Source organism: Acromyrmex echinatior, chromosome 2, assembly GCF_024713525.1.
Source record: "Acromyrmex echinatior isolate Ae372 chromosome 2, ASM2471352v2, whole genome shotgun sequence".
Lineage (NCBI taxonomy): Eukaryota > Metazoa > Arthropoda > Insecta > Hymenoptera > Formicidae > Acromyrmex > Acromyrmex echinatior.
In genome coordinates, this window is record NC_141853.1 from 4,488,767 (window position 1) to 4,992,628 (window position 503,862).

General features: G+C 36.6%; 9 protein-coding genes, 4 long non-coding RNA genes and 1 pseudogene across 27 annotated transcripts; 10 read left to right on the top strand and 4 right to left on the bottom strand.

The window, feature by feature from the left end:
* Window positions 1-614: 614 nt before the first annotated feature.
* Window positions 615-33,894, bottom strand: LOC105145256 (uncharacterized). 4 transcript variants are annotated; one of them, XR_846063.2, is made up of 2 exons: window positions 30,809-33,894; window positions 615-1,122 (listed from the first exon to the last, which is right to left on the bottom strand). It is a non-coding gene; the product is annotated as an uncharacterized LOC105145256 (long non-coding RNA). The 4 variants fall into 4 exon arrangements; XR_015548045.1 differs by lacking the exon at window positions 615-1,122 and adding an exon at window positions 4,885-5,664; XR_015548044.1 differs by lacking the exon at window positions 615-1,122 and adding an exon at window positions 6,792-8,014.
* On the top strand, window positions 13,661-25,301 carry LOC105145247 (uncharacterized). Its single transcript, XR_846061.2, has 2 exons — window positions 13,661-13,798; window positions 24,891-25,301. It is a non-coding gene; the product is annotated as an uncharacterized LOC105145247 (long non-coding RNA).
* An 8-nt stretch (window positions 33,895-33,902) lies between the features above and the next one.
* On the top strand, window positions 33,903-34,837 carry LOC105145261 (alpha-ketoglutarate dehydrogenase component 4). 2 transcript variants are annotated; one of them, XM_087415256.1, is made up of 4 exons: window positions 33,903-34,046; window positions 34,163-34,220; window positions 34,313-34,485; window positions 34,686-34,837. In XM_087415256.1, exons 1-4 carry the CDS (start codon window positions 34,023-34,025, stop codon window positions 34,725-34,727), a joined length of 297 nt encoding a protein of 98 aa, XP_087271382.1. In that variant the 5' UTR covers window positions 33,903-34,022; the 3' UTR covers window positions 34,728-34,837. The 2 variants fall into 2 exon arrangements, with proteins under 2 accessions (XP_087271382.1, XP_011053012.1); XM_011054710.2 differs by having other exon boundaries at window positions 34,710-34,837.
* A 1,134-nt stretch (window positions 34,838-35,971) lies between these two features.
* RIC-3 (RIC3 acetylcholine receptor chaperone) lies at window positions 35,972-45,039 on the top strand. Of its 6 annotated transcripts, XR_015548031.1 has the most exons (9): window positions 35,979-36,297; window positions 36,588-36,941; window positions 37,582-37,868; window positions 37,942-38,149; window positions 38,453-38,592; window positions 39,689-39,849; window positions 39,929-40,115; window positions 41,913-44,622; window positions 44,849-45,039. XR_015548031.1 is itself a non-coding variant. In XM_087415238.1 (8 exons), exons 1-7 carry the CDS (start codon window positions 36,156-36,158, stop codon window positions 40,128-40,130), a joined length of 1,407 nt encoding a protein of 468 aa, XP_087271364.1. In that variant the 5' UTR covers window positions 35,972-36,155; the 3' UTR covers window positions 40,131-40,176; window positions 41,913-42,054. The 6 variants fall into 6 exon arrangements, 5 of the variants coding, with proteins under 5 accessions (XP_087271364.1, XP_011053236.1, XP_087271354.1 ...); XM_087415238.1 differs by lacking the exons at window positions 38,453-38,592; window positions 44,849-45,039 and adding an exon at window positions 38,938-38,990 and having other exon boundaries at window positions 35,972-36,297; window positions 39,929-40,176; window positions 41,913-42,054; XM_011054934.2 differs by having other exon boundaries at window positions 41,913-45,039.
* Window positions 45,040-45,304: 265 nt separating this feature from the next.
* Window positions 45,305-45,943, top strand: LOC147910416 (mitochondrial inner membrane protease subunit 2). Its single transcript, XM_087415251.1, has 2 exons — window positions 45,305-45,626; window positions 45,770-45,943. Exons 1-2 carry the CDS (start codon window positions 45,321-45,323, stop codon window positions 45,941-45,943), a joined length of 480 nt encoding a protein of 159 aa, XP_087271377.1. The 5' UTR covers window positions 45,305-45,320.
* On the top strand, window positions 45,847-48,684 carry LOC105145270 (KICSTOR complex protein ITFG2). The gene is made up of 7 exons (XM_011054723.2): window positions 45,847-45,988; window positions 46,188-46,275; window positions 46,347-46,569; window positions 46,653-46,936; window positions 47,240-47,988; window positions 48,064-48,298; window positions 48,379-48,684. The coding sequence occupies exons 1-7, from the start codon at window positions 45,930-45,932 to the stop codon at window positions 48,556-48,558; spliced, it is 1,818 nt and encodes a 605-aa protein (XP_011053025.1). The 5' UTR covers window positions 45,847-45,929; the 3' UTR covers window positions 48,559-48,684.
* Window positions 48,685-49,152: 468 nt separating this feature from the next.
* On the top strand, window positions 49,153-57,653 carry LOC105145279 (sodium-coupled monocarboxylate transporter 1). Its single transcript, XM_011054735.2, has 9 exons — window positions 49,153-49,367; window positions 49,903-50,124; window positions 50,866-51,211; window positions 53,449-53,603; window positions 54,352-54,492; window positions 54,805-54,913; window positions 55,559-55,777; window positions 56,000-56,508; window positions 57,307-57,653. Exons 2-9 carry the CDS (start codon window positions 49,904-49,906, stop codon window positions 57,398-57,400), a joined length of 1,794 nt encoding a protein of 597 aa, XP_011053037.1. The 5' UTR covers window positions 49,153-49,367; window position 49,903; the 3' UTR covers window positions 57,401-57,653.
* An 8,507-nt stretch (window positions 57,654-66,160) lies between these two features.
* Window positions 66,161-140,221, top strand: LOC105145431 (orthodenticle 1). Of its 3 annotated transcripts, XM_087416805.1 has the most exons (6): window positions 66,161-67,366; window positions 113,974-114,170; window positions 115,408-115,894; window positions 123,556-123,663; window positions 131,401-131,555; window positions 136,901-140,221. In XM_087416805.1, exons 2-6 carry the CDS (start codon window positions 114,126-114,128, stop codon window positions 137,690-137,692), a joined length of 1,587 nt encoding a protein of 528 aa, XP_087272931.1. In that variant the 5' UTR covers window positions 66,161-67,366; window positions 113,974-114,125; the 3' UTR covers window positions 137,693-140,221. The 3 variants fall into 3 exon arrangements, with proteins under 3 accessions (XP_087272931.1, XP_087272932.1, XP_011053248.2); XM_087416806.1 differs by lacking the exon at window positions 123,556-123,663 and having other exon boundaries at window positions 66,166-67,366; XM_011054946.2 differs by lacking the exon at window positions 113,974-114,170 and having other exon boundaries at window positions 67,199-67,366.
* On the bottom strand, window positions 119,048-121,475 carry LOC147910417 (uncharacterized; annotated as a pseudogene).
* On the bottom strand, window positions 121,846-181,314 carry LOC147910418 (uncharacterized). Its single transcript, XR_015548465.1, has 3 exons — window positions 180,861-181,314; window positions 169,066-169,660; window positions 121,846-123,147 (listed from the first exon to the last, which is right to left on the bottom strand). It is a non-coding gene; the product is annotated as an uncharacterized LOC147910418 (long non-coding RNA).
* otd2 (homeotic protein ocelliless) lies at window positions 157,985-179,247 on the top strand. Its single transcript, XM_011054960.2, has 7 exons — window positions 157,985-159,583; window positions 170,258-170,594; window positions 171,416-171,567; window positions 174,855-175,039; window positions 175,346-175,463; window positions 175,631-175,834; window positions 176,352-179,247. Exons 2-7 carry the CDS (start codon window positions 170,345-170,347, stop codon window positions 176,451-176,453), a joined length of 1,011 nt encoding a protein of 336 aa, XP_011053262.2. The 5' UTR covers window positions 157,985-159,583; window positions 170,258-170,344; the 3' UTR covers window positions 176,454-179,247.
* A 721-nt stretch (window positions 181,315-182,035) lies between the features above and the next one.
* LOC105145288 (tyrosine-protein kinase-like otk) lies at window positions 182,036-239,659 on the top strand. Its single transcript, XM_011054744.2, has 9 exons — window positions 182,036-182,324; window positions 198,127-198,429; window positions 231,645-231,768; window positions 232,651-233,084; window positions 233,394-233,690; window positions 233,822-234,388; window positions 234,486-234,761; window positions 234,878-235,063; window positions 235,147-239,659. Exons 1-9 carry the CDS (start codon window positions 182,282-182,284, stop codon window positions 236,196-236,198), a joined length of 3,282 nt encoding a protein of 1,093 aa, XP_011053046.1. The 5' UTR covers window positions 182,036-182,281; the 3' UTR covers window positions 236,199-239,659.
* On the bottom strand, window positions 234,910-448,172 carry Sema1a (semaphorin 1a). 3 transcript variants are annotated; one of them, XR_015544197.1, is made up of 10 exons: window positions 447,345-448,172; window positions 261,773-261,869; window positions 258,522-258,931; window positions 254,978-255,066; window positions 252,954-253,095; window positions 251,962-252,310; window positions 251,011-251,624; window positions 250,730-250,940; window positions 250,235-250,659; window positions 234,910-235,044 (listed from the first exon to the last, which is right to left on the bottom strand). XR_015544197.1 is itself a non-coding variant. In XM_011054761.2 (9 exons), exons 1-9 carry the CDS (start codon window positions 447,478-447,480, stop codon window positions 250,356-250,358), a joined length of 2,328 nt encoding a protein of 775 aa, XP_011053063.1. In that variant the 5' UTR covers window positions 447,481-448,172; the 3' UTR covers window positions 240,100-250,355. The 3 variants fall into 3 exon arrangements, 2 of the variants coding, with proteins under 2 accessions (XP_011053063.1, XP_011053062.1); XM_011054761.2 differs by lacking the exon at window positions 234,910-235,044 and having other exon boundaries at window positions 240,100-250,635; XM_011054760.2 differs by lacking the exon at window positions 234,910-235,044 and having other exon boundaries at window positions 240,100-250,659.
* LOC147910419 (uncharacterized) lies at window positions 278,117-296,033 on the top strand. Of its 2 annotated transcripts, XR_015544199.1 has the most exons (4): window positions 278,117-292,060; window positions 294,453-294,515; window positions 294,900-295,219; window positions 295,621-296,033. It is a non-coding gene; the product is annotated as an uncharacterized LOC147910419 (long non-coding RNA). The 2 variants fall into 2 exon arrangements; XR_015544198.1 differs by having other exon boundaries at window positions 278,117-294,515.
* Window positions 448,173-503,862: the final 55,690 nt, after the last annotated feature.

Here is a 503,862-nt window from a genome sequence, read left to right on the forward strand (position 1 = left end):
AACATTCGATGAACAACAAGGAGTCTGCTTTTGAACTAGTGTAAAGTGTTTTAAAATTAGTAAGATAGATACATATTTAATATTGCGAGAAAGAAAGTTCTAGTGCAGTCCAGTCTAGAAATAAAAAAAGATGATGAAATGTATGTATGCGTGCGTGGGATGTGTGTGTGTGTGCGCGCGCGTGCGTGCGTGCGTGGTGTGTGTGTGTGTGTGTGTGTGTGCGTGCGTGTGTGTTGTGGGGGGGGGGTGTATGGTGTGTGTGTGGTGTGTGTGTGTGTGGTGCGGTGTGTGTGTGTGTGCGGTGGTGTGTGTGTGTGGTGTGCGGTGTGTGTGTGTGTGTGTGTGTGTGTGTGTGTGTGTGTGTGTGTGTGTGTGTGTGCGTGTGTGTGTGATACTCGGGTTGAGTCAAATTTTTGAATGCAACCTTGGCTTCAGTGTTTTTAGTACCTTCCGCAGTGAGGTATGTGAATACTGTAGCAAAAAGTGTTTTGTACGCTATTACTTACGGAATTGGAAGTGATGCTTGTAGTGTTTCAATTTCACAAGCACACGAAAGACCTTCTGCTGTGGCGACCGAAACATTGGGTATATCCAGTAGCAATATTACAAATATATTATCTTTCAAGAATATTTTTAATCAGTGATTACAGATACATTTGTGTCGCAAAGTACATCGAATCACTAATTCAATAAAGAAAGTGGCGGTATTTTTCTTCGATTATGATTTTTGAAGATGTTAAGGAAAAGAAACTGCAAACCTGTTATGAAACGGAAAGTATCACACTATCCATCTATTGAGGTTCGCTTTCTGCTATTACTTTACATTAGCAAATGTGTGCTTAATCGATTCACATCTACATTAATCACTTTCTTCTGCACTATGCATTTCTATTGTCCAAACCAAAAAAACTCTATAAAAATTTATTTTCGATTAAGAGGAAAATTATATCATTTATTTTTATTGTTATTAATGTTATTTCTGCAATCGATATGAATGTGTATATGTCATAACTATGATAGTTATAAATATTGAATTATATTATTCTTTTTTTATGGAGATTTTTAAGAAGACCAGATGTTGCAGAATCAAATCTGACCCAGCGAAATTTTTCTTGAATACTCCTGAAATCAAAAACAGGACGAGGTCGACGAGTGTCTCGTGTATTATACATGGCACAAGGTAGAAAACGCAATATAAAATGTTGATCGAACAGAAGGCTACATAAAATAATAAAAAAAAAAATTATATGCAAGCAAAGAAAACAAGAGAAACATCGAAACAAGGACGACATATTCAGCAGAAGTTGAAGGTTAGTTCACACAGTATTTTTAGTCTACCTAGATTTAGAAGAGACTATCTGTCCTAGCTATACCTGTTATATGTGTCACCGATTGATTGTGAAAAATCTATTATACAAAGGAAGAGCGCTTTGACAAAAATAGAAATTTGGAAAAAATTCTTTTAAAAGATATGATGACTCACAAAGGATCATTAAAACATATTATATCACAAAGAGATACTGCTGGAAATATAATAGCAGAATTTTTTCAATAAATCCTTTTCAAATTTATATGAATACGTAACATTGCTGGTCAAAAGTTTCAGAAAAAAAATGTTTGAAGTTATCTTAAACTGTCAGTCTCGAAATCTGCATTTTCTTTGCTGCAATGAAGTCGATTTCTTTTCCATAACTTGAAAAATAATCAAAAGAGAAGTTATGAGTAAACCAATTTCTATAAATGTGCAAATATACTCTGTAAATTTTTCTAAATAATTTTAATTGTTACACTTCTGGAGATATTTACATGTAAGTTTTGCGTCGTATAACAATTAAAAAATTGGAATATGTTTAGACAGGTCCATCAATGCAAGGTTAAAAACCACAAATATTCTAGTGGAAAATTGACAACAATTGAAGCAATGTTTACAAAATTGCGAAAAGGAAACAAAATCTTAGGAAAGAAAATTATTCTTTCAGCATTACTTGTAACGCTGTTATTTTATTACAATAACAATTTGATAATGATGTTGCAAATTTTTTATGAAGATAATGGTAATCAAACTTGAAAAAGTCAAACGTTACTTATATAACGGGTTGGAAAAGTCACTCATTACTGAAACAAATAATTTTTTATTTGTAATTTGTTACTTTTAATAGAAAAATCGATGCGTTACTTATTACTTTTTTTTTAGTAAATAATATGTAATAGTGACAGGTTATTTTTCGAAGTGACTTTCTTAAATTTGGCGCAATCTCAGCATTAATTAATTATTTATAGTTATAAAAAATTGCAATATCATTATCAAATCATTATTATAAAAAGTAACGGTAAAAGTAACGGCGTAGCACTCTTTCATTCTCTGCATAAAACAATACGTAAGTACATAACTAAGACTTCGAAAAATGTAAGAAACATCAAATTCATTCAGCATTTGCTGATATATAATGCATGTTATGATGTTGAGGCCTAATTAAATTGTATAATGATATTCATGTCCGAAAATTTTTAACCAGGAGTGCATGTATAAGTCTACGGAGAAATATGGAATTTATCGAGACTCGATTCAACGAAGCCGTGCAACCCAGCCGATAATCTACGCCAAATTAATCTCACCCAGCTATTAGTGCAATCTCGCACGCCATACAACGCACGTCGCGCTACGCATTACGCGTAATTGGCAATTCGGACGAATTAGTGGAATAACACGGCACAGATTCACGAACGCGAAATTAATAACACGAGCAGCGTTTCGTTATCGACGCACGAGACGACCTTAACATTCATCCTCTATAGGATGAAACGCTCAGATAGGATTAAATCGCTAATTATGATTTGAGTAGATTTTAACACCGCCGGCGTATCCAAGCCTGAGAATCAATTAATTTAATTACGACACGTAGTTGGATCACGGATGCTTCGCATCTCAATATCAGCTCAATACTTTAGACTGTCTTTGTTATCTTTGTTGCAATGTGTGACGTAATAATGTATGTCACATTGCTCGAAATAGAGCTGTTACTTTTGACCGACATTTGAATTTCGAAGCTTCGAAACTTCATACATTCATGCAAATGATGAATTTATTATGAAATAGTAAAAATATTTGAAAAATATTATATTAAAAATATTAATATAATATATGCTGAAAAATATGATATTCTTAAAAAATTTGAAAGTATATTATAACTTGAAACATTACATATTAATAATAATTAGTCAGAATCGATACACATATAAATAAAAAAGAATAATGCTTACTAAAGTAATTTAAAAAATTAATAAAGTGAAAATAAATTTATTCTCAAATGAATGAATAAGGAATAATAAATTTATGAACATTTTAGCTTTACTCAGTATCTTTAACATAATACAATACATTTTAAAAACAAAAAATTAAAATGGTATCATAATTGAGGGAATGGGGGGAATAAAGATCTAATTACAAAATTTTGATATTAATAAAAATTAAAATAACTTGTTACTTTTTTTATTATTATATATTGGATCATCTAAAAAGTATCCGCGGTTTTTTGTCACTAAATGCTGTTGATGGTCAACACCATCTAGTAACAAAAAACCGTGGATACTTTTTAGATGACTCAATACATAAATGGATACGATATTAAATAAATTTATGTAACGCCTTTAAGAAGTTACATGTTATAAATCTTTTCTATTACGATCAATATTACATGAAAAAGCTAATTACCGGAAAAAGGGTCTAACTAAAATTGTGCCTTTATTTCAATCATCTTCTCAATTAAACTTACGTATTTTTTAATTTGACAACTAAATATAATATTAAAACATTTTATGTCAGATTTTTATAAATGTGCACCTTATTACGGTACCATCACACAATTATATTAAATACTATTATATCATAGTAACTTTGATCATTCAAAGCTTCGAAGATTTTAATGCCGAAGCTTCGAATCTTCGAAGCTTCGAAATTCAAATGTCGGAGCTTTCGAAGCAAATCACCAGTCCTAGATCAGTGCGAACTCGTTGAAGCTCACATTTTAGCGACGTCTTCGCGTGTATGATTGTCGTCATCGTGTGAAAAGCGAACGAAAAGAAAGAGAGAAGAAGGTGGAACGACGCCGCGCGTATTCGCAAATTTTTCGCGTGACTCATGAAGGCAGCGACGTTGACTGCGACCTTCGAGCTCCTGCCTTGTTCTCTCGCCAGGAGGGCCGATACGCATGCGAAATTTCATTCACGTAAGTGTCACGTACAGCCTGAACGTTAGCAATAACATTCCGGGAACAGGTCGCGATCGAGACTTCGTTTCGCAAGGTTCATACGGCAACTTCGCCCGCGGTTTCTTGCCCGACCTGAAGACTAAAGCACACATAATGAGATATTAAAATAAAGAACAAGAATTGGATATTTTTAGTATCTCGCGGAATTCCACTGTTATTGTTAGTTTTCCATAATAATTTCCTTAATCTAAATTTGATTTCTTTTTAATAAAATATCCGAGATGTCCAATAATTCTTTAATTATAACTTGTAATAAATTAAATTACATGAAAATTAATGTAATCCAATAGGTCTCTGTTCTTTTTCAAATAGATCTGAATTAATTTTAAACTAGTGCAATAAGTTAGAGTAAATATAATTTGTTTCACTTTAACTTATTGCACTAGTATATATCAGTTCAGAACTTTCTTCGAAAAAGAATAAACTTAACTGGATTTTCAAGTTTATTTAAAAGTGCATGCAAACGGCTTTTACATTCTAATTTTTTAAGTTCAATTGATTATCTAAGAAAAAGAGAGAGGGGGGGGGGAGGAAGAAGAAGACTTCATCATTTATCTATTTTATCTTTTGGTTACACTTACTTTTTAATTGATTATTTTTTACGGTTAATATCTAATTTATTGGTAATATTATGTTTTATTTCTCATTTGTTATGTTTTATTTTTACATTTAATCGTGTCGCGGCCCTAATCGGGCAAGCTCTCGACAAAATCCATCTTCTATTCACATCGGCAAGACGAAGGCGGATTACACGCCGCGTAAGGCGAATCGTCGATACTTAATCATCGTTTACGGCCATTGAATCGGACAACGGAAGAGCAAAATTACGCTGCGTATCGAAGACGTAATCTTGCGCAAACAGCGCCAAACTTGGATCTCGCCGATTCTCTCGAGAAGCAATCGAATCAAATTAAAGACCGCGCCTGCGAATAGATCGAATAGGCCGGGATATTTTATTTCTCACGTTCCTGTTTCTCCGAAACTACTGCGTGCAATTCGTAACTTCCTGATTATATCTGAAATTCATTGCGTTCGCGCCTATCAGCAGTAAGTTTATCATTCTGTGATAATCCTTCTTTACAGATAATGCGGCGATTGTGTTCAATGACGAAAGATAAATAATGACACAATTTTTATTTGAAAATTTTCAAGAAACCGAATAGCATACCTGCAAGGTCACGAAACGTATCCTACGGCCTCAACGACGTATAAGATTACCGAGTGGATATAATCTTAAATCGTTAAAATTAATTATCGTGTGTAGAGAGGAAATCGGATACTGTGGAGCAGACGGGGCAATATCTCGAAGTATACAACACAGTTATGTATGTATTTTCACACCTCACAGATTACCACTAAAAATGGCTTTATATTTTTAGTGAATGTCAAACATTATCTGCAACGTAAAAGTAAATGATTCAGATTTTTTTTTATTTTCATTTAATATGTAAATTTATATTTGTAATGAAAATATGTATTTTAATATAAATATAGATATATTTACTATACAAATATGTATTAGATATTTTAAAATAAAATACAATATATCTATACATTGTAATAAAATAAAAATACATTTCGTTCCAGGGCTAAATGTGCAAGTCATGACCGATCAAAGAACGCGTTCTGTTCGCACACAAAATATGCCACTAATGAAGTTCAGAAGAATCTGTCCCAAGCTCAGCTTAAATCGTTTGACGAGAATTCGTGCGCGTCGATCATCGCAGATGCACTTTCATCGTGAACTCTATCCACGCCGAAATTATATTTGTGCACCACACCGATGCAGACTCTGTGGCATACTTTCTGTCACACGGCAACGCCTTTCCCACAAAGCGAAAAACCGTACGGATGTCATGTCAAAGAATAATACGTCAATGGCTGTCGCATCCAACGGTAAAAGGAGAATAGCTAAGCTTCCTTTTTTTCTTCAAATCCATCCCGTCGAAGGAAAACGGCTGTACGAATTATTACGATGTCGCTTTGTTCGAAAAATCATTTGTATTCAAAGCAACGTCGTCAATTTCCATGCTGCCAGAGTATACGTGGCGTTTGCGTGGAGATGTCCCGCCACGAAATTAACGAAGCTCGCAGTGCGATAGAAGCCATTCGGCAGAATTTACGTTAAACATTGTCGAGATCCGCCACACAGCGGATAGTTGTTTTTCGCGCAAATGGTAATATAGTAGCTACCGCGATAGCCGCGGAATATATAATCGCCGGAGAACGCTGCCCGTTGTAATGGAAGATACGACACGGCTTTTACATTCGTGTATTCCGCGCTTTCGCTGCGAAAGCGCAAGCGCCGCGATACAGGATAGAAATTCCTGACGGACTCTCGTGGAGGAGTAGTCCGGAAAGTCGGGGTGTGAGACCCCGCGGTTCCAACAAGCCGTTCCGAGTTTAGTAACGCAGATTACTTTCCGCGTCACGCACAGTCCGCCGATTAATGAGCGAGAAGCGTGCGGACGTGGAGAGTCGCGTGTCGCAATTTCTCTCTCTCTCTCTCTCTCTCTTGCTCTCTTTCCCTTATTCTCTCTCTGCGGTCAGAGCGATGCATCCGGGTCAAAGTATCGCGCTCGCCGAGCCGCAATTACATTCCGCAACATATTGCGCCGACTGATTATTATCCGACGAGGAATCGGCACTCGTCGGCACCGCGAGCGAATTCATTTTACGTTCCGAATTCCGCGAGGGCAGAGGAGAAATCAATGTTCGAGCATGATACAATCTCGCGGAATCGTTCGCCAAAGAGGTAAAAGTCTCTCGTTGAATACACGCGAGAAATTCCCACGCAAGGTACGTTGGGACGGGTTGAACGGCTTGGTGCATTCGGGAAGGGTCGCGCGGAGATAAAAGGGGGACGCGTGAAGATTCCGACCCCCTTCGCTGCAACGATGTCCTCGACGAATCAGAGCCACGACCGCGACGGCGCGCGTACGTCTGGATCATTCAACAGGAGAGAAATTTGCATTTCCTAACACGCACGCGTTTACTTCTTGTATCCTTCGATCATGACGAGAGCCGTGTCGAAAATTCATTCACCCCGGGATTCCCCATCAGGAGATTCATCTCGCTAGGTATTGACGCGTCTCGAAAACGCTTGAGAGAACACCGAGGCCCGCCGACGGGATCGTGACGTCGGTAGATCTTCGTCGAAAGATCCTCGCGAGAGTCGTGTCTATCCAGGTACATACGAGGTCGAGCCTTCACCTCGATCACCCAGTATATACATAGAGATTCGTGTGCGAGAACGAGATGAAGCGCAAATTGAAGAGAGAGAGAGAGAGAGAACGAGCCGGCGAAAGAAGGCAGAGAAGCTGCAGAATACGTGGAGCCGTTGAAAACGTGTGAGAGCGAGCGCGACGAGAGAGTTGGGGAAAGATTCGGAGGAGAGCGAGAGCGCGATGAGAGGAGAAAGGAGAGTGAAACGAGAAAGAGAGAAAGAGAGAGAGAAAAAGAGAGAGCGCGAAAGCGCAAGAGATCGGTAAGAGGGGTCATTGGTTGTTCGTAGCTCGCTCAACGTATGGGATTCGTTATGGACCAGGTACAGCCTTTGGAATGTGTTCTTTTTTCCTTTTTGTGTCTCCCTCGTACCTGGCGAACCACTCTCCCTCTATAGTGGCGGCGGCGGTGGCGGCGGTGATGGTGATGGTGGTGGCAGTGGTGGCGGACCACGACGATGAACTTCTAGTGGGCAATCCTGCCGGCCGGCAACCGGCAACCGGAGGAGGATCGAGTTCGATCTGAAGAGAAAGAGAGCGAAAGAGAGAAAAAGTGCGACAGAGAGAGAGAGAGAGAGAGAGAGAGAGAGAGAGAGAGAGAGAGAGAGAGGATGAACCGTGTAAGCAAACGAGGAGGACAGAATGGACACGGGCGACGTGTTGGAAGGAGAGAAAAACTCAGATCGACCACCGTAAAGAAGAGAAAAGAATACAAGGGGAGATTGGACTAAAACGGGGTGGCGAGGGTGTAAACGACCAGAGTCAAGAAAACCAAAAGAGACGGCAGAAGGAGAAATAATGGGAATGAGAGATAAAAAAGGCGATCGGGAGGTAAATCGATGATTATCGATGGACGAGCGATAGATCGAGGAGAGAAGAGTCGGTTAATATAAAAAAATTGTGAAAGTTCGAGCCGAAGAAGAGGAAGGCGCGCGAGACGAGACATCAAGGACTGGTAGGTAACAGCGAAGATCAGCCGATGGAGGAGGAAAAACAGACAAAGAGAGAAAAATGCTACTAGCGATTCGGGAGTTAGAGCAAGATTTTGGACGACAATAATGTAAAATATATTCACGATAGAATGTTCCAACAAACTGAAAAATTGATCACTCCTATATAATTTAGAATTTATAATTAATTTATATTAATATAAATAATATTGTATGAAATATAATTTATAATTTTAAATTCAAAATTGCAATTGTTCATTTTTTCATTACTCTCAGTTATGATAGATGAAAAACGTATACGATTATCAGATGATTTTGGAATGTTGTTACATCCAAATAGTACCTAATTTTTGTAATCTTTTTTTTTTTTAAGAATCTGTTGAAGTTAGGTGTTGCAGTATCTATAGGAACTATCCCACTATCTGCATAATGTACAACTGAAAATATCAACTAGAACAAGAGCAATATGAGATTGGATAAAGATTAAAATATAAAAAGTATATAGATGGAAGAAAATTTGCAAAAAACATCATAAACTTGATCTGGACTGAAATCCATATAGATTTATTAATCCGAGGAGATAGAACCGAAGTACACTTCCTCTACGAAAAAAATCACATAAATGTGAAGCACAAATAGTAGTACATAATTTTCAGGATTATCCTCAATTCAATATTCAAAACAGTTTGGGATGTAGGTTTTATAGAATGTTTTATATGCATCATATTATCATAAATGTCTTTTATAAACATATTATGTATATACATGATTTTATCATATAAAACATTTTATTTAACTTAAAAATCAAGTATAATGCAGAAACGGTACAAAAATATAAATTTACTGTATTTTTGTACAGTACAAAAAAGAATTTATTTGGCACAAGATGTTTATGGGATTTTCCTAGGATTTTAGGTTTCAACCAAAATATTTTTTTTTTAATACTTTACTTAAATTTTATATAAATATAATTTTATTATGAAATCAAAAAGAATATATTGTACATATATAGTTGATAGCTGAAGTTGTTAAAATAATCAACCAATGTACAAAAATTAAGGCTATTACTTTTGATAATTTCGAAGATACAAAATTCGAAAAATTATATTTATATAAATAAAAATAAAAATATATTCATAATATACATTTGTAAATAAATTTATATGCTTTTAATAAAAACATATTCATTAGATAAATTAATAATTGCATAATTATTAAGTTATTATGTTAACAGTTGAATAAATTTATATTTAATAGAAAATAAGAGGCTAAAAAATATATAAAAAGAAGAGAGGCACCTGATTGCCCATGTTGCCAATTTTCAACAGAACTTTCTGGATCCAATGTAAACCTTCGATACCGGTCGCTATGATCAGAACCGAGACGAGATATTTCAGCGTCCGAAATAAAAACTACTTCAATCTTAAACAAAAAATTTCTTTTACAGCATGTAAAATACAATGAAAAATAATATTAATTAGTAATATTTAATATATCAATATTAATTTAATAGAAACCTATGTATAATCACATGTACAATCACTTGTACGTTAGAAATATACAGATTAAGTGTACATGTAAATACGTTACAAACGAACGAAATTATTGCTTACTAAAATCACAGTAAAATTAGAATGTATATGTATAATACACAGAACATTAATTGTTTTATTTGAAGTAACACTTTTCGTACTTTAATAGCCACAAAATTGTCAATTATTTTATCAAAATTTATATCTCTATATAGATATTTTATTTTCATTTAATACATATCGAGCGCTCGATGTTGAGTCAGATTGTAGTCAGTTATAGTAGCGAATGAATTAATATGGGAATTTTTAAGCTCCATCAAATTTTTTACATGAAGCAAATGCCTTGTTCGCCACACCCTAGTCCGACAGTTGTGACTGTGATCAATCACCACATTGTTAAATAGAATGTTCTGTAAAGAATATAAAAAAAAAATCTAATAGTGTGTGAATTCTATTGAACGTACTCAGTTCGCATTAGTACACATTAAAGCCATCGTATATAAATTGGTGTAAAAACGTATTTAATATAAATATAAAAATAGAAATATAGAAATATAATAATAATAAATATTAAACCGCGAAATATTCACTATACTTTATAATGTTGTTATGTAAAATATATATTATATACTTTGACGTATTTGCATTTCACTTTTACATTCAGATGAAATCAATGTACAATGATTTTAATATGCATCAGTGCACATTAGTATGTTCAACTGAATTTCGTTGTAACATTTTAAAAGTCTTTCATTCTGATATAGATAATAATAATTATATACTTTCACTTGCAATCAATCTCAATAAAATTAGTATAATCAATCCCAAGATTTTGAACTTTGTTTCACAAAGTAATTTTATTCTGTTTAGTCAGTTTAGAAGTTCGCATACACGTAAAACGATCGAGTTTGACTCTCATAGTACATTCGCAACGCTCACGTACGAATTAAAAACTCTCTAATTAAAGAATGATCATAAAGAGGGCTATTTTTGATTGGTTCTTTTATTTCAACATTTTTTTACTATTTACGTTAATCAGAACGAGATAGCACACATTCTCTCCTCTCTCGCATTACTGCAGAGTGAGATCGCACATATTTTTTCTCACTCGCAGGATTTTGCCAGAACATAAACAATACGGTTTTATAACTATGATTAGAGGATCTCTGATTCGAACATGTTGATCCTTTGCGACCCTATTCGAAAAATTGAGAAACTTAGCGCATCTTTAATTTATTTTTTTTTAAATCATTAATAATAGTTAATTCGAAAAATGCTAAAAATATATTGAAAAGTATGATAAAAATTATATGTAAAAGTATTGAAGTTGAATTAAAAAGAAAATATAGTTTTTTTGTAAAAACAATGTGTATTGCACTTAACACTATTATATATTTATCTTAAGAAGACATGAAATTCCATTTAAAAAATTATATAAAGCAAAAAAATATATAGTAATATAAGACTCCAAAAGTTTACAACATTTAAAAGTTTAACACATTTAACAATGTATGCAACAAAAGTAAAAAACTATTAATTTTTAAAAAATATGCTTCATTTCATCATCTTTTTAAAAAATACTCCTGAAAAACTTATTTCAAAATTATTTATTCAAAATTGCATAGAAAATTGAAGCAATTAATCAAATGTTTGATTATTCACATTACCAATTTATAATTGGAGGTACATAAATGAAATAATATTTTTTTAGATTCTCTCTCTCTCTCTCTCTCTCTCTCTCTCTCTCTCTCTTTCTCTCTTTTAAAACAAGATTTGTATCATCTATAGAAAAGTGGTACAATTACAAAGAGAATGATTCATGTAAAAACAAACAAAAAATGCAATATAAACTTTTTTCGTTCTATTTGCAAAAAAATTAATTTTAAAAATTTGTGAGATACGCGTACGATTAAATATAGCTTGGTTATCATATTGTTGTCTCATATATTCTATCATTGATTGTGTTAATAAACATTGACAATGATTTAAATAATACAATAGGTTTTTGCTGATTATATTCTTTTATCTCAGTACAAATATTGATACAAATATTTTCCTCCCTACCGTCGCGTACAGATTTCCGTTCGATAAATTTGAAAAGTATGACTGGATTCTAGTCCATTTTACATAAACAGAAATAAATCAGTAACGGAATGACATGACTGTCAAGGTATTCGTTCGTGCAAGTATCTGAATTTTCAAAATCGATTGTTTTGAAAAGTGAAAACGGAGTTGCAAATCTTTTATAGTTTCTCTAAATTATAAAAGTGAACAATTATTTTCTTTTTGTAGTTGTACCATGAATTATACATTCTATATTCCAGATAGCACAATATTTATAAATATTTACAAAATATTTACAAATATTTATAAACCTTATTTTAAATATTTTGTAAATATTTTTATAGTCTTAGATTACATAGATCATAAACGTTTATTATAAATATTTATTTACGTTTATTAAAATATTTATTGTAAATCTTGTAATAAATGCTATGGAAATACTTAATAAGACATTATAATTCAAATAAAAAATACTTAACAGAAATATTTATTTATATTTATCATAAATATTATATTAAATATTTAGTCTATCGTTTAATATTTCGAATAAAGCTTTGTTATACAAAATATGTATAAAATATTTATATAACATTTCAAAAAATGAATAATATAATAAATATTTATCATAAATATTCTATGCTTTCTGGGACACGTAATTGGAATAAAATTTTCTAACAGAAAATTATCTTTATAATTTAGAGAAGCTAAACATTTGCTACAACTGAACTGTACGAGTACTATGTTCATAACGCCAGGATAGCGTGCGTGGACGCGGAGGAGGCCAACGGTGTCCAAAGACATCGCAAAGAACAAGCTCGAGAACAAGAAGATTCGCAAAGGCGCTCAACCGAGGGGACGTTCATCAACGTCGCTGTCTATCGGCACTCGTCGCCGATGAATTTGCGATTGCGGTTCAATTAAAAAAAGGAAGATTGGACCGATTATCCTCAAAGAGCGCGATACAAGAATAAAGTAAAGGACGCCGAAGAGCGGGACCAGGGAGACCGGCAAGGAACAGGCGCGAGAAATTATAAACGCGAGAGATCGACGTAGAAAAAGAGAGAAAAGGAGAGAGAAATGAAGAGTAAGGAAGGAGACTTCCGACGCTTCGGTTAAGAACGGATCTACCGAATGATGGAAGGGAAACTCGTAGTAGAATATCCGAATGGATCCGAGACGGACCGACGAATGGCGAACGGATGAACGACGGACGACCAGTAGAAAATGTAAGTAGAAGGACAGGGTATAAGACGTGGTTCCAAGGGAAAATGAGGATGGCGAACCGGTCCTCTCTTTCTCTCGCTCTCTCTCTTTCTCTCTCTCTCTCTCTCTCCTGTCTGCCTCTCTCCTCTCTTCACTCTGCCCTCTCTCTTGTCCGTCTCGGCGTAACGCTGCGGCCGTTTGTCTTTGACGTCACAATACTGGATTTGAACGAGCCAATCGGCACTCGCAGTCTTGTACGCCGGTTACATATGTTGGAGGACGGGTAGAGCTGCGCTCGGCCACATCGAGGGGGATCAAATGGTGGGGCGCAAAAGGTGCGTCGGCTGAAAATCGGGACCCGTACGACTGGCAGGCCGCTGGCTGCTGCTACTTGCAGTTGTACAGTGACGAGTGCGGTAGTGCCTCATCTGGTATCGTACCAGGTGTACTCTCTTTCTTTCTCGGTCTCTGTGTCCTTGGTACTCGATGGAGACCGTGAAGGGACCGGATACGTGAAGAACTGAACTTTGGGAAATTCTCCTTTTTTGAACCATCAGGTATTCTTCCCGGATCAGGTATGATCCATGCAAGATTAGTAGATCCGTAGTAATGCGCAGTTTGGAGAACGCGCGGAGGAGGATTCGTTCATTCGAAAGCGGTACTCCTTGAAACTCATCGATTTTTTTTATTTCATACTCGAGTAAAGTCCGTGCGAATCGAGTAGTTAGTGGGAGTAGTTAGTGTTAATTAAAATAAATACGAATTTATATTATAAATTACCGAGTCTTTTTCGGTGTTTTTCATATAAAAGAAAGAATTTTCAACAGTTGGAGATTACGAAGTAGTTAGTTTTCCAAGGTCGAGGAAACATTTCCTGTGTAAACATACAAATCATAAAGCTTCAATATGCAAATGACGAAATGTTATACATAATTCTAAAGACTTTTGAAAATGAAAGATATAAAAGAAATATTCATATTTTTTTAATATATAGACGAATAAAGTGTTTATTGCTTACAGCAATTGATACATGTGTAACTCATACAGAATATTGGAAGAAAATTGCTGAGACTTTATAATATTGAAGTGTGAACGATTTTTCAACGTTGAATCTATTTTGCAAAGTTGATGCAATTTCTGAGATTCTGTTGATTCAACATTAGTGTGCTATATGAATAATTACATCTGTGAGATAATTAGGAAATTAAAAGAAGCGACCAATGTTTTTGCTAATAATACCTTACATTGTTAAAAAAAAGTACATATATTAGTGGATCGAGAATTATTCATTTAACAAATTAATTCTTAAATGACGTCATGAAGAAATCATTAATCTTGAAAACATTTTTGTTATATCTTTTTTATATTTAGACTCTCATTTTATTACTTATTTTTCAAAACTAATAATAAAAAACTAAAAAATTAGTATTGCATTGATCCTAATTTAAAACATGTTAATAAACCCTTTGATAGACGTTAAAAAATTTGATATAAGTCTAATGGACCCACGATGAATTAAAGATTAAATCAAAATTAGAAATGATAAAATATATGACATAAATAATATGAATATGAGTATAAATATGAATGATTAATTTGTTATTATATAAAAAGGGAATTTTTGTAAAAATTATATTAACTTTTGATACACACTTTTGAGTCATTTGTATCCTTCCTCCCGCATTTCTTTTTTTTATTTATATCCAACAATATTATATATAATAATTATATATAACAATTTATTATAAATATACAACTTTACAAATACTTTCTAAAGATGTCAAATACATGTAAAAATTGCTTAATTTATATATAGTTGTAAAAGTGATGAAAATTAATCCAGGACACAAAAGACCTATTGATGTACTAAGGATTAAAGAAATTATAATTAATTTTTTTCATTGCATCATAATCGTGTAGATCAAAAATTCGAAACTGATTTTATAACAATTGTAATTTTTATGAGAAAGATTATAAACTATCGATCAATATTTATTCTAGAGACTATATTCTAGTTTGTTTTTAAAATTATTTATTTTTATTACGATTGTTTATAGATTTTTATCTTCTAAAAGATAATTTATTATCGCATTTACTATCGCAATTTATTTATTCTTATAGTTGGAGATAAAATAGTTCTTAGTTTATCTCTAGTTTGAGATTAAAATGTCTTTGTATACTTCGTATCAAGATGAAATATTTTCATATTTTAAGTTTCTGAATGTTATATATGCAAAGTAGCTTATTTGAAAATCAACTTCAAATATTTTACTTGATAGACAACTGCTCTAACATCGAATTATCTATAGTACTTTCAATAATTAACTTAGGATCGCAAAAACTGGTAATAATGAATTAATAATTTTTTGTCATGAAATATCATAATCACACACGATAAATCCATATCTGCTCTAAATGAGTATCGAAAAAAGAATAAGAAAATTAGAAACGATTTCCGCAATTTTAGATTTCTTATCGAATCCAATTTTTGTATTGAAATCAATTTGCGTAAAATGAGAATTCTCAGAGTATTTTAAGAATGATATGAAGCTAATGTTTATCTAATCTTCGTCCTTTTTGAAAATTGATATAAATGCATACATTTTTCCACCCATTGTTTTATGGAGATTCGTACAGTGTTTCAGAACTAAACTTACATCATTCTCAATATAAGCAGCTTACGTACCAGTCGACACGAGATACATTAGTTGAAATAAACAGTTTTGAAAGTACCGAAGCGTGGAATACCTTGATTTCGTGCCTAATAGCTGAGCTCATACCAAGAATATTATTTACATTCAAGATTTAACCGAACAATCGACGTCCTTCGATACAACACAATAGAGGAAACAATAATAAATGATTTAAGATAACGCTCGTGCTTAAAACGAATTTATGGTTTGAATTATATTGCCGTTAATAATGAAACGAATTTTAAAATTTCCCAAACAAATTTCCTTTTACAATCAACGTCGCGAGCGTAACGCATTTGTTTTCTACTTGTCGAATTGTCAAATTCTACACATGATTATTCAGCATTAACACAAAGCTCTTTGTCTTCATATACTTATAAATCAGTAAATTTCGTGCACGATTTAATATTAAAACTTATTATTAAGGCATATTATTTTTCTTTGTTTACATATATTGTTTTGCCAGTTACTTTATAAAATTATTATTCCGATAATATTCTCTAAAATTTCCTTTTGCATTGCTAACATTCTTTCGTGAGAGAGAGAGAGAGAACGTATATATTTATTAAAAATTATTATGAAACAAGCTGAACTTGAAATTCTTGGTTTATATACTTTCGCGGGATAGATTCAAGATTCTGTGATATTCACATTGAAAATTAACATCTTTGTTTAAAGAGGATGCGTCAAATAATGATGCAACGTAATCGAACGGAAACGAGATAAGAAGTGAGAAAGTACGAGGATATAAGTTCGCGTACCCCGATGCTAAGATATCAGAGAACTTCTTCAAGGTTAAACATCAGGATCGTCAAACACTTTGGTCATTTACAATTATTTTTATTAATTCGAATAAATTATTTATTATGAGAAATTTTTTTATCTTGAACGAGATGAATAGGAGTTACTAAATTTCTAATCTTCTTTCTAATTTTTACATTCTATTAAGGAACGTTATTTCAATTTTTATTTTCTATACAAAACTATTTCTTCGTATTGGTATATTTTAATGCAAATTATAATTATCGATTAATAAATTAATATTGAGAATAAATTCGTTTTTCGAATAAGTTTTTCGAAAAAATAGTTTTCGCTTACAAAAAAATTCATAAAAGAAATAGGCATTTAAACCTAACACGATTATCGGTAGATAAAATATCTTTATTGTTTTAATAAACAAGCATTAAAAAAATTTTTTCCGAAGGTAGAAAATAACAACGTCGAATGCGTAATTATTTTATGACATAATTTATCACATAAAAGTCAGGAAAGCCTTATTAATAAGAAATTGGTATTGTGAGAAATTTGCTTAGTTAGAAATTATCTCAGCTGAAAATCTTTTTATTATTTACCGTTAACTATCATTAATGTAACGTATAATATTATTACTCTGATTTTTTGCAAATTTTCTGTTGACGACGCGCTCTATAATTTTTCAATCTTTAATTTTCTATAAATTTTATTTGAATTTCTCAAAGACCGACCGCTGGTTCCGCATTCGTATCGCCCGTGCGCGCATCCTCATCGTCGGCGATTCGCACCGTTTCGCGTGCGAATTTCCGCGGGCCTCTTAGCAACAAGTTACGCACACACACACACACACATACACACACACACACACACACACACACACACCTGCCATGGAAAAGCGAAGCCGCGCGAGCGTTCTCGTTGCGGTGTAACTCAAGCAAGTCTCCTCCTTGTCGCTCGACGATCTCCGTTACATTATTTTCGTCTACTTCGTGGCTCGTAATCGAGTATAATTAGTTCGCACGAGATTGATATTTTTCTTAAGCAGATTGTCTTCGATACAAATATACGGAAAAAACTTGCATAACAAATTTCGAAACAAAATTAAATTTAAATTGAATTTTACTAACAAAAATTTGGATTTGTAACAAGCTCAATCACCGTATTATCTCTCAAAGTGAGGGCCATAATTTGACAGAAAATCAAAACTTTTCTTGATAGTTATTTGATAAACAATATTCGTTGCTTTTAATTTTATACGTTTTTGGGAGAATCGATAATGAAGTTAATTTTTTATTTTATTTTGCTATTAACTACGAGTTATGTTTTGCTTGATTTAACCTTGTTTGGATTTGTACAATCTACTCATTTCTCGAATAACATCAGAGAAAAAAATTAAAAGTTTAGATCTGATAATAAATATTCTCGCAAACAATATATCTAGTCGAATCCTTACTTTAATATAAATTTTGCAAAATTCGACACGCATTGACGTGCATGATAATAATTTAATCATATATTATACAATATATATATATATATATATATATATCTTATATATTTTAATTTATAATTTATTCAATTAGTCTGATGAAGCAAATATATACTTATAGTCGGACATATATACTTATATCATCGAATACGTAATTTTTCACAAAAAAATTAAATAATCTTCGGTTTTAATATGCTTTACTAATAAGCAAGATTGGAAAGTACTCGTTACTTGTAATGAAGTTACGGTTTGAGTTTTTTTTTTCAGTAACTGTAATTTAACTTCGTTCCATTTTTCCATCTATAACTGTAACTTAACTTAGTTAAATTTTTTTATAATTAATAACTAATTTAATAATTACTTTTACAGTTACTTTGTATCAAACTCATTTATTTACATTTAAGCTGACTAAAATGAAGTGTTCAGTGAACAATCAGTGATTATTTTTCATAATTGTATATATCTTTATTCCTGATAATTATTACATTTTACAAATATCTATTAAGAATTAAACTAGGATTTTAATGTGTAAACACGTCTTAATATTTTGATCGCATAATATTTTGATTCAAAATATAATAATTTATAAATATAATAATTTATAAATAATATAAAATGTATAATAGAATGTTTATTAAATGAATAGAATAATTGAATAATGTTAGGAACGTATAAGATTCTTGTATTTGAAATAGCAATGTAAAAAAATTAGAAAAAATTAACAGAAAATAATTGAAACTTAATGATTCGTTAATTTTTAAATAACTGTAATTGTAATGTATTACTTGTAACTCAGAATCCGTAATTTATAATTAGTTATTTTTTTGAGAGAACAGAACTGTAACTATAATTAATTATATTTTACAAAATAATTTTCTCAGTCGTGCTAATAAGTTTATAAATAAGTTTACTAGAAATAAAAATACGCAAAATTTTTATTTGTGATATGAAGTATTACGAACAAAAAAAGTTCTGTAACATTTTCTGTTATCTTATTCTGAGATCGTTCATCAATTTGGAAATGAATTTATTTTTCTAAAAATAAATATGTCTTTTTTACGAATTCTTAACGTACGATTTCGAATATCTTATAAACCTTGCATATTATCTAGAAGTAAGTACAACACGTTTGCTCACATCGATAAGACGCAATCATAATAGTGACGATAATTCACAACGTCGTATCTCACGTTGACGCGTTAGAAAAACTTCAACATCATTGATTTACATCGTTTACACCGTGTAACATGCACCATCGATTCGTGTTGGAGCATGTGCGTATTATGCACAAATTTGCACGCAATATTCTCTGTGGTATCGGTAAAAAGCAACATCAGATTTCCTTCTTTTTATATAACTTTTTTATTAATCTTCGAAGACACATATACTTCTTTTTTTTTTTAGATATATAATTGAATTGTCTTTTTATTGTGTACGTATTTATTTGTAATTATAATAAATGGCGTGTGGTGTATCCTTTATCTTTTCATTTCTAAAATTGATTTTTTGGACCTTTTTGACTGGCTAGTTCGACATTCGCAAGAAATTGCTCCTGCATGGCAGGTACGTTCGTCGAACACCGCAACCGGTATTATTGCCGCGCGGAAGCCTATATCGCGTGCGATCTTCATTGCGTCGGCGAACACGTCCGAGATCGGCACGGTAGAGCGAGCCGTTCGAGAAGCAAAATGCAAACACGCCGCATCTGCCTGTTCTGCATACGTACGTAAGCGTTCCGCAAATTTTCGTTCAAAGATTGACGCGCGCCGGAAACGAGATCTAGACCAAAACCAATTAATGTAAAATTATTTTCAGAATGCCCTGCCCGCGCAAAATTCACGGAGTTTCAGTAATGTTATTTAAACATTTTTTTTTTAAGTAGAAGACCGTCCAATTTTAAATAGAGCATTCTCCCAGTCTGTTCGTCATATTTAATAATAAAACGTTTTATTTCACATGACATTTATTCATTTCGCAAATTGTTGCAATAACTGTTTTATCTAAAAATTCTTGTATTTATTGTCATTTTTTATTTCGAAAGATAAAAATATCGGATTGCAGCATTTACGTTACGAACGTCTCCTCGGTTTTATTATCATTTTACGAAAATATTATAGCAAAAAAAATTATCGCTACTATCCTCGTCTCAATCGATGACGTGTAAATATTTATGTAAAAGATTATTTTTTAATCAGTTTCGAAACTCTTCGCAAACTGTCGACAATACCTATTTGTGACAAGACCAATTTTTCATTACTTTTCATATTTTCGGCATTTAGTGATTGGGAAATAATCTGTTAGCTATTAATAAACCTTCTCTCCTCCCTCTCCGATTTGAAATAAAAATTGAAGAATTTTGGAATTAAACTTAAATTTAATTATTATTTGTATGTTATATTATACATTTATATATAAATTACTACTTTTTTAAAAATTAATTTGCAACTAATGTATTATTAAATTATTATTTATGTATTATACAATTAATCTAACAATTTATTCTAAATTTTTAGTTTTCAGCAAAATTTGTGTATTAGTTATCTTTAATTGCCTTGTTTAAAAGTAATTTTATTTAATTAATATGTTTAATGTTTGATAATACCATTTTTATGAGAAGAACAAAATATGATTAGCGTAGAAACTTTGTTTTCTCACAGTTAGGCCCAGTTCTACAATGGTTCTTAACCGAGATTCAACTTATTCATTGTCTCTTTCCAATTTTAGAATTGGAAAAAGATGAGAAACAAGTTGAACCTCAGTTAAGAGTTAACCATAAGTTATGAACCTGGGCCTTAGATGCGATATTTGCTTTTCTTTCTTGTATTCTATATCGCACATAAGAGTCCGCGAAACGGAGAAATTAAATCGAGAGCTTGATAAGCGTAGTCGCAGTGATAATGATAGTCCCTACGTAGCGAAGCAGCATGGCTATCTCAGACGCAGCTGTATTTACGTAAACGATTGAAAATCGCATTGAGGAACTAGGCTTAGAATTCGAATTTATCAATCGTCACGAAGCCGTGTAGGTATTGATTATAAGAATTTCGATCTTAACTTGTGATTTTTCGGATACTCGCCCCACGCGAAACGCTTCGTTTCTTACGAAACGCTTACGCGAATTTAACGAGATAACAGGTACGATCAACAGGCCGTATCGCCCGAAGACTTTATAACTGCTGAACCGAACAGTGAAGTCGTTAATTAGATCGGCAAAATGACGTCATTGCGAGAACTAAAAAAGCTGTCTCGAACAATAATTGCGAGGGGAAATCACGAGGAAGAATCATGTACTAAATTATACGAAATCAAATTATAGAAACAAACGTATTACGATATTAGACAGTATTATAGATTTGCTTGCGATATCTCGTGATTTTTTATTTTATCATTGAGATTAGGTATATTCAGAATAACGATCATGTAACTTTTTCTGTAAGACAGAAACGTGAAAAATGCAATGTTTTTTTATTACCTTCAATGATAAAACTTTTTACTTTTTTATATTTTCGGCGAAAAAGTTACATGATCGCAACCAGATGATAAAAAAATTGTTTACGACTTTAAACGTACGATATTATTCATACGAAATTATGTATAATTTATACAAAATATAAATATCCATAAGAACAACTCACAAGTATTTTATAGAGTTTTAATAATAAATATATTTTATTTACTGTATTTGTTTTTTCGACATTATTAACATATGGTAATCGTGTCGCATAAATAATTAAAAAAAAAAAATTTTGATTTGGCATTTAACGCGTTTCAAACTTTCCGGTTCAATCGAAGAAGCATTGCCTGCAATATAATTCCGATGCCGGTGTCTTCGATATTCACACATACACGTGAATTTTTTTATCTAATTCGATCACGATATTGTCGATATCAAAGATTAAAGCCCCCAGTTTAAAGAATTACGCATCGCGACGTAGGATTGTTCACCAAGAAAAAATTCTGAAATCTTCATTACTGATATCGCAAAATTTGTCCTTGGATTACTGGGATTGACACGTTTCGATTGTATATCAAATTAGCGACGATCCCTCGGCCGTTCATTGATCTCGCAAACAACTTGGCCGTCTTATCAGCGAACGTGCATGTCTTCGTCTTGGTGCGTGTTTCCACTGCCGAGACTTGTCAGCGTCGTGAAAATACTCTCGGAAGATGCGATAATAGGTAGTGAATAGTTTGGTTGCAACGGTGGGTCGACAAGCGTGAAAAATCGAAGGCCGGTCGACTCACGGCCGGCTTATCACAGGCCAGATACGTTACTTGCCGTATGTTTACCGCAGTTGCGCGTGACGTCCGATTTCACGACTTGGATAAGGGGATCCACGAAATACAGATTGTTATGTTCAGACCGCTAAAAAGACTGCCGAAATCATCAAATTTATTCGCGTCTGAGATCTGCACGCGGCGACGGGAAAGACGTGAGAGTGTGTCGTTTTGTTGCGACCATCGGAATTGTCCTTGACATTTTGCACGTTGTGATTGCATGATAATGAAATTAAATTGTTCTCAACCGAGTGCGAAGTGCCCGTCGTACTCGAACGGGAGAGTCGGCTGAATCTCGTCGTCGGATACTTTGTGAGCACCAGTGTGTCACTGAACCTGATCTGACACGTGTACAGTTCTCGAGGCTGTTGCAAGCAACAGTTTACGGTGTTGCTTGCAAGAGAATTTTTTTCTCACAAGCCCTCATTCTTGACGACAGTGTCGATGGCGTTGTATTATCGTTGTGCAGTTTTTTTTTTACTACGCATAAAACTTGTTCAACGACAATGAAAGGATCTCGTTAGTCGTTAAGAAATTACAGAACAGGGACCTAACCGTTTTTAAGACCTTTCGCGTTCACATACAGCACAAATTTACAGTAACGTTTATAATATTACTGTAATACTAGAACGTTGTAATGTTGCAGCAATATTAGTGGCTATGATCTGCTGTATGGATTAAGATAGACGTATCAATTAGTAAACGCATAATTAGCAGATCCAATTATTAAACGAAATGACAAAAATTTTAAATAATAATAATTTAAAATATTAATTTAAATATTAAAATTTTAAATATTAATAAATTTTTCATAAATATGTAACTCTCTAAATAAATTTGTTATTAAATTTTTATAAACATTTATTTTAAAAACGATTTATTTAAAGTCGTACATATCATTGAAAGGTTAAAATTTTTGTCGTTTCGTCCAATAATTGAGTCATGTTCACTAATTAATTTACCTTACATCGCATCGTTATATATTGCAATTATGAATGTAGGTGTCTGTAATCGCGCTTTCACATTTTCATCCATTTTTGCCATCGAGCACATCGAGATTGTACGTAATATCGCAGCTGTGATAAGCGCGTTCGTTAACGCGGAACGATAACCGGCCGGTCTCTTCTTGCAGCGCGGCATATAATTTATAAAAAAAAAAAAAAAAAAAAAGCGCCACGACTTCGTGATAAAGCGGTTGATCGGCTCCGGTTTCTTTTTGAAAGCAGAGATTTATTTTAAGAGCATGAAAGTTCTGCGCCGACCGAACCGGTGGGTGACGGGGCGAGATAAAGATCGAGGGAAAGAGAAAGGGAGGGAGGGAGGGAGAGAGAAGGTGAGGCAAGGGAGCGGTTTGAAAATAAAATCGAATCCACAGACACGCGGGCGATATGGCAAGATCATAACTTTCTCCGAATGGTTCTCCGAGGTTCTTGCGAAACTTCGTACCGGTCTGCACACGCTGCCGGCTCGGCGCTCTCCGAATGAAAAATGTATACGAGCCTTTAATATCGGCAACGTGCGTAACGAAAAAGAGTACGCGGATAATATCTCCGTGCCGGAGAGAACAAGCGCCGATATATTCACGAACGTTACGCGCACGCGTAATATCGCGCCCGCTATTTGTAATTGCATTTCGCACACGTGCTCGTAAATCGTCCGTTTAAATGATAATCTTCGGAAAACGAATGTGGATCAAAGTTACGATGGATACTGCGATCCTTGATTGTTGATTCTGAGATATAGAGATGCGACGACGATATAATAACGATGTCCATATAAAAATACGCGGAAAAATACACGCGAGTCTTACTCATGTCGTTCTGAGAATCAATTGCCAATGAGGAGATCGTGATTCTTATAAAATTGAAATCCGCGAGGTTTCAGTGACGTGTCGAGTGTGGCCGAGTGAACGATTATGACGTAATGCAGCACATGGTGCAATAAATGATAATCATTCATTGATTAAATGAATAACTAAGTACTGTTTAATTGGATAGTTTCAGAATTGTTTGAAAAAAGATCGAGATCGAAATAATTGTAGCAATTATTTGTAATTAATTGTAGCGAATCGGTTGTGATAGGACGGTTTCCATCGGACAGATATCGAATCGAGCTTCAACGAGTCGCTTTCATCGCACATAATGTTCTTCTCTTTTTTTTTCCTTTTTATCAGAGAAGTCTCGCGTCGAGAAAAGGCCGGTTCTCTCAGCACGAGTGCCTTTTACAAGAGTTTTCAGGTGTATGTGTTTAGTCATCGGGACATTATATATGTATATATCCGCAAGCCCGAGTTACGCGACTTTCACTCTGAAATGTCAACTGCTGTTTCACTTTTCAGTTCCCCCACCGTGCGAGCATCGATCAATCTGATTACGCACAACAAAGGGACGACTGTTGTAAAGCGATTTACGATTTCTCTCTCTGTATCTGTTTCAGGTGGCAAATACGACAGCCGCGTGCGTACGACGATCACGGAACGGACTCGTAATGGGAGGAAAGCGGACGGATTATGACGCGAAAGGAGAAACTCGCGGAGACCCGGCTTGCGTCTTGTGCACGATTTATATTGATATTTTTATCCTGTAATATTATCCAAAAATTATCGGAGAAAGGAACGATCTGCGAAGACTTCTTAGTGAAGCAGCAAACCATTTTACCGCAATACTTGTACTATGGATAGGAATAATGAGAAAATATTGTATGCACATGATACATTAGATTTAAAAAATAGCCAGCGTAAAGGATGAATGGATATGTGTGAGATAAAATGAATGAGATAAAAAAATGTGAACAAAGTCCCTTTCTTGGCTTGTAATACTGAAGGTAATAAAGATTCTATTCTCTCTATTTTATTTATATTACGAAAATATTACGAATTATAATATTTATATTTTAATATTACACATTTACATATTATAAATTGTATTGTATTTTAATATTTTAGATTAAATATTTTAATATATTACATAATTTTTATTATAATACTAATATTCTTTCTACAATATTTTTATTATTCCTAAATTAATGTTTGGAGCATTTTGTAGGAATATAAAGGAATTTAGCACAATACTTAAAGTCTGAAAATATAACAATCAACCTTATTCTGGCTGTCGTATCGAAAGGTCAAGTCATCGATTTCGAAGGAGATCTCGCCGTTGCGTTCAAGAGGATCTTGGCGCGGACATTCTCTTTGGTTATCTAGCTGTATGAGTTTTATCCGACATCATAAAGCTAGGTTACCGGAGTTAAGCTCCTCGCCATATCAACTCCAGCGATCTTCCCTTTATGCGTTCCTCTACGCTTCAGCGAAAATAAAGCACCGAGACCCCGAATACTGTTACACTCGACGTGTCCTGGGATGTCTCGTCGCGGACGCATCGACTTATCGGAATAACAAAGACGCGGCCGGACGGGAAAAAAAAGGAAGATTCGAATTTGCGATAAATACGTTAACATCTTCAGCAGCAGTGCGATTCGACGGTAATTTGTACATCGAGATAATTATATTTGAGCACCGATTCTTTCGCATCGAATAAAGCAGTGTACGTCCCCGAAATCATTCCTCTCCCACGTTCTCGAATAGGAAGGATCTATATAGGTATTGTCGAGCATGGAATTTACAGCCGTTGGGCCCTTTACAATGGGTCGAGTGTTCTGGTATGAGAACCCGGGTAAACACCCGGGATCCATAAAGAGGTAAGCGACACTCGCTGGTCCCGCAATCGCGACGCGCGAATGCGAATGTCGTCTAGCTGTTGTACGACTCTCTCTCTCTGTATTCCCCTCGTGCTCTCGCGAAACTACGAGCTGGGCATTTGTAATTGTTGTTAGTGCCAGTTGCTCGTGACCGGCCTGTCGAGAGAAGGAAGGAAGGAGAAGAATTTTTCAAACATGCGCACGTTATTTCGCACCTACATCACGCGGTCATCACGTGGCTGCAGACAATTTCTGCAGTCACGATAATCGCTTTAGAGAAAGTCACGATATCGCGTCGGAACCGTAGCAAAATGGGATGGGATGTCCCAATTTCGAGATTCAAGCTGAATCCGGAGGTATCGTCGATACTATGACTAGAAGAAAATCGATTTTAAATTCGTCGAACGATCCGCGATTGAAATTCAACATTGAATGGAGTGGTCTGTAATACAAAACTGTAGTTTCCATTGACATTTCAATTTTGCTGCAATAGTCGAGTTTTATTTTCGAAACAATTTAATTTCTTATTAGCTTCAAAATGATATTTTTCTTAATTATTATATTTATTCATAACTGCGAATTGTTACATCATTGTTATTTATGATGTAATTGCTTTATTATTATTATTATTGTTATTATTATTATTACTGCGATATAGGTGCGATTTCTGTAACAGTTTCATGTTAGACAGCTGATTTTATTTCAATACTGATCAACTTTTTGCAGAAGTGCAAAGATTCGTGTATGACATTAACGTAACGTAGTTCTCGACTCGAGAAAGGAACGAGTTGTTTCATTAAACACACACTGTGCCTATGAAACGTTACATTTTAAGTGTGTGCCGACACGGTGCGTGACGACGATGGTTCCCACAATAAAGAAGCCAGGATATGTTTACCAATTATACATATGTATATGCGACCACAGGAACGAACACGTCCGGCGTGATATTGCACGAAAAACTACGGGCTTTTGTTTAAATTGTACATAGAAATTGAAATGATATCGTAAAAACCGAGGTAGAAGTCCATTGATTCTCTATGAAATACAGAATATCCGAAAGCGCGACGAATGGCAACCGAACGAATTTTTCCTCTTTCTTATTACGTCGATTTTTACAAACACATGTAATAATTATATTGATAACAACGTGTAATAAAAATTCTTTACACACGAAAAAATCGGTATGTCTGTAAAAGTGTATAGAAATAAAATCTAGTGTAGAAATTTGTACTGAGATTAAATTATTTATGTATATTTTATGTATATTTGAAGATTAGAAGAAGTCGCTTTGGGCTGCGCGGTGCAAACTGAAATAATATATGTAAAATTAGTTGTTAAATCCGAAAATAAAATTAAAACCATTGAAGGAGAACAAAAAAGAAATGATGCATTTAAGAAAAAAATGACTCAAATTTCTCCATTTTTCGGCCTTCCTATGATTTTCTTTATGAATTAATGAAAAAGATGTGATACTTAATTACTTTTTAACATGTTCCGTGCCGCGTGATTTACGCAAAACTTTCCGTTTAGATCGCAAGATATTTTGGCTATAAAAATACATATAATCATAAGATACTTTTAAATAACATGCATATATATATTATTATGACGTATGTAATATTAATACCATTGATCACCGGTAACTTATATGGTTCTGCGATTAGTTTTACAATATCAAATACTTATCTATTAATCATAATCTTTAATTTCTTTATATGAAAGTTATAGAAAAATTATTAACATGCTAGACATAAATGAAGCAAGAAATTGCACGATTGCATTTTGTAGCGAAACTGTCCTAACAAACCTTATTTATGTTCTGTTTCAATACAAAACATCGATATATGTGTCACTAATTTAATTATAAAATGTTTATTAATTACATAATTATTAATAAATATTCTATTATATAAAATGTCTATTAATTTGAGACAATGTTTAATCCAGCCAATCGATGAATTTAAAAAAAGAAGCGGTGTCATTTAACCACCATCATTTAGCTACCAGCGAAGAGGTATTGGCGATCTTATAATTGTGTCCAATTGATGGTACAGCACAGAGAGAATGCACGACATTTCGATGTCGGAAAAGGATGTCAGAAAGAAAATTGCAAGAATTTTATAAAACTTTGAAAGATCAAGTTGCCATGCATCACAATGACTCTTCGAAATGTAGGGTCATTATACACGTCCTGATTACGAGGCTAGCTTCTTTTTTTGATAATCTTATTATTATCCTATTTCGATTTGTATATACATTAAGTGCAAAAAATATTCGGGAAAATTTTTATAAAAAAAGCTTATATTGTATATTTGTAGAAAATAAATTAATTAGCAATTTTATACATCAAATGCATTCTATTCTAATATAAACAAATGAGTTTCACACACATGTGTTCTTGATCTTAAAAATTAAATTTTTCGATTGTATATTTTTTGCATCCAAATAATATGCATTTTAATTTTTGCTTATTTTTAAGGTAATATATTTTATTTAATTAGTACACATCTTTTTGGTATACGTATATAATTTTGAGAAATATACAATTTATTTTATTATTTATGAATAAATTGCTAATTATCTAGTAACAAATAATCGTCAATTATATGTCGAATTGGTGTCGATATCAATTCGATGAGTCATTTCTCGCTGGTTAATACTTACTCTTCAAAAATAAGATTTTCTAAAAATATATTTTTCCTATACAAAGTTTTTGCACTTATTGTATGTATTAATTTATTTTTAAATTTGTTCCTAAAAATAGGATACAATTTTATATTACATAAACTTACTGTGTCAAATGAAAGTTACTTTTCAAATGAAAATAATCGTTTTTAAAATCGAAAAGTGATGTAAATAAATGATATAAATAAATCGTAGCATATGAAATGAAGATCAAGATCTTTTGATTATTAATCCGCTTTTATACAAAGTCACGCATCAATCATGTCTATTCAATTTTATTAAATGTTAGTTATATTTAAAAAAATATTTAATAAAAATAGATTTTTTTTGCTTTATTCAGCGTTGCATTTTGTATCTTTTTTTTATAATAATATTTTTGTATTTTTTAATCATTATGCAATATATTTTATTTCACAAAGAGAATGACCATAATACGTGAGTTAACTCGCACAGCTTAATACATAAATTGTCAATTATTTAATCGATATAGAACATGTTAAAAAAATTGGAAAATTGAATGATTTTTTATTACAAATGCATTTTTTTTTATTATTTTGCTCTTCTTCAATGATTTTAATTTTACCATTTTCGCATTCAAGCAACCAGTTTTACAAGAAAACGCATGATTTTTAGATAATCGAAAAATTTCATCTAACGCAGGTAAGTAATTTATAAATTTCACATATGCATAAAAAATACAAATGATGGAACGTATTTTTATGTTAGATTTCAACTCTGTTTATATTATACTTTTATATTATATTATACTGATAAATCGATTTTTTTCGTGTGTAAAAAAATTATGTTTTATTGCACGATGTTATTAATATAATTATCACATATATAAAATACATATTAATAAAAATAAACATGATAAAAAAAATTTGATTGCTATAGCTCGCGTCTTTGGCATTCCGTATTTTACAAAGAAAATTAAAGAGTTTTATTTCAGTTTCAATTTTTAAACAAAAGCGAATAATTTTTTTTGCAATATCGTCAGATACAACATGTTCGAAAGAAAATGCTGCCGCATGTGTAATTTCGCCGCAGAAAAGATTTTACATATTAATTCTAATTAATATATGAGTGTTTCTTTTTTCCTTTTATAGAGTCAAAACTTAGTAGAAATAGAGCAACAGATTTAAAAAAATGAAAGTTGCAGCAAAAATAAATATTAATAATTAAATAACTATCTCTGTACATTTTTAATTTATTTAATTCTTTATAAAATCAATAAACATTTATAAACATTTATAATAATTTTGCATTAAAGAATAATTATTTGTAATATGTAAAAATATCTAATTTTCTGTCTCTTCTATTATACTGGTGAAAGTTTCTTATATTGATACCAACTACAGAGGGCAGCATTTTATAGTGTTGTAGTAAGATAAGTTTATCAAAGTTTCTTATTTATAAAATGCTTTCGCCCAATATTATTAGAAAATCTACATCATATTTTTTTTCTAACACAGGCCGACATGAATTTTGATCTAGAAACGGCAATATATAATCCCGAAGATTTTTGGCATGCTAAAATCAAGCCAAAATTGCTGCATCAGGTTTATTTTAATCTAAAGATATTTTAATCTAAAAATACCCGAAATAGGCTTTTTTGGCACTTTTGGATTACAATATCTCAGAAACTTAACGTAGAGCAATTTTGGCTACGGATTTGGTTTTAGCATGCCAAAAACCTTCGGGATTACATACTGCCATTTCTGGATAAAAAAAAATATTTAAAATATTTAAAAATATTAAAAAAATATATTGTTAAAAATATATTGCCTGTGTAATTAATCAGTATATTAACTCAAAGGTATTATATCTATGGTTCGAAAACATAAACATGCTTTTATATCTGTTCCACATCTCTCATCTCGTTTTTTCTTTATAAAGGAAGCAATTCGCTATTTGAGGTATCAAAAGTTTCCGGATCAAAAGTTTTCTATAAAAAATTTTAAACTTACCCTATTTACAATTAATCTCCATCCCCTTCGAAGTAGTCCCCTTATGATTTGATACAATAACCTCAACGCTTCAGTTATACTTCACACGCTCTCTGGAAGTCTTTTTTTTCTGTAGCCCTTTTTTCTGTAGCCCTTCAAGCACTGCTTGCCATTTGGCCTCAATCTTCTGTACCGTCTCCAAACGTTGCCCTTTGAATTTCATTTTTGTATGAGAACAAAAAGGTGTTATAAAGGGGTAAAAAGCTGAACGGAGGGTGCCAGACGATGGCGTGTTATTTGGCTGCCAAAAACTGTATTTCTAAGACCGAAGTTTCAAAACCCTGAGGATGAATTTGATAGCTATCCAAATAACGTTGAAATTCGTAAGGATTGATCTGAACCTTGCAGACTTCATATGAAATTTCAACAACATCGTAGCACGACAACCTTTTCTCATGAAAAATTTGTACATGTTACTTGTGAACTCATCGTCTTCGCAACTGAGTCTTTTTTAAAATATGAATCCATTTGAAACTAAAAGTACTATGAGTTTTTTCATTAAACTCTCTTACAAAAGATTTTAAGATTTTCGATGGCCGTCTTTCTTAGAATCACCAAAGAGAATCAGTTTCGAAACAGTGCATCGAATCCGTCTCTCTGTGTAGGTGTTACTTACAAAAAAAAGAATTTTAAAAAATGTTTAAAGCATGGCAGAAACATTAAGTTTCTGATTAAGGAGCCGATTCTGTAATGAGTCTTCTATAATAAGCCATTAATTATAAATCAAAAATTAGAAACTAAAAATTGACCAATCACAATCGTCAATTTTTAACTTCTGACTTCTGATTTATGACTAATGTTTATTGTAGAAGGCCCATAACTCTTAATGACAGTCGTTGATGTCATCGCGCAGCTTTTTTACTCTACATAATATTTGCGCAATGACATCAATGATTGTCATTAAGAGTTATGCGGGGTCTACAATAGTATTATCGTAGAGTTTTAAGTCATGGAAAATTAACCAATCACAATCGAATATGAGAAGAATAATCGACTATGATTGGTCAATTTTTTATGACTTAAGATCCTACTATGACTTTTATTGTAGATTCCGCATTTCAGAATCGGCCCCTAATAATGTTTTTTACTGGCAAAGCTGCAGTTTTGCGCATTCAGTGCACTTCAAAGTCGTTGTACACAAATCAACGTAAAGATGTACATTTAATAAAAATGTATAAACGAATTAAATCGCGAAATCCTCAATACATTTCATTGTACTATTTGATAAAATATACATTGGATATTTTATTAATTAGAGATAGCTCACTTTTATTCAGATTTTATTAGATTAGTGTACAGCAGCTTTAATGTGCACTGAGTGCGTACCAATTTTGCCAGTGAAAAACGCTATAAGTTTCCACTAAGTTTCCGAGAGTTTGAATCGGGTCAGAATGCAAAAATCAACTCATTAATGAGAGGGGAATACTCGACTGTAGTTGATTGGTTCTTGCATTCATACTCTCGCCTCGGTGGAAATTTAGTCACTGGCGTCTCTGCAAATTATTTTTATCTTGAAGACGGAGGAGAATCTAAAATTTTATATCATTAAAATTACAATTTTTATTAGAATCTAAGTCTGGAAAATTTTTGATACCTTGTATACTTACGCCAGTCATTACAAATTTTATATATATATATATATATATATATATATATATATATATATAACTGCAAAAGACAAAAATTGTTTATTTTCTTCTCATAGAATTCTACAAATTTTTTCAGAATTTTTTATCAACTTTTTAATATTGCATTTTCTCATTTTTACGAATTTTTAATATTTTTTTTCAGTATCTATTAATACACTACATATAATATTATAAATATTTATAACAACAAAAAACATTTTGTATTTGTTGATTTTTGTAACTATTAGAAACAGTTTACACAAATCCTTGTTAAGAATTTGTGTCCTTGTTAAAAATGAATGATCATGCGTTTTCGGATATGTATGTTTTAAATGTGCAAACCCATAGTCTCATGTCAATAAAAAAGATGTAAATTCGTTAATCCTGAAATTTCAGAGATTTTCCAGTTTTCTAGGATTAAATTCCAGGATAATTCCAAGATCCAAGGACATTCAAAGATTGCTGGACACCCTGCAATATTTATTATATATAATATAAAATAATTATAATACAATAATTGCAATTCAATTCATGATTATTCATACAATAATAATTCATATACACGTAATTTTGTCATTCCTGCAAGTCTTACTTTTTAATTCATATTTATCATAGTATTACCTGTATTGAATAAAATAAAATCAATATTAATATATTTTTATCATTACTAATTATTATTAATGTAACATTATAATATGTAACTACACTAACAATACGTAGAAAAGAAACGAATCCAATATATTGAAGCGAAATGAAAAATAAAGAAAGATTCTATTTTCTAAGTTTTTTTATAATTTTAGTCAATATATTTATAACTAGTATTATTATAACTAGTACTATTATAATAAATCTAATTAGTATTATTATTTAGTTATAGTATTATTAGTATTTAGTTAGTATTATTATAATTAATCTATTTTATTTTCAAGTAAAATTGTTTTTTTGTTAATTATGTAAATATCTAACATAGCACGCAGCATCAAATAATATTACTTAATTGAAGGATAAAAAAATTAATAGATAATAAAAATAAAAAGACTGACCTCACGATTACGAATGTATTAAACAAAAAATATAAAAAAACATCAAAAAGTTTTTTAAATTCTGAATCATATATAATTGAATCTTTACAATTATTCAGTAAATTTATTCAACTAACAATAAGATTATAATAAATTATATATTTCATAAGAATAAAAAGTATATGCAAAAATTGAGTTTAAGAATATTCAAGTATCTCGAAATCTGGCGAAATTTTGACAGAGATTTAATCGCGTGAACACAAATTACATTTAATTCTATTATTTTCGCAGAAACATAAAAGTGTCAGAACGCAAGATTCTTATCTCATCTCTCTGTCGTGCAAGGTCTACACCGCTAAACATTTCCCTGAATCAGAACCTGAGATTCAGCAAAAAGGTGTGCCACTGTGCCAAAACGCCATCTGTACGTTACTGCGATGTATTGAGAGGACTAGAGGAACCCTTTTGCAGCGGACGAAATTAGTCGTGGGATATCACGCGGCTGTTCCTTACAGAAAAAAAATTATGATGGCAAGCAAGGCTTGGAAGGTCAGTACTGCAGATCCCCGCTGGAACCGGATCACTTCTACGGCATGACAACGCGCGGAAAGCGACTGTCATATTCCCGCGACTCGGCCACAGGTACTGACGTCGTCTTTTCGTAGGTAGTCCAGCCGCATGTGCCGATGATCAAGTTCCGCAAGGGTGGCATCGATCGCGCAGGTAACGTAGATAAAAATTAGTATAAACGATCGTCTCCTGCACGAAAAATAATCCCCGCCAACAAATCCATGATCCGTGTTGTTGGTTAACAGTTGCAGGCACGACAGCTGCGCCGTCTACGCGACCAGGGTCGGCGCAGATGCAGAAGAGCGCGGGTGGTGCGACGGGCCCCCAGGTGACCGTTCTACCGACGATAGAGGACATTCACTTGCCACTGCGATATCAGAGACGGCCGATAGATCAGAAGGAAATGGAATATATCAATGTAAGTTTCGACGATTATTTGAATTGCAAATTATATTATGTATAGTTTAATGCTAGCTTAATATTTATGATATATAATGTAATATAATTGTAATATATTATAAAAAAAAAATATATATATATATATATATATATAATTTTTTTGTATTTTATATTTTTTATAAGTTTTTTATTTTATTTTACATTGAATCTTGTGTACAGATACTTGCTTGTTGCTTATTTCAGCGTGGCGGACCAGAGTGAGTTTGCAAAGCAACTATTTAAAATACTGTAACTCTATATTTAGGTAATTAACTTTGTTATTGACCGATTCGGTGTAATGTATTATTAAAATAAATGGACGTGACAGAGAATTCCCGCGCTGTGAGTATAATTATTTCATATTTATACCAGTCACCTATCGGGCAAGGTCTCTTATGAGTTGTGACATTGCCAGGGGCCTGCTATTTTTGGCATAACTTTCAGCTCATTCCAATAACAGCCGATTCTTGTTAATCCGGGATCTACGACAATGAAATTCTAATTAAATATGTTATTTTGTAACTTTCTATTTGCGTTTCACACGGTTTAAGCGAGAAGATATTATTTCTCAATTTCTTTACACGATTTTCTGGGATATAAATACTGTGGGACCTAAAATAAATCACTATTCTTGATTGTTTTTGATTCATTTTTATTAACGAGACAGGGGTGTGCAATGACAGTCCAAAATCTGTGATTTAAAAGTCAGATTGAAAATGTTCTTCGCATCTGTGGGTGTAATGATTTTAAAAATAATATTATGTAATAAAAAAGTTTTTATGAAAGCTTATTTCTTTTTTTCTTATCTCTTACATCTAACGTAAATTTAAAAAAAAATTTACGTTTACTTGCTATTAATGTAACAATTATTAGTGTAACAATAGTATTAGCTTAATAATTACTGTAATCTTTTTGTATGTGTAAAGTATTGTCTTTAAACATTCAATTTCAAATAGTAATATCGAAAAAAAACTATCGAACTAAAAAATAAAACCTAAGTTGTACTAATTTTTTTATTAATTTATACATAATTTTATTAATTTATACATGATAAAACCTAAGGATGTGGATACGTAACTTTCCGTATTCTCATTGAAGGTCTTTTCAGCTCAAATAATAATAGCTTTAATTTTCCTTCAAAAATTACACTGCAAAATTAACTTTACTCAACTGAAGTAACATGTATCATTCGTAAAAGATGATATCAATAATTTAATATCAACAATTAGCGCCAAGATAATTTCCACAAAATTTTAATGCATTTCGTATAAAAGATTTGATTGGCGCAACAACTGGTGGTAAGTTAAATCCCACAAAAAAAATTTTATATATCATTCGTTTCAATGATCTTTTTTGCGTGGAACACAAGATTTTGTTGGAATAATTCGGAAAGTCACATTTGAAACTTTGGATGAAATGATGTATCGGGCAACAGCGTCTTGTTACGGCCCTGCTGCGATACGATAAAAATAGCAGACGACAGTGCGCTGCGACTGCGGCGGCTGCCGTTCTGCCATCCCGTTGTCCCTCTTCCTCTCGACATCTACTGATCTGTACGTGAACGCGGAGGAGGCGATCCGAGATCCGAGTAGTTTTATCGAAGTTTTCTCGAAGTGCGAAATTTTTACGAACGACAAACCCACTGCGAAAATGGCCGAGGTAACGGACTTCGGACCGAGAAAAACGTTTTTTATACTCGCGGTCGTGATCGGCTGTTTCACCGTGCTGTGGCCGAAAATTCTGCAACCTATGTTCATAGGATTTGTCATTCCACATCACTCTACATCAGACGGTAAGGCTCTAAGGTTCTACGCCCAAATCTGTTGACGACGTCAGAAAAGTCGCTGGAAATATCACATTATCAGAGAATGTTACACTTCTTATCTGTGTATACGAAATAATTTAAATTTGAATAAATAAGAATTATTTAAAAAAGATCATAGAATTGAATAGATAAGAATCATTTAAGTAAAAATTTTTTGAAATGATGTATTTTTATATTTTGTAAAATTATTGCTTATTGATTGATTTGAATGATAAAATTCACTGAAGGAATACTTTATTGTTCATATATTTATGCAGTGTGCTGCGAAGTGATATTCGAAAGCGATGTCACAGCAGTGGACATCATGCAAGAAATGTGTCAAAACATATTGAGACATCATCCAATTGATCCACGCGTGAGAGACGCCTTAAAACTTAGCAAGCTGACCCCTCAAACCGCGAGTTTGTGTAGAGAAGAGGTTCTAGCTAGATGTGGCATAGACTTGTCGTCTTTTCTTGCCGAAAGAGAAAGTTTGGGAAAAACCTATAAACAAGTGCTGGAGGAAATAAGATCATTCAATAGCTCCTTTTGCCTCAAAATGAATTTTGGTGTGCCACTGTCGCAATTAGGGACACCTCATCTTATTAGATATCATATCTTGATGCCACACAGTAAGAACTACAAGGATATATAAGAATTGAGCCTCACTAGCGAATTAATTTTGCCATATTATATTCAGATATAATTAACTAATTAACTTATAACTTTCCCTAATGTATTCTTAAAATTTGTGTTTGTAATTTTTATAACAGTTTAATATGATATGCTTTATTATGTGAATTAGTTGATTTTCACATTAATATTCTTTGATCATACATGGTAACTACATGGCTCATACATCGCTTATATAAAAAAGATAATCTTGGAGAATTATGTTTTAATCACATCATCAAATATATGTGGAAAAATGGATTTGAGTTGTGCTTTGGCTGAATGCCAAAAAAAATAAGTATAATGTTTGGCAGACAAGAAGCCTAGCCTCTATAGACAATTTCAAATATATCCATACTAATGATTTATTATGTTCCCCTTATCTCCTGGTTTTCAACACGTGTATTTTAAATTTGATTAAGATTACCCAGCCTAATACATTTGTAACAGTTTTCCTGATTTTTTAATTAATTATATATTGCTGCAATTAACACAAGACTCTACTAAACTCTAGAAGATCAATATAGAATAAATATGTTTTCGTGAATTGAGACAAATAGTATATATATTTTACAAGCAAGTTTTTTTATGTATGTACAGATGCTATACCACAAGAACGTCGTACTCCTCCTCATGCAGGGGGAATGCATCCTGCACTGAGAGAAAGGGGAAGAGCCATACCATCCTCTCATATTGTACCAAAGATAATCGACAGGCCACCGCCACCCGGCGAATTTATGCCAAAATTGCCAAAAATGAGGCCACCTCTCGGTGGTGCTGGTTATGTTGTTCCACCCAAAGGTTCCACCATCCTATCCAGCATGGGGATTGTTATGCCAATGTATACAATAGGAATAATCGTGTTTTTCATATATACCATTATTAGGGTAATGTATAAATTTGTAAAATAATTCTAACAAAATTTTGGAAACAATGAAGACTTAAAGTTTATATTGACAGATTCTTAGAAAGAATACCGATAGCGAGATTATTTCGGAATACCCAGGAGCAGCTGCTGAAAAGGAATTTCGAAGAAAGGTATTCAGCCCAGAAGCTCTTGCTGCTGCAATGACTGGAGGGCATTCCAAATTCCATTCAATCAATCCATATTATCTAAGAGAAAAGTCACCGTACAAGACTGCTCCAACTATTGAGGAATTAAACGATCGTAAGTGCTTTTACAAATATATTTACAATTATAAATCATATTTCATTTACATTATCATCAACGCAATGTTTTTATGAGGAGCTAATTCTTTCGGAGAAACTTAAGATATATGTATTTTCTTGAATATCTAAGACAGATTTTTAAATGGTGTTGCATGATGCAAGGTTTGCACAATTAGAACACACACGTATTTATACATGCGAATATACATTGCAAGATTCTGAATAAAAATGTGCATATGTGCAATTATTCGTACTTATATTCTGAACACGTTTGGTAATGTTCTACATGCTGGAACACAAGAAGCAGCAGGAGACATAGAGATAGATCAACTGAGACAACGATTGGTCGAGACGGAAGCAGCCATGGAAAGAATTGTTGTCCAGATGGGCAACATATCACGTTCAGTAAAGCATAACGCGAGCTCTCAGCCAGAAATCAAGGTTTATCAGATTAATTTTGACGCCATTCACAGTTTCAGTTTATTAGTCGTTAGAGAAATGTGCACGTCACTGTGTTCTGATTGCGTTACAAGCTTGATCCATCCAATGTACATTAAACATGTTGTACATTTAGTATAAGACCTTATCTTCAATATTTGGCTTTTTCAAATATCGATGCTTGCGGATAACTGTTGCAACATTACAAATTGTTGGTTTAAACGTTTATAATTTATATAAGATTCATATTGATGTGTACTAGTCGAGTACAATATTCAATACAAACATTTAAGTCAGAATATGCGTTCGATACCAGAATTCACATTGAATATTTTACATTTTGAGTAGTAGATGGGTCTCCAAAGTCCAATGGTCTGGCAGGGGTCGATCGCGGTTCTAAGGTATATCCCTTGCCTCAAAAAATATTTCTAACAAGAGTAACCAAGAGTTTGTGGACCACTTTCTATTTTCAGTGCACTAGTTTCACGAATAATGAATTTATCACATTAAATGTTTCTTAGACTTATATATGATAGTTTCATCATGACATGAATCTATAGTAACAGTATTTCAGTGTTTTAAGTGTAGAATGCCATTATTCTTTTATCTTTTATATAAGAAAAGACATACATGATTTGTCTCTATGCTAAATATTGTTGAAATATTAGTGAAACAGTAGTTGCTCCTCCCAGAGTTTTTCAATTACAAGTACTAATTGTGTGCCTTGCATGATATCCGCTTATTTTACATCTTGTTGATATAGCATATTGTAAAATATATAAAATAAAATTATACAATATATACGGATTTCTATGACATCTGTTGTGACTTGTACATATATGTAATTGTTTTTCTTTTTTCTTTCTTTTTTTTTCAAATAAACGTAAGAATTTTTAACATAGCACATTTTTTGAATCTTGAGGATTTTGTATATTAAAAATTGTATATATAAAATAGCTCTTACTTCACATTAATTAGCAAAATGGCTTTGATATTACTATATATGTGTTATTATAATATTTTTTTATTTAAAAGAGAAAGACGTATAAAATAAGAAGTAAATAATGACAAAGCAGCACATTAAGAATTTAATTTATAGGAGGACACTGCAGACCAGGAATCACATAGTAAGGAAGATGAAGAATTAGACATAACAGAACAATCTCCAACTGTTAAAGTTATGGGTATGGAAATGACAGCTAGTTGTGAAAGTGGGCAGAAATGTAGCAGACCCACCACTCCCATTATTCCTACACCAAGGTATTATTCCCTCTTTTAAATTTTTATCCATATTATTAGTATTTTCATGATTCATTGAATTTTATTATTTCTGTTTCAGTAACATTGAAAGAGAAAAAACGCCGCCAACACCTATATATTTAGAGGGTGCACTTCCACCGCAATGTGAATTACTAGTAACCGATTCAGAAACTCAAGCTGAAAAATCAGAGGACGATGACGACGCTCCAGTTGTTCTCTCAGGCAAAATGACTCTCTCTCTCATCAGTCTCGACCAGATTCCAGCTGTAAGGAAATATTAGAATTACCAACAGAATCAAATGAATCTGCGGAGCCTTGTTTTATTTGGTGATTCTTTCATTCATTTAATTGTTTGCCTAACTTCTGTATAGGTTACTTAATATAGAGATCACAAATCACAGGAACTAAATGCAGAACTAAGTGCAAAGAATGGTTTCTTGGCTATTACATGTATGGGTATGAGTGATGCGCTGATTTTATTGTTTATTATTTTTATCCCAATTCTCTGTGATTTGTTCGAAATATTAATAACTAGTGCCTTGTACTTCTTATGTTTCACTAATATCTTAATTTTAATATAAGATACACTGGCTTGTTAAAATACAAATTTAAGTTCTGTCAAAAGAATACCAGATGCTGAAATAGATTGCCAAATTTGAAGAGCGTATTCTGCAACTTGGCCATTTATTTCATGTAATCTATTACAGAGATAATTTATATTTTATTTAAAAAAATATGTAATTTACATTTATTTAATATTATTTATGTTCGTGTGTTCACACAAATTACTAAATATGAATTTGTTTTTAATTTTTATAATTTTGATAAGTTTATGAATTCTTATTTTATTTACTTAATTTTATGATACTAATAAGATAATATGTTATGCAAATTGCTTTTTGTAAAAAACAACACTATTTATTATTACATTCACATTAACATATTAATCCTTACAGCTATATAAATAATGATATATTTTATTATATTTGAGATATAATATACTACATTTAACATTGATATTAAAGGTTTAGCAATTACATGAAATGAGTCACATAATTTAATCGAATTATATTTTTTTGCAATTTAGTAGAAATAATAGAAAAAATGTTAATTTAATAATAGTTAATTTAATACTTAATCTTTTATATTTTTTACAAATGCAATAATATAAAATGCATGTATAAAATATAACTGCATTTTTAAAAATAGAATAAGTTTATTTATTTTAGTTATAAATTATTCTCAGTATTATTTAATTTACAAAAGTATTTAAGGATTAAACTTTTTATGAAAATATTTATTAATATAAATAATAAATAATGAATATTTTGTTTCGCAAAATATTTCTAGTTACATATATTTAGTCGAAATTGTTCAAAAATTTAAACCTCACATTATGAAATATTTACTAATAAAGTAAATTAAGTACTGTGTTTGTAAATATAGAGAGAGACTCTCTACTCTGAACTTTATATCCTTCTAAGGTTGATAAAGATTGATAAAGAATCTAAGATGGTAGTTGATCAGTTGAATTATGGCTTCAGTGATTAAATCCTTATCCGACGGAAATACTAGGAAAAAACGGAAACGTATCAGAATGGTATTGTATTTCACAAATGAAGAAATTATTTGTTCAATGTTATTGAGTGAATAATCGATGGAAGACTTTTCACAGTTGTATTTATTACATTATTATTTTATGTTCATTAATATAAAAATTTGACTTTATCTCGTTGTATATTTGCACTTGAATATTTCAATATTGTGGATAATATTACATAGATTAATTAAAATAAAGCTTTTTATAGCTTTTTATAAAATAAAGCTGTATAAAATAACCAACATTTTTTTGCATCCAAAGATAATAAATTAAGATGTTGAATTGTTTATTGTTAATATTTAAAAAATTCAATTTAAGATTTATCTTGATAAAAAATTATGATTAAAAACTGTGATTCATTCCTATTTTATTTAATAAATAATCTATTTTTTATGTTGAATTATTTATTTTATAATTTAAAATGTAGTACTACATAATATAAACAATCATATTTGATTTGTAGGATTCAGAAGCTGAAAATCCAGATAGTAAGAAAAAAAAGATTTTGGATATCCAAGCGGAAATTAGAGATGTAACAGATATGAAAAATACAATATTGCAAAAGGAGGAAGATAAAAAAAAAAGAGAAGGAAAGAAGGATAAATGTAGAGAAAAAATAGAGGAAGAGGAAACTGAAGAGGAAATAGAGGAAGAAGAAAATGAAAAAGAAGAGGAACTAAAGAAAGGGGAAGTAAAAGAAGAGGAACTAGAGGAAGAAGAAAATGAAGAAGAGGAAGAAGAAAGTGAAGAAGAGGAAGAGGAAGAAGAAGAAGAGGAAGAAGAGGAAGAGGAAGAAGAAGAAGAAGAAGAAGAAGAAGAAGAAGAAGAAGAAGAAGAAGAGGAGGAGGAAGAAGAAGAGGAAGAAAAAGACACGGATTAATTGACATTAATTGGATTAAAAACTTAAAAAAAACATAAAGAAAAAGAAATAAAAGTAAAAGAAACCAGCTAAGAGTGAAAAGACTTTTAAAAGTAATTCTGTTTGTTCAAATGGATCAGTGTTTACCAATCTTTAATAAGTCCCTTTATTATAATGAAAATAATTATGATTATCTCATAATACATATGTATAAGAAAGCTTTAATATGAAGATGCATAAATTGTTGGTTAAGCACTGCCAAATACCTAAAATGTTATATGTATTACATTTTCAGTTTTTTTTTTAATCACTATATTTGACATTTTATAGAATTGTAAATTTATTATTATATCATAGGGGCCAAAAGAAAGAGAGGCAGTGCTGTCTGTGCCACAATGCAATGATGACATAGATACTTCGATCTATAATCTATTACATTATTACTTGTAGTTAGAAATTTACGATATTTGTTTTAAGAATGCCCAGTAGATAAAAATAACGGAAAGAGTTATGAATCTGCCCAATTGTAGTATATATATGTCAAATTCGGTGATTGGCAAGCACTGATACAACTTGCATAAAAGTTAAAAATCTCTTTTTTTGTACGATACAGATAGAGTTCATTCTATTTTGCCTTCATATACTAATCATTGTTTTATGAATGTTTAATTTTATATTGTAGGATTTTAAGTGACTTATTTTCAATTTTTACATTAAATTCGGTAAATGCTTTTTAATTTCTGTATTTATTGTGAAACAGAATGCTTTGTCATTTTTATGTTTCTGATTTTAATTTGTAAATTAAAATATATTTCTTTATATATACATACGTACATATATATATATATATATACATATTAGGTGTTGGAATTAATTCGTAGCGTTTTTTAATGAAAGAATGTTATTTATTTCACATGAGCATTAAAAAATACATTAATGAAAGTACTTCCCATCACTTGTAAAACGCTACGAATTAATTCCAACACCTAATATATATACATATATATATACATATATATATATACATATATACATACATATATATATATATATATAGAAAATTTATTTTATTTATTAAAAATCAATTTCATTAACAAATATATTTTATGGTGAGCACTAATAATTTATAAAAACAGTTTTTAAAAAGAAGGATATACTTTGTATTCTTAAATAATTTATAGTATCAGATATATAAGCTTAGAATTTTATTATCTTTAAATGCTTTTACATAAAAATCAATACAGTAAAATAATAAAAGAAGAAGACATATAAATGATTGAATAAAAAAATATGCAAATTTATTATAAATCATATAAAGGTATAGAATTCATCAATATTATAGACAGATATATATGTAATATCAATAACATTCTTGACGCTATAAACTATATTTTATATTGCATGAAAATGTTACTGTTTTCGTAATAATATTATATGTTAAAAGCATGAACAATGTTAAAATGACTTAATTAAACAAAGCAGGATATCCTTTAATATTCTTCAATCTCTCATATGTAAACTTATCGCATATTTTGGAATTCAACATTACTCAGCAACAACTGTTCATACTTAATTAGGTCCCATTTGGTTTATATATTCAAGTAAGCTCTCTTGTAAGTGGAAGTATTTATATGCAATGAGATGATGAGACTAATAATATTTATATTTATTAGAAAACGCTATGTAGGTAAATTTTAGTGACAAAGCAATCCATATGAACTATTTTGAGTGCAAATAAACTATTATATAACTTAAATACATAGTAGTCATTACTGATTTTTATTAAAAATTAAATTAGAGATATTTGTTCATATAGTAAAGCCATTAAATACAAGTGCTATTAATCATCTTTATGTAGTGATTAAATATTGTTATTAAAAAATGAATATGTAAGCTTAAAATATATTTAAAAATTTTATCGTATTATTGCTATTTGCATGTAAAATGTTATTATGTTTTATCACATGTGCAATAAAAGTTTCATATTTCTGTCATGCAAAACTGCCGATATATGGAAAAGAGAGAAGAAAATGTAAAGAGATTAAAATTAGAAAGAAAATGTATAATAAAATGGGATGCGTCTTTTTTTAAACTTCTGTCAGAGAGAAGCCTTAGAGAGGATATCTGGCTATCATTAGCGCACTAATATTTATTTTAGCCATATGGAAACAGTTTCGCAAAATAGATGTAGTACTATACCTAGGTAGTATATGGAAATTTTGATGATCACAAAAAAGATTCAACAAAACTAATTTCGCTTTAAAAAAGGAAGAATAAAATAAGAAGTTTTTCTTTTTTTAAGCGTCGCATAAAGGTAGAAATTTTACTACATTTTAATTTTACATTATAATTGTTATGCAATACTTTTATCAAGAAAAAGAGAGAATATAAAGATTATATTAAATTATATATAATTAAGATATATATATAAATTATGAATATATTTTTATATTTTCTAAATCATATATGTTCACTCGTAGATTAGATTATTTTATGCTCAAAGATCTCCTTTTACTTTATTAATGATTTGATTCTGTTAGGTTAGGTGGTTTTGATTTTACAGCTGCTTGAGCTGCTCCCATGGCTCCACTCGTGACGTCATGGCTGCCACGAGACAGTTCTATACAGACAAAAGAGTAACATACATGCATTCAAAAAATTCACCTGTTTCATCTTACTTTTCTTCTCATTTTACTTCTAATTTAATAGTAAATTTAATAGTAAAAAAAAACGATTCCACGTACATATAAAATATTTCAGTTTAAATTCTAAAATGTCCTTTTAACAAAATACAACATTAGCTGCAACATCGAGAAATTTTGTACATATAACCTATAAAAACATTTCTTTATATTATGCCAAATGTTATGTGATACTTATATTGACACTTGAGATATTTAAAAACAGATCAGTTTCATAAGCAACTTAAGTGATGCTCTATTCCTCATACTGCCGGACCGCGTTAAAAACAGAAGAGTACTTCGCATGTTCTTCCCTTCAAAGGTTTGATAAATGAGAATCCCACGTTTGTTTCGTAATGTCTTAATCGGCATCCCGATCGGGATTGCTTTTTGCGACACAGTCGGATATGTCGCGAGGGTGGAAGGAATCTCCATGCAACCTGCACTAAATCCAGACTTACGATATCCTGATTATGTGTTTCTGAATCGTTGGATCATCCGAAATCAAGATATACAGCGTGGTGATATAGTGTGCGTTGTATCTCCCAAGGTGCCAAATCAAACCCTTATCAAGAGAGTTGTGGGACTTGCTGGCGATATTATAGGCACGCATGGATACAAGCTCTGTACCGTCCAAGTATGGATATGATATGTAGAAGTAATTATTGGGTATATAACAATGAATAACAGTGTTTGGATTCCAAAAAATTACTGACAACAATACTAACTTAGTATTGTTATCCTTTAAATATTTGTAAATTAATTTCGATATGAATACAGGTACCAGAAGGACACTGCTGGTTGGAAGGAGATCACGTTGGACATTCTATGGACTCTAATACCTTTGGACCAATATCTCTAGGTTTGGTAACAGCAAAAGCTACTCATATAGTTTGGCCACCAAATCGATGGCAACAATTACATTCTACAAAATCCAATCATGAGAGCTGTTAGTTTTGTAAAGAGGTTGCAGTGGGAATTACCTGGTACTGTATGCAGGTAAAAATTTACCCTCTAACACTTTTAGAATGAATCTTACTCTGAAGAATGAAATCTCATCCTTAAAGATTGAACCATTTTTTTAAGACTAGCTCAATTTTTATTCTAAAGTGAGATTCCACTCCAAGAATTTAGAGAATAATCATTGCTATTTTAGCTTATAATAAAAATAGTTTACAATAGAAATTACTATGTGCAGACATGGCTTAACCATAGGAGATGTTGATAACGATGGTGATAATGAATTAGTTGTTGGTACTGCTGAAGGAGAACTTTATATCTTCAAGGTAAATATATTAATGACTACTTAAAATTATGCCTTTCAAAATTATTAATAATATTTGCTTTTATATAACAGGGATCAGAATTATGGCAGAAAATCACTGGCCTTGGTCTTATAACTAGCGTAGCAATTGGAGATATTTTTAATTACGGACGTAATGCACTAGTTGTTATCTGCGGCGATGGATGGACACATATATTTTACAGTCCCAGATCTGTTAATCCTAACAATTCTAACATACTTACAGGCCAACATAATAAAGATACAAATGAGCAAGACAATTTCAAAACAAATACTGGTAAGTCTGAGTTTTAGAAAGATATATATTATTTATAAAATAACAGGAGATTTAGGGAATTCTCATGAGATATGTATGTGCAGATACAGGAAATTCTCAAAATACAGAGCATATTGACAATACTAATGAAATTAATGAACTCTCTGGGAAAATGGAATGTGTACATGTACAAAGAATCCCAACTAATACAAAAATAGTGCTGATAGCTGACGTCGACAAAGATGGTGCTAATGAGATGATTCTTGGTCTGACGGACCGTGTTGTGAGATCTTACAGATGGTCAAGTAATGCTGACTTGGAAACAGGAAAATTAGTTGGCTTAAATAAATGGGAATGCACTAATCAAATAGGAACGGTTACGTTACAAGTATGTTGTATTGAAATAAAATCCCTTCTTGCAAGCTAAAGTAATAAAGTTATATTCTATTAAAATATAGATTCCATTATTTTATTATATAATTATTATTTGTTTTTCTCTATATTGTTATATTGTTATCTGGTTAGGCATTTATAACAGTGGTTATGCTGAAGCTTAATTATCATTTGCATATTCCTATATTATCTCTTGTAACTTTATAAACTTATTCTATGTCATAAAATTAAATTAAATTATATATTATCTATCAATATAATATAAATTGTTTGTGTAAATAGATAACAAAAATTTTAGCATACTGGTGATGGTACGCCAACTCTATTGGTTGCACAACCTGGTGGCACATTCATGCGAATTAAGTGCAATCCTGAAGATTGTCAATCAAAGAAAAGTTCCTGCGAAGCTGTGGATTATCAGACATTAGGAATATCTAGGATGCGCAATCAAAATATTTCGACGGAGATTATTGGAGATTTAGAACCAGGAATAACGCCATTTATTTCCACCATTGAATCTAAAATGTCTAGTTACGTACCTAAAGATAAATTGCCAAAGCATTTCACAGACGATAGCCAACTAGACAGAAAAACCTTCAAACCTGCATCGCTCGAGTTCAAAAGAAACTACTCGCAGCCAGCGTTTCGGAAAAATAGTCTGGATATAGCTGGCGAGTATGGTAGAGATTTTACAACAGAAAATCAAGGCTCAGTTAAATTTTATAATCCCGTTGAGTCTTCAAGCACTGATGAAATGGATGGCAACTTTATCGGTGGCAATGTTATTCTCGGAGAATATGATAACAAAACTATGAAAAAAACATTATTACCATCTTTTACAAATTTTGCCCACAATAAGAATGAAAATAATAGTGATAATAATAATAGCAACAATGTCAGTAAATCGAATCAACAAAAAGAAATCACAAAAGATGATACTGATTCAAACAACAAAGTCATCAGTGAAAGTGCTCCGAAGGGAAAACCTTATGCCTTGGCAACGCTTGATGGAACTATTATGTTAGTACAGGATGAGGTTATTTTATGGTAAGCAATTCTTCGCAGCGATGTTTAGATACATCTGAATAATTACGAATATATCGCATTGTTTTTTTCTTACAGGGCTATGCAGGTAGATCATCAGATATTCGCTCTATGTCGACTGGATGTCACAGGCGATAATTCCGACGAGATAATAGCTTGTGCCTGGGATGGTCAGACCTATATTTTGGATCAGCAACGACATAGTGTACGCTTTCAATTTGAGGAACCAGTCAGAGCTTTTTGCACGGGAAATTACAGCGTGATTCCGGGAACGTCTAGTCCTAGCCTAGTGTACAATACTTTCAACAACAAGGTTTTCATTTGTATATAAGTATATGTGAATTAATTAATATCATTCATGATTATGATAATGATAATCATATTTTCTCCCAGATTTGTCTTTATTATGATGTTACTCTGCCGAGCATGACGATCACTTCTCTGAATCCCATAAAGGACTTCGAATCTAATGAAACACAAGTCTTAGAGAAATTATTGGGCGAGTGTAATATAAATGACAAACAGCAAAAGATGCAACAGTTAACTGAATGGTTGTTGTATGGCGTACATTAGTATATAACAGGCAAATATAATTATGTATACAGCGTGATTCTTCTGATATATAACAATATATATATTTTAAGAATCGCCCTGTATAGGCAAAAATGTATAATATAATAAAACATGCATATTCTGGTACATGTGTTAAATCATTATTCTTTTCTCTTTTAATATTTACATTTAAAAAAATTAATTGTAATTTTATTGATTTATAAAAATAAATCAATAACAAATACTTATATGTATCGGGATGCATCTAATAACTGTTACACAAATTGATATTACTGTGTAACTATTACACAATTTGATATTATTTCTAATAAATTATGTTTCTACTTCGGTATCTCATATTCAATAGGAATTATATATGCGGATTCATTCTATGGATTACGTCACTGTGTTATCGCGAAGGATATACGATCAGTCCACAAATTTTTGGCAAACAAGTAACTGGCGATGTCGGCGATGAAATTAATTTTGGCGTAGAGTACAACATACAGATGCCTATTTAAGGATTCTCGTCTATTTGTCAAGTTGTAGCGTTTTATCTACAGTGTCGTAAATCAGACTAACACCACGCTGAATGTCGGCCCAACATATAGCTTTCTCATTGCATGTCATCATTGTAGTGGGTATGCAGATTTCGTCCGGTACTTTTCCAAATTCCAGCGAAATTTTATTATTCAATATATACATGATTAGATCGTGGACGCGTAAACGATTTTTCGGAATTCAGTCACCTTATTCCCGGCACAGTGCATTATTCCAGACACTAATGCAGAATTCAGATCGCTGTACAGTGTGAAGGAAATAATCGATATGTACGTATAATTTATAATTGATAATAGCATTCGCAAAAAATTTAGATAGAATTTTAAATAAGATTATTTAAAAGCCTGTTCTTTTTAACTGAGCTTCTTACAAGATTCATCTTTCCTCTTTTTCTTTCCACATTACAAAGAAAAAGAGTAAAGATAAATTGTGCACACACATACAAGAAGTTCAGCTAAAAAAAAGATCTTAAGTTTATATTTGTATTTGAATGCAAAATAATGGGATAATTTATTTAAAGTGAATTATTGAAAAGTGAATTAAGAAATTTTTTAATAATAATAGTATTATTAAGATATTAACTATTGGGAATATATTTCCAATCTAACAACTCAGTTTAAGTCAGAATGCACATATGTAATAGGAGATCAATATATAATTTCAGCTTTTAACTTTATAGTTTTTCTATAGAACTTCATATGTGAGACAATTAGCGATTATCCCTTCTAATTATGTAATCTTGAGAAACGCGAATATTCTCTAAAATAGTTAATAACTGCGGATCTTTTGAATTAATGAATCCAGAATGACCGTCAATGGCACGGAACTATTTTTCGTGAGCCAGGAGCTGAAGAAACTTACTTTCGGATGGACCGATTATACTCTCTTTGCCGGTCTGCTGGGCATCAGCATGCTCATAGGCATCTACTTCGGTTTCTTCAGCACGAAGCAGAATAACACCACTGAGTATTTACTCGGCGGCAAATCCATGTCCTTTCTTCCGATTAGCATGAGTCTGATGGCAAGGTGATTTTAAAAATGTTTCACACATTTTATCGTCGTTTCTGATAATTTTTATTTCTTGATCAGTTTAGTTTTCTTATATAAAATTCGTGCCATATATAAAAACACTTTTTCAAGTTAAATTAGGTATTCAAAATCTTTGTACAAATTTATAAAACATTTAAAAAAATCATCAAATATGTTTTTAACTGCACAATTTTTTTGTTTATTTTAGAATCAATCATTAGTAGGAAAAAATATGCATAAAAATATTTCTCAAAAACGCAGAATATAAGACGTGCCTAAATGTCTTTATGTTGTTTTTGCTTTCCGACGATTTTATCTAAAAAAAATTAAAATAAATATATTTAGAGAAGACTGAAATATATTAGATAAAAAAAGATAACGAGTTAAAATTAAAAAAGTCTTAACTAAGAATATTTAGGCTACTATATTTTTCTAATCAAGCTTCAAGTTAGTAGTCTGTTAAAATTGAATTGAAATTGATTAAATTAAGAATCAGATTTTATTATTTATTAATGGAAGTTTAACTCAAAAAGTCCCTCCACTTTTAATTAATCATTTAGAAATTATTTGGATATATTTTTAAGATGAAAATTTTGCCGACGAAAAATTAATTTCAAATTGATACAAAAATTGTATTTAAATAAATTGAACCATATGTTAGGATAATTTCTACAATATTTAATTGTTAATAATATCAAGAAAAAGATTCATTTTTAATAAAGATAAAATTCATTTCAGTCACATATCGGGAGTATCTTTGCTTGGTGTTCCCTCCGAGGTGTATCAGTACGGAACTCAGTATGCGGCGTGCATTTTCACATCCTTCATAAGCTGTTTCCTAATCGTACGCATATATCTGCCGGTATTTTACAAGCTACAGCTGACGAGCACTTTCGAGTATCTGGAAATTAGATTTGCTAGGCCGGTCCGACAATTAGCGTCTTTTCTCTACACTCTTGCACTGGTGATCTATGTGCCGTTGATAATCTACGTGCCGGCATTAGCCTTTTCGCAAGCGACCGGGATAAATCTGCATTACGTTGCGCCAGTGATATGTATGGTGTGCATCTTCTACACGACTATCGTAAGTGATACAAACTTTTCAATTATAATTGTTATTAAAACTTGCGACATATCGTAATGAACGTTCATCGGTCTATTGAAGATCATAAACTCTGTACTTTTTGAATGTTTTGAGAGTGAAAGCGTTCAATATTTTTATAGATTTACGTGTTTCTTGAAACATTCTTGTGATGTTTAATAGACATAGACATTCGCGTGTGTTCAAACGAAGAATGTTAGACATTGTTATCGTTAGGATTGAGAAAGCTACTTTATAAAAGTAGTTACAGTTTTTTCTTCCAAAAAGTAATTAGTTATTGTTACAAGTTACCGATTCTGAAAAGTATCCTTTAAATTACAGTTACTTAAAAAATAATAAGGCTGAAAGTTACTTTTCAATTATTTTTTTGTTAATTTTTGCATTGCTCTATTTTAAATATAAGAATTTCTAACATTGTTAAATTATTTTCTTTATTATACTAAATATTTGATATATTATACGCCATATTATTTATAATAAATTAATATACAGTTGAAGTCAAAATGATAAATTCATATACTAGGGATACGTGTATTTACAGAATGTGATGATCAGGGATAAAGATATATTGCAACAAAATACAATCACTGATCCTTCATTGAATATTTCATTTTGCTCTGCCTATATGCTGACGAATAAGTTTAATATAAAGTAACTATAGAAGTAACTATTAAATTAGTTACCAAAAAAAATGTAAGTTAAGTTACAGTTAGATGGAACGAAGTTAACAATTATTGAAAAATTATAGATAGAGTAAAAGGAACGAAATCAACAATTACTGAAAAAATTACAATTATTGAAAAAAAGTAGATAACTCTAATTATATATAACTTCGTTACGAGTTACTTTCCAACCCTGGTTATCATCTAACATTTGCACGCATATTAAAACAGAGGATTTTCTAAGGTCGTAAAAATCGTAAGCTCACGTCTAGATAATTAGAAGGTCGTGAAACCGGGATGAAAGTTTTCATACGCGTCATTTTGCAACCGTGACGTTATCGGAGAATATCACAATCTAGTTAAATGAAACATTCCGCTGCGACGACTATCGAATAAACAATTATTTAGAGAGGAATTATCTGAATTTGCTGAACACGACTGCTGAATACGATCTTATCAGTTTCGCAGGTTACTGGTTTATTTATGATGCAGTATTGCACCAATAAAGTAACGACTACTTTGCCACGCCACTTGAATAAAGTATACAAAAACAATGACGAAATTGACAGCTATTTGTCTTCGTCTTGCACTTATTTGAACAATAGTACGCTGGATAATAATATGTGTGCGAAAAGTGCATAGGTCGTGCATTGCTCTGCTTTGAAGAGATAATTCCAATATCTTTTGAAGATTCGCGATAAAGAAGAGTAAATTTCTTGTAAGCTTATTATACGCGATAACATCAACATTTGCTGACGATTATTTTTTCATACAATACACAAGCTTACACGGAAAAACAATTTTATTGAAGTATCTAAAAACTATTATACATAGATATACAGTTCTAAAAATAATTGTGCTAGACAAAATAATTATGTAAGACATTTAATAATTATTGTTAGAATGTTAATGCTTTTTGCAGCATTATTATCATGCTCGAGTATTCTACATAATTATTTTAATCAATATACATATAAATAGAAAAAACAGTTTGCTAAACTATCTAAAATTTTATTAAAATAATTTTGTTGAATTATCAAAATAACATTTCATTTTTTTGCTATTTGCCTTATTATATTGCTTAATTGAAAATCAAGTTCGTATTAACGCAATAATTATAAGACAAATGGCAAAAAGTAAAATGTTATTTTGATGATCCAAGAATTATTTTCATATCTGTTTCAAACTAAAATTTTAGATACTTTAGTAAAATTGTTCTTGCTGTGCAGACAGCTTGAATAATTATATGTTACTGTTTATACAATTTACTAACTATGCGATTATTGCAAAATCGATATTATTATTAAAATATTAATACTGTACGGGATGCGTGGATCTTTTGATGAAATTCATGTCGAAAACGATTTATAATATACATATATCGTAGCGTTGCATTGTAACATTATTATGCAATTGTGTTACGATCTTTCCCCTGGATTTACGTTTCACCGACTCCCCGATCGTTTGATTCTGTGCACGTCGTGTCGTGACTGACACTGATACCTTTATTGTGTGCGAGTAAGCTCTCTTTGAAAAAAAAATATATGTGTTATACAGGGAGGTCTGAAGGCTGTCGTATGGGCGGATACAGTTCAGATGACGGTAACTGTCGGAAGTCTCATTGCTGTTTTGATATTGGGAACAATTGCCGTGGGCGGCGTTAGCGAGACCTGGAGGATAGCCGAAAAGGGTGGTAGAATTGTATTTTGGAAGTAAGAGAACAGGTGTATTTTTTATGTTACAATTTATTAATAAAATTTATTAATAAAATAGAAAGAGGAGAGAGAAAGAGAGAAAGAGAGAGAGAGAGAGAGAGAAACACATCATTCGTTTAAAACTGAACATGAGTCAAGAAACATTACGTGAATTCGCGTATTGCATCAAGAATCTGTATTTAATTCAGATTTGTCGATTGCAAACTAATCTCGAAAAGTCAACAACTCACGTTACTTCTAATACGTTCGTTTCTGTTTTTTTTTGTAGATATTAAATTATATTTTTCAATCTCTTAGGTATCAAATTTAACTCAAATTTTAGGTATTAAATTTAAAATTTTACTCATAAGCGTTGGATTTAACCTACGTTAGTTTTTCTTACAATTGTTTTGCCATCGCGTTCTCCTATAACAGATTTTTACAGCAGTACATTGACATATAGCAGTAATATATAATATGTTTGCTTAATGCTTGCTGCAGTAAAGTTTATAAAAAGTTTATAAAATATAATTAATGTGCCCAGAATGCAATTTTGACTTCAATTATATAACTTATTGTTAAAACGTTAATATCGCGGTATATTTTTTAGTGCAGTTAAAATTAAGTTCAATCTAATATTGTTATACTAGTGTAGTTAAAATTAAATTCAATCTAATATTGTTATACTAACTATAAATTAATATTCTAACTATTGATATTTTTTTTTATCTAAACTGGTTAATATTTTCAATTCTCTTTCATATAGCATGGATCCTAGTCCTTTTACCAGAAATTCATTTTGGGGCATGTCAGTGGGAATGGTAATGACATGGCTGGCATCGTTGGGCATCAGCCAGGTTTCTATGCAAAGATTTCTTGCAGTACCTACTATTGAGGAAGCACGAAAGTAAGTGCAAAATATTTGTTTTCCTTGAATTATTTGTTGTAAATGGCATCGCTGAAACGCTGGATAGCTTTAAATGAAAAACCTCAAAGATAGAATTTTATCGCGAATAATATAAAAAATTTTGTGTAAAAAATATTACACGATAAACAAATATTCTCATAATTGAAAAATAAGAGTGATTAAAAATACAAGATAAATTAAGATAAATGAATATAAATAAATTGCGATGCTATGTCCCGTGAAAAGTAAAAATCTGAATGGGAAAAATAAGAATAAATGGTATTGTTTTATGTGTTTCACACATTTTTGCAGATCGGTATGGGTCTTGGCTGTGGGCTTAATATTCATAAAAATGATTTCCGTTTTCACCGGCCTTATAATGTACGCTAGATATCACAAATGCGATCCTATAGCTACACACGTAAGTTTTGACTCCATTTTTTTTTATTAGTCTTTATTGTATTCTAAGCTACACGCTAAGTGCATAAATAAGACTTGTGAGATACCAAATGAAGCTTTGAAACTTAAAAAGAGGCGATATAAGTACATTAGACTAAAGCTAAAAAAATATAAGCAAATGACTGTACTATTAAGATTTGCCGAAAGATTGTAATTTTATTTTAAATTTACTTAGAAATAAATTGATAAAGTATTTTATTTAACTTGAACATTATACAAGTACCTTCGCTGCTCTTGATAATGTAAGATAATGTTTAAAGAAGGAATTGCTCATTTTTCAAAAGAATAGACATTTGGTTAACAATATATATTTTTTCAAAATTTTATTTTTTCTGAGATTCTAATATAATTGATGTCTTTTTTAATTCTTGAACAATGTAAGAGGTGAAATTTCTTTGAAATTTATTAAAAAAAACTTTCTTAATTAGATTTATCGTATCATTAAACTCTTTCCTGAGATTTTTTTTATCTTATCTTCAACGATACTCACATTATAAAAATGCAATAAATCGTGTAATTAAAGTAAGATTAAAAAGTTGAGCAATTAAGGATTAAACGAATCGCAATTTCGTGAAAATTGCAGTGAAGAAAATTACCTTGCTTTTAGGTGGTAGCAAGGAGCGACAAGATATTACCGTATTACGTGTTAGACGTAGCCGCGAACGTTCCGGGACTTCCTGGCCTCTTTCTCGCCGGTCTGGTGAGCGCCGGACTCTCGACGATGAGTGCTGGGTTGAACACAGTCGCCGGCACGATTTACGAGGATTTCATCGATCCTTGGATGCCAGAAAGCAACAAAGAGACTAAAGCCGCTAACATTATGAAGGTACAAAGACGGAATATATTGCGATTCGAAATCGCAAGGAAAATAAGAGACTTGATCTTGGCTTCTTCTTTGTTTTTTGGAAAACAATATCGTTAAGCAAGAGATTCGCTAAACAAATAAAAATAGAAACAATTCGGGAATGTACATTTCCCTCTTCATTTTCGAAATTATAAACACACGAATTATAAACAGTGATTCCAGAACGGTTTATATCATTCTTAGGTCACGGTGGTAATCCTAGGCATCTTATGCGTGGGCATGGTATTCGTTATGGACCGTCTCGGCGACATCTTTCAGCTATCCCTGACTCTGGCCGGTATCACCGCCGGTACCATGACGGGTCTGTTCTCGTTGGGGATGTTGGTACCCTGGGCGACGGCCAAGGGAGCGATGATCGGCGCAGTGGTCTCGATGACGACGATGCTCTGGATCATTGTCGGCGCGCAATGGCACATGGCTAATCGCAGTCTCTACTACGAACCGCTTCCTTCCTCCACGGAGGGTTGCGTGAATATGTCTGATCTATTTAATCGTACGACCACAACAACGCAGAATCCTGTACAAGTCGAATCTGTGGACGAACCTTTTTTCATGTATAGGATATCCTTCATGTATTACACGCTATTGGGAACCTTAATCGTGATGGTGATCGGCACGACAGTCAGCTTCATCTGCGGCGCTGCTGATATAAGGAATATCGACCGAGATTACTTCCCACCGTTTATAACGAGGTCTGTATTTAAGTACCTACTGCATTACGAAGTATAAATTTTCATTTAATATGTTTTGAAGTAAAAAAAAACAAAGATATTTCCTTCTAATTTTTTTTAATCAAAATTGATAAGCGTATACTATATACTATATTCTAAAATTGACGGAAAGAAGATATATTAACACATTTCAGATAGCAACTTGTCTATATTGCTGATGGCATGTTGCTCATCATATTACGATATTATGTGATGTTATCAGAATTGTAGCAACTGTATCCGCATTTATTGGCAAATTAATTCACAATACAACTTTGAATAGTAATTTACCGAGACCTTCGTCAAAATCGTCATCGTCAAAATTCATGCTATTGCCTTTATGTTGTTGTAATAATTTATAGGATCACACCAATTCCATTATATTGCTGACAGCACAAGATAACTTTGATGCTATCTTATCTTGCCGTAAAAAAAAACTGCTGGCAATACATATACATATATATATATCGTTGCCAATGTCAATATACTTGAAATAATTGAAAAAAATATACGGCAAGTTGCCAGCATCATAAGCAGTCACAGATTTGTGCGATTTTGCTGAGATTCACTTGGTTATCTGGGATTCGTAAAAAAAATTATCCTTTTTAATTTTATTGTTCAGACGTACTTTGGTTAGATGACTGCATCAAATATTAAAGTTCGTTTATTGGACTCAACTTATTTTGAATATATTTTTATCGCGTTTGATAATTTATGCATTTATATTACATATTTATTTTCTTTACTATATCTTTATCCACATGTTTTTATCATTTTCAGATTTATGCCACCAAAAAAATATATGGAAGTGTCGTTGCATACGGTGCCAACAGCATTGATAACTAATCCAGAGAAAGAAGAATTAAAATCTTGAAACATGTATATTTTATTCCAAACCTTATCTCTTTTCCGTGACCGTACAAGACTTTATTACAGTAAAACACACATACACACATATAATATATATGTGCTTAAACGTACGGAATATCGTTTGATTATCAGTTCTCCGCAATAATATTCTCTACATACTCTACAACATATTAGTACGTAAGACAGTTTTCCTGTCGAAATCTGTTCCACCAAATTATTATAACTCTTAAGCCAGTAAAACTTTCAGTATATCAACATTTTGATACAGAGATGTTTAGAAAGAGATTTCCGTAAAGCGTCCAAGAAAGAAAGCTTCAATCAATAAATCCTTAACGACATAAATTGTTCGGAGACAACGATCGACAGACAAGCGGACGCATTTGCCAGGAGATAACTGCATCTAACTGGCTCGTCCGGAGTTGAAAGCACCCATTAGAACGTCGATGAGGGTGTCAAATTGACTAGATTATATATCTGCCCCACGCATCTCAATACAAACAAGTCCCTGCCATCTGAAACATCTGGAGGAACGATGCCTATCGGATTAGTGCCGAATGTAAATGCCGCGGGAGTTTTTTGTCGAGTCATTCGTCGAGTCTCTCTTTAAAATCCGCGGTGGATCGATCGGTGCCGGAGCGGTGGTTCGCGCGGAGCGGACTCGTAACAAATTTTAAAGACTTTTCACGTCTCACGAGACGCGCGAGGCCACCGGTTTGACTCACGGGAACCAGGTTTATCGTTTCGAATCCGAAATGACGAAAGGGAAGACCCTTATCAGCGATCGCCGACTTGCACGAAAGAAACCCCGATCGACTGTTCCGCGCGGAGAACATTCCACATCTCCAGCCGAGAAACGACGCTTCTGTCTCGAAGCGGCGACCACATTCCACCGCGGAGCGGTTTTATTTTATTAGACTGAAAGGTGTCAAATATAGGCGGCAGGGACCCATCTACTTATATACCGATGCGCGAGTTTCAGGGAACCCCCTCTGCCTGCCCCCTTCGCCGTTCCCCTTTCTATCCGGTCTGATTTCAACGTGTGGGTAAAATCCCAAACTGAGAACCCGGCTTGCATTGTGGGCCGGGTGACAGATTTTTGACAGATTCTGTCTGATTTGGTGTCGAGTGACAGACCTGAGAGGCCCGATCGTGCAGCCTCCTCGTAGTTGACGTTGTTGTATCGCCCCTCTTTACACCAAGTATCTCTTGAAAGCGGCGCTTGATTATGCTCCGCCCCAAATAATCCTTCGTACCAATTATTATTTTTATATTTATAAAATTAGGATAGAAACGATTGAAAGTGAATCTGAAGAAAAAAGTAAGCCTATATCGAAAGCAAAAAGTTAATGCATTAAATTTAGAATTAAAAAATAAAATTACGCAATAAAATTACAAACATTAAAAATCTTTTGCACAAAAAATAGCAATCAATTTGTTGTTCGAAAAATTAATTAGATGTTTAATGCAAAGCCAGTGTAAGTCAGTGTAAGTCAGTGTAACCGATAGTCAACTTCTCATCTTCTGCAGTCTAATTTACTCGTCTCAATTTACTTCATTATTTTTAATCTTTACGGGAAAGCCTTATAATTAAAACAGTGAGACGTTAAAACAGTGTCATACGAGTATCATATTATGATAAGAAGTAATAAATTATAACAAATCTCAAGAAAAACCTATTAGAATTTAAAAATAGATCCTTTAAAGATTACTTAATTCGGTTTATTTTAATTTTCCTTTTCATCCTATTTTTCTCTGATGCACATATTATGTACAATGAATACTATGATTGATCGATTTCTATGCCTACTGTTACTACCCATTGTAGACCATACATAAAGCTAATCACACACACTTTCCGTAACAGTAACAGTAAGGTTTTCGACCAATCGTGTTGCTCAATTGTTGATTACGGTTACGATTACGGATAATGGAATCGAGCAACGCGATTGGTCAAAAATCTATGTTACGTTTAAGATTACTGTTACGGAAAGTGTGTGTGACTAGTTAAAGCAATGATCTTACGTTCTTTACTGCGATTGGCTCCGATTCGTTTACTGCTTATATTTTACTGCCTTATATTTTTCTATGTGTTCCTCTTATGTATGTATATGTTTACGTATGTGCTTAAGGCTTAACTGCTGTAAACAAAAATCAGTGTCATATTTCAAAATCAATTATAATCGGTGTATACCTAGCAAGAAATATTACTATATAATTACAACTTTCTATTTTACAACTTTCTCTTTTATATTTTCATGGCTTTAAAGAGCCTTTCGTGCTTTAGGAGTTCTGCGCCCCTGGCTCACTCCGCCGGACTTTCGCTGCGGGCCTGCACATAGGTTGAAGACAAATTTCCAGCTTTGGGTCGCAGCTACTATACGGTCAAGATTTCTGGGGAGCCACTGTATACCATGCGAAACGATCATAAAAGACCAGGGAGCTGTCGTGTGGGATACGGCTTATTTCGGCGACAATGCGCACGGTCAGGCGCTAGCATAAAGACGCATAATGCACCCCGCTAACGTGAAAATTATTCTGTCAAACATTCGGGCATTGGATTTATACGGGACATGCTCTTTCGGAAAGTTCACGCGATCCACTTTGGCAGATGCCGAAAGGATTTCTCGGTCAATGAGATGCACGCCAATCTACCCTGTCGCCGATATTATTAGACAAGGTTGCTGCACACATGTCACGCATGATGTTCAATTCTTAAATAGTCAATTCAATGTGTATTTTCTGATAATACTTCTTCAGAGTTCAAAATAGCAATAAGTTATTAGTGAAAAATGTAAAAAAGCTCATCAAAGCCGTCATCAGCTGTTCGGATGCACAGAAAATTCTTTCTTTTCATATGAATGTAACAAAACGAATAAAATATAATAATATATAATAAATGTTATTATATTTTATGCGTTTCTGGTTTTGATGGGCTTTTTTATATTTTTTATCGATAGATTCTTCCGAGCCTCATCTTATATATGTGTTTAATAAATTATTATTACTAATCATTTAAAATTGAAAGAAAAAAAAGAGATGGTATCACAAAACTCTGCATTTTTACAATTTTAAATAAATATATTTTAATAATTAAAATTTTTTTACTTAAAATTATCATTTAGATAGTAAGTTATAATTCATTTTTATATAATAGTAACAAGCTCAAATAGTAACAAGCAATTTTCGTACTTTATCGCGTTAAGACACGCTATCATGAGTGCGCAAAATAAAATTGAAATATTTGATTGGCTTATTCGAAAGGCTCCTAAATTTTTCATCTTCGATTACTATTACTGTTTTTGTTGTAAAAACTGTCGCGTGACGAAGCGTGCACAATAGCTTTCGAGAAGCGGAACAAGAAATGAGACGAGAAGCTACAAAACAGCTCCCACCAGGAACCGACACGCGGAATATTGTGACGTTTCTTTTCCGAGTGACATTCAATTTCCAGGCTGGTAACGTCTCGTGCCCCCCAACCGCATGCACTGTATATACCTACTATAGAATAGAGAATACGATATGCCAGTGAATCCCCAACCTCCCCCTTTTCATAGCGTCGATGCAGCTCCTCTAGGCACAGCCGGGGTGCTCTTTCGTAGTAAATACAAACAAACAACAATTGGCCTCCGTTTCTGCCCACGAGATTGACGGGCGAACAGAAGGTATATCGTATGTAATACAGGGACGATCATAACCGGCAGTTTCAACGTGATCCTTCGGGTTTATACTTGAAAATTTGTGTCGAAAAGCCAATCTTTTATTATTTCGAAGATTCAGCATCGGGAATTCTTATCGTACTTTTCTCAAATAAAATGTAGTCTTGTAATAGGACAGACAAATATTACAACTGATTAATGTTAAATAAAATCATTTTAGAGAATTTTGATTGTAATAATTTTCAATTAAAGTGACATGCATTTTGAAATTGGAAAATAATAATAAAACTTTTACAAAATTCTCAGATCTATCACTTTTGATCTAATTAATTTAATTTTTAATTAAATAAAAAATCGATTCATAAATCAAATCTCAATTCTTTTATCTAGAAGAGTATATGTATTAATTTGAAAATTCATTTTCCAGAATTAAAGCATATGCATTAATATATATTTGTGAAATGGAGTTTATGTCGAGAACGAAAAAAAATTATTTATATTGAGACCTTTACCATTTCTTAGTCTAATAGTGATTTTTGTGAAATTTTTGCTGCCTCCATTCAACTTTTAAACAACCACGTCGACGAAACAAACACTTAAAATAAAAAGGTTGTCTGCAGGAAACCTTACCTCCATCTATGTTGCAAAATTACCGATAAAATCGTAGTGTCGAAAATGGATATAATGCATATCTGTACTAACAGGAACTGCCAGGATTGACTTTTATTAGGACGAATACGCACCCCATCCGTTATCAGTTTTGGTACGCTGACGCTGATATAAGTGTTGTACCACCGACGAGATAGGGCCTAAGCACAAAGATGGTCGTAACCATGGTGGAATTAGACAATTTAACAAGATGTTATATTGCGCATAAATATGGCGGCACAACCAATCAAAAATCGGCCCTAAATGCTAGCATGACTTTCATAAAAAATAAATAAAAATAATCATATATATAAATTATTATAAACTAAACTAAAAACTAATAAAAACTAAATAATAATATATAAAAATTCGAAAACATAAAATCGAATCATCAAACGTTACATTCATGTCAGTTACAAATAGAGACGCCATTATTTTGCTACTGCGAATCTTCGGGAATACAGCACCGTGTCTAATTCCACTATGACCGTAACTAAGTCGTGAAACGTAAGTCGTAGTTGTGAGTTGACCAAAACATTGTCTGTTGACACTTATAACTACGACTCACGTTTCACTACTCAGTTACGACCATCTTTGTGCTGAAGTCCATATTGTTAACAATGGACTGTGTCCATTTCATATATACGATTTTTCGATTCAATATAAATTCGCTCACAATTAACTTTATCTTTAAAAGCAGTATATTCTAAAAGATCAGTCTCTATGTATTGTATATTCTATAATATATTTAACAAAAAATTAAGGTTTAAAATTCCTATTTAACTCAAATGTCTATGTATTTTAATACAGTGAACAAAAAATTAAGGTTTGAAATTCCTATTTAACTTATATTTATGTAAGATAATAATTGTGAAACTGACAAATTTTTTTCAGCAGGTCAGACATTTAGAAACTGAAAGGCCTTCCTTAAGCTCATAAATTTCTCCTCTATTGCTGTCATAAAATATAATAAAAAAAGATATTGTTCATCTTTAGAATACAACTTTTTGTCTTACATATATATATATTTTGTTAACGTTTTTTATTAGGTTAGTTCTTATGTTACAAGTATAGACGTATAGAATAAAATAAGATAACAAAATAAACCCGTTTCAGCTACGTACGGTATTGTATTTTTAAATGTGAATGCTAGTATAAATTCAGTAATAAATGAAGAAAAAAATATTGATTTTATATCTAACCTAAGTTTGGAAAATGATTTACCATGGTAGAAAAAATTCTTATTTCATAGAACAGCTTGTATATATATATATATGTGTGTGTGTGTGTGTGTGTGTGTGTGTGTGTGTGTGTGTGTGTGTGTGTATACTATTATTTTTTAACACTTGATAGATTTAATTTCTACATTAACATAAAATAATATCTAAAATTTTTTCAGGTAGAAAATAATGACCAGGTCGAAGATACATACCTACAATTTCAAATAATTCAACATTTGAATTTTTCCACTACTTTCATTTATCTGCCATTTTACCATTTTATAATTAGCCGGTTGAGGATCCGCGGAAAACGTAATATCGACGAAGTGAATTCGCTCGTTTCTCTAATATGTCGCGCGCAAATATACATACATGATATTCTGTCGACATAGCACTATACATTCAACGAAAGAGAAGAGATACATGATATTTCAGTAGTGAGGTAAATCGTGCAAAGAAAGTTACGATGTACATTGCCTGGCTCCGAACCGTCGCGTCGCGCAGAAAGGGTTACGTTTATTCTCATGTAAAACATATTCCTGTAAGTCGTCTCAAAAATATGATATACTTTTCCGAATATAACTTTTTTAAAAAAAACAAACTAACAAGAAGAACAGTTCCATATTGGCGCGACAACTGTCTTTTCATAGATAATAGAAAATTGAATTTTGAGAGGTATAAATAGAGTATAAAATATTATATATTAAAATATTAATAATTAATATTAATAATATATTTGTTATAATCAATTTTTAATAAGTTTTATTTTGACAAAGGAGCAATCGAGAAGCAGTGTTTTCATGGTTTATATTTACAATCTTAAGATATTATAAATCAATCACAGAATTGTGTATTAACATCTTAAAACATTACTCAAAATGTCTTAAAATATCTATTATAAACAAACTATAATAGCAATTGCAAAAAGAGGTTGAAGTTACTGTTATATTTATTTCATATTTATCAAATAATAATTTACATGCGAAAAAAAATTTTCAATAATTAAAATATTGTATTTATCACAGATACAGGAAAAGACAGATATTGTTAAACATATCTTTTGAAAGTATTTCTTCACATTAGATATCTTATTGACAAAAATGTGGGAATTAGTGGTTCAGTAGAGAAAAAAAGATTGTACTTAAAAAACAAACACGCTCTACATCGTTGAAAAATAAGACGTTTGATTTATCTCGAGTGAATAAAATAAACAAATAAAATTTGGAAGAAGTAAGAGAGATTACGTTATTTTTGTATTGCATTGGAAAATGATGTGATCTGAAATATACGGAAATATATGTATAAATAAAAGGAGAAAATAAAGAGTTTTCAATTTAACTTCTTAAAATATAAAAAATAATGCCAACGTGAAAGAGAGAAAGAGTTAATTAAATTTTATAATTCATTTCTTCATTTTTGCCATTTATTTTTCCTAATTTTCGTTATCTCTGGACCGTATTACTTCACCTATTCTATTTCTACCGAACCATCGATGTCAATAGTGGATGCGGAAAATCAAGCGTTCGCGAGATCTGGAATTTCCGGGACTTCCGCCAAACACAGTCGCACGCGCGGGCGCACACACATCGGGAGATGCGAGAGAGAGCGGAACAAAAACACGCAAAGTCCCTGGACACGGTGCGCAAGGCTTTTGGCCTGACCTCGCTTTGCCACCAATTAGCATCTCCCTTAATGACGATCGCCGAGCGTGCACGCGCGCTCGCGTGACACTCGCCCGCCGATACACCCGCGTACACGCACATGTACGCCGTACGTCGTACGCGGGATGCATCGTGCAACGCGAGAGTGATGGAAAGTGATGGAGAGTGCGGAACGGAGACAGCATGAGATCCATAAAAAAAGTCCTTTACCCCCACCGATCGCGAGTGGCCCCTCTCGCTATCGTGATCTCGCCCTACCAAAGGCGCATACGAAACACAACGTGCGCACCCCATACATCCCCACTCTCGCTGCTACGCCTCTCTCTCTCTCTCTCTCTCTCTCTCTTACCAGCCGCTCACCACGGTGAAAGATCTTTATTTTGATCGTCGACCGATTAACGGCCGGCAAGCGCGCGTTCTCCACGCCTCCGCCATCTCCGTTCGGCCAATCGGCACGTGTGCCGCCAGCCATTTTGGTCCATACGGATGCTGCGCGCACGTGCACCGTCCCTCTCCTCCCTTCGCCTTTGCGGCGAGCCACGTACCGCGGAGGGTGTGCCTGTCAACCGTACGTGCTTGTGTATGTGCGAGCGGTACGTGCGTCGCAAACGCGTCCGCGCGCACTTGTTCATCGAAGCGGAGTATTTCCATTAGAGAGCAGAAGACGCGAGGAAGCTGCATCCCTCACTCGCGGATGAGTCCGTTGCTGACGTTTCGTATGGTTTTCAAGAAAACTAGAGCGATATGTTAAATCGATGTAAAAAAAATCGCACGCAGTCGCGAACGATTTCGACCCAAGCGACGGGGGTGAAGAAGAAAGTCTACGTACGATTTCATGAAAAATAATGATAGCCGTGTACATCGTCCTTTTTTTCTTCATGGCGAACGTAAAAAAAAAGGACGAGCGAACTGCTTTGGACTCTTCCTCACTCACGTCGCGTGCGCGGCGTTACGCGTAAATACAACAACCGGCGTTAAATCTCTGGCAATGAACGGGGTTGGCAGGGAGAGAGGAAAGAGCAAGAGGGCAAGTTAAGAGCCCATGCCGTCCACTTCCATCAGCGCGCTCTTTCCTCCCCCTCCCCTCTCCCCCCACCAAAACACATTTCTTCGTTCACGTACGGGGATATTGTTCGCGTGTTCACGAGGACGTGTCCGTCGCCAGAAGGGGGAGGAGGGGGGGGGGATAGAAGAATCGAGAGGGTGAACCGGGAGAGAGAGAGTTTGCGCGCGCGTATGTATCATCGGCAGCGGAGCTCGTTTATAACGATAGCGGAGGGAAAGAGGAAGAAGGAAGACACCCCGAACTACCATCGCGAACCCTCATTTACTCCGCTCGCCCTTCCGGTACACCCTCGTCCTCCGATAAACGTGGTGGTGGGGGCGTTCTCCCGGAGAAATAGTTGGTTATAATCGGGGAGTGTATCGGAAAGGGACGAACCGAGATCTCCGCGCGCGCGTATAAATGTGTATGGCGCGCGTATTCGCGAATCGCGAATTCCCCGTCTATACTCGAGCGGTTCTCTTCGCCGTAGTGTTGGTGAGTCCCCCCTCCCTACCTCGTCGTTCAACGGTACACACACAGGCACGCATACGCGAGCCCGTCCTCCGCGCGTATCTCGTCTGCCGCGCGAATGGAGGCAGGCCGTTCGTGACGGCGGAGGGAGTGTATCGAAGGTAGGACGATCCTGCGAGCGACGCACACTCGCTCAGGAGAGAATCGTCGGTAGAACTCGCTCGACTCGCGCGTGTGAGAGCGTGCCAGAAGCGAGAGAACCACGAGTGTGTGCGCGCGTAGCCTCTCCCCCTTCCCCTCCTCCTCTTCCTCCGGCTCCGGCTCCGGCTCGAGCCACATACTCACGCATATACGAGTATATCAGCGGGGCCCATCCTCCGCATATACCCTGATATACCCGCGTACGCATTCTCGCTTCCAGCTGCCTCTCTCTCTCTCCCTTCTTTACCCCGTTGCACTCCTCCCTCCGGCTGGTCCACGACGTACCGTGTATCCTCGGCGGCATCACACGGACACAGGCAGACGCGCCACGGCAGCCGTTCTCGGAGCGGAGCGTGCGGGTTCCACGGGGAGACGCGCAGGTCAGTTCGGTGGCTCGCGGATGACAGCGGGGAACGTGGTGGAACGGGGTGGATAAGAGGGGGGTTTCGTGGCGATTCAGGGCACGCGTTTTCAGCACCGCCAAACGGCGATACCACGAACCGCGCGCGCGGCGTCGTCGCCCTGCCACCGTCGCCGATCGACGCCGTCGCCGGCGTTGAAGGAACAACACCCGGGAGGTAACGCTCGCTCGCGCGCGAGACGGACGATATGCCAAGTGAGTAAAAGCGGAGCCCACATTTCTTCGACGGCAACGCGTTCCCGCGTGTTTCCTCTTATTCCGCCGTTGTGGATCACACAACGCCGGCCCTCTCCGACACGGTGTGCGTAGTCGTCCGTTGGTAGCGGCTTCTTCTTCGAAGTCCTGAGAAACGCGGATTCCCTGCTTCCGATCGTCCGCGTCGAACGACAACGAGATCCGCGATCATCACGAGCGTACACCGCGCGAGTCCTGACACTTCGGTGTGACGCGCCGTTTCGAAATTTTTGAGATGACCAACATTCGCGAGTGAGGACGTACGAAGAGGAGCGTACCGAAGAAGAGAGGAAGAAGAGGAAGTCACGTGCGTGAGAAGATCATCCTCGAGAAACATTATTGACTTCCAAGGATATCGTCTTCGTTCGGTACAGAATACCAGCGAGAGCATCGCCGAGAGGACGTCGAAAAAGGTAAGCGAGAACTAGGAGATTGAGTGAGGATGAGATGCGTGTTATGTAAACACTGGGGGCAGGAAGGGGGGGAGGAAGACTTCGAACGTCACCCTGTGGCGAGAGGGTTGCGAATCTTCCGGTCTAGAAATATCTTTTCTTTCCGTGCGAACATTGTACACGACGAGAGGACGTGACTGTCAATTTATAAAGTATGCTGAATGGAGCACGAGACGCGCGACAAGTTTAATTCCTTCATATTACTCTTTGTACTTCGTTCTTCATTTCTTTTTCTGTGTAAAATATGTTTTATATATCCTTCATATACGATTCGAGTGAATCGCGATATTCTCTAAAATCACTTGAGCGAAGTATTGACGAATGATATGTTATTACTTTGACGTTATTTTAAAGATAGTAGAATATCTATTCTTTTTCGAAAAACATTCTGAACTGGTGTACACTGATGAATAAATTGGAATAAAACATACTATGTTTCACTTTAATTTATTATATTTATTAATGTATATTAATTAAAAATATTTTTCGAAAAAGAACAAACCTGAACAAAAGAATAAGTCTTTATCTTAATTTTTTCACGATTGTAATTTTTTCACAACACTTGCAACGCTCCATTTTTTTATGCGAATCAATAATATTGTCCGCGATTATTGTTGTCTTACGTTTAGAAATATAAAGCATCGATTCTATCAGATACTGAGATGTATAAAAGTAATATAAACTCTAATATAACTCTAATATGTGACTGTAATATAAACTGAAACTGACTACGTCTTGTATAAGAAAAGTCTTTATGCAATATATTGCCTGAAAATGTTAAAATTTGTTTAGGCTACAAGAGCGATGGTTATATCTTTTAAATTATATATAAATAAATCGATAGACGATAATTTTAAAATCAAATTTGAAATTTTAATAAACTATTATCTTTTTAAAACACACATGTTATATAAGTGACCGATCCTTTCTCAATAAAAAAAAGAGAATCACACAAAATCTTTAAAAAAATCCTCAATCATGTTGTTTTTACGTACATTAAATATGAATAATTTCGATAAAATCTCACTAGGGATTGATATGTAACGACATAATGAAAATCACGTAAACATCTATAAATAACAAAACTGGAGGTTGCTTCTGTTTAATAACAAAGCATCATATGATTCTGAATCTAATTCTATATTGAGATTCGGATCTGTTACTAAGAATAAAGTCTAATATATTATTAGCGGAACAAAAAAACCTGTGTCGTGTTACGAGAGAAATTGTTGAAAAGTAAAAATCGATTTGTATATAGATGAAGAACAATGTAAAGTAATATGTGTTAATAAATTTAAATAGAATTCTAGTAAATTTTAATAGAAATTGGCAGGTGCCTACTTATATTAGGTGTTGGAATTAATTCGTAGCGTTTTACAAGTGATGGGAAGTACTTTCATTAATGTATTTTTTAATGCTCATGTGAAATAAATAACATTCTTTCATTAAAAACGCTACGAATTAATTCCAACATCTAATATAATATATAAAAATTTACTTTACTTTCCTTAATGAATGATATGAATAATACTATACTTTTTATCTTAACACATTTCTGATATTTTTATTTCCAGACAAATACAATTTGTCATAAGTTCGATAAAAATAGCCAGAATATTTTTAGTAATTTTATGTCATAAAAATTATTCAATCATTTTTCTCCTCGTGTATAAAACTGATGATATTCACAACCGTTGCATTAAACATTTTCGCAACATCTTCTCGGAAATTCCGTCATCTCTCCTAAATGCAATAGTGATTATAATGATCGATATCACACAGTTGTGCGTCTTGAAGCGTACTCTCTGCAGCAAATCGTGTTTTGCTCGGGTATCCAAACATTTCCAATATCACACACATATTCGAGAAATAATCAAGTAGTCTCGTTTATCACACGATTCGGAACTAATTTAATTACTTCGCTCCGAGGAGACTATCTGTAAATTGCCGTCGTCCTGCTCTCTAAGATATGTTTTCGATTAATATACCTTTCTATAAACTGTTTGCAACGATATTTCCAATAGTACGATGACACTAAGCATCTTGTGATAATTGCATTCTGCGTTGACGACGCTTTAAATTAAGGCGTCTCTGGAGAACGAAGGTATGAAAATTATTGCCGCGGAGTACAGTTTAATTAGAAAAACCACCATGAAAGTTAGTAGGTTGTTCTCGGATTAAATTTTGGCCGAAACACGATGACGATTATCCCGACACGCCCTCCGATCGTTCGAATCCGGAGGAGTTGAAGTGTCTCTTTCGTTGAAGTGAGACAAAAATCCTGATTCTTGACACTTATCTAGAAACAATAAATTCTTTCCTCAGGAGATCAACATACGTATTCGTGACAGCTCGCAGCTTCCCGTGTTACGCGTTAAAATCAAAATATAGAAATCAGAAAATATACTCTTTGAACTTTGCAATTGTCTCGACAGTTAAAAACGTCGTTCATTTTTCTATAATATGGGAATCGAAATTGATTGAATGGTACTCGTTTCTATCTGTGGGTTAACTTTTGTCGCAGTTTAACTTGCTTTTTATCTTTCTCTCTCTCTGGTTCTACGAATTAGAAAAAGATAAAAAGTAAGTTAATTTACCGAACCGAAATTAAAATTAATTTACATTGATAGAAATGAAAGACGTGATGTATAATCTATGAATATGTAGTATATGTATATTTATGAAATATCATGATGCTACGACTATTAACATTATTTACGTTGATAGTAACAGCATCGTAACGCGTAAATTGATTTAAAAGAAGGAAGAGAAATCCTGCTTAAAATAACGAAGAGATGAAATAATCTTGGGCGATAATGTCAGATGAATGACCGCATATGAATAAATAGATCGGCTTAAACTCTTAACTGCGACTTCGTCAAACCGTGAAAGAAACCGCAGAGTATGCATACCGAATGCTACGATCGTTACGACTCGCGCGATTCTGAAATTGACGTAACGGTCGTGGATGCGAGTTCTTTTCCGCGTCGCGCTTATGAATCCTCGATCGAACGCGGGTTTCTGATAAATGAAGTCGCGGAAATCGGCCGCGCCGAAAGAAAGCGGCGACGGAGCGGCTTCTTGCGTAAGAACGCAAGGAATAAAGACCGGCGCCTTTTCGCGCGTATCACGCGCGTGAGTGCCTTCGGTAGCCAGTCGCATGCTCGTCCTGTTAATTGTCGCCAATTAACGAGGTACACCTCTCGCCGGCGTCTCACCTTGCTTTGCCAAGCCACCTCCTTATCGGCTCTATTCAGGATCGCCGCCGTCTTTTCTCTCCGCCGGCTCGTACACCCCGACGAGCAGCGGTAAACCATCGTTCGCGCTTTTGTCGGCATAACGCCACGTCATCCCCGCTAATCGTCACGAAAAGTACGCCGCGTTTATACGACGTCCTCTCGATAAAGACCGCTACCGGCCGCGCGAGAGTGAAACGCGCCGCGCGAGCATCAATCTTTGTACCGATTTCTTTGACCGAGCGGCTGTCCTAGCCGCGGTAGAATCGGTAATACGAGTTTAGTTACCTATCGCGTTGGGATTCCGGCACCAAAATCGCCGCTCGTTAGCGGTGTATGTTCACGTTCTCCTCTGGTGAGAAGTGCCTACTGCCTAGGCCGAAAGAGAACCTCAGATTTCTTGAACATTCAGTGAACCTAAGGTTATTCTCAGTTTTGTACGTGACTAATTAATTTATGTCCGACGAAAACGATGATAAAAGAGTTTGGAGAAACTCGGTCACAACGTGTCGAATGAATATATTTAAGAATTTATGAATCGGTATTTATTTAAAAAAATGAATAATTTTTAGCGAGTTCATTTAATTGCTTTTTTTGTCATTAAGTATCATGTCGTATATAATCTTAATCGCTGAGTGATATATATTCGAATAGGAAAATTAACAATAAGGGCCACAAGTGATAGAAAAGTTTTTACTCACATTAGAATGACGAAATTTATGTTATTGCTAATGAAACCTCTTATTGCAATTAAACGGAACAATAAATATTAATTAGAAAAAGTGATAGACTTTAATATATTAGGTGACATTGGATTATAATCATTGTTTTAATTACTAGATTAATCACAGCTATATTCGATTAGCGAGAAGTCCAATTGATTAACCTGTTTCTGTAGATATTTGTAACGTATTTATAAAGCGTTGTGTGTTTCTATTTTGATCAGGTATCTTTATTTACTAAGAATGTGTGTATGTGCAACTGTTAAGATCAAAGATATACACGAAGAAATTTTTAATTTTAACAAACTTATTTAACAAACTTATCAAACTTTTTAAGAATTTTTAAGAACTTTGAAAGAATTATTTTAACAGAAAATGATCTTTTAGGCAGACTAAATTAAAATATTCATTAGATGCATAATATTTTAATGCTGCATCGAAATTTATGGGATGACTGTAAAATAAAATTAGTAGGACGTGTAAAACAAAATTAAAAGAAGACACAGGGTTCTAGTTGATTGTACAAAATAAAATAAAAGTCAATGACAGTCTGAATTTAATAAACTCGACTAGTGCACACGAGATTTAGGAACTCATCAGGTTTATATGTTAGAAACGCGAAAGCCTCTTTCGAACTATCGTCCAAAGATGATTTCTTCAACGAATGATAACTAACATATTTACTCGTTTCTACCAATGTAGGTTAATTTTAATCTCTAATTTCACTCTTTACCTTTTTTTAGTTCTAAGAATTAGAAAAAGATGAAGAGCAAGTTGAAGCGAGATTAAAATTATTCTACATTGATAGAAATAGGCATTAGTTAATGTAGTTAATCACAATAGTCTATATTCAATTCGAGCTCCAATTTGGACACAAAAATAAAGAAAATGTAATTGATTTTGTTTGTGATATCTTGGAACGTCGTGACAATGGGCATCGTCGCACCTCCACTTCACTTTCACTCGATCCTCGCGTCGCACGTTCTCGCGAGGTTCCCGGTACCCGATATAGCGTCATCGTCGGTCTGTGGTGACTCGTGGTGCCCTTTTTTTTCACGAGTCATCTCCGTAGATGCCGCGCAGTTTTCACGGCGAGAAGTGGCCGACGACGGGGGGTTGTGTACGTCTCGCGGTCTGGACCCGACCGAACGAGCTGACGGACAAACGCACAATGAGAACGAGGAATGCCCCGCAGAGCCAGACATGAAGACGTCACTCAGAAACGGTAACAGCCAGGACACGGGGTCAGGCCCGATCTGACCGTTCCGAGCTGGCTTCGCATCAGCTGCGTTCTCTCAAGTGAGTCAGCGTCGGTTCGAGTCCGTACCGTCGTTTCGGAGCACCTTCTTCGAGGTGAAATTCCTTCCAAGGAAACCTTCATATCGTCGGGTTCACACATTAATGTACGGTCCGAAATCTGTGATTTATAAATCTGTGATGATAAATAGGCAGGGAGAGAATTTTTAATATTTGGAAATTTGCTTATTTTTATCATAAATATGATGATACAAAAGGACAAGTCAATGTGAGCCGACACAAGTTATTCGTGTGTATGAATATACAATATATTATAAATTAATTAATTACAGACCCTGGTATTGGATCCTCTTCAGTATAAAAGAATATAATGATGAAAATATCTGTAGTGTTGAAAAATTAAGGTGTGTTATTCGAGTCGTCAGTTCATTGTTAAATTAATGTTTGAAATCTTCTAAATCGTCTGTTATATTTTGCCGAAACAAACCGTATATGTTAGAAATATTTCAATGAATTCAGATTAACGATGGTCTTACAAACATGATGTGACTATAGAGAGACGTCATTATTAAGTGATATTACTTATTTTTAAATGTTTGAAATAAAATGCACACGATAATAAACATTTGTGCGTATTGATCATATACTGAAACAAAAAAGAAAAATTTAATATTTAAATTTTTAACAATAGAGAGAAAATAAAGGAAGCAAGAAGGAGAACGAATATAGCCAAAAGAAAAACAATTTTGAATAATGTAAGTGAAAAGGAACAGTCTGTGACTCTGTGAAAACAATATAATATTTATTAATATTGTTAAAGTCAAGAAAATTGAATTTCTTTTATAAATACGACAATTCGTAAGTAGTTAAAAATCACAAATTTTAGAAAGGGGAATCACTTTGTATTTTTTAAATATAATTATACAATTAAGGCTGGGTTGTTCCACCTTTCGGTAAAACTTCAGCTCACTGTCTTACTCTCTTATGCTCTTACTTTTTTACTTTTTTTGTCCAGTAGGTAAATTAGTTTATCCGAAGATGAAACAACCAGCCCAAAATGATATGAAAATAATAATAATAATAATAATAAAATCTATCATAAAATTTCTAAGATATACTATCGGGCCATTTGTAATCGAATGTAACAAACGTTCATTGAACAAGTATATGTATATTCGCATTTAGCTATCAGTTAGCATATTTCATTCCGGAAATATCTGTCTATCTTGGAATAGAATTGAAGCAAAATTGAAGCAGAATCTGTCAAATTTTTTCGAAAATTCGACAGCGATGGGACGCAACGATTAACGCCAGTGGGGGGGCGAGGTATAAATCTTACGCAATTTAAGCTCGAGCTTCGCGTGGCGGACAATGAATGGCGAAGCGCCATTTCAGCGCTTCGTTGGCTCGTAATGCGGCCGTAAATTAAGTCCCGCGCCGATTGGTGCACGTCCACGTTCCGTGATTTACAAGCGACGACGCATCCCCATCGTATACGCCCAGAAAACCCCGAGATCACTCGCGTTTATCGTCTGTCGTTTGTGTGACGCAACCATTCGCAAAAAAACGAAATTTTACGTCGCTCTCGTTATATTTCTACAAATAAAAACTTTACACGAAACTTACGTTACTTGATCGGAATACGTATAAATAGAAAATTATTCGGAATGGATTTCAATCGAAATTATTTCGTTTTTTCCTAAAAGATACAAAGGAAATCAAAGGAATAATTGAACAATTTTGATTGAAATCTATTTCGTACAGCTCCATAATACATGCACTTGTTTATTCGTTCGAAATTTCCAGCGAAACCTCATGAATCCGCGAAGTATACTTGTATCTGTAAAATACCTTTGTTGCTTGCTCTTATTTATTTCGCAATAAAGGCATATTGTTCATAAAATATATCATTGACTATGTGTGGTCACCAATGTGGCTCAATCTTAATCGAATTCAGTCTTTTTGTCGCATATTGCATTACAGCAAGAATTTTTCAGATTATTATTGAAAACATTTTAATATCTTTGCGTTTCAGAAATTCAGCCCAATTTGATTATTAAACTACAATAACATGGAATAGTTCAATAACTATAAATAGTGAAATCCGCTCAGAGTGCGGTTATAAATTAATGTGTAAATTGATGTAATATTAACTTAATAAAGTATTGATTACTTGGATCAGTGATTATCCTATATAAGCGTTAAAACATTAATAATACTTAATATATACTTTGAAATAGAATGCGACTACAAGTACATCCGCATGCTAGTGAGTGTTGACTAGAAGTATGAAACCGCTGTCAAAAAGAAAAATGAGTTAAATTTTCCGTTGGCTTCTTCGTTTAAAATCCTTGACTAAACCTGTTTCGAGAAGTAAACACCTGATTTCTTAATCGAAAGGCATGGAAATATTAAGTTGGAACAAAAGTTCATAGTGCTACTTTATTTGTATCATGTCTGTGTTTAAAAAAAATTGGACAATTATACCACTCGATAGATTTCTTTAAGAGTTTTTTTTTAATCACGGTGATTTTTCACGGAGTTATTATGAGCAATCAAAAACAAAATGCTCCTTCCATTTAATCCATGATAACTTAATAACAAAAATCTTAGAAATATTTTTAAAATGATTTTATAGGGAAAACTTTAAGCTGTTACGTTAGAAAGTCGGAAATTTTTGCAAAGTTTTTTAGACACAACGTGACAGGCTTGTAAAATGAGAAGAAAATTTCCTATTTTGTAACTAGCTCATAGTTTTCCATATTTAAACTATGTGTGTACTCACAGAAATTCGAAAGACATGAGATTGCTTCCAAAGCAGAGATTTTTTTTCGAATTCTTTTTAAATTTTGTTTATTTTTTACAAAGTTACAGTTACAAAGTGTTTGAATTTTAAAGTTTATAGAACTTTTGTTCCAATTCAATAGTTGAATTGAGAAAGAGTCATCGCTGCAAGTAGCACGAAACAACAATGATTTTTGGTTTTGGCATCTGACAGGTTACATCTCTATTTGAAAGTCTAAACTACGTTTGTATATAGCACGTCCTTTTCGTCACAACAAAAATCCTTCGAATTGAGTCATAGTCACTCACTTCGTTGTCATCATTTAAAACTATTTCATTCAAAATTTTTTGAAATGAATAAATGGTTTTTTTCATATTTCATGATGTGACTTTTCCTTTCTTTTTTTTCTTTTTTTTTTGTTTATAACGATACTATAATATTATAATATTATGATATTACTATCTGAAATATTACTGTCTGAAATATGACAATCATTTAGACAAGCTATTTAACAGGATGTCCAGTGATCCTTAAGGCCTAGTCTACTCTACAATCAATCGGGAGACATCGTATGTCGTGTGTATGCACATAACATTGATTTTTCGTATCGGCTATCGGGCATTTAGAAGATAATCAGGTCCCATCTTTTATGACTAACAACATCCAAGCGTCAACCGACTTGATTGTAGACGAAGCCTAAGACGAAGCTTACGGTTTGTTACACAATAAAGTCGTAAATCGTAACCCGTAAGAAATTGACCAATCAGTTAAATATGAAAAAAATAAACAATTATAATTGGTTAATTTCTTACGGATTCCGACTTATGACTCTCTATTGTAGATATAAGGGCTCCTACAGACGAGCTACTTTGTAGCGCCACAATTGAAAGCGTCGATCCGCTCATACGGGGTCTACTATTTTCTGGCGCTACAAAAAAGTGTCGCGAATATGTTCATATGGGCCAATTCATGGCACGACAAGAAACGTTGCGGATGTGTTCAGATGGGCGAATTCGTAGCGTAACAGAGGAGCGCTGCGAATGCGTTAGTCACGTCACCAATTCGCCCATCTGAATGTATCCACAATTTCTTGTTGCGCTACTTTTCTGTAACGCCAGAAAATAGCTCCGTATAAACGGGTCGTTGCTTTCAATTGTGACGCTAGAAAGTAGCTCGTCTGTAGGAGGCCTTATGTCTATAATATAGGGTATCGCAAGTCGTAATCCGTAAGAAATTAATCGATCATAATTGATTATTTTTTTCATATTCAACTGATTGGTCAATTTCTTACGGTTTATGATTTGCGACTTTATTGTGTAACAGGCCTTAGGTTTCGTCTACAATCAAGTCGACTTGGATGTCGTAAAAAATGGGACCTATCTTCTAAACGATGCCCGATGTCTAAGAGTCCTAATTGTCTTCGAACTCAAGAATCGTCTTGGAATTCTTAATGTATTCTGGAAAACTTCTGAATTCCTGAAATATCAGGACATTTCTTCATTTTTTCATTCCAAAAAAATCGAATCATGAGAAAAGAAAGAAATAAAAAACATTTCTCGCACGTGCGCAAGAACTATGTCGGTAATGATGAATTTTATGATGATTTTAGATGAAGCTTTAAAAGTAAGATATTGAAAAAATGTGGTTATTGAAAATCAGATTATTAATTTAATGAAAAGCGCCAATAAATTAATAATTTTATAAGGTGGTGTTTGTGATACGTAATAAAAAGAAAAGTTGTATTTGGGTAATAAATCCTCCCTTAAAAATGCAATATAACAAGTTATTAATGAAAAACTTGAATTTAATCTCTATAATTATAAAACAGAATATAGCAGAAAAATTATCGTTTGTGTTAACTGCTCGTTTGATATTATTTATAAAGCAATATTATTTATTAAACAATATTGTCATTTTATTGGCATTTTAATTAGTCATAATAATCCTTGAATATAAAATATATAATATTGTGAATTAATAGTGAAAATTAATCGATCTGGAAGAATAAGGATTTTTACTTGAAATGTCCTTAAATTAGCCTCGAATTAATTACTCAGATATCGCTGGATATCCTGATCAAGATTGTCATTATCAAAATTATGAATGTAAACATCTAGTTATCAGATAACATGAATTTTTCAATTTCTGTCAAAGATTGAAATTTGCATCAACGATTTTTGTAAAAAAAAAAACTTTCCACAAATAGAAAATAATGCCAGACTTTTGATAACAACTGACTGTGCTTCTAGAAGGAAATTTGAAAGTAAATATTTGATAAGAGAAAAGAATAAAATATTTATATACAAGGAAGAATGACATGCTGAATTATATCAAAATTGAGCTAAATACAGATCTGAAAATAATTTTGTCGATCCATCAAAATAATTATGTAGAACGCTGGAATTTGGTTGGAAAAATTTTTTCAGCATTACTCATCATACTTGCGCCTTGCACATGTAATTGTTTTGATAATCTAACAAAATTATTTTTAGATCTGTATCTAGTTCTGTATCAAATTTTGATAAATCAGTGAAATCTCGTTCTTTTAATATAATTATTTTTTTCTGTACAATTATATTTGTTAATTTAAATATGAGATGTTAAAATATTCAAAAAATGATGTCTTAATAATGAAAATTGTGTGACAATTATAGTTCACATTCAATCAATTATCAAATTAAAAAATTATTGAAACGACTCGTGAAATGCATTTCGAATCTAAAAAAGATATCGGATTCATTTGAAAGTCGTTCATACTAATCTGAACAGCGATGACGGCTAATACCTCACATTTCCGTAACTGCCTGAATAGAAGGATTGGTAGGCATTAAAAAAACAGAAATATTATAGAAAGAAAAGAAAAACGATCATTCTATTCCTGGACAAATCGAAAGTAGGACTACCGACGTTTCTGCGGATTGGGGGACACGATGAGCACAAATCATTATTAACGACTGCTATGGCGCGACAGCCGTTGTACGTTTCGTGAAATATCGCAAGCGGCGGAGCTTTATTAAGCTGCTTTGATCTAACCTGCGGTCTGCGCTTGCCATGATTCGCGCGAATCACAATATTACTTCTATATCATATTATTATACTCCGGTAGTCATGTTAGTCCATGTTTTACTGTTGCACATTTTGTTATAATGCGTCAATAAACTTATCACATTGATAAAATGTCATTAGTTACGTAATTACGAGATGTAAAGTGTAAACACATTTAAATGTAAATTTCAGATTCTAAATTATCCGTGAGATCATGTTTTAATAAACAGATGTTATTATATCTAATCAATGCGTCGTCCTCTTATAAGATACGCGTAAATCTTTCGGATAACTTCACGTCATAAAATTCAAATGATCATTATAGCTTCAAGAATGGATTCTTGGACAATTTATTCGCGCGTTCAGGAAGAATGAACGATACGTGTATCAAAGTGAAAGGACTATGTTTAGCGAGTCGATGTTTTGGAAAAATTATATCATTATGCTTAAATAAGGAAAACAACTAAATATTTTTGCTTAAATAACAATTCTTTGGAATGAAAATTGAGCCAGTCTTCCAAAAAGAGTGTCTCAATCTTTAATGTTCGTTTCTATCAGTGTAGATTATTTAATTCAATTTAATTTCTCAGTTCAATTAACTCTTTATTTCATCTAGTTCTAAGAATTAGAAAAAGAATAAAAGTTGAATCGAGATTAAAGTTAATCTACATTGGCAGAAACGATCATAAGAGTGAGCTTTTTCACTCTGTAAGTTTTAGAGAGTACACAATCATTAAAATTCGTGGCTGCACAATCGATTATTTGGTACAGCATGATCGCAAGTCGCGAGACGTTATGATTCTTTGGTAGCCAATCGTTGGAATCCTCATCTACCTATTTACTTTACATCATAAGGTAAATCCAAGACATAAAGGAGCATCCATTCACGTATACGGGGAAAGGAAGAAGGATAGACGGAGTCTCTACCTTCGAGGAAGGTGGAGAGACGCAAGAGAATTCCGAATTTCACGGAATCGCCGCGACCGCCTCGCAGTCTCGCGCAGCAGCAGGAATAATTCAAGGTAGAAGGCCGCATCGATTTCGTGGATAGGCGTCCTATCCGTGGCGAGATGCTGAGGCCGCCGGTCTCGGTTTATAATAAGGCGCTATAACACGCCGAGGTTCTCTCTCTCGCGCGCGCGCAGGTGTAAGGAGGTGTCCAGCACCTTAAGGCTTCCAGTAGGGTCGAACAGAGCGGCATATTTCATCCATTGTCGCCCCTCAACTCCGGCGGCGGCACTTTTCAACTTTTTATAGAGATTTTTATACCGCTATATCTATACCGTCTCTCTACGCGCGGCTGAGGGAGAGAGAAAGAGAGAGAGAAACCGCGGCGGGTGAGAGGAGAGCGCAGGACGCGGAACGAGGGGGAGGGTTCGCCCCATCGTGCCTGAATATGAATATAATAATGAGAACGGGTTTCGTCGTCGTTCCGCTTCTCCGCTTCTCGTCCTTCGACTTCGCTCACGAGATTTCTTCTCTCGCAGCGACGAGTCGCTTCTCTCCGCTCCTCAACCTCTCTGACTTTTTCTGCTCTCCGCTCCTATCCTCGTCCTCGCCCGCGCGATTCCTGCGGAACGCGTACGCGCCGTTTATAAGTACCCGCGCTCGGCGGTGACAACAACAAAACAAATCGGACGCGCGTCATTGCGCCTGCTAAATTGCCTCCTCGCGTGAATGTCGCGGCCGCAGGATCTCTCTGACGCGAATCGATCCGCCATCGGTTGTTGAACGTCAGTGTGGACGTCGCACCTGTTAATCTTCTTGTATCTTTGTGCTGCTGTGCGAACTGTATCATAAAAGTAGTCCGGTTGCACCAACGTTACTTTGGTTTTAAGCGAGACTCAAAACTCTCTTTATCTCTTCCTCTCTTTCTTTAAAGAGAGGCTTTAAAGAGAGAAACTGAGAGTTTTAGGCTTCGTTTAAAGTTAAAGTATTATATATTGGTGCAATATATAATATCAGGCCTAAGAATAATATAGCTGTAAGCGTAATTAAGTAATATAAGTTATTGTAGGTATAAGAATTGATCAATCAGTCAAATACGAGGAGAATATTCGACTGTGATTGGTCAGTTCTTATAACTGCAACCACTTACGACTACATTTACGAAATTGTAGAATGGATTTAAAGCTCATTCTGCAAGTGCGCGTAGTTTTAAGAATTGACTAGTCATAATCGAATATTTTCCTCATGTTTAACTTCGTGATTGATCAATTTTTACAACTGCAACCACTTACAACTACGCTTATGCAATTGTAGGCTACATTTAAGAGTTGCATGTAAGAGCAGCGAAATCTCTCAATGCGATCGAGTTTCCGACGGTGTATTGGCGCGATTTTCCTCGTTGCTTTTTTTTATTAATATCGCATGCAGGCTGCTCGCACAGTAACCGTCCGTTTATCTCTAATGTTTTCATATTTCCATTAGAAAGATCTGATATTTAAACAAATTTGCATTTAAATGAAAATTATGCAACATTAAAATTGTGCTGTGTCTTTAATGTTATTATTTTGCATACGATCGCATTTTTATTGGACTATAAGAACAGAGTTTTCTATGCATCATGGAAAGAATGATTTTGCTGAAATATCTAAAAATTGAACTAAATATAGATCTGAAAATAATTTTGGATCATCAAAATAATGTAGAATGCTTAAATGTTGATGACAATGCTGTTTTTCAAAAAATTTTAACATTCTAGCAATCAGTTTAGGCGTCTTATGTAATTATTTTGATGATCCAAACAAAATTATTTTCAGATATGTATGTGTAGTTAAATTTTTGAATACTTCAGCAATTGTCTTTTTTCTTCGCAGAATGTTTTGAGACAAGAGAATTTATATATTACGTATAAACAACTGTTCATTTAATGCATATCATAATCTTCCGAAGATTAAAGAAACATGTGTTTCATAATGCATACGCGAACACGAGGGATGCGAGGATTAGATGCGGTTAGAGAACACAGTCGATTAAAAAAAATGCATCTATATTCTTTCAAAGTCCTTGACAATCCGACATTAAATTTAATATTGGACGGTTTAATTCTTTCTAATTAGATACAGCTGTCCACCTACACGGCGATACCCAATGCAATTATAAAACTAACTAACACTTCATTTGTGTCACATACGATAAGATTACCGAAGTACTAAGAAAATTCTCTTGAAAACTCCATAAATATTCTTATATAAACAATCAATACGTCCAATAAATTCCTCACACGATGAATAAAATTCAGATCAATAAAGTTCATGACATTAGTGTAATTAGATTTTCTTGTAAGCGCAGAATCCTGTGTCGCATTCTATGTACATTCATTTCGTATTCGATAATGCTAAGAATGAAAAATACTTTATTTTTCAAGTCCCTATCGTGGAAATTATCTTACCTTTTCTTTTGTTTATGCATAGGATAACTATATGCAATAGGATGTTGTATCATAATTTAATATTATTGAACGTATAATAAATGTATATTATTTTTAAAGAAAATAATCATTTATTCCTGATTCTTTTCAAATTAATTAATTTCAATTACTTGTTATTCTTATATCCAGTCAATATACTTTCTTTAGACTATTCAAGATGTTTCAATTCTTTTTGATTTCGATCACATTCTATAATACGACATGTTATTGACGTCCTTATTAGTTCCAAGAATATTCTGTCGTCGCTATTTATAAACAATTTACATACAGACACAACATAAGGAACACTTGTGACTACATTTACGTTCATTTTGCATATACATTGGCAATACGATTCTAGTTAAAAAGCTAATGCCGAAATTACTGCAGAGACGTTCGTGTCGTAAGGTCGCGTTTTGAAAAACTACACACTTGCCATAAATGCGAAATAATGGATCGTCTCATTAAGTTTCGCGCGACACTCGATAGAACGGAGAACCAGTTCGGAGAGTTCTCCTTTTTATTCTCAGAAGAAGCAACGGCTTCTCAGGAGCTCCCCATCAATTAATTACCCGATTAATCAACGTCGAAGCCGATGTCGCATCGTAGATATATGCATCGCAGCTTCCCACAATCGGCGAACGTTCGCAAAAGCACAGAGACTTCCGAGAGAAAGAGAAAGGAGGGGGAGTGGAGGGAGGGAGAGAGGGGGGGGAGGAAGAGGATGCTATACTTCTCTCTCTTATCTCTCTCTCTCTCTCTCTCTCTCTCTCTCTCTCTCTTTCTTTTCTCAGGTTTAAATCGTGAACCACAAGTACTAATGCTCAACGAAAAAAGGGAAAAGATACGCTTTCTTTTCCGCAAAGATAATGAAAATCAAAAGGAGTCAGTGGAATTAATCAGAGAGAAAGAGAGAGAGAGAGAGAGAGAGAGAGAGAGAGAGAGAGAGAGAGAGAGAGAGATATTGTGAGAAAATGGAGAACCGGGAAGAAAAAGAGGCAAGGGTACGGAGTGAGAGTGAGAAGAAAGAAGAAGCAAGGAATGTTGTACACAAAGGTGTTGAGGCCGAATAGCAGCGAGAGAGCAAGAGAGTTGAAGAAAAAGCCGCCGGGAAAAAGATACGGCCGCGTATAGGTATATACAGGAGAGAACGAGTGCGATTCTCTCTGATAGGAGAGAAAGAGAGAAAGGGAGTGAGAAAGAGAGCGCGCGGGAAAGGGTCGAAGCGTGAGGAGCTTGCTTCATCGGCGAAGAGATGCGTGTGTACGGTTATCGATATATTACGGGGGGGGAAGAGAACAGGGAGCAAGGGGGGGAGGCGATAGGGACGCGTCGGTGTGCGTGCAAAAGGGTGAAAAGGAGGGACATATTTTATATTTATGGGTATTTGCCGCTACTGTGCTCTCGCGCCGGCGGCTTGCGGCAGAGAGCTAACCGACCTCCCTCTTTTTCCTCTTCTTATTCCCTCCTCCTGCTTCTCCTCTTCTACCTCCTCCACTTCTTCTCTCTCCTTCAGCACGTCGAACTGTGCTCTATCCCGTTCCCGCTGCCGTTCTCTCGGGTATCTCCGTTCCCGTCGCAGTGAGTCCTCAGTGCAAGACGCGCAAGCCGGCGGCTGGACCATGTGTCATCTCTGGTGCCATCCCATATTCCGTTCCTACCATGATATGCTCAAGGCTCGTTCCACGCTCACGTTGGATATCCTTTATAGGTGTGCGCGTTGTCCCACATCTATATATAGACGCGGGGTGCTGTGTACGGGGTACAGCCAACATCATAAGAAAGGCTCCCGAGGACTGTCGTCGTGGTTGAGGCACTTTGCGTTTATGTCGAAAGTTTTTCGCATAGTCTCGATTGGAAAATCCTCGATTAAATACGGGATATACCGCGATTCCCTCGTTCCAGATAGAATCGTGGGCGTCGAATAATGCAGGAAGAAACCGGACCGACGGCGTAAAACTCTTCTTGATATCTGACTACGAGAGATTCTTTACGTAGACCTTCAGATTTCTCGCTCCTAGCGATCTAATTCCTTCCTTATGACGCAAATATAAAGGTGTCGCGATAAAACACATGGGAGGAGTTTATTTTGAATTATTCCAAAGTCAATCAATTTTCTTATGACAAAGATCTAAAGCATGGAAATGAATAAAATTAATACAGTAGAGGGGGGGAGAGAGAGAGAGAGAGAGAGAGAGAGAGAGAGAGAGAGTTTTACGAGACGTAATTCGGCGCGCAGTCTATTATTCATTATAAATAAACGCAATAAATATACAGAATTAATTAGGTGCCAATAGCTATCACTTAAAAGATCTGTTGGCAGTACGTTAATTTCGAATATACGTGTGTTTATTTTCGGCATACCGAAGCCAATCAGCCTGGGAACGATTATGTAATCGCATTACTATGTAAGCCGAGAAACAGCACGGATCAGAGAACTAGTCGGACATATGTATGTGTATGTGCTAATCAGTATCCTGAGCAAGGTTAATTCCAATAGGTACTTTGTTTACTATTGTTATCTTCCTCCTTCTTTATATTAACAAGTTCTGCAACGACTAAATTTGACTACATAAGTCAAAAATATGCGTCATCAATATTCACAACTGGTATTATTATCTTATTAAACTCCTGTATCGTATCTCAGGGATTAAAATCAGAGACTCATATTCGTTCTATTCTTTAACGTTAAATTATCAAGTTTCATTAATATCAAGATCGCATTGAAGATTGCCCCAAGAGTGATGAAACATACGAAAAGAACAATTGAAGTATCTAAAAATTTAGTTAAGTACAGAACTGAAAATTTTGTTAAATTTTGAAAAAAATTAGTAAAACGCTCAAACTGGTCGCAAAACTTTTTATCGCATTGTTCATCATGTTTGCGATTTCTATAATTATTTCGATCTAATTAAATTATTTTCAGATGTATGTCTATCTAAAATTTTCGATGCTGTCTACAGTTTCTTCACCTCTAGATAACTTCAAAAGAGATATCTATATTTTCTGGATAAGGTTATCTGGAAGTGAGCATTAGGGTCGGTCTTTCTGATTAACTTGTAGTTTAGACTTAATCTCACTTGACTTATGTAAAAATTATTTTTTTAGCTGTGTGATTAATCATTAAACCAATTAACTTTAAAAGTTATTTACTACAAAACTATTAGTTTAGTGATTAATCACAGATAAAAAAAATACAATTTTACATCATCAGGTTAAGTCTAACTACAAGTTAACTAGCAAATGAAAAGTCAGGCCTTAGTATCATTCTTTCTATTTGTCGCGTAAGGCATATTAATATGTCCCTAAACATATAAGGATAATGTAAATATTTGCCAAAGATGGATGTCATGTTAGTAGATACGACTATACAACAATCTTCTCGGCAGAGATCCTCGTAGTGAACGCGATTTCCTACGAAGACTGTACGTTTGTTGGAGTCATCGCCGGCAGCGGCACCTTCGTCCTCCCCCCATCTTCCCCGTCTTCCTTTCTATTTCGATTGCTCTTCTTCCCCGTGCTCTTTTACCTTTTGCATACGTTTGCTGAAGAATTTACGAGCGTAGTTTGTGACCCGAGCCACCGGGTGCCTCATCCCTTAATTAAGGATTGTGCCACCGATGTGCCGTCCCCTACGTGGATACGTCTCTTCTTCGCGCCGCAATGGTACTGGCAACCTTGACCTCCCTCCGACCTGCGTGCGAAACGCAGCTTGGAGAACGGGTTGCAGAACAGTCTACTCGAATCTTTATTTGACAATAGTTTATATCTACGTTGCTTATAATTATTTATTTTGGCGAACACGATATTCGCTTGTAAAATATTGTATTAAAGCATCTAAGGGATTCAGAAATGTTCATGGGAAACTTTATACTAATGAATTAAACACAATATCGTCAGTTTAAACTTGGGAATGTTCTAAAAGTTAAGAATGTGGATTATTCGAATTGATAATTCGAAGATACTCGCAAATTACATTTTCACGTTATGGTATTACATAGTTCAACGCAAAGAGCTATAAAGAAATAAAAGGAAAGATGAACACTTGGGTACAATTTCTTAATAAAATAACATTAATCATTTGTTTGTGGAAGATAAACTGGATTATAACGTAACGTGTATAGTAATGGCAGCATCTCTTCTTGAGACGCTCCACGGACGTGTTCCTCCGTCAACGAGTGCCTACTCGCGTGATTCGAATCATCGAATTATATCAGCATGCGAATCGCTTACCCATCGCCCACGCATCATCTCAGCCAGTCAGTACTCGCTCGAGAGGATCGAGGAGCGAGAAAGGAGATCGTGTCGAGCACACCGAGCGTAGATCCTTAATGCGGAGCGACTACGGGCGACGAACCGTGAGCGCCCCGTCTAATGCCTTCTAAAAGCATCCTCCGACGCTCAGGCATGCGGGGGTGAAGTAAGGGTGGTTTGGACGAGAGAAAATACGGGAAGCATTAGCGCGCGCGGTTTCGAGGAGTGAAGTGAAAGCGGAATTCGAAGAAACGAGAAGGAGGTCGGGGTAGAGACGGGAGAAAATAGCGTGCGGAAGCATTGTAAAGTAATTTGCCAAGGCGTGTCCAGGAAGAATCGAGAAGTCCTCACTTCCTTCGTCCCCTCTCGTTCTCGTGACGTGATCTCTTCTCGGCAAGAAAGGAGAGGAGAGGAAACGGGCACGACGCCCCGACCATTACCGCGCGACGCCGCCACCCATGGCTGTCGGACGGATGGATGAATGGATGGGCGGATATGCCGCGTAGTGATGGTTTACCGAAGGGGTGGCTTTATTACGCTCGTCGGTTTTCGGCTCGCCCGGGCGTGAAACGTTCAAAGATCGCACCACCGGTGACGAGTTTGAGGAGGGTTGGCTGCGACACGAAAGAGGCACGGTGAAAAATTGCGGCGTGTGCTCAGATGCGGTTTGCGGTATTTCGAATCGTTCTATCGTTGTATCAATATGTTCTAAATTTCGTTTACGATTATTCTTATATTGTAAGCACACACATAAAACAAGATATTTGAATGAAATATTTACGTGAATGTCTTCTTGATAAACATTATTTAATTCTTAAGTTTCTAATAGAGAGTAGAAGTTTAATAGAAATCTAATAGAAGTTTCTAATAGATTTTGAAAACTCTTTATATTTTATTTGTTTGCATCAACTTGTCCGCATTTGTATATTTGCTGCACTCATCATGGATTTTCGGATTGATGATATCAGAAGTGAGAAAATACATAATGAAAACTCTTGCAAAATATATTAAAATAGAAATATTTTTCAATAAAACAATATTTGTATTTGATAGAGTATACTTGTAAAATATACTGAAACTCTCCTTTTCAAAATAGAATGAAATAATATTTATCTCAATTCAACAGCTGTCATATATAATATATAGCTCGTTTCGTTTTTGGTTAGGTATAGTTCAATTTCAAATATATGATTATTTATCGATTACTGTGAAACACAAGAGGAGTTTTTGATACGTTTTACAAATATAGTCTATCGATTGCAAATATTGTTTCATCAAAAAACATTTATATTTTCATGTGAGTATTTTTTAATGTAATAATGTTTGCGAGAATTTTCTTCATATATTTTTCTTGCTTCTGCTCTTTATCCTATATAATATATATATGCATCAAACTATAATGGACCGATAAAAAAGTGCTGCGAATATATTAAATATATATTAAATCAAAAACTTGTAATTAAAAATTTATATTAAATTTCCGATATTTTAGTTTATAATACCGATTATTATAAAGTTTATAGTATTATAAAGTTTAGCAATTTTGTTAAACGATCTTTAAAGAACAGAACTCAGCAACAATGAAATTAAATTCGTGTTATCGTGTTACGTTTATAGGACATTGTGTATACTTCTTCTTTCGAACATCTGCAATAAAGCAGAATTCAAATGCAAAATTCCGCTTATCTCGAAGATCGTTTCCTCGACGTTTCGAAGATGTCGAAATTTATCCTCGGTTTCCTCTCTTGAAAATCTCGTGTCTACCACACGCCTTCGTCCATTCTTTTTGCTACATTTTCGCCGAAAGTACCTATGGACGTATGAAAGCGCTCATCGAACCGTAAATTCAACGAATCGTTAAGTGATGCAAGGTACAAAAAGGTTCATTCAGGAAACGATGACTAGAACAGCATGCTCTTCAAAAGGGCGGGAGGACGTACGAGACATGTTAAGTAGCCGACTCGCACCGCAGGCGTCGGTCGTCAAGGGTCGCAGTCCAGCAGAGATTGGATCGACCCAGTTTACATCGTTTTTCCACTAAAGAAAACCGCAAAAATGCCAATAATCTCAGCTGGGTTCCAACGATTGCTCCGCCTGACAAAATGTCTTTTTTCCTTTCTAGGTAACTGTCTAGGTTTCTGGTTGCTATAACGTGAAAAATTTCAAGACAACAACGAGAAAATTATTGATAAATGTTATTATGCTTTCGCGAAAAAGTATAATTATTTATATTATTATTAGTATTAAAGGTCTGTAAAAAAACATTAGAATTTTAGATTCGAATTAATGGAAAATGGGAAAAACATTTTTTAAATTCATTTTTACTAATTTACAAAAATTCGTATTTAATTCATCCGTTATTACGCATCATACATATACATGTGATATAGTGATTCACGAAAATTTGATATCAGAGAAAGAGAGCGAGAAAGAGAGAGAATCGGCATTAGAGAACTGTATATTCTATATATTATATGGATGTATGCAAAAGAGATCATCACGTTTCTGAGAAGAAACTACCGACTAGATAAGAAGTCAAATCTAATAACCCGTATAACAACTGTATTATGAAAATAGGATGAGGACAATAAAATTACGATATTATTATCTCTAATCTAATTTATAACAAATAGCGAATATGAAAGCTTGTTGTAATAATATATGTTGATTGTAATTTTATTATTCTTGTCCTATTTTCATAGCGCAGCGGTTATTCAAGTTATCGAGATCTTTTCTAATTTATAGTCAGATTTTGTTAAGCATACATCTATTACATCGCACAACATAGAATTGTAAACTTAGAGTTATCAGAATTATTAAATTTTTACAATATTCATTCAATAATCCATTCCTTTCATCTTAGTAAAATTATGTGATATTTAGAAAGAAAATGTAAACACGTCAAATAGATTTAAAATTACTGCTTATTGTTTATTATTATTATTTATTGGGTAAACAATTTATGCAATAGACAAAAAATATGATTAGGAAGAAATTGTAGTTTTACAGAAAAATATTACTTACATTCTCCAAAATTCTTGAAGTTAGTAGTAACATTTAGTAAATGTTATAATTTATAACCATTATTCCTTAGAGCATTCAAGTGTACATATCAATTTTATGACTTGCCTTCTTCTAACATTTAATAAAATCATTTTCCATTAAATATTCTTCAAATTTTAATGTTTAGAGGAGTATGCAACAATTTTAATTAATTTAAATTATTCCTAAAATGACGTATTTTGTCCACAAAATTATTACAGCCTTTAAACTCGATCATTTTTTTTCATTATTTCAAAAATGCTAATTTTTTATTTATGTCATTTGCTATCAACGCAACTATTGCGTATACCTAATACGAAATGTAAACATTTCATTAATTCCATGATAATAGATTTTTTTCAATCGCACGACGCGCGATAGGGAATATATTAAAAAATTATATATATTGATAAATCATGTCTTCTTTCTTTGTTTTTGAGAATCTTGAATAAAAAAAAACATTTTTTAAATTAATTTCTACTAGTTTTGTTACATACATTTGCGACTTATATTGTCAAGCGAACTTTGTTTTCTTGACATTTAAGGTATTTTAATATCTGCGACTTGAAATATTGTAGCAAGACAGTTCTCGAAAAATAAGTAAAAAAATAATTTGTAAATTTTTCTTTTAAGCAATTTTTGAGATAATAAAAATTTAAATACGATTAATTACAAACTATGTTTAAAGCTACTTGTTTGTGTATTAAATGTCCATAAGTGATGTGCTGATGAGCGCGTTAATTAATATTCACAGGTGACTATCCAAACGTAGTCTGTGTGTGTGTGTGTGTGTATATATATACCACATTTAAATCTTTATATCCCAAAAACTATTGTTTAAAATAAAAATTTACAAATAACTTTTTTACTTAACTTTCTTTTATTATAGTATTTTAAATCGCAAATTTTGGGACACCCTATATAGATACACTCTTCCATTAATAATCTGTTATTGACACTTGTTAATAAAAAAGCATTTATATTAGTATGTACTATTAATGTTACAAGATGCTGTAAAGCGGATGCAGATTTATATTTTACACCGCAGCAAATGTTTTTGCACATTATTTATCACTAAACGTTCTTCATTAGCTCCGACCAGTTTTCGACGTGACAAGGAAATATTTTAAGAATCATGCAAATCGACGAACACTTCATGGCCGATCGCAAATCGCGAGCCGATTCGTCGCCGTTGCTGACAACGACGACAACGATGATAACGGCGTCGCGGTTGTCCGATGATGAAAACCGGTTTGATTTCGAGCTCACCATAAGACGCGTGTAAGACGCCTGCTCAATTATTCCACCGTAAATCTGAGCGGCAACGAATCCCCGTCACTGAAGCGATCCTGAGTGCAAGAGTCGGCGCGAGAGGAATCGTTCTGGTTGATTTAACGAGTCGCCGATAATTGAATATCTGGATAAGAACTAGATAATAGTTATCATTGCACATGCATCCGTTTACTTTGGCGATTTCTGAAACATTGTCTTCTGCAATGTTGCAAACAGTTGCTTATACAGCATAGATCTTCAAAAATATGTCCTAATAAGAACGTTCCCATTGACATCACAGGGTGCTGTGCAGGTTCAAAGTGGTCAACACGAGTGAACGCTTCTATTCGCGTTGTTGCTTTTTGTGTTTAGTCATGGTTATCTAAATAAGAAATGCTGGAATTTTTGAAAAATTTGGTTGGAAAACATGAATCGAATATTTTAATTCTTCCAGTGTTCATAACGAACCTGGTGCATTCGGAAATTGCAGAAACTGCTCTATTCCGCTTGACATGGGCTACAACATGTCTATTCAGAGACACGTCTGAAGGGATTGTTACCTGCCAAATTCCACACGAGTACCGTTATTTCTTTACCGTTACATTATAACGTTTTTGAAAGAAATCATTTTTCTATGCATTTAATAAGAAAGTTCAGTTATATATACGAGAAAAAATTTAACAGAAAATGGATTAATGAATCATATGCAATATATGAATAACATGTAAATAAATGTTTTTAAATAATTTTCTTAAGAATTACGCCTATAATATTTTTGATGTATTTCTAGATGATTAAAACATTTATTTATGTACTTATCAATCATTATCCGCTATTAGCAGATAATGATCTGCTTAATTATCACTATCGCTTTATGAAACAATGTATTTTCTTTTTCTTTTATATTTTTAATAATATATAAAAAATGCTGGAAATAATTTTATTTGTATCCTTGTAACTATGACAGACATATAAATCGACGACAAATAAATTTGTACGAATAAATTTGTCGAATAAGATAATTTTTTCAATGACAATCTATACTTATATTTCCTATCATGTTACTCGAATATTTCTTTACTTTTATTTTTACTAGATCAAATCAACAGGGCATCAATCTCCATCCTCTTATAATAAAGCGATATAAATCTCGCTAGACACATCTCGCTAGACCTCACTTAGAGTCACGCTAACCCATGAATGAAATTCGGAACTACGAGCGACTCCCACTGAATGATCTGAGATAAGTGACTTAGATTCTCCCGCATCTCGATAACGCCTTTTAACGAAATCCCTTAGCACGACTTAGCTGAATCACCTGATCGTGAAGGGCACTCCGGCACTTCGGGCAGGAAATATAAATTAATTCGGGACGTTTTGAGGGGCGAAAGTCGTGACGTAGTAGAGGGTGGACCTCCATTCAGGGCTCCATTCATTCGTTTTCTAGCAGGACTATAAATCCTACGTTCTCAGATTCATTGTCCAGTTCGACGATCCCTTCGTGAGAACCGGACGTATGGGCACTTTTCTCGCGTATCTATTTAATCCTTCGCGCACTTGCTTCGGCGATAAAATGTAACGTATTCGATTACAAAGTAATAATGATAATAATACGGACAACGCGATTGTATTTATGGTCTGAAGAAAATAATGCAAGTTTTGCAATTTAAAAGATAACATCTGTAAAAAATATATTAAAATTTAAAACAGGTATTTTAAAAACTTTGGTAAAAAAAAGTTCAGCTACGAAATATTTAGTTGTTTCGCATATTCTTCAATAAAGTAATTGATCTTAATGAATTTTAAAGAATCTTTTATCACATCAATGGCGTGTCGCTTCAGTTTCAATTTTTTAAAAATATCGACGTCCAAAAGTAGATGGAAAACAAATTGCATAAGCTTTATCAGAATTATTATTGCCTCAAGGGAATTTCTTTCCCGCCACAATTCGCAGATAAAATCTCGGTATTCTATTAGCGGTCTCTACGAACGGAGACCGATCTTAGTCATCTCCATACCAATAAACGAGTCATTTGTCGGTAATTAACTATGCTGGGAGATAATAGAAGTCTCTAGAGAGGCAGTCATGGGGAATATGAAGACTTTACCGCGGTCTGTTAGAATGAAGAGTCGTTTCCTGTCGATATTCACTGTTCTTCTCGCACGTCATGATGTACACGTGGCGCAATACGCGCCACAGAGAAAAGGGCGATTTAATCCCATTGGGAGTGCTAATCTTTGCGCGCAGGAAATTCCCCTCCCACTCTGTCAAAACCTCATAAACCCCACGACGGACAGTAACAATAGTCGGATCGCGCCACCGACCGTGAAAATAGGCCGGACGATATGTCAGCCCCTAGCTCTCCCTATCACCATTTTTCACAGCCGCCAATTTGTCGCCATCGAAAAAATTTCCATAAGTGGCTTCTATGGCACAATTGTGGAATATCTTTTATAATTTTCTTTTTTTTCTTTTGTAAGAAAATTGTTTCGATCGACATACGTTATCCTCAAGACAATAAATGCGACAAAATAAATAATGCAAAATTTATTTTACTAGTTACTATATGTATTTAATTCTAGAATGTTGTATCGATACGTAAATTTTACGTATATGAAGGTTCAAACTGATACATAAAATAAACAGAATTTTTAGCTTATCTTCTCTTTTGACTTTTAGATTGGATCTTCTGAGTGGTGAGATAGTTTAGCGTTTAATGACCTCGCTAACTTATATGTAAAACTTATCTACGCAGAGAATTTTCTTTTAAAATTTACCTGAAAATATAGTAGTTTTGGTACAATACAATATTTTAAAGATTTTTACTGCCAGAAGAGAAGAACCAGAAATGTGCGGGAATGCACCGCGCGGAAAGATTCGAGTGAGAGAACGGCACACGGTTGATGTGATACACGACAGTAAAGAGGACTCCGTTTCTTTGTAATTTAACAAAAGAATTTTCTTTAATGTGCACAGTTACAAATTCAGAAAATATAATTAATTAAATATTAGATTAACAAAATATTAAATGCGGTCACCCTTTCCAAATTGTATTTGGAATCGCGGTGATGGAAAATCTCGGCGATTTTCTCGGCACTTCTCAGAAAAGATCTGTCTTATAGCGGTTTTCACTAAGCGGTTAGCACGGCGGTTTTACGAAACGATATAGTAGCGAGACTATGACTCTAAGAACTCTAAGAAGTCTAAAACTCTAACTTTTTTATGCACTTCAGTAAAATTAATTTATCAAACTTATTTTATATTTATCTTTTATTATTGTATTTAGTATTATATTATAGTTTTATTAATGAATGAGAGAGATTTATATTAAAATTCTTCGAAATACAATGTTATCCCATGACTATCATATCTTCAGGATAAAACTCTAAGAAAAACTTCTCTCTGTGTATCAATAGCATCCTAGGATTAATAAATTCTAGAATTAATAAATAGTATTATGAATTAGTGTTTAGATATTATAAATATATATATAATATATTATATAAATAAATAATATATATAATAAATAATATATATATATATATATATATATATAAATATATTATATAATATTATATATTATAAATAATACAAGACTAACATTTTGGAATGCAAACTATTTACTCGATCGAGGTACATGCAGAATGCAGTGTTCTAATGGTGTTCACATATGGGTGAATAAATATTAAAATACTATTCTAATTGGTTCTTTAGTTCCTTATTACGAATGCATATCTGAATTTTGAGTTTATATACATTTATATATGGGCAGTCACATACATAAAAATACTTGTGAGCGAAACAAATGAAAGAAATCTCTGAACGCGATTAGCTCTCTGGTATGTAGATAGAGAAACTTCTCAAAACTGTCCTCTCGTGTTCACGGTCTGCGCGATCTCCTTTTCAGAAGATATCAGAGACAGATTGGACAGGAGATGCGTGAGATGGAATAAATCTAATCTAGAAATGTAGGAAGTCATTTCTACATTTGGAATTCCTTCTAACATTCTTTTAATATTTTATACTTTTGTTTGTTTCACAAAAAGAGAATGTCTCGTCTACAAAGGATAGCTATATTTGATTCAGAAACTCGTGTAGAAAATACAGCTGTGAATCCAGCTGAGAGATGAAAATTACAGGATTTGTTTTTTATTCCTGCACTAGAACATTCTTGCTTTTGTTAAATATCAAACATTTCATTTCCAAAAGTGTACATTAGTTCAACTACAGAAAACAGACCTAATATAAGCATTTCAAATTTTTATATGCTTCTCACTTTGTTATTGTAATTTAAGGGGAAATCTGAGGAGATTATAATTAATTTATAAATGGGACGTCACATAATGTCAAAAATATCAAACATTGAATACTATGCTTGTACTATATGACAGACGGGAAAGTGCAACCTGTTGTGGGAAGACTCTGCAGTCAGCACTCGAAGCCGCCTCGAATGCGATCGATTTCAGAGGTATACGACGTATCTGTTGCGCGCTCTGTTGTATCTTCATTCCCATTTTGACTGAATAAAAGACAAGGAAAAAGAACGAACGTTTCCCGTCGGCGGATCGAGCAGCAGTTCAAAAGGAATCGTCCGCCCTCGAATATTCGAGCATGTCCGCGTGCTCGTCCCGGTCAGCTTTCGAGAAACGAGGCGACCGGACAGGTTGACGCGCGAGATGGAATCTGCGCCTTAGGGACGCCCGCAGAATGTATTCTACGTGTCGCCGATGTCAAACGGTTAAAAGGCTCCGAGACATGTCCGACCCGTGTATCGCGTCTATAGCGTCCTACGCCGATGTCATCCAAATTTCTCCCAAGACTTTGTACGAAGAGAATCGTCCCATTCCATGTACTTGTTGCGACTTATCGTTTCTTTTGTAATTGCTATCTCTTTCTGTTACCATGGCGATTGATGAAGAAGTTTTTCGTAGTTTTTCCTAGTTTTGAAAGACGACGAACTCTACAATCATACTGGCTTTCGATGCTGTGAAACTGTAACGAAAAATGAAGATCCATTGAAATGTCAAACCCATCTATCAAAGTACCTATAAGTTTGCTGAAGTCGGGTTATTTTTGTATTATCATAGTATTTTATACCTGAATCTTTCTATTTCTTTCCTTGTGAATCGATTCTTCTGACAAGTGAATGACTCTAGACACATTGTGTCGAACTATAGTAATGTATCTGTCGCACCTCGACTAAAGTCTCATGTCATCACCATATAGCCACAATTCTTTTTTTTTTTCTTTATTTATCGTTTTTCGTCACTTTGGGTGCTGACGATTCTTGGCCATACAAACATGTAATTCGAAAGGGAATTGTCGAAAAAGTCGTCTCGAAATAATCTCTAACTTCCAATTTTAATATTCTTTTTATTTCCGAAAAAAAAATCAAGATACTTGTATTCTTCAAAACGTATATCGCTATACAATAGCTTCATTAAAAGTTTAATGATTATGACTATTCATATAATTACTTTTGTGTATCTATCGATTGTGAAATGGATTAATAAGAAGTAAACGATAATTTTAAATTTTGAATATTACAACCAAAGTTTCTTCAAGAAGATAATTTATACGTGAGAATATATATATTTCTTTATTGCTAGATCTATTAATCAATTCTTAATGCTAAATAACTAGCTTAGATAATATAAACTTATATAAACTTTGAAACAAATAGACTGTAGTAATATCTTAAAAACAGCACGAAAAGGTTCTCAGATTATTATTATTATTTCATCTCCTGAGAGTTTTGCTATTTCTATTCGAAGTTCGTACACAGCTATGTCATCGTTAAATATGCCTTATTTATACTTCTCTTTTCATGAAAATTGCATTTTAAAATAGAATTTTAAATCCTTCATGGTTCTGAATCTAACACAATAAGACTAACACAATAAGACGATCGTGAAAATAAACTATTTTGTTTCCTGTACTTAATCATTGACATATTGTATAGCTGTCAAAACCTAGAAATATTTAGAAAGAAAAATAAATTATTGGACATATTTCATTCAATTTCCCAGTGGAATACAGTTTATGGAAGTGCTGATCTTCACAATTTGAGAATTATAAAGAACGGAAACTAACACAATCGAAAGGTTAAGAGGTTCTGGCACCGTTTCTTAGAATGTATTTTAGCAAAATTTTACACAATATAAAAAATTATGAGTGGAATTATATATCAGATTTGAAAATGAACGCGATTATTATCTAACTTGAAATGATGATATTTAATTTTCTTAAATTTTGAAATGTGTTTAAATAAATAGAAATGTTAGTGAATGATGTCATTATTTTGCCATGGACTCGAAGTTCCAAAGCTTTAAATGTTTTTTGTATTTTGTATTCTGAAGTCTAAACGCTTGAAAAGCATTATTTCGTATATAATCTTTTTTACGAATCTATAAAAGACTTGAATGGGATAATACAGTAAGATATCGATTATCTTATCTATTAGATAAATTAAGAAACAATGTACTTGTTATCTGAATTATTTGCAAAAACATACAAACGAAGAAATGATGTAATGTAAAACCATGCTGCGATATAAAAGACTCGAATGAATAATTTTTTGATACATCAAAATGTTGATTATCTGGGCAAATTAAGGAAACAATAATACACTTTCGTATTCAAAATGATTATAAGTCATAGAAACTGCGCACAACAATTCAATTTTAAAATTCATTATCTATAAATTTGTAGTATTTTATATTTGAATAACTGTGTTCGTACAGTTAATATAATAATATAACAGCTATTAAAATATTGGTTATTACAAATAAGGAATGTCTCAACTATCCTAACGCCGATTATACAATACATTTAAAATTATATGAACTTCCCGGAGGAGGAATATTTCTTTTTCGTCACACGTGTATCTTTGAAGAAATTCGTGGTATAATATAGAAAAGAAGAAAAAAGAGAAAGAGAGGAAGGGAAGAAGGGGAGGAGTAGGCCGTGACGGGGCCCGTTCGCGTCAGTCTTTAAACAGACCACGTTTACTCGTCGATCATCGGGAGCCTGGGTAAACAGCGTTTACAGGGCTCGCACAAACGAAACGCCAAATTGTAACAAACTGATCTATAACTAAATTACACGCTGTACCCGTCCCGTTTCGACGCCCTCCGCGCGCAGCTATATAAACACGTCAGCACGCCGCATTGTGTGCGACTCCCGAATACGGAGATCGAAGTCGCCCATTGTTGGGTTCTCGCAGCGTTGAGAACGCGATCGCATCCCATTCTCTGGACGCGCGTCCTGCGTCCTTGTATGCGTGCGAATCCTGACGGCGAAAGCTCGGCGAATTCGACCTCATAAATATGTGTGTGTGATGCTTTCTAATTGCAATATTCTTAAATACTTTCTTGCGACACGACGACACTTTCAATAATTATCGACTATACATCCGTATTCAGCTCGAGATCTGCTTGAATTAGCTGTTGTGTAAGTTTGCGTTTTCTAGTGACAAATAAATAGTTACTATATAACCATGGCGATCGTAAACGAAAAAAGAAAACGTAGGAAAAATGAAAACGCAGTTTCAATCACCATCACCAATTAAAAAATACTAAGGCATGTGGTATTGAAATATAAACCTAACTCTATTCAAGATTCTATTCGAAATTACGGTGCAATGTACATATATTAGTACACACTTTGTTTCAATTGAATCGTGTACACTTTATGCATTCCTATGTTCCATTAAATTTGTGACAAAATATATTAAAGCAAGTTAGAAAGTTTAGAATCCGATATCTCTTCTTGAACGTCGATGGCGCAACTTTATAATGTGGTAAAATGATTGCGTTGGAAAAAATTTACTTAAAATATTACATTACAAAGAGATAATAACAGTTCAGTTCTTATTTTCTATAAATACATATTTAAGAATATAAGGCAGTATGGCTGATTAGATATATGTAGCCGAGAATATTAGAAGTAATTAAGCAGTCGTGAGTTTAGATACAAGATTAGAAGTGTATAAAGTACGAAGTATCTCCCGGTCGGCTCCATTAATTTTTTTTCGTCATTATATTTATTCGTATTTATAGACGAAATAAAGAAACGGAAAGAAAAAGTTGAAGAAAAGAAGTAAGCGAAAAATATAACGTTTCTTTTTCTATCTTTTTCCTTTGTTTTTTCTTTTTGTTTTGAACGTATATTTATAGAAGATTAGATTAAATGTTTTCTTTGTAACATTATGTTAAGTTCTTTTCAACGCGATTATTTTACTATGACAGATTTTTCCTCAATTTATACATATAATCGCTAGAAATTTAATATATTATATTATTCTTAATATACCAAAATCCACTGACTTTTTGAATGTCATATTATTATGGTATCTTTTTTAAAATGTATAGGAAATAAATTTTTTTAAATTTTTACATACATATAAATTTTCTTAAAAATTTTCTGTCGAGTTCTCTAGATTTTTTATTTGTTATATTCGTCATATAGAAAAATATGAAAAACATTGAAAACGAAATCTTCGTACAGAATTCAAACACTTGTGTTGAAAATTAAATTTTCATTCATAAAAATACATCAATCGTAAAGATCAATAATTAATGAGATTCTGTCATACACATGTCAATAAATGGCATTTGTAAAGTAAGAGATAAAGATTCCTTTGTGTGTTAACTTTTGTTCTCGAAATCGTGTGAGCTTACGCGGCACATTGATAAAATTAAATGAAGCTTGCTAATCGCTACGTATAATCTCAGTTTCTCAGCGATGATCCAGCAAAACATATGTTCGACACTTCGCGAATGTCAATCGATTTATAAGGAACCAGTTACTAACGCGGAAAATCTCGTTACTCAAAACATCATCTTATATTGTTTTTCGAATAATCCTCGAGCGATTACACAAATTGGCACTGGCGTTTTCACAGGAATTTCAAGAAACGGTTCACATAATGCGGATCTGACAGTAAAAGAAGACAGTAACATAACAGAAATGTTATTTTCCAAACAGAATATAACAGAAATAGCATTTTCAGTTTACTTCAAATAATTTTCTTCAATAAGTCGATTTTGAATACCGATCGAATGAATGGATATAATATGAGTAAAGCGAGTGGGTGAAAACATGCGAAAAACGACTACATAGGAATCATTCATTCATTGTAGCGACACACGTTCGGCAAATAATGAGATTACTACTTGCATCTCTGACTGAATCGGAGGCTCGTTATTTGATCGCAGCATCCGGTCGAAGCTGAGAGTTTGGTAACGAGCTTTACATAGAAATGCGGGTGCACGGCATACCTGGCGATCAAAGGACCGCGTTATTCACGCTTAACTCCCGATACTTAAAGAATCGTCAACGAGGCTTTTAACCCTTACCAAGGAGGTGCGCGTTTCGAACAATATTTTATCCCTGCATTCGGAAGCAAATGGGTGTATCTATTTATAGATACATAGCTATCGATGATAATCCAAGCAAGGATCTCGAACGAAATCTTTCGGTTTCGCCAATTAGGGCTCTTCTCTCTCAGAAAGCGCCAGAGGAGAATCCGAAAGAGATGAAAGACGAGATCAGTATGAAGGAACGAAGGTATGTAATACCTAAGGGAGAAAGAGCCGCGGCGCTTCTTCTCGTTGGTGACACGGGACGAGCCCAGTTAACGCGACCTTTAACCAATTCATAGGCTCGGGTTAAGCCAGGATTTGCGGCTTACACTGATGGTGTTTACCACTACTACGGGAGATTTAGCAGTTTCTGTGGCAGACCGGCCCTGGACCGCGCCATGCCCCTCCGGACCAGGTAGAGGTACGTTGCTTTGCGGAAGCACGACAGACGCCATGCCGCTTTTCCGTCGCTTCGCCAAACTGTTGGCTGCCACTAACCGCCACTTCATGTATCACCGGACGAACCGTATATTATTGAGCACAGTCGTGGAATGCTCTTGAAATACTCTTGAGAAAACCGAAATGGATGGTAAAGGACGGATGTAGCTGTTAAAAGTTCAACGAAGAGACTTGAGAATTGAGATATTTATTTTTGAATACAATATCCAGTAAAAAAATTTACGTTTAACTTTGAAGATTGGAAAAAGAACAAAAAAAAAAGCTGTTTTCCCACTAATGGAAACGTAAAAGAACATTTTATTTTCACTGAAAAATAACGGTGCTCCCCACATTTTTAATAAAAACTAATAGAACCATCGTGTTCAGCAGATCGAAATCTATAAGATTCACTATGTTTTTTATGTTTCCATTAGTGGGGAAAAAAACAATCTTTTTTAACATTGTTCTTTGAAATAATATACAGGTTTGTTTTTGGTAAATCTCGAACTGAAATTTTCATACGTTTAAGAAATCAGATTGTGAAAGGTTCAACTAGATATTTAAGATATCTAAGATTTGTGGGCGTCTTGGCGCCGTTAGTCCCAAAAATCCGGTCATGATGAAATCAGAATTCCATCATGACAAACTTGGTGACAATAGTAACCTGTCGCTTCTTCCACAATAATGAATAAAGAATCGTAGATCTTATCATGAGAGCTGTGCAAATGAAGGCCGTAAAGTTGCTTACTTCGGATCCAATTACGACCAAGTAGATTCGCGTCTACAGACACGTTCCGTAATAGCGAGTGATAACGGAATACATCAACGGATGGCGATTCGATGAAAGGCATCGACGAGGTTAATTGGAGGCCTAGAAGAAGAATTATAATGGCGACGATGACGCACGGATACCGATAATTCGTTATGTTACGAACATTTCGTAATGGTGCCGGACCGTATCTAATGGCCGGGATCCGTGGATACCCGGCGTACGTCGTCCTTTCACTTCTTTCCGGCGAGATTCTTCTCTCCCGGTAAGCAAGGGTACGTTACTTGGCCGTAAAAATATACCGCTATTCCGTGAAAGACCTACCGATTGCCCTTTATTGCCGATTGTTAGTCGCACCGTTACGCGCGAGTCATACTTTGAATATCCACATGCACACACGCACACACACACACGCACGGGGTTAGGAGATCTTGGAATTTTTTAATGCCACGATTACAACATTTTGATTAAGTACTCATAGACGTTTCACGCGCGAGGAAGCATACCTCATGCGCAATGAACATGCGAGTAACGTTAACCGCGCACTCAGCGCGAAGGATAATGCTAAATCTCGTAATTATTTAATTTATCGGCTCAACCTGACGGACTAATAAATCAATGTTACTTTAGAATAAAATAATTTACAGACTGTCAAATTAAAGTGCATCCTTTACAATACTCAAACGTAATAAATCATAGAATAAGTCGTATGTTATTATCGACTCATAGTGAGATTGGACAATAATTGATAACGCTTTGTGCTCCCGTATCGTACAACGCGGTATTTTATGATCTTTACGGTATTTTAGCAAAGCCGTCATGTGCTTAATGCGACATTATAACAGAGCGAAATTTCCGGCGAAAATTCCTTGTGCAGATAGAGTACCAAGGCGATAGAATTACGCACAAAGTACAATCTTTCGTCGACATCATTACCCAGCGTCCATTAGGACTCTCACAAAGCAGTCTCGCTGCCGTGCCCAGAGCCTTTGTGCATTCTATATACACCCTATCCACCAACGTGCAGTAAGTTTTCTCGAAACGAAATTCACGTAACTGAAAGCTCCCACCCTCTCTCGCTTTCTCCTCTTCCACTCGCGCCTTTCCGGGGAGAGCTCGGTGCAACGCGGATCTCACAGCGTGCGCCGTTAATAACTAACTATATACCTTCATATATGTGCTTTGTACATGCACAAGCATTTATTTCGTGTCGTAACGACAGTGGCACGCAACGAAGAAAAATACGATGACTCGCGCGCATACAAAGACGAGTTCGTTGGATATCACAGATAAATATCGTGCACGTAATTTACGATGAGAGTCTTAAAAAGGGGAAAAATTATCTCGCTCGCAATTAATGCGAGTTTCACTTCTGCCCTAATTAAGTAGGACAGTAAAGCTGCCTTTCTCGTACCTTTCCATGCTCTGAAATTGAACTCGATTTTTAACGTGACGGCATATCGTTAAAAAATTGTCATTTTTTTTTTAGTTGTTTGCAGAAAAAAATAAAAAAACATGAAGAAAGAACATACTTGACAAACTTTTATTCTTCTACAATAGTTATAGTATCAAAATTGTGAGTTGTCATTTTTTAAATAAGAAAGCGATATATAAAATATTCAGGAAAAAGTTACAGCTTTGACAGATAGTATTTTTAGCAACATAATGAAAAAAACTTCTGATGAATAAGTTTAAAATCAATAAGTTCTTTCAACAATTCTGGACTTCTCACACATTTGTTGACAAACATACAAAGTGCTTTTCTATCGAAGAGCTGAACACTGTACAGAAAAAATGGTCGACACATAGAATATTTATATAATGAAAATAACAATTCCAGGTTTTCCAACTCCATAAATATTGATTTTTATACTTATATATATGCTTTTTTATTATTCTGTGAATACTGTCACTCGAACCCTTCAAACACCTTGTCTATAAATACAAATTTATTATAACATTCACTTATTAAACTTTTATGTTACTTAACTAGAGTTCCCGTCCATCTAATTTATTACAAAATTTTACTTTCACTTCTAGAGATATTTTTCACAGGGATATTTGAGGAATATACATTTTTTTTTTTAATATTAAATTAGGTCGGTAATTTTTCTATCCCGATCAATTTATCCGAGTCTCCGTTCATCTCGCGGGTTCGTCCGCAGGCAACGGCTACGTAAACGCATCGGAACGCGTCGGAGAAAAATATTCTCGCGCGCTGTAGAAGTTCCTACCAATCCTACCGCATATCATCCCGAACACGAGGCAGTAGGCACACGCACGAGAGGGCCGCGCCTCTAACACGCGTGTGCTCTCCAGCCTCCACGCCGCATCGGCATACCTGTCGGGCTGTCGGTCGCTGTGGCCAGGTAAATATGTGGCTGGACCCGCGGCACATATGTATCCGTATATAGCAGCCCAGTTGGGCCTCTAATGATGATCTACGGTTAGCTACCGCGCACAGCTTCTATAAACCTCCTAATTTCTCCTCTATAAATTCGTCGACGGGGATGGAGGGGTGGGAGGGGGGGTGGGAGGGGGGAGGGGGGAGAAGAACACCCGCTTCCTTCGCACGCTCGTCCTTTCTTTCTCTGCCCGCTCTCTGCCTTCTTCTTGATTCTTTTTCCCCCCACTGAGTTCCGAGGGCCCAACGATCGAGGGCCCTCTCTTTCCCACCGGAGCCGTCATAAATGCGCGACTGTATTTAATATTTCGCGAGTCTGTGTGACGCGCATATCGTTTATTATCGACCGCCGCTCCCGTGAGCCTCGCGAAGACAGTGGGAGTGGGAGGATGAGAAGAGAATGATCCTTTGAAAAAACGAAGGAGAAACGAAAGAAAAAAAAAAAAGAAAGAAAAAGAAGAGGATCGTTCTTAGGACGAATCCGTGGTTCTACGCGAACTGAGGAATCGGGAGATACGACAAAGGCGACCGTGAGACTCACAATGTTTTTTATATCCGACAGCTGAGAAAACGCTGCTTCGAAATATCTCTCGACGTTTTTCATTTTTGCTTCTTCGATTTTTGCCTTTCGATCGTCGATCAATCGAGTGAATCGCGAATGCCGTCGAAGTTTCGCGATGGCGTTACCAGGCAGTCGTAAAACGATGCGTTTGTAAAGACGCGAAGGCGGCTTGAAGATTTTATTGTAACATGAATAGCGAAGAGACGTTAGGGAAGCAAGCGGCGGATATGGACGGCGTTAGAATTTAACGAGCACTTACACGAATCGTGAGTTACACCGGAATGTCTCGTAGAATACACGGTCGGTTGAGTACGGTATAAAAATGCCAGCGTTATGATTTACCTCGTATCCTATTTACTGTTTGTATTCTTATGAAATTGCCGCCTGCCGACAATGTCTATTCGACGGTGGTGGGCGAGCTGTCGCGGGTAATTTCGATAAACAACCACTCTTTGCGTTTACGTGTTTGTACGAAGTTTCACGATGTTGCGCTACTTGTAGCCACGGGGATACTATTGGAAGGTATAACTCGACGAAGTAACATTCCATGAGAGAATGAGATGTTTGACTGTGATGCGGATATCAACAGAGAATTCCTGTTCGTTGATACCTAAATAGTTCGACTGATATCTTCGGAATTTGAAATTGGAGGGTGAGGTGGAATGGATGCCGAAAAAATGTTTGCGTTCGTTGCAAAACCGGTTGCACGAATATGCTGTTGGAATTCAAATGAAAGTAATAAAGTTGATGAGATAAATGGTGCGAAAATGATTATAGAACGATTCAGAAAAATACCTGCTTTTTAAGAAGATTTATTGTTAATAAATTTTATAATTTTCTAATTGACATCTGCGATTATTTTACCGGTAGCATGGAGAAGAATAAATAATCTTACAAGTTTAGTAAAAATATTCTGGCTATTTTTTTTTTAAATTTATGACAAACTTTATTTACCTGAAAGCAAAAAATATCAGAGATGTAAGATAAAAAATATATTACGCTTATAGTAAATTCATTCAAGTATCATTTAATTATTATCTTTCGGTAAAATGAATCATACAATTCTCAACAATAAAGTAAATTTTGTCAGCGCTAAAGCAAAATATGCTCGTTGATAAAGTAAATTCCAATTAGGTGGTAATTTATAAATTAAGAAATAGTAATAAATTGCATTAACATAAAATTTATTTTATGAAAAATATGGCTATATGCGATTGCTTATTTATTACCAGAAAAGTACAGTAAATTTTACTTTTCTGGTAAATAAGCATAAAGCAGGAATCTCTATATGAACTTGTCAATTCCATAAAATTTATTAGAAATCTAGCGCATATTATTATACATTTTTCTGTATGTTAATCTCGATATGTATTTATATCTCGATTCATCAAAATTTCTAAGCTTGGTGAATTGTCAAATAATTATCATTCCTATCCATCTAAGACTAATAAATTACAAATCATATGGATATTAATATACATATATTGGATTCTGTAAGATAATATTGAATAGATATTGACTTACTTACTGCCTTGATTAATTATCAATATTTTCAGATAATTATCAAAATTCCATAAGCTATTTATAAATGATTTCCATATTAATAATTTTGCATTCGTTCCAAAGACTCGTTTATTAAAAATGGTTATTCAATTTCTAATCTTAGGTACAAATTTCGATACTTTTGTCCAAAGAAAGACAGCAATAAAAAGAACGCGTTTATCTCGGCAGTTAACTAAGAAACGACAATCGAGCGACTTTATTACTTTAAATCATCATATCATATGTTTTAGCACTAATACTGAAAGGTTTAACAATTTATTATTTGCGAAGTAATAATTAAGATCGCTACAGGGTTTTGAACTTAAAACGTATGAAACTTAAAACGCGATAAAAGTTAAGACAATGTATTATTATACACTCGTGCAATATTTTCTATTTTCTCAATATACACGGTGCGCGCGTTTTGCTATGTCCGTTGTTTAGATGGCAGGATTGCGAGTCGAGATGCCGACAAAGTACGATCCCGGCGGTACAGGAGAAATCGAAGGGCGGATAGGAAAGCCGGAGGAGGGAAAACATCAGGGCGGAGCTTGAACACGGGAGGAGGAATAAAACGCGCAAACTCGTAACGAGCGCCTCTCTTTCTCCCTCGTTGCGTCCTTCTTCCTCTTGTCTTTCCTCCCCTTCCCTTTCAGCCGTCTTTCCCTTCGAACGAGTCACCCTATCCGGTCCTCTTTTCACTTTTATATGGATTTTTTTAGCCGCGCGGGGCCCTTCTTCCTCTCATTCGTCGAGTCTCGCGCAAACTTGCCTGCACGAGCCCTCCTCATTTCTCCTCGCTTTCTCGGTCTCCATCCTTTTTCCCCATTTTATTTTTTCTTCCCCTCATGAGTGCAATTCAGTGGTTTTAATGTCTCGTCTATTTCTACTCCGTTAAAAGTGGTCATCATCAAGGTTCTTACGTTGCTCCGTTTTTCTTGATTTGTTTCTTGTTATTGTGTGTCGTGTTTCTCTTCAAAATTCGCTTCGTGAATCAAACCTAGTCATCTGTTTTCGGGAAATATTTCTTTATAATTGTAAAACCGTGTTCATATTTCATGTTGCAAAATCTCTCGGATGTCGATTGTTATTGGCATTATTAGGTCATTATTAAACATATATTAGATGGGATATTAAATTTCATTAGATAGACAAATTTTTAGATATTCTGTAGTTTTATAAAAATGATAAGTCGAGCTCGAATTTATCAAAGACAAATGTAATTACGTACATCCTATATATCATTCAAAATTTATTTTTTTCTTTACTCTTCTAATTCTTTATGCCGCTCATATCACTAAGTTTGTTAAATTTATCATTGTTTTTGTTAGAAGAAAGAAGAAATCTTTACAAGGTTTTCTTCCTCGAAAAAAGAAAAAGATATCTAAAATTATATATGTCTTATATAAAATTATGTCTCTTATATTGACATGCGAATTTAAAATGTAAACTTAGATAAAACAGTTTTTTTTACATATTTTACATTTTCGTTATAACTTTTAATGAAGCATTTAAAAACTTTTGTTTATATAACATTTTTTTATTTCAGCGCTTGTAGAATTTACTTTCAAATTTTGAATAGGAAATCTGGAGTCACCCTGTATACTTATAAATATGTATGTTTATAACTATGTTGTCAAGATTGAATGGTTAGAATACATATGCATAAGGTTGCTGAGATATTCAACAAATAACCCCAGGATAGCGACGGAAGCGAAGATGCTTTAATAATGGCGACTTACGGTGTGCAAATCGAAGCTCGCGCGACTTTCCACGATCCGTTTCGCTACCCATCTTGACTTCCCTCGAACCGGTTGTCACCCATAGGAAGTTTCTTTGTTAACTTTTCTTTCCTCTCAATTTATCGAACCCCTTCCAGCTTGATAACGAGTTGTGCTCGTGCCACGCAATGGCGGCCGCGACGGCTACTCGAGTATAAAATTGCTTGCTGAATCACACGTGATTCTTACCCCCATCGCAAGCTTCTTAATCCGCGAATTGATTAACTTTCGATTCACTTAAAAGAGTCAAAATATATGATACACACGTGCGCAAAAATGACGCTTTATTTACACTCTTATCAGATTTAGGAAATCAAACTTAAAGTTATATTTGAAAGATATGTCTTCTCATCTATGTAATTAATTGCAAAGTTCGAACCTCGATTCAAACTTGTAGAACGAACAGAATCAATTAAGAAAATTACAATTAAAGAGTATTATTAAAAAATTTATCCAATCATTAAAAATTTAAAAGCTTGAAGATGATAAAAGTTCATTAATTTTTACATAAATCTATTTCCGTATATATGACACAATGTGATATTGTTTTGTCGAAATTTTTTATCATCAATTTGATTGAAAAAAAATTATATTATATGTTAATATAAAATAATTTTATTGACATATATATTAAACAGATTGTATAAATATATTAATTCTAGAATATAGATTGAATTTTTTTATAGAATTTATTTTTTAAAAATAACTAATCTTCTTCAAACTCTCGCTAACAAATGTTAATTAGACGAGCAGTTAATTTTTAATCGGGAAATAGAAGTGATTTAACATTCGTCAACATTAATCATCCTTGAAATAAAAAAAAAGTTACGTTTAACGGGCCGTCAGAGATTAATGTTAATATCTACCTTGAGGAAGGTTGCTGAAATCACAAGCCGTCAGCTCTTTTCAATCCAATTAACGTGAGAGGATTATTTTGGAAATACCACTATGGCGACATATTAGAGTACCACGATCGTCCTTTACAGCGAAAGGATTAACCCATAAACGAGCGTAACGATTCGAGCCGCTTTTAAAGAATGCGAAATCGTCCTCGATGTTTAATCGTTGGACAATCGTTCCCGTATTTCCACCCCCTTCGTAGAGAGGATGTCAAAGTTTTTCCGGTAGTATTCGCATTTCACCGAAATCGTCCCGACGGCGACGACGCTAATCGGCTTTCGCGAGCTTTGAGGTGTTTAACGTCGCCGGCACGATTTTCGCGCAAGTAACACCGATAAACCAGCGAAATCGAATATCGATCGTGCCGTCCAATCACAAGATCACGTACACGGAAACTATCGATCTCGAGTTTTCCATACGATCGAAACCTTATCTAAAGTGTGATGCTGCACAAATGAAAGAGTATGAAAAATTAAGCATATCTTTGCAAACTATATTAAAACGTAAATATTTTTTATAAAATGATATTCATAATCAATAGAATAGATTTGCAAAATAAATGACAATTTTTTATATTTTGATAATCAATGAATAATTATATATTTTCGAAATTGGAAAAAAGATTAACAATAAGTGTAATGTACTTAAGGCTCCTACTCACTGCAGTCATCTTGGATTATGACGTTTATTAGAAGCGAAAAAAATATATAAAGAAAATTCTTGCAAACTGTATTAAAAAATGTGAGTATTTTTAATAAAAAAAAAACATGCAATCAGAGATAGAATAGATTTATATAAAGTGACTGAAAATTCTTCTTGTGTTCCAATATTCAATAAATAACCGTATATTTGAAATTAAATTGAGTATACCTAGTCACAGAAAACGAAACAAGATATGTAACAACTGCCGAATTGAAATAAATATGATTTTATTTTATTCTGAAATAAAAGGAGGGTTTTCGATATGTTTTACAAATGTACTCTATCAATTGCAAATATTGTTTTATTGAAATATATTTCTATTTTAATATATTTTGCAAGAATTTTTATTATATGTTTTTTCGCTTTTGACGTCAATCTGAATATTCGTGATGGACAGTCAGGAGCCTTAATATATTTTACCATATGCCAAAAAATTTTATGCAAAAAAATAATATCGCTACGAAGTCATAATGAAAGAATATATTGCATTTATTTGTATTAATCATATCGATTGAAACATTTCATTGACTTACTTTTTCATTTTCGTGTCAAATATTAGAATTCTAAAATACGTACATGTACAGACATTTAGCTTTTTCTATACAGGAATTATGTCCCTAGGAATGTAAAGATTTTCTACGATCTTTTAACATTCAAAGAGAAAAATAGAGAGTAATAGAAAAAATTTTGACAACATTATTTACCTTTTTCATTTAGGTAAATGCTAGTGCACGTAGGTAAATATAATTAAGATAATCGTACTATTATTTTTACTTATTTATATGCGAGACACATATCTTATGACTCTCGGAATTTTAATTATCAGGATAATAAAGGATCACGTAATAATCTGTAAATAAAGTTTCATGAAATTCATTTCGTTGGTCGAGTTAACGTTTATTTACTGTGTATCTATACACGCAATTGTGTAAATTGTGCAAATTGTCACAAGAACTTACATAATTCGCGCATAATGTATGTTAGAATCAAAATTTAATTCCGAACTGTAAATCTTCAAACCTCTCTCATAGTGATTTTACTCACTGCAACATCTTAGCATCAAAACTATGTCAACTTTAAACTCTACTCTGTCAACTATTACAACTCCACCCTATAGATATGCCATAAGATTAATGTAGACTAATAAGTTATTTGCGTATAGGATATTAAGAAATGGATTCTGGATTTAAATGTAGTATCCATATATTCAGGAAACAGAATAAAAAATCAACTCAAGTCGAGTAATTCAATGAATATCACAGAAGCGGTTTTGATTTTAATAACGTAAGTTCTTGGTAACCGACAGATGATATACAGTCGTGTAGATTAACAATGCCCCCTCATTCATTCGTAATGCTCTCATGATACTATTGCAACATAATCGATGATACATTTAAATCGAACACAATTAAATGTTACTCTGCAAATAAGTATCATTTCTTTAACGTTTAAAAGATTTCATTTCCAATCCCATGCTGACTTGAATTTTACTAATATTAAATAAATTAATATTCTATTAAAATTGCGTTATACGATAAATCGAAACAGCAGCATTAACCTAATCTACAACTCATAGAAGATTGAAGCTACGGTCCACTTGATGCTACAAATACTTTGAAGCAATCGATATATAAAATAGATTTGTAAAACTACTCTTGTGTTTCAGTAAATATCATATATTTAAAATTGAATTATGCCCAACCAGGAATCAAGCGGTTATGATAGCTGTCGAATTTAGATATTAAATACGATCGATATTTCTTTGATTGAATAATTAGTAAAATTCTTCTGGTCAATCAAATGTTTCAAAGTGTTTGAAGCATCAAGTAAACTGCATCCAGCTGAGGCAAGCACGGGCGTGAAGTTATTTTCGCTCTTATCAACCAGAGAGACACGTATCTACGGCAGAATTTTCCGAGGAGTATGACTCCAAACCTTACCATACAATACATCGGAACGCTCTCTTACTTGTTGTTAGCATAAGCGCGAGTATCCATATAAGAATAATCGCGGGGTTGTCGCTTAGATTACCAACGAGCAGACGATGTGCAGCGACATGTGCGACGGCAGCCGCACGCGCGGTATTCGCGCGTCGTACTCGTTGCACAGGGAGTTCACTATCTCTCACTCAATTTAAGCCTCATCCGCCGTAAGCGGATCGGCCAAGCTGGCCTTTTAACGTCGGATAGTCTCGCCTCTCGCGGCTGCGCGGCATAGACGCCTATAACAAACATTATCCGCCATAATGCCCCCGTGTAAACATACCTACCTACGTGGCGCGTCTGCCTCCTGGTTCCTTTCCCCGTCGCGTCTCCCTTTCCCTGCCGGATAAAAACGCATCTCGAAGTTTATTTAAGCGTTTAGCGTCGAGTTAAGTTTCACGCGGCTAAAGCCGACTTTTCGGCACGCTTCCTCCCCACTTCATCAGATACTTCCGGTTTAGCACGTGACGCTGACCGTCGATTTCACAGCACGTTAGATCTGCTCTTCGTCGCTCATTAGATACACTAACATTTTTTATCTTGCTTTCATTAAATTTCAAATTACATCTACTTCATTTTAGGTACAAGTGTACGCTAGTTTAATCGCAAAGAATAGACCTCTAGACATTAATTTTTCGCCGCGTTTCACGTAATGTAAAGAGATGATCAAGCTAATCGAGTCAACAGTCGTATTTTCATCATTATGTTGAAACCGTGATATTAACATATTGATCAATGTCGATTAGTGTGATTTTGTTTTTTCTTAACGAATTTCACAATTATTGCAAAAATAATTATTTATACATATGTTATTCACCTTTGTTTTAAGTAAAGATTATAAAACAAAAAAATTGGTTAAGTTATTTAATAAGTCTTTTCGTAGTTCAGATTCAAATCATGATATTTCCATTTGTGTTCCGAAACCAACCAGACAAAACTAGCCATTTATACGCCCCACTTTTCAAGAAAACAGAAACCTGTCTTCTGGTATCAGGTAGAAAAAAGTGAAAGACAGCGGAATAAAAGAAAATTATAGATTTGGAATGTGTAGTTCTAGGCGTGAAGGAATAAACTCAGTCAGTAACTGCAGAATAGTCTCTCAGTGAGGATCGCAGTGATATGCGATAATACAGTGATAGATGTTAAATATTATATGAGAACAAGTATTAATTGTGATTTTGTCCAAATGATGTTGACACGATTCATCGGCAAGTGTATTCGAGATATCATTTTCTTTAAATGACAACTTGTTCGTTTATTTCATTAACACCGATGCTAACGTTGTTCGACAAGGATCAACCTACCTGAAGTTATAGCCCTTCATTTCCTTTCTTAAATCGCTAGTCACATCTCCTTCTTGTATCTAAACGAAGATACATAAAATACTATTTTGGAAAAAGGAAAAAGGAAATTAGCGGCAAGATCTGATGTCGAACAGCTGCGAAAAAAAAAGTTCCCTGGCATACTCATGTCAACGCTTTGTCGTATTAATACATCATACATCATCAAATTCACAAGGTAGATCAGCGCATAATAAATGGATATAGAATGTTTCTTTTTAGCAAATGATACGTTTTGGATAAATGAATAGTTAAGAGATATTCTAATCGAGAGGAGGAGAGAGAGAGAGATTTTTAGGAATTAGAATAAAAAAAGTATTGAGAATTTTTTACGTATTTATTTATACTTCAAATAATTCTTCAAATTTTTTGAAGTGATATGCGTCAATATTGATTGTGTTTCGATATTTTCTAGCATATATTACATGCACTATAGATTTTACGTACATACACAATAAATATCGGACATACAGCTATTATAAGAGTTGCACATTGTATGCCATGTTATAAAATGCCTGCGATATGAATTGCACCGGTCCTAGTCATCTGAAGTATAGACAATCAATTTTTTTTTATTTATAGAAATGTAGTTATATCTCAAACCAAAATTCAACTGATATGTGCAATATTTTTTTCGCAGATTGTCAATAATAAAAAATTTATGGAAAATTCAAAATTTTAATTTTACAAAATTTTCGAAAATCGCCATTTAAAAAAAATTTGTTTTATCTTCTTCATTTTGGATTGAGATATACTTAAATACGTCCCTATAGATTAAAAGAAAATTGGATTGTTTCTGATACTCCCCTCCTCTGATCAGGATTAGCGTAATTCATGTCATAGATGTTTCATAAGACAACTACAACCCTTACAATTTTGATGCAAATTACTTTACAAAATTTCAAGAATTACTCGAAATAAATACGTGTGAAAAACATCAATTATATACTGCTGGTAGGATTTGATGGATGACAGGATTTTATTTTATTAAAAAGTAACCTCAAAAACGAGAAATCTCTATATAAACACTAATATACCAATATATCTATTTAAGCGGGGATAATCGAAATTCTGTTGCATTATTTAAAGATCAACAGAGCTAATCTGTAACACTTAACTCAAGTTTTTATAACATCGTTGCGCAGCTTTTTTATCATGATAAAAATGCTGTGCAATGATATTATAACGATAACGAAACCTGCGTTAAGAGTTACAATAAGGTTAATAAATAATAATTGCTAGAACAATTTCAACGAATATTGCGTTGATTATTTCGATCGTTTCTTTTTTTGTTACAGTAATTATATATTCAATAACAATAGATTTTTTCGAAATTAGATTGTTAGAGCTTAATGTTCAATATAATATCAGTAGATATATAAGACTTACAGTTGACAAACATCGGATCGGAACGGAGCTGATGATCAAAGATATCTTAATCACCAGATAAAGTAATTTTCGGCTCCTTAAACGCGAAAAATCGTCTAGATGGGATTGAACGTGGATCTACAGATTGCAAGTTAATTGTATTGAGAGGCAAGCTTTTTTTGTTACAGTATGTATCTCTAAAAATACAAACAAAGTAAATAAATAACGAAAAAACTATTCAAAATTTTTTCTTTTTGTATCACGAACGAACTGGCGTGTACGAATCTTTGTAATACTTATTTTTAACAAATTGCATTCACTATTCATTCGTTATTCATAATTCATTAATTTATTTGCAATATCACTACAACTTTTCTGTCTTGTTTTAGAAAAATCTTTGTTCAACAATTGGCACAACATACACTTCGAAATTTTTCAAAAAATTATTTTCGAACATATTACTGAATCGATCCACTGCTTGCAAAATTTTTACCGAAGATATAACGTTAACTAAATTACATTAACGTTAAATAACATTGTGATGTTGCCGTACTATAAAGATGAAAAGGAGCTACACATGTCATGTGTAAGATACAATATTTTTGTAAAAATTAATATATTATATAACTTCCTAAAATTTGAAACAGAAATTCGTGACGCCTTTACTGTAAAAAAATAAAAATTTTAACTTAAAGATGTGTAGTGAATTTTCTAAGCATGCAAAAATGTTAAAATTGACATTTTTGTGTTTTAACATTTTCGTATTACTCAGAAAATCCACTATAAGTTTTTAAATTAAAATTAATTGTTTATTTTTTACAATGTGTGTGTGTGTATACATATATATGTAGAGAGAGAGAGAGAGAGAGAGAGAGAGAGAGAGAGAGAGAGAGAGAGAGAGAGAGAGAGAGAGAGAGAGAGAGAGAGAGAGTCGACGCATAGCGTTTCTATCGAATAAAAGTAGATAGTAATATTTGTATTTTAGTATTCAATATTACATACATTTTCAATATCAGTTCTTAAGTATAATTTGCACAGATCTTCAATTTACTCTGAATTTGTCCTGAATTTAATTTGAAAGTGAACATTGCAAATTTGTAACACTTGTTCCTAGAGGATTAAGAAAGGAAGATGGATTAAGATCTCTTTTTTGTACTTTTGAATTAATCCTTAGTACACACGATTAGGTTACTCGTGTCCTGCGCATTTTTTTCTTTCAAATATTAATAGCATCTGATTAAATAATGATAATATACTTTCTAAAGATATTAAAGTATACGTAAAAATTATAATAATTGTTTTATAATAATTGTTTACTTGTAAATGTGATGAAAATAATTAATTTGGACAAGAATGATTGTATATGTGCACTAAAGGACAGAAAAATCATTGTGTGTATTAAGGGAAACACGATTTGTTATTAACGACATGCACAAATGAAAGACCACTCAATGGTCTTTCACTTTCCACTTTTGTTCCATATATTTCGAAAATTAAAATTTTCTCTCCTCCAGAGTTTGAAGATTTGGAATAGTTTTAGAATTTTCAATGAGTTTTTGTCTAGATAGAATTTAAATCCGTGGAAACTTAAAAAAAAAAAATTTTCAAATCTGAGACGTCGAACTCTATTATTTTAATTTTTTTATTCCCAAGTGTTAAGAAAGATTGTTAGAGCCTTTATCTGCAATTTTCATGACAAATCAGTTTAATTAATTATCACTTCGGTTAACAAAATCGATTAATCATCACTTACGGCTAACAAAATTAAAATTGCAAAAGCCGACAATCACGTGAAATTTTACTAAACGTTGATTCTTTTACAGATCAAGAAAGATTATCATTACGGCAGTGTATTGCCGCAAGACTTCACGCCAAAACCTCCTATTGGAGAACAGTGCAAGACTTCACGCCAAGACTTCCTATCGAAAGACAGCGCAAGGCCATTATACGCGAACGACGCCGTTCGTCGGGTAGAGAACAGCTGGTGGCCCAGCGACCAGAACGAAGGGAGTCACGCGATAAGGGAGCGTGATAACAACAGCGCGGTGGCGGGTGAACTGGTTTCTCGCATCGCGGGCTGCCTGAATATGGCGGGTTACCTGAAAGCGGCGGGCGCAACCTGCGCCTCGACCGGAAACCCTCATCAATACCATCCACACGGTCATCCGATGGGAGTCGGCACCCATCCGCATCCTCACTCACATCCGCATCCCGGTGCGCATCCCGGTTTGCCGTCGCACTTCGCCCTCACCCCGCACGCTCATACGCATCATGCGCTCGAGCATGGATTGGCAGCCGCATTCCCACAAGGTAAAACTCTTATTTTCTTTCAAGACGAGTTCAAATTTCGCTGCTTAGACTCAGTTCCATCAAAAGTTTACAGTTAGTCTTGTCGAAAATAAATAGATTTATAATTTTTAATTATGATTATATTCGTGTATCTAATGTCCATTTCTATTCATAGTTTTATTCTTTCTTTGATTTTTAAAAAGTAGGAAAAGGATAGAAAATAAATTAAACCAAGTTAAAGTTAATCTACATTGAACCGGGCATAAAGCTCGGTTCCACCAATGTAAGATTAATTCTAATCTTGGTTCAATTTTATCTTTATTTTTTTCTAATTCTAAGAGAGATTTTTTTAATTCTTTGAGAAAAAGATAAATAGTAAATTTTCTAAAAATTAGAAAAAGATAAACAGTAAACCAAGTTAAATCGAGAAATTAATCTTACATTGGTGCAGCTTTTATAGACACACAAATCTAATCACAATTAAAAATTATAAATCTATTTTTTTCCGATAAGATTAACTGCAAACTTTTACCATATACCACTTTTACCATAATCATAAACTTATTCGGTAATTTTTGTCAATAAAATATTAAATTTTAATTAAATTTACACGATAAAATTTAAGTCAATGATAAAATCTGTGTTTCTTTACGACGATTTGAAAAGTAAGATACAGTGAGTGCAAAATGTATTCGTACAGAGAAAATATTTTTTAAAAAAACTTTATTTTTAAAAAGTAAATATTATCCAGCGAGAAATGAGTCATCGAATTGATGTCGAATCGATATCGATACGATGATTTCAACATCAATTCGATGTCGATTCGACGTTTAATTGACGATCATTTCTTGCTGGGTAATTAACAATTTATTCATAAAGAATAAACAGACTGTATGTTTCTTAAAATTACATACCAAAAAGATGTGTATTAATTATAGAAAATATATCATCTGAAAAATAAGGGAAAATTAGAAATTCTATTGTTTGAATGCTCAAAAAATATTCGTACAGTTGAGAAATTTAGCTTCTAAAAATAAAAGAAATATATGCAAAGCTCATTTGCTTATATTAAAACAGAATATATTTATTGTATAAAATTGTCAATTAATGTTTATTTTTTACAAATAAGACTTTTTTTATAAAAAATTTCCTGGTACGAATACTTTTTGTTCTCATATATATATTTTCTGGTATCCATGGCATCGAAAATTGAACTCACTGAAACTGATGCATAAAAGTCTATGCATGACATTTTATGACGGTCAATGGGTTATATGGCATGCAACATTATATAAAATTGGGATTGATATAATAATCGAAATAATCACAAATCATAGATATAATACTTAAAGAATGATTATTTAAAGTTCTTAAATCGGAGTTAAGATCGAACCAAGCAAATTGAATTTTTAACAAGTCATTCGTAATTAATTTAAATGCTATATCCTACTTGCGAGGAATATTTTATTTGACGTTGAAAAAAGAAATAGAATTGTTTGCACGTTCCTGTTCGAGAATAACGGTAGGCTCAGTTATTGGCAATAATAAGACCGAATGTATGTATTCGGGTCGTAATAGCAAGGGATTCGCACGGTTCGATACTGATGTGCATGCGGAAAAGTTTTCACGTAATCGTGAGGTGGCGACAGCGGTACCGTTCTTGGTATCCGTGTTTATTAACCGTATCGTGTTTAATACGATTCTGAAAATGCTTCTCGCGGAAAAACCGTTAATGAACTATGAAATATCGCGAAACGGAGAAAAGATGAGCGAGGTTTCCGATGATGATCGATCTAGCCGGCTAATCCATTGAAATAAAAGACGAGTGTTTAATCTGTGCGACTCGGCGTTACAACAGTGTGACAGATTTTGTGTCGTATTCATTCAACAAACGCCGTCGGATAATCTCTTTGAGCTTAAGGGAGGGCTCCATTGGAAATTGTAATTTTTCCGGTTCCTAATAGATTGATTTAATTTTTCGGACATTTTTATATGTGCAGGAAATAAATTGTTATTAATAAATAAATAAATTAAATTTTAAATCATTTGTAATGTAAGTTATAAGCATTTATATAAAATCAGTTTATAACGAAACATTCACAATTAATTCTGAATAAAATTTTGAAAATATATATTTATTACATGTTTTTAATAAATATAAAAATTATAAATTTTTATTTTTAAAATAATATTTTTTTAAATTTGTTAATTCTTAATATTTGAATTTGTTAAGTTTTAATATTTTAACGAGCGTGATTTCTCTTTTATTCTGAATATTAAATTTTGAATATATATCTGTTTATCAAATTGCTTTTAATATAATGAATATAGAAATGATGAATTTTTATTTTTGAAATCAATTTTTCTATTTTCTTAAATATATTAAATTTTGATACTCTAACGAACCTGATTTTTCTTTTATTGAGATGCAATTCGAAGTAAATATTTTAAAACGGAGAAAATGTAATGTACCTAAATTACCCAGCAATTTGATATTCACAGCGCATTCAACAGCAAGAAAAGCTTTTAAAGTCTATTGTACACACATAAAATAAATCCCTCTTTTTGTGTCTCCCTTTTCTATCACGCTCCTAGCATTGCTCAATTTGCAAGCCCTTTTTCCCTTATATTGCGTGCAAATTAAAAACTATCATTATTTTCTCATATGTGGATTATACAGATTTATTAGTATGTTAAGTACTTTGCTATTCGTCACTGTAAAAGTATTTCACATGGACGTCATATTCGCCGTTATTGATTGCCATGCAAATCGATGCATCGACTGAAGCCATATGAATGTGTCGAGCAATCTCGGGGCTTCTTAACTATAGCTGTCGTAGCAAGTTGGCGAAAAACACGCACAAGAGTGCACATCTCTTGCAAGTTTTAAGTTTCCGCATAAATATAAAAAATTCAAATGTTAAACAATTGTATACATTCGTTAATATACACGTTTATTACGAAACATAAGCAACGTTTTGAACTTTGTTCTTGTAATGGAAAATTGAGGAAGCGTGTTTTGTTCGCTTCGGGATTGCGGAACATTTTCGCGACATCGGCATGAGATTTGAGGGAGCTTCGATAACAAGAACAATCGCGATCACCCATTATGCCTTTCATGGTCGAACGAAAGCTTAGAATGTCCCCCTGCAGAGAATCGACATTTCCAAGCACTCAGCGAATGGAAAATCTCGGACGATCGACCATGGCGCGTCGAACAGAAAGAAGCAGCGGTTTCGGAGAGAGAATTCCCTTCGTGTTCCGCGATATTCCATTCTCGAAGGTCGTGTTGCTGGGTCGGTAATTGACTGCATAAATTTTCCAGTATGCCACAGAATGTGCGTAGACGAAAAGAGATCGCGGAAAGAAGGCGGAGATGAGGGTGTGTGTGCTACTGAAAAAGCAAGAGAGAGAGAAAGCTAGAGTACAGAGTAGAACAAGGGCAGAGAGAGAGAGAGAAAAGAGAAAGAGAAAGCACGACGAAGATAGCATGCTTTCGCGTCGCTTTCCTTTAGCGGCACGATTTGGCGGAAAGCAGCATCACCTCGCCTCTCTTTCTCGTCCGTCTTTCTCCGTTTCGCTCTCTTTCACCCACCGCTCGAAAGGGGGTTCGGTGGCGGAGAATACGGGGTGCCGGGGGCAGAGTGTCGAGGAGATGGAGTGGTTGGAGGGGAGTCGGGGGATGCTCCGGCGAAGAAGAGTAGAGAGAACCATGAGAGTAAGCCGCTTATCAGGGTGGCAGCAGGCAGTATAGGTCCAACCGACGCAGATAGGTGGGTTTCCATGGAAACACGGATCTGTCCGTTAGGTCCCTACGTACCTACGTCCAGCGCGGCTGCCTCTATCCGTTGTAGGCGTGTATCCGCGCTACACGAAAAGCCGCCGAACGCGAGAGGGACAACGACGCGAGAACATCGCGGGGTTCAGCGGGGTTGGAGGCTGGCGTGGTCCATAGATGGAAATAGAAACAAAGGATGTGGACGGAGGGAACAGAGCGCGACGACTCGTGCCGTTGAATACTTTTATTAGTAGTCCGCTTGTACAACAAACGTCTCGTTTATTAATTACAGCTACAAGGCCGAGATTCACTTTCCTTTTGATCTTGCAGTTTCTCACGGATAATTCTGCGAGGTCCTACATTCTACTCATTGATATATTTATCGTTATTTGTACCTAAAAAAAATTTTAGATAGTTGCATGATCCGTATATACGATTGATAGTATGAGGCTCTAAATTGTAGATAAAAGAAAGTTTAAACTTTCCTCTGTCAATCGCCATAAAGTGAAACTTTACTTGCATTTTGCACTTTAATATAGGACGCTTTAGAATTTAGGTGTAATTTTCCTAGTTGTAGATGAGGGTTTATCTCTTTCATATTCCATATTTCTCGCGTATGATGATAATTAAATTTTGGAGCTACATAATCAGATTTTAGAAGACTTTTCGCTAATTAATTCACGTGGTGTTCGTCAACGACAACGCGTGGACGGAAAGGGCTATTCCGTGTCGCTCCACACGACGTTAATTTTAGTCGCGCGTCGATGTTTATTTTGTTATGCAATCGTGCAAACGAAGGTACGATCGCACCCTGATCGGTGAAAGAATGATAGCTTCGGGCGAAAAGTTTGTCGAGGAGACAAGAAGGGATGCGCAAACGTAGGACTCTCTCCAAGACTCATGGCTTGCAGCGAGATACGTGGGAATCGCGTCATGTGGCCACCGCCCTTTCCCATCCGCGTTACTATTTGTTGTCACAGAGAAATTGCCCGTCCACTTAACTTCCTCCCATTCGTCGCAGCGGCGGCGTCGCGGCGCATGAATAAAGACACCGCTGTCGACGATTTCCTCCTGCCGATTGTCAATCGAAGGGGAGCCATGGAACAAGTGATTTTGATCCCGGGCTCGTGCGCGACATGCGCTTCTCGAAGTCGCAAGACGTAATGTATCTATCGTGTAATGTTAAGAAATACATTGTCATTGGAAGAAGTTCACGGTGGAATAATTCCCGCCCTAAATATTTGACTTAAAGTATACATATACGCTTATGCCTTAAAAGGTATATATATATATATATATCTCGCGATATCTACTTTTGTTGAGAATCTTTCTCGACAATTCAATGACAAATTTCTCCTCTGAACTCTTAATACTCAGTCTAGTTATTTTCATTTATTTTAATTTAATTTTTATCTCAAGACTGTTTTGACTTTTGTTTTAATGATTTTGTACACTGAGAAAAATTTCTGATTGAAAATGAATGAGCCAATAAATTCTGATCATATCAATAAAAATTCCGGTTGCTCATTATAACTAAACATCTCTTTATTTCAACTAGACATCCAATCATAATCGGAATTCTGACTGATATGATCAGAATTTATTGATTCGTTCATTTTCAACTAGAAATTTTTCTCAATATAGGTATGTACTGGCTAATTTTAACATAACAATGTGATGTGCAACGGTATTTTCTACCAAAAATGTTTTTTTACATCAATGGACTATTGTTTGCTTTTCTTGGTATACTTTTGGGAACGTTACATTTGAAGGATGACTCGTCAGGGTTTATTCGAGAGTGAAAGATAATTTTATATTCCTGCGTTGAGCATGGCTTAAAGCCGAAAAAAAATGTTCGTTTGTCACAGTCTGTCCCTTCATTGTATGTATTTATGATGTTTAAAAAGGTAAACAATAGTAAATAAAGTATCCGAAATAACAAGTAAAAAAGGGATAATGGGAATGAGCGCTTTAGACAGTGCGCAATTATATATATAATATATATATTATATATATAAAATATTACATATATAAAATTATATTACATATATAAAATTGTGCTCTGTCTATAACGCTCATTTCCATTAATTTTTTTCATTTTGTTGAGAATTTATATTTAATTAAAAATGTATAATAATTTTCTAATCTTATAATCGTAATTTATTAAATGAAACTCCACTTCAGTTCTAATATATAATCTGTGAGTGACCGTATTTTAAGAATATTAAATTGTTTGCGAATAAAGTTTTTGTATCTACATTGCTCAGGAGGACTTCAAAGAGAAATGAAAAAACATTCAAAATTGGAATAAAGAGTCGCATATCAAACGGAGTATGATAAATAATTGTTCCATTTCAATAATCTGTATCTCTCTTTCCGCGCTATCTTATTAGCCTTGAATTTTTTGTATTTTTAAAAATTGAGAGTGATGTCCATATGTAACTGTTTACTATTTATTTTGGAATAATTTACACATCAACTGCGTTTGGTTCTTACAATCACATCATCATTTTCGATTGTCATTGACAAACGTTGTTTTTTGATACATTAAAATCCTCCCGAGATTGTTGCAAGATACAATTTGTAAATTCAATTTTTTTTTTTTCCCCCGAAATAAACGTCGCGATTATTGTCACTGCTAAAGGCCAGCTCGTTCTTCGCTTGTCAATTCGGTACGATTTCAATCACTCAATTAGGTGTCAGGTTAAGAGCGGCACGTGGCGCAGACACGTGCTATACGTTCGCCGTTGCCAAGTGGCCGCGAAACGGCGAAACGCAACGAAAGAGCCGCTTCCGTGGCGGCGCGTGTCATGGTTAAATTGAGTAGGCGGGCGTGGAGAGGCCAAACATAAATCCAAACCTAATTGCAAGACAAACACTCGAGGCTGAGTGAAATGTCGCGTACGGCGAGACATCGACACTTACTTTCGGAAATCTCGCTTCTTCCTCGTCGTTTCTTTCGCATTTTATCGCCGCGATGTTCCATCGGAACTTATGTCCTCTGTTATTGATACGGCGCGAGAGAGATTCGCTGGGTTTACCCAGGTTTCTCTCGTACCGCGTTGAAATTCCCTCACGTAAACACCGCGACTTGAAAATTTTGCCGACTTTACGCGCGGACTTTCGTTGCTACGTGGAAAATTGATGCATAAAGTATATAAAGTCTTCATCTCACGATTCCTTGTGCTTCTCGAAATTAGTAATTCATGCTCGCCATCGTTACTTAATAAGTACGAAATAACTTTTCGAGAATGGACGTCGCAAGGAAGACGGGCGTCGCTTGGAACATTGCAACGCGAAACTTATCCGCTTACTCGCCCGTCTCTGACGCATGTTGGTATTTTGTTACGTACTTACGTTCATATCCGTTAGATTATCGCATGAGAATGGCTATCCGCCACGGCCACACTTTGCATCTCTTCCTGCTGGAACTTCCTTATGAATGAGGACTTCTTTTGGTTTCTTCTAATGTCGATGCAGTATAATTACTTGACAACTGAAATAGTTTTAACAAAGAAGTTTTAGCTTAATAAATAAAGTATAATAATATAGTATAATAATATATATATATATATATATATATCTCTGCTTTAGACGATCTTTTAATTCGGGACAGATTTCGGAATACGATTCAGTTTATAATTTTATGTAATCTATTTAATAAAACATGTTTGAAAAAAAAAATATATATATACATATGTTTTTATAATTTGTGTTAGAACATATGTTATATAATTATAATTAGCATGTATTCTGTTTGGTATATCTTTTAATATTTGTTCTGTACTCTGTCCTAAATTATAGATGTCTGAAATAATTTTTAAAATACTTTTTTATATTCTTTGAAACACAATACAAGAATTTTTGAAAAATTTTCCGTTATTTGCGATAATTCCGTTCACAGCAAATCAGCAAATTTCTTACGTACCAAACCAACAAATGAATTACCATCAATTTGGCAATGGGATTAAACACAGGACACACAGATACCATCCGTACTACGTTCGCGAAGGTATGATTTTGAAGAAAATATGATATATAATAATAATGGTGGTGGTGTTTATAGCTATGTGTTGAGAGAAAATTTTTTTTGAACTCTCATAGTTTTCTTAAATTTTTAGATTTGTCTATAACTCACAAAATTCGAGACAGAATCCTATTTATAATTATATGCGCTATATTATCTACAGATGATTTGAAAAGTCAAGATATATTTATAGGATGAGCTTTGTCTAACTTGGTTACCTCAAATATATTATTTTTTATAAAATATAATATAAGAAAATATGCAAAGAAAAAATTCGATGAGACAAAAACTTTTTTGTCGAGAAATATGAAATTTTGTCGCGAATAATGGACTTTATGCTTAAAATCTTTTTCTAACCTGATGGCCTGGAAAGTAAATAAAATCATGAAAGATATGTCATTAAAATCATTATTTTTAAAGAATTTCGCGAAAGAATTTCGTGAGTTGGATATTCATAATCGAAATATATATCGAAAAAGACTGATAAAAATAACGCGTCACTTCAGTTTTTCGTCTTGAGTCTTCGGCATTGCGATCATACGGTGGTCACGTTGTAAACGCAAAGTCGGCCAAATGTTTTCGTAGCTGATGGCCTTTTAGAATTCCCTCTTCTGTCACCGCCCGCCACGTGCTGTCATCCCACGGTCCCCCCCAATAATCCAGCCCTCCGTCCCTAGCACCGCCATGTAGCAGCCTATTCGCGTTTTAGCTTTTAATTAATTTTCGATTCTGTGTGCCCGAGCGTGCCCCGCCTTCCACTGTCTTTCTTCCTCATCCTCCACGTTTCGCCTCTATGAATATCAAAGTAGTCACCCGGTTCTGCGACGAATCCGCCATTTTACGGCTCCTCGTTTCTTCGTTCTTTGTTTACTATTTACCAACGCGTTGTTTAAGGATTCCTAGCGTTCTATTATATTATCAACGATTAAAAATTTCATCCCTTTGCAAATAACTTTAAATAATAAGTGAAAAATCGATCGATATGAATAATACAAATAAGCGAAGAGAATCATATTCGGTTAAAAAGTGTAATGATGCTTCATAATATTTTTGTTTGCATTTTGCAATTTCCAGCTGCTTTAAGTGAATACCTTTTTTATTGCATCGTTAAATAATCTGCCAGAATGACAGATTCAAAACTGATAAAATCAAGATATTATGTAACATTTTTGTTAAATACGGAGGCTATATGGCAAACCAGCTCCGCGGTTTAAAGTTTTAAGGATCGACCCGCGCAAAATCACGAGGGAAAATAGTGTTGGGTTATACAATGCGTCTGCCTCAAACAAAATTTTTTTTAACGAGAATGACGCAGATAAAATCGCGATTAAACGATGGTGGAAATTTTACCGACACCGCTGCGCTTATTATTCAGTCGACTATACATATAATTGTGATTAATTACCGTCAATTCCTGGCATATCAGTGATATGTTGCACCCGAGATAAATTCCCGACGCCGTATTTCAGCAGCAACGGGCATTTCGACGTTATCTAAATCGGACATGCATTTATTTGTATTAATTTACTGCGCGCACTTTCCCGCGCGGAAGTCTACATACATCGAGAAACAACAAGTAATAACGTATTCATAAACGCCGTTAATTATTTTCACGTCGCTGCCTATTTTGTTGCGCACTGTAAATTAAGCACCTTACTGACATCCATTAAATCTAATCATAGTTCAATAAATTTTCTCTTTTCTTAGATCTTTCGTCAGATTGCACATATTTTAGATAAACGGAGAAAGTTCATTTATTTAATTAGCTTTGAATGACGTCAGCGAAATCAGTTGCTTCTTCCTATTTATACCATTTTTTTATTTTATACGCTTTAAATACTTCTATTTAATACTTAAGTTACAAAATATATAATTAAACGTTATAAGTATTAAAAAAACTATTACAGCATCTGTTAAATTCATAATATCAAATCATATTCAATTTAATCATTTTTAGATCGCTACTACTTTATATAATATATCATTATTTAATATAGCATTTATATTAGTTTAACTAAAACAATGGAGTTAGACAATTTAACACAAGAAAATGTATTAAATTTGGCTCTAATTTAGTTCATTATTTATTAAATACATATGTTAATAATGGACATTATTTATAATAAAACTAAATAATTCAACCACATAGAAATGGATTGATTTATGTTTTGACACATATGGTAGTAAAAAATAACAAAATGTTATTTAATTGAAGAGAACCATTATTTTTTTGTATCTAACAATGTAGATGTGAATAATTAGCAAAGTTAATGTAATGAATATCTTCGTTTTCGATTATAATGCGAAAGATTCATCCAAATTTCGTACATATATGCAGGTGTACCGGCGGATTGCACCATTGGATTGTGCATGAAAGAGAGATCATCGTAAAATTTTGTTAGTGGTCCATTGACTTATGCAGATCTCGACGAAACAGCGAAACGTGGTGGGCACGGAAGAATCCAATAAACACAAAACGAATTTACTATTAGGGTCGCGTCTGATCTCGTTGCAGGCCAATGAGGCGGAGCAACCCTTATATCAACCCTCCCGGTATCGCGTCTCACTGACGATAATAAATCGAATCATACTCCGAGAGTCAGCGGGTGTTTGCCGATCCATTAGGGTCGCTTAGCTGACTGTCTCTGCTTAAAGCACGATACGGTTGTCAAGATTTTTCGCCCATTTAAATCAATCGAAATGAATCCTAAACTGCTCTCGCTTGTTATTCAATAATACGTAACTTTTAACAACTTTTTCGTAAAATTATATTTGATTTAAACAGAGAAAGGTAGTGCAGTTGGCATCTTTATTGAAAATACTTGATATTTCAATATTATCGTCTTAAACATAGCGAGTGATAGAAAACATTTCTTCCCGGAAATCTTAGGTTCATTTTTTAATCACAGATTTACAATGTCGTGCTTAAAATATTCAGGCGCCAAATTAAGCGCACAAAACACGGCTTTGAAAAACTTGTTCGGCGGCGCCTTGAGTGTCAAGGAAGCGAGTAGAGAGTCATAATCGGACAATCATTGTCTTGGTTGTAGAAGTGCCTGGCTGTCACTGGGGCGATGGCAAAGGCCGTCGTTAACAGTAGCACCTACGCCCACTCGACAATCAGAGAGTCCTCTCAGAGCTATTCTCCACGCAATGCTACGGCAGGGAATACAGCGACTATGGACACGAAAAAGATTCCCAATCAAATGGGATTTGTTCCACGAATAATTCAGTGTGCATAAAACCGCTACAATATAAGAACCTCTTGAATATCGACGAATATAAGTAAATAATTGAATTACAGAATTATTATAAAAAATAATGACAGTTCATTTACCGATTTTTGTATAACAATCGTATTAATAGTGCCTTAATTTCCATGTTAAAAATTCATTTTCAGTATCAAAATAGATTACAACTAAAATTGATGTTAGATAGTGAAAAGAGTGTAGCGTCATATATATATAATAAATAACCACGTGATCACACTGCTTTTCATGTCTCGTAAAGTGGCACCTTAGTGTTGATAATATTCTAAATAAAATGTACAGATACTTTTTTGATCCATGTTATCTCGAGAACAACGGTGAGATTGTTTCATTCTAAAATTTCCATGTGTCCATAATCAATAGCGGTTTCGTGCCGGAGGCGGCATCCAAGATACGGATCATAGATCAAACGATCGCGGGTGTGTCGCGTCCGTCACACGGAGCGATGGCGGTAATACCGACCACCGTGGAGTTTGTACATTGTGAGCTTGACGCAATCTGTTCCGTGGATCTACTCTGGTGCCATACTGGTAGCCCACTCGTCCAGTTCGTTAGCCAATCACGCAGGTACCGTCGTCGTCGTCGTTCGTCGTCATCCTCTTCATCCCGGGTTCTCTTCGAACTCGAGAGGAGCACCCACGAGAGATGCGATTGATATGATGTTTGTTTCCTTCTTCTGGACCGCTCCTTCCTTTAGAACTACAGTTACTTCGCTTTTGTCGTTGCTCTCATTGGTAAACTATCGTTTTGTGTCAAAACGCTTTCAATCGAACCTTAAACTGTATGAATATATATTTATTTTGATAGTTGATGAAGTTGATTGATTCATTTTTCTCGTAAAATAATTTTTTGTATATATTAATTACACTGTTAAATTCATGATGTTAAATTATATTTGATTTGAGTTACTTTTAATCATTTCTATAGGTCGGCACTGTTCCTATCGTCAATTTCACTAAAACAATTTACAAAGTTAAATTTACAAAGTTTATACATTAACAAAAATATATAGCTTTCGGAATGAGTAATTAATATAATTTTAATTGGGATGACATTACAATTTTAGAAAAAAATATTAAACAAAAGATTATATTTGAAATGATTTATACAGATAAAAACAAGGTTTAAATTTACGAAAAGAGGAGTTGCTCCTTAAACTTGAATTTATTAAATTTATTTGCAAAATCCTGAAATTTCCATTTCTTATCACATTAATTTTCTCTCACAAGATCGTGGCCCTTTGACTAGACAACGTCACTTTCAAGATATACTAAGATACACATCGAGTATATCATTACAATTGTAACTTCCACGGTTAATATAGATTATAAAATAATTCTAGTATTATCCATGTAAGATGATTGTTATGTCATTGATTAATTGCGACTACATAAAATAAGAGAAAGTTTTTTAATAACTACATTTACACAACATGTACAACTTTATAACTTCTTCTGATGTATATATATCATAAGTTTAATCAATTTGAAGATCTGTATATAGACTTTTCTTTATTACCCACTTCACATTTACTGAGAGGAATCGAAACATTTATTTTACTCTTCGGTTTACATTACGTTACATTATTCATAATAAAACGATTACGCACGGATATCTGCCTGTCGGCTTTTATTGGCACACATTATAATATTAATTGATTTACTCTGTGGAGTCTTATTCAGCTCAATTGTTAAACAATTTAATTTAAGAAAATGTATTAAATTGGACTCAAATTTAGTTGATTATTTATTAAATGCATGCGTTTATTTGAACGTTATTTATTTTGAAAGTATTATATAACCACAGAAATGAATAGATTTACATTTTGATACACAAAGTATGAACATCAATAATAATAAAATGCTATTTAACTCAAGAAATTAGGTTACATTATTTCTTTGTCACTAACAGTACACATATATTTTTTATACAGACACTATATCGTATAAATAGACAACAGTTACAACATGTGACGTAGGAAATTTTTCTTCTTATAGAATACAGGCTATAAAGTTAATTTAATTTTTCTAATTACTACATAGCTATTCAATTAAATTTTTTTCTTTCATAATCGGTTTTACTTCAATTATTTTTGTCGTAATATTATTCTTTGTACTTATCGCGATTACTCTTTATGTTTGTCACATACACAGTTTATATACAGTTTCTAAAGATTCCTTCGGAAGCTTGTTTTTTTTTCGGTATGCTACTTCGTGTCTTTAAATCGCTATTCTGTTTTTTGTTCTGCATCATATCTTTCCCTGCTGACACGAACTTTCTCTTTTTTGCATCTCGATGGTGTAACTCTTTTTCTTTATTGTATTCAGTGAGTGGAGGACCTTTCAAGTATGGCGGACAAGAGGAATGGAAAAGGAGAAAGAGAAAGCATTGATCGTCTTGAAAACAGCTGCCTCGCGTGTCTCCCAAGTCTTAATGGGACGATTATAGACGTACACTTACTTTACGAGGCGGGGCTTCACCAGTCTCTCATGAATGACCCTATTCTCTCAATTATTCAACTCGTATGACCGTCGATTATTCGCTACTATGAAATTGGATGAAACTTTTGCTTTGAGAAAAAAAAACTTACAGGTTTGATACTCGTACAGATTAGAGCGCATCTCGACTACTTCTGCCTTTTGCCTTCTTGTTTTTTTTCTTATTAATATCACGAGTTCTCTGCGCAGAACAACACGAAAATTCGGCGCATAAAAATATCTCGCGTGGCCGGCGAATCCTCCGGACTCCATCATTCCGCCTGCGACTTTACGATCCGGCCTCCAACCCGGAGACACTAGCGAGGCGCAGTTTTCCAGTCGCTCCTTTTTATTGGTTCGCGACGAGGACGAACTGTATATACTCGCCGGCATGCTTGTCGAGGGCCAGCATCGTCGTCGTTTTCAACGGCAGCTGGGAGCGAACCGCGACTTTGGTCCTCTGGATGCTCGTGTATTCCGGGGTGTATTCCCTCCCTCCCTCCCTCTCTCTCTCTCTTTCTCTGTCCCCCTCACTGGCACCCCCGTGACCCCCTCATAAGCGGATTACGTGGGTCCCGAAACGAGCCAAGCGAGGCTCGATGGCACGAGGAAGGTAGCGTGGGGTGGGCTGTAGGGGGGAGCTGTTCAAAATTACGCTATCGCGACCTCGCAACGCTCACGCCCCTCCGCGTCAAACCCCCTTTGCCATCCTACGAGGCAACCAAGCACGGCAACAACCCCCGTCTTCGTACAAGACATCGATGTCACAAGCGTTCCATATTTGAAGACATCGGCGTCGGTCGTTCTGTGCGAACGTATTGACGTCTCAATATCGAATCTCGTTTCGCGATAATGGTATAGTTTCTCTGACGGTTATAACTTCCGTTTCTTCCTCTTTCAATTACCGCATTTTGTGAAAAAGCATAAAACCGTTTACATTACGAAATCATTGATTGATTTAATTTGTAATCGATGTCGTTGTCGATACTATACTTCCTCTTGCTCGTATCTTAGCAATGAGCCGCCGAATGTTTATAAACCCCATTGTGATAGAATTCAATTCAATTTATAAGAATTTTGAACCTTAAATAGCTAGTTAGAACCTTTTGTTTAAGTTTACTTTTTAGAATTGAAAATCTTTTTATTGTTAATATATTGCTAATATATTGATAACAAAAACATTTTCAGCTATTAATCTGAAATTATTAAAAAAGGAAAAACTAAACTTTTAACGAGCTACTTGTGATTGAGGAGTGGCTGAAGATTTTATCATATAATTCACTGTTAAATTTACCTACCCACCTGCGTTCGTTTTAGCGCTTATAGCGCTTGTGAGCATCAATTGTCCTTGTTTAATATTTAATAAACAACAAGGATGAAACGTGATGAGCGCCAAAGCGAACTTAGCCATAATGTCAAATTGTACCCAATTTGAGCTCTTTCCTTTTTCCTAATCATTTCTATGGCTCGTTACTGCTCCTATTCAATATGTTAGTTTCATTAAAACAATGGAGTTAAACAATTTAACTCAAGAAAATGTATTAAATTTTACTCAAATTTATTTATTATTTACTAAATGTATATATACATTAATATGGCTGTTGTTTACTTTGAAACTAACCACAGAAATGAATTGATTTATATTTTGGACACATATGGACGTCACGCCGGTCACGCGCTTTATTTATAAACATTCGGCAGTTTGTTGCTATAGATACGAGTGGCAAGAGGAAGACAGTAAGCGTTGACAACGAAATCCATCCGAAATGTGCAATTAATCTCAGCTCTGATTTAATAGATTGAAATCGATTCGGTAATTGGCTAAACTTTTTAATTACTCCTTTTGAACGCTGCGTAGAGTAGTTTTGAGAGCGTAACGTAGTAATGCGGATCAAATACGTGGTAAAAGAAAATTTCTCGCTGATATTTATAAACGTAATAATTAATAACGAGCGCTTCCTTCCCTCGTGTTGCAGGAATGAATCAACGCAAGCAACGTCGCGAGAGGACGACCTTCACCAGAGCTCAGCTGGATGTGTTGGAGGGACTATTCTCGAAAACGAGATATCCGGACATCTTTATGCGAGAGGAGGTTGCTCTTAAGATCAACCTGCCAGAGTCGCGAGTCCAGGTAATTATTTTTTTTTCATATTTTTCCCTCTCGTCCTGCTCGCAGATTTTATAGCTTCTAAAATATCGTTGTCAACGATGTAGAAATAATAATGGAGGCAGACGGAAAGGTCCTCTGAACTTTCAGCAAGTAAATCGCGCTCTTCACGAGTAATCCGAGATTGCCATCGTCGATTTCCCATACGGTATGTTAATTTAACGTTTAAAGTCATTACATTCTTTGCGCGTCAAATTGCACGATGTAAAAAGCGATACGCAACGAAAACGAGAGAGAGCGAGGAATAGAAGCGGGAAAAAGGAATGAGAGAGATGGACGGGAGCGCGTTTCGTGCTTCGGCAATCGCGGGTGAGATTTAAGATATTTACACAGCGCGATGTTCGCGCCCTACGTCGTTCCATTTCGCCATTGTCCCAGCCCCGCATCTCGTACATTGATAGATGTGCCGACGAGCTCGTTGACGCTTTTATTGCGGTTCCCGTGACATCTTTATTTCGCGGCGGGGCGTTACCAAGTCACGATCACGCGGCTCTTCTCGTGCCTCGAATACTGAGCTTCAATTACGTCCAACCCCCCGTTGTTTGCATGTAACACACGGAGAAAAGTCTCGTAATACGCGAACAGAAAAAAATGGGGTTATCAATCTAAAAGTTTTGAAGAATTGAATATTTGAATATATTTAAACTTGCATTCTACGTTTCTGTATTAATTATTAGTGTACACGATGATTTTCCGGTCATCAGGTATACAAATTATTAAAGTGATTCTTGCGTATACTTTAAAGGCCGGCAGAAGATCTCTGACAGTCACGAGATCTCTGTCGAAAAGATGAATTTTTCTTATTCCAAATTACGATTAAAATATTAAGAAAATATAATTGCGATATTCGTAATTAGGAAAATCGTCTAAAGGAGGAGGAGAGTATAGTGTTTTTTTTTGGGCAAAAAAAGAGTAAAATAAAAATTCGTTCTGATATCTCACTTGATTTGCACTACAGTGCGGTTGAGGTGCAGATAATTTTATTTATTATAATGTTTCAAGAATCAAATTGCAAAATCGGACTCTGTACGCATCTTCGCAATTTCGTAAAAGAAAGAAGACGAAAAGGTCTCACACACGAAATATTATTTCTACGAGACAAAATACGGTTCCTCATTTGAGTAGGAACAAATCGTTTTATTTATTATAAAATTTTTAAGAGTGAAATATATTGCAAAATCCGGCTTCGAAAAGAATGATTTGGTTGAAGTATCTAAAAATTTAGCTAGATACAAATTTGAAAGTAATTTTGTTGAACCGTCTAAACAATTACGTAGAAATCTCAAGCATGATGAGCAATGCTGCAAAAAGTTTTGACATTCTAGCAATCAGTTTGAGCATCCTACATAATTATTTTGGTTCAACAAAATTATTGTCAGAACTTTAATTAGTTAAATTTTCAGATATTTCAGCAAAATCATTTCCGTGTAGTTTCGTAAAACATGAAATATTTTGCCGTAAAACTTGTGTTGACACAAGTCAACACAAGTTTTATGGCAAAATATTTCTTCTACAAGACAATATACGATAGAGATATATATCTACAACGGAAATGAGATGTAAATGAGGTTTCTCATTTCTCATCACTCTTGCCGACACTTAATTTCTTTATAAAATTATGTGTGGTACTTAAAAAAAAAATAAAGATCATTATTTAGTCAAGTGCTCCTAGTATTTTAAAGAAAAGAAATACGCAGAGACGAATCATGTAACTCCTTCACACAATCATATATACTAAAGATTAATAAACTTGTTAGACTTTTGATTGCAGTTGCGTCGCCATTCACGGCGATTTAACTTCTCAAAACTCAATTTTCACGCTACTATCGTATGCATTTTACGATTCCAGTATAACTTAATATTTCTTTTACGTACATATCCGTATATCTATGGATTTTCATACATAATCTTTTTTATAAGTCTTTAAACTTCTCTTGTATCTTTACTTAATAGATTTCGCTGATAATCCAGTGCGTTTCTGTTATTTGAATCCGTTTGAGTTACCGACGACTCTTTCGCGCAGATATCGCACTATCGTAACTGGAATCGTAAAATATGTAGGACAGAAGCATGGAAATTGAGTCCTGGGAAGTGAAGTTTCCGCGTGAAGTTAAGCCGCTGTGAATGGCGACGCAACTGCAAAAGGGTGTATCGCATACACGAAACACGTGTGTGTATACCTACGTGTAGCACAGCGAAGGGAATGCAATCGACGTATACGCGGGATGTATATATCGTATACGGAACGATTGTGCATGTAGGGTGTCTATGCGAACGAATAATATCTGGAGGAGGGATGCTATCTAAAAGTTTTAAAGGCAGGGGAAGAGTTCAGAGGCTGGAAGATGGTTAGGGAGCAGAAGTCTGATGCAGGGCCATAGGTGTGTGTATGGATAGAGGTACACATGGTAGCGCGGCGTGCGAGATACAACATATCGTTGATTTGTTCCTGGATTATAACCCCCGGCTCTGTCTCATTCGCTAAAGCTCTATACGCGCTTCTCTCTCGTCGAGAGAACCACGCAGCTGCGTGCAACGCGACCGATGCGATGCAACGCATCGCTGAATGAGTTCCGCGTTCATCGCCGTTCGTTCGTCACTTACGACCCGAGGACGAATCGGAAAATATTGTCTCGTCGATAGGAAAAAAGAAAAAGCTAGGCAATTCAGTCGCACACAGACGGTTCTGCGTGGCTAGAATTATTGCAAAATTCTTCGATCGTTTATCACGTGGGATTTTTTGCCTTGCGATATTTTTATAGTCGAAAATCTATGACGCGAAATATAATGAGAACCCTCTAAAATCTTTTGAATGGAATCTAACTCTAAAGAGTGAATTCTCATTCTTAAAAAATGAAATCTTTTTTTCAATAATGATTCTAAAACAAATATCTTACATGATGAAATCTTCTCTTCTACTTTTTAATTGCAGTTTTAAAGCAATTTATACATTTATCAGTTGATTACATTTGAATGATTTATCGCGTTTTATATCATGTTTTAAAATAAATAAGGTAAAAAAGATACATTAAATTTTCACAATTATCACATTGATATTTTCACATTCATTTGGTGTTGTGAAATAAAGTAAACATTAACAACACATGCAGCGCGAGCAGAACGTTCATCACGTTCCCATTAGCAAACAATGTCCGCGGCTCTCGCGTGCTGTTTTCTCCATCAATCCTGCGTGCTGGACGATGACACGTTCCCGGATGGGTATCGTCAGCAGGGCCATATTAATAGTACAAATAAGAAAATATATTTGTCATAACAGAGTGTCAACGCAGCTGCGCCGCCTCCCCCTGGCTACTGGGGTGGTTTTCCGTTCGCTGGATGTAAACCAGATGGTGGCGCAATTTGCACCTCGGCCTCACCGACGGTCTCTCGTGTGTACAGGCGTGAAACCGTCGGTGGTTGCCCCCGGGGGTCTCCGGATGCCATCGTGGCCTGTTTGGTTGGTTTTTGGGGGTAGCTATCTCTTTCTCTCTCTCTCTCTCTCTCCTCACTCACCGCTTCTGAAGGGGGTGTCGTTGTGCAAACATGCTGCTATAATGGGATCGTTCTCTGTCTGTCGCGCCAACCGCGACATAGATTCGTCTTTCTCGTCTTCTCGGGGGCTCGTTTCGTTCGCGTTGATACGCAATATCCGCGAATATCGCGCTTAACAGATTTCAGCACCCTATTGCGCGACGCGGAACATGACTTTTGCGAAATGAGGATCCGTCAAGACGAAGTAGAAGCCAAACAAATAGGAGAACAACTTGGGGACGAGCAATTATAGTCTCAGAATTGACTCTTGTATAATACTTTCCGATTTTGACGTATTGAAAAAATATGAAATTTTATTCTAATTGTGGATTAAATGTGACGCGTAAAAAGTAATTAGATTTCCAGAATTAAATAAATAATATTTACAGAATTGAAATTGCAGTAATTCTTTATACGGAAATTAATATTTCTTATATATACGTATATTCATATATGTGAGTGTTTTATATATATATATATATATATATATATATATATACATATATTTTTTTAAATATATATGTTCAGTAAAAAATATAAATCTTTTGTGAATATATATATATTTTTTTTGTTTTGAATATATTTCCATACTAATATCTCAATAATCCATTGTTGACAGAATATTTTTCTAATATAAACAGTACATGAGATGGCTCGGTAAGCGATTAAAGTTTCCGTTTATTATTTCGACACGTTTCAAGATAAAAGACGAAAGGATTGCGCGTGGCTTCTGTCTCGATCGGCGAATATGCACGGCCGTGCAGCTCGAAATCCCTCATATCTCATACGCTTCAGCGATTCGCGCTCTCTGTAACAACTGTTACAATGCCGCCGATAATAACAACAACGACGACGGGTCCTGCTTTTAAAGGCGCGGGCATAGATTCATAGGATCGCACCCCTGGCCACATTGTGCCCCGGCAGGATTATAGGGGGTTACGTGAGGGGGAGTACTACGAGGGACGAAGAAGGCGAAGGGAAGGAGGGGTAAATCACAACGCATTCGCGAGCTTGCGGCCTACGAGGGGTTGCTTTTTGTCCCCCCTCCCCGACCTCTCTCTGTCGTTCCTTTTCCGGAGAGAAAAACCTATATAGATGTGCACATCTTTCGGATAGTCATGCGTATATGTGTATGCGTGTTCCGTTTGTAGTCGTAACGTGTAACTATGGACGAAAAGTCTATACGTGTGCGCGTTGTCCTGCGTGTATTCACGCACAAAATATATATACGCACACTCTACTCGCGCACATACAAGCAAAACCAACTATTCGATCTCAGGGGTGAAAACAACCCTACGACGAGCTCTGATTCGCGCATGCGTTCCGGCGAACACCGTGGCCACCGAGGATCCCAGGGGATGCTCCAATACACGCGTGACGGGACGTCGCGCTCGTACACGCGCTTCCCCTTACGGCTCCTCCCTTCGGATCCTTGTTATTGTTGCGATTTAATGAAATGTTACGCCCGCTCGCCCGCGATTACTTTCCCATTGCACCGATTAACTCCCCATTCGGTCGGTCTCGTCTCTCGTAGCGGGACATCTTTCCTCTTCGACAATCCCTGGGGCTACTGCTTCTGTTGGAGATTTTGTACCTTGTTGAAATGTGTGCCGATATCGTATGATGCTTATCGGGAACTTAATTAATTTCTAAATCACGATGTTTTTGGATATCCGTAAAATAATAAAATATCATAAAGGTATCTTAAAAGTCACTGATAATTGTGTTCATAAACTCGTTCATAATTTCATAGCATCTTTCCGGTTTTTTTGTTCCAGGTTTGGTTCAAGAATCGTCGAGCCAAATGCAGACAACAATTGCAACAACATCAACAACAGCAACAGCAGCAGCAACAGCAACAGCAGACCCCTCCGTCGAAGGGTTCGCCCAGATCAAATCAGAATCACAGCAACAGCAGCACCGGAAGCAGGATATCGACGAGCTCGTCGACGACGCCTAGTAGACGATCTTCCCCAGATTCACCGGTGCAAGGTAGGGACGCACCAGTAGCGGGAAACTCACCTTTGTCGACCCCGCTCCTGTCGACTCAATCGACGTATCCTCGAAATGTTGGAACGACGCCAACCGGTGGCAGCGGGGCCAACAGCAATCTGACGACCCCATCGCCGCCACTGACACCGAGCTCCAACCAACTGCAACCATCGTCCTATCCAAGTGCGATGAATCAAATTCATCATGGCGAGACTTACAGCTTCGGCTGGAGCTCGGCGGGGTCCGCTTCTGTGAATCACAGCCAATACGCTGGTCAAGGTTACAATGCTTACGCTCAAACCTCGAGCGTATACGGTGGTGATTATTATCAGGCTCAGATCCCCCACATGCACCATAGCCCGCAGACTAACTACCATCATCCGCAATATCATCCTAACATGACGCTCACCCCGTCCATGTCACATCTGACTAGTCATCACCTGAATCCAGTGACTAGTCAGACGCAAGCTACTAGCAACGATATAGCGGCTGCTGCTGCCGTCGCTGCTGCTGCTGCCGCGTCGGGTGACGATGCCGGTTACGTGCTGCCTGATCAGAAGTATCCGCCGTTAGTATAGCGGTCCAGCAGGTCCTCCGGGATCTTTCAGCGGGGTCAGGAAACCGCGAGCACGGCCGGCACCTCGATGCCCTATCATTGGCGACTGAACACGGCGATTTGTCACGAGATCAACGGTAATCTGGATTCCGACGACAATTAATCATACAGGAGAGGGACTTCGCCAAAGCAACAGTAGATATGCTCCAGACTTGATGGGTATGATAATTCGAACCATTGCGCGAATTAGTTACACAAACTTTCTGCATCCGAAATGGACTGTGACGATAGATATTAGCTAATATCGCAACAATCTCGCGTACGTATCTCACTAAACTTAAAAGAACAATAATGTTCGTGGTAATTTAATTTTAATTTGATATCATTTTATAATTGTTTCAAAGAATTTTCTCAGACAACGCACGTGCACATGCGAATAAAGTTGAGAAACAAACTATAAAAATATACAGGATGAATCTCAGTATTTGTGTGAGCAATATCTCTTTTATCTATAGCAAAGCGCAATTTTTTAAAATAATAAAATTATATATTATGTCCTTTTTACTTAAATTAATTTCTGCAATAGTATTTTTCTAGGTGAGCGTGACTTTCATATATTGTTCTACACATAAAGATTATGGTGAAATAGAAAAATTAGTAATTCACAAGATACACGGTATTTAATTTCGAGTATATAATTTCGTTCATCATTGTGCAGATGAAAAGGAAAATTTTACAAAATATTATTTAACTAATTAACTTTTATTGTCATTTTTGTAAATTTATTAATAAAGAAAACGTTATCTTTTCATTAATGAATTCACTTACAGATTATTATATAAACTTGTTTTGGAAGAGAGAAAATTTTCTCTTTAACCACAATTTTAATTTTATTCCAGAAAATATTCCGTATCGTCATGTTGATTATGTTACATATATTTTTTAATTTTTTTGTGTTAATATTTATAGGTTAATTAATCACATTAATTATATCAACATGCAAATATTCAGTTATTTAGCCCGGCAACAGTGTTCATTTTTCCATTTCTCTTCTTTCTAACAATTTTTCATTACGAGACAGCTAAAATTATTTTTATCTCGTATTTTTTATCCTTTTAAATAAAATCAGTGTTGAACAATATGTGTAAAATATATTTTTGAGACATCAAAAATATTATGCAACAATCAGTTATAAATATCTTTAATATAATATTTCACTATCATTACTGAACAATGTCATGAAAGTTTATTGTTTTGAATTAATATTATCAACAATAAAACAACATTTATTAATCTTAGGAATCGATCCTAAGTCGAATACAGACAATCCAAAATCTGAATTCACATTTATCGAAAGGCAATTTTTACCAAATTGCATATCTTCAATGGCGAAAATTATTATTCCTCTTTTCATATTTTTGCCACAATTCCGTCGAAAATAAAATTCACACTCGTAGCTCATATTTAACGCTGAACTCTAGATTGTCTGAATTTGAATTTTACTTAAATAAGACATACTTTGAGTGCAAATATTTTATACATATATTTAAATGAAGATAAGCGGATTTAGCAATAAATGTGAATTACGAATGTGCAACTTGATAAACGATGTCAGTCCATGGGAAAGTCGAATTTTATTTCCGAGAGAGAGTAGAAAGAACAAGATAGCAAGCTTATCCTTGTAAATAAAAATAAAAGGCTGTATGCATGGAAATTGTCATCAAACTTTCCATAAAAAGCTTGTACATGTCACACATCGGAATTTGTTTTAAGATCTAATCTATGATATTCTTTGCATTTTTACGATTAAAAGACGAGTACTCACTGCCGTCTTTATCATTGGTATTATCCTTATTATTACGATTAACATAGATAATTATCCATATCAAATACGGCCATAGTAGCCAGGAAACTCTTGTAAATAGATAATAATGAATATATGATTGCGCGTAAATATAAGAGAGAAGAGATACAAAAACTCATTCAGAGTTCTATCACGAGATATCGAGAATATATTAGAAAAAGAAGGAGAAGGGAGAGAGCGAGCGAGCGAGAGAGAGAGAGAGAGAGAGAGAGAGAATAATAATGAAGTGAGAATTGTCTCGTCCTACAGAATCTTGTTATATAGTCGTTTCTTTCTATGGTACTCTTCGTCTGTTCGAGGGACTTAAACTTTATAAAAAAAGTTCGCATTGCACTTTTTCGCGCGATAACTTAATTATTATAATGTGTTTTCTGATAAAAGACAGAAGTATATGCGAGAATGCCTACTTAATTGTGAGTGTATATTTCGTGTATACTATCTAATGTATATTATCCTGTAACATTACATTAGACGATGTATAATTAAAGAATAAAAAAAATATCATTAAGATTAATGATAGGAAGGCGATAAGATCATAATTATGGACACGCGTAGATCTAAGCTACTTTGTAATAATACGATGCAAATGTACATAAAACGTATATCTCTTGTAAGATACATGATTGTTCTATCATGTGCAAAGGGATCTTCCTACATCAGAAAAAAAATATCGCATATTATTAATAAGTGGTGTCAATTACTTTCCCCGATCTTTAATCTTCCTAGTATTTCCAACAGATATCGAGAGCATTGCCCGTTTGTTTTAGTTAATCGAAATTCTATCGCTTCTCGCATATGCGTCCGCCTGACGTGCGGATTACATTTTGAATTGTATTTCTGTGACAGAGTTCCCAGCACGCGATATGCAATCCCTCTTTCCATTTTGGCCTCACAGCTTTATAGATCGCGAGTCCAGTTCTTATTAATCACACTGATGTTCGCAAGACCCTACCGCCGCGGGCTGCAATTCTGCTAATGCACTTGAAATTAATTAACGTCAAAGCGACCGCACTTCGTTATTTGAGCGGTCGCATATGTATCGATCTTGAACCATTAAGCCTATATTAATTACAAACTCGCGGTTGCGCAAGGTAATCGCATGCAACATCGTCGCTACCAATACCATATGCATTCCCTGGTGTCTAATTTTTCTGCCATGCAAAATACGTGCGCGGATACATTGCGGAACAGATAAAAGCAATTAAAAAATTTTCTCTTATCCACTTAATTTCTGAAATTAAAAGATCTACTAAGAATCCAGCTATATGACATCTCTAAATCTAAAGTGTATAATATAACGCTGTCATGCACTTAATTTAATTATTTACATACACACATAAAAAACGTAAGTATTAATAATTAGCCGATAGAAAGATAGCGAGCTCTTCAGTAACGCATATGAACGCACGTGATCGTGCAAACAAGAAGGAGGGAAATACATCGATCATAATCATTGATTGCTAAATTCATCTCTTCTCTTGCTCCATTAGAAAATCACAGGTGTTATGGATTCTGTGGTGGATACGTTCACGTATCAAACAACGATGAAAGAGTGTGCCTATCAGTAGCGTATTTCTAATGGTCTAAATATCACAACACAAAGGACCCCATGCAAGCATGAAGGAGAGCGAGAGCCGCCCTTGTATGTCAACTAATTGGACAGATCGCGTACCTGTCTACCTTTTGACGACGTAATCCGGCATCCTTTCTAACTCATCAAATTAACGAGCTATAACGAATCGCTCGTTGCCCATGCGCGCTTTGATGACCCTTTCACATAATCGAGGCACAAATCCTCCGCGACTTTCTCTTTAAAGAGAATATCTATCTCGTGAAAAACACTCCAGAGCATATCTTGACGCAATAGTTAAATCGTATCTTACATCATAACAGTGAAAAATAATTTCACAGAAGTAATCATATAAAAACTTTTATTAATTCTCAGAGGCAAGAGAAATTAATAATAATCCTTCGGAACTGACGGTGGATCTATAGACCCATTCAATTATATTCTTTATATTACATCTGCAAATTTGAATTATTATTATTATTAAAATATACTTAATATTCATTCTTTTTTATACTAGTTAGGTTATTTTGGTTCCTTCAAATTAATTAATGCTTTTTAATCAATATAAATTAAACAAATCTCACAGAACCAGCGTCAGTAACTATGTTATAGATTTTGACATCAGCTTCGGAGGATTAATGCTGGTTTCCACTAATTTAGATTAATTTTTATCTCGATTCAATTTACTCTTCCTCCTTTTCTAATTTTTAGACCTAGAAATTAATGAAAAGTAAGTTGAATCGAGATTAAAATTAATTTACGTGAAAATGGACATAAATTAGCTGTTCTAATAATGCTTGTTTAATAGTTTCAAAAATATACTAAAGCATAAAGGAAAGAAAATATAAAACAAGTCGACAAAACTGCGTGTTGAAGACATGTTAAAAGATTTTTCGCTGAATCTCAATTCTCAGGTCGAGATCGTATTCGTAAAGAAGGATGCGGTGATCAGAAACAAAGAGACTCTAGAAGAAAAGAAAAGATGTAACACTTCGCAACGGGGGTGTCGTCGATTCTCGCTATGAATTATGCTGCGCTTCGCAAAGGCTGCTGACCGACGACGTTCCATTCTTGCAGCGAAGACAATGGCCTTGAACTTGGCCGAGTGTAGCAGCGAAGAGTTAAAATCGGCTTGCATTTAGCCGGATCCCATTATAACAACTACGGGAGAGTCCCCGGTAAGCTTCATACCACGGTTCCGCTTACTGTGTCACCAGGCTAAGCCCCGACTTACCTACCTATATCCTCGCAAATGGTTCTCTTATCCCTTTTCCTGTAGCGGCCTCTATGCCAGCTTAATACTTGCATTATACTCCTTTCCTTCCCACCTATCCAAAACTTTGTCTCAGTATGGAGAGCTAATGATCTGTGTTTGGATAAGAAGATCAAAAGGCGGCATGTTCGCCATCGATGGGTCTACGAATCAATCGGATCCATCGGATTATCGAAAAGCAACCCTTCGATAATCTTGCAAAGGAAGTCGTTTTCTCAACGCAACAATCGCAGAAAAGCTAAAGAATTTAGATCGTAACAAAATACATGAACTATCATTTTATATTTTAACAAATACAGATTTTTTCTTGCAATTTGGTAGACGATGTCGCTCCCTTACTTTAAAAATAATAAAATTCAACAAAAATTAAGTTTCCTAGAAAAGGAAAAAAAAATATTTTTCTACTTGACAGAAAATTTAATGGTAAATCAATTTTCGAAATTATCAATAATAAAGATAATCAAGGGCTAATGAGAGTTTTTAGCGCGATAATCAATGCGTAGTTTCTTTTCTTATAATATTTCTATAACACAACTATCATTTGTTCCATAAACGTTTTGACTGTCCTTCGAGCCATTTTGAAAATTGACCAATAAAAAAATCGGCTATAATATATTCTTAACATGACCAAAATGTTATTTTTATTTCATAATCCTTAAAAAAAATCATCCTTTTTCTGAGTTGTGATTTTAATGATTTCTTAATGAAGAAATTTCTTTATTCATTAAGAATCTTTTCTTCATTTTTATTGACTGATAGGGTAATGTTTATAATAAATTATTCATGATTAATAATTCGAAAACCAGTTTTTTAGTTGTGTCATTTTTAAGATAGCGATATCTCTACTAAAAATACAAAAAGAAAGCTAAGAATGAATCTTCGAAACAAATTACTTTTGTACTATAATTTATAACATCTAAGAAAAACGAGAAAATTTGAAGAATTTCTTATTTATTTATTATTTATATCTCCATAAAGTAACGTTAACGTTTCCATATATTTAAAACATATCGTAAGAGGATTGATTGTAAAACGCGATTTACCGACGATATATCTTCAGTATTCGTTTAACCTATATTTTATGTTTTTCCTCTCGCTGGTGGGTCACAGGTGAAAATGAGTTTCGCAGGACAAATCGGTCTGTATTCGACTGTGTTTACGTACATGACATTTTTCATCTGCGTCCTTCCTCCCTGTGTTCGAACGCAGCGGCTTGATGTGCGGGAGTGAGTCATAAATTATGTATATATGCGCTTGTGAAAAGTCTCTATGCTGAAATTGCCGTTGAACTCTACTTGCTGTAGATTCCTAATATTTCGTTCAATCGCGCGAACAATTTCCACGGGCAAATGGTATAAATAATGAAATCCCGCAGCGCGCTGGTTTGATAATTCGGTTGGCGGTTAAATAATTAAATCGCACCACGGCGCGATTATTCTGCGACTTATATATTTCCGTGCGGAAAATTAACGGTAGACGCCATACGGAAGATTAATTTATGCCGGAAGAGATGGACCAAAAAAAAAAAAGAAGAGGGAGACAGAGAAAAGGGAAAGAGAGGACAAAGTGCGATCTGCGGAAGCAGGACGAAGAGGATAAAGAGCGAATGAAATTTTCACGCAATCTCGGAGGTCCGTAAAGTCCAGAAGGGAATTCTTTCTCGATTGGCAATATCCCTAACGAGAGGAAGGGGCCGCGTTGTGACGCGGGGGAGGAAGGGGGAGGGATTGGAAGGAGCAAAGAATGAGCGTGGACCGAGGGGGTGGATGGGGGGGAGCAAATCGGCAGGATCAAAGAGGCCAGCTCGTGCAGCCGTAACTAGATTTCCCGTTCCCACTTTGAGGATCGCTTAATGCTCTATAAGCGGCCGTTTTAAACTCGAGAAAATCGAATCAGGAAGGAATCGGAATCGCGCCGTGCCGCAAATTCAATTGAAAACGTCGCTAGTCAGTGCGCATCGAGATGCCAGCGAGGACACATCCTTGCCTCACGTTGATGTCGTACCTTTTGATCTTTTTTAGTTCCTCTTTATCCCTCATACTCTCTCACATTTCCGCACGATCGGCACGAGCAGCAATTTTTGCGGCAAATTTGATCGTAAAGTCATTAACTAATTAGAAACGAACGCTGACAATATCAAACGCTGCGATATGGGCGGAAATAACGAATAAGCTGCGCGAAATAACGACATCTTATAACTGCGACGACCATAATTTTTTAATTGATAGACGAAAATTTTAGTATCAAAGAAACCAACGTGACTATGCACTAAAATAATTCTAGGAATCTATTAATAATTTTTCGCTCTAATGATAAATTTCTAAGATCTGGAATAGATCAAAGTATATAAAATAGTTACTCACGTAGCGCACAAACGGGAAGTAAGGGAGTTATTAAAAATTCAACATCGCCGCGCTTGAAAGGACCTCCGTCCGTATTGAAACGCTCGATAATCGACGGGACTTCGCCGAGGAAGAACGCACGGTGCGTTCGCTTCAGCCGTCACGCGCAAAAAAATACATTCGATTCTTCGAGATAGACGCGTACGCCGCCTCATTTAATCAGCACAATATTATCGACAGGTCTCATCCCGGCGGATTAGCGTCTTCGCGAGGCTTTGGGCTTCGGGAAGGATCGCAACTCGCTTTGCCGAGGATGCCTACGTTCGTTCACGGTTCCGACGGCAGAGGATACGAGTACCTGTACAATAGCGAAAAACTTGCACTTGATCGAGAAATCGCTCTCTCAAGATCGATTTTTTTTTTTACCAGTTTCTCCTACATTCGACCCAATTTCGACCTTAACCGGCGGCCAGGAAGATCAGACGCTCCGCCAGGAAGTCAAGGGGATATGAACGCATTGTTGAGCTCCCTCTGTCCAAACATTCGACTCGCCCTGCAAACGATCAACGCATCTATCCGTTCCCCGCTCCTCTTTCACCCTGCCGGCCTCCCCCGTTCGTTTTCATCGCCCCCTCGATTCTTCCGTTGTCTGCAGGAAAAGCAGGTAATCCTAAAAAATGGACTGCTGGCTTCCGCCATCGCGGGGCTGCACTCACGCGGAGAAATTCCTTCGGCCGTACATCCGCGTAATGCACTACGATCTACGCTGGGAAAGGTCGGAAGGTCAATTGCGTAACTCGCACCTGCGAGTGGATAGATGAAAAGTGAAAAAGTTCATTGACGGTTATCATGCGAACGGCGGAAAGCGAGCAGCAATTTTCGCAACGTGACCGATTAATCGTCCGTAATGTGTGCAATCACGAGGCGTTGAAATCATACTCTTGATTAACGGCGGACAATTGCATCGCATATCGTGATTATTCGATAGAACTGTCGAACACGTTATTATTGCTGTAGTCGTTCGGTTTTTTATGCGATTTTTTTTCTCTACGCGATTAATAGAATAATCAAATGTATCGAACTTATTCGTAACTTTGTGATATCTGCGCTGTAACGTAAAGTTTTCACATATAACGTAAAATATTGTAATAACAAAATAAAGCTATTAATCACGCTAAATGAAAACTATTTAACATTCATATATATTAAATTGGACTTAGAACTTCAATAGATACTGAGTGGTATATCAAATATAATATATTATTCGCTACGTTTCAACCTTATCAACATCGCTTTTTATCATATTAAATTTCAATAAATTTTCATATAAAACGTGTTTTTTTTTATCACGTTATGTATATAATTTTATATATATATATATATACACACTGAGAAAACGTATATAAAAAATTTTATTAAATATTTATTTGAATAAAGTCAACTAAATATTTATCAACAATAAATAAATATTTATCCAGTAACAAAATGATTGATAAATCAAATTAATGATACTTGTATCAAATAAACATATCTTTATATTTAGTTGGTATTATACAAACAAATGATTTATTAAATTAAAAATTGTTTTTCAGTATAGTATCATATTTGTATATATTATAATATAAATAATATAATACAATATATGATAAAAAATATAAAAAATGTTACTTTATTATCGTAAAGTTTGCTACTAATGCCAAATCAAATAACCGTAATTTCGCTGACAAGTTAACGTCATCGATATCATTTTGCAAATCCCAAATTGCATCTTTATCATTTTTAAAATCACGTTTTGAGTTGAACCATTCATTTCGTCCCGCCTCTATATTAACTCTGAGATTCCATACTCTTCGCTCTTACGACTCCAAAACCTTTCCCATTTTAGGGAACACTCACTGTCAGAGTAAAAGAGTACCGTGCAGTTATAAGTTCTGCACACAGAATAAAAGTATATAGCGGACCGACCGGATAGGGGGACAGGAGACCGCGGATGTAAGAGTAAAAAGAGGAACGGAAAGAGGACATTGAACGACGTTGGTAGTAGAGACGATAGAGAGAGAGAGAGAGGGGAGGGGGAAGAGAGGGAAGATGGGGTAAGGGGGAAGGAGGCAAAAAGGGAGGTAGAAGCGAGCTCGTCTCCACGAAGGATCTCTCGTGCAAGAAGAGAGAACCGAGAGAGGGTCCTATAAATAATTAGCGAGGAGTCGCTCTCCGCTCGGCGGGCATAAGCGGCTTACAACCCCCGCTTCCACTCTTCTCCACCTCCCGCCGCGCCGCTTCCCGCTCGTTCCTCCACGAACCCGCCATTCCCCCGATCCTGCACCGCCCGCGATTGCTGCCCCTCGCGACCAGCAACTACCCTCGCCGCTACACCCTCTCGTCCGGCTCCTCTGCTCCTCTGCCTTCTCTCTGCTAGCGGAACTCGCCAGCCACGATCGCTCTTCAGCTCCCTACGAGCGATCCCTACGCACACCACTGAGTGTTCCTGGCACCAGAGATAGGAAAGAGCCCGCCGTTACGCGACCGTAAAGACGTGGATGTATCTACGGAAGCATTGGACATAGGGGAATGAAAAGAACGACAGGGATATGGTTTGCGTTGAGGTGCAGTTATCAGACTGAGAAGATCAGTTCATTAATGGTCGATAATGAGTGGGTCACGTGTCGAGCTTTGGTATAAGCCAGGCTTAATCACAATGATAAGTGGAAAATCTTTTCTAACTGTATTTTTAACTATATTTACACAAAGAAAAAAAAATATATATATATATATTTATATTATATATATTTATATAAAAAATATATATATATATGTATATATTTTTTTATTAAATTTTAATCTTTCTGTTTATTTTCTCTTTTCAATTTTAACTATTTTCATATATACTCGTAATATTTAAAATGTTATCTCTGCGAATATGGAGCTTTTATAATAATCTGAATATGTCGGTATTGTCTGAATCTGTTAAGAGTAATGACTTCAATATTACTGAAAATATTGTCTCATAATTTTATCTGTCATTTTTGTGTGGAATTATTGACGGAATTATTTCGTGCGAAATATCATGGGTTAAAACGTTCTGATTTTAAATAAAAGAATTATGGAAAAAGATCTCAATATGCGGTTGAAATCAATTTGCAATATCTAATAATGAAACTTTGAGCTCCGATGGAACGCTATTTAATTATCCGAAGCGCTTGACGTCAGCGACGATTGTCAAAAGCCTTTTAGGAGCAAGTCAAAAGTTAAGAGCGCTACTCGGGCATTTAAACTAGCTTAACGTTACCGATTGTTAAGCCGTGGACAACTACTAGAGTTTGTTGCGACTGAAGTCCCTAATCGTCCGGGGCAGCCGTTTGGTTACCGAGATCCGCGATCGATAGCACGTTAAAAGTCCGGCCGATCTACCGCACACATGAGATTAACGAGCGGGAAATGTTAAGCCGGAGATGAATGACATTATTCGTTGCGAGCTGGAGCTTGCGGCTGGGAAAAACTAGCTCGTTATCGAGATTGGAAATCAATGAGAAATCAAACGGTCGACGTGACTTGACCGAGGATGTAGGTTTACATCCCGTAGAGATATAAACATGTATTGCCTTAGCGAAAAAAAAAGTATTACATACAGTTCCAATTGCGATACATAGCACGGTAATCTAATAGATAAGATGTGCATAGAAAAAACGATTTTACTAAAGTATCTAAAAATGTAGCTACACATATAGATCTCAAAATAATATTTTGTTGAACTATTACAATTATTATATAGAACGTTTAAACATAATGAAGAATGCTGCAAAAAGTCTTGCCATTCTAGAAACCAATTTGAGTGTTCTATGTAATTATTTTGATGATCTAACAAAATTATATTTAAATCTATATCTAGCTAAATATTTAGATGTTTTAACAAAAACTGTTATTTTCGTGCGTACAAGTATTTGTAGTATTGTAAATGAAAGATCTTTGTTATAATTAATATGTTCAAAAAATATAGAATTGTCACTTAACATTTTGTTATATTAATCAATAGATGCAAATTGAAAGATTTGATTCAAAGGCAATTTTGTTGAATGATTTTCATTACACAAATGTTAATTAATTAATATTAATATTAAAATAAAAATATAAGAGAAAATATTTAGGTACTCTTATATGTTATTTTACTTTAATTTTATCGTAAACAAAAAAGTTATTTCAATTCGCATTCTGTTATCTTTAGACAGGAAACAATTGGCGATGTTCCACCGGACGGGTGATCCGTGTGCACGATCGACAGGAAAAGGGGATGGTAGGGGTGGGTTAGTCACTGTTACAACGGGTCGGCTTAACATCCGAGGCGCCAATGTTGACTAACTGGGCTAACAACGCAGTGGTATTTGCCACCGGCGTTGCGTCGGTCGGCACGTGGCTCCAGTTGTTCTGCCTATTCGATTAGCCAAGCTTATACTTATTTACGAGCAACGATCGTATTCGTTGCTCGTTTCGAAGATCTCTTTTTTACTATCTCTTTGAGATTTACGAACTATTTTTTAATCATAAAATCTTCATAATGTATAATTTCATGCAGTATCTCGTTATAAATGTCTGCATAACAAATTATTCATTATAACTCATTATAACTGAGATTTATTGTACAATATTAAAAAAAAAAAACAGAAAATATTTTATATCAGAATTCAAAAAGTGAAGGTATGATACAACCAATACAAGATTTTTTACGTCTTCGAATAATTTCATGAATAAATAATCCATATATTTTATACACATACTTATATTTATATATTTATACATAAAATATTTGTATACGTATGTATTTTAGAAATATCTTATAAATACGTACGTAATTGTGTATAAAATATGTGAATTATTTATCATAAAATTATTTGAAGATGTATAAAAGAGCCTTATTGTATCATACCTGAATGTTATAAAATATTTATAAAATATGTACGTATTGTTTGCATATTCATATACACTTATATATAATATTATATAACATTCACATAACTCACTTAGCTTACAAAAAGTTCAAACTATAATTGATGATGTGATTTAGGTCCTTATTCTCTATATAACTTTTGATAACAATATATAATATTGATGTTACATTGACGTTCCGAAGCTTTTTTTATTATGTATATAAAACTTGTACAACGACATGACACCGACACTCGTTAAAAGTTACAGAATAGGAGCCTTCATTACGAGAAACTCGAAAGATAGCAACACCGAGAGATTTGTGACCTAGTGCAGCATTAAAATCAGAACGAAAGCGATGTATTCTAACATAAGTCGTATCGACACCAACCCATTGCGGATTCGATCCGAATGTAGTGCGTCAGTGACGCAACGCGTACATCATGGAACGGCTGCGTGTTCTACGTGCAGCACACGCGGGTCCTTATGCACAAAGTGAATCTCGGATTACCGGTCCCTGGGGCTCCCGGAAACCCTATACTGTCGCTCATAGCTGAAGCGAGACATGACGTAGACGAGGGAGATCGAAGAAGAAAGCGAGAGAGGGGGGGGGAGAAGGAGGGGTGGAAGGAGACGTAGTCAGGGGCTTGATGGATGTCTGGTACCCGCGATTCTCGTGTCGGCCGGCGCACGTCTCGTGGCCGCGCTCTATTAATGGGTCCGTAATAGCCTATTTGTGATCGCTAATAGTCGAAGCCCCGTCTTCTTCACCCTTCGAGCGCGTCACGACCGTATCTCCTTCCTTTTCATCCCTTCACCGCGAGAGATTCCCTCGGGAAATCTAGATGGTACCCTGCAAAATGGATCCGATCTATCGCGTTCGACCCTCTCGGTGATCCTATTCTTTTTCTTCTTACTCTTTCGTGATGACCTCGAAATTACCACGGAAAGACTGTGAAAACTATCGTTCTTGGTAATCTCCCGTAATATGAATCTGATTGAGTATCAGTGTCTGATACAATATATGTATCTAATGTTTAATCAAAGATAAGATTATTATCGATGCATTGCGCGATATTCGAGAAATTTAATAGATTTCACGTTTATTATTTTCAGTACAGTTAAAAAAAAAATCACAGTGAAAAATTAACAGTTCTTTTCCAAAGATTCTGGTACACACCACGGTAAAAGCATTTTCTAAAGAATGATGTGTTGATAACCGACTGATCCATCAAGTCCTACCGTAAATTTCAGCTGTTCTATATATTTAGATAATACGGCTGTGAATAAGATGATAATAGAATAAGAAAGATAGACAGTTAAAACAAAGGAAAGAAAAGAGGAATAAATTATGAATGAACAAAAAGATAGGTGATAGAATGTTGTAAGTTTTATGAGTAAAACTTTTAGTGACTTGTGTGTGAGAGATAAAATAAATTATTTATACAATTTATATAATACGAAAGCTTTCTCAAGTGTTTTCATGTTATATCACCTAGTCTCTTGTCTAATCAGTATAGAAAAAGAGAGAGGAAACAATTATATTATTACTATCATATGTATTGTCTTTTTATGTGATAACTTTATTAAGATTGTTTTTTAAACCGTATATATCAATATACAATTTCAAAAAATAATGCAATAATTGAATAACTATCATATAATTGAATGTAAAGTTCTCATACATCAGATAATGAATTAATAACAATAATAGTTCTGATATTTTTTATAACGTTGCACTTTGTGATTAGGATAGGGAAAGTTGTAGCGCACGCATACATACTTGTTGTTAATATAGAGAGAGAGAACATGTTACGTCGACTAGAATTCAGTTCACGAATAAAGAATAGTTTTATTCAATATATTGATCGCTTCCGGAAGCATTGCGACATTTAATGAATTACAGTATAAGCTCATTTTAGTCACGTGTGTAGCTCACGCCACGGATGCGTCATTTCAAGAATGATTCACACACAGGAAGGAGTAGGAAGAAAAAGCGAAGGAACCCGATTTCCTTCCTTCGCATAAGGAAATCTTTTACACGTCCAACGTAACGCTGGATTTTTCATACAATACTGACGGTGAATGGAGCAGAAGGAGTCGATGTAGCAGGTAGGTCTCGAATGGCCGATCGGTGCAAAGAGGAACCGTCTGAATGGACCTCGCACCGACGCGAATGATCAAAACCTCGTTAGTCCCGGTCTGACTTCCAGGATAATAAATGTGAGAACACGAACTGCCACCCTATCAAAGACACCCATTTCTGCTGCCCGAGATTCTATCGTCCATTATGCTACTCGTGTTACGCGACTTATGGTTCTCTTATTGTAACAGAATCGCTATTATTAAGATCGACAACGGCATTGACTTTTCATCCCATAAAAATTTTATGTTCTTCGCGCTTTCTTCGATGTAACGGAAAGGAAAAAGGATATATCTATTTTGCAAGTTTACAATCAATTGAAAGGCTTGCTGCAACAGTGGGCTAACTCACATTTTATAAAAAAGAAGTAAATAAATTTTAAAGTTAAAATAATGGAAAAAAGTATTAATATTAATGCATGTTCGGCTATTTTCTAGGCTAGCTAACTGTTGCAACAGCAAGTCCCATAACATAGTTGAATTTTAATTTAGCTGTAACACAGATTTGAAAATAATTTTGTTGGACTATCAATATAATTATGTAGAAATTTCAAACATGATTCAAGTGTTACAAAAAGTTTTGACATTCTATTGAGCGTCCTGCATAATCTTTTTTTTTTGATGGTTCAATAAAATTATTTTCAAATCTGCATTTAGGTAAATTTTTAGATACTTCAGCAAAAGTTCTTTCGCATATTTTTCTCATCACTTTAATTTTACACTCCATTTACTCCATTTTTATAAATGTGAATTAATCTACTGTTACAGCAAGCTTCAATTGAAATATTTAAATAATTCAATTTTTAGTCAAAGAGGATCTTAATGTTTAAATATTTCAATGTTAATTTACATTTATATATATGACCAAAAAAAAAAAATATATATATATACTGGACTAATAATATTACATATATAAATTGGCAAGCAATTTCATAATATATATAATGCTATAATAAATATCTTACAAAGACATTGATAAATATGTGATACTACTATTCTTGTTTTGTTTACGATTGTGTTTCAAGACACTGAAAAAGATTTCGGCGTGTGATTTACAAAATTGGACATGTATTTATATAAATTCACACTGAAATATTATATTTAAGCGTTACGATCCGCTTTGATCAAAAATAGGATTATTTATTTTAATTGATTTCTTGTCGAACTAATTTGAATTATAATTGAAATACTAGCATATTTCAATATTTATTATGTAACTTACATTAAAAATAGATTGCAAGAACTATGCAATCGATATTATTTATTTCGAAAAGTCATGTGATCGTGATCTACGAAAAATCGCTGGGCAGGTACGGTACCATCGCCTGTACCTATATTTTGACACCGGGCAGAAATTCGTAGTAAGGCGATGACGCTGAGGTTGGTGACTGTGTGGAATCAATTTCTTATTGGTCGTACGCGATCAGTATCTCATGTCCCGCGAGTATTACGCTGCAGAATTACATGAATGGGCCGTAGGATTGGGCCCTCCGCGGGGTACCGCTTAGAAACTCGCCAATGGCTGGCACAATCAAATTATCTGCAAGCGTATCGGGAGTCAGTGCCTGACAATCTCAACTTGACGCGAGAAACTTATTCATATAATTTTTTTAATTCAGTTAAACCTTACTTTTGTAAAAATATTACAGTTTTATTGCATATTTAGTTACAATAATATATTTAAAGATATAAATAGTATATATAGAAATAATAACTCTTTATTTTTCTCTTTAATTATCACTGATCAACAATTAGCTTTTCTTTTAATATCTCTCAACGATCTTACTTATTTTATATTAGAATTTATTCTTTGTACTACTTTGTGTATCACTTCAATCAATCGAATATCATTAAAAGAGCATCATTAATACAGCAATACAAAAATATATTTTAATTTTATAAATGTGTTGAGGGACACAATGAACATGTGAATAATTTTAATCTTGATAATTTTGATCTTGATTTGAATTTTTCAAAATATCGTATTTTTAACTGTTTGTGGAAAATATTTTCTGTATGGAAGTTGTATTTTCGTAAAACACCTGTACATCTAGAATCATGACGTTGAAAACGCTAGGATGACCGAGATGACCAGCAAAACTGTCTTAGGAAAGAATAGACCGATGCATCCGTAACGAAATCCACTCGAAACCCATAGAGCATCTAAAGTCTACTTTTCTCCCGTGATTCTATCTGAACTCGCATGATCAATCACTATCAATGGCATTCGTTGTCACTCCGGGTAGTATTCGCTGAACAAGACGGTGGGTGGACATTCCGAATACAATACTTGTAATGGAATTCATCGTGTCGATGGAGTCAATCGAATTTACATTACGGCTGGATCGTACGGTAGTCATATGATGAAAGTAAATCTCGCGAGATGTACGATTGGAAGATTATCGAATGAAAGTCGACGTTTGAATCGGTTGATATCGAAATGCACGTTTAATCTTCCGATAGAATTACTTTTATCATACATATAGTATGTAATAAAACATGATTATTTTATATTAATTATATTATATATATGATTATCGCATAATATTACATGGAAAGAACGATTTTGCTAAAGTATTTAAAAATTTAGTTAGGTACAGATCTAAAAATTTTCTTGGACTATTACAAAATAATTACATAGGATGCTTATATAAGCACGATGAGCAATGTTGCATAAAGTTTTGACATTTTGACAAAGTCTGTTCAAAGTAATTATTATAGTAATTATTATAATAGTCCAATAAAATTCAGATTTGTATCTAGCTATACAAATACTACAAAACCATTTTTTTTCTGTGTATTTTTATATCATTTATAATTGTCAGTTAATCAAAGAAAAATTTATATAGGTACAATTTGAAAAATGTCACATGTTCTAATCTAAAACTTTTTTAACGATGCTATAATTTAAATGATTATATATAATCAATGACACGTACTTAACGTAGCACGAGGTATACGTATCCTATTAAAACCGGAAGACACTTATCATTCTCACTAACCCCAAGGCGCACGTGACCCCGTCGGGTACGGTGAGGTGGGTAATTCATTGACTTGGTAACTCGGTGACTTTCACCGGTGATTTACGCGAAAGCTTCATAAGCGGCTTGCCTCAGTTTCAAATTCCGTTCTCTCCTCGTCAATGAGCCCTGCATCGCGCGAGCGCAACAAGGAGAGTCCTCGTCGCGGAGGGAGTCTTCGTCGGGACGGAAAAGAGACGGACAAATTCTGGGCAAAGGACATAACGCTGTTGGGGCAAAAGAGAAAAGGAAATGAGAAGAAAAGAGATAAAAGACGGGGATAAAGGGGGAAACGATGGGGCAGAACGTAGCAAAGGTTATTTGCACCGAGTTGTCTTTTTTCAGTGCTTTTTGTTCGAACAGTTTGTCGAACGGCTCAGCCGGCTGATCTTCGGGATGATGAGCATGAACTACATTCTATATAAAATCCGGGAGCGTTTCAAACGCCGAAGCACGAATGCGCTTTCGCGCGCATCGATCGTTTAACGAGAGTCGTCCTTAAGCGTCTGTCCAAGAAGAGATTTCGGGAATGACTTTGGCGCCCGCAGAAAGGGGATGACCTCCCGAATATCCAAGGCTGATCTCTTCTACCGAAGACAGAAGTCTTCTTGGATTGAGCATTGAGGTCATAATTCGCGATTTAGTTTTGTTTTCGAGAGATCGTTACTTTGTTTAATTCACAATATTCCGATTTGCATGTATAAACTTTTTTAAACACATACTTCCACTTCTTTCTATTATTGCTTCAAATTAAACATATGTAATTTATATATTTATTTATATCGATCTATAGATCGACATAGATAAATGAATAAATCAGAGTTGAGTTTTTAAATTATTACATTATGTAATCATTTAAAAACTCCTGAAGCAAATTTTGATCCATTTTAATGAAGCAATATATATAGTGTATAACAATTTTTAATTAGTTTAAATAACAAATAATCTTAATTTATAACTAAGTATAATGTATGTATTGTGTTTCAGTATATACGCCTTTGAAAATATTTGTTCTGCAAATCTACCGACAGAATTCACGACAGCAGTCACGAATGGAATTCAATGGGAATAATCCGCAGCTGCGGGCATTTGTCTCGTTCAGTGACGAGGATAATAATCTTTAAGTGCCGTCTTACATTAATTGAAATCAGCGTAGCGAGTGCACAAGATAACAGAGGTGCGAATGTCTGTCTGTTTTGGCGTTACGAGCGGGATAAGCTACAGTGAATATAAATAGGAAGCAAGCCAATTTTAGTTAAGTAATGATGATAGTTATTTGCTAAAATTGTAATGTGCAGTGTCTAAAAGAAAATTTTACATTCACGTGAATCTTAATTGCCGCAAATGTTATATTCATAAAATTTCACAGATAAAAAACGTCGATAGAATTGCCGTCGGTTAATTAATTAATCGTGTCAAACTGGGATCGGTGATTCTTACTTTAATGCCGTGTAATACCTGTAATACCACTATCGATTTGATGCAGATCTCTTAATGCCACCAGAGTAGATTACGGTTCAAAAACTGCGAGCGTTTTATGCGCCTTATCGCGCAATTTGAGCTAAAACCAGCAATAAATCTGTAATCTTTCTGTACATATTATCCTATTGTTTGCAAAAATTGTCGGCGTTTGATTAAACAATAATTTTGATAAATAAAAATTATTCCTTTTTTCGTTTATACTATTAGCTAAAGAAAGTTATAACCTGCTTATATATATATATATATATTTATTATCAATAATTAAATTGATATTTATATTAAAATTTCAACAATATTAATTGTTCGTACCAGACAAACAAATGAACTCAAACGTTTCTACTTCTAAGTAATATATAAGATAGAAGGCTAAGACAAACAATTTTTTCTACCAATTCCTAGTTGTAATCCACCTAACCATAATAAAAACACATATGAATACATGATTTATGTGTACCTATGTCGTCTTATGTCTACTTATGTTCAGTCTTCCCCATTCGCATCTTTTCGGCGAAATTCAAGAGAACAGACCAAACACCATTCTGCGGTGAACTACTCTCAGCACACGACACTATTTACATTAGCCGACCGGCGCCACGTGCATCCGGAATCGCTAATTCCCACGAGTTGCAAGCGAGAGATACAGAGAGGAAGAGCGAGATGGCAGTGTCTCGCCGATATTTCACTTGATGTCTGTCAAAACGGACGTGTCGTGCGAGATCCATCCGTCTCATCCCGTCGTCGCTGTGAAATCAGTGGCACCGCAGATGCGAGAATCGGCGATCGCGGCGCCTAATAGCAACGTCTCGTACGGTAGTCCCGATCCGTCAATGAGGAAAATTGGCGTAAGAGCGCATGAATGGGCCCCGGCGCTGAATAAAGTGGCCGCGCGTTAGTATAGGTTTATGGAAGCAAGCCGGTTTTAGCTACGCTAATAGCATAGTAATGCTGGCTGATCTTTTCGAAATCCCGTAAGAGCATTAACCGCTCGCACGTGAGCAAGTTAAATTGCTATGTTGCGGGTATACCGCGGGTATGTAGCTATCACCTGGGCTACAGAGCGCGTCAAAAGAAAAGGTAGAGGATCGTCGATGGATCGGGGGACGAGAGACCCATCGTCGAGGGAGAAAAATTATTCGCGCTGACATCTGAAACGGTAATGAGATTAGGCATTGAAAATCTAAAAGGATGCAAAAGGACGCTAAGGATCTAACTCGAGCGTTACGGAGTCACGAGAATTATTATCGCGCGTGCTATTAGATTTTGAAATAGGCTATAACGTGATTTTCGATAATGTGCTAATAAGGCGTGATCTATTCTCCGTCGGTGTGTTTACTACCACGGTGAGCAATCGCGGAAATTATCGCGTGTGATTACTATATCTTCGTATCCCCCTTGCAAGTATAAAGTAACTCGCAAGTTTACGCAACGTAGTATATTTTGTTTAGTTAAGTTAAATCTCCATATCTCTTTCGATAAACGACTTAATGCAGCTTCCTTGTTGATTGCTAAAATTTATAACTTATTTGTATGCGTGAGATGTATACAAAGTAAATAAATTAGCAAAGATTATTTACGACTCCAGCGTAATAATATCCTCCAAGTTTGTACCTTGCCAAATGCGAAAAGGAGTAAAGGACGATTAACATTTTAATGATGCTATCGGGAGAGATTTTTTTTTTTTTCAGTAAAATTATTTCTCTCGTTTAGAGCTCCGGATATATCTTACGAATATAAATATAATATACAAAAATTGTAAAACTCGTTAACACTTGACTTTCTATTATACACATTAATCTTTCACCATCTTAGAGATTTCGATTTTAATCCCTACAAATAACCGCGAGTAAAAGTCAATTGCTCTTTCGCATTCGCCATACGGAGTGCCAAAACATGCTCGCTCTTAACATCGCAAAGTAATGGCCAGTGACTCTTACCCATTTTCTCGTAATCTATTCGTACACCTTCGAGTGGGAAAGATACATTGCGGATGAGGGCGAGGGAAAGCTGCGTAGCAAAGGGAAAAAGAGACAGGAAGTAGGAAAAGCGAGAGAAGAGGAACTCTGGGTTTGAGTATATTTTTAGAGACGGACTGTACCTAACGCCGTTGTCACACGACGTTGCCATCGCGGTTGGTGAGATTGGCGTATCCGAGGCTGCGATTGGTGCCCCACTATGCGGCAACAACGACGTTGGTACAGCCCCTGCCACGCCAATTCTGGAACGAGTCGACGCGGTTCGACGGCGCATGTGTTGTTCCTTCTCGCTTCGTACCGTGGCAGAGAATCGATCCCTGTCTCTTTTTCTTTCGTCTCTTCTACTTCCCTCTCTCTCTCACCCGTTCCTTCCATTCCCCTCTCCTCCTTCCTTATCCCCTCCTCACGCGGGGATGCGCATCTCTCCCTCTTTTCAGAGAACACCTTTAGTCTCGCATCTTCTCTCACTTCCACATTTGCCTTTCTCGTACCATTGTGCTGTTTCTCTGTCGTTTCGCGACCGCGTCGCGCACCCCATTCCCACTCCATGCGCTCGACGTCAACGTCCCTCCCCCGCCAGGGACCGACGAGCGAACATCCCCCTCGCGCATAACCCCTCGACCAAGAGAGCGATCTGTAACAACTAAAGTTCTCGTGAAAAGTTGAGCCGGGCGCTCTCCTACGCCCTCCTGCTATAATAGCCGCTCGCACTGGTCTCTATACCGACCATCGTCGCCGTCTCTCGCGCTGTCTCCCGTCTCTGTCCATCTGTCCCACATTCCGTGAGGCAAAGAAAGAGAAGGAGAGAGACGGACATACGCGGATAAAGGGAGGGAACGGGAGAGAGTGTGAGAGAAAGAGAGAGAGGGAAACAGAAAGTGAGTGAGTGAGTGAGAGAGAGAGAGAGAGAGAGAGAGAGAGAGAGAGAGAGAAGGAGAAAGAAAGGGCAAGCGCGAGAGAACGAGACGGAGGGAGAAAGAGAAGAGCCACGCCGGTGGACGACTCCGGTGGATTAGGGAATAGAATAGTCATTATCGTGTATACATCCGTATTCTACGAGCTATCGGTCGCGTTCGTTCGGTGAGTCGATCGTCGGTGGAGTGGCGAAACGCCGTGGCGAAGCGCCGGTTCCAGTGGTGTGCGCGGTGCCGAGAGATCGAACGACCTAGCCCGTCTCTTTTCTGACATTGGAGCGCGCCGGCGAGTATTACGCGCCGGGCCACGGTGTGTGTTGGAGTGCGAATTCGGGGGCTTTCGCCTGGATTATCGGGCTCAAGACGAGAAATATCGACGTGGGAGCAACGGTGCCGGTAATTACAAGTGCTCGCGGGTGAGTAGCGCCCTTTCGCTATTTACGAGACGTCGAGAATGTCGTCATGTCGGTGGTATTTTCGCTGATTGTTCCGCCGGGAAGTGATGTGATCAGAGGTCAAAGGGTTGTACCAATTGAGGATTGATACGCGTTGGGACACTCGAATCGTTTCCTAAATTTCCCGAGTTCGTCTCGCATTTTCTGGTGTCACTTCCGTCTCCCAGTGTCATGGTGCTTTTTGAATTTCTGTTGTCTGACGATTCACTGACCTATATATAAGTCCCCACGTGTTTATAGACATACGCCAGGGTATTGTTTATCTTTCACTTAACCCCGCAAACACAATAGACAGTAGTAAGCCTTAAGTCTTGAGAAATTGATCAATCTCAGTCAAATATGAGAAGAATAATCGACTGTGATTAGTCAAGTTCCTCTTAAGGTTTAAGACTTACTACATTTATTATGTTACATTTATTGTGTTTGCGAAGCAACTCCGATTGTTCGAAGCTAATCAATAGGACCATGTCTTTTAGTTAGTTAATTGAGAGGTTGACCTAATTCCGTTGTCACGCGTTTTGATAAGCGTACGTTAGTAAACGTGATAACGTTGATAGTATTTTTAGATTGTCATTAGCATCTCTTCAAAGAAGTATCTAGATCTGGAAAGCAAAACTGTGATTTTCAGAGCTCGTTTGTCAATCATTTAAAATTCCTATTTCTGCCTTAATCTGCGTTATATAATCTTTCGTGTATTACCAGAGTTATGGCGAATTATATCGCGTTATAGCGTTATAATGACATATCTACGTAATTATATTTCTCCTAAATAATCGTCAGATAATATGTTTGTATGTGTAGATAACAATCGTTTATCGCTACTGATGGTTCATCGCGATTTGTGACGATGTTTCTGTCGAATTAACAGTTCGTTTCGTAACAGCTTCCTTATATTCGTATAAACGTTGAAAATTTTAATGATTATTTATTACATTACATTACAAGCCGAGTCTTGCCTTTGTAGAAGTCAGAAATGATGCGATATTTTATTCGAGAAAAGCGCGTATTAATTGTACAAAACGTATTTATAATGATAAATAAATTCACATGATAATACAATAAACTCGACAATATATTTAACTACGTATATATATTGATAACTAGTTTTTTTTTAATGCAGCTAAAAATGTCATCATGTGCTTAGTATAAACTAATAATTAATAACCATTCCTCTCAACTATACGCAGGTTCCCTCATGGAACAGAATTCGACTGCGTACGCCACGGTTTTTATGATTTCTGCGGATTGCGGATATCCTCTGCGATTACTTCCCGCGGTAAACGAGAAAAAAAAGAGACAGAGAGAATCCCGGCCGAGCGAATCAACCGAATTCGGGCGCTGCGGTGCGCGAATACCTCGAAAACGCCGACATTTAATCGGCGAGGCGTACATGGAAGCTTTCATCCGGCCAAAGAGAGAATGTATAAATTCGTGGGCGAACTTGTTTCGAAATAACCGTGCGAAATTCCGCAGAGCGAGGGAAATTTCGCGAGTGACGGGGAAAGAGTGCGTGGCCCCAGGAAATACGTGGCGTTAACATTTTCGCGCTAAAAGAAGCGTACCGTATTTGCCTGGAGGCTATTAATTGAGCTCGCGCGTGGAATTATTATAGACAATATATAATATGCGAAAAAGAGATTCAGCCGTCAGCAAAATTCCACTATCTGGTATTGGCACGATTAATAATTCTGTACCAATCACAATACTGCATTTTTCGTGAAAAATGAAAAATATCTGTTGCTCCGGAAACGGTCAAGCCGATAAAAATCCCGAATTTTTTCAAAGTACAATAAATCACCGGCGCAGAGAAATTGAAATCCACGTTCTCTCCTTTGCCTACGAGAATTTGTTGCGCGATGCATAAATAATTGCATCAATGAACACGATTTTATCTCAATAGTTTATCACGTCAAAACAACATTATTAGATTCACAGAAACCATTGCTTAAAGATGAAATGTTATATTTACCTTGAAATCTCACTATCAACGTCATATTTAATTAAATTAGTATAATTCCTAAATAAAACTTTATTTAATAATTCTAATAGTTAACACTGCTAACCGTTAAAATTATAAAAATTAAATGAGAATACACTAACGACCCCGTATGAGTTTCGTACAGAAGAGCAACCCCAAAGCAGATAGTTCTACAACGCTACGCGACAGAGCTCGTCAGGATCTATTTTACATCTTACGATGTTTGATCCTTCAATAATCTTATCTACAATGTCCGACGGCTGCTGTCAGAGCAGATCTTGTAACGCGCTGCGCCAAGCTTCGACTACTTCCGTTCGCGCCTGCAGTTTCGCGGGAAGTTTCGATCCCGAAATGCCCCGGCGTGGTAGCGTGCCGAGAGAGTTGGCCAGCGGGATTTCCACGGAAATAATCTGCTTACGGTAATCTTCTTGGCTTGCCTCCCTCCCGGTTAAGGTCCGCCTTCCACGAGAAGGTCCTTCGTCTCCTTGTCGTCGTCGTCGTCGTCAGTCTATACACGCTGGCGCGTCCGTTATCCGCGATAACGCAGGACATCCTTCGGATCCTAGTTGGTACTCGATCTTCGTGTCTAATGCGGAAATTCTGTCGCGAACGACACCGATACGAAAAAAATGCGTGTTTCTTAAGTGAAGAACAAATAGTGCTGCTATGTGTCTTGCGATCTTACGCATCGCATTAGACAGATTTGTGTATATTGTTGCAAAACATGTGATGCAATGACGACTGGTTAGTATCAACGTATAAGATTTAACATACGAGTGATTGATGGGATCGGAAAAAGATGACGTCATCGAATAGTGCCAAAAGAAATCATGATCTAGTTTATATTTGAAGTGGAAGTGTTTCATCAGAATTCTAAATGAAGAGACATTGGAAGATATTGCTGAGATGATTGACTGTCGTGGTTTAAAAAGAATCTTGTCTGTTTATCGTCTGCAAGTCGTATTGTGTAAAAGACGATTGCCGTCTGGCATGCGAATGTAATACTACCATCAGGATGTGTAGCCGCCTGGAAGTTTGAAAAGGTCGTGTTGATCGTTTAATGGGCAAGAAGGATCATTTAAAAATTCATACACAAATTGCATTGAATCGAGATGAAGTAAATAAAATTTTGTGATAAATCTACGAGAAGTATTCATGAAGATATCCGAGAAGAACGAATGCATCATTACAATAACGAATTACCTTGAAGACAATTCTAACAAATCGACGATAAATTTTGAATAACTCGCCAAATCACGAGAGATTATTCATTCGCGACTTTCTAATAAATAGTCTTGTAACAAAATATTAATAAATTATTTTACATCAATACTTTACACGATAAAAGATAACTTCGAGAAATGACGTAGTTTATAATCCGTAGACATTTGAATTACACGATCATTTCAATACTGAAGAAGATACGGAAGCCGAACAACGAAGTTGACAAGTTTTTCCAAGGCTTCTACGACGGACAGTTTGCATGCAAGGACAAAGTTTATTTTCTAACAAGAGTTTGTTTTTTTCACAATGAGATTTTACATATATCATAATGTGAAAGTGCAATTAGACGACAGATTTCATTACAAAAACGTTATAAGAGCTTTTAATTTAATTTTAATAGGCTTGTAATATAAACTTGGATATATAAGAGAGAACACGTTACATTGAACTAATATCACTCTTTTAAATGTGATCTTAAAGAGATGTTATAGTTTCCATTCCCGATTTATTTCCCGATTGTCGGGAAACGAATTAAATCTCGGCTTCGGTATCGAAGCATCAAGTCTCCCGGAATTCCTGGTCGATGTTATCACGTGCGAACGGGTCTCAATGTCGCGCGCCGTGCCTTCGATGGGAGGATTGACGTGGCCACCGTAGAACCGTGAACGTCGGCCCGAGGGAACAAAAACCTCCTCGAAATTGGCTCCGAGAAATCAGTAAGTTCCACCGTCCGTCAGGGCGGAACATAAAGGAACATGAAGCGGAATGGAGGCAGGTGGAGGCGAGAGAGGGAGGAGAGGGACGAAACGAAGGAGGCTCATCCCCGTCGATGGCGGGCTGCAGCCCCCATTGGCATCTCCTTTTTTGCCGGCCGAGAATAAAGACTAACTACCAAAGAACAAGTCCCCGGCGGAGGTATATCCTGTGTATACCTCGTAGAATTTCTACGGGAATTAAGTTTTACGCTCAATGAACGCGCAACAAAACGCCGTATATACCCGGGGCTAAAATTGTATTCAATACGATTCCTTTCCTCGTAGAGACGCTTCCCCGTGCACGACTCGGTGCGCATGGTTACATGCATGCGGCCCCTTGACACAGGTATCCGAACACAATCCAAGGTACATAAAGTGTGCGACTCCGCGACATAAAGCCTCTCCGAGGAAAAGTTCAAACTCGATGCCGAGATAATTATTTCGCAAGACGCTACAACCTGACGTGGACTTGACTTTAAGCTCAGCGCAGCTGCGAATGTCTGGTGTTGTTATCGCTAGGTAATTGATTAATTATGATTTTGTTGAATAATAGATAATATGAGAAAGTTTCTCGTATTTTCTGTATATCGAACGAACTAAGTATCACAAATATTTCCATTCAAACAGGGCAAATTGTAAGCATTCGCTGTACAATGCAGCGTGCAATATCGGGAATATAAATTATATGAATTATATATTTCTTTTACGGGAGAATTAAAGTCACGTCTGTATTTAGAAATTAAGAATGAAAATGTCAATAAAAGAGAAAATTCACTCATCAGAATCATTAAATGACGTGAACAGTTTTATTTTAATACGTTGATGTCTATGTTGATGCTTTTGACTTGGTCTCTCATTCTTTTTCGAAATATCAATCTATATTTTTTGCATTTCATATGTAAATATATCATCTACATATTTATACATATTTATATCATCTTTATAAGCTTACTTAATGTATTGACAATGAGTATTTATTAATTGAAAAATTTTACCTTTAAACTGATGAAAACTTATCAATAGAATTGAAATATCTTGTCATTCTATATAATATTTTAAAGAATAAATTGATTTATAATACTCTTTATTGCTCATTTTTAGCCGTTAACTTTATTAGAATGAAAAAGTATTTAACGTATGAAGATCGTTGCAAACTTTTCATGACTAGAGCATGTTTGCAACAGAGAGTTAATGCCGAAGTCTTCGAGTACGAATGTAATCTCGAAAAATCGTCATGAAATCAGTTAATGCCTCGCTCGTTTCACAAGTACCTTCTGGCTTTCCTCGCGAGACTCGCGCACGACTGTACTTCACGCAACGTACGTACGTTCATTGTGGAACTGGATAGAACGGGCTCTTCAAGAACAATGCAGTTGTGTGCAAATACTCCTGGAAACAATGCGGCCGCGACTTAACTTTCTGGGATAGCTACGACAGTGTGTCGTTCTTCGTGTACCGCCGGATGTACCGAAGCCACAAACCGCGTTACCTAATGTAGAAACGACGTTGCATCCCCCGCGATGAATCCAGATGCTGCGACTTGTTTTTGATGTGTGTGTCTTGTTGCAACCGCATATCTGCTCAAGTTTCCCTTTACGTTATGATTTTCCCACGAATTATTACTGCGCGGGGCTGAGAACTGCTGAAAAATATTCAGCTGTAGTTTCGGAGGAATTTACAAAGTCGGAAACATACTTACTCGGAAGTATCACTTATTCGTGTGTACAAGTATTAAGAGAAATTCCACTCGTCTAAAAATAGTACCGTGATGATGGAAAGGGTTTATAAAATAATTGTCAAGTTACGTTCTATAGGAATTTCCTGCGGATTTAAGATGCGAAACGCATATTCGAGCACGTGCTCCTTGTTTGGCTTAACTGATCCGCACAGATACGATCTGCCGGACGTATCCGTAAATCGTATTCTTTAACAACGAGAGGGTAAACCTCTAGCGCTCTCTCTCTCTCTCTCTCTCTCTCTCTCTCTCTCTCTCTCTCTCTCTCTCTCCCGTACAGAACACATGCAGGGACGTAATAATGGGGATTTAACAGTCATTAGGGACGGCATGCCGGTATATATCTGTCGATTGGTAACGCAAAGTGTTTGCACTAGGGCGAAACTATCGAAGGGCCGGGATAGAAGGTAACTCGTTGCAACGGGAGATCGATTTTCGGAAAGGAGGGTCGAAAAAGTACGCGCGGGTGTAAAAGGCACCCTAGCTATCTTTCTCTAGTTCAGCCATTTCTCTCGGGCTTTTCGTAGGGTCGTAGACTACTCGAGTGCCCTCGAGGGCCAGTCGAATGGGCATTTTGCCCACACTTAGCGGTCTGTAACAAGTGCATTGTCCCGTTCACCAAAGTGCACAAAGATAAAGAGACTTCTGGCTACTGCAATAAGAGGACCATCGAACGCCCGTTCTCCCTCTCTCCCTTACCTTCTATTTCTATCTTTATTTTTCTCTCGTGACGCGATTTTAATATGACGAAAGTGCAAATAAATCTGCCGCTTTGTCGACAATAGTACTTCGGTAGTCTTTTTGCCTTTGACGCAATCACTAAAATTTTTAAATGAAAAAAATTTCATTATGCTTTAGAACTCAAAAATGGAGATTTAGTAATGATATTATTATATTCTGTTCTGTAGTTTTGTGTAACGGTAAATTGACTACGAATTAGCAATATCATTAAGAAAAAAAATTGTAGAGGTGTATATTTGTTATTATACAGAAAAGAAAAAGTGGGTGAAAGCGAGGAAGGTTTACGCCATGCATGATGACAATATATAAGGGTACCCAGTGTTGTTGAAAATTGTTTGAAAATGACAGTTGTTTTCGGCGTTTTTTGCCCATGCTGGGTGGCACGTAACAAATGCTTTGTGGCCGGCGCGAGGCATATAAGTGCACAAAAGTGAAGATTTACGCTTGACTGATTTTAGAAGGACTCGGGAGAATACTCCGCCTTTCTTCGTCTTTCGCCCTTCCTTTCATAGCGAACAAAATTTTAATATAACCAGAACGAGAGGCGGCGTCATGGCGTAGTGTATACTCTATGGATTCTTTTTCAACGAGCAACTTTATTCCCGCGGAGATCGGAAGAAATTTGCACGTGAGCGTAATGAGACGTAATATTAGAAATGCAATACGGCACAAGCTCACCTTTTACGTCTACGATATTAAGTATTCGTAATTTCATCGTGTAATATAACGTCTGTGAAGTCGCTCTATTCTTTGGAAGAGGAAAAAGAAGCGTTATTTTATCAACGTAAAACTTCATCTCTTTCAGAATTTAAATTGCTATATAAATCATATCTAATTGCACAAAGTAAATAATTTAAATTTCCTAATGATGAATTTTGTGTTCTAATTTGCGAGATTAACATTTCTTTGACTATGTAAACTGATAGCATTTGTGTTTATGAGAAATCATGATTATATTTAGATCAGAGTGTACCTGATAGGTATGTCATAAAGCCACTTATCATACATAGGTATTACGCATCCGGTAGTTAAATTGCAGTAGAACAAATTTCAACAGCAGTCGAGTACAAATTTCAATTGCGAACGCAACAGGATGTAATGTACATACGCTACGGGGTACGAGAGTGAACGTGGGTGTTTCATCTATATTTGCGCGAAAAGACTCATGCTACAGCGGCTCTATTAGTACTCTGAAGAGGCCTTTTGTATATATGACGCAGTTCTATTCAGTGAAACCTGGTTTCAATATAGCACGGAGTTAAGAGAGGAAACGAAACAATACATTATTAAAGATGGTCTGTAAGATTTAATTTCAGGAGCACACATTTCGAATCAGTCACACTCACATTTATATCGATTAAAGTTAAGTCTTCGCAAGTAAAAATCTTTCCGCATTAAGAGATTCTTAATTATTAAAAGTCTCAATTTATCTGGATTTAATTTAAACTCATGGATTGCGCCATTGTAGAAAATTCTCAGCGATCCGAAAAATATTTAATTGTATTTAATTTATTTTAATAAATTTATTTTTATATTGGCAAAATTATCTAATTTACTTTTATATTGGCAAAAATACAAGTCACACGCTGTTATTAAGGCACAGAAATCAATTTAATACATTGGAAATTTAGTCATATACATATATAACATCTCGATTCATTTTTCGAATCATCTTCAGTTATAGAATCTTAAAAAAGCACCTTACTGTTAATTCTGAGGTAAGTCTCCTTCACATTTATTTTATTTGAAATTTTTTGACTGCTTGTGTTTGATTTACAGTGGAAAGTATGTCCACTATGTTGAGTGTCAAGCAGCTTTCACGTGGAACATCTTTTCTTGCAAGTTCTCCTCATAATCGACAGTGAGACGCTTTTTTAAGACTCTGTAATTGTTTGAAGATGATTCGAAAAATGAGCCAAAACGGTATTATATGATGATACATATTATGATTAAATGTTCTATGTATATAAATTTATTTCTGCGTGCCTAACACAACTGCGTGTAATTTTTATTTGCCATTTTCTTAATTATTTTTCACACATTATCACGAGTCTGAATTTATAGTATTAATTTATATTGATTTACATTTATGAGCCAATTCTAAACAAATCGTAAGACTCATAACTTGTTCTCGTAAAACTTGTACGAATTTATGATTGCTACTCTAATTTTATGCACATATCGTAAGATTATCGTACAATTATTCGTAAATATCTACGATTTCTCGTAAATCTTATAGCTAGCAAGAAGCTCTTTGTAAAGTTATTGTATAAAGTTATAAGCACTTATAAGTTCTTACAAGTCTTACGCGAATACATTACGAGCCTTATGATTCTGCTTAGAATTTAGTCTATGCCAAGAAATGTCTTTTTAATTAAATCGTTGTAAACGGATAATAACCCGATTGCCATTATGATACCGCATGGAAAAAAAACAGTTTTGCTCAAGTGTCTAAAAGTTTGGCTAGATACAGATCTGAAAATAATTTTGTTGGATTAAAATAATTATATAAAACACTTTAACTGGTTGCAAGAATTTTTTGCAGTATGTCTTATCATGTTCGAGATTTCTATGTAATCATTTTATTAATAGTTCTTGCCTAAGAATTTTCTGCTGAGGAGAGAGCTCAAACGCCGAAACATTCAGATTTTTCAAAGAATTTTTATATTTGTCATGTTAATTTTTTGCACAATTTCTTGCGATGATTCCTAATATCCTATTTTTTGTATTATTTATTATTATTAATTAAAAGGAATCCAAAAATTTTTTGTTTAATTTATCTTATTATTTTGATAGTGCAACAAAATTATTTTCAGATCTGTATTTAGCTAAATTGTTTAATGTTTCAGTATTCGCGTTCTTTCTGTATATAATTAGTTACGTGACAAAGAATATTTAAAATCAGCCAACATCTCTAGGATGTCCTACATTTTGTATTCAAACACTCGCATTGTGACGCTTATAATACTGTCGTCATTCGATTATTTCTCACTGTGCATTAATTACTTACCGATTAATATTCCCTTAATCCAAAACATGTGGACGACGTCCGGGAGAAAACAATATGTGTTTCATCGTCGTTCGCAGATGTGTGCAGACGTAATAAACGTGGCGGCAAACAAATTAACAAGTCGCCACCACCGGAGAAGTTGGATCGTCCGTGATGATGCAGGAAGGGGCTGCGATAGTCGTTCCTGACTTTGTAATCGGAGAGGATAAAACGCGACTTAAGTCAGAGGCTAAGAGCGCAACGGAAAGGATGCAAGCGTGTTGCACGTATTCAGGGTCGAGCCTTTCGATGTTCTTGTTCGCTGTTCTCGGTTTTCGGGCCGACGATGCATTTTCGGAATTAGGTTGCGAGCTGTGGTTCCCCTGAAAATACCACAGAGTCCTGTTGCACCTTCGTTGGATTATCCCCGCACGCAGCTGCCAACCGCGTCATTCTTATTTCCATGCTGAACAACACAATCGGCTTGTGTTTGTTTAAAGCATCTACTATTTTCTCTTTGATGACACGAGACAGTCTACCTGATAATCGATGGAAGAATTTTAAGGTTTGGAAAAGTACGAAGTGCGATGTTCAGAGTCGATTCTTGTTTACTTTTCTGTAAAAGAAAATAAAGAAAATAGATAAAATTATTAGTAAGAGAGACCTAAGGAAAGAGAAATTTCTATTCATTTGTCTTTTATTTTGTGCATTTTTAATAAACAATATTTACAATTTTCTGATAAAAGAAGACGATTTGTACTTGAATTTTATGATTCGACATTTTATATTTTAATTTATACTTATTTTGTATATTTTTATATTACACAGAAAGATTTGTTAAAGTATCTAAAAATTTATCTAAAGATCTGAAAATAATTTTGTTATTAAAGTAATTATAGAGGAAACTCAAACGTAATGAGCAATATTGCAAACAATTTCGACAATTTTAACAACCAGCTTGAGCGTCCTATACATAATTATTTTATAGTTTAATAAAATTATTTTCAGATCTCTGTATTCAGCTTTAGATACTTCAGCAAAATCATTCCTTACATGTAGCTATTATTTTTAAATTCATTCTGATAACCCACAAATATATCATTCAATACATATTTTAATCTGTACGAAGTAATATATTTTTTAATCAGATTTTGTTAATTGTTGACTTGAGCAATTCTTATATAATTCCAGTTTTGTCTTTATTGTTTTCCAGACAGAACGTATAACTTGGACGTTGAGGACGTCTCTTTAGGGAGACCGCGGCGGGAGGGTGGTCGTGCTGGGGGCCGAGGGGGTGGTGATGTGGCCGAACAGCCTTGGAGGTACTTCCGGCTGCAGCGGGGGCGCCGGCGCCGCCGATCTCGGGGGCCTCGCCGCCTCCACCACCTCGGCCTCCGAACTCTTTGGGCCCGCGGCGTTCGGTGCGTCCGCCGCGGGGCCCTATGGCGCTCTCAAGACAGCGCCCTACATGGGTCTCAGCATGCCGATCGATGCGTTACATTCTACTATTGGTTATCCCGGTTGTACACCCGCCGGTGAGTCGGTCTACTGTGAGTGCCTATCATATTTTTTATTAGTTTTAACTGAACCGAGTTGGGAGTAGCTTTTTTTCTTTGAATTATATATTTTGTATGTGTATATTTTTGTTGATGTTTATCAACGCAAACAAATTGCGAAACAATAGAACAGTGGCGTTATATTTTTCAATTTTTATAATTATCATTTTATACTATTTTATAGTATTTAAAATTATAAAAATTCTAAAAATAAATAAATTTTGTAATTATACAAAAATGCAAAAAAATTATTATAATAAATTATAATATTGTAGAAAGTACCGTAATTGAAGAAAGCACATTTTGGTAAAGCTCAGAAATGCTAATAATGATACAATACAAAATTATTCATTAATCGTGTTAATGTAAAAGCTTTTGCATTATGTACTAAAGTTGCTTCCAACTCGTGAAAATATTATTACTGCTATTAATTTAGTTATTAATAACGGTTCATTTATTCTATTTATTTTATTAATCATTATCGATTAGTTATTAAATGTAGTTGACCTGCACGCCATAACGTACAGGTAATGTAGTAAAATTTATTCATTTGTTATTGTTAGTATCATGCTGTTTGAAGTAATTGTAAATAAAATAAATATTCAAAAAGAGAAGTTTTTCCCCCAAATATTATTTTCAAAAGAAAAGCAATTTCTTAATTTCTTTTAAAGCCTTTAGAAATGAATTATTTATACACATTAATTAAATATCAAAATCAATGTCATTTACAACATCTAAAAGAAAAATTATAAATAAAAATCAAGAAAAAAATCTTATGATATTCGATTACATATATAAAAAATTCTGTGTTAAAGGCAATCCAAGAAAGCAACGGCGGGAAAGGACGACATTCACACGATCACAGTTGGATGTATTAGAGGGACTTTTTTCAAGAACAAAATATCCTGACATTTTTATGCGTGAAGAAGTCGCTATGAAAATCAATTTACCGGAGTCGAGAGTGCAGGTAAGTCGAGACAGCAATCTGATAATGGCCTCAATGCTTTTCACAAAAGTATGTTTAAAAATTACATATATTAACTATCGTACGTGTATAAAATAAATAAAAAACAATATGATAATTCAATATCATTCAATTTCAATGTTTAAATTACTCAAAAAATATATAAGATATTACGAAATTTTAAGCGCATAAAAAAGATTTTCGTAAATATTCCCTACAGTAAAAAAATTCGACGTGTCTCTTCACGAAAAGTGCGAGAGAGTATCTGATTACCGAGGGGTATTCACTATCGGTACGCAGACAGCGTGGATAACATTGATTCTTTCTCATATATCATTCGCTGAAGTTAATTTTTCGTTCGCCTTACAAATGCTCACATATTCTTCAGACAAACACCACTTTAATATTGTATTAATTATAATAAAAGACAAATTTGATAAAATTTAATTTATATAATACGCGAAATTTAATACAGACTACATGAATATAATATATGGTATATATGAAGTGTAACTATGTATATATGAAGCATCATAACATTATTCGATATAATTACATAGGATAATTGTCCCTATTAATGTGCCTTTTAGCCAATTTACTTATTACTGAATTAATTATTAAATATTGTAGCTTTAATTTTATCCGCTTGTAATCAATATCGGTTTTTCAACTACTTCTTTTTCTTATAATATTTCTTTAATCTCAAAAATGTTAATACTTTATAAATGCTTTGCAAAATATAGAAAACATGTTTTTGTCCCTATTAATGAGTCCTCTAAGCGGCGATGGCCCTATTAATGTGTCCCCAATTTGTATGTCTATCCACATTTGACTCATTTTAACATATAGTTACTAAAGTAGGTAATAAATTTAAGCTAATTGTTTATGTTAATATTACAATATATAAATCATTGCTTCAATTATATTTATTTCAAAGTACACTCATAACACAACGTTCTCAGTTCCAATATAGGGCACATTAATAGGGACAATCTTAAAATCTTGCGGTTTGTATTACCGGATTCACATAAATTTCTCATATCTTTGGAAAAATATTTAAAATACTTTAATTCAAAAAATGAAATATTATCTTCGATATCGTATGCGTTAATAATTTAACTTAACCAAAAAAAATATTTTTTTCTTATTTATTTGTATTAGTTTTCTTTATGACTTATTGAAATACAAAAGCACACTAGTAGGGACAGGCATAGTAATTGGGACATTTACTCTAATCATAACAATAAAGGAAAGTGGAAGAAAAATTGCAATTACGTAATCGAAGTGCAACTGCAATTATATTCACAATTATTTATAGCAAGCATAAATACAACAAAGCATAAAATCAAGTATAAAAAAAGTATAAAAGCACCGAAAATTTCGGGCTCTCTTTGATGATTCAAAAAGAAATAAAATTCGTTCACTCTGGCCATATAAAATCGCAAACGACGCTCCCCCTATTGATATTCTTGCTCAATGGCAGAAAGTCGAAAGAATTTTTCTATGTAACAATACCGAAAACCTACATGAACGATGACATTTCCGGAATCAACATTTTGGCATTGCTTGGCTGACACCGTGTCGTTTGCTCGTGTTCGACGTCCACGGGGTCCGAAAACGTGCTCGCGCATATTCCACCCTCATCATAGCCGGAAAGGACGCATTGCATCCGCAATCGCCACCCAACACACCTGGCCTATGGCCGTGTAAATAGGATGAATGGGTCTAACATGGGCCATAGTCTTCCGCACGTTCGTCCGAGGACTGCAAAACCAGCGACTGTCCTACTCATCGACATTTTCGGACCCCTGTATGACTTCTCGACTACAGACGAAACGGTTTCGTTCTATTGTAGCTTCGCTAAAGTTGATTTCCACCACAATCAATATGATAATGCCACTTTTCTCACGCGCGATATTGTATATTTTAAAATTAATGTCTTAAAAGAACATTGTATTTAAAAATAAATGAGTCTTACATTAAACTTTTTAATATTACATTAATCAATCAAAGAATTGATTGATTAATAATGATTGATTTAAATTAAGTCATATGAAAATATACTGTATCAAAAAGAAAGAGGATAAATCGACTTAAATACAAATATATACCAAGCTTATTATTTATAACACTCCCCTACCTAAAATAAAGAAAAATTGATTTCTTATAAATATGCAGCTATTATGATACACATTACACAAAGCAACATTGATGTCATGTCATTATTTTTCGATATCAGCGTGAGAGAGAGCGCAATCCAGTCGTGATAAAATACTTTTGCAACGTTCTATTGAAAGCAAAGAATTCATGTTATAGCGATACATACATCGGACTTCTTCGACGGAAGAACGCGAGCTGTTAGTATCCGTCCCCCAGAAAATCCGTAGAAACCCAAGCTCACCTCTCCGCTTCTAACATCGATCGCGCGAGGCTTCTCCAGGTTCTACTCTCTCCTCCTGTCGCATTTCTCCCTCTACCTCTTTCTACTCGCTTCGTTCCTCCCTACACTATCATCCTAATATACTATTTCTAAGGGCAAACAAGAAGTATTGCACGATTTTCACGTATCACGTATCACGTATCATATAGTAATTAAGTCAAATTTTCGATTTACATTTCTCAGTCTTAATTTAAAGAATTTTCTTTTATCGATAAGAAAAGGAAGAAATATTGTAACATCTCCTAGTAAAACATCTAGTCAAACATTATCAAAACTGACGATGTCCGCCAGTGTAATCGATATTATTCGCACGCCGACGAAGAGAAGAATGTTTTTCACTCTGCATAAGTATAATTAGCAGGTTCATTACAAGGTGTTCGCGCAAAACCAGTGGACACTTTGAACGCAAACCAGAGCGAGCCCGTTGGTACGCGAAATCGGCTTATTCTATTCAGAGAAGTTACTCGGTGTGTGGAACGACCTATACTCTGATCGGTTTTCGTAATTCTGTTGCATTAACGGCAGCCTGGTAGCGAACGTGTCCGATATGCATGTGCGTTTTCGTTCGCGCTGCTGCAGTCAGCTTGATTGGTAATTGATAGTCGTACCAGCCCGGCATTCCCTTATAATTGGCTATTACGCCAGCTTTGCGAGAGCTCTCCGCGGCTCTCCGGATTCGTTCTGAATCACATTTGTGTTACGCATCACTGAAATGTGAAAATATCGCTTGATTCATTTCGCGACAGATGTGCGACTATTATCTTTTTTTGATGATATGTACAGCGCCACTGTAGGGGCGCTTGATTATATAATCACGTAATATCGCGGGTAATTTCACGTGTGTTTACAGGTATGGTTCAAAAATCGGAGAGCTAAATGCCGACAGCAGCAGAAGCAGCAGCAACAACAGCAAGATAAGACGCCGAGATCGAAAAAGCCCTCGGGGAGCCCGGCTAGTAATCCACCCCCTGGAAAAAGTCCTTCAATTACCACTCCACCTACACCAGCCGCCGCGGTACCTGCTACTACGCCCTTGTAAATATTACTTATCTTAATGACCGCTTATCTTTGGCGTATGTCCATGATCGCGCTAACGACTTTTATCTCAAACGAGAACGTGTCAGTGCGATGCAACTTAATTAGCTTGATAATTAGTATTTTAATTGCGGCTACACGCGACAGATATTATCGAGGTACATATTGCGCGAGATACGCTTCCTTACATTCGCACTTCGAGCGCGTAAAGTTTAAAATGTTAATTACGACGCGATCGATCGCCATATAGAACGTAGAAAGCTAAATGCTTATACATGTTTGTTATGACTATATTTTTGTATTTAGGAGCGGAGGCACGGGAGGCTCAGCGGCAAGTTCGCCAGCGCTTTTAAGGGACTCGCCACAGTATAAGCCTGCGGGAAATGCTAGTTTGTTATTAGCAGCTAGCACGACTCCACCGAGCGTAAGTGGATTACAGCAGTATTTACTTTCGCCGAATATAATACAATATGTACTTGGATATAATAGATCGATTTATATTTTATTATCTTACGTTTTTCGCGAAAAATTGTTTTAAAGATCTTTTTTTATATGGAATATTCGTTCTTATCGATTATATGTCCTTAACAGTTAGGTGGCACAGTGTACAGCAGCGGCGGTGGTAGCAGTAGCATTTGGAGTCCAGCAGTAACGGAGAGTGGTGGAGCATTTCCGGGAGACCATCAAAGGTTAACGTGGACGACAACCTCTTCCCAGCAGCAGTGCTATCAAAATTATTCGTCCTATTATACCAATATGGATTACCTTTCGCCCGCTTCGCATCAGTTAAACGTGGTAGGTAAAAGAACTCTAGTTTCCTAAGTCTTTTACATAAATATAATATATACACAGAAAGAATGTTTTTACTGAAGTATCTAAACCGAGGGGTCAATCACCTCCATTCCTATCATATTGCTAGTATTGGCTGTACTAGAAATAATAGCAATACATTAGCAGTACTTGACAATATTGTGCGCAATAAATGCAGGCAATACATTGGATGATTGACTCCTTGATCTAAACAGATCTATAGCTAAATGTAGAACAAGCTAGTTGCTAGAATGCCCAAACTTTTTGCAGCTCATCATGCTTGAGTTATCTGCACAATTATTTTAATGATCCAATAAAATTATTTTTAAATCTCTATCTATACTATCTACATTAAATTTTTAGATCAGCAAAACCATTCTTTCTATATATAATAATATCAGTTATATGTCATTAAAGTACGTGCGGTGTAAAAAATACTTGATTCTTCAGTATAGGTACAATAATAATAAATAAAAATACTAATATCGAATTGACAAATTAGGACAACGGAGGTAGCAGCCTTGATAATTCATGGAGCAAAACGAGAGACGAAGGTACTTCATCGTGGTTTTACAATAGCGCCGGATGGGGTGATCGTAAGTGAACCTACAAGTATCGAAGAACGAAGCCTGGGTACATATCATCGACAACAGTGATGTTATATGGCTTGAATCGAAGTTTATTATAACGAGATGCCAAAAACTGAAGAAGTTCTACTTCTGATAAATGTCGATACAGACTAAACATATCTTTAATAACTCGGCCAACATTCAGACGCTGTGGAATGTACAGGTCGATCGAGAGTGCCATACTTTCTGCATTAATTGATACAGCATATTTTAAATACACAGGATGTCCTATATGTATACCTAGTTCTATTATCTATGTAGAATATTTGTTTATCAGAATCTTAATTTTTTATAAAATTTTGTACATTATTTTGGAGAAAGCATTATTGTTTGCATCCATACACTGAAAAATGTGTATTAAATTTTAATAAACACTTATTTGAATAGTACTAATTATAAATATTTAAATATATACATACGTTATATAAGGACCATTGGATTTAACTGTTATTTTTTTCTTACTGAGTAAATATTTATTTTCTTTAATAAATATTCTATAAGTAGATGTTCAGTTAGTACTATTGAAAAAAATACGTATTAAGATTTAATAAATTATTTTAATATTTTTATACGCAGAATGATAAAAAAATTAGGAATGCACCAGATCATAAAATTATCGAATTCAAAATATCGGATATCCGGTATTATATTGTTTTTGAATATCCGCTGTACGCTGTACAGTCGGATATTCGGTAGGGTTATCGGATATTCTACTACATATTACCAGATATTAATGATATCCGACTATCCGATCAGATAGTAAAAAAGTACCAGATAATACCGGATGCCGGATATTTCTTGGATCTGGTGCATCCCTATAAAAAATTAATTCGAAAGTTAAAAAAATTTTTATCTAATAAATGAAGATAACCTTTATATATATTATAGACATCTCCTCCTTAAAAAAAGGTTATTCTATTAAGCAATATTTCTTTTATACCATATAATTTTTATTGATTTTGTTCCTCTTTAATTTAATGCACCATATTTTAAAAATATTTTAGATGATAACATTACATAGGACATCCTGTATAATTGTTTTTCTGTTGTCGACACATAATGCGATCATATATTTTTAAATTTTATTTTGAATCGTGCGAGCTTTGTGAAATGTGTATGAGAGGTAGTTTTAACTACCATATAATCTGTCTTATTTACATCTCTCCAAACCTCTGTGTCAAATTATATTAAATATGATTATTTAATATTAGAAAAATATAAAGATCTCAAATTGATGGAAATAATAGTATTTCAAAAAAATATTTCGTATTTTGATAGTAGTTTCAAAATGTTTTGATAGTGCAAAATTAATTAACTAGTCACATTAATAATATAAAAGTAACAATTGAGAAATTAACACATTAAATAAAGTCGCCATAAAGAACGAGTATATTATAATTATGCCCTTTCTTTGCAATAAATTCAAATTATTTTATCCATCACGCCGATTTTATAATGATAATGAATTATTTGGGCAATGATTTTAATAGTTCAAGTAAATTTTCTATTATCGAATAACGACTTTTTAACGGTGTACTATAATCGTTTCATGTGATCTCCGGGACAAATAACTATATATTGTGTATATAATATAAATACTTTTACGAAAAAATTCAAGAAAATTAACTTAGATTCACACATGTTAAAAATATAGTGGAATATGTTCAAACGATTTAGTTCTCAATATAAAAAAATTTTCAAAAAGAGGTATATGCGTATGTACAGGTACACAAACATACGTACTATGTACATAAATTATATATAAAAACATATATATATAGTGCAAGTCTCTCTATGTACATATGTATCATTCTTTCGTGTAGAAATACACTACCTGAATATCAAAGTAAACTCGTTATGACATCGAAGTTGTTGATCGTTTTCTTTTTATAGACTTATTTCACATGCAAAATAAAATATTTTATCTTTTATAAATTTAATAAATAGCATATACCGTCCCGCTGTCAGAAAATTCGCATTGTCTTTCATACGATATTATCTTTGTATTAAAAAAGACAAGAATATAAAAAATATTTAAAGTGACACTCATCATTAATTCTCTAATTTAAAAAAAAAAACAAATTTGTTTGCAAAAAATGTGTTTGTTAAAAAGAATCTTTTTCTACATACTTGTACATTCTTTTTGCGCGAGGATTTACCTGGTTTTGCACCACAAATCTCGCCTCATATTTTCTACTTTTAAAAAACCAAATAGTGTAATATGCAATTTTTATCAAATTAATATTGAAAGTATATCATTCATTATTATAATCATCCTTCTTTTTAATACGCAGTATTTAGTAATTACATGCAATTTTTGTCACACCTTATATACATACATTTTTGGACCAGTCGATTAAATTTTTATGAACCCTATACCTATATATAAATTTATTTATTAGTCACGTGCGAAAAGTATTTTAAATTTAGTCAAATAATTTACGTATCGCTTTTGGTAAAACTTTTATTATCAATCAATATTGTCAATATTTTGGAAAAAAAGATCTTCGACGAAGAGCTTTATAAAAAAAACTAAACTGAATGCCGATTGTTCTCTACAGATGTGTGATGATTGATTATAGGATAGAAAAAATTAAGATCCATATGTAAAGTGAAAAAAAACCGATTTAAGATCTATAGGAATATAAGTATGTGACTGTTTAGATTGTTATTATAAATATTACCAATACTTATAAAATGATCGACACAGAAAACAACGACGTACATGTCTCAAGATGTATGAAGATAATATAACAAATTTGAATTGTATGTTCTTACTTTTCTTCCATCTTTTTCGGCTTAAAAATTTCATTATCCTATCGAATTTCTTCCTCCTCTCTTTTAAATTAAACATGTTATCTATATTAATTTTTTTTATCATAGAGATTATATTATATCCTGTTTTTATTGCGAAAAAAAATAATTTCGTTATATTACATCATCTAGAGATAATACGATTTATATTTGCATTTACATTTAATGATTCAGGTCTTCATAAAGAACTATTATTTTTTAAAATTGTTACACTTATCGTTTTTGCATTTATGATTATTGAGATTCAAAATCTTTAAGAGTTTTATATATTTGTATATTAGAAGTTTCATATTTTTATAAAACTGTAAATCAATGTCTAAAACTAAATATTTCCAAAAATTTTGTATTTATATTAATTTATATTTATACTACACGCATATTTTTAAATTTCGTATCATACATTTAATATCTCCAATTAAGTAAAATTTTTAAGTTTTCATATATATAACTATTTCACAGCAACTTCATTTTGAAGTCCAGAAAGACATTAATATTCTCGTGACATAAGAATAAACTAGATATATGAAAAAATATTTATGTATAAAAGAGTCATCTAAAAATATACATTTCAGTTTTGACTTTTCAAATTATATCTATTAATATTTTTTATTTTTCTAGAAAATCGATGAAATCACAATTGTGATGTCGAAATAATGTTGTGTAAATATTATTTTTTTCTTAAAAAGATATATTTATGTTAGGAATTATTTAAATAAATAAAAAATATGGCATGAACAATTTTTCTCTCTTCTTTTTTCGCGTAATCATATTATTGATAATTTAAAATATGTTCAAAGATGACACGAAGTTCAATAATACAATTGTAAGATAGGAAGTAATTGTAAAAATTATATATATATATATATATATATATATATATATATATATATATGATCTTTTATTTATCTTGATATTTTGTAGAGGTAGGTAACTGTATTTTTCTCGTTATCATCTGCTTTGTTTCGACTAATCGCTTCTTATATTCATCACATATTCGCTGAGAGGGCGTTAGTGCACAGCCAAAGGAACTTTCGTAATATAAAACTAGTAAGATAAAACTACGTAACAATTGTCTTATTGCATTTTCAACCAATTTCCAATTGTACGATCAAATTTTAGGAATACAATATTTCTAATAAATTTTGTTTTGAAATCTCTAAGAATAAAATGCAATCTTTCAAGTACAAATCGTTCATTTTCATCACTAGTTCGAAAGTGTAAATCAAAATTGCAATTTAATCATTTAAAATTCTACATATCGCAATTATAGTTTCTAATGACTTCTCTCTCTCTCTGTTGATGATCAACGTGAAAATATTAAATTATGAAGAATCCCATCACAAATAATACGAAGTTTATCTGTAAATGAAATTCTCGCACATCGCGTTATCATTTTCATTAAGTTTATGTGATGAAAATTTCGTAGTGAATAACAAGTACGTGCCACTTAATCACTTTAATTAAAAGTATTTGACATGTCATATCTAATGAGAACTGTAATTATAACGAAAAGTTTTTCAAAAAAAGCGTTAGTATCATTTTCGCGCGTTATAGGTATCAGAATTTACCTTATCAAACTTAACCGCCATGACGCGGCGTCGATCACGATCCATCCAAACGGCATTGATCGCGAAGATCCGCAATGATCGACATGTTTTAACGATCGCCCGTCACTTGAGTCAGCGTTCACTGATGAAACTTCGCATTAGATATGCATTACGAATGGATAAAAGTCACAATGAGTGCGGAGCAATTCGCACTTCTCATTCCGAACCGACGCGCCGATGAAACTGTCATGGCGGCCGATCGGCACGCGGGACATTCGATTTGAGAGAATTTGAAATATCTCGAAAGTAAAATCGGTGGCACACGATGCTTGTTTTCCTAGATTGTTTTGCTGGATTGCTAGTCGGATTAGAATCGTATTGGCAGCGATATTAACAGTGCCAGCATCAATATAATAGCAAGATCGAATCTAATCCAGCTATCAATAATCCAGTAAGAAAACAGGCACCGCCCAGTGAGAAATGATAGTGAAATCGACATCGATATCGATTCCATGTCGAAAGCGTCAAATCGATATCGATCGATTCGATATCGATTTCATTGTCATTTCTTTAATTCGCGATGAGCGACGAATGTGATTCTTGAGGTATGTATTAAAACCGCTAACTTGAGTAGTAATTAAATATTCTTAAAAACAGTTGATTACAATTTACATTAATTAAAATCAATTACAGTTATTGTAATTTGTTCAATATATAAAATATCGAATTTTGTCTCCTTTTCTCCTATTAAAAATAACATTAAAATACCTGACTAATCGGAAAGATGATTAACTTAAAAATAACCTTAAACTAATCGCAGCAATATTTAACATGAATCTCAAATTATAATTAATTAATATTTTTGTAATATATATTCGAAGATGAAACAATTAAAATCGACTATTTACAGTTGAACGTGAGCAGAATAAGCGATTTAATTCTCCTCACATTCGACTGTAATTGGTTAATTTTTTACAGCTTACGGCATAAATTAACAGATTACGGCATGTATATTTATAAACTGTAAATGATCCTTAAAGACACGCTGAGTGCAAAAAAGCGCAAAGAAGCAACGCGATGAAACTTATTATCTATCTATCTCCGGGATTGTATAACCGACAGATTGCGTCCTCTGGTAGCGACGCGAGCAATCACGATGACCGACCAGGTGAACCGAGAGTATCCCAGGTCCAGAGGTCGCTTCGCGCCGGCGTGGGTTTATTGCAGCAGTATCGCGCGTCTCTTCGCGCCGGTCGTTTCTCGTTCGATTTTGTCCCGTGTATACGCCGTTTACAAAGTTACCGCAGATCAACCGTGAAAATGATCGCGACGTGAATTTCGCCGCACGGCCACACGGGGTGTTTTTTTCTCTCTTTCTCCGTCTCTTTTCTTTCGTGCGGCGATAACGATTGTGCACGGTTATTCTCGGTTGATCCAGGAGGATGCAGCGCATCGCGGCTCTACTGGCTCTGCTCGCCTGCGTGTGTAAGTACCGTACCGAACGGAATAGCGTAAGCGGGGTTCTCTGGCTCTTCCCTCCCTTCCCGCTACTCGCCGCGGGTCTGTCTCCCCGTCTGTCGGGGTGAATCACACGGAGGGAAGAGAGCCGATCGAAGTTTCCGTAACGGCGCATCTCCCTCCTCCTCCACCCCCTCGGGATCCTCGCGCCGATCGTCTCGCGATCTTCCCAACCCGCTCCGACCGGTTGCCGCTCTGCGCGCGGTTTCTCCCTTTCTTCCTTTTCTGACCGGCCGACGTTGTAATTATGGCTAATTGAGTCTGAATCGCGCGCCTTGGCCGACTGGGCGATTTGAAACAAAAAAAAGAAAGGAAAAATCACAGGCTCCTTTCGAAGCGGTCACGATTTATACAACATGGATCATTCCAGCGATAATATTGCAGCGACATTATTACAAACATTGCAGTGATTGCTGCGTTCAACAGAGAAAACTGATTAATGAGCGCTTAATGATTTTTTAATATGAACGACTGCATTTAGCAGAGAAAGCAGTTCTACTATTGTTGTGAAAGTCTTTAATGTGATTGATGTTGTAATGTGATTGCTCTTAATTTATTACTGAATCTAAACATGTATAAACCAGTATAAAAGAATATCATATAAAAGAATCATGTAAAAGAATCTTACAATTGCGAAACTGCTGAACGCAGCCATTGGTTTTTGCCTTTAACTCTTTGCTGGATCGAATGTAGGAACCAATCATATTAAAGAATCGTGCACCGAGCGCTCACTGATCAGCTTTTTCTACTGAAAATTCCCCAAAATGTCTGCACTTAAATGAATATATAATATATAATATTTGAGTATTGAAGAATGAAAGACAGATGGCAAAGATGCTGAACGCAAAAAATGCAAGCAACGCAAATAAACCTAGAGCGGTATTCATAATCGGTTTTTAATCAAGGGAATAACCACTACTTGAAATATTGTCCCACAGATTATATGATTTTATTTGGTTTCATATAATTTCATCTGATTACAAATAATTTTCTTCACTACATATGAAGTCATTTAGTAAAATAAATAATTTTACTAAATATATTATCTAATATATTATACAAAATATATATACATATATATATAATATATTATAAAATAATTTCTCGTTGCATATGCAATTATCGGATTGTACATAGGGATTTCATATGAATTTTATAATGATTTCCAGGATCCTGCCCATTATTACATTAAATGATTATTACTCCCTTTTTAATTTCAAGACTATCTTAAGTAAAGGATCATTTATACTTGCTGTAATTTGTAAGAATTGACCAATCCTAGTGATTATCCTCCTCTCATTCGACTGTGATTGATCAATTTTTACAGATTGTGACATAAGTTAACAGATTATAGATATCAATATAAATGATTTTTTAGATCACTGCACGATTTTCCATAATCGTAAAACGTACCATAAGAATTAACCAATCAGCTGAAAATTTTTGATAATTCTTGACTGTAATTAGCTAATTCTTACGTTTTACTGATACAGAAAATGTGCACGATAGTCTTAATGTTTTAAAACGCTAAGGCTAGAAACACATAAAAAAACAGTAAGTCAATAAGGCTTAAGCAATGAGACTTAAGAAATAAGCGAATCGGCCAATCACAATAGAGTAAAGTATTCTCTACTGTGATTGGCTGATTCGCTTACTGCTTACGTCTTATGTTATTCTCTTGCGTTTTTTATATGTTTTTGATTTACAACTCTCTGATTGGCTTATTATACATTTTAAGACTGTACTTAAGACAATCTCAAATATAAGAATCGACTAGAAATACTTAATGCTGCTGCAAGCTCCTGTTTTATATGGGAAATCACTTTTGCTCCTGTCCGAGTCTCCTACAATTGTCGGAGATTTTACGGTGCTAAGTATTGATTCAGAAAGAACCGAGACCCGTTGATTTGAAATTACGCGATCAGATATCGCAGAAAGGGTATCATTTCGTGCGCGAAGAACCGCGAGAGTATCTGGCGAATGCATCAGTACGATATATACGGCAAACATAGTACGTTATACCGAGAACATTGTTACACGCTCGTTGCACGCTGTTATTTCCTGATAAAATCACGTAACTCGCCGAGTAAAATATTTCGTTGTTACCGGCCTGCTTTTTAAGTGTACGATTAATATTATCTCGAGTGATGCATAAAAAGATTTTGGAATATCCTGTAGAGCTTTGATCTCGCGTGCGCCAAAGAACCTATCTTTTTGTACATGCTCGTTATTTCGCTCAAATCACATTTATATCTTGATGAGATTAGTGATTACTATTATTATTTTGTGCATACAACATTGTTCACACATCGAGATTATTCATTGGCTTTATAATGACTGTTTTTAACACTTTATAACTATACAGAAAGTCACGGAATAGTAAATATTGCATATGATTGAAAACAAACTCGAATGATTTCATAAGAAAATGACATTTCCGGTACTTCGATTCTGTAACTTTTAACGACAGTTTAGTTGATAGTTTCCACATTTATGCTCATTTCTATTAATATAATTTAATTTTGATCTCGGTTCAACTAACTTTTCTTCTTTTTCTGGTCTGATTATAAGAATTATAAGAAAAAGATGAAAAGTAAGTTGAACTGATTCAAGTTAATCGCACGAAAAATCTTTTACGGTTACGACCAAAAATCGCCTCAATATATTAATAATTTTTTTTATTATAAGAACTATAATATATAATTGTGTGTTATAATCGTAAGATTGACATATCTTAACAGTTATGGCAGTTAAGATATGTCCATTTTACGATTATCATAACAACCAAATATATTGATAAGTGAAAATGATTATTATTTCCGGTTATGACAACCATAGCATTTTTTTCTGTGCTACATTAGTAGAAACAGGCATTAGTGACACAAGTCGACGCGAACATCATTTTATCTTTCTTGACATTTGGAGAGTAATAAAAATAAAATGATATTTTACTAAATAGAAAGCACCCGGTATTATTAATATTGTCGTTGCACAGCTTTTTTGTCATGTATGTATAATTATGCATCGTCTACAATACACGGAGTAAGAAGAGTAAGAAATTCAACCAATCAACACAGTCACGAGTGTGAGAAGAATAATCGAATGTGGTTGGTCAATTTCTTACTTTTTATTCCGTATATTGTAGGTCCTTGGTGCTACATACGTTTGGGAAGCATTTGACTGACCAATCAGAAGAAAGAATTTCACTAATTAACCAATCAAAAATGCTTCGAAACATTTGTAGCATCAATCGACTATAAATGTATAATACCTGCGTAATAATACGACAATATAAAGATGCGTTCCATTTCACGCATAGTGCACATGATATCCTTGATCATTTTATCCTTGTTGTTTATCAAATATTAAAAAAAAATAAAATGATACATCATGTGCATCATGTGTGAAATGAAATGCAGTCCTCGCTTGTCGTGTCGCTTCCACTTTTTACACTATAGCGTCTTTGCTTTCTCTCTCTTCAATCTCTGAATATACATTTACTTTATCTTAGCTGTAAAAAATTTTTGAGAATTTCGAGCAACATGAACAGATCTAACATATCAACACTATCGTTAAAAGTTAAAATGATGGCACACAAAAGAAACTTATGCAGTAAAACGTAAGCAGTAAAGAAACCAACATGTTAAGCTTTTCATATGCAGCACATTGCGACAACAATTCGTTGCTATTGGTTAAAAATTTTACATGAGATGACGCACTTCCGACGCAAAATGTATTTTGCCATATCTCATTGAAGTTCAACAACGAGCAGCAAAGAATTCGAAGTCGAGAAAATCTGCAATATATGAAAATTGAGTATATTTACAATGAGTATATATAATGAGTACATTTTTATTAAGATTTGAAGTGATGGGGATATTCTAAATTCTAAATAATTGCCTAAAATGATAATTGTCCAAATTGTAACTGCATTAACAGTTGCCATATAATTACAAGTTTTTATTTTTTTAAATTTTCCATATTAATTTTCTGAGCAAATAAAAGACACATATTTGAGGTAAACTTTAATACATGTGCTATTGCCGTTATTCCTTTTCATGCGTAGCAAATGTGCGGAAGCAATTGTGAAAAATTTGCATCACGTGACATTTTTGCAGCGTGCTGCGCATGAAAAAGCGTCTTTAGATTCACTGTTGTTTACGTTATGTAGGCTTACGATCTTTGTAGCCAATTCGCTTACTGTTTACGTTACGTTTTTGCTTAAGTTTTTTTATATACCAAACAGAATCGGAATACTGGCTTTCATTATATTTTATCCGAGGGACATTTTGAAGAAACGTTCTTAGGACGTAGAACGTCTTTTGAATATCATTAGGATGTCCCTTGGAGGTTTATGCTGTAAAGCGGGTTCTACATTAGTTGCAAGCCGATCACAAGTTTGTTCCGGCAGCCAATATGAAGCGTTGATTTCAAAATGTAAGCTTCAGACTGGCTGTCGCAATAAACTTGCGATCAACTTGCAACTAATGTGGAAACCGGCTTCAGAGATTTTTTCACATTTGCTATTTTTTTCTCACCGAATTCGTAAGCGGGATTAAAAATTATTTCAAACATTTTACTCTAGACTGTGAATTTATTAAAAACCTGTTATCCTGTTGTTAGCTATTTTCTATTCAACTCAGGTATCACGTTTTTCAAAAAGGATGAAAAAAGGAACAGAAATGAAGAAAAGATCACAACTTTCTTTTCATTATACTATCCTCTTCTCTGCAACGCAAATTGAAGAGTTGTGAGGAAAAAAAAGGAGACATATTCTTTCATCTAATCGGAACTGGCCAATTTGTGTCCTCCTCGCGGATTCTCCCTCGACTCTCACGAGGACTCGGCCGACGAGACGGGATCCAAATAGTGAGGAAAGGTTGCTGGCTCTCCACCATGACGGTGGCTCTCCTCTCAAAGAGGAGGAACCGGTTCGATAGCCGCGCACACCTACACGAAATGCGACGAGTGTACGCAGACTCAGCGCACATCGGGGGGGGGGGGAGAGGTAGAAATGGGGGACGGGAGGAAGAGGTGGTTGCCGTGCGGTATTACGTCGGTATATACATCTGTACCCAATATCGGCCACCACGAAAGTTGAAAGGGGTGAGGGAGTGAAACGGGAGTGCGCGCAATGTACGAGATAACTCTTGAGTACGTTATGGTGCCCCGTGGTTGCTACCCCTCGATGGATATCTCTCATTCTCTCTTCCCTTCATCTTTCTCTCCGCTCTTTCACTCTCGTCTCGTCTCGTCCAGGCCGCACCACTCACCGGCACTTGGCCATTCATCTTGGTCCGGTGCTCCTAATTACACGTCTCGAGTTACGGACGAGAACCGGGACCGCAGGAGCTCGGGAGACGTTCCGTACCTCTGAAAAGAAGACTGGGAGGGCCACGGCCCCCCGCATCGCCCGCTCGCGCGATCATCGTCCTCTTCTCGTCCTCGTCGATGAGGTCCGGGGGCTCTCTTTCATTCTCCTCCTTCGTTTCTTACCAGTCTTATAACTCGTCTACTTCCCTCTCCCGCGAACGACGGCTTTTTTTTACACCGCTCGCCACTAAGAGCCCTTTGTACGCGGCCGGCGCGACCGTACGCGCGCGTTTATTTTATATGCCGAATGTTATTCAGCGTGCTGCGCGATTACTCGCGGCGCGTTTCTCGTCTTCTTCCCGCTCGCGGGTTATTAGCCTCTCGTTCGTTCTTTCTCTTCTCGTTCAGTCGTTGCGTGACGTAGCGTACGCGTGTCTCGCTGCAGGGAGCGGCAGAGGAAAAAGAGAAAGAAAGAGAGAGAGAAATCATATTAGCCCTTTGATCCCATGGGCTGCTGAAACGACTCCGGAAAGAAACAAAGAGAGAGATGCTATAATAAAGACGCGGGTGGCGCGTAACATGTATAAAAAACGAAACCAACGTTCTTTTTTTGGAGACGTCAGCCGCAACACGCGCACATACTCGGACGCGTTGCGTTGCAACTGCACTTGCGGCGCGGAATGCGTGGATGCGCATCGAATGTATGTACAATTGCCATCCAATTATTTTTGAGCGTCTCAAGAACTCGCCGCGATGTCCTTTACGTTTCTCGCACGTATTTCTTCTTTTCTTTTTTGCGCACATAATTCGCCCATAGAAAAAATTATATTAGTAAAACTAGATGTTTTAAACAGAGAAAAACGTCTTGTTAATTCAATGACAGTTTAAATGAAACAAATGTGCGATATTCTTGTTTTAATAAAATATTATTTGTTTAATTAATATTATGCTGAAAAAAAAACTTGTTAAATATTTATTTAAACAGTACCTAACGAAATATTTAGTTACAGTAAATAAATATTTATTCAATAAAAAAAGTGACACTCAAATTAATGATTTCAAATTAATATGTTTGCATTTAGTAAATATTTAATACTATTCAAACAAAATATATTTATTAAAATTTAACAAATTTTGTTTAGTATGTCATTGAATTAACAAGATTGCTTTTGATTAGACTGCTTGGTTTTTTACTATTAACACGCCATTTTTTTTCGCGCATGTATTCAATATACTTCTAAAAATTTTTCGTTCACAAACTGAAATACCTCGTAAACGACTAGATCTTTTAACGACTAGATCTTTTTCCAGCAGAGAAAGACGTTGCACAGACGCAGGTAGATAACGAATTACTAACGAGCGTCTGACAGCGCGGACTTGAGATATCTCGAATTGATGTTATCTTGGGGACGCCCATTGGAGGCCGCAATTTTCTCGGAAGAGAAGAGCAGAACTTCTTCATCCGGCGTTTGTCGTCCCGTCGGCACGTGGAATCGTAAGATAAACCTTCTATCATGGGAGATACCAAAATTCCGGCTCATCTTTCGGCAGGAAACACGCCTTTCTCCCCCCGACGTCTTTTCCCTCCCGGCCGCGTCGATTGCGAGGTCACGGCGACTCAAAGCACGAGCGCAAGCGTTTGATGACCTCTGCGATAGCGCTCGGGAAACGCGGGTAATATATTTCGAAGAGCGAGAGTAAAGGGAGAGCAAAGTACTCAATCGACGACAACGGGTTCTTTGAAATTCATTCGTTCATATTGTCGTTATGCATACTTACTCCGAAAATGGTACATTCCACACTCGTATCGAATCTCTCGTTTTTTCTTTTATCGAACGAATTCTCCCTTTGACTGATTTCTGTGAATGGAAATCGCGAACAGATTTGGTTTTCCTTTCTTTCTTGTATTTTTCCATGGAGCGTCATTGTATAACAGTTACTTTGCAACGCGGTAACTTTGTTCCCAATCGCTTTCGCGATTCGTTTGACCAGCAGAGAGTCGAATAAGCAGATAGGACGATAACAATATCTTTTTTAATATTAAAACGAATATAAAAATGAGATGAGTATAAAAATTATATGTGATGTTATTTAAATCGCGAAAATAATGAAGATCTTTTTTTTGTGGGATAGATGCTTATTTATTGTTCAATCTTATCTATCGTATTTGCGAGTTAGAAATAAATTTTGTACATTGTCTGCAGAAAATGATAGTACCATGGTAGAAATGTATACAGTTTTCTTTAGACATCCAATTATCTAATATTATTGCATTCTTATTACGTAACAATATTGCGTAGGAAATGGAAAAAAATATGATAGAGTTTTCATTCAGTGACTTAATTTTTCTGATAAACGCTTTTCATTTGGTAATATAAGTCTACACAAGAGTCTTTCTATCTTTGTTATTTTCTGTCAAGAAAGATAGAATGATTTTGTGTTGATTTGTATCACTAAGGTCCATTTCCATCAACATAGATTAACTTTAATCTCGGTTCTTTGCTTACTCTTTGTCTTTTTCTAATCTTTAGAATTAGAAAAAGACGAAGAGCAAGTTGAACCGAGATTAAAGTTAATCTACGTTGGTGGAAATGGACATAAGGCTCAGTTTCACAACTCACGCTTAACTCTTAACTGAGGTTCAACTTATTTTTCGTCTTTTTCTAATTCTAGCTTTAGAAAGAGATGAGGAATAAGTTAAACCTCGGTTAAAAGTTAACTATGAGTTGTGAAACCGGGCCTAAGGCGTTTACAACGCTCGCGAATATCATTTCATCCTTCTTGTCATCAAATATTAAATAAGGATGATGCATATGAGTGTTTATGGATTTTAAGTGGAATGCACCCTAAACGAAAAGCACCCTTGTGCAATTTGCATAGATTTGCCCAGTAATTGTTTAGTATTAAAAGATTATCATTAATTAAAATAGCGTAATCCATTTTATTGTCCCTTTTTTGTTCAGTAAATGGATTCAGATTTGCACATCTTTTGTTCGTAGTAATTGCAGACAAAGTTACATCTTGACTGGGATCCTAAGTAATTTTACTTCTCAGTTATTAGACGGAGTTAATATAACTGTCCAGGATTCGAAAAATATATGAAATTTCCACAAGGATAAGCTTCAATTAACCAGTTTATTGGTGGATTGAAATCAAGGTTTGCCAAAACTGATGAACGCGAATAATTTCGTATATTACATGGAAGTTTATCTGTAAGGATTTTTTTTATCGCTGATGACGAATCCAGGGAAAGATTCAAAATAGCGGATCCAATATGACGGCCACAAAAACATAGTCGTGGCACTTCTTTCCACACGTATATAAGTCATTACTGAGTGAACTGGTTAAGCCAATTCTTGAGAAAATAACAGTGCTTGTCTTCATCGTTTTGGGGCACGTCATCAGCGTTTTATTTCTCTTTCTCTCTTGCTCTTCTCGCACATTTCCTCGGGGCAAGGCAAACGGTTGCACTTTACCCTCGCTAAAAGGGCGTCAGTGTTCGCTGGGTTCTCGCGTCTCCTTGCTTTTGATTCTTTTTATCCTTCTGTACTTCCTGTTTTCTTTTTTTCTTTTAATAAACGCGTCTTGTGTATACGCGTCCATGTCTCAGCACAGCTCCTCAGGAGCGGCGGCTCTCTGCACCAAAGCCGTGAGAGCATTCTAAGAGAGCGTCAACTTTTTATGGTACTCAAAATGTCTAGAAGGCGGAACGGTGAACACAATTATTTGTACCTAACAATGTTTCGTGTAAAGACCGCGACATGCGTGAAACACCCCTCGACATCGAGGGGATAATCACTTAATGTAATCGTACAATGTTCCTGAAATGATAATATTTATATGAAATCCTCATATATATATATAATTCGATTATTAAGTGTGCAATCAAGAGAAAGCATCGTATAATATTAGATAAAATCGTTTATTTTACCAAATGACTTAATATGTAGTGAAGGAAATTCGTAATCAAATGAAATCGTATGAAACCGAATGAAACCGAATGAAATCGTGTAATCTGTGAAACAATATTTTAGGTAGTGGTTGCACCCTCATTTGGTATGCCCCGTGAAAACGCACGATTCGTACATGTGAGTGAGGGGGTGTTGTAGGATCGGTTAAAGTACGAAAGGGGTGGGTGGGAGGGTGAATTTTTTTCTTTCACACGCGCGCGCGAGTTTCGTCCTAAATGATGATCCGCGCATAATTCATGTCCGTGCGGTTTACCGGCTGCGAACCGCGTGATAAAGTGCGCATTCTACGTGCACGCAATGAATTATGCATTCGCGTGCGTTACATATATCCGCGCTGGGAGCCGTTCTAATTGATACAGGAAGTTTCTACTGCAAGGGGAAGGGAAATGCTGTGAAAACCTTTTGGGAAATTAGAAGGGTTCGATATATAAATATTACTATTGTTCTGTTTGTATTTGCATATATTTATAAGAAATTCGCCTAACAATAAGATATGGTAAATATGAGATGGTAATAAATTATACTTGGAGAAATCTGGAAAACCTGGAATTTTCAAGGGATTTCTTTTTTATCATTGAGAGAGAGAGAGAGAGAGAGTCAGGGATTTTTCATAGAATTTTATCTGTATTATCATTTTTGAAATTTTATTTTTAAATTTAAATACTGTCTTTTTGAAAATATTGTTTCTTTCTGATCATTTTTTTTATAATGCAAAATATTGATAATTGATTTGCAACAAGTATGGCATACACATCGGTGTACATTCATGTACATTCTCGTGTATCTCGCAAGTTTTTTTAAGAAAATTAGGATAATAATAGAATTAGGATATTAATAGTAGACATACAGTTGTTCAGAACAGAATACCTTACTGATATTATATATAGTGACCTTTATATACTATTTTAAGTTTCCTAATTCTAGTTGGCAGAAGTGATAGATGTAATCTCGTGAAATCTTATCTTCTACTAATCTTATCTATTCCTTCTATTAATTTACAATATAAGTTTGTTTGCGTTGCTCTTTTCACTCTGATTTATTTCAAAGTTATTATTAAAAATTTTCCGATCTTTTATCTAGAATTTCGAACAAAAAAATGTGAAAAAAATCCGGGAATTCTCAAGTTATTTTTTTTTTACAAGATTTCAATGAACACTTTGTAATTGCATATATTTATGAGCTTTGCACGTAATAATATAATTATTAGTCAAATTTGAAACCAATATTTAAAATATCAATGTGATTAATTTGATTATATAACTTTCGTTATTTTGCGTGGATTGTTTCGGACATTTTAATTTTATAAATTCACTAAATGTATGACTGTTATTTATACACGTTTAATGTAAACTGTTTTAAAATTAAAAAAATTATTTATCTCTTTATCTAAAGGATAGAACAATTTTTACTGTAATTGTTTCATTGTCAGATCATCAAGCAGAATAATAAAAATTGAGGTATAATGTTATATAAAATATCAGAAATGTCTTAGACGTGAGTAATTACGTTAAAAAATCATGAGTTAATAATGTAGAGTTAATAGAAAAGAATGGCCAGTACACGTACCAAGATAATTTATCAATATTAGCACTTATAACTTGATTTCACATATTTTATCGAAAGATTGACTGCTATTAAGATTCCAATCACACGGATGCACTTAAGCCGAATCGTCATTTTATCTGATTTAAACTTATTACGGATAATCTTATGGAAATGTGAAAACTTTTTAACGGTTCCAAAAGCAATCTTTCGATTTAAAAGATTGTCGTTACTGGGGTCGCGTGTACACATTGGGAAAAGGATTCGCTAGCATAACGAGCCAAGTTCCGCTTTTACCGGCACGAACTTTCTCCCTTCCAGACCTATGACGTCTGCAAGAGGGACCGTGCGCTATGTACCGCGAATAATAATCAAGAAGTGCTCCGATGAGAGGGACTGTGCTCATGAAACTACCCCAGACGGTTATGAGGAAACAACCCCTTGCGTCCGCGCCGAGACGAGTCACTTTCTTGTCACTTTTGATTCACCGGAAGGAGGTGCATAAGAGAAATACATTTTATCATTATCTCGTGATATCCTTAGAATTATTAAAGGATAAAATCCGAAGTATCTCGATAGTGGAATATACATATGTTAATTAATTAATTAATTCTACTGCTTTTTGTTAATTAATTCTAGATTTTTATACGTTACGAAATTAGAATTTACACGCAGTGATATTTTCATCGTATTTATTAATTTATTTTAATATGTAAGAAATTTTTAAGCATATTATAGATGCAAAATGTAATGAGAGATAATATTTCGTTTTTATTTATAATAATTTCTAGGCTTTTATTCTATTATTTTTTATTAAAGATTCTTGTAATTTTATTTAATTAGCAATTAAAGGCGATTTTCTGGCCATCATCGTAAAACGGAGTTCTCTCTGATCTTTAATGTTTACGGGTCTTTAAGTCTCCTTCACCTCTTTTGAAATCCGTCACGTTATATCAACTGCCCTGCTATACTCGACAATTCTACGTGTCACCGTGTAGATGTTGAACGTATGCAAGCACTCAGCATCGGTCAATGTAGTTGAAAAATCGGACCGCTTGTGTAAACGTTATAAAGCGACGCGGCTGCAGCTGTCGTCGGCGCGGAGAAGAGTAAAAGAAAAGAGAAGCAGATATTTAGCTCTCTTTCTCGGGAAGGAAGCCAATCTTGAGAGTAGGTCGTAAAAGCGGTCGTGTTTACCCCTCGCGGAGGTTTCACGACCGGCAACCAAGACGACGCGTAAACGTGCATTCTTTTTTTAGGATGCAACGCAATTCTTCCTCCTACTTTTTTCTTCTTGCTGATAAAGATTGACATCGAACTGCATTCAGAGATATCGCTTAATGATCCCATTGAAAAGGTGCCGTACTATCGTAAAGTCTGTTATATTAGTTGAAACTTTTCTAATCTCTCGTCGGGGAACTAACGAATGATAAGCTAACGAGATTTTTGGAGACTATCGCCTTTTGTGATCGAAACATGGACCGCAGACATGGACTTGTAGTAGAAATGTATATTTTTGTGCTCACATTCATATATAAGGTGACCAACTTTTAATCAACTAATTTTGGGATATCAACCTTAACATATCGAGACTCAAAAATATACGTTGGATTATAAAAACATGTGTATCTTATGTATAATATTATACTAATCAAATTAAATAAGATATATATAGCTATGTTAATAAAGGATTTATTTATTAATAAGATTAATTATATAATAATAAAATGAAACGATGACTTACTACTGCGAGTTAACCGTCGTTAACTTAATAGGAGATTGGTGAAAAAAATCCTTATAAATCCTAATAAATTTTACATTATATAATAAATCAAGACAAATGGCGTTTCGCTAAGGATTATTTCGGAACACCTCTATAAAAATTTTTATAATTCTATCAATATTGTCACGTAAATACCATCCATATTAATCACATATCAAAATCGCTGTACTAAATTTTTGTAATTTAATGCCAGTGCTTATTGAATTCTATTTCTGCTTGTATATACATTCACTTCAGATTTCGCAAAGTTTGTGTTTAGTAAATCAAGGGGAAAGCTTCTAAAGTACACAGATGTGTGCACGTTTCACTTTTTGACAGTTATAAAACTTAAAACATAGAACATATCGTGGCGGTATGATACTAAAGGAAATATCTGGATCCACAATTATAGATAGGGGAGACTTGCACGATCCGCGCGAAGATAAATAAAAGAGCTTGGGGTTTCGCTCTCTGATAGATTTATGACCATGCATTATGATTCCCAGCGCACACGGTGTGACGGTTAAATAGCGTTCAGGATCACTACGGGACATTTGTTACTAGTCGGAATAAATTACATGCTGAATGTTAGAGACTATTATACTTATTGTTATATTTTATATGTATTCAGTAAGACGACATTCTGTAACAATACTGACAATGAAAACAATCGGAGATTCGTGGGATAGGAATAAATAAATCAACTTGTGTGATTTAAATGTCAGCAACGTCTCGCATTACTCTTCCACGAATTCATCGATCTATTGTTTACTATAAATTAGAGACTCGATAACGAAGTTTAGCCAGGAACGATTTTGCCAAAGTTGACGAGAGAGAAAGGTATAATATATATACTCTATCTTCCTATATATATATATATCCTATCTCGCTCTAACTTACACTATTTCAGTTTTATAATCTTAATCCTCTGTCAGCAATGTGAAATTTTTACTCTTCGTCCGCAATCTGGCTTTTACTATACATTTTTATATTATTCTGGATTCTACAAAATATTTTAAAAAAGTCACACACTTGTGAAAACTTTAATAATAAATTTTTATTACCATAGAAGTTGATCTATCAGAATTAACAATCAAAAAGTTGTCTGTGCCTTATTAAGTCCAATACTGCGATAGAGAGTTAATTAATCCTGGCTATACACATTGGAATCCCAGAAATCTCAGTGCAATTTACTAAATCGAGATTTTTTTCGTGTTTCTAAACTTTTCTTTTTTTTTTGAACCTATACATATATCTCGAAGCTTTTTAATTCTATTAACTTTTACACATTATGCATTTGTTAAGTAGTAATTCAATCAATTTATTATTTAATTCTTTAATCAATTGTCCATCGATTGAAAAAAATTAATTGAAGTATGTTCATTTTTGCGGAAGAGAGTTACGGTAACAAATATAAATGGAGTTCTAGGGATCTCGAGTGTGTATATCGAGAGTAAAAAAAAGTATATATAGCTAAGATTAATATCATAGACTAAAACAGTCTAAGAAGCCTATTCTGTAACTCTTAACGACTATAATTGTAGCGTTACAGTGTCGTTGCGCAGGTTTTGTACTTGAAAAAGCTGCGCAACGATATTGTAATGCAATTAGTCGTTAAGAGTTACAGAATAGGTCCCTCAATTAGAATGAGATAGTGTGTATATGTGTGTGTGTGTGTGTGTGTGTGTGTGTGTGTGTGTGTGTGTGTGTGTGTGTGTGTGTGTGTGTGTGTGTGCGTGTGCGTGTGCGTGTGCGTGTGCGTGTGCGTGTGTATGTATAGGGAGAAAACAATACACATACACAGTAAAAACATTTTGTTGGGAATGATCCACTCAAGTTCTTATTAAAATTTTGTTGAATTTTTAACGTATTTGAATTAATTTGATATAATGTAATTATATTATTTAAATATTTTATGTGCAATTGATGTTTAACATTTCTTATTTATTGACATTGTATCAAAATAATACAATTTATGAGTAAAGTATTCAAATAATAAAAATATAATATGTTTAAAACGTAAATTTTAAGATAAATGGATAAAATGCGTGTTGATTTAATAAATAAATACGTATAATTACATTTAAAAAATATCCTACGGTTTACTTACAAATTGTGTTATAAATATTATTTTTTGGTTATTTTTTACATAATACTTGTTATTTTCTAACATATTTATCTTGTTAACACAAAAATTTAGAGTAGACCGCAGGACATGTGAAATGTGTTAAATTTAACACAAATTTTCCAACTGTACTCTCACAGGATAAAATCATTCGAAGCCAAACTCTGTTGTATACTGCAAATGATCAAAGTCAGCTTCGATTGAAGATTCAATTCTTCCATAAGCGTATAATTTTTAAAATTTAAGCATGAAGTACCTATATCATAATACAGGCGCGATACATAATATTTCATGATAGCGACCGCAGATTAATTATTCCCAGACACTTCCACAAACGCGATAACGTTGCGTAAATGGGAGATCGATGGTGTACGAGAGACGGCGAACGGCATGGGTGCAGTCAGCGTACACGATGCAACATATAATACATACATACGTGTTGCCAGCCGGCGGCCGTGGTGCAGAGAAACACACCGATCGATTTTCGCCCCGGTATAGAGGATTTAATCCACACCGGTACGGCCATTGTGTGTATGCAAAATCCGCGCAATACTCGCCGGACGTAGAGTGGCGAATCACGAACCTACGTGTGTCATATTGTACATTTTTACCAACCATCTAGCCTTTTTTCTCATCTCCTTTTTTCGGCATTCGACGAACAGAAATACCGCTTGAATGCGCAATTCGCGTTACGAGTATTTTACTCTTGCATCATGCACTCGACGCCGCTCATTTCGTAACAGTTCCAATTTCTTTGTACGTACGTATGTATCTCCTATCAATCGTTCAATGAAATTGGACACATGTATACTCTCTTCTTCATTGACGATCGCATGAACAACGATACGTAGTTTAATTGTGGCTAATTACATTTATTCTTTGAAAAAAAAATTTATTCAACATTTATTTAAAGAAAAAATTTTTATCCCCTTATTACAATAATAACAAAGATAAATTATGATTTTGGATGAATTTTTAATATTTGCGACGTGTATATTTATACCGATATTGATTGATATATTTTATTAACAAGATGATATTTGTTGTTTTTTATAGCGGCACCTGCTCATGGCCAAGATGGCGATCTCTATTTTTCGGTGAGCCCCGCGGAACACTCGGTTGTCGAAGGACTTCCAGTTCGCTTGAGATGCGAGGCTCAGCCGAGCTCGCATGTTAAATATTCGTGGAAAATAGACGGACAGCCCCTCGCTCCCAGCCCACGAAGGCATCAGGTCGAGGGTGATCTTTATATCACTAGGGTCAATCGAATCTTGGACAGTGGGAAGTTCGTTTGCGTGGCCACACTCGAGGAAACCGGCTATTCGATCGAGAGCTCGCCTGCCAAGATCGACGTTCAATGTAAGTCTATGATTCGTACACTGAAAGAATAATTTTGTCGAAGAATCTAAAAATTTGGCTAGATAATTTTATTGGACCATCAAAATAATTTTGCAGAAATCTTAAACATGATGAGCAATGCTACAAAATATTTTGATGGTCCAGCAAAATTGCTCTTTCAGTATATTAAATATATCAGCGCACGTTTGCGATTCATTATATAACACACTATTTGCTTTTATTTTATTTATACTTATACATATTTTGATCCGCGTTTTAAATATTTTGTTTTATATGTTATTAACATCATAATGCACAACAGGGATTTGAAATTTGATGTACATTATTCTTCTATTATCATTAATTTTTATTTGAATACACTAATTTGTATACGTAATTTATATTTGCAAAGAGTATTTTTAAATAAATATTTATTTACGTAAAATTGTAACATATTCATTGCCTGAAATTTGAAATATTATATATATATATATATATATATATATATATATATATATATATATATATATATATATACAAGTTTTGACGGTACTAATTTTGAATAACTGTGGTGTATATATATATATATTATGAAACTGTTTGGAATGGATTCTAGTCGGGATTATTACGTTTTGTCTAGAAAACACAATAGAAATCTAGAGAGTAACTGAACAATTTTGATTGAAATCCATTCTGAATAATTCCATAATGTGCCTAAGTGACTTATTGTTAGAATAAAATTTGATATTTGGAAATACGACTGGAAGATTCAGACAATTCAGAGTGACTGTATTTAAAGATAACTTATGAATATTAATTGTGAAAAATAAAACGATTGTTTCTTATTATGTCAAATTTGACGCTGTAAAAGACGCTGACAAGTAGCGTATAATTATTATGACAAATGTCTAATTTCATAAGTAATAAATATATCAATAAAAAATAATCATTTGCACTGTCCACTGTTGGACAATCGGCAACAGTCAATTGTTGCCGATTGTCTTTTAGGCTTATCTCTCTCTTTTTACATTTATTCATTGCTTTTATGTAAAACAGCATTTACAAAAATTAATTACGATTGCACGTAATAATTACCAGAATAATCGCTTTCGACGTTAATTACACGCAACTTGCATTTTGTTGTTGTATATTTGACAGAACAATAAAAGAAAGTAAATGAAAAAAATATAATGAATTCTATGGTCTACTTAACATTCGCGAATCTTGCCAATTAGTACAATGAATGAAATTTCAAACATCATACATTTCGAACTCATCGAACTAACAAAATATATGTATTGTTAATAAACACGATTAATGTATAACGATTTTTTAAATGACGACTATCGAAGTAAATATATCACGCGAGTCCTTTAAAATAGTAATTCATTCGCATTTTCATGAATCTATATGTTTTCAATTCGATAAAAAGCAAGTTACGTTTTTAGATGTTCAATATTATCGTGCAATCAATATTATTGCATTTTGGAAGGGCTCTTCAATTATTGTGTATAATATTATATAGATATTCCAGACGATTAATGATATTTAAAATTAAATATACATATGTACATATTATATACATATATATTTTATATATATATACATTACATATAATATATTAGGTGTTGGAATTAATTCGTAGCGTTTTTAATGAAAGAATGTTATTTATTTCACATGAGCATTAAAAAATACATTAATGAAAGTACTTCCCATCACTTGTAAAACGCTACGAATTAATTCCAACACCTAATATAATATAATATTGATTGTTCAAGAGCCGCTTTAAATTAGTATAAAATTTAGAGAACGATGTGAGGCTTGACAATAAATGGCTTGACCGTCACAGAATATTAAATGTATTATGAAATAAAAGTACGTTAAAAATATTTCATTTCTTCTGGTTCAAATTAATTATCGAGAAATACGGCTTCTCGATATTTAAATGATTCAAACTGCCGACTCATATATTATCACGCATTAACGAATCTCAAAATGATATAGGCAAATTATATTTCAACTGAAATTCAAAATACGATAACAAAAGATTATCCGAATTCAAGCGTCGTTGAGAAGATAATTATTATCCATAAATATCGCGAAAGAATAATTTATAATTTTTTCTATCGTTTCTCATGTATATACTTCTGCTTTAAATTGCACGAAATATTTGCTATACGAAAAATAATCATTATTTTGATAGATTTATGAATTCGCTAAATCTATCACGAATCATAATTCGTATTTTAATATTCGATTAATAATTGTGAGATATAATGACATTTGGTATCTTCTAATATTATGTTTTTTTTTAATCAGGAAACTATTAAGTCAGGAAACTTTTATGTATTTTTCTATTTTTAATTTTTGAGACTTCTGGTCTTAATAAAATTTTTTATGTCATAGTTAGTGTTTAGGGATAAACAGAATTCTTTCTGAAAATATATATAGTGTTGCTGGATGTTTGGAAAAAAGATATAAGAATTGAAAATGGAGACTAAGAGTAAGTGACTCTTGCTTTTTTGCTTAGAAATACTTAACTAATAAATGACTTTTGTTTATCTATTTGAATATAATAACACACACACTGATATAATTGTTTTATTTGAATAATGATTAATTCCTTTCAATTAAGAAAGCGCATTGGAATAAAATCAGTTACTTGCATTGTAATTGATGAAAAAATTTGTTTCATTTTTTTATTTTAAATAATTTTATTTTAAATAAACTAATTTGACATTTTAAACGAGATATATATACATACACACATATATGCAGATTTTAAAGACAATATAAATGGTTGATTAATTTTATTAATCATGAAGGTGACTCACTTAATGTTTCATTTTGTGTGTTTCAAAATTATTTACTTAATTAATTTAATTAAACCTTTATTATAAAACGATAAATTGATTTGGATTTCAGATTTTTTACATAATTATTCTCTCTTCTTAAACCATTTCCGAAAAATATTATAAGATTGGAAAACTATCATGCATGCATATGTGATTATATTATCTACAATTTTCTCTGTAAAATCGATTGTTGAATCATGAAAAACAAAAAGATTGTGTTTCAAGATCAGTTTTTTTGATTGGATCGCTATTATAAATATCAAATATCAAATTTATTTTTGAAATCTGTCCATTAATTGATCCATTTGTTAAATTGGAATTTTTTTTTTAAACTAACAGTTGGGCACTTTCTAATCCTTCCTTCCTCTATCAGGCTTTGCAATGGCGCTTGTATAACTTATATTAGTACGAACTTAGTCCAATGCAGTCGTGCTCATATCTAATGCTGTTTGTCTGCGAACTTGAATTAGCCGAACTTATTACCGGATGTCTCGGATGTATTAACGAACATTAATATAGCTTATTACTTATTCATGCGTGTTATACTATCCGTACGGAGACATGTGAGTTAAATATTCCTCTCGAGAGTTTCCTCGAGAGGACGAGGCGAAAATCGGCGAGTTGTATAACAGTGTATGGTCCTTATAAAGTGTACACTCACTATTCAATGATGCGACTGCATCGGTCCGATAAACCGATATAATCCGTCGTTCAGCCAACACCACCGTTGCTTAGTCAACAAAGGGACGTGAGGCGATGGTGGACCTCGTCATCATTGCCCGGGGGATTTCCGAGTGAGAGTGAAGGAGGGGCTCGCCGCCAAAGCAACATCGTCGCTACGGCATTTTTCAATCGTCCCGTCTCCGCAAAAGCGTAGATCAAACGCTTCGTGTGCAGAAATTACACGAGCCGAACAGAGTGAAACAGAGAAGCGATGGAAGGAGTCAGGTTCGAGAGGGAACGGGAGGAAAACGATAAAGGGGAGTTCCGCGGGGGATACGAAGGGGGGTAGTTTCCGTAGAGGAAGGCAGAAATCGATTCGTGATGGTTCGAGTTACGGCTTCCCTCCTCCCCCTCCCCCTCCCTCCTACACCCTCTCCAATTATTCGCCCGCGCGACATTAATTAAGCAAGATAATTTGCTCTCGAACCGCGCGCTGTCTGATATGGCGTCCGCGGTAACCTGCCGTTCTCGCGTTCACATTTTAATGATTCACGTACGCCTCGAGGTTTCGTTCTCTAGCTGGAAATATTATATAATTTCGCGGATATTAAAATAGAAAGAGAATCCGCAACTAAGGGAAAAACATTTTATACATGTATACGCCAAGTTGTTCCATCTATATGTAAGCATTTTTATGCGCAAAAACGCAGAAACGCAGAAACGATGAGATGCAAAAGCTCGAAAAGAAAAAAAATTAGGTAAGATGCGTATAGTCGACGCACGTGAGGATGAATGAGTAATGAAGAACTTTGCAGAAAAGTATGTATTATTAGATCACGCACATTAAAGGGGATGGAAGAGGGCGATGCGAGTGGAGACGAAACGGGAAAGGAGCAAAACGAGAAAAGGAAACGGGTTGCGTCGTTAGCGTACCGGTGGTGTACTCGTTATCATGTATCTCTTCGTAATTATTATTACACGCAGCTGCTAAGCTACCAGCGACGACGCAAAGTGCACCAGGCGGACGCAAGTGTATTTAACGCGCGCCAATTTCATTTAGTAATTGCAATAAACATGGCAGCAGTTAGACAGACGTATTCCCAGCGATGCTTTTTGTCCCGTGATACTCTTTATCTCGTGTCACGTTTTTAAAACATCTAATCAGCAGGTTTTTTAAAAGAATGATATACATGCAAGATGCGGCGAATAAATGTACGCCATTTATTAATGGCGCGCTATGTTATTTTATGTTATTTCAATTTCGATTTAAAATGGGAAAGAATACACGACATATTGGTCGAGCATTTGTACAGATGACATAATCGTTTGAGATTTTAATTCATATTTGATCATTTTAATTTCGTCGAAAAGTACAACGCTCCGACAGTTTTAAATGGAATAATTCGCGCGCGATACGTCATCGACGCGACGTATGAAAGAAATCCAATTCTATGAAAAATCGAAAATTCATCCGCTAAAGATAAATTTAGAATAATAATAAACCAATGTACCGATCAAAATTATGCGGAAATGTCTAATTCTCTTTATGAAGAGCTGAATTTAGTTTAACAGTGACACTGACGGCATATCCAGTCGCTAATTAGTCTACGTCTATTATTAATCTGATATTCTCGCAGCGATTATACGTTACTTTTGAGTAATTGCTCGCAAAATATGAATATTTGCATAAAGGATTGTGAAGTGTACAAAAAAAATAATTTCATTTATAATACTTGACAATCATATTTAGATTTTATTTGTGAATACCGAGAAAAATGTCATCTGGATTAAATAATAATAATTCTGATGAAAAATGAATCAGAATTTTCTGGTAAAATCTACTAGAATTCTAGTTGAGATAATTACAATTCCGGTTGATATAATTATTCTGATAAAAATAAGAATTCTAGTAAATTTTACCAGAAATATTATATACCAACCAGAATACTAATCTCTACTACATTATCTCTACTAAAATCCTAGTAAATTTAGCCTGATTAATAGAAATTCATTTCATTTTTAATAAAAATTTTTTTATTAATATCTGTATAATAGCCAAACGCGTAATTTTTATTTGCAATAATAATGCGACAAATAGACAAAATATATAATACATAATTGCGAAAAACATAAAAAAATTATTTATATAAAAAAATTATATAACGTGTTAAATAAAAAATGATAATAATTATGAATTTATTTTTTAAAACAATAATTACAAATTATACAAATTTGATCATTGTTCGCAATTACGTTTTCTACCTGACTTCGGTATGAAAAAAAAATGTTATAGTATACGTTGACATGGTATAATATGCCATGATGGCACTGAAAGGATTAAGAAGTAAAATAGTGCTGGAGCGCACGTGTATTTATACTGTACGTGCACGTGCAGTTAGCCGCGCGCAAGTATACATTCCAAAGCGTTCGTTACGAAACGACCATTTTAGTCAATCCCTTAAACCACGATTTAATACCTAAATCTCTTCAGTACGTAGGGAGAGCACGGTGTGCATGCGCGAGTGGCACTTCTCCCACGTCTCGTATTTTCGTTTCATTAAATTTAATGACCGACCATATTTCGGTATATCTGGCGACGGGTCCTTTTCGGGACAGTAATTTGCGTTTCAGGGGTTACCAGATGATGAGACTACAGTTTTAAGCAGTTTAGCAGCATCCAGACGGACAACTCTCGTTATTGTTACTTCCCGATGCTTCCAATGCCAGGCCTCTGTCGGGTTGCGATGAAATCAATTAGACAGACAGTCGCCCGGGCGATTGATCGATAAACACGTCGGCAGAATATTGAATGCGAAACGAGATAAATTACATCTAAAAAATCCGGATGAAGTATCGAACGACGAATTGATAGCGTGCGCGGCTACGGATAATAATTACTTAAATCAATTAACGTCGCGGCAAATGTCGGGCCATATGGCGAACGAATATGTCGAATGAATTTATCTCGGCCAATTTATTTGCAAGTATAATAACCTTTAATTAGGTTCGGAACACACCGGTTAACGTTTCTCATTAATATTCAGCTATACGTTAACAACAACGCTGATGAAGTTGAATACATTCACTGCTTTTCGTGTGATTGAAATTCCGACAACTATGACGGGATACTAAATAATCGTTAATCACCGGTCGCAATAGCACTTACAGCTTTATTTAATATAGCTTTATCTAATACAATACGTAATTAATTGTGTACATTAAATGCTGCATTCTATTTTGTAGAGATCAAAATTAGAATCTTTGGTGTAAAATAATGAGACAAACAGCGGAGGAGTACTTTAATATTTGTTTATAGCTTACAATCAGTTAATTAATGATTGGATGATTTTTAATCTGGAAATAGTATCACAGAACGAACACTATGTGGCTGTCACAACCGAAAATAATGATACTTTTTGTTCAACAATACATTGAATTGTGATAAGATGAACATATCTTAATAGCCACAACCGTTAAATATGCCAATTTTACGGTTATTACAACACTACTATAATTCTTATAATAAAAAAATGTATTGATGGGCGTGGCAATTGTAGTCGTTTTTTCCGTGATAAACAAAAATTTTTTAAATAATTCAATAAATTATTTTATTCTATTAAAAACTATCCTGTAAAATACTTTGTGTATTGTTCATTGATACAATATTGTTGCGATCTGTGATAATATAATAAAACTGGATCAAATTGTATTAAAATTATTGTAAATAGCACTCTTCAATAAATTAAATGCGAGTAACATAATTGCCGATGGATTAAATACGCGACTTTATGTTCATTAAAAGTGTAATAAATCTTCTCTTTAATTTTGATAGGGAGAACTAATATAAGTTCCGCAATGTTATTCAAAGAAATTAAATTAAAATGGCACCGCCCCTTCATCGTAACTCTTCGTTAATGTTTTGCTTCTAAAATGATATTGACGCTGGCGTTTCTTAAAGAGAACATATAAGTACATTTATTCAGATTATTTTATTTGTTTATTAATATTTTTCGAAGATATTTTACAAATCAAAAAAGCCATTTTGCGTGTTAAATTCTAATTTTTATTCTTGAAAAGTCGAGCACTTTGATGAGTGATCTCTCGAACATGTACGGTGTTCATTCCACACTTCTCGTCGTGTCAACCATCCCCCTCTTCAATTTCCAACCCTTTGGCACCGGCGAGTGAGGTGACGAGCGAGACAAGCGGGAAGAAGAGTAATAACGGCAAGAAAGATCCTTTGTTCAAATAAAAAAATAACATCTCGCTACGACAACTAAAAGATGCTGCGTGTCGCAACAATGGGTGGGTAGTTGTTTGGCCTCTGACAAGGGTGAAAGAGGGTAGTGCGATGAGCATAAAGAGGGGAAGAAGGGAAAATTCAACCGTGCATCGTTGACATTCCGGAAGATCGATCTGATTTATGCGGCACGAACATAAATTCGATTGCATTAAGGCCTTTCGCGAACTGCTATGCGTTTATCGGATTAGCGTCAGAGAACACGTCTGGACTCTTGCCGTTACTTTCCTTATTACTTAGACGCTACCATTTTTATGCGCAATAACGTGGGCAAGGAAAGAATAAAATTCGCCCGTCGGATTTTACGAATCGCGTCTACGTGCATGCGTGTATAAATAAAACGAGACTAAAGTGAATAGAGCACGCGTTGATGCTCAATTATACATTTTATTGCGATGTACTTTTTTAAATATTTTACTGTAACATTTTACGTTCTATTTTATTATTTGAACAAATATTTCAAGCAAAAACTCATTTATCGAGGGGTTAGTTACTAACGGTTATAGTGTACAAAAATTATCCTTGATATGGATTACCTTTAAATTACTCGGATTACTTAAGATTACCTAATACTATCTCAAATTATTTCAGATCAAATACTACCTCATATTATCTATTAGAGTATTTAAAATTACGTCATATTTTCTGAGAGTGTCTGACATTTTTCCAAATTTACTTTGCTCATCTAAGATTACCTTATACGAGTACATAAAATATTATTGTATTTCTTTAGTTCACTCTAGAATATCTTTATAGACTATTATGTATGATAAGTATTTTCAAGAATATCGATTTTAGATTTTCATTGCTTAAGAAAAAAAAACGCATTTCTACAAACAAATATTTATTGCATACAGGAACAAAAATATAAAGATTTCGCAAACAGAATATGTATAGATAGTTACAAGTTTAATTACTCGTAACGTTTGGAGATTTTTTTATAGTAATAAAACAATATCCAATTGAATATAAATATTAATAGACATTTTATAAAATAAAAAATATTTTTAAAAAATACCAATAGTAACACAGATTCTTTGTTAAACGGTATCACAACTAGTGGTAAATTAAAAATTTTGCGACTAATCAAATTAAATATAAATAAAAAGGTACCTAAAAACGCTAAAGATTATTTAGATTTATCAATTACCTTGGATTATCCAAAATTTCGTTTGGATTGCTGAATTACCTAGCCTTTATACAAAAATCACCTCAATGACCAACTCCTCGTCATTTATCAACTCATCTTATTCTCTCTTCAAATATGAATCTTGATTTTTGTCATTTATTGCCAAGTCATTCGTATTCATTAATTGAAAAATATTTTAAAATGCTTTAATTTTAAATACAAATTAAATTAATCGTTAAGAAATAAATTTTTATGTTAGGAAAACAATTTTAGTTTTTAAAATAAATCATTTCGTCTTGTCATTCCAAATCATGTCGATATAGTTTTTAGTCTTTTAGAAATTAATTACGTTTTACGATATACACATTGCGGTCTTAATGTGTACATTTCCTACAAGATTTAATGTTTCTTCTAATATTGATGACGTAATATTAATGTAGGTATCTTTTATCATCTCTTGTTGTAAAGCAGTGCCACAGCCGCGCATAAAGTGATAAAGCGGTCGGCCATTCATCATTTCGCGAGCGGCTAATTGGCCGCCATCAGCCTGCGGCGGCGTAGACGTTAATACGACGGAGAAAACTCTTGAAGAAGCGCATTACGTGGCTATTAACGCAATACGAAGTGCCAGCGTACGCGATGATAAGATCCAAAAGTGCATGCAGTCATGCAGAAAAATCTCGTCTTCGCCTTATTCCTTCCGATGCAGGTAAATGGCAAAGGCTCGTGATTAACGATTGCGCGTCAAGAACGAAGCTATCGTTATTTTTTTATGTAACCGTCGAATATCTACGTTCGTTTTTGATCGTCATTCTAATGCAATGACGATGAGACTGTCGGATTATGTGATTTATACTATTTTCTGTGATATTCCGTTTCGCAAGCTATAATGAGAGAATTATATCCTCTTATTTAAATAATAATTTATAAAGATTCAATATTTCTAGTCTCAGACAGGCAAGCTAAAATGTAATACGAAATATTTGTTATACTTAAAAATATCTCTTGACATTAATATACGCTTAATAATCTCCTCAAATCGTATACATTTTTTTATCATGTTTCACTGTATAATTCTATATATTTATATACGAGATATAGTTTGTAAAAAGGAATGTATTCTTCTTTACTTATTTTAAATTGGACTTTGTGAGCATTATTAATCGTTTGTTAATAATAAAAGCTCTCTTTGCTATCACGTAATTTCAAGACTTATCCAACTTGTGGGTTGGGGAGCATTTTATGCTCTCTATAAATGCACTTACATGTAAAGCTTTTTTATGTACACGACTACATCGAAGGATATTTGCATTATCGCATTGCTCGTAGTCTCTATGCATAAAGCACGAGGCCAAATGACAATTAGACCCTCACGTATTGTATCTCACACAATGGCTACTTTTCATTGCTTGCTAGTTGAGTGAAGTGCGTGCACCCTCTCTTGCCTGACAGCGATGGCGCAGGAAAGCAGTACTTTGCGAATATGTCGTGAAATTTGTCGTGCGAGAGATTTCAGCACGCGAGCCTATTCAAATTATAATATTAAAAGATTGACAAAACCTACTTTAGTTTCGCGCAGACTGATGAACTTTGTATTTGCAGACAAATTAATTCAAATTTAAGAGATATTATAAAATGTGTGATATTTTCACATAAAATAAAATAATAACATTAGTGGCTCCAAGAATAAAAAAACGCTTTTGCAAAAATTTCCGTAAATATGATACGTAAATTATATATTCACGCGCAATAGATACAATTTGTAACTAATTGGGATGTACTTACCACAAACGCACGTTTACTTCAATTTTATTAAATAAACGTAAATACGTCCTAGTTTGTTGCAAATGGTATCTATCGGAAGATCGCATAAATATTTTATTTGTATTATCATATTTTAAATATTATAATATTTTAATAATTTCGTATACATATTAAATTTTACTTTAATTATTTTTCTACTTCACTTTTACGCGGATTGTTGCTAAAATACAAAGCATTATATATCCTCTTGTATTCGTTATAATGCTTCACTATCATCGTGCTGCTGCATCGCACATATTTTTTACAACTTACTTTTTTTACTCAGCCAGAACAATTTTTCTTGGGCTTGAGCGCACGCGTCTATTTCATGAAAATGAAGATCCCTGCCGTGACTATAATATCTCCTTTAAAGGTAGAAATCCGCGCGTTCTCGAGTCGAGAGAGACCCGACTACAGCTCTCTTCTTCTCTCCTTTTCACGTCCGCCTGTTCCTCGATCCCTTTCGCTTATGCGGCCGGAGAAGTCAATTCAGGGAGGGTTTGCTTGCATTTTCATTGTCTCGACTGTGTGTGCGGGCTGTTCGTCGCTGTTCGTCGCCGTCGTCGCCGTCGTCGCCGTCGCCGTCGCCGTCGCCGTTGTCGTCGCGGTCTTCGTTGACATTGACGTCGACGATGTCCCGAGAGTACAAAATGAAAAAGAATGGAGAAGGCACAAGGAAGAACGATGGTAAACTAATCGTTACTCATGCGCGCAAGATGCGTTTGCATTTTTTAAAACTTCACCGCATGTATGACGATCACCAGCATGTTATGCTCGATCTTCCATTTTCATTGCCTTTTCTTCTGTATCATCCGTCCTGCGCCTCTCTCGCCTCTTCTTCCGTCCTCTCTCATTTCGTCATTGTATTGTACAGACATTGAATTGTACATGTGCACCTGAATTGCAGCATGTGCAACACTTCACGTCGTATACGTGCTGCTACCGCGCTGCACTTTGTAGCGACCTCAAAAAGAGACACTAGAAAACGCGTTAACGCCGTAAATCATGCCTTTTCGCGATGTCTATTTTTTTTCTTTCTCCTTCTCTCTTCGATGACAACGAAAAGCGCAACGAAACGTAATCGCTAACAGGTGCGTCGGGTCTGATTAGTCGCAGCGTAAATGGAAGCGCGAGAATTCCATCGACAAACTGACGCAACGTTCTCCATCCTAAAGAATCTTCTAGTAAAAGATGGATTGGATGCCGTTTTACAACTTCTGATTGGTCCGTATTTTTCAGGACCTGTCTAAGATAAAATGAGATATGGATAATGAGATTCATTTTGTCTTACATATGCGTAATCTTATCTCATTCTTCACCTTCTGAAAAATATAGCGAATCAGACGTATGGTGTTTAATCTCTTACTTGAAAATCTTTACTCCATTTGTAATGAAAACGGATAGCAACGCTATTCCTTTCTCGTATAAATCAAAGATCATGGACTGGAAATAAATTAGAGCGCGATACATACGATACATAAATCAAAATTATTAATAGCTCGACTTTTTCCTACGACTTTTTAATTGTGCGGTCTCATCTTTTTTGTACATCTACATTTTTGATCTCAGTGTGGATTCACTTTTCGATTTCTTAATATAAGGAGAATAAACGATGGAATTCAGTGAGCGAGAAAAATCGAGGAAGAAATACGCAGACTTTTCTTGCGCTTGAGGACTACACAGTTACCCGCGCTTCCTTCACTCGCGTTTTTGTTCGTCAGGATTAGTTCCACCCCGAAGCGATGAGATTGCATGAATCCTTGAGGAGAATAGCTGGCGCGATGCACTTGGGCATCTTAACAACTTGCGGTCCTCATATAAAAAATACGATTCCACTTCATTATTGTAAATTGAGTTTGCGTGGCATTCTGCAGTGCATTTAAGCTTCTTACTTCCTTAGCGCTTACGTATTTTCTATGTTTGTTGCCGAGTCGAGCGGAATCTGTCAGTATTATATTTCGCGAAATAAAAGCGCGCAGTCTGTTCCATTAAACACGGCATGCTCACAGAAAGTGTCTTCCTAGAAATTCTGAATGCACCAACATAATTGTTACAGTTAGTGATAAAATAACTTAATGAATGCGCTCGACCTCTAAGATCTTTAGCTTTGATAAAAATTCCTATTTATACAACAAATGACTTGACTGAAATTACTACGATTTTTTGCGCATGAAAAATTTTAACAAAATTTTATTGAAATATTATTCCTCAAGCGAATTACTTGGTAAGAAAAGTATATTATTGTCACAAGTACAATATGTTACTGTCACATCATGTCGGAATTACTAAAAATGTAAGTAACATAAGAAAATTTTAATACAGATAAAATTGTTGATTGAAGTTTTACGTCGCAATAATTTTCCAAATACAAAACTAATACAAAGAAATTTTTACGAACAAATATATGAGATCATAAAACATGAAATACATAATATTGTATAATAGCGATATTTAATATGAATGTTTTGCGACCACTCAATATACTTTCTAATAACTTACCATCATCGAGACAAATAAGTGCCTGCAAGTGAATGGTCGGTATATTGAACGGAGTAGTAGTATAATAGTGAAGCGAAAAAGTGTATGGTGTACACAAAACGATAAAAAACCGATGAAGACAAAGGACAGGAAGACTGTGGAAAGAGAAGACCAAGAGAAAGAAAGATGAGGGACACGAGAGAAAAAAAGGTACAGAGCTTCTCGGCAAGGATCCAACCGTTGAATGCGGAAGGCTCGACTCGTCATTAATTTTGCTCTTCGCTAATTAACTTTGCGCGCTTTTACTAATTAGTTGCGCAGAAAAAAGTCCGCTCTTGCACAAAGTGCGCGCGAAGCTGCGCTTTAGGAAATTCGGGGGCAACAACGAAATCCACGCCGAGAATACGAAACGAATCTTCTGTGTGCATCTGATATATATGTATATATATATATATACGTTAACAAGGGTATAGACGATCACTGGGAAGCAATTTCGATGTACATTGCACGCGAACGATGCGCTTGAAAAAAAAAGTACGCCGTCCGTTAAAACTGACGGAGTTGCCTCATTTTATTTTGCCGCCCGCGGCGGCGGTTTTCGATGTAAACGCACGCGCGATACGGAAAACGCATGGTTCCCAGTCAAACCGGGGCGCAATTTCTTTCTCTTTTTTTTTTCTCTCTTTTCTCCCTTTTTCAGATAGTCGACAAACTGGAAAAGCTACGATAAAAAATGCGGCGAGAGGCAACGTCGAGCGTGGAATTGGTTATTTCGCACAAGTCTGGGAATGTATTTTTCATATTACGTAGCACGTTGTGCCACGAGAACATAACGAGTTGCCCTTCGGTGGATTCACATACCGCCATGTCGTTTCGTGACGATGTTTTAATTTCCTCTTGCGAGAAACTGCGAGTACAGACAAAAAAATGACGAACTCGTGAAGCTGCAGAAAAATGGGCGCTCCGAATTGTTTCGGGTTCACTATATTTCTTCTTATATGATGCTTTTGAAGTCTTAATTTAATAACGCGTCATTTGATTATTATCCATTTATTACATAACTAATGTGTAAATAAAAAGCGTGACTTCAATATACATATCTATATACATAATTAGTTTTCCGGTGTAAAAGTAACACACTATTGCACGCAAAAATGGATTTACATGTTTGAATGTAAATCTTTGATGTTATTGTTAGACGGAAAATTAAATCACACATATTAAAGTCATTTTTTACTTGGCTTTGCAGTATTCAATAAAATGAAATAAAATCTTCATTTACACATTCATTCAATAAAATAATTCAAAAATAACAAAATCTTCGCTTATATATATAACTTATATATATATATATATATATATATATATATATATATATATATAGCGGAAATTTTAGCGTAATCATTTATTCAATAAAAATTGAATAAATGATTACGCTAAAATTTCCGCTTATATTTAAAAACAGGAGCTAACAAAAAATTTACTTTGTATGTAATATATTAAATGATAAATTTCTTGCAAATCCAAGTGTTTAAAAAGTGACTACAATATATGTGTATGATTAGTTTTCCGTGTAAAAATGACACTATATTACACGTTTAAATTCGTAAATCCATTTTTTTTACACAAAAATCAATCACACACATTGTAGTAATTTTTTACGCACATGGATTTGCAGTGTAATATAGATTAAAAAAAGAAGATACGATGTAATCTTCCTTAATAGATCGCTTAACTTTTCAACAAACAACTCACAAATTTGCGTTGCAACGCGCCTAAATGATGCGAATAATAGAATTCCTTAGAGCGAAGTATCCGCGGGTCCATTAATTCTCGACGGCAGATGACGTCGAATGCTGATGGATACGCACCGCGATGGTCGTAGATCCCACGTTGCATATGCACGATCATCTGTCACGGCCTGGCATTTATGCACTTCCGCCTACTTCTTCACTCGCTCGTTTGACGGATCCTCGGTTTACAAACCGAGAACGATGCATTTACGATGCTATTCGTTTGGCAATGCAGGCATACCTTATCAACATCCACGCGAGCGTACTTAATGCACAGACTGCGCGATATCGTTTGGTGGAAAATAAAACGACTATACTGTCGAAGAAGTCGTCTTGCCTGCTGACTTGTCTGCTTGATCCTCTCGTCCTCTCGTCTACGTGGTCTCGTTAATATCTAATGGATGTAAATAAAATAACGTTTCACTGCGATATAAAATTTATAGGCATAGGTACAATACTACCTTTAAAGTTCCTGTTCATCATTATTGTTTTAGATTGTAAAGAATTTTTATTGTGTTTTTCGTTTCTGACGTCACAATTTGATATAGTAATGGTTAGTGAATAGGAATTTTGACTCTAAAGTTCCTTTTCGGTATGGTATATTTTTTAAAAATGTTTTTTCAATGTTTTTCCATTCCTTATAACGTTTTTAATAAAGATATATACAGCTTAGTATCATTTTGTTCTTTAATATTTTGCTTGATAAAAAATTTTTTAAGTAGATTCACTTTTATGAAAGTTATAAACAATCTATAATAATTAGATTGGATATGTTACACTAATATTGTTTTCGTAGTGAGGCGTTTAAAGAGTTTAAGTATCTCAAGTATATTTTTTTTTATATATTTCTCAAAAAAAGGACTATGTTTTTTTTACAAAAGATTAAAATATGAAATGAATTAAACAATGAAATTCCGGGGGACATTTATCGTTTAGCAGCTCATTCTATAATGTGGATAAGCATCGCGTGGTTTTAGCATCGCAAAACCATTCGTTCGTCATCCACGATAAAAGAAAGCATTGTGCAGCGTTCATTAAATCGCGCGCAGTTCGTTCGGCACAATTTCACGCGCTCATGCGTGTAATAATGACGAAGGACGGAAGGGTTGGAGAGATGATCCCGTCGACGTCAATCCGCGTTCGCTTTTTGTTCGAAGTTCAAACCTGTCGTCTATCCTGTATCCGTTGCGCGTATGAAGAAGATCACGGATCGTCAGGTTCGATGAAACTTGAGTCGGCTATACGCTCGTAGATCGTCCATCGTGAAGCCATCGATATAACCGAGACCACAAAGTTGTGCTTCTTTCTTTTTTCGATATTTTCGTCCGTTTCTGTTTCCCGATCGCCAGTGCCACCTCCGGTGCGTGTATAAATCGGTGTAGTTACAGCGAAATAGGAGGCCAAATCACCTTTCATCTCTGGAATTGCACTAGAAGCGCAGCGGTAGACCGCGAGAAAGACGGGATTTTTTTCTCTTTTTTCTTGTTTTCTTTCGGTGTTAATAGCAAACGCCAGCGGGAACAAATAAATTGCGATTTGACCGAATGAAGGTATAAGTGAATCAACACGCACGATTCACGAAATGATATATAACGTGAAATAATTCATTTATAATTCTTTATATATTCTTTTAGCCACTAATAAACACATAATGTATTGTGTATATATATATATATATATATATATATATATATATATATAATATATATATAGGTATATGTATATAACATAAAAATAAAGTGTGAATAATGTAGAAATACAATAGAATCCTTGATATTTCAACAATTAAAAATAAAATGAAATAATTCACAGGATCTCAATATTTAATATAAATATTGAGATTCTGTGAATTATCTTATTTTATTTTTAATTGTTGAAATATCAAGGATTCTATTTCTCTACATTATTCATATTTCATTTTTATGTTTTATTAATAGTGAAAAGAGGCGAGCACAATGCAGTTTATATTAGCGTAAATTATAAACTTTTTCTCGATATTTATATTTTTCTCTTAATTTATAATCAAAAATTTTGAAATTGTATGATTAATTGTACAGAGTCAGGAAAAAGTATGAAAACTCTGGAAAAATATAAATTTTACAGAAAATCATATTGAATAAAAGTCGAAGTTTAAAATAATTTATTTACTGATCTTATCAGTTTGACTTGGATGGTGTCGCTAAGAGCAAGGTTAGATTAAATTTTTTTTAAATATGACTTTTTTTATTGCGTATTTTTATAGCCTTTATAGAGTAGTTTTTAGAATAATATAATGAAGCTCTTTAAAAAATTTCCTGACATATTTTAAAATATATTAATAGAATATAGACAAGAATATTGAATATTAGCTAGAATATTAAAACTTCTACTTTATGATGAAGAATAACTGTCCAAAAATAATAAGGTGGCTATCAATGTAAATTATATATCTCCAAAGACAGCTTTGATATTTTATACGCTGTCTATGGGCACGTCCAAACCATTCTATACGCAAAAGCTTTATGCTTTTATCTCTCGCTTATACAGGCCGCAGCAAGTTGTGTCAAAGGGAACAATGATTTATCTTCCGAGTCGCGCTGTCTCCGCGCATCCGTGGATGTAGGCATGTATCTGTTGTATTCGGAGATAGGCGACACTATTTTCAGCAATTTTATCTGCTCTTCGGGTTGGCTTTTGGGCGCGGGAGGACGAACGCAACGATACCACCGTGAATGTTACTTGGAACGGGTCTTCTCTCTAGCTTTATCCCTTTGTTCTGTTTTTGTTCGTTCTTCATTACGAGAGAGATTCTCTGCGTAATTGCAATACAATCCAGTGTGCTGGGATTTCATTTAACGATTGCAACGATTATTTTCAGATCTACACCGAAAAATATTGATACTCTCATAGGTAAAAAGTATCTACCAGCAAATTCGAATTAGATTTAACAAATCTCTTGCTGAATTTCTATTGTAATTAATTAGTTGACGAAAAGAAATGAAAAATACACATTTTCTACTTTTCATATAATATTTCATATAATATATATGAGCGTGTTTATACCCTTTCGTTCAAATATACCTTTTTCGTGAATCGCTTCTGCGATCTCTTCATCCGGCATTCCCTCATCCTGTTCTAAATTGCTCGTTTCTGAGTTACAGTGATTTCCGCGCACTGAGCAAATCTTTCCTGCAGATTTCAAACGATGTTAAGCGCTTACCTTGACGTGTTGCCTCGTTCAAAGTTTTGAAAAGATATTTTCGTAGATGTATATACACATATTAAATTTTTTTTATGTCAGAATTTGATTTCTACTTATTTGCAGAATTTGATTTCTATTCATTTCTGCTTATTTAATATAAAATTTTATAAAATTCGTTGTACGACATTCGTGAAATTATAAAATAATATGTACGATAATTTTGAAATGTAATTTTTAATTAAACAATTTAATGTATTTTTTTTATATATAATACAAACAGAAACTATAATTTTCAAAAATTCGTCTACTTTTCAGCAATATTATAACTCCGTAATAACAGGAATTAAATTTAGACAATATTCTCTTCATTCTCTTTACGTTGCAAAATTATTTGGCGAAACTTTATTATTACTATTGTTATTGTTGTCTCGTCGTCTATCGTACTTTATCTTAATTAATTAGAAATGCATTTCGCGATTGATTTTCAAGCGCGCAGTGAAAAGGCAACGAGAGACTTCGCAACCTACGCAATGCATGGATGGTTGTTTTGCATGTATTCTCAAATAAATTTCAAGTATTATCCACACGGAGAGACGACCCTTGACTTTCGAATACAGGAAATTTGCCCGAGGGGTAGGTTCAAAAATAATTACCGTTCTCTCTCTCGTTTACGCTTTGTTTGCCCAAGTCTTGGTTTTAATATTCCTGCACGTAGTGACATAAAGGGTGGCATTTTTTAAAGATTGGCACTCGGGACACGTTCGCAATACCCTTGGGTCCACCCCAGGGTTGTCACGCCGTCTCCATGTCTAACGACGAATTAGATAATTCAGGATGCGTACTCTTTATACCGCATTGCTCGTTCGCCGTTCGAATCAGGAATTAGATCATCCTGGAAAATATCGCGTGTCGTCGCTCATTATTTTCCTCATAATCTCCTTTTTCACTATAGTAAATGATATCTTATCGCGTTGCTTTCCGGAGAGAAAGAGCTACGTGATGGAATACGCGAACGTGTGCTGATAGTCCTGGTCGATTTATTTAGCCGGCGCGCAAGTCAAATATAGATACATATTTTCACGCATTCGCAAGCGTTTCAAGCATTTGCAAATACGTACGCATGCAATCTTACGGTGACTGCGGAGGCAAGCAAGAGGCAAAGCAAGTAGCGTGAAGACGATCTCATTCTGAAACGTGATCTGCGTGAGCCTGATAACGCGTATGTTCTCGATCGCATTCTCTTCTCTCCTGCCTCTTACGCCACATACATTCACTTCTGAAATCTGAGACGTAGTAATTACGATATGTGAACTGAGGAAGGAATAAAAATAAATTCTTCCCGGAATTAACTCTTAAGAAATAGCGTTACTTTAATCTCTTTCTTCATTAGCGAGATTAATACCATATTCCGTTTTTACTATATAGATATACGAAAACTGGATTTCCTCGGTTAACGAGATTATTCAGACTTTCGTGTATTTTCTTTTTCGCATGAGAAAATCGCCTCGCACGAATAATTGCAGGTGATTATCTCACTCGCAGTGATTACCTCTTTCCTAATTGTTATTCTGCTCCCCTATATTTCTCTTGCATCTATTCGATAAGATCAAACAAATTTTTTAGATAATTGCTTTGCGATCGCTTTGATATTCATTATCATTATATCTTCTTCTCTATCCTGTAATCGTACGGAATAGAAATATTGCGAGTGAATCGTGTGAATAAATCTCACTAGCTCATAGTTATTTCTGATATGATCTATCTGATTTTTTATTAACTAGCTGTAAGGTTCAACTGTAGGTACTCATATTATTTTATGTCCTTTTTTAAGATATTACCTAAAAAATATAGGAAATAAATATTCGATGAAGTATCGTATTTTTTCGTATCTTCGGTTTGATATCAATCAAGAATGAAACTATCTTTGAAAGTATTTCGATGATTGTCATCCTATCCTTTTATGATTCCGCTATATTGATGTGAAATATAAAAATGATAATGTATTGCAAAAAGTTTTTAAATAGTAAATAGTAATATAACTGGAAACTCGTTAATACTTCTTGTTCCTGCATGATTGAACAAATTTAAAAAAAAAATCTCATTCGTTTAACTTTTTGCATTGCTTCCGGCACTCAATTATTGATTTACCGATATCCGCGTACATTCCAGCTAAAAAATTAATGCTTATCTATTCACCCCATATTAAATAAAAAGAGAATATTATCGAGACTGCTTGGAGCTTTGTATAGAGAGAACTTCGGCTCGATAGACGAGGGCATTCGCTGGATAGGTACAGTTCTAGAGAGCCATAAAACTTTATGGTGCGTTTGCATCGACCGACCCTTTCCTCTCTTGTCCCACCATACCTCTCATCGCCTATCCCCATAGCAACGACCGACCCCCGAACGGAGCTACCCTGCATCCTTCTCATTCTCTCACCCTCTGCTTGTCTCTCCTGCCACGTACGTACATATACTCTGCTTTTCTTCTCTTTCCTTCCTATCTGTTTCTCTCTCTCTCTCTCTCTCTCTCTCTCTCTCTCTCTCTCTCTCTCTCTCTCTCTCTCTTTCAACGCATAGGTTTTGCCATCTTCTTCTTGCTTTTATGCAGACATAAGCTCCTGTCTCTCATTGCCACAACTACCAACGTACAAATATGCTCTGTCTAAGGCATGAATTCTCCTCCTTATATCCGTTTTTCCATTGCACTCTCTCGTTCTGCCTTTTTCTAATTTGGTCTGCATCGCACACTGAATTTTTACTTGGAGAATGTACAATTAAAAAGAAATCCTACTGCACAATCAGCCGCATCAGTTTCGCTTACCTCCCCTCAGAACCGGTAGTAGCTAAAATAACTGAACCCTTTTATATCCAGCATTCGTTCCATTCGTACTCGCATCGCCTCATTGTATCCTACGTACCTAACCACCCATCTATCCGCCATATCGTATTACGTTTGCCGTCTGCCGACAGTGTTACTCAGCGACGAATTAGCTCGTCACGCTTTTCACCTTTTTTTTTCATCCCCTGGCTTCATTTTCTGTCCCACTTGCCCCTGAACCCTAGACCCCTCCCTTTTTTCGCCGCAAGCAGGGCGAAACTAATGTCTGCTGTTAGCGAAAGAAAAAGGACAAAGAGGCGTTCTCGGCACGACATAATCCACTAATAATTCAACGAGGCTAGACGCAACCTGAGTGCAGGCGTGCGCACGTTTCTCTCGTCGCTTTTCGTCTTCTTCGACGAGAGGCTGTCGAGAGAAAACCACGGTTTGTTTGTTCGTCCAGAATAAATAGCTCACTCGTGGAAACACGCGCGTCTCTCCTCTCTCCCGGCTTTTACACACAGCTACAAGGAGGTGAAGTCTAAATCATATATAGAAGGATATTTCTAACTTGTGTGCTTTTTCTAACGGCTTTGTTAAAAATCACTCAAGTGTTCTCTCGCAAAGAAAGAAAATGTTTCTCTTTAAGATTAACTTCATCGCTACAGTCTATATCTGTATCTTCCGTTTTATAAATTTAGGCATCCAATATGTAATATTTAAAGACTTGACAGTTTTTTTTATTTAAAATATTAGGTACAAATAATCCCCAGCATTGGCGTCCATTTGATTGGGAGAGAGTTAGTTTCCTCAGAGAATTCCGTTTACAATATAACCGACTGGTTTATACGTAAAAGGGAAAAACGATCCGCTTGGGCTTCCGCATCTTTTTGAAGTCGTCAGGGCAAAAAAGGGCTTCAAATTAAAGGGGCAAAGGTATTGACGAGGCACACGTAGGTACATCCTAAATCTTTGATAGAGCAGCATTACACCTTAATGGCTTTCAGACAGCGAATAACGGCGTAATTAAAAGACGATTTTTCTGGTAATTAAATATGCGCGTGCAAATGACGCTCTTATATATGAGATTTATATGTTGACATGAAAGATTTATAATTTGGCATGTCGATATTTTAATCTTAAATGTAATATTTCACGATTAAATTTCCATGTTAAAAAATATATTAGAACTTATTTGAGAAGACAAATATATTTCTGCTTTAAATTAATGCTTTTAGGATTAATTAATATCACACATAATTTACTCATCTAAAAGCTAAATCATTAAGAAACTTTTATTTAACAAATTATTTCTGGAAACTTAAAATGAAGATCTGTTGCATTTTCAACGAAAGTGATATAATCCAATCTTATCTATGTTCTGTGCTCATTTCTTGATCTATTATCATGAAAATACTGTTACGCGAGAATTGTTCGTGACATTAATTTGTAGAATTAATTTTCAGAATCTTAAATCGATCGATATATAATATTATTTTAGATTAATTTTTTTTCTCGATGAATTTCTTTTGCTTAAAATGCATTTTAGTTCGTTATAACATAGTTTAGCGCATTTTTAACGCATTTCCATAATATTAAAACGTAAAAGTAATTTACGTACTCCTCTTTCGTACTCTTGAACTTGGCTTTTCGCTTAGCAACGACGGTCTGCGAATTACTTCCACTTCGGAAAGTGGACAGTTGACGATAGGTATTATACTGAAAAGTTCCTAGTTATTGTTAAGTTTGAGAAAACTCATCAAAGAAGGAGTTAAGACGGCGCACCATTTTTCCTGCCACCCGTTACGTCCCGTTCTCTTTTCGGCGGCTTTCTTTCAAGTCCCGTTCTGTTTGGAAGACTCGTTTTCTCCCGGGCGTTGCGTTTACAAGGTAAACGCCTTTGAGAAAGAAACGAGAGACTGAGAAAGCAGACCGAGATATAAATCGTTTTGAATACCTTTCACCCGGGCTACTGTCTCAACGTCCTGTTCGAGGATCCGTCTTTTGTCTCAATCTCTTTTGTTAGAAAAGAGACGTGAGTTATTTGTGGAACATTAATATTATCTAAATTAACTATAAACGATAAACGACAATCGAGATAAAACAAGTGTACCAAGTTGTCCGCGAAACAATTGCGCGACCACTCGAGACTCGTAATTATGAATATTAGAGAAATGATATCGATAATGAACGATAATAACGGGGTAATAAATAATAAAATATATGCAGAGACCTGCCTGATATATATCAATAAAATATTGCAAAATATGAAAATATTTTACTATAGAATCGTTTTGTCGAAGTTTTAACTTTATGGCTTTTATAAAGTAACATCGCTCTCAATAGCTATTTATTATACATATTTTAATATGTTATTTTTTTCAAAAATATATTTCCGTTTTTGCGAAATGTTTGCAATTTTTCAAGTCACAGTAAGCTAATGAAAATTGAAAAATCTCAGATTAGATTTTTCTAATAAAAAAAATTAAAACGTACGTAACTGTTGTTAATTTAGCATTACTAAGATAGATATAATAAGTCCGAAATGCTTTAAATACATTGTTATTTTTGCAATTGTTTTGGATCTGTCATAAAAAAATGTTTAAAAACATTTTTGAATTAACCAGCTTTTGAATTAACCAATTTACCATATTTTATTAATATAATTTGATCCAATTTGAGCAAACAATAAAGTTTCTTGAATGAAATATATTTGTTTAAACAATTTGTTCAATTCCGGAAAAAATTTATTGTTTAAAATATTCTTAAAAATGTTATGTACATATATTACTTTAGCTCTAAGCTAAGATGTAATAAAACTCATCTTAATTACAATCGTGCTACATTTTTACTTTGATAACGTCAGGTTAAACATGAGGTTAAAAATAAATTATTTATAAAACAAATATTAAAAGGAGTGTGGTAAGATTGGATATAGCATCGCTTTTTGAACTATTTTTTATGAAAGCAAACGTATTACGAATCAACGTATCTTCGCTGCGGCCAAACGAGCACCTGGTGTTTGATTGAAATCGCCCATTTCATAAAAAGTTACTTTCTCAGAGTCTTAGACTTTGTAGTGTTTATCGATAATATCACGAAAGACGAGAAAGTACCATTCCGTTCTTCCCCCCGACTATCCTCGAAGTTCTTACATCGAGACGTTAGCTCGTTTTTACGTCGATATTAAAACTTTAATAACGAGACGAGGTCTTACAGCACAGCACTCGCTTTCCGGAATGCTTTCGTAGAAGCAGCTGGTACTTCGATAACCCTACGGATCGAAGAACTCGCATTTAAGTCGTATCGATTTCATGAATCTCATCAACAAGTTCTTCCTCTTTCCGAGCGTGGAGCATACCTTGTGTCCTTTATTCCTCTTTCTCTGTTCTGTTCACACAGAGTTTCTTTTCCTTTTTATACTGCCGAACTTCCGAACGATACTTTTTCGCCCGACTGACTCCTAATGACTTCCATTCAGTACTTCATTAACTCATTAACTGATAAACTTCAATGTTGCAACGATTCTTCAAAGAATAAGTACACGACCGCACAATTTGTCATCTTTCTTGAAGCGAAACGAGAGTACTGTACTTGTGTTTGTCGTTTGAACGACGAAGAAAAGTTTTGAAAATACTAATAAAGATTTTTTTTTTATGATGTACATTGAGAGAATGTTTTAGTTGCAACAGGAAGTACAAAATCATTAGATTATACTAATCAGAATTCTGGTTATTGCAATTGAATTTCTAATTATCTAGAGTAATTAATAAATTCTAGTAAACATTAATTAAAAGTAACATAATAAATTAATGTATAATTTCATACTCAACAATGTAAATGTAATGTAACAATTATTATATTATATTGTATTGTATTATATTGTATAATTTCATACTCAACAATGTAAATGTAATGTAACAATTATTATATTATATTGTATTGTATTATAATTTTACTCAACAATGTAACTATTATGTAATATATATGTTATATTACATTATATTATTGTGTGTGAACTAAAACTATACACCGATGTTACATTTATAGTTGGTGTTTATTGGGATATGTTTAATATATTTTAAGTAAATATAAGTATCTGATTTGTATCTTTCTAATTGAATCTCCCAAAATTTTAATTAATGCAAGAAATTTTTTTTGCGTATTTGTTATTGAACGATATGCGAAGACAGCTATGAATCTCGTCCGCGTCTGGCTACATATGCGTAAATAAAAGGCTCAACGTGCGAACGCGCGTTATTCGGCACTGTGTTATGTCTGTTGATGATAAACCGATCCAGACTTACGGACATCTGGGTGGTCCACGTTGCGCCGCGCGCGACTTTCCCGAAGGATGACACGCATCTGTCGACGTGTTCTCGTTTCGTCGATGATCGCCTTTTAGAAAAAAAAAAAAAAACTGCCCTTACTGCGCGACTTAGTAGAGTTCGTTGATATGGGGCGTTTTAACTGCCAGTTTCTTTTAGATCCCAACAAATCGTTCCTGCATAAATTATATTTGTATCTTCAAATTATGATCTTGATCTAGTGCACAAGATTTGCAAGGAAAGTTCTCTTGAAAGTTTGTCCTACTGAATATTCAATACTCGGTAACTATAATGCCTGAAACGTATTACAATGTATTCTGCGAGGCAATCGATGTTCGAGTGCTGCTTCGAAATTCTTGTCGAGGTGGGGGCAATTAAAATCCCAATCTTGCGAGCAACCGTTCAGAAGGGTCGTTGAAGATAGCAGGGTCGGCTGCTTCGATCCAAGGTTACCCACGTAACAAACAACAAGAGACAGAGAGAAATAACGGGTATTTATTCACATGAAAAGACAAAAAGAAGGTCATTCGCTAATACATAATCCGCAAAGAAACGATTTTTCAAAGTGTACAACTTTCTACAGCTAAAAATGCTTATCACTTCCCTTAAATTTTTTTGCGAATTATTAGAATCATTTATTTGCGATGATAAAATTCATGAATTCACGAGAAACCTTAAAACAAGTTGTGCGTATCGCATAAATAATATAAATATCCGAAAGTAATAATATAAATTCGTTTAATTATTAAATTTGTAGACTTTGGTAGTCAATTCTGTGCCAAGTTCTTTAACAATTTTGTTAAAAATAATATTTAAATGGTGTGACATTTTGTGCGTCCATCCTGTATTTCATACGCAGGTGATCAGGAAAAGTTGCGACTCGGCGGAGATATCACGACCGATCTTCGTGACACGCGTGTTGCGACGCGTGCGTGTATTCTGATAGCGACGACAGCCTCTGCACGAAAGTTAATCTCGACTCCGCGAGATGCTGAAGGAAGGACGGCCACACGGACGCGTACGATGATAATAATAAATGTTGCCTGCTCCCTTCAACTTTCGTCTCTCTCTTTCTCTCCCGTTTTACTCACTCTCGTGCTGTGCGTGCCCTGCTGGCGGTTCCTTTGATCTGTCGCTTCGTTTGTGCATTTAAACACGAGTCGCCTAGATGCGGAGTGGAGCAGCGAGAGGCGACGAACGGAAAGAGACGGAACGAAGAGAACACACCGGCAGGGAGGAAACAAAGCAGGAAAGGGGTGCAGTGATCGAGAGGGAGAAAGGGGAAAACAATGATAGAGAGAAGCAGAGAGAAAGAGTCGGTCTCGCAATGAGAGGGAAAAAAAGGCTTCGAGTGCCCTGGTAAAATCTCGTCTGGACCTACGAAAGGTAAAGTGAGATTTTCGTCATAGCAAACGAGCCCTTCAACCTTCAATTTCCTTCCCAGAATTCAGAGATTTCTCTTTACGTCTCTTTTCCTTCCTCGTTTTTTGCGTATGGACTATATATCTTCTCTCGAGCCTCGTGTCTCTTTGTCGCCGCTTTGTACCGAATTATCGGCATCCTTAAATCCGCTTTCTCGATAATAACTCCTCGAGATTAATGTTGTCTCTTTAATTGACTTAAAGGTGGAAGATCGCGTTTTTGACGGAAGCCTTTTAAACTGCTCGCCTGCTTCACCAACAAGCACGCAGAGTAGGGAGTAGAATGGAAGGAAGAGGCGAAAAGGAAGAAGAAATAACAATCAAACGATTTCGCCTCTCGTTTCATTCCGGATTTGTCGAGTGCCAGGGTCCGACTACGAATCGCTCGCGGAAATTTTCACCACTAATTTCGCGCAACAACTCGAGCCAGACGGTCCGCGGAGTGGAAGGTCGATCAATGATCAGACTCTCCGGAAGCGGAGAGGGACTGTCACGTGAACACGTGACGATTTCAAAGTTCATTCCCACGAGTGGTGACATTGAAAACGCATCTCGTTCTCGATGATCGCTACACAGAGCACACAGCAACAAATTCAATTGATTTCGTTGATCGCTAAATTATTCCTTCGTTAACATTTGCATTTAAGGGGACTAGGGAGATTTATGAAATTTCAACAATTGGCTCGCATTTAATTCTTTATAACAAGGCTGCGGATAAATATAAAAAACTTTTATTTTTAAGAGCATTAATTATAACACTATAAAATAAGAAAATCCATTCAGAGAGGTCAATGATATCAACGTCCCAACACCGAGAAAAATTTGGTTGAAAATAGACAAACTAGAAAAAGATTCTGATTAAATCAATTAGAATTCTGATTATCTCAAATTTAGAATTTTCGTAGATTTAATCAGAAAATATTTTCTAAAGTTTTTCTAGTTGAGATAACCGGAATTCTAATTGATTTAATCAGAACCTTCTGGTTTATTCATTTTCAATCAAATCCTTTTTTTTCAGTGAATGTAATGAGGAAAATTGTCAAAATCGATGAAGGTTTATATAATTCATGCGTTTTACAACTCCAGTATAAATCTCTAAATGATATCTCTCGCAGTTCTCGAGATATCGTGGTAAAATTACCAAAAAATATTATTTCGAGAAAATCGCATTCAGAACTTTAGTGCATTATTTATGTTAGAACATTATTTACACGGTTATAAAATTTCCTACGCTGTAGAATGCATCATCCGAAGTACATTCAACTTTAATAGTAACTTCAATAGTAGTAGTACAAAAGAATCCTAGGAATTAGAACAATGCCCAGGCCATTTATTCGGTCGGGACCGGCTACGCAATTATTTACATTCTCCTGTATTTTACCTTATTTGTCCTGATCTCAATATTATAAATTTTCCAAAAAGACAAACGGGAAAGTATTTCTAAAAGATCACATTATCGAAATATGCAAAAAAATCGATCTTTCCGAAATTTTAAATCCTTAAGCTCAATTGTGCCGGTAATTGTAAAAGTGATCTAAATAAATCGAAACATAATGAATTTATCCCATACTTTGTATAATTACATTGTACGGGGTAATTTTATTATTTTACTTAGACCACTTTCATAATTACCGGTACAATTAATTTATTCAGAATGTACGCGTCCTGTGCATTAGATTTACGACCTGTAAAGGATAGCGTATGTCAGACACAATGGCAAAAAGATAATTGTTTGCAGTACATTCGTGCAGCGTGTTACATATACACGCCACACCAACTTGAGAAAAGTTATTACGCTGTTCGCGTGGAGGATTCATTTTCGAAGTAATCGCGTTCAGGTGCAACGCTCGTTGATGAAGCGTCTCTCGATGCACCGCCGAGTCTGCAGTCTGCAGGTCGTCGGCTGCTATCGAGAGCGAGAGAAACGCGAGAGAAGAAAAAGTACCGACGACGAGAGCTCGCCTTGTAGATAGAAGTAAAAAGATCGAACCGACTGAGGTGTTAATAATGCCGCCTCGGAAAACTCGAGCAGTCGTTTCCGTTTCACGGATAGGTAACATACATTTGTGCCGATTGCAAAACGAGATATTTCATAGATTCTAGCTTTACTTATTATTTAAAGTTATTTAATTTCCAGGGCAGAGAGAAACGTTTTAAATTTATTACGCAATCTTGTAATTGAAGAGGTCGATCAAAGAGGTAGATATTATATCTTAACATATCGTTCCCTTATTTTAAAAGTAACATTTTCGAAAATTAATTTTCTGAAAAGGAGAAAACTGTTTTTCAACTTGACAGAAAATTATTACTAATCAGATAATATTAGCGAAAAGAATATGTTCTTAATGTGAGCAAATGTCATTTTTGTTATCTTCATAACTTTTAAAAATTTATCCTTTTTGAATTGTGATTTTTTGAAGTTTAGTCTATTTTTAATGATTGATAATAAATGTTTAGCTATCTCATTCATGGTGATAATTTAAAAATTACCTTTTTTGAAATTGTATAATCACTTGAAGCGATATCGTGAGCTGAAAAAACAAATATTAAAAAATATCATACCTTTTTATTGAACCAAGCAATTTTTAAGAAACGTGAATCATATAATTTTGCATTTTAGACAAATGCATGAAATCAGAGCGCTGCGCGATTTGCATTAGAATTTTACTTTGTAAGTCGATGCGTTAATTGAGACGTAGATCAAAAGCTGTTGTTGCGACGATTTAACCGTCGTGTAGTAATAAATTACTCGCGCGCTTTTGTAGAGGTGAGAATCGTTACGTTCGCGGGAACGAGTAAATTATCGCGTGGAGCTTATAGACTCCTAGTCGTTCTGGTTGTGCGTAACGCGCGCAATTTGCGACGTTCCGTCCAAATGCAATTCCTCCGCGCGCTAACGACGCGCGTTTTTCTTTCAACTATTGGCGTATTTTTTAACGAGGCTCCAGGCGCGCGTAATTACGTTTCATTTTATCCGTCGAGGGTGCCGACGCGGCCGATCAATTTCATGGCGTGGACTAATGAATCAAATTAATGAACGAAGCCTTATCGTCCACACGGTCTTCGGTAACTGTTGCCCTGTGAATTATGATGCGCCCTTCTCGGCTTCGCTTAACCAACATTACTTCCCCGCCGCATAGTTAAACGTATCAGAGGCTTGACTTTGGTTTTCTTCATTAAGAAAGCTTGCCAAGACTTATCGGCAATTATTCTGCGTGCAATCGGAGTAACATTCAATCGAAGTCATCATGGTTCATTGTTTTTAATATTATTATTATTATTATTTATATTAATTTCATTATTATATGTATAATATTATTTTATTATTATTCATATTGTATTTATGTTATAATTTTCATAAGATTCTCAGTTTTTTATTTGTATTAGACAAATAAAAAAATCACGAATTTGTTTTATGAATAATAAAAGCATGCCTCTGTGATATACGACGGACATCGACAGATTAAATGTTTTTCCCAAATCGATACGGATTCGCTCACCCTCGGACACTGAAATCTCAGACAACTCCTGCCGCAAAGTCCAGATAAGTTGAGGTAAAAAAAAGGGACGAGGATCAGACGCGAAGAGCCGGCCGAGACCTTTCGGTTCTTCCTTCGGAGTCCTGTCTGTCCCTTAATAATACATGGAGATACGTCCTTCGCACGGGCTTTGGGCTTTGGCGAGCTCTTTCGCGACGTACAGAAGGATACGCGGAAACGAAGGATAAGCGGAATGGAACGCGTTTTCCGTTTCCCTCTTAAAAGTCGGCGTTTTATTTGACTCGATTAAATTCGTCGAGTGGAAGGCTTGCGCGTGCTCTCGTTTTCAGACAACTCACGGCAGTCACGGCGGGTTTGATCCTCCCGAGCGGGCACAAAAATGAGAAGAGCGGCAATGGGAGGAATCGACCTGACATTCTCAGGAACCGAGCATCCTCTCCTCCACCTTTTTCCCCTGACCCGTACCGCCATCCCGCCTCTCGTCGACTTCTTCTATCTCTACGGAGAATTGCTTTCTCTCCCATTGTCCCGCCTGCGCGAGCGCTGCTTCTTTTCACATTCTTGAATTCCAGCCGGTCTACCGCGATATCCGCGCGGTTATTCGCCGCCGTTCTCGGCGATGTCGACGACGCGCCCTTCCTCCAGGCGCCCTCAACGACGGACGACGACGTCGAACGTGAAGAAATTGGAAGCGGAGGCTGCGGAGATCGTTTGTCTCGTCCGTCTCTCCTCTCATTCGACGTCACTGCTCTCTATTCCGATTTTCTTTGCCGATCTACACGGAGGAATCTTGTTGAAAAGAGACGGAATGTCGACGGAAAAAAATCGTTCGGTAATTACGCGCGCTCGCTTCACTGCGCCGGCCGCTTGCAATCTATCGCGTACACAATCTGGAAGTTATTAGCGTTGTGAATTCGCCATGTCTAATATCCGCGATATTTAATAGCTTATGGTTTTCTTGTTTTCCTTCCTCCATGCCGGCGTATATGCACGTACGTCGTAAGCGTACGTGCGGTAGCGTAGAATTTACGAGTAGAGATGTTGCGATATATCGCTAGAACACCGTGATTTTTTTTCTTAAATCCCAACGCGATATGTAACTGGATTTTTAATCGCGAAATCGCATGTGATTTAAAATCGCGCTTGCCATTTTACATTGTAGATGTAGCTCGAAATTGCATTTATAATAAAGTATTTATTTATTATATATATATATATATATATATATATATATATATATACATAAATGATAAAACAAAAATTATTTTTAATTTACACACAATTTAAATGTCGTGAATATATTATATATTAGATTCCGATTATTAAATACTTATTTGTAACGTTAGACGTAGTTTAAAATTTGTTCCTCTTCATTAAAGATTTTGTAGAATGTGATATTTAATAGCGTAGAATGAAATAGATAGATTAAAAATTATTTATGGACATGTAAATTCCATTTACAGCAAGATATGGAAAATATATGCCATTTTTTCATATTGTATCATAAAAAATATATATTTCTACATAGTTTAATATTTGCTTCCTGTAATTTAACTTAATAATTTCGAGTTATATTAATTTCGATTATATTAATTTTAATTATTGCATAATTATTTAATATTTTGTATAACAGAATATTTGTTCTTTAATTTCTTTAAGTCATGCAAGCAATTTGACTACACGCAAGAACTGATATAACTTTTTATTTCTTGAAATTTTTTCTCTAAAAACGAATTCCGAATTTTATTAGGGATTGTTCATTGCTTTTAAAAAACAGTTAATACTTTTGTAATTGCTGTGTTTTAACAATTAATATTTTTAATCATTTAGTTAGTTGTCGCTGCTTTGAACTTTAAAGATTTTTCATGAAAGATTCATAAAAAATTATCAAAAATTATCAAAGATTTTTAATGCAAACCGGGCAGTTGAATAAATATATAATGCACATATTTCATCGCGATTTTTATATTGTACAAAATATGCGATATATCACGCTCACTGCGATTTTTAGGAAAGATTGCAGTTGCATTGCACAATTTTGAAAATCACACATCTCTATTTATGAGACACATATTTGCGGCAAAACATGCCAATGATAACTTGCATATTCGTCATTAATAATAATTCACACACACACTCGCGAGCGCGAACTGAAAAAAGTCCAGTTATAGCTACCAAATATTGAGTAAAATAGTTTCAACTAAATATTAAGGTAATATAATTAAATCGAGAACTAAATATAACTTTTACAAATATTTAGTAAGCATTACCAAATGGTATTACCAACGGTAATATTTATAAATATTTGTAAAAATAAAGTTATTTAGTTATATTTCAACATTTACTTGAAACTATTTCACTCAAAATATTTAGCTATAACCAAATTCTTTTTTCCAATACGGAAAGTTATTAAAAAGGAACAAAAACATGTGGAATTTATATGGATTGAAAGGAAGCTGAGCTTGATATTTAACACTTTAATATAAAGAAGAACTGTACAAATGTGATCTCGTGAACTGATATCTCTCGGAACACGACGCGTTCAACTCTTTTTCTTTCGATCTCTTTACTCGACTTTCCATGCGGGTCTGTTTGCGTTCTCTATGTCTTGTCCAAATACCGATTCGTCTAAATACAATTACTCATTTTATTCCGCAAAAGGTGTCTTACAAGAAATAACGATACTGACATCGTCTAAAAATCTAGTTTTTTTTTTTACGAATATACATATTGTTCCGATGCAACGGTTGTTTTAATTATTTTTTTAATTACGATTAAAAATAATTAAAATAAAGCACAAAGCAACGATGAAGCACATTATTGTAATACAGTTGATATTCTATTAAACATTCGTTTTGTTTTCCTACTTCCGTTATGCTCGCGTGTAATTTAATACACCGTATCGTACACCGTAAAATTAATAGCTGATCATTGCATTACACGGCATCATTGATTTCTGTTTCAGGGATCAGCGAAGCAATCGTACAGCTGCAGCAACCGAAATTGCCGTCCACGATCCACGTGGACAACGAGATCGAGCTCCGGTGTCACGTCGACGGTTCCGGCGACATGAAATACGAGTGGTTCAAGTTGGTTGCTTTGTCTGTTTTAACTTTGTCTATTTACCTGAGCGTCTCGTGATAACCGGGGGCAAGGAGAGAGAGAGAGAGAGAAAGAGAGAGAGTAACTAATGCCGGAAAATCTAAGCGGGATGCGCAACACGGGGATGGACCGAAACGAAGAGGGCAAACTACTAAGTTTCTAGCGTAACTGACACCCGACGTTTACAGGACCGGCCTGGTGAATTATGAAGTGGCACTCCCTCGCCCCGACGTACACCACCGAGAGTTTCACCTCCGTCGTCATTTTGAATCATCCCCCTCATTGTAAACCTGCGACGCCTGTTCCCCGTGGAATTCGTCGTGCATTCGGTGGAGTTTAATGATGTCGCAGTTGTGTCACAAAACGAAAATATCACGCGTCGGAAAAACTTTTCCTTCAATATATTTTCGAACCGTCTGTCGCTATTTCTGAATTAAGGGCGAGAACGAAGTCAGTTATCGCGCAAGATTTACGTAACTTAATAGTCTTCCGTAAAAGATAAGATTACAGCACAAACTTTTGCGTTACGCATAATACATGAGGCATAATAAGAGAATCAATCAATCAGAATCCTTTATTTTATGGAAAGGAAGAAAATAACTTTGATCGATTCATTTCTTATTCATTATGCGTTATGCAAGAATCACTTGTTGCAAAAATCGAGCATTTAAATTCAAAAATGGAGACTTGGCTTGTCAGATAAATTTCTATTTGAGACTTGGCTTGTCAGATAAATTTCTGTTTGAATATAGAAATATAATACTAAATATGATACTAGTGAATAATTGACGCAAAATTTCATGCTTTTAAAATAATTTGTATATCTCACGAAGATGATTCGAGTCGGGGATCGACTGTTCGTTTTACAGGAACACAGTGAGCGTGGCGAAAAGCGATCGTGTCGAGATCAAGAAAAAGAAACTGCACATACACAGAGCAATTCCAGAAGACAGCGGCATGTACACCTGTGTGGCCAAGAATGAGGCAGGAGCCTCGCCAGTGACTGACAGCTATCCGTTAATCGTTTCCGGAAATGAGACTGCAACGATTAAGGATGTTCCGAAAAACCTGATTACTAAACGCGGCGAACCGGCTATTTTGCACTGTGTCTTCGAGAACGCCGACGAGGTGCAGTGGTTCTTCAAGGAAATCGGTCCGCTGGAATCCGACGAGGAGCGGACGATCTTCGAGAATGGCACTCTCTTAATACGCGCCGCCGATCTTAGAGACCAGGGATTCTATTCCTGCCATGGAATAAGGGACGAGACCACAGTCAGTTATACGGTCGAATTACAAATTGCCTGTAAGCACAAATCGATTTTCGATAGCCCAACGATAGTAGAATTAAAGCTAAAAGTAGTCAAGAGATAATGAAATAATATAAGAAGAAAAGTAATTAAATAGTAATAGCTAATAAAATACATTTAGATCACAAAAGTCTTAAATGTTTATATGTGTAATACATACGTGTATTAATCTGTTCGAATTATAGTATTTTAATGTAGTATTTTAAACAAATTGATAAATAGTATAATAATTATTGTAATATTAATAATTATTGTAATATTTGGAAGTAAACTTCTTGATAAATGGACGTAAATAAAATTTGCAGATTTGCTGAACTTTTCGGTAGCTGCTTTCGAACCAAAACGTCCAACTCAACTGGCGATTGTCGGTGAGGATCAAGAATTCCAAATAAGTTGCCTAGAGCCCTTAGGGCTTCCTTCGCCCAAAGTTTACTGGAAAGATCCCACGGGACATATTATAAGTGATACCGGTCCCGTACGCGTTCAAGATAACACGCTCATCATCGCGAAGGCACGAATGGGTGAGGACGACGGCAATTATACTTGCGTGGCCGAGAATATGGCCGGTGAAACGGATATATCCGTCCAAATAGTTATATCAAGTAGGTATACAATTTTCTCAACAAAGAATTATAAACAGGCAAGAACTGATGCGATTTTCTATGAATATGATAAATTCTTATCGCGTAACGACTCAGGAAGATTACAAATGTCCTGTCATTTTGATTTCTAGCCCCGCCAAGTATAATAAGCTCCCCAGAGTCGCTCAGTGTGATGGAAGGTGATCCCGTGACACTAACTTGTTCGTATTCCGGCATGGAGCCGCCGATTACGCATGTGCATTGGTTGAAGGACGAAGCGCAGCTGAAGGAATCGGGCGGTCCGACAAGATACCGCGTGACCGATAATCATGGCAATGTTACGCTGCATTTCAAGAGCGTTGACCTGTCTGACAAAGGGCACTACATGTGTCAAGTATTCACCACGGGTTTCCCGTCTCTGTTTTCGAAACCGGCCATTCTCACGGTTGAAGAGAAGCTTAAATTCTCACCACAACCCGTCAATAAACGCCTAGAGCTTGGCTCTACAGCGAAGGTATCGTGTAAGGCCCAGGGTGCCACGAACCCCACGGTAAAATGGGTCAAGGAAGGCGAGGACGAGGAATTTCCCAAACATGTTCAGGATATTAACGGCACTCTACACTTCAACGGCGTATTGGAGGAGGACAAAGGGCGATACACTTGTATCGCCAGCAATGCTCAAGGGTCCATCAATCACACGATTAGCATTGATGTAGTTAGTACGTATCGATGCTTGTACGATGAATGGAACGAACAAGAAATTCATTTAGAATATATTAATTAATAATTAATTTAATGTTCATTTATTTTTCACAGTCGCGCCGAAATTTACGGTACAACCACAAAATCCAACGGAGGCGATTGAGGGATATCCAGTGATGTTGCACTGTGCCGCCGAGGGTGATCCTAAACCGACCATTCAATGGGATAAAGATTCTCGCATGAACAATTTAGATAATCCTCGATTCGAAGTATTAAGTAATGGAAGTTTGTACATTAAAGAAGTATATCTTAGTGACGAGGGGAAATACGGATGTACCGCTGGCAATAGCGGTGGTTTAAAACGAGAGGAAGTTCAATTAAATGTAAAAGGTACTTGATATTATTATAATATGTTATTATAATGCATAATTTCTTAAATGACTATTTTAAATTAATTATAATTTAATGCGATCTATTTTATAATAATAAAATAATTATTATTTTAGCTGGAGATAATTATAGAGCTGATATGGATCTAGAGGCTTCTGATGATGGAACGATGATGACTAAGACTGTAACGATTACTCTTAGCGCAGCCGCGGGCTATATGGTGCTTGTCGTTGGACTCATGTTATATTGTCGCTATCGCCGTCGTCGCAGGAAGCAACAATACCTACAGGAACAAACAGAAGGTATATTGTCAATATTAATGTATGTAATAATTTGATGATGTAGCATGCATATCTAAATTAATGTATATATCTCTGAATTTTAGAAAAAATAGAGAATGGTGATGTACAGGAGGAACAGACAGAATTGAAGGAAACCGGGAATAAAGTAAATTCAACAAATAAGAAGAAGGAAAATCGCGATTCTCATAACAAGAGTGACGGCGCAGATACAGCTCACAGCCAAAGTAGTAATCAGTCTAGGAAATCTAAGTCGAATTATGATAAAATTGCCGCTTCGCGCAGCAATCTAAAGGAATTGAAGCCTCTTGGTCGGGGAGAATTTGGTGAGATTTATTCTACGAAATATCAAGTTGATGGCGATAAGGAATCCTTGGTCATGGTAAAGAGTCTGACAAACACGAAAGACGAGATTGCTCTTCAAGAATTTAAACGGCATTTGGATCTTGTTCATAAACTTAATCACGAGAATGTCGTCAAGTTGATTGGTCTGTGTCGAGAGGAAGAGCCCGACTATATGATTTTGGAGTACACTGATTGGGGCGACTTGAAACAATTCTTGATTGCCTCACGAAAGGATAACAATTCTAGCCCAACGCACGAAACGAAAGTACCACGCGCACCTCAATTGTCAGTGGCGCAAATACTTTCACTATCGAATCAAGCTGCGAAGGGCCTAAAACACTTAGCCGATAATCGATTAGTGCACAAAGATATAGCCGCGCGCAATTGTTTGATCGCCAGCAATTTGACGATCAAGATCTCGCTACCATGCATGACCAAAGAGCCGTACCAACAAGAATATACGAAACATCGGAATCAGATAATTCCGCTGAGATGGCTGCCCTATGAAGCAGTGTACGAGGACGAATACTCTACTAAAAGCGATGTGTATTCATTCTCGTGTTTGGTTTGGGAGATGTTCCACCAGGGCGAGTTGCCATTTAATAAGATGAACGATGAGTCCGTGTTAACACAGCTCAAGGCGCAAACGCTCACGTGGAAACCGCACAAAGCAGCGCCACCGGCTCTTCAAGAGCTGCAAACTCAATGCTGGGCAAACGATCCACGTGAGAGACCGACCTTTGATGAGGTTGTATCGAAAATAGGCGAAATTGTGGTCGATAGTTGCCTGTAGGCTATTATCGCGATCTATTTGTACGAGGCTCTGAATATTGGAAATACTGCAATAAGGGTAATGATTGTGCGGAGCTGTATATCGAGAGGTAAGGCTGACGAGCGCCGATGACTACGCGGTAATGATCTCTCCCATATGAGGAGGAGGGACCCGAGAAAGCCGCGGTTTCGCGCGAGAATAATTAACCGGCTTTCATGTTAAACGCTTCGTATCGATTATATATGCATAATGAATTATAGGAAACCCTACTCTTTTGCAAAAAGAAAATGCTTGCTCATTAATCATTGAATGAGACGAGAATTATATGTCCTAATGACATCGTCGCAAATCGTGATGTATAGATTTTACGCAGAATTTAATATTTCGCATGCGTGTCATTATTTAATCCACGTCATTGCATATAATCAAGTGAATTTCCTCCATCTTCACTTGGAGGAAAGTTTTGATATATTTTATGGATCTCATTTGAGAAATCATTGCATCATATTTTGTGCAATTTTGGATTTTTCTATCGTTCCGCGAATGTTCATTTTCCAAAATCGCACTAGCGAAATCTCCCACAAATCTCCGAATTGTATGATCATTGAACGTTATATCTTGATCTCCTCTACTGCTTCCCTGTTATAGATTATGAAATAGAACGAGATAAAATCATTGGTTCCGCAATAATTATTCATATTACAGTATTTTGTCACGCCCACTAGCTCGGTAAGAAAATCATATTTATTTCGCATCTCCGCTCCAATGACTGTTCTTCTATCGTTGGACTAAGTAATAATCTGTATGGACCCATACACGTTATTATGCAATTAATGCAATATTTAGTATACAGTATCGATATAATAATAAGTATCATCACCACACATCGAATACTCATAAGATACGTTAATTGTTAGGTGAGCCGAAGCCGAAAATTGATAAAAGAAATGTTCAATCGGATCGTACGAAATTACGCGGACGATCTCGACTGAACGTTCGATGATCGGACTCGGCGCTGCAATGACATGCATATTAAGAAAGTATCACGACCATATCAAATGACGAAGAAAATCTTATCTCTGCCTATTTACTTCTACACCGCTAAGACATAAAAAGAAATCTTTTATAACGTATATTATTTATAACGTATATATTTATGTGTGATAAGAACGCAATCGACCACTCGTATTTGACGAAAAAGACGGCCTTGTACATATACCGATGGTATGCAAGTATACATGTAAGTTGTTTTCTTAAAGCGCGAAAGACTAGCATAAATCATCGTGTTAATTTTCATTAATATGATCATTCGAATCGATGGCTTTTTATTAAAGAATTTCGTAAAGAAGTTTCGTACATATTGGTATCAGAGGATGAAAAGATCATGGCGCGTACAGCTAAATGCTGGACACGCGAGGAAAACGATAACGATAAAACGGCATATACAGAATGAAAAACGCTTGAAAAACCTATTTTTACATGCGGAAATTAGAATCGATCGGATCAGAGACGAAGTATCGCTCGCGATATTTTTGCATTCGGGATCTACGATTTGATAAGTAGCGCGAACAATCTATGTATTTGACGCGATGGTCCAATAAGAGGGATGTGCTGAATATATATTCGACTCCGTATCCGATTTATACAACGAATATTAATGTTTATATTTTAACAGTACGTAAGTTTTAACGTCGTCCCTATTTTTGCATTTAATTCTACTGTAAGAGAGATTGTAAAGGAGAAAACTCGCGAGGCAATTATGGTGCGCACAGTCGCTTCTTCCATTTCATTCAAGAACTTCCGTTGATGCTTCGTAAGCCAAGTGTTTGCAGGGTACAGAGAAAGAACCACCGGTAAAGGTAACAGCTTTTAAGTCGTGCGAGATAGACAGCGTTAGAGAAATGCTCATAATGGAAAAATAATCGTATTGCTATAACTTGTTTTACATTGGATATTACGAGTACTTACCGCTTTTAATAATTTTTGAAGAATTAAAGCGCGCATAGAGCCGTACAAAATCAGCCAAATTCAGTTTCGTCGATCGGCAATGCAGTTCAGTAGAGCTTCACGTGTGAGTATATTCTATAATATTCTACATGAAAGTACTTACAGCTTTTGAAACAAAAAAGTAAAGAGTAAATGTCGAAAGATTTGCATTTTAACAGGTATAAAACAATACCTTCGGTAAGAAATATGATTTATTGGATTGTGAATAAAATCAATCGTGCAACTTGTTTAATTTAATATGCAGCAACGAAAAGAACTGAATGCGGAATCGATTGAAAGGAATAGAAAAGAAATAGATCAATGAAACGAGGTTGTTTTAATATATGTTTGATAATTCATTCAAACATTCTCTTTTGAGAATTTCTACTTCTCGGAAAAATTTGATATTTCTTTCGAGGAGTAATTATGAGTGACTCTTCGGCTCTGTGCATGCTAATATAAATATGATGTATCATATACGCATATTAGATATAAAAGCACCGACGTATAACACTGCCAATGATAAATACTGTTCTCTAATTTAACTAAAGCACTCTTGTTATACCGGAAAAAACACGAGGCAATTCGCGAAGGCACTTTGCCTGTGAAAGCATCGTCGTATATTCGTGGACACTCTAATTAAGAATATGTAAAAGCACGAAATATATGAATAATCTTTCAAAGTTACCCGAGCTCGCGGCGTCTCCTACGACTTTTATAATGCTTCCTAAATGTTCGCTATATACGTCAAGAAATATTCTTGTGATCAGTGATGGCGAACGTATTTAGTAATATAAAATCCGTCGCATACTTTTACATTTAATTTGAAGAAAAGACTCGACAGATGCAGAGAGGATTAAAATTGTTCAGGTGGAAAATTAGCTGAGATTGGAAACGTATCCAAAGTACTTTTGCAATTCAACATAATACGTATTCAGTAGTAATACGAATTCGAAGTAATTCAATAGTTTTATTATTGAATAAGGAACCTCCAAAGTTCGCGTTTGAATAATAGGATATTAAGTTACGCGGAAATTATGAAGGTCACATCTATAAAGCACGGAATATAATCTGAGTACGGCCCATCACTGCTTGTAACATAAAATACGCTAGAAATATACGTTACAGCGATCTCTAACCCACAATTACACGTATGTAAAGTTAAGATCAATTATCCAAGTCCTATGTGCTCATATCATTCGCTCAGATATTATCTAATCGTGAACGACCATCACTGCCATAAAGAAGGTACATCAATCGATGTACTGGCGAGTTTTGTGAAGGCTACCTATTATGTCCAATATGTCTAGTCATATACGATGACAAAGTGAACAGCGTACGGGAAGCTCATTTGACGTTCATATCCTTAGGCGTTTCAAATCGATTTCTTTTTTACAGTATTTTGTAAATATTTGTACTTTTTTATCTACGTCGTACTTATGAATTTTTGGAATAGTATGTGCTACGATTAAATAAAGATGAGAAAAAAAATACAATGCGCATCATGATTTCATTGCGATCCATATCCTTATCAGAACCTTATCTCGTACGATAAAATAAAGAACAGATGGTTTATTTTATCTCTTGCGGTTTAACTTTATCTTAAATCTTATTTAATTAATAGTTACATCTATTTTTTATTATAATAAAAGTTATCTTTAAGAAAGAATTATTTAATGAAAGATAAAGAATTATCTATTTGAAATAAAAATTGACTACGTAAAGCGAATAAATTATCCGAGTACACGTAATCGTTAAACCTTTCAATAAATAAAGAGTATTCGAAGAAATACAAGGATATGAAAGGAAAGAAAAAATCAATCTTGCAATTTTGCCATGTGTCTAAGAAATACGTTAAAGATAAAAAGATTTAAAAAAAAAAGGATACATGCTATTGCAGTTGAAATATTTGTGAGTATTAGAGAAAGGAGTGGCGTAATTACCTAATCAAATTTATTTTTACTTAATATTTCATGGTACAGTCTATACCTATTATGATATATAAAATAACGTAGTCGTCGAATGCAAACAGGTTCAACGAAAGCAGAAACGTCGATTGAGTAGCGTCCAGGAAAGAAAGGTGATCGAACGTCCGAAATGAAACGTGTAAATCATCGATGTGAACGCAGTAATGTGAGAAGTGCGTTTAGTCTTTTATGTGTGTTTATATATTTATATGTAAAGTCTAAAAAAGGTGAGGATGAGTCACTTAATTCTTTAGTACTTAATTCATTAATACAGCGTAGCAGCCTCACTCTCTAATAGTACTAAATATAATAATGGTATAATGCGATAATTATATCGTTAATATAGATTATTAACATTATAAATAATATAATCGTCGGAATTCGTATAATAAACAATGATACAAGGTATTTTTGTCGTTTTAGTTTTTTAAATTGTTATCATATAGTAATAATCACAATAGCGTATTCTGAAAAATAGATTAGGGTCCCGTGGGCAGAGGGCGGAGTGCCTCACTTCTTCCGAACAAATTTCTCTCGATTTCGCTTCGCTACTCTTCCCTTTCTCTCTTTTGCTATCCGTCGCGCTTTAAAGTTCTCCACGGGTGCCCGGAACCTAAATTGGACGAGGATCTCAAGAACGATTGCAAGTCTCGACGGGAGCTCGCAAAGCCCGTACAGTAGTTCTTCTCGTCTCGGACGTAGTCCTTTTAATTGCGCCGCAAGGACTCGAAGCAGTCACAAAGAATCGCGCTGGGAATTCAGCGATATTGAACTACGTTTCGCACAACGATCGCCGTTCCTTTTTATGTGACAGTACCAAAAAAGATATCGCATCGCTATTTCATCGCCAGGAGTACACTTATGTAGTTTCAAGTCATTATATGAGTTGTTACAAGATTCGAATGTTCCGAAGACAATCGATTGACGATGAGACTCTCATGGAGTCTTGATAAACGTTTTGTGTCGTTCGACCAAAGGCCATATTTGTCGACGATTTATAACTTCCGCGACTTTCCGACTTTCAATGCGTATCTCGTTGATTGAGAATCCGTACAAATATATCGTCGTATCTTCCAGGTACACTTCGGGTGTATTTTGTAGTAAAACTAAACTGCGCCGCCACCCCTAACTTGTCCCATTCCCTTCCTACCCGACTTTTACATTTCTGTTCTAGCTTTCCTATTTTTTCATTTTTTCATTTTTTTTTTTTTAAACCGCGTCTCTGCCACTCTGCCTAGGGAACCCACTATAACAGGGCACTATGAACAGCAGTCTGCTGGCTAAGTGACTTTCCGAATCTACAATCGTTCCTCCGCATTCTCTCTTCGTTCTCTTTCTCTCTCACTCGATCAGATTTCCCTCTCTCGCCCTGTCACACTCTTCCGCCTAATCCTCCTACACACAAAGAGTTCGCCCCCCGTTTGCTCGATCTTACTTTCTCGTTCTTTCTCCCTTTCTGGCAGCCTCTCTCGTGTTTACTTCTCGACTCCATCCGCGTCGTACGCTTCCCCGCAAACCTGTCGACTCGTTTACTAATAAATCCCGGCTGTGTGCATTTCCATTCTTACCTCGTGCAAGCATGAACTTTTAAACGGAAAACGCAAACGCCGCGTAAGGTCATGCCAAGGATAAAAAAATGCAGCACGTAACGAAAGACAACAATGGTAACGTTGCGCACAATGGTAACATTGCGTAACAGGTGTTGATCAAACGGAAAGAAACACTGTCGCGCAAATGTAAGGAACAAGAAAAGTCGGGTCCGCGAACGCATGTCTATTCAGGTAGTGAGTTGATGTCAAAATGACGTTTAATGTTTATTTTCACATCAACATGACGACAAACGTCAATTTACTACCTGAATGTAAACCATAGTACACTTAAAGACGTAAGCAGGAAATTAATGCTCGGTTTGGCTAAGTCCACAACCTTGTTTTAAGAGACTTTAAAAAATCATAAGTCGTAAATGATTAAATGACAATAATTTCTTTAAACTGTTTTTACGCAGTTTTTAAGCTTTAGATTTAAGTGAATTGAGCAAAACCCAATTCTTACGGCCTAAAAACATAAGTTCTGTAGCCGATATATCGTCACTTTACAACTTACAGCTTACGGCCTCTTAAAGCAAGGTTGCGGACTTAGCCAAACATGTTGAATTTGTTATTGCTTACGTTACGGTCTCTACTATGATTAGTCAGTTCGCTTACTGTTTAAGTTTTTCTGCTTAAGTTGCTTTATGTGCCATCATATGAATCGGAAATCAACCAATGTAACGAGCAAAACAGCGCGAAAAGAAAGCCTTATCTTCATTTTCTCTACCAGCATATCCTGGACAAGCCGATTTAACGCATGCACGTTCTTCCCAAACTCACCCTCTATGTGTCCCGCGAATCGCGCGACGTACCCCGTTCCGTTCCGTCTCGTTCCATCCCATCCCCCATTCAATCCAATCCGTCACAGAAATATCGACAAAAGCTCTCCTTCGCCAGCATGCTTCTCCTATGTCAGCATTCACACTACGTGTCAGCCAATAGTAAACCACTACTGTACCTTTTTCGCGTTTATGATATTTTATACTTTACTTTTTTAATTATTTTTTTTTGTTTTGTTAATATTAGACGTGCCGTGTCTCTACCATCAGCCTACTGCCAAACTATCTATCTCCTCACTTCCGCTTCTTTTTCTCTCTATTTCTCTTTCTCGCTTTCATTCAATTAATCTCTTCTCCTTAAACCATCTCGCTCGTGCCGCCCTTCCTTCTCTCACCTGGTGACTTTCCACTCGTTTCTTCTCTCTCTCTCTCTCTCTCTCTCTCTCTCTCTCTCTCTCTCTCTCTCTCTCTCGCAGTTTATAAATAGTATTGTATTAATATCATCGTCTTTCGTGTGTTACAATATAATAATCGGCAATAATATACCTTCATTATTAATGTAGTATCGTTATTATTAGTATCGCTTTTCCTCGCTCCTTTTTTCCTTTTCCTTCTTAATACACCGGGTAATTTTTCGTTCAAACGCTACCGTGAATCGCGCGAGTGTACGAACGAACGAATGGATGAATCGTCACGCTGCCCTGTGCCACATAGAATGAGTGTCTGCGATCGATTAATGGGTGGTTGCTCCGATTTTCCGATGTCCGGCGTGCTGCGCGCCGATACGGGATGCGATTTTCAAATACACACGGCGGAGACGCACACACAACACACAATCCTGCCCGATTAATTAAGTTGAAGAAACCACCCCAAATTGCGACTCTGGCCTAAAAACGCGCGGCTCTACTACTCGACGAGATCAATGAGCTATCGCTCGTTCATTCATCGATGTCAGAGTACCTCTCATCTTGATTAAAAAAAAAATAACGGAAAGGATGCGGATGTTTCCTTTCGCGTCTAATTGATTGATTAAAACGATCGTCGGCGACACGCTCGTAATGTAGACGAACCGCACGTTCTCGTTCGTCGCGAAATCGCGATCCGCCTCGTTTTCGTGTCGTCGTGCATCGCACGGTGAATACAAAGCATTACGCGAATTTTATACCGGCATCGTAAAGTACGATGCGATTCCTTCATCCGACGAGTGAGACGCAGAATCGGGTGCCGGTTCACCGATGCAACAGCCGATCGGTTCAATTGACGAGTCTTGCACATGTTGCAAATATGTTACGTGTCTGTATGCTGTGTGTGTCTGTGTGTGTGTGTGTGTGTATATCCGCGTGTATGTATATGAGAGCGGTATTTGCAGTGACTTAATTAGAGACCCTTAAACGCTAGAAATCGGTGGTATCGTGGCCTTCCGACTTTAACCGCTATTTTAATGTACAGTCTGCGTCTCTCATCGCCGCTCTCGCGTCGTCCAGGACGATCCGCGCGAGGAGACGCCGGATCCTTACGTCCCACGCAAATGATCGATCTCGCGAACGGCACGACGTGAACGCGTCTGTAACGAGTAATACAAGAGTAATAACATACGATTGGATAACGAGTAGCGTGCGGCGAACGTGTAATCGTGACGCTCGCGAGACTCGAGACGTCGACCTCGTTTCGCCGAACGTTCGCCAGTTGTGTGGAGCATGAATGTCGCATCAGAGCGATACGTTGAATGCACGCGACAGTGAAAAATTCGCACCCTGTCGAATTTGCGGCAAACGAGCGCTCCCCGGCGGATCTCAATTCCGGTCGATGTGAGGCGAACGACAAAAGGTCGTCGAACGACGTTTGATCTTAAACGAAGAGATACTGCGAGGATACGAGGCGAGTAACTTGATTGATCCAAGTGAGTCACACGCAACACGCACATACAGACATACATATATATATATATATATCTATATATGCACTCAACACACACGCATCATGCGTTCGCGGTGCTTTTTCCCACTTGGCACACTCATAAAGAATCTTGTCATCCTCGCCTCTTCGTTTTGTCAACCGCCGAGAGTGACGACGACAATGACGATGGCAACAACAATGGCGACGAACGTGCGCCAGAGTCACATTTGGGCGTATTTTTTTTTTTTTTTGAGAACGGTTACTTTTTTTTTAAGGATACATATGGCCGACTAAATATACAGACCGGCGTTTTAAAGTAGCGCATGCTGCCGGGCGGCCGCCTCCGTCGGGACGCACACTTCGCCGAGCTTCTAGTTAGTTAGAGTAAAAAATAGCGTAAACGGCACTGTATTAGGAAGAAGCAAAATACATGTTACATTCTCGTTATTTTATCGTTGATAAATGCTATAGTGTTTTTTTTTCCCTTTAAAAATCTTCTGGTATCGCAATGCATTACATTATTATGATTATTCTTAATCATTAAGTGTTAATTATAATATTGTTATCGTTATTATTATTAATATTATTATTAGTGCTCGCTCATTTTACAACGCCGCGCGGGGTAGGCCCGTCGCGCGGCCAGCAATCCCCGTCGGAAAAAAAAACACCACCGCGACATCGTTTCTGTCGCTCGTCAGAGACTACGAACGCATGCCGGAGAGGGCGGGTAACGGCGATACTCGTCCCGCCGCTCTAATTTTTTTTTTCTTTCTTTTCGCCGATTCTTCTTCACTTAATTACAAAGCGCGGAACGGGAGTCTCGTTCTTTCGCGGTCGTTCGTCGCGTTTTTTTAATGATTAACAATCGCGAGACTCTAGCCGTCGTGGCAATGGAGTTTTCGTTGAAACGCGAATTTCGAAAAATACAATGTCCTCTCTTTTTTTTCTCTCTCTTTCTCTCATCTCTCTTACATATACACATATTTATATATATTTTATATATATATATATACTCTTTGCTTGGTGTGCCACACTTTAAACGGAACATCTGATCGGCGAAATCCTCCGACGGCTGGGGACTTGGGGATGCGGATGATTGGCTGCGAAGAGAAGAAGACTCCCGTTTCAGAGATTCAACGCTAGTAGTAAATTTGTTTAACATTAGGTACTAATTTTCTCCCTCCCTTCTCTCATTAAGTGACTTACAATTCGTACAACTCGCCTATCATGTAAAACTATGACGTCTAAGATGTCCGAATTAACGCTAGATCTCGATAATAATCAGATCGGATAAATTAATAGTCATAACTGTGTATGTATCAACTAGGCTAGACTTCGACGGAAAAATATATTTATAAAAAGTTATAATATATATCATATATTAATATACGTTTCAAGCGTTCTATATATATATATATATATGTATTTATATATATATATTCATTTATTTATTTATATATATATTTATATATTTATATATTTATATTTATATACGTATGTATCATTACTAATCTTCTACTTATTTCTAAGCTTCCACATCCTCGCGAATCGCATTTCATACATACTTCATCTTCTACTTGATCTTCTCTCAAACGAGAAGATCTATTGTGTTGTGTGCCTAGGTTCATTTCTGTTTCAATTTATAAGTAACTGGCTAAACTCCTCTCCTGTTAAATATACAGACAAATAACTTGGGATTCGAGGGATTGAAATGAAATAATGCATGAAACATCGTTACGTCTCCCGCGACACTCGTTAAACAACGTAAAAATCACGCGAAGCCTATAATCGAATAACGTTCCTCACACGACCCCCGTTTATAACAATGTCGGACAAACGAATTCATTTACACCGAGTCGAAAGTCGTTCTAATCGATCACAATCGATCGCATCATTGTCTTGGATGGAATCCGTTCCTTATTGGCTTAAACAACACGAACGTCACGAACTTCTTGAACACGTTTATACAAATCTTCTTTTTTTTTTTTTACTTATTTTCCTTTTATTAAAGCATCAACGCTCGATAATAATATTGTAAGCTTATTAGATTTCTGACTTTATTTTTTGAACACCGAGCTACCGCTACACCTATCATTCTCTCCCTCTCTCTCGTTCTCTTTCGCTCACACATTTAGGCACATGCATACGCGTACGTTCATTTCTCTCTCTCTCTCTCTCTCTCTCTCTCTCTCTCTCTCTCTCTCGTTCTTCCTTGAAAAATACTTCATGGTGTACAATTGCCCTGTTTTTCATGCATTACTTGATTCCAACGTTCAGTACAATTCTATGATCTTAATATCGCGAGTATCTCCCAACTAGTGTATCGTCAACATGATTATTAAAACTCGCTAATAAGGTGAACATCCTTACACGTCTGCCTCTCTTGCGTCTGTCATTTTTTTCGCGTGTCGCGTATGTACGCACGTGTTTATGTATAACCGTGTCCGAGTCTGTGTGCAAGGGGGCCACCTTCCTATCGTTAATGAATACCGTTTTGTGCGTCTTCTAACGTTTAACCATCACAATGACCAACGGTGCCTAGTTTACAATTAATATCTTTGGTATCATATGCCTGAGTCTTCCGTTTTACGAAAAAAATCACTAAACAATTATTTATAGAATCTCGTTTGGGTACGGCTACGAGCCATCGTTTGTCGTATCAAACTTAGAAAAAGATTCGTCCTTCGCGCGACGCGAAACAAGCGATTAAAAATGTTACTCCCGAGGGATAATTAAGTGTATCTGCGACAAGGAATGTCGGATTGATTATATGGCAGCTTCAAACCACGTGGAAAATGTTACCACGGGATATGAGATGTTTCTGCTATCGCTACTTGTTTCAAGCACAAAATATCGGTTTTACCTTAAAGTCTACGCCGCGTGGCAGTTTGGATAATTTCCACGTTTATTCACGTATTGGTTGACAGTCAATGAAATACTTGTAAGTATACTTATATCGTCGTTTACTTTTTCTTACGAATTCGTGCTGATTCACGAGGACTACTATTCGATTATGCTATTAATAGAGTAGTTAACAAGTCGCATTGTGATAAACTTTCGTTAATTCTCTAGTAAAGTGTAATGAAGAATAATTTTTTTTGTGCTTGGAACGGTGATCATTTAAGTAATAATAAAAAGATTTGATCTAAATTTTTACAAGGAATATTTCTCGTCCACGCCGATTATAAAAACTTGTAAGAAAAAAATTAATGAACTGAGGCTCGCCCTTGGGGGATCTTTTCAGTCTTACCATTTGAGGGATAATTTTTCAAGTTCGAGCTCTCGCATGTATTCATAGAATTAACAAATTAAACGAGTTAACAATTAATCCAAAAAAAAAAAAAGCGGTAAGATAGAATCTATAAAAGTTTACAACCTGTAGTATGTATTCGTGTACTTGTGTGCGTGTCAAAGAGTTTAGGTTCGATTGTTCACGAAAATTCTACGATCGGTGAAAGACAATCTGCTGGAATGTAGCTTTTTTCGCGACGCCGTAGAATTGCGGGAGACAGAGATGTCAGAAACTAGTAATGCGCGCCATTATGACGTACAAATGTACGCATAAAATGGATACAAAAAACCGTAGAAAAAATATTTATAAAGCGTAACGACGAATTCTAGTGAACAAAAGACCATGAGATTCCATCACCACGTGCGTCCGTCTCGTTTCAGATCCGTCGAGAGAGCCCGATGAGTGAAAAAAAGCCCTCCCCACGTTTCTTTCGCTCCTCCGATGCTCAGAGAGCATCTCATCATATAGAATATATCACATACATGTTTACTTCTCTAAACACACTGAAATAAGAAGCACTTTAAGATAGATGTCTACATATACCATCGGGCCCAGTTTAGATAGACTGATTCTCATCTTCATTTTCCAATCCTCCTGTCTTTTGTAACCCCTAACTTGATGTATATGCTTTTTTGTATATATGTATTATGTACATATAAGCGCTGTGCCTCTCACCTTTTCTTCCGCTCTCTCACGTTCTTCACTCTCTATTACGTATAAGTATGTGCAGGCGTCGAGAATGCGCGTCTCCGAAGCATACACAGAACTAGAACCGACATTCGCATACGAGAAACTAGAAAGTAATATCATTTTGAACGATTATTTTAACGTATCCAATGGACAGCAACAATGTAATCGGCATTAGTTAGCTGTTGCATGGATACATCAATTAACACATTCTTAAATCATGCAATATAGCAATCTCCACGATTTTATGCATAATTTAAATTTTTTAACGTGATAATAAAATATCACTAGATAAGATTCAATATTAAAATGCATAAATTACAAACTTTTAAATTGCAAACTTTTATTTTTACAATAAAATTTAAAAAATGTTATTTATTAAAAATGTTTCGTAATTTTCTTCGAATCTAACAATCTTCACGTAGTGTAAATAAACACTCTATACATAATTTGTAATAAATTAAAAATGTAAATAAAAATAAAATAAAATTACGAAAGAAATGACAAAACAAGTAAAAATCTAAATATAAAGACATAGAAATGTTATTTTGTACAATTAACTAAATGCATTCCGTATGATCCATTTGGTCAATCGCGAAAAACATTCAGCCAACAAAGTCGATCATTATGATCGTCTTCAATTTCGAGGCACGCAGCAATGTTACGTGGTCTATAATGGCACTATCAATCACTCGTATTAAATATTACAACGTTAGAAAAATTGCGTGTTTCGAGTTTGCGGATAGTCTCCTTTAATTGACTTTATGAAAAAAGCCTTGTCGTAATATTATGCTGTGTAGTAGCTTTATAATATACCGACCTCGATATTAATTGTCAATTAATAAAATAGTGGAGATTACGACATTTTGTTGCGAACCATCGCGTAATTCGCACTATTCTGTCAATCGAGCCTGATCACCAAAGTTCACTCGAGTTTATAATTCGAACATCGATAATCGTAGAATCTCTTCTCTTTCTGTATTCTACATGTTCATTCTTTTTGCGGATTAGTGCTAAAGATCTACGATAACCGACAATCGCTACACTAAAATGTTTGCGTTTGCCTTATTTATTCTTCAATATGCATGGATAAACGAGCTAATGATCATCGTAACGCCTACCGAAACACTTCTGGCTGGAATGTTGTTCCTCCTACGAGAATTACGAAATGCTATATTATAACATTGCGATGATTCGCGAATAGGCAACTTGCAAACAAACTGCTCTATACACAGCTACTTGACTCGACGTTTCCCAATGCTCGTGATGGACAACCGATTCCGCAATTTAGAAAATTCGATTACTTATCGCAAACAAACAATAACGCCTAGACTCGATCGACGTAAAACTGTAGTGTTCTAATTTTTCATTAAGATCAAAGCAATATCAGCATCGAAACGAAAGTCACGCGCAAAATGAGAAGATTTAGGTTTGAAGGCAAGAAAGAAAAGTATCGCGGCATCCATCGAAGTACTGCGAGATCTCTGGCCTGGATTCTCCTTTCGATTAGTCGTTCTATACATTTTGGGATAATGCGCTAGGACTGTAGAACGCGCTCTTTCACTCTCTCTCTCATCCCCTCGCGTCGCCGAGTCGAAAGTAAAATACGATAGTGATCGTGATGGCGACGGCGATGACGATGATGACGATGACAATGATGGCGACGACGATGACAACGGTGACGACTATGATCGATAGATGAAGCTGCAAGGTGGCGTCGGCGGCGGTGGTGGCTGCTGGCCGCTCATGGCGATCGGTACGAGGGTGGGCGAGGGTGACGAGGAGGGAGGGGACGGGGAACTCGATGACACACTCGACGATGGCGAGGGCGATTCTAGTGCCCTCGGGCCGGCGAGCTCACGATTTGACTGTCCCCCGGACGTCACAGCGCGACTACTCCTGCTGGCCGTCGTCGCGTTGTGGCGATTGCGCGCTGGCCGTCCTAGGCTCCGGTGACGGCCACCCCCCTCCTCGCTCGTTTCTCAGAGATAAACTTTCTTGACGCTGCGCGTGGTCGCAAAGCCATCGTTGCGGCGATACGCGTCGCCCTGATGAGAGCGAAGAGTGCCAAAGTTGTCCCCACGGGGACCCCCGCGGAAACCGTAGCCGTCTGGGAATTGAAAGAGGGTTTCCGTAGGCGTTGGCGGAGGTTTCCTCATGGTTCCTTTCGGGGACTGAAGTTTCGGAGGTTGTGGAACCAGCACTGGTTCCGCATAGGTCACCTCCTCCTGCGGTAGCAGCTTCGGCTCAGGCGCCAGCCTGCTAAATGTGGATAAGCAGACATTACTAAGAGCGGCAAATGGAAAAAATTATTCTTTCGCTGAGTCTGCTCGTCGGATTGAAGCAAATATCTTACCTGTTCACATTTTGGCGTTGCTCGAAGTATTCGTACTCCGTGTCCGGATATGGTAGATTGTCATCCTCGTCTTTCCTGCATTTTCTGCCGCATAAATAACCGGCTACAAAGCCGACGAACAATGCGGCCAGCGCACCCGCTACTACAGCCATCACGAGAGTTTCCACCGAGTATTGTGGAGGAGGCGTGTCAGCTGCGGATACTTCCGGACCTGCAAATAATACCATTTCAATTACATACGATAATGTAAAACGAGAAATATCGATCGACAAGCTGCGTACCTGAATTGTCCTGTTCCTCGTCCTGCATAATATTGATGATTTCACCGCCGGGACTGTCCTTATTCGGTATGGAGTCCTGCGGAAACTTGTTCTGATTAGCGGAAATGGCGCCGACGCTGCCGGCGTCTTTGTTAAGACTCTTGCTCGCCGGGCAAGAGGCGTGCATTCCGGTCGCGACACTCTGCAAGAACCTGCTGGCGTCTGTCGCCGCCGGGCCGACCAACGCTCTGCATTTGTTCTCCACTTTGTCCCAGGCGCAGTACGGATCTTGCAGAGCCACGCATTCGCTGCACGACAGTATTCTATCGCTGTAGCAACGATGAAGTCTCAATGCCTGCACCTGACTATCAGCAATAACCACCAACCGACCGTCCTCGAGGCCGTCGCCCGCCTGCGAGGCTCGAACGACCTTGATGCCGCGAACCGGTACTGTCGGTGGGAACGCCTGTATCTCCTCGATCACGACTGGACTAACTTTCTGATGAGAATCGGCAGACTCGGCGTTTACCGCTTTAATCACCTTGCCGTTGTCCGTGCCGATGAAGAGAACGTCATAGGTCTTGCCGCCCGGAGTCTTCACTTGAGGATCCACGGCGATTTGAGTGAATCTGTAACTAGATTAGAAGAATCATGTTATCGATATGCCTCTTTCTCCCGACCTATATCATCGACGTATAACACACGAGACGACCAATTTACATGTTGTGATTCACTCGCTGCGTTTCGCTGTACTACGAAAAAAAAAAAAGGTCCGTAGGGAAAATAAAAAGCGTTTATCAACGTCGGGCATACAGTAATGTAAACCGCGCACTCGCATGGATGGAAAACACACGACGCGGTGATGCGCGATGAAAGCTCCGAAAGCATGGCTCCGTGCGCGCCTAGTTTGCGTTCAATTTGGATTTCGGCTCGCGGCCGAAATCTCTCGGCTTTCGAGCGATTTTCACTTACTGGAAACTGGTACGTATAACGATCGGCTGGCCGAAAAAGCTCGGCACTGACTCGTCCATCAGTGAGTGCGTGTTGATGAAGTTGAGCGTCAGGTCTGGCAGTGTGCGCGAATCGTTGGTGCATTGACCGGGCCGCGGGTCTGGCACCTTCGTGTCCTGTACCGGTAACCAATTGGAGTTCATAGCACTCTGCTCTTTGAAATTGCCAGCGAAGGTGTCGGCGATATCCTGCAGCGAGAACGCGCATACCGCCGAGCCGCTTATGCTGTTCACCGGTGTTGTGAAGGTGCCGTAAATGAGCTGGGCCGATGTGCCGCCGTATTGGCCCGAGATCAGCTCAGTCGTTGACTCTGCGATCGAGATATTTCTTAAATTGTTTGGAGAATGAATTTCCTTGAAAATACAATGCTATATACAGTGAAAAGAAACCTGTGCTGGTGTTGGAAATGATCCACTCACGTTCTTGTTAACAGTTTGTTGTGTGTACCATATTTTCACATATTTGAAATTTGTCTTAATTTGACGTAATGTGATTATGTTATTTAGATTATGTTATTTTATATTGAATTGATATTCAACATTTCTTAGTGACACAATTTAAAGATAAATGAACAAATAAATAAAATGTAAAAATAAAACGTTCTAAAATGTAAATTCTAAGGTAGATGAATAAAATATGCATTAATTTAACATATCATAAATGTTAATTTTACTGAAAAAAATACGTTTCCATGGTTTGTATACAAACTGTGTCAGCGTTACCTTCTTGTGTTTCTTCTTTAAATAATATTTGTTACCTTCTAATATATCATATTCATCTTGTGTTGAATTAATACATAAATTTGAGGGGATCATTTAGGACACGTAAGATGTATTAAATTTAATATTTTTCCAACAATGTATAGGTATTATACTTAGAAGACAATGGGGGGCGATATAACAAAGAACTCACATAATTCAGCATACGAGCGATACATATATCTGTCTACTTACGTATCTCGTTAAAGTAGAATGGGAAATCTCCAGTGACGGAACAATTGAGACGCGACTTCAAGAAGGACGTCCACCTGTTACGGAAACGATGCGGTCCGCCCCGGTCGTATTTACAGACTCGCGCCACGCGAGAGTAGACGGCCTGTGAACACGAAAATTGCGTCTCGTAAATTTCACCGTAGAGAGCGTAAGGCGAGAAAATTTTATTTCCCTCCCTCTACTTCCCAAAAAATGTGTCACGAGGAAAAAGGACGAGCGAATGAATGAGGAAATCTAGTTTTCAGCTTTTACGCGCGCTATTAAAGTGACACGCACGTTTCCGGGTGGCACAAAGCGTCGCATAAAGATTGCCGCGAAAACTTCCTGCGCGGAGCAGCCTGTACGAAATTTACCGTACCGTAACTTCCAGAAAAAACGCGATTTGCAAAATACACTGTGGAATATACTGCCCGTAAAGAGGATAAAACGAGTGCGGGTGATTTAGAGGAGAATTTATCGTGACCTGTAATTAAAATAGAATTCGCGAGCGTGTACTCGAGCACGTAAACGAATATAAAACGGGAGGAAACGGAACGCTCGCGCGATTTCGAAGATCTCGGAATGATTTATTGTGCCCCGTCGAGATTATAAATTTATTCCGGGCCGCATAAAATTTCACTGCGACGTTCGCCCGCGGGAGGAGCCGCAATCTTTATCCATAATACCGCGCGTCCCAACTTTTTCCTCGCCTGGATTTATCCCTTCGCTCGCCGTAAAATTATGCGTCATTATCAGAGAGCACGGAAAGCCTGGCTCCGCCTTTGACAATAAGTCGAGCTTCGACTTAAGCTTCGTCCACAATGAATCCGACGCTCATAGCTCTCACTGCCGCAGGCACGGCACACCCGGAGACGTTCGCTTATGTGTGTAACGAAGAGGAGAAGAAGTGACTTCTAAAAGCTTGATCTTCAATGCGAAACGACGGGCAAAAGAAATCGTAATCGCCTTACTCGCCATTAAAAAAACGTCCAGGTAGAGTAACCGGCGCGACTGCGAACTCGTTTTCGCGAAACTTTCGCGCGTATTATCCGGATCCGACGCGAAACTTAATCTCATCCGACGTGATTCTTCCACTCTATTGTTATCCGTTGACCGTGCGCTAATTCGCCGAACAAAATATTGTGACGGGATTTTTATAGTCGCGAGCCAGGTCCTTTATCATGCAAATTTCGATTCGCCGTGAAAAGGCCGAAATATTAAATCGTACGCGTGAAAATGACGCGACGGAAGTTAATGCTGTTTAAGGGGATGCTGTGTGGCATCATTTGTAATACCGACGCATTTTGTACTTTTTCATTTTCTTCGTTTTCCTTGTACAGAATAAAAAAATCCTTCTCCAGAATAAAAGAAAATACGCAAATAGTTATGGGAAACTACAAACCTATAAAACCAAAAAAAAATTGTAAAAATATATATATATAAACTACAGTTTTTTGTCATCACGTAGGTTATTTCTTCACATGATATAAATAATTCCAAACATATATCCAACAGAGAAATAGATTCTCCATATTTAAATAATATATAAGGAGATATAAGAAACCTTCAAATTATTTTGAACCTTGCAAGAGAAATAAATAGAAAAATACGATCTGAGTGTAGATAACTTAATGTTCATGTGATATATAGGATACAGGAGAGCAAGAAATGTACGTAATGCGTTTCTTAATGTTTTACTTAATGTACGTAATATTTTGCTTAATGTATGTAACGTTTTATTTGCAATTAACAAATCTATTTCATCGATCAAGTTCAACCGTGGCTCTAGCATTCCCTTAAACGAGTATCGCTTTCTTTAACTGCACGATTGATTTTTATCAGACCAACGCGAATGCGTACACCGCGATTCCACAGTGCTCGAGATTTTCAAAAGACGGACATCTCCGTTTACGGCGATATCCAATAATTGCGAGCTACGCGATTCCTTCCTCTGGAAATTTATGTGGGTGATATATAGCGACGATTAATTGCCGACGATTCCTTACCTTGCCGCAATTGATATATTCTACAGCGGTCTCTCTAAAGAAGAAGTAGACGAAGTCTCCTTGGGACATGGAGCTCACGAAGTTCGGTGCTGCAATTAGAATATGTAGCCATTATTACTGACTGCTATTGCCAGCGTACACGGCGATAGTAAATGACGTCATAAATTCCTCTTATAAATAAATGAGCGTAATAACCACCTACTGGAACGCAATCGATGGTGTGTAATAAAGCAGACAACGCTCATACAGTACCCGGAAAATAAGGGGTGGGATCTCGCCGCGATTTATTTAAAAACTTCTATTTCTACTTGACGTCGCGCGATGAACATTAATTCTCGCGCGTTCTCGAGCGGCTCAAAAAGTTAAGGCAACCGAAAGTACAGTTATTTACGCCGACTAACGTTTCCCTTAATTGTGCCATTAATTTCGACAAACGCGGTAATTAATTGGGTGTAATCACCGGCGATTAAGTGCATCAAGACACACTCACGTTGACAAACGACGCATTAGGCCAATTATTAACGCTCGAAAATTACGTACAACTCCGCTGTTGACAGTCATCATCCCATCGGTAAAACAACGGACGCGAAAATGAATGAAACCGTGAAGAGTCGGACGCGTGACTCGGACGCGAAAGTTTAATGTCGACATCAAAGACATATAACATCCAAGTATACGCCATCGCCAATAAGCCGGCTACGTGTAAGGAGCCCTTTTATTTTCTCTCGGTTATTTCAACGCCGTCGCCCGGTAAAACGCTGCCACCGTCGTCGCCGTCGTCGCGTCGCGGTTCCGGTCGACCGTCCGATAAAGTGGGAAAACTTTATCGATTTATTAACTTGACAGGGTTTTCATAAGCTTCTTAGGATTCATAAAGTAATATTAATCTCGCCACGCCACGTAGGTATATCCGAACGACCCGTCGCTCTCCGCCCCATAAATTCTCCTCGTTTTACCCAACCCCTTAGCGAGAGAGCTCTCTCTCTCCTCCAACTCTCCTATCTCTTTCTCTCTCCCTCTATCTGTCGTCGCTGGTTCGCTTCCTTCCTTCCTTCCTTCCTTCCTCGCTTCCTTTCCACCTCGCGTCCCACGTCGCGACTTTAACTGCACCTCCGTGCCCGAGACAAAATGCTGTAGAAAATTCGCGGTCTTTTCCCGGGGCCTTTTCCCGAAAGGGAAACACTTCCGTCGTACTCCCCGAGTCTCACCTTTCTTGAACTCCCTCCGCGACCGATTAGAGAAAAATGCCTCTCCCAGACGACGCGATCCGTCGTCGTTTCTCCGCGTCTCGCCGGGAATCATTCGTCCGGAGATTTTCGATTCGCGATTTACCGAGGGAGCGACGATGGAGGTGAGGGGTATAGAACGGCGGCGGGATAGAATTGAATTTTCGACGGACGGAGAGAAAATCAATATTGTCCAACGGGTGGAGAAACTTGATTAGCGCTCTCGTACACCGTTCAATTAAAATACCCCTGGTGGACTGGAGGCCCCCGTCGTCTCCGCCTCGAGCAAAGTGACGTATCAATTTTAACGCCGTGACGACGAAGACGGTACTTTGAAGTTACGTATAATACACCGTAGTATAACGCCAAGAAAACCAGTTTTTAATTTATTAAATCCACAAAGGATCTCTATATGCGACGTATGAGCGGCAATGTTAGGTGAACAAAGAACTCGTCGATAACCGTGGAAATCATAGCGTGTATCAACATGTTTCAAAAAGCGCGATAAAAATCTGTTGTGTCTACAACGTTAATTAAAATCGTGTTTAAATTTCGTTAAATGGAAGAGAAAAAAAAAACGTGCGGTGTATTTTCGTATATTTTGAATATATCCAAATAAAAAAAAAAAAATATATGAAATCATGTAAAAATTCTGGACATCGAATGGAATAAAATCCCACTCGGTTGAATATGATTTAAATAATAACGACATTTTGTCAGTTAAAAGTCATAGCAGTTAGCTGACTGTGTGATATCGCGTTCCTGTTATAGACGGTCTATATTACGCGATGCAACGGGGTCGCATTACAATCTCCAGAGCAAATTTCAAGCCGATGGGCACGGCGCGTTGTTCCATCGTTACACGAGCCCGGAAGATCCGCGGAATAATCTTGGAGCAAGTAGGATGAGAGGGAGGGAGAAAGAGAGAGCTTAGAGAACCACGTACGCGCACGGTTAATCCCAGAATTACATCGTGTGGATTAGGAGCAGCAAAGGGCACACACGGTCGCGGCTACGATCGCGCGACATTTCCGCGAATAATTTTCCCGGAGCGGGCGCGTCGGATTTTCAAAGTCGACCCGGCGCGACCGAAACTTGGCGTGCAAATATTGAATCAAACTCGCAGTTGAACTTTAATGGACACGGATGTGTATTATGCGGGAGCTGCCGAGGAATTTTCAAACATTCAGACACGTGTTTATCCCGGCGGTCACCTCGTGCCCGAGAGAGATCGTATTTGACGGCGGTTTAACGAGGTCGATAATGGACAATAATTATGTCGCACCGGAATATTAATAGGATAATTTCAGAAGTTGGTAAGCGCGGTAAAACGATGTGATTAAAGTTGTGCATGAGAACGATAATAGCCTCGATGGCAACCTGACGAACTACGTGAAATATAAGCGACGCCGCGAAAAGTTTCATGCAATTCCGTTCATTCGGGAATTCCCTTTTCTTCATAGAGTATGAGATTCCGTCTGGCTTATTGATCATTTTTATTTAATATCGGATCATCGCAGTCCACTCATCATCCTCCATTCCGAAACTTCTCTTATTCGATCCTCTGGATAATGTGAATCCCGGTAACTTTCTTCCGTAAACTTCTGCAGATACTTTCGATAAATGCGCGACTATTGTCTTATTGTTAAGAAACGCGGAGTTTGCAAGGCGCTGGGACTGAGAGTCGATACAGAAACGCAAACTTTCAAGAGATACAAATAACGGGTCTTTCGCTACAACTCCTTGCAATTAGAAAGTAACGATTGAATTAATCGGATCTCGGGTTATAAGCTATCTATCGCATCCAATTAGCTCGGTCTAATTGCGATCCGATCTCGTGACTCTTAGAATCGCTATTTGCAGAGAAACCGTCTTCGATATTATCTCGGTACAACTAGAAACGATAAATAACTAAAATAAATTAATCCAAGCGTTTCCAGAATAAATATTTCATCTTATAATTATAAGTAAAATCATCATTTTACAAAAATAACGTTAGAAATTATAAAATGTCTTTTAAAATAACACTTTAAACACTCTACGTTTGATAATCCACAACTTGCCACGCTAATAATAACTTACAGTTTTCCACGATGAAAATTAATATTCGGAGTTTCGATCATTAACTACCGACTTCAAACCGCACTTGTCACCGTGTCGAATTAATGGCAAAAGCGCGCCGCGAAAATGAAAATTGATATCCCGAGTTGCGATCGGAGTTAACCGCCGACTTTCAATGTAAATCAGCAGAACGCGATCATTAAGCGTCATCAATCACCCAGGCGAGAATTGACGATTGGATTAGCCTTCTCACTCACCGTTCAGACTCATCGAGTCGTACTGCTCGGTCTGCAGTGGCTCCCTATAGATTATCGGGTCCATACCCGCGAAATCAGCGACCGTGCCGGTGTAGAGTTCACCGTCGACGTAGACGAAGGTACTGTTGTGTTGTGGATCGTACGGACACCTAGCCTGACCGCCCTTCTCCTTCACAATTGTGTAATTGCCCGCGTGCACCGTATAATCACGGCACATGGGCTTGAAGGCGTTGGTAGCGCACACGAAGAGGTTGTTCGGTCCAGTCTTCACGAGGATACGAATGTAGTTCTGGCAGTTTTCCTCGGGCGTACCTTTCACGACACACATCTTCACGTCGTTCTCTGTCGAGTACCAGGTCAGCCTCTGCTGCTCCGTCAAGTCGGTCAGACTGAGATTATGCACGAGATTTCTAAAATAAGATTATAATAGTTAATTGATTATACAATTGACTGTTAAAAATGAAGATTCCTTCACGGAAAGGACGGTTCTACTAAAGTAAATAAATAAAGTAAATATTAAATATTTAAGTAGATCCGAAAATTATTTTGTTTGAACCATCAAAATAATTATGTATTATAGAAGTTTTAAAATTCTAACAACTAATTTAAGCATTCTACATATTATTTTGTAAGATAATGAACTACTTACATCTAAGTTGGAATATATCAAACTTCTGTGACAAGAATTTAATTGCAATCTCAATTGATGAAATTTTTGTAAAAAGAATGTCCTCTTAAAAATCTTCTTTAAATTCTAAACTGACATGGTCACCAGTATCTTTCGCATTATTACAAGTACCAGAGAAGCAAAAGGACTCTAATGTACGTTAGATGGAGGGGAAAGAGTTTCCAAGTTGTAAAGTTAGATGCCTAAAGTAGACATCAACGGAGCGGAGCAAGGCTGTCTGGTTAGCACGGATTTAGCTGAGAAAGCGGCGCTTGTGAAGTTTCGGCAGTCGATCGTTAACTCTTCTTCATTAAGCACTCCGCCGTATGCTTAGAAGCACTTTAAAGAGGAAGAATCTCTCCGCGCTCGGTGCTGGTAACGTCGGCTGCGCCGATCGGATTTTGCCGACCGCAGAATAATCGCGAGGTATTCTCATATTATAAGCCCGACATAACGAGCAAGAAACAAATTTTCGTATCATCGACAGGGTGGCACACGGCGGTCGTGATGGCGGCGGCGGCGCTCGGCAAATCGGCCGAGCAATTAGTGTAATCCGATCAATAACGAACGAGCCTGGATATATATCAGAGTTCATTCACGCACAATGCATTTAATCTGTGTACGACCTGATTATCGCTGCTTCTGCCGACTGATTTCAACGTTGGAACAGCGTGCATTCAGCACACACGAAACATGAATAGATTTATCTGCGTGCACGCTCGAGAATCCGAAGGAGAAAAAAGAACAAAAAAAAAAAAAGAAGAAAGCGCGCTAATCGATCGACTGAGGACATAATCAAATCGTTTGAATACATCCCCTAATGACGAAATCCAAAGCCCGCATTTATATAGACATATAATTTATACGGGATACCTCAGAATTAACGGACAGAATTAGAACTAACTGCGGGAACGGATTCTATAAGTGGAAATAAGAAAAAAATGTTGTATGAAGAAATGCTACTACAGAATTACAAAACATTTAAACGGAACATGAAACGGAATTTTCTATTGTGCAGAATATCCAAGTGTGTTTCGTGTACGGAAAGGATTGTCTGTTAAATTCTGAGACACCCTGTATTGCGTCTACAATTATTTTACATTATATTCTTTAAATTTTAATACGATACTGTGTATGTTTAGCCCCACTAAATTTCTTGTAAATGAAATCTCATTCCAAGAGAGTGAAAATGCAACCACCTTTGAAAAAAGTGAAAATATTTCACTTCTTGCAAAAAAGTAACGATCTTTACTCTTTTTAGAATGAAATTTCACTTTTTTGGAGTCATTTTCACTTTTTTTTCAAGAGTGATTGTATTTTTACTTTCTTGGAGTGAAATTTCACTGTAAGAAATTTAGAGTGCATTCTTCATGAGTAACTTTATTGTACTTGTAAGAAATTTTATAATAAAGATCAATACGCAAAAATAGTATTACAAAATGTTTGATATTACGGACAATAAATATTCAAGTTTAATTCATACATGACTCAATAATCGATTGAATATATCCAACAGTCGTGTTAATGTGACATCTATTGTTATATTTGACATGATTAATTATCTCATTAGGGAATATAGTGCTACATAATAATTTTTGTTTACGTACATTCAACGAAATTGATCGTTTATTAGCTTTTAATGAATAAAACATATAAATTGCGACATGTTGTATTATATTAAAGATATTTTTCGAGACCTACGCATTTGTTTAGTGATAATACCTGTTCTGATACCTCTTTACAATGAATATTAGAGAATGAAATTATTATACAACTTGGAGTACAATACCGATTAATAATGCATTTTGAAGGCTGCATACAATTGTGATACGATTAGCAGTATCATTGTCAAACAGGAAATTAATAATGACGACGTTTCAACAAATCCATGATGATACATACATATAATTAACTTTTACGATTAAAATGATCATTATATCTGTTAAAGTCCATTCCAGGATAACGATCAATGCATAATTTAATGTAATCGCAATGAAAAATCCGCATTCTTGGGCAAGCGGAGATTTCGCGAATGTTTTCCACATGCCACCGCACACAAAGTGCCGCCGGCAGAATTCCAAATCGACTTTAATCAAGAGAAGTCGGCTAGGTCGGATTAAAAAATATTCTTGCATTGAGAAAAATTTCTGGTTGAAAATGAACGAGCCAAGAGATTCAGATCATATCAATCAGAATTCTGGTCATCAACTAGAATTACGATAGATTCAACGAAAAATTTCTGATTCTGATTTGTCCATTTTTTATTAGAATCCCAATTAATGCAACCAATGATTTTTTTTTCCAACGTGGGCAAGTATTCAATTTACGCAATGAAACGAGTTTACACGTAATATATAGAAGGAATTACACGAATTTTCGATCTGCTTCGTGATCACCGACGATCTCGGGCGCTCGTGCAGACAGTGGCGCAATGATACGTCGGAAGATGGATAGGTGGGAGGACCAAGAGGAGACTATAGGAAGCAACGAGAGGCGAAGGGAAAGAGGAATAAGAAGAAGTGGAAGAAGAAGAAGAAGCGGCCCTTTAATTAAAGCACTAGCTTCAAATGAATCCTCTATTTACCTTCCGCCGACCATAAGATAGTTCCCGTCCCTGAGCACCAACCGAAAGTAGTCTGTGTGCGTCTCGTTTCCCGTAAACCTGAACACATCCTCCGCACCTGGAAAAGAAAAGCAGAGGAAAGGTTTCGGATTAGTTTTTGTTCTATCGCTTGAAAAGTGGAATTACCTTATTCTATCTAATTAGCCGTCGACGGCCATCGACGTTGCTCTTTTGTGACAGTCGACGGTTCGTCCTCCCCATCCCACCCCTCTTCCCTCCCCCTCCTGCCGCCCCGCCGCGAAAGACTGGAAGCCGGCTTTAATAAGCGTAATAAGCTTCCTTTTGACCACGGACTCGATGAACAATGCTGATCGATTATTAGCGAACTAACTGTGAGCAGTCTTTCTTAACTTCACTAGTTGGAAAAAAAAGAAGACGATTCCATTATTCGTTAATTATCTATCGGCCACAATTCGCGAAGTTGATGTTTTGTACACTTTTTTCAGTGCATTAAAATCGATTGCCGAATTCAAGCGTAACATGATTGAATAGCTACTGCAGGAGGATTGACGTAATGACACGTACTGCAATTTCGTTATACTTTACTACATTCAAACCTCGTGAATTTTGTACACCGTATTTCTGCCCACACAAAACGTTCTTTCGGACAACGAAATAGTCATGTTCGACATCTGCGAAGCGAAACGTTAATGAACGCCTCACTGGATCCCCGAGTGTAATAAGCAGAAATTTCCGGGGCAATCAATGGCGATCGCAGCAATCTCGGATCCGGTGCATGCAATTCGGGACATATGCATAAATTGCTTTGCTACACTGACGACGCGCAGCATATGTAGCATGCGAGAAAGCAATATGAGTTTATTAAATATTAGTGCGTCATATGTGACGTATAAAAAGAAATATGCCCCTCAATAATAATGCTTTACGATAACGATAAATAGAACACGATAAATAATTGTTTTTAACACATGTTTCTCATCAATGCATCTCTTAATTTATTTTCGAACATAGAAAATGTGCAAAAATGGTACGAAGTTTTCATGTCTATATTCTAAATTCTCTAATATCGATGACATTAGAATCGATCTTCGATGCTCTTTCTCTCTCTCTCTCTCTCTCTCTCTCTCTCTCTCTCTCTCTCTCTCTCTCTCTCTCTCTTTCTCTCTCTGTTTATAAATCATTGCATGTAGAACGATCATTTACAAATATCAATTAAAAATTCTCTTCGATTTCCAGGGTCATCGATCGATCGATATGGGAACAGTTTGTATAATTAAAAGAGTAATTATCAGACGATCCCATATCCTGGATGTCACTCAATGTAGACGATCGGACTCGTGCATCCGGTAACTGTGATTCAGGCCAATGATAAGAGATGCACTTAATGCATCCAATCGCAACAGCAACAAGAAATGAGGGCAACGATTAAACGGTCCATGTGAAAACGGTTGTTCACTCTTTTGGAACGGAAACATTTTGATTTCTATCTTATTAATTATTATGTAGTAAGTTATTCGTAATTTCATCACGAAAAGTGACAAAAAATCAACTTCATTATTATGCAATGAAATATAATACAAAGCACACTTATTTAAATAGTTTGTCGGCTAACTGCGACTGAATTTCGATTACACTATAATTTGAAAAGCGCTGCAACACAAACATAAATGGTTATATAATCTAGCTAATTGCGCCATATTTAAATGTAATTAAACGTCCGCATTTGAACCTCACTTATTGGAATGCGTATGATAATTATTCCGGGCTTTGCACATTCAACTGCCACTCAATGTCAACCACTGAACCACCCTCTACCTGATTTATGTAATTCGAGTCATGGATATATATATATATATATATACACACACACATATGTGTGTGTGTGTGTGTGTGTGTGTGTGTGTGTGTGTGTGTGTGAGTGTGTGCGCTGCAAGTAACCACTCAGCTACTGACCATATAGTCGCAATTGTTTATTAAATAACATTTAGAACGAGCCAATCGACCATTCGAAACGATATTTAACAAACATTTGTAACTGACATTTTTAATCGTTATCTACTATCTGTTATAACATGTTATATGCGTACGAACAATTATATGTCCTAAAAGCATTTATATATAGCATTTTCTATAGATATAGATATTTTCTGGATGGCTATATTAAACTCTTTCAAGCTCGACGATCGGTTATCATTGGACACATCAATACCAATCGATTTCAATGAGCGGAAAGGAGGCGCACTTTTCGCATCCAATACATGCAATTTGGGTGAAATATAGGCAAACAACAGTGGTAACAGAAACACTGCCAATGAACGGATGCAATGCTGCAGCAAGCTATTATCGAAAGCATCATACGTCTTGCCGTAGAAACGAATTAACGTCATGCTGTCGGGCGTTACATTCGTGCCGCTTGACCGTGGCAAGGTTCGAGAGAGAAGAAGTCAGATGGATGAGCATCTAGCTGATATGGAGAGACCGAGGCGAGGGTGACGTGTATAGAGGAAGAGAGCGAGAGAATTGGACGCGCGATGGATCGACGGATAGCTGGATAGAGGCGTCCACTGCCTATCCTCTTTCTCTGATTGCCTTCGAAATTAAACGAACCGGGTGTGTGTCTCGTAACTGCCATCAACTCCGGGATTCACTCGGTTATCGCTTTCCAAAATTAGCCGTTCGATTCCAGTCGCATGTCACGCAAAGTTGTTGAAGAAGAACGACTCGGAGGGGATTTCAGTAATTTCGGTTTGCAACATATCCATCCATGAAAAATCGAGTGAAAATTGCACACGAATAGATAATTGGAGTTACGACAGAAAAAAATTTGTAAGAGACCATTCGAGATATTATTAAACGTCAGTGATTAAACGTAATTTTAGATTTACTTGTGGTGGTAATAAAATTATATTATACAACTCTCATGACTGTGTTCCGTGATTTATCAACCTGTTAATACTTTCGTATGTTCTTGGTACATTAATTAAAGACTTGGAATATTATTAATATACGTATAGATAAATAACCACGCGTGAAATTTTATTCAAGATATTTTTGTACTAATGTAAAAGAATATTACAAATGCTAAACATTTGTCTTGATACATTTTCAGAAATCGCAATGTATATAGAGACTGGCTCTTTAGAAACGTCATTCTTAGATACGATCAGTGAAAACTTTCGATTGAAAGGACACGCAATACGAGCCCCATTACCGTAAGAAATTCATTCTAGCTCTTCGCCCTTTTCTCCGTCGTATCTTTTGTTCCGTCGTCCCGTCGACGAATGGTGGAACTTCGCATCTGCCAGCCATTTGCGGTTAACGTCAAGTTTCGAGCAACGAGAGACGCTCTGATATTCGTGAAAGCCGATACAAAATACAAGCCACGGACATGTATCGGCTTTCACGCTGCTGCCAGCGGAGCACAAAAACTTGTACTACGGGATATGTACACTGACGGGAGAATTCATCGAGATGATGCTTTACTCCGCAAATAATTATTTATAACAAATATTAATATTATTTCTACACACAAATATACATTTATACATATATTAAAAATTTCCCAATACAGCTGTATTTTTCAATATGTATTTTTAAATATTTTTTAATATACAAAACGATTAAATTCATCTCATAAATTTAATAACAATCTTTATAGAACCAATAACCGAAAGCCAATATTTCAGCAAGGAATCGAGCCGAGAGATACAATCGAAACCGCTCCCGAGACCCGAGAGCTGTGATTGTTCCTCGAATGCTAAAAAATTGACCAAAGTCAATACGGTCTATATCGTCCAACCTCCGGAACCAACCTCTACAAATCACATATATAAGTTCCTCGGAGCCGGCAAGTGCCGCGATTCGAAAATATTGAACGTGTCCAAAGTTACGACTCGCCCGTCAAACTTCGCAGATCGAAGTTCTCCGGAAAGCCCTTTCGCCGTGCGAGACGTAGAGGTAGAGGTAGAGGTTGGAACAACGATTGGGTTAAGAGGGAGGAAGAGGGAAAGAGAGGCATATTTATCAAGTGTTCTGAAAGAGAAGGGAGAGAAGGACCGGCTGTTTCACGGGGTAAACGATGGCGTGCGAATGTCCGTGACTGGTGGGCGGATTGCTTATCAAGAAAGACGGAACGGCTCGTGAAATGGCAATTAAACGCACGATCGTCCCTGTGTTAAGATCGGGCCACTCCTGCGTGTCGACGTCGATCACAATGGACGCCTGCGCATCTTCCGTCAGTTAATCCGACTGACGCGAAACGGTGCACGTGTCGCGGTTAAATGATATGGGTGACAGCCAAGGCAATTTGATGTACTCAAGATTGGCGGTTGCATTCGGATCGATGTAGCTATCGGTAACGGAAAAGTTATGGATTATCAATTCATTGATAATTACAAGCCGTCACAAGCATAACGAATAATACGGACATGTTACATTCATATATTGAAAGCTTTGTAGATGTATATTCGCTGCGTTGACAAAAAAGCAGACGCATCTTAGAATTAGCAATTTTTCAGTAGAGTATTTTTAAAATGCTTAGTTGGAATGTTTTAATTAGGATAGTGAATATACAATTTCATATTCTTTCCATGTTGTAATGTATTCAATTATAATGTCTTTCAATTATAACGTATTCGTTAAAACTACGTAACGAGTTTTCAAAATTCGAATACGGTATTCCCCAGTATAATGTGAATTTCATCTCCTATTAGAGTTGTAATACTTTTTCATACACGTATTATAAATAAGCTGCAAATATGAAGTTTTTTTTCCCAGAAAAATATATTGGTCTTTAGATTAAATTTCCTTTCATTTTAAAAAATGTTAATTTTTTTGTTCTTTTTTTTTCAATTTCACTTTTTTATTAACACACAGCGAATTAATAGAACTAATTGACTGATATCTTCGTTAAATTATTATTAATTTTAATTGAATTTATTAAATATGTAAGCTTGTAAAATTAAATAAATTTATCAGAAATTACATAAAATGAAAAATCCATATTTTTTACTGTCAATCTTTATCTCGATTTCATAAAACTACAAAAAAAAAGGATATTTCACTAGAATCATCATAAAAGCATATATGAGCTGCGCTGTCGCAATATCAAACATGGTATCGAAATCGGGGACATTATTGCGCGGTGGTGTCACATCAACTCCGATTAAGAAACGTACCGCATTATTGACACGCAGTCAGTACGAGTCGCGTTCTGTCACGTGTTGCCCCGAACGCACGTCAGTGCACGCACGTGTGCCACACGCGACAATGCAGGAGACCTAATTTCCGGTCTCTCAGCGGCGTGCCAATTGCGATCACGACGATTGGCAGTCATCAACTCTTCTCGCCCTCGGAAGTACGGATTATCTCACGCGGTACGCCACACAAGTGAACGCAAACGGGGACCAACAAACCAGTTGGCTACGCTGGTGAGGCCCCTTTCGAGTGTAGCGCCTCTCTCGACCGAGAGCCATTAAAGTTTCGCACGTGCCTGGGGTGCCGTGGTACCGGGGTGAGTTCGAGACCATTATTTTTTAACGGCTTCCCCGTAGCTCTGTCGATTCCCTTTCGGCACACGTATACACACGCATACACGAAAGCACTCCGAGACCTGAGTTCAACTGTGACTAATGAACGATACTGTCAACCCAGCTTACCTACGGCGTTTTATTGCAGGTAGACATCGACAGAAAAAACGCGGCTTAAGTCGCACTTTCGGGCGTAGCATTCGCGATTAAACTCCTACCAACGCGTTCGCGCTGAAATCCGTTCAAGAAAATATCGTAAAAATTCGTTCAAATTGGATAGAGTCTCACCTCTAAAAACATTAGGTTTATGATCGCTTCAGGCGCTGTGTCGGATGTGATAAATATTGCAAATCTCGCTCCAATTCGCCGGATCACCCTAACAATCTTACTAGTGAGACCGACCTGGTTTCCTAAACACGCTTAATAAATTTATAGCTAAAGCGAGTTTTCGAGTACGTCTCATAGCTATCATTAGTATTATTATAGCGATAACAATAATTAAAAATAGGATCATCCAAAATATAAATTGTGCAAATTTGATTCAATGAATAGAACATATTATCGATATCTTTTGTTCAAAAGCATTCTGGAGTTAAAACAGTCTCTTCATTATAATTTAATTTCACATACAAATATAGTAATATTCCTCTCCAGACACGTGTACTCCAATATATTAAATTTTGCATGTTGTCGCATTTTTAATAATATGAAGAACGTTTCTTCTTTTATTAAATTAAAAGCTGGATTTTTATGTATGCTCAACACGTCTCGATTTACATCGGAAAACGTGCGCGATGGGACGTCCAGAGCCAGCTTTGCGAGAAATAGCCCAGCCTGTGGAACTCTTACTATTCTCTCGGACCGCTATGCGAATGTCCCTTTACGCGCGGTCTACGTTGTGTTAGCCGAGCCTGCCGGGTGCACTTCAATTTCGTTGGGACAACACGTGGCTTCTTCTTGGGCGAGATAATCCCACGAGAGCTTGCGGAAGAGAAAAGCTGGACGGAAAAACGAAAAGCGCGGGACAGCGCGGCTGAAAAATAAGCGAATGAAAAATTCAAATCGGCTAAAACTGATTTTCCGAGACAAGATAATCCGGATGGAGCCAATACGAAGAATGTTAGGACGAATGGATGTACGAAGTCTTCGGAGATGGAAAAAAAAATCAAGTCCACATAGCTTGTAATTATTAGTCAATTCAAATAATTTTACATACAAAGGAAAGTTTTTATAAACTACGAAACTTGATCCACTGTAACTTTGAACGTTTCCAGATTTCTGAAGATAATTAAAGCAGAATTGAAAATACGATATAAGTGATCCCAAGTCATTGTAGAATAATCTATAAAAACAAACGGTTTCTCTGTGAAGAACATCGTGGAACTCGAGAAACACGGAGATACAATCTCGAGCTTTTTCGCAACTAGCGAGATCGATAGCGAGCGTCTCGAGAAATAATTATTCACGGCGCGAGAGAAACTAACGAAGGAAAAAGTATCTCTCTCCAGCCCCGAATTCTAAGAGCCGTAACGAACGATTGGGCGAGACAGGCGAGAGATAATATTTCCTTGTCCAAGAGGAATTCGCGAATAATGACGGATTCGCGACACGTTCGTAGCCAGGGCCGAGGAGCAGAAGTATCTCTCGATTGTGTCTCTCGTTAGCGATGTAAACTACGAGAGGACAGAGAAAAGAATACGAACAACGATGACGAACTGCAGCTATTTTGTTTTATTGTCTGATAGGAGTTAGGACAGAGCTTAGAGCTTAAAAATCTACGAAAAGTCCCATTTCCTTTTTATCAAAAATAAGGCACAATATTATATCCGCAAATATATTTTTTAATCCTCCGTCTGTGTGCAATCATATTTCTACCTGGATCATATTTCTACCTTTCTCCTGAATCTTTTTTGTCCAACCAAAGTTTTTTTACTGTTCTAGTCTTTTAAAAAAGTTACTTTTAAATATCTCTATTATCAAATATTTACATTTTTATTACTAAATATTTTTTAATTTAAATGTTAAAATCTTTATTTAATAAAAATTGAAATTTAAAAAATCAGGATTTTAGGAGTAGGTATTATAAAATTTCATTTGTGCCAAAAAAGATTCAGATTGCAGACGGAGGATTAAATATTCATTTTTTTTCGTATATAATGATAATTAAAGTAGAAGTTGTGTCTATTTTAAGAGCATAAGGATAAAATAAGCAGGATTCTTGATAAGCTTTCACAAAAGTCCGAACATTCTTGCCTGATCACTGATGAACGGAACGATCACCTTCGATGGACACCTGACGATATCACGATCGAATCAGATCGTTCCCGATAATGTCGCGTTACACGGCGAAATTACACGCTCGATAACGTGCCGTTTCGTGTCCAGAACGACTATGTGGATGCAGCGAACGCCGTAAGAAAAGAATGTGAGAAGACGAGAGGATACAGCGTACCGGTGAGCAAATCTCAAAAGCAATCCGAATCACTCCTAAATTAAACACGCGACCGTAATCACGTCGATCTTTTCAATAAGAGATTACTCTCATCGGAATTGGAATGCATCGTCGATACGCGTGCATTGACCGGTGCTCTCGAGTGCAATTCGAACGCAGAATGCTGAAGCACCGGAGCTTCCTCGGATAATTACATTGGATTAGAACGTCGTAGAAAGACCTTTCAAATTAACAAATAATAGCTTTAATGGCGAATTTAATGGCGAATCATCAAAATTCGGCCAAAAGCACAAGATTGCAATTTCCATTATGATTTCTCCGGAATTTCGGTGCTCGTCTAAATTTTCCGGAACCGCACAAGTAGAATCACGGGATGTTAAGAGGGATGTCTACGTTTCTTACGAGCACGCTACTTGCCTCCCGGAATGCTACATTGTGCGTTCACGCACACGGTAAGATTTACACTTTGAACTATATTCCCCCGTTACACGATGTTCTACGCGAGCCGGAAGGAGGGAGACGTGGCGCCATGGAAGATGAAGGTTTATTGCCAGAAGAAACGCAGACGCTACCGCGCGGTATTTGCCGGGAAACATCTAAAAACGTGTAGTGTAACGATAAAGTAAGGAAACCTTGGTCCATGAGTTTTGAGCTATGTGTATTTATCGTATCTAACGTTTTCGCGTAAATGACAAAAGGAAAAGATCAGGAAAAAAAAGATGGAGTAAAAAAAGATTTCTTTTCCTTTCTTCCCTTCCTTTTTATATTCGTACAAAGAGATGCAACATCGATCAGTAAATACTGGCCAATCGGGAGCACAAAATCACATTTAGAATAGAATTCGAAGCAAATCACTGCACGGAAAGAATGGTTTTTTTCAAGTATTTAAAAATTCAGCTACACGGTAAAAATTATTTCTCGTTACTTATTTATTTATATCTCGTTGTCGAATTTTGAACATTAAGAGTCCTATTACTTCAAGTTTTTTATTCTAAAAATTTCGTATTTGCCGAAAACGATTCACTCAAGTCCTTGTTAAATTTTTATGATGAATTTTTCAACATATGTTAATGAGTATTAATTTAACGTAATGTGATTGTGTTATTTAAATATAGTTTTAAAAGTTTATGTTAAATTGCTATTCTTAATGTCAAAATAACACAATTGAGGAAGCAAACAAATAACATAAAAGTAATGTATTTTAAAACATAAATTTTAAAATAAATGAATAAAATGTATATGTGTTCATTTAACATATAAACATTAATTTTACTAAAATTAATTTTACTAAAAAATATGTTTCAACGGTTTGTTTACAAACTGCGTTAGTACTTTTTTTTGTATTTATCTTTTTAGACAATATTTGTGTTACGTTCTAACATATTCATCTTGTAAAAAATTAACACATAAATCTGAATAGAGACATATGAAGTGCATTAAATTTAGTACAAAATTTTCAACGTTATATAGATACAGATTTAAAAATAATTTTTTTAGACCAATACAATTTAGATAGAATGCTTAAAAGTTGACGATGCTATTAAAAGTTTTAACATTCACCACAATATTAATGTAGCAACCAGACTCAGCTTCCTGTATTATTTTAATGGTGCAACGAAATTATTTTCAGATCTGTCTAGTAAAATTTTTAGATATTTTACCAAAGCCATTCTTTCTGTGTGAGAAGTCGTGATTCAATTGAAATATAATTAAAATATTAAGAATCAAACCAATTCTAGGTCAGTCGGGAAAGATTCAACTCGCTCAGAGTAATCGAGGACACTCACCGAGGTAAATACAGACTCGCTCCGCGATAAAGTCGCGGAGCACGAACGGAACGAGCATTATTGATGACGTAATTTGATTTCGATACGTTTATCCACGGGTAGAATCGCTCCTCGGTGAATAAAGCACGCGCGTACAAGCTAAATAATTTAGCGCTTGCTGCTTGTTACACCGCGCGCTTATTTTTCAATACGCTTTCCGTCGGCTCGTGCATTGCTCTCTCGGGGAATATATGCGCAGAAAATGCGTTACATTAATATCGCGTGTACACAATTCCACGTTAAATTTTGCGAAAATGACAAGAAATGAGCTGGATTTTCCGATGGAGGAAAAAAAAGAAATAAAGACCGAGAGAGAGAGAGAGAGAGAGAGAGAGAGAGAGAGAGAGAGAGAGAGAGAGAAATCAAGAGAAGAAAAGAAAAACAAATAATTTATAGTAAACTCTTTGTATAAAGGATATTTCTGAACGGCAAGTTATTTCACGGCTGTATTTAACTGCCTTTTATCTCTCTATCTTCCTTTATGATCGCTCTTTCTCCGGACGTCTCTTTCCGCTGTGTCTTTAGAAAACTTGGCAGAACGTCATTCATAACTGACGAAGTTTCCCGGTTTAATGTACAAACGCTGTGCCAGCGATGGAAAGTGGAGCGTGCCGCGCCCGCCGTGCCGGTCAGCAACGGAAGTGCGGAAATTTAAACGGAGTCTCCGTTGAAAAATGACTCACAAACAGCGAGTAAACCGTGCGGGGCGATCCGAGGGAACGTCAAGATCCTTTCCTCAAAGCTCCACTCCGTGTAATAACCCTGTTTAACGGCGCCGCGCCGCGCCGTGAAATATGCCGGCGTCTCATTTGCGCCGCTGCGCTGAAACGAGAGAATATTTTTTCTGCCTCATTCATTTACCGCGCGGGTGTAATATATCGTTCGTTGCATCCGGGGAAAGAACGAGAGATTGCAGAACGCTGCCACGCTTCCACGCTTTGAGACTAAACAGTTTTTTAAGCTATTTGTTCGCGTCAGTTTTACTCTTAACTCCGCCGGTCTCTAATTTTTATCTCGATTGTGAAAAAAAGATCTCCCATGTATATATAACGAGTACTATTACATTAAATAATATTCATTAATTTATGTACGTATCGTATCAGTCATAAATAAATGGCTGAAATAAATTTGTTATTGTCAATCTCAGTTTTAATTATTCAATAAATATTGTAAGTTGATGAATAAATGTGTGAAATAAACAACGAATTATTATTTTAACAATAACACATAAGAATATTGTGACGTTAAATGTGTTCTTTTCTTCTTTTAAGATAAATTATGTATTTAAAAAAAATACACAATAAATATTTTCTTCTTTTAAAATACCTGTCGTAAGTTATATATTAAAATTAATATGCAGATCAAAAGATTAAATTACATCTATTCTATATTGTGATAAAGCGATAATTGTATTATATAAAAAAATGTTTATTCTTATATTTAAAAAAAAAATTAAATTTTAATAAATATTTGCTTGAGTAGTCCTAAAGAAATATTTATGTAACGTAGACATAAATATTTATTTGATACACAAAAAAAAATCATTAATTTGATTTAACTTTAATTTTTTTTTATTATTTTTAATTGAGTAAATATTTATTTAATGTAAGTAAAATTTAGTTTATTTCAAGTCCAGTTCACTATTCAAAGAAATGTGTATTAAGATTTAATAAATTTCTGTAATTTCGGTGTACTAACTAAAAAATCAAAAGGCCAAGTGCAGTTTGGCGTTGCACTAGCAAAATCAATTGCATGAATCGAGTAAGGTCTGGTATCGGAATCTCTGGTGTTATATATATCGGGTGACGCGGAAGCGAACCTTGCGTAAGTCGAACGATATACGTCACTCGATACGTTGAGGTACCGAATCGCGTATCGAGTTAGGTAAGTGGATTTCTCGCATCGATACATTCGCGTTACATAGCATTGCACTTCCCTCGTGTTAGCTCATGGAAAGAGCCAAGCCAAATTGAGCCATCTACTGTATCAGCCATGCTTGCGTTCTCCGCTTTTGCGGGGTGTCTCGGGTTGCTGTAAAAAAAAAAGTTACGTCAGCGTAACGCGCATATCCGGCGCCAATGTAACCCCCGTAGAATTCTGCACCCTTGTCGTCCCCATTTCGTTAAGTATCTACGTGGTAGGAAAAATCTCGCGTTCTTCTCGCAGTAACACGCTTGGATGCGTTACATTATCGTCGGAGAATATGAGTCGCGAAATTCGTAAAACTTGGAACACGAAAATACGGTAATACAATATAATAATATGCGTTATGTTACATCACGTAATATCGATCGTTATTCATCGCACATTTAACGCTTAATGTGGTCATTTGATGCCGAATACAGTTTGCTCAATGTGAGATTTCGCGATTCGACATCGAAATGAAACTCTGGCTGGTTATATTTAACGTTGAATGCATAGCGAGAATTTGAGTCATTATATTATATGTATATTTGTATCGCTACTATCAATATATATAATTAATAATTAACATAATTTTCCGATAAAAATATTTGTTATTTTATTACAGAACACGAATGTAATAATTCCTATCAGTTTCAATATTTATAACAGAAATAAAATTGTATATATATATATATTCGCATAACATGTAATTTTATAGTATAATTTTTCACGTATATCATGAGAAATACTTTGCCGATAAGTCTCGTCACCGCGATTTACATTAATTGACAATTGACCGCAAGCTATCAATTGTTCGTGAAGCTATATCCGTTCGATCAGAGTGCAGATAAACGTAAACGTTGAATTAATCATTCAAATAGGATATTATTCACCAATAATATTCATCGCCAGAAGGAGGAAGATTAAAGTTAATCGAAATGTGCTGTCGACTGAATAAACAATGACACGGTCTAACGTTAGGATGTTACATGTCCAAAATTAATATAATTTCTATAAAATATAAATAAAATTTTATGTTTTGCCCAGAAAAATTAAACGCAATATAAAAATCGTAATTATATAAACATGAACATACATATATACTTTTTATATTAATTAACACATTCTATAATCTAATATAATAACTTTACCTCTCTCTATTTACTACAAAGTCAATATAATATATGTATTAATATACAGCATGTGATGAAGCAATTAGGCTAGTCGTATATCATACATATATCTAGTTCATCAAGTGCACGATATTACACAATATATATTCGCAAAAAGATACGTCTAACTGAGATCAGATTAACGTGATCGCAAAATTCTGCGTGAGATTTTAAAGCGTCACTTGACAAAGCGAATGTATCAGACAGTCGATGAATAAATCTGAATGTGATTACGAACCGACAAGCTAATCCGATCGGCATAGTAATAATTTATGGAAATTGTACGGTAAAATTTACCGGGCCGTCGTAATGTAGCGGGTAGGCGCGTAGCAAAACGGACGTGTCGGTAATTTTCTAGCAAAGTTAATTCGTTGGCAAATGAGCGGACCAATCTGATTAGCGCGTCCGCGGCATAATTAGCGAAAACTTGGGCGATCGACAGCGATGAAATTTTATGGAACGGTCATACCGCACTGCCCGTTTACGTTGGTCGTCGCCAAACAGAATACGAGTATCGATCTCGGGGACGATATCGCGACACGCGGTATAATTTGATTTTCGCGCGGAATGAAGTTATGATAACGCATAACGCAATACCAAACCGACTGGCCGGTAGTTTTCAGGTCAGTGAGATACGAATTTTACATCGCGCGAGCAGATACGGCCGGTATTTGTCGACGCGAAACAAAGTGGTTTTATGCATCGACGCAGCTCTTATCGACTCTCCATGTCTATTTTTTAAAATAATCTATCGGGAACAGTCAGCATCGCTCGGCTATTGCCTTTAACGAAGTTGCAATGTCAATCAATTTGCTCTCTGAGTACTCACGATCGGGATTCACATACCGAGTTGCATATTTATCGGTTAACGATCACTCGACACGAGTCACATTGCAAACGCATCGAGGATTCGTTGAAATATAACGAAATTCACATTTCCAGGTTTTAAGTATTAGTACCTGCACATTGGTATGCAACCGAATTTCCAATCATGAAAAACGACATTAATGTTAGCCTTGAGTGACGCTTATGGGATAATATAATTCCCTCTACGGGCTTTTTATCCATTAGGCATTAAGCTATTCGAAGCTTCTTTCTTTATTAGATTCGCGCAATAAAATTATATAGATACCGTTCTTAAGCTTTGTGTCCACGATGCTATCGGCTCGAGTTCTCGGATAGAGAAAGAATTGATCAATTCTTTCTCTCTCTCCAAGATCTCGGACCAATTTTTAACATTGTAACTTTATCCATGAAATATTTTATTTATTATACTTATATGTAATTTGTGCCATATTCCATATTATTATTATCATTATTATTATATCCAACATAAAAAAATTAATTAAAGACAAAAAGATCCTTTTTTAAGCGTTATACAATAATCGTAAAATTAAATAATTCGGGTAAATAATTCGGACAAAAGAAAAAAGAAGATATTTAAAAAACAAATTCAGCAATATTGATTATATCAAACTATCGGATATATAGTTTTTCGTTGAAATTACCTATCGCGAGTTTAGCTTTATCGATTGATAAAGTGATTACTCGTCCTATCCTTACCAATAAACCAATATATGTGTACGTTGCGAAAACCAGCGGATCTACAAACAATCGCGATCGGAGTTCGTAATTCTCACGAGAGGTTTTGCAGTTTTACGATGTGTTCCCAGCCGTGACCACAGTTGTTGAAGCCAAAAACATGGACCTGGGCTTATTTAACCGAAGTGGCCGCATCGTCGATACACGCGTGTAGCGCTAATGAAACTAATTACGTGCGGCGCGACACGGTGTAACGTGCACTTATGCGTGCGCGCGCGCACGCAGGAGCGCAGCCATACGTGAAATCACGATCGTCACGGTCAGATTAATTGGATTAGAGTCGGTGTTTGTCGGTCCTTAATGAGCGTAACACACATCGCCGAATCTAATAAATCAATCGCGTATGTCGCCAGGAGTTTATCCCACCACGCGTCCTCTCGCTCTCGCATTTATTATACAAGGCATTATCGTTTTCAGTGTTCGAATCAATCGAGCTTCCTCTCTCCATCTCGCTCCCTCTCTCTTTCTCTTTGTCTCTCGACACGTCGATACTGGAGAAACCGGATTTCGCGGAAAGACGTCCTATCGCGCGCGTGGACTATCGATCGCCATTCATGATTCACGAGGAACCCGCTGTTCGGTGACACGCTGCAATCACACACACACACACACACACACACACACATATATATATATATAGGTACGTATACATGCATCTCTGAAGAGCTGGTACATTAACGAAGAAATGGTGCATTAGTTAGTCGGATCGACGCGGATGGATCGCTTATACGAGAGAGTATCTACGTCGTATCTAACATATAATATTTAACGCAGCCCCGTGTAATGCAAACGGGTCATATTTGAGTTTCTCATTAAAATACAAAATTATTTCTATTATGATCAATAACAGCACTGCACAACAGAGAACATTCAGTCCAATCAATTCCCCTCAATAATTAATTAATGTTGAAAACACGTTTACAATATCGCACGTGTGTATAATGAATGCTTTCGCGTTATATCGACGAATGATTCTTCGTGGAAAATCAAGAGAGAGAGAGAGAGAGAGAGAGAGAGAGAGAGAACGGTGTTATTTAAAAAAAAAATCACATATGAAAATATTGGGGAAATCTTTAATGTATACCGAAAAAATGTACTAAATTTTAATAAATAATTAAATAATTTGAATAGTACCAACCAAATAGTTACTAAATATAAAGATGTATTTATAAAAACCATTAATTTTATTTAATCATCTTTTATGGAGTAAATATTTATTATAAATAAATGTTTAGTTGGTACTATTCAAATAAATATTTATGAAAATTTAGTACATTTTTTTCTCAGTGAATATATATACTACAGTATTTTCAGTCGGAAGGTACAAATGAGATACGAGTATAATCATTAGTCTAACTCACGAATGGCTGTTAATCACAAGGCTGCCGAATTTGTAACGCTCGCCAGCTGAGTAATTTCACTTAACATACACTTCAATGCGTTGAAGCGTCTGTGCACGCCTTATTTATCTAACGCAGACTTACGTCGAATGTCAATACGGAATGAGAAGACAGACAGCCATGTTTAGCTCTAAATACGAGGATACGGGCCTTTGTCTCTCGCATGATGCGTGCGATCACGTACATGCACGCTGTACGTAACGACCGACCTGTCGTGCCTCCGTTTACATCTTGTCTCCCAAGCATTCTCCTTTGGAGAAGAAGTGTAGACGCGTCAAAAATGTTGACGGCCACTTCTACGAATAGCGCAAGTATTTGCGTTTTTTTTCTTTTTTTTTTCTTTTTTTTATTTTTTTGGTGACGTTGGAATCTCTCAGGATCTCTCATGTCTCTGTGTTGCTGGATCTCCCTTTAAGAGACGACGAGAAAGGGAAGAGATGCCGTTGAATGGTTCACGTAAACGACAGTATTGAACGAGGCAAACGAGAGGGACCGAATGAATGCTTTAAAAATTTTGTCCAACGCCATATGCCGCGCCATGAGAATCGTTTAGACGTAGATATATCGAAACAGAAAATTGGAAGATTGACGAAATTCGTACAGATTGCCTTAATACGAGTGACATGTATATTATTGCATCTTTCGAATAAACGATCTGAAAGTATCGTACGCTATTTTAGGTAATAAATTTATAATTCTACTTTGAGCATTTTCGATTCTCGGTTTGACAAGTCATTACGCCAATCCATTTTTAGAACATTAATGGTTTTAAACATTAATGGATCCAGAAATTTGTCAAGAGTGGCCATTAGAGCACCATAAGCGAAATCTTATTAAAGGTTAAATATGAAAAAAAGATAGAATATTTAAATTATCACATTGAAAAAGTATTAGTTAAATGTATAATTCATAAAACTTTAATTAAAAAAAAAATTATATTAATACTAAAAAAAAAAATAATATAATAGAATCTATGTTTTTTTTATATCTAGGAATTTCTTAAATTAAGAAACATTTTTGGAATATTAAAATTATGATTAAGCATTTCAGAAATATTTAAAATATATAACATTTTACTATAAATATTTTAAAAAAAGGAGATTAAGAGAGGACATAGCTGCCATGTCTCCTCCTGCAGATCCGCCAGTGATATTAAAGATAAAAAGAAATATAAAATATTTAAAATAATTAAATGAAAAGCCTACATGAGCTACTAGCCGACATTAATTGTTCGTGTGTAACAATAAATTACATAACAAAATTACAGACGTCTCGACCTTGATTTGAATATTCTTCAGCATAAAAAAAATGTATAATTAAAAATGTATAATATTGTTCATATATAAAAATCATCAAATGTATAACATCTTCAGTATTTAGCAGAATAGTTAAAATAAGTGAGTCAAAATAATAAACTAAAATATTAAAAACAGTATAAATCATTTTAGTCAACTTTGGTACATTATTCATTAAACGATGGCAAGATAGAAATGCGTACAATTAAATCAGGATGCGTACTAAATAAAAGATCGTCGAACAACAATGACTGTTAATATACAAAATAATAAGATAATTATTTTACCTATTCAAAATTAATTTCTGACTCTAATAAACACGTGTACGACATTTCAGTGCAATTCTATGGTTCTCCGATGACTCTTCGATTCGGCGGCCGACAGGCCGACAAGGCCCGAAATCGATCCGTAGGACCGTTTGTACCGGGCGAATTTTTATACTCCGGGGAACTGTAGACTGCGTGTGCGCGCGTTTAACTAGCAACGCGCTTGAATCGTTTCGCTCGCGCTTGTTCACATCAACAAGTGGCATGCGAGGGACAGTTGATTCGCGCGGCAGCCACGCACAAAGGGCCGCCGATTCCGATACTTTCATGACGGGCGAATGCACGCGAGCACCGCCGATGGTTATCGCTGCCCGCGATAGTTGCGCACGTACCAGTCACCTATGCACGATGCTTTCTCCATAGTTGTAATCGATACCGAACACAATATGGCAGGCGTATCTAGTGTGCCTGCCATCGATACCCACTTTCAACACGCGTTCTTCGATCCGCTGATATCGCAAACATGTCGTGTAAACTAGAAAATGACGCATGCGAAACGATACTACCATTTGTATTCGTATGTATGCTACGCGCGCGCGTTCGTTACAACTAGACAGTTCTATTCTATTAAATATTCGAGCGAATAAACGCGATCGTTTTCGATCGTTTATCAGTCCGTCCTCTATATATCGTTTTATCGGGATGACATAAAATAAACCAGAAAACAGGGATGTGTGCGACATATCTGTATAAAAGAACCTTCGCGTAAATTTTAATCCATTTAATATTAACCCTTCGTCTGCAATCATATTTTTATTCTCTTCGTTTGCAATTCAATCCATGTTTTAACTGTTTTAGATTTTCAAAAAATGTAGACAATTCAGATTACTTTTCAACATCTGTCATATTATGTATTAGATATCAGATAGCTTTAACTCAAATATTATTTAATAAAAATAAAACTTTAAACAAAAATGAAGGTGAAATTTCGCTCGTGCGAAAAAAAACTCACTTATAGATGAAGAATTAAGCGCTGAAATCCAGTTAAAATCGAATAAGGCATTTTTCCTATTTTTTTATTATATTTAGTTTGTTTAGTCACATATCGTTCATTTATTGTTTAATCCATTAAATTTTTTTTCAATGTGCAAACGCGTCTATGTTTATGATGCACGTGTCAAGATAAGGTGTGGCTTTGCAGGGATAAATGATCTATATTTTGTCGACTAACCCGAACCGATGAAAAGTTAATGGGTTATCCGATATCGCCGAGTTCCCGTAAATTATCAGGTGCTCGAGTTTGGTCCGAACTTAATCAGGTAAATTCGACCTCGATCCGGGCGTGGTCGGATCAACTCGAAGTCGACAACTAAAACTTCAAATACCGGCGCATCGTTGGATGGTGCTACAATGAAAGATAATTAAATCAGCGTCATACCGCCAACAAAGTTACGTGTAATGACCTAATCACTTTTGTGATATATTAAAACACAAACTTTCATTATACGTGTCATATAATAATAAAATGATTGACAATAACTTTTTCTAAACTACTAAATTTCTTGGAGTGAAATTCCACTCCAAAAGAATGAAAATAATGCCACTATTGAAAAAGAGTGAAAATATTTGCACTTTTGAATAAGAGTAGTAGATTTTCACTCTTTTTTTTTTTGGAGATTTCAATCTTTTGGAATAACATTCTCTCCAAAAAGGGAGTAAAACTTTCTTGGAGTGAATCTCACCCCAAAAATGAGTGAAAATTTACCACTTACTTATTTAAGAGTGCAAATATATTTTCATTCTTTTTCAATAGTGGCAATATTTTCATTCTTTTCGAGTAAAATTTCACTGGAAAAAATTTAGACGTAAAAATTTACTACTGCACGTTTCCACATAAACTTATTTTTTATTTTACATCGTAATCGTATCTTACAGTTTGTAGATATTGCCTACTTTATTATTTTATTCCCTGTCTTGTCCCAGATTTAAATAAATAATGTCATTACTATTTTCATATACCCGTCCCAAATTTTTTTCTATTTTTATGTATCCCTTCCAAATGTATCTCTATTTTCATATATCCTTTCGTACCTTATTTCTTTTACTAGCTATATAGTTTCCCCTCGGCTTACTGAGGAATGAAATAATAAAGGATATTGAGGAATAAAATAACAAGAATATACCAAATTCTCAGCATATCTTATTACAACACGACATATTGTGAATGTATACAAATATAAAAATATACCGAAATCAAATTCACTGACCTATTAAATGTTAGGAACATTAATCAATATCGTTATATCTATGCATCATCCAGCGTTATCAAAAACCACGCTTCAGCAAAATTCGTCCTTTTCATTTTTCGCACAGTGAATGAAATTCATGTCCCTTCGATCCACGGATTGATCGACTCTCCCAATCTATCGCTACCAGGTTACCCAATCGTTTGCAAAAAGTCACGTGACTCCTCCATTTTTTAACAGAGAATCTCTCTCCTAATTCGTGTAATCAAATCGCACGTCGAATAATACGTCACGGTGAATAATACGAAAACGATTTATTCGAGATGTCACTCGATTCGTGACCGAAATGACATTTTGTTGTTTGCGACAACTCGACGTACGAGCTTGCGATATTTCATCGAGAATCGTGTAATCAATAATGTCTTTGACGCCACTGTAGCGCGTCACGACCTGCTAACGATATTAAAGTTTAGCCGTGTTGAGATTTCTCTCTTTCTCCCCTCTTCCCTCTCTCTATCGAGCAATTTTAATCCGCTTGCGGAAAACTAAGAGAAGTCGCGAATACTCAGCGACTAGCGGTTGATACGCAGAACAAAGTTTCTCCCTCGCGACTTTTTGAGTTTACGACAGCGATTTGCATTTTACGTCTATTTGAGTCGGCGATCTCGCTCGTGCGGGCATAGTCCTTAAAATTAGAGTGGCACTTGAATCGATGCTGTTAAGAGCTACGAAATCACGTAGTCATACACGTTCGAAAACGAGCGAAATCGATTAACCGAGGTATAACGATTGGGTCGCGCATTTCGCTTATTTTCCTTGTGTTTGCATAACGAGCCGTAATACCTGCGCGAAGTCGAGGCTACCGATAATTAATTACCGGCGACCGTCATCGCCGTTAGCTTTTTAGACATCGCTCGATGTCGTTGCTGAGAAAAGTGGAACGAACTTTTCTTCCCTCGGCATTTAATGAAGCGCGCTGGTAACTGCTTTCATTCCCGACACGATTTTCTTCCTCACTTTTTTCTCTGATAAACACTCACGCCGTACAACGCGACGTGACAGTTATCGATAATTGTTTTGATTTGATAAGAATTATATCGTGCTGGCATGCAAGACGGTATCTCTGGAAAAATAACAATCGGAATTGTAACGATAAGAATTATAACGATAATTCCCTGAAAAGCTTCGTTTCTTTTCTCAATATTGGCATAGTTGCAAGTTGAAAAATTAACTACAAAAATTTCATTTCCGGACGCGCTTAATTCCATCAAGAAAAATGCGTACGAAATTTATACACACTAAACTGCGTTACCGCAGTTTAGATTATATTTGCTAATGTCGCAAATATAATTTAAACGCTAACGCAGAAGTTGGACAGTTTCACACTTATCCTTGTCCTGCCGAGGAAAAAAAAAAGATAAGTAATATACGTGTTGTACTGTGTAGTATTTAATCATTCGCGGCTTGGCAATAACGGAAGTGCGCGCATAATTCAAAACTTCTTATTCCCTACGCGTTATTACTCGGCGCGAATAATCAAGATCGTAACCGCGCTAAAACGGGTATACGCGTGCATTTATTATTCTCACGGTGACGCGCGTTCACTGTTAAAAAATGAGCCATGCCGTCGACATACCGTACGGGAATTACCGTAACGCGTCGAGCGACTATCAACACATTCTAATGTGTTTTATATCGGCTCTCGGTAATTATCCATCGACCTCGCACTATAAACATCCTTTTTGCGCGCGTTTTCAATGTATCCGGAAGCTTAATCTTAGATTATGTTCAGATTTCCTCACTGAGAGAAATATTTGATATAAATAATCATTTACTTTGTTGATATGTAACTTACAAAAACTTTCTTACTTTTCAATTTAAAAATTGTGTATTCTCATCAAAATTTGACAATTCCAATCAAATTTTATGGAACCAAATTTTTAAATTGAAAAAATAAAACAGTTTTGATAAGTCATATATCAACAAAAATTAAATTGTTATTCGTATCAAATATTTCTCTCTCAGGTATAGATGAGTTACTAGCTATATTCTTTTAACTTTTATTATACATTTACAAAATTATATTAAATAATTATATTAATTAATTATATTTAAAAATGTCGATGAAAATTATATTCTAGAAATTTGATTTTATAAATGCCTACATAAAGAAATTGTAAATTTCTTCTTTCCTTCTTCTCTCTTCCCAAATCATTCTTTTAAAAAAGCACATATCTATGTACTCTTTTCTTGTGATTCAGATATGGTAACTCCACCCAGGTATCATCCTGTTATTTACCGAACGTTGAACAAAGATAAAATAATACCTAGAGAGCTCACGAGTGGGAATCTAAACGCACTCTCTTACTTACAGGGAAAAAACGACGAAGCAACGAAGCGCGATGGGGCGTCGCGGCGCGATATTTGCTCGACTAATACGTGGTATGTTTAGATGCACTCTGTCGTTGACATACGGTATTATTGGTAGAAAAACACATCGCCCATGATACGTGCCGACCGGAGATGCACGCGATTGCGATGAACGCGTATCACGTCAACCGTGCATGCAACGGCGAACGCGTTAGCGGCTGCGTGCATTCGATAATTGATATTCCACCGTACATACCTGTACGCTGTTATGATTTTCGATATATTTATTCCTGGTGCCTTTGACCGTGCTGTTTTACGCTATTTTACGTGGCGGTACCAGCGATTCGATTAGTTTCGTGACAAAAAGATAAACCAATACGCGAATTGTCCGCAACATTGTAAATATATAGAATGCCGAATATACAGACGCTTTTAGAAATGAAATCAGAATTAAATGTCGAATCAAATATATCTTTTCTTGCTCAAATATATTATATTAACTGTGAAATCGAAAAAAGGAATTAGCAATAATAGAAAATTCACACAAAATTCTGATATAATATTTCATTTATAAGTGATTTCTATTTATAAAGCTGCTAATTAGCAATTAATTCATCTTAAGTATCCTAAAATTAAATTCATTAAAATAATATTTTTATATCATTTCGGTTTATATATCATTTCAGACACATACACATTGATTCAATTTTGGTATAATCATCTATTTTATTTTGTTGATTTTATTTTGTGGACTAATAAAGACTCATTTATTTTTTCATAAAAAAATTGTTCTACTCAAAATTTGATTAGAACGATACAATTTGATTATTCCAAACAAATTTTGATTAAAACAACATAATTTTTAAATGAAAAAATAAGAAAGATTTTGTTAATCTCATATATCAATAAAATAAATGATTATATGTACCACAAACATTTCTATCAGTGTACCTGATAAATATAGAAGGTATTCTTGCGCTATTGTGAAACACCGAGAATCTCGTTATGCACCGTAATTATCTTCGTCACGTATCTAGAGAACTATCGACTAAACAACTAGAAATTGAAATACATAGCGCGCGTGGTAGCATACAGCTCTGCTTTAGAGATTCTTGTATAATTAACTTCGATAACCCTCGAAACCTTTCCTTTCACGCGTTCGCGTCGTAAATCTAAAATAAAAGCTGCAGACACGTAAAGCACACCTTCAATTGGAAAACCTCTTTACACGAAGAGAACTCTCCGCGATGATGGAAAATAATATTGTCACGTTATTCAGAAACACAAGTCGCTTTCAAATAAACTCAGACAACTCGTAAATTAACAGGATATTCTGTAGTAAATAAACCTAAAATATTAGGTTGGAATAAAGGCAGCGAACTTCAAAATTCAAGCAGCTGTTAACTCTGTTAAAAATGAACAAAATTTGAATTGAAAAAAATAATTTTAAATAAAAAAATCTATGCTTTCAAAAAGTTATTATATTTTAATTTTTAAATTTGGTAATTTTTATATATAGAAAATATTGAGATAACAAAATGAGAAATTCTTTTCACTTTACGAACCTGTTATGTGTTCCAAAAAAAAATTTGCGAAAATTTTCGACTTTTTAACATAAAAAAAGTTTTCCCTACAAAATCGTTTTTCAAAAACGTTCGTGGATTAGATAAAAGAAGCATTTTGACTTTAATTGCTCATAACTCCGTTAAAAATCATCGTACCATAATTCAAAAAGCAGATTATTAAAGCTAAAACTTTGCTAACAAACGGTATTATATATTAAAATTAAAAAAAAACGTATAGACACGATACAAATAAAATAGCTCCATGAACTTTTGTTTCAATTCAAAAATATTAATTTCTAATCGAGACAGTCACTAATCGCCTATTTTCGAGAGATCGTAATTGCACATCTGTTCGCGACTCGACGTTCTATTTGAAACAGCGAACAGTTGGTGGCACTATATTTACGTTAAAGCCCGTTATTATGGAAGGTGCATAAATTCGTCCAAGCTGCGGCATTAAACTTCGGACACTCATAATCGTGCGGTCGCGCGAGCGTCATTCCCTCCAACCACTCTCTCATTCTCTCTCTCTCTCTCTCTCTCTCTCTCTCTCTCTTTCTCTCTCCTCTCACTCTCATCATACCGTACGCGGTGTCACCGCTGTCAATTATGCCACTCGCATAATTGCACTCGCGTTTGCGCATATCTATGAAGTAGTTTACCTACGTATTCCTGGTTTACACGGCTGCTGAAACTCACCCTTGCTTACGTTGATAACTCCACTAAAAACTCGAGCGACGGAATTTCAACCGGCACGAATAACAGTGGGCGGTTTCACGCTACGGGGGTTAAAGCTAAAATTAATCAGTATCCGCGTGAGCCCGCAAAATTGCCCCGAGCATTTGTTTAACGAACGCTCCACCGAGTAATTCGAAACTTCCGCGGGATTCACTTCGAACGAGTTAGAAGTCGCGGTCGAGCTAGAAGTCGACGCAGACAGTATTCCCCGCCGCGAATGCGAATCGCGTCTCGTTTTGTGGGGCAACCTATATCGATAATGCAAAACCGTGTCGCAACAGTATATAACTTCCTGAACTAGATGCCACACCGATTCAACTTTGTCGCGACGAAGTCAGGATGACATTGTTCTCCTTCACGACGGCGATAACAGATCGCCGACTATTAAAGGTACAAAGTGAACGATTAAGAAGAGTTATATTACTTTCTTCATTACTTTTTTAAATTTAAAAATTATGTAATTGCATACGTTTACAAAAACTTTTTAATGGAGAGTGATCGTTTGGGGAAAGTTTTATTTCTCTGCGTTTTCTTCATTTAAAATTGTTACAATGTACCAATGTTTCCTGCAGCGTCATTATTATGATCATTCAATTTTCACGAAGAAAAAAATACATAAGAAAATGTAGAAATAAAACGATCTCCAAACAGTCGCGAAAAAGTGAAAATTGTACCTTCCTTTAGAAAATCTTTGTATGAGAGATAATTATCCAATAAAAAAGAATGAATCTGAAAATAAGATTTGTCAAACACACGGAAAGAACTGTAGCTAAATATAATTTTGTTGAACTGTCAAAATAATTATAAAATACTCAAGCTAACTGTAAAAATCAAAACTTTTTGTAACATTGCTCTCATCATACTTGAGTTTTCTACACAATTATTTTGATAATTCGACATAATTATTTTCAGGTCCAAATTTTTAGATGCTTCAAAGAAAATCGCGCAATATAACGAGCGATACATTATTAATTATGGAGCAAAATATAAAGGTGACAATATATATAAAGAATACTAGAAGAACGTCTCTAGCGTGATTTGACATCAGTACAATATGAGAAAACAGTACAATATTAGACAACATAAAAAAGCCTGCGATGCACTTTTCTTACGGATTATTATTTTTTCTTCGTTTTTCATGTCACTTTTTCGCTCTTCCTCCTCGTTCTCTCTCATATCTTGCCTCCTCCAGCGGTAGTATCGTTCCGATGAAGCTCATACGTACATTGTCACGGCACGAGACGACCAAGGAATGATTCTAGGTCGCCATTCCCTCCTCGTAAAGTTTGTCGTGGAATTGTTGCGCCGGTGTCAGATAAACCGCAGGAAAGCGTTATTGTCCCGAAGTAATCGCCAACGTGGAGAGACGAGAGACAGGAAAGACAGAGCGAACTCGGCCGCGACATGTCCTTGTCCGTTTCGCCGATCATGGAAGTGATATCTCGCATGAAATGTACGAACGCGGAATATGATGTCGATTTTAAAGCTGACAAGAAAGAAAGGAGGGAGGGAGAGAGAGAGAGAGAGAGAGAGAGAGAGAGAGAGAGAGAGAGAGAAAGAGAGAGAAAGTTTTCGTGATGCCATCGACGAAACAAGCATGAAACCAGCGTTATGACTTGTGGAGCATCTCGTAAAAGATCCGTCGAAGGATAAGATCTAATTGTAATGATTGCAAACGAATACGACGGATTGGACCGAGATAAATTGGCCGACAAGTTTAATTTTTATCACTCATTGACCGCTATTACCGCTTGCATTCGCTTTAATCAACTCATCTCATATAGGTCATAAGCTGTACATTAAATTTTGCAAAGCAACTTTGTAAAATTATATTTTATTATCATGTATAAATAGCCTGTTGCCGGATGATTAAATGAAAACGTCGTTTCTGCTGTTCCGAGAGAAATTATCATTTATAAATCGTCACAGTGTTAGTGCCATTAAATGTTGTTGTTTGCGTAAAATCAACGCGATATCGAATTATCTGTATACGTATTATCTGAATCGCCAACATTTCTATTACATTTGTAAACAATCGCGCAATAAAATATCGAGAATCCGAAAATTCGCAGCGCAAGTTACGTCAAAATTTCAGTATAATTCTGTATCGCTTAGTATCATCGTGTTATTTGCATTTATGGCGCTCGAATTTCGATCGTGATTTATAACTCCGGCAAACGCGCGTAACCAACGCGGAAAATCGGACAGCTCTCTCTCTCTCTCTCTCTCTCTCTCTCTCTCTCTCTCTCTCTCTCTCTCTCTCTCTCTCTCTTTGCGCGAAATAAATCGGCGATTGTTGCGCGTTACACAATCGACTTTTATCTACGTCGCTTAAAGTCGCATTCGTGTTTCGACATTATCCCCAAAATAGCACGAAAACAATCCAATGCGACGTAACAAAGGGACCACTGCCGATCGATCGCGGATGCGCCATTTCGTCACCGCGAAATTCGTACGCCTGCGATTATCGCGTCCCGCTATTGGCTGTTAGATAAACCGTCGGTGGAACTTTATTGTTCCGAAGTAATCGTTGTGGTGAACGACAAGGATGCTGCCGAGTGTGTCGCCACTCGACCAAATATCGTCGAGTTACGATGGCTGTTGATTCATTCGGGGATGAATGTCCAAAAAAAAAAAAAGGAAAACTTTTTCGCCGGTTGTCGCGCGAGAGACCGACGAACTCGGAAATAACTGGACCTTTCGCGTACGCGCAATAATGCGCGAAAGCGAAACGGAGGTCGGAATAAATTGATGTCTCGCGTTTGATTAAATTAACGCCCGTCCGCGCCCGTCCGCTCTCCCATATTAATTAACGTTGAAACTCTTTGCACGTCCCCGGATATTCCCGGACGATGGAAAAAGGCGCGTGTGTAATCATTTTAAGCGCGAGCGTCGAATTAAACGCGATGCTTTCGGTGCGCGAAAGTGTATTCACAATGCACATCCGCATCTGTTTGACTGCTTCGAATGACGCAGCGAGAAAAAGCGAGACGATCAACCGCGTTGTCTTTAGTCACTACGACAGAGCCGTCGACAATGTCTACGATGAAACGGCAAATCTTCGTAGTGACAGGTCAAGTCTGAGACACAATTGAAAGGCACAGACAATATGTGCTATTAAGTCTACAGTTTAAGTTTAACCTAATTTAAATCACTACTGCGCTCCTTCTCAATCATTTTATTCTAAAATAATAGTTAAACTTATTGACATTAGGTAATGTCAAATTTAATCAATGTTTTAGTATAAAATAATGATATATATTGACTAGGAACAGTGACAACTTAAATTAGGTTAAATTTGATACTATAGATTTAACTCTTCGTGATACTTCTGGCATCAAAATGACCAGAGTATCATTTTTTACGTTAGATGAAAGATGAACTTCCTGGCATCGGAAGATCGCGTATGCGAACTTCCTGCTATCGACTGAAAGTTTGAAGCTTCAACAATCGATACTTAGCTTTTTAATCAGACCGTTAGTATGCGTCTAATAGCCATTCGCAAAAAACTTTGAAGTGTGACCACGAAGAGTTAACAGTGTATAGAGACAGATAGAGATCCTTGAATAAGAGATTGAATAAAAATACGTTTGGTCCATATTTTTCAGGACCTACTTAAAATAGAATGAGATAAATTGTACATCTATCTCATTCCATCTTAAGAAGATCCTAAAAAGAATTACCAATATTTCATAATTTGAAAATATCTCTGAATTGGCTTTACAAAATTACAAAATTCTTGTACACGATTAAAGTATGCACAAAATAATAACTATTGGAAACATCGGCTTGTACCAAAAACGAAGAAAAATTAAAAAAACTAAAAATCACTTATTTTTAGTACGTACAGCTGTCATCCGACGATAATATTTGCTTAATGCAAAAATTCTATGTACAAAATAAAGTGGCTTTACCAGAGAGATAACATACAGGAATAGTGTCGTGCAACTGGAACCAGATTAAAAATCTAGAAAAAACATTTGTTTAGAATTACGTTTTATAAATGTAAATAAAGATAAAGAGTGATAAAGATGTAGCAATAGGTGCCGGATCTTGCAAGAGATGGCGCTGCAATATGTTAGATAAGAACAGATACGCACTTAAATAAGATCGATAAGAAAACTAAATTAAACATATCATTATTATCGATATTTTTAGTTTGCAATTAAAAAGTCTATTTTATTGTTGGAGTTCGGCCTTTGCTTTAGAATCCTGTTATTAAATAGATCCTGAAAAAGTTTGTCTAAACGGTGTCCATTTTCTTACTTGAGGATTTCTATAGAAATAGAGAATAACAGATTTCAATCCATCAGTAATCACATGCATATTCTATACGCTGTTTTTGATAGGTTGAAATCTATTATTACTCCCTATTCCTATTGTCTATCCCTTTCAAATGTGTCTCAAGCTTTACTTTCGCGAAGTGCAACACACTGGTGCGATAAGTTCATCGAGGAATAGAAGGACACGGTTTGACGACTCGAAAAGCGGAGAGTAGTTCGGAGCGTTGCGCACTCGGCTGGAATTAACTCTCTATCGAAGCTACGAACGACCGTCGTATCGTTTCTTTGGCGAACGACGGTGATTGATGAGCCGAGCTCGTCCCAGAGTGATGGCATGAACCACGCGAAAAGGAGACCTCGTCCTCTTCTTCTTTCGCCCCCGATCGTATCCGTCGATTATCCACGTCGACAATTTGACGTGTCGTCGCCTGCGAAGAAAAAGTTGCTCCCTTGTAATCGAGAGTGCCGCCGGATGGCCCTCTCCAGGTTAAGGGATTCGACGAATAAAACGTTCCGTTAGATTCTTCAGTCGTGAACCGTTTCGTGCTCTTGAAAGTTGAACGAGATACGCAATCGCCATTTTGTCGCTTTTCTTGTCTGATTTGACGACAACGGTAAAATGCGAGCCTTTTAGGTGCGATTGCACATAAAAGCACGTACATTGTATCTACATAGGATTAATTAAATTTTGTATGTTACTATCTAGTTTATATTTTACTTCACAAACTAGTAAAATACAGTCTATAATTATAATTAGCGTTACGCATGACTTTAGAATTACAAAAGGAATGTTATAATTTTTTCCACGCTTTTTTCGACGCTTCCAGAAATTTGTTATAATTGAAAAAAAATGGCAAATTTTTCACAAGAATTGATACACACTTCTATTTAGAAAAAGCCATTTAGCCGTATTAGAACTAATAGAAAAAATTCAATAAAACGTTATTGACTGTCACGTAGCAGAAGCTCTTAAAAAATATATAAATTTTGTGATTTAAATATTTGTAGCTTCAATATACCGTGGTATATTGCAATCTTCGAGTTGAAATTCCCGGCATTCATACGAGAATCCAAGCTCTCGAATCTCGTCTCATTCGATCTCGTTAAGACGCTTGGATAGCATCGGATCAATCTCCATGGTATACACTCGGAAGAGACTTGCTCTATATTACAGCCTACTCGAACGGATTGCACCGACACGCAAGCTCGTGTCGACGTACATACGCGAGTTGGTCGGTCGATAAGGCTTATCAACTCCTTAATTTAACCCTCCCCTTCGTACATTAGCGTGCGCTGGGCGTGCATTAGTTCACATTACTGTTTGACGCAATCGATGGTGTCGGGAAAGCTGGGAGGGAGTTTCGCACTTCGAACCTGCGCGACGCATTTCGCGTGCACACGTACGTACGTGCGTCGCGGTATACCTCTTCCACTTAATTACGACGTGTACACGAGTGATTCGAAATTATACGCCGACACTTCTGTGGGCGTTTCTATTTGGTGTATGCATTTCCGCGAGATCTCGACTAATATTCGAAGATGATGTAACATTCGTATTGCTGACGTTCTGTTCTGAAACTTCATCTAATTTCAAGCGAGAATATTCACTTCATCAGACAGAGTGCTGCCATTATCCAGAGGTACTAGTGATTTGTTATTACGAATCCGTAACGACACGAACGTCAGTTCAGTTGTGTCTTGGTCGAATCAAGGTTTCGAAAAAAAAAAAAAAAATCATCGGCTAAAAAATTATTCGCGTGATAAATAACACAAATCAAATATATCAAATCAAAGATCGACTGCACGTACATGTCAAACTTTATCTGCTCAACGATGAAATCGTTTTGCTAACGCAAAATAGAATTTTTTAATAACGCGAAGAATTAATTATGTTCTCTCTGTGGACAGCGATAGCACGCATAGACGACAGTTCGCAATTACATCTCGTTACTCGTTGTCGCTCCATTGTCGACTATTATCAGTCTACCCCAACCATTACCATTGCGCGTCCCGTCGAGCGTGACCCACATCGCCGAGACTATAACGCACGTATCTCTTCCGGCATTCTCGCTTCCAGGTACCGGCGTTTCCAGTATTCGATAAGCAAAGCTATACTTGCTCTTCTCAATAGAGTTATCGAATATTTATAGCCGGCTTCCAGCATAGGTCCGCACGATAGCGCGGAAGATCGTTTGGCCGCTGACGATCGATCGCGCAAACGGACTTCCCTATCGATCGAATTCCCGCGCGATCGCGCTTATGGTATGTTCCTCGTGTATGTTCGAGGCGATTGCACTTTCCGCGTGGATCGCCCCGTGTCAAAGCGCAAACCTGAGATGGTTGGCTTATCTTGCGATGTTACGCCATTACAGGAACACGGGCGAAATGATAAGGGGAAAATAGATGGGCATGAATAACTTAATCATCAGACTTTAACTCGGAGCATATTGGAAGATAGTTTATGCGTTGTACCCTGTTAAGAAGCATTCCAGCATAAGAAAACGATCTCTCGAAATTCTTTCAAGTGAAATCTTACTCTAAAAGAGTGAAAAGTCTGCCACTCTTTTTCAACAGGAAATGTGAAATTCATTTAGAGAAATATTATATTATAATGAAAAATATAATAATATTATATACAATAGTAAAATAAACCTTTCTAAAAGATATTTTACAATTGTTTGTTTACACATTCGCAGATTAAATGAATTATATCACGTGTACGTGTGTGCGATTTATACTCATTGCAATGAAACCGATGGTACCCGTTGATGAGTACCCGTCTTTTTTCATCATCCATAGTCTCTCATTAAAAAAAAATAGTATATATTTCAAGACACGTCGCGGGATTAAAAATAATACGTTTGTGCGACACGTACACGGTATATTATTCTTCGTTCCGCTGAAGTTTAGATAAATTTTGATGAAGTTGGAAAAACGACGCAGAGTCTAATATTTCAGATCGATAACGAATGTTTCAGCGTTTCGGGTCAACACTGAGCCAAAACTTAATGGAGTGGTGGGTGCGAACTGTTTCATGAAGCGACAGCGGCGACGGCGGTAGAGTTTCGAATTTATTTATAGGGAAAATGTCGTTCCACCGGTGACGCGTAACCGACCACGGAAGTATATCGACGCTCGATGCTATAAATTAACGACAAGAATTATTATTGTTCTAAATAGCGCGCGGATGGCCGATGGCAAAAGCGATATCGTGCGGCGCGCAGTCTGAAAGCCGCCGCATAATTTACTAACAGCGTTAAATTAACAGCGGGATGCTCGATGACTGGCTGGGGACCAATACGAACAATGTACGGCCTATAGGCCGGCGTACGTTAAAACGAATACAGACGCGAGCTGATCGTTAATATCGTACGAACACAAACGCGCGCCAGTCCCTTTTCTACTATTTCTTCTCTCCCTCGTGAACGAAAATGTCTCCGGTGACGACAAAAAAGGAGATGGATCTCTCTCTGCGAAGCTCGTTCCTACCCCAACGCGGAAATACGCGCGCACGCGCCTCTGTATATGTGTACGTGTATATGTGAATGCTTTCCAGAGGATATACAGAGACAAAGGACAATTAGATGGATTATCGACGTCGCTGTGCAGCTTCATAATGGAGAGATGTATGATGCCCGCATTACGTAGTAATTACTTTAATTAATACCGAGAATACAGTTGAAAACGGAGCTAATCGCGTAGAAAATATGTAGCAAATATGCAATACATACATTAATGTATTCTCGATACGCGACATCAAAGTGTCCCGCAGCGATATATTCCAGAACTCTCGTGTCGAACACATGAAGAGAAGAGGTGGTAATTAAGCGGTTTGTGTATATCAATGCGTACCCTCCTCCCATCGACCTTTACTATTGTGACAGGACCAGGGTACATATGATGCCGTTAGATTATGCTCGGTCCTATTGTCTAGACTCCGTACACATGTATAGCTGCATGCATGTAACATTTTATACTCGAGTCTCATACACACACGTGGAATCGTGACAATGTGATCTTAACGATTTATAGGGAATTCAGTCAGTGGACCCAATTAATGCATAAGGGAGACAAGGGTCAAAAGTAACATCAAGGGTAAGTTGTAACAATTATTGTATATGGAAAAATGTTATAAATAAAATATGAAAGTGTAAGGGAGAGATAGAAGTTTGTAATAAATATATTATAAACTTCTATCTCTTTCTTATGCTTTTGTATTTTGTTTATAACATTTTTTATGTAAGTGTTACAGTTGATTTTTGACCTCCCCTATTAAAAAACGCACAACACAAACGCCACGTATGACGTAAATATAGAATATATAGGAGTCAGTCATTTTGACCTAAGTTCAATTGAATTTCACTTCCACGCGACAGCGATCGATCATTTCACGCTTGATATTAATTTCTACCCATCTGTAATATCTCACGATCTATTCATATTGAGAAAGTGATTCAGTAATGAAATTTCATTTTGCAGCTGGATTTATTTCAAATCGTTATACAATGAAAATATAATGTAACGGTGACTGGGTATTTGATGATTTCGTATCCACCGTAAGATCACTAGCGACGTTTTTACTCGTAAAAAGGACACCCAGTTACAGCAACGAATGAATACAGTGACACGTGGGTAAATACCACGCGCGTACCATGACCCATGACAACGTTTAATAGATAAATGGCATGTCAAAAACCTCGAGGTTGCCAACGAAAAATGAACGTAGAGACGTGAGAGACGTGAGACAAAGATGGATCTTCTGTGTTTTCCGATCTGCACGCGCATGACACACACTTTCGGTACGCATATCAGATCCTAGCGGGTATAATACAAGTTAATAGAGTAGAAGACATAATCAAATTCATTTTGATAATAATAAGTAATAATAATAAAATAAAAATAAAAATGATACAACTCAATCGATTGATTAATTTAGTTAATCTGGTACACTCTAAAAGTGAATCAGTAGTGTTTTCTGTTTTTTTTTTCTTTTATTAATACACTGATTCACTTTTAGAGCTTATAACTTTCTGTAAATTCATTTGTAGAAAAAAATCCTAATTTCTAAAAGTCAGTGTATTATTACTGAAAAACAGTAAATATTTGCTGATGATTACATTAGCGTAGCACTGAAGTCATTGATTTATTTTTATTTAGATAGTACATATAGATATAACTTCATTTTTTATCTTTGCTAAAGAAAAAAGAAGGCTGAGAGAGACGCCACGCGTGACGAGATAAGAATATCTTGTGTACATGAACACGATAGTCTCTAAGGATGCAGATGAAGGACAATTAGACGGTCTATGGGTGTCAATGGGGACCACAATAGTGCGACGTGCTACGACCTTCGCTCCGGAGCTCATTGCCGTATCTATTACCGTCAGCATACACCTCTCTCTCTCTCTCTCTCTCTCTCTCTCTCTCTCTCTCTCTCTCTCTCTCCTCCCTCTTTCTCTCTCTATCTCTATCCTTCTAACCCACCCACACTGCAACACTGCCATACTACGCCGCATCGAATTGCCAACCACTGTCGTGACACACGATGTGGTAGACACGTTAAATCAACGTGGAGACCACGTCGTATTCCCTCCTTCTCTTGTCTCTCTCTCTCTCCTTCTCAGCTAGATATATAACTCACAATGCAATGGAACGTTATTCCAGACCGTCGTCCGTATCCAGGTGGAATACCCATCGCCGAATTGCATTACATCGTAGCGTGGCGCAAACAATGACGTGCCTTGCTTGTTTGGTCTACTAACTGTTCGAGGAGCGACGTTTGATCGTCGCGCGAGGAACCCTCGGGAAAAGATTATCCGTATTCCACCATTTCCAGAAACAGCGAATCCGTAATATCGATCCTCGGAAACTGGATCGTACAGGAATGCCATCGCCTGCTCGCAGAGAACTCTTGCTCGTCAAACTTTTCGGACGGTCACGAGTGCGAGCGTAACGAGCACATCTCGGAGAATACCGTCATACTTTCGTTCGATTATACTTTCATACTCTTCGTCCGATAAACGGAGCTTTGAGAAAGTTTCACAACACCTCGAGCGAGCAATCCTCCAAGATGACAATGCAAGAATTTTTCGACGATTGCAGTCATAAAAATTTATAGTTTACTCGAAAAAAATCTTGCAAACGTATAAGATAAGAGCCTCCGCGATTCGTGAATTTTTCGAGAGTAAAAACAATCGGCGGCTCGGACATAAACTGAGAACAGCATGATTTTCTTTTTTCTTTTTTTTTTTCAACATTGTCGGAGCAACCTTCCTCGTTCCGGGACTTTTCCGGAAACGGTTTGCCTTCTTAAGCGCGCGCGCTCGATTGCATCTGCATAAGGACGCAGTTTATCCTATGTTTCCTGGGAGGCAACCCCGGGCGAGGAATACGGTGAATTGCGTTTCTTTTCGTGGAATATATGTATCGCGTACACGTGGCACACATGAGCTTGCATTTGCATTTGTATTTCACCTTGGAGTGGTGCAGTGGACAGGCGCTGTTAAATTAAAGCGGAATCACCGAGAATTTTTACGTGGCAAGGAAGGCGGATGGCTCTCCCGGGAAGATCCGTTCTCCTCATGGCGGAGAGGGACGGCCGTAATTGGAGGAACATTTCTCTCGAAGTGCTCGTTTCTGTCAAGACACTCCCGCGAGCACGAGAGCCCCGTGCTCCATCGTGCGCCCTCGATCGCATCCCCGGGGTCACGTGCTACTCGGAGAAGACAACCTTTATACGGCAACTTTATGTTATCACTCGCTACCGGAATCCATAAAACATCACGAAATACGAAGCATAAAGCGAACTCGCGCGACGCCGAATCCAAGAGAAATCTGGCAGAAATGTTATTTTCCTCCGGAATACCCTCCAAATTTCTACATACGTTCTTCGAAAATATCGTAGCCATAAAGCGAACATCGATTTCGAACTATTGTAAAATATTGTTAATATTTCAATTTACTTTCGATATCCAAAAAAAAAAGAAGCATATAATCATTATTTTCCATCATATCACAATTACTTCTTTTCCGAGTAAAATAAATTATCACGGTTGCTACCTTTTTGATTTTCAGCCAGAGAGACTTCGGCTTTTTGAATGAATCTCCGGTTGATACAAAAAATCTCCGACTAACCTCTCAAAATTTTGATAACCTTTCTTTTAAGTGCCCCATTTTCCTCCGGTTTTGAGAAGGAATTTCCGGCGAGCAATTTCCAGTTTCGGCAAAATACTGCAATCTCCGGTAAGAGAGCTGTCGAGCTTCAGAGAAGATATAGTAGATAGATATAGAATATACAAAAAAGTGGCAACCGTGATTGCAACACAGCTTGTAGCAGCAATATACTATGACTAAAGAGATAAGGGACAAAATTCGTTATCATAATCATGTACTTTCTCAATAAATAAATAAAACGGCAAATTTTCGGGTTTTTTTTTCCTACGTCCTTTTTCCTTGCATCCGACATCAAATCTGAATATTACTGATCTTTTCCGCCTCGTGTGTTGTTTGCCGTCTTGGCGAGCGTTATATCGAGCGGGCGCGATATTTTTACTGCGGTATATTCTCTACTTCGTCGAGGACCCAGCCCGACGGACTCCAATAAAACGTTCTGGGCAAGCCGGCGGGCGAATCGCGCGACTCTGAGATTACGTAATTTATTTTTCTCGTGGGAGCTGCCAGCAGCTGCGTGCTCTCTCTCTCTCTCTCTCTCTCTCTCTCTCTCTCTCTCTCTCTCTCTCTCTCTCCCTCCTCTTACTCCTCTTTCTGTTGGTGCCGAGTAAGAGGATGCGTGAGAGATGCGCGCTGCGACGGCTACGCCGCACGACTCCGCCGTATTTTGAATTAACACGAGAAGAGTTAATTAACTGTTGATCCACGCGGGCTTGTTCCTGAATTCGTAATTCCTATTACGCGCCGCTTTTATAATTAAAATTGGCTTCAATCACCGCGTCCGCCGTTTGCTGCCTATTGGCGCGTTCACCTCCAAACTCCGTATAATTTATCGACTCTCGTTCTCGGAGAAAAGTACTCGCGCAGATTTTTTAAATAAATTAACGCAGATCAAATATTTGCTACGAGGTACGTAATTTTTAATGGATATTAAATTACTATGGGAGTTTGTCGATACCGACAGGATAACTCTTTCGCTCGTTGTTTCCTGAAGGACTTCCGCGCTTCCTTCGAGATGTTCTTTTTCGAGACTCCGTTGCCGATGAGAGACGTATCTTCAATCACGATGATTACTCCCTCGGTTATTCTCTCGCGTTATAAGAAGGCATTCTATGTGTCAACAGACATCTTCGCATAATAGAGCTTGGCAATAAACAGCGACACCGCTTGCTTAATTCATACGATATACAGGATGTTTCGTGTGAGTAATAAATGATTTCAATTTACACACACACACACACACACACACACACACACACACACACACACACACACACACACACACAAAATATATACATATTGTATAATATATTATATAAATATTAATATTATAATACACACACACACACACATACGTGTGTGTGTGTGTGTATGTATGTATGTATTATAATATTAATATTTATATATTATATTAGGTGTTGGAATTAATTCGTAGCGTTTTACAAGTGATGGGAAGTACTTTCATTAATGTATTTTTTAATGCTCATGTGAAATAAATAACATTCTTTCATTAAAAACGCTACGAATTAATTCCAACACCTAATATAATATTAATAGAATTTTTATTTGAGACACAATCATCGAAAAATTTGATTTTAAATAACAATAATTAAAAAAAAATTGGCTTTTAATTTTGAACGTTATTTAAAATCAAATTTTCCGACAATTCAAATAAAATATTAAAAGTATCAATATTTCTTACTCAAAATCCTTAAAACGGATCAAACGAATTCATTAACATGAAAATAAAATGAAATTTTTTGATATTGACAAAGAATTGATCAGAAAAAATTGACAGAAGAATATATTTCATCTAAAGTAAAAATTATTGAAAGTTAAAACATTTCAGGATTCTATATTTTACACAAAGATTTAATTTTTTAATCTAAAAAAGAGATCAATAATGGCCGTTTGATATTTTTAATAGCAAACTCTATTTGAACTTTGATTTGAAACAAAAATAAAATTTCACCTGGGATTTATGCCGCAGAAGTCAGAAAAAATAGAATTTTATATTATATTAGTATTATGTTATGATTTCTTCTTACTGATATTAATGAAATTATTGTGAGTTGAATCGATATTTGTCACTGTAATAAATAACACTATCATAAATTATAATCTACATAAAATGACTACTGTAGGGCTTGTAAAAGAATGGTTATTTCGTAATTATTCGGTATAGCAAAATACAAGTGCTTTGCTTTCATATTCTTTGTTTAGTTTGTTGTCTTGTATATCCCACCTGTTTGGGATATACAGCATTTTTAGCGAATGGGATTTGTGCCCAAAGTATACAAGTGCGTAGATTGAATTCAGTACACTAAATGCAATAAACGCATTATACAATATGTATCTCATAATAATTGTAATATAATATATATAAGAAGATTGTAATTGTTATTATTTATTACTTCATATACATATTTACCATTCTTATTCCTTAATAAAACTTTATAAACACATTTCATATTATACGTCTTATTTATATGCATTATTTGTAAATTTTTCATGAGCCATGCATATCTCCTCTCCCTCTATGAGTAGCCATATATTCTACAGGATATAAATATACGGCAAAAATACAAGGGTTTAAAAAAGTTTATTTTTTAATATAAAAAATAAATATTTTGAATTTCTAATATTTTTTTCATAACAGTAGACAGTACAAAGTTTTTACTGATATAGTTCGTTTACTATAAACATAGTAAATAATACTTAATAAATTAAGTTTTTGATAAATGCGTCATACATACCAGTGTTACCCTATGCTAAATGAAAATCGACTTGAAATAGCACTGAGAATTAAGTAAAATTTGCCAGATATATATCGCGCAACTCTGTACAGAGTTACAACGGTGACAATCGAGCAAACCGGCGAGAGACCGACGTCAATAGTGCTGTGGCAATGTCGTCCCCCATATTGTGTGACCTTCATCTCGGTGCTCAATTGTCGCGTATATTCAGCCGCCACATCTCGGCCTCAGCGACGAGCACGACATTCGGTAACCTCCTGAATACCGTGTCGTGCTGCGCCCGAATCGGTCGACCTTCCCCGCAGTTATAACCGGCAATACCGGCACGGTGGCGAGTTGCGGCACCCTCCGATAGGTTCCTTGCCCCCGAACTGTTGAATTTCAATTTGCTTCCGGCATTTGCTTCGCCCCCCCCCCGTCCCCACCTCCGTCCCTGTCCTCCATCGCCCCAGCGGAACGCCAGCGCTGCGTGTCCGGAGTGCAACGTGAAATCGTAATTATCGAGCAATTAGTACTCGGCACGAGCGCAATACAGTATCCAATTCGCTTTTGCGGATTTCTGAAAACATTCAATATCACGCGACGCGATGACTTGCGTGTTCATATGGCTGCCATAGTTAACGTACCTTTTGAAGTGATATTTCGCACAATTCGCGAACCGTGTAATGCGCCTCGGAGGAAGAGTTTAATTATGCTTTCGTTAGTCGAGTATTTCACAAATTTTGAAATCTCTCTTAGGGGAGGTTCTTAGTTTATTATGCGCAACATTCATGTTATGTAAAATTAAGTTATTTATTTTTATTATGTAAAAAAAATAATAAAATGATTAATAAAATAAATAAATGTTACAAATGTTGTGTGTTTTCGTTTCTATCTTTTATAGGATTATTATAAGTAATTTGCAACATTTTTCTTTCAGTTTATTATTAGCATGACAATTCTCCACGCACTTTGCTAATTATCCGTTTTCATTCTTTCGCTATCTTCAACGCGAAATAAAACGTTTCTTCACTACTCGCGAACAGAGTGAAAAAAGTACTTTTACACAGAAGCGTCTTGTGTCGGAGAAGCTTTCGAAGAAATGACGTTCCCTGCGGCGGCTGGCTGGCAACTTCCCTTCCCATCCGGATGAGAAAGTTTCACTTCGAGCGGTCCAGCGCTTTCAGCAAGCTTCTAAGGCTTTGTTTATGAACGGGTGCAGCGGATATAACGCGAGCGTGTATTTTTCAAGGTTGCAACATGAAAGGATAACGTAACGTCCTCTTTTTTCATTTTCTTTTCCTTTTTCAGAAAGAAGGTTGCCATACCTTTGAATCCTATCGGAAAACACGGATGTCATAAACAAAATTATACAAGACTGAAATATTGTTGCGACGTTATTCGTGTATCTTAAATTGTATATAATGATAAAATGTAGTGAGTGAATTGAAAGTTGAATTATAAATTAATATTGAATAATATTATTTTTTGCGAAACTTTAAGTTAAAGAGAAATTGATAAATGTCGAAAGGATGTCGCTGAAAAAAAATTTCTGATTGAAAATCAGAACTTTCTGGTTAAATTTATTAAGATTCTGGTCGAGATAATCGGAATTTTGGTTGATACAACATTTCTGATAAAATTTACTAGAATTATCTTTTTACTAGAATAATTATATCAGAATTCTAATTATCGCAACTACAATTCTAGTAGATTTAACCAGAAATTTCGTCCATTTTCCAACAGAATTACTAAATCCAACCAGACCTTTTTTCTCAGAGACTGAAATATAATTTTTTCATGAAGACAATACGTCGCGATACTTCCAATAAAAATTATATCTACCGTTAAAAAAAATTATATTTTCATCACACATGAAATTTTTATTTAAGAGTGTTTTTTATTTTTACACTACCACGTAAAAATGATCGAATATTGAATTCAGTAGAAAGGAAGGAGGTGTCTACAAGAACATAAGATACGGTTGTCATTGCGTATGCACTTGTGAAAGTGCCACTTCTTCTTTTATTCAAGCGGAATTAATCCGTTGCGAAAACTGCGCGAGCTGAAACTTCTCTCTATGAGATGCGCATTCAGAGCAATTGCGAGACTGCCTCTGAGCTTCTAAGTACCGGGACGTGGATGCGTTTACCGGAAAAATTGGTATTCCGTTGACGTAGTGACGAACACGAGCGCGGAACGTCGTCGTGATCCTGCTTTTTATCCTGAGGCGGAAAATCCGGCCTTCCGCTCCGGTCGAGCCCTCGTTACGACCCTTCGCCTTACCGTTTCGTCTTCCGTTTCGTGCTGTGTCTGTGCTCCGCGATTCGCCGTAATTTACCGTAGATTCACGCAAAATGGGAGTCGAGCGCGGCACGTATCCTACTCGACGTCCGCGTGTTATTCGAGACCCTTCTCTTCGCATATCCTCGCGTGTTCTTAACAAAACAACGTGAAATCCAGCCACTATTAAGTGCGGACTCATCGAGCTGTTTAATAAACGGCAGCTAAGGATGCGTGACGATAAAACGTGGGGAATGTATCGCTCGCGGTCATATTCAAACTAATTTAAATAGAACAGCGTATTTCCAATATATTAACAAAGAAATTTGAGAACAAAACATTTGAAAGGAAAGTCAATTGTAAAGTTATGAACCTAAACGAATACAATTGCATTAAATTAAACCGAGATCGGTGCTAAACTCAAAGAACAATTTCAACGTCGAAACGGAATGACTTCTAATAATTCAATACGCAAGTGCGGCTAGCGCTTAGCGTTTCTGCGCGCGTTATAAAAATTTTTTTAATTTTTATTTATGACCAGTCGTGTATCGCTCTAGATATCGCTACGTCGACGCTTGATTATAAGACGCTTCCGCTTCAGGATCTGCGGAATTATCGGCCGGCCAATAAAAGCTCGCGCGAAACGCTCGGCTAGCGTTCAATAAACGCATCTTCGCGCAGCGTAATCTATAACCAGCAGCAGTCATAAACCTGTGCGCGCGAGCGTTATCTGCCGTCCGTGTGTACAAAGAAGTGTGCGTGTTCGCGAGATCTGTCGAAAGTGGTTAACGACCGACGGCATTTACGATCGTTAACTCGCACTAAAATGACGCGGTCGCCACGCGATGTTTATGTCATTCGGCGGCCTTTGTCGTCTAATTTAGGTGACGCGCGCAAGCAGGATGACATTTTAAGCCGCTATCGTGACACTTTATTTCGATGTGGCTCGACAATGCGCCAGGGACGAATTGCATCTGCAAAATATTACATTCAATCGATTCGAAAAGAAAGGTAATAAGTTATTCTCCAAATTTGAATCAGTGGATAATCACTGATATTGGCATATTTGACACTGGTAGTCAGTAAAATTTAATTAAAAACGAAAGAAAACTTGAACAATATATAAATATTTGTATATCAGTTATAATCTTTTAATATCGTATACAGTGAGAGCAAAAAGTATTCGTACAAGGAAATTTGTTATAAAAAAGTCTTATTTGTAGAAACGTTAATTAACAATTTTATACAATGAATACGTTCTGTTCTATAACATAAACAAACGAGCTTCGTATATATTCCTGATTTTAGAAGCTAAATTTCTCGTCTGTACGAATACTTTTTGAGCATTCAAATATAATTAATGTACATCTTTTTGATATATATAATTTTAAGAAACATACAGTCTACTTTATTCTTTATGAATAAATTGTTAATTATCCAACAAGGAATGATCATCAATTAAACATCGAATCAACGTCAAATTGAGTTGAAATCATTTAATCTATATCGATTCGACACCAATTCATTCGATGACTCATTTCTCGCTGGATAATATTTATTTTTTTAAATAAAGTTTTTTTTAAAAAGTATTTTCGCTGTACGAATACTTTTTGCACTCACTGTAGGTACATTAAATTTATATATGTAAACAAGGTTAGCTAGGATATTCCATATTTCCACTGATTACTGGTGGCATACTTAAAACTGATATCAATGATTATTCATTGAGTTGGATTCAGAAAGTAAAAAATCAATAGAAATAAACAAATATTCTGTATAACAATCGCGTAAGTTTTTGATTAGTATGAAGTTGTTCCCTCTTTTTATATAAATAGAAAAGATCTTCATGCATCGATGCACAAAAAGAGACATTGGTTATTTTTCTAAGGAATCCTGAAGACGTCTGTTTTATCAGTCAAACTCAATAATTTTTATATCAATTTTCTGCATGTATTATTTTTAAATTTGAAAATCTTTCTCCAGAACAGTATAGACAATAGAGTTCCAATTTCTTTTTGATTTCTTGCATGGTTCATCTTTCGTTCTTTTCTTTTCACATTGAAAGGAAAAAAAAAAGAAAGAAATGTGCACAAGAAGTTCAACTAAAAAGAGCAATCATAATAATAGACGTCGTAGTCTAAAATGCACGATTTCATATGAAAAATAAAAAAGAAATTGGAAAATTACAGTTTATTATCTACTTCTGACATCGATTCATAACAATTATATATAACAATTTTATACTTTGTACGTATAAAACGTGCTTTGGTTTTACTAGGAATTACATGAAGGAATAATATTGATGTGCTAGTAGAAATGAGCTTAAGAGCTTCAGTATAAGAGAAAAGACTGCGCGAAAATTTTGTGCGCATGACATGTGTACATGACATTAAGGTAATTTATATGCAGTGATTTTCGTAAATCGTACGTATGTGTCGTAAATCATAATAAAACAATAATTTCGTTGGAGTTCGGTTTTCAGAAGTTTAGAATCCGCTTAGAAACGCTGAAAGTAATCTGTTTTACCAACTAAACATGATTATTTTCAGACACAATAATCTTTTTATCTGTTTACATAAAATTATAAATCCTTTTCCACAATTAAAAATTAAAGTATAAACAATAATACAATGGGAACTGAAAAATTTCATATATACAAAACAAAAAAATTGGAAAATTATAGTTTTGTCATCGGCTTCTAGCATAAACTCGTAACATTTGCTTTATCCAAAAGCTTTAAACTTATAAAAAAAATAGATTTAATCCCCATCAGAGATTAAATGAAAGAACATACTGTGCATATAGAAATAAGCTAGGAGTTTTAGTATAAGAAAATAATGTGGCTGAAAACTTGTATGGCTGCGATATCGATGCGATAATACGTAGTAAAAATAATATGTGACGTATAAAATGTGTAAGTGCATATGGTCAGTAAAACAGAAATTCTTCAGAATTACCCTTCAGTCTTTCCCTCAGTCTTCAGTCCAGCATCTCCTTAAGTATTCGTGAAAAATACAGCTGAATAGAAGAATATTGCAGTTTTCACGAAGATCGTCTCACTTATTATTCAAATTTCGGTTCAGTGAGCTGAGAAATTTCGATCGCCGACACGATTTTATACTTTGCCCATCTCGAGCTTACCGAAGTTACCGTTCGCAGCACTCATTAAAGTAGCAAAGTGGGAAGGCGATAGAAATGGTGCCGTAAATAAAAGGAGAAGTGTAAGAGCAGATAATAACGCAATAAATATATCCGCGGAACGATCTACCTTCTCGATTTGTGCCATGGATAATGATGCCGTGGCGGTCGAGAGGATCGGATAACAGAAAATTCTGCGCGGGCGAGAGAGGGCGGGAAAGGGGTAATCGGCCGCATAAAAATGCATCGGTGGCATAAGTGGGCCGATGGTGGAATACTTAAGCGAGGGAAATGTTGCAGCACGGAGAAAGCTCCACCGTAATTTACGGCCAAGTTCGGCGCATTACGGGCGGTCCGTAAAAAAGGAGCAAGATTGATCTCCGTAAATCCAACCGCCGGCGGCGACGGCGGCGACGGCGGCGTCAGTAACACGTGCCGGCAAAGTTCGCGGTATAACGTTCGTCGATTATGTGGTTATGCTAGGCCGCGCCACACGCGCGACAGCTGATGCACGAAAAACCAACCCGGTAAATCTGTTCGATTTCAGGACCGCCGTGTGGCTGCCGACAGTGCCGACGTTTCGCAGCCGTACATCATCAGTGCGGCCGCTGCGGCTGGAAAATCTGATCACGTTGCCAACGGAACTATACGCGTTCACGTAGTTGAGTTCCCTACGAAACTTTTATTACTTTAGAGCCGCACACGAGCATATTCATCGCCATTTGAAGACCCGTTGTGCCCGAGAAAATGTTGGAATAATAAATATAAAGTAAACGGTCAAAAAGTCATGTAGCTACTCGATCAACGTCACGTAAAGAGCAAAAAATCGTGCAATCTTGTAATAGAAATAATAAAGAGAAATCTTGCAAATATTTATGCAAAATTGCGTGATGAAAAAAGGTAAAACGCCCCGCGAAAGAAGTTATACATTAATAAACTTAATAATGAGACGTTCCTTCGTACTATTTATGGACTTAGCAATATCACGTGGATTTCTTATTATTTATGGACACGTTCTTTAAGCAAAGGAGAGCGATAGCAAATTCTTCCCAACCTACGGAGCTGCGGTTGTTTATGTGCCCACCTCGCACATCGTCGCGTGCGAAATTGCGATTACGAGCGAGAAACGGTGGATAATTAGGCAGCCGCACGCTTAAACGTGAGACACAATCGAGGCTCGATCACTCACGTGCTGCAGGCGCGACCGTTCTTTTTTTTTTTCCTTTTTTTTTTACCGTAAATTTCATTCGCCGGACGGCCGTCGCGTCGGTAACACATGTTACAAGCGCGATTACGCGAGAACTGCCCACGAACGATGGCACGAAAAAAAGCATTTGCCGTTGGTTTTTGGATAAGCAGCTGTCCACCGAACGCAATGATAAATAATAAAATGTGCGTTGGTAACGATAATTAATCTTTTCCATGGAATTTATCCGGCAACAGCAGCGGACCGATGAATTAGCTGCGGCGGACAGGTTTGCAAATTATCGTGTATTAATTAGTTATTACTGCACGTAACGAACCACTGCAAATGGTTTACACTTCTGCTCGTACATTTTCCGTTTGTTATTTATACATACGTATTGATTTCATTTACTATACACACACACACACACACACATGTACGCATAAGGGCTACGCTATTAGCTGTTGTGCCATTTAAGTTGAGCTTTGTTTACTGCCTCTATGTGGTTTAGAAATGCACCACAATTGCGACACATAACGTGTTGTTATTATTTGAATCTAAAATAATTGATTACGCAAATTTCGTTAACGAGAAGGCTTGATTAGTTCCACCGGTCGACCGTCTCTCAATTTGGAGTAGCAAAGAAGATAAAATTAATTGCCACGAATGTTAATGGCGTCGGCAAACGAGGACTTTGCAACGCAAAAAAAAAAAAAGAAAACGAAAAATAGCCTCGACTCGTTACGAAATCCCGCCAAAAAAAGGTACATATCATAATAAACAAGCGTTCGCGGTTCCCCCGAAGCACGCCACAATTCATCCTTAATTGCAGCATATTACACTACCGGTGTACATTCCCGCCTCCGGCTTGCGTGCAAAATTCAGATTACCGGCAAGAAGCGCCGGGATAATTAAGCCGGGGGCCGCGATCATGCCGCGATCAGTTGCTGGCCCCTTTTATACCACAACCATCCTCCTTCTTCATCGCGATCCGTCCCCTCTCATCCCTTTCGATTCCATACCTCGATCTCTACTCTCCCCGCGGCGAAAACTCACGTAACGTCTGTAGCACGTGTTACAGCTCCAATTATGTGACCTGCGGCCGCGACCGCACGGCCCGACAGCACGAAAAACCATTTGTCGTCGGTTTCCAGACCCGCGAATTCGTCGCGGCGGAAAGAACCGGAGACAGACCCCGGGGGGAGGGCGGGTAGAAAGGGAGGAAGCATGGCGACTGAAGCACGAAGGGGATTCCGAAGGGACGAGACGGGTGGTGCACACCCACATTGCGCATGCACCCTCGAAATCCGTTCCTGGCGTATATCCACTTCCGCTGCGACAAAGTAGAGAGAGAGCGAGAGAGAGAAAGGGGGGAGAGACAACGAAAGATAGGGTTGGCCGCGGGGAGAGAAGTGGAGGAGACAGCTCAGGCAGACACTAAATAATCTAGATAACGGAAGGACGGTCCTAAATTCCTGCAGATTTGTACAGGCGTACCGACTGATTAGATTGGCTGGAAGATTGCAGCGCGGGTTGGGGTGGGATCCCTGCAAATTTTCGTTGCCTCCCTGGAGGTCCTCCGACGGAGGATTGTCCTCCTACGTCTCTTTCTCTCTATCATTGCACTGTCTTCTACTTGCCTCTTGTCTCCCGTTCACTATCTTCTTTGCTCTTCTCCTGCTCGTCGGCACATATAGAGGCACATATAGCTCGTGTGAACGATGTTTTGACTAGCATTAGCCCTGGGTGAACTGTCGTATCGATCCGTAGGGTATGGGGTATCCTTGGCAGGAATCCCGAGAAGCGACTGAAACAGGTGAGGAGAATCCGTCTGCCAGGACGAATGCGTCGGCTGCAGCGACAAACTTTCCGACGCGGTCTGTCGTCACGGTAAATCATTCCGTCGCCCGCCGGTATAGAAGAAGCGAGACGGAAAGAACGGTGGAGAAGACGCGAGAAATCGGAGTTGCCGAGGAAAGTTTTTCGCGAAAATCGCGTCACTTCGGCAACCTGCTCACTTTTGGAAATTAGGGACAGGAAATTGGACGAAAAGGGCGTTTCTGCCTGCGCCAGAAAGTAGAAGTTTCGCAACGAGGGCCGCATAATTCTCCCTGCAGTTCCGCAGTGCCTCCTTGTCCTCCTCTGACGAAATGTCGCGTGACCTAAAAGTCGTTTCTACCATAATCGATCTACAATTTAATACAACTCGTCGTGGACTTCTCGAGGAGAATCGTATCACTTTGACTAGTGCCAAACGAAATACGAGAATCGTTCGACTTTAATGCGACAGGCAAACTTTCGAGTTACAAAAGTCGGGCCGTAATTTACCCAGCGAGTGCATTTCCAATAGTTCATTAATCGAGTGCACCTCGCTTCGCTCTTTTCGGAAGGGGTTTAATTAACCGCGACTCCGGTAACCGCATCGTTCCGAATATGTATATATATATATATATCCTCGATGGTCGTTTTTCGAAATCATTCGGCTCTTTTCCCGACATTTAATTCGGTCGTTTGAGAAAGATGAGATGGGAGATAAGGGTGAAATGACACACGTCGCGCCAGTAAAGCGGAATCGGGAATGATGCGCCGTACTTTATCCCAATGAGAAACGTACCTTAGAAAGACGCCCAAAGAATTTCGAGAAGAAAAGACGTTATTCCGAAGTGTCGATCCGCTCAGTAAGTCCTATTTCGTTCAGTATTGCAGCTTCCGAAGATGCGCGCTTCGTTCATTGTATTATTCCATGTTGGCGGAACGATCTACAAGCGGTAGCACCGCGAGAAATATTTATATCGTCGGACTGTTTTCAGGCACGTACGGAATTTTGGAGAAAGCCCGATGGCGTCCTATTTCAAGTATGAAATGGGATATGTAGCTTTTGCCCGGCAAAGTCGAAATAAAAGAATCAGGGGGCGTGCGCTTGTGTACGTGTGTGTGTGTGTGTGTGTGTGTGTGAAATTTATCAGAGAGATGAAAGATCTCCGCAGCCTGGAATGTAACTGGATGAACGGCGTATACGGGCAGATGTACCATGCAGCTCCTTACCGTCGTACAGTATACATCATTAGACGATACACACACACACACATACACACATATATATATATATATATATATATATATACACACCGCGCGCGGTTGCATATTATTTCGGCATGGTACATATAATTTTCTACGCGTGCAACGAGAGAAGCTAGGATAGCAATCTTACATTTCTCTACTTCTGCATACTTAATAAAAACCGAGTGAGAGTCGGGAGAAACCGAGAGGCTGCAGCAAATAGATGCTCTTAGACTCTTGGATTTTTATCACATCTTGATTACATGCAGTGACAGTATAAAGTTGCAATAATATCTCAAACGCAAACGTGCGAAATCGTTAATCTGGATTTCTTATTTCTGCCATTTTCCTCCTCGGGCTATTGTTCGGACAACCGTTATCCCGGTAATAGCGAGAAATTCTCGTGTCTGTTAAATTAGCACTTTTCGGTGGGAGGATGGTGCATTTGTCAGAGATGCGACGCTTACTATATCACGGTGAATTCCATCGCGCGTCGCGGGCACACAATGTGCGCCCTAAACGCAAATCCTTTATTCGCCGGCCGTAACGAAATCACCGCGCAACTTCGTCCTGGCAGCGGAACGAAAACGCGGGTCGTAAAGTTATACACGCGCATGCATAATATCCGACTTTCGCGGCTGCGTCGTCGACGGCGCTCGTAATTGCGGCAGCTGCTGATTACACCGTTGGCCCGATGGGGATTAAAAAAGTTGCATGCCAATTCATTAAGTTGTTGTGGACCGAACGCACACATACTATAATCTCCCACTCTCTCAAATCCGCGCGCCGCCATTGAATTAAAGCATTAACCGAGGACACGGTCGCTGCAGTGAATACGCGATAGAAATTCTGAAAATGTTGCACATTGCGATGCATATTCCGGATGATTTCGTTACACAAATATACGAATACATATATAATTGGTATTGAAAATATATTACCCTTTACCTATTACTGTATAAAACACACGTATGAGAATCATTAGCCGGCGACGATCTATTTGAAATTGTTTATGCGTTCGTTGTAAAATACGAAAAGCGAGATAGATTTATATTTGGGTGTACAAAATATTTGCCTTATACTGCACTCTCTGAAATAATCTAAACATTTTCACGATAATCAAAATATTCCGATATAAACTTTTGTGTTGCGCTTTTAGCGTGACAAAAGCTGTTTCGTACAAATACTGTGTCTTTTGCCAAGTGTTTCATGTACATGTTTGATGGGGGGAAAAAAAATAGAACATTTTGTATGACAAAAATTGCCCAGTCACCCCATAGGCAGCAATGTGCATTCGACGTTTGCACGATCCGATGCGCATTTTGCGTAAAAAAACGTACGCGCACGCACATATCCAGCTATTCTTCGTCCTCGTTTCGTCGAAATCGATACGTGCGGTCTGCGTTTATTGGCCACGATTGCGAGACACCAAATGAAATCGGGAGAAACACGGTTTTTTTTTTATTACTACTAGTAGTTGACTCTTCGACTCTCGATAATCGTGTCTTGCCGTGCGTTTCTTGCCACGTCCATTTTTCTCCGTTGAATCTCATAGGAGACATAAAGAAAGGAGATACTAGGAATATCCAAACATCTCGAGTCTCGTTCTTCATGTCTTGGTAGATGGTCTTGGATGTGACAAAAATCGTAGGGCGTTGATTTTCTTGTATCGCGATTGTATTCGATAATATCGAATAATACGATTTTCCACATTTACGAAAAGAATAGTCTAGCAATATCAACGGAAATGCAAAAAGAGCAACGAGTGGAAAAAGTAGAACATTTTTCATTTTTAACGCTTATTATGAATTAAAACATTGCATATTAACATTTTATTATAATATTATTTTTTCCATTTGCCGCATTATAAAGCCTTTATAAATTCACATTGTCTGTATTATCAAAACGTTTTTGTAATATTAATTAAATGAAAAACTTGAAAACTTATTTTGCAACGTATGCAATTTTGTAATCCCTTTTAGTCCATTGCGTCAGCACGAGCAGTTGCTGATCCCGTTAGACTTAAATAATGCATTTTTACATTTACATGTAACTCTCTTTAGGGAAAACACTGTAGGAAAGATGCGGCAAGGAAAGCATCTCTCTTCCATATAATCGCTAATGTATCAAGTTTTATAATCGTCACTATGACACGATACGATCCATCATAAGCAGAATTACTTAATTTAACACACAATAGAGACTACTTAATCAAAAAATAAAGATATATATATTTCGACAATTTAGTACTCGAAACTCGTATTATATGTTTATTTTCTTATTTAACCAAGTCCTCGACAGATGAAAAATATTTAGAAAATTAAAACATATGAGAGTTACATCAGAAATATATAAAAATAATTAATTAATATCGTTAATCACGACAATTTTCTTTAAACGTTTTGTCAACAATTTTTAATTCAAGTATTTATATACAAACTACTACAAAATCAGAGCGAAAGAAAAATCTCTCATCGAGTGCAAAAGAGTGTTTTACGAGTAACTTCGGAATGAAATTTAAATGTAAAATTCAATTGCGATCACGCACAATTATCGTAAACGAAGTCAATGAACCCTCATCGCGGTGATATATATTTCTAACGAGCAGGCTAAGCCCGAATTAAATAAAATTTCTTTTTTAGAGTACAAGCAGTTGGTCTGAACTTCGGAAGCCGATTGGAATGGGAAGATCCGCTCGATACTGTTAATTAAAACTTTTCGCCGCGAGCGTTAATAGGCGCGAAACGTTATCTGCCTTACGACGAACTGCAACGAAAGATATCGAAACACCGTCGACGTCTCGTGTCTTGTTAAGCAATCTTTTTTTTTTCACCTCTTTTATTCACCTGTACTGTACCGTAAAAGAGATAAGAGATCTGTAACTGTCACGAATTTTACGCCTTTTGTCAAATAAATTCTTTTATATCGATTCTTTCCTTCAACTCTGTATTCAGTTTTAAATTGAGTTGAAAGTTGTTACACACACAAGTTAAAAAATAACTCTAGAGTTTTATGTTATCCACACAAAGTTAATAAAAAAAAAATAATACGCTTGCATTATTTTTTTATCATAAAGTTGTTTAAAATATTATACATCCGAGATTAAGTAGATGTTATATGGCGGTCTTGAAAAATAGTGATTCTGATAACGAATCGAAAAAAACGTTTGTAAACAGATTCTCAAGATTCTCAATATTATGTCATCCCGGAAGAGAACATGATTATATATTGCATCGGTGATCGTTAATCTCTTGAAATTTCTATCTGCGCTATTTTCTTCTCCTTCATCTTATAATGGCGATATTCCATGGTCCAACAATTCTGTCTTAGGCTGGTCATTACCTCGACTTAATGAGTCATTGATATCGACAGGTTTCTCGAATGAGAAAGATGATATATACCTCGAATAGACGTCGAGAGATAGTTTCCGCATTGTATCGATTTCTAAACGCCCGTTATATATAACGAAGTATTCTGCCCACCCCTATCGATCTGCAATACAAAGCGTTTTATGACAGACGACCGATAAAACGACTCTACGTTATTTCTGGCTTCTGAATGTTTCTAAAGTTCAATGGGATATTTTTTTTTTTTTTGCGCTGAGGACGGGCCGATATTCTGTCATTAATTCAACAGTCAGAAATAAATTCATAGGGTGAACCACAATATATAACGAATTCGGTCAACAAGATAACAGTGAGTGGTTAAAACCGCGAATTTATTATTCGTCATATTTACATCGGTTTTATAAAATTTATTAAATATTTCCGTCGCAAATTTCAGAGAAAATTTTAGAACCCGCTCGATACATATTGAAGAGAGATTCAACACAGCACGAAATACGCTCTTTTTCTTGTTCCTAGAAATATCTCTGACACCGGAACTGAGTTAGAGAATCACAAATTTCATTGTGAGTAACTAAACTCGCACTATAAAAGTTACGTGTGTAATAACAGAGATAAAGCCTGACTCGTCAAGGTACTTATAAATTTTGCAATCGTACTTTGTAGGCCATTATAAGTGTACGCGCATCTCGCATCATCTCTTCTATTTACTATTCAGCACATTACAAAGAGTAACGAACTCGTGGATACTAAAACATGAAGCACATTTCGTTATTGCAAAAGCAATTTTAGTCACTATTTTTATACGTAAAATAATACATCGATGATATTATATCCGTTAATTACTGATAATGGATATCAGAATTACAGCGTGATATAATAGCTTATCATAATAATGCAAATAATTTTACGCGAATAAGTTTGCTCGCCCAAATAAATTACACACAACATCAAATAATGGAGGTCCCCGTATGGCTAATCAGCGTCAGATAAAACAAAAATATGCAATGTGATAAAGCGTAAAATTATATTAATGTCCGCTTAATAATTTTGAATAAATATTAAATAAAAATGCGATCTGATAAAGAAAAAAATCGGGCGAGGAAAGTACGTCAGAAGAAATGAGAAGAAAAATTTCCAACAGAAAGGATAGGGTGGATTTGGACGAATACCCTTAAAGTATCACGAAAAAGTCGCGAAGGGAGTGACGCGCGAGGGAATTTCTTCGAAAGTTCGCCGGCTCGTAAAGCGACGTCCCGGTTACGACTACCCTGCGTGGCTCGCTGAAAGCCATTTAGATAATAAAATGCAGTCTCGCGGTGATAAGACACGGGTCGTTTGTTCACGCGGTCGTTCGCGGACCCTCCATGCACACGTTTCATATACGCGTCGCGAGCTACACCCCCACTCACCATCACCATCCCACCCCGTTCTTGTATATGTGCGACAGTTATGGAGGGCGGTAGAAAAAAATTGCGTGTATTTACAGCGCGAAATCTTGAGGCCTCGAGTACATCCCCTAGAAAACTCGCACACGCAACTGAGATTTCCATCAAACGTTTCCCGTGTATATGTGCTGCGTTATAATCGTAAATGATTCATTCCTTCCTGAAAGCATCCCTTCGATCACGGTAATGCACTCTTGAAAATATAATTTCTGTTATTGTTTTAAAAGCATTTTTTAAAAACATCGCTTACGTAAAGATTTCAAAGAAGCTTTTTAAAGATTACACTAGTTTACAAAAAAAAAATGTTTTTATTACTTTGAACTGAACAAGATGCTTCCTATAGATTTTTGGACACCGCAAATTAAATTTTACTAGCAGGTTTTCGAAGTAATTAAAAGTTTAATATGCACGAAATGGCTTTTTTGCGGTATTGTGGAATTTTTTTATAAAAAAGATTAGCATTATCTTGAAATTTTGATCAAAAGCCATGAATGTATTGTTTATTCCCTATAAAATGTTAATTTTTTTATTTCAATATTTTATTATTTAGCCATGTTGTATGAAGAGATTTAAATACAGAGTTTTTCTAGGATAGCAAGTTTTCCTATAACGATGAAATCATAAATTATAACTCTAGTTTATAACTATTGATACGCAATGTAATTTATTATTAGATTCTGCTAAATGTATACGTACTAAATGTATACACAATACATTATATATACAGGGCAAACGCAATACATTATATATACATTATATATTATTTTAATTGCCCATCTTTCGAACATCTCGAAAAAACCGCACTAACAAAAATATTTCAGATAAAAGTTGCATGATCTGTGTATATCGATAATAACAAATTAAAATTAAATGTGATCTTAGAGAAATTCTGTATTTAAATTCTTCAAAACATAACTAAAAAGTAAGATATTAAAATTAAAAAATGCATTTTATAGAGAATGAACAATACATTTATGACTTTTACCAGAATTACAAAATAACGTTAACATTCTTTATAAAAAAAAAAATATATCAAATATCAGAAAAGTCATTTTTTGAACATTAAACTTCAATTATCTTGAAAACCTGACTTTTTTTGGCTGGAATTTTTTGGCTTGCGGCATCGCACGCACACGTTTTTAACATATAAAAATCTATAAGAACACTTAATTCAATTCAGACTTTTTTACTGTATTTTTTTCAATAAGTGAAATAATAACTTACATTATTAATTTATTGGAAATATAAATATGCGTTCTCAATGAATTACTAAATTGAGTAATGAAGACCGTTGATGCAATAAGAACTTAGGACGTTAAACCTTGGAACGAAGTAGTCAACGATATGATTTATTACAGAGTAATGGATGAGCTAATGTATCGTGTTTTCCCTTTCACGTTATATAGTGAGATGGAATCGATCGAGACGTCTTACATTCGGTTCGAGGGAGGATTCTCGACTGCCTCGTTGCGAGATTGCGAGAAGGAAGGAGAACGGCGGACGTCGAGCGGCCGGAAATCAGCGAATTCGAGCGGGGAAGGAACGGATTGAGGAGGGAAAAACGAAGGAGAGAGAGAGAGAGAGTGCAATTAAACTGCTCCAGTGGCGGGATCCCTCCACGGCGGAACAATCGAATGGGCTGGCGGCGGGTAATCTCGTGGAAGTATTCCGTCATCCCACAGTGCCGTTCCTTTCCCGCGCGATAAAATCCGCCGAACGGATTTCATTCGCGCCGGTTAAGCGGATGACTTTACAACGCTCGCTTTAACTCTTTCACACGAGGGACGAACCCGAACGTTTTCCCATTGGCCATTGTTGGCCGCCGTCGTGTCGGAAGCGCGCAGATTCGACGTGCGTAGCCGATCAAATCCGCACGGTGCGCGTAAATCGATATCGACAGCTCGAAAGCGAGACTGCTCCGCCGCACGAAAACGCCGAATCGGAATCGGCTTACACAACGAAAATATCGAATACTGCGATGAAACGGAAAAAAGATATCCCGTGATATTTTAATGACACGCGAACAATTAATTCAACTGGCGGCGCTATTATTTCTCATCGATTCCATGCAATAACGTAATAATAATAATAATAATGAAACGGTAAAAATAAAAAAAAATAAAAAAAAAAAGAAGAAAGAATAATTTGTTCCAGTCTGAAAATACATATTCCGCTGACAGATACAAAAGATATGATATAAAACCTCGCGATTTATGCCGTAGGAAACGCAGACAGAAACAGTAATTATATTATTACTACATTACGTTAACTAACTATTGGATAATTCCGTTGCATTAGCTTTGTTAGCAGCGTCGTCTCTGTTTATTGGTATAACACGGCGAGCGGAACGGAGTACAGGCTGGCACAATCGCTCCCGTTTGCTACGGTTGCGACAAATGCAATTTTCTTGAGCAGCGGCGTGCAAAGCAACGCGCTTCGAGAGAATGCGGATTGCATTATGAGCTCTCGAGAAGTTGGTCCGTTCGCGCTAACAATAATAATTACGCCACCAATTTACTGGAGGCGCATCAGTCTTGATATCCATTAAACGTCCCACGCTAGTCGTCCAATAATTGCGGAGCTACGTTTCGCTACGATAGCTCCCGACGTTCGACGCAAAATAAATAGACTTTACTCGATCGGAATCTCATCGAAGGTCGGCGAAGCGTAGTAACCGGTACTACATTATTTCGTTTCTGCACTTTAATTCCCTCTCGTCATTCCTACCTTCCGATACCGGCTAATTTATCGCACGAATCCGGTTAATTCAAACCTATAAGTCCATTTTGATATCGTCGTCTTTCTTCTTTCCCTCGTTTCCGTCTCTTGAGAGATAAAATCTATCGGGCCAATTGGCATTCGTTTAATCTCAATGCAAAGTTTATGCAGAAATGTTATCTCCAATTTGCCGCTATCTACTTTTGCGCTATCGGCCGGGAATAAACGCCTCGGTGGATACCAGTGGAATCGGGTAATCGTCACGAATTATGCGCGACGGTTTAGTTTAATACTATCGGCATCGGGAAATGGCGGATGGTGAAAAGACAACTCCGGTAGGAGTCATTAACTAACGATTAACCGCTTAAGATGGAATAAGGAATACGAAAATGAATCGCGGCGAATTAACATTTATATCGCTTAAACGGCACGCCAAGATCTTTCCCGCGATATGCACGAGTCGAAATAATTTGTCGATTCAGGAAACAAGACGAGAATAATATTCACGATCTAAGATCGTAGGGATTATTTTGCGAGGAAATGATTTCTAAAATCAAACGGCACGCGTAATTGAATCCATGAATATATAGTTATCTATTACAGTTACAAACAAAAGTATGCGATTTTAACTTCCCCATATATAACTTCGTTATAAATTTTGAACTGGAAATATAGGAAAATGTGCCCTCGAGTTCTCCTCGCTACAATTCCGAAAGAAAGAGAAAGAGAGGGGGGGGAAGTGAAAGAGAAATATATAATTACTATTACTACACTACACCGGCGTGTATACAGTACGATGTAGTTTCCGGATACTAGCATGGGCGTACCATTAATTAGCGAATAAACGGATGTTGCGCATGAACGAACGGGAATATTAAAAAGAAAAATAAGAAAGGGACAATGGGATGGAGTGCGCGCGCAGGGCTGTTGCAACCGGAAAGAGGTTCGAAAAATAAATGAAAGCCTCCATGCAACGTGTATCGCTCGCAAACGGAGGCAATATTTCCGCGTTAATGTAACAACTCGCCCAGTAAGCACCGTCGATTCCCGTAATTGACGTAAGCGATTGGCGCTTCATTTTCGCGAGAGTGTATCGCAACTCTTTTTTTTTTTTGTTTTGTTTCACAGCCCATTGCGTTTCCTGCAACCAGCGATTTAACACCGATCGCGCTGATCTACCCAGCGACGCTTAATTTAACGCGATTGTTGTCAAAGATGAGAGAGCTATAAATTACATCGCTGGACAAGATTACCATTAATCGATCTAGTGCGAATTAGAAAAGGAATCTTCATAATTATCGGGGGGGGGGGGGGGACAAAGAGTTACATTCTTCTTTTTTTTTTCCGAATTCTGCGAGAAATTATTTAGCATTAACTGCGCTGGACGTAAAACTTCAGCAATAATAATTACACTGTAAACCGATGCTGCTGCGGACATTATCGTTGCGCCGAGAGCGCGAATAACAACCGCGCCGGATAATTATGCAAATAACGACTTCCGTTCGCATCGGACACGGTCGATTCTCCGTTTCCGCAGCATCGCGGGTGGCGCGCGTAAAAGTTAACTGCATTTTATCCGAGACGCAATAATACTTTACGAGATGCTCTTTACGAGCGCTCAGGCAAATAAAAATTTTCGCGTGTCCCTTAGCAGACACTTGACCGAGTTGCTCGCGAAATTTCTCCTATAATTTATCGGCAGCTCGATAATCCATACTGCCGATGACAAGCGAGGCGATCCATCGTCAGGGGACTCGACTGTCTCCGGCTGCGAATCGAAACTGTTGCGATACTTGACATGTCCTCTCATTGTACATCACAGAGTTAAAAAGAGTGAGTGTGTGTGTGTGTGTGTGTATATATATGTATAAAACGTAAAAAAGAAAAAGAAAAAGAAAAAATAAAAGATATAATTAGCAACACTCGATATTGGAAGAGCATACATAAATAAGATAGTTTTCTATATTTATATTATACAGAAAAAAATTAAAGAGATTTAAAAAATAGAAATTATAGATATGAGCCCGTGACTAAATCATAAAATGATCACAAATACTCGCTTTAAAGAATGAATTTAAGAGCTGCAGTTTTCAAATAATCTCTTCAATTATTGTTATTCCAGCTGCTTCTCAATGCAATGAATAATTAACTCCCTTACGTTACTTAAAATATTCTAACAAGATTCGCTCGAAATAAAAGAATAATGAAATTAAATAACGATCTTATTTGCGTTTAACGAAAATTAAAATTGGCACATTACGATAACATGAGAGGTCTGTCGATATGATTCGAAATCGTGGATATTACTGACGCGATTCACCCCGAATATTTTTCTGTATTTCGTGTACCAATGAAATACGAAACTGTACGTTTCACGGTGGAGTTCGTATTACGCTGGGGAGTTCGCCATTCGCTCTAAAAGGGATCGCCCTTTCATCTCCCCCGCGGTGAAATCCAAAGCAGGAAGGCCGCACGCGCGTCGCGCGTTTCAGTTTTAAATTCGTTAATACCGAAATAACAATAGAATATGCAAAACAACACCAGCGACCGCCACGAAATTCATGCGTATCCGGTTACACAACCCTGTACAAAGCACGTAAAAATCAAGGTGATTATTACATGGGGCAAAAAACGCTCGCTCATACTCCGCGCTACAATTCTCGGAGCAACCGCAGGGAATGAAATATTCTATTATTCGCCGTTACTGCAAACTCGATCCCTGTTTTCCAACGACGCTCGTCCTACGTAAAACAATAATACGGACGGTAAATAAAAAAAATTACTGTTTAATGTATCTCCCAGTAGTGTAATTTCATTTAATCAGAAACAGCTAAGATCATCCTTTTGGTTACGGAATAAGAAACACTGAGTAGCTGAAGACAAATACTAACAATAAGTACATAATGAATATGTACATTAGCAAAATTAAATTACCTGCAATATTAGCTTCTAAAATATCCATTCAACGTAATATTTGAATCGAATATAATAATCTAACGAGAGCAAGTAACGAAAAGCCAAGAATATAATTATATTATTTTAAAATAAGAGAATTACAACTACCGAAGAGTGCCTTTGCACTTTCAGTAAGGTCTTCTGCAAAGTAAAACGATGCTAGCTGAGCAAAGTATCGTCAAATTTTGTTCCCTTCCGAGTGTCTCATTCGAGCTTGCTCTGCGTATCTTCAAGGTGCGTTGTTGCAAATTGAAGAAGAGCGATATAAGAATGGGGGTTCACAATTTGTAAATTGGATAGGAAAGAAAAGACGGAGTCGCTGTTTCGCGCTGAGGAAGCGCTTCGAGAGCGCGCAGGCGGCGCCAGGTGGAGAACAGAGAGCTAATAAACTCGAATATCTGGATTACCGGATCGCGGTAGAGAAACCGAACAAACGTTAATTACTTCATTAAAGTAATCCGACGAGATTGAGATAAACATGCGCGAGCGCGCGAACAAAATCTCGCGAAAGGAGACGTGCTGCGCGAGAGATGCGGCGGCGGTCGAAGCGTAGCGAAGCGAAACACGGCATTAATTCCACCGCCGTAACTTAAACGAATTAAAGTTTAATTCTATTAAAACAACTAACCGCGCACGACTCGCGGCCGGAATTTTTTATTCGATGCACGTCCGACAGCACATCGGCCGCACGTCAGAGAGGGCACGTCAAAGAAGAAGACAAAGATACGACTGCCTATCGTCTGATACCATTGTAGCAGTTGCGGATCTCATAACACCAATTTATAAATTGAACTGTAGGGAATCTTGTAAAGTGCAATTCCTTGAATTCTGAACGATAGCAGTATAGACTGATTCTGCGACAATCGTGAGAGTTGCAGCGTTCAAAGATTTTCAAGCCTTGTTTCTTTTTTCAAAGTTTTTCTGATTTTTTTTTTTTTTTTTTTTTTTTTACGGATTCAACTTTTCCCAGTTCAAATTGCTTAGAAGCTCTCCTAACTATATAACAGTTTTAGTTGGAGAAACTTAGTTGTTTGAAAGTAGAATTGCTTGTACGAAAACGATTCATATATTTTTCCCTAAACTTGTGTAGTTTTCTGAAGGAATTATTAGATTTTGAAATACAAATAAACTATTCTTTTATCCTCTATTAACTCACTTTCCAAGATTACGACATTTTAGATTGTAAATATCCTTATATTTGAGAGAAGACTTCTCGATTTCAAGATATCCGAGGTTTGATATATTCTCGGAGTTTTCAGGCTTTTCAAGATTCTTACATTCATGGATTTAGAGATTCCAAGACGATTCTTAAGCCACGAGATATATTCACGGAGAAGGCACAAAAGTGGAAAAGGAGGACTGACGAAAGCGTGTCTTGCCGATTTGCAGCGTATTTTCAAGGATCTCCTTGAATTAAAATGAAGAATACGATCAAAGCAATCGCGTTCGATCTTGGGAGTCTCGAGTAAGATCTCACGTGTCATCCCGAATATTAGTGTGAGCGCACATCAAAGCGCTCCATTGAGAGTAAACGTGTAGATTTGAGAAAAAGGGTCGGTGGTGTTCTCGAGCAACGAAAGAACGAAGGAATGGATAGCCAAGTGTACCGTTATCGTCCCAATTCGTAAATTGGATCGCAGAGAATTTCAGGAAGTGCGACAGAATGTGCCTCGGTTTCCACGCCAGAATCACGTACGCCAATAAAGTCGTCCATGGCCTGGATGGAGCTTCACAAAAGAATGAAGTTAACGAAACTTAGATGTGAGTCAAAATACGTTAGTTAAACGATTGACCCATAGATAATTGAAATTCGATATCTTGTCGCAACTGCAACAAAATATCCTGCAGGATATTGCAAAGTGCAAATTTATTACAACATATCTTTTCGTTTTACATTTTTATAAAAATGAAGTGTAACTTTATAAAAGTTGAGAAAAGAAATAAAGAAGAAATGTCGATACTTTAAGATCAATGATTGCATTGTGAATAAAATCTTTACCTAAAGTTATATACTTAATGCATTTTATCTGAACATGTTAAATAAAGTTTAATATATTTATCTATTTGTTATCATTCTTCAATATTATATCTAGTAATACAATTTTAGTAATACAATCATGATTTGAGTAAATGTTTAAAAAATGGAAAGAATTTAATTTAATATTTAGAACGTATCAACTTTTAAATGCTCAATTTATTTAGTTGGAAAATTTATGTTAAATTTTATAAAAGATCAATATATTAAAAAATGACATAAATATTACATAAAAAAACACAAAAACGTAATACTAACTAAATTTGTTAGCAATCATACTTAAATCTTTATTAAATTTAACATTTATGCTATATTAAAATAACATATCTTGTTTATTTTAGAATTTAGTGTTTTAAAAAACACTATTTTGTTATTAATTGTTCATTACTCATAAATTATATTATTTAGTTTAACACTGAAAAATATTGAACATCAATTTAACACCAAACGTTCAAATAACGCATCATGTTAAATTAATGTTTGAAGAGATTCAAAATTCAACACATAATTTTAGCAAGGACTTGAAAGGATCGTTTCTAAAACAAAAACAAAATGTTTTTTATATATATAAAATTTGCTTTCGAAGAGAGCAGTGGGTTCTAACTTAAAAATTAAAATACTATGAAATCCTGAAAGAATTGAGGAAGATGAAGAGCTGACTTGAGCTGTTCCCTTCTTCTTGAGAGAGGTTAAGAACCTTGATTTAGGCTGTTACGTCACTGGAAGGAAAAAGAATATATAATAGCTAATGCCGGTCTTTCTCAGTAAATTGTATTATCTATTCAATTACAGCGAGAGATATGCAGTTACGTAAAATAAGAAAATGTTGCTTCCTTTCTATAAACAGCATCTTGGAAGAACGAAAAAGTTCTCGTGCAATTTTAATAAAGACATCTATATAATCACATTACAAAAGAGGCGTAAATAAAAAGTACAATAGTTTCTTGAAATCTTTTCCTGAAAAAAAAAAAAAAAAAAAAAAAAAAAATACATTACAATGTAATGATTATATCGTCACCTGAAACACGGTGTCGTTGACATCGCATACAGAAATAGGTAGAATCAATTTTACAACGACACGATCGATATTGAATAATCCTCAGACAAACATGCGGGGTTAAAGTACGTACATATGAAATATTTGTAGTGCGACGTACCGGAAAATACTACGGAAAATCTATGCTGAAAAAGTTGATGTATGCGCTGGAACACACCCGTGCCGCGAGTTTACACGCTGCACGCGCGCGGCAGCAGGGAGGAAGGCTTTAATAACGCGGAACGGGAGAATTTTTATATCAGAGCATAGAACGAAGAGTAGTAGACGCGCACAAAAGAACAAGACAATAGACAAAAAGAACTACGAGATGAGAGAGGGCACGGTGGAAATAATAGGGGGAACAAGAGCGCGCATCCTACTACCATCGACGCTACGGGGGTGCAGGGGGAGGGAGGGAGGGAGGGTGAAGAGCCTTGTTACGGAACGGCGTAACCGGGGGTGGTGTGACCCTTAGGGCCGGTCCTGAGCGCCGTGGCGGCAGCGGCAGCGGCGGTGGCACACGAAGGAAGGCAGGCAGGTTCGAAAGCGACGAAGGGGGTGGCAAACGGAGGGCAACACCGATCAATAACCCTCCGCAGAGCGGCGCTGCAGTCGTTGCCACCCCCTCTGGATTGCTCCTATAGCCACACGTACAGCTGCTGCTACTGCTGCTAGTCTCCACGTATGTACGAATACCAACCCATTCAGAGCCCCCTCTCGTGATCGCGCCTTTGATTGGTAGTCATAAGACGATATTACTTTAGGAGTACCGTAGATCTGAATAAACGAATCGTCGTTTCAAAGATCTCGCTGAAATTTGATTTAATTGCCCAAACGCAATCAATAATCGAGGCGGTTGCGATAGGTACGAAAATGTCGATATGATGGTGTGTGATGGGAAAGATGAAGTAATTTTAAGGAGATAATATAATAATTATAAAAGATTAGATTAAGATATATACAAAGAAAAAAAGACAAGGCAAACAAATGGTAGATGTAAAGAGAAGGATGCTATAAATAATTACAGTTGAAAGATAAATATATTAGAAAATAATACAAATACTGTGTAAAAAATTAAAATAAAGAAAAATAATAGTAACAGAATTTGGAAGCAAATTGTGGAAACATATTTCTTCAGTAAAATTAATATTTATGTTAAATTATAACATTTTGTTCATACACTTTATTTATTTACCTTAGAATTTACATTATAATTTATTAGTTTTTCATTTATTCATAAATAGTGTTATTTTAACATTCAGAAAAGTTTAATATTAATTTAACACAAAATAATGCAATCATATTAAATAAATACAGATACATATAAATTAATTTATCTGTCAGTTAAATTAATATAGATATGTTAAAAACATAAAAATTTTAACAACACCGTTAAATCTGTAATATCAAATTTAATCTAATTCTAATTGTCACTGATCTTACTCAATATATCGTTATTTTACATTAAAATAGTGGGCTAATATTAATATATAGTGTCATCTTTAGGAGCAATGGCACCTTAGATTAAATTTGACCCTACAGATTAGTGAAGGACCAATTTTAACACTAAATGTTTTTACTGTTATAATTGTGAAACATTATCACTTATTTTCAGATGATTGCGTTAAATATTTATTGTTTCATTTCTACATATCTCAAACGTAATAATAGAATATCTACGCTATTATATATCAAAGGAACAATGGCAATCTAATTTCTTGAATTAAATAAATTTTTGCTTTTTTTAATTTTTATGTGTATCAAAATGTAAATCCATTCTGTGGTTAGTTTTAAAGTAAATAACGTAAGTAATTAAATTTGAATCAAATTTAATACATTTTTTGAGTTTGAGTTCAATCGTTTAACTTTATTATTTTAATTAAATTAAAAACATATTCAATACGGGTAGTGACAACTTATAGAAATTATTAAAAATAACTAAAATTAAATATAATTTTACATTAAATCAATAAAGGAGTATAAAGCCAATAAGAGCAATTGTACGTGTGTAATCAAAAAAATAATATATATGTCAATTACAGACGTTTCGACCATAAGATTAGGTCCTCTTCAGTGTAACAATAACGTTATCAGAATCAAATTGATACGTTGTAAATTATAAATTTAACAGTGTAGAGTATGATAGAATAACAGGACAAATTCATACATTTTTATTCAATATCTCGCGCGACAGATTAGATTTGACACTTTATCGATTTCTTTTTATTCCTGCGACTCTCTTATTTGACACGCTGTCTCGGAGAAATAATATCTTCCGCCAAGCTGCAATAATTCGCAAAAGACTCTGACAAACTAAAAGTATTCGATGCTTCGTAGGCGAGGATATCAACGCCATCGCTAGTGTCTGTTGGGGACGTCCGCCGACGATGCGGAAAATTCGTTAACGCAATAACGCGAACCACCGAACCGCGCATTTTCCACATTTAATACGAACCGCGAAATACGAGCGGCACGCAATCGCGAACGCGCTAGCTGCGGTAATCAAGTCATTATCGAGGCGGTCGGCGCGGCGTTTACAATGGCGACGCGATTGTAGCGTGAGCGTTAAATATTATTGTAAATATAGACACGCACATGGCACGCATGCACGCACGCATGATACTGGATGTTATTCCCCGTGTCACGCGCGCGGCGAGAACTTGGAAACTCCGCGATCCGCGAATAATGGCTCCCGCGTACAGAACGCGACAACGTTTGCGGCGGAAGTTGGCGCGACGACCAATTAATTCGGCTCTTTCCCATAAAAATGAAAGAATGATTGACTACCGTGTCAACTTTCGATACCCGGCAAGCGTTACCGCGTTCTGTGTACAGGAGTCGTAAGCTGCTTTCCAGCAACGTACACAGATGACATTGTGTAACATAGTGTTTAACGATTCCGTGCTTTCCAACTGTGATACAAATCGACGCAATCGCAGCTAAAATGCTGTGTTCGACTATGTCGTTTTATACTACTTTAGGAATATCAAATTTTTATATTTCATTACCAATGACTTTTTTAAGAGTGATACTTCGATGGGAGATTTCAAGGTTACATTTTTAAGATTATATTCCAGACACTGCATAGACGTATAAAATCTTTTTCCTTTATTTCACGGTTGGTATAAAAAAGCTGAACGGCGAAAAGTTCGAAAGTTCTTCTCATATATTTCATTGGTCGATTCTCACAGCTACAATCACAACTACGTTTATTAATAATTGCAGAATGAGCTTTAAGTTGTAGAATGCAGCTCAGATCCCGAATCATCGCACGCAGTTCGCGAAACTCACGGCCAGCAAGATTGCGCCGTATCGAAAGTGGCAAACGATTTTTCACGCTAGATTATGAATCGTGGAGTATCGGATTGCCCGAACACGAGAATTTTGAATATATATCAACAGCCGTTGTTTCCTTTCTCGAAACAATCAAGCTAACGAGCGATGTAAATTACATTTAGCATCATCCAACCGCTTTTATGTAGTGCCTTAAAGGAATTAAAGTGAGCCGAGAATCGGTTTACACATACGCATTCTCGGATACCTTTACAAAGCCGTAGAGATGCCGGCGGCGTAAAGAATTATCTGCGACAATAGAGGGAGAGGCTCTGAACATAAATAACAATATTTTCATCGGAAAACTAATTATTCTCTCTTTGTCGGCTTGTCAGATTTCACAAAAAGGATATTAAATTGTCGCTAAGCTGAAAGAAAAATTATCACAAAAAAATAAAAGGATTATACATTACTAAAGACATGTTGCATTTATTGCTGACGTCTATGAATCAATGCGATGAAAAATGGAAAATATATCTAACTCACTTTTAGACGTACAATATATTACACTATCCGCGGATGAGTTTCGATGATATTCTCGTCTTCCGCAGTCGAGTAATATCGAAACTATTTTGTGTGCGGGTAACTGTTACGGAAATTTTAACGGGCAGACGACGGGCGGTGTCACGAGCACGCTGAAAGTTGCAGGAGATTTGAAATTGTTCATAAACGATTGCAACGTGTTTCTGGCGCGGAACTACCATTGCATCGAGAGACGATCCACTCTGGCATACATCCAAAATCTGTCCTTTGGAGACAAGAGATGTGGGTCGAATCTTTTAATTATCTATCGTTACCGTCGTTCTAAAACCGAGTGTGTGTGTGTGTGTGTGTGTATGATCTAAAACTCATCTATGCCCTCCGAACACAAGAAACGGTCGCTGAAGAAAAGCTTAATTCCAAAGAGATTCAAAATATCTCACTTTACTTAAATAAAATCTCCTTGTCATAAGGTAATTTATGAAAATATAAAATTTATATTTGCTCTAAAAATTATTACAATGCAATGGGAATGAAATGTAGAATATACTCGCTATCTCTGAAAATTCTCACAATTATTTCTATCTTTAGAGAAAATTTTCCTAATTTACTTTAAACATTCAGAATTATTAATACGTTTTAACAAATATCTTTCTTCGATGTCTTCAAGCACAGTCCTTCTCTCATGTGAAAAAATATAATTAACTTTTTATTTTTGAACAATACTTGATTTAAATTCACCGAAATCACTTTTCTTCTGTAAAGATTTTACAAACTTTCATTACGAAGGAAATAGTTAAGAACACCTCGTACATCTTCTCGATTGCATCGAACCCATCGACCTTACACCCATCCACCGGATAATTACGATCATCAAGATCATCAATCACCCCCTGTATATTCTTTTTATTCGAACAACCCCCGATCCACGGATAATCTGAAAATTGTAGGTCGCTCCAAATTGTTACAAACTGTATGCATTACAACGATTTACAACGCGAAATCCGGCGAGATCGCGGTGCGGCGATGCGGAGAGACGAGGGTCGAGAGGAATTATCCCGTCGCGTCGAGGAAACGTGTAAATGAATATACATTACTTTCGTGACGGCTACTGTCATCGTGTGCGCTGTCGTAATATGAATTCGGCGCGTTTCGCAACGGCGGGAGGAAAGGTGGCGAAAGAACGGCAGGTCGGCGGCGGCGGTGGGGGTGGGGGTGGGGGTGGGGATGGGGGTGGAGGCGGGTGCGCCCGACATTATTTCACTTTACAGTCGACCCAGTCGCGAGCTTCCGCAGTCTTGAATTAGACTTAATTAAAATACGAGCAGGCGAGGCGTTAACGCCACCGATAAAATCTTCCAACCACTCTTGCCACCCCGCCATTCCGCCGCCTCTCTCAGCGAAAACCGCTATTCTGTCCGCGAGAGATATCCACCATCGATCGGCCGGGTCATGTATATAAAGACGGAACCTTTTGCGCGGATTTAACCGACTTACCGCAAATAAATAGAACGCCCGTATCGTCGCGCGTTTGCGATAAAAATGAAGAAAGCCGATTACTGAATTACAGTAAACTGTAGTCACCGCATAAAGATCGAAGACAAACTTTCGAAATGTTCGATTTTGCATTCTATTTATGAGATAAGAAGAAAACGATGGCGGAGCTATTATCGTTGCTATGCAATGATTGCGGTGTATATGATGCAGAGTATCGATTTCCATTATTTCATACAAAATGTGACAAAAAGATTAAAAGATTATCCTAAATTTTTATATCAAATTAAAAGATTGTATGTTATTAGCAAGAAGATTTTTATTATCATTCCGTTACGTTAATTCAATCGCTTAAGTTTTCAAAATAATAATAAATAAATCTCACGCAGTATATCTCATTTTAAAAATTTATTACGAGTTTAATAAAAAAAGAACAATCAGTCATTTCGTTAAAAATCTACTCGCAATTGGACATATCTTCTGGATATCGGAGTATCTGTGTTAATCTTCACGTTTTTTTTTAACATTAAAATGTACGTTTGCATCATTTATATAGATAAATGTCATGCGATGCATTATTTCGAAGACGAGTCGCGAATAGAGGATTATAACACCGTGCGCATTCATTAAGACAAGCGAGCAAATCTTTAATAAACGCATTTCTTTCTGTGTGCAACCCCTGTAATGATTATAAGTATTATTAACGCCGAGCTGTTTCAATGGATGGCGTCCCAGCCGGCGACCTTTTTAAAGCTTTGAAATTCCTTAACGAATCGTAGTAGCTTCAATGCCAACGAAACGAAGTGACACTCGAGCGTGCTCGCCACTGGTAAAAATTCCAGAATCTCGACGAACTTGTCACGAAATACCTTCCATTTATGTATTATACAAATCCGCGGAATGAAATGCAATCGTTGCAGATAATGGCGACTGGTCATTACTTTTTTCAGATATTATGCTTTTAATTTATTAAATTGTCTATTAAAAACATATTAAAAAATATTAATTTGCAGATGCTTTCATTACAATTCTGTTGTTCAAATATCAATATCCATTTGGTATTAAAAAAAAAAAAAAAAAAAAAAAATGTTAAATTCAATTTAATATTGTAAATAATTTTTTGAGATCGTAAATATAATGGAAAAGGACTTATTAAAAACATGTTATTGTTAGAACATGTATATTAATTTGTAGATGCTTTCCATTAAAATTATTTTGTTGTTCAAATAACAGGCATGCATTTCGTATGATTCAAAATATTTAATACAATTTAATACAATAACGAATAATCTTTTAGATTATAAATATAATGCCAAAAGGCTTTTCACATGTAATCAACAATGAGAACTTGGGATTATCAAACATATTGTGTGTGAGGATACTAAAGCTACATGCTATATTCCCGTAAGACCTAAGGGTAAATTCTGCCTTGTCTGGACTAGGGAGTTATCTTCGAATTTCTGCAGATCAAACAGCCGGACCCGGTTGTTTGGTAACTACCCCCCCGTGTCCAACCGGTCTTTGGGAACATGCGCGCTCGTGTGTGAGACAGTACGCTCTATGATTTCGCAACGGCTGTTTCTCTACAGTCCTTTATGTCGCTTGTTTCAAAAGCTATGCTCTCTCTCTCTCTCCCTTTCTCTCGCTGAAGGATTCATTTTTACCGAACCTTGTGATAAAGCTGTGTCATAGGTAATAATCCACATGGATTGCCGTTACAAACAGTTCTTAAAAAAAATTAATTTAATGATAAAATATTAACGATAGTATTACTATAAAATAAAATAAGAAAATTTTATAATAACGTTTGATACGTATATTTACTTTAGATTGGTTTCATTCTATAATATTGATTGCACGTGTGCGAGAAACTTTATCATAATAATGATAATGACCTTATCAATTATTATATTCATAATGTCACATGAGAACAATTTAATGAAATTATGAATGAAACCAATCTACTTGAAACTAATAAATCGATTTCACATGTTTCAAATTTTAATCTCATGGAGAACATTATGTGAATGTTGATGAGGCTTTTACTGCCTAAATTAATTAATTAATATTAATATCACTGTTCGTTTAATGAAAAATATCATTGCAAGTGTCATGGGATACATGAATACCGTTATCGCGTCTTTATAATATTCAGCAACAGGCGCTTTTAGCGGAATTGTGCGCTTGAATATCTCGAGATCAGACGGCGTAACGGTATTATTTGGTTATTAGCTTTGCGTAACCACGCGGTCTTTGGAAGTTCTCGCCCAAGGTTATGTGGCGTACCAGCTATGATCTATAATTTTGTCGCCCACAGTTCGCATTCGCACAGCTATTTATACCACATGTATTTATGGACACACATTCACGAGATTGTGTAGCGTCGCGGATATATTTATTCTCAGGGTCGTCGCATATTCATGAGTCACGACCTATATAGGTACGATAAATGAATGGTCTAATTTGTAATTAAGCATATATATGTGCCACATCTCAAAGAGCTACCAAAAAATATAAAAAGTCAGCTAAACAATTTTTTTTCACAAATCGTTCTGTTATATATCTAAGTATCTGTAAAATATTTGAGCACAAATCTCTTAATAATTTAAAAATAATTTAATTTTTTGCTTGCCTTAATTCTTATGTAAAATTGCATTTTTTACTATTTTTTACTTGCAAATTTGAATAAATATTCATGCAATAATTCATTTGTACCCACTCGTTCGTTCAAAAATTATTTCTTTAAAGCTGCCGCAAAATACGGTTTCGCTGCATAAAGCTTTTGTAAACTCAAATTATTTGATGTTTCCTTTGTTGCAGTTGGTTTCAAGCCGTATTTATGATAAAAATTTGTTGGCTGATATTAGCTGATATTGGCTTTTTTTACCTGATACTTTTAGTTGATATCATATATACAACCAAAACATGCTTAACACATTCGTTCCATCGATTTTCCCAACGTTCGTTTAACAGCCCGTAAAATTCACCGATATTTCAAATATATCAATAAAGTATTCGGTATATTTCTGAAGTATCCTCACTTAATCAATCAATGATCTCTGAATAATGTAATGAATTCTGTGATACCCTCACGTTTAATATTTCAAAGATAATTATTAAACGATCCATTATCATTTCGTTATAAATGGTTGCGTCCATTACTTTCAGAAATACGCTGCAACAACTGTTGCAGAGTATTAACTTCGACTTCGAAATCAAACGGCATGATCGGGTTACTCGAGATACATTCACTACACACTACTATGTGGTAAGTATTAAACGGAAGTAACTATCTCTCGGATCCAGCAAGCTCCAACGTTCATAACAGCTGTAATAATTTCCAGACTAATTTTGCGCTTTACTCAGCAAGAAGATTAACAAGGTCGCACTGGGCATCAAAAATATTTTCAAAAATAACTTGCCAAGCTCCAGTGAATCCTGTAATTCACAGACGTAATTAATAGGATAGTAGAATTAATCGGATTTAAGAAATTTAAAACATACGCTTTCTGACTTGCTACTATCTTTGCTGATCTTAAATGCTAATTTTTAATTGTCTACAAAAACATTTACTCATATATTCAAGCTTTACTATTTTCTCTTCTATTTTTGATTTACTTCTTCCTGAAGTGTATAAAAGATTTCGTTTTTTAAATAAAATTATCTTCAATTATAATCTTCAATTTTATGTATTCATGCCTGTAAGTATACTGGAAACTTTAGTGATAAGATTCTTTTGTTAAAAAGAAAGAAATCAAAGGAATCGATTTCCATATTACGTAAAGAAACATAGCGTCGTCTACGTGGGCGGCGACATGCTGTACGGAATGCTCTAGCAATTTCCAGCAATCGAACGGCATGATGAGGTTATTTGTTCGCGCGATATGGCTTCTACGGTCTCATCGGAGACTCGGAAATGTATACTCAACGCAGTGGAATACGAGAAGGTGGAATACATACACGATCTACAAGCAAAGTCAAGTAATTAGAGAGTTATCGAGGTCGCACTTAATCGAACGCTCTTTTTATTCCATAACCCTCTACAGATCTATCTTGCATGGTCCTCTTGTATGTTATTTATTAGAATGTCGGTAAATCCGATCAGCTCAATTTGTACATCGTACAAAGCCATGTCAACGCGTCACACAAAATTGTAATGCTATATTAATACTTAACGCAGACGTTAATTACATTATTAATATCACAGGGCTTAAACGTTTCATAAATTGTAAAATTATATAATGGTAATACAGACCATTCATTCGGAAGAACATTAATTGCCTTATCGGATTTATTTCCACCCTGTTTGGTATAAAATAATATAAGCTTAATATCTCGTACAAAAAGCGCGATATATCGGGAAGTTAATCGTCACATTCATCATTGGCTAGAGCTACAATTTCCTCTTGTTCCTTTGACAAATTAAAACACTGTCAATGTACAGCCAATTATAGAGAAATCAATGTACAATTAGTATCATTCCGTCATTTGTACAAACGATAATCTCTCGATGACATCTCGGTCATCCAAGCGCCGAGAACGTGTAACCTATATTTATTATCACCTTACGTGAGAAATTCACGGGGCTGTCACGAACGATTCACGATGGCGTCGCGGAAACATTTTCGTCTCGCAGTTTCAATCTTTCAGAAGGTTGAAACCACAGTCATCTTTCGGATGTATCTAGGACAAGGAAGAAAACCATGTAACAGCGTGCCTTCCTGACGTATCGTAGTTACAAGACTCGAGGGGAAATATTTCTCGTTGAGATTCTCCGGGTTGCGTCGCGACTCCGACGCTGTTGGGAATTATCTTCGAATTTCCTGAAGATCAAACGGCATGACCCGGGTTACTCGGTTATTCGGCATCATCGTTCCCAGGTATATTCCTTGTCACCATTCGACCTGATCCTCCTGTCCTCCCCCCCCCCCCCACCTCCACCTCCTGAAAATTTACGTCGTCTCCCGCGGGTGCGCGCGCGAGCTTACGAAAATTCCAAATAAGGAAGTTTCCGCGATGCCGACGGAGCACATCGATTCCCAAGAAGCCTTCGACTTCCCGCTCGTTCCCGTCCAACCGACAGCGGCAGCGGAGAAACTTCCGCCAAAGAGATTTTTCCAATTTCCACTGCACTTCTCAAAGAGATTTTCCTCACGCGAACGGAATGCGTAATGTACGATGAAAACGATGATCGGATAAACACACCGGTCGGGGTGAGCGGCAAAATCTCCCCTCCTGGAGTGGAAACTTTTTATCTCCCAAGTTTGTATCGAACTGGATTCCTATTTGGCGAGTCGCCGCGGTGATTTGTGCCCGAGATGAATTTGTAACAGCCGAGCGAGAGATGCACTTTTAAATAAATCTCGTCACGCATCTAGAATTATCGATCAATAATTTATTCGCGCGTTCGTTTTGTTCAATCCCTTTAATGAGCCTTTTTGGTTTACAACGTTTTCCGTTAGCACAGGCGATAACCTGTAATTATGCAAATAGCGGGGCAAACGAAATCACCGTACATAAATTCGCCCAACAAACGTACCAATAACTTGTTATCGCGTATGTCCTATAATGACATGAGATGAGATGAGATAAAAGTTTACGTAAGTGCGACACGTAAACCGATCGTAAATGTATAACGTACGACCTTAGTAATGATTTAATTCACGGAACAAACTTGGGACGCTAATATAAATAATGCAAACATCGTGTGTATGATGCAGAATTCGAACCTGACCTTCGACTCGACGAAGAAGGTCGATATTCGCGTTCCTGGCACGCAAACTCATTGTTGGCATTAACCTTTGAGATACCGAGGATACCTTGCGATTTTTCGATCGGAAAATACGAGCCGAATCTCTATCTTCTGTTCTTCGATGTCCAGACGACCACGAAATGTGATGCTTCTATTCCGCTCAACGGACATTCCTCTATTGGCAAACAAATTATTCCTAAATGAAAGTTTTAGTGAAACCATTAAGGTGAAATGTAGTTGTGACAGAAAATGATTCAACAGGCGTGAAACTTCGCGTATGACATTTGTTAATAATTGGCAACGTACCAGAACACTCGGGGAACTATATATATAACACACATCGTTAGTAGCGCTTGGACAGACTTGTCACTATGATTAATGGTGACGGTTACTGCTGCCAATGAGCAAAATTTAATAATTCCTGCTTAATTTCCGTCACATTATATGATGATCGACGGCCTTTGTAACAAAAATAGATGCGCTATCTATCTAATCTTTGCAATCTTGAAGTATCTTTTGATAAATATATCTCGATAAATATTTTACTTGACACGAATCACTAACGTATTACAAATAAAACTTTTTATTTACAACACAGGTTAAACAAAAGTTCGATTACACTTATTGACAATAATGCAAAAATGTCCTATGAATCTATAAGAAATTATCAATTCCTATAGAATAAAAACTAGCCAAAGATAAATTCATTAATCGGGCTAATTACAAAAAATAATACTGAATTCAAACAAATTAATTCTTTATGAATATCGAAGCTTTAGCAGTTAGTAGATTCACACCGTGACGGACATGAGTTAAAGATTTAAATTTATACAATCAATATTCAATTCCTCATTTGTATGATTTACATTTGTCAAATATGAACCTCAATGGTGCGACAAAGTAAATTAAAGTTTTGTTAGTTTTCTATGCATAGAAATAGGTTGAACAAAACAACAATTTATACAATTTAATATTCTACGAATTAATGGACGAATCATACGGACTAATGGACAAACTATATTCTTTTCAATAATTCACGATTAAAAACGCAAATCTCAAAAAAAACAAATTCGAAATATTGAATAAATATTTAACATGAAAATTTATTCATTTGGCTAAACTAAGAGTATCGACAAAGACTGTAAAAAATAAAGTTAATACTGAAATGAAACAAGAAAAATATAAACAAGAAGAATAACGTTTCCATTTAGGATATCTTTCTGTCAGAGGCATCTAATTTCTTATGATGCTCCTAATCTTCTCTAGCATGTTTCGACACAATCAACTGAAAGAAAAAATTATGAGTGTTTTCCATTTAATAATACAAGTCAACACAAACATCGTTCTATCTTTCTTGGCATTTTAATAACAAAGACAGAATATTTGTATCGTCTTGTTTCACCAAATGGAAAGCTTTATATCAGGAGTATTATCAAGCAATGTGTAAAATAAGATACTAAAAACACTGTTTTATAACACACATAGATCTCTCGTGCCCGAATTATATTTTTTACAAAATTTCGTATTACATCTTCACAAAAGTGATTGTTTTTGTAAACCGATATTACAATTACGTCGAGAGTAAACGCTAAGAGAGTAAAGATTCGTGAAAAAAGCAGGTGATTGGCATAATAAGAACGACTTATCTACGCACTACCATGAGAAGAAGATCCATTCCGTTTCAAAAAGAGCTGACAAAAGACGGGAAATGAAAATTCCACTTGGACGCGCGACTTAGTGCGTCCAATAGAATTAATCGCCAACCTGCTTCTTATATCCCGTTTCGCAAGTCGAGGTGGACCAGGAAAGGGGCATAAAAAACGCAAAAAGGGCCGCATAGAATAATCGATAGCATTTCTTTTCTGATTCCTAGTCGTGACGAAAGATTAGTTACGTTCAATTTCGTAAAGTCGCACTGAAAGAAAGGAATTAAATAGATAAAGCAATGATAATAAAAAAATTAAAAAGAATTATGTGATTACGTATGGAACAATGCATTGTTAAAGAACGGCCGATTCACCGACTATTCCGTGATGCACTCTGGAAAACAAAGAAAAATCAAAGTGAAGTGAAAAGTGAATCGAAAGAAAGGTGAGACGTGGAAAAAGCGTATCGAGATAGAGAAACGAATCGAACCAGAAAGAAAGATTCATTCTACGAAAGAGTTGATCTCGGAGAACGGTGGTCTAAGCAACGGTAACCAAACTTTCGAACAAGCCTCGAAAGGCAGTTAGTAAGGCCACTACCCCTTCGGGGGCTTTCGCAAAACTTATTGATAATGGTTCGCTTAATCACGTCCGACAAAGACAAACGAGCGTTCGCGAATCAAATCGTAATGAGATAAGGATCAATTTCCGCATGGCACACATACCTATACGTGGGATAAGTCACGTCATTTAGTACCTGTCTGATAAACTTCGAACTTTCGCACCGCTATGTTCGCCATTAAGTTAAATTTCGTCCAGCTCTTCGCTCAGGTTCCCACCTTCAGATCATTAATATGTTCGCTTCCTCTTATCTTGCCACAAGTCAAATTACGCAATCCGTAGGTATACAAATAGCATTTTATATATACGTATACACACACACACACACACACACATATGTATGTACGTATATATAGGGTGTCCGGAAATTCGCGAGAATCAAAAAACCATAAGAAAATCTTCAAAAAATTAAATGAAAAAGTTGTACATTTTTATTTCAAGCAATAGTTTTTGAGATATAAGAGTTTAAATATAACCAATTAGATTATCTTTAGACAGCCACTTGAATTGACAGTCCATGAATTATACGTGCGCGTTTCAGGATTTAAACGTAGCCCATACTTATATATTATTATTATTTCACAAATTATTGCTAAAAATAAAAATTTACAAATAACCCCTTAATTAATTTTTTAAAAACTTTTTCACTATGATATTTTGATTTGCAAATTTCGAGATACTCTGTGTGACCATAGATTATATACATACATACATACACACACACACACACACACACACACACACACACACACATATATATATCTATATAATACAATAAAAAATATGTATCTTTTTTCTATTATACATAATATTACACATAAAATATTAATTTTTTGTTAAAATTGTCTATTTTTCCTCTTGCGAGTTCTATATTAAATGAAACTGTTAGAAGCAATCAAATGAAACAGAAAATTCACAGTTGTAAGGAAGAAACGGAGCGTTCTGTACTGGCACAAGATATGCTTTTCGCTAATTAATTGGCAGGCAACGCTGATATAACAGTACCGATGTATTTTAAATCCTGTCGGATGCGTTTTCATTTCAGCCGACATCCGTAACAAAAGCCTCACGCAAAGAGCATTACTCATTTATTTCAGCATACGGCGCAGAGCGAGCCGCTGGCTTTCGGTTCGTTGTTCGCCTTTGTCTTTCCGGATTAACTTGATACAGCCGCGTCGACCCTGTAAAGGACAGTCATCGCGAATTTGTTGGCAAATTTTATGTGGAAATATAAAGAGACCGTACATACGCGTCGCCGCCGGCGCAAAAAAGACTTGAAACACGTCCACGAAAACCCGCACAGAAAAAGCAAAGCTGGCGTCCGTCCCGTCACTCCGGGCGGATGATAAATAATCATGCAGTCATAATTAAATGTGATAAACATCGTCTGAATAAATAGAAAGCTGCTTCCAAAAGTGTACTACAATTGTAACAATAGTTTCCTATATTTAAAAAAATTCTCGAATTTAATCTATCAATTTTCATTAAAATTTTAATATTCACTTATTCAAGTAAATGTTTTTTTCAAGATATATTGATTTCTGATAAATATCATAGATCTAAGTAAAGTCATTAGAATTGCCAGTTATAAAACAAATTAAGTTCGTAGGTTTATTTAACTCGTAAATTTTATCTCATCGTTTAAATAAAATGCATGAAAATTATCACTGCTAATTTTACAACGATAAACTCGCGATCAACATAGCAACGTATAATGAAATCTGCTGATAGTGGGCCAAGCTTCTCCTTCTCTGTATGGAAACTGTTATCATTAGACGACGGATGCCCTACATCTCCAAGTGCTCTCAGCCTCAGCTCGGTCCGGTATAAACTATATTATATAACCCCGTAACAAGCGGTGTAACATGTATACAGGATAATTACGATAGATGAAAGCCATGCACCATCAAGACACGAAGCTGCGATGAAATCCCGATTAAAATATAATTCGACTCGCACGAGCGACGATTTATCCGATTTCGAGGGTGAGATGAAAATTATCGCAACTCGCAGAATTATCGTGTTCCTCGTGTATTTTTTTTTTACTTTTTTTTTTTGACGGCGAGATCAGCGCGCCAGCTTCCGATAATCCGTTGGTAAATAACGAGCCGTTAAATCCGAGCGTCGGCGTGGTAATGACGATAATCGGGGATTTTCACCGACAAGAATGATTTGTGCACAAATCGATTGTTTATCGTGCGCAATTGCGTGGTGGTGGATCATAAAATATGCTCGCGCTAAAGTTAATAAATGTCCGATGGCGATAATCAAATTTGGTATTAATTCGGTAGATCACGTTATATACTTCTGACAGCTGCGTGTTATTTAATTGAAGCCACGGTTAAAACGGTGAGGCAGTCTTTGGATTATCGACGAGCATGACGGTGTCCTCCGTCGGGAAATTCGCAGGACCGACAGTTTCCGTTTTTCAACAGCCGAGCCGACCCTTCGTTGATAAACGGCCACTTTGGAAAAATAATCCCGCAGCTTAAAGAATTAATTTGAGATGGCTGGCGGTCCCGCGGGAAGACCGAGAAACCTCTTCTTTATTCCGGAGGAAAGAGACCAGGGAAGCCCTCCGTCGCACCTTGCCCGAAGAAAAGATCGGAAGAAAACCTTCGCGGGTACCTCATGCATTTCAGGAATGCCGGAGTACAACGGAAGAGAATCCGCGGACGGGTTTGCCGACGAGCGAGCATTTCCTCCGAAAGAAATCCTCGCGAATGATGTGGAACGCTGTGGTGCGCTGCCTGTTGGCAGCATTCTACAATAAAGACGAGTTTCCTCAGTTGACATTTTGAGCCCCGTTTTTCTTTCAGTACACACGCCCGTATTTTCGACGTCGTTATGGATAAAACATCGTCCTCGAGGAGAAGCTTCCACTTTAGCGGAATAACGTCATTTATTTGTAGCATGATTCCATTGCTTTATGAACCGATTTGAAAGGCCGCGAGTGAGAAAGACGGCTGGAGGTAAAGGCACTTCGGCCTCCGCGAAGTGGAAAGAGGAAACCCCAAGAGACCTCCGTTAAAATCTTTGCCCAGCGCTTTGTACTTTTCCTTTCGCTTCAAGTTCCCATCCGAGGGTAAAACGACCGACGAAGGGCTCCCGTAGCAAGCGGAGCAAATACTTCTGGTCGCTTTGAAAATTAATTTATGAGGATGTAAGATAAGAAGAGAGCACGTTTTGCTTTCATCAGCCGAGAAAGAAAAAGATTCAGGAGGGCACCGACCACGTTGATATTTTTATTCATTTTGCACATTTGTCAGTAACTATATCCGTAATAGAAAATTGTGTCGTATACGTACTTTCGCTTCAAGCAAAATAATTCCGTTGTTTTACTAATTAATAATTGAAAGAGATATAAGGGAAAAATTTCGAAAAGGATAAAAGATTTCTCGCGCAATCGTCCGTCTAAAAAATTAAATCGAGATCAAATAAGTCGACTGCTTGGTCTTCCGGTTTCTAGAGATGACCAATAAAAAACCATATATACTGAGCGATTGCTTCAGAAATCATCTTCGAACACGAACATGAAATTCTGGAACGAGTAGTATATTTTCACGTGTCAGGTCGCATTTTCTATTTTAATTAAAACAGTTATTGGAAAATATTCGCTCGCGGGATACACTGTTTCATTGAGTATAGGGCCCAATTGATGTCAAAATAAAAACGAATCTAAAGAACAATACAAACATGATAAAATTGAAATGATACGATTTAATAGCTACAATTAATACATTCTATGGAAAAAAAACAACTATTTAAAAGATACTATGTCGTCTAATTCTTTAAAAAAAAAAATCGTGTTTGTCATGTATTTTCATGCTAGAGAAAACGTATTCAGTTGAAGACGTAAGAATACATATTTATTTACGAGAGATATATTTTGTGTTTCAAATAAATGTCTAATACAAGTACTAATGACAAATAAAACAAAATATATACATCATAAAGAAGCAAACGAATTTAATTATAGAAATAAAATACAAAAGAGCCTTACGTTTCTTCTTCTAGAAGCTTTTTCCACCGATATTCTCTTCGTTATTCCAATAGTGCCTGCGGTCTTGGTTTCAAGACTCGGCTTGGGATAAAATTATCCACGAGATTTTCGCGTGAACGCGCAGCTTTTACCCCCATCACTAACTATATCTCGCCGGAAACCGGCCGGTCGCGCTTCCGCCTTCGTTCTGATTTGCCTTCCGGCAGGAAAAAGTTTTTCCAATTGCCCGGAACCAAAGACGATAACGTAGAGTAAAGATTGTATGAGTTGAACGTCCTAACGGAAACATTTGCTTTTAAAATCTCGAAAATGTTCCTGACCATTTGTTAAAGCAAGTTCACAGATAAGGAAGCTATAATGCTTCGACAAAAATAAAAAAAAAACATTGATATTTCGATTTCATTATCGTATTTTCGTCATTAACCAGAGGAAGGTGGAGATATAACGTGTATTGTAACTTCATGAAAAATATTATAATCTATCAGTTAGATTAGAATTTATCTCGACGAAAATGTCCAAACTATTTTTGAAACAAAATAACTCACTTTTGCGTTTAAAGAAATGAAATTAAAAATATATCTTATTAATTTTACATTACATACATTAATTCAACTTTAATATATTTTATACATTTGAAATTTATATTTGTGAATTTAACTGTAAGAGAATAAAAATTAACTTTATAATGATAAAAGAATTTTCTTAAAAACGAAGATACAGTTTATATAATTTTATATAAACTATATAGTTTATTTAATTTTCAAAATTAAAATTTAAAGTAAATTAGCATTTAAAGTAAAGCATTTTGCAAATCAGTAATATAATGATAATTTGTATCAAAATATACGTGTATACACATATATAAAAATGAAATATAATTAAGCATGCACAAACTTCGTTATTTCCTTCGGAGTTGCTCCAAAATTGATCGTGTGAAAAATCTAATTTAATCATTCGCAAATTCACCAACCGTGAAATATATCGCAAGAACAATAATTGCAGGCTCTTTGTTGTTCTCTGATAAATTACTCAAATTAAACACATTGATAAAATCATCGCGCAAGTATTGTCGCGTGAGGTATACATTATCCTATTGCCTTAATGCGCACATAATTCAATGCAGCTCGCACAACGACAAACAATGTTAATGCATTTTTGTTTCCATTATCCGTCAAACAAAAATATTATATTTATACCTTCACCATTATATTTATAACCGACGTGAACACGACATAGATTTTCCAGTCTTTCCGAGCTCCTCCATCCTCCGTGTTTATCCTGTATTCTAGGCGGATAAATATTTATTGTAGCTATGTTTTCCATCGTATACACTCACACGTTCGGCGAAAGCTTCGCCCGCAGCGGCGGAGATGCGCCGTAACGCTCGGATCAGCGCGCTCCGATTTTAATCCCGTTGCCGTACGAAGCCAAACCGATGCGCATAACATAGATAATGCTCCTGCGAATTATTGATAAACGCATATACGTTCTGTTCGCGCTACTATTGCCACGTTGCACGACGTGGGAATCGCAACGGGGTTATTGATTACCGTGCATCAGCCCGAAATTTATTAGCAGGAGACACTGATCGTTACGCTAATAAATAGAATTTCAGATAATGACTCGCGAGCTTAATCGTAATGTTTAATAGCGCGTATATCGATGTCCAGCGCGTCACAGCGTCGTCTAATAGGTAACACACGTTTGCTACAATACATATACATATAATACGACTGCAAGAAAAGATCAATACGAAGTGCCCTCCGCGCAGTTCGTGTTTCGGCATTGGCGTAGAGCACCGTGAAAGGTGACATTTACTCGCGTCGTTGTCTCGAAAGCGATGTGGAAAATAAATTCGGAAAATAAATTTCTACATAAAAATCGGACAAATGGATAAAATGCTGTGGAAATTTTTTATAAAAATTGACATAATTAGATCCTGTATGATTTAGTACTCAATATATATATTTGTGTGTGTGTGTGTGTGTGTGTGTGTGTGTGTGTGTGTGATTTATTCCCTATTTCTGGGTAATTACATGGTGAATTCAACAGATACTACTAATAAATATAGACTGTCTGTCTGACTCGATTGCATCAGTTTATTGCTCAGTTTGTTCATTCTGTTATTATCAGTAAAGCAAAGTGCACGTCGTGGTCGTGATGTAATATTTCATAGGTAAGTAATTGCTTTCTGTAACTATCAAGGGATGGCTATTAATTTCCGTAGTTCTTATTATTGTAGCTGTGTGTTTACACTTTACAACACCGTATTTAGTTTATATTTTCGTCACAACGTTTGTTTGTAATCAAAGAGAGGAAACTCTGTAAAGTAGAACTAAACCTGAATATACACACATTCGATTGTAACATTTTCTTGCTGCTTTTGTTTTTCATAGAGTCTAATTTATTTAATAAACATCGTGGTAATAAATAAATGAGTCAATATTTAAAAAATAATTTTTTGCGTTCTTATATTATCAATAAATATGTTAATATGTTATATTTTAATAAATTTATAATCATACAAAAAAATAACGTTGTTCATTTTATTTTTATTTCTCTAACTTTTTTCATAAAAAAGAGGAAAACATATGCTCTAATTATAAAAAGTATCTTTCCTTCAAATCTTCTACATAAATATTTAATATTATTTTAACATTTACAAATGTTTCCTCTTTGGAATCTGACCATCAGTTTCGAATTTTGGATTTACTTAATCAGCAGAAAATTGGAAAAAATGACAAAGTTTAAAAAATAGACCAGATAGGATTACTCCTTTTATCTTAATAATTGAAACATTTCAAAATTAGGGAAGCGTAACATTAATTTCTGTGCCAATTTTTATTCCATCAAATTTTTAAATGTTTAAATTAAATGGTTAAATTTCTTTATTATCTCTCTATATTAAGCGACGTTTTTAATCGTAATGGAAACTAGATCGGTCTAGAATTCATTAGTATTCATGAACCATTGAAATTGATAAGCTTGTATCCCTTTTTTGCATTACATCACGCGTTTATGACGTGTCTGGCACTTTTGTACGAGTCATTTCAGGAAAGAAACGAGCTCGCCCGTTTTCTTCGACTCGACGAGGCCTCCGATTCGTCGACAAAAGTGAAGGAAGCGTGGCGCGTAGAGTTTGTGCGACTCACAGCCGTGCGGACTTCGACCTCAAAAAGCGTTGAGCGCTATCAAGAAGTCACGCGATTTCCTCGTTCGCGGCTATCGAAAATGCATTTACACTGCGATTCTCGCCCTCACAGTTGTACGTTACTGGCATTACGTACCGAACGATCCCATTCGTCGTTGTCTCGAAAGGCGAGACGAGCGTGACAGCGCAAGCGAGCGCTCAGGACACCGAATTGATTAAAAACTGTAATTACCAGGCGGATTCGGAAGCGCGCATTATTTCGGCGGTGATGTAAATGGCACGTCAGCGTGATTGATCGAAAAAACGTAATTGCAAAGCGGCCGGCGCAGCGCGCGGCGTTGGCGGAGTGCAACGATCGGTTGGGAACGAAAAGCGGATGCATGCACAACAAACGGGCAACCACGGAAAGCGTGCATTATTACTTTATCCTGCGAATCGATCTGTCGTATTGTTTTAATTGTCAAATCGACTGGAGACGCTCAATTAATTAAAGTACTATTTAATATTCACGTACGCAACCTCGATTTACGCGACTGGTCCATCCATCGTTCATTCAATTAACTCGCGTCAAAAGCGACTAGCAAAACCCTTTCTTTCGCGTTCCCTGGAACAATATTTCATGTGCTGAAAAATAAAAAATAAAAAAGAGAGGGAAACGAGCGATAGAGAAAATAGAATGAGCAGCACGACATAGATGAGGCCAAAGTATTTTCGGCGAACAACGAAGGTACTCGCGTTGGTATTCGCTAAATTGGTTTCTCTGACACAGACATTCGATTCTCTCGGTTCAATTAATGCCTCGAGACATGTAGCGTCGCGAAAAGAACAAGCGAAAAGAAGGGGAGAGGCGAGGACAAGGGTAAGGTATCCGATGGGGAAACACGTGGAAAATAGAAGAATAGCGCAACGGTACTCGAAAGCACGGTGTAACGATTCGTATAAATTACGAGACGGTGCTGCACGTCTCTATTCTTCGCGTTTACATTTCGCTTATTTTATCGAGCCAGCCAAAGTCGACGAACAGCGACCGGTAACGAATCCGGAAACGAGGTCGAGATTACCTTTCCGGTATTTCGCGACGAAAAACGTAACGTCGTCGTGACGATAAACTGCTTACCACAAAGGCAGTCTTGCCGTTCACGGATTCGTGTAGCCGTGCATTCATTAAATTAGATTCCACGAGCGGCGTACACGTCGCCCCTACGAGTTCTATTAATGTTCCAAGAGAACGAGAGGGTGAAATAGAGCAGAGCAAGGACGGTCGCTGTAAAGTCCACGGTTGGCCTCGACCGCCACACGTCGCAAAAAGGCTCCTTTGCGTCGTTTTTCCGACGACGACCGATGAGATGCAAGCGTCTCTTCGCGTCCATTGCTCGCTTTTCTCTTCGGTCCCCCTTACCTATCCTCTCCTCTCGTCTCTTTTCTTCTCTGCCTCTCCTCTTCCTGCCTCTCTCACGCTCTTTCCACTTCACAACGTCATATCTCTTTTCCTACCTCCCATTTCCACTGTTTTTTTCTATCTTGCCATGACAGAGAAGTTGATAAATGACGCAAATAAGCAAAACAAGGCGCGACAACGAAGACGGAGAGAAAATCGCGATGTGGTTGTCCGCGAGTCGTGGAAATTCGCTTGGGAAAGTAGTACACTGTCCATTCGCGGCAAATTTCTATCAGACCGGTGAGTTATCTCGAACCACAACGTCGTCCGACAACGCAAAGCGGATAATCTGTCTTGCATAATTACCACATAATTACGTACGGTTGGACATCACGTACCGAATGTAGACTCGGATTAAATGGTCCCCCTCGGGTTTTCGGATGTCATGGTACCGTTGTCGTAGCTACCTTTTAGTCCCCGCTTCTAATTTGAACCTCGACGAGAGGTTAATTTGCGTGATGTGTATATAATTTGCAGGACACCGGACGCGACGAAATTGCAAATTAGACGAATCAAGTTTTCGGACTTTCCGGCCTGGAGAGGAAAGGAGCTGCATGTACAATACATCCTTGCGGTTCGCAATCGTGACGCGCGATAACGCTTTATCATCGCGCGAGCGCGTGTCCGTCGTCGTCCTTCTCGTTCCGGATAATCGCGTTAACGTACATAATCTGGCCTCGAGCGGGATAAGTTTAAAGTTTCCGCCCTGCCCTTGGAAGAACAAACGGAGAATACTCCAGAGCGAAAATTCTTTCGTCCGGAATAAGAATGAGACTTTCTGTCGAGAGTCTTCCGACTCTTTCATGAGTTATCGCTCCGCGTGCTCCATGAGATTGTGAGCTTCTTCTAGTAACTTCGAGAACAGTATCAACTGCAAATTTAATCGTATCCAATGAAAGATCCTGGGTTACCTGAGTACTGAAATTAAGAGGGAGAAAATCGAACGAAAAAGTTAAGTATACAGAGCTAACGCGATCGCATGAAATTAAGCAAACATTTAAACCGTGAACTAGGTTAATTTTTTTTCAGCTTGCAGCGAAAGAAATACTCGTAAATTTGAAGATGAAATTATAATTTTAATTCGACACGAGGCAATCGTGTACTTGGTATGTCCACACGACTTGCCATGCGACAAATATCGAATTACTCGAAACCTTAACTAGCTGTAACAAGTTAAGGACGTAATTCAATCGCATTGCCGCACGAGAGGCGCGACGATGACGATCGTGTTGAGCAAGCCAATTCAAGATAAAATGATATGTTATGTCGATCGTGTAAACGACCGATCGACCGATCAGCCGGCGACGGCACCGTTTGTCATTGTTTGTGATCAATCTCTGTCGTCGTACGCGAATGGAGAAAAATTCATGATAGACGGAGAGAGATTATTAGCTCGCGGAAAACGCCGTAACTGTAACCTCGTTATCCGGCGAGCTAATCGAATCAAGGTATGCGAATCCAATCGAAAATGCCGCAAAGCTGGAGAAACCGTCACGCAAACCCACGACGTAAACACTGATGGACTACTCGCTCGGACTCCGATAAGTCTGCGAAACTCTTAACCTCTGTTCTTCGCCAGCGTTGCCTGAGATTTATTGGTTTCACGCTCCGAAGAAATTCCTCGTTGCGCTAGATAAAAAAAAACTTGGGAGCGTATTTATTTCTGGCTGGAAGTTTGCGCTACGATTCGTATTTTCTTCGCTCTGCAGTGCACTAGGGTGCATTTTTGCGAATAAAATATTATTACGAATGACATTAATCAATTAAAGGAGAAATGATTCTATTATCAAACGAAGTGAATCTTGATGATTAAACTAAATATTTTATTGTGAATTTGTATACATATCCAATTCTGCAAATGAAATCATTTTCAGTCTTGAAGTGCAATCATAAACTAGAGTAGTAATATCACATATTAAATTGACAAACAATTTAATAATTTTTCATGCTTAAATAAACATCTTAGAAAGGTAATAATTTTATGCTATTAAGTTTCTTAAACTAAAATAATTTATTGCGAAAAAAAAAAAAATATATATATATATATATAAATTCATATAAAAATATTTAAACATTAAGATCCACTTCAACCAAAAATAGGATATATTATTTCTCTTAATTAATTTATTCTCGTCAGTCAAATATAAATTATAATTATTGAATAAAATTAATAGTTGAGATTGTTTATTGAAATGGTCTATAATAATGCATATTAGATAAAAATATAAAGATTAAAATATATACATATATTTCTGTACTGTCCTTTCAATCCACACTACATGTATTTGAAATTAGATAAATTTTGAAATGCATGAGATATTTTACATAAAAAAGAGAACAATTTATATATCAGTACATTAGAATTAAAATAGAATGCTGACTATAGTTATTTTCTAAAGATCGCAGTTGCACATAATTATTTTTAGTTAATTTCGCAAAAGCAATTTTAACTTATTTCAAACGTAAAGAAATATAATACATACAAGTTATGATTTCCAATGCATAGTGCAAGGTGCAGTCGCGGCTGCGGAATTTTCTAAAGAAAACGTTTTGCTGATTTTTCGACGGAAATCTGGAAAAATGTCAATGCCACTTCTCGAGAAAGGATTTTCATACTTACAGACCCGCGTCGAATTGTAAAGCGCATGCAAGTTCGAAGCGTTCGCACGGGAAATAACGCTGGTGAATTCTTTTTCTCGCAACAACGCGCAGCACGCTCGCAACACGCTCGACTTCATCATTGAAATAGAATTAGCCAAATTTCGTAGCAGCGCCGTGTACGAAACGTCGTATTTCATTTGATTACGAGAGAATTTCAGAAAACTACCTCAAATATCAGTATCGATCACATGTAAAGTCGAGAAGACGCAAAGGGAACAAAAGAAATCGAATTCTCAACGGTCTTCTCCATTGCAAGACGAGCTTCTCGCGCTAAATCGACACTCGATCGTCGTCACTTTAAACCGTCCCTTCAAACTGGACACCGTGAGTTTAACCAAACCAAATTTACCGCAGTGCACCAAATTCATCCTCAATACTAAATATTTTCCTACTCCCCAACCGCCGATTACGCAACTATTTTATCACCGCGCGTTTAATTGCTCTTGTCCACTATTCGTGTCAAGTGCGGTGTATTTTATCCGCATAGAATAAACTATACGCATCAGCGAAATACAGACAAAGTAAAGTGCAATTGTACCATATCGTGTTTAAATATCTGCCAGAATTCATTCGCAAAGTGATCTGTTGCGTTTCGCGTTTGCAGAATTTCGTTACAATCGCACTTTCCTTCGTGATTAAAACGCGAAACAAACGAATGCGCGAGCAAGGAGGATTACATGTTCAAACGAGACTTTACGCACGACAACGACGTAAAGAAATGCGTTTTCCAACTATCCAGGGATAAAGAAAAAAAAAGCCGCGTATAAGCGCCATTAAAATGTGTATGACGAAAATTGCGAGAACTTTTTCGAGTCGTTAACGAGCTCGTCGAGACGATGAAAATAAATACGAGTGGAAACGAAACTCTAAGAGCGAAGAGGGAGATAAGTTTCCGTTCGCGACAAAAGTGGGAGGGTGAAATACTATTTTTCACGCGTACTCGCTCATCGCGCTGACCCACATTTCTCGCGGAGCGCAGCCGAGCGCGAGATGGAGCCGCGATAAATTGAAAGTTTATAAAAATCGCGTCACGCGATCGCCGCGTAAATACCGCCGGCTTACTTATCAATTCCTCGAGATTACAGGCGCTACCTGTAAGCGAATGGGAAACGCGCGTCTGATCGAGCGATCGCGAGCCCGGCTATAGAACGCCGGAAAGCTGGAATTTCTCGCGGAAAGCTCTCTCTCGCGCACTCGCCCATGTAAAATAACGTTTCTCGCGGCATGGAAATCATAACTCTTCGCTTTGCTGGCGTATATGCTCGCTGAACGAACGCGGCTCGATCGAACAACAGGCTACAAAGCCGGGCGGAATTTTATTGCTTGTCGAACGCGATATGACAGTATGTTGCTCGTCAGACGAATGGATATCACAAGCAAAGTTTGATCTAATATCGGAACGTTAAATTAATGCGCTCTGAGATCAAGGGATACTGTTAGAACGTGTTAACGCCGCGATTAAAGATTCCTTTTTCATGCAACGATCCAGAATGGATCGTCGAATAACTAATATAGCTCCAGACCAAAAAGTTTCGAAACGCTTTGAAAATTGACGATTTTGGAATTACTTATTCAAATATCCATAACAATATGTTTTTAAAAAAAATTTTTTTCAAATTTCCAATAACTGAAAATAAAAATGATTGTCAAAAAAAACTATATTGTTATGAATATTTGAGTAAGTATATATTTCTAAAAATAACAATTTTTTTTAAGTACTAGTTTTCAATTTTTTTTTAGTCGGAAGCGTAAATAATTTGTTCACTTTTATCACCAATTGCAGCTTACATATAAATCTGTGTAAGAGTGCATATTTATTATGTAAAGCACTAAAAACACGTAAAAGACAGGTGAAATTGTACAAAATGAACTCTCCTTCAAAAAGAGTGCCACTTTCTCAACGCTTATAATTAGAATTTCTTCGAAGTATCACTTATAAGTTTTCGTTCTCAGTGCCTCGTGTACTCGCTTTAATTTAAAACATGGTTTGTTTCGTGACGCGTTGCAGTCAAGTCAGAAACGATAACTCCTATCTGAGTAGGTATCAAAAGTAGAACATTCAAGCATTGTGACAAATGTGTTTTTCTACATCAGTCAAAGAGGAAGTGGAAAAATATAGTTCAATTTTTATTTTACAAAAATCAAAGATAAAATCGTCCAATTAAAAAAATCCAATTCCTCGCATGGATTATCCAATTAACCGAGATCCGCAAAAAGAAGATACAAATATTTAGTAAGTATTAAAACATTAAGACTACAAAAGAGTAGAATCATATGATTAAAAAAGAGCAGAATCGTAAGATTAAAAAAAAAGAGGAAAAGATAAAAGAAGGAGAAAAATCATCGATACACATACGTTTGCTAGGAAAAGCGTATCATAAAGACGTTTACATCGCCGTGATTCACTTTAAAGAGACCGTATTACCCTCGACATATATCGCGTATCAGCCACCATTGGTCGCACCGGAGCTCGCAGAATAAAGATCGCCGTTATGTGAATCTCAAAGTGCGAGCGGCGGTATAAAATAAAACAAACATCCGTTTGATCGATGCGATCGATCCTGTTTGCCTTGAGAATTTACCGATGAAAGCGCAGATTCGGAGGAATTCTATCGCGAAGAAATACGATCTCGGCATATTGATGACACGCACTGTGTATTACAAGACGGAAAAACCGAATATTTCATGCGAACGGAAGATAGGGAGATGTATACACAGGTGGTATTTATGGAACGATATAAATAACGCGCTTGAATTTTTTATTGTACTTGCACACGAAATTCTGCTCGTTCGATACGTAACGCGAAATACGTTCGCGTCGCGCGATGAATATTATCGCGAAAGGACCAAGTTGCGGGAGTTGAAGCATCCTGGGCACATTCCAAGTATATTGAAGATCCAACTTTGGCTTTGCGCTAGCAGGTAAAGGGAAAAGAGCGAACCTACTTATAGGAAGAAAAATATTATTTCTGCTCCTCGATAAAATTTTTTTCCCTACTTTTATAAGCGCGAGATTGTCGATGAATACAGCGATGCGAAGTATTCGCCACGATACAGACCGTTTGCAGTTATATCGGCAAACTTAAACTTAAAAAATTGAATAAATTTCTCGAACGTTGAATTAATTTCACATAACATATGTGAATATTGTGAGTAGAAAATTTAAACATGAAATATCGTTACTTCAAGATAAAATTCAAGATAAAATGAGAGGACTCATCAGGTGAAGAAAAATATAATTTCGACGTAGCGAGAGAGAGAGAGAGAGAGAGAGAGAGAGAGATGACATTTCAAATAAGATTTAAAAAAATTGTAATATTGTAAAAATTTTCACAAGAGAGAAGGATTTCACTGTTAAATTTATAGTGTCAAATTTAATCCAATTTAAGTCACTATTGCTCCACTGTTCAATATATTTGGTGGTAAAATTTAAAACTATATATTCCAAATTTAATCACAGTTTCAGTATAAAATAATAATATAGTGAATAAGAGTAGTGAAATCAAATTAGGTTAAATTTGACACTATAAATTTAACAGTGAAATCCTTCTCTGAATTTGATACTCTATGGATTTACACAATACTGAAATAGTGTTATATGTAAAAAAATGCGGCAATATAGCAGAGCTGCACTTCATTTGACTGAAACACAGGACAAATGCAGGGTGAGAGAGCCCCTTACGAAAAGGATGTGGCCTATTTTTGTACAAAACTCGACATCTCTCGACAGGGTCGAGAGTTTTAAGGGTTATTCTGAATCCATATCTAGCTACAGTAATTAAGGCTCTGAAAGGAGATGACGAACGAGAGCGCGTACAGAATGTCCGTTACCCTACTTCTCTCAAGACCCTTGATATTTTGGAAATTCGATAAAAAAAAAACCCTCACATTACCCCTTCATCACCGCAACACGGTTCATTCGGAGATTAAGCCATTCATTCTCTTGAATTAAAGACGACTGGCTGTGACGTCTTCTGACATATAGCTCCTGATATTCCAAGATCTTTCTCAGCTGTTCAATCATTGAAAGACCTCAACCGAAGATTTAAACCGAGTCTTAGCAAAATTATTCCATATTGAATATTGAAAGATTTTTAAAATTAAAATGTCAAGATTTAAATAAATAGAAAAAGTTTTCCCATTAATCTTTATGTATATCTTTATGTAACTTTTTATGTTACGTATCAAGAATTTAACACACTAAGGACTTAAAAAAAAATAATAGTAATATTAATTATTAAGCTTTGCTTTGTTGACCGTTATATATTTTAGGACATTCGACAAATAATTTTTTTAAAGAGCACCTCTCGTAACAGATCAATAAACTGATCGAAGCCGACCAAGTAAAGGACGTCGAAAGAATTTTTATGCGTGTGCAGGTAGTAGGTGAACAGGCCTAAAATGAAGTTTCGAAGCGAATCTCGTCTGTTTACACGTGACTCACGTAAATCGGATAGGGGAAGCGCACCGCGCGAAGTCTCGGGCAAGTTTTCGCGAATGGGTGGAGAACTAGCGGCTGAAGTTTGTAAAACTATCACACTCTCATCCCGTATACGTGTTCTGCAGCTGTACGTGCGCGCGATGTCTCCACTTTAGTGCATGCTGCAAGCAATAGCGCACCGTCATTCGTATGTTCCAGCGCGTATACGTGCATATATCTCTCGTGCACATATATAGATGCACGCGCTACATTTATATAAATAAACGTACTATTCACGCAAATATATATACACACACATATATATATATATATATATATATATATATATACGTGTGTGTGTGTGTGTGTGTGTATGTATGTATCTGTGTGCCACGTGTACATCTCCGACGATTCATACAAGCACATGAGTACCTACTTGTTAAGTGTACGTACGCTCTTGCAAAGCTCTCTGTATGCTCCGAATATACGCGTTTGACTACTTCATGTTTGTCAATATCGCTGCCGTATCTTGATGCGCGCATACGCCGGGTACGTATGCTTCAATATATCCTCGCGCATGAAAGCGTCTTTCTACAACTGCGTTCAAGTCTTGCCACCGAGCTCGTGATCTTTTCGCAAATGTTGCCGTAGTATCGTAACTTCGTACAAAATATCATTTCCGCCAATCATACGAATATTGACATCCACTGTATTAAAAATAGAAGTTGCCGGCGGAATATAAAAGAATGTCGAAGAGAACCTTGCATTTTATAAGGATCTCGCGAGTTACAGAAAATAAGCATGTCACCCTCGTAAATCATAAATGCGATACCGAGTGGCATACAAGGATCCTGCAAGGATCCTGGAGAATACGATCCTTGCATAACAACGACTAGGTACCGAAGTGCATAACTTTTACGTCTGTATGTCATACATGCTATTTGTCATTTAATTTCAGCAACTCTGTGTATATCTTCCGTTATTAATACTTGACACGGTAGATTACTGGACTTCCTTTATGCCCGAAAGGAAACGCGTTCCCTTATCTACGTTCGTAGCCCTTCGGCATGTATGCGTATGTGTGCGTATGCAACGACGTGTGTGTGTGTGTGTGTGTGTGTGTGTGTGTGTGTGTGTGTGTGTGTGTGTGTGTGTGGAGGAGGGGAAGGGGGAGCCAAGTTCCGCTAGGGATAATATCGGGTCCGATAAAGGAGCATCCGCGTGTTCTCTCGAGGGACGTTCCGTCGCCGTGCAGAGGAAACGTTTCCGGAATACAGAGCACGGTGATGCTCACGTCCGTGACGGCGGAGGATCTGTATGGGTTGTCAATGAATTCCTAAACGAGCCTCGTCGATTCGTGCCGGCGTGGAATCGAAAAATCATGGAAGCATTGCAGATGAAAATTTAAGCTTTAAAGTCATTATGTAGAAAGCAATTAAGAAGCAAGTTACAGAAAATCTCAAAATTTTACGAAATCTTTATTCCAAATCACAAAAATTTTAGATTAAACAACGTCAACACTGTTTTGCAGAGAAGACAATTCAAAATTATTCTATTCTTCTTTTTATGTTAAATAATTTCCATTGTATGTATATCCTTGGAGAAAACAAATAGCTATACCAGAATAAAATTAAAAATTTCTGCGAGAGAATTAAAAAGAGACAAAAAAAAAGTAAAAGTATGAAATAACGACAGAAGAATTTAAAAAACAAAAATGTTATATTATAGCTAAAAAACGATATAATATTTTTTTCATAAAATATTGAAAAAGATCTCAAGACACACAAAGCACCATTTTAATTAAAAAAATTACATATTTTCCAAATTGCAAGTCAAAAACCGTAATTTTATTATTATATTTGTTTTGCGGGACGAATTTCGTTGATTAACGAATACGAATAAAATTTACATTTACCTGAAATATTTGCTAACAACATTTTATATAACTGTGCTTTGTTACTATTTGATAACTTTTTGTCCATGCAATCCAAATACAATCAGAGAGTTGGGTACATTTAGTTTATTTTGAAATTTATGGCAATTTTATCTTTTGTACATTCCATTACGTTTTCATAATGTACTTATGGTGCATGAATAATTGCGTTGAATGTAAACACGGCAATAGTAAAAAGATTGCAGAAATACAAAAATATAAAAAAAAAAAAACAATTGGTATAAAATAATCTAAAGTTATACTAACGATAATTATGAAAATCCAGTTCACTGCGCGCGTTATTTTGTTATCTTTTACGTGGCCATAGTTTTGCGTTTGTCTACTCTATTTTAAATCGCTTTATAAATGGTTTCAAATGCCGGCGAATTTCCCAACAACAGAAGGAGATACTGTAATTAACGCGAGCCGCGACAAAAGGCGCGGCGCACGTAAACGCAAAAACAACATCGCGAAATAATTCCCCGTAGCTTTTTATTTCGTTTTGGCATAAATCTGGCGGAACGGCGTAACTGCGTGGTATTATCATTAGTTACTCCTATCCAGCTTTGTTAAGCTCGTTTACACGCAAGCAGCACTCGGAAAGAGGAGACGCGTCCATTCTCGTGCAACAGCTCAATTAGAAATATTTAATAGGCGTATATGTGAAATTTATCTCGCCGCTTCAACGTTTATCATCCACAGACCGGACTGTCGATTATCGATTTCGCATCGGGAAATCGTTTTACGAATCAGCGGGGAACAAATGGTGACGGAGGTGGAGACTGCAAAATTTAATTCAACGATAAACGCCCGCTTCGTTTCTGCTGCTAATGCACCTACGCCCGTGTAAATACAACTTATGTTTGCAACACAATCGTGCGCATTATTGATGATATTACAATTAATTACGATCTTGTGTCCGGCATAGCTTCGTAATATCATTTTGCAATTTAGCCGCTATTAATTATAACTTCATTAATGCCGTATCGCGCACGGGGAGGTGATTGATACAATTATAATCGTTCAATTAGTCGGCACGTGTATGTAGCGATTCGAGAATCCTCTCTTTATCGCCCGCGATATCATACTTAACGACGAACGCCGTTCAGTTTGCGCGGCGCGATAACAGAGTTTTATTCATTCTCTGACTTCTAATGGGAGAATGTAACATCGCAATTAAAACTTTTACATTCTTACGAGGTATGGCGAGCCAGTCAGCCGGCTGTTCTCCGTTCTTAGCTTCGCAAAGCTTAGCGGCCGCGCCGCGCCGCTGCGATTTTCGAGCTTCCAACCCGCGCTCTGCTTTTTCTGCTCGCTATCCTCCTTTTTCCCTCCGACCATCCTTTGCACCGCAGATATATTAACCGCCTGTGTTCTCCCCGCTGTATTATGCAAAGTGGAATTACTCAAGTTCTGTAACTCTTCAAGATGTAAATAACCACCTCTGAAAATTCAATCTTCAACCGCGCTCACGTTCTGCGGAGGGACTTCCTCCCAGTGCAAAACGCGCTCGCCTCCGCCGAGGGACAAACTTGCGGAAATTAGAGAACGTTTAACCTGTTAGACGAGCAAGGCGAGCTGAATCATCAGCGAATCGGTGCTGCGTTACGCAATTGCAACTTTTCCTCGATGTAATGTACGTTGTGCCGTTTTCTTTCTTCTTATATCTAGAGAGAGATTCTTATATTCTATTTTCGCAATCCGGCGTTAATAAAAAGATTATTTTTATTTCTAACTATATAATTCCAAATCGTCCTATTTCAATAAATTATGACAAATAATAAAATATATTGTCGCAATATAATTAATTAAAAATCGATATCTATTCTGTTTTTTATTGATTATATATAATATAATTATAATTAATTAGAGAAGATCATATCCTTACGGTTTTACTAATAAGTATTAAAAAATTTAATCAAATATAGATCCAAAAATAATTTTGTTAAATCTTCAAAATAATTATGTATAACGCTCAATCTAGTTGCTAGAATGTCAAAACTGTTTACTGCGTTGCTTATCATGCCTGAGATTCTTATGTAATTATTTTGATGCCATAACGAAATTATTTTTAGAACTATATCTAGTTAGCTTTAAATTCTTTAGTAAAATCACGCTTTCCATGCTTTAAGAGAAAAGTATGTAATTACATTTTTAAAAAGTAATAGTTTCAACAGCCAAATAGAGTTTTTTAATATTAAAATTAGATTTGAATTATAGTTGCAAATTAAATTATGATGAATTGTATTCTGCACGTTCACAACATAAAATCATCATATCAATCGATGTGCATCGATTCGATTTCTTCGATACCTGGTGCATCGTACCCGAAGCATCGTAACAGAATTGGCCGATGGAGTATAGGTAAACCGCAGCCGTAACGTCGTTATAAAAATCCGAAGTTGAGTATATCGTGAACTTTGCTTACAGCACGGCTGTTCGGTCGGTCATGCGATTCTTACGATAATTTCGTGCGGACATGCAAGGCCCATCCCGGCTTCGTGTTGGTGGCTCGACGGTTGTTTACGTGACGGCAATGAACTGCAACTGTCAAGGAGATACGATCGTTCTTACCTGTACCCCGCCCACTCTCTTCTGTACCTGAACGAGGCGCACTCCGCTTCAAGTGCCAGACGTTTTCTCGTTTGCGTTAAACGATCCCATCTCCCCATCGAGTCGTTTTTCGAGAGTTCTACGTGAGATTGGATAGTCTACGTGACACTCGATCGATTTCAATTGCAGTATTGCAATTTGATAAACGCATATATTTTCGCAGAGATTTTGTAACACTATTTAATGCTCTGAATAAACGATTATCTAACGTCGCGGGAAATCTGACATTTGTTATGGCATTTATTATTATAAAAATTTATTAGATATATATCTGCAGGATTAATTTTTCTCCATTTATAATCATTAACTGTCAACTGTGACTCATTTATCTCTTTTATAGATAAATATTTGTAATATATTTATAATCTAAAATTCCGGGAATTAATGAATAAAAAAAGTCAAATTAAAGATCATTGATAGAATTCTTATCGATAAAACTTTTTTTCAATATATCTATGTACGTATTCCTACATTAAGTATCCATCATTAAATTGTACAAAAAGATGTTCATATTTGCAATTATGTATAAAACAATAACACACACAAGTTTGAAGACTTCGTAAAACTATAAAAACTTCTTAATAAAATATAAACCCAATTTCTTTCCTCTTTCAACTCGAGATACTTTATAACAAAAAAATCTCAAACAATTGATAAATAAAAAAAAACTCAAACAACTATTAAATAAAAAATATAAACATATATACGCGATTAATTTTTCTCAATTGGGATATGGAATATCGAACGGTACTGTATCACTGCATACAATACCTACACGTATGTGTGCACATCCATACACAACGCAGGCTCGCCTACAAAATCTCGATGTTGCCTCGCCGGTTACAAATATTCAATAATAGATCATAAAACGTTCGATGGACCACTCGGCGAAAAGAAATCAGATTTGCACGCGAGAGAAAAGAGGGAGAAAGAGAAAAGTTCAATATGAACGATAATTTTTTTACACGAAGTCATGGACCGATACAACGAAAGGCAAAGGGGAGGAGAGAGAAGAGAGTACGGGAGCCCATCGAATTGTTTCTCGTTTCATTGCCCCGGTGGTGTGGAACAACGAGTCGACAGAAATGTCCAATCTGCTGGCTTTGAGCGTCCATGATGAACGTAGGAAGAGGGACAATCGTTATGGGGGTGCGAGCAGGATACGACAATATCGAACGAGGTAGTGGTACTTCAACCCTTTAACCGAACGCAATTTTCCACTGTGTGTATCTTCCTGCGGCCTGTATTTTTATCGCGTCCCCGAAAACAAATTTCGTAGGTGCATGACCTTTGACATCAGATGCAAATGAAAGCTGCGGGAAAACGCCGGACGGCGACCCAATTCGTCGGATATCGCGGTGCGACGAAATGCGGCAGAATCGGTGAATCAGTAATCGGCCGAAAGATGAAGATTGATTACCGTGATTTATACGAGAAGTCGCCGAGGAAGAGTAGACGTACGTTAAATGCGCTTTAACGAGTAGACATTTACATTTTTCCGATCGGAAAATATTTTCTCATCGCGTCAATTAATTAGAAGATAGATAAGAAAATTAATTAAATCCTTTTCTTGCGTCGACAAATCAATTCTCGAATACTTTTGTCGAATTAAAACGCACCCTAAGCGATATATTTTAATTAGAATCAGGAACCACGAATATTTATAGCTAGAAGAAATCGTACGTTCCATCACTTAGACAATTGCCTCGACCTACTTTGTTTCTCGGTGAAATGATGCGATTAGATTAATGGCACAGATATATGAACAGGATATTGCGAGATTAGAATCGGGATTTTGAATTTTCACGGAACGGCGTGCAAGATAATCGTCTACGAATGAGCAGCGTGATAAGCGATTCTATACGTGCATTTAAAGATGATTACTTATTACTTCTCTCTATTATTACTTTCGAAGTAGCGCATCCCTATCATGCTCCGAAAAGACGTTCTCAAAATGCATAATTGCCGAATGAATGTTCCTAATGGCTTTCGCCACGTTTCGCTCGCACACATCGGAAAGACAGAATGAACTAACTTCCAGTTCAACGATCACATTAATAACGGCTGTGCGCAGCAGTTTCGACGAATCTCGTACGTTTGCAATAAGAAGCTAACGATCGTTGAACGCGTCTCAACATTCTCCGATCGTTCAATAAAATTCTAATATCTCGCGTGATAAATCTCGCGGAAGGCACGAGGCGCTCCGCCGTTTATCAGCAGGTTGCAGGCTAATGCACTCTCGAAGGCGCGTAATTCGCGGAGCGTGCAATCTTAATCGAGATCCCCAAGAAAATCGCCCTGACCCATTTGCGCGAGCGATAACGACCTAAGTTGTCGAGTTCGTCAAATTAAGTCGAATTAATCAGACGATGGGGAGCCGCGCGCGCCGAGAATCTGGACGCGCTCGGCCAAAAATTGACAATGAAAACTCTGGACCGATAAAAGCGTGCTATTGTCCGCGCCGCCTCTGTTTTTCCACCGCGGTGATAGCGCGGTTTCTCGGATAATAGCACGGATAAATATGCTAATTTCAGGGGGGGGGGAGGGCAATTTTTCCGCTCGGGCTTGTGCCGCTCTGCGAAAACAAATTCCACGGGTTGCGCGCGTGACCAGGGCGCGGCAATTGACTGTTTTCGCGGAAAATTATCTCGCCAGAACGAAAGAACGTACATCCTTACGGTCGGTTTAAGCGCGTAATTACGCGCGAGGGATCGGACGATTAGATTAGCGCGTGAGAGAGACAGACAGAGAGAGAGAGAGAGAGAGAGAGAGAGAGATGTCGAATGAGAGAGCTGATAATAGAAACTTTCTTGGTCCTCAAATATGTTTTCGAAGACGAACGATGCATTGTCACCCATAGAACAGAGAATGCCCTGATTTGGGTGGCGATTATAGCACGAAACTACTCCTCGGCGCATAATTACCGTCGTATTGTATTGGGGCGGGGGCGGGCCATTGAGAACTGCTCAATGCTATTCACTCCGTTTCCTTCGAGACATCGGTAGAAGCGTGCCTTGACTGCAATTTCAGGCAGATTGCATACCAATTCAAATTTGCATCACACTACTTTCAGTCAGTTTAATTATGGAGAAACGCAAAACATTTCTCCTATGATATTGTTGTTTAATCAATTCCTATTTATGTATCAATTGGAAAATTGTACTATTAAATTATTTTTTTTATCGAAACGTGTCAGTATTTGTTTGATGAAATTGTTCAGTTAATTAGATTTTAATTAAAACTTTTCCGTTTCCGATATTAAAAATATTTATATTATTAAAGTCCTCTTTAAATTAAAAATGTCAAATCATTACTTTGACCAACTCTCTGACATCGATCTGTAGTTAAAAAAAAGAAACAGCAAAACATACCGAGATATATTTTACATTTGTTATTTTTTATAATGAATGTTCAACTTTCAGAAATAACAGCATTGAAAAGTTCTGTATAATTGAATTGGAAGAAAAAAAATCATTAGTAAGCGAACTTAAAATTCATCCAATTCCATTCGCTCTCACGTTGTTACCGAAAAATTTCATCTGAAGTTATTCAGAATACGTCTATGTGATTATCTAGAATGTATTCAAAATATCGTATTTACATGCGTGTCTTCCGCATTTGCGTCATCTTGCCCATTGAACGTGTCGAGAAAATATGTGACATCACGTAAAGCATATCACTATCGAACGTTATATATCGATCAGTCTTATCCAGTGGTACGTAATATTTGTTATCATGACCATGACTGCAGTTGCGGCGGGGGCGCTATCGTATTTGGGTGAAGCACTTTACGACTATCAGGTACTACGACGTGCACGACACAAAGAGCCCAGAATATCGCGTTGCTTTGTAAAATGTACTTTTTCCACGTGTTATCGTACGCGAAGATCAGCTGTTAAGAGAAACCCGCTGGCGATGCGCTCCGCTTTTCGTTTCTTCTGTAAGCACAGTCAAGCACGTGGGAATATTCATCGTGAAAATTTTTAAGTTCTTACACAAAGCCCCATCAAGAGTTTGTAATTACGAAGCGTATGATTTTCCTTTTTGATCATTCAAAGAACAGTTTATTTCTCTGAAGTAGAATCTAAAAAAATTGAATAGAATTACTACTTTGTGTTCAAAGATCACTGAGACGTCTCCTCAGAACAATAATGTAAGTTTAATGTAACACAATCTAATTATATAGTACTAGTAATAAATACTAATTGTATAATATCTTGGTAAAAAATCAGAAATAACTGATGTAAATGAACACTAAGTATATCATATTACTGTGTGTAGAAAATTATGATGATTAGACAATTGGAATACATTAAAAAAGGAATGTAAATATTACATTCCCATAAATAAATTAAATGTATTAATTAGCGAATCTTTTATTAGCGAATGTATTAATTAGCGGCAATCTTAGAATAAGCAAAAAAAAAATATTAAGTAGATAATTAAGGCACATAATAATAACTTTGCTTTATAACTATTTGAAAAATTTGATTAACCACATTTTTACGTATAACTCTCTCTACAATTTAAGTAACAATATTTAAATACCGAGTATTCAAATATCGAGTTTTTAATAGGAAAAGCAAATCATATTTACCAACAAATTGCTTAAGGAAATTTCATTGGTCGAGACGACCGATAACAATACCTAGAACGATTACGAGATAAGCCAGAGGAAAGAGATTTGCGTCGATTCGCACTACAGACAAAATTACGGTAGAGACTCGCGTCTACACGGCGGCGGTACACCTCACCATCGCGCATCTCGTTTCCACGATAATATCGTTAGCGCCCAAGCAAATTAGCCCTTTGTAGCGGTTTCTGTGATTGCCCTCTGTCTCCAAGAGAGCCGAGCGAAGGGGGCGATCAAACGCGCGAAAAGGGGGTTGGCTGAGAAACGGGGTCGGTATATAAAGTCTCAAGAGGCTGATTTTCCGCGAGTTGACATCAAGTTTCTCCTAAACAAGGAAGAAAACGCGATAAAAGAGACAGCGGATCAACGTCAGGCTCAACGTATACCATACACAGGTAAACCATAAAATTTGCCGTGCTTGCGAATAACTTGAGACCCATTTAGTGGCAAATTTTGCATACAGCCCGAGCGTTAATTAAACGATCCATCATTTTAAATATCTAGCATCAAGTCGTGACAATTTATTGTGGAGTATTCCTTATAGAATAATTATACTGAAAGATTACATCAAAATATGTGACGCATTTAAAATGTTCATCCTTTATATATATTATATATATATATATATATATAAAATAAACATAAGAACCTTCAATTCGATACTAATAATATAATTAAGAATTGCAAATAAATAACTATAAATTGGCTACATATCTAAACGCATAATTTATAAACGACACAAAGATCGATAAATATGAATCGATAGATCCCTTTTATGCAACGAAGAAAAGGGTGAATAATCGCGATTAGAAGCCACCACTCAACTATTTATAACAAGGCCGTGATTAACCCCATGGCTACTGGTTAGAGTTGCCGAGAGGGTGCTGCCCCTTCTTAATTAGTCGCTATTAATTGTTCGAGCAGCGCTATACACGCGGGCACAATTGGGTTAAACGTCACGATTGTCTTACACACTGCGGTTTAATAACAACGCTTAATCCGCGCTTCATTTACCGCTTACTGAATTGCCACGCGATTTTACACTGTATAGCAAAACACATGCACTTTCATAAAGCTGCGGGAGTCAACCTTAATCTAAATGTTTTCGTTTCCATCGGGACACGCAATGAAGCAAGCTGGATGTTATTTTTTTCTTTTCATCTTTTCATTAGGTATCCTATGTTTATTATTACATCCAGGCCAAAGGATACTTTTACTTTATTTAAAAACAAAAGGATAAGGATAAGCGGGATATGAAAGGACGGTTTAGAATATGCTTTAACGTATTATTGCAAATCGAGCGTACTTGTGAAAAGCTTCATATATGGGTCAACGTGGTATATGGAGTATGATACTGTCTAGAATAGTACACTCGTCAATCCTTTAAATTCAGGTCAAGGAATTGAATCCGTATGAGAATTCAGAGGATGGATCTTGGTGCGATCTTGATGCTAGGAATCTAGAGACGAAGGTGTTCCAATGATTGCGCATATGTGTGGCGACCGACTGAAATTTCCGCCGTTTGTCAAAGCAACGAAAAAATTAACGGAGCCAATCGGAATTCGAATTGGGAATCCTTCGTTCTCAAATCTAGGCACTAAAGCCGTATATTCAAGATTGCTTCACTACTCTCGATATTATTTCAAGCCTATATCAATATTTAATCAGCCTTATGGTCCTATATTCGTATAAATGGATTATTCAAATATTACCAGAGCGAAATTCGATTTTCTTTTTCTGATGCTTAAGAATCGACAAATTTACAAGAAAATTATTAATAAAAAAAATTAGAAAAAATGGGGAATAAGTTTTTTTTATTTAATAACAAGAAAAGATTATTATTAGTCAGATGATAGAAATGACAATTTGGATAACTCTGAGGAGTGCTAGGGACGTTCGAAATGAACATGAAGTAGCGAGGAGAAAATGATGGGTTTGGACGTCAAAGTTAACCCAAAGTAGAATAGGAAGTGCAATGGGTCTGTCGCTGAAACTAACTCGAAATAGCAGAATAGGAAGTACGTCACGTATTATAGGGCAAGTCGCATTTCATGACAACAAACACGTTCACGAAGGAAAAGAATTGTGGTCTACAATGTAGATTTTTATAACAACATCATTTTATATTTATTGAAATGAGATATAAAAAAAGAAAATATTCATTAATTAAAAATAATGTCGAATGTTCAAATATCTCATTTCTAAGAGCAACATTATTCAAAAGTGTAAATTAATGTCATTTTAATTCTATGAAATTACATATAGTCACCTGTAAAAACATGAGCTATTGTAACGTTAATCCTTTTTTTTTGAATGTATTAACAGAATTCAACGATGTTCGGAGCATCACATATTGTATAATTATCCAAAAATTCATGACAATATTGTATTAGATAATTTTTATATAATTTCCAAGAGAAGTAATGATGCAGAAAGAACATCAAAAAATATGGAAGCGCTCTTTGCTGTAATAGAAAGTTTATCGATGTTTACGATGCTATTTAGTCGCACATAAATCTGCTTTATAGAAAATTTATTATCCCCACTGCTATATATATTGATGATAACATTTCATTTTCGCACGATATATTTTTCGAGTATTCCTTTTCATTTTTATCTTCGTTTCTAATTAATGCAACATCTATTCGAGCATCTATACGTCTTAATGGAAACACATATATAAACTAGTTTATATATACATTGAAAGAAAAAAATGGTTGGAATAACCATAATTCAACTATAATTTATAATCATTTTTTGGGATCATAAATTTATAATTATTTTGACTATATAAATTATAGTAACTTGAACACTGAATTATGATCATAATGACCATAATACAATATGTATTCATTCAACTAATTGTATGGTTATCTTACACATTAATCATATTTGCATATAGTGAATTAATTATGTAAAATGTAACTATATATAAGATTACTGTTACTAACATTACAGCAATAACAACTATAAAAATGATATTCCTGACCATAATTATTTTCCCATGCAATTAGAGTCAAAAATACGATATACTTTTTTCTCAGTGTGCCTCTTACACACGTAATAAGAAATAAATATTGCTTCTTATTAAAATTTAAAAAGTAATTTAATAATTTTTCTTTGTAAAATGCATACTGAGTGAACGTATCTAGAAATAGTACTCCCGGTTTGTGCAATAAAACATCTAACAATTTTTTCGACAGGATTTTCAGTCGCGAATATTGTGGTATGAGCAAAAAATCTGGCAGCTTTCTGTCGCTTTTATGTAACAACATTATCCCTAAATTGAAATTCCCGAAGTAATATCTTACAAATGGTACTTTTCTCTTTCTCTCTCTCTATACGCATGCGCTCCATGGTTTTTTTTACCGAGTATTTCAAAAAATCAAATAGACAATGCCAGCCGGACAGTGAACAGGAAGAGTAAAAGCACTCGGAGAAAGGAAAGAATGAGAAGATCGAAGTGAACAAGAGAAAGAGAGAAAGAGAGGCAAGAGGGTAGAGAAAGCGGGATGAAAAGCCAAATCCTTTTAGTCCGACCAGAGAAAAATTAATAATCCACAGAGTCGAGTGAACGTAGTCCGAGTTGAATCTAGGCCAACTATTTTGGCGATAACATCGCAGCGGGATTCATCAGTTAGAATGCATGGCAAAGGTGTCTCCCCACGGATTTTCAGAAATATCATTCCAATTATCAGTCTTTAATTTTTTAAAATGCGGGAAAAGCCAGAAAGGAAGACATATTCGCCCGATAAATTTATCTTTAGACACGAAGACAAAGCTTGAAAACAGAATTGATGTCAAAGAGCAGTGCAATTAGCGACGCGGTATACTGATTACATGAATATTAATTTTGCGAGCGCGCATATCGACTCTGTGTATGTTTTTTCTATCATTTCAGAACGCAAGTTCACGAACAAGTATTTTTTTTTGTGGTACACGTCGGTGTATTGATAATTGCAATTGTTACGAATGGTATCAGCATACAAGACATGTTCCGCGTGATTATTAAAGGACATGTTTTATTAAAATTTATCTTTGTAAATTTTTATACAAATTGATCTTTATAATAGTCGCAATTCTATATATATATATATATATATATATATATATATATATATATATATAAATATCTGATCTACGAACAATCTAATGATCCATTTTGCGAACAGCATCAGTCGACATCTTTCGATATGTATATATAATTAACTTGACTAAACAACTCACCATCAAATAAAAACCTAGCGCTAAAAACCTATTGTAAACTGCGAGTTGTTTTTTCAATGGCATTCTCGTGTATCGTGTTCGTTGCATTTATTTACGAAATAAAAACAGACGCGCGGTCGTATGAAACGAGAGGAAAAAACCTGCAACCCCGGTATAATAATCGAAAATTGAATTTGACCATTATAATTCAATGCGACATGACCGTTGCGTTTTCGCATTCGCCGTTCATACAAAACAACTCGGGCACCGATGATGTATCCGTCGCGATTGATCTCGGTCACGAGATTAGCGTTAGAGCGCGATATTCGGACAACATTGCGCGTGTCGATAACGATCGCCGGATATAAACGATCGAAATGTGCAACGTCAACCGGCATAGGTAATACAATCGGAATGTAAAAGCATTTTATCAAAAGTACAGAGGATCTCACACGAAATAAACGCGTAACCTTCATCAAATGTCAAAGAAATTAAAACTAAATACAATTAAATATAGAATTCAATATCGAGTATTTTAAGGAATAAGTTTCCTAACTTGGTAAAGATGTCTAAAATAAAAAAAGTATGTATATTTATGTAGTACGTATAAAAAGATCGGGTATCACCACACAATCATCAATTCTTTGTTCTTGATGGGGTTAATTAAGGTCGAGAATCCTAAAAATAGTCCGAAAACGTCAAGTTCATAATAATCATCGAACTATAAATGATCGAAGTTGATCAGCGTGAAAAATATGCAACTACCTTTTTTTTATCCAGCAGTTATTAATAAAAACTTTTAATTAATATACGCAAATTGTTTAATTTTATGCTACAATATGGAGTAACGTTCCTCTTTTTAGTTTGTACATATTTTTAAAAACATATTCGACCTAAATTTGTTACATAATTGTTTCTACTAAATAAAATCAAACCACAATATCGATTAATATCGATTAAATCAAATCAATGAGTGCAGCTAAAGTATAAAAGATTTCAAATAACAATTAGCACGTATAAATATATAATTAATAGTCATTAGTATAATTTTTAATAAATTAATTATTTCAAATTACTCTATGCAACTGCAAAATATTTTTTGTCTTTTTGTTCTAGTTCGTAATTTATTCTAATTTGTATATGTGTATTTAAAAAATTGCCAAGTAAACACAATGTGTTATTATTTCACATCAGTTTATAATTTATATAATATTTTAATCCTGATATCACAGAAGCCAAATGCAGATCTCAACAGATGTCAAATTATATTTAAAAAGTATTTTCGAAAGAAAAAAAGGACAAATATAAATTTAATAGCTAAGTATTAACAATTTTTCCTATCGTATTTTGCAGTTAATAATTTATCTTTATTTCACATAAATACATATAATATATTTGTAAATATATATGTATAATACATAATATCTTATTTTTGCATACAAAAAATATGTGTAAAGTATGATAAAATATAAAATTTACATTTCAAAAATGCCATAATTTATTTTATAAATTTTACTTGTCATAATTTTATTTGGTCTCTTTTTTTAAACTATATATCTCGCTATTTATCTCACCAATAAATTCGTGAAAATTTAATCAAATATAATGTATTTGTTATTAAAATTGTGCAAATAGCATTATTAATATATTATATCCTCGTAGATATATCATTTCTTTTCGACTACTAAAATAATACGTGAATAATATTATACGTAATAGAATACATTACAAAAAATTTGAAAATTCATAATCTTTACTAAATTTGAAAGTAAATTTTCTTTGTTATAAAATAATTCTCATTTATTATTTTCATTAAATTTACTTTATAAAATATTTTTTTTCAGTAATTTTTTCTCTATGCTTATAAATGTATCCCATAACTTTTAGATAACTGTCTAACATTAGGATTTTGTCGTATAAAGCAAAGTATACAAATAAATTATGATGTATAAATCAAAATGTACGAATAGATTATGATGAGCTCTAGTTTAAACTTTGTATATACCATAAATCAGCAAATAATTGCGTACATCAGGACTAAATATTATTGTTATTTATCTTAGCAAATCCATCTTAAGGGAATGAGTTTATAAAATATTAGGTGTTGGAATTAATTCGTAGTTTTTAATGAAAGAATGTTATTTATTTCACATGAGCATTAAAAAATACATTAATGAAAGTACTTCCCATCACTTGTAAAACGCTACGAATTAATTCCAACACCTAATATTATACTATTTGATATGTATACGCACATCTGTATGTATATTATCTAAAATTTTCATAGATCGTTACCTCGCAACTAAACAAAGTATTAATTTATTATTTACCAATGAGAGCAGCAGCGGAGTTTTAAATTATATTGAACTGTAAAATAAAAATATATATAATTATAAGGGTGCTTAAAATAATCTATATTTCAAAGAGTAATTGTGGCGCATATAAAACAATTATAATTGATTCAAGTAATAAATAGCAAATAAATAATAATTATTGTAATTTGTCCCCTGATTCCTTGCCTCATGTCTGTCTTTCCCGGCTTCCTTCTCATCTTATTCTTCGTGATACTTATGTACACTCACGGAAATACAATTACCGCAAGGTACCCTACGTCATCTGCGATGCGTGCTTACGAGTCGTTTATCGTGTTAAATGTACGAGATAATAATCACTAATTATTCGTAATGAATTGTGTTTTGAGGGATATTAATGTGACGATACGAGAAATACCCATTTCGCTTCGCTGCCTACAGACTCGAGTCACACCGAACAAATGATATGGCGACAATATTATGTAAATAGTATGCTACAATAATGAACAGTAATGAAAACAATGAATGAATATCGAGAGCTGTGTGCCGCTCCGAAATTTTTACGCGTTACAGAATAATCGCGAATTAAATATTCTCTTCCTCGCAAATCGAATCGATTATTAACAAACGGCATATTGTAACTTATGTGAATCTCGGGATAATAAACACTAATTTATTCGTAATGAATCGTGTTTCGAGGGATATTAATGCGACGATTCGAGAAATACCCAGTTCGCGTCGCTGCCTATCGACACGAGTTACGCCGAGCAAATAATATGGCGGTGATATTATGTTAATAATATGCACAGTAATGTAAACAATGAATGAACGTCGATACCGTGTGCCGCTTCGAAATTTTTACGCGTTACAAAATAATCGCAATTAAATATTTTCTTTCTTATAAAATCAATTATTAATGAACGGTATATCGTAACTTATGTAAATCTCATGATCTAATAATTACTTCGTATATATTATATTATTTCGCGCTCTGAAAACGGTAGATGATTTATATTCAAACCAGCACAAGCTGGAAGAATGATATAGACATATTCGAGCATTGTTGAGAAGATATAAATCGTCATCCATTAATATCGCGAAACAGCAATTTCGAATTAATATTCTGAATTATTTCGATTTCTATGAAATTGCACAAAATAAATCATTATAATAAAGTTGTCGCTTCATAAGAAGTTAGATAGTATCGGCTGGCATCGAAAAAAATTTGTTTAAAATAGTAGACACGTGTGATAGCATTTATCAAGCCATTGATAAATCTTGCACATGATAGTTCTCTTTATATTGAGAATAAAGTCAGTGTTGTTTGTAAATTATTGTGCATTTTGTTATGTAAGTTAACTTCATCAACCAGTCATATCATAAGTGTAAATCGAATTTTGTTGTTAGTTCACTAATATAAACAATATTTATTATTCTTTTGTAGGATAAAAGCTTTCTTGTTTTAAAGCTGCTCATTTTATACACTTTTTTTTCTTTACGTGTTGCGAGTGATATCAACAATGAAATGACGGGCGATATGGAAACCTAAATTAATAAAATTATGGCCATATTTTGTTCTACGTAAATATGAAAAAGATACGAGGCAAATGAGAAGAAAAGAACATGATATTAGCTGTTAAACAAATAATAAATATGGAAATGGCAATAAGAGAAGTAAGTAAATGATATTCTATTCCGTACTTTTTATAGTACATTAAAAGATAAAGTAACCGCTATTAATAAAACAGCGCAGAAGATTAGCAATAAAACCATAGATATTAGTGGAACCTACAAAAACATGTTTTTTAAAAAAATATTTCTGTTCGATATCATCCTCCAATTTATAAAAACGAGAAAATGTATATACTATTTAAAAATATAAAAATTTTGGCCATTTTCACTTTTAGAAAAATACGATGAAAAGAATACTTTGGCATAAGAATAATATTTTATAAAATATATATTATATTTAATTTTTATTGTAAAACAAAACAAATAAAATGTCGAAAAACTTGGAGTATTCCCCATATCACTCGATCTTCTCTTAAATCATTGAAATCAATTAATATCGCAAAGTTATAATCGACGTTAACCCTTTGAGGATCGGAGTTTTTTAACAAAGTAATTTATGGAAGATCTTGAAGGATTTTCGGGATTGCTGAATTCAATTCTCGGAATTTAGAATTCTGGTCTCAGAATTTTCAATTCCATAACAAAAGATAAGAAAATCATAAAAAATATTGAAACGTTTCGAATGACGTAGAAAATGAGTCACGATGTCGTAACATGTCGTGATGTGCGCAAAGTGGACCTCTACACGATAACAAAGGGCGTATCGAGAAAAGAGGAAAGGGCCTGAAAAGTTTTGGTGAAGTCGGAGATCGGTGTGTGCTTTCGACATAAAAAGTTGCACAAACAACTGAAAGATTTACTTTCGGACAATCCATCTTAAAGAAACGTGGTGTGTGATTCATATTTATCCCCTCCTAAAATCATAAAATTATTTACAATCGCCAATCGTTTTGACTTCCATTAAATTTCTTTTTAAATAACGCAAATTAAATCTACTACAAATATAGTCTCGATACACGCACGAATTGCGAATCAAACTAATAAAAAGCGCGAAATGAGATATTATTAAGTATTTATAAAAAAAATAATTGCGTTTTTTTTTTTCTAAAATAAAATCAACAATGAAAATCGATACTAAATGAGACATTGGTGCGTATATATGCATAATTACAAATCTGAAATTTGCAATTTTTACACAATACTATAAATTAATTTTAATCATTTGTTGTAATTAAAAAGAAATATGGTAATCTCGACAAAAATTTTTATAATATTTTTAAAATTCTCAATCCTGATTAATAACCAGAGAATGTTATTAAAGTACCATATATTATAGTTATATAATATAATATTGTGGGAAACACATATATTATTTGTAACATTAATTAAGCTGCAGGCAAATATATTTTTGATCATGATGCGCATAATGGAAATAATAGTAGTATCAATGGCAAAGGAAATATTAATAATCGTAATAAATATTAAATAAATGCGAAACACAGAGACGTGTTAATCCGTTGGCGTCAAATCGCGCGAATGAAAGTCGTCGACATCCTTTAGCATGAAATACTCCGGCGCGATGGTTGGCACGTTAACGAATACATGGCTCGCGTCATCGCCATATGAATTGTTATCATCGTGCGAGTAGTGCGAAGATAAATCGTTAATACGGTATGTTGGGTGGCTGGTGTCGGAAAGTGGAACGCAGAACGCGAATCATTGGCCCAGATACGCTTGTTTTCGCGGGAGAGAGAGATCGTCTCTCGGTGAGGGATCGGAGTCAGTAGCAGCATCCGTTATCGAATTTCGGTCGTTCCAGCTGGAGTTCGAATTATAATCATTTTTTCATTCTCTTCCTCTCTCTCTCTCTCTCTCTCGCTTTCGCTCGTTAACCTTCTTTTTTCCAACCATCGCGAGAGCCATAAATTTTTGCATTCCGGCATGGGACGAGAAATCTACTTGATTAAACAAGAAAAATAAACAAACAAAAAACGAGAATCCTCTTGCGGCGTTCTGCGTGTTTCGATAATAGACACCTTTGCATTACGCAAATTCCTTTATTGGTTATTTCAGCAACTTGTATAATTGATTTTACACTTAGTTTACGTGTTCGGACCTCAAAACGCGCAACGCATAATATACTCTGCGAATTTGGAAGTAGAAGGCATATCTATATGTAGAATTCTGTGAAGTCACACGAGAAGTGAGAAGAGAATTGTCAATTGTGACCCGATAATCCCGATATTGAATGCATCTCGCATACTTTTACGTTTGTCGAGCTGCCGAGGATGCATTCTTAAATTACACGATATAACATGCCTGAGACGCTCGCGTGAAACTTCCTGGTTGCATCCGCGGTAATTTCATCGGGCGGCTTAAAAGTTTCATAGCTCCCTCCTAGTCTGAAGCCCACGTTCTCGTATCTAAAGCATCGCGAGAGAAAAGCACCATGATGATGCCCGCTTGAGTCTCGACGCCGTTGCTACAGCGTCGCTTTCTGTCGTCCTGTCATATGCATACGCCCACATACATATGCAGGAGGAACAAAGTGCAGTGCTCGAAGTACAGCACTGACTCAAATGGTACTCTTCTTATCTCGTCGTCCGGAGACTCGAAAAAGAAAACGCTGAAAGGGCCGGCGCGTGGAGAGTACAAACGCAAGATATGGTTGAGTCGCATACCGCAATGCAATTCAATCGCGCGTGTGTTACGTGTAGGTACATCACGTAGCGATCGTCGCCGCAGACGTCGTTTCCCATTCGGAGGCTGATCGAGGCGGATCGTCTTCCGCATCGCGAAGCGGAAACTGAAACGCGCCACGCCGCAGCCGGAGGCGGAGGAAGCCTGGTGGACGTGGAGAAATAGCAGCCGGTAGTCGAGCCTCCGGTCTCTCTCGTCTGTGTGTATGGCAGCCAACTCCCGTGCGGTGTAATTGTATTGATCCACGACGGACACTGCTCGCGCGACATCGTACTTGCGTATACACGCGTCTACGGAATATGTAACTAATGTAGGATGTAATCGGATTGTGAAAATATTCGTGATCTTTCTATCAATATCGTTTTGATTCTGTGTCTCAAATGATTTTCAATAATCGGCTCTTCGTGTAATCTAGGTCTTTCTCTTTTTCGATACGAAGCGAAACATTCTCAAATTTCTCCGAAATAAAGAAGGGCTTCCGTGATGTAAGAACTGTTTAATAATGTAACAGAAATGTTGAAGAGTAACCCTGAATTTTTCCACGTTTTTTAAAAGCCCAGAGTGGTAGAAACTTGTGTGGAGGCAATGAAAATATGAATGCGGACGGAGGGTTGAATTATGCATTTTCAAGCTTATTTATAATATAACTACGTAATCTTATACCAAATAGATTTACTGAGCTCGCCGTGATAACGATTACTATTATAGGTTATTCAAATAATCTATGTTTTTGAAATTACAAACGGACATTACTTTATTTACTTGAAATTTATAGATCACACTTGAGTTAATATTTCTTAACTTTATGCAATGAGTCTTTTCTACTTTTTCGAGATGTGTTTGTTTCTACTATCGCCTTTTCGACTGATAACATATTCGGAGCTCATAACTATCACAACCCTTCATATTTACGTTTCGATTATCAAAACGCTTTGTTCTAACTCTGTTTTATCAACTTTACTGTAAGATAGACGGATCGTTTACACTGTCATCCGCATTTCGATAAATCAAAAAGTAATACCACCATAATTATACAAGAATGTTCACTCGATTTGGTAGAGATCACCACTTCGAATATCTTCTAGCATGTAGTAATTACAACAAGTTTGTACGTTGATCTAACGACGCGTAATAGACGAAAGAAGATAAGAACATATGTAATGTAAGTGATGTATCCACTGAAGATGGTTCCGTTAAAAACTGAAACGTTTGGAAGATTTTTATCATTTGTAACAATATATTCTTTTGCACCGATAACATATTTAGCCCTTATACAAATTTATTATTGAATTTTTCAGTTCGCTGAGCCTTTAAAATTTTTTAATTTTAATTTCAGGAAGGAATAATTTTATATCTAGATAAATCTAGATAAATCTAGCTAAAATACAATACTAAATAATTTGTCAACGTTGTCGTGGGATATTTAGCGCGATTCCGCATCGCGCAGATCGTCTTCCGCACCACGAAATGGAAACAGAAAGAAAAGACTAGAGGAAGGCAAAGGAAGAGGACGAAGGGATGAACTCTGACGGCAGAATTAACGCTGATACAGTCTATAGAGCCGGGCCATAAACGATGACAGCGTGAAGTTCGTATGGCAGCTTCGCCCAGCATGGGTGACTCGGCTGAATGCCACTCGTGAGTTTATCCGCGACCGAACATTATAAGGCCGCGCAGCTAGCGAAGGATAGACGGACTGGTCGTTAACTCGCGTTTTACTGCATCCATCGGATAATGACGAAGACGTGTCACCCTGGAACGAAGCGCGACAAACGATGCGACCGGATATCGAGAGAGCCATTCGGCCGAGCTTGGCAAGCATCAGCTTTGAATCGCGCTCGCTTCTCAACGAATTCCTCTCTGAGATTCGACTGCGAAAATCGTACGGGAAGATGAACGAAGATAAGCTGTCCGAAAGAACTTCCAGTACGTAGAAAATGAAGTTTGTAAAAGCATTCAAATGGAATCAAAGATAGACAGAGTGGAGTGAACGCGGAATAACGCAGAAGATATCATAAATCTTTTTACGTTACATGAAAAGCATATGTGTCTTCTCACATATTTCTAAAATGTTACATTCAATTCATTCAGTTTGCGTTTCTCAATTTGTATATATATATATATTCTCAAACAAAAGATGGAATACATCCTAAAAATGTTAATGTATTAAAGATAAAAGACATTCCGTTACATCTAACGCTGGTTTTTTTAGAACCTTAATACACAGTTCTCTTCAAAACGGATTATCCAATGCTGAAAAATGTAGAACGATCGACACGGTCGCGGCATGAATTCTCTTTCATTTCGCGAAATCCAATTTACGAAACGTAAGCGCATTAGGGTTTTGCACGTTATTTCGCACAGTATCCGCACCGCGTTGTTGTTTCGCGGACAGAACACGGCACCGGCCTTCCTCGAAACGCCAGAGCGCGTTTCGCACGAAAATATATGGATGACATACAGTACTTCCGTGCTCGAGCGTAATTTATTAAAGGCCAACGAAAAACACAAAAAAAAAAGAAAAAAGAAAATAGCAGACCACCGGCGTTGACGATTTTCGTGCGACGTGCTCTTCGGCGAATCCTCAACGGTCGAGCCTGTCTGCCTCTGTCGTCCCCATCAAGCAAGCCCGAATGCGATTTACCGCTGATCCTCTTTAACGCTTCCGATAAACGAAGGAAATTCGCGTCAGCGATGAAAACGTTTCGTAATCCGGGATCTCCGCCTGTCTATCCGTTGCTGCGCTCTTTCTTTTTTTTTTTTTTTCGTTCAGCGCCCGAGCTACGCCGCCGAACACGCCTCTTCTGATTTCGTCGGCGGAATATTTCGCCAAATCATGATATCCCGCTAAATGAAATAATTATAGCGGCAGACAGGATAGATTAAAAACGACGGAGCTTCCTCTTTCTACCTCTCTTTCTTCCCTCACTCTATCTCCTATCTTGAACTTCGACCTCCGACACTCCAGTCGGATCGAGATGCATTTTGAATCGCGATTGCGAGATACCACTGCAAAATCCGCGGCTACTCTCGAGTTACACTCGAAATGGATTAAACGTAAATATTAAGGCAGCCGAGCGGTACATAAAGTTCTAATTAAAAGCTCTCCGTTCTCGGAACGCGAATCGCGAAAGGCGGTTTTCCTCGCATTCGTTTGTAACGGCGTTACGGCATGGATTAACGTAAAATCGAGATTTGGCAAAGTACGAAATCTCGAATTTCTTTCTCGATTAAAACAAATTAGTTGACTCATCAAAAATTGAAGACTTTCGCTTTGAACAATACATATTCAGTTGCGCAGTATCATAAAGTATTGTATAAAGCCAAGTAAACACGATATTAATAATAGATTTGTAAATTATGTTTCGCAGCGTATTTATAAAAAAAAATATATGTATATATAAACCATAATACGCGCATATACATATACTAGACTTTGTTAATTAAATGTTAATATCCAGCAGCCGAAAACGGGAAAATAATTAAATAAATTTTTAACATTAAATCACAGAATGAAATGAACATATTAGTATGTGTACATATAAAATAAAATATCTACGAAATACTGCTAATTAAAATCATGATAAAATATACTTAATCGTGATAAGTCATGGAATATGAGAACGGATCGTTGGATTTTAATGCAAAATCTGAGCGAAAAGCTCCGGCGGCGTTCTGGAATGAATCGAGTTCCGGCAATGTTTCGTGCGCGAAACAGACGAAACGGAATTAAGAGAAAAGTACGAGCCACACACCGACACGCGGAGCACGAGACGGTACCGTTGCCGTTCAAAATCCGTTCACTCACACTACCGTCGGCGTCGCCGTCAGCAGGTAAGTATGACAGTGAACTTTATTATGCGCGTCGAAGCCCGAACAGCATAGCGAAGCTGTCACGCGAATCGGGAATGTAGCGGCGACGGCGACGTCGGCACGCAAGCCTATTTCAATGGTAATAAGCTGCCGACCAATCGCCAAGGATGTACTAAATATCCTAAATATGTATACGCATAACGAAGGGAAAAGGACGACGCTCGGTCGCGGCGACGGAGGCGTGCCAATCAATTAGCGACGTTGTCCGATAAGCTCGTTCTCTCTTCCGACGACTGCATTGGAGGCATCACGCCGTCCGTGTAGCGTCGGCGTCGGCGTCGGCGTCGGCGGCGGCGTCGGCGTCGGCTACACTGCCGCACAGGGCCGATGGGACTGACGCAAACCGCAGCTGCATTCTAAACAGCCCCGTGATCTCCGCGCTATCCTGGCCCGCCTACCCCCCACGGACGTTGTGCCTCGACGTTATGGGCGAAAATTCGGAATTCGACAGGCGAGCCGACGTGCTCCGACAGAAAGATAGGAAGGGTACCCCCCCCCCCCCCCGTTTCGTGCCTCCGTTAACTGTAATAAAACGAAGGGATGGCACGGAATTTCCCCGGGAGTTTGCGGAAAACCACGTTCCGAACAATCTCACAAGTGTGTAGGAAGATAATTATCTTTATAAATTATAGAGCGAACTATTCAAAAGTTTTGCAAAACTGAAATACAATTGCTATGTGACTAACTTCAGCGCACGATCCATTTTTAATCCCAGTCAATTGATGAATTAAAATAAAAAATATTACAAATTCCAAAGCCTATCGTCAGTATTCGACAAATTGTGCTTTAGAATCTTAGCAGTAAATAAAATCATTGTCAATAACTACTGTGACAGCAATAGCAATAGTATTATTGAAATGAACGTATATATAAAGCCTAAAAGTAACGGATAAAATATAATATCAATTTGGAAATAATAGCGTTGAAGCAGAAAATATCGACTGGCTTTAGGTGCGGCTTTATGGCTCAGCCTTAAGTGTAATGTGCGAATAAATACATAAATCTTTTTCTTCAGTCGACGGCCATGTCATTAGCAGGTATCGTATGCGATTCTTTCCGTAACACGGTTCAAATGGATAGCGAGTGCCATGGTGCATACCCTCGGATGCATCGAATGCGGGGAAAATACAGAAACCGCGCGAACGAAGTAAATATATTTACTTGGCAAACGCAATTATCCGAGCTACCGCGGGGGTTTCTTTGAGTGAGTGAGTGAATGAATGAATGAATGAGAGAGAAAGAGAGAAAAACTTCCCTTATATACCGCGCGATACACAATATAAATTTTAAATATGAGGCGATCAAATCTACTTATTTCCAGTAGATGCGCGCGTATTTCCAGGTCCTCGTCCCCGCGGACGGGTCGGTTATCTACGAGCACGATGATTCCCTCACTTTTCTCCGTGTTCCTCATTTAAAATACAGAACTTAAAGGAGCTGGCAGCCGAAGGCACTTACTCGGCGCATCGCGATATTTATTCGCGCCATTGTGAAGGCTAACTCACTTCGATGGAATAAGCCCTCGCGAATAGACTGCAGTGCCAGCGAGGAGTTGATGGGCACGAGAGTCCCGTTCTACAGCAATAACGGCCATGGTTACTTATATATACTCCTATAGCAACGTAATCGATTCTCCCTAACTTTACTGACGATAGAGAGAGACCTTGATAATTAGCACCCACCTATCTGCGTGCGAAACTTCCCATCTCTCACCCCGCTCTATCCTTTCGAGATTAACCGAGACCCATATAGAGGCCAAGTTTCCACGGTCGTCTAAGGCTTTAGATAGAGGAACATGAAACGAGATGAGCGACCCGCCACTAATTAAGTACAAAACTTCAAACTAATGAATCTTTGAAAATGGTATCGTCCGTCTTTTAAATTTTATTCATATAAACGTATAGAAATGGTCCAAGGAATATGCGACGAGGAATAGCTTCACGATAGCTTCACGATAGCTTCATGTAAAACTTTATATTAATAATAGTTCAAGTTACAATTAGGTAACATAATTATATGAATTAATATTTTTATCAACGTTTGTACAAACTCATTGTATAACTCTGCTTGATACGTAATATTGTTTGAAATTATCAAGTTTCAAGATGAAATATTGTCGCGAATAATAGCCAAGGATGTGACACGGTGAAACCGAGATCGTATAAAGTTCTCGACGAAATTCCGTGTATCATTGTAACGCGTTAGTTTGGCATTGTTTGATTGACTGATACCCGTTCATTTGGCGTAACGTGGTGGAAAGTACGGGAAGTGTGATAACAGGTGACAGTATTACGCAGCACCGATGTCATTCCACGGGAACGTGAAGCTCGAGTTTCTAAACTCCGGTAGACTAGGCTGATCCGTGTAGCTAATTTTCAGAAAGTACCTGACTCGCTGCATACATACTATAGACATGAGCGACAACTCCTGCGCATTAGTCCCATAATGAGCCGCCACGTTTGTAACTCGGAAGAATGGCTCAGTATTCCCGATGCTGAATGCAACAATGCGTCTTATGCTATTTACATTAACGAGAATTACGATAAGCTCCGCCCACATTTACCGCGGGATTTATGGAGGAAATTATTTGTCCTCGCTAAGACACACTGTGCGACGCAAGTTTCTTGAATGCGAGCTGCAACGCCTAAACGAGCTCCCGGCGAATGTAAAACTGGAGTGAACGTTTTTCATCTGCGATTTTAAGAGACATTTTCCCTCTTCCCTCCCCCCCTCCCTCTCTCTCTTTTTCTCTCTTTCACTCACTCTCTTTAAATGCTACTTGTTTTATAACTTTAGTTCTTTTTCGCCAAAATTGTCTCTTGCAATGTTTGTACCATATTACATTTAAATTTCTTTTTTACTTACTTAGCCGTTCTAGTTGTGATAGCTAGCGAGTGAATGCTTACCTGCAACAAAGAGAAATGATAATTAATAACAGCACTTGTGATCACAGTAGTATTTATCAGTATAATTAATTATTAACTTATATAAAAGAATATAAATAAGCCTCTCAAGTAGCCTTGAAATTTTTTTGTTATTATTATCTCATATTATAAGCTGTATATAAAAAAATGAAGATGGAGCCTGAAATCATTTTGAAATATCCAAGGATATTTTCAATAAAAAAATTACCAGTAGATATCATGTAATTTTTATAAAATAAAAAAAAAATCTCTTATAGAAAAATTATATTTTAGTGTTATTCATATATACTTGTTGTATCTTCTACACTTCTTACTCTCAATGTTGATATTTTTTAATGTATCGTCATCAACCTCTTTGTTCTATTTGCGTCGCGTAAAATAACTAACACCACTTACAACAAGCGCCCATCATTTTCCGTATTTCAACATAAGCACCCAGAAAATACTACGTTTACGACAACACCGTAAACCGAAGAAGCCGCTTGTGTATGTAAAACGCTGCCTGCGGGCACAATAAGGGCAAACCCTGAAATAAGGTGTCGTGCGCAAACAGCAATACCGCGCACTAATAAAGAACGTAGCAAAAAAGAAGAGGTCATGAAATAAGGCGTGCCACGTTCATGTCTAGAACGGACGGAGTAGTCGTGACGACAGACGAAGGGGAGGGAGAAGATAGAATTAATTTTATTAAACGCTACCCGCGAGCCATTGCAGCGGAGGGGTGTGCAACGGTAGTCGCCCGTTTGTTCCAGGAGGTAATAAACGCTGCTTTCATCTGCGAGATATTGTCAAGTTATTGTCCCGTACCTCCCTCGTCCGTCCCCTGTAAACCTTCAACTCTCCTCTCCTCTCAACTCTTTTCACACTATCCTTCTCGATCTTGTCTTAGATGGTTCCCAATTCCACACACGGGACACGCAAAAATGATTTACGACCGTCTCTCCGATCTCTTCCTCTTTCTCTTTCTCATTCTCGTTCCCTCTAACATGAGACTCTCGCGGGAACACCTGCATCATCTCGAGGCTTCCGGAATGTACCACTCGCCCGAGGAGGATTCCGATCTGAATGGGGAACAGCGCGCGGTGTGAGACGGTGTGCTTTACAACTGCGCCGTAACGCGAGAATTTATTACACATTACAACCACGAAGGAACTTGAGCTAAAAGTGGTCGCGATGCATTTCGAATTCGTGCGCTTCTGCCGCTGCCTGTCGACTTTTCGTCGGTTATAAATTTTCAGACTTCTCACCGTCGGCTATAATAACAGTCGTACTATCGTGCGAAATACTCGAGTTTGTTTGCAAACTTGTTCAACTCGCGCAACAACCTGTAGCCTCTCTGATTACCTTTCGCAAGAAATGTAATCAAATGTAGATTTTAACAATGAGTCTATAGACCACTATCGTTACATTTAAATTCGGATAATATGCCGTAATGTAATCAGCTTATATTCCATCAATATTATTTATTCTTGATTATACAAATAATAAACTAAAAACAATTGGCTTGTTCGGGTTCGAACGAAATTCAACGCAAGACATATTTAAAAATTACCTTTGTTTAAAATCTCTCTTAATTAACTCGTTCATCTTTTCTGATTGTCTGATCCCCTGATAAAATATCAAAATTGCAGCACGTTACGAAGTTGTACATGCTTTCAGAACACTCCGTTAGCAGATGCGAACAGACGAAGCAGGGCGAAGACCTCGAGGGCAAAGGAGCGAACAAGGAAGGCGGTACTCCAAATTATGGATCGCGAACGGGCGATGGCGGCGAATTGTGAGGCTGGGTTCGGCTCATGCAACCGGGATACCTCGGTAAACCGAGCTCACAATCAACAGCGCGGGAAGACACGGCGCGTAGCTAAAACCGCCATAGGAAAGCTGAATACCAGCGTGAGGCTGCTGCCACTGCCGCTGCTGTTGCTGTTGCTGTTGCTGTTGTCGCCGTTGCGTCTCTGTTCGCCATCCATGACCTGCCCTTATATCCAGTTCCTTTGATACGACAGTATAATACGCTAGGTCTCTTCCCGCAACGCTCTATATTCTGTAAACCTGCTTCCCTTCCGAGAGAGCTCTTGTCCCGTCATGATGAAGCAAGTTGAGGCCCTGAGCTAAGTTGCGCATTCGCAACGATGATCGCTCGTCGCGGGGTATATAATGAAGGGAGTAAATAAATAAAAAGTTTCGCGAGAAAAGACGCGCAGGGTACAACCGGAGAAAGAGAGAAGCGGACAAAAAGTGAAGAGAGCCGGCTTTAACGCGAACATCAGCCACCCCGCTTGGAAAGAAAGATTTAACGAGTGGCTGCTGAATAATGAAATAAGTTATTAGATAGAATTAATAGCTGAGAAGTATATCCCTAAAAGAGAAGCTGGGATATTAAGAGCTCTGAAAGCTCTTCGGAAGGAGAGAGGTGATATTATTCTTCCTGCCTGACGAGTCATCCTCGATATTTAATCTACTTTCGTCGTTCCACTCTCCTCGGCTTTCTCTCTCTCTCTCCCCCCCCCCTCTCACTTTCTCTCTCTCCCCGAGACGTTCGACGCGCTTTGTTAAACCGAATTGATACCCACCGAAAGACTGATAGGACGAGAAAGCGTTCGTTTCCGGAAAAAACATCGGCGTCCATCAAATAATCGCCCATCCGGGAAACTTGGAGTCTTTCTCTGTCTCTCGAATAACAAAGTGCGCAAAAAACTTTTCCCCACAGGACACACTAGATCACGAAAGAATGCGAACTGTAATATAGAGAAAACTAACAGATTATGACGGGCTAAGTCAGCGGATTCCAGCTTGCGGGTTTTCACATAGGTCGATCTGCCGATTATTTTCGAATCCGACTAGCTTGTACCAAAATTATCTTGGATGGAGCGTACGACGAGGCTTCGAAGACTTTTACAAAGAAATGCCCCTGAATTCAGTGCGTCAGTCTATTCACGTGCTGTGAGGAATACAAATGAGTGAGAACGCGAGCGGGTGTACCCAATAGGGATTTTACCGCTTTTTCAAACTTGCGAAAAGTTTAGTCATAAATAGCGCGGCAGTTTGATCGGAATCTTGGGGGAACGGCGAAAGAAAAACGACAGATTTCTAGAGATACGACGGAACCGATTTTTCCAGAGATGACCCGGATTCGAATCGCTGGACTATACTTCGCATTGCGAACTATAAAGCTATCGCGGATCGCACCGTAGCGAGATAGCCGCTTTTGCACACAGAGTACGCGTGGAAAAATGTAAACTTTAATCAAATGTATTTCCGATGCATACCGATGGCACACATTTTGATATTGCTAGCACTTTTACATTATACATAATGTATATGGGATAGGTACATAAGAAAATTGAAAGATTATTAAGGAATGTATATAATATGAGTATCGATATTTTCAAGATCAATAACCTTCTATCTTTCTATTTAACAATATTAAAAGCAGCGATGTACGATTTTCTTGTTTTTCTTTTTGTATGAAATATATAAATATAAATATGAATATACAGAGCCAGGGAATAACTAAATGGACAAAGGTTCTTTCAATAGACTTACGAACGCTTTGATATTCAGAAATTGCGAATGGCGCGTGGCTGGTTTTTGCTCAAACAAAATTTCGATAAAAAACGACAATGAAGTAGCTGGCGGCGGATGGACATGGAGAGAACGGAAGAAGAGAGAGCGAGGGACGTAGAGACCAGGAATGAGCAGGGGAAAAAGCACAAAGACACAGTTGATCGAAAACAGCCGAGGAAGAAAGCTCCCGCTCGATCCAGGCGGGAAAAACGAAAACGACATGGGGTGAAAAATCTGACCGGGGCGCTAATTGCGGTCGTTCGATTGACCAACCGACCGACCGATCGATGGATCGGTCGATCGAACCGACGGCAATGACCCAATGAAATTGCTCGGACGAATAACAAAAGCACAATCGCTTTGAGGATCGACGTAAAGTGCTTGCCCGTCCGTCCGGCGTGAAACTCGCGTTTCACGGACCGACGCGAAAAAATTACGCGTGCGGTAGCGATAAACGTTTGCGAGCCTCGGAAAAAAGAGAATGTCGAATGAGCTGATGCATTCGCTTCGCGTTCAGCAAATAACGTCGAATGAAATAACTCTCGTTACTGCCGAAACCAATTTTTTTTCCGACCATGATGAAGAGATGCACTTAAGAATAAAGCGAAATTGAATTAACCGAAAGCATCTAGACGATAAATAATGAAGAAAAATGCCTGACGTTACGCTCATTTATTTTTATACAATACACTTTCATATCGCATGCGTTTGTTAGTTAAAAAAAATCTCACGCGATAACCGATTGTACGAGCAATTCGCGATTGTTAAATCAATAACCAATTCTTATAATGATAAAAAAATCACCGAACGATAAACGATATTGATTTTTTTTTTATCGTTATGATCGTTGCCTTTATTGATTTAACAATCGCGAATTGCTCGGTTACCGCATGATAATATTTTTGACAACGGGCGCATGCAATATGAAAGTATATTATACGTATAAAAATAAATCAGCGTAGCGCATGCCGCGTGTAACAGCGCCGATATGTATCCGTAAATTACACGGAATATCGCGTGTAAACGGGATTAGGCATCTGCTGGTTAAAAAGTTAAATGCTAAAAACGATTCTTGCGCAACGGGCCGACAAGTCCAACCTTTTTAAATCGTGATCGGCCGGCGGAAAAGCGCGAAAATTCGCGCTAACGCAATATTCGCGATGATTCCGGTCGCCGCGACGACGCGTGAAACGTTCCCGTGCGGACGCGCAGTGAAAGAGACGCGAAAAAGCATAAGCGGAGAGCGGGACGAAGAGACCGACATGGCGGAAAGGACGCACGGAATGGAAATATGCTGTTCGCGCGAACGACGCTTAAAAACGAGTTAACGTAATGCTCCACAGAGGAAAATTATTGTACGAACGAGACTGCAGCTGCCGCGCGTTATTACGTTCGACTCGCGTTCGTCGGATGTATTGTTGAACCGCGTACGGGAGCACGCTCGTGGATATTAGCGCGACCGGTTGGCATAACGTGTATGTCAAATGAAATAAAATTTATATTTCTTCCAGTTTAATAATACATTTTCGTTCGTCTTAAAAAGAGTGATTCTTCAAAAATCGCTCGCTTCTGGAACTGAACTCTGTGTCCAATGGTACCTTATAATGAGACATTAATCACGGAGAAGTTTCAAGTTGAGGTGACAATTGTTTTCAGAGCTGGGAAGGGAGATGGAATCGAAGTCCGTTATCGAATTATCGTTATAGATCTGCAAAGTCTGGTATTTTATGAAGCTTTCGAGAAGAATCATCAGCTCATTCGTATAGTGATCCAGTGAGCTCTCTATGCGTGACAAGTATGTTTGTCTTACTTTATTTACGTATTATTATACTAAAGTGAGACAGACGTCATCATCACGCTCATGGCTGTCACTCTCGTACAATCAGCCACTACAATCAACCTCCTCTCCAGTGTTAGCATAGGGAAGGCTCACTCTAGTATGTATTGGGTCATTTAAAAAGTATCCACGGTTTTTTCATTCAAAAATTGAACAAAAAACGGCGGATACTTTTTAAATGACCTAATATATAGCCTACTGTGGCGAAACGCACTTCTGCAAGTGCAGAGTCTTACGTAAATGATGCCTTGAATATAAAAAAAAATCGGATTTTTGTGTAGCAATAATATACCTAATAACACATGATAACACATGATAACACATTCTCTTCAGCTATGATAACAATTGTCCATCTCAACCAGAAACTTCTTTGTAATTAATATTTCATTGTAGGATATCATTTGGTACACAATTCAGTTCAAAAATTGAGGATTCAAAAACGAGCGAGAAAAATTCCTTTTTTGGGGTCACTCGTTATCGGTAAACTTGGACTTCAAAGCACAATCGATATTTTGATTATAAATTTTTTTAGAGATAAATCTAAAAAACCAGTGAAATACAATCCAATCTCTATAATAGTAAAAATTCATTATTAAAGCTTCCAATGTAGTCATGAATTTTTTCAGATTTTTATACAGTTCAGAAGTGTATAAAAATATAAAATATGCTCAAAGACCCAAATGTGTTGATAGAATATGTGTTAATATAAAATTTTACATTGCCAACGAAACATTAAGAATACGGATGTAAATTATTTCAAAAGTCACGATCAATATCAACACGTTGAATGGCATACAAATTGCGATTAATTTTACAAAAGTTAAAATCCAATTTATAATCCGCGTTACAGTAAATAAATGCAATTTTTGACAAACATATTCGTGTTCTATCGATGACATGTAACTCTCGCAATAGCGTTAGTTGCATTCTATACGCGTCAGTGGCGTACGTCAATAATCATTACGTGCTCGTAATCGATGTCCTGAAAGTTTAACGTGTTAAACAATTCTGACAGTTATAGCTTGCAAATGCAAATGCAATATGATTCAATCATCATTTAATCAACGTCGTCTTATGTGAAAGATCATTAAATTTGCAGACATATATGTCAGTCTCTCTTATCAATGTTTTACAAACGCTCCATTAAACCGTCAAAGTAGTTTATCCTATAAATTAAATACATTATACAATATAAATATGTGGTAACACCAATAATACAAAATTGAAGTATCGTAAAAGGGATATTAGCATGACACTAGCGGCATTAGCGGACACGATATCACGGTCGATGATGTTTAATACAATTTTAGCGTCAATCAAACCGCCGCGGTCGGAACGCTGTCACTCGTTTGGTAAAACTAGTAAAATTAATGTCGCTATCACGCCTAACACGTCGCTATTAATTATCATGAACCACCGGGCGGTTTAAACTGGCCGTATATACGTACATAAGCGCTCTTTGGGATATTACCGAAATTGCAATCAACATTATTAAAAAAAAAAAAAAAAAAAAAAAAAATCATTCAATTTGGATTTCTTCATTGGATGAAAATTCATTAATCCGTGAAGTGAATTGTGTAACCAACGTAACAAGCTCGTTGCTCTAATGCTTCAGCAAAAGTACGTATATTACACCGTGTGTTTAAGCACCTGTGGAACGCAACAATTTTTTTTCTATTTGTTATAATTAACTGGATTTGTGCACAGTAAAATATTCTCCATGGGGAAAAAAATCCCACCGTTATTCCAATCAACACCAAGTACAATATTCATGCAGTTCGCGATAGCGCAAGTATTTAATGCAGTTATATGTGTCAATTTTTTTGTGCGCCAAAGAATTCGAAACTATAAAATGCAGAAATATCGCGGACATATTTTTTTTAAACAGAGCTAAATAAATAACTGGCGCTGTTTGTGCTGGGCTCGCTTTATTTTCGCCCTGTCAAAATGAAGTCAGCAAAATAATCGCGTTGCGAGGATGAAATTGCGTTCCAACGGCTGCGCTTTATCTGGTCGCGTTGTGTTTTGTAAATCCCACTGAGAAAGAGCACCGTCCGGTGCTTACGGCGGTGCTGGAGCACGAAAAGCTAGAAAAGCCGGGAAAGCGCGATATTAGCGAGTCGGCATAAAGCTTAATGTCGTCTTGCGTTTTACTGTCGCATGAGGCTGCCACAATGAGCGGCAAATACTACTACTAGCAGAGCTGCAAAGGAACGACACGCGGCTCGAAGGTTGAGAAATGCATGACAAACAGAAAGAAAGAGCAAGGGATAAAGAAAAGTATGAGCAAGATAGAAAGGCTGGACAAGGAAAGTAGACGGCAAAAGAGAGAGAGAGAGAGAGAGAGAGATGGCAAGGGTGCAATCGCGACAGTAATGAGAGAGCCGTTAATTATGTAATCCCATAATTAAATTAAACGCACTCGGTCGCGTATACGGCACGGCTCTTTTGGCGTCCGTAAAATCGGCTATAATTTGCGCCGGAAACGAGTAACGGATTGTCATTCATGGTAGGCCGCAGACGGTTGTGCGCGTGCACGTACAAAACGTATGCACAGCTCTCTGTCCCTCCCTCTACCACCGTCAAATTGCCGGCAGGAATCGAGATGCGATACGAAGCGTCGGGGTCCCCGAGAGGTAATTAACAGTATATTAATCCCGTTAACGAGCGACTGATCCGGTGCCGATGGTCAAGCGCTTTCGTTGATGCCCGTCGCGTTGTGAACAATTACCGGTGTCAATGCACGCATCCTTATACGCGGTAATTAGTAAAATATAGAATTGTACAGCGGATTTTAAACTGACTCGTTTTGCGATCTCCATTCTCAGAAAGATTACGTCTAATCGCGGATAATCGACTAGATAATCAGCTGACCCAAAAACAGAAACGGTTGGAGATTAAGCCAAGTGTACTGGATCATCAACAGGCGGAAAACCGCACGTAATGGCATAAAGTGATTCTACATGCTGCAAGAGATAGTGGCACTTCAAAGCGCCATCGCGCGACAAAGGGTTAAGCGTCGCTCGCTCGCGCGCGCGCGCGAATTACATTTCGCTTACTCTCAAGAGAGAAACGTTTGTAAGCCCCTGTCGTCTTGATAAAGACTACCGAATCCCTCCCCTCCTCTCTTTCCTTTTTTCCGTTCACTTCTCTCTCTCCGCGAAAACGTGTCACGACATCTAATATTTCAGACGCTGGCATTCGCATTTTCGTCCCATCCTTTCCTTATTCGAGCTTTAGGAGACTCCTGCCATCTTTGAAATTACGACGATATTCTCCCCATTGGCATTGGATAGCGATTGTCGCGGCTTAAGGCGTGGTGGAGCCTAAGAATAATCGTGCGACGAGTCGAGAACCCGGGGAATAGCTTTGTGACATCCGAGACAAAAATCGGAGGATACCTGCCATTAAAGAGATGAGAATTTATTACTACGCGCAACGCCGCCACCATGACAAAGCCTATTTGTTACTCGGGTATTTAAGTGCCCGGATACTGTTTCTGAAAATGAAACGCCGCTCGTGCGTCGACACAGTCGTGTAATTTCGTACTACTCTCTCCCTCTCTCTCTCTTTTTGAAACAGCTATCTCCCTCTATGATGAAAATTTCTTAAGATGTTCACCATTGTATTCGAAATTGTAGGAGATCGAGCTAATTTGCAGTCAAATACAAATTAGTCGTATGTTTTTACGGAATTAGTTGTGTATACACATCACCGTGTAATTCGTCATCATCAATTTATTTCAAGAAATTTAATTATCGTACACTTCTTCACTTCATTCCAATGAAGGTCTTAAATATATTACGTTTTGAAAAGGAATTTCTCTGAGCAAAAGACGTTGCTTACGCGTGTCGTGAATAATAACTCCGTAAATATTGAACACTGTGGAAATCCACGAGACTATTTAACCGTTAAGTTAAACCGCGCGAAGTAACGCGTTAGATGACAAAAATTAAATTGGATTACAGGCGAGGTTCGCAGTATCAAATGAAAAAAAAAAAAAAAAAAAAAGAGTTACTGGAGCGAATCAATTTTCGATGCACTTCGCTCGAACGGAAATGTTCTCGCCTTCGAAGAGATGCGACGGGGATAAAAAGAAAGAAAAAAAAACGTGACGATCGAAAATTGCATGGTAACGAACAGAAATTGGAAAGTCGCGCGCAGGTTTAAGCGGGCGTATCTCATCGTTCTTGTCTCTTCGCGCTTCTCATACCTATAAAATACGATAAAAATACGCGCGCTAGTTAGCAGTGACATTAAAGAGTTAAATCGCATGGAAACGAGAGGATAAGAAATCCCGAGCGCCTTTATCACGCGGGCGTTGGCGCGCACAGGTAGTCTTGTCTTGGTAAAAGAAGTTACGAAATGCTAAAGTGAAATTAAATCTTCTTATTTCAGTCAATATGAATGCATGTCCCACGAAAATGTTCTAACATCTCTGATCTTCGTGGATGTAGATACTGTTCGCGTTAAATAAAGTGATAAGAAGCAAAATCTCATCGCTACACTTTCGTCACACGCGAATTCATTCGAGAATATTTTATTCATCAACCTTTATATCTTTATATTCAATGTAACATACTGACATATTATGTTACATTATATTCTCTTTAGAAAAAAAAAAAAAAATTAAAAGACAATTGAAATAACAATATCACTGCAACACCATCAATTGTTATGTCAAAATAATATAAAAAATAATATATCACGCGCTTTTACACAAACAGAACGAAATCGAGAAACGACCTCGCTATGATGGTCGACGTCCGACGCGGCAAAACTTGTGTTTGACGAATCAATTAATTTTATCGAACGGACAACCGTGCCATCGCCCATTCCACGGCAATCTTCGTAAATGAAAATCGATTCGCTTTCTATTACGAGATAAGTAGCGGAGTAGGGGTTAGTCGACCGCAGGAGTGGGTGGAAGAGAGAGAAAGCAAGGTGAAGGAGAAGAGTCTAAGTCAGATACAACAATACCTATTAAGATAGCATCGTGACCAACCGCAAGCAATCTCACTGGACAGACTTCGAGGATAGCTGTCGTATGTCTTGATTGCACCTGACATTATAATCGAAACCCTTCGATTCGCATTCGACGTTTTATTACCGCAATGGAACTTCCCGGACAAAGATCTCGTCAGACCGACATTACGGTAATTTAACAATCAGATAAATCTGATAATTAATGCTTAATAATTAAAACTGTCAAAGAGACTTGACTGCGTCAAGATTATTCCAAATTTAGTTCATGATGAACAATATTTCCACATAGAATAAGTCGATTTTTTAAACCGCTTTAACGAGAAAGTATCTAATATCAATGATATTACTATTAACTCATCATATTACTATTAACGCGTGTAATGTAATTAACGTAATTAAATCAATTATTAACTCATGTTCTGATGTAATATAACTTCATCGATATTTTCCGTCGCTACAATCAATTTAATTCATAGAGATAAATCACAAAAAATCAAGTTTTACATCGCCGCCGTCATACAGATTTGTCAATATCACAGAATCTTTGCTATCTCTATTCCTGATATGGAGAATTAATGTATTATCGGCGCGCAAAGTTCAATTCGATCTGTGAGAAATTACGTCAAACATTTGGACGATGGATTAGTTTGGATTAAACGAGTCTCGTTAGAAACGTGTATCTCTGAGTATTATATGCCGCTGAATACGAGCGTTGCACTACCGAGATCGAACGTGCTATAAACCCGGACTTTATATACGTATACGCTTTATATATATTCAAATCGCATGAAACCGATATATTCCTGTCCCACCTGTACCATATCTAGTGTTCTACGAACAACGTCGGAGGGATTGAACCTCGAAACGAAGCATGTAATATACATATACAGCCGTTCGTTATGTACACAGAAGATGGCCCATAAAATGGCGGATATCCGAATATCTCCGTGCTAATTCTAGAAATAGCATGAAATTATTGTTTAAGCTGTACGTTTCTTCTCGCCATGACACGAGAATATACGAGGAAATGAAGAAACAAGGAAGGAATAAATGCTATTTCTCATTTTGTCACAATTCCCATCCTTATTCATATGCAAGATACACATCAGCAAGATTATTATATGTATACGTGTAAAATAGAATAGTAACAAATTGAACTAAATAAATTTAGACTAGAAGCTCATTGTCTCAGCGACGTAAAGAACCTCGTAGAAATATTTCACGATGTAACATCGTCCTACGTCAGCGAGAACAGCTCGCGCGTAAATCTACGACAAAGTATAGTCGGTATTTCGTTCGAGATGGACGTTTTGAGCGAGCTGACTTATATACGCTTATCACGGCACGCTCTGCACTTTCTTCCACGTGGATACAATTATTTTTGTTCGCACGCAATAACGCCTTAAAATAGAGCGCGAGATGGAATCGCGCACAGAAAGAGTTGGTTTCGAAGCATTTACCATCACGTGTCGTTATATTTAGACACCCTCATCCCGTCGACGAAAGAAATGGTACAGCTGCTGCTAGGCGGCCGTAAAGAGAAATTCACGAAACGTCTCTCTGTCAATGTCAGTAAAGCTTCTCGCGAAAGATTACGGAGCTAAAAGTTTGCGACTGCACGGTACATATTCCGTACTTAGTTGCATAACATTCATCGAACAAAACGATACATTTTTTTACAATTATAATCTAAATAATCTTTCTTTTTATTAAAAAAAAAATATATATATATATATTTAAATATATTAAAAATGTAAAAAATATAATCTAAAAAAATAATATACATAATTATTAAATAGAATTTTCTGCGATACAAGCGATAACAAAAAATAACTTCTTGTAATAAATAAATAATTAGTGTATAGTATTTCAGTAGATTTGTTTATTTCAAACATTCATTTATTATGGTCATGCACTATATCAATCTCGATCTTTTAACTAATTTTTCAATTGTTCAAAGTTAATAATCTTCTTATTTTAATAGATATATATTAGACTTTTATCTTCTTATTATTTTATTTTTAACTATCTGTAACATATATACAGGCTGTCGCATAAATTTTGGCCAATCGCTTTTGTGTAGATAGAGCGGACTAAACTGAGTCAAAAAGTCCTTTATCATTTTGCAATTTTCGCAATGGTTAACGAGATATTAATTACTAAAAATTGCCGAAAATTGGTTTTCAATAATTTTTCATTCAAATACTATCAACTCTACAAAAAAAACTATAAGAGACAAAAATTGTTTATTTTCTTTTCATAAAACTTTTTAGAACTTTTTCAGAATTTCTTTATCAATTTTTTAATATTGTGTTTTCTTATTTTTACTATAAAAAGAAAATACGGTATTAAAAAATTCTGAAAAAATTCTAAAAAAATTCTCAGAACTTTATAAAAAGAAAATAATCAATTTTTATCTCTTGCTGTTTTTCTGTGAAGCTGATAGTATTTGAGTAAAAAATTATTGAAAACCAATATTTACCGATTTTTAGTAATTAATATTTCGTTAATTTGCCATTGCGAAAATTGCAAAATGGTAAAGGACTTTTTGACTCAGTTTAGTTTGCTCTATCTACAAAAAAGCGATTGGTCAAAATACACAAATTTACAGGACACCCTGTATATATCCAGCATACAAATTTATATATATCTAAGATAAGAACATAATTACTTTTATATAAACATGTCTGGTAAGTTTGTAAGAATTTGAAAGTCTAATGTCTAATAAAATGAAAATATTATCGACTTTAAATGTTTGAGAAAGAAAAGTTGAAAGATTACATATATTGAGTAATAAATGTTTTAATAATCAGACGTGTACTGATTTATATAATAATTATTTCATTTACTTATTTTTAATTATTTTGAATTGTGGAAAATTTTAGCACACATACAGAGGGGAGGTGGGAGAGAGAGAGAGAGAGAGAGAGAGAGAGAGAGAGAGAGAGAGAGAGAGAGAGAGAGAGAGAGAGAGAGAGAGTATCGTAGCCAAGTAGCGAACCAATAAAATTAACAGAAGAGCATTTAAGAGCGTTTTCAGCATATTTTTCAAACATATTTTCGAAATGCAATTTATACGTGATTAAATATGACATGAAATAAACTTTAATTCATTTTTAGTTGTAAAAAAACTCAAAATTAAAAAATAAATGGTGTATGGATCTTTTGAAGAATCAAACATTTTCAAAAAATTTAATTACTTCATAATAAAAAGGGCTTTCAAAATCATAAAACTTATTAAAAATATTTTTTCATATCTCATTATTTTAGCAATATTCGCTTAGAAATGTAAAAACCGATATTTTTAATAGGATGTTTCCATCTCTAAAAACTCATCGTGAAATGGATGCCCAACTTTATTAAAAATAGTCAAAATATAAAAGAAAGCAAAGAAGCCAGTCATGCTTGATGTTCGTGCAATATAATGTTTATATGTTTAGGTATCCTAAGATAGCAATAACGCAAAAATACATACAGACGTTTTTACATTCGACCTTTTTACAAGAAGTCCTCTTCAATGTAATAAAACTTGTGACAAATTTATATATAAAATTTTCTTAAAATCGCACTCCTATCCAAATTCGCCTTCTTCGCAAATTGAAATATTATAATCCCTTATGGAGAACGCAGTGTATATCCATATATTTTCAGCTTGTAGTCTAAATTGTCCCAACAGGATATCCTTAAATCTCACATATTCCACGGATCAGATTTTTATAATTTTTTCCCCCATCAACACAGCCCATATCAATCTGTTTATTAAAAATAAATATGATTTTATTGATATTTGATGGTATCGATATAACTTGCATATATATTTTAATAAACGGTTTTTAGAACCGTTTATCAATCGCAACAGAAAATTGTTTCGTGATTAAAAGAGTCCATCTATTCTATACTTTAAAGTTTCAGACATTATTAAAATTTGTAATTCCCTTGTCTCTCGTTAAATTATTCAGTAAAGATAGGACTATTATTAATTGGCAAATTAAAATTTATAACGTCTTGATGTTTATTATGGCAATTCAAATATCCTATTACAAAATTTTTCTCGGTATTTAGTGATATAACTTGAATATATATTTTGAACACATAATTTAATGGAAATAGCGATCATAACAACCGTGCTATCGATAACCTCTTTATGAAAGTCAAAGTTGACACATTGATAATTGCAATAGCATGTTCAATATGTCAATACTGTTTGTTTTATAACATGAATTAGAATTATTGAAAACAGTATAAAGATAATTCGTTGAATATTATTCGAAAATATTACCACCTTTTAAACAAATATTGAAGGCAATAGAAACAAACAGAAAACTAGAAGGTAAAAATAACGAAGTATACGTTTTCACGCGATTTAAATGGCATTATGCAAGTTTACAAATGAGAATGTGTCGAAAAATGGAAACATTGGAAAAACGTTACATAGTGGCACAAAGGGACGGAAATCCTCTTTTTTACTATCGACGGTGATTTGTCCGCTCGTGCAATACTAGCAGAACGAACCTGTAATTGCACGACCGAAGGTTTACGATCACGAAATCGACGTACACAGTCGCGTATATTGAAGAAAACGAGGCGTTAACAGGAAATTCAATCTTTAAATTAACGGCTATGGCTGTCGCGAATGCGCGCAAATGAAAAAATATAGTCCGCTACGTTTGCGAAGAATACGGCGAATTTTTGATACGACGATTATTTATACCCCATCCGAACGCAACGCGCTATCATTTTTTCGAGCACGAACCCGTGTCGTTAGAAAATAAAAACAATGCGCGTAAAATCGTAAAACTCGAACTAGCTAGTTGCATCCCGCGCCTCGTTCTTCTCGACTTTATTGTGCGCTTAATATCAACTTGCATCCCACTGTGGCCGACATGACAGCTTTTATGTCCCATAGGATTTTAATACGCCTGTCACGTTCTTTGTTTCACGATACTGTCTCTAGTCAGTCACAAATCCTTTTAGTTGTAGATATTTTCGTGAACTTGACATTAACTTTTTTATATAGGTAAAGATACAAAGACCTTATCACTCTTTTATCAATTGAAATAATTTTTCAAACTCATTTCTACACCACACATCCTTTTAATTTTCCAATTGAAAATTCTACATATTTTCCCAACGAGTAAATTAAAATAAAAATGAGGAATAATGGGAATCCAGTTTATCAAGGGAAGTTATTAACTGGAGGAGAATACGTTTGTTGATTATGAATGTGTAAATATAGGTTGCACGTTCGTTACAGATCCGTTGCTATCCATCTCCGTTTTTTGTTCGAGTGCGATGCACGTAGATAGCCAGCGAATCGCCCAACAGCGAATCCGCCGTAATTAATTCCCGTCGTAATCGTATTTGCCCGTTCATCGCGCGCGCTCTTAGGGTTTATTAATATACGCTAATAGTGTTCAGGTTACTGCAACACGGAGAATGCGCGTTACCGAATCGAATGCATTCTGCGACGTCTCGTTCGCCCCGACCTTCGCTCCAGCCGTCTCGTTCTCTATCTCCGTTTAGCAATTGCAGCAATTACAACAATTTAACCAAATTACCCGCGTAGAAACGCTACCGCCACTGTTTCGCGGCGAACAAGAACCTGCATCTGTGCATGTATGTGTAATGTGCGGATTAAGTAACGAAGGACGAGTGGACCCGCCGCCTCGTTGAACGACGGGAATATCACCCTATTGTGTTTAATGTTAGTATCGATTGCCACAGAGCCGTCCGAATGGGGCTGTGAAATTCATAGCTTCCGAGACACGCGCTCTCGCATCTACGTATACATGCAACGCGCATACAGAAGCACGTCTACTTACTTGCCATGAATATTATTGATGCGTTAAGCGGCCACCTCTTAGAGAGGAATATTATTGCACGCTAATTGCCTTACGAATGCGCATCTTGCGCTCGAGCACTTCAATTCAGTATATGCAAGAGTAATAAGAGAGCTTAGATAAAATCTCTGCGAAAGAAGCTTCCGCTTTTTTCAATATAATAAGAGTATTCAATACAATAAGAGGTGCAGAAAAAAACAAAATGTCGCACTAAAGTCATCGCGGCCTATCCAAATATTAAATGCGTGACGTGAATAATCCAGAGAGCCCGTAGAAACGAACGAAACGCGGAAAGATTATCAGAGAAAAATTATTGCATGGAAAAAGTGCGAGACGATGGATAAACGAGCGAAAAGACTTCCTCGGAAGACTATTCGGAGGCGCACTAACGAGCGGGGATGTACGATTTAGCGAATGTTAATGAAGACGGCGGATCTGTGGTACTCTTCGCCGCATCTATCTGCATTCTTAATTGCCGCAATTAAAGTACCGGCCTTTCCTTCCCTCTTCCCCACTTTGGACGCAGGAAAATCCTGTCTGCGCCATTGTACATCCTGGTTGCGCGTGGTCGTCGAGAGGTCGAGGTTTTAGAGGCGCATCGATTCGGCTGCTCTGCAGAAAATCCAGATCGTAGCCGAAGGAACAGCCAGTGAACGGGCTCTTTCGGGACATCTCCGATTCACGAACAAAAAAGAAGATCGATTCTCCCCTGAGAAAGCGCGAGTTCTTATCTGCCGTCTCTCCTGCCACTCCCCTGCACATCCGCTCTTGTCCTCCTCGCGAGTCTTATCTCTTGAAGTCTCTTCAGGATCGATTCCATTCTGCCTCCCTCTTCGACTCTCTTTCTTTCTGTCGTATTATACCTACATCGACGATAACTGTACAAACCGTACAAAGTTTACGTACGTATCACGCAATTAGGTTCAAGTTACGCGGTATCTTTACTGTTTTCTGCAACATACAATTTCCAATCATCAAAGTATCGTTTCTTTTCCAATTCGATCTTACATGGGTGGTTTGTGCTTTCTTTAAAACGAAAAAAAAAAAGAAAGAAATAACGATCGACGATGTCGTTTTAATGAGGTCAAGCAAAGTTCATTTAAGATCCAAAGATCTGAGGGTAAATTTCAACAAGTAAAAAAACACAGGAAGGACTTAATAATTAAGTCTGCCAGACTATACGACTATGAGTTTTAATTTTAAAATCTTCCAGTTTCCGTAGTTTCCACGTACTTTTATGTAATTTATGTCTCGTGCCCTTCTAAAGAGTTATTTTAACAGCGAAATCAAGTATCTACGCGAATATAATCTTGAATGACTCCATCTAACTTTATATAGTAATCGCTTTTTTCATATTTCTGACTTAGATTGAATCTGAAAATCTACGTTTCCCAATGTCAACTACACCCGGCACGTTTCGTAGTACGACCAAGAAGTTGGCCAACCACGATGGTACTTCTTAATGTGATTCAACGCATCCGCCCGCGCGCGTAATCGCATTCGTGGCAAAATCAGCCTCATTGCCGCGCGAATAAACGAGCGGGACGCCGGTAGTTCTCCTCATTTTGTTCGTACCCGCTTCGTCGGAGGATAAATGTCCCGACAAATATTTGAGTTTCGGGTAAACTGAAATTAAAGTGAAACGAAAAAGGGGGAGGAGGACGATCTCCGTTGAGGGCCGAAAAGCCTGTTCTTTCTTCTATCGCTTCGTTTTATAGCGTTAATTAATTTGTTAGTCTCTTTATACCTATAGGATTCGCTTGCGAAATTACAGCGAGATATAGTGGTAGCTCTAATTCCAGAAGCGACTCATACTCAGTGAAGACTGACAAATTAATTAATGATGCGACAAAACGAAACTGTAAATAATATAATTCTCTTTGTATTAGACAAAATAACACTATAGCGAGACTCTTATGAATATCAGAAGACAAGAGGAGAATGTATACTTAAACCCGCCATGCATAATCATCCTCGCCCTTTTAGCCCGTCCCTATTTCTCCCCTTTTTGCTTTGCATTTTCTCAAACTACCTTCGACCACTCTTTGCGTGAGAAGTGACACTTCAGTGCAACGTGTATCTAGCCTCCATTAAACGTTCCTACGAATTCACGTACCAACGCGCAAGTACCATAACGATCATTATACAACAACACCGCGCTAAAGAGGTCGTATCTATAAGTGCCGAGCATTATACGAGGTACTCAATTCCCAGGGCGTAACTCTGTGTCTCAATTGCCATCGCGCCCGCCGTCGCTCTCGCGATAAAAATGCCGTCGGACGTTTATAAAGCATCGCGCTTAATAAAACGCCACATGAAGGCACCGAAAGTCAGAGAAGAACGAGCAAGCTGCGACAATATGTTCTTAACTCGATTCGCCACCTGCCCCGGTTGCCTGCCCCGGTTGCCTGCCTCGGTCGCGGTTTGGTCCTCGCACGCGTAATTACATTCCCGATGATGTTATCAGTTTTATTGCTACCCGAGCGGATGGGGAAAGCTGGGCGCGGGGTGCATGAGAGAGTGTACAAGGGAAAGGAAGATACGAGGAGAGAAGGGCCGAAATGGTCGGGTCGGGGAGAGCGGAGGACGACAAGGGCGAGGGAGAGCGAAAGAGAGAGTGGAACACGACATCTACCATTGCCACGAGGAAATTTGACTTTCAGATTGGGGTTGCGCGAGCCAACGGACCCAGAGGAGAGCACAGAGGGTAGAAGTCCTATGTAGGGTCGTTGTGCATCACGTCGGTGTCCGTGTATTAAGAGGGAGGGAATGTGTGATGTGTGCGGAAGCAAGGGAGGAGCGCGGGTGATTCAAGCGCGATAGGGATGGGAGTACTGCACCCGGGTCGTTAGAGCTCCTAATGAGATCTCCTCCTCCTCTCGTCTTCCTGGATTCTGTCTCGCTTCTCCTCTCTTTCTCTCCTTTTCTTCCCTTAAACTGTTCCACTCTCTTCCTTCTACTTGGGTTCCATACCCTCCTCACTTCATCTCTCTGCTTCTGTGTGCTAGCTATCCGGTAACCCCTTCAACCTCCAATCCTCCTCCCCTAAATTCCTCGTCACCGTTTTCGGCCTTCTAGTTCGTCGTCTTCAATCCCCACTACGTGGCCCTCTACCCGCAGCAACGGTTGCGTCTTTATCCCTACATGCGGGACAGAGGCCGTAACGTAATCATACAGTTAAAGGGGTCGTTCTTGCTACACCAGGGGCAAGCCACGACCCTCCGAATAGCCACTGTGCTACTGCAACGCCAATATAGACTCCATACGGTTAACAAGCACGAGAGCACTATAAGCAGTACGAATTTACGCTTGAAAAAATTCAGGATCTTATTTAAATCCTAACTTTTCTCATGTTATTTCGTTCATGATAAAAATAAATACTTCTTAGTTTTAACAGTTTTAAAATAAATTCTCCACGCACGTACATAAACAATTTTCAATTTTTCACGTTTCCACGAATTTTTCTCGAAAAATCGCAGATTTAATTTAAAAAAATGAAATGTTTTTTTTTTTTGTGAAAAAAATCACATATCTTTAATATTATATGTGTTATCTAATTATCTGAAAATGTTGAGTTTAAATGAGTTTCGTAAAAGTACAACTTTAGGAATCCAACATTTCATATCTGACTAATTAATTTCTTACATTTTAATGCATTGTATAATATGAATAAAATTATATGTATTATATAATATGAATAAAAAAAAGTTACAGTAATAATATTATTACTGTCGTAATATGAATATTACTGTATGCATACCTTATGTAAATTACGTCTATGTATTCGAATGAGATTTATCAAGACGACGGATATTGCACTACTCCTATTTTCATGATATTGTTGCGCAGCAACGATCGCAGAGTTAACATTCTACACAGCTGAATTTAGTTTTACTTTCTGGAAGCGTTCTATCCCACGGTAAACTCCTCGTGGTATTCTACCCACTGCAGCGGTAATCCCTTCAACGTCCACTTCCGCAACGCTCCTTCGGCTTCATTCCAGACTTTCTAGTCTAGACTCCCGCGTCTTCAATCCCTACTTCAGAAGCTTTCCCCCGCTCGCAACAAGCGAAGTATCTTTATTCTTATATACGTAACGAAATCATTACAGTTAAAGAACTTGCTCGTTTTACACCGACAAACGCAAAAAGTCCCTTTACAGAAAAACTACCAGTGTTGTCCTAATAGTGGCTTAAAATACGCTGCTTTTATATATTTTACATATTTTTACATATTTCACTTTAATCTTTAATCTTTACATGTTTTATTATAATATTATTATAATACATTTCTTTTAATTTCTTTCAATCTCCCTTTTTTTTTTAAATTGCTAAAAAAAGCTTCTGCAGCTAATTCAAAGAAGATATAAATTCATAATAAACACAAAATAATTCCTGTGTTGAAAGAATCAGAATTAGAACTAAAAATAAAATATATTTGTACTGTTATATTATTAAAATTCTACTAATCTAACAATTGTGCGGATTAAATATATTCGCCCGATTAAATATATTCGCTCGATTTCCCCTCCATTCAACCGAAATGTTTTTCTGAGTAGACTGAGTAGACACGATCACATTTTGCACAATAAAAGTAAAACGTTTCTCTTAACGATCGTGATGACGTCATACCCTTATGGGAGAAGTTTTTTACCAGGACGGAAAATCGCTCCATGCATGGATAATTCGTGTACTCGACTATTCGGAACGCTGATGAAACCTAGTAGCACTAGCTAGACGTCCGCTACATTTTGTTTTTCAACTCTGGATGCTTTTGATCCTCCTCTAAACCCACCCGCGCTCTCGATCCGCTACGCTTTAATCCCTTCAACGCCCGTCGCGTCCTTACCAACTTCGCCCTGTGAGCCTTGTCATAGTTCCTTGTCCTTAATCCCCTCTTCGAGTCCTTTCACCGATGCCAATGGCCGTTGCGTCTTTATTCTTAAGTTCAGCGGCCGTAACGCGCAATTACGCAGTCAAAGAGGTTTCCAGAAGACGCAGGGAGTATATCCAGCTGCGACTCTCTAGCCTCCAACTAGTCGCCATTATATTAGCACGTCAATAGCATTACCGTGCACACAGTCTCCGCATTTAGTAAATGTAAGCGTTATTACAGTAGCTAAATGGCGAAAACTGAAAGCGCAGAGAGGGATCGCCGAGGAAAATGTCAAAGAAACGTCTAATTAACAAAGAGCACGAGGAGAAACTGTAAACGTGGAACTTTTTTTCCCTCTCCTGCATGGTAATCTCCTTAACGTTCATCCAACTACAAGACCTACATTTGGATTCACAGAGCATGGAATAAAATGGAATTTATTTTAAATACCTCCGAGCTCGCAACAATATTGCATTGCTCCAAGTATCGCTTGTATTACGAAGGTAAATATACTTTAAACGTAAAATATTAAACATGCGTTCCACCCTCGATGCGCGTATCGAAGTAAAAAGAAAAGGAAGAAAAAAAAATTGTCATGATCGTTCGCGTCGCTACGTAAACATCATTAACGAGATAATGATAGTTAAATATAACTGGCAGCGGTAAATTGCTCGAGCATACTCGTCGTAGGCATATAATACGTGCATACGCGACATTCCATCGTTCGTTCATTCTCTGAACATAATTTCAACAACGTGCACATATATTTACTCTGTACACATTTTCCGCGGATCACGCAGTTAATCCGACGAAGACTATCGTTGTTGTGCCTTTATTAATTACATTACTATGGTAAATGGCGCTTAGGAATCGATACATGGCCGAGAATGATCTAATATTTAATTCGATACAATATTAATTCGGTAGAACGTTCAGATATTCCCATATTGTGTCGCTATCGATATGTAAAAATGGCGTATAATGTCATTTTTCATAAAATTTATCAATTGTTGAATGAAAATATATTAAAATGCTTTGTAACAATGTTCAATTCATTAATTGAAAAATATTATAAAAATTCTATATTATAGAGCGAGAGAGAGAGAGAGAGAGAGAGAGAGAGAGAGAGAGAGATACTCGCATTCTCCGACAAAAATATTTAAAAAGACAAAAATGTTTCAATTTTATATAACTCTAATATAACTGATATTCTAAAATTAACTTTTATATAACTGATATTCTAAAATTAAAGAGATTCAATAATAAAGGAAGGATAAAAGTAGTCATTTTTGCTTCTAATTTCAACAAATCTGAATATCATTCGTGTGTTCTACGTCTATCAATCAATGTCCGAAAACGCGAATGAAAATAGAAAATGGTGTCACAATATACTTTGCATTTATTCATCCTTATGATAAAAGATAAAAGCTCTCGTTTATAATGACACGTTTAGTGGGAGATATAAACTGTAACAAGAATTGACGAGAACGAAAATAAACACAAATTCGGTCGTTTTTACGTCAAGTTTAACATCCAGCGATGTAGACAAAGCAGCAATTGAAAGCTCGCACATTGTACGCGAAGGATAATGCGCATTTGACTTTGTACGAAGATAATCCTCATACTATAAGCAGAAAAACGAGTATCTATTAGATTAATACAACATAATTATGCATACAATATAATATTCCTCTTCTTTTGATATGGCTTAATATAGTCAATAAATTTGGCAAAACCGATTAAATCTATCAATTATAAGAAATATTCGTTGCACAGAACATATATGCGCGTTAACACTTTTACCATCATAAAACAAAATAAAATTGCTTGTTTGAAGATATATCGTTATATCGGCGTAAACATAGGGGACACACGTTTAAACGTCAAGAGATTGCGTTTATCGACCCGTATTTCGTAACGATTGTTGAAATCACGTCGTTACGCTTGCTGGACGACGTTGGCCCATCGTCATCGAACGCCCTTCACCAAAGTATTAGTGCAAACCGAGTGTGCAACAACACAGCGGATTGGCCGGCGATCTCGTTTGCTCGCATCGAGAAGTGGCGAACGAAGTTACGGCATGCCGTTTTCGAAAACAATCAAATCCCGCGTTAACAGCCTCCAAATCATCCGATGACCTGCCCTGGGGGCCGGAGACCGCTCAAAAGCGCGAGCGATCGAGGTTCGGTCGCCCATTTGATTTTCGATTACACCGCGCGCTCGCCGATGCGCGAAACTAATTCGTTGCGTTTCAATATTCGCCCGGAAGCCCGCGAACGTTACACAGCGCGCCGCAAAACCGATTTCGATAACGGCGCGATCGAGTAATATCCCGAAATCGTCGAACAGGTCGGCGGACCAGGTCAAGGATCTCGCAGCTGCACGCGATCGGCGATCTCGTTTGGTGCGAGCAAAAGGCAGGTGTAGGGAAAAAAAACGAGGATACGTATATATATATATATATCGCGCCCGGAATCTCGGCAGGGATCCACCTCGTGCGAATTACGAGCGTATTCCGGACACGCCACGCGGTTTTCAACCTTGTTATAGTTGTGCAACACATCTGCCGCGCCCCTGGAACCGTAAGCTAAAAAGCGTACAACTTTTTAAGTATTGCCCGATCATTAAACTTCTGCGCAAGCAAACTCGTGAAATCCGCGCGCGAAATTACTCGCGCGGCTCCTCCCGCGGAATAATGTATTATATACTTCCGGACCTGGCTTCCTTACCCATTCATTCTACGTGAGTGGCTTACGGGGAAATAAAGCAAGTAAACTTTTAACGTAGTTTGGTACATCCTGGCGCCGACGCTGAACCCGCCTTACCATCGGACGATGCTAATTGATTTAGATTGTAACGAGGGATTATCGAGTTCGGAACGCGATAGCGCCTGCTAGAGTTCCTTTACCTTTCCATCTCTCTCACTTTATTCTTTTTCTCCTTTTCTTTATTAGCGTTTTTTCTAACATCAGCTTGCTAGAGGATCTATTAAGTCTATTGTCACACAAATTCAACAACTTAATACCTACAATGAGGAAAAAATTCACTAACTCTTGATACATATTTTTTCAACAGTATTAATTAAATATTTACTTACGGTAAATCAATATTTACTTAATAAAAGAATGATAGTTAAATCAAATTTATAATTTTCGTACTCAATATATAAATCTATTTACATTTAGTAAATATATTTAATTAATATTTAATCAATACTATATACCTAATATTTAATTAATACTATCAAAACAAGTATTTATTAATATTTAGTGCATTATTACATGTATATTTGTTAAGTATAAGTTGTATATATTGCTATCATATACATGTCAATTAACTATTATCTCCATAAAAATATGTATTATTATTTATAACGTGTCGTAATCGAAAGTCGTTAATACGTCCGAAATAAAACAGAAAATATAATAAAATTAAAAAATACAAATATATTAATTTTTACATAAATTTATTTAGTAGAATCTGAACACATAGAACATAAAAATATTGTCGCAACACAAAGGGGATACTTCTTAAAACTTTTTAAAACTTGAAAGTCATCTCCTCTCAACCATCAAATCTGTTATCTTTAAGAACTCGTAGAGAATACTATTGTGTATGCATCATAAATCATTGCATCCATATAAATACGTCGTTAAAAATAAAAGTTACTATAAATAGATGCGTTATCTTATCTACAGTTTCTCCATGATATCGTCGCACGTATAGACTATTCATCAGTATTCTATATCTCTTTTTAAAGAGGTCAACGAATCTCGTAATTAACAGAGAGGCACTCGAAAAATAAAGCAAGTTTGTACTTGTCTTTAGTCTCGCAAAGAAATCCCTAAAGTATTCTCTGTTTCTCATAGAAGCGCTAATCCCACCCTTCTATCATCATTTGCGCCTTTTCGCTCCAGCGACATCAAAGTAAAGTAATGGAGGTCACTAGTGGCGGAAGCGGAATGCTAGAAAGGGACCGTTGCGAGGGAATGTTGCGTGCCAGCGATAAGAGATATCCGCCGATGCGTAAACGCACGTGTTTGCACGAGTAGTTGACAAGAGGCTTTAATGTATCTCTTTGACGAGATCATTAAGCCTTTCCAGATTATGATTATCATTAGAATCGCACTTATAATAATAGTATTTTGCTCTTTTTTTCACCAAATATAATCATTCGGACTTTATAAATCATAAATTTTACAATTTATGTGTTATTCCTTACTCTTAAATATAACGCACTAGTACATTTATCAATTCATTAAATAATTGGCTTTATTTCCGAGCTGCAAGCTTTTCACTCCGCTTCAGGTATTATTTCGCCAGCGCTGATGACAATGACTGGATTGTACAACACACATACGAATACATCAGCGAAGAAAGAGAGAAGAGAAAAGGGGATCACAGTTTTTTATAGATCCTATACATTCACAACACTTCCGGAGGCGAGCGAGACAAAACAAAGACTTGTATTCATTTCGTATCTCTAAATAACGTTCGTTTATCAACACAAGCGAAACTTTAAACGATCTCTAAACAAAAACGGATAATCGTCAGACATCGATTAGCTTCTAATCGTGATGTCTTGAAAATTTTGAAGAGCGTAAGCGATATAATTCCGCAGAGTCAGCCGATCTTTCAACTATTGGCATAACAGTAAGCACATTGTAATTTTTGTAACGAACGACAGCGGAAGACAGCCGGCTTAAGCGGAAGAAAGGAGAGAGAGGTGAATGTAGAAAAACGATTGGCCTTTTTTGGTTTCACTCGGACGACTCGAATTAAAATGCTACCTGCAACCCCCGGCGCGGCGACGAATGTAAATGAGATCCTTGGGAAGCGCGGTAAATATTAATTACGATATTCCGTCGAGAAAAAGAAACGGACGATGTTCGTAATTTATTTCGGATACTACGCGATAAATGAAACGCTATATTTCACGCGCGATGATTCATACGCGTTGACGTCACCGTGAGATAACGCTTTAACCGTTTATTCCATTAGTCTCAAAACTGAAAATCAAAATCGCGAAAAGCGATACGCGGTAGTGACGCGATTAACGAACTAATTATACCTGTCATCCGATTTATCTGTAGCGGAAACGGCAACGAGACGTTTACAAATGTCCTGGGCACGACGACGCTAATTAGCCGCTATCAGACGAGTTACAAGCTGGATAATTCAATTGTACCTCGTAATACTTGGCGACGTCCTTAATTATACAGCGCACCTGGGCACTGGCATTTGACTTTCCTCGCGTCTATCGATCCAGTAACTTACGGAAATTATGTATTAACGCGTTCACTATTATTTCAAGAGGAAGGAGAAAGAAATAAAGACATGTCCATCAGGAACGGAAAAGACAGAGAAACAAAAAAGATTCTGCAATGGGAGTGACGTTTTCGCCAATCTCTTTTGTGCCAATTATAGCTGTGTGTTGTCAAGCGAAAATTACTTCGTTATGCCGAACGTTCTTCTAGGAAATCTATATACCGTATATTGTTTTGAAAAATAATTAAAGCCATTTACTCTCTTCATCGCTTGATACAAAATTTAGATTAATTTTCATTATTGCGTGATCATTAGTACAGATCGATATGAAAGGAGATAATCGCCGTCCAATTACGAGCAAACTTATGCTCGTATATATATATATATATATATATATGTATATGTAGATGCTACCGCCGTCATGTACACATGTACAGTATGTTTCATCTTATAAAATCCCCATATCATAAAAAGTAAGAAATTTTAGCCTTCGGTTTATGTTAATACTCGGATACCAGAGCTGGGAATGTAATTCCCGGCGACTTAAAAGATAAAACCACGAACATCTTACGAAGCACTTCTGCTTCCAAGTCACGAGACAGCATTGGTTATTCTCGTTCAAAAAGTTTCGATGAGACCGAAGTTTTTTTTTTTTTTCTACGACTCTATTATGGAATAAAACCTTTAAGATACGGAACCGGTGCACACGAAACACCTTGTGTATACTGCCCTCTGTACCGCTTCGAACGTGTGCGATACGACGATAAATCAGTCTACGGTCAGCAATTACGTTCGCACGGCGTACGGCAAAAAGCGAAATCGGTTTAATCGTCGTAACTTTTCGCTGTCCGCGCCGTGGCAAACATTACCTTTACGACTCAACCGATAAATCAATCGGGCCGAAATATTTAAACTCGATTAATCGTCGCGGAAAAACGGCGATGACGGTGGCGGTGGCAGCGGCGAGAGGCGCGTTTTAACGAGCTGCCCCGCGATAACTCAATCCAGAGGGGGGTCGACGGTACACATGTATGGCCGATTAAAAATAATCGGAGGTACGCGGCGGGAACGATCGGCGGTCGATTAATTTCGGGAATCTGCACGACTGTACGCGCCGCTGCACGCGCGGCACGTTTCCCTCCACGAATGCTGATTTGGAACACAACCATGTGTCGACGTCATCGTCTTGCACAATCGGCAATGAGAGAGTTATGTGGATTCATCGCCTTTTTTGGAATTTAATTTGTTGAATAAAGCGTATTTTGGCTGCAACAATGTACAATGCTAAATTCCAATATTGGAATATATTAATGAGATGTGTGTTGCGTAATTTATTATCCTCAACAATTAGAAAAATGTTAAGAGTAATCAGTTGCATGCTAATAAACAATAAAATAACGATAATGAAAAAAATTTTGTTTTGATATTTCATGAAGAAACTTGTCCGATATTGTGTAATATTTCTTGATATTTGTAATATTTCACAATATTTATAAAATCTAAATATACTCTATAAAACTTTTAGAATAAATCCTCGAGTAAATCTCACTCTTAAAAGTTGAAAATTGAGCCACTCTTTTTCAAACCTGACACAATTTTCGCTCTTTAAAATGAGATTCCACTTCAAAGAATTTGGAGAGGAATTTAGATTTTATACATATATATATAATTTAGATTATTTAATATTTAATCCTTAGCTATTCGTTAGCAACATAGGGACTTGAAGGCATCGATATTTGATTGTAAATTCTAATAAATAAATTTAAATCTGTAAAAAAATAAATCCGATTTATACGATGTAAAAACTTGTTGTTAAAGCTTTCATAAATATATCAGATTTTTATAAAATCCGTAATAGTAAAAATAAAATTAATTTGCTCTGTTTCTCAAAGACTTCCATTGCTGACGGAAGAGTTAAAATTCCAGCTGGCGGAAAATTAGCAATTAAAAAATTATGTATATCTATATTATGTATGTATATATTTAAATTTGAATTATTTTATATTTAATATTTAAAATGAAATCTATATACTAATCCTCACAATTTTATTACAAAAAGTACATTTAATAACACACACTACTGACACCGTGTGTCATCACATATAATAAACAACTCTATAAAAAAATAATTTCCAATAAAGACCATAGAACTGTCGGCGTGTAGCCGACCGGCAACAAAATGCAGAAACAGGGCCGAGCCCTCGCTCAGTGCATCGCACTGTTATACGAGTACCATATATGTACGCGTGTAACCGCTGCGTGTCGCACACATGCATATTCACGCGACGCTGAAGTGCCACACCCTCGCGTACGCAGGATTTACACACGCACGCGACGCCGCAGCAGCCGCCGCGCGCTGCACCATCATGCGGTCGAGAGAGGAGAATGTGAGAGAAAGAGAGAAAGGGAAAGGAGCATTGTGCAACACGAGAGAAAGAGATGGAAACAATGAGACGCAGAGGTTGGGGGAGGGAGCGAGGGAGAGAGAGGGAATACGGGTCGCTGCACGTGGAAACTTTGCGGTGCAGTTAAGCCCCGCCGTTTGCTGTTTACCATTTGCCGAGACCATACGAAATTCATCCGTCGTGACCACACGACGCCGATCGATACGTGAGGCCGACCGCTTTTCCGAGTGCGCGCTAGTCCATACCCGAACTACCCGCACGTCGCGCGCGTCGGACGGTATACCCCCGCCGTTTTGATTGCGGACCATTGCGGTCGGAGGGAGAAGGGAGAAGGGATCGTGGCTATTGAGTTGCGTCTTGGATAACGAGATACGTCGAAAACTTTGCCACAATAGATACGGAAAATTAACCCTCCGGCAGCTGCCGCGGCCATGCACACAGTCGTACGCGCCGGCAATGCCGGCACAGTCGCGGTATATTAAGGCGGAACCGCACGTCCGGTTTAAAGCGCGTTGCGCGTTGCGCGTTGGGAGGTACTTCAGGAACGGCGGAAGGAGCATAGGAAAGTTGCTTCTCGTTTCACGCTTCAATTGCCAAAGCTTTGCTTCATTCTGAATTTCTCTCGATACTTTTGCGAGAATGCGAGATGATATGTGAGAGCTTAGATTGTATAAGCATGCTGGAGCACGTATCATATCGGAGCGAGAACTATCAATGTTAATTTGCGAATTTTATAAAAGCAATAAAATGAATATACTATTTATACAGGTACATATTGCAGTGCAGGATCGTTGCACGTAGATGTGAGAGAGAGAAGTATATATATATATATATACAGTCTTTAATTAAATAAAATTGTCAAGCTCAGAATCGTGATTAAAAAATGTAATTGTAACGTATTGCCTCAATAAATTCAATTTTTCTATTGTAATTCCAGTTTATAAATGATATATACAGTATATTATATATATATACATATGAGTTTGTAAATTTGAGAAACCATAAAGGAATAACGCAATTGCTAATTATGTAATTATAAGTTTAATTGTAAACATGAATATTCGGTTATATTATGATCTAATCGAGAGACCAATGTGGTAATTAATACCACCGATTAATTATTATAGCATATTTGTTTCGTTAAGCGCACTTATCGTTAGATCATTTTCACTGTGCAAGAATATTACAATTTGTAAAATATAATTGTATGTCAAAGTATAACATAAAAGTAATATAATAGGTAATTATAATTTATAAAGTATTATTGTAAATGCACATTATAAATATAAATAATTATAAACACATTGATAACTCAATATAATTGTGTATAACAACAGCTATTTTAAATACTCTTATAATAATATTTTTAAACTTGGCAACAGATCAAATAAATTAATTCGTAATCATCATGTTAATGTCAATAAATATGAATAAGAGGAGAAATGCCATTTTCGATTAAAGCAGATCTTGGTGCTTAGTAATATTCATGTGTGAATATATAATACAAATATAATTATCAGTTCTATAAATTATATGTCGTTTGTCCGACTTAAAACACAATCATAAATTGAAATAATAATCTCTCAATTAAATTAATTAATCGTCGATTTAATAATAATGCTACTAGCATCTTAATATCAATAAATAAACGAATCAATAATTCACAATATTTCACTGCATTGCAAATTAAAAAAAAAAAAAATACGAAAGAGAACAATTGACCTGCCCCATAAAAATCTATCGTAAGTGACGTTACAGCTTATTTTTTTAGTCATGTTATATGACACAGTCGAGTGTTATTCAATGACTGTGAGTTGAAGCCAAAAGCTGTCTAAATTTGAGAATATCACAGACATTTTGAGATAGAATATTGGCAGGCACTTTTTGAACAACATCGCCAGGGCGAAAGCTCTTGGAACAAAGGACGTATTGTATTACGAGGACAAATGTTCTGTCATACATTACTTACTTCCATTCATATACGTATCATCGCTTTTGCAGTTCGCTCGACGTCGTAACATCGCCACAAAGAAGCTCACGGATACGAACTGTAATATCCTGCATCGTGTACGGAACGGTAACATGTTCGTTCATTTGCGTGAATTCGACATTGTTAAGTCTCCGCTTATGATTTAGAATTGGAGATTGACCGATCGTAAATCCAACTATGATCGATGCAACGCGACGATATCGTAGTGACATTTTTCCACGATGCTTCCTGTCGCGCCCATCTATATTCAAGATACACTTTTCATTAAATTGCGTAATCCAACGTGAATTGCACGCGCTATCTCGATATCTCAGGGATATCACGAGAAAAATTGTCACCCTCTCTCTCTTTCTTTTCTTATTCGCAGTATTCCGTATCGCGACATTTTCCGTTGAAGAAAAATAATTTCGTAGATGGTATTGGCCGTGTTCAGTGGGACCAAGTCGTACCCTACGTTCGTACGAATAACGAAATCGCGCCATCGATACGAGGTCGATTGCATTTCGCAGTCAACGACCTTCCCGAAGATTCAAGTCTCGCATAGAGAAACGTATTTGCTTCTGATCATGTGGGATTGTGTCGTTGAGTCGTACAAAGACGAGAAAAACAGAGAGAGAGAGAGGAGGAAGAAACGAGAAGGAGAAGAGTCATGCGAAGAGAAGACGGCAAGATGAGAAACGCGAAAATATGTCGGGTGCAGTTGCAGCTGCACGGCTTCACGGTGTACCATCGCAGCTGCGCCAAGAACGGAGGCGAACAGAAAAGAGTAAGAGCCGGAATGAAAGAGCGCGTCGAGTCCTCTCACGTGCGAGAGCCCTCGTGCTCTTCAACTTGTGTGACCCAATTCTGTAACTTCTCGAGTTTAGGAAAACGTCGGGCGTAAAAATCGCATCTAGTTCGACTCCCGTACTTCCCATTACAACATCTCTCCGTCCCTTATCGTCATACATTTGCGCGCGAGAAGGCAATCTCGACTTTTTAATTCGTCCCAATAGGAAAAGTAAGAATATTCGTGTGGACGGGAAAAGGAGCACCCGGCAGGATAACGGGATAATTTACCAGTCGGTTCTCCTACTTCGCTGGAAAAAATTCTGTGGAAATAATGTGGCGTGTCAAAAACAGCAGGGTGCGCGCACGTACGATTACTGAAGAGTGCTAGAAATTTATTCATTTTCATAGGGGAAAAGTTCCTTTGCCGTGCCACGTTGGCGAGGATCGCTAATTTCCTTGCGAAATTTTCCGGCAAATTACTGAATTCCAATTGCGGACTCTTGTGAGCGACGACGACGACGACGACGACGACGTAACTTCTCGAGTTATCGTGGATGCGGTCGTGAGATCTCATTCGCGGACGGACCATCTATTCCAATTACGTTAGAACGCGTTGTAACGTCCCAGTGTTACATCGGAATACCGAGGGGGACTCCAAATGAATCTAAAGCCAATTATATCCGTAATATTCGATTATGAATGGAATAAAACGCGCCATTTTACTCGCAACAAATACAAATATGTTAATGCCATATTTCCGACCAAGAAAATATAGAGATTTAATCAGTTATTTAAACTTGATGACTGAAATAGTGAAATGTTAGAATTTTTTGTAATTATTATAATAATTCTGTATTTCAGAAATAATAATATCAAGCAGTAATAATGTGGAGTTATTATGCAAACAATTCGCATGTTCACGTTTAATGAGACGTTATTTTTACTTACCAATGAATCTCTAACGGGTCTGCATCGGACGACAAAGGGAACGGGATACGCGCTAATTATCGGTACAATTCATGGTGAGCTTCACTCGTTGTTCACATGATCGAATTTACAGAATACCGCGAGTACTTTTTTTCCAATTAATGCGTAATTACGGAGTACCTTTATTGAGGACGTTAAAATTAACGATATTAAAATTTAATAGCCGACCAAAGAAGACAGCGTTTTTCTTCTAAAGTCCCAACTTTAAGAAATGTATTTACTTTCTTCCTTCCCTCTCTTCCCCTCGCACTTTCTACTTTGTTAACTTAGTTCTCGATACAACTGCGCATAAAACTTTTTAAAAGTACTATAAAATTTTTCCTTAAATTTAACGTCGCATAATGCATCGCAATCGATCGTACAGCAATGTCTCGTCATATTTCATGTGAAAGTGCATTGCGTATCTTAAATCTTTCCCATGTAAAAATAGATTGCCTCGCGTAAGTACTAATGTTCGAACATTGCAGCGTAACAAAATTGGTGATAATAAATGACTTTAATTAAGCGATTCAATCTTTTTGACGCGTGTCGCAATTAGTGACTGCCGATATAAGTCGAAATAAGCAGACATCGCGTTAATTTTTTAACGCATCTATAATTGATCAATTGCGTAATGGCAACGACATCGTGCATCAAGCTCGTAATTAGCGTATCCTGTAATTTAATTATTAATCGAACTGCGACGACACGCTCACTGTTCTCCGCCAAGTGCGACCGACGTAGCGGAATATCGCGCGCGTTATATCGACAGTTGGAAGGCAGGAAGTAGAGTAAAAAACCATTGGCCCGTATGAAACCCATCACCTGCATTCTGTCGGCATAAATAACTGATGTAACTAGTAATCCACTTTATGCGAACTAATTTTCGTAAAAGTGCGATGAAATTCTGGTATCGTACAAATAAAAAGTAGAGATATTTGTTTTAACGAGATTTTATCGATTCGATTTATACGTCATTTTTCCAGATAAACAGCTTACATAAATCAAACATCGCGTAAAACGACTTTTTCCGTGGTAGCTTCGTTTTGAGATGTGCACCCGTGCGTTCTTTATATTTTAGATGTATCCTTGTAGTAAATATTTTTCTCGACTTTCTACCTGTTCCGACGCATGCGATCAATAATATCATTTGGTTTCAAATAAAGTCAAAAGCCTGTAGTTCTCTCTCGTCAGATTCTGTTCTGAACGTCCAGGAACACGATTGTAATGAAAAACAATGTTTGCTTGTCGTACAATAATAATCTTCTTAAAAATTTTTTCTTAAAAATGAAGTTATTTAAACATTAATTTATGCACCGCTATCAGCGGCATTCTTCGAATAGTTTTTCACGCTGAAAAAGCCGCAGCTGGCAAAAAAAAACATATATACCGTGCAGAGGGGCAAAACAAAATAGAAAGAAAAGAGAAAGAGTTCCAGCCACGAACGAGGAGAGTTAATGAAACTGCGCGGGCATCACGTTAATTCCGAAAAGTACGTGAAATAAGTCAGCGCGACTAGCGCGTTGGTAAAGGCAAGGAAAAATCTATATGTATAAGTGCACAGAGAAAGAGCTTTTTTTTTTGTCATCGTCCTCGTCTCGCCGAGAGCGCGATTCGAGTTATTTTCGGAGCGACCACAGGCAGAGCGATTCGTGTTTCTGAAAAGCACCCCGTCCGCATACGGATGTGAACGTAGACAGGAGGAGGAACCGCCCCGACTCGTCCGTTCGCCAGAACGGATTCATTGCCCGAGTGGTGGATCGATCGTCGCCAAGTTTATCCACCGCATAATCCCTTTTATTCGTTTTCAAAGAACGTATTCTACGGGAAGAATGATCCGACGGAATCTCCTTCGACTTTTTGCAAAGACAGCATCATGTTATCGTCATTACTGCGTTGATACGTTCTTATTATTGTTGTTATACGTTGTTGATGCAGAAATAGCCATAACTGATACAATAAACTGACGTACTAGAATATAATGCGCAAATCGAGAAAATTGATATTAATATCTATAATTAATATTTATTTATTATATTTGATATTAATATTTGCAATTAGTATAACTAAATGCTAATAATGAATTATGCAAGTCAAATGCACAATGCTCTTTTGATACATTTTATATATAATAATATAAATACAGTTATAAAAATAATTTCCAATTGTTTCGTCGAACGTTTTGCTATTGATAAATATTAAATTTTATTGTGTCTCACGCAGATGTTTATTTTATCTCCTTTCAAATCCTTTCAAATAATTCAAATATCCACAAATATTATGCTATCCGCCGAAAATTTAAAAACGAGTTTTGGGATCAGTCAGTGGTGGCATACGAGAAGTTACCCAAGGTTTTATGCGAGATGAAACGGAGTACAAAGTAAATAGATAGAGTAAACTACGGTATTTACATTCGTATCTATGAGAGAGAGAGAGAGTCAGTTTGTGGTAGCAAGAATGTGCGACATGGCAACGAGTCTGATACGGTCGCACACACGCGTACTTTTTTTCTATATACTGATAAATACGAGTGGCAGTAATCTGCGCACGGAGCCTTGAAATGGCTGATTAAAAAATTAATGCTTAGATGTCATTCAAACGACTGTGTGCCTGGAGGCAAATTGCAATAGCGACTGAGTACGGTGCAGCGAAGCCGTTGCATCGGGAATGATAAAAGCAAATCGGCTTCCGCAAAGTGCCTCAGAGGGATATCTGAGATACCTTACGTGTGTAACGTTACATCTCGAAAAATGTGAAATGTAATAGAGATATTTCGACGGATATTGTAGTCGAGGGGCCCTTTATGATAGGAATATTATGATTCAAAGCCGCGACATACCAAGCGATAGTGCCTCACTAAAAGAGCGAGAAGCTGTAAAATAAAAGACCGTCAGGTCACAGTGTAACTTTTTAAAAAATCATATCATCGGAAAACAGGTAGTAACCGCATGTGATTGAAGACATGAGAAAAAAAGAGTTATGAAAAAATGGAACTTTATATTTGCCTATCCGAGAGAAATACCGTCATTTTATTCGAATTTCAGACCGTCATAGATTAGAAATGAATGAGCGTGAGGGAAATGGTAAAAAGACAAACGAATTAGGTAAACACTAATATTTACATGTTTCTAATGAAAAATTGGAATCAATCCTTCACAACTTTGCAAAGGTACGGAGATTGATCATTTATCAACGCGACTTTTGTATGCAACTGTAACGTACTACAAGCTTATTATATGAGGGTAGATCAAACATAAACAAGAATTTTTTTTCATTATTTATTGAGCAAGAGTAAAAATATAAAGGAAATAAATTATTTTTCCACATAGTTCCCTACTACATTAATACTTTTTTGCCAGCGGATAAGTAGTTTGACGATCTTGTTTTTTATAAAAAGTAACAGATTGTATCTGCAGCCAATTGCGCACGAATTCTTCTATACTGGCATCGTTCTCGAATCCTCCCAATTATTTTAGCGAATCAAACAAATAATAATCGCATTGAGACAAATCTTTCCATACGATCATTATCATTTGTATGGATCACTGAAAGAAGGATTGAGAGGACAATACAATTCGTGGACGATGCCAGGGTAGAGAAATTTGTGCGCAATTACCTGCAGGCAGTGCAGACACAACCTATTACTTTTTATGAAAACGGGATCGCCAAACTGTCTATCCGCTGGTAAAAATATATTAATGTAGCAAGGAATATATGTAGAAAAAAATTTGTTTTCTTTACATTTTCACTCTCGTCCAATAAATAATAATAAAAAATTCTCTTTTACATTTAATCTATATTTAGAATGCATCTTATTTTATGTCAACTGTGCAGAAAAAAGAATTTTGCTAAAATATCTAAAAATTTATAATAGCTAAATCCGAAAATAATTGTACTGAACCATTACAATATTTATATATTTTTATTCTTATTCAATAAAACTTGAGCAATGCGAAACATTTTGATATTCTTGCAATTTCGAGCGTTCTACATAATTATTTTGATAGTCCAATAATTTTCAGACCTGTATTTAGCTAAATTTTTAGATATTTCAGCAAAAACGTTCTTTCAGTGTGAATATTTTTTTCATTGTCGATTCTCTAAATTATCTACATTCATAAAATTCGATTCTGAATAAAATTCCAAAAATGCACGACAAAATATGCTGTTTGAAAAATATAACATAACTCATTCCAGTTAATATACAATAATATCAATCACATAAATGTTCATCCAAATTATTTGTCGTATAAAAAATTATATGATTTTTTTTCAAGATAATATTACTAAAATTATAAAATATATCGCTTTCAATAAAATATTATCATTAATTTAATAAGATGTTATAAAACTTTAATATTATAAAAAAAAGTTTGTAGGAGCATTTCCACGTGAATATATTTATAGATACCATATAATAGAGCTCCTTTCACTTTGTATCCATAAAACGAATAGATAGTGACATCGAAACGATCCAACTTCGCGAATGGTATTCGCAATCCAACCCCATTTCCAGTGACAAGTAATTAGACCGCGAGTAATCTGCCGCTCGTTCGACGTGAAAATTGTACCATAGCTTTCGTGCGAATCTCGTTTTCGAAACTCCTCAGAAACTCCGAAACAACTTCGTGAATGCGCGCGCGTACGAATATGGGCGCGGTCAAGCGAGATTACGCATTTTAATTACGAAGTGAATTACAAGGGTAATCATAAGGGTAATTCATATCGCCTGAGTCTGACGTCAGCCAACTGCTGGATCACTGAACCCCTCTTCGAAGCAATAACTTAAAAGTGGCGCTACCAGTGGTTCCCCTCAATGCTCTATCATGCACACCGTGGTTTTATGTTTCGTGACCCTCTTACGAGTTTTATCCCCTTACTCCGGGGTTACTCTAGATTGATTCCACGACTATAGACTATGGCAAGCAACGCTGATTCAGAATGTACGGGTAATTCCACGTGTCACGATATTAGTCGCGGTAAAAATAGCGGGGTAAGGTTCTTTAAAGGAAATATGAAAATTTTACGGATACAGATAACACACAGTTTATCTCAAGATGTAAATAATTAAATACAGAACGTCGCGATGAATATTAATTAACTTTGATTACATCTGTATAAAATGCGCGACCGGTAATCTGCGTGAACGCGTTGAAAGATTTTATTATTTTTAAATATCAGATACATATACAATCTGACAATAGAATTTCTCACTTTAAAAAAACCTTCAAAAACGTAAGAAAGAATTTTATTTTCAATAAGCTTTTATGTTATTACGTATATAAGCTTTTCAGTGACCGATATTTGCGGTTGAACGCGCTCTAAGTGTAGACACTATAAGACTCAGCGATCGGAAATAGCTGTTAACGACAAATTCGGAACATGGTACGCTATACGCGTTGAATACAAAGTTCCAATCAGTTCCACGTGAGCGATACGGATTCACGAGGCAGATGCTTATTTTCTCGAGTGTTGGCTCGAAATTCACGTCAATTTGAAGTGTATTGGCCATCGTAACGTTATTCTACAGCGAATATTTTCATGGATTCTGAAAAACGATGAACCAAGCAAATAATGTTATAAATAAATGATATTATTGATAAATGATAACTTGGCAAAAATTTCTTTTTTATAACATCAAATTTTAATAGTTACCAAAAGGCAATCTATGGCTTGCTGTTTATTTCCAAATATAATAAAAATTATATATTAAACTTAGACAAAAATTTAAACATAACATTAAAAATTAAGGATATACACACTTGACATTGATATTAATATGACATGAAATATATTAATTGCCCACAAGATAAGTAATATCTTTATAAATTATCTCTCAACATATATGATGATTAAAAGTAAAACGCTAAAAGCTACGTCAAGTTCTGAGAATTTTAAGTGTAACTCGATATATCTAAGGTCGACACAGCTTGATATCGGTTTCTCGTAGGACAAACTCAGCTTAAACGAGCTGTACAAGGTTTCACAGCGAAGATAAAAACCAATAGCATCGTTCGGGGAAAAATTCATTTCTACTGAACTGAAAGTAAGCCAACGCATCGGACGGCCTGGAAAACATCGACGTGACACGTGGCTCGTTTAGAGTGAATCGACAGCGTGTCAGCCGACTGTCAAACCAAAGGCGGATCAAACGAACACGAAACTTTTTGCGAAGATGAACTGGTTGCAAAATCGTATTACGGTATTTACGATATTTTTTATGGTTTCACGAGTAATAGTGAGCACTTGATGATGCTGTAATGCGTCGTGTTTGAGAAGCGTTAGATAACAGCGAGATTTCACTGATGCCGACAATAGCAAATATTTAATCAACAATTTCGAGTGGTGTGATTACGGTCAGTCGCCGTGAAAACGCAATTAATTCGTATTTAACTTGGATACGTCCATTTAATCGTTCAGACAGTCGGTCTCGTCCAGATTGTGGTTCGCCGTTGTCACAACGCTCTTAAACTCTCGTATCAGTCGAGCTTTCATTCGCTCTCGCCCAACAGGCATGGAAATTAACTAATTTTCGCAAACTACTTCTTTTTGCTCACTCAGGTACCGCGTAGTTACAGAGTTCCGGAAGATAAAGGAAGTAAGTGTAGCAAGTTTCTTTAATGTTTTTTCTTTTTTAACCCAAGAGCCCATTACAATGCAATTGATGCTGCTAATTAAGTGATTTATACATTATCATGCCATTGTGCTGATTATAAGTTGCGAATTTAATTATTCTCTTTTCTCGCGGTAGAAGTTATTATTAACAGCTTAAACATAGTTGAGTTAATTAAGCGTAATTTTAATTAAGCCCCATAAATAACCTCTACTTAGTTTTCGCGATGAACTTTCCTTCATAAACTATGTTTGTTTCATTTCTTCATTCTTGTAAAATTTTTCAATGTTTGAAAATATGAGATAGACGCTAAATAATTGAATATTTGCTAATGTGTGAATAGAATGAAATGGAATATCAAATATGTTTAATCAATTTCCTTTCAATTTTATCAAGGCATAAATATTCTAATATACGCGCAAAAAGAAAAAGTGTAAAAAGGGTAAATCTAAAAATGTGGAAACAATATTATTAAATGTTCTAATACACTGAAATTTCATGACGTGTGAATAAATTAGTAGAGGTACAGGACTTAACAATTAACAATTTCTCAATTCATGTCTAATATAATTTATTCAAATTTCATTAAATGCAGGGATACGTTACTAATGATATTGCGTTACGTAAGCTAGTGTACCAAATATTTGCCATGTAACGCCTTTGCATCTGACGTTCCGCGAACTAATAAGTTACTCTATAATTAGCACTCACCCTGTTCCGGTAACTGATAATTATGCGCTACGGCAGTGATGCAACACCCTGTGTGCGGGCGGGACCTTTGAGCACATGACCACCATTAACCGCACAACCCGAGATACAGTCGCTTGCATCACTTCAAGTATCGTCGATAAGATTGGAAAATTTGAAAGACCAAAGAAAGCTCTCTGCTTCTCTGTTTGCTTTCGAGTGATCCTAGATCGCAATAATAAGATAAGAGTATGCGCATGAAAGAAAGAGAGAGAGAGAGAGAGAGAGAGAGAGAGAGAGAGAGAGAGAGAGAGAGAAGATCGTTAGATACGAAATAAAGCCGATATTTTTCTCGATATCAAGTCCGCTCGAATGTCAAGGGGACTCTTCGTAGAGACAACTTTTCGCAGATTCGACTAAAAGCTTACTCGTTAAGCACGAGAAAATGTTGGTTCTATAAAGGTACTAGAGGTAGACAGAACGAAACGGAACACGATCGGAGACGCACTCGGACATCGGCTTTCACGATGCAGGGGTGCAGCTCGTGAATAAAAGATGAAGGGTATTAAAGGATATACGAATAACGTCAGCGGGGTGCTTGTAAATAAATGAATCACACGCATTGGCTCGGTATATACCAAGCCATATCCTCTGATTTCGAAAAACGACCCTATCGCTATCGGCAGCCATATTTCGTCCCTCGGAATTGGAGTAAAAGCTTTTTCACTCGTATCGACTATTTGCATGGTCGGTACATCAGACGAAATATATCGCGTCGAGAATGAAAAATCTTGAAAATATGGGAAATGGTTTCTTTTCGAAAGATCAAATTGTATAAAAGGAAATGATCGCGCTGGGTCGAATACAGCATCAATCTCTATATTATATACAATAGTATTAGGTGTTGGAATTAATTCGTAGCGTTTTACAAGAGATGGCACAAGCAGTACACTATTTCGTTGTTACCTATAGTTCTGTATACATTGTAAACATCTATCATAGGACGTCATTTGCCGTACATAACCTTTCTTGAAATCATAAATAACAATACTGTATAATTCATTGAATATGTCAAAATTTGTGCCAGATAAAGTGTTTTTGCGGGGAGTTTTGCTTCATTACTTTAATATGAACAAAAGTGCAGCTGAAGCTCATCGTATTTTAGTGGATGTGTATAGTGAACATGCTCTGGCTGAGCAAACGTGTAGGAAGTGGTTTGCACGTTTTAAAGCTGGTGATTTCGACTTGGATGACAAGGAGCGACCTGGTCAGCCGAAAAAATTTGAAGATAACGATTTGCAGGCACTGCTCAATGAAAACTCATGTCAAACACTTAAAGAATTATCTACGTCATTGGAAGTTGACTTCTCAACAATAGGAAAACGTCTTAAAAGTTTGGGCATGATCCAGAAGGAAGGACATTGGGTCCCATATGAATTGAAACCAAGGGATATTGAGAGACGTTTTCTCACGTGCGAACTGCTGCTTCAACGGCAGAAAAGAAAAGGTTTTTTGCATCGGATTGTTACCGGTGACGAAAAGTGGATCCATTATGACAATCCAAAGCGCAGAAAGTCATGGGTTAAGCCCGGCGAACCATCAACATCAGTGGCAAAGCCCAATATCCATGGCTCAAAGCTCCTGCTCTGTATTTGGTGGGATCAGAAGGGTGTCATATACTACGAACTGCTAAAACCGCATGAAACCGTTACTGGAGATCTCTACCGACGGCAACTGATGCGCTTGAGCCGTGCATTGAAGCAAAAACGGTCGGAATACTTCGAAAGACACGATAAAGTCATCTTGCTGCACGACAATGCTCGCCCACACGTTGCAAAACCGGTAAAAACATACCTGGAAACACTTAAATGGGAAGTGCTACCGCACCCGCTGTATTCTCCTGATATTGCACCTAGCGACTACCACTTGTTTCGATCATTAGCTCATAGCTTGTGCGAGCAGAAGTTCACATCTTACGAAGATTGTACAAAATGGTTCGATTCCTGGATTTCATCTAAAGATGAACAGTTCTTCCGACGCGGTATTCATTCACTGCCCGAAAGATAGTCAAAAGTAGTAGAAAGTGATGGGAAGTACTTTCATTAATGTATTTTTTAATGCTCATGTGAAATAAATAACATTCTTTCATTAAAAAAACGCTACGAATTAATTCCAACACCTAATATATTATATAGTATATACAATATCGTAAAGCGATTAAAGTTACATAAATGCTGCCATGATTGCATCGGCATTCTTTCGTCGATATCTCAGTCGATATCTCAATCATCCCAATTTATTAATAAAAAGAAAAGCTCAAAACGTTGTTCTGGCCGAGTCAAGCGAAAATAAAAGATTTTTCTATACATGTAGTACGGCCATCGAAGCTGACAACCGAATAGGTCCGTCGACAAACATCGTGGAAGAAAACGTCGATTCCGATTCGGAAGCTTGCCCTCGGGGGGGTTTCTCCTGGACAATACAAAGTTTTAGCGACGGAAAAGAGAGATGAAAAGAGAAGGAAAATTCGGCGACCGAAGCTCGAATGTGTTGCAAGCTGCAGGTACTGGCCTCGTTTCGTCCGACTTTCGATTGTTCTCGCCACCGTGGCGGAACACATCGCACCAGAAAGACAGAAAGCTTGCCAGCGGAGCTTACTCCTTCCTCTTCACTTCTTCTTCCGTCGCCTTTTTTTGTTCCTTCCAGCATGTCCAAACGGATCGCGAACCAATAAGTCACTATAATGGTTGCAGTCAAGATGGATCCAAAGTGAAACTTACGTGTCCGGCTGTATCCGGATCGAAAAATCGAGCGCGCGACTGGAAAGGCGGCGAGACAGAGCAAAAAAAAAAAAGAGTCGAGAAGACTGCAGAGAGAATAGAAGAGTAGAGGGAAGTTGAGGAGAGAAGTGAGAAACAAGTTTACACTTTGTATTTAGCTGTGGATGGCACGGTGATGCACGGTGAAGAAAATAAACGATTTACGCGTCTCGGACGCAATTTCTAAAATTGCCAATAAAATAGACGCAGCGTCAGCATACCGGGTAGATATGTCCTAGCGCACGTATATATATATATATATATATATGTGTGTGTGTGTGTGAGAGAATGTTGCGACATGTACATAGAACGAACGTAAACGAATACGTATGCTCGTAACAACGCGCCGTCGATCGACGGCGGAATAACTGATTGAGTCGCGATATCGGTCTTCGTTCGTGCGATTCCGGCCGCGATGAATTTTTTCGTTGAGTGCGCGTTTTTTTTATTCGGCTGCGGCAACGGCTCGCTATTGTTTGACGAGAACTAATGACCCACGGTCTATGCAAACGCAAACGGAGGAAATTTCTTTTCACCCAATTTTTTTTACCTTCTGAAAACGTCTACAATGAAATTATCGAGTCGATTTCAACTCAGACTGTTAAATATGTTTTGTTAATATCGCGACTTTACAGTTCCTTCGAAATGAATAACGATAGAAAATAAGACAACATCGATTCTCGACGTACAAACCGAATATTATTACATAATATACTGTTACGTATGAGAAAATAACAAATATAAATATAATACGGAAATAATACGGAAAAATGTCAAATCATTTTGAAAATTATCGCTATTTTAATCACAAATGTATTTCGAATTATTACTTCCATCCATCGGTAAATTGTCCGTGCGATTTTGTATTTAACATTGCAACGCTGAAATTTTTACGACGAAGTGCGTCCTTGTTTAATAAATATGCATGGGAACACGTGTACTCCGTGTCAAATCCATCGGACATTATACGGGTCAGAGGGTCGAGTATTTTTTTTTTCTTTTTTTCCATTTAAACTGAAAAACATAGCTCGACGGCGATGTTCTGCGGACAGATTCGCGAAAGTAACAACAAATATACTTGTCGTCCTATACAGCGAAACAGATTTCAAAATTTTAATTGCACGTAAAAACACTGGAAACGAACGAAATGGAGGAAGCACGAATGAAAAATTACGCATACGGCATTTGTGATTATACATCGCGTTCGGATATGATAATATCTTTCATTTGAGTAATGGTACAATTTCATTAAATTTTTTCATCGCGCAATGGAAGAATCGCAAGTAAAACAGATCATTTTCGATGAATGGATATTTTACAATGATTTGATACAATTTTGATTCTGATTTGACTCTAGATAATAACAAAGTTTTAAATTTGCACAAATTTTATTTACAACTTTGTTATTGATTTTCCAATGCAAGCTATTCTGTTTTCTTTTTATCATTCTTTTTGTGTCTAATATCTAATAAATTTCTTGCTAATTTAATCTCAGAAACACAAACAGTTCTGTTGACTAGTTAGAAATATCAATGTCCTAATTCTTAAACAGCTTTTAATTTTTATTTTTACAGTCTGTTCAAAATTTCAATCTGTCAATGTTCCAGACAATGAAACCAACAATCAATTAGGTCAATTAAGGTCAATTATCTTAGTCAACGTAATATGTAGTGAGAACCGAGCACATATCCATTCCTTCTCCTTATCGATTGTTTATCAGTAATCGAAGATCGCAAACAAGATTTTCTCTCATGGTACGAGCAGTCATAATCTCATTACTGAAGTTGAATAGCATTCGGGAGTGCGAATAAAGCCATGCTTCGCCTTCTCTTGTACTACGCCAACCGCAATAGCATTTAGACCACCACTGTTTGTTTCGCCACGACATAAACAAAGAGCCAAGAACGTGATAATTAGAAAGTAATCGGAATTTCTGCGCGCTTTGTCCGTTCGTCTACGATTTTTTTTTTTTACAAGTTTGAATGACGTTCTACGAGATGCGACACGATACGAGAAAAAAAAACCGGTTCGTTCCAGTTACGACACATTCGTCGGTCGTTCGACGAATTAGTAACTACGTTTATATGGAGTAGAAAAGTCCACTCGACTCTGCTGGCGTCGTAATAAAAATATAACAGTCTAACGCGAGTGTTCTCAGCGACCATATACGATGTCGGTGTAAAGTCACCCCCTCGTCTTTTTCGCTTTCTCTCGCGCTCTCGTCGGCCTCTCTAGCACGTTTTCTCACCATTTCCGACTCTAATCCTTCGGAAAATAGTGCCGTATACTTAACGCTTTAAGAACGTCGCATCTGTGCTTCTTGCCCGGGCACGTGTGAACTCTCTCTGATCCTGCACCGCGCCAACTCTGTCTGTCTTCGTCTCGTAGCTGGTGTTCCGCGAAAGGGTTCATCGATCTTCACGACCGGTTAGGAGAGGGATCGAGAAGAGAGAACGAGGGTCGTGAACGCGGTCCTTCTTCTCGAAACGCGACCACTTTAATCAAAATTGATGACGAGATAGCGCAAGGTCAATTTGACGTTACCCGAGTGTCGTTACCCGCTTAATTACCGTTCGAGGATCGCGCGATATGACGATCAACGCCGAGAGTATCGCATTTTTACGGATGTTTCTTCTTGTGGCGTGATTGTATTTAAACATTTGCAGTTCGTTTATCTGGAAAATGAATACTACTTGCGACTTTTTTTTAAGTCGTCGAATCTTATTGTGATAATAGCAAATTCGGTCTACACTGGATTAATGTACATTAAAGATTACTTTATATCCAGTATCTAAATACAGTGACATAATATAGCTAATCAATTTTTAACAAAATAAAAAATATATATATATATATTAGGTGTTGGAATTAATTCGTAGCGTTTTTTAATGAAAGAATGTTATTTATTTCACATGAGCATTAAAAAATACATTAATGAAAGTACTTCCCATCACTTGTAAAACGCTACGAATTAATTCCAACACCTAATATATAATGTCAAAAATATTATTGAGTGTTTAATCATTTAAAATATTTACATGTTTCTACATTTAACTTTACTATTTTCATTAAGTCGCTTTGAATATAGACTCTAATCTAATAATGTAATACAATGACCGAATTTGCTATTAAATTGACAGTGATCATTTTATTATTGTTTGTTGAACAGATCTTTTTCTAGCAACTTTTTTCTAATTCCCTTATGGATTTCTGACCCACTATGAAAGGTTAAAGTTCAATTGATTAGTTTGGACCAGAGGTCCAGCAGAATGTCTCTTCGAGAATAAACAGGATCACTACAAATTTCTCGTCCTAAAATTCCATAACTTTTCCCTAATTTCCAAACAAAATTCACAATTTCATAATTTTGCCTGACTCAATAATTTTGAATTTTTTTTATTTTCGTCCTAATTTGAAAACCATTACATACTTATTTTATTGTGAAAACAATGTAAATTATCTACTATTAATGTTACTGACACTGCTTGCATTTAATTCTTAAGTTGATAGTATTTCAAAACTGTGTTGATATGATGTATGAAACTTCTTTAAAACTAAGAATTTTGATTTTTTCAGAAACTTTTACTAAATTCTCTGATTTTTCCTTAATTTCCCTAATTTTCCAATTTTCAATTTCCCTATTATTTCCAGTTTTGTGGCAATCCTGATAAAAAAGGAAGTACTACTTATTTTTTCCAAAATAATATCAGAATAAAGATATTCCTTTAATCATTCGATCGTGACAAGAGACTTGGCAGGTCTTCTAAGTACAAAGTATTAACACGTAGATACGTAAAATAGCGAATAGTTAAAAAAGTAATGAAAGTACACTATCTGTTGGATATCCAGTAAAAGACTCTCGGTGTACTTTCATTCTTCCGGCGAGAATAAATCAGACGGAGATAAACTTATGGCCGAATTTAACGCGATCGATTCTCAAACTCAAAATATCAAGCGGACGCGGGGGAGGCAAGCGAGCGTATCGAGGATATAATCCGGTGAACTGATCCGCAAACTATTCGCAGGCGCACGTGTATGAGGATGGCACGTGTAACTCGGAATCGACGCGCATAGCTCTCGAAAACTATGCCAGCATTTCCCCAATCAGGGACTCATTGTTTTCGACGGAACGTTCATTCGTTCTCCTCGTTACGCCCCCTCCTTCGTCACTGTGCATCCGATATTACTCGCATAACGGACGGATGCGTGCATGCCATGCCTGCGTGCGTATTCGGGAGGGACTGCACGCGGCAAATGCGTAGGACAACGAAAGGGACCACCTTATCCCGCCGTCGCGTCGTAGAATTTGCATGATGAGACAGTAAAGCAGGATCGAAGTTGAGTTCGAATCGAACTGAGAGAAGCTCTTCCTCGCAGCTCGCTCCATCCTCCGAGTTACGTATCCTCTCTTTTTATCCCACGATCTATCTATCTCTTCTCTTGCTCCTGACATCTTTCTCTCTTCATCCCTGCCATTTCCGTCTGCCAACCAAGGCGACTCCCCCACGTCTATCTCTAGCCCGCACGTAGGCAATACATCCGTTATCTCCGTCTCGCTGCATGGCTTTTCCATAATCTCCCGTAACTGTCGTAGCTGCTGGAAGCGAGAGAGAGAGAGAGAGAGAGAGAGAGAGAGAGAGAGACAGATATGCTGGTACAGCACAGCAGTGGAAAAAGACAGAGAGGCGGCGAACAGCAAGACTGACTACGTGGAGAAATATGGAAATCAGGAAAATCGAGAAAACCAGTGCACGAGCGACAGAACGACGAAATTCTATCGACGCTCGTTGCATCGACGCGGTTACACGCGGGGGAAAGATATTGGAAATGGCAATCGTCCATTGTGAGCCATGACGGAGAGAACGGTCGTCAACTTCTTCCCTCCTATCCCCCTGCCGATTTCCTCGTTTGTTCCCTCCGCTCAGATTCGCTGAAGCGACGAACGATGACCTTCGAGATGTCATGAAGAATATTCTCGTCGTCGTCGTACTATATTTAAAGAGATCGTCATAACCTCAGATCGGTTTTTTGGAAGCAAAAGGAAAAGGCAAAGATATTGAGAATATGTTTTCTGTCAAAACCATTCGGAGTAAAAAAAATAAATTAGAATTGATATCTAGGATACCTACTTTATCTTTATTAATGTGCCTTTGAATCAATTTGCTTATCACTGAATTAATTATTGTAATTTTAATTTTGTCTGCTTGAAATCGATATCGGTTTTTCAATTATTTATTTTTCTTATAATATTTTTATTTTTTCATTTTCGTTTTTTGACATCGTGTAAGTCAGATGCTTGTTACCTTTGCGAACTTGCTTATAACTTATTAAATAAAAAGACTATTTTATTGTACCACGAAATGGATCACATTTTACATTTTTTTTCTCATTGTGTATTATTGGACTCTTAACAGATTTACTAAAAATTTTCTTATGATTTTGTTAATTCTTGATAAAAATGACTCGCAGCGTATTACACAGAAAGAAAAAATTTTATATTAAGGAATTGTAAGAATATTGTAAGATTATGTACGAATTTTTAATTTAGAACGATGTTTATATTATTGTAAGATTGCATTGAAAATAACTCGATTGGAGTTGAAACGTTTGTTTTATTTTAATTGTTTTGTATTAATTTTGCTTATTTAAATTAAAATTCTTTTATACTTTTTATACGTATTGGCTCTTTGCCCTTCTTTTATACTATCTTTTGTTTATAATATTTTTGATCTAAAAAAATGTTTTAATAATTTATGTCTTTAAAAATAAAAAAATTTTGTCCCTATTAATGTGCCCCTTCAAAAAGCGATCCTATTAATATGTCTCCAATTTGTGCGTTGTCTACATCTGCAATAATTCATTTTAATATATAAAGTTACTAAAACAGATGATAAGATAATTGTTTCAGTTAATTGCATAAATCATTATTTTAATTATACTTACAATTTCAATAAACACTCATAATACAACGCTCTCAGCTTCAATACAGAGCACACTAATAGAAAGAAGCTTAAATTCTTGCGAAATTATTGATCTTAAATTCCACATATCTTTCGAAAAATATTTACTATACTTTCATAGCTAAAAAATAGAATATTATCGTATACATAAATAAATTAATTTAATAAAAAAAATATTTTATTGTATTTATTTGCGCTAATTTGCTTTATGACTTAAATACAAAGGCACACTATAATAGAACACACACAGTAATAGGAACAATTCCCCTATCGTTTTATTTTTTACCGAATATAAATGTGAATAAAATTATTCATAGAGTGGAAACGGAAAATGTAAAAAATTTAGTACAATTAAGCATCGCTGTATTTATAATAAACAGAAAACATTATAATGCACATTTTGCATTAATAAAATGAATAACCTATTTATGAAGAGATAACTTGATCGGATTTAGCAGTTCGGACCTCAGCGAACTGTTGCAAACGCGAGCAAGCAGTGACGACGAATTATAACAACGAAAGAGACTGTTAATTAACCACATTGGCGTATGCTCACACGAATATAATAGGAACGCGTGACCCGATTTCGCAGTGCGTTAAAATAACAATGTATTTATTAACGGCCACGTACGCGTACGGTAACGCCTCCGGCGGAAAGAGCGTGACTGCGAAACTTTATAAGCGAACGGTAGCAGAGTCAATATATATATGCAGATACCTCGTACATTCACCCCGATAGGTGGATATCGAGGATAGCAATAAAGCTTGCATAGAACTTCTTACATATATACTCTCTTCCGGTCAACGACGCATCTCTCTGAAGCGAGGACGATGAAGCAGTGACATCGCTTCAAAAGCCATCGTGCATAATTTTGCGCTCTCTTAACATTGAAAGTTGAGAAAAGCAACCAGGCGCGCTTGATAGAAAGACAAGCCGCGAGATAGACAAGTTTTATGTGTTCTTGCCAGCTAAGACGATCGATGATTCGAAAATCGCCAATAGCATAAGACTCGATGAATTAAAGAGAAAGAGAGTAGCAATCCCGCAATGTTAAAATAAATACATAAAATACTAACAGTAAAACGGAATGTATCAAAAAGAAGCGTTCATAAAATGTAATAGGAAAATATATAGTCATAAAAAGAACGAGAACTATTTTCCTATAAGAGTCTATAAGAATTCTAAATTTAATGTTAAATATGTAAATATGTATAGATGAAATTGTTGTTCGTAATATTAGACCATCTTTGAAAGTCTTTGTTCGATATTAAAGTCTTAAGAGAGATTGGCTAAAAATCTGTATAAATTTACACAATATTATCAATGTAGATAACTACTACTACTGGAAAGAACGATTTTGCTAAAGTATCTAAAAATTTAATTAGATACAGATCTTAATAATTTTTTTTGAACTGTCAAAGTAATTATGTAGAAAAGTTGAAGCGAGATGAGCATTGCTGCAAAAGTTTTGACAACTAGCTTAAGCGTCCTACGTAATTATTTTAATGTCCAACATAATTATTTTCAAATCTGTATCAAGCTAAATTTTTAAATACTTGAACAAAATTATTCTAATTATTCTACATATCAAAATATTATATTCTTTGTGAAATTTCAAAATAAATTATTTTTATTTGATGTTATATTAATACAGTTCAAAGCAAAATCTGAGATAAATACTGGTTTTAACATATGATATTGAGTACATGAATATTGCTCTTATAAAAGCGAACATTACAGCTTTCAAATGTTACAGGCTATGAATGTGATAAAATAATATCATTAATAATATGACAGAATGGTATCAGTATTATGATAGTAATAACGTTTTTCATTCGAGCTATTCATAAACAAAATCCGCAAAATCAGGCGAAAAAAAAAGAACATTAATGGCGTAATTTTCACATCGGTAGATTTGACGTTGTATCGAAAGAGAGATATTGATATTGGACAAAATCGCGTGAATATCGAATAAAAGAGGTGATATAACGAGCACTTTACATTTTACATTCAAATCATCATTGCATTCATGCCTGAAACAGTTTTAACAACAACGCGAGACTCGGGCAATGACGTTTCAGGCAGTTTGGACTATCTTCGCGTCAGTTTCGCGTTAAGCATTAATCACGATGGCTGGCCCATTAATGTCGCGGCCACACTTGGGCAACTATAATATGCCCTCATCGTTACGTTCCAGTAGCCGCCGAATCGCGTCGCATGGCACATCCTCGCGATGCCCGAACTTCTCGGCGTTCCGCATTAACCTTCGAGCGAAGGTATTAGAAATTGCAATCAAGAAGGTATGGTATCCCACCTTCCCTCCTTTGCACTCCCTCCTTTCCTTAACTCATCCCCGTGGTAACAACGTGGACTAAGGACGGTGACCCCCAAAATGCCGCTATCCTCCTCCTATCGTCTATGATGATGACGGTAGTAATGGTAGTGGCGGCGGTGGTGGTAATGGTGGTGGCCGTAGTCGCAGTCGCGCGTGCATAACTTCGTGCTCTCTTGGCTCTGCCAGCAGCCGGCTAGGTATTGATCGGCTCTGCCCGCGAGGACCACATGGCGACTCGGCATTCGTACAAACTCGCGCGTCTCCGTCGGCTCTCGCCTTTAACATGGCGCCCGTGGGCGGTCACGTGGTCTTGCCACCCCCTCACCGATATTACACCACCACCGATGCAACGTGGACCGTCAGTGCGCACTCGACCACCGCAAGGGATATATGATGCAGCCACGAATCCCTCTCGGTCTTTCGCTCTCTCTCTCTCTCTCTCTCTCCCTTTCTCTTTCCCTCTTTGCCCCTCCTCCCTCTCTCTTTCTCTCTGTTCTTGTCTTTCCTTCCTGCCCTGTTCTCTCCCTCTGTCTCTCAATAACGTCTCTCATTCCCACCAGCACTGTCTCTATCTCTTCCTGCATTCTCCTCTTCAGAGACGGCTTAAATATTTGCACGGCCAGATAGAACGATATTGCGCCGAAAGTCTGGATTATTTGTGGTCGAATACGGGAAAAATCGGTCGATGGGGTGAGCGAACACGCGAGGAGGGAAAAGGGTGTAATTGCGAGGATATCCCGGCACACAGCGCACACAGTGCTCTAGAATTCGTAGTGGAAAATAGCTGCGATCCGACGATTCAGCTCTCCTCTGGATACGAGCTTCGTCCAGCTTCATCTGGTACAAGCTCTTTAATCCAGGATCACGGTTCACATAGAGGATCTCTCTCTCTCTCTCTCTCTCTCTCTCTCTCTCTCTCTCTCTCTCTCTCTCTCTCTCTCTCTCTCTCTCTTTCGTTCTGCCTCTCTTTTTACCGGTTGTCCTTTCATACGTGTACTCGTTTTTCTCTTCGTGTGTCTACCAGCAGGCGTTCCTGTGATCCTACCGGGGATGCACACGCTCGGTCGATCGTACGTGTATCGGACATCTTAAGCCACGATATTAGGAACCGTAGAGAAGGAGAGAAAGAGACCGTAAGAGGAAGGGAGACGATCGTTTCCGAGAGCAATGGTGCCTGAGTCAAAGTACCCTCCGGACACCCTCCATTTGTCCCTTCTAAACCTCCGATCGTCTTCCGTGGCCCTCCGCTTTCTCACGACTGTCGCATCGTCGCATCGTCGCATCGTCCTGTAGAACAGTAGGGGGTGGAGGCTAGAAAAGAGAGAGAGAAAGAGAAAGAAGACGGAGGGAGGACGATCGATCTTCCGAAATGCCAGTCGTACCGATTGAAAAGCTTCTGATTCGTGACATGAGACGAGAAATCCAGCTCCGAGAAAGTTTGATTGTTCAATAAGACGTCGATAGATATACCAGTGATGTCAATCCAACATCACTGGGTCGGTATTCACAGTTAAATTCTTATTTATTCACTATTTCGAATACGTTTCACAATGCATCGCTAATTACGCAAGAATATGCACGCGCACGTTTGTACCGAGTTCAAACGGCAAGAAATGAGAACTACCCGCGACTCTTTGTCGCAGAAAATTTAAGATGCACCGACCGCGTCTAGCAAGTTACATATTCCTACTCAGACTTTGCACTAGCACCCGAGAATTTGCGAGATGTAATTCAAAGCGAGAACTTAGCGCTACGCGCAAAGCTCTAGAAGAAAGGGACGGAAAGGAAGAACTTGGAATAGTATCATTAAATATTAAAACATATTTACGTGCGATACTGCTGCTGGCGGTTACAATAACGGCAAGAGATACGGGCGCTCTTCGGATTGCATTTCTTATCATCGAGAGATCGCATAGCGGGCGCTTTCGCATCGAATAACACGTATCGTAAATTAAGAGCCACCAGAAGCTTCAATTAAAAGAAGAGGCCGAGTATAATCCTTGGCGATCGAATGCCAAGAAAAGAAAAATGGAAGAGGAGAAAGCAGCAGGGGGAGATAAAGGACGATACATTTACCGGCATCGTCTGGAAACGATGTTGAGCAAAGAGAACGTTTCAAATTGTAGCTCGTTGTCGAGAGATATCAGAGATCTCTCTTCCTTCCCCCCCCCCCTCTCTCTCTCTCATACTCATTTTCGAGTACGCACTATCAGATTATACTTCAGACCAGAAGGTACACAGTCAACTGATGACGGTATGAGGAAGTAATGTTCACATAGAAAGATCGGGCACTCGAGAATCGTCCATGATCAGGGTGAGAGGGAGGATATGCGCCGGCCAGTGTGACGCATCCTGCACTCGAGAGCGATCGATTCCGCAGGATACGAGTCAACGCTTCACGACGTTGACCGTCCGAAAAGCCTCGCAGATGTTTCCGTTCGCCATTAACCAGAAAAAGCGAAAGAGGGCAGAAAGGGAGAAAGGCGATGTCCATGATGTCTCGATTCTCACGAAGATGTTTCGGAAATGAATACTGTGAAACGACATCTGGGCTTCAAAAGGAAATCTGCCACTTTATCGAATAAAATAATTGCGGATACTGAAACAATAATGTTGTAATATCTTTCTAGTAAAACTAAAAGTTGACATTTACAAAAAAAAATTGCGAAAAAGCATTTATAGCTTATACATTTCTTATAGTTCAAAAAGTGATATGCTCAAAATCAGACAAAATTACAGCAATGTGTTGAAAATGAAATTGTAAATGTAGTCACATTACTTACAAAATTTTGTCGGCATATAGTACCATGTGTTGCCTTAATTGCTTTTTCTTATGAATCTTTTGCACTGTTGTATAAAAGTTACAATAATGAAAGCTCTATAAGTCATCTCTATGTAATTTTCGATCTTTTACAAATAGATCGCTGTTACTTTCTAAAGCAATCTGGAGATAACAAAAGCGCGTATCTTATTCGTCCTTACCGGAATTTAAATCAGATTCAATTGTACGAATCATAATCACAGAATGACAAATAGAACGCTCTATGGAGATAATTATCGCAATTTCGTGTAAACTTTTCGGGCAGACTCGTCGAGAAGCTTTTAAAAGTCTTAACGATACTTGCGAACAGCCGAAAGCGCCAGTATCCTGGAAAAAAGAAGGAAAAAAAAGGGAGAAAGAGGACGAGAGAAGCCGGGCAACCAAACGGACAGTTGGATGTTGAAGTTTAGAAATGCAACGAAAAGAGAAACCGACTGGGAGGGGAGAAAGGCGACAGACCTGGAGCTCGTATTGATCCACATGATACGCTCGATTAGCCACGAATTGCAACGGATTGGAGTAACTTACAACATATTGAGACCATCGGGCATAATGGTTTCGTGATCCGGCCAAAGGCTGTGGCAACAGACAGAACTGATATTCCGCCTCTCAACGTTCTCTCGTGCATCCGAGAGTTTGCGCAAGGATGCACTGTGTGCACCGAAACGAAAACTAATCGTCACTGATGAGAAATAGGAAGAGAAATTTGTAAGCGACATAACGCGATTTAATACTTCTCGCATCAGCTAATATTGAACCGATAACGTTTACAGCCTTAAGTGTTGCGTAACAATGTGAAACACAGGGAGCTATTTAGTCTCACGTCTTCTGGAGCTTATTAACATTAAACAATATTCAAGTGAAGCGTAATTACATATTGGTTACATTCAATAACCGGGTAAACAAAAATGCACGATTGGAAATTTAGAATACTTAGATGTTTATTCGATAAGATTACTTCACGAATCGAGCATGAAACTAATAATTTAATTCAATTATCACGACGTACGAGATACTCTGCAAGTGGGATTTTTTGAACACCGTATAGAAGCGGTCGTGCACACATAGTGAACAACCGAAGAACTGTGCTCAGCAATTACGCGACGGAAAAATCGCGAGCAAAAATCAACAACGGAGAAAAACCTGTGTAATTGAGTTTGCGAAAGTTGTTCACCGAGCGACACGGCGATGCCCATGTGCATTCCTTTTTTACTTTCGCTCCGCCGCACCCTCTCTCTTCACCACTTTACTCCTCTGCAGCAAATCCATGATCATTTCCCTTCCGTTGCGTCCCACTCACCCGTCTTCCCGCCATTGTAATTCGCCATCGCGCGCTAAATTAATTATACATTGCTTTAGTTAGGCACACCGACATTTGCCTGCTCCAACGTGGAGCGCCGTTTCCCGCTTCGAATGCGATCACAGACGTGGCGGAATTGTTTGGATTTGAAACGGAGCATAGGTATAACTAAGCGCTCACGACAGCTTTCCGCGACTATAATTCGTTGGAACAGTGCGAGTGCCACGATTTCGATTTCACGGCTCCTTCCTGTATCCAAATTGCAGCAGAGTGCAGCGATATATAGTCGACTATGTTTCACCGAGCAAACTCCGTCCAGTCTGAGGAAACTTGCAGCGTAATCTCCTTTGTGTTTTCAGTCAAAGATTCTTATTCCTAATTCCTTGTAATAATAGCATTTTAAGCGAAATATTGTACATGGAATAAAACTTGTGAATACGCTTTATTTATAATATATATTCAATGTAATGTAAGATATACGTGTGTATGTATATATATATATATATATATATATATTGTGTGTGTGTGTGTGTGTGTATACGTAGTATATGTATTATATATCACTTTGGCATCTAATATTAATTTCTCTTTCAATTCGACAAAGCACTGAAGCGTGTTTGCCTATTTGACCCGAGTCCCGGAAAATTAAAGGAAATAACTCGCTGCGCTCAAATAATCTTTATTAAAGACCCTTCCAATCCTCTTGCCTGTAAAAATTCGATTTCACTCCAATGTTTCGCCGTGATTTTCACAGTATATATTTCTTTTAAGATCCAATTCTTCACGCTCTCCGCGTCTCTATATCGCCAGCAGCCGCTGACTCGAAGCTCTAAAACAACAACGTCGTCGTAACAACAGCTACCTCTAAAAATCACCTCCATAAACAGGTGGCGTGTTTGTTGTGTACACTTTGCGCAAGCCTCCCTCACCCACAGCCGTCCTATTCTTCAACGTCCCTGTACTTTCCCTATTGCGTTTTCACCGTGTGCATATATACATACGTGCGTACATTGCGATACATATCGTGGTTAGTGCAGGCATGTCGAGATTTTAGTGAAACTCTTGAGCGAATGTTCACATTTAGCGGTACTATGTTTGAAGAACAGTAGTAAAAAACATGCTAAACTAAATATATACGTCAATAATAAATAATATACAGCTTCAGGCATATTATTATATAATTTTTCTATAAAATATATGGGAAACTAAGATATATTAAAATATTTCTTAAAAATTGTTAATGGCAGAAGCTAAATAAGTATTATAACTTTTTATGGTCCAGACTGAAAGTTTGATAACACTTTTAAAAAATTGATTTTTTAGAATTATTTATTCAAATATCCAACAATGTTTTTTTTAACAATAATCCTTCGGATCCGATAATAGTTGTTGAATCTAAAAAATTATTGTTAAATAAATACATTGTTATGAATATTTTAATAATCCTAAAATTGTGCCAATTTTGAAAATATTTTCCAAATGGCCTGAAGTGTAGTACCTATCCATAATATTGTAAACTCGAGAGTTTAAAATGTTCAAATACAATTTATTTGAAACATCATAAATTCAACATATCACCGCGTGAATTTCGTATAACAATAAACTTCCCCCCCCTCCGAAAAAGCATTTCCCATTCCAGTGGCATCAGAGTTAGGCTCGGCACCACCCCAGGCCACAACTACTCTCGCTCGTCGTACACATTAAACTCAACGGCTTCGCTAATGCCGCTTTTCGTTTCCTCCCCCTCATGCCTGGCGACCCTTCTGCCCATTCCATCTACCCCGACCACCCACTTTGCTTTCCGTCCCAAATTGATTGGACTACGAATCGGCTGGCTTGAATTATTCATACTTTGCCCGGCGATAAACCAATTTCTGCACCGGCCAAATCGAGGAAGAAAAGATCGGACCGCCACGCGAGCAACGAAACGAAGGAAGACGTCGGTGTGTACTCCTCGAACAAAGAGAGGGTCTGCGAGGGTCGAATAAACGAGGAAGGTGAACAACGAGGGACAAGGACGCGGATGTGACGACTGGGAGGTCAGTTAACTTTACTGAAGAGATCATCGAACGAACTGCGACGCCGTTTAATTTCATCATTCGATCCAATGACGCGGAAGATACGCCTGAGAAAGAAAATAGACGACTTCGCGCTATGCTACAGCTTTATTGATAAACTAAAGCGCGAGAGAAACCGAACAAGTAATAGCTTTCTCACTCTTCTTACAATCTCCCATGTCTAGAGCTGCGGTACTCTTTGTCTCTTTCTATCTTATACTCTGACGTGTTATTTTAATCCGTAGGTTAAGGACATGTGAACCGTCGTCTGCCTTAGAAAGATGTGGCGCCGATGTCAGCGCCGTTCAGAAAGCACAAAGTGTGAATCGTTAATCTATTCGTGGAGAGCGCATCAAATTTCAAAGGTAGGATTAAATGCGAAAACTGTCTAACCAATGTGATTCTCACTAAAATAAGTGTGCGAAGAATGGGATTGAGAAATTCAAGATTAAAATAATTTCATTTACAGAGTTGTTACAAAATTCCTTTATCTTAAAATTCCATAACTATTTTCAGACAAAATTCCACGATTTCCCCTGACTTTCAATAAGATTGAAATATTTTGAAATTTTTTATATTTTCATATTTTTTTCACCCTGATTTGGAAATCGTTGGAACCGTTAAATATTTTGTTGATAGATCAATTTAACAATAAGGTTAAATTACTATTAATGTTGCTGACACTACATACATTTTTAATTAAGTTCAATTAAGTTAAATTAATAGCATTTTACCAACTACATAAGTGTAATGTACGTACATTACATTTCTTTAAAGCCAAGAATTTTAATTTCTAGAAAATTTTGCAAAATTCCTTGATTTTCCTGGTTCCCATTTTGCGGCAATCCTAAATTTAAAATAAAAAAGTTGTGTGCGCAAACGTTGATAAGGCAACCGATTTCCTACAATAGTAACTAGCCTAAGTTACGGTGTTTCGATTTTACGATCGACAGAAATATGAGGGCCGTATATCGAAGATTTTCGTGTCATTTTTACCGTTATGGACACCGATTTACAACGATTTCTGTCCACTACCTCGCCAGCGAGTCAACACCCGCGATAAGAGGACACTTTCAGCAATACCCTGACGAAGGAACCACTCAGGCCGCCGTTTTCCGACGACGCGCCGCACCGCCGCTTTTGACCTTTTGCTTTTCTGGATCGGGCACAGAGCGGAGGGAATCTTCTCGACAAAAGATTTATGAACCCCTCGGCAATGGCAGCACGCTACTTATTCCATCATAGAGTGCGTACTCGAGATGCACAAAAAATGCGGGAGCGGTATGTACACGCGAGCGATCTTCAAAGAGAGATCTTAAAAAAGGAGCGCCCCTCTCGCTTCTCGTGTCGAATCAATCATTTCCAGCCCCGTAAGTGTCCACCAATTGCCAGTCGTTTTCAATTTACATCGTAATCAATTGCCGTCGTTTTCTAACAACTTTACAAGTGAAAGGAAAAACGAGAATTTAATTTCTAGACAAATTTGTAATAAAAAAGTGATAATACTGGATCATATATATTTTATGATTTTATGTTTTTATATTTAAAATTCAATTATATCATATGATAAAATTTTTATTTCCTATACATTGAGAAAAAGACACTTAAAAATGTATTTGTGAGAAATATATTTATTTCATTGAAATAAATTTTTATTTAAATGCGGCAAAATAAAACTTTATTCCTAGCAAATAAGTCATTTATTTGTTTTTAATTAATAAGATATACTTCACAAAAATATATATTTCATCATCACAATTAAATTTTTTCACAATTAATAAATATCAAAGAAAAGTATCTTTACAGCTTTTAGAATACAGCATCGAATCCAAAACCAAATGTAAAATTTATCGCTTCTAAAAACCTACGATTAATATCATTATCCATGTTATTTACACTTTTACCTACGATATTAATTATCATAAAATCCAAACTGTGGAGCAAAAACGGTGACGAGAACGTGTCATTAACGCAACAAACGCTATCGATGTTTAACGACAACTTTAGCAAGTGTGCTGTCGTTCCATCGATCTACTTGTTTGCCGAGGTCAACGACATCGAGACACTACAGCGATCAGTTATCCCCCGTGGGAGCTCGTCGAAAAAGTTTCTCTTTTTTTCCACGACGATGTAACGGACGGCCACGCGGTCCGCTATGCTGTCGTAACAAATGGTCTTTTTCTTAGGCGACGTAAATTTTATCGGTGCACCCTCTCGTCAAGTACGAGAAGTTCACCACCTCCATAAAGAGAGAGAGAGAGAGAATGAGAAGGCGCGTTACTAGATATCTCGCCTACAGTCTCATTCTGCGATCAAAGTCAATTGACACAATTCCCAGCAATTTTAGCCAGTGGTTAGGCCGAGGTCAGGTTATACGTGCCGCGGCGCATACACAGCACGCTGAAACTAATCATAATGTATCCTCGTCGGTCGACGAGGGGCACCGCGGGAGGAGAACCGCCGCCGTGATTGGTCCGTTGCGGTATTCCTCGCTACCAGATAAAGTTACCGTAATATGGATTAACTGCCCGCCATAGCTCATATTCCGATCCGGCACTCACGCTCCGGCTCACGATGTAGTAATGAACTCGTAACGGCCGCTGTTATCAGCCGCGCCGCTGCTCGAGTGTCTTTTAATGACGATTCACGTGAACGCGTAATCGATATATCGTCCGTACACGAGGCGTAAAGCAGAATGCGAGGGTGTTGCGGCGGTATCTGATTTATCGTTCGAATTTAATTATACAACAGACGATCCTCCGTTTGGAGGTTTTTCGACCATCCCTCGTAATCGGCACATTGAAATGCTAGTATAAATTGATAGAGCTGCCCATTCATATAAATCTGTAAAGCAAACGCCTATATCTATCCCGTAATATATGTCTATATATATATATATAGAATATTTTTAGACATCGCGCACTTAACATGATACATATACATATACCATTATTTATAGCAATTCATTATTGCGTATCATATCTATCTCTGCCTGACAGAATTTTGCGTGCCGTTGACACTCATGCACGCATAAATTTTCAAACGCGAGGAAAGCATTGGCAAGTCGCGTATTTTGGACACACGACCATTTAAAAAATTGTTGTGCGATTGCCAAGTCCGCTCGTTGAAATTTACGGCGAATTCGATGCCGATGTCTCGCCACGTTATCGATCGGCGCGACTTTCGGAATGCTAAAGGGGTGCGCGCGGTTCCAGCCCAGTGATCTCCCTTTATCCGTAATACACCGACGCGCCGAGGTCGCTGCTTTCGACCGGCTGCTGCAGTGCTGCATGGCGTACGGTTTCGAATTTTTAACTCGTACAGCGCAACTCTCACGAATTATTCTCCACGAAAATTGCGTGTATGTAGCCAGCAGGGACTACGGCATGAGAGTTTGATTTACGGCAATCGAAAAACGAGCAGATATTTTTACATTTTTAACGGACAACGCGATTGATCGTCAAGCGTGAGCGCGCGCGCGATTCCGGTGGCTGACGTGACTTATCAATCGCCATGGTAGAAAAAAAATGCAACAAGTATCTCTATTAAAAAAAACCCATACTATATACAAAGTCTGTATTATTACATGCAAGGTGGATATTAAATATTCTAAAAGATTTTAAGAGATGATTCCTCACATAAATTCAAAATAAAAACTTCATATAATCACGTGTCCGAAATTTAGTTTCAAGGGCCCAAGTCGAAAAAAAAATTTCTTTTTTTCAAAAATTTTGAAAAAACGAGTTTTTTTTTCACTTGGATTATTTTGAGCTTTTGAAGTTTCATCAAAATGACTGGAGTCGTGTGTGGAGTCGTTTTCAAAATTTTTGAAAATTTTCATTTCTTCTTTTTCTGTCTATTCTGAATGAGAAAATAAAGAAATAAAAATATTGATTTAATTCTGATAGTCAGATCCATTTTCATAATAGTTATTTAAAAATTATTAAAAAATTCATGAATTAATTTCATTAATAAAATAAATAAATTCTTGGCAATCTTTAATCTTTAGACGACTTATATATATTTTGAAATTGATCCTTATCGTACTGAATTCTGATCAACGGTTCAATAATGTATAGTTGGACAATGTAGCAGAATAATCATAAAGAGGATTTCATTAGTATGTATATTATGATGATTGGCTAACCGGTTATTAGGTCTCTTTGAACGTCACAACTAATAGAAGCGTGCCCTGATCATTCATCCTGAATAATAAACGTATTATGAAAAATATTTGAGAGCAATAAATAAATAAATATATATATAAATAAGGTATCCCAAAATTCGCGACTCAAAGTACTACAGCAAGAAAGTCCTCAAAAAATTAGGTAAAAAAATTATTTGTAAATTTTTATTTTAAGCTACAATTCTTTAGATAAAGATATAAATATGGTCAGTTATATATATATATATAGACTACGTTTAGATAGTCATCTATTCATACATCGCGCGTTCATGATCGCTGATGAGATCACTTCAGCGTTCTCACAGATAATCACTAATGTTCACAGTAATGTTGATAATTCACTAATATTCATAGATCATCTAAACATAGTCTGTAATTAATCATATTCAAATCCTTAATCCTGAGAAATTATTTAAAATAAAAATTTACAAATAATTTTTTTTTCTTCATTTTTCAAGAACTATGGTATTTTGCTATGGTATTTTGAGTCGCGAATTTGTGGATATTCGACACACACACACGCGCGCGCGCGTAGATTGGCACAACTACGAAACTACAGTTAATCAAGTGTCATTCCATTTCATTTGAAATTTCATCGATTTAACTGGATTTAATCGATTCTGTCAATTTCATATACGAGTAGGTCGAGAGCAATCTAAATAAATCGAATAATAAAATAATTATCCGTAACTCGTGTGCGGAAATACACATAGATTGTAAGAAAATTGCGGAAGAGAAAGAGAGAACAACGGAGATTTAATGACATCACGCGAGCGAAAGACCACATGAATGACACATGTCAGAGAATCAACTATCAACGTATTGATCCGTAACGCAGTCTCCATCATTATCGGAGGTCTCGTCGATTTGCCGGCTGTCAATAGGAAATTACAACTGAGCGCCACGTAAATATTTATAGATCGTATTGCAGATAACGCACATTAATGCGGGGGCATCACATTCGCTAAAGCACAAGGATCATAAAGGGGATTTAATCGAGGCGTAATTAGTTAACCGGTTATTATCGCGATACCTTTTTAAACGTCACGGTTGATAACAAGTGAGCGAATCGGCCGTAGCTGAGTACAATAAACACCCTGTGGAAAATGCTGCGTTATCGTCAGGGCTTCGCGATGTCCAACAGCGATGCACTGCTGATTGCAGTTCCGGTTCCGCGGTATGATTTTGCTCGTTGTAGAATTAGCAGAAATTCTGGCTCAGCGAGTAAAACGATATCGCCGTCGCAGCAACGCGGCGCATTAATGACACGTGCTTCACGTAATTTCAATAGCCAATGCGGTGCATCGCGGCCGACGCACTCTATATCTCAATGCACACGTACGAGCGACACGACGGCTAATGCATCGCCGAACAAAATTCGTCACGATGTAATGAGCTTCCGCTACCCGATGTCGACGCAGATAGACAGAGAACGAGACGTTTATTCGACGTCGACCGAGATAAAGTTCCCCACAACCGCGAGCAGAAATATACATAATATTTACAGAATGCTTACATAAATTGTCGATCTAGCAAGAAAATGGAAGGAAAAGATTAAATAAAAATTCTTTTTTCAAATACGCTTTCCTAAAGATGTTCTTTGCATCAGAAATTTTTAATGGAATGGAGTTTATTATTTTTCATAATATTCAAAATAAACTTGTGCTACTTGATCTCGATCCACAAAAATGAATAAAGAGGAACATTTATATTACGATACTGAAATAAAATTACCTTATATGCGTAAATGTTTATATACATATATCGTTGCTACAGTAAAACGTAAAAAAAATTTTTTAATGAAAATTTAAATAATATCCCTTAAAGAGATACTTGTATCGTCGAAAGAATTAAATCTAATCGTTTATTATGTTTCAAAATATCCATAGCTTCATGAAAAATAGTCCATTTATGTATACACCGAAAAAATATGTACAAAATTTTAATGTTTATTTAAATAATAACTAAATATTTACATATTTGGTAAAATATTAATCCCACTATCATTTTTTTATTGAGTAAATATTTATTTACTGTAAATGTTTAGTCAGTGCTTAAAAAAAAAATATGTATCAAGATGTAATAATATTTTTTTTTTCCAATATAATACGTTGCAGGATAGATTGTTAAAGAGTTTAACGACACACACGGGAGAAAGCTAACGTTTCGAGCAATACGGCTTGTACCAAAAACGTGATCAACGAGCGAACATAATTCGTAGAACCTCAGACTAATGGCCATCTGTTCCCGCGGTTCAAGTAATTACAGCGGTAAAGCGCGGTTCTTAATTCCAGCGATTAATCCACATTTCACGCGGTACATTCGGAATGATTTAAGAAATTTCACGATGAGACGACCGCGATAATAACGCGCGTGAAATGTAACGTTTAATTTGCCTCGGGCACGGGGCACGCACCGTAGTATTAGACGAGGAGAGAGCGGCGATGTTGAGAATGATAACTAATTCACGCCACGTAATCTCGAAGAAAAACACCATTCCCGTTATACGCCACGTCGTAACCGGTGCACATTGAATAATGCTCGCATTATACGCGCCGAGACTGCACATTTCGCGAGAACGTCACCGTTTGCGCGGCAATTTTCGAAACGCGCCATTTATCTACATTTAGGATCGCCAAAATCCGACTTACGATTCATCCGAGAGCCGAGAAACGGTTGAAACAACGTTTACGCTACCATCGTATCGTACAAAATAAAATGTAAAATAAAATGACGCGCAAACTCATGAAATAAATTACAAGTATTCATATAAAAAAAAAAAAATCTATTAATACATTACGTACGTCGAGAAACACGCCACCGTTGCTCATGTTCCAAACACTTTAGAAAGAAAAATGTTTATCTTCAAAGCCCAGCGGGAATAGATATGCAGGTTTCCAACTTCGGCCATCTGGGTACAAAGTTCCGTCGCTTTTCCAGAGTTGAGAGTTGAAAATTCGCTATCGCTATTGAATGCCATGAATAAAACCCTATTTACGTCTAAGTTTCAAACTAAGCTGCGCGGTTAGAGTGAAATTTATTCATTAATGAGACCACGCGTTTTCAATAAAATTCAAGTCAACTCTTTTCCTCCCCTAGAGTTATTTAATTTTTTTTTTTTTTTCCCCCGAATATATCGCTCCGTGTTCCTTTTATCTCGTCTTTAGGGATTAATCGAGAAGGAAATTCAGAGCGCGGACTTCAAAGGGGATATTTATTTGTGCGCGAGAGACGTTAATGGCGCGCCCCAAATGCATATCTCCGCGAGGTGCGGAAAATAGCAAATGGAGAGTTCTAAACACTCGGGGATTCTTGCGACTATCATTCAAATCGTTCGGCCCACTCACGCTCGCGTCAGGGTGTAACGTCAAGGTGTACCAACAGCGGAGCATGTGCCTGCGCTATGGAGCGACGCAGCCACTTCAGAGCAATTTATTTCGTTCCTTCCCCGCGTCGAGATATCGTACCGTCGCGGAAAGAGTGATGGATGTTGGGGCGTCGCTTCTACACGGAACGTACGAAACACGCGGAGCGCCGTTAAGGTCGAGTGCTTCGGATGTAGGACACTTTATACACTGCTCCGCTCCCCTCCCCCTCGACGCCTCTCTTTTACGCCCTCATCTCCTTTGGATCCAGATTCTCAATAATAGGCACCAATTTACCATTGACGGTGTCCGTTTGAATTAGTTACGTGCGCGAGGGGTTAACAAAAGCGTCGTCGCTTTGAAGAACTACAGGAAGAAACGATCCCTAGGACTTTTTAAAAAAAAAACTACGTGAAACGTTAGTAAAACTAATGGGAAACCTACCTCCATTTTGTACGCAGCCTTGTTATCGAATCTTGTAATTTTGGTAAACAAGGAGAAGTTTATAACAGAGAATCCGTTTATAATATTGTTTATATATACCGATACTTCTGTTTATCTTACGAGAAACTGAGGTTAATAATAATCTCTGTTATAATATCCGCTAAAAGCGAATATCGCAGGGAAGTTAATAAATGCGATTCTTCAAGAAACGAGATCAATACTATATTTTTGTAAACCGAATACAAACGAGAATAATTTATTTTTTATGATAAAGATCTCTATGTGAATACATCAATATTTCTTTATATAGCTATTCTTTATTATGCTGAAATAATTACTATCTTATCATTTATTATGTATATCAAATCATAATATCCTTGTCATCTGACTTGTCATTTTACATAATGATAATGTTCAATTTAACAATCTATTATTATCGTGACAATTTCGAGTACAGAGATGTATCGTAATTATCCCAGTATATCAGAATGTTGTATCACCGGAATACTCGCACGATGAAGCGGTTACACGGCTACAGCCGTCAAATCAAACTCGGATAACTCCAGGGAAAAAATTTTCTCGTTTCGCCGCACTAATAATTTTATTCCGCAAAAACGCCCAGTATTCAAATATTCAATATTCATATATTCGATGTGAAAACGTTCGCCCGGCTCCAGATGTAGAACATGACGAATATGTGAAAAATTGCCGCGAGCTACATGAATAACGCGGAAGCGACTGTCCCTCTCTTTACTCGGGAGGGAGATGAATTACTAGAGTCCAAATCAGCTGGTGAGAATTTGAATAAAACAAAAGTCTGTCGCGCGACGCGGCACGGCGTGTTAAAATTTCTGCGGGCTCGCCTCGCGTTGCCGTTGCCGTGAGTCCCGCACTTGTGAAGTAGAAATCAGCGCCTCGTGTATTAACACTTTCGTCAATGCATTATTTTTCACCTTTCTTCACTACCGTATTTCACAAGGTTTCCGCTAAGAATGAAAACGACAGTTTGTACAAAACTTCTTTGTTGTACGAAAAGTAGGAATTAATCGAGTCCTTTTTAAGAAATCATAATGAAATTCACAGAAAAATATAGAAATGTTTACTACTTAAAATTGCCTGACTGAGATATTTCAATCGATATTTTTCGCAATAAATAATTTATAATATTATTAATTTCAACTTCAGTTTGTGACTAAAGTTGAAATTAAATTACATTAATCTTAAATTACAATGAGACTTGCGTTGCAATCAATGCGCATTTTATAAAACTAAAATAATATTTGTAAAAATTTGCATTCAGTATTATTAAGCACCAAGATCCGTAAATAGGATTATTTCTATTAATTTATTTAAAATTCGATATGTGTACACAACACGAGAATCCATGCATTGACAGAGGGGTTAACAAGTTCAATCCGATCGATATCTTTTTATTCTTTTTCCATACCAGGTCAGTAGAAAGGGTCTGGTTATACCGTTGATTAAAACGCGGATTAACAATCACCGACTCGGAAACAACCCTTCCTCGACAAGGGAGAATCCTGTCCGCGAGTGGGAGAAGGTGTATGACCTGCTTGCAACCTCACCATCATTACGTATAACCCGTAAGCAAATATCTCGGCCTCCGAGAATATGCGACTTTGAACTTCGCGAAAGGGCCTTTAACCCTTGCGGTTTCGCTGTTACTAGACGATCTACAAAGTACAAAGTGCATAATATCGATGTTTGAACAATGACTAACCGTGAGTAACAGCTTGACAGAAAGTCGAATAAAGGCAACAACGGCACAAAATTCCCAACCGTCATCATTTCTTTTTGAATATTTTTTTATCTCTTCTGCGATTGTGCTTTCTTTCCCCGCGCACTCAGAAAAAAAAAGATAGCGTTGGCAACTATAAAAGTGATAACTACACAAGTTTTATATGTAGAAAATACACATACGCTGTTAGGTAACTCAATCTCGAGTTAAATAACATTTTGTTATTTTTAACTTCTGTGTCAAAATGTATAAATCAATTCATTTCTGTTAGTTTCAAAGTAATCATCGTCCATATTAACGTCCATATGCACTTAGTAAATAATAAACTAAATTTGAGTCAAATTTAACCCCTTCGGAGATCTGATTTTAATGGAATCATATTTAAAACAGTTTTTTTTAATTCAATTCAAAAGCACTTTAATAATAATAATTTATACTAAAAAAAAAATAATTTTTTTTTAAACTAATTTTTTCTTTATTTTTCAAACATGTACATTATTATGCATATCTCAAATGATGTAGAACTAAATAATTTCAATGGAATAATATCTTGAAATTTATATGCATTGCAATATAGACAAGGTCTGAAGGGATTAATACATTTTCTTCAGCTAAATTATTCAACTTCATCGTTTTAATGAAATTAATGACATATTGGAGCAATGGCGATCTAAAGAATCGATTAAAAAAATAACTCAAATTGAGTATAATATTGAGTAATTGAGTAATTTAATATTATGAATTTAAGTGTAGTTGAATAAATTTTGTTATTGCAACTATAAAATAATGTAATCAACCGTATTACATGCATTAGTTTATCGAACCATATACATAATTCTACATATAAAAAATATGTATAATTGTCAGCTTTACAGTTGCCATCACGATATTTATCTCTGAACGCAGGAAATTAATTTCTTGATCATTTCTCAGTATATTACTTAATTCTTGCCATAAATAATCCGCTTATTAATTCATGTCAGAGGTATTTTATTCACCGTTGGAGATTCAAGTAACACTATTGAATCCGATGGGCGATATCGAGAGCTGCACAGGCGCTGAGAAATACCTCGATCCACCACATAATGCACTGGGGCGTATCACAAGCACGAAATAACGAAGAGAGAAGGACGAGAGTAGGAATCGAGAGAACTACACTATGCGTCACTGCGTGGCACTAATCACAAGTGATCACTCACCTAGCTGGACGTACATCTTCGGCCTGACGTTCTCCTGCCAGGCAGCCAGGGCGAGAGTAACCGTCGCGATGACGCACCAGCAGAAGAGAAATCCTGGTTGCATCCTGGGGGCGACGCGGAGGCTGGCGCGCCTCATCTTCTCGCGATGATGTTGTCGCAGCGGCGCACGGAATGATGACGTAGTGCCAGGGTTCGCAGTCTTCTCCACGGGCCTTCACCGGGAACCACCGCGAACGGCACACGCGAGAAGAACGGAAGGGATCGCGGACACGCACCGTCACACTGCGCTCCGCGCGCGATGGAGCACCGCTCTCTCTCGGCCGAACGACGACAACGCCCGGCGACGTCGCGGCGCGCTATCTCTGGTACGCGCGGGGACTTTCTCTCCAACTTGCGAACACTCACTACGCCGAGTACGGGAGGTGCGCGGATGCCGCGGCGGCAGTCACGTGCGACGCGACCACGTCGTTCCCCGTTGCGGTCGTTGCATCCACGGTCGTCCACCGGCGGCCCGCCGCACGCATGTCTTACCGAGGACGGTCGGCCGCCCCGCAGCGGCCAAGCGGCACATTCACGTTCCAGGCACGCGCGCCGGCGCACGGCGTGGTAGACGCGCGAAAAACAAAAAAAAAAAAGGATCGAAAGTCTTCACCAGCCGGCACTCGCGTTCACGCGTTCAAGCGTCCACGCGCGAGCGCCGTTCCGACCGATCCCGTACGGACTCTTCGTACGGAGGAGACAACTATAAACGCGCACGTATCAACCGTCCGCGCCCACCGACGCTTGCCGTCACACTGATGTCGCGACAGGTGACGCGCGCTCCCCACCAAGTCGCGCGCTCCCCACCGAGCGCTACGCTCCCCATCAAGCGGCGCCGCTCCGCTCTGCACTACCGCGGGCGCAAGCGCGGTACCGTGCTAGTAACGCGCTCTCTTTCGCTCTCTCTCTCTTTCTCTTTCTCTCTCTGCCCTGGAACCGCGTCTGTGTGCGTGATTACGCGTGACTGGCGTACGCGTACGCGCGACGTGCACGCACGTGGATATGGCGGTGAAACTCCACGGACAGGACGCGTAGAGAACAGGGGAAAAGATAGGGGCAGTAGATCTCTGGTGGGACGCCCGATCGAGGGGCGAGAGTCAGAGAGAGTTGTGACACACCGGGCAAGCGCCGATTTTCAACCCCACTACCCCCGCAACGCGATCATACCGTTGCCGTCTTCCACGTCTTCTCGGTGTCCTCGTCGGTATCTCACCGTAGCCACCACGGCGTCGCTAGCCTGGAACGAGAAAAAGAGAGATCGTTATCTGGGTCGGTCAAGGATACTTTAATCCAACGATGTTTATATTTTCTTGCGATTCTTTCGCGTTGTCTTAGATATTTCTTTATTTAAAGAAACGAAGCAACGAAGTGTGTGTCGCATATTGAATTTGTAATCTTCAAAGAGACGTCTGCGTAATTCAATGAGGGTCAAAAATATTAGATGTTGGAATTAATTCGTAGCGTTTTACAAGTGATGGGAAGTACTTTCATTAATGTATTTTTTAATGCTCATGTGAAATAAATAACATTCTTTCATTAAAAAACGCTACGAATTCATTCCAACACCTAATATAAAAAATTTTTTTTGTATTACGTTCTTGTCTTTCAATTATACTTACGAGAAAAAAGAATGGAGTTTTATGAAAGATTTTATGAAAGAATCTACTTAAGATTTAATTACCAAGCTAATTGACAGATCAGGAGAAATGGGAGACCTCCAATAAGATCTTGATTAAAAGACCAACTTTTAAAATTCTTTTCTCCGACAGAAAAACTTATTGCATAAAATCTCATTTGCGCCCTAAAAACAAATCGGATTTCATAGCCCGAAATATCTGGAAGCTCGAAAACCGCAAAGAGTCAAAGTGAACGAAGAAATCCGATTACGATTCGATTTCGCGTAAACGCACGCGCCCCCGTGAGTCCCGCGGGGTCCGGTGTGTTATATGTATGTATGTGTGTATGTGTGCGTATGTGTGTGTGTGTGTGTGTGTGTGTGTGTTCAAATAAGGTTTCATCACGCAGAAAGTCCCTGGCTGCGGCGGGATAACGAAATTATCCAAATGCGCCTGATTCGTCAGCGAATTTTATGAACGTATCCCGTATGCGCGGTGCGTAGCGACGCCGCCGACGTTGACACTGTTCATTAATTTGCCGAGCCAAGTGTAGGTGGGTGGAGTACGCCGGGATGGACGAACACCACCGTGGGGAAGGAGGGTATAGGTATGTGCACCGAGACTCTAATTCCTACACCAATGATTGGACATGCCTGCACGAGGGAATTCGCCGGGTGTCCGCGACGTGTACACGCAATTTCACGTGGATATGCGTGCCGCGTGTATACGCATGGTCTACCGGTCTCGCTCCTTTTATCCTCGATCTGCTAAAATAGACGAGATATGTACATTTGCGATATCCACTTGCCGTACAATTTTTAAAGAAATTCAAACTATCCTTTTTCACAGCCTTTTTGAAAGAACTCTTAAATATCGACTTTTCATAATATCGACTTTTTATACTTTAATCTTCAATTCTTTTTAACGTATCTTTAATATGATTATTCTAAAAATTTCTCGAAATTAAATTAATAATTAAAACTGATATTTTTGTCCTATCATATTCATTTCTAAGGCTAACAAATAATAAGGAAAAATAGAAAACGTAAATATATGACATATATTTACGTTTAATAAATAATAAGGAAAAAGAGGAAACGTAAATATATGACGTATAGCTTTTAAAGCTATATTAAGATAGGGGATGAAGTACTCATATAACGTATGTTAAGTCCTCATATGAATTTTCATGGCGTAATATTCACGGCGGTCGTTTATTTCATAATTAGTACAACCTCCGAGCAAATGGAGTTATTCGACCATACGTTGTTTCATTCGCTTGGAACGAACAGCGACGCGAAAGAATAACGTGGAAGGTGAACTGCCAGTAAAATATTAATAAAAAAGAATCCGACTGTACCGTGAATGTTACTATGGCGGTAACTCAATTTTATGATATGACTCAAAAGGCATGCTTCTAATTGTAAAAATAATCTATCGGCATTTCATAGATTCTTCTTTGAGATACATATGGTTACGGTTAATGTCAATTTGAAGAAAAAATCATTTTTCCGCGCAAACAACGATTTCGAACTTCGACCGTGCAGTTCGTTCAACATTCACGTCCATGCGAAATGAAATATAATAGAGTATACAGTGTGAGCCATCCAAAGCGATAAGTGGCCATAACGAGAGAAGAAATGACACATAAAAGATACGTGCGCCGCAATATCACCGTCAATCGTAGCGTATGTACGCGTTTCGCTTATGGAGCGATTTAAACTGGCAATACGGCTTATATCATCATTTCTAACACCTGCTTTAATCGGATAATGCTGTTACCAACAACAAATAATATAACTTTGCGTTTATTCAAAATTTAAAGCACAACTGTTGGCATGTGTGACGTAATTGTTTTACTTTTAAATGTATTTTCCATGTTTGGAATTCATTTATTGCACTGAGAGGAAAGTTTTTGGTATTTGTGACCATAATTTACCATAATTGCAGTTATTACTGCTATAATGCTACTAATAATAACTACATATATGTATAGTTTCATCAATAAATACAATATATACAAAGTGTCTAAAACTACCCATATACCGATTTTAAAATAATGAACAATGGTTTCTATCAAAAATTTTTCAAATAATAGTTGTGTGATATGAAGGACAATTATTTTTTTAATAAAACAATTTTTCAAAATTACGTCCATACACATATGATTTTCTAAAAAATCTATTTGGTTGATTTCATCATTATTTATCTCCCTTTTAACTAAACAACTTTCATTTGAAATATTTTTTTATAAGAGCTACTTTCCCTCATTTTAAAACAGGTCTCAGACTAGACCCTATATAATTAGCATAAAAAATGACTAATTATAGTTATTATTACTATAAAAAATAGTTGCGATTACTATAATTTAACTATAACTTATAATTATTATAACAATAATAACTATAATTATGATATTATAATATGTAATTATAGTTGCAAATGCTAAAAACTTTGCTCTCAATGTAATAAAGTGTTGAATTTAGGTCATAAAAATAATTAACAACTAATTAACATATTAACGTAACACATATAATGCTAGAATTTTTAATAAGTTTCCTTCCTTCGCTTTTTAATTCTTTCCATGTTATTGGTGTTACTAACATCCAGAAGAAGCTAAATGCTAACTCATTGTAAGCTGTTTGCGCGCACATCAAAGGGTTAGTCGAAAGGATATTTCAACGGCCCCTCGAAGTAACATTGTAAGCAACGCTATAGACAACGTTGCTAATGAAAACGAAGAAACGGAAATTGAATGCATCACGACATGGAAACGTCGCGCGAACTCAAAACGGTAACCTACTCATCCATGAATGTGTTTCACTTTACGAAACTCACTCACAGTGGATCAACGTGTCACTAAATTACTTGAACATTAAAAAGAGTTGTAACTCGTCTCTAGTATGTATCACAAAGTGCCTCCTCCGTTCCTGTTTCTATTTAAAAGAGATATTCTCATACAGATCCCACAGAAATATAACTATTATTAGGAAAAGATACTTCGTATCATGTAATTTATATCTATTAAACGTGTTTTTAGAATCTGATCTTTAAAATTGATTAATGACATTTATGCGATTTAATTTAACCATTAAATTTTCATTCTGAAAATTTAATTTGTGACTACATTGTTGTGATAAAACCAGGATATTTGATACTAATTAAGAATAGAAATCTAATAGATCATCGAGATTCTCGGATTACACGATCGCTAGGGAGAAGTGGATTCTACGTCTTGCCTCTTTTCTGAGACATCTACTAGAATAGATATGCAAGAACGATCGAAAGGGATTTGTGAAGACGTTCATCGGGCAAGCGCGAGAGGATGGGCGCGGCAGTTTCAGCGGGAAGAGGCGTAAAAACTCGAGAAGATTCGGGAGTAGCGCTCTGCAAAATATACTCTCGCGAAATTGTCCCGCGGGAGTGACTTCGTCCGAGTCGATTTCGCACGCGTTTAACATCGCACGAACGACGACGGAAAAGTGCCGGCAGGCAGTATTATCTGAGGGGTGCAAGAGAGGCGAGGCAAGGGACGAAGGGGCAATAGGGATCGATAACCGAACAACGGGGAAAATCCCGGTGGAAAACGCGCGGGAAGCGCGGGATACCAATGTTGTCGAGGGGGAGAGATAGGCAGACATAAAGGGGAAAGGGAGAGGGGGAGAGAGAGAGAGAGAGAGAATAAAACTCGCGTCTATCAGCGGGCACGAAACCAAACTCGATTAAGTTCAAAGTTCGACTTTCGGGGCGAGGGTCGTAACGAGGTAGGGCATGCAAGATGTTTCGGATGAAATTAGTTATATCGTTTAAGACGAATTCTCTAACGTCCATTGCCGCAATGCGTTCCTTCTTTTTCTTCTATTCACGACCGGAGACACGTGGAATCTCGCGAGGAATCTTTCTCGGGCAGCGTAAAAATTAGCGTAGATAAAGGTATCCGGAGTCTAACTAATCTCTCGTAAGGGCGGCAGGAACGCGGTAAGGTTGGTAAAAAAAAAAAAAAACATGGTTAACTACCGACGAGCAACGAGGAAAATTCCTGCGGATAGGACGAGTGAGAGTCTGAGGAAGGGCGAGGGGTTGGCTACTCGTGCCTGTGGCAAGCTCTGTGCGAGCAAAGGGCTCGGAATAAAACTCAATTAAGTGCGACCGAAGTTCAACTCCCGTCAAATCTTAAATAAAAAGGATTTTCCGGGTAAAGTTAATTAGCCCACTTAAGTATTAGAGTATTTTTGCGCCGGTACGCGTAAGACAGATCTTTCGAAGGGAGATAGAAAAAAAAGACGAGTGCCGCGCAGAGCGTTAAGGATAATAGATATCCCAGATCGCCCTATTTTAGTTTTCGAAGTGTCGAGAAGAGTAGCGGCAACTTTCCTCCCCGACGAAGTTTCCGGCAGGAGAAGAAAAAGATATTGGATACGGCGAAACTTCCGATACGACCGATATAGCTCGACAGCTGAGCTCTGATTAAAATCAATTAAAGCCATTAGCACCCAATATTTAAGTTTCTCGCCAGTCTTTCGATTCAGTCTCGCGAAATAATGGAAACCAATCGGTATGGCCCTCGCCGCAACGGCGGAATGTTTCCTTTCGGTAAATCTGATTATACGCGATCAAGTAAAACGAAATATTCCGTAAAATCCCGTAAATATCCCGTCGATACCCCGTTATAAACACAATCATTATACTTCTGCTGCTTACAGACGCGAACTTTCCTCATTCCACTGCTCGACATGGACTGTAATGACCGACGATTTTTATTAAAAGGAAAGGAAAGAGGGAAGGGCTATATAGAAAGAGGGTAAAAAGTGCACGCGGCTGGTCGAACAACGGAAGAAATCCCGCTGGAAAACGCGGGAGTACGTTGTTGCGGTACTCGTTGAGAGTGAGAGAGAGAGAGAGAGAGAGAGTGTGACTGGAGGATGGTCGGTACGCTGGAGGGTGTAGCAACAAAAGTCGTGGCTGCTGTAGTCGAGCGATCGAAGGGCGTGGAACAAAACTCAATTAAGTCCACCGAACTTCGACTTTCGCGGTAGCGTTACACGAAAAACATTTTCTGGATAAAATGAGTTAGGCCATTCGAGTGCGGATCGCGCACATGCCATCGGCATACCGCCGTCAGGCGTCGAATAAAAAAAAATGGAGGAGCTAAAAAAAAAGGAGAGGAACGGGAGGAGTTAAAAAGATTACGCGACAAAACATGACGGAGAAGTATTTTTCGCGCGAGACAAACGAATAGTCGACAAACGAAAAGCTCCCACACATTTCCACCTTTTTTAAAAGAACATAAAGAGCAACGCGGCGAGAAGGTTCGCTTTCGAAACCGTTAAACCGCTATAGATCCGTAAAACCGAATTAAATAGTCGCTGTTGGAAATGGGAGTCGCGCGAATTTCTTTCGCGGCCACGAGCGGAATGTGTTCGTCTTGAAAAGGCACTCTCACGGGTACTCCGGATAAAAATTCAGAAATCAATCGGTAGCGAACGGCGCGATTCGCTTTTTGCGAGTCTCAATGTGTCACGCTTATCGAAAATCGTTCGCCAAACGGCGGACGTCGGCCGGAATTGAAATCCTTTAGCGGGCATGGCCCGTGATATATAACTGACCTACAAGAAAGATATTTGCTCGATGAAAGGAGGGTGAGACGAGAGGGATGAGAGAGACCATTCCTCCCTCTTTCCCCCCCTCCGTATATACAGCACTGCGCGGAGAGGGAAAATAGCTATACCCACGTTTATATCGCTTGTACGTGCTCAAACGCAAAAGTAATCTCTCCTGTCACCTGTCGCTCTTCGGTAAAATACTTGATGAATCCTCGCCCTGTGGAGGCGTTTTTATCGACGTTATCCCGAGGGAGAGCGCGTCGGCCTCTCCGTCCATTTTTTTTTTTCCACGAAGCCCCTACCGCCATCGCCTCCCTCGAAGGTTCCGACCTTCGATTAAAAGCCATTTGAAACGTTCGTGCTACAAAAGTATCGAGAACGGCAAAAAGTATGATAAAAAAAAAAGGATACGAGATAACGGAGGTCCACGAAAGACTACGATCCAAAAAGCACATAAAGGACACACCACGAAGACGAGAGAACCGCATGGTATCGGTGGATCGTCCTCGAAATTCGATAGTGGAACGTGATAGCCCACACTTTTGTCCGTGATAGTGCGAGCGGAACTCGCACCATTCTTCCGCAAATGAAAAATGTCAGATCGATCGCGACAAATGCCGCGAGACATTCTTTTCTATGTGACATTTAATTAATTCCAAGCGGCTGTCCTTTGCTATTCTCGCGCAAACACACCGTGCTTGAGATTAATCGTTCTTATAAGCATATTGTTCACGTACGGCTTTACCGAGGGGGTGATGACGGTATAAACGGAATTAGCGATGCAAAAAAGAGCAGTTTAAATACGAAATATGTGAGCACAATTACTGACGTATATTTTTGTTAAATAGTTGTCACGAAACCTTGAAAAAAAAAATACAAGCAAACGCATTATTTCGGGTTTGTCCTTTTCAAATTTATTTAGAAGCATGAGCACAATATTTTTAACCTACTGACAGAGAGGAACGGATCGCGTTATTATACATCTAAAAAAAATAACATACTCTGACAGTACAATTTCATACATTTAAATTTGCTGCGCGACAAATTTACCAACGAATATCAGATTTTAGAGTGAGTGGTGCACGCAGGGCTCGCTTTGCAATAAAATAACAAAATTTTAGTCCGACAGAGGTAAAAATGTGGCCAGAAGCCAAAATTGATATTCCAATAAATCTTCAAGGATACAAATGAAATAATAAGATGAAAATGTAATTGTTATTAAATTAGCGAATTTCTTCGAGTCGTCTAAAGTTAGTCTCTTCTAGTTGAGATCTTCATACGTTTCACGTTCTTTAAACGCGTCGAGTAAAAATAGTACAATGGAATGATAATAATAATAATTAAGCGGAGCGTCATTATCTCTAACGAAACTACGGTACTTCATATGTCTCCTCTCGGAGTTTTAGCAGGAAACGTTCAAACGCGTACGACCGTCCGATTAAAAACTCTAACAACTTTGACCTAGAAAGAAATTGCCTCGTTACGATGCCATTAATTCAAAACGGTTTAATTAGTATACCTTTACAGCGGTTCGTCCACGAGTTGCTTTAGTGTTGATTAGATATAAATAAAACACGTTTCAAAATTGTCTGTAAAGCTTATTTAATTCCATTCAAATTGTCGTAAGATTCCATTTTATGCGCATTTACGTTGCTTAATGAGAACTCACTTCTCATTTAACGCCTAATAATTGAATCTTAATGACAATCACTACACGGAGAGAATTTTTTCTTAGAATTTCCTGAAAATATGATAGTCGTGGGATAACGTTGTATTTCGAAGAATTTTAACGTAAATCTCTCTCATTCATTAATAAAACTACAATAAAATGTAAAATAAGTTGATTAATTTTGAAGTGAATGATAAAAATCTTTAAAATATTGTACTAGAACTATACCATATTTTCAGGGTAAATTTTAAAAGAAAATTCTTTCCGTATATAATTACAATTTTCATAAACTTCATTTTTTTTTTAGAATGCTTGAAAAGTTAGGATAACAAGAAAATGCGCAGAAAATTTTCGTTATAAAATGATAACGTGAATTTGTTGAATTATTTCTGTATACCAGATTATTTCTACACCCAGAGAAAAGGTTGTTTTAATTTAAAGAAATTTCGATTAAAAAAAAATTTCTTTTATTTGTAAAAAAATTTCTTGGATTTGAACATAATTTTTTTAAATCAAATAAATTTTTTATTTGTGTATATATACAATAGATTTTTTTTTTACATTATGTTGACGACATTATCAAGAATGATTATATTTAATATATCCCGTTTTCTCAATTTATTCCTGTACAGCAGAAAAAGTTCTGTCAGATGTCCTAATTTATCGGAATACCACTTTAATCCCAAAGTTATACTATATACCATTCACTGTGCAAAGAATATAATCGATCATCAATGAAGTTATAAAGTATCAAGCAGCGATGTGCCAAATGTTTATTTCGTATCACTGCTACACGATTCCCAGTTATATCTTTAATGTATGAAAGGAGGACGTGATAGAAGCTAATCGTTACCTATAATTTTAGTGGCGCGCTAAAAGTTCCTCCGAGCGAGCGCGAGCATGATCGATCTTTCGCATTAGCAGTTTATTAAAGAGCGGGAAAGGTACATCTCGTAGCACTTAGATACTTGGCGCACTATCGCCTGCTACTTTTATACTTCGACATTTAATGCATTAAAAAGTCGGTTAATTCGGTTTATTCTTTAACGCGTCGAGTCCCGAAGAGGCTTTAAGGAATCCATATATCTCGTGCAAGAATCGTGTTTCTGGTACAATGAATAAAATTTACGTACCAAATACTATACCCTAACAATATTAAAATTAAAACAAAATAGATTCACATCATATTTGTTGTAATAATAGCTAATGGCACGTCTGAATTATAAATTACATTTATAAACAGAAACATTAACATCGATACAATATTTATGTTCTAAATACAATTTCTAAATCATGTTATATTAATTAGCTCTTTATTTCCGCTGTTATTAAATCTCTGTAATTTAAATACAAATGTTATCTGTGTGTTTTTTAAAGATTTCAAATTCGAAAAATTGCACGACCATTTCATGTGGAATGTTCTCATAGTTTCCATTCTCTTTCTCTCTCGCTCTGTGATACATTTTCTATTCCTTCTCTGGTGAACTTTTTCTATCCATTTAGAACGAGAGTAACTGCATTAATCTCCTCTTTCATTTCGCTGGAGAGATTCCTACCGACTTCTTCATGGAGAAAAAGCGACAGAATGAGAAGTCCCGGTTGTACCGTGAATGCGTTTCCATAAAAATCAAATAACTCTATTTTCAATAAACGACAATTTGCCTCAAAGGAATAGAATTGAAGTCGCGGTTTATTGAGTCTCTCTGTCAATGTTTTGCCGTAATGCCACGTTACGTTCGCGAAGCTCCACGTGTACCTAATGCAAGTTCTGGCGCGATCGATCTTAGCGTATCGCGAGGTAACTTATCGCCACGAACGTTATACGAAACGACCGTAAAGCTGTAATACCACGTCGCGTAACGAGGTATATACAACGCTGATTTCAACTCATCGTTTCGCGAACGCACGTCTAAAAGATCGATCCCGGATAATCCGTCCACAGTTACGTTCCCGCAATAAGCGTACTTGCTAATTAGCCAAAACGTTACGCGTCCAGGATACGCGATTCCATCGACAAAAGTAGTAAACACGCCATTGGCCGCGAGTTTCGTTAACGTAAAATTAATCTTATATAGATATAAACGCGTTTCACACGAGCATTACTTAGATCGATCGTCCGAAGCTAATCTTAATATTTTTTTCATAAATTTGCAACCATTTTCATCAATGCGATTTTTCGCCAGATTGCGTTCAAGCAGATCTTCTAATCTGTTTTACAATAGTTGCATGATAATTTCATGAAAGTAATTTACAATAATACGATTGTAAATATACGCATTATATGTGGAATTAAATCGTCTCTCTCAATATTGTGTGATTACTCATGGATTATTAAACCGCATGATATAGTTAATCATACAATATTTAATAAGCACAATTAATCATTTATAGTTGCGATTCCCTGCTCTCGAGATATACCTGTAGCAAGATAAACATATATTTTGAACAAAGTGTTTCATAAATTTGCAATATGAATACACAGTAAATAACGAAAAGGCCTTATTAATCTGAGTTGTGGAACTTAATACTTAAATATTAATACTTAATATATTTCGGTATAAATTTATATATACATATCCAGTTCTATAACTGTGCGTTAAAATCATCTTCAATTTTTAAACGCAATCTTAAACCGAACTGGGATAGCAATATCACAAAATAGATTATCAAGTAATTTAATAATATTAATACTAATTAATAATATCATTAATAATATTATTAATATCGATGCTATAATCATTCTAAAAAGCTATAAATAATTTAATGCTAATAAGTATAAAAAAATAATTAGTTATTGCGACAAAATATTATCGACAAAATATCGAATTATAATTATAATATCCATCACGGAATGTAAAAAGATCCAAGTTTGAATACTGGCTGAGATTCCTTTTCATAATAAATTATTTAATTAAGCATATTTTGAACAGTTTAAAACATGATTTTTACCAACCTAATTTAGAAACCACCAAAATATTTATCAAATTTTTATCAAAAGATTTTTACCAAAAATAATTTGACCGAAATATAATTTAAGTATCAAGATTTAGTTCAGATAGATAAAGATTCGTCTCTCGTTACTTATTTATTTTAAATTTCATGAATCACATAAATCGAAGGGTCAAACCACTCCTAAAAAAAAAGGTATAGTACAGTGATTGCTACAATAGTGATACAACACACTTTATTGCTAGCATTGCTATTGTATTGTTAGTATTGTTTTCCTATGTATTACCACCTATTGGGCTTAATATTGCTAAGTATTGTTAACGTATTGCTATGTATTGCTAATACTATTACTGTTAGCAATGCCTATTTTATTACAGTACTATCGCAATATATTTCTAAAGAAATGTATCCTACTGAGATTTCCATAGTGGTTGATCCCTCGACATAAATAAATTACTATACTATAAATGAATAAGATAATAGAATTTATCAATATTTGTAAATAAAGTGATTTTAACTTGTATACAATTGTGATGAAAAATCACAATCGTTTAAAGAATATAAAATAATCTGCAAAAGCTCTTTAAACTGTTGTCATTAACGCAAACAAGTTACATATTATATTACATGAAATTGGCCTTATTTAACTCAGTTGCTACATAACAAAAATAAGATCTCTTTATGCCAGAAGATCGCTTTGTTTCAAGCAAAATCCATTTCCGTGCCGTATTTATAACCACCGGTGGAGGAAGTAAAAGGATACGCGCACGAGAAACCGGAGTGATTATACGCTGACAAAGCCTCCATAGTCGTGTTGGAGTAATGCTACTACCGGTCCGCCTACTCTCCCGAGATTAGCGAGCTCTAATTAGCGATCGGATGTTATAATACGAGGAACTCCTAGTCGATCGATCTATCATCCGATTTCCCATTGACGCGACCGTCATTAATGTACCACCGTTCCGTCCCCGAATTTCGTAGTCGCATTTTCGATTCCGACGAGAAATTGACTCGACTTTGCGGCTTCATGTTCGCAATTTCATGTTCGCAGGATTATTAAGTAAACGAATTATCTAACTTAAAATTTTACCAAATATTGCGTTGCAATATAAACACTTAAACTTATCGTGTAATCTTAAAATCTGTTGAAAAAACAAAATAGTTTTGCTGAAATATCTAAAATTTTAGCCAGATCCAAATCTTAAAATAATTTTATTGGACGATCAAAATAATTATGTAGAACGCTCAAACTGGTTATTAGAATGTCAAAATCTTTTGCAGTATTTCATATCATGCTTGAAATTCCTATAAAATTGTTTTGATGGTTTAACAAAATTATTTTCAGATCTGTTCCTAATTAAATTTTTAGACACTTTAGCAAAAATCACTCTTTCAGTGTAAATGTAAGAATACGCTAAAATGAATACGTATTCATAATGAATACACTGTTTATTTGAGCAATAAGTTTTACCTAGTGACTTTTCTCGCGGGTATGAAATTACGTAGAAATTACATAAATCTGTCTTTACTAGAATCTTTTATTAAAACGGCTTAACCCAATTCTATTCAGGTTCATTAATTGGATTGGCACTCTGATAGTTGCAGTAAAGTAAAGAAAATTTCTTCGCAAAGGTAAGGCAGGCCCATTAACCGAACGACTTCTCAATGGTCGAATCGCGTTCACGTGTATACAGCTGAAGAAGAAGGAATAAAACGCAATGAAGATACCATCCGTATGTAATTGGACGTATTCTCATATAAAACGATTGTAACTAGGAATTTCTGAAAATCTTGGATTCCTTTTTCCTTTTAAAATATTGTACAAACGGAATGTATTTGCGTTACTGTGTCAGAAGGACAGTTCCGCCTGGAGGATCTCGGAGGATTTTGATGAAATTCAATAATGAACCACTCGGGAACCGGTGCCTCATCTGTCACAGACGAATCGCGATTTTGTCGACACCACGCGCGATGCGCTTTATGCGCGTCATACGCGACGAGATAATATTAGCGACGCTGTTCAGAATAGCCGTAGTTATTCGTCGAGCAAGAGACCCGTCATTTATATCCGCCACTCCATTTGATACTGATGGAAGTACAGGCGGTGTGGCGCGGCGCGACACGACACACAGAGAAGCAGCGGTATAGCGATTATGCATTTGTAAGGAATGCGCGGCTCAATGATGGCCCCCAAGGATAATCCGTCTGCCTGCCTAGACCCTTGAGATTAGCACGGGCGCTAATTAGACGAGACATTACACACGCCGGAGATACGACACTGATAGCAGCGCCTATCGATCGTTACATTTCGTCGACGGCGGAAGCTGCTAGTATAACGCGCGTTTCTCTCAGACGATCTCAGAAAAATCGCGAAAATACTTTATGCGAATCTTTCTTTCGTAACTAGTTGTATGAGATGCTCCAAAATCATGCACTTTCTTTATATCACAAATAAGTAAGAATTCTCGAAAAATTCATGTAACGTTATTCTACGAAATGGCGTTATGAGAATGATTTTTCATTGTGAAAAATGCAAAGAACGTTTTACTAAATTTTCCGAGATATTTATACAAATGTCGTTGTGATATAAAAATACAATAACAAAATTATAGCTTGGTTTTTAAAAATAATTAAGATTTATTATAACATTTAAGCCGACATGTCGAATTTTCGTTACAACCATCGGTGAACCAATCGATGAAAATCAATGATGAAGGAAATTCATTAGTAACACAACATGCGCTAATTAAATAGCCTCGCAACCCCACCTACTCTATACGGCGGACGCGCGTTCTACAATAATTACTCAGTCAGATAATTAATCCTCAAATGCCGAAATTCGATGCATTTCCTATACGGACAAATGCGTTGCGAAGGGAGATCTAAAACGACACAACGCCTCGGGATACGCGGTATCCTCGACACGCTCCTGCAAACGGAACACGTAAAGAGCGTATTCGCGTATGTATACGTGTGTGTACCTACATAGCGAGTGCTCTAAAGCAACATCATTACATCGTTGCCCGCATATTACCTATTTGACGTTTATATCACCCTTGCTTCGTTATAGATTGCATTAATCATGTTTAACGGATTTTAATATATTTAATTATCCCTTAATGTTATATACTAACTTAAATATATTTAATATATTATATAATAAATTTATAATAGTTTTTAAAGAAAAACAATAAAAATAATCAACTATACGAGTATACGAGTATAATACGAATATTTTCATGTAGTAACATAAACGTCGTGATACTCTGAGAAAATATCATATATAAGTTGACATCTTCGATTAAAATTTTATCTCAAAAACAAGAGAAGGGCAGACGAAGTTTATAACGACCGATAAGCGACCCACATAGATTTTATGCTGTCTACAGGGTAAAAGGATAGCTTATAGATATCGCCTATTGTTGTTTACGCGTAAGCACCCGATGTATTATCCAATACTTCGACTTAGTCGGTAAATGAAGAATAAAGATGCTACACGATACCATTCTTCAAAAATATTGACGCCTATACCTGCCGAGTATACTCGTATTCTTGCAGAAAGTTTTGACAGAACCGATATTATAAACTATCGATCTTTTTGGAGTATCGGATAGTATGATTGCTTGTTCTTTGTTTACCGGCTAAGTAAGAGTATCGGATATCGATGTTTCCCGGCATGGCTGAACATGCGACGTGCAGAAAACGCGTGAGGGTGTGCGTAACGCAGGCGATGATTCGCGGTGTGAGAAGAGAGCGGGTATGATTTGCGAGACAGAACAATTTCCGTTTCGCGGAAACGTGTAACGCGCGCGAAACTTCAACGCAAGTTTCATGGGAGCGAAAAAGGGTAGGGAGGAGATGGGGTCGCTGGCCGATGGGGATGGTAGACGCGGGAGGTAGTTCGATGGATAGGGATGCTACTGAGGGTGCAGTGGAAAAAGGCGAGCACACCTTGAGATTCTGAGAAATGGGTTAAGGAAGCTCCTAGAATCCGCGGAATATAAATCATTTCCGACGGCAGTAATTCGATTCTCGCGAGTCTTCGGAGGATCCTCCGGGGGTGCTTCGCCGCCCCTTTTTTGTTTTATTGCGAGGAGAGGATCGAACGGAGTTACGGACCGCCATTCAGTCTGCATCCATCTCGTTGTAAGGCACAAGACCGCCACCAGCTAACGGAAGTAGATTCTCCTGATTTATAAGTCGGAGTGACGAGAATCGTGGTGATCATTTAGATGATGACTTGAATGTGCCCCAAACACTGCAAAATGCGGAAATTTACGCAATTCCAGAAAAGAACCACGTACTGCAGCGATGCCACGAGCAGAATTAATTGCGAATAACTCATCCTCGCGCTTGTTGAAGAATAAATTATTAAAAAAGAGATCGTGAAAGAATTATGACTAAATATCCTATCTAACTTATTTCTACTAATAATTTTATTTTCCTAAAGCAGCCCGTATTTTAGATGATCCTTTTATGTTTCTAGAGTTGCTGTCCTAGATTATAACGAGGCAAAAATACATTCAATTGCTGCAGCTTCACGTGCAGCTTCAAAGAAGTCGTATTTTTACGCTTCGCTGGAGGCTAAGCTTCCAATGTAGCGTGTCAAACTGTCGTCTTGCAGAATGATTTATGACGTTCCGCGAAAGGTTTGTTACATCGATAGTTTGCACTTCCGCTGATTTTTTTTATAATTTTAGAAGCTTCTCGCACGTGCCGTTGTACAAGCAGCAAAAATATTCAATGAAATTGGAACGGTTATTTTTCTCGAGTAACACGATTATTATAAAAATAAAATCATCTATTTAAAAATCATAATATTAAAATATTAATTACAGTTGCATTTTTTAATATCAAAACAAAAATTTGTAAATTGCATATTTTTGTTACACATACATAAATCACAAATTAAAATTATAATCTAATAATTTATCAATAACACATAAATTTGGAATAACGATAAAATGTATAATCAAATTATTTTAACATGCATCTTTAACATGCATTTAACGCTTGGTAAATTCCAATTAGAAACGTAGGAAACTTGTGATCTAGATCTCTTGTATTTCTAAACAACGCAAAGTTCGGCAAGTTTCAGTTATCGATTTGTACTATTAACTTCCAAATATCTACCTTTCAACTAGTTACGTCACGATAGAATAGTGGCCAGAAATTTCAATTTGCTCCGAGCAACAAAATGAGTTTGGTACTACAATCGCGATGCAAAATTTCATCGGTCGAAGTAGAAGAGGGGAAAAAAGAAAAGCAGAGGAACCGTGCTCAAATATATCGCCATATATGCGCGATATGCGCGATATATTCGAGCACGCGAATCGCGGTGCTCGTTCGAAGAAACGGAGTGTCGGTCGACTTCCGCTGCAGCGACTCGAAACTTCGTTACGTCGCTTCCGAGTTGCAACGACGCGCTCTCCTGGATTTCCACTCGATTTCCTCCGGTATCCGATCGACTTTCCATCCAAAGAGAGTGAGAAGGGAAAAGGAGAGCAAGAGAGCACAAACTGCCCCTATCCACGAGCCTCCTCTCTACCCTTCATCTCTCCCTCGCGGGGGTAGAGAAAAAAATTGAGTTTCAACTCGATCCGCGGGGTGAACAAGAACGATTTGTACGCGTAAACCCTTTTATGGCGGGGGCACAATGGCGGGACGGTAACCGATTCGAGAACAAAAGCAAGGGAGCACATTGAAAAGTGAAAAAAATAAAAAAAATAAAAAAAAATAAAAAAAGGACGAGAAAGAAAAAGAAAAAGCTGATTCGCTAAAGAAGTGCAACAGGCGGCGCGAGCACGGACTTCCCCGGAAAAAAATCTGCGATGTTTCTCAATGACGATGCAACTTTCCGTATTCGCTTCTTAAAATGACGTTACCAGCGCGCGCTGCATTTCATTCGGTGGTAATTACGTTGCGTGCTGCGCAGCGGAGAATAAAACGCTCGCCCGAGGGAAAAATCCGTTTCACGAGAACGGGAAATATGGAAAAATGTTACGTTGTTACGTGTAGCGAATGCGTGGTCGTTCGCTAGCGCGAAAAAAGTAGCGTATTCGGCCTTTGTAGTCGATCGAATATAGAAAAGATACGAGCGAACGGAGCGTATTTTACGAACCTGTAATGAGCGCTGACAACGCGCTGTTTGCTCGACTGAAGTTTGACGTTAAATGCATTTCGCACGTGTAAATATATAACGTTCAATTATGACATAATTTACTCTCGCATCCAATAATTAACGATCACCAATATTTTACGATTATTAATCCCACTATATATTTCGTAATTACTTGAAAAATGATAGAAAGAGAGAATTTAATTCTTTTTTACTTACATTTACAAATAAAATACAACGTATCATGTATACAAGGCAAACAAAGTTTCAGCTTATTAAACTTGTAAATAAGAAACATAAAAGTTTTTTTCATTCGCATTGACTCATAAGTGATTTCTTTCCAATATGAATAAAGGCGTGCTTGAAAATCGCTCCATGATGAGTCTAGAGCGTTTACTTACTAACGTTCTGAGGCTTTCAACCGCAAGATGCGCGATCGAGAAATACCAGTCGACACTTTACGTCGCAGGAGGCTGAAGTTTCTTTATCGTCGCACATTCGGCGCACGACTGAATTTTTTCCATTTACTTCCGTGTAACCATGCAAAAAGACGTAAGATTCTTTTACATTGCCATGGCACCGATAAAGATAAAATTCTCGACGGAAGTAATACAGAATTGTGACGATTTTTATTTGAATGTAAAGTGGTATAATATCGCAGCTCTCTCTCTCTCTCTCTCTCTCTCTCGCACAGAATTTATGCAAAAAAAAACTCGGCAATTATACTCATAAAGCAAGACATTAAAAGTTAAAAGTTATTTTTATTACTCTCTAAATCTGAATCAGTGCACCCAGAGAAAAGGTTGTTTCGATTTAAGAAATTTCGGTTAAAGGAAAAAATTTATTTGATTCGTGAAAAAATTTTTTTGATTTAAATTATTATTGTTTAAAATCAAATAAATTTTTTCACAAATCAAATAAATCGAAGCAACCTTTTCTCTGGGTATGAATAATCACTGATATCAATATCTGCCATAGTCATTGGTAATGAAATTCCTATAACTTAGCCAATCTTTATAATGTGATCTCTAATTGACCTCGTTTTAGTGCATAAATTCAACGTATTTGGTACAGGAAGATTGAATTAACGTGCAAGTATCGGTATTTTAATTATATAATGCTCAAACTTTCTTCTTTTTTTAGTTTGAATTTCACTGATTATCCAGCGCCAGCCAAGTGTGCCACTGGGTAATCAATGAGTGTCCACTATATAATTCATATTTAGACGGTAAAAAAAATTACTCTATTTTTCATCATGTTAAATAGTTGATGATTAATTTCGAGGAAATAGATGTTGTAAATTGCGAGTTGATTTCCGAAACGCAATATTTAATTAGTGCAGCAGTTGTTTACGAGCGAGGATTTTACACGTAATAAACACTGAGGATTCTTACGAGCATCCCGCAGCGAATCCGAAGTTCCCTGTTTCCTGCTCACGCCTCGGATTCACCGTTTCCTTTCCCTGTAAAGCCGCGAGAGAAAAAGAAGGAATTGCTTCCGAATCGTGTCTAGAGTGTAAAAATAAAGTTAGATAAAAACAGAACCGCCGGGCATCGAGCAACTAGAAATTCGCTTGCCGATTTAACCCCGTCGGCTCATCGAGTAACATACGGCTCGTAAATCGATTTTCTTACTATATATTTGGGTCACGTGTGACAAATGAGCTAATCTCTTGCTACCCACGGAACATATCTCTAACATATTAGAGTAGTCTGTAATAATGTAGTCTTTCCTTCTCTCCTAAGGAATGATCTCAAGAAATGTAAAGGGAAACCAGTGACTGACAGGAACAGTTTATAAAAGTCAAAAGCTTTTTATACATTGATCAATAATAAAAAAATATTTCTGTCGATCATTCAAAGCGAAACAGGAAATAATAACAGGTCAATAATATTTTAATAAATTTCCGAAAAAATAAGGCAAGCTATTGCAAAAAAAGATTACATAACGAAACAATGCTATCTATAATGAAAATGTGTTATAATTTTACACAAAATTATCATAGACTCTCACAGATTATCGGTTCGCTCATACAATAATATAATGTTCGAACAATGAAAAATTATCAGAACGCGCGCGTCCAACGATTAACGAATAACTCGCCAAACACGTGTATCCCGACACGAGAGGGGAAGGGGTTAAATAAACGGGCGCGTTAACCATGGGTCATGGGCGATGGTTTACACGCGTCCATGCACCCTTGCACCCTTGCAAACCGCTCGCGAAATCGCGACATGCACGCGACGCATTACGCGAATAGATGTCGGGACTGATGAATGCGCGGAAGATTTATATCGAGCTGGTTCTGCAGGAAATAAAAGTCTGGGTGAAGTGTCAAATTTTTGATTGAACTTATTCACCCACAAATAATGCAAGTGTGCGATAAAAGAAATAATAAGAACCGAATGACGAGACAATAAGGAGATTCGACGTCAGAATTGATAGAGGTTATTGATAAATTTTGTAAAGCTAATAAATCACTGCCAGTGACAAAGTTGGTTATAGAATAGAAATTCAATGGATCCTATCAGTAGTGGGAATTATATTCCGTAGAAATTAATCATTACATGGAAAAAAAAGATATAGTTCACATAATTAAAAATATTTAGTTGTGAGTAATATAGAAACATCATCCTAGTTACCTTCATATGATAGGAATGTGTATGGAGGTTGATATGATTTATTTACTTTGATGTATCAACTACATCAATGTAGTTAGGCGTGATCTGGTTGTGACAACCAAAACTTGGTTGGGGGATCATTTACTATATGGATAAGTTATATATCTGTATAGTGTGTCAATTGTGACGTTATAAAGCATGATGTATAATAATAAGAAATAAATTATTAATAAGAATTAATTTATTTTGTTGCAAGCTATAAATTAAGTTGCAATTTCATAAAGCAGAAGCGACTCATCACGCTTACAAAAATATATGTATATGTATATGAAATGTCATTATTGCTGCAACATAACCTAATCTAACTATTGTATTACGGTTCAATTAACTATATAAATAGTTGTTCCATGTTTTACTATTTAATCTAGTTGGCCTCACCAGATTTCTGTGTAGGCCAATCATATTTTTTCCATGTATGAAAAACGCAAATGTAAAAATGGAAGATATTCGGAATTTATTCTTCAAGACCTCCTTTCTCTAACGCGAAGATTTTCGCGTGGTGGAGTTTATCTTCTTTTGACATTAAAAGTATTCAATAGAAACATCATATTTGTGAAAGAAGGAGATAAACAGTGCGTTTAGAGAAACAGGAGAAATTGCCACGGTTTATCTTGGAGCAGCGACATCTCGGGGAATAACTCAATCCGAATGTAAAACAGATGGAGCAACAATGCCGCGGGACAACAGTTTAAAAATAATCGATCTCTCCCCGATCTCTCCCTGACACAATCTGAGGATGAAAAAAATCTGACTAACCGTGAGACAGCAAAGACGTGATACTGCGAAAAAGCTCATTCCGTTGTGGTAGGAAAGCCACGTCGAGAAGTTACTTAAACGTACGAGAAGTTAGGCGCAACGGCTCTCTTACTGCGCTTTCTCGCATTTGTTGCGCTTGTACATCCTCTTACGAAACTTCAGAGCACTCCGTTCGAATTAACGAAACATGTTGCGAGAGTCGAGAGAAAAACTTGCAAAGGAAATCCCGACCGCGTTCTCTCTCTTTCTTTCTCTCTTACTCTTCTCCATCTTTCTCTTTCTCTTTTTCTCGGCGCACCCCCAAAGAATTCCACGGCTCGGAAATGTAGTTCAATCCAATGATAGTGCTGTTCCCATCCTGAAAACGCACCTCAAGTTTCCTCGTCCGACTGGCGTTAATATTTAGTTGCTATCGCGGCGGTTAGGAAATTAAAAGGAGATTCAAGTTGCGTCTTGTAAATTAATGAACAGAGAGAGGAATAGACTTTCATACAAATACTCTTTCTCTTTACATAAAATCAGAGAACTTTTGAATATCATAAAACATAACTCGACATAGAAACATACATCCTCCGAAAATTTCATTTCAAAATTAGTAAAATTATTTAAAAAGCTATTAAAATTATTCAAATACATTTTTTCGATTGTCTACCATATTTGCCAGAATAAAATTAATAAGCTGAAAGCTTATACAATGAGATGACAAATATATATCTAATTAATTTAATTAATTTCAATCTTCTTAAACTGCAAATATTATCACCCGGAATTATTCGAAATATCACCAAAAATGAAATGTAATTATCTTCTCTCATATTACAAAATTATATAAAAGGTGATGAATAAATTTTCCAATTATCATAAGCTTTCATTGTTTAAATAACAATATTGTCAAATTTTTTAAACATTCCACAATATAAAAACAAAATTGCACAGTATAGAAAGAGTGTACAATTATAAATCCTCAAGCGTCCAAAAATTTACAATGGTTGCAGCAACTATTTCGCGGCAATTTAGCGTACAACAAGATCACGTGATCATCGTAGCATTTGCTTACTGGCTTATGTTTACAATCGCACTAGCGAGAGTCGAGATCAAATAGCCATGTTTGTCGCTAATATGTGTGATGTGAACACGAAGCCGTGTATTCAAAGGGTCGCAATTCAAATCGACCGGAATGATGGTTAACGTTTACATATGATTTTGGTATGTTCCAAAGAGAGAGAATAATTAGATTTTATTTTTACTGGTATTTCGAGCAAGCATGAATAATAATATTTGTAATGTAAGAAGATTGACATTAATTAAATTAATTAGAGGTATAGTTTATTATTCTCATATTGCACACAAGTTGTTTGCTTATTAATTTTTCTCTGAAAAATATGGCAGAATTCTTTTATCGTTCAAAAATTGTACATTCAACACATAAAAGGAATATTAATACAAATACAATTTAGATATATTATTTAAAAGCGTATATGAACGAAGCGAATCTCAAAGCATATTGAAAAAACAAACAAGATATAAAAAAAAAACCGATGCATTTACACTCGAAAACATTTCTCATGCAAAAACCAAATTTGCCGTATAAAAACACACCGATATTAAAGCATTTCATCCTGCATGACATGCAACGTCATATTACATGATTATAGAATAATTATTTCCTTTCATATTATTTTTAATAAAATAATTAACAATTCTTAAAATGGTTTCATTACAATAAAAATGAATAATAAGATCAAGTTTCTACGTGGCACTCTTTCTCTACACTTTATCTCCAAGAATATAGGTGAGGCACTAAAGGACAACCGGCACCAAGGAAAACAGCAAATTGTACGGGAAAATACACCACGGATTTTCTTATGGACGATCAGTAATGCTCGCCGAACCAGTCACGACGAAGAAAAAGAACGTAGACGATATTCGGCGAGGATAAGAAAAATGCATACGGCATGCACGAGGCCGTGAATCATCGACGAGCACATGTGCGGAAAGAGAGAGAGAGAGAGAGAGAGAGAGAGAGAGAGAGAGAGAGAGAGAGGAGAGGAGAGAGAGAGAGACATATAAGGATATAGGATATTCTGAAATGTCTCCAAGAAGTTTTAAAAAGCGATAAAATCGGCCGCCCTATTTGGACAGCTTCGTATTCTCAACAAATAAAATAAATACAACGACATAAAACATCCATGTGTTTCAAATATGAGATTTCCTGAAAATTTAGACAATCATATTCTATTTTAATTTCAATTTATCGACAATTCGACACCATTTAATTGCTAACTAAGCTTTAAGCTGTTAATTGAAAGCTCGAGGGTTTAATAAAGTCGTTCAACGATCTCATTTTTCGTTGTTTGTCTTTTATCGGCCACTGTCAAGACTTTCCCTTATGCACACGAGTAAGATGCGATCGTACATATATGTCACTTGCATTATGCAGACTATGTGTTTATGGGTTTACGCTCGCGCATGTGAACGTCATGTTCAAACATAAGTCGCACGCTTAATACGCAAACCACGCATATACGCGCAGCATACTACATATTTACACATTCGCCAGTGATATATATCGATACTTATACATTATACTGATATATAGTGATATATATCGTTAGGACGTGCGAGCGCGAGTGTCTGCGTCGGCACATAACTTCCTTGGCCCAAGATAAACTATACCGCGCTGAACATACGGAAGGCTATCAACATACCGACGCGTATACGTCCATTATTAAACCGATACATAGTTTCAGTACCTATATATGCCAGTTACATTAACATACATTATATATTTTACAAGGTGCAACGTACCGTTTATTAATGCACGGGAATGAACGTAATCGCATACGCGATTTATACCTGTTCATCGAATACGACACCTCGTGATATTTATTGCATTCATTATAATATTCTCGTGCGAATAAATCCCGAATTTCTCGACGACCAGTCGCATGCGGGCATATCGGAAATAATTATTCTTCGTGGTACGTGGAACCGTCGCGTTGCAACAAGCTTATTGTAGTCTAAATCTCTTTATCGCAAAAATCGCGGCAAATATATTGTATTTTATAGTAAATACATTTGTACGGTAGAGTCGCATTCTCGGCATTGCGTCTTCACGTATGTATCGCCAAAGATAAGTCACGTAAGGATAGTATCGTATTGTATGCGCGGGCATGTGTCTGTCTCGTCTCGTCTCGTCTCAGCTTTCGGAAGAATTCAACACGTGTGGCTTTCATGGTCGAGAAACACCGGAAGGCAACTGGCGCAGAAGGATACGACAGATGGTAGATGCGCTCCGGCTTAAAAAACTCTTACATCCTCGGAAATGGTAATGCCACACGTTTATTGTATTTGTACGAGAAACCAAAATATATCCATATTATAACTGAAAATAAACTAAAATTAAAACCGAGCGGAAATGACTTTTCCATCATTTTTCAACATTTATTCAAGTTAATATCTTATTTATTTCACAGACATTATGTAAAATTAACAAGGAGTTTGTGCACAAATTTAACTCTTGACTGCGCAATATTTAGATAATTAACCTGAATTATCATCAGAGATAAAGCTACTCTTCTTCTTAATGTAAAAAATTCTTACAAATTTTATTTATTCTAAAATTTAACAAATATATCTATTAATGGTACAAGAAAACTTGTTATTTTCTTTTTCAATATATTTTAAAAACATATTCTACGGCACACATGCATATGTATCCAAATATAAAACAAAATCTAATTTATTAAAAATCAAATAATTATATTATATATAAAAGAATGATAAAATATGAATTTTTAACGTAATCGTTGCGACATTAAAATGTTGAATCTCGCACAAATGTTTTGCGAGGAGCAAAAATTTCATTCGTCATGATCGCTTTGATTTCCGCAGAGAGCAACGTCCAACCGCGTCATCAGTATCAACAGTGCGTGCATTTTGCCGGTTGACGTCTCGCACTAAGAAAGCATCCATATAAGAAAGTAACAGCCGGCATACGGACTACGTACGACCAAAGAAAAACGCCATCGTTGCGACGAGGAAGAGACTAGAGAGTGGCGACCGACAGTCTGCGAAGCCACCGGTAAGCCGATATAAGCAGAGTCAATTTCCAGCGAGTGTTCGAGCGGCAGGAAAGGATTTTGCTTGCGCGACGACGAAAAGGCAATATTCCGCTTCAGGACCGTGTGATCGCATCGAGAGTTAGGGGGGCGAGTTATGTCGGTAGGTGGATAGATAGGTAGAAGATCGCGGGATTGATGTGAACGATGAGAAAAACGAGAGATGCGGCGCAGAGAGAAACGAGCGCGAGACGACACAGAGAAGCAACTACCTTTGTTCTCCGAGACTTATCTAGATACTTTTCAATAAAGTTACTTGGCACCCACCGCGCCTCATCGCTTCATCGCTTCATCGCCTCATCGCCTCATCGCTATCAAAACTTCACCATCGGAGAAACGACGCGACGGCGCGAACCGCCTTCCGAGTATAACGAGCTGCGATCGTTTCCGCGAGAGAACTTACCGCCGTACCAGCGCGCTCTCTTCTTCTTTCGTTGAAAAATATTTTCCGAAACGACGCGGAAAAGTTCGATGGTAGATCGTCGCGTCGCGTCGATGCGAATGGGCGAATGGAGACGCGATTTCGTATTCCACCAGTATTCACGACAATACGGCGCGTGACTTCAGCAAGAAAACGAGCGGCGCCGCGTCGCGTCGCGTCGTGTGCGGTTTCTCAAACAACGGCGTGGCTATGCTGAATATTTAAAGATTTAATCCTACGCGAAGCGGAAGTCCCGCGAGCGACACCTGAGTTTCCAATCGGCGCGAACAATACTCGCGGATCGGTGTCTGCGAAAATCGTCCGACCTAAGCATTGAGCCATGATTTTCGAATCCCGAAGTCAGGAAAATATATGTAGCATGTATATCAAGTGTTGCAGAAATTTTTATCTTTTTCTTATTTTTTATTTATATAAGTATTTTATATAAATATTTTAATATGAATATATTATATTTCTTTTATTTTTCTCGGCCAAATCATTTAATTCACAACAATAGCGTTTCAAAATATTTCAAATAATTCAATATCAGTCTTACAAATATATGAAAAGAGGCAATAAATTATTGGAAAATTTTAAAATTTAAAATAGTTGAAAAAACTTCTGCATATATAAAATCTAACTATATTTTATATATATGTATATAAAAAAACAAGAGATTGAGTTGCCATTGCTTCTTCGATCACACAATGTCTATAAAGATTTATTTGGACTCACAACTCCTATTTACGTTTATTTCATTGAATTTAAATTTTGAATGAAAACTATTTTAATCACAAAATTTAGTTTAAATGCAATCAATTACATTTTTTAATTTAAAGAATCGATTTAGTTGAACTATTGTAATGACTACATTTATTAAATTTAAGAAATCTCTCTTTTATTTATTAAATGTTAAAAATTTTTCTTTTTGTTTACAATCAATTTAAACGTCCTACATAATTATTTTGATGATCCAACAAAATTATTTGTAGATCATCTGTATTTGGCTAAAATTTTTAATACTTTAATTTAAAACTATTCTTTCCATATAGAAATTCTCATATACAAAATTCTGTCAAAAATTAAAAGAAATCAAATAGGACAGTACAAAATTCTTTCAATTATTAAAGAAAATTTTAATTCCGTCCAATGCTTTCGATTTATTCAACACGCATTTCAACAGATTTCAGTTAATATTCAAACGTGAGAGAAAACTTGCGTAGTCGCTCCAACGGATTAGCTTTTTCAGATAAAACGTACGGAAATTGTATGGAACATTGAGAGGAGCAACGGACTTTACGTTTACTCGACGCGGTTCGTTACAAACGAACTATAAGTTGTGCGCGAGCGACCGACTCGTCTATTTTATTGTTTTAACGAGAAACGCGTACACCATAAATTTCGAATACAATAAAGTCCTCCGCTGGTGAAAATTAATTTGGATAACATTTATCCGAATCTCTGATTTTAAACGTTACATCGCGACATCTTGACCATTGTCGATCACATATTTGACAAACGTGTATTTCGTTTTAACGTCGCACAGCAGTCGACACGTGTTGTAATGCGGCGGCACAAAACACCATGCGTTCAAAATGTCTGTCGTTAAGCTCTTAATCCCCGCATTAGTCTACAAAGGGAGACACATTTATATATACATCGCCTGGCTATTTTTCTGTCAAAATATTTATAGCAATGTGTAAATACCGACCATTCGCGCATCATATTTTCCACAGCTTAATACTGAATGGATACATGTATAAGAACATTAATCAAAGGAAATGCATATCGTATCATATCAAGCGCGAATGCTTTACAAGAGGAAAGATCCCTCTTAATGAAATTTAATTCATCGTTGAAAGTCACCTTAAAGTGAGAATAATTAAAGCGTAATGCGCTCTCATCGAAAACGCTTTGTCTTGCGAGTAATTTGTCTTCTAGAAATATATATAAAAAAAGGACTATATCTTTTATACGAGATATTTTAATGACAAATTATATTTCAAAAGCACTAATGATCAATGTCTTTCTTTTCATTAGAACTTGAATATTAAAAATTAAAAATCTCATACATCACAATAATAACATATTAAAAGTTATTATTCTAGAAAGTAATCAACAAAAATTTTAATTTTTAGTGCTTTAATTTAATCTTTACACTTATTAAAATCGAGTGATTTTCAGTAACATTGTTATTACTTTTGCCTCAATCACACAAATGATTTATGATTCTCAATAAAATTCAAAGTACCACGCTATGAAATCTATGAATGCAGTAACTAAGCGCATATTATTTATAAAGCGTTTTATCACTATAATATGCCGCAACAACGCTATAAAATAGCACTATCGTGCCCCGCCCAGAGAACGTTTTCTGTGAGAGCTCGTTACAAAAAGAATAGCCGTCGTAGCGTGAAGTCCCGCTTAATCGCAAAACGGCTCGTCGAAATCTAATCTATTGTCAAAGATAGCCCGATATTAGAATACTAAGCGGCACGGTTCTCGTGCGCTTCATATTTTCCTCGCGACACGCGGCTGTGCAACGTTGAATATTTAAAAATTCTAATCAGGAAGGCGCGCGTATCTTCCCGTGTTTCCAGTATCGATTAACGCGCGCTCGACGGTCGACGGAAGAGGGAAAGGAATAATGGCGTCGCATAGTCGTTTCGGTTTTTAGCGGCATGTCGACGATGAAAATTCGAGCGCCTTCCCCTACAACCTCAATGAAGGAAACAAGAGAGAGAGAGAGAGAGAGAGAGATGATGGTAGGGTAAAGAGGAATGCGGCAACGCATTTGCACCGAGTTACAGATTCGATGCGTCGCATCCTAACCGAGTTCATTGCATACTGTTGCGGCACGCAACTCTGGAAATAACCCACCGCGATTTTTCAGCTTCCGTGGACATCTCAATCTATATGGAAATAGTATTGTTATTTAGTTTTTACCCTCTTTCATTTATCTACATCACGGCATGCGAGCCTGCACCGGTCACTGTTTATCTGTTATCATTTATCCGTGCATCAGTAGCTAACAACACGTTATCACGACTCGTTTTATCAAGCCTCATAATGAGGTTCGTGTAAATGGTTAATACTATCAACGTCGACACCAGAAAAGGACATGAGATAATTTAAGAAAAATTAACGCGCAAAATTGCAGATTCATCACGTTTTCTTTTTCTCTGAAAAATTATATATAAACTTAAAAAGTAAAGAGAAGCAACTCGTTTTTTCCAAAATTTCTCTTATGTCAAAAATAAGAGAAAAAATATTTGTATGTATATTTGCGAGTTAATAGCTTTTATATTATGCCTTGTAACATTTCTTAAAACTTCAATCTGCCAGCTGCAATACGCAAATATGCACTTTGCTCCATAGCAAGCGTGTCGACGGGAATTCGATTAATATTTACAGTTTATGCACGATATGTACATACCTATGTGTAACTTTTACGATATGACAAACTAAAATAACTCACTGTTCGTCGTTTGATATTAAAGAAAATTTTGCATGGTACTTCAGAAAAGTGCATTTCGATGTTTTTCGTTCTGGTAAGACATCCCTCACGTAATGCCGAGCGGTCGCTCGCGGTCTCGTAAAGATGCATCCTCGGGAACTTGTAACGTTGACCTTATTTGCCTACATTTACATCCCAGTTAAGAGTAACAACTACGCCATGGAGAGAGAACTACCTAAGATCAAAGGCTTGCTCTGGTTATGCTTCCCCGATTCAATTGTATAAGTTGTCGGATATGATTTTTAAAAAATTACGACACGCTACGTGAATCCATTTTAATAAATTTTAACTCCGAAAAAAAAAAAAGATATTTTTCCATCTAGTCATTTCTAGTCAAGAAGATTTGCTTTGATATTCGTATCGTAATAATAAATATTATAAATTTATAAATAAATTTACAATTTATAATATTTATAAGAGTCTGCAGTTTGTTTATCTTCAATTATAAAATCAAGTAAAATTATATATTATAATATTAATATCAATTATTAATTGCACAAATATAAAATATAATATCGCTACAATTCTTATTTTTATTTTCAATATAGTATAAAAAATATTAGGGGTACATCAAAAATATTAAGAGAGAGAGAGTATTTCGGTGCTTATACTGTATTAAATATTACATGAGTTTCAAGTAAAAGTCTCAAGACTAGGTCAAATTTAAGAGTCCCTGGGTGTACGATATACAGCTTTCCGTCTAATATATCCTGTGAAGGATGAGACGTCTCGACGACGCCGAGACGCCCACGGAACCCACGCGACAACGCAATGCGCGCACATACATATATGCACGTGGCGCTTAGGTGTATCGCTGTTCAGCGTGCAAATATGGACGCGTCTGGAGAGAGCAATAACACTGAATGCGACGCATACTTGGATGCATCGATGCTAACATAATAAGCGGACATATCTGCCAAGCGTATGCTGTTATACGTCGGCTATTAGAGTCATTTTATGCAATAGGATATGACACGAAGCCTTCTTTACGATCCGTCCGAAATCGATGAGAACGAAACAAAATTATGCATCCATAACATATATCACGTATACAAGTGAAACAAGAAGGCTAGACCTCTATGATGTATCATAATTTATAAATTTCCATATGTTATAGTTTATAGTTGCGATTGTCAAATAGAAGGAACGTTCAGACGTCTTTTTGTCCATCGAGCAGTGTTTGTTACGATCATACATGGAAAGAATGAGTTCGCTAGAATACCTAAAAATTTAACTAGATACAGATTTAAAAATGATTTTATTGGACTATCAAAATTATTATATAAAACACTCAAATGTAATGAGAAATGCTGTAAAAATTTTGACATTTTAGCAACTTATAATTTGAGCGTCCTATAAAATTATTTTAATAGATAAAATTTATTTTCTGATTTATATCCAACTAAATTTTTATCCAACTAAATTTCACTTTAATAAAACCGTTCTTTTTGTATAAGAATAGACTGCGTGTTCCTATACGGAAAGAATTATTTTACTGCAGTATCTAAAAATTTAGCTCTACATACAGATTTAAAAATAATTTTGCTTGAATCAGCAAAATTATATAAAATGTCCAGAATATCAATTACCAGAATATCAAAATTTTATGCATTGCTCATAATGCTTGAGCGTCTTACATAATAATTTGAAAAGTTCAATAAATTTATTTTTAAATTTGTAGCTAAATCTTCAAATATTTCAACAAAGTTGTTCTTCCGTATTGTCCCGTGTATGAAAATGTCACTATAGATTCAGAAAGAATGAAATAACTTGATGTCATACATATCACTCTCTCTTTCTAAAGCATCGAGTTGAAGAGAAACGCTCATCACGTTCAATTCTTTCCGAGAACACTTACAGATACCAACATCAGGAAATGATGCGGTGTGTATAGATGTATTCGCGTTGCATTTTTTGCACTCAGCATCTTCACTTTCTCTCTTTTCAACGCTGAAATATATACATTTATCTCGTTTGAAGTTTTAAGCAAAAATTTTTAAGGATTTCAAGAACACGAACAAATCTCATATCTGTAAAGTCCACGGTAAAGTTACGATAACGTTTAAAATTTTGTTTAGCGAATATATTTGTTCAGGTTGATTCACCCCTGGTATGATAATCGCCACAAGCGAACCGCGTAAATTCGCCTTAACGGCGGCTGTATGCACCCACGTTCTCATTCAGCGGTTGGTCTCGCAGGGTGCTTATGCTTATAGCGCATAGCGACGCGGCAGCCGAGCTATTCCATGCTGGCCTAGGCGCTGGCTAAGCACTTCTGTACATACCGAATACATCGGCGAGGAAGGATACCCCGTATAACGCACACCGGAGTGGCGCATTGGGTGTGGGTAGAAGGAGCAAAATATTCGGGAAACGGATATCGGAGATGTGCAGTAGTCGACAATGGCGCGCGGGCGTGCACGTATCGAATGGTAGAAAGAAGGGGGTAGACACGTCGGCGGAATGCTTAAATCGCGGGGGGGAGGGAGATCGCTCGCGAGAGCAAAAAGCTGAAATGATTGATGCGTCAGAGACCGCGTCGACGTGCGTCTGTCGGGAGATATTCTTTTCTCCTTTTTTTTTCTTCTTCTTTTTCACACGACGCAAACGCCTCTTCTGGTTTTTTTTTTAAATGGCTCTTCGGTAAAGTGTCGAAAATTTGGAAAATGTCACCGGGACTCACACAAAATTATAAATATCCGTATAATTTGGATAAAATATTAAAACTGTATATCTTAATGAAATAGTATGGAACATGCGATAGTAAATCTCAAAAGCTGCGTCTTCATCGAACGAAAACAAGATGAGATTATGTTTATTTTTCGAGGTTAAATTTATATATGCAAATTTATGCACGTAAATATCTTTTCAGATAGCCGTTGATCTGTTACTTTTTTTGTGATTTCTAAAATCGTAATTTTTTTAACTATTATGATTTGGTTTTGGAGAAAAGTCTATGGTAAGATTTGTATGCAATTAGTCAAAGAAACGTCTGCGAGCCTTATCTTTATAAATTGTAAGTTATGGTGAAAGGTTACATTTTCAACATTTTTTTTTCTCTTTTATTTCGTCATTAACCTACGTAGAATTTTACACACGTCAATTTCGATGGTTCGAGTTTGCCGTTCGGTGCAGTTGTTTCATGATCTGTAGAGCCGGGTTCGATCCCATATACGCGATTTTTAAGAAGCCGAAAATGGTTCCATCCGATTATTAAAAGAAGTCACCAGCGTCGTTCGGATTCGGCGTTAAACTGTAGGTCCATCTAATTGATTCCGAGAGTGAATAAATCTAGTTATTGAAAGTGAAGGGCAAGCGAGCCTCTGCTCTTCGAAGTTCTAAGGCTTGATACATATAACTTGGCAACTTTGGCACTATGACCTCCAACAGAGAGGTCTTCAACTTCATTATAAAAGAAATTAGACATTTCTATGGTAACTCGATTTACTAAAGAACCACTTTAAATCTGACGATCTCAACTAATTTTTTATTGATTCTTCCCTAATATAGGCTTCTTGTCAAGCATTTTTTAAATCTTTATCTTACCATATTTACGTGATATAATGTTAATACTGTTGTTTCGAAGCCGATTTACTTTTACGAGATAGTGCAGTATAAAAGAGAACAGAATGGAATTTCTTTCTATTGGAGCATTTAGTATGTAATTTAACAGAGACACGTGCAATATTCCAGAAAGCAGACTCCGCCTGGAGGTTTCTGCACATAGCGAATCATTGGTGTAGCCGTGGAATACTAAGCCATGTACAAAGAGAATGGGAGGCGGCATTCGTGTGAGCGCGAGGCTGGAATTGCACATCGCATTTGAAATCACCGCGAGAGCGGGGAGCGAATGAAAGAGAAACCAAACGAAAGCGAATCAAATAGAAAGCACGAACTCTAGTGTAAGAAAAAAAAAAAGCGCACCGTAAATATCATTTCAATATGCAGTAATTAAAATTTTCAATATTCTATAAAATATCGCAATATTCTACCATGAATTTTGTTATCTATTTTGCTTTTCTCTGTTAATTTTCAAAGAATTTTCGAAAAATTGGATGAAATGTCAAATTTACATAAATAGTTACAGATAACTAAATGTGAATAAAACCGATTAGAGACGAATAGAATTTTCTTTTAATGTTATAGATTCTTTTTGAATAGATATTCTCCGTTAATTGTATATGACTTCCATCACTGCAGTGCGCATCAAGCTCGGTGTAACTTTCTACCCCAGATTCTCACAGCAGAAATGAGATGAAAGAAGCGATACGGTACAAGGGTGAGAGAGGTAGGAAGGGTACACGGACGAAGTTCGATGTGTTCGTAAACGTCACAGACAGCTTGCGTCCGGAAGCGATAAATATGCCGTCATGCGGCACACACGCGTATAACACGCACTTCTTTGGTCGCGGCAGTCGACGCGACGTGCTCCTCTCATATAAAGGGCAGGGCAGAGATAATTACGGTGCAAGGGGAACTCGACGTGGAAAAAGAGAATATACGCGCGTGTGTGTGTGTGTGTGTGCGAGGGAGAGGAAGAGGTCCGTTTTATTGGAAATGCGCATGCCGCTGCTGCAACGTTCATCTCGCGAATCGCCTGATGTCAAAACTCTTGACGGCGAGACTGCGCGACTATGAAGAACCGCGAGAATTTCCGACATAAACGAATTTTACAATAGAACAGAATTAACGTGCATAGAGGATTTCTGACAATGGCCAGACTAAAGCAGATCCAAATGCCTCGCAATTTGCATATATGTACATATTTTTAGGCCCTCAGTTATAAATCCAAAATGGAAAATGTTATTTAGGCAAATTATTCAATAAAACTTATTCTTTTTCTTTTCACATAGTCTAAATTAACTTCTAAGGGTAACTCCGCGCGATATATACATACATAACAAAAACTTTATTAAATATTATTTACTATGTTCAAGGTAAATGAATATACCAGTAAAAATTATATACTCTCTCTCTGTCTACTACTATGAAAAAAGGAGAAGACTAATCTCATATTAGCACTCTAAACTACAAACAAATTAAGTTTATCTGATCTCAATTGATAGGTTTTCGTTTGCACATTCCTAAACAAGTCGATTTTTCATTTGCATACTTTTAGTTAATGCACATTTGAGCACGAGCGTGGTAGACAGTGCAACTTGATCTATCATGTCAGAAATCTTGGGTTCGATCTCGGTAGGAACCGAGGAAAATATTTACACTTGTGTTTCTTCTCGGAAAAGGCCAGCAATCTTCCTATCCTTATCCACAGAAACACCTCTCAAAAAATCCGCCATTAAAATTATAAATCCCATACGCTTGTGGCAATTGAATAATCAGTGTGCACACCACATATGAGAGAGATAAACACACAAGGTCAGAGGCCTGACATAAGAAGAGAAAAAGTTAAGTAATTAATAAATAAATGGAGGACTACCGTCTCTCACTGCAAAAAGTACATTTTCAACACAAAATGAGATTAAAACACTATTCTATAAATTTATCTATCGTATGGTGTAATTTCAATTTCATTTCTTTAGAATTCAAGCTGAAACATTTATTTATTAATAACTTTTTAATTAAATGTGTGCAAACAAAAAATCTTGTTTCGGAATGTGCAAAGGAAAACCTATTGATTCATGCCATTTTAAGCATAGTAACCATTTTATGTGATTTATGATGTATGATTGCGTTGCTTACTACATTGACAAATCGATTCACTGATAGTAATTTTATTAATATTAATAGTAGGAAGCTGAAATCATAGCACAATACTAATAAAACACAAAATTAATATAACAGAATGGTTGCGTAAAGACATAAAATTATCCCCACTCCTACTTTTTCTGACTTACTCGACGTAAATCCTCGCGCGGCGTAAATACTGAAGTTACTCATTGTTTTTATATATATATTAGCCTTACAATACATTCTTTTCTTACTCTCTAAAACTTTTAGAATAAATCTCACTGAAGAGTAAAATTTCATTCTTAAAGATTAAAAATTAAGCCACTCTTTTCCGAGACAGGCTTAATTTTCTTTTTTTAAAATAAGATTCCAAAGAATTTATTTTGAATATATATACTGATAATTGCGACAAACATTATACGCCTCAGTGATCGAATTAGAAAAAAACACTCTGGACAGTTAGGAGGTTCCAGGTTCGAATCCTGGCTGAGATAATATTTTTCATAAGTTCTTTACAAAATTAAGATACAAACAGCATCGACGATCAATTGTGATATTATTTCAACTTCAGTTTACCATTACGTTTCAAATCCGACACGCAGTTTGTATAATTAAAAGATGTATATTTAGAATATACATTTAATAAAAATATCTACCATTATAGATAAAATCTATCCTCGACCAATATTGACCCTTTTCTTATTCAATTTATTGCAGTAGTCTAACTCAATTTATTACCGTAAAAAAAATTCTTATATTTAAGAAATAACTCGACTTTGAGATAATACAGATAAATTGCACGCAAAGATCTCGACGTTGACTGTATTCCAGTTTATCCGACAATAAACACGGCGGATTAGGACTGCACGTGATTACGGCGACCTTCTTCACCTTCGCTACGAATGGAGAGAGATGCAGATAAGTGCGAAGGGTTAATTACCGAACGTCCGAGAGCGGTCAAGCAGGTCGCTCTCTCGGCCAATTCCGCAACCGCGCGCGCACATCGCCGTCGTCGTAATTCCACAACGGAATTAACGGAATCGCCGGAAGGGAAGAACGGAATAATCTCGGCAATGGCGGCAACGTGCGCCGCGCGAGATAAAGACCGGATCCTTTCTCGTCAGCAGCAAATACGACGGGGAACCCTCTACGGTGATTAAGCCCTGTCCGAAAGTACAACGGCGAGAACCCGTCGGGCTGTTTCGTCAGGGGGTAGTAGGCAGGCAGACGAGGGAGCGAGGGAGAGGAGAGAATTGGTGGAAGAGGGCAGAGACCCCGGGAATGGGGAAAACCGAAATATCGACGAGATAGCCGCCGCCACCATCGCCGCCACCGTTCCTCCCCCGTTCTCCCCTGTTCTTCCCCCGTACTTCCCCCGTTCTTCCCCCGACGTGTGTATAAATGGTGGAAATGCGTGCTACGCTACTCTCCCCCTCCCCCTCCCCCTCCCCATCCCTTCCATACCATTCTCTTGCCCCTGGCTATTCTTCCCTCTTTCTCTCTCTTCTTTTCTTCCGTCTCTCCTTTATCTCTTCTCGCTTCACCTCTCACTTCTTCATCCCTGCTGCCATTCTCTTAGAAAGACACGGCCATTTCCACCGACGCGTTTCCGTATTCTCACTCGATGGTCCTTGGCCGCGCCGTCGATATCCGTACTTCGTTTTCTCGATACATAAATACACAACGCTGATATCGAATCCGGTAATTTTCCAAATTGTTTTATTTTCACGCTGATTTAACGTTGGATCCAAGAAATTATCGATAATTGCGTTAATCTCGCGATTCCGCATGTAGATATATCTCGTTCCAACCCCGACTGGAATTCCGCTTATTTTCACGCTGGTTTAATACAGTTAGAAGAAATTATTGGTAATTGCATTAATTTCGCGTGTTATCTTCTCCACTTATTGTTACATGCTAACATCGGTAATTTATGATGAGAAAGAAGCACCAGGGAGCTTATTTAAATGATATTGGATCGTGGAAATTTTGCATTGGACCGACGTGCGCAAATTGTGGAAATACGAATACGGGCATCTCACTTGCGCGGCGGTCTCTCCTCTCTATGTGAAAGACACGGTCTACATTCTCTTCCCAACGACCCTTCCAATGTTCCAAGCACTCTTTATCGATTTTTGAATTCACCCGCACGGAATATCCTATAAACGGGTACATGGTAATCCACGACCTGAGCTCAAACACCGTGAATAATATCTTAATGCTTGGACGTCTTCCGAGGGAACCGGAGCATGTTCGAAAATGTCTTTTACGATCTCGTATAAGGTGTACGTTAAAAAAATCGTTACGTAAAAATAGCCAAACTATTGCGATCCAATTTCGCAATCTCCTTTATTTTGTAAATTTGTAACTTGAATGAAAAAATTTATAACTTGCTTTTAATATATCTATTTAATCTCAACGTGTTAAAATTCAATAGACGTGGTCTAAATTAAAAAAAAAAACATAACTCTGATTACAAGATAATTTAGTGTAATTATTGAACAGTTATACATACAATATGTATCGATAAAAGGGCCTTAAATCGCGTAATTTCGATAAAAGTGCAAATTAATAATAACATTGTACTAAAAACTGAATCAATTCCTGGAAGATTAAACTTTTTTTATTGTGCTGAAAAGAGAGGAGAAAACCCCATTTCCTCCTATGGTTCGTGAAGGAACAAACGAAAAACCGATTTTCACTGTTTCGAAAATCGTCTCTTGGCATGTAGCGAACGCGCTACTTTCCTTCCGCTACGATATCCTTTATTTCTCGTTTGCTTCCTTGCTTCGCTCCCAATATATTTCGCTCGAGTATGCCTTCCGATATTCCCGGTGCCCTTTATCGATTTTCGAGCGCTCGCCTTGCTCTATCTTTGCTGCCGCTCGCTTTATCGATTTTCGTGTTTACGTACGCGACGCGCCGCGAACTGTAAATCCGCGTGTATCATGATCCACGATCTAAGAACACGATAAATCTTATTACGTGTTCCGGGACTTCGTTTCTGTCTTTTATCGTGCTGTAGTAGCGTGCACTTCTCGCCTCACGTCGAGATCGAGCCTGGCCCATCCAAGAATGCTTTTGTGTATCATTGTTGTGTGCGAAGATCGTATCGGGCACCTTTTATTTTCCCATTTTCTTCTTCATCTTTGCAATCGCCACTTCACCAAACACCGAAACGGTCTGAAATTCTGAGAAAGCGATTTTTAAACTCTGTATTCTCGTAATAAATTTAATGATAAATATGAGATTCCTTTCTAGGAAAAATATATGCTACATTTTTATATGAAATTAATAATAGCATAACTATTGAATTAGAATACTTCTCGATAATTCTATATCCTGAAATTACATGGAAGGTTTTTGCTAAAGAATTTAAAAAATTAGGTAAATATATATAGATCTGAAAATAATTTTCTTGGACCATCGAGATAATTATATACGACACTCACAAGCATAATAATGATATTGCAAAAAATTAACATTTCAGAAAGTACCTTGAGTGTCCTACTATAATTATTTTGTAAACAATAAAATTGTTTTCAGATTTGTGTATAGCTAAATTTTTAAATAGCAAAACTGTTCTTTCTGTGGATGTAAAAATGGATGTAAAAATTATACTTTCATCAAAATTGAAATAAGAATAATATTTCTTCTTTTTATAATGTAATTAGTTCCTTAAAAGGCTAATTCGCTTTTATCTTGCAATTAATTTTTCTACAGCGTCTTGACGAAGTTTCTCACAACAATTTTATCGATTTTAACATTTATCTAGACTGTTATAAATTCATCGTAGGTCCGCAATCCAACATGGCGCCATGCGATAAATCGTGCTACGTGCAATGCAATTTTTTATTTCCATCTTTATCGCGTGCCAATTCCTCGTGCAGCCGCCGTTGCTTTGTAAATCATCACTCGGTTTGCGCACACCTATCCATATTCGGACTCGCTCTTATTTCGATATCTCTTTTCTCCTCCATTAAGTGCCGTTATATCAAACTTCGATTCAACTATAAATCTTTTCAATTTTAATCAGGCATTTTTAATAATTGAGATAGATATTTGTTATTAGAATATTATTCATTAAAAAAGATCATTATAATAAGATTATTTTCACAACATTATTAATTGCATGTAATTTTGGTTATTTAATTCCATTTTATTTTCTCTTTAAATTTCCTATATATTTCCAATTTATTCGTCCGTTTTACTTTTTGTATAAGCTTATATTAATAATAATACATTTCCTGATTTTTCATCACCATTTATTATTTATTTAAATTAATATTTATATAGTATTTTACGTTGTACCTAAATAAATTAATCATCATATCTCTTCAAACCTTTTAAATCCAATCAAATAATGTCCTTTGTTTCCGTATCTTGTAAACAAATCTTCTCGATATTCACAAAAAGAGATATAATTCAAAAAATATATATCTTCTCTCTCTCTCATCTCCTTTACCCCTATTATATCCCGTCATTTACATTACACGAGCAATACCGATTGAATCGTGATGCGCGCCATTTTCAACCCGCGTCCCCTTCTACATCGTAGGTTTTCCGTCATCCAACCTAGGATGACGTCCCATCATAGATCACGCGAGATCCTTTATCCGTCCGAGTATTTACCCGCCAAGCTGGAAATCCATACGCATCGCGATCCACGATGTGGCGGCGCGATAAATCGTCACGCCGCACCGCATACTTTTTGTCTCTGTCTCCTCGTCGGTTGCGTTTTCCCTCTTTTTCCCTCTCTCGGGGAAAACGCCGCGGTGATGGGTGCAGCGCCTCCGATGCTTTGTAAATCGTAGTCTGTTTGCAGCGTGTCGCTCTTCCGCCCTCGCGCCGGTCCTTTGCATTCTCTTGTCTTCAGCCTCGGTTCCGCGCGCCCGCCGCTTTCTCTGTGTAAAGTTCGCGGTCGTAACTTCGTTCGTACGCGAGGAAGCAAATGTTATTTACGAGCAAATCGTCGTCGTCATCTCAGTCGTCGTCGTCGCTGCCATCGTTGTCGTCGTCGTCGTCGTTGTCGTTGTTGTAGACGCGGCCTCCGTAGGATTCCGATTGCAATTCCCTTTATTCCAATCAAACTCCTATTTTCCGCGGGAGACTCTTGGCATGCGACGATAATGGAAGCAGGGTGAGACGCGGAAAGAGAATGAATCGGAGAATCGAGCGAGCTAATGGACGAGGACGGAAACGGCGCAACTATCGCGCAATATTTTTTTTTCTATTCGCTTTTTCGAATCGTAACGATACGACGTTATGGCCGAAAGTTCTAACCGACTCTTCTCTCTCTCTCTCTCTCTCTCCTACATCCGTTGAGAGAGAGAGAGAGAGGGTAGGTGGAAAAAGGTGAAAAATCCTGCTTTTTTAAAAGCTGTGAGACATCAGCGTGTCCAGCGTGAGTGATGAACTCGAAACCGAGGAACGGGAAGTACGGGAAATGTTTTCCCGTGACGTAAACTGGAAAAAGTTAGCGCGAGTTTTCGGTAACGAGAATTAGTTTATTCACGAGCAGTAATAAATTGTTGGGCACGGGGAATAAAATCGAAGCACCACGCGGCGCGGCGCGGCGCGGCGTCGGCGTCGGCGTCGCGGCGGTTGAAAATCGCAAGAATCCGTGCGTCGCCTGGCGTCGCCCGCCGTGTTTTCGCGCGTCGCGCATTCGTGCGTAATCGAATCATGGTACTACTATCCGCAACGCGATCGATCCGGCGTTGTATCTGGAAGTAAAATTCCGGGTTCTTTGAATCAGTGAATTTTATTGCGCCCCCGCTGCCGACACTCTTTATCGAACTTCGACGCTCGTAGGCCCGTGAAACGTCCGCATTGCGGTTACGTGGGCTTTTCCAACGCTTTTTCACCGTCCGGCACCCACTAAAGTCGCACGACGCAAAAAGTGAACCCTTTAAATCTCAATGCTTTATACATCGATCTGAATGGTCTGCGTCTCGTAGAGTTTCCAAAGCTTTTAGTTTGATTGAAAATGACCAGCATCCGTGGCGCAAAAAATGCGATCTCGCGAAAATAATTTCCAAAAAGAAAATTGTTGTTGGCAAACTGTCAATATAATAAAATATTTAACCTCGTATTTGACGTTGTTGTTTATTATCAGTATTGTGAAAACATTTTCAAAAGAATTAATCAAATTCGTAATCTTCTTCTGGATTTCAAATTTCCTTCCTAGCGAAGCGTATGTGAGACGTGCGAGAAACTTTCGTCTCGTGAAAGAGCACTATGACGCAGCTACTTTTACAAGAGCACGATCGTCATACTCATGACATTATCCATCACGCAAATGAAGTATACGCATTGCGGTCAGATGCACTTTTTAATCCTCGCGCGAGAGCACGCGCTGTAACACATTGGTGTGCAGTTCGCCACACCGCAACCAGTAAACATCAAACTTGTGTGCTTATAACTACTAGCGAGTGTTGCCTTATGTACATAGGGTGACTGAGACAAAACGGAAGATAGAGACGGAGAGATAGAAATAAAGAGGGAGAGAGAGAGAGAGAGAGAGAGAGATGCAGTTAAAGAGAAGCAGAGAGCGAGAATGAAGCAGACGGAGGTTGAGAGGAGGCAAAACACGATATTAGATTCGGATCTGGTCTATGCATGCATGCACACATATATGTATGCACGATGGAAGATCGCGACGTTGAACGCGAACGGAACGCTCGGTACGTCCCTGGAATTGCATCCATTTTCGGGAGACCTCAGCCTCTCCTCTGATAAGCAATATACACCGCGCCTATACATTGCCACGAAGTTATATACGGTGTGTGCCGAGTTATCGGGATGAGTGGGCGACCGTGAAAATCAAAGCCGCAGGTCGAGACGGCTTACTGGAGCGCGAGAATTCGCGAGGATCTTCGTTTCATGCGGTACGATAAATCAATAAACTCAGGGATAAGTAACTTCAAACTGACGTCACCCCCCTCTCTCTCTCTCTCCTCTCTTTCTCTTGACGTCCGACATTTCGCGACATTATCAGATCCCTCCGTTGCAGTATCGACAAGCTGAAATCTCGTTCCGGTAAAATCTTGACTGATATGTGAACCGTTTATTTTGAAAGCGGAGTAGAGCGGTGGGGAGCCCCACTTCTCTCAAGTATTAAATTTCGCGGAAAAGTGGATATATAGACTGATACGAAAATCAACTTAAATTGCACTCAGCTTAAACATCTCGCATACAAATATTTCATTCATCTGTCAGATACAATAGACTTGTTTTCATAGAGGGAAATATATATTTAGGATATTTATATGTATTGCATTTTTTAACAGATACGTCTCATAAAACTTATATAATTTATTCTCAAAAGAGATATATTTTTACATAAATCTCATTTTATATTAATAGAAAACGTAGTCACGTATACAATCTCAAAAAATAGAATTATATTATTCTTATCAACGTTGCAATAAAAGTGATTTCATGCTTCAAATTCTTACACAGTTCTATATTGCTTCATTTCAAACTCAACACTCACGCAACTCATGATCCGAAAATAGATTTCAACAAGGATGCAGGTCGTGGCCAGAAGAAATGGCGTGCATTTCAGAACCGATCGTTACGCGGTCAAGGGCAATTAAAGATCGACGATTTCAAACAGGTGTGTGTGTATATAAAATATTTATAGTGAAATTAACTTTATTTATAATAATAGAAACGTGCTATTGTAGCGACTAACAAACTTTTTAAAATAGATTCTAATAAATAAGTTTTGTAATAAATAAACAGATGAATAGACAAAAATATGCACAGTCTAATTGCATCATAAGTTGCACAACTTCAATTTAGATCAATTTGATTACGAATCAACGGTTTTAATAAAGAACGTGACGAGCGTTTGTACATCTTTAACGATATGATTGCGCTTTCACTACATTTTTCTCTCTCTTTTACTTTCTTATTCTTCTTCTCCTTTTTTCCTGCACCCTTCCCACTCTTTGTGGCGAACAAAGTTTTTCTCCTGAGGAGAAGTATTTTCCCTGGGAGTCGGGTAATGTCTCGCGTATTTTCACGGACGGTTCGAGGTGACCCAATGCGAGAAACTCAAATCGCTTTTTATGAACGACGCAAATGACTCCGCTCGTAAATGGCGATGGTGTGAAAAAAAGTTCGTCCCTGCGATAAGGCTTTTTTTCTATCGTTTTTTTTTTTGCCGGCGGGCGCAATACATCGCTGCATTCGCGTGCTTTTTTTTTTCAACTCTATAACGTGACGATAGAGACTCGCAGGGCCGTTGAACTTTGAACACTCTACAGAAGGTGCCCATAAAATAACAGATTCGTACGATTCGTACAGTTTTGATTCAAATACTTTTAATTGATATGTGTTTGCACGTTCATATACGCACACGTGCGTATTTCAAAAAAAGATTCAAGTATAAAATAGTTTATATACGATTTTTTTAAATTTTTTTTTATTCAATTTTTAAAATTCGACTCATTCTAAAAGAAGTATTTAAGCAAGTTGTATCGAGACGCGTTATAAGTGTAATATGTATGTTATTAAAAAAACATGCACGTGAATCACGAGGGATGACATTTTCCGTTTCATCAAACTTCTAATTTGCATGCTTCGTAAGTCTCCGATTACCATATTAAAGATGTGACAACCTTGAGTCCTATAGCGAACAAAGTTCCACCTCTAATAGCAGAAATTTTCCGAGAATCGGTTAACGTCTCTGGCATTTCCACGGATGAATCGGACGAGCCGATGTAAAAGAAAAAGAGAAAGGGAAAGAGCAAGGTAAAGAGAGAAAGAAAGAGAATCAGTTTTTACGAACGAAGCAAATGACTGCGCTCGTAAATGGCGCGGCTGTGAAAAAAGGGTTATTTCCGCGATAAAGTTCTTTTTTCTAATTATTTCTTTTAGCGTGTTACATCACCGACCGTTTCCGCGCGCGACAAGCATCCATTTTTACCTATATGGCGAAAGTTCGCCATGGATACCGCAACATTTAAACCCTGTCGATAACCCGGCTGGTATACCAATTTCTAACTTGGCGCGTTTTCTTTAACTCCCAACGGGTAGCTCAATAACGGTGTTAGAGAGAGAGAGAGAGAGAGAGAGAGAGGAAGTCGACAACTACGAAACAAACTTACGGAGCAAGGCGCGTCTTGACGAACTTAGGATATCGCAGGATCTTAAGAATGCGGGTCTGATTACTTTCTTTCCAACTACAAATTATTTCAACTGTCTCTTCGCGCCGGTTCTATGAAAACTTTGCAGAAATCGATGTTTCATCCAGTCTAGACATTCAACTATTTAACACCGAATTCAAGTGACAAAAAATATGCGTGTATACCATACGTATTTATGTACATACAATAAAAGCTAATGGACGAAAATCAATTGCGCTCATAACATTTAAAATCCATGCGAAACTGTACTATCCAAGATAGAAAAATCAAATGTTAAATTTTAACGTTTATTCGATAATTTTTCAGGAAAAGTAAAGTGAGATCGAGCGTAACGTATTTTCGCAAGCGAGTTCTGGACGCGAATAATAATATTTCTCCGCTCGGAAGGGCGCGAAGGAGGACAAGCAACGATGCCGAAACTATACGGTTAAAAATCTTGACAAAAACTTGGATCAGTCACAGACGAGTCTGTGTCTGGCGTATCAAAAAAGCTCGCTTCGGTCCACGACGGACGGAAAGAGAGTGAGGAAACGGATGTACGGACGAACGAACGGACGGTTTAAAGAACGCCCACGTTCCTCCTCTTTGTTCGCCAAGATCGCGTTATCGGCCGGCAAAATATTGTTATCGCAGCGCACGACGGTGAATCACCGATGCGAGAGCACAAAGGCCCGCCTGGCCGTCGAGCGAAAGGAGGGACCGATAACGATTGACCGACCGGCAAAACGTATCGAGGCATTGACGCGGCAAGAGGAGTAAGAGGACTGAGAAAACGAGACAAAGGAGAGAGAGACTGAGTGCGGCGACGGATGTTGCTGCATACGAAGGATGCATTATGGGATTACGACGTGAATGGCCGTCTCAAAGTTTGCTAGGCGTAACCGAAGTTACCCCCCACCCCACCCCCCACCCCGCGCGAAGAGGAGTATGCGGTGCGAATGGAAAAGTGACGCTACGTCCACGGGGTGCTCGGTAAATTCACAACGGATACACCCTCGTCGCTCGTCGTCCTGGAAACTTATACGACTTGGAACGGACGAGCGGATGCGGATGTACTGAGTGTACTTGAAAAGTTGGCGAATTTCGAGTCGATTTTTCCTCGGTGAAAGTTTGATTGGCCGCCATCTCGTTTCGCTAAACTTTTTAATTTTCAATATTACATATCTTGCAAACTAGAACTTGGATTAAAATTCTGATACAGCTTAAGTTCACTTTGGATTAACTAAAGAATAAAGTTTCCACGTCTATTTACTCGCGTTAATCTAGCCAAGTGATCTAAAATTTTCAATTATTTATAACAGACAGACCCTGCAAATAGTACGAATGAAATAATTACGTTTACATATTATTCGTTCTTCTTGGATCTCTCTGATTATATATATATATATATATATGATTCCGAGCACACGTACGCCGCGACTTCTGAGACACGTTGTGTAGAGAGAAGGTAGCAAAGGAATCGCACGGTGTTTGATCGGGCGCGGAGTGCGGCTAGGCACTTTCTATTCAGAAATCGCGAAACGGAAACGTCGAGTGCCATTGCTCGGGCCGAAGGTAGCAGGGACGATGGAAATGAAACGAACGGCGGCAGGCAGCGGGCGATATTTTATCTGATTTTATTTATGTCGCGCGTCAGCAACGGTATCCAATTTTCCCCTGAAAAATCGGTAAAGCGCTGTTTCCGTAAGGCGAAGGGACTGATACATCATCCTCCCGATAATAAACAGCGCGATATTTCCAATTTTCGGCGTATACATACGTATAAGTTCGCGCCGACGTGATGCGATATTTGCGAGGCGTGCGAAATATATATGGGAGGGAACGACAGAGAGAGAGAGAGAGAGAGAGAGAGGAGGGGAAAACGAGGGGGAGGAAAAAAAGAATCCCGTCGCACCGAATCGTGCAAAAGCTACGCGTACGACGACGGTCCTTACAAATCCGACGCGCCGCTCGTGAAACTTACATGCCGTCGCCGTCGTCGGCGACGAAAAAGAAAAAAAAAAGAAGAAACGCACCTGGCTACATTTTCACCGGCGCGCTTGCATTATGTAATTCTCAGCGCGACGACGAACCTCGCGACGGACACCTTGTATGCACTCTGCGTGTACACGCCGCGACGCGATTTCATGCAGCTCCTGAATGTCACGGCGCGACGTCGCTAAACGGTACGATGGATTTCGTTTCCATTATAATCCTCTAAAATGCGCACACGCCGACTGGTTAATATCCCGCTTCGACAATGGAACGCGAACGATCATCCACTCTTCCGTTCGACACTTCGCGAATCATGTACACGTTTTCGCGCACAACGAAAAATGAAAAAATAAAATAAATCCATTTTTCTAAGAACCATGTATATCCCGTTGTCGTTCTATGAGTTTAATTAACCTTTAGGTAGGTAGATGGTTTTAATCCTGCGGCAACTAATAAATTTTAAACTTTTCCGTCAACAATAGGGGTCTTTGAGAAACGAAGCAAATTTTTTATGGTTTCGGATTATATAAAAATCTGAAAAAATTCTGGTACAGTCATCAAAGCTTTAGCAACGAGTTTTTACCATCATAGAAGTCGGATTGTATTTAGAGATTTAAATTTATCTATCAAAATTCACGATCAAAATATCGATGTTGCCTTTAAAGATCCCAGTTTTTAGGGGAGGATTAAAGGTATGCAAGTTGATAGATGGAGTGCCAACAAAAAATACTAAAAAAATTTATAGTAAATTTTATAGTTATATTTTTTACGGTTATTACGTTAGTTATTATGTTGCAGTTAATGTATATAACGTATGTATTAAGACGAAAACCTTCTTTAAAGCCAAAAATTTTAATTTTACAAAATATTTTACAAAATTCCTTAATTTTTCCTAGATTTCCAATTTTACGGCAATCCTGATTAATTCTTATGAGATAAAAGAATATAAAAATAATGAACTTTAAAACTTCTGGGTATCTGAACAATTATATTTTTTCCTTTTTCAGAACAAGGTTTTAAAGAAAATTACACCTAGGGAGTCACCTCACTTCCACTTAAGGGTTAAGTAAATTTTCTTTTTAATAAAACCCAGCGACAGCGATTCAACAAGACAGGTAATTAGCGTCGTGATGCATTGTTTTACATCACACTGTTACTCATCCGGAATTTCATTTTCCATACATTGATACAAATTTCGTGCTCGGTACGCCAACATGCCTAGTTGAGTACGTTCTAGACAGGACCACGTCCGAGAGTTAATATCCATTGGCACACACACACGCACGCACGCACGCACACACACACACACACACACACACACACACGCACACACATGCACACACACATGCACACACACATGCACACACATGCACACATACACATGTACGTTGGTGAGCTGGAAGCTGCCTTGCGGCGCACCTTGGCCTCAAAATCAATACGGCCCTGCATCGCACGACGCCCGTTATTAAAGACGCTCTGCGGCCTAGGATCGGGGGTACCATGGATGGCGCGTTGATAAATATTCCGTAGATGCGCCCGGGACAATCGTGGGGTAACAGCGGGGTTGTGTTGAAGCTCCAATGAGACGACCGTAGACGACCGTAGACGACGCTTTTGTTCGGCCCGAGCACGTACCGTGTATTAGTATTACATAGAAAAGAATCGCAATGACCGAGAGAAAAATCGAAAAAGCCACGCTCGTTTCTAAGAATGCTCTTAAGCCGTATCATCATTGCTGTTCCATTTAGGACAGAAAAACGTTAACGTAATTGCAACGTCTATATACGAAATTTAAGCGAAAGCATTAGCGTCATTTTTTTTTAACAATGACACTATAGACGTTAAAAAATCTTGATAAAAGAGATTTGTAAGTATACTCCTTAAAACTTTTAAAATGAATTGTCACTCCAATTTAAAATGAATTGTCACTCCAAAAAAAAAGAATGAAATCTCTAGATTGAAAATTGAGCTACTTTTCAAGATTGGCTCAATTTTCACTCTTTAAAATGAGATTCCACTCCAAAGAATTTACAGAGTATATACAGCATACATAAGTTATAAATATTCATATCTTAAATGAAAATATGACGTTATAATAACGATCCACATTACACGTGGAATTATGTGAAACTTGAGTGTCAATATTGTTCTTTGGCTGTTCCAGGAGAAACCGCGTTTGCTAAAGAAAACTACTTTTCAGTATTCTGCGAAATTATCGAATGCTTAGTGCAGACAATATGAAAACTACGTTAAACAATCGTAATAGTAGTAGTTCTATAGTCGACAATTAGTGAACTAAATAGAATAGCAACTAATTTAGTTACACGGCTTCATTTGTCGTCGACTGTGGTAAAGTTGACCTCGCACTACCGTGTCGAATTTCCCTTACAACAATCATTTTAACGATCTAATTGTTTACATTATTGGTTGTAAACAATAGTTCTATTATATAATGCAAATCACGAATTACATAAACGAAATTTCCAACGCATTGTTGACCCGAGGATCATATCGCGAATTTTTTTTAGTTAATTGACAAAAATACAAATCTACGGGAAAACACGGAAACTACGGCACTTTTTCTACGTCTTCTCCCTTATCGATTTTTACTTCGTTACCTTCCATAACTATTCGCAACATCTGCGACGTCGTTTAATAATTTCACGCGTCATTCTATCCCGAGATCAACGAAAACAAAGCGGGAGAACTTTTCGATAAGTAATGGACTTTCGAGTTCGAATCCCGATTATAAAGCAGCGAACATAAGGTGGCAAACTAATTTTCCGATAAAAGCAGGTAAAGTGAGTTCTTCGGCGACTTTATTACGCAAACAACGAGGCACAATGGGGATTGTCAAAAGCGTACGTCCACCGTCTTGCGAGCGATCGTCACGTATAGCCGCATAATAACTTATTTGATCAGAGATGTCAGCGCTTTGTGTACCTAAATTGTAATCTAGGATAACTTTCGGCTTTGTCGACGGCGCGTCCCCTGTCTATCGGTTTTCCCAGTTTCCGCGGTTTCCACGGCAGCGGAGTCGGCGATATTAACGCGTTTATCGTGCCATTTCATTGCAGTTGCGTCCTCCAGCTGCCTGTTAATTCGCCCCTTTTCATCCGTGTCCTCTCAGCCATTCGGCCGCATTCTTAATGCTCATTCATTGTGGTATCACGATACGAAATGGAGACACTTACTCGCGTTAATAGCGTCGCATTATATCAACACCAGTGAATATAGCATTATTGCCACATGCAAAACGGATCAGAGTTGAAAGTTCGCCAGTTTGGGAGAACTAATAATAGCATCAGAATGAAGTCCTATGTCTACTTCTCATATCTATGAATTCACAATATTTATGGTTTCTAAAAATATTGCAAGCAACGTGGAAGATGAGATAAACGTCCCAATGATCGGATATGTATCTTAAAACTTTATTTGTTTATACACTGTTGGAGAAAAATGTGTAATCGCATGTCCCAAACGGTCCACTCAAATTTTTAGGTGACACAAAATGAATATGTTAGAAGATTACATATTAAATATTATGTAAAAGAATAAATATAAAAACGTAATGTAGACAGTTTATAAACAAACCGTGAAAGCATATTTTTTTCAGTAAAGTTAGCATTTATGATATGTTAAATTAACCCATATTTTATTCATCTTGGAATTTACGTTTTAAAACAGTTTATTTTTATGTTATTTGTTTACTTACTCATAAATTGTTATTTTGGTATTAAGAAATGTTAAATATCAATTTAACACAAAAATCTTTAAATAAAATAATCATATTGTGTTAAATTAACACTCGAATATGTTAAAAATTCAGCACAAACTGTTAACAAGAACGTTAATGAATCGTTTTCAGCAAAACAAATACACAATGCTTTTTACCGTGTATTATTAATCTCAAATGCTTTTTAAAATATAATATTATAATTTAATTGTAATCTTTAAATACAATTAAATTATAACACTATAATAAAAAAAAAAGCATTCGAGATTAATAATAAATTTTGTGTGTCTGGACATTAGATGTTTGGTTATGGGATGTTTACGTACGTAAAAAAAATCGAAACTTGAAATTGTGAGTTGTTAAGTTGGCAGGGTGACGCAATGCCGCAAAAGTCAAACCACGAATTTTACAGTGGGACACGTCGCATATTCGGCGTCAAATAATTTTTTTTCTAAAATTTTTTTTCTATTTCTCTGCGGTTAGAACACCTTTCAAAACGTTAAAAGCATTTTACGAGAAAAAAAATCAAATTTTTTGCCTGTCAGCCTGCACTATGCAGGTGTCGTCTAGCGCTGACTTCCGCGTATAAATAAATTGCTCGAGGTTTTGATTGAAAACACAACGATGCGCCATCACGTCTAGGTTTTCTGAGAATTTCCGTAATTATAACACGTGTCGACTACGCGCGAAACTCAAATGCTCGATGGCAACTGCGGAAAAAGGAAAGGAATGGCAGAAAGAACGAGCAATTCCCCGACGAGAGGAAGCCTCGTCGCGTCGCACCGCGCCATGGGTAAGGAAAGAAAAAAAAAAAGTTGAACACCGAACTAAACAAGAATTTAGATTAAAATTCAGAGACGAGCGTCCGAGCACGCGAACACAGGGGAATGAATGGATGCTCCAAGTGTATTGTACAGTCATATCCTACACAACGACGCTATCGGTATCCACGCTGAGGAACGTGATTCGCCCAACGACATAATTTTGCGATGTGCACCGTCGGATATTTACGAGCAACGCGTTCTCCTCGTTTTATCGCGATCAAAGGATCGTCTTGCACGACTACGCGCGTGCGTCTGAGAACGGCACGTTGTGATTGTCACGTTTTACCCATTAAGAATTACCCGCGACTAAACTCGGAATTGTGACGAGATAGTCCCTTCCGCGAAGATGTTTCAAGCAGATAAGTTTACAAACACGAGCATAGGCAATGCAAGTATCTCATTTCAAAACAGGATCCTTGTATCATAACCATGATATTTATACGTACTTCGCATTGCATTTAATAAATACGTCACACAAGAACATTTAAACAGCATATACGATCTGGTTTTCATTCGTACGTTACAACTTTCTTTCTCGCTTTCGCCAAATATCAAACATATATCTATTCCGCTTTAAGTTCCAAAAATGCATTCGAGTTCAGTTATAGAAAACAGACCTATAGTTTTTCATATTAATTCATTAATGTATCGAGGATAGCACGAAATACGATACACAATATAAAAAATATTTTATATTGTGTTAGAAACAATTCATTCAAGTCCTTGTAAAATTGTGTATTTCAAGTCCTTGTATAATTGTGAATGTTTATATTCTATAACTAATATTAATTTAACATCGTGTGATTATATTATTTGAATATTTTGCGTTAAATTAATATGTATTCAACATTTCTTGATGTTAAAATAACATAATTTATGAGTAAGTGAGCAAATAATATAGAAATAATGTTTTTTTTTTACAACGTAAATTGTAAGATAAATGAATAAAATATATTAATTTAACATATTACAAATATTAAATTTATTAAAATGTTAATTTGAATATTATAAATGCTAATTTTAATGGAAAAATATGATTGCTTATAAATTGTGTCATGGTTATATTTTTTGTGTTAATTTTTTACATAATATTTTATTACTTCCTGACATATTCCTCTTGTGTTGAATTAATATAAAAAAATGTGAATTTGAGACACAAAATCAAAATGCATTAAATTTAACACAAATTGTCCAACTATGTAGGTACAAAACGCCATTGTCTCTGTAACGCGATATCGAGTCATCGCGTCGGCTGCGTTCCAGGAGTACATTATCAGCGTTATATACGTTCTATCATTCATTAGACGTACTTACGCACCTGATAGCATAGCGTGCTCCCTAAATGCAGCCATCGTGAGCAAAATAAATGAACAATTAATCCCGGGGTTGTAAAGAGGGAGAATTGAAACTCACTAACCGATTCATCGACGCCATCTTCTTGTTGGATACTGCATCGCTCTGGACATTCACTAGAGTGCACCCAATCGATTGAAAAAACACGGCTAATTACGATCGTGCGCGGTAATTAACGCAACACACCAGTTGTTTATTCTCATGTATGTACAGCACGACGCAATTTGGCAGGTAAATGACACAAAAAACTTGATGATCGTTTTCTTGTCATTTCTGGAGTGAATTAAGCATTAATAAATTTTCGCCTAATTCTATTATATAATTGCGTATGAGTACTTGTAAGTAGTTGTAATTGATTAATCACAATCGAATATAAGGATTATTCAACTGTGATTAATGTTTACAGTTGTAGAAGACTTTAGAAAAGAGATCAATAATTGAAAAATAAAAAAAAATTATGGTTTTTGATTGGTATAACAATATAATAGAAATTCTTTCACGTAAATATATATATATATATATATATATATATATATATATATCAAATAAGCTATAATATAAAATAAAACTGTACTTTTAACTTAATCAGAAAAATTGTAATAAAACTGCACCGAAAAAAATTTATTAAATCTTAATACATATTTCTTTGAATAAATATTTATACTCAATAAAAAAATAGTAATTAAACCAAATTAATAGTTCTTGCACCAAATAAATATATGTACGATTGGTAAATATTTATTTAGAACTGTTCAAGCAAATATCTATTAAGATTCAGCATTTGTTTTCAATGTAGAACTATTAAATACATATTTATGTTTTGGATACATATTTGATCTCAATTTTCAACTAACTATACCAATTCTCCTTTGACAAGGCAAGTGAGCCCGAGTACTCCAACAGTCAAAGAACGGTTAATTATTATTAGATCTCTTAATTAATGTGAAAAGCCCATTTGACACTCCTAAGCTGCCGCGCGCGGGATACGAGAAGACAATGTAAACTGATGCGCTTTAATAAATAGCTCGAGACAAAGCGACACACGCTGCTCGCAAACGTAAAAGGATGCTATTAATCGAGTGTTAATTAACGCTCGATGGCGATTGCTGGCTTTCTACGTCACTTCACTCATCTTGATATTTATTCGTGCGCGCGCGCTCAGTTTCACTTCGTGAAAGAAAAAAAGATATCAACGGAAAATACATCGACGTATTGCTGAGAGATACTGCAAGAGAGAGGTGACTACGTGAGTTAAACAAAAAACAGACACACGCCAATCGGCGACGAGTCGATATCAAATAAAACCGCTACTACTTGCGGCGTATTCGATCTAATGTTTTAATAGAGCCAACGTTCCCTTGTTTTAAGATCATTTCTTCGCAGGAGGAGAGCGAAAAGAATGGATTGATTAGATGACTCTATTAGTTACGTAATATACATCAATACCGCAGGAGAGTTTTATCTGTGTTTATTGCTAAACGATACTGTTGTGTCACACAGTAATACTGACGCAATATAAATACGCCAACGCACGACGCGTGATACAACGGTGATGGTTAAAAAATTCCTCTCGGATATTATTTTATTACGATGATAAAACGTTGACGAGAAACGTCAAATGAAGAAACGCCACGCGACAAATGTTTCGATGTAACTTTAACATAAAACGTGGAAGCGACTAATTATGTTAACTGTTAATCTATCAAAGCTTAAAATTACCTTTGCATGGAACTCGTACGTATTTTCATATTTAGATTGCTTAAATAAATTATAATAACGTTCATATAGAACGTAATACAATGGATTAAGATAATAAACATTTCAAAAGTAACAATGATATATTAATAGCTTAACACAATTATAGTTTTAGATACGTTGTGTAAAATAATTTTAATTCCTTTCAACACGATGCAGAATGTCATTTGACATCCTAAATCCTAAATGATTATATATCACCCACGAATGGCGCAAAAGATATTAATTGCTGTTAATAAAATAAAACACTCGACATATTATATATTTCCATTTTAACAGCAATGTTTTAATTTGCATGAAAAATATTCGTAGATGATTAAATTATACGCGATGGAGCATTTTGCATTGAGTTTATATGGGAATAATATTTTTGAGTAAATTTTAATGCGGGTTATTAACGAAATACGAGAAGCACTTTAATGCGCCAGGCGGGTAAATTTTTTTAATAACTAATTACTCAAATAAATAAATATATAAATATGTGTCACTACATAGATATGGATATGTTTACTTAACTAATTAATTTTTTTCTAATTTACTTATTAATTATAAAAAAATATGCATAATATATATATATACACACAAAAATGTATAAATATTACGCAAGCATTAATAAACTGTTTTAAATATTTAAAAAGAATATATCCGTAAAAATCTTGTAAGCTCACATTCAAAATGTATTCTTAATCCTAATAAGTTTAACATTTCGATCAAGATTATTGAATTAAAACAAATTCGATTTTCTTATTATATAAAGTCGCGTCTTCAATCAATTTTGTAATATTCTTCAAAAAAAAAAATAAATTCTTGTTTTAAATATAATTTCTCTAATAATTGCAACAAGTATATTTTTAAGAAATTATTATTATTAAAAAATTATTCTTTGTTGAAGATAACCGTTACTTAAAAAGAAGAAGGTAAATCGAATAATCACTTTCCTCAGCAACAGAATGATATTTTTCCGCGTGTAGAATTATGGTACACACACATACGTGTGTATTAAATTGCAACTTACGTTAGTGTAATTAAAATCAGTATTTATAAACAACTAATTCTACCTTTGTGGAATATTCTACTTAGCTTCCACGCAGCTGTAATATCGCGAATGTATAAACATCATGGCTGCAGCACAAGAATTATTTATGTTGTTCCACAGTAGTACGTATCCACAGCATGTGTTACAATAAAATCTTCAAGAGGATTTTTAACGCGCTTCTATCATTGCCCTAACGAAACTCCGAAACTCAAAACGTCAATCGATCACGAGAGAAATTGCGGCGAATGTCAGAAGCATCCCGATGGTGACCGGTACGCAGCATTTAAATCCATGCTCGCGAACGTCGCTTTAAGCGACCAACTTCTCCCGGCTAATTTCTCATCGCGGGGCATTCAAAAATTTCGCGAGGATCCTATTACGAGATCGGCAAGGGATTTGGGGATCTTCAATGGACACGGCGGGGCGGAAAGCTCGTCACGGCGACCGAGCGCGACGCCGCGTCGTGTGTGTACTCGTTGCCGAGGGGGTAATGAACCCTTGACGGCCGGTCGACGGGGTTTACTTGTATGATGCGAGGGTGGCGAAAAGGATTTCGTGGAGCGGGATTCCGTCGTTGACGAGGCGTGCTGTGTCGTACTTACAAAAACGTCGTACGGAAAGCCAAAGTGTATACAGAGTTCGACGTACTCACCGCAATGCAGTGACCTCCACCGCGGTCGTTATCGGAACGCCGAGTTTCCCTCCCTCGATGTCGGCGACGTGGCTCTCGGAAGACAGGGGTTGAACGAGAGGGCTGCTACCCGCTACCACTGTCGCTACCCGTGACAGGAACCACCGCATACAACCGAGGGGACAGTCACGTTTCCATCGGCGCAACGCGCTTTATATTCACGTCGTTCGGAGTCACTTATATTCACCTCACCACACGCGTACGCGCGCGTCAATGTTAGATGCGGGGCTAAACGGTTTCGTCGCGACCGCACACGGTTCGGGCCCAAGGAACGCGGAAGAGGAAAGTTTTTTTTCGGGCTCGACGCGGGCCGCCGAATCGATGTGTGATGTTACACTTCCCAACTGTCTTTTTTGATTCTGCGGATGTGCCCGCGACTAGGGCCATCTCGCGGCGCGTGGGCGTACTCGATGGCGCGGCGTCGAGCGGGAAATTCGAACGCTGATCAGGAACGATGACGGGAATCATCGGATTGCTGGTTCATTTAAAATCAGGGTCCAGATTCCCACTCGAGTGCTTCCTGGGTATCATTTTAACTTTGTTTAACATTCGGTCAGCAATAAGAATAAAGTGATATCTGGATGGCACTTGGAAATCTGAAATAAACCGATAGAATGAAAAGAAAAACAAATTCATTGGAATATTTATCATTTCATTTGTTAACACTTAGTGAATTTGCTCACTTTGTAATTTTTATTTTATATCAAAATACACAATAGATCCTCTGAACTAATTAATTTAACGATTTGTTGCTTCGGTATATAGAATCTAAATTTCTTCTGAAGAATGGAAATCAAGGAATATAAAACATTA

What these genes read in the sequence shown, in the direction of transcription:
- LOC147910416 (XM_087415251.1), top strand. Translation starts at nt 45,321, where the DNA reads ATGAGAATCCCACGTTTGTTTCGTAATGTCTTAATCGGCATCCCGATC. An exon ending in ACAAGCTCTGTACCGTCCAA is followed by an intron (nt 45,627 to 45,769) that starts GTATGGATATGA and finishes ATATGAATACAG; the next exon opens with GTACCAGAAGGACACTGCTG.
- otd2 (XM_011054960.2), top strand. Translation starts at nt 170,345, where the DNA reads ATGTGGCCGAACAGCCTTGGAGGTACTTCCGGCTGCAGCGGGGGCGCC. An exon ending in TACCGGAGTCGAGAGTGCAG is followed by an intron (nt 171,568 to 174,854) that starts GTAAGTCGAGAC and finishes GTGTGTTTACAG; the next exon opens with GTATGGTTCAAAAATCGGAG. An exon ending in GTACCTGCTACTACGCCCTT is followed by an intron (nt 175,040 to 175,345) that starts GTAAATATTACT and finishes TTTTGTATTTAG; the next exon opens with GAGCGGAGGCACGGGAGGCT.
- Sema1a (XM_011054760.2), bottom strand. Translation starts at nt 447,480, where the DNA reads ATGAGGCGCGCCAGCCTCCGCGTCGCCCCCAGGATGCAACCAGGATTT. An exon ending in AATATATCAATTGCGGCAAG is followed by an intron (nt 253,096 to 254,977) that starts GTAAGGAATCGT and finishes TCGTGTTCACAG; the next exon opens with GCCGTCTACTCTCGCGTGGC. An exon ending in CAACGCCAAAATGTGAACAG is followed by an intron (nt 250,660 to 250,729) that starts GTAAGATATTTG and finishes TGCCGCTCTTAG; the next exon opens with TAATGTCTGCTTATCCACAT.
- LOC105145431 (XM_087416805.1), top strand. Translation starts at nt 114,126, where the DNA reads ATGTTGCCGTACTATAAAGATGAAAAGGAGCTACACATGTCATGT. An exon ending in TCCGTACTACGTTCGCGAAG is followed by an intron (nt 123,664 to 131,400) that starts GTATGATTTTGA and finishes CTCGTGTTGCAG; the next exon opens with GAATGAATCAACGCAAGCAA. An exon ending in TGCCAGAGTCGCGAGTCCAG is followed by an intron (nt 131,556 to 136,900) that starts GTAATTATTTTT and finishes TTTTTGTTCCAG; the next exon opens with GTTTGGTTCAAGAATCGTCG.
- LOC105145288 (XM_011054744.2), top strand. Translation starts at nt 182,282, where the DNA reads ATGCAGCGCATCGCGGCTCTACTGGCTCTGCTCGCCTGCGTGT. An exon ending in GATTAGCATTGATGTAGTTA is followed by an intron (nt 234,389 to 234,485) that starts GTACGTATCGAT and finishes TATTTTTCACAG; the next exon opens with TCGCGCCGAAATTTACGGTA. An exon ending in AGTTCAATTAAATGTAAAAG is followed by an intron (nt 234,762 to 234,877) that starts GTACTTGATATT and finishes TTATTATTTTAG; the next exon opens with CTGGAGATAATTATAGAGCT.
- LOC105145279 (XM_011054735.2), top strand. Translation starts at nt 49,904, where the DNA reads ATGACCGTCAATGGCACGGAACTATTTTTCGTGAGCCAGGAGCTGAAG. An exon ending in AGCATGAGTCTGATGGCAAG is followed by an intron (nt 50,125 to 50,865) that starts GTGATTTTAAAA and finishes AATTCATTTCAG; the next exon opens with TCACATATCGGGAGTATCTT. An exon ending in AAGCCGCTAACATTATGAAG is followed by an intron (nt 55,778 to 55,999) that starts GTACAAAGACGG and finishes TATCATTCTTAG; the next exon opens with GTCACGGTGGTAATCCTAGG.
- LOC105145270 (XM_011054723.2), top strand. Translation starts at nt 45,930, where the DNA reads ATGAGAGCTGTTAGTTTTGTAAAGAGGTTGCAGTGGGAATTACCTGGT. An exon ending in TAGGAACGGTTACGTTACAA is followed by an intron (nt 46,937 to 47,239) that starts GTATGTTGTATT and finishes CAAAAATTTTAG; the next exon opens with CATACTGGTGATGGTACGCC. An exon ending in CAGGATGAGGTTATTTTATG is followed by an intron (nt 47,989 to 48,063) that starts GTAAGCAATTCT and finishes TTTTTCTTACAG; the next exon opens with GGCTATGCAGGTAGATCATC.
- LOC105145261 (XM_087415256.1), top strand. Translation starts at nt 34,023, where the DNA reads ATGATGGCAAGCAAGGCTTGGAAG. An exon ending in TGGCAAGCAAGGCTTGGAAG is followed by an intron (nt 34,047 to 34,162) that starts GTCAGTACTGCA and finishes GTCTTTTCGTAG; the next exon opens with GTAGTCCAGCCGCATGTGCC. An exon ending in GGGTGGCATCGATCGCGCAG is followed by an intron (nt 34,221 to 34,312) that starts GTAACGTAGATA and finishes GTTGGTTAACAG; the next exon opens with TTGCAGGCACGACAGCTGCG.
- RIC-3 (XM_011054934.2), top strand. Translation starts at nt 36,156, where the DNA reads ATGGCCGAGGTAACGGACTTCGGACCGAGAAAAACGTTTTTTATACTC. An exon ending in GCTCTCAGCCAGAAATCAAG is followed by an intron (nt 38,593 to 39,688) that starts GTTTATCAGATT and finishes TTTAATTTATAG; the next exon opens with GAGGACACTGCAGACCAGGA. An exon ending in CCCATTATTCCTACACCAAG is followed by an intron (nt 39,850 to 39,928) that starts GTATTATTCCCT and finishes TTTCTGTTTCAG; the next exon opens with TAACATTGAAAGAGAAAAAA.